The sequence below is a fragment of the Nomascus leucogenys genome, chromosome 2, assembly GCF_006542625.1.
Source record: "Nomascus leucogenys isolate Asia chromosome 2, Asia_NLE_v1, whole genome shotgun sequence".
Taxonomy (NCBI): domain Eukaryota; kingdom Metazoa; phylum Chordata; class Mammalia; order Primates; family Hylobatidae; genus Nomascus; species Nomascus leucogenys.
The window spans coordinates 34,081,392-34,658,107 of record NC_044382.1 but is presented as its reverse complement, the minus strand read 5'-3'; the positions used below and the strand labels follow the sequence as shown (position 1 = coordinate 34,658,107).

The window sequence follows — 576,716 nt, the reverse complement described above, 5'->3', positions numbered from 1 at the left end:
TCTGGACCCAGTCCAGTTTCTGTTGTGACTTCCAAACCCAGTTTAGATCCAATATTTGCTCAAACAAAGTCAGATAGCTCAAAATACAAATTCACAGAGCTTTGGAATCTGTGAGAGAACTTACCTACAATCTCTAGTTGCTGTAAGAGAGCAATGGACATAATGGGCTTGGTGTGTACCTCTTTTGATAAACCCATGTGCCTGGAAGTTGTTGGAAGTTCTACTTTGAATCCCACTTCTGACACCACCTGTTAAAACAAAAAGTTTATGCAAATTAAATTTAACAGTGTCAACTAAGAAGAGACAAAAGACCAGAATGCAATGCAGTAACACAAGGCATTTATTGGGGTCTTAGCAATTGCAATTCAAGAGACGTAGATTTCACTTAAAGCCAAATTGTACTCTGAGGAGATGAAGGGGAGTAGGGATTTTCAAAGGGATGCTGATGGTGATTACATAGTTGTTGTTTTAAAAGTTGTTTTGAAATAATTATCACTGGTGGATGTGGCTGGCTTAGTATATAAGTCCATAGTTCATTGCTTGTTGCTATTTAGGAGTTGCTGCAGTAACAAAAGTCGGCTATTTTTCATGATATTCTGGGTGTGGGGGTTTGGCCCAATTCAAAGTTTCGCGGTGAATTTCTGTTTTTGCAAGGTTCAGATTGCGCAAATAGCCCTTCTTAGAATGGCTTCCTGATTCCACTTTAGACCTCTGAACCAGAGCAACTTTATTTTGTAGATCATATTTCACAACTGGGTTTGATTGAGCAAAGAATTATTTATGAATTGGGCAGCCCCCAGAACCAGAATAAGTTCAGAGTGATTTTTGGGCTGCTACATAGTCAGATAAACTTAATGGACAGAAAAAGAAAAATGATGGATAGAAAACAGAAGTGAGGTATATAAACAGTTGGACTGGCTATAGCTGGATGTTTGCCTTATTTAAACCAGGTTTGAACAGTTGGCTGTCTGCAATTGCCTGAGACTGAGCTACTTGCTATGAGTATGTTACAATGTGTTTATACATTAAGTCAGGTTATGGTTCACTATGTATGAAGAAACCTTCAGGCCAAACTTAATATATGTAGGCCGGCAGTTTTAGGCAAAAGTTAATTTAACAAGATCTTGAAGGCAGAACTCCTTAAAAGGGTAGGTGTGTCAGGAAGATGAGCAAGTGGCTCCCAGGCCAAGGAAAGGATGTTGCATCAGGTCTTTGGTGTTTCGGGGCATAAAAAGATACTCTGGCCAGTTCCTTGGGAAGGGACTGGGGGAAAGGAAAAAATCATCAATGCTATTGGCCCATAAAATGTAGAAATCTCAAGCTAGTCTGTCTGAAACCAATGTCTAGGAGCTGGTGGGTAGCTTGGTGAACACGAGCTCTTCTAATGCTAAACGTGAGCCTGCACTGGTGCCTGTGGTAGAAGCCAGAATAGAGGATACATACTGCCACCCTGTGCCTCTAGACCAGCTGGGTGATCCCTCAGCTCCACTACCACATCCTTCTAGAGCAGCTGCCATTCAGCAGCCAATACTTCTCCTCATGGTGACAGCTGAAGAGGACATAGCCTTATTCTTTTGCCAGCTACCTAAACTAAGGGGACTCTCCAATTTTAGCAGTGGTTTAAAATAGCTGTAGTGAGCTGAGGCTGTGCCACTGCACCTCCAGCCTGGGTGACAGAGCAAGACTCTGTCTCAAAAAAAAAAAAAAAAAAAAGAAAGGCAAAAAAGAAAAAAAAAATATCTGATGTAATCATATTAAAATGGCTTGCTTCATAATCAACGTTTTGGCTGTGTCTATGTGATGTTTGATTTTTCTTTTAACTGATCTGACTGATTTTGTTTAACAGAAACAGAGATGCATAATCTAGGACATAATTTAGGCACAACGAGAGTCACCTATGCACAACCACTGAAGTAATTTTAGTAACTGTTGGTGGATTCCACATAAATGCAAGACACTCTGCTTAAGGAAACAGGAGATTCCAGGCTGGGGGAAAAGGGTTCGAAATATAGTAGAGTCACAATACACGTGGGCTCACACATACACAAAGCAGCATATTACAATGGTAAAGGACAAGCAGAAAAGCTGCAAATGGTCAAGCCATCCAATCTTTAGGCTCTTCAAGAGACTTAAATCACATTTCACCATTGACTAATGGTCCAATTTTGGTCAGATTGGATTTCAAGGCTGCTTTAATAACCTGCCTTGAGCCATTACTTCTGCAGTTGGATGACTTGCATCTTGTAGACATGGTCTTTGCCTCTGAATGTACACTCAGAACTGCATCAGAATCAAATGCTGTTAAAAAGAATCTATATTTCTGAGTTGGGTTATGGAGGAAAAAACAAGGCTGGAAACTGCATGCTTTCCTATCTTGTTCCACTGACCAAGACATCTTCCTTAAACATACTTATCTTATAAATGCATTTTGGTAGCTTTCACCATTTTCGATATCACTGAGGAAGATTAAAAGCCTCTAGCATATATCTAAACTCTGAGTTTGAAGTGTAAATACAAAAACGACTATATTGAAAGAATTAATTTGCCGAGGAATGCACTGTTACTTTGAAGGTTTAACTCTCTGAACACGTGTCAGAGTTCCTAAGGTGACCTGTACTTTAATGTAATATGGAAATGAGGACAAATGACAACAGTTTGGCTCCATTTATTTTTCTAATTCTGTGGGACTTAATTTCACACAGGACAAGCTAATGAATTTTTCCCAAGAGAAGTTGTAAGGGAAGTGAGTTGCTCCTGGGGTTATAAACCGTGGCTCCACAGAAAATGTTGAGCTTAATGTTTCTCACATCATCCATAGTTCGTCCTAGGACACATAACTGATAGTTAATCCTGGAGGATTCAAGATATGCCTGGTTCATTTCAGACTCCAAAGAGTCAACAACAACAACAGAAAGGTGGCTTTCAATTGAGTACACTCTTGTTTCCTAGCAACAAAGGCCACAGGAAGTTGAGGCTCATTAAGATGAAGAAGAAAACACAAAGCTGTTATTGCTCTGAGGCACTGAAATACCTCTTTAGACCACTGAACTTTCAGTTAGTCTGTTTTATAAATTAATCATTGCTTTCAGTGAAATTGTGTGTGTGTGTATACATACATATATAAAAGAAACAAGAAAAAATCATAGTTCTATGTCATAAAGCAGCAGCACTGTAGGCTGAATTACAATCTTCATCTACATTGAAGATTCTGAGAAATATCTGTGTATATTTAAATATCTTTTTTACAATGGTAGACCTCCTTTTGAGTCAACAATACAGGAGTCTTTGCTCTAAAAATGAGAACTTTTTAGCATGTCTAATTTTCTCATGAATGGCAAATTAGCAAATAAAATATTTGGGTGCTTAATCTCTAATCTGCATAATAATAAATGCTCTCAAAACAAAATCATCTATTTTATATTCTTTGTGGAAAACCATTTTATACAGATTTTGGAGGAAATGTAATTCTCTACATTGAGAAAGCCAATATTTACCTTCCAATTTTTAAAGAGCTGTGAATAATAATTCATCCTTCTCCTCCAGTTCTGAGCTTTTTCTTCAAGTAAATTTAGGCAAAGATCTGGAAGCCCTCGTTTTTCATGCTCATGCTGAAAAGATGTGGGCTCTTAGAACTTCGGCATTAGCTCAATTCATGTTGGGGGAAGATGAAAAAGGAGCAGCAGGAGCAGGAGAAAGAGGAGCAGAGGGAGGAGGAAAAAAGAAGAAAGGAGAGGAGGAGAAGGAAGAGAAAATGATTTCTGTCTTAGTTTAATTTAAAGTAATTGTAGACTTGTGGGTACAAGTAACCAGCAGCAGCCATAGTAGTAAGACTTATGATAAGGGCAACCATGTCATGATTTCTTATTACATGGATACCTTGAGCTAAGAGCTTTATATTCATCATCTCGTTTAATCCTCAAACAATCCATGGGGTAGATTCTGTTATGATATCTGCTTTGCAGAAGATAGAGCTGATGCTCAGGGTTAAATGACTTGCTTTAAGTTATCCAGCTGCCAAATGGAAGAGCCCAATCTGGAGTCCTTGCAGTCTGACTCCTGAACCTATGCTCAGCCTTCCCTGAGAGTTAAAAAAAACTGTGGGTTGCCATCTGTTCACACTGTGCTAATCATGTTTACTGGGTTATCTAATTTATTCCTAAAAACATGAAACTGAACGGCCATCTCAGCACTGAGTTAATGCTCCTTATCACTATCCTACTGTCCTCCTGTAAGGGTCCTCCTCCAAAAATCGTTTGCAGATTTGCTTAGGAGGCCCTTAGAGCCCCAGAGAAGATGCTTCATGGATTCCACAAACAATGGTGTATTTTCAGCCTAACTGTGAAAATGTAAATTGCCTAAGGATTCCATTCACTTGTTTCCATTTTAAATATTGAGATTCCGTGTCAGATTTTATTTGAAAGGGAAAAGAACAAACACAAAGCAGAACACTATTCTGCAATTTGAATTCATGCCCTGCATCATTCTGTCATATTGGCTGTGTCTACATGGCTCTTACTCCTCTAGATGTAGTTGAACGCCTTCTCTTAATTTTTTTGGTTTACTTATAATCCAGATATTTTGGGCATGATTGAGAATATTTCCTCAAATGCAGCCTTTCTTTCCTAAATGACTCAATACTCTTCAAAACAAAGCAATGCTAAGGCATATCTGTGAGGAATGACTAGACAAGAAAGTCACTGTGAAGCGAGGAATTAAATAACTTCGCCAGGAAATGTGGTATCATTGTTATTCCTTTGAACACCCATATATTCTGCATTGATAGGCTCGCTCTGAAGAGGGAGGCAAATCTTCCTTTCCTGAGCCTCCAAGTCTTCAACGGTAAAACAAATATAACACTAACTTTTCAGATGTTACCAAGTTTGATGAAATAAAACATGTATCTTGATATAAATTTGCAGCCTCAAATTCTATGGAAGAAATTGATTGACTTAAAACTGACTCCAAGTCTTCACCTACAGAGGGGTGTGAAATTTAAGTTCGGTCACTCTTGGAGATTTCTCCCCTCTTCTCTCCTGTCATCTACAAAATCCTACAGAACTCTCAGAGCCCTGCATGTGTCAAAATATCAGAGATAACTCCAGGCATCTGCCCACTCTGGGTTCCAAGGAGACATTCACTGTCGCTGAAGGTTCTGTGGCTCTGCTCTTTCTTGCTGGTCTTGGGGAACAGGTCTCTACAGAGAGTCAGGAGTCCTATGTCTGAGGTCCATCCTTGTATATCTCCTTGGAGTCAAAACCAATTCCTGAGGCCGTCTATGCAGAGGGAACCACAATTGCTGGGCACTGACCTAGAGAGCTCCCTAGCCTGGCGGGAGGTGGTGGAGGACAGTGAGCCTCATCTCTTCAAGGATTTTAGGCTTTTATAAAAACGAGGAAGAGCAGTTCCTGCTTCTGCCTGCCACAAAGCTCCCGTGGGCGAAGAGAACAAAAACCCTGCTACCTGCTAGAACAGAGGCAGGGCAGGTAAAATTATAGACAGCAAAACATAAATTAGTGCTTCAGCGAAATGCTCTGCCCCACATATATGTAAACTATGTAGTTCAGGAACTATCACAACAGCAGGAGCCCAAGAAGAGCCCCGGATTTCACTCAGCTATGGAGACAGTCAATGTCCCTTGTCACTGATTTTCAAAATTCTGTTTGGTTTGGCAACACAGCTTCTCTCTTAAGGAAATCTTATAGAGAAGTCCCATTTGTTTAAAAAGAAAGAACAAAAGGACAGAGCTGCTGTCCTGGTGACCTACCTGTTTCCTTACCACAAGAAACTAGAGCACAAAATCGGTGTGGCACTTTGAAAGTCTATGTCCTAAGTTAGGGACAGCTTGTTTTAGTTCAGCAACTACATCTCTACAGTACCAATTATAACACAGTGCCCCCAGAAAATCATGCTGAATAAAAGGCTGTCACCATATTCCACTGGTTTTAAGATCTATTGTAACGTATACCATTATATTGTGTATCACCAGGAGATTAAAAAATGTGGCCAAATTATGACATGACATTGATTATAAACCATGTGCATATTTGAGATGTGTGAAAAAATGTGATTTAGAGTAGATAAAGTTCAGTAATAAGATGACTTTATAAGCAGTGATGAAAAATGTGATCCAAAGAAAGCAAAGTACTTAAGGAACATTGTTTGGATTTTTCTGTTTCAATTGGCAATCCTCTCCAAGATTTGACAACACCTTCTTGTAACTATTGAAGAAAGAAATGAAAAGAGTATGGGAGACTGCAGAAAGCTTGAAAAATTCATTTAGTTTAGGCAGACAGTCCATTTAAAAATTCCATCTCTAACAATTCAGGGCAAGAACAATGGAATTATTTTCAGGTACTAAGTTCTTCATACTGTATCCAATATTATACAAATAACTAGAGAACCATTCAAATGTGACTCAAGAAAATTAATTATAAATTGTTCATTTAATATCTATGGGAACCTTTGTACATTTGAAGAACAAGATGATCTAAGTTACTTTGGGAATAGACATTATAAAGCCTCCTTTTTTAAGAATTAATTTTGAAAACTGAAACATTGCTGCATGCATTACAAATCTTCATTAAACACAAGCTTAAATTAATAGGATCTGCTCTGACTACATCTTTATATTATGCTTTATCTCTATGAACTTAAAATGTAATATTTTTTTCTCTTCAAAATCCAGATTTAGGAACTGTGAAAATAGCACAAGGAGAGGAAAGTGTAAAGGCCAACTGCTTCTCCCTAAATGTCCATCCCATCCATCATTTCCCACTGCCAGGTTCAGAGCAGAGAGTGTGGTGTTGAGGTCTGGGGCTCATTTGAAGGAGTGGAGGGAACAGATGTGGAAACGTTGCAGAATTCAACCAACTTGCAGTTCAAGTCAATCTACTACCTACAGTAACATACTGTGGTTGAAGCAAGGCCTTGGCAATGTAGAAATACATGAAAACCACCCGAATTAAAACAAGCAAAGCCTATTTGGTCAGGGCCTGCTATATCAATGGAGTGAGCCATCACTACTTGTGTTTGGCAGAGACTCAAAGTAAGACAGGGGAGTGGGAAAGTTTTATAATGAGAAAAAAAGAGAAGGTTTCAGGAATGTCATGATTGGAGGCTGTTGGCATGGGGAAGCTTGTAGGTGGGCGAACTGGAAGAAGAGCATCCTACGTGATTGATTAGGAGAGTATATTTGGCTTCTTCCTGTTGGTCATAAATTGGAAACTGACAGCTTCCGTAATTCGGGGGAGCAAAAATTAGGGAAGCTGTCAATTAATGATCAAGTCCTGGTCATTTTGGATGGATGGCTACAGTGGTTGCTGTTTGGCTTCTGGACTGGTGGCTGCAGATTGCAGGTCAGAGTTCTATTTTTTTTCTGAGATGGAGTCTCGCTCTGTTGCCCAGGCTAGAGTGCAGTGGCACGATCTCGGCTCACTGCAACCACCACCTCCCAGGTTCTAGCAATTTTCCTGCCTCAGCCTCTCAAGTAGCTGGGATTACAGGCACCTGCCACTGCACCTGGCTAATTTTTGTATTTTTAGTAGAGATGGGGTTTCACCATCTTGGCCAGTCTGGTCTCGAACTCCTGACCTCGTGATCCACCCGCCTTGGCCTCCCAAAGTGCTTGGATCACAGGCATAAGCCATGGCGCCTGGCCTCTATTTTTATATATGGTTTGGCCAGGATCTATTTGTATTCAGTCTCTCAGCAGGTAGCCTGAAGGCCCAACAGACAAAGTCATCCTGGCCACAACTTGAGTTTTTCACATTTTAAGCTTTTAAAAATTAACAAAGCAATTCATTTCTCTTTAAAACAAATTCAAATTACACACAGGTAAAAATAATAAACAAAAAAGTGGATGAATTATTTTCCTTAACAGGACTCCCTAGAAGTCAGTTCTTCTGACAAAGCAGGTGGATCGAATCATGAATTTTAGAAATAAAACATCTACTTGTGTGAACATAGCATGAGGCAGGTGGAGAAAAAGGCCTGAGTATTAGCCAGAGTTCTTGGTTTTCAAGCAACAGAATCTGACCCAGGTTCTTTAAAAAAGAGTGCTTTTTTAAAGTGTTGATATGGTTTAGATCTGTCTCCCAGCCCAAATCTCGTTTTCAATTATAATCCCCAATGTTGGAGGCAGGGCCTGGTGGGAGGTGATTGGATCATGGAGGTGGATTTCTCATGAATGGCCTAGCGCCATCCGCTTGGTGCTGTTCTTGTGATAGTGAGTGAGCTCTCATGGGATCTGGTTGTTAAAAAGTGTGCAGCGCCTCCCCCTCACTCTCTCTTGCTCCTGCCCCTGCCAGGTAAGATGCTTTCCTCCCGCTTTGCCTTCCACCATGATTGGAAGCTTCCTGAGGCCTCCCTAGAAGCAGATCCCGCTACACCTCCTGTACAGACTGCAGAACTGTGAGCCAATTGAACCTCTTTTCTTTATAAATTAACGAGTAGAGACTAATTAATTGTCTCTACAGCAATGTGAGAATGAACTAACACAAATATTTATTTGGCAACTCATAGAATCATTGAAGGGCTCGGCTGCTAGACTTGAGATAAACTTTTAAAAACAACTCCTTTAGTGCTGTGGTCTGAATGTGCCCCCCACAATACATCTGTTGAAACCTAATGCAAATATGATAGTATTAAGAGGTGGGCCTTGAGGAGGTGATTGTCATGAGGGCAATCAGGATGGAATTAGGGCTCTTCTAAAATGGCTTGAGGGGGTGGGTTCACACTCTTCTGCTCTTTCACCATGTGAGGACACAGTGTTTGTCCCCTTTTGCCCTTCTATCCCTTCAACCATGTAAGGGCACTAAGATGGCACCATCTATGAGGAACTGGCTTTCACCAGACAACAAACCTGGCTGTACATTTACTTAGACTTCCTAGCCTCCAGAATTGTGAGAAATAAATTTCTGCTTATTATAAATTACCCAGTCTCATGTATTTTATTATGGCAGCACAAATGGACTAAGACACCAAGCTGTGCAGCAGAGCTGGCCTAACAAGGAAACTACTACCACAGTTCTTAAGCCCTAGATGCTGGAATCTCTATTACTTCCACTTCTGTACCTGACAGGACTTAGTGCACTTGCTTCTCCTAGCATCACCAATGCCACCTCTGCACCAGGTGCTGGACTTTGTAGCCTCAGCCACAAACCTGGTCAGAAATAAGATGGATTCTCCATGGCATCTGCTTCCTCACCATTGCTGCTTCAGATTCAAAGTTTTCATCTATCTGGTGGGTAGAGCAAGCCTGGGTCAGATGAGCCATAAGGTAAGCAGGGAAGATGAGTTATATACTTTAGAAAGGCAAGATTCATAAGGCAGTAATTTCAAAAGCACTGAGTATTTTTTTTAATTTAAAAAAAAGAAGAGAAGAGACAAAAATGTAGTAAATGCTCACTTCTGAGCAGGACCCAACACTCTGATCCTCTAATGCACTAGATAATGGGTGGCTTAGAGACAGGCAATAGAATTGTGAAGGTCTTTTTCAGGTCTTAGATGTTTGAAGGTGTCATCTGGCCATCTTTTAAAGAAACATATAATTGTTCCTCTGCAGAAGGCTTTGTCTTAAACCATAATCTCATATGAGTTAGGGAATAAATTGAGATGTGCTGTCTGGCCAGCCATTCTCTGGGTTCAAGCACAGATTAAATGCATCAGCTATAAGAACTTTAAGACTCTATTCCAAATTTGCTCTCTGTCATATACTATATATTTCAATTATCTTACCTTTATTTTCCCCTTTATGTTTATTTGCCACATTTAATTGTATATCCTGCTGCACTATACATATTTCTGTGCTTATTGTTTCAAATACTTTTTAGAATAAAGAGTTGCTATGGCATAAACAAGTAAACTAATAAATAAGTAATTTGATTCAGTTCAAAATTCCCTTTCTCAGGCATGGCTTGAAACCTTTGTGTATGCTAACTTCTGCATGTGCACAAGTTAACAGATATCTCAGTTATATCAGCATGCTTATGAATAATCAAATCATTCTCGTCATGCCTAGGGGATGATATGTTTTAAAACACTTATTTTTATCTTCCCCAGTTGGAAAGGTAATGACAATAACTGTCAATTATAAAACACATTACATGCTAAGCACTGTGCTAAGTGCTCTATGGAGATGATCTTGTTTAATTTTTATAGCAATTTTAGAAGGTGAGTACTACTATTATTGCTACTTTGTTGATGAGTAAGCCAAGGCTCGGAAAGGTGAAATAACATCCGCAGTTTCAGAGATATTAAGGGTGAGGGTGGTGCGTAACCAATTTCAATAGTTGACAATCACAGCAGAACCACCATGATGAGATGGCCAAGATGGGGAGGAAGAGTCAGGGCCTGTGGTCTTTTTCTGTATCTTAGCAACTCTCTCCAGCTGCAAGGGAACATTACACAGAGATATTGAGATAGAATCTGTCATGCAAGAATCTTTTGGTTGTGCTGTGTAATCATAAAACTGCTTCAGACAGTAAAGGGATAGGCTTTGATGCTTCAAAGGGAATTTGAAAGGATATTCATCCTCATCCAGAAAACAGTATGATTAACACTATTCCACACGTGAGTACTCAAGGCTGTACTTCACTTCTGGCCATGACAGTGTAGAGTTTATCAGAATAAACTTCTTGTGGATGAATAATTGAAATGCCAAACAAACAAGCAAACAAACAGCTTTTTGAAGGCAAAGGAGAGTCAACAAGTCAGCCAGCACTTGAGGGCCAAGATTCTGGAGAAAAGGGAAATGCATAGGAGTGACCCCCTCCCTTTGCCTTGCTTTTCCTTTCTGAGGTATCTGCTGATGGTTGGCCTGGGGCATGGAGTCCAACAGGTGTTACCTAGAGCTTGTGGCAGGTGCTCTAGAATGGTGAGATGAAATTAGGGTTTAGAGTTATAAGGCTGCAAGGATTTGAAGGGCCAAGATCCCTGAGAAAGAACTGCAGAGAAGATATTGCATTCCCAATATCCTCTTGAAGTATTCACCTGTTTCTAAATTGCACATGCATAGGGATGAGAGGTTCTAGACAAAATACAGAACACCCAGTTAGATTAGAACTTCAGGTACACCAGAAATAACTTTTTAGTATAAGAATGTGCCAATATAAATGAAAATATGGAGAATTTTATCAGGTCCCTGGAGTCTATACAAAATAATCAAATGGAAATTCCAGAATTAAAAAATATAATGTATACAATGAATTCAATAGATGTGTTTAAGCAGTTTAGACAGAGAAGAGATCTATTTGTATTCAGTCTCTCAGCAGGTAGCCTGAAGGCCCAACAGACAAAGTCGTCCTGGCCACAACTTGAGTTTTTCACATTTAAGTAAATGAGAAAGATAGGTAGAAAATTTCCAGATCAAAGAGAGAGAAGAAAATATAAAACACAATGAAAGGGAGAAACAAATTTCTGTTGTTTAAAAGTCACTCAGCCCATGGTATTCTGTTATAGCAGCCACAATGGACTAAGACAGTTAGATTTGTCAGTTCACAAATCTCTCTTCAACTATGCCTAATTTGATGTTTAACCCATTACTTGAATTTATAATTAGTTTGTTATTACCTTTTAAAAGGGCTTTAAGTATATTTGATTCTTTTTCATTTGTATTTTACTTTTTATAGTATTTTTTTCGCAGGCCATATAAGTTCAATGCATTCCCTTATTTTTTGAGACATATTTAAAATTCTTATTTTACATTCTTTGCCTAATAATTCTGATATTGTTAGATTTTCTGGGTCTGGTTCTCCTGTCTATTGTTTCTGCTGATTCTGACTTATAGTGGCTTGTTTCTTTATGTGTTTTGTTATTTTTTATGTGTGCTTATATGAACTTAAGTTACTTGGAGCTTTCTCTCGGGGAAATTTTTGAGATCAAAGTTGAAGGTGAGTTTCTTTAGAAATCATTTATATTTACCTCTGACAGGCATCTGGGAATTCTTCCTGGGACTACTTTAAACAAAATTATTGGCTTGGGGTTTTGGGGAGATACAAAGACATTATGAATTACAGCCCAAAATTTATTTGAGGGTAGAGTTATGACTTTAAATCTTCAAGAGGTATTATTAACTGCCTCTATCCCCAAGCCAAGACTATCTTGTTTTGTGAATTTTTATCTTTTCTAGTCCATTCACCAACGTTAACATTTTTGAGGGATACCTATTTTATGGGGGTGGCTTCTCACTTTGTGCAGGCTCTAGGCTTTGCTTTCTGTCTCCTGTGCAAAGTCAACTAAAACTGTAGATCTAGGCCCCTAGACATTAATGGATTCTCTCAGGGAGTGTCTCTGGCATAATCTTGGTCACTTGTCTAGAGTTGTACTTTGCATCAGTTTGGCTTTTCCTTAACTTTCTAGCGCATTTATAATATGCTTTTATATTTCAGTCAGCACTTTAAAAATTTGTGCCTGGAGGGTTTTTTTTTAATATGCAGTCTGCCATAGCAGAGGAAACATTAATATTACCAGGCTGTGTTTCAAAACATTGATTTTATTATTATTTAGGTATGGCAAGGCTAACAGATCAAGAGACCATTAATTGACCATTAATAAGATATTATTAATGACCACCATTAATAAGATAGTGTGTTATACTCACAGATCCTAAGAGGAGGGAGCACTCCATGCCACAGAGATGTGGGGGAGCACATGGAGAAGCGCTGGGGTTGGTCAGGAGGCAGAGGAAGAGAGGGAAATGTGGTAAGAGCCTTTATTGTGGTTTCCATAGTAAGGAATAGGAATGGGACAGGCAGGTTAAGCAGGTTTCGTTAGGATTGGCTAGTTTGAATAATTTCAGTGGGCTTTGGAATGTCAGAGCTGCTCCTAAGAGTCTAGTACCTGGCCCTGAGATGATTAGGGCAGGAAAATAGTGGCCTGTAAGAGCTCACTAGAGAAAATGTTTGAAGACATTGGTTCTAGAGTGGTCAGTTTGCATATGACAAGTATAATGGCAGGTTAGTTTTTTGCTATCTCTAGAAATTAGCTAACCCTAGGAGGGACAGTCCCTCCAGGGTTAACAAGGCTGTAAGATGTCAAAGCACCAAAAATACATAATAATAAAAAAATGATGAATACAGATTAATACAGATGTGTTAGTATATAAGGTGTCATGTGTTTTTCAAATAATAGTTACCTATGTTTATTTCTATTTTACCTTCTAGATAGTTAAATGAGGACAAGAATTATGTATATCATAGCCTCTAAGAAATTGAGATGAAACTCATCTATAACCAATTTTTCCAACTTTATTTAGTGTCGATTCTACCTCTATTGAAATCATGAGCCACAATTTTAAGAAACCATTAGCACTAAGACCACAAAATACTTATGAATAAAATTTACTGCATACTTTCAAATACCTGAGTTAACTAACTTTCTTATATGTTCATTTTTCCATTAATCTCTTCTGTTTCCAGTCACCATTACGAAAAAACTCTCTTGGCTAGGCATAGTGGCTCATGCCTGTAATCCCAGCACTTTGAGAGGCCGAGGGGGGCAGATCACCTGAGGTCAGGAGTTCGAGACCAGCCTAGACAACATGGTGAAACCCCGTCTCTACTAAAAATACAAAAATTAGCTGGGTGTGGGGCGGCTGCCTGTAATCCCAGCAACTTGGGAGGCTGAGGCAGGAGAATCACTTGAACCTGGGAGGCAGAGGTTGCAGTGAGCCGAGATCACTCCATTGCACTCCAGCCTGGGTGACAGGAGTGAAACTCCGTCTAAAAAAAAATCAAAACAACAACAACAACAACAACAAAACTTTCTTAAATTTAAAACAAAAAACTTAAAATACAATTAAGATGTGTAATAACATATGGTCTCTACTGAGAATTTATCTGCAGGTATAGGTGATTATAACTTTAAAGAATTCATGTAGTGGAACAAAGCAACTTTCTTCTTGGTCTTCTACTTCAATCAAATGACAACTGAGTTTGATTATGAAGTTGAGTAAGTTACTCTATTCCAGTCACATGTCAGATTTCCCTTCCACTGCATTTCTCCTGAGCAATGTTTTAGAAAAGCATTCTTGGAAGGCATGTTCTTTCTCATGTCTAGATTTAATCCATCCTAAGGATAAAAACAGCTTCTCTACGGTTCTACTGGTTCTTCAGGGCACTGTGCCAAGTTCTCTGTCATCACTCAAGCAATCATTATGCAAATTTACATGCAGTCTAAGTGTGAGTCCCATTTGAGGACAGTCTCCACAAAAATGACGGAGATGATATTTCTGAATCCATGGAGGCATAAATTTAGAATCCAAAAATCAAGTCCACAATTCCCATGCTTGCCCAAGTGCTTGTGCCCAGTCAAATGCAGTTTAACACAAAAGCCAGGACTGCTAATATCACCGAAGTACCCTCCTTCTCTTTCTTCACCCAGTGTGCTTTTGAAGTTACAAACGTTAATGTGGAAAAGGGTGAGCGGGACTTCATGTGTGTGGTAAAGCCTCTTGGTGCTTTATTTGTACCTGATGCCAACAAACAGCCCCTTTCCATCTGCAAGTGAATATTTCCCAAAGCAGAGAAACATCTTAATAATGCTCTATTCTTTAGGGATATAGGCTCTCCCTCTCCTTTGTTTAAGGCAACACAGAGCAATGAGTGTTTGAACTGGCTCTATTTATCTACTCTCTGATAGTTTTATTACAGGCACCCTGTGACAGAGGGAAGCTTTCAGCCAAATGACTTCACAGAACAGATATTCAGGGAAGGCTATTCAGACACATGTAGTTAAAACATTTCCTGAACAAAAGCCAAGGAATATTTTCTTATTTTCCCCTCCAGTACTGACCTGAATGTGCTACAAGCTGCCATAAAAAATGGAAGCAGTTGCATGACTTTGCTTTGGTCTAGCCTGTATTATGTGAAGAAATGCGTGGGTGGGAATGAAGAGGTCAAACTATTATTATTATTATTATTATTATTATTATTATTGAGATAGAGTCTCACTCTGTTGCCCAGGTCGGAGTGCAGTGGTGCCATCTCTGCTCATGGCAGCCTTGACTTCCCAGGCTCAAGTGATCCTCCCACCCCAGCCTTCCAGGTAGCTGGGACTACAGGTGTGTGCTGCCATGCCCTGCTAGTTTTTTGGCATTTTTTGTAGAGGTGGGGTTTCATCATGCTGCTCAGGCTGTTCTTGAATTCCTGAGCTCAAGTGATCCACCCACCTCAGCCTCCCAAAGTGTTGAGATTACAGGTGTGAGCCACCACACCCAGCTAGGGGTGTCAACTTTAAGCAGGAGAAAGCATGGCTTGAACTATGATCAATCTAGGGACCAAGGACTTCCAAAAATGTTTTTTGGATAGTTTTGATGGCACTCATTTGTTAAATGCTAGCTTTTCTTAAAAAAAAAAAAAGCCATCTGATAATACATATTATAGTTTTTCACAGTGAACAGTCTCATTTTTTTGTTGTACTTCCCATTAGCAATAAGTTGCTGAGCACCTGCCTGCAGTATAAGCACATTTAATATATATTTTCACCATAAAACATTTAAATGATGAAATAAAGTTAAAATAACCAATATTTAAAATTCTCCCTAATTGCAATGGTTTTTATTAAAAACTACTCCTCAAAGTATTAAAACATCAAAATGCCAATAAAGTATGTTGGTACTCATTTTGTATATTATAAAAATATGCATGTTAATTTAGATATTTTCATAATTCATATGTTCAGATTTCATAGTATAAAATGTCAGTAAAGATAATATTCACCATATTGCAAACATACAAATATATAAATGTAGTACAAAAGCAACAAGTTAAAGCAAATTTCTTAAAAGTGAAATAAAAAACATACATTATTCAAACATAAATTTACAGATAAAGCATTATTTAAAAAGAATAAAGCACATATTAAATGCAAACTGATACAACACATTATGGACACTGAAAATGAAATATATTTGAATTTTTAGAATGTAATCTTGTAAAGTTTTAATTGTTAGAACAGATTTATTTCAGTTTCTGGAAAAGCCTTAAGACTCTAGTTGGGAAATTATAAGGAGAGAGTTATAAACTGACTTGAAGTATTTTCCTTCAACTCTTTCCTTCTCAAATAATCCCTTTGTTGTTTCATTATTCTGAGGACATAGTAAACTATTTTTCTCCAAGAACCATAATTTTTCAAATGATGGTAAACTATACTTCTGTTTTAAAGAAATAATTTCTGGTTTATCTTAGTTTCATCATACAGATTGACTTTCCAATGGATATTGGGTTACTCATATCAGACTCAGTACTGTCAATTCATTTTCCACTTGTTTGTAAAGTCTTTGAACTAGAAAAACATTATTTCAATATAGACTTTGGTCAGTTACTATTTTCTTCTTTCTCTTAAGAGTTTTGAATATACTGAAGAACTCTTTTAAAACAACTATATCTTTTTTTTTGCTCTGAAATTTTAATACAGTTTGTAACTCTCAGGAATAGCTAAAATCAGAAATAATTCAGATATTGTTTTTCAATACAAAAATAGTTATATCAACACCTCATCCCCCCAAATTCTGGTGTTTCAGTACTTGAGAAAAACACTGTATAACCAGAATATTTGAGCAAGAAAACTTGTGTGGCAACATGCTTAGGGAAAAATTCACCATTAATATCAGTGAAATATATGTCTATATATAGTGACTTTAACAATAGGATTTGGTCATGACTGACTGTGGGTGTAAAGGGATTCAGATCAAGGATAGAAATTCAAAGATGTAGGTTTCTTGTTTATGCTTAGATTTTTCATATCCTTAATCCAGAGATTTTTTAGAGCAGGAATCTTTCTAAGCCAGTGTTCTATTTTGAGAGATGATTTAGTTACAGCCCGATAACAGAATCTCAAACTCACCAAACTAAGTTGTAAAAACTGAAAGCCAATGCATTGAGGGCATCGGTCAATTTCCTTGTCGTTCGAAGTCTCCCTCTTCCCGGAGGATCCCTAGAGCACTACAAGTGACATGTAGCTGGTTAGGTTGATGTGTCAATGAACAGGAAATACTGGTGAAGCTTCGCTTCCTTTTTGTTTTAGGTCAGAAGTAAATGTAAGTTAAATTTCTAATATTTCCTTCTGTTCTTTTAATATATTATTTTGCATATTCCATGGAGTGCAAGTTCCCTATCATTGCAGGAGAGACAGAATGAGTCACGTGTCTATCCTACTCATATGGGCAGGTACAACACAGAACATAGGGACCCAGATGTGGAGAGGATTTAGGAATCATATAGGTGGGGGTGGAGTGAGAGAGGAGCTGCAGGCACCAACGTGGATTCAAGAGCAAGGTGGGCTTACAGTTTAATTTGTTTCAGGCTCTCCTGCCGGTGTCATTAACTGTACCTTTGTAAATACAAAGGGCCACAGCCCAGCATAGCACTTGGACATTCAATCATAAGTTATTAAATTTAATTGAATTAAAGAGTTGGAACTATTATGTGACTAATTCAAGGCCCCAGGCTGGGTACATTCAACAGACCGCCAACATTTGGCAAGGGCTAAATTGATGCCTGCATAGGTAGTGGCACTGCCCTAGTTCAGGGATTCAAAATTTCTCATTATTTGACAGGGAAGTGTAGGAGGAGGAAAAGTTAGAAATGGCTCCGCTGAGGAACTAGATTCTAAGATGGAGTATAAGAATTGATAGAGGATTTTTGTTTCTTTTCTTTTAAATTGGCCTTTTAAAAAATATAAAGGCAAAAATATAACTGCAGCAAATTTAGAAAATGCAGATAAGCCTTCCCAAAAAGAAAACAAAACGAAAAAGAATAAAAACAAAAAAGAAATTACTCATGATTGCACTAACCAAAGACAACGTTAACTAAGCTTTGATGAGTGTTAATTTAGCTGCGTATGTGTTAAGAAAGCAATTATTTATACACATAAACACCCCCCAAATTCACTCCACCCCAGGATTGAGGGTGAAATCCTTCTAATTTAAGAGCCTTTTTGATTGCCAGCATCATCATGTGATGGTAAAATAATGAAGATAATGGTCAAATAATTGAAGATATAATGTCCAGATAATTGAAGATAATTTTAAGAGTTGGAGGAGGAAATATCAGATTGAAGGAGTCAAGGCAGAGCCAACTTAAATTGCTTTGTACAAGAGAACTAAGCAGTTCGGGGAGATTGTTCCCCTCTAGTTGCTACCACTGCCCTATGGAGGGCACCACAGCTATTCCCCAGAACTCCCTTGCAGCTCCTGGTGCTCCACGGGTGCTGCAGGTTCCTGTCCTGCACATGACCACTGCTGCTGCTCCTCTGGGTAAAACCGGGCCTACTGGGGACTGACTCTGCTGCATGGGGCTCCATGACAAAGGCCTTGGAATGCTCTGTGCAGCGTTGGAACTGTCTCATGTAGTTGAGAGCACGGCTCTCTGCTGTGATTTACTGTCTGTCAGATAGGTGCCAGCAATGTCACTGGAGCACCTGCTGTTTTATACATCTTACTTACAGCTGTTTTGCTCTTTAAAAGATTCATATCTTCACCCAGGGAAAGTGGAACAGGAGGATGAATCCAAGGGACAAACCCCATTGTGCAGAAAGTCTCATCTCTCCACTAAGGCTTTGTTGCTGGTGCTGCAAAGGTCCTTTCCTTATTGGCAGGAACTCTTCAGAGAAAATCATCAGCCCTGCTGAAGACTTCTCCCAAATACATCTTGGTATATATTTGCCCAGAAGTACATGCGATTTTAGTTTTGGGGATTTTTTTTTCTCACTCCAGGAGGGACCTTAGCTTTCAGACAAATAGGCTTCTAATAGTCGCTCTACACTCACATCTTTGTGCCAAAAACACCCAGACATGTCAGAATTCTCCTAACCTATTCTTTGATTTATTCATTTCTGACCAGGGCTCAGAAAAGTCCCAAATCCCAGTATTATAAACTACAAAGCAAGATTCAATATCTGAACCCAAACTATATGGAGTGATAGTTTCTAGCAGCTTAGGAAAAGCCATGAATGTCATATTGCAGTGTCTGGACATAATTACATAGACAGTAAAAGCCTTAGGTAGAAGCGTGCACCTGCGTGTGTGTGTGTGTGTGTGTGTACAAGTGGACTTATGTTTTAACCAAAACGTAGTCACTCATCTTTAGGAGCTTGTACTTTTTTTCAGTCTGCTTTGTATGCCCAGCCAATACATCAATGTTCATGGTCAGATTCATTTGTAAGGCTGAAATAAGCAATGGCTGGACAACTTTTAGAAGATTTAATAAATCATCTAGAAGAAAGCCAAAGCCCTTTGCATACTACTATACTACGTAGCTATATTCTCACCTGCCCAGCATTCCATCTTGGGCTGTAGGGGGGAATCAACTCTTTCCTATTCCCTGCATTTTAGGAATCAGAAGTTAGCCGAATATTGTTTCTGGTCTGTGTCTCAGGCTTAGCCAATCAGGGTACTGCAACCTCCTGGCTACCGCTCAGGAAAGGACATGTGATCCTAGACTTTAAAAACATGTTTTAATACTAGAGTCATAAAGAAAGACTATATCTCTTGTTCTGAAGTCAAAGCTGTAAGACTGTTGTGAGCATGGAGATAGTGATAATCCTCCTTTCGCCATCACAAAGGCAGAGGCTTCTGAGATTAAGACCATGCAGAGGCTGAGTTGAGAGATGCAGAGAGACAGGACTCTGATGATATTACTGGAGCTTCTGGGAGTAACTAAGCCTGGCTTCCCACTTGTACCAGTAAATTAATTGCTTTTTCCCTTCTTTTGTACTTAAGCCAGTTTAGGTTGGTACCTGACTATCATATTTCATAACATAAAATAAGCTCAGGGAAAAAATCACAAAATTAATAAATTGATTAAAAAGTTCTGAAGAAAGACTTACATCTAAACAAGTAGGAAGTATTTTCATTCTGTCCTGTGTTGGATGCCAGAACCCAGACATTGGGAACACAATATTTTCATTACTTAATCCTATACAAATGACAAAGCTGAGACTCAGAATAGCTTGCTATCTTGGCCAAAAAAACACAGCAAATAATGGGCGAGGGCAGGATGTGAATCTAGGTTTTTCTTCAAAGTCCATGTGTTCTTCTTCGAATAAGGAAATGTCAACTACTGTGGCAACATATTTTAATAAGATGAGACTAAAATGAGCATGCAGCTTCATAGCACTAATAATTCATCATGAATTATATGGTTCACTTTTTTTGGTTAATGTTGATAAATTAATTCTCTCAACATCCCTAGCCCCAAATTCTATCCAGGTTAGAACCTGATATATTTTTACCTCTAAGCCAGGGAAATGCCTGATTAATAACAGGCATATTTGATGCCCATTGCAAAGTTGCTAAGTTCTTGTTCTACTCTAAAGATGGAATTCCTTCAGCTCTTGAGAGGGGCATCTTGAAGAGCCTCTAACCACCTCCAATCTGCTCCCTCCTCTCCTTTTATTCTATCTAATTCTGATTTACTTCAACTCATCCTAATTCAACAAATATTTACTGGGAATCTACTATATGCCAGATACCCTAGTGAGCAGATAACCTGTTTGATAAATGAATTGTAGCTTCTCGTCTCAAAAGAATGAGTTGTGTTTACTTTTCTTTTAAAGACAAGGTGTAGTTCTGTTGCCCAGGCTGAATTTCTGGGGCACGATCACAGCTCACTGCAGCCTCACCTCCCAGGTTCAAGTGATTCTCCCACCTTAACCCTCCAAGTAGATGGGAGTACTACTATTTTTTGTAGAGACGGAGTCTCACTATGTTGCCCAAGCTGGTCTTGATCTCCTGGGCTTAAGCAAGCCTCTCACTTTGGCCTCCTAAAATGTTTACCTTTTTTATTAATCTACTCTCCACCCTCCCACCCCTAATAACCAATTCTTTGTGTAATATGAAGATTGGGCCTTCTGTTGATGCAGAGAGAAGTAAGTTGTTTTAAAAAGTCTTTGTTGAGACCACTGTTAGGGGTTGAATTATGTTCCTTAAAATTCATATGTTGATGTCCTAAGGCTCAGTACCTCAGAATGTGGCCTTATTTGGAAACAGAGTCATTGCTGATGTAATGAGTAAAGTTAACATGGGTCATTAGGGTGGAGCCTAATTCAATATGACTGGTGATGACTGGTGTCCTTACAAAAAGGTGAAGTTTGGATTGTTTGGACCTAGACATGCACAGAGGGTAGATGATGAGGAGATGCAGGGAGAATGCCATGTAAACATTAAGATGGCCATCTACCAGCCAAAGAGAAAGGCCTGGAGCAGATCCTTTCCTCACAGTTCTTAGAAGTAACAAACCCTATGCAACACCTTGATTTCAGACTGCTAGCCCCCAGAAGTGTGAGACAATACATTTTTGTTGTTTCAGCCACCTAGTCTGTGGTACTTTGTTATGATAGCTTTAGCAAACTGGCTAGCTTCAGATGTGGTGTGTTTAGCCTGCGTGATATTTTTATTTTTTAACTACACCAACAGTTTAAAGTCAGGAATTCTCACCTAAAATAATATGCTTTTCTTGAAACATTGAGAGACATACAGTTCTGAACTTTTATTTCCATGTGACATGACCACTTGGAGCTGAGTAGCAACTTCCTCTTTTAGGTGGACATGTGTTTGCTAGTTCACCATAGTCTTACCAGTTCATCTTGCATTCCAGAAAACTGGAATGATTGTTGACATTTTCCATCATGCTAAAGTCCACTCTGATCTCTAGTCTAGGTCCATCAATATATGGAGCTGGATTGACCCAAAGTGGAAAGTCGCCGAGGGTTGGAGGAGTGAGAAGTAGAATAACTACAGGAGAGAGGTGAGATTCCTTGAGATCTAACAGGGATAGGGCGATGGGGGAGTGATAGGAATCTGAAATCACACCTCATTAACAGAGACAGGGACAGGATAAAGCATGGCTGCAGGGTTTCTGCCCCATGTTCTGTGGTATTGGGAGCCGTGTTAAAGGTACTGAGAGCAAGGCAGGGCACGGAGAGGTGGATGCCACCATGAGCAGAGAAGCTGCCCACCTTGGGACAGTCCAGGTGGACAGTGGACACCTCAGTGGCCACCATAATGGACTGCAGAACAGAGGGTCTTCCCCACATTTTCCAGACTATGTTAGCCCAGTAAAACTGCTGTCTGTAGCCCATGCCTCTCTTCCACTCCAGTAACAACTGATATTGGATTTCTCATCAACTCTGACAATGAGATTTGTTTAGATTTAGAAAAATAATATAGGTAAGTTTCCTTACACTCTAATCATGTGGAACAAATTTTAAAAAGGAATGCTTCTTTTTACTTCATGTCCACTTTACCCAGGAGGCTCAGTGAGGTCAGGTAACTTGCCCAAGGGCACACAACCATTCATTATTTTGAAAACAAATCTTGTTTCCTATCTTCTCTGTGGGTTCTTCATTAATAGTCTCCCAGCAGGCAGGTCTCAGGCAGCAGAAAGCTGAGATCGCTGATGACTTCTTCCTTACCCACAGAGCTACTTTTCTTCCATATCCAGAGAACATGTGCCCTTTCAAACAAGTCTCCAAGGACTTTGCTGAATAAACATGAACACCAGCAATCACTCAGAATTGGAAAGCAGCATAATGGTCCCAAATGCCAATGTTCTCATCCACAAAGCTTTTCCCCAGTGCTGGAGTTGGCATTTGTCATCACCATGCTTCAGCTGAAATAACATCCGAGGAGACTTGCTGAGGACTGATGATTACAAAGACGGGTTTCATATCATATGGAGGAATAGAACAAGTAATAAGACATGGATATTAATAATAATGTTGCCTTCATTCTCTTCTAATTCTGGAAGTAATTTTCACCTTGTGCAGATTAATGAGAAGTTAACTTAATGAATGCTTGGCAGATCCTGGGAGAATAGTCTTTTTTGCTAGATGGATTACTCCACCATTCACTTAGGCTCTCTTTAGCTCTCATAACCTTTAAGAAGTAGAAGCAAATACGAAGAGAACGACAAGTAGTGAAACTGGAGGAAACTGTTCCCACTGCTGTGCCTTGGATCTAGCTGTTGAATGCAAAGACACAAAGTTGCTCTTCTGATGCCAACAGCTCCTTTTCCTATCTTTAACTTAGAACTTTCCAAAAGAGGAGAGTGAGAAGGCTCATGAGAACCTCGAGAGTTTGCATTCATTGTGCAGATGAGAAAAACAAGACCCAGAAAAATGGAAGGATATTTCCAAGATGCCTTGGCTAATTACAGGACTGGGAATGAGAGGCCAAGTTTGTTTCCTTTCTTGAAGCATGGATCTTTCCTCCCATAATAGGCTGGCAGTGTAGGATCTCAGAGTCTCTGTGGTAGATGAAAATTCCAGTACAGGCAAGCAGGGATTTCAATCAACAGATTTGGTCTCTATGACAACATAAAAGTAGTTTGATATTTGCTCTATTTGAATGATTTGCTATTCAAGTATTTTTCAAACATCCTGCTTTTACTTAAGAAACTGAAAACAATTGAAACGTTTCTTTTGAGGCAGGCAATCAGCAAGGGAACAGGGCATGATTTCTTGCAGGCGGCTAAAAGCAATACAAACGGGGCCAAACAGGTTAGCACAAGGACCCATCCCCTAGTAAAAAGGAACTGTTACAACAGGCTGCAACAATGAAGACAGATTGCAGACATCCTGCTTTAGGCATAGATAAGAATGTAAAAAAGAAGCAACTGGCACAACTGGTTAAATCCAAGATGGCTGAAAAACTTGACCAACTGCTGACCCTTGGCTTCATTATACCCCTATTACCATAAAATTTCCATGGCGGAACCCCTTACTCCCATCATGCACCTGATGCTATGACGGTTCTAGATTAACCATATTTAGCCAGTTGAGAAAAGGGTAGCACCCCAATTCCAGGAATTGCCTGCCCATTTCCCAGAAAACCCCTCTCCTTACTATAGATTATTTCATGCCTTCATTCTGCTTATGCATATAGTATGTAAGCCCTGGCCACCTTGATCATAGCTCATTCTTTTGAGCACAGCTGCATTCCTCTCTTGAGTGTGTGCTTGTTTTCGCTCTGCAATAAAGCTTCTATACCATCACTGTGGTCTTGCTTTTAAATTCTCTCGTACTGTGAAGACAAGGACCTGATCCAGTCTTACCAGCTACAGGAGCTAATTTATTTAATGAATACTTAACTGTACGCTAGGCTAAGTGTTCTACAATGTGTTATACCAGTTAATCCTCACAATACCTCTATGGGGTGGGTTATATTTATATACTCATTTTACTGATGAGGAAAGAAGTGTAAGGAATTTTCCCTAGATGGTAGAGAGAGCAAGTGGCAGGTCCTGGATGCAAATCCAAATTTGTCTAATTCCATAAAGCCCATGTATCCATTTTCTTATTGTTACATAACATATTATAACAAATTTCGTAGCTTAAAACCACACCCATTTATTACCTTACAGTTCTGTAGGCCTGGAGTCCTGTTGAAGCTGACTGGGCTCTGTCTGAGGCCATCAATCACAAGACCAAGATCAAGGTGTAAGCTGGCTGGGCTCTTATCTAAGGCTCTGGGAAGACATCTGCTTCCAAGATCACTCAGGTTGTTGGCAGAAACCAGTTCCTTGAAGTTGTAGGTTACTGTTTTATTACTGGCTTAAGTCTGACCTCTGCTTCTAGAGGCCACCTGCATCCCTTCTCACGTGTGCCCCTCCATCCTCAAAGTGCAACAGTACTGACTCCATGTTAGAGAAAAGCTTGCTTGCTCGAATACAATGATTACTCAAGTTTGTAGATTATTCCCTAAAAACAGCCTCAGAAAAAAGTACCTTCAAAAGAGGTAAAAGAAAGTATCCTAGGCTGGGTGCAGTGTCTCATGCCTGTAATTCCAACACTTTGGGAGGCCGAGGTGGGCGGATTGCCTGAGGTCAGGAATTTGAGACCTGCCTGGCCAGCATGGTGAAACCCCGTCTCTAATAAAAATACACACACACAAAAATTAGCCAGGCATTGTGGCAGGTGCCTGTATTCCCAGCTAGTCCGCAGGCTGAGGCAGGAGGATCACTTGAACCTGGGAGGCAGAGGTTGCGGTGAGCCGAGATCACGCTATTGCACTCCAGCCTGGGCAACAGAGCGAGACTCTACTTCAAAAAAAAAAAAAAGAAAGTGCCCTGACCAACAACCCTGGAAATGGAAATGAGCTGACTGGCCTAATAAGAATAGACTGACAATGCCTGCAGAAGGCCACAAAACAGCAACCGGGAAAGCAATGATTAATTATCCACCTGAGACTGTCCACATTTTACAAGAAAGTTTTGATCATCATTTCCTCTAATTTCCCTTAAAAATCCCTGATTCAGAGGCACAACTCAGAGACTTGGTCTTTGAACACTAGTTCGCTGCCTCCCCTGCGTTGCTGGCTTCTTGAATCAAGCTAAACTGCCTTTCATCAAAGCTCAGCTCTTGAGCTTCAGGTGACAAGTGGCTTAGACCTGAGTTCAGTTACAAAGGCAGCAAGTGTGCACTGAATCCTTCCTTCTCATGCAATTAGATCAGGCCCACTTGGGTAACCTCTGTGTCTTAAGGTCAACTGATGTGGAACTTTATTTGCATCTATAAAATCCCTTCACAGCTGTACCTGGATTAACGTTTTATTGAAAATGACCAGGGACAGGAATTTTAAGGGGTTGGGGGTAACACAGGTTTAGGGTAAGAAAGTGAATGAGGTGAGAGACCACAGAACAGTGAGGACTAGAGAGAACCAGCTCCCATGGTGCTCCAACTGTAGAGGCTGCCACTGTGTGGCAAGTTGCTGCTGCACAGGAAAGTAAAAGGGGTGTTAACTGATCTTCCAATTTTTCCAAATCAGGAATCTGTTTTTTTTTATGTGACATCACTCAATTAGAAAAAGCTTACAATGAACTTAAAATTAAAATGCAGGATCTTCGGGACACCAGTCAGAAACTACCTATACAAATTCTGTGACCATGGCTGATTTTTCCCTGACTCCTTAATCCAGTCACTTGTCATGTTTCCATGTTGATAGCTTTGTCTTTGCGCACCAACCCTGGTCTCTCTATCGTGAGCACCGTACACCACAGCAGCTCACTAACTGATCTTCAAAGGTTAACAAAGCATTTCTTAAGCATTGGTTTAGGGCTTCCCCAGACAGTCCCAGTGACTTTGCTTCACTGTTCTCTTCAAGAATCTGCTCAAACTGCTCCCCAAAATAGCCCTCTCTAGGTTATAGTAGGTCTATCTCCTTTATTAGATTGTTAGCACAAAGAAAGCAGGAACCAACCATTCCTTATTTGAGTTAATGTTCCCTTATTTGAAGTAATTGCCTGGCCATACTTAGTAATTATTTCTTGAATGAACAAAACGCATTCTGCAACACTAAGCAATCTCTACACACTTCTAAAAGTGCATTGGTCATCCTGAACCTGAATCCAGAGTGTTTCTGAAAGCAGAGGGAAAGATTATTTACTTGAGAGTCTAAATACAAAAAAAAAAAAAATCAAATAATGGAATTGTTTTTAAAAAGTCTTTTACATGGATATCTACTTTTAAAAGTCATTATTATAATAACAAATGGAACACAATCCTCTCTGGGTAGGACCCTGGAAGGGTTGCTGATTGAGCTGCACATGAGCAGCTAGTGTTGCCACACAGCAGGAGGTATGGTACAGACTGGGTGATTGGAGTAGGGTGGGTGGAGTAGGGTGGATTGTTAAAGAAGACTGCTGGTAATGTGGTGACTCTGATAAATGTTCTTTTGTTTTATATTTCAACAGGCAAGAAGAGTTTAAAGGCACCAATTTACAATTATATATATAGACATTCTATATCCTACTCCTTAATCCTTGCAATAGAAGGAAACCTTAAGGAAATGTGCATAGAACAAAGCTGGGGCTAGACCATATGTTTTCCATCACCTTGTGCCTTTGGAGAAAACTCCAGCAATATTGCTAATCCAAAACAGATCAGACCCTGGAAATCTCAGGGAACCTAACTGCTGCAGTTCCTTGTCCGTATTTCTGGAATGTTATCTTGAGCCATGTCCATGAACTAGTCTCCCTCCTCTTGTTATCACTGCCATGGAAACCCTTCCTAGCACAATGGATGGCAGCAGACAGCTGCACTGGGCTTGGCCCTGCCAGAGATACTTCTCTTCACTTCTCCCTAGTTACGTTCCTGTTCTTGCTTCCTTATTACCCCTAAATGTAGCTGATGTCTATACTTGCCTGCCTAAATAAATATTACTAGAGTGTCCTTGCAGAAAGCACGCTGACCTGGGAATCAAGAGACTTTGTCCAGTCTCATCTGCCATTAACCAGCTCTGTGATCCTGAGGAAACTACCTAAATTTTATGGGTCCCATTTTCTTCATCTACAAAATAATGTTCTTTCAACTAGAAAAATGTATGAATTACGTGTTTTTATGATGATAAGGAATAGTCTTAGTTATGGTTTTATAACCGAAGCAGGATATTTCCCTTACCCCTCTGTGGGACTTGTGAAGGGGGTGCCCCATTTACTCCGCCCACAGCTCTCAACTCCTTGCGGGAGGGAGTGTGGGAGCGAAAGAGGCAGGAACTGGAGTACACCATCACTGGAGTCAGCTGGCCACTCGAGTGCCGGCAGGTGTGAACTCTACTCACTGGGACCTGCTGCGTTCCACCTCTCACAGGAGGGGACATGCAGGTGAGTGGGTGCAGATTCTGGGGCAAGTGCTTTTGGGTGCCAGCAGGAACCAACTCCGTGCCAGCCCCGCAGCAGCATTTTGGTTAGTGGGGGCGGCGGGGGGGTGCCTGCGACCCCTGAAGCCCCAGAGGGAGTGTTACAGTGCTCCTTTAACTTTGCCATCTGCAAATGGCTTAAGTGTTAACAGCTCAGTGGACCCTCTACCTTTTCAAATGAGGCGCTTCCTTCCACCAGCAAGGGCAAAGGGTCAGTGCAACAGCTTTTTGCATCTGTACTCATGGTTACCGAGTTCTTGTCCAGCATCCAAGAGAAATGAGTGAATCTAGGTCTCATGAATGAATTGAAAGATAGTAAATGTGGGGGATTTTATTGGTGATGAAGGTGGCTCTTAGCAGGACGGGGACTGAAAAAGGGACAGGGTGGGAAGGTAATTTTCTCCTGAAGTCTGGCCAGAGATGGCTAGATCCTTCTCCAAAGTTACACCCTCAGACTGTCCCTCTAAAGTTAAGCTGCTTCGCTCTGCCATCCAGCCATAGTCTCCAACGTCCAGCTGCTTCTCCTCTCTCCCTGCTGCTGAGCCTGGGGTTTTCGTGCGTACAGGACTGGGAGTGGGACGGGCCGCGGGTGGTTTTGGAAAAGGCAACATTTGAGCAGGCAAACAGTGATGTAAGTTCTCAGTTTGGGCCATGGTTTCAGGCTTTTTGGCCTGAGGGTGCAGACCTCGATAGGAACCCGCCCTCTTCTGCCCAGAATTTCCCTTCCTCTTGTCCCTGTCATAACAAGTACAGTGTATCAGTATGGTATTATACTGATAAAGAATGTTCTTTCTTAGATCATTGGCACAGGTTGTTCCTATATGAAGTCGTTTGTTGTTGTTGTTGTTGTTTTTGTAAACAATTGGACTAGTACCCAGAATTCCTGAATCACTAAAGACCAAGTCCATCACAATGGAAACATAAAACTGCAGTTACTCTAACCATCATCTTAAACCACAAAGGACAGTTTCTTTGGTATATGGGATTTGTTTTTCATTCTTCTCTTGATTTAAGAAAAGTAGCTGCACAAATATGTAATGAAATTGACTGTTTCTAAACACTTTAATCAGGAACAGTGTTTTTTGTTTTTGTATTTGTTTTATAAATCTTTAATGTTTAAACTCAGGAAGCAAAAAGATAGAATCTCACTGGAAAAAAATATTAGAGATGTGCATCAAAGAACACTTCCCCGCCTTCATCCCTGCCAAACTCCGTCAATCTTATTCATCCTTCTGATCTCTCCCAGGAAGTGTTGAAGTTCAACTCTCCACTCTTTAAAAATGTTCATGTGATATGGACAATAAAGAAGTTATATGAACATCAGAAATATGATTTTATGAAACCAGAATCTTGATGTGGAACCAAATGTTTATGAAGAGTGAATAGTAATATTCTCAATCGAAGGGACCAAGTGGCAGGGATGTGTGACCAAGCTGGACAGGGAGAGCTGTGTGTGAAAAACAAGATGTACTCTTTAGTAGCACAGTCATCTACTCTAGTCCTTTCCAAACATGGGGGTGAGCAACTCCTTGGGGTATGCAGTATGATCCAAGAGGTATGAGGAGAAAAGTCTAGAAAGCACTAGAACTTCCACTTATATTTATTTTTACATAAAAATAAAGAGTAATGGAACTTCACTAATACTTATCACATGGATTTACACCAAGACCTTTATTTGGTCAGTCCGATGTCAGACGTAATGTTTATATTGGTCTGCTTAAGTGGATTTCTGGACCATATTAAGTATTTGAACTAAACTGACCCTCACAAAATGGACAAATGGCCATGTTGTAAAAAGACAGATTTTTAAAGAAAGCATCCATAATTCAAGTATCACAAATGGCAGAGGTGACATTTCTCCTACTCCTAGCATGAGTTCTTAAGAAGCAACATATTTAGTTTGTCCCTTCAATGAACAATTTGATATTTTAATAATAACTGAGAAAAATCACTGCTTCCCAAAAGAAACTCATGCTATGGAAAGAGCATTCTGAAAATGAAAGTTTAGAAATGTTTTAACCATTATGTGGTTTCTCACTGAAAATATGTGTTGCCATATCTTCTTTTAAAATTCTTACATCTGTACACTTAACACTGTTTACTCTTAACTTCTGCACAGCAAAAATATGGCTATTTCTGTTTTTTCTCTACACAGAATTTATCTGCCATTTTTTAAATCCATGCAACACTTTCCCACATTTTGTATTTCTGGTCTAAACAGTCTGATTCTTGCCATGTTTTCTAACCTGTAATAAAAATCTCCCAACTGAAGAATTTATTTCAACTAATTCTTATTATTATTTAGTAGACTAAATGATTGACGTAAGAGATGACAAAAATTGGTCAGTCAAATTTCAATAAAAATGTTTACATAATTAGTAGACGGGTATGAGAAAACTGTGTATTATCAATCATTAATGTCAGTTAATAGTATCTTTGCTCCATTTGGTTCCACAAATCTTTTGAAGCTACCATTTTCCACTATGACAGAAACTATAGAAAAAAGGCTTAACCACTCCATTGATTTACTTTATCTCGAAGAATTAAAACAAGATTTAAAAAAAAATAAAGCGTAGTTAATAACATTGTTCTCTTTAAAGTTATTATTAATAATATGTTTAGAGAGAGTAGGGTGGCTGTATTTAAATTAACAAATTAGTTAATATTAAATATGATTCATTTCATTTTTTAACTCATTCTTTTAAATGTGTGCTTTTTTTTTGGGTTATTGTCAATTTTTTTTTTCTTTTTAGACAGAGTCTCGCTCTGTCGCCCAGGCTGGAGTGCAGTGGCGTGATCTCAGCTCACTGCAAGCTCTGCCTCCCAGGTTCACGCCATTCTCCTGCCTCAGCCTCCAGAGTACCTGGGACTACAGACGCCCACCCCCACGCCCAGCTAATTTTTTGTATTTTTAGTAGAGACGGGGTTTCACCGTGTTAGCCACGATGGTCTCCATCTCCTGACCTTGTGATCTGCCCACCTCGGCCTCCCAAAGTGCTGGGATTGCAAGCATGAGCCACTGTGCCCAGCCGGGTTATTGTTTATTTTGAGACAGGGTCTCCTCTGTTGCCCAGGCTGGAATGCAGTGGCGCCATCATAGCTCGCTGAAGCCTTGACCTCCCAGGCTCAAACTATCCTCCCACCTCAGCCTCCCAGGTAGCTGGGACCACAAGCACACACCACCATGCCTGGCTATTTAAAATTTTTTTTTTTATATCTAGAGGTAGGGTCTCCCTATGTTGCCCAGCCTGATCTTGAACTCCTGGGCTCAAGCAATTCTCCTGCCTTGGCCACATAAAATGCTAGTGAGAGACAGGACTAGCTGGATTTCCTAGGCCAACTAAGAATCCCTAAGCCTAGCTGGGAAGGTGACCGCTTCCACCTTTAAACACGGGGCTTGCAACTTAGCTCACACACGACCAGTCAGATAGTAAAGAGAGCTCACTAAAATGCTCATTAGGCAAAAACAAGAGGTAAAAAAAATAGCCAATCATCTGTTACCTGAGAGCATGGCGGGACAGACAAGGATTGGGATATAAACCCAGGCATTCGAGCAGGCAACAGCAACCCCCTTTGGGTCCCCTCCCATTGTATGGGAGCTCTGTTTTCACTCTATTTCACTCTATTAAATCTTGCAACTGCACTCTTCTGGACTATGTTTGTTACGGCTTGAGCTGAGCTTTCACTCGTCGTCCACCACTGCTGTTTGCTGTCGCAGACCCACCACTGACTTCCATCCCTCAGGATCAAGCAGGGTGTTCACTGTGCTCCTGATCCAGCAAGGCGCCCATTGCCACTCACCATTGGGCTAAAGGCTTACCATTGTTCCTGCATGGCTAAGGACCTTGGTTCATCCTAATCAAGCTGAACACTAGTCACTGGGTTCCACGATTCTCCTCCATGACCCACGGCTTCTAATAGAGCTATAACACTCACGGCATGGCCCAAGATTCCATTCCTTGGAATCCCTGAGGCCAAGAACCCCAGGTCAGAGAACATGAGGCTTGCCACCATCTTGGAAGTGGCCTGCCGCCATTTTGGAAGTGGCCTGCCACCATCTTGGGAGCTCTGGGAGCAAGGACTCCCCGTAACACTAGGAATACAGACATGAACCACCATGTTTGTACTTTGTGTTTAAATTACATAATATAGAGAAATATATACTGTACTATTATATTGCAGTATATTAAATAATTTATAATTTATCAGTAAATATAGTTATAATGATTGTGGCCTATTTTTTAAACTGATAGATGTATTATCAAAACAATTTATAGAGACTGCATTTCTTGATAACAAGAGTGGCATACCTGTTGTCACCTTTTTTCCAGTAATTTGAAACTGGAGACTGCCTTATATTATAGTCCAAGTCCTAAAATTGTACCACTGGTACCTTCTGTGATGAGTAAGTTTATCTACGTTAAGACCATTTGAAAAATGCAGGATTTTTATGATGTTTGAAGTCTCCTTAGACATTAGTAGAAGTCCAGGCAATACTGGTTAATAAAGCCAGTTCCTCAGAGGTGCTCACAACAAATTTCCAAAATACTTCTTGCTCATGCATTAAGCTTGAGCAGTTGTAGGTGAGCAAATCCCAATCTAGGCTCCCAGAGGAAATACTAAAGAGAGCGTCTATAAAATAAGGCAGATTCTAAAATTAATTAACTACTAGCAGAGAAGATTCCTGTCTTTTGTAGCCTTCTGCAGTGCTTCCACCTCTCTTCCACCAAAATGATTTACTTGAAAAGTTGCTGACACTCAATGTAGCCCACTGAGTGCAACAAGACCATCATATAAACCTGGGCGGGGTGGACCCCTAAGAGCCACTTCCAGATCTGCCTCTACCACCTTGAATGCACCAACTTTGCATTGTTGCCATTTTTTTCCCCTACACTTTTTTTGAAGCCAGAAGTAATTTTTTACTTGAGGAAAACCTAGCTCAAGAAAAGATACATCTCACCTTTGAGCTCAGATGTTGCCTAGATCTCCAAAGAGGGGAGTCGCTAATATCATTTTGAGTGTTTAATCTGAGTGCATTTCTGAATAGTCTTTGATGGTTTGTGATTATAACAATAACTGTCATAAGCCTTTTTTACAAATTCCCCATATGGCTGCTGAGCACTTTTTGTGTATTTTTTCATTTAACTTTATTATCATACTATTATCATCCTCATCTTCAAATGAGGAGATTGAGGCCTAGAGAGGTTAAGAAATTGCTAAAGTTACACAATTAGTAAGTGGAATATCCAGGATTTGAATCCAGGCTTGACTTGAGAGCTGGGTTCTCAGTAACAATGCTCTTCTGACTTTTCTAGAATATGCTTTTCTGTTGACTAATGATTTACATGATGAGTGTTAGTTTAAGACCAGCTACATTTTGTTTTCTGAATTCTTTCTACCTTTAAAATGATTTAGAAAATCTATATATAATTTTGATGTTATTATCAACAAACTTTCTATAAAACAGGACAATTAAAAATCAATTTCTACTTAGAACATAGACGATAATAATGTTGCAAAAGGAAGCCATTAATCTGAAAAAGCTACATACTGTATGATTCCAATTACATGACCTTCTAGGAAAGACAAAATTATGTAGACAGTAAAAAGATCAGTGGTTGTCAGGGTTTTGGGAGGAGTGAGGGATGAATACATGGATTTTTAAGACAGTGAAACTCTTCTGTATAATACCACATGGTGAATACCTGTCATTATACATTTGTCAAAACCCATGGAATATATGACACAAAGAGTGAACTCATGTAAACTATGGACTTTGTTTGATTGCAAAAAAAAAAAAAAAAAAAAAAACCAGAAAGAAAGAAAGTTGTGCTCTAAAAGTACTTGAGAAAATAAGTAAACAAGTCATATACTATAAGAAAATATTCAAAACAAATATATTTGACAAAGGACTCCTACTCCGACTATATGAAGAACTCCTATAACTCAATCATAAGACAAAAATACAATAGAAAGGGGAAAGGCCAAGATGGCCAAATAGAAACATCTACAGTCTGCAGCTCCCAGCGAGACCAATGCAGAGGGCAAGTGATTTCTGCATTTCCAACTGAGGTACTCAGTTCATCTGATTGGTACTGGTTAGGCAGTGGGGGCAACCCATGAAGATTAAGCAGAAACAGGGTAGGGAGTTGCTTCACGTGGGAAGTGCATGGAGCCCAGGGACCTTCTTCTCCCAGCCAAGGGAAGCAGTAAAGGGTTGTGCTACCTGCCAGGGGTACTACGCTTTTCCCACAGATTTTGCAACCTAAGCATCAGGAAATTCCCTCGTGAACCAATACCACCATGGCCCTGAGTTTCAAGCACAAATCTCGGTGGCTGTTCTGGCAGGTACTAAGCTGCAGGAGTTTTTTCATAATCCAGAGGTGCCTGGAACTCCAGTGAGACAGGTGAACTGTCCACTATCCTGGAAAGGGTGCTGAAACCAGGGAGCCAAGCAGTCTCGCTCAGTAGATCCCACTCCGACGGAGGCCAGCAAGCTAAGAACCACTGCTTGAAATTCTCACTGCCAGCACAGCAGTCTGGAGCAGACCTGGGATGATCGAGTTTGGTGCAGGGAGAGGCAGCAGCCATTGCTGTGGCTTTAGTTGGCAGTTTTCCCCTGATAGTGCTAAGGAGACTGAGAGGTTTGGACTGGGCGGAAGTCGACACAGCACAGCAAAGGGGCTGTGGCCAGATTGCTTCCCTAGATTCCTCCTCACTGGGCAAGGACTCTGCAGGAAATCCAGCAGCTCCAGTCAGGGGCTTACAGACAGGACTCTCATCTCCCTGGGACACAGCACTTGAGGGGAGGGGTGGCTGCGGTGGCAGTTTGAGCAGATTTAATCTTTCTTGCCTGCTGGCTCTGAAGATACTGGCTGATCCTAACAAGGGAGATTCTCCCATCACAGCACACCAGCTCTGCTAAGGGACAGATTGCCTCCTCAAGTGGCTTCCTGACACTGTGCCTCCCAACTGGGAGAGACCTCCCAGCAGGTGCCGACAGACACCTCATACAGGAGAGCTCCGGCTTGCATCAGGCCAGTGTCCCTCTAAGATGAAGCTTCTGGAGGAAGGAGCAGGCATCAATCTTTGCTGTTCTGCAGCCTCAACTGGTGATACCAAGGCAAACAGGGTCCAGAGTGGACCCCCAGAAAACTGTAGCCGACCTGCAGAAGAGGGGCCTGACTATTAGAAGAAAAACTAACAAACAGAAAACAACAACAACAACATCAACAAAAAAGACCCCTGCCACCACAAAAACCCCATCCACAGGCCATCAGCCTCAAAGATGAAAGGTAGATAAATCCATGAAGATGAGGAAAAACCAATGCAAAAGCACTGAAAATCCCAAAAGCCAGAATGCCTCTTCTTTTCTAAATGATCACAACAAATCTCCAGCAAGGGCTCAGAACTGGATGGAGGATGAGATGGATGAATCGACAGAAGTAGGCTTCAGAAGGTGGGTAATAACAAACTACTCTGAACTAAAGGAGCATCTTCTAACCCAATGCAAGGAAGCTAAGAACCTTGATAAAAGGTTACAGGAGCTGCTAACTAGAATAACCAGTTTAGAGACGAACATAAATGACCTGATGGAGCTGAAGAACACAGCATGAGAACTTCGTGAAACATACACAAGTATCAACAGCCAAATTGACCAAGTTAAAAAAAAGGATATTAGAGTTTGTAAACCATCTTGCTGAAATAAGGCATGCAGACAAGAGCAGATAAAACTATAATGAAAAGGAAAGAACAAAACCTCTGAGAAATATGGAACTATGTAAAAAGACTGAACCTACAATCGACTGAAGTACCTTAAAGTGATGAGCAGAATAAAACCAAGTTGGAAAACACACTTCAGGGTATTATCCAAGAAAACTTCCCCAACCTAGTGAGAGAGTGAAACATTCAAATTCAGGAAACACAGAGAGCACCACTAAGCTACTCCATAAAGAGATCCACCCCAAGACACATAATCATTAGATTCTCCAAGGTTGAAATGGAGGAAAAAATGTTAAGGGCAGCCAGAGAGAAAGGGAAGCCCATCAGACTAATGGCAGACCTCTCAGCAGAAACCCTACAAGCCAGAAGAGAGTGTGGGCCAATATTCAACATTCTCTCTCTTTTTTTTTTAATACTTTAAGTTCTAGGGTACATGTGCACAATGTGCAGGTTTGTCACATATGTATACATGTGATGTGTTGGTGTGCTGCACCCACTAACTCGTCATTGACATTAGGTATATCTCCTAATGCTATCCCTCCCCCTTCCCCCCATCCCATGACAGGCCCCATTGTGTGATGTTCCCCTTCCTATGTCCAAGTGTTCTCATTGTTCAATTCCCACCTATGAGTGAGAACATGCGGTGTTTGGTTTTTTGTCCTTGTGATAGTTTGCTGAGAATGATGGTTTCCAGCTTCATCCATGTCCCTACAAAGGACATGAACTCATCCTTTTTTATGTCTGCATAGTATTCTGTGGTATATATGTGCCACATTTTCTTAATCCAGTCTATCATGGATGGACATTTGGGTTGGTTCCAAGTCTTTGCTATTGTGAATAGTGCCACAATAAACATACGTGCACATGTGTCTTTATAGCAGCATGATTTATAGTCCTTTGGGTACATACTCAGTAATGGGATGGCTGGGTCAAATGGTATTTCTAGTTCTAGATCCTTGAGGAATAGCCACATTGTCTTCCACAATGGTTGAACTAGTTTACAGTCCCACCAACAGTGTGAAAGTGTTCCTATTTCTCCACATCTTCTCCAGCACCTGTTGTTTCCTGACTTTTTAATGATGGCCATTCTAACTGGTGTGAGATGGTATCTCATTGTGGTTTTGATTTGCATTTCTCTGATGGCCAGTGATGATGAGCACTTTTTTCATGTGTCTGTTGGATGCATAAATGTCTTCTCTTGAGAGCTGTCTGTTCATATCCTTTGCCCACTTTTTGATGGGGTTGTTTGCTTTTTTCTTGAAAATTTGTTTGAGTTCTTTGTAGATTCTGGATATTAGCCCTTTGTCAGATGAGGAGATTGCAAAAATTTTCTCCCATTCTGTAGGTTGCCTGTTCACTCTGATGGTAGTTTCTTTTGCTGTGCAGAAGTTCTTTAGTTCAATTAGATCCCATTTGTTAGTTTTGGCTTTTGTTGCCATTGCTTTTGGTGTTTTAGACATGAAGTCCTTGCCCATGCCTATGTCCTAAATGGTATTGCCTAGGTTTTCTTCTAGGGTTTTTATGGTTTTAGGTCTAACATTTAAGCCTTTAATCCATCTTGAATTAATTTTTGTATAAGGTGTAAGGAAGGGATCCAGTTTCAGCTTTCTACATATGGCTAGCCAGTTTTCCCAGCACCATTTATTAAATAGGGAATCCTTTCCCCATTGCTTGTTTTTGTCAGGTTTGACAAATATCAGATGATTGTAGATGTGTGGTATTATTTCTGAGGGCTCTGTTCTGTTCCATTGGTCTATATCTCTGTTTAGGTACCAGTACCATGCTGTTTTGGTTACTGTAGTTTTGTAGTATAGTTTGAAGTCAGGTAGCGTGATGCCTCCAGCTTTGTTCTTTTGGTTTAAGATTGTCTTGGCAATGTGGGCCCTTTTTTGGTTCTATATGAACTTTAAAGTAGTTTTTTTTCCCAATTCTGTGAAGAAAGTCATTGGTAGCTTGATGGGGATGGCATTGAATCTATAAATTACCTTGGGCAGTATGGTCATTTTCACGATATTGATTCCTCCTATCCATGAGCATGGAATGTTCTTCCATTTGTTTGTGTCCTCTTTTATTTCATTGAGCAGTGGTTTGTAGTTCTCCTTGAAGAGGTCCTTCACATCCCTTGTAAGTTGGATTCCTAGGTATTTTATTCTCTTTGAAGCAATAGTGAATGGGAGTTCACTCATGATTTGGCTCTCTGTTTGTCTGTTATTTGTGTATAGGAATGCTTGTGATTTTTGCACATTGATTTTGTATCCTGAGACTTTGCTGAAGTTGCTTATCAGCTTAAGGAGATTTTGGGCTGAGACGATGGGGTTTTCTAAATACACAAATTGTCTGCAAACAGGGACAATTTGACTTCCTCTTTTCCTAATTGAATACGCTTTATTTCTTTCTCCTGCCTGATTGCCCTGGCCAGAACTTCCAACACTATGTTGAATAGGAGTGGTGAGAGAGAGCATCCCTGTCTTGTGCCAGTTTTCAAAGGGAATACTTCCAGTTTTTGCCCATTCAGTATGATATTTTGTCGTAAATAGTTCTTATTATTTTGAGATATGTCCCATCAATACCTAGTTTATTGAGAATTTTTAGCATGAAGGGCTGTTGAATTTTGTCAAAGGCCTTTTCTGCATCTATTGAGATAATCATGTGGTTTTTGTCTTTGGTTCTGTTTATATGCTGGATTATGTATATTGATTTGCATATGTTGAACCAGTCTTGCATGCCAGGGATGAAGCCCACTTGATCATGGTGGATAAGCTTTTTGATGTGCTGCTGGATTCTGTTTGCCAGTATTTTATTGAGGATTTTTGCATTATGTTCATCAGGGATATTGGTCTAAAATACTCTTTTTTGTTGTTGTGTCTCTGCCGGGCTTTGGTATCAGGATGATGCTGGCCTCATAAAATGAGCTGGGGAGGATTCCCTCTTTTTCTATTGATTGGAATAGTTTCAGAAGGAATGGTACTAGCTCCTCCTTGTACCTCTGGTAGAATTCAGCTGTGAATCCATCTGGTCCTGGACTTTTTTTGGTTGGTAGGCTATTAATTTTTGCCTCAATTTCAGAGCCTGGTATTGGTCTATTCAGGGATTCAACTTCTTCCTGGTTTAGCCTTGGGAGGGTGTATGTGTCCAGGAATTTATCCATTTCTTTTAGATTTTCTAGTTTATTTGCATAGAGGTGTTTATAGTAGTCTCTGATGGTAGTTCGTATTTCTGTGGGATTGGTGGTGATATCCCCTTTATCATTTTTTATTGCATATATTTAATTCCTCTCTCTTTTCTTCTTTATTAGTCTTGCTAGTGGTCTATCAATTTTGCTGATCTTATCAAAAAACTATCTCCTGGATTCATTGATTTTTTGAAGGGTTTTTTGTGTCTCTATCTTCTTCAGTTCTGCTCTGATCTTAGTTATTTCTTGCCTTCTGCTAGCTTTTGAATGTGTTTGCTCTTGCTTCTCTAGTTCTTTTAATTGTGATGTTAGGGTGTCAATTTTATATATTTCCTGCTTTCTCTTGTGGGCATTTAGTGCTATAAATTTCCCTCTACACACTGCTTTGAATGTGTCCCAGAGATTGTGGTATGTTGTGTCTTTGTTCTCATTGGTTTCAAAGAACATCTTTATTTCTGCCTTCATTTCGTTATGTACCCAGTAGTCATTCAGGTGCAGGTTGTTCAGTTTCCATGTAGTTGAGCAGTTTTGAGTGAGTTTCTTAATCCTGAGTTCTAGTTTGATTGCACTGTGGTCTGAGAGACAGTTTGTTATAATTTCTGTTCTTTTACATTTGCTGAGGCATGCTTTACTTCCAACTATGTGGTCAATTTTGTAATAAGTGCGATGTGTTGCTGAGAAGAAAGTATATTCTGTTGATTTGGGGTGGAGAGTTCTGTAGATGTCTATTAGGTCCACTTGATGCAGAGCTGAATTTAATTCCTGGATATCCTTGTTAACTTTCTGTCTCGTTGATCTGTCTAATGTTGACAGTGGGGTGTTAAAGTCTCTCATTATTGTGTGGGAGCCTAAGTCTCTTTGTAGGTCTCTAAGGACTTGCTTTATGAATCTGGGTGCTCCTGTATTGGGTGCATATATATTTAGGATAGTTAGCTCTTCCTGTTGAATTGATCCCTTTACCATTATGTAATGGCCTTCTTTGTCTCTTTTGATCTTTGTTGGTTTAAAGTCTGTTTTATCAGAGACTAGGATTGCAACCCCTGCCTTTTTTTGTTTTCCATTTGTTTAGTAGATCTTCCTCCATCCCTTTATTTTGAGCCTATGTGTTTCTCTGCATGTGAGATGAGTCTCCTGAATACAGCACATTGAGGGGTCTTGACTCTTCATCAAATTTACCAGTCTGTGTCTTTCAATTGGAGTATTTAGCCCTTTTACATTTAAGGTTAATATTGTTATATGTGAATTTGATCCTGTCATTATGATGTCAGCTGGTTATTTTGCTTGCTAGTTGATGCAGTTTCTTCCTAGCATCAATGGTCTTTACAATTTGGCATGTTTTTGCAGTGGCTGGTACTGGTTGTTCCTTTCCATGTTTAGTGCTTCCTTCAGGAGCTCTTGTAGAGCAAGCCTGGTGGTGACAAAATCTCTTAGCATTTGCTTGTCTGTAAAGGATTTTATTTCACCTTCACTTATGAAGCTTAGTTTGGCTGGATATGAAATTCTGGGTTGAAAATTCTTTTCTTTAAGAATGTTGAATATTGGCCCCCACTCTCTTCTGGCTTGTATAGTTTCTGCCGAGAGATCAGCTGTTAGTCTGATGGGCTTCCTTTTGTGGTTAACTTGACCTTACTCTCTGGCTGCCCTTAACGTTTCTTCCTTCATTTCAACTTTGGTGAATCTGACAATTATGTGTCTTAGAGTTGCTCTTCTTGAGGAGTATCTTTGTGGCGTTCTCTGTATTTCCTGAATTTGAATGTTGGCCTGCCTTGCTAGGTTGGGGAAGTTCTCCCGGATAATATCCTGCAGAGTGTTTTCCAGCTTTGTTCCATTCTCCCCGTCACTTTCAGGTACACCAATTAGACATAGATTTGGTCTTTTCACATATCCCATATTTCTTGGAGGCTTTGTCCATTTCTTTTTACTCTTTTTTCTCTAAACTTCTCTTCTCACTTCATTTCATTCATTTGATCTTCAGTCACTGATACTCTTTCTTCCAGTTGATTGAATTGGCTACTGAAGCTTGTGCATTTGTCACAGAGTTCTCGTGCCATGGTTTTCAGCTCCATCAGGTCATTTAAGGACTTCTCTACACTGGTTATTCTAGTTAGCCATTCATCTAATCTTTTTTCAAGGTTTTTAGCTTCTTTGTGATGGGTTCAAACTTCCTCCTTTTGCTCGGAAAAGTTTGACCATCTGAAGCCTTCTTCTCTCAACTCGTCAAAGTCATTCTCTGTCCAGCTTTGTTCCATTGCTGGCGAAGAGCTGCGTTCCTTTGGAGGGGGAGAGGCCCTCTGATTTTTAGAATTTTCAGCTTTTCTGCTCTGTTTTCCCCCATCTTTGTGGTTTTATCTACCTTTGGTCTTTGATGATGGTGACGTACAGATGGGGATTTGGTGTGGATGTCCTTTCCGTTTGTTAGTTTTTCTTCTAACAGTCAGAACCCTCAGCTGCAGGTCTGCTGGAGTTTGCTGGAGGTCCACTCCAGACCCTGCTTGCCTGGGTAACAGCAGCGGAGTCTGCAGAATAGTGGATATTGGTGAACAGCAAATGTTGCTGCCTGATTGTTCCTCTGGAAGCTTCATCTCATAGGGGTACCTGGCCATGTGAGGTGTCAGTCTGCCCCTACTGAGGGGTGCCTCCCAGTTAGGCTACTCAGGGATCAGGGACAGGAGGAGGCAGTCTGTCTGTTCTCAGATCTCAAACTCTGTGCTGGGAGAACCACTACTTTCTTCAAAGCTGTCAGACAGGGACATTTAAGTCTGCAGAGGTTTCTGCTGCCTTTTGTTCAGCTATGCCCTGCCCCCACAGGTGGAGTCTACAGAGGCAGGAAGGCCTCCTTGAGCTGCGGTGGGCTCCACGCAGTTCGAGCTTCCGGGCTGCTTTGTTTACCTACTCAAGCCTCAGTGATGGCATGCACCCCTCCCCCAGCCTCGCTGCCACCTTGCAGTTAGGTCTCAGACTGCTGTGCTAGCAATGAGCAAGGCTCTGTGGGTGTGGGGCCCCCTGAGCCAGGTGCAGGATATAATCTCCTGGTGTGCCGTTTGCTAAGACCATTGGAAAAGTGTGGTATTAGGGTGGGAGTGACCCGATTTTCCAGGTGCCGTCTGTCACCCCTTCCCTTGGCTAGGAAAGGGAATTCCCTGACCCCTTGCGCTTCTGCGGTGAGGTGATGCCTTGCCCTGCTTTGGCTCACGTTCAGTGGGCTGCACCCACTGTCCTGCACCCACTGTCCGACAAGGCCCAGTGAGATGAATCCGATACCTCAGTTGGAAATGCAGAAATCTCCATCTTCTGCGTCGCTCACACTGGGAGCTGTAGACTGGAGCTGTTTCTATTTGGCCATCTTGGAACCACCCCCAATATTCAACATTCTTAAATAAAAGAATTTTCAACCCAGAATTTCATATCCAGACAAACTAAGCTTCATAAGCGAAGGAGAAATAAAATCCTTTCCAGACAAGCAAATGCTGAGGGATTTCATGACCACCAGGCCTGCCTTGCAAGAGCTCTGAAGGAAACACTAAATATGGAAAGGAAAAACTGGTACCAGCCACTACAAAAACACATCAAAACATAAAGACCAATGACACTATAAAGAAATTGCATCAACTAGTGTGCAAAATAACCAGCTAGCATCATGATGACAAGATCAAATTCACACATAATAATATTAACCTTAAATGGAAATGGGCTAAATGCCCCAATTAAAAGACACAGACTGGCAAATTGGATAAAGAATCAAGAGCCATCAGTGTGCTGTATTCAGGAGACCCATCTCACATGCAAAGACACAAATAGGTTCAAAATAAAGGGATGGAGGAAAATTTACCAAGCAAATGGAAAGCAAAAAAAAAAAAAAAAAAAAAAAAAAAAAAGCAGGGATTGCAATCCTAGTCTCTGACAAACAGACTTTAAACCGACAAAGATCAAAAAAGACAAAGAAGGGCATTACATAATAGTCAAGGGATCAATGCAACAAGAAGAGCTAACTATCCCCCAATACAGGAGCACCCAGACTTATAAAACAAGTTCTTAGAGACCTACAAAGAGACATAAACCCCCACACAACAATAGTGGGAGAGTTTAACACCCCACAGTCGATATTAGATAGATCAACAAGACAGAAAATTAACAAAGATATTCAGGACTTGAAATCAGCTCTGGACCAAGTGGACCTAATAGACATCTACAGAACACTCCACCCCAAATCAACAGAATACACATTCTTCTCAGTGCCACATGGCACTTATTCTACGATCGACCACATAATTGAAAGTAAAACACTCTTCAGCAAATTCAGAAGAACTGAAATCATAACAAACAGTCTCTCAGACCACAGTGCAATCAAATTAGGACTCAGGATTAAAAAACTCACTCAAAGCCACACAACTGCATAGAAATTGAACAACCTGCTCCAGAATGACTCCTGGGTAAATAATGAAATTAGGGCAGAAATCAAGAAGTTCTTTGAAACTAATGAGAACAAAGAGACAACACACCAGCACCTCTGGGACACAGCTAAAGCAGTGTTAAGAGGGAAATTTATAGCACTAAATGCTCACATCAGAAATCTAGAAAGATCTTAAACTAACACCCTAAGATTACAATTGAAAGAACTAGAGAAGCAAGAGCAAACAAATCCGAAATGTAACAGAAGACAAGAAATAACTAAGATCAGAGCAGAACTGAAGGAGATAGAGACACAAAATAACCCTTCAGAAAAAAATCAATGAATCCAGAATCTGGTTTTTTGAAAAAATTAGGATATACCACTAACTAGACTAGTAAAGAGGAAAAGAGAGATGAATCAAATAGACACAATAAAAATTATAAAGGGGATATTACCACTGACCCCACAGAAATACAAACTACCATCAGAGAATACTATAAACACCTCTATGCAAAGACATTAGAAAATCTAGAAGAAATGGATAAATTCCTGGACACATACATCCTCTCAAGACTAAACCAGGAAGAAGTCAAATCCCTGAATAGATCAATAACAAATTCTGAAATTGAGGCAGTAATTAATAGCCTACCAGCCAAAAAAAGCTCATGACCAGATGGATTCATAGCCAAATTCTAACAGAGGTACAAAGAGGAGCTGGTACCATTTCTTCTGAAATTATTCCAAACAATTGAAAAGGAGGGACTACTCCCTAACTCATTTTATGAGGCCAGCATCATCCTGATATGAAAACCTGGCAGAGACATAGAAAAAAAGAAAACTTCAGGCCAATATCCCTGATCAACATCAGTGCAAAAATCCTCAATAAAATACTGGCAAACCAAATCTAGCAGCACATCAAAAAGCTTATCCACTACGATCAAGCTGACTTCATCCCTGGGATGCAAGACTGGTTCAACATATGCAATCAATAAACATAATTCATCACATAAACAGAACCAATGACAAAAACCACATGATTATCTCAATAGATGCAGAAAAGGCCTTTGATAAAATTCAACATCCCTTCATGCTAAAAACTCTCAATAAACTAGGCATTGATGAAACATATCTCAAAAGAATAAGAACTATTTATGACAAACCTGTAACCAATGTCATACTGAATGGACAAAACCTGGAAGCATTCCCTTTGAAAACAGGCACAAGACAAGGATGCCCTCTCTCACCACTCCTATTCAAAATAGTGTTGGATGTTTGTCCAGGGCAATCAGGCAAGAGAAAGAAATAAAGAGTATTCAAATAAGAAGAAAGGAAGTCAAATTGTCTCTGTTTGTAGATGACTTGATTCTATATGTAGAAAACCCCATCGTCTCAGCTCAAAATCTTAAGCTGATAAGCAACTTCAGCAAAGTCTCAGGATAAAAAATCAACATGCAAAAATCATAAGCATTCCTATACATCAATAATAGACAAGCAGAGAGCCAAATAATGAATGAACTCCCATTCACAATTGCTACAAAGATAATAAAATACCTAGGAATACAGCTAACAAAGGATGTGAAGGACCTCTTCAAGGAGAACTAAAAACTACTGCTCAAGGAAATAAGAGAGGACAAAAACAAATGGAAAAACCTTCCATTCTCATGGATAGGAAGATTCAATATTGTAAAAATGGCCATACTGCTCAAAGTAACTTACAGATTCCATGCTATTCCCATCAAACTACCACTGGCATTCTTCACAGAATTAGAAAAAAAAAAAACTCCTTTAAATTTCATATGGAACCAAAAAAGAGCCTATATATCCAAGACAAGCTTAAGCAAAAAGAACAAAGCTGAAGGCATCATGCCACCTGACTTCAAACTATACTACAAGGCTGGCTACAGTAACAAACACAGCATGGTACTATTACCAAAACAGACATATAGACCAATGGAACAAAACGGAGACCTCAGAAGTAACATTACACATCTACAACCATGTGATCTTTGACACACCTGACAGAAACAAGCAATGGGGAAAGGATTCCCTATTTAATAAATGATACTGGAAAACTGGCTAGCCATATGAAGAAAACTGAACCTGGACCCTTTCCTTACACCTTATACACAAATTAACTCAAGATGGATTAAAGACTTAAATGTAAAACTCCAAACCATAAAAACTCTAGAAGAAAACCTAGGCAATACCATTCAGGACATAGGCATGGGCAAATACTTCATGGTGAAAATGCCAAAAGCAATTGCAACAAAAGCCAAAATTGACAGACAAAAGGGATCTAATTAAACTAAAAAGTTTTTGCACAGCAAAAGAAACTATTATCAAAGTGAGTACACAACCTTCAAAATGGGAGAAAATTTTTGCAATCTACCCATCTGATGAAGGTCTAATATCCAGAATCTACAAGGAACCTAAACAAATTTACAAGATTAAAAACAAACAAAAAACATTAAATAGTGAGCAAAGGATATGAACAGACACTTCTTGAAAGAAGAAGTTTATGTGGTCAAAAAACATATGAAGAAAAGCTCAACATCACTGATCATTAGAGAAATGCAAATCAAAACCATAATGAGACACCATCTCATGGCAGTCAGAATGATGATTTTTAAAAAGTCAAGAAACAATAGATGCTGATGAGGCTGTGAAGAAATAGGAACACTTTTATACTGTTGGTGGGAATGTAAATTAGTTCAACCATTGTGGAAGACAGTGTGACAATTCCTCAAGGATCTAGAACAAGAAATACCATTTGACCCAGCAATTGCATTATTGGATATATACCCAAGGGATTATAAATCATTCTGCTATAAAGACACATGCACACATATGTTTACTGCAGCACTATTTACAATAGCAAAGACATGGAAATAACCCAAATGCCCATCAATAATAGATGGATAGGCTGGGAGTGGTGGCTCACGCCTATAATCCCAGCACTTTGAGAGGCTGAGGTGGGTGGATCACCTGAGATCAGGAGTTCAAGACCAGTCTGACCAACATGGAGAAACCCCGCCTATACTAAAAATACAAAATTAGCTTGGCATGGTGACACATACCTGTAATCCCAGCTATTTGAGAGGGTGACGCAGGAGAGTCACTTGAACCCGGGAGGTAGAGGTTGCCGTGAACCAAGATCGCAACATTGCACTCCAGCCTGGGCAACAAGGGTGAAACACCATCTCAAAATAAATAAATAAATAAATAAAATAGACTAGATAAAGAAAATGTGGTACATATACACCATGGAACCCTATGCAGACATAAAAAGGAATGAGATCATATCCTTTGCAGGGACATGAATGAAACTGGAAGCCATCACCCTCAGCAAACTAACACAGGAACAGAAAACTAAACACCACATGTTCTTCCTCATAAGTGGGAGTTGAACAATGGATACAGGGAGGCAAGTAACACACACCAGGGTCTGTCGGGGGTTGGGGTCAAGGGGAGGGAGAGCATTAGGACAAATACCTAACTCATGCAGGGCTTAAAGCCTAGGTGATGGGTTGATAGGTGCAGCAGATCACTATGGCACTTGTATAGCTATGTAACAAACCTTCATGTACCACACGTGTATCCTGGAACTTAAAAGTTTTTTAAAAAGAAAATGGACAAAAGATTTCAACAGATGATTCACAAAAGAACATATGCCTATGACCAACAGGCATATAAAAGAGTGTTCACATTATTAGTCATCCAGGAAAAGCAAGTGCAAACCACAATGAACTACACTACACACCTACTAGAATGGGTAAAATGTAAAATATTGACATCATCAAATTTTGGAGCAACTGAAACTCTCATACATTGCTATTGGGAATATGAAATGTAACAATCATTTTAGGAAACTGGCAGTTTCTTTAAAAGTTTAACACACATTTCCCCTATGACCTAACAATTCCACTCCTAGAATTTATCCAAGAGAAAAGAAGACTTATGTGTACAAAAAGCCATATAAAAATGTTCATAGCAACTTTTTTCATAATAGGCCCAAACTGAAAAAAATCTTAGATGTACATCAATAGGAGAATGGATAAGCAAACAAATATTCTTGTAATAGCATACTACTCATAAATAAAATGGATAAACTACTGATACCTGCAGCAACATAAATCATTCTCAAAAATGTTATGCTGAATGAAAGAAGATGCAAAAGATGACATATTATACAATTTAATTTAAATGAATCTTTAGAATATGCAAAACTATCATATAGTGATAAACAATAGGGTTAGTGGTTGTTTTTCAGAGGGGAATTGCCTGTGCAATGACAGAATATTTTTGGGGCTGATGGAAATGTTCTGTTTTGATAGGGGTATGGTCTGCACAAGTGTACACATTTATTGAAACTGATTGGATAGAACACTTAAGAGACAAATATTTCACTGTGTTGAAATTATACCTCGATAAATAAAAATGGAAGGACTTATTCTTTCAAGTATTCAGTGGCCAGATTATAGTTGGGGGTAGTTATGGTGATGGTGTTGTGAGGGATGCCATGGAAATGGAGATATGAGTGTGACAGTCACTCTTTAGTGTGTCCTGTTGCATTCATTTCTTTATAAAACACTTTATGGAAACACTTTTTTTTAATATAGAAAGCTATACGTATTTAGTATATTCAACTGGGTGAGTTAGGGGGATAAGTATATACCCACGAAACCATCGTGACCGTCAAAGCCATAGACACAGCCATCGCCTCCCAGAGTTTCCCACCACCCCTTTTATTATTATTATCTGTATGTGTATGGGTAGAGGGTGGGTAAGAACACTTAAGTTTCTATTCTTTTTGCAAATTTTGAGTGCAGTATTGTTAGCTATTCACACTTTGTTGTATAGTATATCTCAGTGATTGTCTCCAGGGCCCTGGGAATTATAGACTGGGAACAGATATAGAGAGGCTCATCCCGTGCCTGTAGGACATCAACAGATAACTTATGTGGTTTTCAATTTCATTTCCTGCCCTGATTTAATGCTGCCGATTTAAATTTCATAGTTTAACAAATAGCATGATAGGCTGATGTTAACAGGAAGGCACAGGACTACAGGCATATTTTATTATCATCATTATGATAATAAAAATAAATTAGAAGTAAATGGCCCAGGCGCGGTGGCTCACGACTGTAATCCCAGCACTTTGGGAGGCTGGGGCGGGTGGATCACAAGGTCAGGAGTTCGAGATGTGCCTGACCAACATAGTAAAACTCTGTCTCTACTAAAAATACAAAAATTAGCCAGGCGTGGTGGTGGGCGCCTGTAATCCCACCTCCTCAGGAGGCTGAGGCAGGAGAATTGCTTGAATCCGGGAGTTGGAGGTTGCAGTGAGCCAAGATCACACCACTGCACTCTAGCCTGGGTGACAGAGTGAGAATCCATCTCAAAAAAAAAAAAAAGTAAATGAATACTTAAGTGAATTTTATAAGTAGCAAGCTTTTGAGGAATTAGTGGAAAAAGATAATTATATCATGAGATTACTTGGAAAGTAGTATATCTATGACCTAAGGTTAAGGAAAAAGAACTAAGGAGAGCAGTATCATTAATTTACTTTTGAGACACAAGATTTGAGCTGTAAATAGAGACCAACTCTATTTCATGCCATATAACCAACTGAAAAAGAAAATAAATTATACTGAATGCAAAATGAGGGTTTTGTATTTAATAGCAATCAAAAGAGTGATGAATGTTTCTTAAGTGGGAATGCATTGTACTAAGAAGAGAGAATGGAGTCTGTTGAAAATGGGCCTTTGCTTAGGTGCAACCAGTGGAACAGATAATTTAGTCTTTAACTAGGAGCAATCCAGTGATGATTAGTGTGAGGAAATTATTTATACCTGTATGAGCTAATGTATTAAATTTGTATACGTGATTGGCTATATTTTGCTAGCATTTTGAGATTTAAAAATCAGTACAACACTTTGTATGGACAGAATTAAAACAAAAAAATTATTTTAAAGATTATTATAATGATAGAAGCTAATTTAATTAATCATTGACTACGAAATTTTCTTGATTCTAAGATTCCATTGATTTATTAACATCTTCTAGGAAAACAAATGAAAAAGAAAAGAAAAGAAAGCCTACTAGGAATCTCAAATGTAAGACACATTCCAATTTCAGAACATAAAAATATGTCTTAGAATGCAGGAATTATGGTCTGATACTGTGCTAAATAATTTGCATTAAAGTAATGTTGATGAAAACAGTCAAATTCTGTAAAATATTTGAAGAGATTTATTCTGAGCCAAATATGAGTGACCATATTCCATGACAGAGCCCTTGGGAGATCCTGGGAACAGTCTCCAAGGTGGTCAGGGTGCAGCTTGGTTTTATACATTTTGGGAGGGATGAGACATCAACCAAATACATTTAAGAAATACATTGGTTTGGTCCAGAAAGATGGGACAACTGAAAGCGGGGGGCTTCCAGGCTATAGGTAAATTTCAGCTTTTTCTGGTTGATAATTGGTTGAGTTTGTCTAAAGACCTGGGATCAACAGAAAGGAATGTCTGGGTTAAGAAAAAGGATTGTGGAGACCCAAGTTCTTAATTGCAGAGGAAGCCTTCTGGGAGTAGGCTTCAGAGAGACTAGGTTGTAAAATGTTTCTTATCTAACTTAAATTCTGTGTTGATGTTAATGCTAATGCTGGAGTGGTATAATGAGGCCTATCCAACCCCTACTTCCCATCAGGGCCTGAAACAGTCTCTCAGGTTAAATTTTAAAAGAGCCCTGGCTGAGGAGGAAGTCCGTTCAGATGGTTGGGAGGCCATAGAATTTTATTTTTTGTTTACATAATCGCAATGAATCCTCACAACAATCTTATGAAATAGGGATTATCTTTCCTATTTATAATTGTCCTGCAAAGATAATTAACTTGACCAAGATTATATTGTTAGTAATTACAGGGCATAGATTGAAGCCTAAATCCTCCTGGCTTCAAAGTCCCTGCATTGCAGAAGCTGGGATCATTCGTTATTTAGTGGTCATGTCATTTCTTGTTTCTGGACCAAGGAAAGATCTTATTTTGCGTGGTGTCCTCTCCTCAATTATTTCTGAGGCTCCCTCATGGTTCGGTTCCAATCTTTCCAAGTCTGTCTTACGTGGAGCAAGATGAAAATAAGAGAAGACAACTATATATGAGTAAACACCAACAGATAGTGGAGTGGGGGAAAGACCGGAAGATTCTCGCTCTCTTTTTTTTTTTTTCTTTTTTTTTGAGACAGAGTCTCCCTGTCGCCCAGGCTGGAGTGCAATGGCATGATCTTGGCTCACTGTGACCTCTGCTTCCTGGGTTGTAGCAATTCTCCCACCTCAGCCTCCCGAGTAGCTGCGACTATGGGTGTGTGCCACCACGCCCTGCTAAGTTTTGTATTTTTAGTAGAGACGGGGTTTCACCACGTTGGTCAGACTGCTTTTGAACTCCTGACCTCAAGTGATCTGCCTGTCTCAGCCTCCCAAAGTGCTGGGATTACAGGCATAAGCCACCACGCCTGGCCAACCAGAAGATTCTTACCAAATATTTTAAGTCCTCACAGGCCAACATGAGTAATGCAGGGAGCCTTGGTGCTTTGCAGACACCACCATGGAATAAAAAAGTGCTCCTATTTATTCATGGTCTAGATCCAGTTCATCTGAGGAGCAGCAAGGGCTTTCGCTCCAATTATCTTAAAAGCTTTAGACCTCCAAAAACACTTTAGGGATGGCCTAGTTCCTCGCTATACAGAAGAAGAGTCTCAGTGAGAGAAAGTGATTTCCCCTGGTGAGTCATATAGGGAATCACTGGTAGATCTAGCAGCAGTGCTCTAATTTTGTATCAGTAATCATAATAATGATGATAATCACTACAATTTGTTGAGTATTTTACTATATGCTAGGCCCTGTGCTATTAAGCCACAATTACTCTTGCACCAACCTAATAATAGTTTTATAAGTAATTTTGACAACAACTTTGTGAGGTTGATCCTATTATTATCCCTACTTTATAGGTGAGGAAATTGAGACTATGAGAGGTTACTTTCTTCACCCAAAGTCACTTATCTATTAAGTAAAGCGCAGGACTCAAATCTAGGTTTATCTGATTCCAGAGCCCATGGCTTTCTCCTGCTCTTTCAATTCACAGCATAATAATTGCATCAGTTCTCCATTGGTTTTGTCTATAATGCCTGTTTCCTCATGATAGTTGACCTCACACAAGGATGGAGATACTCACATTTGCTGTACTGATACTGACAGCTACTTTATGATGTTTCTATTTCATTAGCTAACTAAATTTTCCTACAGAAAATAAGCAATTCAAAAATTAAGGTATTAACATTTGTTCAAATAACATATCCCTCAGCTAATATGTGCCCTTTAACAAATATTGAATATCTATCAATCCTCTATCATCTATCTATCTATCTATCTATCTATCTATCTATCTATCTATCTATTCAATGATGATGGAATTGTTTTTCCCTTTTACCAATAGCTAAAGAATAGCCCCTCTTAGCCAGTGGTTAAACTCCCATGATATTTTCCCCTCTTCTGCCTCTTCCTAGTTAATTTCATTAGTTTGGGAAAAACCATGCCATAAGCAATTGATTTAGGCCCATTTATTTCTCCACAGAATGTTCAGTAATTTTCATTGCAGGACTGGAAGCCCTCACTCTCTAGGACAGAGGTAAAATTTCCTTTGTAATGGGCAAACTGCTGCTGTGATATTAGATTGTGATTTAGAATAAGAAATATATGTTTGGTATGTCAACTTGAAATAATTGAAAAGGATCAGAATCCTGTAAATCCCTTAAATATTCCCTTAAACTTCAAAATATTTTAAGGTTCCAACTGCTTAGATTTTGAATTATTCATTTCCAAAGGCCTTTGACTTTTTCCTGGCACACAACTCCTAAAACCCTTGGAATCTCCAGAGTGATAAGTATCTTTGTATGCTAGTGAGATGACTGGTGGCTTGGGGCCACTAGAAAGAAGGCCAAGGCATGGTTGGAGGGTTGGGACTTTCAGCCCCATTGACAGATCCCTGGGGTGGGGAGAGGGGCTGGTGGTTGGGTTGATCACCAATGGCCGAATATGTAACCAATCATGCCTAGGTAATGAAGCCTCCATTAAAACCCCAAAGGACAGGGTTCAAAGAGCAAAAATCCACAGCTGATAGGGTGGGATATCCCAACTCCACAAAGTCAGAAGAGGCTGTGCTCAGGACACTTCCAAATCTTCTCTTATGCATCTTTTCACTGGCTGTTCATCTATATCCCTTATTAATAAGCCAGGAAATGTAAGTAAAGTGTTTCCCTGAGTTCTGGGAGCAGTTCTAGCAGATTAATTGAACCTGAGAGGACAGTCATGGGAATCCTTAATTTATAGCCCCTTGATCAGAAGTGTAGATGATAATACCACTTTCCATTGGCAGCTGAAGTGGGATTTTCAGGCTATATTTAGTACAAAGGATATCATTTGGGGAGGAAGTTCGAAGAACTGCTTCCTACTGGGACTTCAAACAAAGTGGTGTACAGCTCCCAACAGAATGATCACTGTGCAACTATAACCTTGATGATTGAAAGCTTAGAAAGGTCCCCAGTTATATAACAGGCAAACTATAATGACAACATGCTGCTAAAGAAAAAAAAATTATTCAGTGATACGTGTTAAAGCATGGTTAAGAAGACTTTATTCAAGACCATCACTCATAGGTATAGAGACCACTTGCAATGAGATTTTGTAGTGAGGGAGTGGAACCAGGCTCAACTCTGAATACAGCATGGGAAAGTAAGAATTTATAACTGAAGAGTGGTAAGGGCAAGTAGATGAAAAAATGCTAAGAAAAACATCAAGAGTATGGAGCATTCTGGCTAAAGCAACCTAACAGGATTCTTGCTAAATATATGCCAGAGTGATCATATGTCACCTGGAGGATGGTGGAGAATGAAGAACCTGATGAGATATTGAGGGTGATCAGATATTGAGGATTAGGAATTCTTGCTAAATTGACTTAGCAGTGTTCTTTGCTAAAACTGGATTTTATACAGAAGTGCACAGGTGAGCCTAGGAGAAGTTTCTAAAGTTTGGCCAGGTAAAAAAATCTTTGTCAATGCCCAACATGCCGCAGGGTGCTGTACATAAATACAAATCACCCTTGTTTTAATGGATGAAAAACTATTAAGCAAAATAGGGAAAAATAATGGGTCCCTCATGGTATCAAAGCAGTTGGCATCACTTGGTGGATTTGAGTTGCCCTGGAGAACGGCCTCACCCTCAGATAAGGAAGGCTGTGGGAAATGTTGTGGCACACTTAGTCTAAATTACATCTAGGTGTGACCACCACTCATCTAACCTAGTATGGGGCACCCAACACTCTTGGGTGCAAAACATGTATCCTAACTGCACTAGGGCTGTTAGTAGACAATGGCAACAATGTGCATGGATACCCTTGATTTCCCAGAGAGACACCTATCTCTCCAAAGGCTCTCCTCTGCCTTGTGAGCCGATGATGCTTATTACTATGAGGAGCAGCATCCAGAGGACAAATATTTATTATTTAGAATAGGCAGATAAGAGGGATTCTCTTCCAGGAGGAAGGCAAAGTATGGGAGCCAGTCTGGAAAGATAATGAGGCTTTAGCAAAGTGGGCAAGGCAGATGCAACAAATAATTCAGGAAAATGGTCAAACCCAGCTATGGGAAAGGGGCCTGTGCCCTGACCCAACAGGGCCTCTTGACTATTTTTAATACAAATTGAAGTTTAAGTGGTTATGGGGCAATGGCCTTGTCTTTTAGCTGCTGAAGCTCAAGGGGCACACCTGTGGGAATCTCACGGCTCTCAAAACTTATAGAAGTTCTCTGAGGGCACTTGTAATTTATATTGATACATTATGACTGCTCTTGCTCCCAAAATAGGTGAAAACAAAATATATCCTGCAGTACAGTTAGCAGGGATAACAGCTATTATAAATACAATCTATATTCTCCATGTAGGAGGCAGGTGGGCCCTGCTGTATAATAGCTCCCAATGGAAACCAGTCTCAGTGCAATCCTGTGAGATGAGACAGAGTGACTGGCTTTGTCCCCAATTGACACAGAACTCAGAAGTAAACAAGTCATGGGCAATTGTAACAATGCCTGTCCTTAATAACATCTGCTATATGGGCAAGGGTAGATTCTGAAGAAGCAAATACCTCTATAATTTTTACTGAGTTGCTCTGTAATGAAACTGAACAAATGTACATGATCATATTGTGATATGATGTAATACTGGTGTTGTTGGTAAAACTTAACTACTTCATGTAAATAAGCCTTATGATAACACTGATACTGATAATCAAGCTTACTGGGAGACTGAGTTAAATTGTCCTTAGGATGTAATACCTATGGGAAATGACTGGCCTGAGGAGGAATTAGATCTAGTTAAACATCAGCTGATTTCTGTGTTAAACAGTTTTGCACAAGCTCATTACAAGGTACAAACAGCAGTAGATGAGGAAGGAAAATAATAAGTGAATTAGTACAAGAATATAAAAATGTATGCAGTGGCGTTATAGGGAAAGTTTTTTGTTTCTTTAAATCTATCCTTACTCCACCCTGGCTTCTCCAAATATTAGCCATACTTGTGTTGGTATTCTTGTTATATCTATTCTATAAATGCCACATTTAATGTAAATACTCAGAGAGATAAGATCATTTTGCTATAAGGAGTCAGTGGCTAGTGACCAAGGGATTGGCTAGAAATAAGAAATGTGTGTGTGCATATGTGTGTGCGTGTATATATATATATATGTTTATATATGTTTATATATGTTTTGGTCTCTGCTCCCAGTCCCTGGCACAGAACTCCTAAAACCCATGTAATTTCCTGAGTGATGGGGTGCTAGAATCCTTTGTTCTAATATTTTGCCTTTGATCTCAGTTCTGCCACAGAGCTCCTAAGACCTTTGTAATTTCCTGAGAGGTAGGAGCATCTGACACAGAGCTCCTAATCCATTGGAATTACGTGGGTGGCAGGAACATCTTTTGTTCTAATGAAGCAGCTCTTGTTGGGCTCCTGGAGGGGGGCTTGTCACCAGAAAGACCAAGCCAGGGTCATAAGCTTGGAGCCTTCAGCCCTACCCTCCTTATTCAGCTGATCAGGCAGCACAGGTCACAGCCTACTGCTTTGCAATTGACATCTGAAAGGAGGGAAGTTTTGTGGGATTGAGCCCTTAACCTGTGAGATCTAACTCTAACTCCAAGTAGATAGTGTTAGAATTGGATTTAATTATATAGTCCACCCCAGCAGATCATCTGAGGTCAAGAGTTCAAGACCAGCCTGGCCAACATGGTGAAACCGTGTCTCTATTAAAAATACAAAAAAAAAAAAAAAAAATAGCTGTCATTGTGGCTCATGCTGGTATTCCCAGCTACTTGGGAGTCTGAGGCATGAGAATCGCTTGAACCTGGGAGGCGGAGGTTGCAGTGAGCCAAGAGCACGCCACTGCACTTCAGCCTGGGCAACAGAGTGAGACTCGGTCTGAGAAAAAAAAAAAGGAAAAAAGAAAATTAAGAGCAAAATGGATGGGAACCCTAATTCTGGGAAATGTTACAAAAGGAGAAGTTTAAAAGTATTACATGGAAACTAAGGATAAACGATGCTTAACACAACATCTTGTTTTAAGGATACTTATATCTTTTTTAAAAATATTTTAAACATTTTATCATTTTAATTGTGATTTTTTAAAAAAATATAGAAAATATACAAAATGAAGAAACATGTTCATCTCCCAGTTTTATTCAATGTTAATATTTTGCTTTTGTTTTTTTAAGAACTAGAACATTAAGAGTATAACTATGTTCCACTCAGCCATTTCCATCCCCGCTCCTTCTCAGGGATAACCTTTATCTAGAAGTCGATGCCTATCATGCCTGTAGTTATTTTTTCTTTCACCACATGTGTACATATATATTTGTGTGTATATATACATCTTTACATAAGCAGGAAAAATAATAATAACAATAATAATAAAATTTGTGTCTGCTGGAGAATTGCTTGGTGCGTGGGGAAAAACCCACACACATTTTGGTGACCAGAGATGAAATATTCTGTGTTGAGTGGTGTGTGAGAGCAGAAAAAACAGTTTATTTTAATGTATCAGACAACTAACCACTCCAGTATTTCCCTACATGATTTTGAAATTGCCTCATTTCCATTCTGAGCTCTGCACTAACACTTTTTTGTGTAGGCTGTCACTGTGATGGGGCATCTGACAGGATCTCCAAGGGAAGGTCTGGTATATTATAGCTTAGTGCAGAGGTCAGGTAGAAAACTACAGTTTTCAGGCCAAGCCTTCCTTGCCACCCATTTTCATAAATAAAGTTTTATTGTGACATAGCCATATCCATTTGTTTACATAGTATATTTGGCTGTGTGTAGTAGTTGTGGCTGAAACTATATGCCCCACAAAGACTAACATATTTACTATCGGACCCTTTACAGACCCCTGGCCTAGTGCATCTGTGTTCACTTTCTCATTGAAGTGGGAGGAAAATGAGTATCTTCTTTGCTGTCTCAAATTCAATACTGGGTGCCTAGTGTAGGTAAAGCTGAATTACCAGGGAAAAATACAGATGTATAGGATGTGCTGTCTGTCCTCAAAATGATATTCATTGGTGGATCCCTTTTCAAAGAGAAGAATGTTTTTCATATCTCTCCCTGCCCATATTATTTTCTCTGAGAAAAGAATCCAGCTAGTGTTAGCACTTGTAATTCATGACATTTATATAGCACCACAGAGCATGCATAGCCTACACATAATTTTATTGAATCCAGAGATCAGAATCATGTTTTCCTTCCACATTTGGAGTGGGAGGGGGAAGGCAGAATGAGTCAAAAGCTGGAAATGAGAAAAAGTTTCCTGAAGCATGAAACAAAGTAGAATAGCTATTTTGCTGTGGACCAAGTGGGTAAAGACATGGCATAAACAATGTGGATTCACTAAAAGCCATTATCATGAGCATGATTCATGGGTGTGTAAAAAATTTAAACAAAAATTCCTTTACTCAGTAGTCAAATTTCTCAAATTTATGACTCACTCATCATACCCTTCTATCATCTGAACTAAATCAAATATTCAGGTTCCATCATGTTTTGGGTATTTCAGGTCTTCATTTATCATTTCTCCCCTTAAAGGGCCCTCAGGGAGAGGGCAACGCTTTGATGGATTATATATTTCAATCTTTCACACGCAGGGTAGCATCCTATTTCCTGGTGTTAAAAGTAAAGATTGTTTCCTTTCCACAAGTAAGCTTTTAAGTCCTACTCATTAACGTTTTAGATTATTTTATGGCCTTATATATGATGTAGTTTACAATGATATCATCATCAAAAATTTATGTTGCTGCCACATAAAACTAGAGAAAGAAAAACTCTATCAAAAGAGGCACCTCTTTTGAAAAAGTACCTCTATTAATATGAATAGACGGCCATGTTTAAAGATGCAGAACATGTTGCAAATAAATGGACATGACTGATTGTGTTTCCCAGCCTGGCTACATTTTCATATTACTGGGATTAATTCTGTTAAAGAAGGACTATTATGACATCTGAAAGTGTGTTTTGATTTTTAAAATCCAAAAAGGAACATGCCTTCTTGGTTAAATGGAGTTATTAAAATACTCGGTAAGAATGAACTTCCCAAAAGGTAGCATAGCTTTGCTTATCATCTAGACTTAAAATTAAAAGCAGCTTTATGTTAGATTTTAATAAACTGTATAATTTCTAAATTTTTATTTTATATATAAATATGTCTTCTTTTTATACATAAGATATATATCTAGTTATCAGGATAGCACTATGGTTTAATTAATTTTTAAATATTAACAAGGCAATTTAATCCACATTTTTGTAGGTACAGCTGGTTGCCTACATAACAATTATTCTCCTCCTTAAACTTCTTTCTCTCTACTAAAATTCTAATTCTGTGTGGCTATACACCCTCTTCAATAGGGTCATTTACTTCAAGGAAGAATGAGCCCTGATTGGTTTAAGTTAATCATGTGATTGATTTAGCTTGGCATGTGAGGCAGGCCAGTGGCCATCAGCAGAAGTCAGCTAAGGGCTTTTTGTGAGATGGTTCTTTCTCATTTGAAAAGTTTATAAGAAAGAGTTCATTATTGGACATTTTCAATGGGATAGCTAAAACTGTGGCAGTCATATTGAGACCTCAGGCAAGGAACTAGGGGAGGACAAGGCTAACAGGCTGAAGATGGCACAAGACAAGGAAGGAATCATGATGGCATCATGAGCCAAGGATTAATCAACCTTGGAGTTAAGCTGTTCTGACAATTCTTGTTAGAGGAAATAGTTTATTTTCTTTAGTATCTAAGCTAACTTATATTGATGTTTTTGGTAACTTGCAGCCTAAACCAGCCTGACTGATATAGCCCTGAAAGTCAAGCTACTACTTAGCTATTTTGGGGTTCCTCTCAAAATAGTAACATCAACCCAAAGGAAGAAAGTAGACACACTGTCACTTTAGTATGCCATCTTCAACCATCTAGTGGGCATCTATTGATTTTAATTTTATTTAAATCTAAGGAATAACTACTCTGTTCTGAGTGTCCTGCACTTAACCAAGCTGATTGTCCAAGGAGAAGATATTTCTCTACTGTGACAAGTTCTCCTATTTCCTAATTAAAGTACAATTAATACTCTGAAACAAGAGTAGCAAATTTTTTCATAAGAACTCACACATGGTAAAGAAAGAACTAGAGTGTTGACAATTACAAAGCATCAGTGATTAAATGAGAGTTAGAGGCTGATATGGTTTGGCTCTCTGTCCCCACCCAAGTCTGATCTCGAATTGTAATCTCCACATGTCAAGGGAGGGACCTGGTGGGAGGTGAATAGATGATGGAGGTGGTTTCCCCCATGCTGTTCTTGTGATAGTGAGGGAGTTCTCATGAGATCTGATTGTTTGATAGGTGTCTGGCACTTCCCCTGTGCTCACTCTTGCTCACCTGCCACCATGTAAGATGTGCCTTGCTTCTCTTTCGCCTTCTGCCATGATTGTAAGCTTCCTGAGGTCTCCTCTGCCATGCATAATTGTGAGTCAACTAAACCTTTCTTTATAAAGTACCCAGTCTCAGGTATTTCTTTATAATAGTGTGAAAATGGACTAATACAGAACCCATATTGTGAATGTATCTTTTTAATCATTAACCAGCTGAAAATGTGAACGTTTCTTACTTGAACTAGCACATAGTATCTTAAATTTTAAAAAGAAGCATATAAATATCTTTGTTTAGGAATGGAAACATACACATGTTATACACACATATTTCCAAATTATGTAGAAAATGTGTATGCTTAGTTTGCATACACTTGTGGATGAGTGTATTCTCTCTCACACACACATGTACATATGTACATTAAACAGACACATGCAAACACATATGTAAACACATGAGAAAAGGTCTGGAAGGATTTACCTAAAACTATGAATTCTTCTCTGGATGTTAAAGTAGTGGGGATAAATTGAGGGACACAGAAATAGGAGGGCACCAGAGGATATGATATCTATGCTATGACTTTATACTTTCTATGAAAAACACAGATGTTTTTATTATATGTATATATGTGACTTATAAGTTCAAGAGCCTTAAAATCTTACACTTTTTGATTTAGCAATTTCTCCTTTACTAACTCATCATATAAAAATAATGTTAAATGTGGAAAAGATTTATATACAAAGATAATTTTCTACAGAATTATTTGTAATAGAAAATACATGAAGAAGCCAAGATGGCTGAATAGACACAGTCAGGAGGAGCTTCTCTCAACAAGACAGAACAGACAACCAAGTAGACTAGCACACTCTGAATAGATCTTTGAAAAGAAAGCATTAAAAGTGTACAGAGGGAGAACGCAGATCCCAGGCTGAAAGGGGAGGAAGCTGGGAATCTTGCACAGGGTTGCTGAGCACCAGGACTTGTTACTGGCCCTAAGTGGCTCCTGGGAAAGGAGTGAATGGAATAAGGATGGAATGGCTGACTCTTGCCATGGACCTCTGGAATCCTAGCTGTAGGAGACCCCACAATCCCCAAGGACATTTGAGCTGGCACAGGAAACTGGATAGTTGGCAGGGATGGAACTCTAGCTTGCATGGAGGCCAGAGGGTTTTGTGCAGGAACAGCCACAGTAGAGTACAGCCATGGGTACCCATAAACCAAGGCTCACCACACTCCGGTAGGTGGCTTTAGCCTTTGTTGACTGCTGGACAAGGACAGAGCAGGATTATCTTGCTTGTAGGATGGAGCCAGTCTGATCTAAGCAACACTCTGTCTGTTAGCCTATCCCAGGGTCCCTACTGGCTACAGCCTCTTGCCGCGTGGCCTCAGCTATCCATCCAAGGTGCTTGCCAGCAGCCACATCATAGCTCTTTCACCAGCAGATGCCACTTAATATCAGAGAGCTTCTGCTCGTGGGCCCCCACTGATGAGCACCTGCCCACAGTCCTCCCTGGCCAGCACATACTCACCTGCAGCTTTCCCCAACTGCTTCTCAATCACACATTCTCCTGCAGCCTCCCCCTGCTTCATTAATGCAAATGCAGGATCTGGCATTTTCTACTACCTCCTGTGTGCTCATGCATGGACATGGCTGCTGCCCACCATCTCCTGGCTGAAATACTTTTGCCAACATTCCTCATTGGAGGGTTGTTGCCAGCAGACTAGGAACACCTCAGTCCCTTCAATGCAGCAGGTACTGAAACTTGAGGGCCCAAAGAAAAAAGCCATGGCCCAGTCCCAGCATCCCCAGGGTTAGAGTACAAATTTCAAGAGTGCTGAGCTTAGCCTTGGCCCCCTGAACTAATAAAGAAGCAAAGCCAATAGACAAAACCCAACTTATACCACAGTCAAACCCACAAGGGCATCAAAGAATATAAGAGCAAAGGGCTCTATCCAAAGGAGGCAGCTTTAAAGATTAAAGGAACATCAGCCCACACAGATGAGAAAGAACTGGCAGAAGATCTCTGGCAACCCTAAAAGCCAGAGTCTCTTCTTAGCTTCAAATAACCTCACTAGCTCCCAGGTAATGGCTCTTAACCAGATGGAAATGGCTGGAGTGACAGACATAGAATTTAGAATGTAAATGACAATGAAGATCATCAAGATTAAAACCCAGTCCAAAGAATCTAAGGAATCCAGTAAAACAATTCAAGAGCTTCAAGGCAAAATACCCATTTTAAGAAAGAATGAAACTGATCTTATACAGCTTAAAAACTCACTACAAGAATTTCATAATAAAATCGGAAATATTGGAGAAAAATAGACCAAGCTGAGGAAAGAATTTCAAAGCTCAAATGCCAGTTCTTTAAATGAATTCAGTTAGACAAAAAAATTTTTTAAAGAATTTTTAAAAATGAATAAAATTTCTGAGAAATATGGGATTATGTAAAGAGACCAAAGCTATGACTCACTGACATCCCAGAAAGACAGAGAGAGAGCAAGCAACTTGGGAAACATATTTGAGGATATTGCCCACAAAAGTTTCCACAATCTCCCTAGAGAGTTTTACACGCAAATTCAGGAAATTCAGAGAACCCCAGTGAGATACTACACAAGATAACGATTCCCAAGACACAGTCATCAGATTCTCCGAATCAATGTGAAAGAAAAAAATATTAAAGACAGCTAAAGAGAAGGGGAAGGTCAAATACCAAAGGAATTCTTTCAGGCTAACAGTGGACCTTTCAGTAGAACCCTTGCAAGACAGAAGAGACTGGGAGTCTATATATAGCATCCTTAAAGGAAAGAAATTCCAATCAAGAGTTTTATATCCAGATGAATTAAGCTTCAAAAGCAAAGGAGAAATAAAATCCTATTCAGATAAACAAATGCTAAAGTAATTTATTCCCACCAGAACCTGCCTTATGAGAGGTCCTTGAGGGGGTGTTAAATGTGAAAAAGAAAGACCAAAACACACTGAAGTAGATAGATCATCAAAAGTATAAAGCAATTATACTATCAAGTCTACATAACAGCGAGCTAACAATATGATGACAATATCAAATCCTCACATCAATGTTAACCTTGAGTATAAATGGGCTAAATGCCCCACTTAGTAGACACTGAGGGGCAAGCTGTATAAAGAAGCAAGACCCAACTGTATGCTGTCTTTAAGAGACTCATCTCTCATGTAATGACACATAGGCTCAAAGCAAAGGGATGGAGAAAGATCTATCAAGCAAATAAAAAACAAAAGAGAGCAGAGGCTGCTGTTCTTATTTCAGACAAAACAGACTTTAAATGAACAACGATCAAAAAGGACAAAGAAGGGAATTACATAATGATAAAGGTTTAGCTGTCCTAAATATAATATATGCACCCAACTCAACAAGAAGACTTAACCGTCCTAAATATATGCACCTAATAATAGAGCACTCAGATTTATAAAACAAATTCTTAGAGACCTATGAAGAGACTTTAGATAACCACTCAATAATAGTGGGAGTCCAGCACCCCATTGAGAGTGTTGGACAGATCACTGAGGCAGAAAACTCACAAAGATATTTGATAACTCAACTAGACATTTGGCCAAATGGACATAACAGACACCCACAGAATACTCCACTGAACAACAACAGAATACACATTCTTCTCTTCTGCATATGGGACATATTCTAAGATCAACAACGTGCTCAGCCATATAGCAACTCTCAACAAATTCCAAAAGAAACAAAGTCATACTAAGCACACTCTCAGACCAGAGTGCAATAAAAATAGAAGTTAATACCGAGAAGGTCTCTCAAAACCATATACTTACATGGAAATTAAACAATCTGCTCCTGAATAATTTCTGAGTAAAGAATGAAATCAAAGCAAAAATCAAGAAATTATTTCAGACTAATGGAACCAAATATACAGTATGCCAGAATCTCTGGGAAAGAGCTAATGGAAAGGTTAAGAGGAAAGTTTACAGCAGTAAATTGCTACATCAAAAAGTTAGAAAGACCTCAACTTAACAACCTAACATTACAGCCAGAGGAACTAGAAAAACAAGAACAAACCAGCCCCAAATCTAGCAGTAGAAAAGAAATAACCAAAATCAGAACTGAGCTAAATGAAATTGAGATTTGAAAATCCATACAAAAGACCAACAAAACCAAAAGTTTGTTCTTTGAAAGAATAAGATTGATAGACCATTAGCTAGATTAATAAATAAAGAAATAGAGAAGATCCAAATAAACCCAATCAAAAATGACAAAGGGAACATTACCATTAACCCCACAGAAATACAAAACACCCTCAAAGACTATTATGAACACTGTTATACACACAAACTAGAAAACCTAGAAGAAATAGATAAATTCCTGGAAACAAACAACCTGCCAAGATTGAACCAGGAAGCAAATAAATATCTGACTAGACCAATGTTGAGATATGAAATTAAATCAGTAATAAAAAACCTGCCAACCAGAAAAAGCCCTGGACCAGACGGATGCACAGCCCAGTTCTACCAGACATATAAGTAAGAGCTGATACCAATCGTACTGAAGTTATTAAAAAAAAAAATTGAGGAGGAAAGACTCCTCCCTAACTCATTCTATGAGGCCAGCATCATTTTGATACCAAACCTGGCAGAGATATAATGAAAAAAGTTCAAGCCAGTATCACTAATGAACAAAAATGCAAAAATCTTCAACAAAATACTAGCAACTTGAATCCAGTAGTACATTAAAAAGCAAATCCACCATGATTAAGTATGCTTTATTCTGGAGATAAAAGTTTGGTTCAACTTACACAAATCAATAAATGTGACTTATCACATAAACAGACCTAAATAAAAACCACATGACCACCTCAATAGACACAAAAAAGGCTTTTGATAAAATTAAACTTTCCTTCATGTTAAAAACTTTTCAAAAGAACATACTTCAAAATAATATGAGATATCTATGACAAACCCACAGCAAACCTCATACTGAACCAGGCAAAAGTTGGAAGCATCCTGCTTGAGAACCAGAACAAGACAAGGATGTCCACTCTCACTACTCTTATTCAACATAGTGCTGGAAATCCTAGGCAGAGCAATTAGGCAAGAGAAAGAAATAAAAGGCATTTAAATAGAGAAGAGAAAGTCAAACTATCTCTCTTCACAGACGATATGATTCTATACCTAGAAAACTTCATAGTCTCTGTCTAAAGGCTCCTAGAACTGATAAACAACTTCAGTAAAGTTTCGAATTATAAAATCAATGTACAAAAACAGCAGCATTTCTGTACACCAATAATGTTCAAGCTGAGAGCCAAATCAAGAGTGTAATATCCTTCAAAATAGCCACAAAAATTAAAATACCTATGAATACAGCCAACCAAGGAGAATAAAAAACCTCTACAATGAGAATGAAAAAACACTGCTGAAAGAAATCAGAGATGACACAAACAAATGGAAAAACATTGCATACTCGTGGATAGGAAGAATCAAAATTGTTAAAATGGCCATTCTGACCAAAGCAATTTACAGATTCAATGCTATTCTGATCAAACTACCAACATAATTTTTCAGAGTTAGAAAAAAAAATTCTAAGATTCACATGGAACTAAAAATCAGCCCAGATAGCCAAAACAATTCTAAGCAAAAAGAACAAAGCTGGAGGCTTCACGCTACTTGACTTCAAACTATACTACAAGGCTACACTAATGAATACAGCCTGGTATTCGTACAAAAACAGACACACATGCCAATGGAACAGGTTAGAAAACTAAAGAAACTAATAAAGCCACACATGTGCAATCATTAGATCTTCAGGAAAGTTGACAATAAAAAGCAATAGGGAAAAGACTCCCTGTTCAATAAATGGTGCTGAGACATCTGGCCAGCCATATACAGAAGATTGAAACTGAACCCCTTCCTTTCACAGTATGCAAAAATCAATTCAAGATGGATTAAAGACTTAAATGTAAAACCTAAGACTGTAAAAACCCTAGCAGAAAACCTAGAAAAAACCATTCTGGACATAGGCCTTGGCAAAGATTTCATGATGAAGATGCTGAAAGCAATTGCAACAAAAATAAAAATTGACAAGTGGGATCTAATTAAACTAAACAGCTTCTGCACAGAAAAATAAGCTATCAACAGAGTAAACAGATAATCTACAGAATAGGAGAAAATGTTTGCAAACTATGCATCTGACAAAGGTTTAATATCCAGAATCTATAAGAAACAAACAAATCAACAAGCAAAGAACAAACAACTCCATTAAAAGTGGGCAAAGGACATGAATAGTCCTGTTGTGGAAAGTCAGGGACCCCAAATGGAGAGACTGGCTGGAGCTGAGGCAGAAGAACATAAATTGTGAAGATTTCATGGACATTTATCAGTTCCCCAAATTAATACTTTTATAATTTCTTACACCTGTCTTTACTGCAATCTCTGAACATAAATTGTGAAGATTTCATGGACATTTATCACTTCCCCAATCAATACTCTTATAATTTCTTATGCCTATCTTTACTTTTATCTCTTAATCCTGTTATCTTCATAAGCTGGGAATGTACATCACCTTAGGACCACTATTGTACAAACTGAATGTAAAATATATGTGTTTGAACAATATGAAATCAGTGCACCCTGAAAAAGAACAGAATAACAGCGATTTTCAGGGAATGAGGGAAGATAACTATAAGGTCTGACTGCCTGCAGGGTCAGGCAGAATAGAGCCATATTTTTCTTCTTGCAGGGAGCCTATAAATGGACGTGCGAGTAGGAGAAGTATCACTGAATTCTTTTCCCAGCAAAGAATATTAATAATTGAGACCCTGGGGAAGGAATGTAACCCTGGAGGTAGGTCTATAGACGGCCACTCTGAGTGTCTGTCTTATGCATTTGAGATAAGGACTGAAATATGCCCTGGTCTCCTGCAGTACCCTCAGGCTTACTAGGATTGGGAAATTCCAGCCTGGTCAATTCTAGTCAGATCGGTTGTCTGCTCTTGAACCCTGTTTCCTGTTAAGATGTGTATCAAGACAATGTGTGCACAGTGGGACATAGAACTTCATCAATAATTCTAATTTTGCCTTGCCTTGTGATCTTTATGGCCCTTTGAAGCATGTGATCCTTGTGACTTACTCCCTGTTCACACCCCCCATCCCCTTTTAAAATCCCTAATAAAAACTTGCTGGTTTTGCAGCTCGGGATCGCCATCACAGTCCTACCAATATATGATGACACCCCCAGAGTCCCAGCTGTAACATTTCTCTCTTTGTATTCTTTCTCTTTATTTCTGAGACCACCCAACACTTAGGGAAAATAGAAAGAACGTATGTTGAAATATTGGGGGCTGGTTTCCCCAGTATAGTCCCTTCTCAAAGCAGACATACATGCAGCCAACAGCATATGAAAAAAATGCTCAGCATCACTAATCACTAGAGAAATGCAAATCAAAATCACAATGAGATACTATCTCACACCAGTCAAAATGGATATTATTTAAACAGTGTCAAAAAACAATAGCTATTGGCAAGATTGCAGAGAAAAGGGAATGCTTATACACTGCTGGTGGGCATGTAAGTTAGTCCAGCCACTGTGGAAAGCATTTTGGACATTCCTCAAACCACTTAAAACAGAAGTATCATTCAACCCTATAATCCCATTACTGTGTATATACCAAGGAAATATAAATCATTCTACCATAAAGACAATGTAGTATATTCATCACAGCACGTTTTACAATAGCAAAGACATGGAATCAAACTAGATGCCCAACACTGATGGATCAGATAAAGAAAATGTGGTATATATACATCATGGAATACTACACAGCCATAGAAAAGAATGAAATCATGACCTTTGCAGCAACATGGATGCACCTGGAGGCCGTTACCTTAAGCAAATTAACACAGGAATAGAAAACCAAATACTGCATATCCTCATGGATAAGTGGGTTCTTATCACTGAGTACACAAGGACACAAAGAGGGAAACAATAGACACTGGGGCTTGCTTGAAGTTGGAGGGTGGGAGGAGGGTGAGGATTGAAAAACTACCTATTGGGTCCTATGCTCACTACCTGGGTGATGAAATCATTTGTACACCTAATTCTAGCACCACACAATTTACCCATGTAACAAACCTGTGCGTGTACCTACTGAACCTAAAATAAAAATTGGAAGAAAATGGAGATTTTTAAAACTATAAGATCATAATATGCATAACTATACAAACACATTTTAAAATTGGAATGAATGAATATTTTCTAGAAAAGAAAATGACCACAACTGGCCACAGAAAAAAAAATAAAAGACCTGAATAGGCTAATAATCACAGAAAAATCTGAAGATATATTCTGATAACTTTCTTTTCTTAAAAAAATCACCAAACTCTTTTAAAAATGATTTCACAAGAGATTTCTTTTATAATAAATATTTTCTCTCCCAGTTTTTAAAAACTGTTCTAAAGTTTAGAAAAATATAGAAAACTTTCTAAATCATTTTAGGGAACTAGCATAGCCATGAGACCAAAATCTATGGTAGCACATACACAGAAACACTCTACGACAGTTTAATTTATAAATATAAATTTTAAAAATCTAAATAAAACATAGGCAACTCAAATTGAGAAGTGCATTAAAAGAAAAAGATGTATTACCATCATGTAGAGTTCATCCCAAGATGAACCATTCCAAGCATGGCTCAATATTAAGAAATGTAAATATCCTTTACTTGTTGAATTCTATCAACCAGAAACCAGTAAGTGTGTCTTATGTAATGGTTTGGTAGTGGAAAAATTTCCTTTAAAACAAACATAGGATTCTTATTGTCATTACTATCACTCAATATGGACTGGAGGTAGTAACCAATGTAATAAGACATTTATTTGTAAATGAAGAGGTGATCTTCTAATTATTTTCAGAGATTTTTTATCATTTACCTAGAAATGGTAAATTGATATGAATACCCTTCACAGTTTAAAAAAATTTCTCCATTTTCTACAACAAAATCTATAAATCCATCTATATAGGTTCCTATATTTTCTATTTACTCTCCCTTTTGAAGAGAAGATATGTCTCTGATCCTATCAAAGATCAGTCTCTCTACTCAAGCCCTGGGGTTTAATCCTTTGTCTTCCCTCAATAATTTTGCTTATGCATGCTTTCTTCTCTCTCCTACATCTTTGATTTCTTCCTTTCTGCTGGGTTATTGACTCGTCTCAGAAGAGATACAAGCTCTGATATCTAAAATATTTTGAATAAGAGCAAATCATTCCCTGATCCCACTTCATCCCCTTTTGTTACTACTCTATTTCTTTGTTCCCATTACAACAAACCTTCTTTAAGGGGTTAATTGTCTACTCTAGTTGTCTCCATTTCCTCATCTTCCATATTACTCGACCCATTTCAACATGGCTTTCACCCCAATATTTCACTGAAGCTGGTTTTGTGAAGGTCATCAACTACACCTTCTTTTTTCCCAACTTCTCAGCAGCTCTTAATGGAGTTCTTGATGGAGCTCTCTCCTTAAATCTCCATCCTCACTTGGCTTCTGTGACATCACTCTTTCCCGCTGTTCCTTCTGCATTTTCTCCAGCTCTTTTGCTATCTCCTCCTTCTCTACCTGACATCTAACCACTACATTGACACAGAGTTTGGTCATGAGCTCTTTCTTCTCCCTCTTCTTCTCCTTCCTCCTCTTCTTTTCCTTCCTCCTCTTCTTCTCCTTCCTCTTCTTCTTCTTCCTCTTCCTCTTCTTCTCCTTCTCCTCCTTCTTCTTCCTTCCTCTTCCTCTTCTTCTTTTTTTTTTCTGAGGTGGAGTCTCACTCTGTCACCATGCTGGAGTGCAGTGGCTTGATCTCGGTTCACTGTAACCTCCGCCTCCTGGGTTCAAGCAATTTTCCTGTCTCAAGCCTCCTGAGTAGCTGGGACTACAGGCACATGCCATCATGCCCAGCTAATTTTTGTATTTTTAGTAGAGACAGGGTTTCACCATTTTGGCCAAGATGGTCTTGATCTCTTGACCACGTGATCCGCCCGCCCCGGCCTCCCAAAGTGCTGGGATTACAGACATGAGCCACCACACCCAGCCGCTCTTTCTCCTTTAACTTTACTATCTTCCTACATTATCCCATCTAGTCCTACAGCTTTAAATTCTAACTACATGCTTATAAATTTCAGGTTTATATCTTGAGGATTGATTGTTCCCCTGAGCAACAAATTCATCTATGTAAGCATGTATTTGACATATTCACATGGATGTCAACTAGGCATTTCAAAATAAACATTTCCCAAACAGAATCCTTGATCCTCCCTCTCCCTTGATGATCTACCATTCTCCAGTGTTTGTTATCTCAACAAATATTACCAAAAATCACCCAGTTATTCAAGCCAAAGGCCTAATAGTCCTCTCCATTAAATGCATTAGTGAGTCTGATTCAGTCTACCTCATAGTTTGAGGTACTGCCAATCTAGTCAAGCCACCATCACTCTCAACTCCTGCAATGCAACCTCTCCTATTTCTACTCTTGTTTACTTGAAGATGTTTCTCCACACAGCCTCAGAAATAGTTTTAAAGCATAAATCAGATTGTTTCACTACTGTGCACTTTCAGTAGTTCCCAACTGCACTTGGAATATTTGAGATTCTTGCCCTGGCCTAACCCGACTTCTATTATCTTGGGTTTCTATTTATCTATCTGAACTCTCACCCTTGCACACTTAGATCCAATTTCTGTTCCTTGCACTGCCACATGCTTTCTAGCATCAGGGCCTTTGGGTTAGTTGTCTACTCTTGTAGAAAGTTCTTGACAAGACTGGGTCCACTTTCTCCTCAGTCTCAAGCATGTCCTCAAAAAGGCCTTCCTTGGTCATACACCTGTGTATGACCTCTTCACTCTTTGTTACATCATTCTATTTTATTTCCTTCCTAGCACTAAAATATGTATTTGTTTCTTTGTTTATGACTCATTTTCCTACACTGGAATGCAAAGTCTCTGTGGGCACAGACCTGGCAATATCTCCAATGTTTGACACGTAATGGGTGCTCAATAATTATTTGATAAAAATCTAGATAGCAACTATTTGATCATTCAAATTAATAAATGAGTTAAAAAAGGTGACTACACTGTAGCAATAGGCAAATTTTAGTATTCCTTTTTGTAAGTAATAACGAATTTGAAAATTTAGTAGATTTAAAAAATCTTGCCAGGTGCAGTGGCTCACGCCTGTAATCCCAGCACTTTGGGAGGCCGAGGCAGGCGGATCATGATGACAGGAGTTCAAGACCAGCCTGGCCAAGATGGTGATCCCGTCTCTACTAAAAATACAAAAATTAGCCAGGCATTGTGGCAGGCGCCTGTAATCCCAGCTGTTCAGGAGGCTGAGGCAAGAGAATTGCTTGAACTTGGAGGGTAGAGGTTGTAGTGAGCCAAGATTGTGCCACTGCACTCCAGCCTGGGTGACAGAGTGAGACTCCGTCTCAAAAACAAAACAAAAACTATAGATAGATAGATAGATAGATAGATAGATAGATAGATAGATAGATAGGGGCAACAAAACCTTATGAAACACCTGTCGGTAAACCTGACAGGGAATATACTAGAATCTATTTGAAGAAAACTATAAAACCTAATTGAAATATGTAAGAGAAAATCTGAATAAATAGACTAATATATCATATTCCTGGATAGGATTAAATAAACTAATTTCTACAAAATAAATTGACAGAGTCAAGTCAGTCTTAATAAAAATCTTTTTTTTTTTTTTATTAACAGAAATGAGGTCTCACTATGTAGCCAGGCTGGCCTTGAATTCCTGGGCTCAAGTGATCCTCCTGCTTCTGCCTCCCAAAGTGCTAGTATTACAGACGTGAGCCAACATGCCCAAACCTTCAATAGTAATCTTAACATGATTTTAAAAAATGTAATGAGAGTCAATTCTAAAACTTTTCTGAAGAAGAAAATAAGAATATCTAAGAAAACTTTCTTAAACTTTTTAAGGGAAAGAATAATGCAGGAGGGTAAAGACTTACCTTTCCTGATGTTTTAAAAAATTAAATTTAAAAATTAACATGACAAATATTAAGATAGTGTAGAAATGGCATAGGAGTGAACTACATCAATGTAACAGACTAGAAATCTATGATGTATGTTAACTGTAATGTTTCAAATTAGGGGTATGGACATAACATTTAATAAATAGTGTTGAAAAAGTTGTCAATTTTTTTAAATAAAACAAAATCTCTACCAAGCACTGTACACAAATGCAAATTCCTTATGGATTCAGGTATTAAACAAAAAATAGAACTAGAAAATAATAAGATGAAATTTTTCCAATATTCTTACAACGTAAGTATTAGAGATATAAAACCCCAGAAACTATTAAAGCAGCCGAAAATTTAAATTCTTTTAATAAAAAATAAATCATAAACAAAATTCAAAAAGAAGTACTAAAAACATTATTTGCAACATACAACACACAAAAGTCTCAATATCCAGAATATACAAAAAATAACTATAAATCAATGTATATATAAGACAGACATCATAGCAGAAAAATGCACAGAGATCAGGAACAGATAACTTACAGAAGAAATACAGCTGTCCACTTAAAAACATGAATAAATGCTGAGTCTCATAAAAAATTGTGGAAATACAGTTTTTAAAACAATAATATTGTTTTGACCCATCATTGTGCTGGCAAGATATTGAGAAAATTGACATTCTCATAGACTATATGATACACCCTTATTGGAAAGAAACTTGTCAATAGTGTCAAAGTGTTAAATATATCTTCCTTTAAGCCAGTAATTGTCATTCCAGGGGATCTATCTAAAGAAATACTAGTGTAAGCACACAAAATGTATATTCTTTCTGTCATTATTAGTAATAGCCAAAAGAAGAAAAAAAACACTGAAATATTGGTCAGTTGGGAAATGGCTAAAATAACTTATGGTACATCTATACCACACAATGTATGCAGCATTTAAGAACAATTAAGTAGACCCATAGATCTGGAAAAATCACCATGTTAAAAAAAAAAAAAACACTACTAAGTTGCAGGGAACAATATATACAGTACAATTTAGCACAGGCACAGGCCCTCTTAGAAAATGATGCAGTTTCTGTCCACTGTGCGTAATGTGGCTCAGGTGCAGCTGAAATAACACAAGTTACAGCTCTCCCAATTTCCATCTGGGTATGTAGGGTAGCGTATTTAACCTCTGCTTCTTCATATGTAGTATGGAAAAAATAATCTGGCTCTCACATTTATTACGAGAATTAAACCAAATAGAATAAAATAAGTAGAGCTGTAAGCCACTGCTTGGTACATGTTATATCCTCCATAAGGGACACATTATTTCTCATGGTGACAGTGATTGTGATGATGGTGGGTAACGATAGTAGCAACAACTCACATTTGTTTGGCCAAGGACTCTAGTAAGTCCCTTCTAGGCATCATCTCATTTTATTATTGCAATCACCTGAGGAGGTGTGTACTATATCGTATATAACATTCTGAATTTATAGATGAAGACACTGAGTTCTAATGAGCTTAAGTATCTACCGAATATCATGACCTAGCAAGTAATAAAGTCTGGGAATGCAGCTGAAATTTTACTGACTCCCAAGCCCTCTTTAAATCACCATGTTACTTGTTCCTTTGAGCCAGGAGCCAGGAAGTCTGCTTTATTTGGTTACCCAGGGAGGCAGATTACCCAATACATTCTCAACATTGTTGCTTGAAGTATGCTTAGTAGACTGCATACACCAGAGTAACTTTCAGAACCAAAACCTGAGGGTGGAGACCTCAATATTTATTTTATTTATTTGTTTTTGTTATTGTTTGTTCTAATTTAAAAAAATGCTACCCAGCTGAACCTAATATACTCTGACTTTGGAGAAACACAAGCTAACCGTTCCAATTATGTGGCAGGAATACAGACAGATAAAATATGCCTTGGCTACATCCCACCCTCACATGCTTGTTTTTTCTATCAGAATGACTAACTCTCCATTTCCAGGTTGATTTTTTTTTAATCCCTTCCACTCCCAAGCATAAGCTATAACATCATACTATACTTGCCACCTGTAGCCGAGGACACATTCCAGTGATGACTTTGGATTACTCTCGTCCCTGACCTTTATACTATGCTGGGAGTTTAGGCAAGGCTGAATTTGGATTTTCCTCGGTCTAAGTCATTAAAGAAGTCATAAAGGACTGGGTCTTCTGGATGTTATGTAGTCCCCCTAGGCACATAAATTCTGAAGTGTATGTAAGCTGGCTCTGGACCAAGAAGTTGGGCTACATATTTCTCTCTATCTCTGCTTCTCAGGCTCTCTCTCCCACTCCCTTCTTCCTGCTCATTCTCTTCTTTCCCTGTCTCTATGTATCTGTCTCTTTGTCTCAAACAGACCACACACACACACACACACACACACACACACACACACACACACTTAGGAAGCAAGAAGGCATCAGGTCCTAGCTGTTCTATGGTACTGAGATCAATCAGGGCAAAAATGAGAGTGCATTTCTTACTTGCTTCCCTGTCTCCAGCCATGTCCTTTCTATAACTGGTGCTTCACTGTCTTTAGGACACTAACATTTATTATTAAAATTTCCTCAACTGCCTAGTACAGAAGAAAGCAGAACATTGAAGGACCATCACAGCCTGTACACATGAACATGAAGGTCAAATGCTTCCCCTGTGGTTAGCTTGCCATGTAAATTCTTTTGCTTGCTTTATTCTGGTTGTAGCAATTCAGGATATGTGTGTTTGGAAACTCCACTGAAACAGGTCATCTGTAATTCACTACAGCATCCCTTTCCTGTAGCTACACTCGCATGTAAGGTACAGCAGTGGGAGTTTTTGTTTCTGTTTTTGTTTTGGCAGTTACCACGTTCCTTGGAGAATTAGAGCAAGCAGAAGAAACTAAATCTCTCTTCAATGCACCCTGCTCAGATAAAATAGGAAGCAGACAAAAGCCTGCTCAATGCCACTCAGTCTTTGTCACACTCTAGACCTAGCTTACACTTGAACTAGAGGGTTGTTGATTTAACTTACATTCCTCCTTTTCAAACATGCGTTAAGCAGGATCAGCAGGAAATATGAGTTTTCCCCCTTTTCCCTCCAAAGTTTCCTGTTGGTGGACTTTCTACAGATGTTTTTGTTTGTAGCAGCAAGGCACAAACAACTTACTGCTCAGAAAAAAAGCAAACAGCTTGGCTAATAGCAATGCGGCTCTGATGAAAACTCTCCAGTGAGTCAAGGAGGGAATGTGGTTATTGTAAACATCCATCAGGTATTGGGTCTCTTTAATCCCCTACTCTGCCGAACTTCAGTGAACCCCTGAGACAGGCCCCTGACGAAACTGCCAGGACTTCAAAGGGAGCATGCCTGGGAAGCGTGTGGCTCCGGTGGGGTGCAGCCCCTTTCCTGGGGCTGGAGGGGCTTAACTCATGCTTACAGAGTTTGAAGCAAGCCCCATCTCCATGCGGCAGTCTGCTTGGGGGTAGGACTGCCAGATTTGGTAAGTGAAAATACAGAACAGCCAGTTAAATTTGAATCTCAAATACAAATTTTTTTTTTTTTAGTATAAGTATGTTCCACATCACATATGAGACATACTTATACTTGTTTATCACGAATTTAAGACTAACTGGGTGTCATGTATTTCATCCAACATATTCTCTTAGGTTTCCTCTCTTTGACAAACCATGGGTTTTTTCAGGATTATTTCTTTCAGGGATCATTTTTTCTCCTCGCAGCTGGACCTGTTGGGCTTTGCATTTGGAAAATCTGAAAGTGAAATATCCCTTCCCTCACTCTTTTCTCCTGAGGGTATCCAGGTGTATACATCCAGTGAAGTCTTTGATTTCACTTTCTGGCAGTGAATCCTTAGCATGGAGCCAGATTATCCCAGTGGACAAGTTCCTTTGTGGGAAAGAGTGAGGCAGATTCAAAGTTATTTTAACTCTTTCAAACCCCAAGGATTCCATTTTGTAGGAGACACTCTCAGGACAGGAATGCTCCAAGAGGCTAACAGCTTCACCCAAATGTCTCATCTGAGCAGTGTCTTCTTAGAATCCCAGCTTAGTTCATCACAGATCAGGTGTGGAGGGTACTTTCATTTTATGTATGAATCAGATCAGTGCTGATGGCCAAACCCATCATTAGTGTTTTCTTAATGCCAGCAACAATACCAGTATGCCTGCTCGTGGTGGCCTAACAAGTCAACCAGGGAACGGAGCTGAAAACACATTGTTTTCCAGGCGCAGATCTATCACTTGTAGGGTGATTTTAAGTGGTGTTGCATAGAACCCAGGGTGTGGCTGAGCAGCCTGGCTCCTGGACCCTTTCAGCTCCATGCCAATCAGAGTGGCTCCATTCATAACTGTTATATACTTAGGGTTTTATCTCATGTTGTTTGAAAGAAGGGTTCTTTGGCTGCAAGCAAGTTTGAAAACAACTGAACTAGGATGAGCTCTAACTTCTCTATTGACAGTGTCCACATTTTGACAATGCTTTCTCAAAACCCTTCACATGGCATTTGTGGCTGTCTATGCATTAATATCATGTCCCTTGTTTCCCATTACCAACCTGTATGTACTTTGGTTCCATTCACAATGCACTGGGAATGTTTGTTCCCTAAACAGCCCACACTCCTTTACTCTTCTGCTTCTCTATTTTGCAAAACTCTTCTTATCTTTCCAAACCTGATTCAAATTGGTCCTCCATGGAGAGGTCCCCAGCTCCCCCTCCTCCGAGAGTTGGAAATAAGCTTTCCTTCGTGCACACAGCCAGAGAGTTTTGTTCATATCCATGCTATGAACACAGTCCTCATTCATTGTTGATGCAGCTGCCTCTCAGACTTGATTTTAAGCTTTTAGAGAGTAGGAAACTGGTCTCTGTGTCTCTCACAATTCCAGCATGGGACATTGCATGCAGCAGTGCTGGACAAAAGCTCATTTCACCTAGCCTGCTACTTTTCTCCATCTCTCCTTGCTGAACTTCCCACCCACAAGAACTAAATCAAAAATAGCTCTTTCCAGGATGTCCTCCCTGACTCTCCGTTGTCACCAGACACATCATAGGCACTCTTATTATATTATCACGTTCTATTTATAATTGTTTATTTAGATGCATGTCTCCTTCCCACAAAGTGAGATCCTTGATGGCAGAAACTGTCCTATTCATCTTTGTAACTAAGCCCAATATCTCATGTGGAGTTGGTACTTAAATAATGCTTATTGAATGTATGAGTGAATAAATGAACGAAGAACTGATGAAAAGACCAAATGAACAAAGTTTGATCCACGACTATTTCCTATATATTAACAGTACAGTTCGGAAATCTATTGTGTAGTAGATTAAGAACATAGGCTCTGGACTCTGATTGCTTGAGTTTGAATTCCAACTTTTCCACTAACTAGGTGTGTAACTTCGGGCAAGTTAACCATTTGTGCCTCGCCTTTATCTCCTATAAAATAGGAATAATTACTCCATTCTCCTTCTAGGATGTTTATGAAGATTGTATTAGATAATCAAAGTAAAGCACTTCTCATAATAAGTACATACTAAATAAATGTTAACTATTATTATTGTGATTGTTATTACTGTAGTTAGTCCAACTAAGTCAAGGAAGGCTACTATCCCTGTTAAAAAGACAATAATTAGTATATCTGTAGCAACATGAACATGAACTTATTTCCAGCATTTCTACAGTATATGCAATAGGCGTATATATATGCTCATTATTAAATGTATTAAGATATGAGCCAAATCCTGTTCTGTAACAAGAAAAAATGCCTTTACACAAAGGGTATAACAACCCCCAAACCGTAAGCAAATTGAAAATATATTTTTCCACTGACTCCATCACATCCTGTCCTAATGGACATGCACTGACTATCCACAGGTGGACCTTCTCTATGCCCTGAGCAGCACCAGCCCTGTGACGGTGACTTCATGTCTGTCCAGAGGGGTCCTTAGAGTCAGCACCTTGACTCATCCAGGGGTGGAGTTGCAAAGGCTCTGACTATTTCAATAACAAGATGTGGAATCAGTGACCTTCCATGGCAGTTGAATGCTTCTCCCCTCATCTCTTTCCAGTGGGGAAAGAGATTTTACCTTTTTATAGCAGTCCTTTTCTCATGGCTGAAATGCCTTAGTCCCATTGATTCTTACAATGTCCCCAAGGTTTGGGAGCTTCTGGACCCTTCAGGCACAAAGTTATATTCTTTAAAGGCTTGGTTCCTGGCAAGTGTCTGTCTCTATGAGGCGTGGAAATGGGCCTGTGGGAAGAAACACATAGGCCTTGGCTGCCAACTGTCTCCACTCCAAGGCGTTTTTGTGGGCTTCTGAGGATATGATATGGGCTGGGGTTGTTGGATTGGAAAGAGGCAAGAGAAGATGGGTGAAGCTACAATCTGCCTGGGAAGGCCTTGAAATCCCAGAATATGTATAGATTCTACAAAGATATAGCCATGCCAAGGTCCACAAACCACCCAAAGCCAGCAGTTGCCTATTCTGAAAACAGGATTGTTCAGAAGCTCTCTTTCCATTTTCCAGCATGAGGGAGGTGGAGATCAGGAACATAGACTGTTCTCTTGTCTGGAAAGCAAACATGGAATTTAAATTTCATGCGTGTTTCATCAGGGAAAAGATATTTGGCACATGCTGGGAAAGTAGGATTAAGTTCCAGTAGGATTTGGGGAAAGAGGAAGAAACATGATTGTTTTTACTTTGGCATTTCATGGCCAAATAACGCAGATTTAAGGAAGAGCACTAGGTGGGGATCAGAAACTGGTTTCAGTTCGGCCTCTATACCACCTTGCTGTGTTCTTAGAGCTCATTGTGCTTCAGAGCTCCAATCCATAAAGTGAAGGTTCTGTAATTTTTCAGGTGCAAAAGAACACCCTGGCAGCATTTTTAAAATGCATATTCCTGGGATGGGATGCCTATACCTGCATCTTTAACATACCTCCCAGGTGACTGTGATGAAGGTAATCCTCAGATCATTCTTTGATCTCTGTTATGAACTAAAGTTCCATGACTCAGTGATTCTGCATGTCAGCAGAGTAGTAAAACACTATTTGAAGCTTTAGGTGCTCATTTGGTCACAAGGCCATCAATGTCCATTAATCATGATGTTGTAACCTCCCTTGAGGGTTATGTATGTTTTAAAGCCATCACCTTTCAAATCCTTTTCTAGGTGGATTTATGGTTGCCAGTAAAAGGCATGCAGTGATGGGCAGAGAGAGATTTGGATAGAGCAGCCGATCATGTAAAACATATAACTTTTCTAGTCAGCAAGTGTAAAACTAAAGTGGGGGTGAGACCTGTGGGAGACCTGAACCTGGGATGAGACAGATTAAAAGCCACACACAGGAAACAGTTGTAAACCTACTTCCTCCAAGTTCTTAAAGAAGGTTATCTCAAAAGACTCAGCATGTAGATCAAAAAAATAGGTGTAAGTCCACTTGGTTATTCATTTCCTGAATTGTTCTTATAAAGGAAATATAAGGAAAGGTTATTAAATCCTACAACAAATATTCACTAGACTATAGATTCCATGAGAAGAACAGGAGCTATCTTTTTCATCTCATATTCTCAAGGCCTAGTACAGTACATGGCACCAAATAGATGCTCACTAAAATTTTATGGAATGGAAGAATGATATTATTCTTCAATCTAATGACTGTAAAGGAATAAAAAAATTAAATGTAAATTTCTGTTTTCTGTTATCTCTTAGGTGGCAATCTCGGAAAGTGTCTTTTGTTTTTAAATTGCCAAATGTAATGTCTTTTCAATGTCTGAAAGTAAATTTGTTCATTCCTTTATGTATTCAGCAGATTATATCCAGCTAGCAAGTGGGCTATGAAGATGAAATGGACACTGCGCTCAGGCAACTGATGATGTAAGATAGAGTTGCGATGTGTATAAGATTTGAGAGATTTCAGGAAACATTTAGTAAAGGTAACATTTTTTAAAATTACATATATGTAACAGAACCTCTCAGGACAGGCCTTCATTCTGTCTAAAGGAAGAAAATGCAAAATTTCTTCCCAGTACTTACAATCTAAGAGCGAAAGCTTGGATCTCAAAAACAGGCACAAAGGTCGTATAAACAGACACAAAGCTTGCTAAAAAATAGTTCAATAAAAATAGCTCAATTTGCCTTCCCATCTCCATCCCTCATGTCCCCTGACCCCTGCACCAAATACAAAAACCTCACAGGGCCCACTCTCCCTCAAATCAAGCATGTTTCTAACTATTGCTTATCATAATCAGAGGGAAAATTCCAACTCAAAGTATCTGAGAAATAAATAACAAAATTTCCAGGTAATTCAACACTGATAAGTACTGATACCATTTCTCATGATCAATGGTGAAAAGTAGACTTGGAGGCTGCTGGCCAGACCAAAAGCAACTGCTTCACCTGTCTCCTCCCATTATAAATCTTCAGGAGTCCTGTGGAGGTGGGACCTTCTGTACACTAGCAGTTGGATGCTGGTTGATCCAAAAAACTGCTGCTTCCAGAAAAATGTAGTGACCAACTGGGACTCTACAAAGCCAGGTCTGTCTCAGAAATGCAGATGTCTGACCAGGCATTTGCTGTGGGTGGGCTGTGTCATTTCTTTGAATAACTGATATAGTTTAGATATTTGTCCCTTCCAATTTTCTTGTTGAAATTTGAACTCCAATGTTGGAGGCGGGGCCTGGAGGGAGGTGTTTGGGTCGTCAGGGTGGATCCTTCATGAACGGATTGGTGTCATTCTCGTGGGAGTGAGTTCTCACTCTTAGTTTCCAGAAGAACTGCTCATCGAAAAGAGCCTGGCATCTCCTCCTCTGTATCTTCCCTCTTCTCTGGTCATGTGATCTACATATGTGAGCACCACTTTGCTTTCTGCCATGAGTGAAAACTTTCTGAGGCCTTCATCAGAAGGAAATGTGGCCACTATGCTCCTTGTACAGCCTGCAGAACTGCAAGCCAAATAAATCTACTTTCTTTATAATTATCCAGCCTTAGGTATTGCTTTATAGCAACACAAATGGACTAAGACAGTGCCTAAACAAACTGCTTTGTCTTTGCCTACCATTCAGCATTATTCACACCTGCCATTCCCCTGTCTTTTTTACATTAAAAAAGTTGAAATGTATAGTGAGAATTGTTTGAGTTTTCTAAGTTAATTCTAAGGCCACTAAGCTTCAGATGGTCACTTCCTTCATAGTACATCTGAGTGTATTTTGCTTTTGTCTAATGAAATTTTTAAGAAATGAAATTAATCAAAGCCATATAGAGAAACTTAGGAATCCAATTCTGTTGCTACAGAATTCCTCTAACACTGTCATAACATCAAAGGTTTGGGCTAGTAATTCTGAAGAGACAATGAAACCTTTTAAGGAGTATTTAGAAAATTTGGAGAGGAGTTGTTTTGGTTACACAGTGATTGAGGGTACTGCTTTCCTTTAAGGAGGCTGGGAATGCCAGATCTTGACAATTTTAACAATTCAGCTTGAGGAAAAAATGTCTCAAGATTTTCATGAGTTTCTATTGTCCCAAAGGACAGTCCTGTAGCAAGAAACCTATTTATAATTATCTTTGCATAAAATCTTTCATTTCACATAAATTTAAAGATTTTTTTTTTTCACAGTTTTGATTTAGGGCAACTTTCTGGCAATGCAACGACTACGCAGATTGATGGAAGGTTTTTTTTGTTTTGTTTTTGCTTTCTCAATTTCACTGGAACATTATATATATATAATATATATATTATATATATATAATATATATATATTATATATATATAATATATATATATTATATATATATATTATATATATATTATATATATATAATATATATATTATATATATTATATATATATAGCTCAACATCACTGATTATTGGAGAAATGCAAATCAAAACCACAATGACATACCATCTCACAGCAGTCAGAATGGCTACTATTAAAAAGTCAAAAAATAAAAGATGCTGGCGAGGTTGTAGAAAAACAGGAATGCTTATGCACTGTTGGTGGGAGTGTAAATTAGTTCAACCATTGTGGAAGACAATGTGGCAATTCCTCACATACCTAAAGACAGAACTACCGTTTGACACAGCAATCCTATTACTGGGTATATACCCAAAGGAATGTAAATAATTCTATTATAAAGACATATACATGCATATGTTCACTGAAGCACTATTCACAATAGCAAAGGCATGGAATCAACCTAAATGCCCATCAACAATAGACTGGATAATGAAAATGTGGTACATATACACCACGGAATACTATGTAGCCATAAAAAAAGAACTAGATCACGAGATCATGTCTTTTGCAGGAACAGGGATGAAGCTGGAGGCCATTATCCTTAGCAAACTAACGCAGGAAGAGAAAACCAAATACTTCATGTTCTCACCTATAAGTGGGAGCTAAATGATGAGAACTCATGGATACATAGAGGAGAACACACACTGGAGCCTATTGGAGGGTGGAGGGTGGGAAGAGGGAGAGGATCAGGAAAAATAACTAAATGGGTACTAGGTTTAGTACCTGAGTGACAAAATAATCTGTACAACAAACCCCCATGACACGAGTTTACCTATGTAACAAACCTGCACATGTACCCCTGAACTTAAAAGTTAAAAAAAAAAAAAGATCTACCTTTTCCTTGAGGCATTTTAATTTCACCTGTGGAAAATTATTGTGATTAACACACATATTCAGTGTCTTCTTCATGAATGGTGCCCCTTAGAGTTACGCAGTATGTTGTATATGGTGACCTGGCCTTCCCTTACCTATCCCTAGCCTAGGTCAGGTTTCCCAGATCTGCACTCACACAGGACCCTATACTACTTCTCTGTAATACTTGTTACAGTGCAACTGCTCAGTTACAATTCCACACGGCACTCTAAGCCCCAAGTGGGAAGGGGACAGTATCTTTGTTTTTCACTGTGTACACATAGTAGGTGGGCAATAAATATTTTTGAGTAAATGAGTGCATAAATGAATTTAACTATCTATGTATTTATTTGTATTTGTATAATTTAAGGCATACAAGTACAGTTTGTTACATGGATATATTGCACAGTGGTGAAGTCTGGGCATTAGTGGAATCATCACTTGAATAATGGACATTGTAGCCATTAAGCAATTTCTGATCTCTCTTCCCACTCCCACTCTCCTATCCTTTCGATGTCTAATGTTCCACACTCTATATCCATGGGTAAACATTATTTAGCTCCCACTTATAAGTAAAAACATGTGATACTTTACTTTCTGAAATTCTTGTAGGTAAAACCAAGGTGGGGTAGGCAGTACTTCTAGTATCAAAGGGCAGTTACTCTATCCAGGGGATCCAAGAGTTAATTACCTTTCTCCAAGCATTTCTTCCATGTTTCTCTGCTTCTTGAGAGTAGACCAGAATGGAGAAGATGCTTCAGGACCTGGCTTGTTCTTTTGTAAAGGCTCATATCTGCAGCTGATACTGCCGTTGACCTTCCCAGTACCGAAAAATGTGGGCAGCAAACTTCTTGAATCACAAGAAATGATTTCTTTAGATGAGTTAGCTGGCCCAGAAAAATTAGTGTGTCATTCTAATTTCTGAATGAATCAAAGTAAATAATCATAGAGCCACAGTTGATGGAATTCATTCTGCTTGTGCTGAAATAGGAGACAGATATTTTACTTTTTAGATGAATTACAAGTGTTATTAAGCAGTCCATCCCTCCTTGCTGGTATGTAAGGCCAACACAAAGGCCAGTTGACACTAAATCTACTAAGTAATAAAAAAAATTTCATCAATTTTGATTAGCTGGTGTTTAAAGGCAAACCATCATCACTATGATTTTCAATGATCAACAATAATAACAGTTCCCCTGCATTGAGACCTTACTCTATTCCATTAGCTCATTTTCTTGTCACGATAACCTTATGAGATGAATAAAATTATCTTTATTTTGAATACAGAGAAAACAAAGCAAGAAAATGTTAGGCTTAATTTTCCTCAGGTGGCCCAGTTGCAAATGGGGGCACTGAGATTTCAATCTGAAGTCACAGACCTGCCTTTTCACAAAGGCAGAGGTACCAACCCAACCAAAGTTTCCCGAATGCCTTACGATCATTCAACAGGTGTGTAGACAAGAGCTGCAGTTGTCACAATGATCAAGTCTCTTGTTATTTGATCAACTGAGTGACTTTAAAAAAATAGCAATTGGCCGGTTCTGATGGCTCCCACCTGTAATACACCCAGCTCTTTGGGAGGCCGAGACAGGAGGATCGCTTGAGCTCAGGAATTTGAGACCAGCCTGGATAACACGGTGAAACCCCGTCTCTACAAAAAAGACAAAAATTAGCCTGGTGTGGTGGCGTGTGCCTGTGGTCTCAGCTACTCGGGAGGCTGAGGTGGGAGGATGGCTTGAGTCTGGGAGGCAGAGGTTGCAGTGAGCTGAGGTTGCACCACTGCAACTCTGGCCTGGGCAACAGACCCAGACTGTATCTCCAAAAATAATAATAATAATAATAATAACAATTGCTGTCTGTATCCTTCCTATGGCTATAAACAAATTTGAAAGATGGCACAAAGTATTGTATCAAGCAAGAATTTTCCAATAGTAGTGTTTGTTGCTCAGAGAAAGAGACAGAGAAAGAGAGAAATGAAATGGAAACATCTGTTTCTGCAGGTGGATAACCTGCTAGGTTCCTGGAAGCTCCCACTTTTTTCCCAGGTAAGGAGTCATGAGCCAGGCACCTGCCACCTCTGTTAGTAAACACCTGTAAACTAGCCTTCCTCATTTTTGTAAATGGAGCATCAGCTGACTACCACTCATAAAGGCTTTACCATAGGCCATAGACTAGCCACTGTGCCAAGCACTTCACAGACACTAACTGGATGAATCCTCTGGAAACCCTATGACATTAAGTATATCTTGTGTCAGAGATGCTCTGGGTCACCCAACCACCTTCCCCTCCTGGACACCTCCTGGGCATCTCCTTTTCCTTTGAGGTCACCGGCCTTTTTGAAGTTAGATCAGGCCGTATAACTGACCTCTGCTCTATAGGATGTAGGCAGAAGTGATATGCACTGCTGTGGGGATAATTTTTCCCACAGCAGGCAGCATCCTTGAATTTGGGGGTTATGGTTACCCTGACTGACACTATTGCTATGTCATTTTACAGAGGAAAATGAATGTATATGATCTGCCTACATGCACACGTCTAGTGACCTGTAGATCTTGGACTCCAACCCATGCCGGTTTGACTCAAAGGCTTACTCTCCCGCTGTGTTAACCACCATAGTTTGCTGCCTTGGAAAGTGGAATTACCACGATCACCAATCCAGTACCACCACAAATGCTATAGCCCCCTACTGATCCCAAAGAACACGCAGCAGAAAATACTGCCTTCTGTTGCATACACACACAGAGGACAGAATTCTTTCTTTATCTAAAAGAGCACTTCAATCTGCTCCAACATTTGTTTTGAATTAAACTATAAGACTCAGTTATACTGCATCTTTGGTTAATTTTAATTACTGTAAGAGAAAGATTTTTTCCATATAAAAAAGGATTTTAAATTTTTAATAAAAATTGTATGTGCTGTCATAAAATGCAGATGGAGTGTATTTGCATAATATCAGGTTTCTCAAAGTTTAATGCAATAATTAGATGCTGCTACCATGATGAGGGTTTGGAGCTCTGCTGGGCAAGCTTCTATAATGCTGCTGCCATCTCAAACTTCCTCTCTTTTGGAAGTTCCACATACTTTACTTTGGTGCCAGTGTCAAAAATCCTATGGAAAAATATAATCATTGTACAGACTCAGAGAATAGATCTGCATTGGGGTATGTTGAAACAGGGAGAATTGAGAAGATGTTTTGACTGGTGGAGAGGGATGGTTGATGCCTCCTTTGTCTTCTTCTTCAGTCTTAGGATGTTACACTACAGTTGCATGAGACCCATTTCCCCTCCCCTGTCACTACCAATTGATTTAGTGAAGCTGATAAAATTCTTCAATTTTCTGAGCTATAAATTAATGCCTTTCAGAGATGATCTAATAGATCAGGGGTCAGCAAACCTTTTCTGTAAGGGGCCAGATGGTAAGTATTTCCAGTTTTGCAGGCCATGGGCTTCTGTTGCAGTTATTAAACTTTGTTGTTTTAGTATAAAAACTACCCTAGCAATTCATTAATGAATAAGCATGGCTGTGTTCCTATAAAATTTTATTTTCAAAAGTAGGTGGTGAGCTAGATTTGGCCCATGGCCATAGTTTCTGACTCCTGCTGTAGAGAGTCGCCTAATAAATGAAAATATCCTTTATTTGAGTATTTGTTTATTCATTTCCTCATATGAGAAATATTTGTGGAGGGGTAACTTGAATGTTAGGCACTGTTCAGGTCACTGGAGATAAAGCAACAAACCAGACAGGTAAGACCTGCCTGGTCTCTGAAACTTGCTTTCTTGACAAAAAGACAATGAATAGCTAAAAAGTAATTTTGGATAATAATAGGTGCTTTGAATATATGAAAGCTGAATGTGTAATAGGGAATGTCTGGGCCCTGAAGGAAAGTGTATATAGTACTTCAGATGTGAGTCCAAGAAGGTGACTTAGCACAGAGGCTATGTGTCTGTGGGCTGTGCCTTATAAAACAGTGTCTTTAACTGCCATTAGAACACCACCAGTTGTATCATTATACCTTTTAATATAGAGGAGGAAACCAAAGCTCAGAAACTCAGAGAAGGAAGATAACTTGCCTACAGTTCATAGCTACTAATGACAGAGCTGTAATCCAGGTCTCAGCTGGGATTCAAATCCATTTGTCTCTAAGGGCCAAAGACTTTCACTTTCTCCTAGGAGCTATCGTCTTTGCTCAGAGAGTCCCATGTAGTGTCCCTTCTAGCTACGAATGAATTCTAGGAAGTCAGGACTGGAAAACTGAGAGACACCTTCATTCATTCACCCAGTCATGAAAGCATTATTCATTCCCCAAACAAATATTTACTGAGCATCTGCTACGTACCAGGACAACTGAGGATACAGTGAGCCAGACAAGTAAGTTCCCTGACCATATGCCAGTAAATGTTGAAAACTGGCTCTGCAGGAGTGAAAGCAGGCCTGATTCATACAATTTGCTTATTTCTGTAGTGTAAATACTTCCACCATGGCTGATTTCATGCTGCCAGCTTGTCATGAACTGGGTTGCAAAATTTCCGAAAACCTAACAGTTGATTCTTCTGAGCAGCTGCAACCTAGCTCCAGCCACTGCTATGGCACTGGTGCACAGTGCTTGCAATTTGATGGGTATATGAAAATAAACAGAACATTTTAATATGGGGCATGAAGTGCTATTATAAGAGGCCTCGGTAGGATGGTTTTGGTGCTGGGTTAATGCAAAGAAAGGGCACTTAACTCAGACATGAAAACAGAAAGAAAGAAACCAATCCCTGTCATATATACTTGATAACAAAGATGTGAATATTTGGAAACATTTGTATTTTGATAGATAAAAATCTTTACTTTTAATAGAAATATTGTCATCTTGTTGACACACTCCAAATGGTCCTTTGCCCAAATTATTTAGATTATTGCTTGAATTCTTTACTTTGCAAAAGGGAGCCCAACTTAATGAGGTTTGAGGTTCCCATTTAGAATTGTTGTTTGAATTCTCTACTTTGCAAAAGAGAGCCCAATTTAATGAGAGGTTTGAGGTTCTAGAGTCTCACTCCTGTAGTTAATTGTTGTGACCATGAGTAAGTGACTTGATTCTCAGTGTACTGGTGTCTAGATAATTTAAGGCATGTCAAGTGTCTGCACTTTACTAATCAGCCTCTTCAGATATTAGAGTTTTATGGATATAAAGCCTCTCTCTTCTGTCCCTTTCAGTAATGGTGTTCAGACAACATGCACAGAAGATGAGCTGGAATTCTGCCTGGCTTATTGCAGGCACTCTCATTTTTCACACCTAGAACTGTTTAGAGAAGGCCCCATTTAGAATTTAAAATGTAGCTGGGCCCAAATGAGTATAAAACATGTATAAAATCCACACTATTTTAAAACCAAGATGGGACAGGAAAATCGATGCCATGTGGATGGCCTTTTGAAAATGTCACCAGCTCTGAAATATCTACCAAATTAAGGCAAATTTTGGGACTCCTGGGACTTGAGCACTTTTCCAGTCATATCCAGAGGCATCTGCTCAATTCTTAACACCCACCCTCTTTGTAAATGAGACAGCGGCTGGGTTCTGTTCACACATCAGCTAGAAACATTGTTCGGGAAACAATTGTTGCCAGAACCATGATGACCAACACGTGTGCTGTCATCCTTGCACCCCTCAGAGTTATCATTGCCTCTCTGGTATTGCCAAAAACCAGGGCCTATGTGCAGTTTCTGGTTGTGTAACTGGATTCTCTGATTGTGAAGGCAAAGAAAGGTCTGCAGCTGTTTCCAAGCCTTTCTTTCTGCAGTCATCCCAATTCAATTTGCCACCTCTGAAGGGATCTGTGTGGGTAGGCAGCTCATGGCTGTTCCGGCACGAAGCTCAGCAATTCCAAGTCTTGCCTCACTTCATTTGTAAATGAGGGTACATCCCAGAGACTGGAGATGTGATTAATAAAACAACTACAGCTGCAACCTGAAAGCGGACATATTAACTCTTTTCTTATGGTTGTTAGAAGCATATGTGTTAGGTTCATTTGTAATTCATTCCTCTGACTTTAATTCAAAAGCAGCACCTAGAAGTCTTCAGATGGTGCATTGTGATGACAGCCTTGTCTGTGTCTACAAAGTGCAAATTTGACAGATCTCGAGACTCAAAATTCTCCATTCATGCTGTGTAACTTGATGTGGTTAACTAATGACCAAATCTATACTTCACTGGGTTCTTTGTAAACCAAAACCTCATTGCATGTCTACAAAGCTAGTATCCAGGTCAATGTGACCCACTGTAATTTTCTGTCTGTCAGAATATCAGTAATTACACATTCAACCAGATTTACTGATAGGAAATAGAAGTCAAAATTTTGTCAAGAGAGACAACAGAGAATACTGGAGATTGAGGCAAAGTGGAAAACTCATGCCTTGTGTAAAGAAGGCAGCCTTTACTTTGTTCCATGAGATTGTTGTCATATGGCAATATAAGCCCAGTGCTACAAGATAATTCCAAGTTTTCAAAAGAAGCATGCAATCTGTATTTTAATATAAATTCCCCCAATTTAGAGATTCACAACTAATTTAGAGGTTCACAACTAATTTAATTTTTGTTTAAACTTGTCATCTAAACACATCTGTGGGTTTAAACCTGGTGCACACAGACCACGATTTTGTAATTTCTGGTACTAACAACCTGTAACAACCTGCAATTTTGAAGATTTTGCAGCACCTTAAAAATTTTCCCCACCAGCCGGGCGCGGTGGCTCACGCCTGTAATCCCAGCATTTTGGGAGGCCGAGGCTGGCAGATCACGAGGTCAGGAGAACAAGACCATCCTACCTAACACGGTGAAACCCTGTCTCTACTAAAAACAGAAAAAATTAGCCAGGCATGGTGGCGGGCGCCTGTAGTCCCAGCCACTCAGGAGGCCGAGGCAGGAGAATGGCATGAACCTGGGAAGTGGAGCTTGCAGTGAGCCAAGATTGCACCACTGCACTCCAGCCTGGGCGACAGAGCAAGACTCCGTCTCAAAAACAAACAAACAAACAAACAAAATTTTCCTCACTACTGCCATGCATACTTTTTTTTAACATATATTTTATTTTATTACCATATAAATTAAGGAAAATATATATGTCATAAGTGCACTGTTTCACAAACAGAACTTATATGTGTAACTAGCACTCAGTTGTGGAAATAAACCATTATTCCAAAAGCCCGCCCTGGCCCCCTCCAGTCACTACTCATCCCCACAAGAGTAGCTGCTGTTGCATGTGCTTTTCTATTACTTTTTTTCTGTAAGTACCGTCAAATTAATGAGTCAAACAAATGCTATCTATGCATGAATTCATTACAATAATACAAACTGTGGTTTGCTGAAAAGAAACCAACAATGTATGCATATAGAATTGTCATGCTGAAAACCTTGGGCTGATATTTCAAACAATTTATCAGCAGACTTTGACATAACATCTTTATGTCATAACCTTTGGCCAAAGTTTCCATTCACTTTGTCCATACAAACAAAGCAAAATAAAGGCTTTGCATTCACAGCCTTTATGTTACCTAATCCAAGAGATTGGAGCTAAATGCTTCCCTAACTACGTGTGTAGATAAAATTCAAAGTTTCCTGGTCTGAGTGTCAAGATACTATTGCAAATTTCTTCATGAAATGAACCGTATGTATAAAATATGGGACTTTGCTTCGATGCTCGTATTTATTTTACCAAGTTTATGACAGTCCATCAACAAGCCCTGCTGTGCTTTGGCTTCTCAATATGTTTCTCTTTTCTCCCTTCAGCAGTCATCCTGCAGTTTAAATTTTTTGGTTCTCACATCCTTTGTTTTGAAAGGAACCTGAATCTGGCATCATTTTTTTTTAAGTGAGAAATCATCTGTGAAGTACATTATGGCATATTTGGTACAGGATGCCAAAAAAAAAGATGGGGTTTTGTGGGGTTTGTGTCAAAACACATGCCAGCATATTGGTGAAAATAGTTGCCCTACTTCTTACTGTCAATCGTCATCACTTCCTGATTGATTCAGCTGCTGGACATCTGCTCTGGCTACTCTAGTTCAGAGCTGCTCCTGCTCCATGCCATGCTGGGCAGCAGAGAAACAAGCACATTGGACTCCTGTCACATGGCCTGCTGTCTGTGGATCTCTGCATGACTATGCATTCAATGACCATTTTATAAAATGTTGTTTAAAACCCATCTTCATTTGGATTTTAAATCCAAATGGATTTAAAAGCCACCAAGTATCCTGGATAAAAAGCCACCCAGTATCCAGGTCAATGTGACCCACTGTAATTTTCTGTATTGATAATTGCACATTCAACCAGATTGACCGATAGGCAATAGAATTCACACATTTTGTCAGAGACAACAGGGAATGCTGGAGACTGTGGCAAAGTAGAAAACTTATGCCTTGTGTACAGAAGGCAGCCTTTAATCTGTTCCACAAGATTGTCGCCGTGTGGCTATGTAAGCCCAGTACTACAAGGTATTCTAATTTTTCCAAAGAAGCATGCAACCGAGGGAACAAATTCAAGCAACACTGAAATGCCTTTTTACCTATCAAATGTGAAGTTTGTTATTGTAATTTTCATTGCTTAAATAATAGGGCCCGTGCTTGAGGAGAATGTGAGAAAATGGAAATTTTCATACAATGCTGGAGGCAGTATACACTGATACAGGACATTCTGAAAGTAATACCTATCGTATGTGGTAGGTGGGATTTTGGCCACCATGGCTTTTGATCCTTACCAAGACAAAAGGGACTTTGCAGATGCCATTAAGGCTGTTAATCAGCTGGCCTTACAATAGGAACATTATCCTATGCTATCAGATGAGCCTAGTGTAATCATTTGAACCCTTAAGAGCAGAAGAGGGAGGCAGAGACATGTGTCTGCTTTGGAATTATTCAACCCTGTTTCTAGTCCTGAGCTATGGTGGGCTTCCTGCAAGTGCAGAATGTGGACTCTAGTAGCTAAGGGAGGCCCCAGCTGACAGTCAGCAAGGAAACGGGGACCTTTTCCTACAGGTGCAGGGAACTAAATTTTGTTGACAACATGAAGGATCTGGAAGCAGGTTCTCCTCTAGAGTCTCCAGAAGGGGATGCAGCCCTGCTGACACCTTAATTTTGGTCTTGTGAGGCTTCAGGCAGAGAAACCAGCCAAATCCACTGGATGCCTAACTTACAGAACTGCTAAATAAGAAAAGAGTGTGGCTTTGTGTCACTAAATCATTCATAATTTGTTATGGCAGCCATAGAAAACTAGCACAAATTCCCTCAACAAATCTCCACATCATTTGATCCAATAATTCCTGTTCTGGGACTTTAGAAATCCATCAAAGATTGAATGCAAAATTTTTACCCCAGTAACTAAATATTGAAAATAATCTAATTGTCTAGTGTTAGAGACTTATTTGAATAAATTACGGTAAAGTCATACGATAAAATACTATGCAGTTACAAAGATTGATTTTTATGTGAATATTCAGTAATATGAAAATGCATACAGTATAATATTAAGTGAAATAAAAAGAACACAACGCGATATATAAAATTTGGCCCTGTCACATTTGTGTGCTTTTTTCTCTATGTGTGTATACATACGTAAGTATATGCTAACAGGATGCTTATCTTGGTTCTCGCCAAGGCCCCAGAAGCCAAAAATAAAATTAGATGCAGGTGCTCCCATTCCAAGGCCAGGTGGTAGACAGGATTGGCAAAGCGGGTCACTGAAATTAGCACATCACCCTCTCCAGGGTATAAAAGAAGGATGCAAAGAGTGGGGGGTGCTTCAGCCTCTTTTCTTGACTGTTTATGGAAGGGGAGAGAGATGCTTGACTTTCATCTTACAACAAACGAAAAGAGGGATTTGAAGCGGCTATACAGAGAACTTGCTATATCCTCTCAAATGTGGAGGACACAGGGGCTGGGTTGTGTCACAATTTTTAGTAACTCCATTCATTCATTTAGTCAATCAAGCAATATTTACTGAGCCAAATTACATGCACTATGTATTGTGCCGGGTGCTGGATTCTAGGTCATTTTTGTTAAGTTTTAAAGTAATCTAATGCATTAAAAACAAAGTAAAGTGATCTAATGCATTAAAATCTCTAGAGTGGACATTTATTCTGTAAATACAGTGCAGTATTAAGTGAAAAAGAAAGAATACAAAGCTATATATGAAATTTGGTCCTATTACAAATTATGCCTCCCCATATCCATTCTTGCTTATTCTGCGTAAAGCCCACAATTTGGGTTTGGAAATACACCCTTCCCCTACCTCAGGGCACACTTAGGTCAAGTGTGGAGTATATGGCTCAACCCAGTTAATGCCCTTTATTCCCACAATCATAGTGATTAATTTAGGAATGAACACATGAATCTCACAGACCAATGAGATGCAATGAAATGTTGGCTGGAAATCTTTGAATAGAGGCAGTTTCTCTTTCTTGCTGAATGTGAACTTGAGGACAAGCAAGAGCTGGAACAGCTGCAGTCATTTTGTTACTGTCAGCAACTTGGGAATTGAGTTACTGCAATGGAGAAAGCCTGGTGACATTGCTTGAGCCTAGGATGGAGCTGTAACTGAAGCCAGCCCTATTCTGGTATTACTCACATCTATGAGTCCTCTTTCCTTAAGTCAATCTTTAAATTGTGGGTTATCACTTGCAACGTAAAATGCTCTCTTACTGACAACATCCTTTACTACTTCATGTTTTCACCTCTAAAAGGTTGTTAAAAGCTTGAATTTAAGTTCTCAAAATAGAATTTGAAACTCAAAGAGGAAAAGTAATATGACAATCTCATAAATTTAAAACTATACATACATAATATGATAAAAGTGATTTTATATCTTAAAATATGCCTAAACTGAATTTTAAATCAAAACACCCTTAGGACGGGGAAAGTGTGATAACCCAATTAAGAATGAAGAGAATGTTTCCATTCTCTTTTAAGATTCTTTGATTAGCTCTCTTGTTGCTTTCAGGTTATGGGCCAATCTGAGAATAGAGATATGGAGAAGAAATGCGTGAAGGGTAACAGAAGAAAAAAAAAAAGTCAGCAATTATTCTGACATCTAAACTTCTGTCAGATGCCTCTGATCCTATGAAGGAACTTTGATGTTAGTTGCCAATTTCCTTTTTAAAAATTCTCTGTACACTCTACTCTCTCAAAAACACACTAGAACATATCCTGTCATATACTTAACATCTGGAAGGAGGGGAAATTTCTCAAAGGAATCTTGGCTGTCTCATGCTCCCCTGAAAGAATTTCCCCTGGAGTTAGGATGACAGTGTGTTAAATAGCCATCATTCATCTGTGTGACAGTTCAGCATCTAACCACATCGGAGAATAAAAGAATGATGGTCTCTGATTTTTGCAGGCTAACATTGGGGTACATTATTTGATGCCAAAACATCCAGATTAACATTAAAAATATTCAGCCATCCATCCACATTTTCCAAAGTATCCAGATGTTTGACATCTTGTAAGCATAGCATGTGATGGCACTAATTGGATACTATAAGAATTTTCATACTCCTTGGTCATTAAGCATTTATTATAATCTGCTTATGTGTCAGTCGTATAGGTTGGATTGATTCATAAGCCATTGCTCCTGCTCATTATGGAATTCACTAGCAATTGGCATACAAGTAACACAGAACTACAAGAAAATGTGATGAGTGCTGTACCAAATTAGGATGGTTTCACTGCAAAGAAGAGAACATTCAACTAAAAGCGTTTTCACTAGCTTTGTGCTTTTATGCAAAATTTTTAAAATATGCCTCGTTCTCTAGGCAAACACAGTCCTACATCATAATAGATATGGTGGTGGGCAGCAGTATACCCTTGCACACATATACATGAACATATGTGATATAAATACTTAACATTTTCTAGAATGAGAAGTGTAGAGATAGGCAATTCCAGGGTTGATCAGTTCTGTGATGCGAGAGCTGTATTGAGAACTAGATGTTTTCCATATTTCTACTCTGGCATTATTAGCATTTGGCTCTTACCTTCAGGCTCATCCCCTCATGGTTACAAAAGAGTTGCTGCAGCTCTAAGCAATACTTCTTCATAGAACCCAGAGACAAGAGGGCATCTGTTTTGATCAAGGTGGAAAATTATTTTCCAAAGACCTTCCAGAAAACTCCCCCTTACTTCTCATTGGCCATAACTGGACCACTTACTTATTTCTAAGTTGATCTTTAGAATTGCCAGGTTTGGTTGTAACCAGTCAAAATTTCCTACATGGGCATAGGGAGGGTATCAGACTCCCCTTACTTATAGAGACACCTGAAACTAACAAAGGTGGGATTTGGTTAAGTGAAAGAAGGATAAAGTCCCTTGTGGGTTATATTAACCAGTACCTAATACATAATCAATGAGTGTAATCAAAGTGCTACAAGAGCAGAAAAACAAACAAAAAGGCCATTGATTTGACCTCATGGTAATCCTGATTTTGAAATTGGTACTTGATACATGAGAAGTATTTCTCAAGTGAATAAATGATGGAAACATATTTCAAAACAAAAATATTATGTAAAATCATTAATTTCAAGGTTATGTTAATTTTTTCTTATAATGAGATAAATGTTCTATAAACTCACAAAGTTATCCAAGAAAGAAAAAAGTAAAAGACAATTTTCTTCCCATTAAAAAAATACATTCTTTTATTGAAACACATACACATATGTAAGCATTATTTTTTAAAAACAAAGCACAATCCAGACAAGGATACAATAAAAAATGAAAACCACAAGCCAATATCCCTGATGAATATAGATGCAAAAATATTCAACAAAATACCACAAATTGAATTCAAATGCACATCAAAAAGATTATGCCGTCAAGTGGGCTTTATCCTAGGGATGCAAGGATGGTTTAACATATGCAAATCAATAAATGTGACACAACACATCAAAAGAATGAAGAACAAAAGCCATATGATCATCTTAATAAATTCAGAAAAAAGCATTTGATAAAATTCAACATCTCTTCATGATAAAATCTCTCAACATATTAGGTATAGATGGAATTTACTTAAACACAGTAAAGGCCATATATGACAAACCTGCAGCTGACATCATACTAAATGGGGAAAGTTAAAAGCTTTCTCTCAAAAAACTGTAATAAGACAAGGATGCTCACTTTCACCACTCTTATTCAACATATAACTAGAAGTTCTAGAAAGAGGAATTAGAAAAGAAAAAGAAATAAAAGGCACCCAAGTTGAAAAGAAGAATGTCAAATGTACCTGCTTACAAACAACATAATCTTATATATAGTAAAACCTAAAGACTCCAGGAAAAAAACTCTTAGAACTGATAGAATAATTCAGTAAAGTTTCAGGACACAAAATCAACATGCAAAAATCCGTAGTGTTTCTATATACCGACAACAAACTAGTTGAAAACAAATAAAAAATTAATCTCATTTATAATAGCTACAGAAAGATAAAATACCTAGGAGTAAATTTAACCAAAGAGGTGAAAGATCTCTGTGATAAAAACTATAAAACACAGATGAAAGAAATAGAAGAGAATACACACAAAATGGAAATTCATACCATTGTCATTGATTGGGGCAATAAATATTGTTAAAATATCCATACTCCCCAAGAGATCTACAGATTCAGTGCAATTCCTATCAAAATGACAATGATATTCTTCACAGAAATAAAACAATCCTAAAATTTGTGCAGAACCACAAAGACCCCAAATAACCAAAGTACTCTTGAGCAAAAAGAACAAAGTTGGAGGTGTTACACTACCTGACTTCAAAATACATTATAAAGCTATAATCACCAAACAGCATGGTACTGGCATAAGTACAGACACATAGACCAGTGGAAAAGAACAGAGAACTCAGATATAAATTCACATATTTACAGCCAAGTGATTTTCAACAAAGATACCCAGATCATACATTAGGGGAAAAATAATCTCTTCAGTAAATGTTGCTGGGAAAACCAGATATCCATATACAGAATAATGAAACTAGACCCCCATCCCTCACCACGTACAAAAATCAACTCAAAATGGATTAAAGATTTAAACATAGGGCTCAAAACTACAAAACTACTGGAAAAAAATACAAGGAAACACCTCAGAACATTGGTCTGGGAAAATATTTTATGGTTAAGATCTCAAAAGCATAGGCAACAAAGGCAAAAATAGATAAATAGGAATCATATCAAACTAAAAAGCCTCTGTACAGCAAAGGACGCAATCAATAGAGTGAAGAGACAATTTGAAAAACGTGAGAAAATATTTGGAAACCATTCATCTGATAAAATGTTAATACCCAGAATAAACAAGGAACTCAGACAATTTAAGAGCAAAATGGCAAATAATCCAATTAAAAAATGGGCAAAGGATCTGAACAGACATTTCTTAAAAGAAGACAAATGGCCAACAAGTATGTGAAAAAATGCTCAACAACACTAATCAGGCAAATGCAAATTAAAACCATGATGAGATATCATCTTGCCCCAGTTAGAATACCTGTTACCAGAAAGACACAAAATAACAAATGTTAGAGAAGATGTGGAGAAAAGGGGACTCTTTCTTATACACTGTTGATGGGACTGTAAATTAGTACAACAGTATCAAGTTATGTAAAATTATGTTTTTAAAATTTTAAAAGTTATGTAAAATCAAATTATGTAAAACAGTATCAAGTTTCCTCAAAAAGCTAATCATACAACTACCATATGATCCTGCAATCCAGCTACCAGGTATTTATCTAAAGGAAAGAAAATCAGTATGTCAAAGAGATATCTGCACTCCCATGTTTATTGCAGCACTACTCACAATAGCCAAGATATGAAATTAACCTTCATGTCTATGGACAGATGAATGGGATATATACACAATTGAATATTATTAAGACATAAAAAAGAATGAAATCCTGTCATTTGTGTCAACGTGGATAAGCCTGGGGGACATCATGTTACATGAAATAAGCCAGGCACAGAAAGAGAAATAACACGTTCTCATTCATACGTGGGAGCTCAAAAAGTTGATCTCATAAGTTCTAGCCTTAGGTAGCTCTATGGGTAAACAACAATTCATTGTATTTTTTCAAATAGCTAGAAGATAATATTTTGAATGTTACCAACACAAAGACAAAATACAGTTGTGAGGTGATAAATATGCTAATTACCCTGATTTGATCATTACGCATTGTATGCATGTATCAAAGTAGTATACATGTATCAAAGTATCACACTGCATTCCATAAATATGTACAATTATTATGTGTTAACTAAAAATATGTAGTAAACAATTTTTAAAAACTTAAAATTAGCTTAAGTAAAAAGAGGACTTATTGTTTATTATATTCAGAAGTTCAGATCTAGATGCCGAAACTATTCTGTGCCCCTCAGCGATGACTGTATTGTTCCCTATGCTGACAGGATTCCTCTAATAGCAAGGACAATGGCTGTCAACAACTCCAAATCCCGAACTTGCAGATTTAACAACCTCAGAGAAAAGTGAGTATTTTTCTTCCTTTGTGTGCATATCAATACTAGAAAAGGACACTGACTGGTCATGCTGGGTCAGTTGCTCACCCCTCAACCAACCATAGTTGCCTGGAGGGTGGTAATGCTCATCTGGGCCTTCTGTTCATTTCTGTGGCTGTCATGGTGGGTAACACCTTTGTCCATGATAATAATTGTTAGAGAAAATTGAAAAATAAGGAAAGAAAAAATAATAAAACTACAGTTAATGGCACTATGAAAAAATAATCACTGTGTTCTTCCTGCAATATTAGAGTTATGTGTCCTTTTCCAATAGTATTATTAAAAATGTAATATTATAATTAACATTATAAAATTGTAATCCTATATATAGTATAAACATAGTTTTGCATTATGTTTTTAAATATTATATTGTTATAAAATTATTTTAAAAACTAAAAATTATTCCATATTACAGAATTCCTTTTTATTTTAGAAAAAAATAGAACACATAATAATTAGTTTTTCACTCAACCAACTAGGAATAGAAGGAAATTTCCTCAAGCTAATAAGGGCATATACAAAAAACTCACAGCTAGCCTCCTATTTAATTGCAAAAAGATTGAACTTTTCCCTTCTGAGATTAAAAACAAGACAAATATATCTGCTCTCATCACTTCATATGCAACATTATAGCAGAGATTTCGGCCAGGGAAATCAGGCAAATAAAAGAATAAAAGGCATTCAGATTGGAAAGGAAGAAGTAAAACTATCTGTATTTGCAGACAAATGATATTGTATATTGAAAATTCTAAGTAATCCACTAAAAACGATTAGAACTAATAAATAAGTTCAGCCATGTGGCAGGATATAAGATCAATATATGAAACTCAGTTGTATTTCTATACACTAGCAATGAATAATCCTAAAATGAAATTAAGAAACAACCCTGCTTATAATAGCACAAAAGGAATAAAATAACTAGGAATGAATTTAACAAAAGAAATGCAAGACTTGAACACTCACAACCTATAAAACATTGAAAGAAATTTAAAAAGATCTAAATAAATTAAAATATATAAAATATTCCACATCTGTAAATTAAGATAACAATTGTTAAGATGGGAATAATTCCTAAATGGATCGAGAGTCAGTATAATCCCTTTCAAAATCCCAACTTTTTTTTAGATGTTGACCAGTTGGCTCTAACATTTATATGAAAATACTGGGGGGCCAGAAGAGTCTAACTAATCTTGAAAAAGAAGAACAAATACTGGAGGATTCATGCTTCTTAATTACAAAATATCCTACAAAGCTACAGTAATCAAGACCATGGTACTGGCATAAGGATAAATCTATACACAGATGGACCATAATCCCAAATCTAGATGTAAACCCTCACATTTATGGTCATTTGGCTTTTTATAAGGTTGACAGACAATTTAATGGGGAAAAATAGTCTTTTTAACACATAAAGCTAGGACAACTGATATCTATATGCAAACAAAAAAGAGAGAAAAAAGAATTTTGATCCTTATCTCATACCATATAAAAAATTAACTCAAAATAAAGATATAGCTAAATATAGGAGCTAAAACTATAAAGATCTTATAATAAAATATCGGACCAAACTTTTGTGACTTTGAATTAGGCACAGTTTTTCTGATATGACACTAAAAGTACAAATGGCAAAAGAAAAAACATAAACAAATTGGACTTCAATGAAATTAAAAATTTTGTGCCTCAAAGGCCAACATCAAAAAACTGAAAAGACACATTTCAGGATTGTAGAAAATATTTTCAAATGTATCTGACAAGGCAGTTTTATCTAGATTACATAAAGAAGTCTTACAATGCAGCAATAAAAGCACAAATAACCCAATTAAAATGGGCAAAGGATTTGAATTGACATTTTTCATAAGATGATAAAGAAATAATGGTCAATTATCACAAACAAATATGCTAAATATAATTAGCCATTAGAAAATTGCTAATCAAAACCATAATGGGATACTACTTTTCACCTGCTAAGATGGTTAAAATTAAAAAGACAGGTAATAGCAAGTCCTGAAGAGGATGTAGGTAAATTGGAACACATACATTAATGGTGGGAATGTAAATGGTGAAGCCACTGTGGGAAACATTCTAGGAGTTCCTCAAAATGCTAAATACAGTATACACCCAAGATTAATGAAAATGTATGTCCGTACAAAAACTTGTAAATGAACATTTATAGCAACATTATTCATAATAGCCAAAAAGTGGAAACAACCTAAATGTCCATCAACTGATGCATGGATAAACAAAATGCGTTATATTCATAACAATGGAATATTATTTGGCAATAAAAAGAAATGAAGTACTAATACATGTTACAATACGAGGCACCTTGAAAACATGCTCAGAAGAAGCCAAACACAAAACACCACATGTTACATAAATTCACTTATGGGAAATGTTCATAATAGGTAAAAAAAAAAAAAAGAAAAAGAAAAAGAAAAGAAAATAACAGGTAAATTCACAGAGACAAAAAGAAAATTTTCTTCTTTTCTGACTCCCAGGGACTAGGCTGGGTGTGGGGAGTCAGAAAAGAAGAATAACCATGAATGAGTATTTGGTTTCAGTTGGAAGTGATAAAAGTTTCCACAATTAGACTGTGGTGATGGTTTCACAACTATGTGAATATACTAAAATTCACTGAAATAAACAATTTAAATAGGTAAATTTTATGGTATGTGAACTAGAACTTAACAAAACTTTAAAAACTAGATTAGCTTTGTGTGTGTGTGTGTGTGTGTGTGTGTGTGTGACTACTACCACCACCTAGAGATAATCATGTTAATATTTTTGTGTATAATACAGACTTTTCTGTAAGTATGCATACAAAACATGCATTCTAATGTTAATATATTGATCATATATATGTGCCTATTTATAAGTGTATGTATATACATGTAAACATACACATATATGCATGTATATGTGTATATATACATGTGCATGCATATCTGTATATGTATGTACTCATGTATGTATATATGTATTTATGCATACATATATGTGTTTATTATTATATATACACATATATATTTATATATACATTTGTGTATACGTATGTACATATACATAATGAATATGTGTATATATACACACACACACACATAATTGATTTAACCATTCTTCCCTTAAAGGAGAGACCTTTTCAAAGTGTGCTCACTCAGTTTCTGTTTGATTTTGTATTTGTGAGTTAAAATGAAAGTCTGACTCGTTTCTAAGATTTTATAAAACTTATTAGAGAAAAAAAGAGAAAAACACAAGCATTAATCTATTTATTTTAAAAACTGCTGCTGTCCGAACAATTTTATGTTGCCTTGTAAGTGGTACTCCTTTTTCGTTTATGCTATATTTAGAACATTAGTTACCATAACGACAAGATATAATTCATCATATAGAAACTCAACTTGAGGAGCATTGTCTAGTAAGAATTTTTAGATTATGTTTAAACATAAAGATGAAAGACAGTTCTATATATTATTAAGTCCAGTCTTCTGCATCTAGGATAGGTTGCCCTAAAACTATATAGATAGATAGGCTGTAAACTGATTTTTTAAAAGAAATATAAAACAAGACTTGTGGAATCAAAATCCTACTATCTCATTTCAAAATTTGATTCAGGATTCTAAAACCAAGGTGTAGGTATTCTCTGTGGAATAAATCTTAAATAATTCTCCCATTTACTTTTTCCTGGGTATGCAAAAACAAAAATAAAAACAAAAACATAAAAACCTGACCCTAACAGCCTTTCTTAACCCCAGCTCTTATCAAACATGGCTGAGCTCCAAAAACATACCAGCAATGTTCCTTTTTAGCCACAAAAGGGAGACTTTTCTTCTACCATGTTTGCTTCACTGCCTGTCATTAAGATCAATCATATTTAATCTTTTGGCTCATCCATCTCTTTGGGACTCTGCTAAAACCCAAGGCCCTATTTATAAAGAAAATGTACATAATACACACAATTTTATTCAAATTTCAGGGGTTTCACGGTTCCCTCAAAAGCTCATCTATATCCCTGTAAGGTTAAAATTCTTGGATTACATTCTAATGGATTCTATCTTTCCATTTCATTCATGTTCATTTACTCATTCATTTGTTCAGCCAAACATTTACTGAAGCTCATGATATGGCACGCACTCTCCTAAGTACTTGTAGTCACATGAACTTCTGTGTCACTCAGGAGACTTCGTGAGGACTAGCAGGCTCTGGAAGTTTGAGTATTACTCTCTGTGCTCTGACACAATGCAACTCTACTTGTTTTACAGAAAAGTGATTCCTTTGTTTGATGCACCTGGCTATTATGGTTTCCTTCTAGACATATAGTCCTATGTAGCTCTGTGAAAGCCTTTTTCCTAGCAACACAGGATTTTGTAGAAAACACAGCATTCCAGGTCAGAAGGTTTCAATTCAGCCCCAGCATTACCATTTCCTATTCCCATAGACCTAGACAAGTCATCTAAACTTCCTAAATCCTTAATTTCTTCCTCTGGAAAATGGAGCTAATAATAATGACTACCCTAAATTACCTCTGTCTGGGAGTATGAGTTTAAAAAGCAACAAAATAAGAAAATGGATGTTGAAGCATTTTGCAAAGCATAAAACAAATAATCATTAGTATACTATTGCTGTCATTATGCCATTGTTATTACTGAGAATCAGACCAAAAGATCACTTTTGGCTCTATAGGGTAACAGAGAGGCGAGAGAACCCACTTCAGGTTTCTCCTCCAGTTTGAATACAACTAAAGGTTGCTGGAAGAAAGCAAGCAGCATAGTTTCAAAACTGTGAGACCTCTCACGAGGCAATTCCCAGCCTCTTATTTGCAGCTGTAGTGCACCAAATTATAATGAATTACATGCACACACGTTCACTTTACATAAACCTAGGTCACTTCTAAGCATTTTCAGGAATGAAAATACATTTTAATTGCTTGTCCTGGGCATATCTTGAAAAGGCCTTTGCAAATGGTATTAGGAATTATTTTGGTGGGAAGTAACAGAAACCAGCTCTACTTGCCTAAACTTCCATGTGAGGCATTTATTTTCAAGATAAGCAGAGACTTACGGATCTCATTGAGAGGTGACAGCATGCTGGCAGTCCTCACAGCCCTCTGTCGTCGCTCTCGGTGCCTCTTCTGCCTGGGCTCCCACTTTGGCGGCACTTGAGGAGCCCTTCAGCCCACTACTGCACTGTGGGGCCCCTTTCTGGGCTGGACAAGGCGGGAGCCGGCTCCCTCAGCTTGCAGGGAGGCGTGGAGGGAGAGGCGCCAGCGGGAACCAGGGCTGCGCGCGGCGCTTGCGGGCCAGCTGGAGTTCCGGGTCGGCGTGGGCTTGGCGGGCCGCACGCTTGGCGGGCCGCACGCTTGGCGGGCCGCACGCTTGGCGGGCCGCACTCGGAGCAGCGGGCCGGCAGCCGGCCCCGGGCAATGAGGGACTTAGCACCGGGCCAGCGGCTGCGGAGGGTGAACTGGGTCCCCCAGCAGTGCCAGCCCACCGGCGCTGCGCTCGATTTCTCGCCAGGCCTTAGCTGCCTTCCCACGGGGCAGGCCTCGGACCTGCAGCCCGCCATGCCTGAGCCTCCCACCCCCTCCATGGGCTCCTGTGCTGCCGGAGCGTCCGCGACGAGCACCACCCCCGCTCCACGGCGCCCAGTCCCATCGACCACCCAAGGGCTGAGGAGTGCGAGTGCACAGCGGTACTGGCAGGCAGCTCCACCTGCAGCCCTGGTGCAGGATCCACTGGGTGAAGCCAGCTGGGCTCCTGAGTCTGGTGGAGATGTGGAGAACCTTTATGTCTAGCTCAAGGATTGTAAATACACCAATCGGCACTCTGTATCTAGCTCAAGGTTTGTGAACATACCAATCAGCACCCTGTGTCTAGCTCGAGGTTTGTGAGTGCACCAATTGACACTCTGTAGCTGGCTGCTCTGGTGGGGCCTTGGAGAACCATTGTGTCCATACTCTGTATCTAACTGATCTGATGGGGACGTGGAGAACCTTTATGTCTAGCTCAGGGATGGTAAACGCACCAATCAGCGCCCTGTCAAAACAGACCACTGGGCTCTACCAATCAGCAGGACATGGGTGGGGTCAGATAAGAGAATAAAAGCAGGCTGCCCGAGCCAGTAGTGGCAACCTGCTCGGGTCCCCTTCCACAATGTGAAAGCTTTGTTCTTTCGCTCTTTGCAATAAATCTTGCTACTGCTCACTCTTTGGGTCCACACTGCTTTTATGAGCTGTAACACTCACCATGAAGGTCTGCAGCTTCACTCCTGACGCCAGCGAGACCACGAGCCCACCGGGAGGAACGAACAACTCCAGACGTGCCGCCTTAAGAGCTGTAACACTCACTGCAAAAGGTCTGCAGTTTCACTCCTGAGCCAGCGAGACCACGAACCCACCAGAAGGAAGAAACTCCGAACACATCCGAACATCAGAAGGAACAAACTCTGGACACGCCGCCTTTAGAACTGTAACACTCACCGCGAGGGTCTGCGGCGGCTTCATTCTTAAAGTCAGTGAGACCAAGAACCCACCAATTCCGGACACATCATGAGCTGGGCTGAGTTGCCTGGCCATCAGGAAAGGCTGATGCAAAGGCAGTCAGAACCCTCAGAACTCCTCCTCCACCCCTGCTTCTCTGTGTGGTGTGCTCACATTGCTCCTGACTCTTTCTCATCAGATCAGCTTTCTCTTCCCCTGAACATAGCAGGCAAAATATAATTGTATGTGACTGTACCCAACTTGACATGTTTGTGCCCAGTGCCTGAGATAAATGGAATCTAGCTCTTTGTCCCAATTCCACACCCCCAGAGATGGGACTTAGATTGGCCTAAGTTGTATAAAGGGCCTGTTGAGATTTAGGAGGACCCAATAACACCCAAATATCCTCTTTCCAACCCAGATTTCAAAGCACCTGAGAAAATAATAGAGAGATGGAGAAGTACCCTATCAACTGTATTACAAATAAAGGTAGTTTAAATGTGCTGAAACAGTGGGATTCCAATTGGGGGCGGGAGCCTTTACCCAGTGGCAGGAAACTGGAACAGCAAATGCTCCCTGGAAGCAGAGAGCACCCAGAAGAGGCAAGGGGAATGGCCTGAACCAAGCAAACCCAGGTATTCATCTGGAACTCATCAATCAGATGACTTACTCCTCCTCTGTGGGAGGAGGGAGTGAAGGAGGCTGGTGGTATTGTAGAGGCAGGGCTTCCTATGCCTGGATGAGTTTCAGGCCTGAGAAGAAGTGTTCTCCCCTCGTACAGTGCTTACTCCTCATCTACTCAACTGTGTCTGTGGGCATGGGATAGAGTCATGGGGACAGTCATGGTTCTTTTGGACAGCAGGACAATTAAGGGAATAATTGTGAACCAAGTGTGTACTTCAAAAGGTGTGTACTACAGCTATTTCTCCTTTTAGATAAATAGAGAATCCCCGGAGGGTTATGATTGGGCCTTGAGTTCATTGCTGTCAGAAACATGGCAGGAGAGAAGTTGAGACCATTGTACTACTCTTCAAATAAGGGGACTCTTCAATCTCTGCTCTTATTGTGGCAGGAGAGGTTTCCTATCCCCTTCACCCTCTCTGGCCTTTCCACTTTTCAGCCTTACAGGAAGAAGTTCTTGTTTTGTTTTGATCTAGACTAGCATGTGCTAAAGTTAAGCAATTTGGTGCAGTCAGCATTGGGGTTTGGGTGGGGTATTTATATCTTAGAGTTGTCTCATTATGAACAACTGCAAGGGACACAAGCTGATTCTAAGGAGGCTTCTGTTCTACTAGGACACATAACAGAAATATGATTGTTGACATTACCCAAGCTTTATGGCTTGCAGCTTTACCCACCTCCAGGAGAGAATGACTTTACTATCTAGAATTCAAGTTAGCTTTGTCAAAGATCAGATAGTTTTAGGTTTATAGCCTTATCTCTGGGTTCTGTATTCTGTTTCATTGGTCTATGTGTCTGTTTTTGTACCAGTACCATGCTGTTTGGGTTATTATAGCCTTGTAGTATAGTTTGAAATCAGGTAGCGTGATGCCTCCAGCTTTGCTCTTTTGCTTAGGATTGTCTTGGCTATTTGGGCTTTTTTTTGGTTTCATAAAAATTTTAAAGTAGTTTTTTCTAGTTCTGTGAAGAATCTCAATGGTAGTTTAATAGGAATAGCACTGAATATTTAAATTGCTTTGGACAGTATGGCCATTTTAATGATATTGATTCTTCTTAAGTATGAGCATGAATTTCTTTATCTATTTGTTTGTGTCATCTCTGATTTCTTTGAGCAGTGTTTTGTGGTTATCAGTGTAGAGATCTTTCACCTCCCTAGTTAGTTGTATTCCTAGGTATTTTATTCTTTTTGTGGCAGTTGTGAATGGGATTGTGTTCCTGATTTGGCTATTGGCTTGACTGTTGTTGTATAGGAATGCTAATGATTTTCGTACTTGGATTTTGGATCCTGAGACTTAGCTGAAGTCATCAGATTAAGGAGCCTTTAGACCAATATTATGTGGCTTTCTACATACAGAATCATGTCATCTGCAAATAGCGATAGTTTGACTTCCTCTCTTCCTATTTAGATGCCGTTGTTTTTCTCTCTTGCCTGATTACTCTGGCCAGGACTTCCAATAGTATGTTGAAGAGGAGTGGTGAGAGAAGGCATCCTTGTCTTGTGCTGGTTTTCAAGGAGAATGCTTCCAGCCTTTTTCAATTCAGTATGATGTTGGCTGTGGGTTTGTCATAGATGGCTCTTAGTATTTTGCAGTCGGTTCCTTCAATTCCTAGTTATTGAGGGTTTTTAACATGAAGACATATTGAATTTTATCAAAAGCCTTTTCTTCTACTGAGATAATCATGTGGTTTTTGTCCTTAGCTCTGCTTATGTGATGAATCACATTTATTGATTTGCATATGTTGAACCAACCTTACATCCCATGGGTAAAGCCTACTTGATCATGGTGGATAAACTTTTTGATGTGCTGTTGGATTCAGTTTGCAAGTATTTTATTGAGAATTTTTGCATTGATGTTCTTCAAGGATACTGGCCTGAAGTATACTTTTTTCTGTTATGTTTCTGCCAGGTTTTGGTATCAGGCTGATGCTGGCCTCATACAATGAGCTGGGAAGGAGTCCCATCTCGTCAATATTTTTCAAATAGTTTCAGCAGGAATGGTACCAGCTCTTCTTTGTGCATCTGGTAGAATTCAGCTGTGAATTGGTCTGGTGCTGGGCCTTTGTTGGTAAGCTATTTATTGCTCATTCAATTTGGAAGCTTGTTTTTGGTCTGTTCAGGGATTCAATTTCTTCCTGGTTCAGTCTTGGGGGGATGTATGTTTTGAGGAATTTATCCATTTTTTCTGGATTTTCTATTTTGTGTGCATTGAGGCTATGGGTCTGATGGTTATTTGTATTTCTGTGGGGTCAGTGGTAATATCCACTTCATAATTTCTAATTGATTTTATTTGGATCTTTCTTTTCTTCTTTATTAATCTAGCTAGCATAGTGGTCTGTCTATTTTATTAATTTTTTCAAAAAACCAAGTCCTGGATTCATTGATCTACTTATGCTTTTATTATCCTAAAGGATCTTACCTGGTTTTGTAACAAATTGAGCATTACTGTCTCAGCATTACTTACTTTCTTTGCTACTCCTTATCGAATCGCAATTTTTCATATCATCTTTGGAACTAGATTTGACATCCATCTGCTTCTCCCGTGAATACATAAAATCAAATCTTAACAACTGCTCACTGTTTGCATTAAAATCGTATTTTAATGGGTGGGCAATAATGACTCAGTTTCCTGCTGGGCTCTAATTTCTCACTGTTGGCTTCCTTTTCAAATACTTTGCTAGCTTTTTCATAAGGCAGATTCTGGGCTCCTTCCCCAGAAATTCTGATTCAGTGAGCTCTTGGAGAATAAGTATTTTTGAATGTTCTTCCTGTGATTCTAATGCATTACTAAGTTTGACTCACTGCCTTGATTAATATTAATAATCATATTAATACTAACAAATATTAAATTTATTATCTTAGATAAAATTAATAATAGTAACTATTGATCATTTCCTTATTACCAGCCCCTGTGCTATGTGCTTTATATACATTGTGCCTTTTATTCTTATCTAATCTCTATCCAAACCCTAGACAAAAAGAGGTGGCTTGGAAAGCTCCATCCATTTTTTAAGGGTACCAGACAAAATAGAATACAAAAAGAGTGCTTTATACAGCAAAAATAAGAATAGCTGACATTAATCAAGCTGTTTCTTTTTGCCGAGTTCACTGCTAAGGAATTTACACTTGGGTACCTCTCCCTTTGCCCCAGACTCAACTTCAATTATTTTTGCACGATTACATTCATTCATTAAATCATCCTAATAGCATTTGTCAGCCTTCTACCATTTTCTAGCTACTGTCCTAAGGATACCAGGCAACACAGCACCTTATCTTTAAGAAGCTTATCAGTTTACAAAGCCAGGGAATCACTTTTCATAAAAAAAAAATCAGGCCCTGGCCAATTTGCATACTTTTTTACCTGTATTCCAACACTTGCTCAGGATTATGATCTCCCAAATTCATGGCCTAGGATGAGAATCATTGCAGAGAGATCTCTCCAGACCTGACTACCTCTAATGTTGCAGAACTTTCTCCTTAGTTCAGCTAAAACCGGGCTCTTGTCACACAACCAGCAAAGATTAGGCTCATGGACACATAGAAGTGTGAGAAAAACGGAATTTAGTGGGTGAAAAGGAAAAAGGAAAAATAACTCTTAGCAAAGTGAGAGAGAGTCCTGCTAGCAGGTTTCCCACCTCACGGATTGAATCCCAGGTCACCACACAGGGACAGGAGGGCCAGGCTCCTCCTCGCTGAAACAGTGTGCTCTTCCTGAGGCTCTACCCCATCCTCCCGGTGTGCAGGTGGGGATTATTCAGAAAGAATCCGCTGGGAAATGGCAGGCTTCATCTAGGACCACAGTCCAGCTTTTCAGCCTTCAGGCTATTTTAGGCTTGAAGGTGGGGTTTCACCGGGGCACCCTTGGCTGCCTTCTGTCTCTATCACTAGATCTTTTGGAACCTTTGTTAAAAGGGAATTATTTTAGGTACTACCTATCTCCACAAACTCTCAAGCAGAGTTTGGCAGGTATTGAAAATGTTCAGACTAAAACTTTTGGTTGGCTAAGAAATAGTTATACAGTACAGAGCCTGTAGATTCCAAGGGTTCGTGGGTAGAATCTGAAGATCTTTGAACTGGGTAGGAAAAGTTATATTTTTATTTTCATTAACCTCTAACTCAAATGAATCATGCCTTCAATTATGCATGTAGGTAATAAAACAATATTAACCAAATTCATGACTATGTTATCAACACAAATCACAAATGTTGTTATGTTATTATAGCTATCTCTAAAAATCGTATTTATCACCACTTTGATATCATAATGTTTACTTGACTTGCCTCTATATCTTGTTATTTAATGCATGAGTAAAGAAGCACATATATTATTATGTCACAAATCTTTTTTAAAAATATTTTGAGGCTGGATGTGGTGGCTCATGCCTGTAATCCCAGGACTTCGGGAGACTGAGGCAGGCAGATCACTTGAAGCCAAAAGTTGGAGACCAGCCTGGCCAACACGGTGAAACCCCATCTCTACTGAAAAAAGCAAAAAACCAAGAATTAGCTGGGCATGGTGGTCTGTGTCTGTAATCCAAGCTATTTGGGAGGCTGAGGCACGAGAATCACTTGAGCCCAGGAGGCGGAGGCTGCAGTGAGCCAAGATCGCGCTACTGCACTCCAGCCTGGGTGACTGAGTGAGACTCTGTCTCAAAAAAAAAAAAAAAATGTTTTTTGATAACTCTATTTTCATACAATTGGCTTCCTTTGTAATCCTGTATATTTATAGGTATTTTAAAACATTCTAAGAAGGGAATTGATAGGCTCCACCACACACACACATTAAGAATCCCTAATATCGCTTTGTTGATGCTCACCCCATTATACATGCTATGCAACATAGAGAAATAGAGACACTTGACATTCACAAAAGAGATGTCCCATTACTGCCATGATTATCTAAATTCACAAATGCCACCACTGTGCAGCAGGTATGAATCTCAGTATACAACTTAGGTGTGTAAGAAGTTTAATTTTCTGTAACTTAATTCCTATTATGAGCTTCTTTACATCAAGAGGCAAAAACCTAGTATCATTCAATTCAGGGTGCATTCCTCCTTTAGAGAGTGGCGTCTAATTTCTAGAGAGGGTAGTGTAGTACCCAGGCATTGTAGGACCGGCTTTATCAACCCCTATTCTCCTCTGCTTTGATAGCCTCGGCCCTACCTGATCTCAGTCCCTGGTACCACAGGTGGCTGCTGGGTGGTTCTTGGTCCTGGCCCAGGGCTCCTTTGGAGCTGTGTCTATCTGATTGTTGGACCCAGCCAGGTGTGTTGGGGGTGCCCTGCTCTTCTCTGCCTATGCATGCCTGTCCTAGGTCCATCTTCCTGGAACTACCACCTAGCTATTTCTACTCTGGGGCCTCACCTTCTTCCAGGGCATAACCAGAAGCTGGGCACAGCTCTTTTTTTCACTCAGATCCCTCAAACCTATCTGAAATTTTGTCACCCCCACTCTGAGAAATTCATCCACCTGGGCATGGATTGGCAGAGGAGAGAGGGTTTAAAGAGCCACTTTTTCAGATATAAACTGGGGTCAGAGCTTCCTCGCTTCCCTGCACCTCCTTACCTCCTCTTAATTTGAGCAAACTTTCCAGTCTAGGAGGCTAGGAAGATTTGCTTCTACCTTCTCTAGGCCTGGCTCCCCGTCAAATCCTATGACTTGAAATGCAAAGGCAATGGTTTTTACAGTTCAAAATCTTTTACTCTGTGTCTTGTCCTCTCTGGAGCATTCAATCTCTCTCCCCTTAGGCAAATTTAGAGAAGGGTGAAGGAGTTAAAAGAAAATACCAAGGAAGACACACCAATTTGTGCAAAATATTTTTTCACCACAAAAACATACAGATTCACACACCAAATACATAGAATGTAGTTAATGGAATTAATCTATCCATTTTCACTCTCAGTGAGAAATTCCACAAGAACATAGAAACTAAAAAAGGTGTAATGAGATGTGGATGTTGTCTTGGAGAGGCTCACTGATTAACAAAATTACTTACTTCCATGCACCACACTCCTACTTTATGGGAGTCAAAAGAGAGACTCCATAAAGTACAAATTGTTCCCTGTCATCTTGTAATACTTTCAACAGTTCCTATCTAAGCCCCCAGGTTGTAGGAGGGCTTCTTGTCCTATGCTTCCCTAATACCCTGGGTAAACATCAATCTCAACTCAAAAAGGTACACAGAGTAAGACAGCAAGGATTGAGCAATGACTATCAGATTTTGCTGCCAAGCAGAGTCTAAGCTCTGGAGTGTATGGCAAATAGTTTTTAAATGTCTGTATATTATGATGTTTTGACATCTTAAGCCTTTCTGGCTGGGGAAAGAATGCATGTCTTTGATATGCAAAGTAACCAATCTAGAGCCAAGCCTCCTTTGTCTGGCCTGTATACCACAGGAGGTAATATTTCTCTGCCTTAATCATTCCAGAGCCAAGTGTCAGGAAACTCAGAACCATCCCTAAAGCCCAAAGCTCACCAAAGTTATTCAAACTGGCTAAACCTAAACTGTTCACTCTGCTCTGCCTTGCCTTTTCCATGGAAACACCAATAAAGGCAGTGGCCTAAACCTTTCCCTGGCTCCTGCCTTCTGCCTCCTGACCATTCCTCCTGACCACAGTGTGTTTCCCATGTGGCCCCTGCAGGGCATGCCTCTTGTCTCTAAGACATGTACTTACAATATATATTTTTTTCTTTGAGCCTCTTCTGTGTCTCCTCTTGTGGCCACATCTGACTGATTATCACATAAAATAATACGCAACATGGGAGAGGAATTCTGAAGGGGGAAAAGTGAAGTGGGTATTTTACAACAAAAGACGACAAACTGCATCTATGGAGAGGAAAAAAAGCAAAGCCTCTCTGTTGCTGCCTGGCTTCTTCTACCTGGGCTTGTGGGCTGGGTTGGCACGGAGCTGGCTGCAGAGGCACAGCATCTATCTCATGACCGGAGCATCTAGCTGCCCCTGTTGCATACATGAAGGGTCATGTTGAGATTATGGCTTCCAGTCATGCCTGTACCTTCTGCATGCTAGGGAGCCAGGTCAGGGGAAGCCACCACTTTCCAGTCATTACCAGTTCATCTTTCAACCTCTTGTGACTGAGCTCATGGAGGGCAGAAACCATACTTTACTCACCTTCATAACCCATCACCCTGCACAGAAACTAGCACACAGAAAACGCTCAGCAAGACTCAACAGGCAGGGCGAGGAAGCTCACGCCTATAATCCCAGCACTTTGGGAGGCTGAGGCTGGTGGATCACTTGAAGTCAGGAGTTCAAGACCAGCCTGGCCAACATGGTGAAACCCTGTCTCTACTAAAAATATAAAAATTAGCCAGATGAGGTGGTGGGCACCCGTAGTCCCAGCTACTTGAGAGGTTGAGGCAGGAGAATTGCTTGAACCCAGGAGGCGGAGGTTGCAGTGAGCTGAGATCACACCCCTGCACTCCAGCCTGGCAACAGAATGAGACTCTGTCTCAAAAAGAAAAAAAAAAAAGACCCAACCCCCTAGTGTTTAGTGAGCACTTTCTTGGTGTGAGGTTCTGGGCTTACACTTGAAATGCACTATCCCATGTTATCCTCACAAAGAGCCCCTGAGGTGCATGCAGCACCACGTAGAGGACATGCACATTGCCTGGGGTCACACACCTGGTAACTGACAGAGCCAATATTTCAATCAGGAGTGGCTGACTCCTGAGGCTCAGCTCCTAAACACCTGCAATGCCAAATAGAAAGCACCGAGAAGCATTCTACAACTTCCTCGAGCATCAGGAGACTGCTCTTTAGAAGTCCAGGGCAGCTAGAGCTGGAGTTGATGTGGACTGTAGGACCCGTGTTTCCATGGTTGCAGATCTGCCAAGATTTCTGAGTAAGATAAAGCACAGAGATGAGAGCCTGAGCTTTTTTGTCAAATGATAAATCCTGAGATAGTTATATTTGTATTCACTGGCCTCTTTTCCAAAAGGTTCAAAGAGAGCTTGATGTCCAGCAGCAAGAAAACACGCACATAAAGCAACAACAGCTGAATAGACCAGGTGCCCCGAGTTCACTACATTTTGGGGGGATCATCCCTCAGGCTCAAGCTTTCTCTTCTCTAAAATGAAGAGATTGTGATTCTCACTGTGATTCTCCATCTGTGGACTGACAACAAATAATATTTTAAAACACAATTTCCAGGTTTCCGCTCTGCAGCATTTTTATTTCAGCAGGTTTTCATCAAAGCCTAGGAGTTTGTATTTTTAAAGCTCATTGAGTGATTCTAATGCTCAGCCTAGTTTGGGAACCACTGGTCTGGGTGATCTCCTTGGTTGCTTCCTGACTGGATTACCCATTTTGGGGATTACACCCCCAAGTACTATCAGATGAGTACAGGGGTACTATAGAATGTTTAAGAAATGTTAAACTGAGTCTGGGTATGGGGACCAGAAAAAGTATCTGGGGAATGTGACAATACTAATTTACCTGATGAGCAATAAGAAAGACAGTGCCTTTTTATAATGAACATCTTTTGATTTTGCAGGCCCAGCATTCATTTTCCTACTGTTGAACAAAAAAGTGCCTTGATACTCCTCCGAGATATCACCTTTCCCATCTCTTCATCCCTGTGTTTTGCGTGGGTTTAAAGCCACTGTGCTGGTGACCTCAAGGGCTATCTCTGCTTGGCTGCCCAGTGTAGGCGTGGGACCCAAGCTAGGCCAATAGGACTCAAACCCAGAGTTTTTGATGGTTTGGTTGTAAAGCTAGGACATTTTAATCTTGGGGCTGCTGGCAGCCCTCTTCCATCATTGCAGGGAAGAAGCCTATGTACAATAGGGAAAAATGAGGCCAACACATAGAACACAGACAGTGTAAATCAACCTCTAAAAGCACAATCGGTAAGGTTTTAAATAGTGATGCATTTTATTACACCTAGATTGAATTTTGTCAGTGACTGATACCATGAACATATTTAACAGAAGGCTGCCAGAATGTGACAAGGTATTTGTAATGTCAAAGAAGTAAAAGAAGACTAGTATCTTTTAGAATATGCAAGAAACTCCTGTAAATCAAGAAGAAAAAGATTGCAAATGAGTGCATGATCTGAATAGAAAATTTACAGAAAATGAAACTCCAAAAGTTAACAAACCCAGAAATGAGCTGCCCAAAATCATGATGATCAAGAAAAGTTCAAATTAAAACAATTAAATATTACTTTATAACCATTAAACTGGCAGAAATTAGGAAGCTGGATATCACCAAAGGTTGGAGGGAATGTGGAAATACAGGACTCTCCATGTATTGCTGGTGGGACTGTGCACCACTGTAGCTTTTTTGCAAGGAACTAGGCCCAGATTGGTCAAATTAGCTCTACATAAGCCACAAACCCGGTAACCTACCAGTGCTGTTGCAGGGTCTACATACCAGTGGATTTCTCTCAGGTTCACAAAAGGGCATGTGTAAGGTTCGTAGAAATATTATCTGTGGTAGCAGGGAGCTAGAGGTATCCATCACTGGGAGAAGGAGTGAGGAAAATGTGGTAGATCCACACCATTGATTATTATGTAGCAGTCATAATAAAGAAAAAATATATCTATTACAAACAAAGTGACAAAAGGAGAAAACAGAATAAGGTCTATAGCCAAGTACCACTTGCACAAATTAAAAATACATGCACACAAAACAATTTATATTTTGAAAAGACATATCTAATAAAAGTCTATACATATTAAAAATATTAAAATGGATGCCCCCAAAGGATCCTTAGTTCTATGGGTGTTAAAAAAAAAAAGAAATCAAATATTGGACAAGTGCAATAATGGGAAGACAAAATAAAAAACCCAGGTGCTAAGAGAAAGAATAATAAGAGAAATTTACTTTGCACAGGTTGGTCAGGGGAGGCTTCTCTGAGATCTCTGGTATTTCAGCTTCAACATGACCGTGGAATAGCATCTCAGTGAATAGTTCTGGGAAAGCAGCTGCATAGAAGAAAAGCCAAGAGAAAAGCTTGGAGGAGGGAAAGAGTTGGATAATTAGGGAACTAAAAGAAGTCGGAGGATGGTGACCCAAGGAGGCAAAGTCTGTCTTCTTGAGAGTTTCTGAGTTGGGGGATGGTGTGGGTGAAGCTGGGACATCAAAATCATCACAAACAGTGTACAGGTTTGGAGCTGTGGGAGGATTTTTGAGCACAAGCAGGCAGCAGACTTTCCCCTGATAGCACTGTGTTAATACCACATAATTAGCCTGAGCTGTAAAATCCATTCTCTTTAGTCTGCACAGTCATTACACGGAGGAAGGAAGACACTTTTCAGGTAAATCTCCTTTCAGTATTGCAGCAACCAGAGTGCATTTGGAAGAAATAGGCCTGTGATTGTAATGGGAGGCCTCCATGTGGAATTAACACATAAACCTGCCTGTGAGGTACTGATTTGAACTCTTCACTAGTCCTTAGTCTGAAGTCATGGAGGCTCTGTGGTATATGGGTAAGAACTTTGGGATCTGAAGGCCTTGTCCTTATTCACGGTGTCAACCTCTGTCTGGTGCCTGATATTCTATTCAGTAGGTGCACAATTATATCTATGGGATGGATATAAATAAATATTTTACTTACTTTAAAAACACAAGTTTGAATGAAAAGGTCATGATACAGTATGACTGGTTACACCCCTGCTATCTCACACACACACACACACACACACACACACACACACATGCCAAAGCCATAAAGAAAAGACTAGAAGTAAATGGAGGAAACATACAGAAATGTTGACAGTGATTTTATATATATATATTATATGGAGGATCTATGGGAAAACTTAATTTATATTTTTAAATTTCTAATATTCCATATTTTCTAGTAGATTATGTATATAATCTAATATATATTTCTGTAATTTTTAATTTTCTGTTTTTTGATGTAATTTTCTATAACATATTTTTTAATAGAAATAATTTAGTATCAGAAGAAAAAATGTTGTTAAAAATACCCTGTCTCCTCCTCTTAGGGGATGAACCATATTCATATATTTTTGATGGCTAATGGTTATACATATATATGTAAGATTAGATAGATAGATAGTTAGATAATAAAAAGGAAAGAAAGAAAGAAAGGAAAGAAAGAAAGGAGGAAAGAAAGAAAAAGAAAGAAACAGAGAAAGAAAGAAAGAAGGAGAGAAAGAGAGAGAAGGAAAGAAAGAAAGAAGAAAGAAAGAAAGAAAGAAAGAAAGAAAGAAAGAAAGAAAGAAAGAAAGAAAAGAAAAAATCCATTATTTGGATATGCAAGGATAGACCTGAAGCATAGTCTAAGGGGGAGCTGAAAGCTGTAATTTTTGTGCCTGAGTAAACAACAAGAAATGTGGGTCTGCACCTGCAACTGGAGAGAGGGAGAGCCTAGGAGACAGATGGGCCTGAGCAAAGTAATGACAGGCAGAATCCAAGAAAACATGGCCATGGAGAAATTTCCCATGATGGGGTTGCTGTAAATTATTGAGAATAGCAATGTCTGGCTTTCCGTGTTAATTTCTGGCAAGGAAACATCTTCTTATGGGCCAGGCCATATGCTTGGAGCTGGGGTTACAACGTTAAAAAGAGAGACAAGACCTCTGTTTTCCAGGATTTTATGTTCTCGGGAGAGGGAGAATAATAATAGTAATATTTATAATATTTAAATAGCACTAAATATACACCAAGCACTGTTCTCAGTGCTTTATATGTATTAATTCCTTTAATCCTCACAACAACCTCACAACAATGAGCTCCTCATTTCACAGATGCAAAACTAAAGCGCAAAAAAAATTAACTAGCCTAAGACACTTTAGCTAGTAAATGGTGAGGTTGAGATTAGAACTCATGTAGTCTGCCTCTAGGATTAGTAAATAAATGTATTTATAGGCTATAGTGAATGGCAGGAACGGTATTTGCCGAGTATTTTGCTGGCAAATAACTAGGCAGGATCCACTTTTGAAAGATTGGTCCTAGAAGCCCTTTAAAGAGGCAAACCTAAATGCCACTTTTCCCTAAAGGGAAACCTAAATGATGAAAATGAGACATGTCTAAGCTGAGGTGAATACTTTTCTATTATCCCCATACACAGCAAGTTGACTAGCCTTGGGGTTCATGGGGCTTTGGAAAATGAAGGAAGAAGGTGGTGGCAAATTGGTTCTCAAAAAGGGTGACCAAAGGAGTTAAGGTGGTGGGTGACATTGACCAGGACTAGATATAACACATGCTCAATTTTCTCCAAAACACAGTAGGAGAAAATGATTCTCAAATCAGAAGACCCAGGATGGTATTTACACGGACAATGTAGAAAAAGGCAAACCAGGCAGTAGACACTAGGGTTACACATCAGAGACAGGAGCTGACTGCAAAAGGGAAGTTGTAATCTCTTCCTCCCCACCCTCTTCAAAGTACCTTTTGCATAATATCCTCAAACCAGCTTCCTAAGAGGCATTATTACAAGTTGGCACGATATAAAGTGCTACCAAATTAACCAGGTTTCACAGTGTTCCAAATCTATGCTGACAATATACAACGAGCTTTTTTAAAAGCAAGAGGGGAGGGATAGCATGAGGAGATATACCTAATGCTAAATGACGAGTTAATGAGTGCAGCACACCAACATGGCACAGGCATACATATGTAACAAACCTGCACATTGTGCACATGTACCCTAAAACTTAAAGTATAATAAGAAAATAAAAAAAATAAAAGCAAGAAAATGAGCCTGTTTTTAACAGAGGGACATGAATGGTAACACTGCCCATTCATGAATGACCATTGCTAAGTGGAAAATTATTCTAACGTATTTTATTATTAAAAAATCATCAGGACTAAATAGCTGGTAAGATGAAGCTTTGGCTCTCCAAATAAGACTCATTCCAAACTATTGCCTTAAACTTTGGTACTGCTGAAAAGACTTTTGGTAGATTTGATATGTTTGCAGATGCATCTCCCTTTGGTGCCATCCCTGCTGCTTCTGAAGAGCCCCTACACTTGGTGAGCAAAACCTGTTGAAATTTTCTGTTGATTCCCGCCACTAGGAAGATTTTCTTAGAGAGCCAAAGGGCTTACCCTCATGTGCTGCAGAGACCTTCATGTCTCTTCTGCCTTTCCTTCTGCCCTCCCTTTGAACATTCACAGTTTCTTGGTGGCCTGGATTAGATTGTACCACTGAGACTAAAAAATTAAAAAATGTTTTCTTTAATCTTTGCAGTAATTCATTTTGCTATAAAACAAATTACCCCAAACTCAGTGGCTTAACAAAACCCAACCATCTATCTCAGAGTTTTTGTAGGTCAGGAATTTGGGAGTGGCTCAGCTGAGTGGTACTGGTGCAGGGTCTTTCAGCAGATTGCATTCAAGATGTTGGCTGGGGCTGCAGTCATCTGAAAGCTTGACTGTGGCTGGAGGGTCGACACCTAAGGTGGCTCACTCATATGGCCCCTCATCATGTGGGCCTCTCTACAGGGCTTCCTGAGTATCCTCATGAGCAATCCCTGAGAGAGTAAGGCAGAAGCCATAATGTCTTTTAGGATCTAGCCTCAGAAGTCACACAATTTTCATAATATCTTAGTGGTTATACAGGTCAGCCCTTTTTAATGTAGAAGGAGACTACCAAGGGCATTTAGAATCATGGGGATAATCTTGGAGGCTAACTACCACACCAGTGAAGGGTATGTACTCAGCCTCTGATTTAAAGATATGGAAGCATATAGAAATCAAACTGAATTGACCTGCTTAAAAAGATAGTCAGCTAGCACACTCCTTTCTATATGGTAATATAATTAATTCACTCATATTTATTTGGGGATAAATTATCCATTGTGAAGATTGTCAAAGTCATTATCAAGATGATTATGATTAATCTTATTTTTACTTATAATCCCACTTATTGCATTCTACTAGATGTCAATTATAGGGCTAGGCACTTTACCCACATTTAATCTTCACAACAATCCTGTGAGGTTGTTATTACCAGCTCCTCTTTACGGATAAGGAAATAGACGAAGAGTCTCCAGTTTACAAATAATCTAAAAGACCATTGAGTGTAAACGCCTCACAGAAGGGAACCTGTAGCTTGGAGAGTTTAAGAGACTCTTCTGCAGTCCATAGTGAATGACTGAATTGGCACCAAAGCCCTGGCCTTCTAAGTCTGGGAAAAGTTCTCTTTCAATTACGTGAAGCAGCTTTCTTGTGATATTTTCTCCTAACCAAAAAGCTAGAACTCTGATAAGACATCTAATCTCTGTGAGTCTGTTAAAATGGATATCACAATAGAATTTAGAAAGTGCTGTGAGGATTACATGAGCAAATGAATGTAAAGTGCCAAGTGCAGTGCCTGCCACACATCAAGCACTCATCATATGATAGCTCTTATTCCTGTCATTGTCGGTATCATTACTGATTTATGAACAGGGAAACTAATCTAAGCCATCATTCAGCACCTTGATGGTGGGGATCATGCATTAAAGTCAGCGCTGTGCTGGACTCCACATCACCCTTCCTAATCAAATCAATCTGGTGAGCTGGCATAACATATTATGAAGTAGCCAGTCTCTTCTTTACTCTAGTACCAGGGGCACACAAGTCTCACTTAAATCCAGCCAGGGGCACGCGACCCTCATTTTGGCTAAAAGCTGGATTTAAGATGGTTCCAGTTGGCACATTTTAATAGTTATTTATTTATCTTAATAAGTATTAGAAAAATATAACTAGTAGATAAAACCACTGATTTAATTGATAATCTTCCCTTAGGGGAGGCTAAAATGGATGGATTTATAGAAGAAAATTAAGTAAGTAAATAAATAAAAGAAATGGTGGCATGCAATTACAATAAGAATTATAAAGATGAAATGTAAATTAAGTTTTGGAAGCACTTATTTAACATATGTTGAAAATAATGACAGAGATTTGACAGTTCATAATAGCTTTGTTTGTTGTTGTTATTCTTTTTTATTTTGCCAGTGTACTCTCTTCTGAGGCAGCTCAGCCTGTGTTCTTTTTACACATACCACTCCATGCCTCTCTTCTTGTTCCAAACTTGCCTTAGAAATTATTTTCCACTCTCTTTACTTGGATAATTCCTCTGATCCTTTAAACTTTGGATTAGGCATGGTCTCATTTGAGAAGAAGGAATCTCCATTGCCCTTTCAATCCAGCCTCCCAAGCATCATCTTTATACCTCTATCCCTGCATTTAGCACTTTCTGCAGAAATTAAATAATTTTATGCCTCTCTCTCCTACTTTTCTGGAGCCCTATTTGTCTTCACATCCCCAGCACCGAACACCATGCTGGCATAGGGAAGACATTCAGTTAATGGTTACCTGAAATGAGCTATTACCACAAACTGAAAAAGAAATACAAGCAATGTTCCTTCTTGCTGGTCCCTTAAAACTCACTGCTTGTCCAATGCACAGGGGCAATCATGAAAGAGCTTTGTAACTATTCTGTTTTATTCATGAACCTAGTGGCTATTAAATATTTCTCAGCTTGTCAAGTGTGGGAAAGGCAAGAGATGAATATGGTGAAGAAGTGGTAGCATCGCTCAGGCTCTAGAATGCACAAACTTCTATTTGCTGTTACTGGTAACCTGGTTTGAACTGATAACTTTTAATTAGAACAAAACCTTGGGAAAAAAAAATCCCTCCCGCATGCAAATGCTTCCATCTGTGATCCTATTAAACATTTGCTAGTTCAGCAAAGACTTGCCAAACTGCCACATTATCTCTTCTTCTTGATAATTAACATTTGATCCAGCAATGAGGAATGGTGGAACAAACATAGACTATGGGACTCATTTTAAACAAACTGAGTATTAAATAAAACAAGCCTGCAACTTCATTAAAGTCCTGAATAACTTGCCAGAAATTGCTTTCTCTTCTAGTGTGATGAATCACTAGACTAGGCGGTTTCCATCAGGACAGGAAAGAAAAGTGTACTGGAAGAGTGAAGAGATTTAGATTCTATCTCTAATTTTGCTCTTGGGTAGGGCTTTGGGCAAGGCAGTGAACCTACTTAGACATATGTTTCTCCTATAAATTAGGGGATTGAACTAGGTTATCCTAGGGCTTTTCTAGGTCTAAAAAACTATCTTATCCTTAATTGATTTATACATATAATAAATATTTATTGAGCATCCACTCTGTGCTAGGCATGGTTCTGGGTCTTTGTGGGTAGTCAGTAGCAAGATAGATGAGGTCTCTGTTCTACTGAGACTGGGTGATGAGGTTAAGCCTTAAGCAAGTGATTATGCATGATTGGACAAATAATTATTTAAGTGTGCTTGCACTAAGCATGTTGAAAAGGGCAGGGTAGCATGACCATACATGGTCAGGAGACCTAGAGTAGCCCCAGTATCAGAGAATGCTTCCCTGAGGAAGTGAGATTTGACAGCTACTATCTGAAAGATGGGTAGGGGTGGCCCAGGGCAAGAACAGGGAGAAGATTGATTCAAGTAGAGGAAAGAAACTGGGTGTTTGAGGAACTAAGAGTAACCAGTGAGGGGCTGGGAAGTCACAGGAGCTGAAGCTGGAGAGGCCAGCTGCAGCCAGTCCATGCAGGACTTTATAAGTCATGGAAAATTTAATCTCCTTCAGTGGTAAAAAGAAGCTATCATTAAAGGTGATATAATTAGAAGTGAAAAGATTCACAGTAACTCTGACTAAGGAAACTTACTTTTCTCTGTCCTTATCCCCAAACTGTAATAGGCTCTGGTTGGCAAGATCTTAAATTGGATTCTTCTGGATTCACTATTGCAAAAGAAATATTGTAATCTGAGATTTCTTTACGGTTCTTGAGTAATTCTACATGGCTTCCGGACCTCTAACCCTTGCAAATAATCATGTGCTTATTTTGCACATTATTGCAATATTCCAGGAAAGAATATGCTGCTAGAACCTTAAGCAAACCTTCACTGATGGGTTCCCACACAAATGCTCTAGGCAGGAAATGGCACCTTTGTAAGAACCATCATGGACAATGTTTTGAAGGAAGTCAGCATCTTTTTTGCCTTTTGAACTCTATAAAGCTCACTTTCCCCATTTCTCTTCTTCTCTTTGTAAAAGATCTAATAGCTTCCATTTAGAAGTTGAGGTGAATTAGAATCATGTGCTCTCTTTTTTCAAGGACACTAGCATTCTAGATTTAACTCCTATTGCAGATGGAAAGGCTTTGTACTCTATTTTAAGGCTGTTAGAAATCAGCCAGCTGGTGGGAAAGAAATTGTGGAAGTTTGGGCAGTGAAAGGGTTGAGTTGAGGATCTTCACAAGTGTGCCTGTGTATATTTTGACCACATGTGTCACGCTAACCATGAACTATGTAGGAGCCACTTGGAAATTGGTTATAGCAGAAATTCCCTAATAAATATCCTGGGAGGTTTATCTACTTTTTATTCTACCTAAACAAAAGTATTGGCTTTTCCTCCTGTTTTTAAAACTACAACCCTTTCAGTGATATGCATTGTTGCTATTCTTGATGCCTGACCATATATACAAGTTAATCCAATTATTGGACCAAAACCTTTCTCTAAGACCAGTTTGGAGTTCACAATAAATATAGTAATGCACCATATTTGCCACTTATTCTTGGTTACTTTGCCTATCTGATTGGTAGACAATCGAGCTGCCAACAAAAAAGAAAGAAGGAGAAAAATAGGTCATACAAAGTCCAGGCCCTTTATTTCACGGGAGAGCTTTGGAGTAATGGAACTGGTTTACTAACTGAGGCTCCAGCAAAAAACCCACGTGTCTGATGACCTGCTTTACCATGAAGGTTAGTTAGTTAGTTAGCAATGAGTCAGGAATGTCTGCTGGAGGTTGTGGTAGTAAGAAGCTGCATATTCAGATAATGCAGTGACAGCAGAGATACCCAAGTAACCACATTCTGCTATCTATTGCCAAACTGCAATAGTCTTTAAAAGTTATCGGTATTTTAAAAAAAAAGGTACAGTATCATGTTTAAGAACATAGATTTTGGATTCCAGTTTGACCACTTCATAGCTATGTGACCTTGGACAATATTATTTACCTGTCTATGCTTGAGTTTCCTGAATTATAAAATAGACATAATAACACCTAAGGCTGTGGTGAGTAGGGTAAGTCTTCAGTGAGCCAAATTTTAAGTGGATGCCACAAAATCATATTTTAACATAATTTTAAAAAACCTCAAATTTAATGCAAAAAAAAAACCATGATGAACAAAATATAAAAGAGGTTTTGTGTGTGAATGACTGAAAATACTGACCTTTAAATCTTTTGGAATTTTAACAAAAGTTTGTGCAGTCACATACACAGCCTTTTCTCACTGCCACTGTTGGGTAGCCATTTTGAACTTTCAGTATCTTTTGATTTAAAGAGTCTGAGAATGTTCAAAATTATCCAGTCTTGCTTATGCCATATTATTGACTCATTTTATTTTGTTTGTTTTACTTCCCCCACTAGAATTTAATCTCTATGAAGGCATGGATTTTCTGAAACATGTTTAAGCTGAAATAGTTTCAGATTTACAGAAAAGCTGCAAAGGTAATAGAGATAATTCTCATATATTCTTCATCTAGCCTCCCTAATGTTAACATCTTATAAAATCATGGTACATTGATCAAAACCAAGAAATTAATCTTCATAGTATTGGCACAACAGTATCAGATGAACTATATATTTCATTTAGATTTCTCCAGTTTTTCTATTAACATAATTTTTCTGTTTCAGGATCCAATTCAGGATTCACATTGCATTTAGTCATTATGGCTCTTTAATCTCCCCCAATTTGTGACAGTTTCCTCTGTCTCTTTCTGCTTTTCATGACCTTGACACTTTTGAAGAATACTAGTCAGATATTTAATCAAATGACCTTCAGTTTTGGTTTCTCTGGTATTTTCTCGTGATTAGACTAAGGTTATAAATTTTGAGGAAGAATATCAGAAGTGATTAAAGTACATTTAAAAAATCTCATTCAGTGATGTTTCCTCAGCATCTAGAATTGTGCTTGGCATATAGGAACATTATAATATTTGTCAATTATTTGAGACAGAGCTTATATGCATCTACCTGATGATGTGGCTGAATGATGTGTATATACAGATTTATAGCTATTAAAAGTTTTTCTAAAAAAAAACTTGTAAAAGCTTTCTAAAGAAAACTGACTTCACTGAGACATGTACTTACATCCTAAGTCAAGTGAAAATCCTGTTTTTAATTAACTGTAAGTTATTGATTGTCAGAAAACAAACAAAAGACACGAAAATATAAGAAAGCTAGATTTAAGTACAGTGTATGAGATTCAACAAATACTCACTAGTCGCTCTGCCAAATCATACAATGTTATACACTTAAGTAAGAGTTGGAATTTGTAGAAGGGAAGCAGGTGGTTCCTGCTATGCTCTGTATTGCCAGCATCCAACATCTTATGTGCCCCTCATGGGTGCTTTACATGAGCATTTGCTTACCCCAATCTATGCTACTCAACATACTGCCAAGGAGGTGCATACTGGTCCCTAGGCAGCCACTCCTCCAAGTGGTTTGGCAGAAATGTCACAGGCTAATGTTGAGTCAAACAAATAATCATTCAAATTCTAGCACTACTAGGGCAAGTTTCTTGAACTTCCTGAATTCCATTTTCTTTGTGTATAAAAATGGAAAGCCTTTTTACCTTTGTTGTCAGAGATGAAACAAAGCATTTTTTTTTATTTTTTTTCAAAGTGTTCAGCAGGAATCCTAGCACATAGAGGATGGTCAATAAAGAATCTTTCTTATCTTTCCTTCTGTTTCTTTTCAGCTTCTCATCCTCTCTCGTGGTGAAGACGGGAGGATTCCATTATAATAGACCACTGCCCCCAAGGAGGCAAACACTATCGACGGACAGAACCAGGAAAACGTGTCTGTGGATTTGCCACTCAGAATTGGCATGATCTTGGATAGGTTATTAACTAACCCATTTTTTTATCTGTATAATGGAGGTACCAGTAATTACCTCAAAGAGATGTTGTGAGGATGCATAAAATGCTTAGGACTTTGCCTGAAACAAGTAATTCCTAATACATACTGCTTGTTGTTATAGTGGATAGTTATATTTTATGCACATGGGGGGTGACAGTAAGCAAGGGAGAAGAGGAAAATAAAACCAGATTTATTATGAAGAAAATAAAAAACAGTGAATGATGTATTATAAGAAGAGAATAATTTTGTCTGGCTCAATAGCTACTTTAGAGCTGACTCTAAACCTTTCATGATTTAAACTTAACAGTAAGGGATAAGGGGAGGGGAAGGGGACATTGCTCTCAATTATTGTAGCATTTCCAGAGGTTTGAAACTTGGTCAGCAAATCCTTTCTAGGAGAGGTCAGATAGTAGATATTTTAGGCTTCAGGGACCACATATAGTCTCTATGTCCTATTTTGTTGTTTTCTCAGAACATTTTTAAAGCGTAAATACCATTCTTTGGTCCACTGACCAAGGTCTGCTGATCTCTGGTAAAGTCAATTACTATATTTGAGAGAAATTTGAAGAAAGATGTAATGAGGAGGTGAGCTTAAGGGTTAGAGCATTATATATTTGCTGATAAGGGAGAGGAAGAGAACTGCAGAATGGGCAATTAAACTCCTTGTCAAAACCACAGAATGGAAGCAAGAAAAACCCAGAGTCTAAATCCAAGGCTTGGAAAAACATTCCTTTCATATATAGATAGCTCGTGATTTATTTGCGACAAAACCAGCAGGAAATTCATTTGGCCAAAGCTGTTTATAACTACTAGAAGATAATTCTCCATGGGCCACTTAGGTTTCTGCACATCACGTGAGCGAGGCACTCACTGCTCCTTTGTTCCAGGTTGTCTTTTGACGAACATCTGTGTAGTGAACAGCCTTGTAAGATAGAGATGGCGTCTCCCTCTGGAGCACAGACCAGGCATGCTTACTGACTATCCTAAGATCTGGGTTCCCTAAAATAAGGCTGTTTTTCTATAACACACCCACTGCATGTGATCATCTGGCCGCCTTAATGATGGAAAAAATGCTAGGGTAGCTGTCTTTTATCTCTTACCCAAGAGCCTCATGTCATCTGTCAACATCCATGAAACTCTGGCAGATTTACTTCTTAGCTTGTAAGTAGGAAAATATCTCAACCCTCTCACATGGTTTGATAGTGATAGAAATAACAATGAGGGACTAGTTAAAGCAAGACAGCTAGAATGCTATTTAAAAATTTACCTTTAAAAACACATTTAGGAACATCTTTAAATGGTATGATACACTGAAACAGGAAAAGAGGTGGAACAACATGATAAACAATGACCTATTTAGCCTGCGTTGGTGATTTGGGTGAAAGTATCACATCGCCAAGGTCTCCCCCACATCTAATTTGGCCGTTTGTCTACTAAAATTGTACACATTGTTCAAAGGGCTTCTCAAATACCACTTTTCCTGGAAGGGACCTTTTCTTTAAAGCTCAATAATTTATACTGCTTCCATTAACATACCATTTCAATAGTAGTGGTCTCATGGACATGTTGGCTTATCCTAAATGATAAATCCAAAAGATTCTAGAATGTGTATATTGTTAATAAATGTGTATGTTTTCATTTCTTTAGCTATGTATTATGGTTATTGTGCCAGTCTTATGTAGATTGTAAGCTCATTGAGATTAACGATCCACTTTTATTTATCTTTGTACCCAAATTAGGTATTTGTTATAGGCTGAATTGTCCTACCTCCCCCCAAATTCATATGTTGTAGTCCTAATCCCCAGGACCTCAGAATATACTGTATTTGGGAGGTAAGGTCAACATACAAGGAATTCAGTTAAAATAAGGTCATTAGAATGGGCTCTAATCCAGTGTAACTGGTATCTTTACAAGAATAAGGAATTTGGACCCAGATACAGAGGGGAGACCATGTTAAGACACAGGGAGAAGATGGCCACCCGAAAGCCAAGCAGAGAGGCCTCAAAAGAAGCCAACCCTGTTGGGGGTAGTGGTGATTGCCTGTAGTCCCAAGCACTAGGGAGGCTGAGGCAGGAGGATCGCTTGAGTCTAGGAGTTCTGGGCTGTAGCACGCTATGTTGACTGGGTGTCTGCACTAAGTTTGGCATCAATTTGGTGACCCCCCAGGAGTTGGGGGGGCCATCAGATCGCCTAAGGAGGGGTGAACTGGCCCGGGTCAGAAGGGGAGCAGGTCAAAACTCCCACGCTGATCAGAAGAAATCAACCCTGCTGACACCTGAGCTCAGACTTTGAGCCTCCAGAACTATGAGAAAATAACAACAAGAAATGAATTTCCATTGTTTAAGTCAAAGTCTGTATGACATCGTTATTGTGATCCAAATAAACTAACACAGTGTTCAAGATTTAGCTCTTAAATAAATGAACTTTCTATGGAAGCCATCCCTCCCTGTGGGTTAGATATTTCTCCTACTTATTGCAGTAACAGCTGGCACTAACTTCTAGCATATCACCCACTTATCACATTTCATTGTAATCATCCCTGTATTTATTATTAGTATATATTATATATTAATATATGGTATAATATATATTACATATGTTATATATGTTATCGTATATTATAATAACATTATATCTGGTGAAAGTGACAGAAAATCTGGTTCAAATAAGATCAAGCAAAATGGAAATCTACTGACACTTCAGAAGGAGATCTAGCTTTGGGCATATTTTGATTTAAAGACTCATATTGCATCACTAAGGCCAATCTCTTTTCTTCTCTTAACTGCCTTTCTTCACACTAGTGTCATTCTTAGACTTCATGTCATGGCAAGGCAGCTGCCAACAGATTCAAGCCTACATACTCCCAGGTCACTTGATACTCAAGTTTCAGCAAAATTCCCCAGGTCGCATTTCACTGGGTCGGGCCACATGCTTATCCCTGAAGCAATTAGTGGAAGCAAAGGATGCAACGCTTAGGCCTAGGTGGAATCCATGCCTTGCCAGGAAGTCAGAGGCAGAGTCAGACACCTGAAACCCAAGTACTGAGGGAGGGAGAGAGGGATAGGGGTGCTTTCCAGAGGAAAATTGAGATCCAGGAGAAGGGAAATGGATGTTGGGTGGAAAATATCAAGTGTTCTTGATGCTTGTTTGTTGCTCTCATATGACTGTTAAGCTCCCAAGGACTAAACAATCCACTCTCTTTATCCTCTGGACCTAACAAGTTCACTAAATATAAAATAATAGGCACCAATGAGTGTGTATTGAATGAATAAATGCAGTAGATGCGGCATCATCAATGAATCATGAGAAAGAGATTTCTGTTCCTGTTGCAACCAGGACAGAGTGGATGAGTTTCACTTGTCTCCAGAGTTAGAAAACAGCCTGCAAGCCCCACAGCCTGAGCCTGGCCTATAGAGGAAAATGGCCCTCTGCCCCGGTAACACACGGACAGTTTTGGTGAGACTGTGCATATCAACTTTGTGATCAAATTCTATCTGGACATGGAAAAGTAGGTGAAAATGAAGATATAAACAAATGAGGAAGTTGTGACAACAGGAACTCTGTCCTAAAATTTTCTGTTCTTTACTTCGGTCGGCAAGTGGGAATGACATCAGATAGGTTACAGAACCACCTAGTGGTCGAAGAGCATCTGTGCTGGTATTATAGTATAGACTTGCGAGGTCTGTATGTATAATGAGCTTAATCTGTCATCCTGGGTGTGGGGGAGTGTTGTGCCTCAGTCACTGAAGGGTCTAGGTGCCCTCCTTGGCTTCTTCCTCTTCTCCTACTTCTGGGAATGCTACTGAGAGCAGGGATTTGGGATAAAATGTGTCACCTACATTGACTTTTCATTTCTACTTTGTTACAGGAGGTGTTGGGGGAGATGTTGACATGACAAAGGAGGCTGAAAACGTTAGTGAAAATCTCAGTCCAGCATGTTCTTCTCACATCTATCAACTCCTACTGTCCTTAGAATCTGTGAGGGTGGGAAGCACATGAGGGACTTCCAATTTCTACTTTATATACTTTTGTCCCGTTGGAATTCAATTTACAATATGCGTGCATTGCTTCTGTGATAACAAAAAAGAGGAACCATTTGAAACAAAGAAATGGATGTCACTTCCTCAGGAGCTTTCCCTGATATTTGAAGAGCAGAGTGCAGTCAACCTGCATTGATCTATCTACAAATCTCCACATGCATTTTTGAGGTGCACAGCTGGCATTACAAGCATAGACAGTGGCTTTGGCACTAAATGGTGCTAACTTTTTCAGATAGGAAGTTGATCCGTGGACCTTGTTAGCCTGGGAACTCTGATCTTCCCCCAGAGAGTCTTGCTTTGGGCAGTACAATACTTCAGGCCCTTGCCCCTCATCCTCAAGGGAGGTGGCTTCCTGCAGTATTTGAAGGAAATGAGGCTGGCAGATGAAGATGACATGGTACTTCATTCATAAGACAGTAGTCATAATTCAAAATGCAGTCAGTGGCCTAGAAGTGCAGCTCTTTATGATGTTCTACATAAAGAGTCCCAAAGGCTTTAGATCATAATACATACAGCAGAATTACTGATAATTAAGTACACGATATTTAGAAATGTATCATACCCCAAAGCTGTATTTTGGGGAGGCTGATTTGTGGCCTGATGGTTTGGAGAGGGAGAGACACCAGCTTCCAAAATACCAAGTAGAGAGTGTTGTAATAATTCAGGGGCAATAACAATGACGATTGCCATGGCAGGGAAAAGAGTGCTTATTTGCCAGCATTGAATCCTCATTGTGCCCATTACAGTGCCCAGCATAGTGTAGACAACTGATAAGAATTGATTCAATAAACATTTACATAACCTGGATGATTAACCATAGTACTGTAGAGGATGAAGGCATGGGTGAGACTTGAAAGAATACAGAAGACTTGCCTAGTTCAGAGATGTAAGCCATGGAGAGAGAAAATCAAATGATGACTCTGCATTCTTGTTGGTTAGTGGAATGGGTGTGAGAAAGAGATGGAGAGGGAGAGAGGGAAAGGGAGAAGAAAAGAGAAGTCAAGAGGGCAACAGGAAGTAGGAAGGAGACAGAGAGAGAGAGCAACCCACTGAGAGAGTGAGAGAGAGCACGCAATGTGGAGGGACAGACTTTCAGAGTAGAAGAGGGAGGAAGAGAGGAGTTCCACTGTGCATAACTTGACTTTGAGTTGACAGTGGGGTATGTTAAAGAAATGTCTAGCAGGCAATTGATAATAGGGATTTGAGCATGAGTGTAGTGTTGGCGTTTGGGATATAAACTAGATAGATCTAACATGGAGGCAAAAGTTGAATCTGTAAGAGCAAATGAACTAACTGTCTTGGAGTGCAAGATGTAAAGAAAAAAAACAGGGCTCAGAATTGAGTTCTTAGAAACACTCACTATTTCAAAATGTATTGGGAACACTGGATAAACTTGAAGGTGACAAGTTTCTGCAATTGCCAGTTGGACTTTTCTTTACTAAAGGCTAGGTAAAATTACTTGATATTTTGAATGTAAACTATATAGAGAGTTATTCAAAGCCAGGTATAAAGTGGAAAATCCTGAGGTACACAGAATAAATAAAATATTCCCATCTCTTATTTGTGCTCTGTTTTAAATTTCTCAAAAGCAACTCCAGGTTCTTCAATTAAAAAGTTTACAGCGAAAGTTTGCTGTCATTTTAGTCCACTGGAGTATCCTTTTTCCCTTCTATTTTTGCTTTTGTCTCCACTTTGTAAAAAGGTTGCTGCAATCTGTGCATCGAATTCTTTACAAAGCAACCCAGCCACCAAGGGACAATCAAAAAGAAAGCACAGTGCATTTATAACAACCTTGCTGGGAATCAGTGGGAGGGGAAACCAAAAGGAGTGCTGTCTAGATCAATGACCCCAGAGAACCGGGATAAGTTAATTGGCAAACCATGAAGGAACATAACGGGAGAACCAAGAGGGGCTTAAGAAACCTTTTTTAGGATGAAAGGATAATACCTTTGGCAGTAACCATTTTTCACTTCCTTTCTTCCCAGTGGCCCTCTTCTGGTATGTTAACAAAAACAGTACTTTCCCAGGTGTAGTCAGACATCTAGAAATAAGAAACTGCCTGGATGAGGGAGCTGCTGAGCACAATTACTGTCTTGGGTAGTGTTGAGGCACTAAAAGGTTGCTGGAGGGCATATTGAAATAAACATACATCACTTTTACTGATGCAAGAGGAAACAATTTCTCTACCAGGGATGTGTATATGTGTATGTGTATGTGAGAATGTGCGTTACCAGCATCAATTTGGATAGGTAAATGGAAACACGTGATTACTCCACAATGATGCAAGTATGATGGAAACAATACACTTTTCACCAAGTAGATATCACATGGAAGCAGGACCCAGGTGTTTCCTTTCTGAAGGAAACTCCCAACAACACTGAACAACACTAAATCCAATGTCAACAAAGAAATGCATTGACAGAAACGTCCCGTGATTCTTAAATCAGCTTCTTAAAGGCTTATAACAGTAAATTAAGCTCATAAAACTGAAAAGGGGAGAAATTAAAAAGTAATCATTTTAATTATCATGTTTGTGTGACGTTTAGCCAACCCCTACAATAATATCATTTGGCTTGTTCTACTGAAATTAATCTAGTAAGTGTACAAAGTAAACAGATTAGAACTATTGATAGCTCTGAAGCTCAAGTGGAAATGAGATATTGCCCAAGTACAATTACAATAAATATAGGGCTTGTTGACACTCCTTCAAATTATGCTGTTAGGACTTTTAACCCCCCATGTTGTTCTTCAACTGTATCAGCCTTCAGAAAACAAAGAAAATTCCAACAGTGGCTCTCGTCGAACTTATCAGATGTACACATCAAATTGAGTAACCAGGTCCTTGTTTTATTTGAGCCAAATTAGGTAAATCTCATTAAAGATATGCTAACATACGAACACCAAGTGCAGTTTTAAAAGAAATCTCTGCAATGAGGTGCAAAGAGTACATGGTTTTATGAGTCAGTCTCACAGAATAAAAGTTATGGTCAAGATTCATATCATTTTACTGCCATAGATGCCTTTAGACCCAGATAATAATGAATTATATATAAATGAAAGGAAATACATATCTGGCACAAAAGATAAAAAAATCTATATTGAGAGGACCATTTTTTAAAAGGTAATATCCCTCACTTAGTAAAAACAAATGAAAATTGCTGACAAGACTGCTGGTCAACTATTTAGGTATAATACATGCAAATTAGGTCCAAAGTAATTATATTCACAGTTGTAAGAAAAAAAATGGTCTGTCATGATATTGCTGCTACAAGTGTTGCTGAGCCACTACTGTCCATAATAATAAATAGCACCTACTATCTATTGCACGCTTTTAGTTTACAAGGCACCATATTAAGTATTTGGCATTCTTTCCCTCAGTTAATCCCACAAAGGCTCATGAAGGAGGTGCAGTAGTTATCCCTGTGCTGAGACGAGAAAACTGAGACTAAGTGAGGACAATTTCTTTATGATTCTAGTAGAGAAGCTAGCTTTTGAGCTAGCTTGAGTGAGGACTTTTGAATGCAGATGAAATAACCTGCTCTTTTTAATTTTATTTTTTGTAGAGACAGGGTCTCACTATGTTGCCAGGGCTGGTTTTGAACTCTGAGCTCAAGCAATTCTCCCGCCTCGGTCCTACAGCAATCTGTATTACCTTGTCCAATTGAATTAACCTCTTAGAGCTTCAATTTATTCATCATTAAAATAAGACAATATTAATTATCTTCTGAAAATTGTATCAAGATCCAGAGCACAAGCTCCGGAGCGAGGCTCAAACGATGGCTCCAACGTTTACCTGCAGGGTAACTGTGTGAACTTCATTTTCCTTATGAATGAAAATAAATATTAACGATATTTACCTCATCAGGTAGGGAGGAGACAAATTAGAGAACCAGAAATAACTCCATTCTACACATTAGTAGACCTGCATTATCAAAAATTTTACTCAATTACTATATTTTTAATTTTTTCAAAAAAAATTTTGTGGAAATTTGTTCTTTCTTATATATAATATGCATTTTACATCTATAACACCTATTTTACATGTATAGATATTATACCTAATATCCTTGATTTTGCCTCTTGGCCAGCAAAGCCTAAAATATTTATTATCTAGCCTGATACAGAAAAAGTTTGCTGACTCCTGGTTTAGGATATAGGGAGTCACACTGTCCTGAGATACTACTTCTTCTAAGTCATATATCTTTTCCGTTAATAAAGCAGATTCCATTAAGGTAAAAGCAGAGAGACTGAGGCTAGAGGAGGAAGAAAAATATAGACAATTTTTTAAAGAGATAATTCTTTTCCTTAAAGGAGAGAAAAGGTTTCATTTTTTTCAGGACTAACCTAGAAAAATGATTTATGGTTAGCTTAACAGTACCTATCCTGGAGAGACTATAAAATAAATGCTGCTGGAACAATTGGTTATGCATTATGGGGGAAAACACCAGAAATTGATTTCTTCCCCATATAACAAGTGGCTAAAAAATTTTAAATGTGAAAAGCAAAACTTTAAAATCTTTAGAAGAACTTGAGACTGCTTTTATGACTATGGGATAAGGCAAAAAGAAACAAACTCATACAAATGTAACACTTCAACCCTATGTAGATACCCAAGGAAACCCTTGCACACACGGTAGATACACTGCTTACAGACCATTGTTTGTAAAAGCAAGACTGGAGACAAACATAATGTCTATTAGCAGAAAAACGGATCAATGCATGATGATATACTTACAGTACAATACAGACCAGTAAACAGAGCCTCACCAAGTACTCACATAACTGAACTCCACAAACTTAGGAGTAAAAAAAGCAAGTTACAGAAGAAAAGCACAGCATTGTTATCATTTATATAAAAGTCAAAAACATGCCAAGTAATAGTACAATTTTTAAGAATAGATACATATCTAGTAAAAATATAAAGAAATGCTCAAAATGATAAACTAGTAATCTCTGAGGGGAAGATATGGGATGTAATTAAAGAATATGAAGGGTGTTTTACATAGATTTAATATTGTTTTCACATTTCACTCTAAATGCAAGGTACATGGTATTATACTTTTTATCTTATTGCATATATTACATCTTGCAATAGAATCTATTAGTAAACAACATAAAAGACTCCCTCTCCTTTATAAGCATTGCCTTTGGAGAGTCATACTGGTTTTTCCTGGACTTTCCATGTTGCTGAAATAAACACAGTTGCTTTCTTCAAGAGGAGCGCAGCTTTCAATTTCTCACAGATATATTAGTTATTGAACTAAGGAAATGGTTACTGGACTTTTTGTGAAGAGTCGTGTTACACCCCAGGAGGCTAGTGCTAATAGAGATGAATGTCCTTGGTACTTTAGAGTGAATCAGGTAACTACAAGATTGAGAGAGGCACTGATGAACCAAAAAGAAAAAAAATTAATCTAATGGTAGAATATCATACTCTGAACTGTGGGTGATATGCCTGTGTAATAGTTATATTTTTCAATGCAATTAGACTGGAAGGACAACATTTTATTTGTTTACTGATTGAGCCAGGGTCTCCCTCTGTCGTCCAGGCTGGAGTGCAGTGTGATTATGGCTCACTGCAGTCTCAACCTCTTAGGCTCAAGTGAGCCTCCCACCTCAGCTTCCCAAGTAGCTGGGTCTATAGGTGTACACCACCATGCCTGACTAATTTTTTATTTTTATTTTTGTAGAGACAGGGTCTTACTATGTTACAGGCTGGTCTCGAACTCCTGGGCTGAAGCACATGGCCTCTCAAAGTGCTGGGATAACAGGTGTGAATCATTACACCGAGCCAAGAACAAAGTATTTAAAAGTCAAAATTACATTAAGCGTTATTGTAGCAAAATTACATTTTCTTTCTAAGGTATAGTTAACACTTCTTCCAATCAACTCAGGAAGTTTGAAAACAGCATCTATAAATTCATTAATTCTCTTTTAGTAAAACATTTGTCCCAGGTGGCAAGTGTGTGTGTACACACATGCACACACACACACATAAATATGTAAAGATTTTTTTGTTTTACAAAGATGATATACTATATATACTTCCTGATAAAATTAAAATATATTCAGGGAAAACTTCACCATGTCAGTATTTATTCTTTTAATATAGCTAAAATCTTATCGCCATCTCAGAAATTGTAGAATTTCAGAATTGAAATGCTTTAAGGAATCTAATACAATTTCTTCATTTTATATAGAGAAAATTAAGGCACAAAAATTAGTTATTCAAAATCTTACCGAGTTTTTTACCCATAACAGGGTGAGCACTAAGATATGTATTTACCACTGTTGGTTCAAAAGTACGCAAGAAATGTGTCACTTAGTTACATCAAAAGAAATAGATGGTTGGGCACAGTGGCTCATGCCTGTAATTCCAGCATATTGGAAGGCTAAGGTGGGAGGACTGCTTGAGCCCAGGAGTTCAAGACTAGCCTCAGCAACATAGTGATACTCTGTCTCTACAAAAATATGTAAAAAAATTTCCAAGTATGGTGGTAGCATGTGCCTGTGGTCCTAGCTATTCGGCAGGCTGAGGAGGGAGGACTTCAGCCTGAGAGGTCAAGGCTGCAGTAAGCCACGATTGCACCACTGCACTCCAGCCGAGGCAACAGAGCAAGACCCTGTCAAAAAAAAAAAAGAAAAAGATGTGAGGTCACCTTTACACACTTATGATTAGAAACATGAAACATGCATTTTCCTGATCTGGACTATACAATTAAAGAAAGACGTGAAGAATTTGGAAGGGATTTAGAGATTAATCTAAAGGCAATCAGAAAAAGAAAATAAGTTGGGGGGAAATAAAAACAAAACATTGAAGTAGAGAATATTAAGCTTGCTAAGGAGGAAGTCAAAAGCAGGACTTTGTTCATGGTGGGCACTTAATGGCTTGGAACTGCATTGGGAAAACTCATAGAGCAAGGGTGGAAAACATTTTCCAAGTTCCTATACTAGGAAAATCTCAAGCAGGGGACTTATTTCTCCCCCTATACTCGCAAATATATATTTGATATTATTTTCCCATCACTTGAAGATGAAATACTTTTACTTTGACAAAAAACAGAATAGACAAAACTTTGAGATGCACAACAAATGCTACAAATACATCTTATTTTTAGATTAGAGTCAATTAAAGATCAAAGGGAAGGAAGAGATATAAACAGAAGGGTGAGACATCAAAAGGATAGAGACAGAGGTAGGGATAGAAGCCATACCCTAGGCATTAGCTACAGTGTTCTTCTTTAAAATCCGGATAAACTGCCTGCTTTTTACAGCTCTCTAACTGTTCAAATTCATAGGCTCTATTCTGATCAGAGTAGCTTAATTGTCAGTGTATAAAATGATTTTTGGAGCAGTGTCAGCAACTAGAGCACTATCAGCCTGGGAATGGGCCTGGGGAAATCAGGGAGTGTGCATGGGAGGGGAGGCAGATGAAATGAAGCCTGTTAGGATGTTAGTGAATGAATACTCTCTTCCAGATCTTGACTAGGGACCACAGGTTCCCTGCTTTTGTCTCAGAGGATGGTGACATGACCCCATCTCCAATAAAGAGAAAAGAACCAAGCTCCAATTGCAACGTGAGAAATTTAAATTTGTGATTAAGAAAAATTTCCCAACACTAGGACTATAATGGATTTTTGAGAGGTTTTCCAGACATGTTAAATTAATATCAGCAAGAATTGGCTTATGTTATGTGAATATTTAAAAACTGCTTTAGAATTGAGTTTGAGAATTGATTTAAAGCATTCACATCTTTCTGCTGCTTATTTTTAGTAGTTACTGTTTTTACACCATGTACATAGGCTTTATTGTGATACACTAAACTTTTGAAATCAATGTTTACGTAATATAGTATAAATATTAAAACAAATTCTCCAGCACATCTTAGCACAATCTCAGCACAATCTCTCCCAACGTTTCTTCTGCTGGTTCTTGTAGGGCCCCAGATTCCTCCCTAGCGCCTTCAATCCAGTCTTGACTTTCACACTGTCACCTCAGCTTCCATTTTGCCTGTAGCTGACTCCTGGTTAAGACAGAGCCTCCATGGTTTGTTCATAAATGATTCTTATTTTATGATATGAATAAAAACAGAAAGTCAGTGTGACTCATGTCAAATATTAAATTCTAACTTTGGTTCAAAGTAGATGATCAATGTAACCATGTCTAAACACCCTTCACCTCATTGGAGATGCAGTTTAATCTTTTATTCAAAGCACAGAAATGATTGGCTCTATTATAGAAAATGTCAAGCCAAGTTATCTCATCAGAAGACTGTGATCTAAACAAGGGTCAGAACAGAACATGATCTAAAGAGAAGATACAAATCGAGCCTGGGTTAAGTACAACTTTGTGACAGACCCAGACATGTGAGGAGTACCTAAATAAGCATTTTGGCCCAGGGATGTTGTTCATTACAACTGCTCATGTAGTGAGTAAAATGTACATTTAAAATACACAAAAATAGTTTTAAAAAATGTATTAGAAATCAAGCCTATCTATAGGCCATAGAACATTACGAATAGAATTCCCAATCAAATGCCCTCAAAACAATCACATCCAAACAAAAAACAACAAAAAATGCAGCATTTTAAATCATTTGACTAAGAAATTCAACTCTTAAAGCTCAATACAAATTTATATAACAAATTGATTTATGCAGATGTGTGAATTTGAGGTGTTACTTTTAGTTTTCTTACTGTGGTAAAACTTAACGCTTAGGAATTTAAATAGGAACAAATTGGGCAATAAGGCCTAACCTGAGCAAAGCCACTGTGAGATCATGCTGTACATACGACTTTATCGTTAGCATTGAGTATTGATACAATTCAAGCACAATTAGTCAAATATTAGGGGCAGCATGAAATGACTAAATTCAATGGGCATACAGACACACTCAGGAAATTTAAAATGGGATTATTTCAGAATTTCTTGGAAAGCTATGTAAAGACAGTGACCTAAAAATTACACTGTCAGAATGACTCTTCTAAATAGAAAGGAAAAAAAAAAAGGCGATTCCCTTTGAATAAAGTCTTCTCTTCTAATGTGGGAATAATTTGAGGTAGGGGGTGCTTATCATCTGTTTGACAATATTCGTATTCCACTGTTACAGAGTAGTAGAAAAACATTGAGATAGTTGAAAACCAAAGAGCAATGCCTTGTACAAACATGGATGTGATTTGCATGCTTCAACAACTAACAGAAGACTATACTCACACTAAAAGAAACTTAGGAAATAAAAATATTGCCATTTTAAGAATTTAAATTGGTCAGGCATACTGGATCATGCCTGTAGTCCCAGAACTCCAGGAGGCCGAAGTGGGTGAACCACAAGGTCAGGAATTTGAGATCAGTCTGGCCAACATGGTGAAACCATGTCTCTACTAAAAATAGAAAAATTAGCCAGGCATGGTGGCAGGAGCCTGTTATCCTAGCTACTTGGGAGGCCGAGGCAGGAGAATCACTTGAACCTGGGAGGCAGAGGTTGCAGTGAGCTGAGATGGTGCCATTGCACTCCAGCCTGGGCATGAGTAAGACTCTGTCTCAAAAAAAAAAAAAAAAAAAAAAAAAAAAAATTTAAATTGAGTTTACAATAATGATCAACCTGAGCACAATGAACAGCAAATGTGACACTCTAGTTACAAAAATGCCAACAGCAAAGCTTCACAACTTATAGTTTTTAAAAAAAGTACAAAGACATCAATTGTCCAACAATAGGGGACTGGACTAAGTAAATTAAACTCTGCTCATTTAATAAAATGATATCCAGCCATTAAAAACAATGAAGTAAATCTCGATGTTCAGCATATATAATAATGCCCATAACAGAATGCTAAGTTTAAAAACAAGAGACTTTGAAAACATTATGTAAACTCAAAAGATGCCAGAAACAAAAGGCCACATAGTGCATGCTTCCATTTCTATGAGATGTCCAGAATAAGCAGATCCAGAGATAGAAAAAAGATTAGTAGTCACCAGGGTATGGAGGGAGGGGAAAATTGAGAGATAAAGGGAATTTTTGCAGGGGGTGGGGGGGTGACAGAAATATTCTGAAAATAGTGGTGGGTGCTGATTGTACAACATTGTGAATATACTAAAAAACATTGAATTGTACACTTTAAAATGGTTAAAATGGTAAATTTTGTTATATGTTATATATATTGAATTTCGATTCAATAAAAACAAACTTAAAAGGTATGTGCATGTATGTATTAATGTGTACACAAGTCACTAGGAAGAATTGGGTACCTGTGTGTATAGTGTGATAAAATGTATGCTAATCTATTTAAAGGCGGTTATGTGAGGAATGAAATTTGGGGACAGAGGGGCAATTTCACTTGTTTAGTATTAATATTCTTCTGGGAAAAGGTACTATATATATTTTTGTCTTTATTAAAATCTATGCTAAAACCCTTCTCTTGAACTCAAGAAACATAGATGTTGTGGTGGTTGCTCTGCCTCCCATTCCCCTTTCCATGTTTTTTAAAAAGTTTATTAACATATAATTTGCATACCACAAAATACACCTATTTTAGTATAAACTTAAATTTAGTTAGTAAACATACAGTTGTGCAGCCATCACCACTCAAAAAGTTCCCTCCTGCCTCATTTGCCATCAGTCTCCACTACCACCTCCTGGCAACTACTTATCTGCTTTGTCTTTATAGATTGGCCTTTTCTAGATATTCATATAAATGGAATAATATGATACGAGGCCTTTTGTATTTGGCTTTTTTTTTTTAACTTGGCATATTTTTGAGGGTCATCCATTTTGAAATAGCTTATCAATAATCTGCTTTTTATTGCTATATGAAGGTATTATCATGATGACAGTGTACCTAGAAAAGGAAATAAAGATTATACATTTAGAAAATTAAAAATTAAAACACAGAAAACAAAAGGGCTCTTAGTGCCATTCATTGCCTAAAGACTCTACCAAGTTCTCCAATATTATCAGACCATGAAACTGATAACTGAAAGCAAACGTGTCATTAAATTTTACACACTCCTTTGCATTATATTCTAACTAGGAAAATATAAAATAACTATATTTTTTCTGTTTGTAGGAAAATAAAAGTCATCCAACTAGATTAAAAGTGTAATTTACAAGCATGTTAAATGTTTCTGCTGAGTACTTCGTTTTCTCATTTTTTTCTTTATTCATTTGTGTGTGCCACAAGTGCTGATAAGCTACTGAAAACACCTTAATGCATAATTAATCACTCTGCAAGCAATCAGCAGATTTAGTGCTAGTTGCAGAAATAAACCAAATTCATACATGCAAGGTAAGCCTAATTAGTTAAGCTCACAAAAAACGTAATATCCAATTTTTAGAACCTAATGTGCTCAAGAAAGTATTTGTGCTTTTAAATTAGAACAGCTCTCTATTTAATTAGTCCTATTTGAGTATGTAATCATTTTAATTTATTTACACAAACACAGGACATTGTGCTCCATCAGCAGATAATGTTCTTCATTAACCAGAGTAGGAACTTTGTGCTCAAGGGCAGCAGAAATATTTCCACCTGTGATGCAAAATCAGAACTGCATACTATCAAACTGCATTCTTTGGTTTTGATGGTCACCATCCTAAGATACATATTTGTTAATAATAACACAAGTTTGACTAAGTACTCTACCAATCCACAGAAATTGACAATTTAAATATTTAATTTTTCATTTTACCTATTGCCCAGTTACAAAATGGATGTTTAATTATTAATGAACAAATTAACTTACTGAAATTCAAGTGTTAGTAATGTACTACAATTCAAACTTCAATAATTTGGATGGTGGAGAAGCAGAGTTAATTTTTTAAAAAGTTAATTCTTTCTTCGTTAGGGGTGCAAAGTAACAATAGCCTAGATTGTAGAGAGTGGTGAGGGTAGGTTTTATTTAGACTGTATAAAAACAAACACTGTATGCTTGGCAGGCTAATGACAGAGGATTCTTATGTATTCATTAAAGCACATGAACCAATTCTTCCTTAAGGCGTTTCCAACAAACCTTGATACCTTGTTACTGGCACACTGCTTCCACTAAATCCTAAATACACTCTAAAAAGAAAAAAAGAGACACTCTCATTAACTCACCTGCAGTATGTTTTTGCTACTAAGTAACTGTTGAAATTTGACATGTCACAAAATGAGTCAGTGGATAGCATGTGAGGGCAGCTTTAACATGAGGAATTGTTTGGGTAGGAGGCTTGCTCTAGGTAGTATTTTGAAGGAAGGCCCAGTGCTAGTCTTTGGTAAGTATGCTTCATTGTACAATCTGTACCATGAGAGTTGCTATATTGTTTTGAAAACTTTCCATACTACTTTTTGAAAGGCTAAATACTTGCTATATACATATTTTTTCTTTTTCTTTTGTTTTCTTCCCACAAAGGAAGGGAAACAACTTGTCTGAGCAACCACATCAGATCTGCTTTACATAACAGCATGGCAAATGTAGCCTTGATTTCCCATAACTCTTCATGATATACAGCATCTCTACAGAATATCTCTATAGAATAGTATTTTAACTTGTACAATTTCCCTTTACCCAAAGTTTAAAATTCTTCCATTTATGTGAAAGAAAACTAGTGTATAGTTCACATCAGAAAGGCTCCCTTTTTCTGTAGGTAGTAACTACTGCAAGCATAATTGCATTTTAACTTTAGAGACAACTGACTTAGCTTTGGAGCATATTTGAGTTTAGTAATGCCTATTAAGGTTAAAAATAACAAATTTGCAAAATACCAAATGTACAATGCTAAATTCTATCCCAAATCATGTCATTAGATATATTTTAAAAAACTCTTTGATTAGGTGGCCACTATCCAAGGATGGTATCTTAAGATTTCTAGAACTTTGCATTATCTGCATAACTATATCTGGAAAAAGAATGTCTATTTCCATAAGCCTAGTTATACAGCTCTTGAAAATACCCATTGGATTTTGTCAAAGGCCTTTTCTGCATCTATTGAGATAATCATGTGGTTTTTGTCTTTGGTTCTGTTTATATGCTGGATTACATTTATTGATTTGCATATGTTGAACCAGCCTTGCATCCCAGGGATGAAGCCCACTTGATCATGGTGGATAAGCTTTTTGATGTGCTGCTGGATTCGGTTTGCCAGTATTTTATTGAGGATTTTTGCATCAATGTTCATCAAGGATATTGGTCTGAAATTCTCTTTTTTGGTTATGTCTCTGCCAAGTTTTGGTATCAGGACGATGCTGGCTTCATAAAATGTGTTAGGGAGGATTCCCTCTTTTTCTATCGATTGGAATAGTTTCAGAAGGAATGGTACCAGTTCCTTCTTGTACCTCTGGTAGAATTCAGCTGTGAATCCATCAGGTCCTGGACTCTTTTTGGTTGGTAAGCTATTGATTATTGCCACAATTTCAGAACCTGTTATTGGTCTATTCAGAGATTCAACTTCTTCCTGGTTTAGTCTTGGGAGGGTGTATTTGTCGAGGAATTTATCCATTTCTTCTAGATTTTCTAGTTTATTTGCATAGAGGTGTTTGTAGTATTCTCTGATGGTAGATTGTATTTCTGTGGGATCGGTGGTGATATCCCCTTTTTCATTTTTTATTGCATCTATTTGATTCTTCTCTCTTTTCTTCTTTATTAGTCTGGGAAAACTGGCTAGCCATATGTAGAAAGCTGAAACTGGATCCCTTCCTTACACCTTATACAAAAATTAATTCAAGATGGATTAAAGACTTATATGTTAGACCTAAAACCATTAAAATCCTACAAGAAAACCTAGGCAATACCATTCAGGACATAGGCGTGGGCAAGGACTTCATGTCTAAAACACCAAAAGCAATGGCAACAAAAGCCAAAATCGACAAATGGGATCTCATTAAACTAAAGAGCTTCTGCACAGCAAAAGAAACTATCATCAGAATGAACAGGCAACCTACAGAATGGGAGAAAATTTTTGCAACCTACTCGTCTGACAAAGGGCTAATATCCAGAATCTACAATGAACTCAAACAAATTTACAAGAAAAAAACAACCCCATCAAAAAGTGGGCAGAGGACATGAACAAACACTTCTCAAAAGAAGACATTTATGCAGCCAGAAAACACATGAAGAAATGCTCATCATCACTGGCCATCAGAGAAATGCAAATCAAAACCACAGTGAGATACCATCTCACACCAGTTAGAATGGCCATCATTAAAAAATCAGGAAACAACAGGTGCTGGAGAGGATGTGGAGAAATAGGAACACTTTTACACTGTTGGTGGGACTGTAAACTAGTTCAACCATTGTGGAAGTCAGTGTGGCGATTCCTCAGGGATCTCGAACTAGAAATACCATTTGACCCAGCCATCCCATTACTGGGTATATACCCAAAGGACTATAAATCATGCTGCTATAAAGACACATGCACACGTATGTTTATTGCGGCACTATTCACAATAGCAAAGAGTTGGAACCAACCCAAATGTCCAACAACGATAGACTGGATTAAGAAAATGTGGCACATATACACCATGGAATACTACGCAGCCATAAAAAATGATGAGTTCGTGTCCTTTGTAGGGACATGGATGAAACTGGAAAACATCATTCTCAGTAAACTATCGCAAGGACAAAAAACCAAACACCGCATGTTCTCTCTCATAGGTGGGAATTGAACAATGAGAACTCATGGACACAGGAAGGGGAACATCACACTCCGGGGACTGTTGTGGGGTGGGGGGAGGGGGGAGGGACAGCATTAGGAGATACACCTAATGCTAAATGACGAGTTAATGGGTGCAGGAAATCAACATGGCACATGGATACATATGTAACAAACCTGCACATTGTGCACATGTACCCTAAAACCCTAAAGTATAATAAAAAAAAAAAAAAAAAAAAAAAAGAAAATACCCATTGGTAAACACAGTATTATAGCAATGCCACAAAATATACATTTACTCCATATGTAAAGTCAACTACATGATCTTGGCATGTATACATGCATAACACACTAGTGTAAGTCAACTTGCCACTCCACTCACAAGTACAGTATTTGGAGATCAGGCATGTTTCAGTCTGTCACCCCCGCAATGAGTTTCAGTTATTCAATGACAATCACTGGATGAGCTTTTAGCTATGGTGAGTGTCCCTAGTGTTTAAAGATACCTGTATGCTTTTAGTATAAAATGGGCCTAAAGCAAGGCAGGTAATCTACCTGGTACTTAACTGAAGAAACAGAAATCTATTCCAATGATAGACAAAAAAAAAAGCCACATAGTACTTTTTGGGACACAGTACAACAGTCTTTAATGTATATATAAATATGCCTACATAACAGAGTTTGATAAGAGAAGTTTTGGCTATATACGACTCTGCATGTAATCAAACTCTAGAACACCAAATGCAACTCCACTGCATAGCTGTTTTGACAGAGCAACAGTTAAGCATAAAATAGCTTTGCATCTTATTATTTTGGAGCAAAATAAAAAACAACCACAAAAAAAAAATCTCTACAATAATTTAAACTAAAAATGTTGGGGATAGGGTAAACAACAAAAAAGAAAATAATTTGATCCATATGTAATATTTGGCTGAAGATTAACAGTGTTAAGTCTAACCAACAGCGAGATAATTTTAATTTCCAAAGCATCTTCTACCGTTTATTAGCAATATCTGGATATTAAGGGAAGACATTTGCCTTAACAAAAACTATATTGAAAAAGACAAATGAATTGAAAAAGACAGAAATACTATCCAAGAATTACAATAAAAAATTTGGTTAAGTTGGAAAGCCTATCAAATTGCTTTCCAAATTGCTTTTCTAAAGCAATCTGGTAAGTTTGAAAACCTAGCCCAAAACAAATTAATGACAAGTTGGTTTCTCCAGATGATTAATGAAGAAAAACATATTTATGTGAATCAATAAATATGTTATTTCTCTCAACCTTTTTATGCTTAAAACTTTTTCCAAAAAAGAACCAATGATACATCAGTTTGGCATTTCTTTTTATTTAGTCTGAAAATTTCTTTAAAAAAAAAAAAAAAAGCAGTATTTTCCTCCCTGTACCATATCTTTCTCATAACTGTAACTGAGCTTTGTCCAGAATCAGAGGCAGTTCTTCTAGAAAAAGCCAATGATCAGTATAAAAGATAGTGTTTTCCTACAGATTCTCTCTGGCAAGAGAACATGACAATATAAATCAAATACATTTAATACAATAAAATAATGTAACTCAAACTATTTCTCATTTAATCTCCTTTTTGTCTGATTCTGTATTAGCTGATTTCTATTCTTAAAGCTTAAATTAGGGGTCAAAATCAGAGCCTAGTTAAAAAAGAGAGAAAGGGAATAGTAGTTTAGTAAAAGTAAACTCAATAACACAGTTAAAATTATTTGGAAAGGTTTTAATTAACAAGCATTCAAATATACCTTACGTTGATAACTGCAATACTGAATTTTGTAAAACTTTAAATATTTTCCTTAAAAAAGGTTAGTGATTTTTTATTTTTTATTTTTGGGAAATATGGAGATCCAACCACTATAGCATTAATGCGACCATTCCAGGTCCCTAAGGTTGAGTTTACATTAATATCTAAGTAAGTGTTCGCATTTCATGTCTACAGTAAGGTAGATTGTGAACTTCCTGTATCTCTGAATTTTAGCAAAAATTCCATGAGATAATTTACAGTGATGTCAAATTTTTGGAGTGCAAACTCATACTCTACATTTGGATCACTTTTTTGCTTTGAGTGTACCTGACTTGAGAATATAAGGCAATTTTTCTTTCCTAAATCCTTGGAAAAATATTTTTGCAGTAAGTCTTGTGTCTCCTTTTTTTTTTTTTTTTTTTTTTTTTGAGACGGAGTCTCGCTCTGTCACCCAGGCTGGATGGAGTGGAATGGCGTGATCTCGGCTCACTGCAAGCTCCGCCTCCTGGGTTCACACCATTCTCCTGCCTCAGCCTCCTGAGTAGCTGGGACTACTGGTGCCCACCACCACGCCCAGCCAATTTTTTGTACTTTTAGTAGAGACGGGGTTTCACTGTGTTAACCAGGATGGTCTCGATCTCCTGACCTCATGATCCGCCCACCTCAGCCTCCCAAAGTGCTGGGATTACAGGCGTGAGCCACCGCGCCTGGCCGTCTTGTCTCTTCTTTACTGTGACTGGGTTGTTTTTAAGAAAGGTTATCAGCTTTGTGTTTGGTTTCCCACAGTTGATAAAAATCTATCAAAAACATTATAATTTGCAGGAAAAAGGTTTTTCAATGGCTGCAGGAACTGGAAAGAAATAGCATTTCTTACTTGTATAAACACAAACATTTAAAGCTAGTCACACTGCAGGTAAATCCAATATAGTATTCAAAAGTTCTATAAAAATGAACAAGAGATACACGTTTACTTTCATTGCTCCAACAGTCAAATGTAAATCTGCATGAGAGTTGCGCTGCAGCAGTTCGCTAGTCCAATTTAAGAGTTCAAGGTCCTTTTTGTACCTCTGGCCCACTGATGTCCACATCCCAGATAAATTTTCAAAAGACAGAAATCAGGGCAAAGACTCCATATAACAAAGCGCAAGGATATGCTACTAAAAGTTGCTGTCCTTCCATGGCTAACGCAGAAATAAATATTTTGGAAGCAGAAAAACTACACCATCCAATAATCCCAGCAGTAAGAATGATTCCTACCATTCCTCTGTAACCAACAAGGAAAAAGGGGGGAGGAGAAAAAAAAGCAGATGAGATTAGTTATGTAAGAATACTACAGTAACCTATTCTGAAGCATTTTAAATTTACATTTTAAATCTGCAAGTAGACATATGCAAAAATAATCAGGATTTTTTTTCAAATGCTAAAATGTACCTGAACCTCACAGTAAATTCAATGATCATGAATCATTTCAAATGTGATAAACAGCTTTTTTAGAACTATGTTTTACTTTTTAAAAATATAAGGTCTCTCATTCTTGGCACTACTGACATTTGGGCTGGATGTATCTTTGTTGTGGGGGCTGTCCTGTGCACCGTCAGAATGTTCAGCAGCATCCCTGGCCTCTATACATAATATAGAAGTAGCACCCTTGCCCCCCATCAGACACTGTCAAATGTCCCCTTGGAGGCAAAATTGTTCCTAGTTGAAAAAAGGGTTTTAGTAGAAAACAACTTCTGTAAAATTCAAATATGAATATATAAATTCTTAATAAGAGTGATTTCTACACTGAAAATATGAAATATTTCTATTCAAAGCAGAAATAGTGTAAAGCATCATCTTGCCAAATTTCTTGTACCAGACAAATAATTGACATATTTGTCTCTTCTCCTCTCAAACCTCCACTTTAGCTTTCAAAGTGTAACAAAGCCTGACCACTGGTAACGTCTAACACTAGTCACATGGAAGATTTTATATTGAGACAATCTGCACACTGGCCACAAGGAGGAACCTTATTGGCGGTAATGTATAGGTAATGTATACTTTTCCCTTTTTTTTTTTTTTTTTTTGAGACAGAGTTTCGCTTTTGTTGCCCAGGCTGAAGTACGCAACAGGGCGATCTTGGCTCACTGCAACTTCTGCCTCCCGGGTTCAAGTGATTCTCCTGCCTCAGCCTCCCGAGTAGCTGGGATTACACAGGCATGTGCTACCATGCTCGGCTAATTTTGTATTTTTAGTAGACATGGGGTTTCTTCATGTTGGTCAGGCTCCCAACGTCAGGTGATCTGCCCGCCTCGGCCTCCCATAGTGCTGGGATTACAGGCGTGAGCAACCGTGCCTGGCCATACCTATCCTTTTAACCTAACCTAAAATATCATTTAAAAATTACACATATTTAAAGCTGCTTACAAGAACATCTATCTGAGAAACACCAAGGCTGATAACAGCCTCTTATCATATAAAGAATACATTTCATTTCCAGTTAAAAAGCTGCCCAATGGAGAGTATGTATTTATTATTCGTACATTTGGCATATGTCCAATGGTTTCAAGAAATTAGGTGGGATCTAGAAAATATCAAAGACGGTAAGCATAATTTGAACACTAATGACTTGACCTTTTTCAGGTAATATTTAACAATCACCCTGTTCAATTTGTTACCACTATGACAATGGTCAGTAAACACAAAACTAGTGAAATTCTTGATCATGGGTAAAATAAGAGATGGTATAAAGGTTTTTAAATTTATTCTCATTACCATTGTTTTTCATCCAAAACCATTTGGCACTGTCCCTACTACAAGAGGCACTATCTGATATGTTTGCTGAATCAGTGATTTATCTCAAACTGAAGATGAGGTGAATCCTACTACATAGAATTGGTCAATCAACCCCCCCCAAAAAAGAACAGTACTTACTGCAAAGAAAATATCACTGCAAAGCTGGAAAGTAGGATCATGGGCAGAAGACAATATCCAAGGACACTTGCCACACAACCAAATGAAACACCTGTCATACTCATTAAGTTTAATAAACAAAACATTCCTAGACATCCAATTGCACTGATCCCGTATACATAGCCAAACTGGATTTTGCCAGCCTAAGGGTAAAGAAGATTACAGGTTAAAGGGCAAAAAATAAGTTATTTCTGGCCTTATTTCACCTGAATCAGTACATGTAGCAAATAATTCATGAGCATCAAAATCTACTAATCTATCTATTCTTTATGTAGAGAAGTAAAAGACTGAGCACACTGGCTTGTAACATTCTTTGTAACTTTAAAGTACACAGATATTTGGTTCTCCATTTTCCAGTTAGTGTGTAGGCTTGGCATAGAAGTGAACAAATAAAGAGACAAAAGCATAGCAGAATCACCCAAAATAGTAAGATTTCTAAAAAGAACTCTGGATGATTTTAGGCAAATAAACTAGAGACAAGATGTAAAGCCATTCAAAATGTCTAGATAATAGTTATATCAGTTGAAAGTACCTAATTCCACCAAAAATGCCCCAAAGCATTAATTCTCATTGGTGGAGGTAGTCATAATCTTTCTAAGAAGAAATCTTATGATTCACTTTATATGGGTGTTAGAGGAGGAAGGGGAAAGGAAGCCAAGATAAACAGGAAGCCAGGGTTCTGTGGGGGAACAGAAGAAATGGCAAAAGGAATATAACGGAAGATATTTTTTTTCTTTATTTTTCCAAATTATTGGCTGATTTATACATGCCTTTGATTAAGAAAAGACAACAATAAACAGTTTAAGCACTGCAAAGATTAGCTAAATTGGAATTATCCTGTTAGTCAAGTTTGTGAACAAACTTTGTATTCAGGTCACACTATCACTAAAACCAGTTTACAGAAAAGCCTTTAAAAAGTTATTGATTTATCCAATTTTTGTCACATAAAAACTAAATTAGGAGAATGCCTCTACAGATTATGTTAAGAAAAAAAATTATTGGGACTTTTATTAGATTATTTGTAAATACTTGATTAAAAATGCAGAAGTTTGAAAAAGCTCTGCTGAGTTCATTGATGAATTAATCCATGTAGTAATAAAAACTCACACTTGTACAGTGTTTTTAACTTTTCAATGTGTTCTCACATAACCTGTCTTGTTTCATCTTCAAAATAATCTTGCTAGGTAAGCAGGATAGGATTATTTTCTATGAGAGGAAACTGAAAGATTAAATGATGTGGCCAAGGGCAGATCAGGAGCACTCAGTTCAAGCCCAGCTCTTATGACTAAAAATCCCATCTTCTATACATTACATTAGTTATCTCTTATAATTCAGAGACATAAGATAAAATAAATATTAACAATTATCTTTAAAACTTTTCTGTTTTCAATATGCCTTAACATTCTTGGGAAGGTGATAAATTGGGAAAATAATTATATAGAAAAGTAATCATCAGTATGACTAGAACAAAACATTAACCAAGGTTTAGAGATTTTTTTAAAAATGCTGTCATTAAATTAAAAAAAAGCAATAGTGTAAAAACTGTAAGTAACCTCTGAAAAGACAGAATTCTAATGAGGGACTGAAGCTATACCTGTTGTTTACTATTTTTTTTTGTTGTTTTTTTTTCCCCCTAATAATTGAATCATTTCTTAGAACAAGAAATGATTTTTAAAACATGCTACACTTACTATAGATGGAGAACTAATGAATAGGTATAAATACAAGCAACTCAGTACTATTCCAAACACATCCAAGACTTGAGGTATAAAGTGGAGTTTCAAAATGGCTTTTGGTAGAACATTTAAAATTTAAAGGCTGTTCTTTAACTGCACCCTGAAGGTTGAAATGAAAATCTTACCAGTAGCAATGTGGCTCCAAAAGCAAGGCAAAAAACCATTGGACCTGCCAAATCAGTTTCATTCATGATGCTGCCATCTGCTACTTTTAACGGATGTAATACTGTTAGTGTTTTTTGCCAGATGTGGTCAAAATTGATACCTAACTCTAAAGAGAAAGAAAATTTAAAAGTTAATTAGGATTTGTGATGTATTTTTAATTGATCAAAATCTATGTTGAAACGAGACAAAATGACATAGCATCAAAAAAGGATCTAGCAATATTGGATGATATTATTATTATTATCGTTATTGTGATAGGGTCTGTCTCTGTCACCCAGGCTGCAGTGCAGTGGCATGATCATAGCTCACTATAGCCTCAAACTCCTGAACTCAAGTGATGTTCCTGCCTCAGCCTCTTGAGTAGCTGGGACCACAGGTGTGCGCCACAACACAGAGCTAATTTTTTTCTTTTCTTTCTTTCTTTTTTTTTTTTTTTTTTTTTTTTGTAGAGCCAGGGTCTTGCTGTGTTGCTCAGGCTGGACTCCTGGTCTCAAGAGATCCTCCAGCCTCAGCGCCACAAAGCACTGGGATTATAGGCATTGAGACATTGTGCCTGGCCCGGATGATATTATTTTAGTGAGTTCTCTATGCCAGTCTTCAATGTGGTGCTCATCCCACAAATATGTCATTTCTGGATTGGTGTTGGAAAAGGGTATGGATCTGATGAAACAGACACTTATTACATCCCTTAGGTATGACTGCATAGCAAATAATATACAAAAAGGGTTAACAGTAAGGGGTTCTTTACCTGGGGCTTCAGGAATACCTGGGAGCCCATTTAACTGTATACAAAACTACGTCTCTATGCATATGTGTGCATTTCTTCTGAGGAGAGTGTTCATACCTTTCATTAGATTTTCAAAGAGTATCTAGTTCAAAAAAAAAAAAATGTTCAGAACTACCACTTCCTAGGTTTTGGAATACAATTTCAAAATCACCATTTTTTTAGTGATGTCACTAGTTCTGCCAGTTTATTTCCACACAGAATAATGGATACCACGCTTTTTCTTCTCACTTCTTCCACTAGTAGAATTTAGTCAATAAAGTAAAGTAAAAGTCGATGCTGACATAGTAACATACTTTATTATCACTATTAAAAGATCTATTAAAAATCTGGTCCGCTCTGGCCCAATGTGGTTTCACATATACTCTGTTTAAAATGAGTTGTTTAGCAGAAAACTTTTTTCTACAAGATTATTTTTTTAAAGGAAAAGACAATTTCTCCAAATTAAGATTAATTTTCACTAACCAGCTGAATACTACTGAGTACTATCAAGTGTTGCAACAAATCTTACCTTCTAATAAAGGTGGCTCATCCTCAAAGTTGTTTCCATAGAAAGGCTGAGGTGAAGCTGGAGTATATGTCTGAGTTGGCTGGTAAATCTGTCCGGTGTATGGCTGTTGTGGCTGCATCATGTCTGGAGGGACAAATCGGCCTTGCTGCGAATAGTCATAGCCAGCATACTGTCTATAAATGAAAGTTAAATTTTTCAGAGGTATTTCAACTCTGTACAGTTAATATCCCTTCAATTCCTAATTTTCATGTGACAGCTAAAGAACCTTAGTTGTGAAATTCCTAAGATACAAACTTTGACAATTTTTATAAGTCGTGGTTGAAATGATTACTAAGATCAAGCTGATTATCTACAATAAAAAAATCATAATTTTTATAGAAAATCTTCTTAATGATACCAATATTCACTTACATAGCACTAAGCATTTTACAAACTGTTAAAGGTTAGGAGGTCAAGAAATAAAAATGTAAAAATTCTGTCTATTTTTCTCCCTTAGTGGATATGTACGATATGAAGATACACTATGAAATAAAATCTATGGCTAAGACTGAATGAAACCTTAGGATGTCAGACTTTGTAATACATGTTATATAATTTTTCACTGTAATTTGGATAGCCATTGAATTATCACTCTTCTTTACTCTTCATAGTATGTTACTTTTGGCAAGTGGACAAATCTCTTTAAGAAAAACCATCAATTTAAAAACAGAGTGAACAAATCAAGCTTTTGCTTTGTGAGCACTTGCTGAATATAACAAAAGATTTTTAGTACACTTTGCATTTGAATAGTACTTTTTCAAAGTACTATTTTTCAAAGTAGTTATACACTTATTGTCTCATTTGATATGTGCTATAGCAAACCCTGCATCTAGAGGGAAAGGCTTATCACAGCTATTTTAGTGACAATGGCAAGAGGGAAGAGGAGGATACTGAAGCCACATCTTTAAACATCTGTTCCATCATGCTTTGAAAAAATCCAACTTATTGATGGGACTAATCTAATGATATACTAAGAAACACAGATGTAAAATAATTATTTTAAAAGATATTCTAAAAAATGAGAGTTGAGAAGCCTTAGAAAACCTTTAGTCTAATTCCCATTTAAATTCTTATAGTCATAATGTCAGTTGTTTTCCTTGGGGTGAGGCTCTCTTTATTCATTTTTGAGAAAATATCTGCCAAACGCTCAAGTCTGAATAACCATAGTTTATCAGTTGTTTTTTCAAATAAAAATGGTCTTCATGAAATAACAGCCAGTTCAGCTTGCACAGGTGCTTTTCGTAGAGACAGTAATTGTACTTCAGTATGTAGTAAACACTAAATTTCGTCACAAAGAATATTAAAGAAATATGTGTACTAAAGGGTCAGGATTTAATAAAAGATAATTCTTACTGCTTCCTCAAGAGAATCCTTAAATGAAATTGACTGCCTGCCAACTCTCTAACAAGTCTATAGAGTGAAGAACACGATGACTACTAGAACAACTTGATGCCACTACCTTGATTCATACTCAGCTACCAACAGTTTTACCAATCAATACTTTTGCAACAGCACTGCAAATGTTAACATACCTAAAAAGGTATATGATATCTTACTATTGTTATGAAAATAACTTTGACCTTAAAGAATTTCAGAAGAGTCTCAAGGACCCTCTGTAGTCTACATCCTAAATTTTGAGAGCTGCTGATATAAACCCATAAATTTCATGTAAGGAAGAAAAGCACTGCAAGCAGTTGATTATTTCAAAGGTGGCACCATCATTCCATCTTCAAGAGGAAAGGTGAACATGACAATATCATAGAATTTTACTATTTTCCTTTTCTGGCAGGACCTATTCAGGAAAATTTCTGACTTGTTCCTGCTGGTTTTAAACTAAAACATGGTATGGCAAGACATGATCTTTATAGGCTAAAACAACATACTTTCATGGCAGGAAAAGCAGCAGATACTAAATCAATACTCTCATAAGTACTCTGTACCAATAACAAAGACAAAGCCTCTTAACATATTGGGTTGGTTACCTAAGTTCATGGAAATCTTCAGATATTCCATAAAGATACTACCAGGTTAAGTTGAAGAAAAAAAATAACAGCTTTCATAATTTAAAAAATGTGACTTGGTATTATGATATATTTCATAAGCATATCTAGAATACAATGTGGAACCTGTCCAATTTTCCGTTCATATAACTCAACAGATTATGATCAAAGGGCCTTTTACACTTTTTTGTTTTTTTTTTGGTGAATGGATGTATGAATGATACTTGTGAAACACCTATAGAGAAAACCAAAAATGTTAAAGCTGACTTCATTATGGCAAATGCAGAACTGTGTACTAATAACAAGTCAAGTTAAAAACGTAAAGACAATGCAAGTAATATGCTATTTGCACCTAGATTTTCACCAATGGAGAGCTAAAAGTTATTAGTGGATCTTTGTTACCAAATTAGCAAATCAAACAAAATATTATTTGGTTAACTGAGATGGACATTTAAAATGACATTAGATTGCAGATCTACTTGAAGGTACACACAGCAGAGTCCAGTTTTTAAAAAATAAATCTCAGAAACTCAAATTTATTACTGTTAATACATTAGGCTTGTTTTCCCAGGCATCATCTATAAACCTAAGTTTATAGCAAAAATGGTTATATAATCACCCAGAATAAAACTTCATCACTAGTACTGAAGCAATGCTTACTGGTACATGATTTGGTTGGAATGAAACTGTGAGAATAGTAAGCAACAAGTGCTAATCAGCAACAAGTTGTTTAGAATATCTAAATTGCTGTGTGGAGAACTGAAATGACTGTTAAATGGAATGAGACTATAAGTCACACCTTTTAAGTGATGCAAACGTGGACAGGACAGAAAAGAAATGCAGAGGCAGATAAATCTCGTAGGCTGCAATCTAAGTGGAATAGCTCTGTTGCGTTCTAATCATAAAAACCATTCGGATAAAAACAGGCCTGCATACAGAGACAGGTTCTCCGAAGCCCTGTTGCTGCTTTAGGCAAGGATTTATTAGATGGACTCTGGCTCTCCTATACACAGAGCAATCACCAAAAATACATATTTAGGTAAATACATGAATGGAAATATCTCAATACAAATTTTCCAACTCTGCCCATTAATTTCTCAAAAGAGATAAATCCTAATTGGTATGTAATTAAGTAACAGAAAAGAGAAATGAATCACAGGGGGTATTTTGACATGCTCACTCCCATTGTTCAAATGTGTTAAGTTTTAGAGGGGAAAACAAAGCCTTAGAATATACCAAATTAAGCAGACTCAAAGAGACTATAGGTTTTAGAAAGGATAGCCTAACCAAGACAGACTCTATTATAGAGCCACACTGAATTTGAATTTTGTTTCTTAAATTCTTGGGCACTCTAATCCAAACACATTCTTGTATTGCATGTTTCTCACAAACTGACAGATACATAACCTTCCCCTGCCCTCATCGTGGAACAGTCTTTATGAGGTTTTAAATTCGGGATCCATGGATGAACATCACCTAACACATGAATTGTCTGAAGTTATATATGCACATTTATTTGGGCGTTTGAGTGAATCCATGTATTTATGGGAAAGAGGCCCAGTTGTAATAAGATTCTCAAAGAGATCCAGAACCATGTAAAAAAGCTTAAGCAATCTTAGTTTAGGAAGCTCCTTTATTTGACAGGAAGCTGATAAGATTATCTCTAGGGTCCTAAGAAACTAAGGAGATGATGTCCTAGGTGAGATTGCTAGAAAGCCTTCAGTTCATGTATTTTTGTCACAAACACCAGGTACTATAAAAAGATCATCTAAAAAAAAATGTTCAGAGGCTAACGGCTTTGAGTCAACCTCCTCAGTATGAAACTTATAACGTGTGGTACTGACCATAAGGGTTTCAGAAAGAGGAGTAACGAGGAGTAATAAAAATGATTATCAACTGCTGTATGAAAATCACCTGATGATTCGTAAGAGGGAGCTTACATCATTAAATAATGTCACTAAGCACTTTCAATTAGCACTGATAAAAGTCTCAGAGTTGGACCGATTTAACTACTAACAAAATATTTTAATTTTTCACTGGTCCCATGAACTAACAGACTATCTCCTAGGTACCTGAAGCTCCCATCATCATTTAAATACAGAAATACTGTTACTAGAAAACAGTTCTTCAAACAAGCTACTTTTCCATTCATGATACACCTGAAGATTTTGCAGAAGATACTCAACTCTAAATAGAGCAACACCTTCAAACCCAAGCCAGTGTCACATATCTCTCTAGAGGAAGATTATGCATGAAAGATCATACTCCTGATAAAGGACATGTTCACACATTGTTTTAGGCAGAACCAAATATTCTAAATATGTGTTTTCACTGCAATGTAGACTAAATTAATTGCCAAAGATGAAAAGTTACTTGCTATAGGGTCCTCCACTTCCTCCATAATCATAGGACTGCTGTGACTGATCATCGATGCTGTAACTTGTCTGGTAGAAATCCGTGTTTAAGTTTTCAAAGCCTGACATTGCAAATAATCTGTAATAAAAGAGAAATGGCAAACACTGCTTATGCCCAAGGTTCTACTGAATTCGTTCCTGGCAGTCTGCTTAAGCAAATACAGAACACAACAAATATTTTTTCAGTAATTCGGAGGGTGGGGGAGGGGCGGGGGGGCGGAAAGAACGCAGCATTTGAAGGGCGGTAGCGGAGAGAGAGAAAGAAAATGTCTGTTCTTTAAGTTGCGGCCCAGTAAGACAACTCCACCTTAAGGAGCTGATATGCCTTCCATTAGAGGCGAGGTCGTGGGAGTTGTGGTTCCATAGGGGTCTAAAATATCAATAACAACAAAGATGATTTTTCACCTTAAGACAGGGCTTTACAGCTGACAACGCGACTGCTTCCTGGCAAAATAAGGCCTGCGGCCTGCCAGGAAAGTGCAGAATCTTGGAAGGTCGCGCCTGAGGTGCAGGGGCCCGCGTCAGGGCAAGGGCTTGAATGGGAGCGACGGTCTGAGCGAAAGGACCAGGGCGCGGCGCCGAAAGACGGCAACAAGCCCATTTCCACAGGTGTGGAGAGAAGTTGAACAGTGTGCTACGGGCCTGGGTCACTCACCAAACTCTGAGGCTGCGCTGGCGGCAAAGGCAGTAGCTTCAGTAGTCCCAAACAACCCCCAAACTGCTTCAGACCCTGAACCAGCCCCGTTGCTACGTGTCACAGGGCCAAACAACTGCTTCCGGGGCATGCCCGCTCGCGCAGGCGTCTTAGCAGAGTTTGCGCTCTCCTCTTTGGTTGGGCACCGGTGGGCGGGAGGCGGAGACACGAGTATGGAGCATGCGCAGTATCTACCCCACCTGCGGCGGGCCAGTGGGAAAGAGGAAAGTGCTTCCGGCAGCCTGGTTAGCGGTGGAACCAGGAAAGCGCAGGCGCAGCAATTGCGGCTTACTTGTGGGGAGGAGTAGTTTCTCAGACCGAGGTGATAGAGGAAGGCTGGGTGGCGCTAAAATGATACAGACGGACCCCCCTCTCCTTTCCACAAACTACAATGCCTACAATGCCTCGGTGTCTGCATTTATTGTGATTCAAGCACTGTGCTAAAGAGTTTGTATGTATTATTTAATCTTTACAACCTAATGAGATGGTTACCTTATTTCCCTTTTGTAAGTGAAGCTGTTAAGTGTTTATTCATTCTGTGCTAGCTGCTGGGGGTACTGTGGTAAATATAAGCTAGATGACATCTACCCACCTGGAGTTGGTGGTGGTGAGAGGTAGTCGAACACATACAAATGCATGTGAAATTGCTACTAATATTCTTTTTTTTTTTTTTGAGACGGAGTCTCGCTCTGTCGCCCAGGCTGGAGTGCAGTGGCGCGATCTCGGCTCACTGCAAGCTCCGCCTCCTGGGTTCACGCCATTCTGCCTCAGCCTCTCCGAGTAGCTGGGACTACAGGCGCCCGCCACCACGCCCGGCTAATTTTTTTGTATTTTTAGTAGAGACGGGGTTTCACCGTGGTCTCGATCTCCTGACCTAGTGATCCGCCCGCCTCGGCCTCCCAAAGTGCTGGGATTACAAGCATGAGCCACTGCGCCCGGCCCCCGCTACTAATATTCTTTAGTGCTCCATAATTCTTTGAAAGAGTAACATTCATCTGGGAAGAAGTGTCTGTAAAGCCATTATAAGAGGGTTATCGAAGGGCGAGTAGGAGTTAGAGAAGACGAGAAAAAAGAGGAAAGGGCAAGGGTAAAGGAGGATAAGGGAAAATAGCCTGAATATTTTAGGCAAAGAGAACAATGTGTGCAAGATCTGGGAAGCATGGTCTGAGGAAAGATGAAAATCGAGCTCTGAACTTAAGCATTATTAACATTTTGGGTCAGCATGATTCTTTATTGGGGGCTGCCCTGTGCACGATGCTTAGCAGTAGCATCCCTAATCCCTAGTCATTAGATGCCAGTACTCTCCCCAGCCAACCACCACCACCAAGTTATGACAGCTAAAAATCTCTCCAGACATTGCCAAATCTAAATGTCTCTGGGGCGGGGGTGGGGGCCACATCAGCTGAATTTGTGAACCACTCTTCTAAGTGGAACCTGAGTGACTGGAACAGCAAGTGAGGGGAGCCACACAGGAGTTGAGGCTGGAATAACAGGAAGGGGCCAGGAAATATCCTGTGGGATTTGTGTGTTGGTTCTAAAAGAAATGAAGATTGTGAACTGATGAGTGATGTTTAGATTTTTTTCTTTTGAAAAAGATTGCTTTGGCTGCTGTGTTAAATCACTTTCCCAAGGTGGTGGAATCCCGAATATTGTGACTCCAAATAACGTGCTATTAACTAATGAGCAGAACTTTCTTCAGGGTTTATAGTAATAAAATGTATCATGAGCCATTGCATTATATTCCGGGATCAAAATCCTGAGGCCCTCACAAAAGAAGCCAGACCATTGTTGGGGACTAGTTTCCAAAGGAACGATAAAATTTCACTTAAAACTTTTCTCTCAACACCCCCACCCCAATAAAACAAACAAGTAAAAATAAAACAAACAAAAAACGCACTCCCCTCCAAACAAAAATAGCAACAACAAAAGGATATAACAACCAAACCAAAAAACCTAGGATTGTACCTTAGAGACCAACAGGCAGCTGCCCTTTGAGGTTTTTACTCCATTGGTGAATTTATTTTTTGTTTTTATGGATACATCATAGTTGTACGTATTTATGAGATAAATGTGATATTTTGATACAAGCATACAATGTGTAATAATGAAATCTGGGTAACTGAGATATGTCTGTCACCCCAAACATTTGTCATTACTTAGTGTAGAGAAAATTCTAAATCTACTCCTAGTTATTTTGAACTATACAATAAATTATTGTTAACTATAGCTACCCTATTTTGCCACTGAACACTAGATTTTTGTGCTTTCTATCTAACTATATTTTTGAATTTCTGAAATTGCTCATTCAAGTGTTCACCGCCTTTCATCAATCATTTTAGCATTTATTGGTTTAGGTATCTGCACAACTTTAGGTAGAATGACCACGTATTATGATTTGCTGGAGACAATTCCATTGTCCCATTTTCTGCCTATTTTTACTTACCCCCATTATAATTATTAATATTGTTCCCTTTTACTCTCAAAAACATCCCAGTTCAGTTGATAAACTTTGTGATTGTACTTTCTTTAAGCTCCATTATCCATGAAGCTGTGTTTCAAGTCATCAACAAGATGCAATAATCCATCATTATCTACTTAATTAATGTTACAGTTAAAAAAATTCTGGTCTCTTGTTTTTTTCTGATGTTTCTATTTCTTCTGAATCAAAAAAGATATCCCTTTCAAATTTGAATGAGCTACAAGAATATGAGCATTAAAAATTGCCAATTTAGATGCTGGCAAGGTTGTAGAGAAAAAAGAATGCTTGTACACTGTTGGTGGGAGTGTAAATTAGTTCAGCCATTATGGAGGGCAGTGTGGCAATTCCTCAAAGACCCAAAGACAGAAATACCATTCAGCCCAGCAATCCCATTACTGGGAATACACCCAAAAGGATATAAATCAATCTATCATAAAGACACATGCACGTGTATGTTCATTGCAGCACTATTCACAGTAGCAAAGACCTGGAAGCAACTTAAATGTCCATCCATCATAGACTGGATAAAGAAAATGTGGCACATATACACCATGAAATATTACACAGCCATAAAAAAAGAATGAGATAATATCCTTTGCAGGGACATAGATAGAGCTGCAGGACATTATCCTTAGCAAACTAATGCAGGAACAGAAAACCAGATACCACATGTTCTCCTTGTAAGTAGGAGCTAAATAATGAGAACACATGGACACATAGAGGGGAGCAACCCACAGTGGGGCATGTTGGAGGGAGGAGGGAGAGAATCGGGAAAAATAACTAATAGGTGCTAGGCTTAATACCTGGGTGATGAAATAATCTGTACAACAAACCCCCATGATACAAGTTTATCTAGGTAACAAACCTGCACCTGTACCCCTGAACTTAAAAGTTAAAAAATTTGCCCGTTTAGGAATGAATTATTAGATATAGACGTTATTCAAATTCTACTTCTGTCTCTGAAAGCAATTGACATATTTATTTAAATTTTCCCCCTTGAATTTCTGCTCCAATTGAGAAGCCAAGCAAAAAATTGAGTTACCTGATTAAGTTTTGCATATTGTTTATTTGACTTTGAAACATAAGCCAAGGTATCCTGCCGATGTACCTTAGGGATTTTGAGAACATCCACTAATTTCATGGCTAGTCATGTAGGAATTTCTTTTTGGAATTTTTTTTTTGGCATTGCTCCCTCACTCTGGAATAGGCTCCAGAAAGTTATATTAAAGGAAACTGCAGTACTTGGTAAATGTGCCATCCTCTGTTAAAGTCACCCAGCTGGCTTTATCGGGGTAGAAAGCCTCACCTAGGTCAAGAGATGAGGCAACAAGAGCTAGACCTGTAATAGCTGCACAGTCCTTCCCTGGGACCTGATGTATCCATCGCCAAAACAAAAAGGGAAAGGACAACCTAATGATGAGTAATATCATTTAGTTAGACAGTCATGCTAGTATGCACACTAAAACTTTTACGTACTTCACAAACACACACAAAACAACTCCATTTTCTTAGTATGGCTCTGAAACTATGGTATTTTAGAGTTGCTTTCTTTCCCTTCTGTTTTTCAGTTAATATGTCATGGAAAATCGTGCCAGAAAATTATGGTTTGAACATGGGCAGTTTTCTCCTACCTTCAGCTATATCCACAAGTACCACATGAAATGGAGATCTGTCAGCTCTGTGTATTTCAGTCAAGTTCCACAATGAAACCTGACAATAATGGTAAAAACCAGTGTAAGTGCCAGTGTTTGTTTTCACTCTCCCTATATATTAACTTTGTAACCTCTTTTCCCAAATATAACAATTATATTTTCTCCAAATTATCTTTTTTTCCCTTACCAAAGAGTTTCCTCGTCAAGTCTCCTGTACTAGGTTATTCAAATTCTGCTTCTGTTATTTCAATTATTTTACTTTGAACAATGAATAGTTTTGGGAAGACAGATTTGCCTGTAATGGCATTGGATGCTTTTGTACAGAACTGGTTTTTAAAAGGCAAAGAAATTTAACCCCAATTTTATAACTATTTCTGGGAGCTTGACTTTAGTATTGCAAGTGCTGCATGTTGTTAAAAAAAAGTCTTTTAAAGATAACATATAAGCAATATTGTAAATACTGTAAGTATTTTCATTGTAGAGATCAAAAATACCTTCTTAAGTAACAAATAAACCTTTCTAATGTCAGGTGAGTGGCTATTGTGGCTTGAAATATGAATTTCAGTGAAAGCGCTGAAGCACTGGAAGTCTATATTTCAAATAACTTGGGTAGTAGGGGAGATAATATGAGAAACAGCATGGGAGAACTCGAAGTGGGCTCTAATGATGGCAAAGCCACTCATGCCAAAGGTAAAAATGAAGCATTTGAAAAATATGACAGCTAACATCTATTTATACTTCAAGAATTTGTGTGCCAAGCATTTCTTTAAGCACTTTGCACTTTTTAACTCAATTACTCCTCCTAACAACCCAATGAGGTAGGTGCCATATAACTCCCATTTGACACATGAGGAAATTGAGAACAGAGTAAGTAATTTTTTAAACATTATTATGGTAGAAAATAATAGACTAGACATTTTGAACTTGTTCCTGAGTCCTTATGCTAAACCAGTAGGCTGTATTGTTATTGTGTTATGAAATGTGAAGGTAGAAAAGTCAATAATTCTGATTAATATACTAATTTATCTAAAATGCAATTACTGAAATCCATATAAATTAAAATTGCAGCAACTAGACATTTGATAATTGCATCTGTGTCTCCACATGTATATATATTCAAGTTGATAAAAATATTTTCTGCAATCTTCTCATTGGGCAAATAATATTTAAACCTTATGTTTAAGTTTATGTTACATTAGTCATGTTCGTTAATTGATATTGCATAGTAGTTAAGGGTAGAGGCCCTGGAGCCAGACTGCATGGATTTACATTCTGTACTACTTACTTGCCATGGAGCTTCAGTAATTTATTTAAACTCTTTGTGCCTCACTTTTCTCATCTGTAAAAGCGAGACAGGAGTATTCATTGCTAGAAGGGTTGTATGACATAATGTATTCAAGTATAAGTGTCTAAGTACTAAGTATTCAATAAATATTTGCAATAATTATTGATGAATCTATGTAGCTACAGAAGCAATATGATTTCTTCAGGAAAAATTGACTTTTTAAAAGCTATAAGGATTGGGTTTGAACAAGCTAACTACTTCTAAGATCAATTATAAACATTCACTCTGTTGTTTCCCCTGCAGATTCTGTATTATATTATAATTTGCTTTTTGATATGGTGGAGTGTATTAAAATATGCTTTTTTATCTCTGTCCAAGATCTTTCAAATTTGGCTTGTCTGCATTGTAAATTTTAGTCTCATAGTATTGTCATAAGAACCGCCTATATTTAGGGCCATTATACTTGAAAATTGTGAACAGTGCTTCTTATATTCGATTTTCTTCACATGTTTCGTCTTATTTCAAATACTATGAAAAGTGTCCATCTTTCTGCCTTCCCTTTCTCTCCTGTCTTCCCCTAAAACACAGAATTTATCAGGAGACAGAGCATAAGATGATTTATATTGTGGAAAATATATTTATTTGCAAAGAAAGAAAAAGGCAGTGTCCCAGGCGAGTGAAATAATAGCCATAACAATTTTTAAAGATACAGTGTTTCTTAAAATCATAGATGGGTCAGGTTTTATTATACTCAACAAGAGAGCAGCTTGAAAATTACTGCAAGTGTGATATATTATGGTTTAGGTTCCTCTAGGCAGTATACTTTTTCTATTTTTCTGTTAGAATTCTTCATGACCATATCTGTTGCCCATTTTTAATGTGGTTATTTGTTTTTCTTGTCGATTTAAGTTCCTTATAGATTCTGGTTACTAAATCTTTGTAACCAGATGCATACTTTGGATGCATACTTTGTAAATGTTTCTCTTATTTTGTAGGTTTTTTACTTTTGCTGTGCAGAAGCGCTTTAGCTTGATTAGATCCCACTTGTCAATTTTTTGTTGTTGTTGTTGTTGCAATTGCTTTTGGGGACCTAAATCAAAAACTCTTTGCCAGGACCAATGTCGAGAAGCATATTTTCTGGGTTTTCTTCCAGGATTAAAAAAAGAAGAAGAATTCCTCACAACCCTCTCAATTAGAGTTATTTTAAAGAAGGTTAATGCTTGAACCACAGTAACTGTCATGCTGTCGTATCTATACATCATTGTAATTTGTGCAGAAATGATTGGTTAGAAGGAACATTTTACTGCTGTTGAGGAATGGAAGGGATAAGACTAAAGTGATGGTTTGAAAAAAATAGAATTCAGACTGGATTAGTTTCCTAGGGCTGCTGTAACAAAGTACCACAAACTGGGTGGCCTACATAAATGAAATTTATTGTCTTAGAGTTCTGGAGGTTAGAAACCTGAAATCAAGGTTTTGGCAAGGCTTTTTCCTTCTGAGGGCTGTGAGGGTGAATCTGCTCCATGCCTCTTTTGCAGCTTCTGGTGCTTTGAAAGCAATCTTTGACATTCCTTAGCTTGTAGATGCATCAGTCCAATCTCTGCCTTCACCTTGACATGGTCTTCACGTAGTCTTCTCTCTGTGTGTGCCTGTCTCTGTGTCCAAATTTCCCTTTTTTAAGAGCACGAGTCATGTTGGTTTAGCACCTACCCAAATGATCTCATTTTAACTTGATTATCTCTGTAACGATCTTATTTTCAAATAAGGTCACATTCTGATGTCGTGGGAGTAAGGACTTCAATATGTCTTTTGGGGGATGTACAGTTGAATTCATACCAGCCTTATGATGTTACTGCGTTCTTTTGCCCAAATATAGACTAAGTCTTTTGCTGCACACATGCTCAAAAGAACAATAATCTGATTTTTTTTCACTTTGATCAGCTATTCATGTCAATGTCAATTATTGTCACTATTGCAGAGTGGCAAACCTTTTGAATCAAATCTGTAGCAATGGAGTCTTCAACTGCATCATTTTGGATGTCTAGTTTAACACTTGTCCCAAAGTAAACTTTTTACATTGGGTTTAAAGTCAGTCCCATGCTTGTAGAAAGACACATGCTGGAATATTTTTCATCAGACTTCCTGAAACAAAGTAAGAGGCCATTATGTTTATAAATGAGTAAAAGCCTGCTAAAGGAAACTCTTAGTGTCTACAGTACCAGTTCTTAAACAATGTTATTTTATTGATTTTTTTTTTTGAGACAGAGTCTCGCTGTCACCCAGGCTGGAGTGCAATGGCGCGATCTCGGCTCACTGCAGGCTCCGCCTCCCGGGTTCACGCCATTCTCCTGCCTCAGCCTCCCGAGTAGCTGGGACTACAGGGGCCCGCCACCTTGCCCGGCTAATTTTTTGTATTTTTAGTAGAGACGGGGTTTCACTGTGTTAGCCAGGATGGTCTCGATCTCCTGACCTCGTGATCCGCCCGCCTCGGCCTCCCTAAGTGCTGGGATTACAGGCGTGAGCCACCGCGCCCGGCCTATTTTATTGATTTTTTTCACTTGTGATGATTTTTAAAATTATAAAGTAGAACTATAAAAGTAGGCATTTTGATTTTTCAGTTTTCTTCCATAGAAGAAAAACTTATTATAATCATAATGCTTTTAATGTACTTAGATATGATTTTTTGTTATTGAGACTGATTATAATACTTAACTCTTTCCCTTAAATGAGGATTATTTTATTTTAAAACAGAGACTTGTGAAATCAAATGTCTGATTTTAATTAAATTCTGCACACTTAGATCTAGAAGTCAAAGACAAACACATTTTTTCCTTTTGATTTTCAGTCAAGATGTTTTTTATTATTATTCTGCAGTCCTAATTTTATACAATTTAATGAAAATCATAAATCCCCTACTGTCTGTGATAATGAATTTTCCTCTCTGGAAGAGAATATAAACATTTCTTAACTCTTGCTAAGATGTTATTTTGGAAAGATTAACATCATTTAAAATATTATTTGATTCTAGATTTATAAATAGCATTTCTTTTCTTGACTCAAATTAAAAGTTATTCCTTTTAATTTAAAAATTGACTTCTGTACTAAATATTATAACACACTACACTCCCCTTCCCACTCCCTGGAAATTAAATGTCTCAACTTCATATTAAAATTTTGAGAGGCCCCTAGGAAATTGGCCTGAATTCACTGAGATAGCTCTAAAGTTAACAAGAATAGACCGATCTTCATAGAACAATCAGGACAGCAAGTGCATCAGAAAATGACCAAAACACCCCTCGTTTAACTGGCTATACATATTGAGAATTAAAGAGAATTAAAACTGGCAGGAACCTTGAGAGAATTCATTCCCCACTCTTTGACTTTACAAATGAGGATCTGAGGCCAGGAGAAGTGAGGGGATGTATTGTAAGACCTACAATTGCATGTGTTGACTTGACATTTCTGACCCTCACAGGGTCCTAAAGGTTTAGCCATGAGTTCCCTTGCTCTTGCCAGATATGTCCCCTACCCAGCAGAAAAGGCTCCCCACCAGGCAGGTTCCCCTATCAGCTACCCGACTCAGGCCTCAACCCAAGTGGTTTTGCCTTCTTACGAGCTGGTAAAATTACTCAAAGAAGCAAATTACATCCCCCTCCCCCCATGGGAACCAGGAGGTAACTCATCCTCCAGATACTGTACACCACAGGCCCTGCTAATTCACTCTACTCCTGAGTGTAACCACTGTGTATCCCTGCATGTGTGCAGGCTCCTCTCTCCCAGGCTGTGAGTGTATGTGATTAATAAACTGCTGCCAGTCTCATCTGTCCAGTGTTGAGTATATCATGAGCTCATCCGTCTTGTACTATTTGGGAACAGGGATCCTTCCTTCACCACCATGGTAGATAGAAGACTATCAGAACAAGGGATTTGATCAATTTTACTAATATGGCTAGTATCAGATTCACCATTGTATCTTGTCTTTGCCTTTCAGCTAGTACGTGACAAAGATTAGGTGATAAATAAGTGATTGTAACCATCTAATTATGTCAGAAACTCTATTAGAAGAGAGGTTATGTTATATTTACTTTTGTATCCCAACTCTAGGACATAAAATAATGTTGTTTGTGGTATTTATTCATTCGTTTAACAAAGATTTATTGAGAACCTACCTTGTTCCAGTCACAATATACAACAAACAGATTCTGTGTCAGTCTGTGTTTTTTTAAGCTTGACATAGTTCTACTCGCCCATTTTCCCTGCGGGTGCTTGTAAGTTCACTGGCATCAGTCCTCTGCCTGGAGAAATGCTCCTGTTCCTCAATGCTTCTAGCTTGATGAGGTCATTATTGTGCTTCCATACAAGCCAGGATCACCATTCTTTGTGAACTGGAAGGTCTGAACCAAGAAAAGATTCTAATTGGAGATCTGCTGCTTGGGAAAATGTGTATAGTGATCTGCCAATGACTATCCTTGCTTTCAGTGATAATGATGCTCCTACATGAGAAACATTCATCTGTTTCTAAGACCCACAGTCCTGAGCATTAGTGCACATGGGATTAGACACTGAGGGATAGCATACTTTGAGAACTTTTTATTTTGTTCAGGGCAAGGGGGAGTGTATCCATGCCAATAGGACTCCACAGAAGCACTCATTTAATCCCCTGGTAGTTCATTTCCTTAAATTCTTCTGCCATATTTCTCAATATAACTATCCCTCATTTCAGTTATCTGTTGCCTTGTAAAGAAAAACAAACAAACAAAAAACTCCAAAAAGACAAAAGAACAAAAATAAAAAAAAAATCTCAAAACTTGGTGGATTAAAACCATAACAATAACATTTTATTTCCTGAAAATCCAAAATTTGGGCAGGCTTGTTGGGGGTAGCTCATCTCTGTTCCAAACAACTTCAGCTGGGGAGCTCAAAAGCTGGATGTTGAATTCATCTGAAAGCTCATTCACATATGTGACTGTTGATGCTGGCTGCAGGTTGGGATCTCAGCCAGAGCTCTCAAACAGAACATATACACGTGGTTTCTTCATGTGGTACGGGCTTCCTCAAAACATGGCGGCTGTAGTCTGGGGAAGAGTATCCTGAGAGAGAGAAAAAAGCTGTATTACCATTTCTACATCATCCTTGGAAGTCAGACGATATTCTGAAGCATTCTATTGGCTAGAAACATGTCTCTAAAGCTGGTCCATATTCAAGGAAAAGACAATTATACTGCAACTTTTTATGCAAAGATTTTCAAATATTTTTTAAACATGTTTTTAAAACCACCACTTCTCAAGGGGATATAATTGAAAAACAAAACAAAGAATAGTGAATGTTCTTGTGTAATCTGAGAGGCCTATATTGGTTAGTAGCAGTATCTACACAGCAATTCCCTTTTGGGTCTATATAGCCGAAGGATATCAAATCAGCACCTTATAGAGATACCTGCACTCCCATGTTCATTGCAGCATTTTTCAAAATAGCTAAGATATGGAAACAACCTAAATGTCCATCAGTGGATGATTGAATAAAAAATTTGTTGTTGGTGGTGGTGTTTGTGTGTATAATTGAATATTATTCAGCTTTTGTAAAGAAGGAGATTCTGCCATTTGTACAACATGGATGAAACTGTAGGACACTATGTTAAGTGACATAAACCAGACATAGAAAGGAAAATACTGCATGATTTCCTTTATATGTTGCTATGGTTTGGATGTGTCCATCAAAAAGTTGTTGTGTTGGAAACTGAATGGTCATTGTAACAGTATTAAGAGGTGAGGACTTTAAGAGGTAATCAGGGCAGGGCACGGTGGCTCATGCCTGTAATCCCAGCACTTTGGGAGGCCGAGGCAGGTGGATCACCTGAGGTCAGGAGTTTGAGACCAGGCTAGCCAAGATGACAAAACCCCATCTCTACTAAAAATACAAAAATTAGCCAGCCGTGGTGGCACGTGCCTGTAATTCCAGCTACTTGGGAGGCTGAGTAGCTTGAACCTGGGAGGTGGAGGTTGCAGTGAGCTGAGATCGCACCACTGCACTCCGGCCTGGGCAACAAAAGTGAAACTCCATCTCAAAAAAAAAAAAAAAAGTTATCAGGCCACTAGAGTTAAGCTCTCATGAAGGGATTGATGCTGTTATCGTAGGATTATGTTAGTTATGGCAGGAGTGGGCTCTGAATAAGGTTATCCCCATTCATTTCTCTGTCTTGTGTGATCACTTCCCCCCTTCACCTTCTGGCATGGATGACTCTTGCCAGGTGCCAGCACCATGCTCTTGGACTTCACAGCCTCCAGAATGATAAGCCAAATAAACTTCTATTGCTTATAAAGTACCCAGTCTGTGGCATTCTGTTATGGCAGTAGAAAACAGACTAAAACATATGTGGAATCTGAAAGCAAACAGAGAAACAGCCCTTTAAATATACAAAAGCAGAATAGAATGATGGTTACCATAGGCCAGGGGAAGAGGGGATTGAGATTTGTAGGTCAAAGGGTACAAAGTAGCAGTTATGAGGATTAGCACATCTTGAAATCCAAAGTACAGCAGGAGGGCTATGAAGGTGATAGTTAATAATATACTATTGCATAGTGGACATTTTCAAACAGTAGATTTTAGGTGCTTTTACCACACACACACCAGGGATTGCTTGAGCCCGGGAGATTGAGGCTGCAGTGAGCCATAATGGTGCCATTGCCCTCCAGCCTAGGCTGACACAGGGAGGTCCTGTCTGAGAGAGAGAGAGAAAGAGAGAGAGAGAGAGAGAGACAGAGACAGGTTAAAGAAAAAGTTTCTTAAGATTAAGTACAATTGTGATCTTAATTACCTTTTACCTTTCTTCACTCCCAGTTATCTCTTATTAGTATTTCTTTGTTATTATTGTTATTATTATTGTTTGTTGTTACTTAACACATATACATACACAGAGTATCTTTGTGAGATGATGGATATGTTAAGTTGCTTACTTGTAATCATTTCTCTATGTGCATGTATATAAAAAATCATGTTGTACACCTTAACTTTATGTAATGAAACATAAAAAAAAAAAGAGTGGGAATAAGACCAAAGCAAAATAAACGTGAAAGAAAGAGTTCTAAATATATATTAGATCCTAACATGTGAGTAAAGGGCTACTTCAGTGTTGAATCTACTTATTGGTGTTTTGTGTTTCTGTAGATATGGTTTTACTGTAATTTAGAAATGTTATTCAATTACTAGTGGAGTATTCTGCTTCTTGCACACTGTTCTTCCCTATAAAAACATGGTCTCAAAATAAAATAATTTACTCATAGAATAAAACACAGCTGGATAACTATTCTGTAGTGCTCTTTCTCTACCTATAATGATGCACAACATTTGCTGTTTGCTTATTTTTTTAATGATGCATAAAGGATGACTCTCCTTTTCGTCTCTACAATTTCACATCAGTAAAATGTTTATTCCATGCTGATTTTGCCCCCTAGTGGCTTTTTATGGCCTTGTCCCATATTTAAAAATAATTTTCAAATCTTGTGGAATATAATTAGGAAAAGTACCATTTTCTTCCTCTGCCACATGCACGTCGCTTTATAGATGAGGAAACTAAACCCCAGAAAACTTGCGGGACTAGTCTGTTGTCACACATCTAGCTAGAACTACAAATTGTATATTGCTGCCTTCTCCTACCCTACTAGAAATAAGCCTCGGGAAGACAGGGCAGTTTTGTTCATTGATGAACAAGAACAGTGCCTAGCAAATGGTAGGTACTTAGTAAATATTTGCTATATGTTATAAATAAAAGTATAAATGAATCAAGACTGGAACCTGTATTTATAGGTTTGATGCCTTACTTAACACTATGTAGTATGTTTTATCTTTACCATAAATCTTGTACATAGTGCTTGATACTTGATTCTACTTTACTCCATGACAATTTCAACTCCTTGAACTACCTCATCCTTTACTTGTTTTGTCATTAGGTTTGTTACATTATCATTCATTTATTCATTCAATATTAGTAACAGCTTAATCAGGCACTGTGATGCCTACAGAACTATAAAGAGGTACTTTTTAAAATTCAATTTTTATTTGTTATTAACTTGGTAAAATATCATGTAACATAAAATTTGCTATCTTAACTATTTTTAAGTATACAGTTCAGTGTTGTTAAGTATATTCACATTGTTGTGAAACTAATCTCTAGAACTTCTTAAACTTGCAAAATGAAATTCTGTATCCATTAAACTTCCCACCCCAGCTCTGGCAACCACCATTCTACTTCTATTTCTATGCATTTGACTACTGTATATAGTATTATTCTTTTTATGACTGGCTTATTTCACTTAGCGTGATGTCCTCAAGGTTCGTCCATGTTAAGGTATATGGCACATTTTGTTTATCTGTTTATCATTGATGGACACTTGGGTTGCTTCCATCTTTTAGCTCTTAGGAATAATGCTCCTATGAATGTGGTGTACAAATATCTGTTCGAGACCCTGATTTCAATTCTTTTGGATATATACTTAGAAGTAGAATTACCTGATCATATGGTAATTCTATTTCTAATTTTTGAGAAACTGCCATACTGTTTTCCATAGTGGCAGCACCATTTTACATTCCCACCAACAGTGCACAAAGGTTCTAATTGCTCCATATGATAGCCAACACTTGTTATTTTCTTCCTTCCTTTTTGTAGTGCCATGTTGTGAGTGTGAGGTGATATCTTATTATGGTTTTTATTTGCATTTCCCTGATGATTAGTGATGTTGAGCATCTTTTCATACACTTGTTGGACATTTGTATAGCTTCTTTGGAGTAATGTCTATTCAAGCCCTTTGCTACAAAGAGGTGCATTTAATCAGTTACTTCCTCTGTCTACAGAAAAATTTTAGTTAGCAACATGGTAAGAGCCATTTCCCTTGTTCTTTTTGATACACTATATCACCATTATTTCAGATCTCAATAATAAATATAAAATAATAACCAAAACTTGCTCTTATTATGTGTCTGGCACCGTTCTAAATATCTTACATATATTAACTAATTTAATCCTCAAAACTTCCCTATAAATGGATACTGTTAACTATCTTAATTTTGCAGAGGAAGACAGAGGCAGAGAGAGTTAAGTGACTTGTCCAAAGTCAAATGGCTGCTGAGCAGTAGAGTGAGGATGGGTACCTAGGAAGTTGATTTAGAGTCTATGCACTTAACCACAACATTATTTTGCCTCTCTGACACCTACTCAATCTTTTAAAATATCACCTACATCTTTGTTATTGGACACCTCTTCTGTATAAGTTTGTATTTCAGACAACAGAAAATTAAATGCAAATTGATAGCATTGTAGGAAGATATTCATTGCCTCAGTGGATGCCAAGTCTAGGGTACAGCTAGCTTCAGATTTGTTTGAATTCAGTGGCTCAAACAATATCATATATCGTAATGGTCCCAGAAAGTGTTCCCAAATCACATCTTTTTTGGCTCTGGTTGAGCTTCATGTCCATTGCTGTAATAAAAATGGTGGCAGGGAGTATAAAATGCTGTGACCAGTCTACCCAAGTAAGTCATGCACCTGTACCTGGAGCAAGGGTGACAACAATACTGCCTGAAGCACAGAAACCTGGAGTAGGGGAGGGATAATTCTCATGCAGTATTACTAGACACCCATTTACATTTTATTGTTTTTTCGGGAGATAGGGAGCTTTTTCGCATTAGGAATAAATACATGAGTGAAATTACTAAGATTTTAAAAAACCCTTTCTTGTCATGAATGATTTGAGTAATAAAAAGATAATAACAATAGGTACATCAATTTAGTACTTACTATATAATAAATGCTGTCCTAAGCATTTTACATGTATTGGCTCAATTAATCCTCACAGGAACTCTCTAAGTCAAGTACTATTATCATCCTATTTTACTGGTAAGATACCTGAGGTGCAAAAGTTTCTGGGTGTACCTGGAAGGGAATATGGTAACTTGCTCTAGGTGACCCAGTTGTTGAAGTCAAGATTGGAACTCCAAGTGAGCTTCGGAATCTCTTCTGCATTCTAACATTGAAACACCAGCCTGTCTTCAGAGCCTCTTCTATAATCTATCATTCATATCACAAGATAGCTTACTTTTCACATAGAGAAACTGTGGCCCACAAAAGAAACAGAATAATTCATCAGTTATGCCTGATGTTTGCTACCAGGAAAGACAGCAGAGACTCTCATATGGCCAACCCAGAAAACAATTAGAGTTTACACTAGCATGTAACGTCTATAGTTATGTAAGAAAGAAATATGTAAATATGAAGTCTATTCTACGAAGTTTGTGCTAGATCTCATTTAAAAAAAAAAACAAAAACAAAAAAAACTAATGGCTTATGGTCCCTGTTCAGAGCCTAAGGGAATTGGTTTAAAGTTTAAATAAAAAATTGTACATGCTCCCAGTCAGAACTATTCATCATCATAAGCATTGCATTTATTTTATTTATATGTACTTTAACAATATTCTAGTTTTGTAGTTTTAAAAAATAGCTGAAAAGTCTGTCTTGAAGCTCTCTCACCTCTTAAAAGAAAGCAGAAGGACTTTAAAAAACCAGTTTGTTTAAACAAGGCCAAACTGTTTTCCAGGTATCCACATTTTCTCCTCAACACATGCCCAATCCAAAGACAGAGCATCAAAGGCAATATACTATATGTAAGTTAAAGTTTTAATATTTACCAAACTGATCAAGGTAAAGGATTATTAACTTTTTTAACCACTAGAAGTGTAACATTAGCTGTGTAGCTTTTCTTGGCCTCAACTTTCTCAACTGAATAATGAAGATAAAATGAAACTGGAATAGGGATGTATTGATCCATCCATTCATTCAGTAACTCTTTATTCAACACCTATTATGTGTCAGACTCTGTGCCAGGTGCTGGGGATGGAATATAATAATGAACAAAAATAATAATGATCCCTTCCCTCTCAGCACTTACAGTGTCACTGGGGGAGTGAAACATGATTCAAATAATCACTCCTCAAATAGTCAAAGAACTCCTTAGGGCTTTTCAGTTCCTAAATTCCATATATACATAAACATAAAATATAGTGCATAGAACACAAATCTTCTTACATGTTTATTTGAAAGATCTGACAAATCTCATTTATTTCTTAGACTCATTTTTTCCCCAGATTATTAGCCACAGATATTGCAAACCACTTATAACAATTTGCTGCCTGCCAATGACATAATGCATTGTCCTGGCTCATTACTGTAATAGTTGTTACTATGCATATTGAATGCAAATTTCAGGTAATATTTTAGTCTTCATTTTCTATTTATTCCTAGGACTGCCTTTCTATTTCTAACAGGGAGGGATTAAAAAATAACAGGGTCAATAAATTTTAGAGTTTCAAAGGTAAGAGCTGATTTCACACACACACACACACACACACACACACACACACACACACACCCGGGCGAGAGAGAAAAAATGTTGTTTATTCTAGCTATAACAAAATATCACTTGGGTTCCCCCTTTTCCTCAGATTTTAATTCTATTGATGAGGCATATACAGAGGAAAATATGAAAATGAGTTGTTTTCACTGAATCATTAATGACTTGAGGCTGGCAGGAGGTAGACTTCTTAATTGCTTAATTGTTTATTAAATTTATTCTTTAGCAGTTGATCTCTGGATTTCTTTGTGTACCCCAGAGTCTTGTTGTTAATCAAATATTCTGTAAAATTTTTGCTTTTACCTGGAAAAATGATTCTACAAGTTCCAGATGTCTTAGGTTGTGTTAAATGTTTGAGGAAAGAAGGCTATTTATTGGAAACCAGCCAGGATCTTTGTTTAGATTATTTTTGCCAGCAGCTCTTCTACTTCAGGCTGTGATTTCATCAAAAAATATTTGCACAAGCCATTGCTTCAGTAACCACGTCTCCAGCCCCACCGGAAGTGTATGTGGTTAATCTAGTAGACAGCACTCTTCTGTCTGATCCTAGCTTAGACATAGTAGACTGAAAAATTATGTATCTGGAGTTGTTTTTCACCAGGGTTGGCAAGAGGCTCTGATAATCTGCCATCATTATAGGTTTCTTTCTTCTTATCACAACAGCAAGCCTTCTTTGATGGGGACGAGTCTAGGCAAATGTTTTGGTTGATAATGAATTGTCCAAATCTTAGATTTCATCTGGATTTTTCTGTTAATGTGATCCTTCTCTGCATATTGTCCTTTGGTACTTACAAAAAGCTAATAGATATTAGCTTTGTACCTCTTCCAGATTTACTGTTATTTAGCAGTAGGGAATCATTAAGGCTGCATTCTCATCCTAGATCTGTTTTCTTATGTCTGTCAAGAGAAAATACATGAGAAAATAGTCAAAGTGAGTTTTAAGAATGTATTTCCTGATGGAGTTTAGAATGATACATCTGGTGGTAAGCTTTCTCATCCTAACTCTTTTCTTCAACCCACACAGGGTGTTTAACCAAAAGTGGCTAGGCTGATAGTTAGTAGGTAGGACATTTCAACCTCTGGCAAATTTGTCATTGAGCAGCATCATTGAAAAGGTGGAAGATTCTCCACTATCCTCAAAACTTTTTCAATGACTATAAATCAAATGTAATAAAGAGGCATCTAACCAAAGTAAAATTTAAGCTGTTGTGCCTAAAGTGATCCAAATATACATGAAGAGAAATGTATCAACAGATAAATAACTTGAGTTATGAAATAGGGGTTTGGAGCAGAAAAAAGTCAGGTGAGAGGTCAGCTTGAAAACACCAAATGGGGCGTTGTAATATTCCTAATCAAATACTCACCTCCCGTCCCCCGCCACAAAAAGTTGAGAATCAATACTGAGTGAACAGCTTCTTTGAAAAGTGACTCTTTCTACAAAGAAGTTCCAAAAGAGAGATAAAAGGTCAACTATACACAACATAATCAAAAGCAAACCCTGTTGTCATGGTAAGGCCTTATATTCATGTGTAGGGTGTCTAAGTAGCACCAGTAATTTGCAAACACATTGATAAAGGCAATAAATAACAATGATATCAAAGGATGCACTTAGACATTTTAGACCCTCTAAGATATGCCAGGCTCTTTAAAATACTTAAATCTACTGGAGTAGCAGTTCTGAAAGTATTTAACGCATAGCTCTTAACCTACTTGGAGAACACATACTGTTTTGAAATTTGGATGATCTCTTGGAATCTCTAGAAAATGCAGAGCAGGTCACGCCTGTAATCCCAGGACTTTGGGAGGCCGAGGCGGGCGGATCACGAGGTCAGGAGATTGAGACCATCCTGGCTAACACTGTGAAACCCCGACTCTACTAAAAATACAGTAACAAAATTAGCCGGGTGTGGTGGCGGGCGCCTGTAGTCCTAGCTGCTCGGGAGGCTGAGGCAGGAGAATGGCGTGAACCCAGGAGGCGGAGCTTGCAGTGAGCCGAGATTGCGCCACTGCACTTCAGTCGGGGTGACAGAGTGAGACTCCGTCTCAAAAAAAAAAAAAAAAAAAAAAAAGAAAAGAAAAAGAAAATGCAGAGCAGGTACATAGAATTTTGCATACAATTTCAGGGAATTCATGAATTTTGTGAATCCCGTTTGCAGACCTAGGTTAAGAATGGAGGCTTAAAGCAAATCGTGCTAGGTAATAAGGACCTTCACGGAATATAATTTTCCTTTCTGAGTAACTGTTGTCAGCCACCTTGTATCACAATACACATGCCCTTTAGTTTTTTCAGGTGGTTTGCCAGCATTTTTTCCTCTTTTCCCTTATATTGGTCATCTCATTTTAATTCACATGGTTGCCATATTCCTTAGCCTTTTATGAAGATAGTTAAGGTAGACTGCTATATTGTTATTTCCCTTCCTTCTCCACAGTGGCTTTAAAGAGTTTATGTGGCCTCTGTGTCAGAACTACTTATTGCATTCAGGATGAGGCTGACAAACCACAACCTGTGAAGACAGACTGGGGAAATCCACCGGAAAAGGTTTTGGAGGGAACTGCAGATTCGTTGTGAGTAACCAGGCCCAGCGAGAGCAATGAATTACATAAGCACAAATGAATATGTCTGCATTTTGATGACCCTTCACCCCACCCGCAGCCAGGCACTTAGTCACTCTTTCCTCTGTGTCTCCTTAACGCTATTATACCTCTATTATAGCTCCTATCACTGCACTGGATTTATTTGTTTACGAGTCTGTCTCTTTTACTAGACTATGAGCAATTCCAAGGCAGAGTCCATGACTTATTTATCTCTGTACCTCAACCCAGTGTCTGGGTTAAGAGTGCAGGCTTTGGAGTCAGAGTGTCTGCACTCAAATCCACGTTCTGTACATTTGCGTAAGATCACTTGGGCTAGCTACTTGACTTATCTGAACCTTGGCTTCTCTCTCCTTCCTTTCTCTCTCTTTCTTACGATGCCTCACTTTCCTTTGCGCCTATAAGTGTCACACTAACAAAATTATTGTGAAGAATAAATGAAATAATGCTCAGCATAGCGACAGTCATGTAGTAGTGATTCAGTAATTGGTATCTATTATTATATCTATTAATATTACGATTGATTGTTGAATGAAAATTCCTTTCCTTACTATAGTTCACCTGACTGGAAAAAGCCTTTTTTAGCTTAAACTACTAAAGAACACACTTTTTTCCCTACCTCTTTCCTTGTCCCCTCTGTCCCTTTGCTATTAATACCCCTCCCCAGTAACATAGTAATTAATATTCTATTTTATTTTTCTCTGCTATATTTATTATCATCTGACATTCTATATGCTTATTCATTTATTGTCTAGAATGTGAGCTCTATGAAGGCAGGAGCTTCAGCTCTTATGTTCATTGTGGAATCCCCATTGCCTATAGCAATGCTCAGCATGTGGAACATACTAAACAAACATTTACTGAATGAATGAGTGAATGGGCACTCACAGACACACACACACCACAACACACATAAAACATCCTCATTCTCTGCTGAAGGTGAGCCTCACTGATTGTCATTAATGTGCGACATTCAATGTACACCATTCTTCACTTTGCCAAATGGGTTATAGAGCAGCTTTTCTCTTTATTTCCCTTTCTTTCATGGCTGGGGCATGGAGGGAAAATGTTTTTTAATACTGTTGTAAAAACTGAAATTCTTATTACTTTAATGTCAAAGCCACATCTATCAGTGGGGACATTGAATGGGAATCATTGGTGGAAATCCTCCCTGATAAGTGAGCAAAGACATGCTGGGGAGAGGGTAGATGAGTTCTGAGTCACTCTGCAGAAGTGGTGGTTGTTGAGAAACTTGTTTCTGTCATTTCTGCTCAAAAATTCACAATGACTACTTAGTGTTTACAGAATTAAGTTCAAACTCCTCCACTGTTCTTTCACTGGTGCCTTTTACTCCAGCCAAACTGGATAATTCACTGTACTTTTCCCAACTGCTTCTCCGCTCCATATACCCCCGACACACTTACACACATATTTTTTCAACCACTTTTCCCTTCTATGTGGAACCTTTAGCTTCTGTTTTCTAGGTTCCACCTGTCCTTCATAGTGCAATAGCAACTCTGTCTAGTCATGATATTTCCTCTCATTCCTTTCATCCTCCCTCCCTAAGCCCCGAAGACAGCTGGCTGAGTTATCCTTCCTCAGATTTCTTTAAGAAATCTCACCTCCTCTTTGGGGGTGTTTACCAGCTTTTGCCTCCACTTATCTCTGTCTAGACTTGTCTGCTAAATTATCTCGATGGCCGAGACAATTCCCTGTTTTTCTATGCATCTCAGGCTAACAGTGAGTGTTTGCGGCAGCTTCTGTGTGTAGCTGCGTATTTCCATTTTTTTTTTTCAGCAGTACAAATAAACTTTAGGCCTTTTCTGATGAGAACATGTTAAATATATAGTATTTTTCTTATATGGTCAATACAAGTGAATTTCTTTCACCATTCATTCTGTAAAAGGCAGAATAATTAATAATGAAGGTAAATGTAGAGACAGGCTTGCATTTCTTGAGGCTACAGTGAGAAAGGATCAGTTTCTCATAGGGCTTGGCAGGGTATGTCAAGTTGGTGGACCAAAGGGGGCATCTGATTGCTGACTTTGGGAGCTTAAGACTTCACAGGTGGAAAGAAATTAGTAACTGAAATTGGGACTCAGTTCAGGATGCTGGGTGAGTGAACAGTGTTACTCAGGGTAACTTTCAGTTTCTCTTCTTCAAGGTTTCAGGTTGATGCAAGAGACTGTGATAACACTGCCCCCTTCTGTTACTCTAGGTTGTTAATCCTGATGACGTCTCAAGTTGGCTTTGATGATCTTGACATGAATTTTTGATTTCCAAGAAATGCTTACTTAAGGCAGAAGAGAAAGGAGATCATATGTTCAATGTGGTACACGATTTCATTCTATCAAGTTCCGCCTTTTTATAGTTCTCTTGATCATGACATTTTGTCGTGAGGTTTCACTTCAATTGCATTATAATGGGAGATTTTAGACCAGGGAACGAATGAAGCAAAGGATTGTAACAAAATCAATTAATTCATCTATGTATTTGTGTTCTAAGGGATTACATGATTTCTTCTAGTTCCTAGAGCTTTCCTATTTCTTCCCTTGGAAGTTAAAGCAAGCCACTGGTTGAGGCACTGTGGCTCTTTCATTTATAACAGAACCTTTCAGATTTTAAGAGCAGTTGAAGAGCTGTGAATGCCGGTCCTTCACATATCAAAAACCAGCACCACTTTCTATGAATATCACTATTTGTGAAATGATTTATCTCAGAACGTTTGAATGTCTCTGTAACCATTTTTTTCCCTTTCCTTATCAGCCCGTTTGTATGGAACTCTAAAGAAGGTGAGGCCAGATAGCAGAGAGCTTTGAATATACACCAAGGACTTTGGAGTTTATTCTATGAGCAGTGGGGAGCCAATTAAGATATCTGTGCAAAAAATGGCATCTTTAGAAAGAGGACACTGTTACCTTTGTGTCAAATGAACTGAGATGAAAAAACTTGAAAGGAGGAAGAACATTAACAGGTCCATATAGAAATACCACCACCTGTACCCCGAAAATCCTCACTAGCTTTTCCTCATTTATTCTACTTCACTCTACTCTGAGACATCATCATATATGACTAAATCCCTGTAAATTCTCCCCACTGATCTCCCTACAACTAATTTTGTTTCCCTTACAATTTGTTATCCCCATATCAGCCAAAGTCACCTTTTAAAAAGTAAGCAAAACAGAACATGTCACTTCTAACTTTAAATTCCCGATGACTTCCCATAACACATAGAATGAAATGTATGGTTTGGTCCCTGCCTGCTTCTCAGACCTGCACTCTCACCCTTGCTCATTGGGATCCAACTTGCTGGCTTTCTTGGTTCCTTGAACAAGCCAAGCTTAGTTTCACCTCAGACAGCTGAGACTTTGCTATTGCCATTCCACCTGCCTAGAGCACACTGTTCCCAGCATTTCACATAGCTGGCTCTCCTCCCCAGAGTCTCAGCCTGCGGTACCAATCCTCTTCTCCTTGCCCCAAACAAGATTTTTTTAATATTACCTATTCTATTTTATTCATAGCTCATTTCACTATATGAAATGATCTTGCTCATTTATTTGTTTATGATCTGTGTTTCTGGCCTATAATGGAAGTTCCATGATGGCAAAGAGCTGGTCTACTTTATTCATTTCTGGATCCCCAACATATAGAGCTTATAGCTTAGTGTTGTGCCTGGCTCATGGCTCCATGATTATTTCTTAGTCAAATTTGGGTAAAAGGCAAAGAACAAAGGTACGACAAATGGAAGTGAAGAGAAGAGATATCTGAAAGAAGTATAGTAGAGAAAGTGGGTAGATTTAATTACTGAATGTTGGGTGCCAATGGAAAGGGAGGGATCAGATGATGGATTTTTCACTTGGATTGAGAAACCTGTGATGCTCTTAACACAGAAGGAGAACTTGGAGAAATGAAAAAGATGAGAGTGGAAAACAGATATTTAGCTTTGGACTCGAGTGTAAGGTGCTGGTAGATCTCCATAAAGTTGCCCAGCAGGTGTATGGAAGTTGAGAAGAAAGCAAGGCCAAGCATTTAGATGTTGCAGTCATTTGCATGCAGTGATGATGGTTCACTGAGACTGAATTAGGTCAACAAGGGGGAATATTTGGGAAGAAAGAAGAGAACATTAAAAATGTGCAGACTTTCACTCAGATATCCTTGTATATGAAGCACCATGCTGGGACAAGTGACATCTAATAAATGCGGAGCAAGCTCTGGAGCTTATGGGGACAGAGATGGTGACACTGATAACTTGTCAAGTAGAAAATGTGTTATCCATATAAGAAACATTACAACACTGCCATATGGTGCTCTTTGACTTATCCAAACCACCTCTCAGTAGGAGGCTCTGCATCCGCAAGGGAGATTTATATGATTGCTCTGTTTCCTTCCCTTCACATCTGTAAGGAGTCCAGAGTAAGGATTGGTCAATGTTAGTGATGTGGCCTACCCTGAGCTCTTGTGGAGCTAATAATTAGAACAGTTTGAGGAAGGGGAGAATTCATTTTTAAAAAGACACGAAGCAATGTGTTTGTAATAGCAAATGCTACATTTGTTGAGCATTTACTATGGGCCAGTTAGTGAACTAAGCATTCAACATGCATTATTTATTTAGTTCTCACAAAACTCTGTATGGGAAGTACAATTATTACCCCTGTTGTACAGATGAGGAAACTGTGGCTCAGATGTATGTAACTTTCCCAGCTGGTAAATAATGGAGGTGGGATTCGGCCCCAGGACTCTCTGATCCCAAAGCCCAGCCTTTTAACCGTGATGCTCTATTGCTTCTCTGTGGAAGAAATAATCATTTTTAGTACTTAAATTGTGTTTTGGTATTTTTTGTGAATACTATGAATTTGTGAATATTAGGTCAACTTAAGGAAAATTTTATTTGCAGTAATGAAAGGTGACCACAAATCCTTCAATGTTGTCATTTTGTGCTGATCAAAAGTAACTTGTTCTTTTATTAGATCTCCTTTGTGTCACACAATTGCCTTAAAGAACTGTTGCTTACACCATCAACTTCCCCAGACCCTCAGGATATCCTTAATTACAGGACCCCCTGTGTATCTGAAATAGAAATAGTGCTTGAAATCCTCCTCTACCACCATCCCCCAATGTTAAACTATAGGCATACCCTGTTAGCATGGGGGATTCTCTTCCTGGAAATTATCACATTAACTAAATTGATGCTATATGTGCCTTTGGCCAAAGATTTCTTCTATTTACCTTTCTTGTCTTTGTGGGTTGCTGCAAGGCTTATGTTGCCTTTCAAAATCTCAGAGGATTTCTACCAGACAACAAATCTCTGCTGATCTGGGTTTCTTAGACCACCTCCTTGGGGTCATCTGAGGTTGTTGCAGTGCAGCCTGCTTGCTACCAATCCAGCACCTTTCATGATTTTTGCAGAATCTCCAGCACCGTTGCTTGGTCACCTTTTGTCAGCCATCTTGAACTTCAGTGTTCACTGGCACACAAGGAACCACAGAAAGAGGGAGCTGGTGGAGTCAACAAATGGAGAGGGAAGGGCCACTCAAATGGCTCTTAGTCTTCACTGGCTGAGAACCAAATACAAATTAGCTGTACAGTAGAGTGCTGCAACGGACTTACATTTATATACACATATAAAATATTTCTGAGATCATCAGCACTCTAATGAATCAGCCCTGTCTGTAACAGCTCTAAATGAATTCTAAATGAGTGCCTCTCTGACTTCATACCCAGTAAATGTATAGTAATGCAAAGTGGCACTTTCTTTAGTTCATCAATAATTTATTAATGGGCACTTTGTTCTAGGCATGATGTTTCTTAGAGTTTCAAAAAATGACTTTGTCTTTGGTTGCTCTGTTTCTCTCGTAGACTTTTTCCAGTTCTCTTAACAGCAGTCATCACTTTCTCCTGTGTGCCAGTTGTCTCCAAGTCAGACACAGAGTGTTTTCCCCTATTGGATTATAAGCTTAGTGAAGGTAACACTCATGTTTGGTTCACTGTTACATCCTCTACAAAGCCTAACATAATTCCTTGTACAAATAGATACATAAATATTTGAGTAAATGAATGATAATAAGAGACATGGCCAAAACATTTTAAAGGAGCTCAAAACGTATTTTGTTGGACTCCAGCAATCTAAGCTATCATTACTATGTGGGGCTCTAGGGAAGGACTCTGTGTTGGCTCTGATTGGCCAGTGGCTCTGCAGGTGATCTTATTTTTTTGGAGGGAAGTGAGTTTTTACTATTGTGAAGCACTTTTATTATTGTCAGTGCCTCACAATAATAAAACTCCATCAATCACTTCCATTGGGCAGTTACTTTTTCTTTCTTTACCCTTATAGGTATAAATGACTTTGGACCAAATGGCAATAAAAGGAAGGTATTTTATTACTGTCTTTGGGGCAAATAAAGCATTTATTATTTCTCCATCCCTAGCCTTTTCATCTAATTTTTAATCTTAATTTATAATTGTATTATATGTCCTATCCAGGAGTAATTGTAGCTTCTCTATCCTGTATTATGGCACATCAACAACACAGATGTATGTAACTACTCTCAAGACCTCATTTAAATATATGAAAAATTCAAGAGATTGTTCAAGGGACACCAGGTTGAATCCAGGTTCTATCAGATTCATAAATCTTTTTTTGTGTCACTCCATTTGTTCATAGGCATTCTTTTTCCTGATGAATGGCAACCAGATTTATCAGGAAGATATACAACACTGGCTCCATTTCAAACAATTGTCCGATATCCTTTGGCAGCTATTGGAACTGCACATTGCAGTGGTACCAGCCTGTCATTTTGAGAGACCCCTAGGGTAATTGTGAGATGTGCTTGAGGCTCACATCATTGTCTGTAAAGGTAACATGCAATTTGCTTGGCAGAAGCTGTGTAAATCTGCATTGTACAGCAAAAAAGGTGATGTTTCCTACCTCATATTTGAATTATGTGCTTTGGCCCCTTAAATCTTGTGCCCAGTATGTGTGTCTATGTAGGTCAATCATTATCAGGCATTCTAACTCCATAACCCACCCTACACACATGTTTGGAAAGAATGCAGAGTAACTGATGCATAAAATAGTTGGATTATAATTGTCTGGTACCTTGTCAAAATACTTTTTCAGTAAATCATATTTTTCAAGCATATAAGCACTTTTTAAAAAATAAAAACTAGAATTTTATTGTTCTGATGTAAATTCTTATCCTAAAAGCAATGTCTTATTTCTATAAGCTTTTAAATTCTGGAACATAAACATATATATTACTTATCCTTTTGGATTCATGAAGGGTCAGTTCTCTGATGCTCTATTCATAAACATTTCATTTTTCACATTTGGAACCAACATTTCAGGAGTAAAGAAAATTAGATATGCTACACTCTTAGATCACATGCTTGTTATATCCAGCTGAAACTTCTGGATACCACTGCCCTAATTGGTGGTTTATTCTTTCATTCATTCATTTGCTTGTTCATTCTCACAACCCTTTGACAAATATGTATAGAGTGCTTACTCCGAGCCTGGCGCTGAACTGCGATTGGGGATATAGTGGTGATCTATGCTGGATTGTGTTGGTGTTCTGTGTGATGCCAAACCAAAATATATTGGGCACACAGTGAGGATATTTAATAAAAGAAACTATATGCCCAAATAATTTGGGTGTAGTGAAAAAGGACCTTGGAATCAGACAGGTTTGGTGTGATCTGCTGCTGGTTACTTAACCTCTTGGAGGCTCTTTTATTCTCCCCACAATGCTAACATTTCAGGATTGTTTTAGGAATTAAGATAGAAAATGTATGTGGAATTGCCTGGCAATTGGGTCAGTTAATTTTATTAATTTGTTTGGCCACAGGCACAGACATGAATCTTTTAAGAAACTGGTGTCAGTGAAATTTTGAAACTGGAAACTCTGATCTCTTCCTCTTTCAGGAGTGTTTCTTTTAAAGATTTCACTTTTTTCTATTCCAATTTGACCCAACATCGAAGACACGAATACCTCTTTGTAGTAGTGGGTTAAGAGAGGGTGGTTTTCGCAGTCAGCTTATTTCTCTGGGACCTGACCAAATGAAAAGATCCCTGCTAGCATGTAGAACTCAATGTCTGAGAAACAAACTGGAATCAACTACCTTATATTCCTAACCAACAGCTCCATCTGATATGACCCTATCAACTTTTTAATTGTTTCACTGGGCCCTTCTGAGGATATCGCTCTTGGTTCTGCAGTTAAATTAAACAAACATTAATTGAGCATCTCTCAGATGCCAGACCTTGTGCTACCTGCTTGAGGGTACCAAGAATGAAAAATGACCTCTGCCCCATGGATTTCTTGCAAATAATTCAAAAGGGAAGGGAAAAAAGTGGTATTCAGAGCATATCTGCAATTCTCAGCTTTGAGTTCTCAAGTCCTCTAATAAAACAATTCAATCTTGAGCTAAATCTTTCCATTTGTTATTTGGTGTTTGCCCTTCTTTCTTCCTGCTGTTCCCCATCTGCAGATGCCACTGGTAAGATTCATTTCAGCCTAAGAGTATGACATGTTTGGATTTATTTGTGAAAAACGCCTTCTACAAACAATCACTATACCAAAGTGACTGTGCTGAATCACTGTAAAATGATGTTATCTGTTTTGAATGAGCCAGCCTGTTCATTCACTTTCTTCTATTCATCATCCTTTGAAAGGTGTAGATACTTTCCAAGTTGGAAGCCCTGTTTTTAAATGAACTAATTATCAATCTCCAAGGGCAAATGTGCTTAGAGTTCTGAGTATCATTTTACTTTCTCCTATTCCTCTCCTAGAAGGGAGAGCCAGGCTTTCAGAAAGGGATCAGTAACATCAACAGCATAAATGAGTAAAGTGTTTGCTCATGATTATATAGCTGGTAGGTACCTCTTTCAAACTCTGTTCTGCCTGATTCTAAAACTTGTTTCTTTTCTTTACAAACAGGATTTTAAAACTCTATTTCCTTAAGTTGCTTCAGGGGATTCCACAAATTCCATTTACACATATATAAAACTATTTAGAAAAAAATTAAAATGCACTCTAAAGACATTTGAGATATTTATTATTGCAAGTTCTGGAAGATTTTTTAAAAAATAAATATTTTTGAACTTAACACCTAAGCTGATTCTGATTTCATTCTGCTTGTATCTGTTGCATATTATGGAATGACAACAAAGACGCCTTTTGAAAGATGGGTTCCCTAGGTAGGAGATAAAAGGTTGATAATTACTGGCTTGCAATTTACACTACTGCTTTACCGAGAGATATATTACATAGTACATAGAGCAGACATAAAGAAGACTCCACCAACGTGTAATACAATTTAGCTAACAAACATCACACGGAATAACACGACATGGATCAACAGGCTGTAGGCGAAGGACTTCAGGGGAGGCAAAGGTAGGCGTCTTGTTTTTAGGGCTTTTCCTAAAATAGTGCATGTGTAAATACATGCACTAATTAGTAAAACAATTGGTTTTACTAATTGTTTGAGAATCGTGCAGCTAATAGTGCAGCTATGTTTTTCATTTGCCAACTCATTTTCAGAAATAAGTATATTTCTGTTGGTTAGGCTTCATGCTGATGAGATTACAGTTTTAAAACACATACATGGGAGTTGGCTTTACTTGGCTTCGTGGCCAAATTGTACACTCCTAACTTTGACCATTTGTTCCAGAACAGCTTCCTTTTTTTTTTTTTTTTTTTTGAGACAGAGTCTTGCTTTGTCACCATGCTGGAGTGCAGTGGCACAATCTCGGCTCATTGCAATCTCCGCCTTCCAGGTTCAAGCAATTCCCCTGACTCAGCCTCCCGTAGCTGGAATTACAAGTGCGTACCATCACACCTGACTAATTTTTTGTATTTTAGTAGAGACAGAGTTTCACCATGTTGGCCAGGATGGTCTCGATCTCCTGATCTCATGATCCGCCCGCTTCTGCCTCCCAAAGCGCTTCCTCGTTTTGAAGACAAATTTAAAATGTGACTTCACATCTGTACCTACTACAGAAATGTATACTTCCATACACACTCACATACATGCACACCGCAAAAATTTTAGACCCTGTGAATATAGTCAATAATGTTGCCTTTATGCCTGAAGAACAGTACTTTTTTTTTCAGAGTAGCATAATTTTTTTTTAAATATCAAATCTCAAGATTATAGTTCACATAGAACTTTATCCTGTAGACTTCTGTTTGGAGGCACGATGGTGATACAGACAGCTTTTGCTTTCATTTGTATTTTATGACAGTGGAAATCAGGAGTATTTTCAGGGAGAAACTGTGAGAGAAATGACTTGGCTGAACATCTGCTATGAAGCTTTTATCTGAATCTGAGCCTGCAGTGGATGACCTCGAAGGATCTCCACTCCCAACTTTTAGATTATACAAGTCTAATCCAAATTCTTTCTTGTCAGGCTTTACGTTAACAAGAAAGATCACTGTTTGCTGCCTTCTTCATCTGTTTCTTACATAGCAAATTACTTCCTAGAATGTCTGAAGATTTGAAAGCTGTATTTGATCTTCATTTTGTCATTGGCCATGATATCTCTTTAAGGGGAGATAGTTTCATTTTATAGATATGGAAGCAGAGGCCATCTGAGGTTAAATGGTTTGTCAAAATCATATGTGAACTATGTAACACCAAAGGCTAAATATAGCACTAGGGATATTTCTGAAAATAAAAGGCAGTGCCCAAGAATCTATAACTTTGTTTTCTTTTTGAGATAGGGTCTCACTCTGTTGCCCAGGCTGGTGTGCAGAGGCACCATCATAGCTCATTGCACCCTTGAACTCGAGACTCAAGCTATCCTCCCCCCTCAGCCTCCCAAGTAGCTGGGACTACAGGAATGCACTGCCACACCAGGCTAATTTTTCTATTTATTAATTTATTTTTGTAGAGACAGGGTCTTGCTGTTGCCCAGCCTGGTATCAAACTCTTGGCCTTAAGCAATCTTCCCACATCATCCTCCCAAAGCGCTGGAATTACAGGTGTGAGCCACCATACCCAGCCAATGTAACTTTAAATTTTTTCCCCCATTGGTAGGATTTTGAGTTTGTGTGTGCATTTGCATGTGAGTGTTTGAGTCAGAGACTATATGAAATTGGGCTTTGCATCTCAACTACCTAGCACTGTGCTGGACACAACATAGGCACTTAATAAATCCATGTAGTATAAATGAAAGGGTACCAGGGAAATAATCTTGTCTGGCAAAAGACAGTGGCATTTTCATTTTTAACCCAGGATACTGATTATTTTCATTTCCCCACTCTGCCACCCCATCTCCCTCACCAAATCCTGAAATTTCCCCATGAATAATAAATACATTTATAACAAGCAGTGGTCTTAACCTGAATTTTCATACTGGAAAGAATAACGATTTTGGATGTAGAACTCAATTTCTATGTTTGGGAATCTTTTGTAATTTCTTTATGCCTCAATTGGAGTTTAACAACAATGAATACATATATTTTAAACCACTAGCATGAACACTAATGACATTTATTAAGCACTTGCTAAAAGCCATGGAATGTGCCAGAGAGCTTACATGCATCTTCATATTTAGTCCACGCAACACACCTGTGAGGCAGGTCTTTTTATTGCCACCATACCCTGGCTCAGAGACATGAGTCTCCTGTTCAAAGTCACACAGCCAGCCAGGCAGAGCTGGAAGAGGGGTAACGACTGACTGTGTTGAGGACTTGATGGTCATCCCTCCATAAACAGCAGCTATTAGGATAATGGTGATAATGCAGGAGTCCTTGGGAGCACATAACATGATGAGTGTGCAGCATCTTAGCATAAGTAAGTTTATGAGATCTGTTTCCTCCCTGATAGCGAAGGCTGTCAGCATGAAAGCTATCTCTGCTTGAGGGCAGAGAAAACTTAAGGATGTGTTAGGGGTGAGAATGTAGAGAGTGATCACATTATTTCAAAATTAAAATAGTCCTTTTGAGAATATACCCTTCGATATTTGGCTGTGCATATGAAAGTAAGAAACAGAGGCAAAAACATATTTTATCAGTTTCACAATTTACCTAACATACGTCTTGATTTGCTATATGCTTGAATATTACAAAGAACAGGATGGAACATTCTTCCTTGCTCTTCTTCTAAGAGAAATCTGTTGCCGTATGCTGTTCAGCCTTCAGTCCGGGAGTGCCATCCCACAGTGTTTCAGCGGAGAGCTGCCAGGAGAGAATAATAACACTAGCGGTGTTATTTGCTGACACGAAGGCTAGGAATACACTTACAGCCTAGACTTGGCTTCATGCCTCTTGTTAAGGCACCAAACAGCCGGGCTTACCGACAACTTCCCTGAGACACATTCGCTTACTCTAGCACTATTTAAATCTCTTTGTGGGGTGTATTGCTTTATTTCCTTCAAGTCTATTATCTTTTTAATCTCACCTCTCATTCGTTTTCATCCCTGAGACTAAAGAAACAAGAAGGAGTACAGATCTGGGGATGTTAACCTGAGGTCTATGAACCCCAACATGAATGGGCTTCAGGCCAATCTTGAACCAAACCCCTGATCTCTCAGAAGGTGAGGGAGGCCTAGACCATCTTGCTTTTCTGAGGTTCCATTTAGATTAAAAAGTAGATATGCCCAAATAGAGTTAGCAAAGCAAGTGTTTATTTTTAACTGCTTACTATAATAAACAAACTCTTTTAGCACACAACAATTAACAATATGATGCAATATAATTGTGCAAAACAGGATATTTACAGTGTTTATGAAAAATACCAATTCAAAATATTTCAGGTGGTATGATCAAATCATGGGTTGCAAGATTAAGGTTGTCTGGTGAATGCTTTCCATTTTTCAATTCTCAGAGTGTGTCTCTGTGAAAGTATGTGTAATCTCACTTCAAAAAGAAGTTTCATAGTCAAAATTTGAGGAATTCTGCTTATGTGAATCATCAACTACATGGCCCCCCCCACCGGTTCCTCTTTTTACTCAGCCTTTCCTGAGAGGTTCTGCCTTGACAGTGAATGCACACTTTTATGCTTGTGGGTTCATTTCCTAGGTTTTATTAGATTCTCTAAGCAGTCCATTTTCCAAAAAAGCTTAAGAACCTACTTGTCTCAAAAGTAACCTAACCTATAAAACCCAGACCAATGAACAGAACTCCTCATTTTAAAAAATCGGAATATTCTTCTTTTATATTATAAAATCTTTTAACTCTGCAATTTAAATTAATATTAATACTCTTTTTAAGAGTATTAATATTAATATTAATTATTGGCATGCTTTTTAAAAACGTGTTTTTAATCTTGAAATTTGTTGTTTCCAATTTCAAGAAAATGTCTTGAAATTTGTTGTTTCAGAAAAAATCTTGTTTCTTAAATTTGCCGCCTCTCTATTCCTATTCAAGAATATCTAAGGTTAAAATGAGGATGGTTATCCTGAAGAGTCAGTGGTCTAAAGCCCATCCTGCTACTTGGAATCGTGTGACCCTGAGAAAGTGCTGACCCTCTCTGTTCCTCAGTTCTGCATCTCTAAGATGAGATAGTTAATTTTCATTCCTCAAGTCCATTTTAGCTCTAAAAGATTATGATTTTTCTTACTGTGTTTCTCCAACTACTGCCATACTGTCCCTGCAATGTTTTAATACCTGAGCTCCAAAGCTATTGACATGACGTTTTGACCTGCTCTCTTAGAAATAAAACAAAACATTTGCTTACTTTACAACCAAAACCAGTACTTAATAGGTCTGAATTCAGATTTATTTTGTCTTTGACCTGATGTCAACGAAATATTTATTTTGTTGTCATGGTGAACAGTGCATGCCAAGTAAACTTAGATCACTATAAAAACTTAAAAATAAAAGAAAATCTAAATGTTTTGGCCCTGTTAAGTTGCCAGATACAGAGCTGCACTGATAGCTTAGGGCACTAGATGGCGATATAAGTGCATCACATAACAAACATCTTGCTTGGTCCAGCATTAAAATCCTAGTGATTGAGGCCAGAACAGGTTAATGCATTAGTTAAAGAAACAAAGTCAAATATAATCAGGTGTAGGAATGTTAGCTAATGCCCTGAATATGTTCAGTAACCCAATGCTTACTGAAAGAAAAGATTGTTAAAGTAGAAACTAATTTATCCTACTGTTGAGCGTATCTTCAAGCTAATTTTTTGGGCAAGAGTTGGCAATAAACACGTTTCTCATAAAATGTGTATAATTCCTAAGTTCACCTCCATTTTTGGTTTTTACTTTTTAAAAATAGCAATTGTTTGGGATGGCGTGTGCCTCACATATATTATTCATTGACCAAGCACTATATTCTTATCAGGGATGTGAGCCCTAAGACACTGGTGTTTTAAAGGGGAAATGGCCGACTTACTGTAAGCTGTTGGCTGGGCCATTATTGACTGGCAGGCTCAACTGGAAGCACTTTGTTAGTGGATTAGGTTGCCCTGGAAATGCCTTCCTGAAACTCTAATGATGCACTTAAGGGAGCCCTCTGGAACAGGAGTAAAATGCCTTTTAGCAGGAGTGCCTTCCACCAGAGTCCTCTTGGGATTACTTGGGAGGGGCTGGGGGCACGTCCAAAGAGATGCCCAGTAAGGAAACAACCCCAGAAAAATGTTGCAGGTATCAATTTCTTACAGGTAAGCTAAGATAATGACTTATGGATGTAAACTGTGGGCTTTCTGTGGGTGCCAGTGCTTCATATATTCATTTTGAAACAGTATCATTAATTTCAGAGATGGTGTTTATGTATCTACCTATCTACATATATAAATAGTTATTTATTTATTTGCTAGGGGTTGTGGTGGCAGGCGGATGAAATAGAAAAGAAAAAAGGGAGAATTTGATTGAATATGGTTTAAATCAAAGGATTTAAAAAAAGCACTTTGTATTTTGAACATTGGGGTCATTTGGTGTGCGTGTCTGTGTTTTAAAACAAGCATTAGAAGGATATTTGCCCTTCAGCAGGAATTCCGTGAACGGGGAGGGGGGAAGATTTGTAGATTTTTCAAATAAAAAGTCAGTTGTGTTTATCTCACAACTTACCTCTTGGGTAGGGGGCAGGGATTTGCTGTGGGATGGTGATGGTGGTGGAGGTAAAGACAAGAAAGAAGGAAAAGGCCCTTGGAAACTCCAGACTCCAGGACAGGACAGGGAGGGAAGTGGCTGCGCAGCACTGCGTCCCCGCCCCAAGCCCCGCGCGCCTGGCAATCGCGTGCCCATCGCCGGAGCGCGGCGTCCCCGTGCAGTCCTGGCAACCTGTCACTGAGGAGGACGTGACTCGGAGCTGCCTCCGCTTTCTCCAAGCCATATTCCTTTAAGATGATGTAATAGTCATTTCCCTGGATGGTTTCTTGCCTGCACTGCTGAAACAACAGCATCCGAACTGCACTGGGAACTGTGGAACCACCCAGCTCCGCCACCAGAGAAGCCGGAGCCCCGGGCCCCCCGCCGGCATCTCTGCGCTGCGTTGGCCTCTGGCTCCCACCGGCTCCCACCTGGCTGGGAACATGGGAGTCCGTTTGCCCTTGCCGGCAGGTGGGGTGGCTACCTGGGACCCTAGCAGGGCACATCTCTCCATCTTTCTGCTTCTGGGCTTTCTGAAAAGCTTCTAAGTCCTGGTACCTCTTGCAACTCTCTTCTAAGGATCCTTTCCAAAGATTTCTTTTTCCATTTTTTTTTCCCTTGGGGAAGCTTTGGTTGAATATTTTCTCTGCTTTACTTCTTCAACCCAACCTCCTCTTATCACGGTTTAACTTTTTTTGTGACTTGTTTTAACTTAAGATACGGAATGAATACATATGTACCTACATACATACATAAATACAAATAGGCATTTATATAAATACATATATATAATAGTTATTTTCCAAGAGCACACCTCTCTGGCACTTTTCATTGATACCTCGGTCGTTTACCTGTTTGGGATTTGACAAGATCCAGACTCAGTTTGGCTGTGGATTTTGATTGCTTTACAAATGGTTATTGTTTTTTTTTTTTTTTTTTTTTTCACAAGAACTGGGTCTCCAGCACTCACTAAGGTAAGCTCTAAGACTTATTGCTTTTCTTGTCCAGCTGAAAAAAAAAATTCCCATTTAGAAGTTGAAAATTGCATGTTTCTTTTATGTAGACTTACAAGTAAATTGTTTTTCATACTATTTGCTGGAGACAGAGGTTTATAGATAAACATGTAGACACAAAATAGCATGAGAGAAGCTATGATTTAATTGAAGAATGGCTGAGATCAGTAGTTCCAGAGCTGCTTATGTAAAATAATCTCTCTCTCCCTCCCTCTGTTTTTCCCTCCCTCCCTCTCTCTCTCTCCAGAGGACTCTTTTTCTGACTCATTCCGGGTTTGAGGAAATAATTTTTTCTCTTTTCCTTCAGACGGACATCTGAGTAACTGGGGAATTGGCCTGCCTTGCCTGTGAGCTTGATGGAAGATTGGATATAGACGAGTTGATTATATTCTGTGAAGTAGCAGCTCACTACCATCCACCATCCAGGGTTTAAACTACTTTTTCAGCATCACTTCACCTGTGGACTCTTATACAGTTTGCTTTCTTGGGGGAAAAATACTGGGATAAGAGGAAGTCATTTTTTAATAAGTTAGCATCCTTTTCCCTTTCTTACAAGTTGATCGAAAGGATAAGGCTGTGACTCCATTGGATTGCACCTTTAAATCAAAATAGCAGCAGCAGAAGAAAGGGACAATGGCTCTGAGTGGAAACTGTAGTCGTTATTATCCTCGAGAACAAGGGTCCGCAGTTCCCAACTCCTTCCCTGAGGTGGTAGAGCTGAATGTCGGGGGTCAAGTTTATTTTACTCGCCATTCCACATTGATAAGCATCCCTCATTCCCTCCTGTGGAAAATGTTTTCCCCAAAGAGAGACACGGCTAATGATCTAGCCAAGGACTCCAAGGGAAGGTTTTTCATTGACAGAGATGGATTCTTGTTCCGTTATATTCTGGACTATCTCAGGGACAGGCAGGTGGTCCTGCCTGATCACTTTCCAGAAAAAGGAAGACTGAAAAGGGAAGCTGAATACTTCCAGCTCCCAGACTTGGTCAAACTCCTGACCCCCGATGAAATCAAGCAAAGCCCAGATGAATTCTGCCACAGTGACTTTGAAGATGCCTCCCAAGGAAGCGACACAAGAATCTGCCCCCCTTCCTCCCTGCTCCCCGCCGACCGCAAGTGGGGTTTCATTACTGTGGGTTACAGAGGATCCTGCACCTTGGGCAGAGAGGGACAGGCAGATGCCAAGTTTCGGAGAGTTCCCCGGATTTTGGTTTGTGGAAGGATTTCCTTGGCAAAAGAAGTCTTTGGAGAAACTTTGAATGAAAGCAGAGACCCTGATCGAGCCCCAGAAAGATACACCTCCAGATTTTATCTCAAATTCAAGCACCTGGAAAGGGCTTTTGATATGTTGTCAGAGTGTGGATTCCACATGGTGGCCTGTAACTCATCGGTGACAGCATCTTTCATCAACCAATATACAGATGACAAGATCTGGTCAAGCTACACTGAATATGTCTTCTACCGTAAGTACAAAGGGTTCTTTTAATTTTTTATGTGTGTCAATTCTCTTCACAAATGTATATGGTCTGTGTGTTCTGTCCATACCCAAGGAACATGGTTTGGAATTCTTGTTAACTCTTGAGTTGTAGTTAGAGGATTAGAGATTATAATTCGGCTCTTATGTCTAACTTGAGGCAACTTTTATCCGATGAGGTCACAGAATATTCAAAGGCCTCCAAAATCATAAAATGCAAATGATGTTGGTTTATGCAATATGTAAAATGGAACAAGCATGTATATCTTTTTGTTTTTGCCAGATATTGAATTGGGAAAATAAAGTTGATTATTACATCTTGGCTGTTTGTCCACAGGAGCTTGGTATACTCAGTGGATGAATTACTGCTGTTTATTCATTTAGCTGGACTTTGAGGTCTATTAAGCTGGTTGCTGAAGACTTGCTTTCATCAGGGGCTTTGAAAACACAAATGGATGTTGCAATGAATAATGTGGTCTTGGCTAGATGGCAGTACAGACTGCTGTAAGGCCCCCTGCTCCCCCCAAGTCTAAATTTTGCTTTTAAGGGTTTTACAAATCTGCTGTTTGATTCTGAAGTCTTTTGTACTGAGACCTGAGTTGCACTGCAGACTTAATTAAGCTGAACTTCATTTAAGATCTATCTAAAAGGAACTAGATCCTTGAGAATTGTCAATCACATGCAAACACCTTCAGACAGCTGAGGTGATAGAATTACTGACATAAAAGGAAGCCAGAGAGGGAGGAAATGAAACAGTGTTACTGAAGATTTTTAAGTAAGGGGTTCTTAGAGGTCAGTTCATTTGCTTAAATGAAGATACCCTGCGGATTCCTCATTTTATGATACTGCATTATTCTAAACTATAAACTATGAGCCATTGATCTCTGAAAGGAAAAGAGTAAATCAGCCTGCACTCTTTGGTACTTGATTTTAACTGCCGATTTTCAACAGGCCCAGGAGTTGGGTGAAGTAAATTCCACAAGAAATATGTTTCCAGTATTAACATTTGATTTCCTCTATTCTTATTCTAAAACAAATCCAGAATTCAGGATTAAAATATCGAAATTTCTTTAAACATAATAGTAGGACTGAATTTCTTGGACTGGTTTTTTTCCTTAGTTATGTTTATTCATTTGGCAATGGTGCTGGGAACCTTGGTGAAGAGGCTAGTGGGAAGCCAAGTCGTTCTCTACTAAGCTATCACACATTTGGTTAAGACACATGTATTGCATAGCCAGAACAACCTGTGGAAAAAAATGAAATCAGTAATCAGTTCGGGAGTATATTGATGTGCAATAACAAACATCATTTGGTTCATTAATCCTATCTGTGGCCTTTATCTACAACCTATATCTTCCTTTATACTAGAGCTTAGTGGACACGTATTGTTTTCTTCCTTTTGGTAAATTTCCCACTAGTGTAGAGATAGGATTCCGGCTTTTTAGCTTTCTACAAAGGAATATGACATTATCTATAATTCTGAAGAAGAAATATCTTCTCCAAACTTTTTGGAGAAGTACGTCTTAGAGATAGTTCCAATGCAGCTTTGTAATGTTTACCATGTTCTCCAATTTTGAATATTTGAAAACATAGCATCGTAAGAAGCTTCAACCAAATAAATGGAAACATACCAGTTATACCCTCCAAAAAGACCACATTGGATTTATAGTCACTTGCTTACATAAATGAGACCCACACACTGAAATTTATTTGTCTACCGGTGGCATTTCTGTGTTCATCAAAGGCTCATCTGTCCAACGCGATTTCCCTTTAGATTGCTCTGGACAGTCTCCATTCTCCTGACTATGTCATTTCTTCTTTCTTTGTTGAATTGCTGAGAGATTGCTGAGAAACAGTTTGTTATCCATCTCTCCATGGGCAGGCTAGCACAAATGCACAGGAACTTCATACCAGCAGCATATATCTTGCAAATGATATACTTCCCCTTTGTACCCAACTTCCAGAGCTAAGTGTTAACTCTTCCTCTGTCTTAGGACCAATAAAACTGACAGCTGGCTTTCTAGGGTGCATAACAGCTTCCGTGCAGCTGCTTAGCCATAATTATTTAATTAGAAGCTGCCAACTGTGCCTATATAAGCATTAATTCATCAAGCTGTTGTGCTCGGGTTAATGGGCTGAAACCATGGGAGATGCTCTAAAGAAGGGAGTTGGCTGCATGCAAAGATGCTTTTCACAAAGGAACTCAACTTCCTCCTGGGCTTAGGGGGAAATATATATACATATATATACACATACACATATATATATATACACATATATATGTGTATGTGTATATATATACACATATATATGTGTATATATATATATGTGTATGTGTATATATATACATACACATATATGTGTGTGTGTATATATATATATATACAAGCTCCTTAGATCTAAGGAATTAACAGCTTAAGCCATCAGTCTTTTTTAATAACACAGGAATAATGCAGAGTCACTTTGCATGGATCAATATCTCAGTAAAAAATAAACAGCAAGAAATTAGTGCATAGCATGATGGTTCATAATCATGGGGAGAGATTTCTTGTTTCCCTGTTTGCCTGTTTTTTCTTCTGAGTCTTCAAAGAAAAATTTGGGAGACCAAAATCTACCTATCAACTATGAATAAGTTAGATTCTTACCTCATTTAAATTTTCATGTGGACCTAGAGTTGATGGTCAATATCAGGTGGTTTTGAGTGTGTGTTTTGTTAGTGTAGAACTATGAACAATGAAAAAGTCAACAAGTGTTTGTATGTGCTTAAGAGGCAGGTAAGAAATGTGTTTGTCTACATTACTCACACACCACAATACAGGAGAAATGCTATGGATTATGATTCACTTATATGCAACTGAAAGAGTTAATATGAGTGATAGAGGAACATAGAAAAGAAACGTCTGCCCTAGGGATTGCCTTACCAAGTATTTTAGACACGTCCTTTGCTTTAATTTAAAACAATAAGAAGGTTTCTTTACTCCTTTCCCACCCAACTGACTGAATAATTACTTTTCAAGTATTATGTGGAAGGTGAGGTCATAAATATCAGAAAATGCCTTCTTGATTCACCTCTAAATAAAATGAGAACTATGTAATCTGGAAAAGACAAGTCCTGATTTTGAACTAGATACTCAATAACAATTCACATCACTTAGGAACCAAATGACAGGTGCATGGAAATAAATGAACCTTTATTTCCAGAGCCTTCTTCTGATGCCTGAGAGAGTGGGAAGATTGTTCTTGGTTGGAGAGAATTATGCACATTTCCATAAGCCTACTCATGAGTGAGTTACTTCAGCCAAATGCCTGAAAGCACTAAGATTTAAAGGCATTTGCCTTTAATAAAACTGTGATAACGTGACCACACATAGGGAGGTTAATTCATAGGACACTTATTCTGAAAACATACACTCTGAATTCTGTGAATTATAGAAACAGACACACTGATTCATCATCTTTTCAACAAATTGCAGCTTGTAAGTGCATTTTAACCTTTCTTTTCTTTACTTATTTTCCTAAAATTTAGAGTTGCTTCCACAGAAGTCTCTAAATAACCTTTTAGATGCAGCATATATCTTCAGGATTATTGATTAAGATAGGCTGTTGGAAAAAAGTAGATCAAGAAATTATCTTCCATTTATAATTCAGCTGTGCGACCTTGTACTGGGGAGAAATATATGCTTTGGCCACTGTGAATAATTTAGCTAAGATTGAATTTAACAAGCTTCAATAAGAGCATGTGCTTTCATAAGAAAACAGGTGGAAATGCATCTACCCTAAAATGATGCTAGATTTTTTTTTCTCCTGGCTACTTGAAAGATACGAGTACAGGCTGAGCATCCCTACTTCAAAAATCCCATGTCCAAAATGATTCAAAATCCAAAACTTCTTGAGCGCCAGCATGATGCCACAAGTGGAAAATTCCACACATATATGCTCAACACAAACTTTGTTTCATGTCCCAAATTATTAAAACTATTGTATATAATTACATTCAGGCTATGTGTATAATATGCATATAAAACATAAATGAATTGCATGTTCAGACTTGAGTCTTAGCCCCAAGATATGTCATTATATATATGCAAATATCATAGAATCTGAAAAAATCCAAAATCTGAAACATGTCTGGTTCAGGCATTTTGAGTAAGGGATACTCAACCTGTAATAATTTCAATTTTTATTATCTATGGAGATATGGTATTGGCACATGCAAAGCGAAACATCAGGGATAGCAGAGTGGCCAAAATCATAAGGTATGTGAGGTTTGGTCCCTACACTACCAACATCTCTCTCTGTGACTTCCTTCTGTTGTCTCACCTTAGCTGTTCCTCTTTCCTTCTGTTTGAGTCACGCCTCCTTTCCAGTTCTTTCTCCCATGCCATAATCAAAACTCGTCAGGAAAATTTCTGCTCTGTTATTATACTTAAAATACTTTCAAGGCATGATGTTACCTTCACCAGGGGTATTTGTACATTAGAGCACTTTTAATAGTTGTGGATCAGGCATCCTTTTACCCTGAAGAAAGTGTTCTTAAGATTTGAAGCTTCTTAATTTCTGATGAAAAACAAACCACAGTTTAAGTATAAGGTTTCATTATGAAGTCAGTTTAGACCCATGCTCAGTCAGATATTGGATAATAAAGGGCAGAAGCAGCAGGCATAATTTTTCTTGTTTCTTTAAGATGCTGTGCGCTGAGAATTGGGCTTAATAGAACAGTGATATAAGCATGTTAGTGAAGTATTTTATTATACTGTTTTCACTTCTATGCCAAGCAAGAGCTGTTACCTGAGCCCAGTCCCTTGTAGGAGAAGATTAAAATAGTCTCTTCCTCGGTCTGTGGCATCAGGGAAAGTATTTGGCAGCAAGAATTGTGTCAATGTATGGGCGAAAAGGGGAGGTCTCTGAAGTTGCCCCCAAGTGTTCTGATACGTTAAAATATATATGATTGGAAAGAGAAGACCAAATGTTTCTAACAGCCTAATGAGGTTGTATCTAATCAAAGAAATTAGAAATGGAAGTAGCTGAGAATGTGCCACAAAGCTCCATCTGGAACACTTCCAAAAACAAAACACGGAAAGGAGCGACTACGCATAGGACGAGTGCCAGTCCCATGCATAGAAAGAAGTCTTCCAGAAATGGATAGATGAATGCTCAGTTTCTGCATCATAACGCACTGTTGCTCTTTTTCTTTTGTCTCTGCGATGGCTTTTCTCAAGTATTGTATTTCTTGGCAAATCAGTTAATTTTTTTTTACAGAAATTTTGAAATGTATCCAAATGTAGAGATAATGGCATAATGAACTTTCATGTAACCATCACCCATCTCTAATAATTACACTTAGCACAGAAAGATCAATCTTATTTCATCCATATTCCTACTTACTTTCCCTTCTGTCAATGCTGGATTATTTTGAAGCAAATCCCAGACATCAATTCATTTCTTTATTCACAAATGCTATGGTATATATTTCTAAAATATAAATTATTTTTAAAAGCAACATAACATCGTTATATGGTATTATACCATATACCATCATAACATACAAAATTAATAATTCTTTAATATTATCAAATAACTAGTAAGTGTTTAAAGTTTCCTGATTTCTTCACAATGTTTTTAAAAGTTGGTTTGAATCAAGATGCAAATGAAATCTGCATATTATATTATACTTGTTTGCTAATTTTCTTTTCTCTCATAATTTAAAAAATATTGCATATAACTTATATGCAACAAAGTGGTAAAATGTCCATCTTACATCTCTTTTAATTCCTCCCTTTCTTTCTCTTGCTCTATTTTGTCTTCTCTCTGTTTCTGTTTTCCCTTCCCTTCCCTTCCCTTCTTTCTCTTTCTTTCTTTCTTTCTTTCTTTCTTTCTTTCTTTCTTTCTTTCTTTCTTTCTTTCTTTCTTTCTCTTTCTTTCTTTCTCTCTCTCTCTTTCCTTCCTTCCTTCCTTCCTTCCTTCCTTCCTTCCTTCCTTCCTTCCTTTCTCTCTTTCTTTTTCTTTCTCTTTTTTACAACTTATTTGTTTCATGAAATCAAGTTGTCACGTTGAATATCTTGCATTCTGGGTTTTGCTCATCCATCTCTGTGATCTCCATGATATTATGAACACACCTTCCCCAATCCTTATGTTTTTGGTAAGCTCGTTAGATCTAGACTCCAGATTTTAGAGGCCTAATCAGATTCACTCAGTATTTCTGACAAGTTTTCACAGGTGAGAGCAAGTCCATTTCACAATTTGTATTGGAGGATTGAAATGCTGTATGTTATGGAGGCGAGGTAAGGGCATGTTTTTATTGTTAGCTTTTACATATTTATCATCTGAATCAATAGCGATTGGGTGTATTCTCTCCATTGCTCAGGTTGATTCTGATGACAAAGCAGGCATTCAAAGAGGTCCCTTATTTTCTCTCCAGTCATTCAAGGTCTAGTATTGCACTTCCATTCTTGTCGTTAGATTAGGCTACCATTCAGGTGCTGCAGTGAGCTTACCAAGATGTGCAGTGGGCCCTGTTGACTATGAGAATCATTTTGGGTAGAAAAGTTTGCCTTCTGGCTATTCTGATTTTACATTTGAGTACCTTTGTATTCTTTCAATTGTGCTGAAACTCCACTGAACTTACCATTTGTGTTTCCCAAGCCTCTTCTCTAAATGGCATTGTTAGTCACTCAGTTGCCCAAGGAGGAATAAAACATAGGCGACATTCCTGATTCATTCTTCTCCCCACTTTCTCCAATCTCCAGCAAGTCCTGTTGGTTCTTCTCCTTCATCTCCCTCAGGTCCATCCTCTTCTTTCCATCTTCGCTGATGGAAAGGCTATGAGCATTCCTTTATTGCTTTTCTATACTATTGCAAATGAACTTCAGTTGTTCTCACCCTCCCGCATCCAGTATTTTCCCCTTTGGATTTATCCTCCTTGCTGCAAATATGATGAGATTTCTAAGGAGTGAATGACCATGTCACTCCTTTGCTTAAAGTTGATAATTGTCTTACAACTGCTCTTGTATTCAAATACAAACTCTTTAACATGAACCACATCCTTTTGTGAAATCACTTCTGCCTCTACTGTTGCCATTCTGCCCTCTTTGCATTCATAACCTTAGCCATAACAGATCTTTTTTAGTTCTTGGATACTGTTGTATACTTGCACGTTCATTTTTTGTGCGTGATGTTCCTTCTGCCTGGAACTCTGCCTCCATCTGCTTTGATTAGCTAGATGTTCGATTTCTGAATCCAGAAGTTACTTCTTTTGGGAAGCCTTTCCTAGTCCACTATACCTGGATTAGGTATCCCTTATCTTTGCCTCTTAAGATCCTATTTTTCTATATCACAGCACATATAATAATGTATTCTACTTGTTTATTTACCTGTCTTTCCAACTGTAAGCTTTGTGAAGACAGAAACTGTATCTGTCTTCTTCATTATTATATCTGATTCAGTGCCTGTAACAAATGTAGGTATAGTACTTTATAAATATTTCTTTAGAATGCATTTTTAAAAGTTCCTACCGCAATATTCTGTTTTGGTCATAGATGCTACTGTCTTGAATATACTATTGTATTATCTCTTAATAGAAGAATTGGAGGGCAGTGATGGTGTGTTTGGTGCTTTAAATAATAATAATAATGTTATTTTCTAACTTTCACTGAGTGCTAAGCATTTTACATACTAGTTGGAATTCTCACTGAAAGGTGCTCTACTCTTAGCATCTGCACAAAGATTCTAGCTCTAGGGAACTGAGAAAAACACTTACCAGCAGCAAAGTCTCCTGTGGTCTCCTTTTAGTTGGTTCATCCAAGCAGGAGTAAATTGAAGCTGGATGTGACCAGAGTTTAAGGAGCAACCCAGGAGGGACCCAGGATTCAGAAAAGTGCTGCAAAATTGATAAATATCCCCAATAGATAAAGAGCTCTACTAGAAGGCAAACTGTACTGTGAGACCGACAGGGTTGGTTTCTTAATTTTCTTGCTGCCAAAGTATTCCATTTCCTCTTCTCTTCCCATAAATGTTAATTATCATTTCTTAATGCCGGAGGCAGCAGCATAACATAGTGGTTAAGAGCCTGGATTTTGGTGCCCAAGCAGCTTGAGGTTGAATCTCAGCTTTGCTACCACCAGATACATGATCATTAGCAAATTGCTTCCATGCCTCAGTTTCCTGAACTGTAAAATGGGAAGGATAACAATAGTACTTGCCACATAGAGTTGTTATGATAATTAAATGGGTTGATATATAGAAAGTGCTTAAAACAGTGCCAGACACCCAGTCAGTGCAATAGAAGCCTTAATAAATATGAGGACCTTTGGGAATACTGGCATGGATGAGACATAAATGCTTCCTTTAAATAACATATACGATTCTTTCTAATAGTCCTTTTGAAAACTTTGCCCAGTTTATTGATGTTAAAACAGGTTAAAACAAACAAAAAATATACAGAAGTCACTTTATAAGAAGAAGTTTTAGCTATTTGTTATAACTGAATCTGAGGTAAACCCCTTAAAAGGCTTTGAATTCTAGTAACTCTTTGCTTCATTCTGGCTATTGCACAATGGAAGTGATTAATAGATGGTCTCCTCCCCCTGTCCTTCACCTTGATTTCAACCTGTGGCTTTTCGGAACCTAGAGTAATATATGAGGGAATTAAAAATTAAGAATACAACTTAAATTATATATCTAATCACTGCAGAATTAGAATAACTTTTTGTGAATATCAGCCTAGAGAGTATTCCCTTTCATGGTGACAGAAAATGGTTATTGAGTATGCCACTGACAGTAGGATCATTGAAATTGCTACAGAAATGAAAACAAGACATTTTGCTTCACACCGTGAGTAGCTGTGTTATGTGGTATTCAAAGGAAATAAGATTGCTAATGGGATGGGAGTCTGTTACTGTGTGACCCATTCAAAAACTGCCCCATGTGAAGAAATTCATACTTCTCTCCTTTTATTCATCAGTTCCATTCCAGAGAAGAAAGTTATAATAATTTCCTCAGTCAAATTTACAGCAACTTTTTATTCTGAGTAAATCTGATATAATCTGATTAGGAGTTAGTTGTATTGATGAAAATAGAAAGCAACTCATTGAACATAATTTGGTGGCAAAGTTAAGAGACTGTCAGCCTGGTGCGGTGGCTCATGTCTGTAATCCCAGCACTTTGGGGGACTGAGGTGGGTGGATCACCTGAGGTCAGGAGTTTGAGACCAGCCTGGCCAATATAGGGAAATTCCATCTCTACTAAAATTACAAAAATTAGCCGGGTGTGGTGATAGGCGCCTGTAGTCCCAGTTACTCGGGAGGCTGAGGCAGGAGAATTGCTTGAACCTGGGAGGTGGAGGTTGCAGTGAGCCGTCATCACGCCACTGCACCCCAGCCTAGGCCACAGAGTGAGACTCTGTCTAAGAAAAAAAAAAAAAAAAGAAAGAGAGAGAGAGAGACTCTCAGGCTGTTTGGCTGTTTTAGACAACATTGTGGACTGTGGACTGTCCAGGTCAACAATGAGAAAATAGAGAAAAGGACAGCTAAGCTCTGGTAGTGGTAACTTCTTTGTAAAGGGGACTCTGGAGCAGCACAGAAATTCTAGTAATTAGGCTAAAGGAAATTAGGCATATGGATATTAAAGTGTGGCAGAGGCATGGAATTAAAACCAAGGGAATTCTCTTGACTTGGAGAAGAGTTTCAGAGTTCTGAAAATACCCCAAACAGAGAATGAGCTGGATCACGTTGAAAAGCACAGCAAGTACTGGTCAGGCATCACTGCTAATTTTCTTACGGCTTAAGCACTCATTTACATCAGTTAAAGACATTTTCCTATGGGCATATGCCTGCCAAATTACACTGTAATTAAAATGGAAGATAGAATCCAGTTTTTACTAATTTTCTTTCTAGTCAACTAGGTGAGATTTTTTTTTCCTTAAACAGAGGGATATCTGTGTGGAGTTGTTCAATTTTGTCAAGCTGCAACAAAATAAAATTTATTAATTCTTATTTGCCCAATAAAAGTATATCTTAGAAAATGGGCAGTTTCACTTGGCTTTTCTGAATAGATGTTCCTCTGGGACAGAGAGGTAATAACTGATAATATAATGTGTGATATTTTCAACAATTCTAGGTCAACTTTGGATGCTCAAATATATAAAATATTTATTTGGAAATATGTTATTGCTTCACACTTATTGAGGACTTGTCTTATATGAAGTACTTTTCTGTAGGCCTGTTCAGTTAAAATGGGTAGAAAATGTCATATCTGTATGCAAAGAATCAGCATTCTGATTCACCAGCTCTTCATGTTAATGATTTTCTAGTACTTCTCCACAATCTGCCAGGGAAGTGATTAACAATCTGCATATACTTCATTGATTGGAAACTGCAGGCACTTCAAACCTTCCTTCATCTGCACCCTTACACACAGACCAAAAAAAAAAAAAAGTAATGAAGTGTAATTTTGTTTTCTTACACACCTTGACATCCTTTCGACAGAATGACCTTCTTTAATAGGCAGATTTAGGTCTAGCCTCAGTTACTTGCTGAGAGTTCTGTTTACTACGTTCTGGGCACATGAGTAAATAACAGGCACCGTGACCTTGTTGTGCCCTTTGCTCTTGTGCGTGTTAGGTTCCTCAACATCATCCACCACATGCAGTGGTGGGCTTTTATATGTCTTCTAGAAATACCTATTGAACACCTAAAGTGTGCCCACGATTGCACAAACCTCCAATAATTCACCTGTGAACAGAAGCGTATGGTCATTGTTGTCATGAAGCATATGGCGTAGAAAGAGATTAGAATAGTAAATGGGAAATTTCAATCTAGTGTGATGAGGAAGTGTAAACTGATATGAAGATAGTGAGATAGCTCCTAGTCTGTACTTGGGGTATCAGGTAATTAAAACTGGTTTAATATTAATACTTAGAGAGGGAAAAATACTTAAATCTTTTCTGCATTTTTTGACTTTCAGACACTAGCTGCTGGATGGAGTAATAAAAGTTATATCCTAGAAGGCTTAGGAAAACTTTAAGATTATTAACAATCCTTTTATTTCTGATTTAATTAGATTTTTTCCAATGTTAGCTGTGCAAATGATATTATTAATAGTTATGCCAAGAACCAATATCGTATTTTTTTAACTCTTCAGGTTTCTCTTCCATTCAAACCTTTGTCTTTTAAAAGTGCTTATGCTAAATCAGAGTCCAAATGATAACCAAGATAACCAGTAATTGATTTTAAGAGTACTTTATATTTGTAGTCTCCTTTTATAATGATTGTCAAAATGGTATATACCATTATTATTATTTTAACTTTAACTAAACATTACTGATTTACCTTGCTAATCTCATGCACAAATCATTTGCAGCAACTACTACAGTGCTGAACACTCAGGAGGTGCTCAATAAAAGTTTGTGGAATGTATGGATAAATTAATAATACCACATTTTAAAGCAAGGACACGTGAAGTGTAAAATAAATGAGATTTGCCCTCATTTTACTTGCTACTCACTTTTAATCATGAATATACCCCATGAGTGACAGTAAAATATGGTTGAATACCCTAACAGCATCAAACCCATCTGGATAAAAGCCTTAGTTCGGTTACTTCCTATCAGGGCATACTTGGGCAAGTGTCTTTTCTTCCTAACACATCAGATCACCTCCCTCCACATAAAAGGGGGATGAGGAAGCTTCTCTCATGGCAGCGTTGTGAGAACTAAGCCAAGGTCATGCCATCTTGTTAGCTTTGTTCTCATCAGTAGCCAGGCATTTTATCTCCCAGCTCTTTTATTTCTTTTTTTATTTTTCAAGATGGAGTCTGGCTCTGTTGCCCAGGCTAGAGTACAGTGGCATGACCTTGGCTCATAGCAACCTCCGTTTCCTGGGTTCAAGTGATTCTTCTGCCTCAGCCTCCCGTGTAGCTGGGATTACAGGCCCCCGCCACCGCGTCTGGCTAATTTTTCTATTTTTAGTAGAGACAGGGTTTTGCCATGTTGGCCAGGCTGGTCTCAAACTCCTGACCTCAGGTGATCTGCCCGCCTCAGCCTCCCAAAGTGCTAGGATGACAGGCATGAGCCACTGTGCTGGGCTTTTTTTTTTTTTTTTTTTGAGACGGAGTCTCGCTCTGTCTCCCAGGCTGGCGTGATCTCGGCACACTGCAACCTCCGCCTCTCCGGATCAAGTGATTCTTCTGCCTCAGCCTCCTGAGTAGCTGGGACTCCAGGCATCCAACACCACACCTGGCTAATTTTGTATTTTTAGTAGAGATGGGGTTTCACCATGTTGGTCAGGCTGGTCTTGAACTCCTGACCTCAGATGATCCACCCGCCTCGGCCTCAAAAAGTGTTGGGATTACAGGTGTGAAACATTGTGCCTGGCCTCTCCCAGCTCTTTTAATTCATCTTACAAATGTTTGGACCCAGCAGGAGAAACTGAGAGCAGATGGACCTGTTAGAGTGATGCTGCCTGCTGCCGAAACAGAAGTGCTGCAGCTACCCACTGGTCTAACTCTGCACTGTTACTACACATACTTCGTGGCCCTGGAGACAGAAAAAACATATCACAACTCACATTCCTTTAGTTCCTCTGGTCTGCTCACCTGTTCTGCCCCTTCTTTAGGCACTCATCCATTACACTGCCCTTTTGATGGTTCTTACAACAGGCCATCCTCTTTCCCACCTCAAGGGATTTGTCTTACCTCTCCCCTAAACACTCATCCTTCCACTTCTCATTTTTCTGAGACCTACTCATTCTTCAGGGTCAGGCTTCAATGGGTTTTTCTTGAAAAGGCCTTCTGCTGTCGTCCCAGCTGAAGTAGACAGTCTTTTCCTAGTGATGTCTATTCAGTATCTTGTTTGTTTCCATCCTTTTACTGTTCATTATTTGCTTGATTTACTTGTTTATTCTCCCTCTATATATAAACTGTAAGCTTCCTGGTGGCAGGAGCTATATTTGTCCTACTCTTTTGTATCCTCAGCACCTAGTATAGTGCCTTATACATAGTAGGGACACAATAAGTTATTTTTCTCTATTCTCCCCACCTCATGATGATAAATTATAATAATAGAATTTCCTCTCATCATGAAGGCAGCAGGTTATATGTATATTTATGTATGTGTGTGTGTTTATACATACACACTTACTATATACATGTATGTAAGTGTATATAATAGCTGACTTGTTATAGAAATGAATGAAAGGGCTGGGCGCAGTGGCTCACGCCTGTAATCCTAGCACTTTGGGAGGCCGAGGCGGGTGGATCACGAGGTCAGGAGATCGAGACCATCCTGGCTAACACGGTGAAACCCCGTCTCTACTAAAAATATAAAAAATCAACTGTGCGTGGTGGCGGGCGCCTGTAGTCCCAGCTACTTGGGAGGCTGAGGCAGGAGAATGGCATGAACCCGGGAGATGGAGGTTGCAGTGAGCCGAGATCGTGCCACTGCACTCCAGCCTGGGCGACAGAGCGAGACTCCGTCTCAAAAAAAAAAAAAGAAGAAGAAATGAGGGAAAGATAAAAAAGAAATGGGCAACTTGAACCTTGAGAGAGAGGATAAGAGATGTGGACAGGAGTGGGGAAAGTCACTTTGCTAATTCAGGTGCCTTAGGTACCTCCGTTGTATGACAGGAACGGTTGATCTATGTAACTGCATTGTAAGACACTGAGTAGCAAATAATACCACATATGTAAAGTGACCATGTTGCTTATTAGATGTCTGCTATTAAGGGAGATTTTATGTTAGCTTGAGTGAACATCTAGAGAATGTCTTAGGATGCGTAATGAAGAAGAGAGACATTAAATCTGCTTTATTATTATTATTATTATACTTTTAAGTTCTGGGATACATGTACAGGACATGCAGTTTGTTACATAGGTATACATGTGCCATGGTGGTTTGCTGCACCCATCATCCCGTCACCTACATTAGGTATTTCTCCTAATGTTATGACTCCCCTTACCCCCCACCCCTGACAGGCCCCAGTGTGTGATGATCCTTTCTCTGTGTCCACGTGTTCTCATTGTTCAACTCCCACTTATGAGTGAGAAGATGCAGTGTTTGGTTTTCTGTTCTTGTGTTAGTTTGCTGAGAATGATGGTTTCCAGCTTCATCCACGTCCCTGCAAAGGACATGAACTCATCCCTGTTTATGGCTGCATAGTATTCCATGGTGTATATGTGCCACATTTCTTTATCCAGTCTATTATTGATGGGCATTTGGGTTGGTTCAAAGTCTTTGCTATTGTGAACGGTACTGTAATAAACATACGTGTGCATGTGTCTTTAGAGTAGGATGATTTATAATCCTTTGGGTATATACCCAGTAATGGGATTGCTGCATCAAATGGTATTTCCGGTTCTTGATCCTTGAGGAATCACCACACTGTCTTCCACAATGGTTGAACTAATCTACACTCCCATCAACAGTGTAAAAGTGTTCCTATTTCTCCACATCCTCCCCAGCACCTGTTGTTTCCTGACTTTTTAATGATTGCCATTCTAACTGACATGAGATAGTATCTCATTGTGGTTTTGATTTGCATTTCTCTAATGACCAGTGATTATGAGCTTTTTTTCATATGTTCGTTGACCACATAAATATGTCTTCTTTTGAGAAGTGTCTGTTCATAACCTTTGCCCGCTTTTTGATGGGGTTGTTTGTTTTTTTCTTGTGAATTTTTTTAAGTTCTTTGTACATTCTGGGTATTAGCCTTTTGTTGATGGATAGATTGCAAAAATGTTCTCCCATTCTGTAGGCTGCCAGTTCTAACTGCTTTTTTTAGAGAGTTGCAAAAGCATTTATGTATCAATGGTCAAAATAAAAAATAAGTATTTTAATGGGCAAATACATTTCTATTATTTAAATTATTATAAGATTATCGATTAAAGAAAAAGTAATAATGTGGTGTGGGATATTAAACATTAAAATAAGATGCATAACAACTATAATCCAAGGGCCTGGAGGGGAAAAATGAGGATATGCCATTGTAAGATTCTTATGTGCACAAAGTGGCATAATATCACTTAGAAGTAGACAGACACTTCTCAAAAGAAGACATTTATGCCACCAACAGACACATGAAAAAATGCTCATCATCACTGGCCATCAGAGAAATGCAAATCAAAACCACAATGAGACACCATCTCACACCAGTTAGAATGGTGATCATTAAAAAGTCAGGAAACAACAGGTGCCGGAGAGGATGTGGAGAAATAGGAACACTTTCACACTGTTGGTGGGACTGTAAACTAGTTTAAACATTGTGGAAGACAGTGTGGCAATTCCTCAAGGATCCAGAATTAGAAATATCATTTGACCCAGCCATCCCATTACTGGGTATATACCCAAAGGATTATAAATCATACTGCTATAAAGACACATGCACATGTATGTTTATTGCGGCACTATTCACAATAGCAAAGACTTGGAACCAACCCAAATGTCCAACAATGATAGACTGGATTAAGAAAATGTGGCACATATACATCATGGAATACTATGCAGCCATAAAAAAGGATGAGTTCATGTCCTTTATAGGGACATGGATGAAGCTGGAAACCATCATCCTCAGCAAACTGTCGCAAGGACAAAAAAACCAACACCGCATGTTCTCACTCACATGTGGGAATTGAACAATGAGAACACTTGGACACAGGAAGGGGAACGTCACACACTGGGGCTTGTTGTGGGGTGGGGGGAGTGGGGAGGGATAGCATTAGGAGATATACCTAATGTAAATGATGAGTTAATGGGTGCAGCACACCAACATGGCACATGTATACATATGTAACAAACCTGCACATTGTGCACATGTACCTAGAACTTAAAGTATAATAAAATATATATATGTATAAAAAAAGTAGTAGTAGAAAGTTAAAAATGTATACTATAAATTCTAAAAAAATCATTAAAGTAACAAAACACAGATATGTAGCTAATAAGCTAGTAAAGAAATAAAGAAGATAAAATGAAAAATAGGTTTTAATAGAATGGTAGCACCAGCCCTATATTTTTGTACAGTTGAGTATCATACATCCAAGATATGGGTACATTTGGATCTTCTTGACTTGTGTAATAATTGTACCATTATGGTGTGTAGGTCCTAGGTCCTAGCCAAACAGATTAAGACAAATCCCTTATCCAAGTCCTGTAAACTGCAATGCTGGATGAAAGTGTGAAGTACATTTTTTTTTTTTAATGCCTAGACTGCGTACTTTATAACATCAACTTACTTTATAAAATTAGAGCATCCCGAGGTGGAGAGGGGAGGAATTCCATGATTTCATGATTCAGTTTCCTGACTTTGAGTTGCTAGGCTGTAAATGAAGTCCTAGGTAGAAGACAACATATAGAAGCTTTTAAAGTGGTGCTGTTTCGATTGAAGTGAGAATTAGGTAAGGTGTTCCTCCCTGTTCCCCATTTCTTCCTTTTATCCTGGTGGTCCTTGGGGCAATTCCAGGAAACCTAGGGCTCAGTGTAGGTGTTTAAAAAAAAAAAAACCCACCCAGATGTTCTAAATAAAAGGTGAATTTCCCTCTCTTGAAAACTTGGCTTTTTGCATTTTTGTTCAGGTTCGTAGTAGTGTGTTCATTTTTATTTGTTTTGTTTTCCCTTGACTTATATTTAGTTCTCAGAACAAGTCTACATGAAGGCAATTATTAGAAAAATTAAATGGCAAAACCAAATTAATTTTGATTCTATCTTTTGGATCTTTTTGAGAACGTCACCTTAATTATCCACTTTACATTTTTTTTTTGATAACAACACAAACAATAGGAGTTATTTCTATTGAAAACAGGGTGTGGAAGATGGTTTCTACAACTGACTTTAAATGCTTTATACCTGGTAGTTTGGAATTATTTTCTATATTGTAAATAAAACCCAAGGTTGGTATATTATTTTTATTGGATCAATATAATGTTTTTTTTTTTTCCTCCAAAAGGCTCAGGAAACTGTGGTAAAATCTCTGGTTAAAATGGTGCTTTCTATTCTGACATGAAGAATTAATGGTAAACAAAAAAATCTATTTTGGGTGTGTTCACAAATAATCCCTCATACCAGCCCTGTTCTTCTGTATAAACACAGCAGGAACACTTTCTTTTTATCATAGCTATATTTTTATATTTTTTACTGTCTGTAATTTGCCTTGGTAATTCGCTTCTTTTTATGGGAAAACAAGTTTTCTTCCAAACAACCAGATACAATGTAGTCAAATAATTGCTGTCTTAACTTGCTACTGAAATCCTCCTGACTCCAGATAGAAATAATGTATAGGTATGTTATGTTATATATTTACATTCTGTGATGTTAGCAATAATCATAGCTATCCTTACTGAACACTATGTCCTGTATCAAGTGTTCCTCATTTAATTCCCACAAAACCCCACAATGATAAACTGGGGCTCAGAGAAGTTTAACTTAACCAAGATCATACTCTTAGGGGCTGCTTCAGAATTTCCGTATAGTAGAACCTGGTAGTATCCATCTGGCTTTAAGTTTAAGAAAAGTTCATAGGTTCATATTAAGAATGGGGGTAAGGGTAGACTGATGAAGATCAGGGGTTGGAGATGGGTCTGAACTTTAAAGTAATTATCTCTACCCCATGGACTGACATCAATGCCATGTAATCTAATACTTGGTACAAGCAGAATTCAAGCCCCAATTGCCCTGACCCGAATTCTGGCATTCTTCACCGTCATGCCACACCACGGAAATACCAGATGGCAATGCTATCTTTTTCGAACTGCCAAAACAGAGCTATTCAAGGGAGCCGCCTCACAAGATAAAATGAGAAGCCCACATAAAGCCTCTAGTGGGGTGTGTGGTTGGGAGAAGGTGCTTAACATGGCTGATTTTTTTTTCTTCTTTTCCTCTTCAAATTTCAAGTTTTATGAACACAATTTTCTCATGATACAGCTTTTAAAAAATTGAACCAGATTGGGCCGAAATCTGACAATCTGTCCTCAGTTACCCACACAGAACTTCTGGGATACAATCTCTTCTCCCAGTGACTCCTACACAGCATTATTTTTAAGAATTTGATTTCCTAGGTACCACGGATATGAAAAGGCACAGAATTTCATAGTACAAAAAAGATGTCAAAAAAATTGAAACAGAATAGGAAGAATTCATCATTTTCTTCCTCTACTCCACCACATACCTAAGCAAAAATAAATTGTGTGTGTGTGTGTTTGTGTGTGTGTGTGTGTGTGTGTCTTTAAAACTAAGAAGTCATATTAGAGTTTCTGGCTCTAGAATCAGTAGCAAGACTAATATGAGTGAAGTAGTCTTAAACAAGATTAATCTTGGTGCCCTAGCAGGCATTTCCCTAGAGAAAGGGTACATTTAAGCATGAAACCTATGACTAACCTGAAATTCTGTTTAAATCATAAAACATTCAGACAATTGAGTTTCTTTTTTAGTAGATTGCCTAGTTTTGCATTTGGGGAGAGTTATTTGGGAACATAATTTTGTTGTAAGTATTTCATGTTAATAAGAGCTTTCCATTGCTTTAGAAGCCTAGCTATTATAACGGCAAGCTTGCAACCAAAAAACTAGAAAGAAAAACTTATTCTTTATTTAAAAACCAGTTGCCTCTCTCAACTCCTTTTTCTTCTGAATCTTGATGAAAATCCTAAACCCTAGAGACAGGGAAGTATACACTTTTGCTTTTCCTCATCTCTTATGGTTTTTGTTTTTCTCCACTTAACTGTTTACCTTTCTCTGCAATGAATTATAGATGCCACTGATTGAGTGCAAGTCACCCAGCAGATACTGTGATAAGTGCTTTGCAGATGTTGTGATGTTTTCTCTTTAGAGCACTAAGATTTCTCATTAAAATGATTAGGAGGTAGGGATTATTTCCCCTATTTTACAGATAAGAAGACTGAGACCTAGGAAGATTCTTACCGAAGATCATAGCTAGTAAATAATAAAATCAGGATTCAGACTCCAGTCAAGTCTGTCTGATACCAAAGAGTACACATGCTTTTTAATTGCTAAGTTACACTGGGTTATCCATGGAGTACAGAGTTTTCCTATCCATGAGATAATATTTTTAAAAGATTTAGAACAATCTGTGGAATATAGTAAGTATGAGTTCATTAAATAGAATTGATCTTCTTGTTTCTTCAGTTGTTCACCGTAAAATTGAACCTGAAGTAATTCCATGTTTGACTTTGAGAAAAAAAAATGTATGTCTTTTTTTTTTTTTTTTTTTGACAGGGTCTCAGTCTATTACCCAGGCTGAAGTGCAGTGGCATCATCTTGGCTCACTGCGACCTCTGCCTCCCAGCTTCAAGCAATCTTCCCACCTCTGCCACTCAAGTAGCTGGGATTACAGGCATGTGCCACCACACCAAGCTAATTTTCGTATTTTTAGTCGAGATGGGATTTCGCCATGTTGGTCAGGCTGGTCTCAAACTCCTGACCTCAGGTGATCTGCCCGCCTTGGCCTCCCAAAATGCTGGGATTACAGGTGTGAGACACTGGGCCTGGCCAAATCTATTTCTTTATGAATACATAATAGCCAACATTTGAGGGTGGTTTATTTCTGCCAGGCTTTATGCTAAGGGTTTTATGCCTTATTAATTTATTTAACTATTTTTATTAAACAGCTAATATATGCCAAACAGTGTTCTAGGCATTGAGGAATCAGCACTGAATAAAACACACATAGTTGTCTGCCTTCAAGGAGCTTATATCCTAGGATGTGTATGTATACGTGTGTCTGGAGAGATGGATAATAAACAGCATAAATAAACAAAATATAAATTATGTCACAAGGATATGTAGATAAACACTACGGAGAATGAAGCAGGCTGGGTTTAGGGATGTGTGTTGGAATTTTAGGTAGAAGATAGGGATGTCTTCACTGAGGTAGTGATATTTAAATAAAGGCTTATAGAAGATGAACTTTCAAACTATGGGGAATCTGACAGGCAGAGGGAAAAGCACATATCAAGGTCCTGAGGTTGGAAAGTGCTGGGTCTATTGCAGAAGAAGCTTAGAGGGGCAGTGTAGCTAGAACTGGTAAAGGAGGAAGAGGCTGGGAGAAAATGAGATTACAGAGATAAAAGGGAGCCAGATTCTGTAGGGATTTATAGGTCTTTGTAAGGACTTTGACTTTGACTCTGCTGACATGGGCAGCCATTGTTGGGTTTTCAGCAGGTAAGTGACAAGATTTGGCCTATTTTTAAAAGCTGCCTGCCAAATGATGTCAGAAATTTGACATATATTTTAACAAGCTAGCTGTGGTATTCAACCTTGGCTGCTATTTTGAGAACAGACTGATGAAACCAAGGGAAGAAGTGTGGCAATCAATTAGACAACTGTTGGAATAATCCACTTGTGAGGAGTAGATGGCTCAGAGAAGGTCGATAGGAGTGGAAATGGTGAGAATGGTCAGATTCTGAATATATTTTGAAGGTAGAGGCATCAGAATATGCTGATGGCATGGGTGTGTTGTATGAGCAAAAGAACAGTGTCGAGGATGACTTCAAGAATTTTAGCTTAAGCAATTTGGAAGAATGGAGTTACTACTAACCAAGATAAAGAAACCTGAGGAAAGATTGCCTTTTTTAGAGGTAATATTAGGAATTCAAAATCTGGACATATTAGGTTGGAGATGCTTGTTAGACATTCATGTGAATAATAGGAGTTAGATATATGGGTCTGTGATTGTAGGGCAGAGTTCAGGCTTAAGATGTAAAGCTGGGAGTCATCACCATGTAGAACGTATTTAAATCTGAGACTGAATGACAATACTAAGGAAGTAATGCAGTAAGAAAAGAGAGTAGGTCCGAGAATGGAGGCCTAAGCACTCAAGTGTTAAGACCTGGGAGTTGAAGAAGAACCTACAAAGGAGACTCAGAAGGAGTGGCCAATGAAGTAGGAAGAGAACCAGGAAAGTGGGGTGTCCTGAAAGGTGAAAATAAAAGTGCTTCAAGTGGGAGGGAATAATTAACTGAGTCACATACTGCTGAAAGAGTAAACTCTTTGCAAATTGAGAGTAATGTCTATTGGATATACCAATGTGGAGGTCATTGGTAACTTTGACGGCAGCAGTTTCGATGAATTGCTGAGGGCAAAAGCCTCATTAGAATGTATTTCAGAGGAATCGTAGCAGAGGAACTAGGAAAAGTGAGTACAGACAGAACTTTCAAGAAGTTTTGCTAAAAAGTGAAATATAGAAATTAGGTGGTAGAACAGAAAGTGAGAGAAAAAGAGAATTTTTTTAGACATTAGAAAAAAACAGCATGCTTGTATTTTTATAAGAAGAATTCAGTGGTTAGAGAAAAAAGTCAACAATTCAGGAGATAAGTGGGAGGTAGCTGAAGTGATATCCTTGGATAAGTAAGAAGGAATGGAATTGAGTGCATAAAGAATTTGTTGTGAGCCTTGTCAGCTCACCTATCATGACAGGATCTATGAACATTGAATAGATATGTAGCAGATACAGTACACATAGTAATATGTACATATAGTAGCTACATATAGTAATATAGTACATGTAGTAATATGTATACATGTATACCTACATATATGAGAAAGGAAGTATTTGAAGTTTGATGAGAGAAGACCGCATAAAATAGTAGTCCAGGACTGTGGGAGAGTGAATAAACTAGGGAAATTTATTATTGACCAGAGGCATTGAAGGACTCACTTGAAACAAATGGCCATGAATGTAAAGTGAGATCATTCCACATGGTTGTTTATTTTTCTCTAGCTATGTCCAGTTGCATGGGGGCAGATAGAAGTAATCCCAGATTTTATCCTCATCAGCAGGCATGGGGTTTTCTAAAGTCAAGGCAGAAGAGCTCAAGGTGTATGCAAGAGAATTGTTTAAATGATTGGCCATTGCATTTAAGTGGGTTAAGAAATTCAGTGAAGACATGAAGGAGAGGGGGGACAATGAAAAGATATAGGACCGATGGATTGAAGATCTCTCTGGGGTTAGAGGGTTTTTGGAATCTAGTACTGGAGGAAATGAGATGGAAATGTAGGAGAAGATAGTGTTGTTTGAAGTTGAGCTTATGGAGGGTCAATGAATGAATAATGACACACTTCAAGGAATGGCCATAAAGGAGATGACTAAAGGAGGATGAGATTTTTGAATGTTAGGAGTTAGGAGTACTCAAAGATCACCTATGTGGGTATCGAAAGGGCCACAAATTATATTATTTCATCTTAATGATGACTCTTTTGTCCACATTTTAGAGAGAAAAGCTGAGGCTAAGAGTTGGGAAATAAGTCCAAGGTCCCCAAGCTAGGGGAGGATAGACTAGGATTTGAATCTGGTTTGTAAGATTCATCATCTCTCTTACCCACTTTGCATAATGGCTCATGTATGGTATGTTCTGCTGCCTCTGTGCCATGGCCAGTGAAAAGGAGTTGGGATATTTTCAAATGTTTTGTGTGATTCGCTAACCAAATCTGTCATTCATCAACAAAGATTTATTAAGCACCTACTAAACAGCAGTGCAAGGCTGGGTGCAGTGGCTCACATCTGTAATCCCAGCACTTTGGGAGGCCGAGGCAGGCTAATCACTTGAGGCCAGGAGTTTGAAACCAGCGTGGCCAACATGGTGAAACCATATCGCTACTAAAAATGCAAAAATCATCTGGGCGTGGTAGCTTGTGCCTGTGGTCCCAGCTACATGGGAGACTGAGGGACAAGAATCACTTGAACCCTGGAGGTGGAGATTGCAGTGAGCCAAGATCATGCCACTGTACTTCAGCCTGGGTGACAGAGCAAGACTCTGCTTCAAAAAACAAAACAAAACAAAACAAAATGAAATCAGCAGCGCATTGCACTCTTTCATGTTCCAGGGCTCCAAGGATGAAATGTATTCTATGGAATTGCAGTTGAGAATTCAATCTCAGCTGCATTTTTGTCTTTGCTTATATAAAAGTGTTTGAGTAATTATTTGAATGTTTTATTGTATCTTGCCCTTATTATCTTATAAAAATCGGTAGATAATAGAAAATGAAAGTGCTGATATTGGTGATAAGAACCATATATCTCATAAACTCAATGTAATTCAGACAAAGATGGAAATCTTTAGGCATGCTGAAAGGTGTGAATCCTTAGCCTTAAGTGGATATCATTGGATTTATGCCAGTTGAGTGAGTTTTCAATTAGGAAAGAACAAATGTATGGTTAAAAATGTATAAAATGTGGGAACTATATTTCAAAGATACTGTCTAAAAAGGCAGGTGTAAATAGGAAAAGTTTTTTTTTCTTTTCTTAATTGGGAATGCCAATTATATAAGGTGTAAATCTATGGTTTGCCTTATGCAGCGAGACCATATTTATACATGACTTCAGGGATGTATAATGTATGAATATATGGAACACTTTTATAATATAGAAGTGATACCAGTATTAGGAAAAAGTAGAATAGAATTATCAGGGATATTCTCCCAGAGATGGCAATTCTTAAGCAATGCCGTATTGAATAAGAAGTTTGTCAGGCAGACAACACAAGGAACAGCATTCTAGGCAGCAGGATGAGCAGATGCTGAGGTCTGGAAGTCAGGCAGAGCATGGCCTGTTCTCTGAGCCTCACAGTGAGAGCACAAGGGCAGAGAGCAGACAATGACTTGGCATGGAGAGCCAAGCAGAGAGCAGATGGTGAAGGGCCTTATGTGACATGCTGAACTACTGGACTGTATCCTGGATGGTGGAGAGACTGGTAGACACCTAGTAACCACAGAACATTCTCCTCAGTGTCTTCCTTCTATTTTCATTGCCAATTCAATGTTAGTTAAATTCATGTCGCTGTTGTTGGATGTTAAAATTTTGTGACATCTAATTGTAAGATTTGGGGTATTCTTTTCTGGGCCCATTTTCGTCAATTTCTTCCTTTCAGCTGTATGCCTTACAGAGTCTTTCTCTTCATCCATGTATTTGATTAAAAATATAGCGAGCACATACTCTCTATCAAGTATGCTCTAAGCACTTGGGATTCAGGGTGAAAAAAATTTATGTTCTCATGAAGCTCACATTCTAGTGGAGCATATAGATTGATAGGTACATTAATAGAAAAAATATTATGTTAAGTGGCTATTTTATAGTAATATTGTTATTCCCTGTCTATGTCTCAACTTTCCAACTAAGCTTTAATCTAGTGATAGTCTGTGATACTACATACCATATGTAGAATGTATCTGATACGGTTTGGCTGTGTGCCCACTCAAACCTCACCTTGAATTGTGATAATCCCCATGTATCGGGGTGGGACCAGGTGGAGATAATTGAATTATGGGGGTGGTTTCCCCCATACTGTTCTCATGATAGTGAGTTTTCACGAGATCTGATGGTTTTATAAGGGGCTTTTCCCCCTTTTGCTCGGCACTGCTCCTTGCTGCCACCATGTGAAGAAGGGTGTGTTTGGTTTCCCCTTCCTCCATGATTGTAAGTTTTCTGAAGCCCCCAGCCATGCTGAACTGTGAGTCAGTTAAACTTTTTCCTTTATAAATTACCCAGTCTCAGATATGTCTTTATTAGCAGCATGAGAACAGATTAATACAGTATCATATTTCATATATCTGTACTATGTCATTGGAAGAGCCAAAACAATATTTATTTAAAGTACTGTCCAGGATTACTGCCTATAAGATTTGCCTTAGGCTGAACTGTGAATCGATAAGGCCCCTTCCCATTCTATAACATATCTTTGCTCCCTTTTGATGTTAAGAGTGTTCCAGCAATGGAAGCACCACACAAAGAAAGGACAAGAGTTTCCAATCATACTATTAATCCTTCATTAAGAACAAAGAACTATTCTCAAGTTGTGAGTGTTCCTGCTACTTGATGGTTTGCCAAAGAATAGACTATTTTTCCCTTGTAAATCATAAATATGGTCCATAAGATCACAATATTTTATTTGTTTTTGAAATTCCGGATATTCTCTTAATGATGCTCAAATAACAAAGCTGCTAATTACGACAACAGTAACAGTTAATATTTTTTGAGCACTTACTTGCTAAGTATATTAGACACATTATCTGAACATGTGAAGAAATGGACTCAGAGTGGCTAAGCAACTCGCTCAAGGTCACACAGCTGGTGAAAAGCAGATCTGGGAATTTAAACCTGAGCTGTGTGTTTCCAGAGCCTCGGCTCTCAGCCTCTATGTGATACGTGACCATGCTGCCAGAAGGCCAAGCTATCAAATCGTCTTTTTCTTTCTGGCAAATAAACATTTTTTAATGAACTGTGAAGTTGATTACTTTCTAAGGTAGATTCTTTCCCTAAGGTAGATTCTGCAGTTTTTAGAGCAGTACTGTTCAATAGAAACATAAAATGAACCATGTGTTTAATTTTGTTTTATAATAACCACATGAAAAAAGTAAAAGGAAACAGTAAAATTAACTTGAATAAAATATTTTAACCCACTGTATCAAAAACATTCAACATATTTCTAAATATTTTCATTGCTTCAATTTTTAAATTAAAGTCATTAAAACTAAATAAAATGAAAAAATGGAGTTCTTGAGTCACACCTACCATATTTCAAGTGCTCAACAGCACATGTGGCTAATGGCTACTACTCTGAAAACTGTGGTTTCCTAGGGTTGCATTTTAAGGAGTCTCATGTTGCTCATGGACATCCTCTATTGATTCATCAGTAGACCTGGGAATTGAGGTTATTCCTTAAAGCAATATTGGAAAACGTGGAATTTTTTTTTCAGGCAGATCAGTTGTCCCTCAATCATGGTAGAACTGTGTCTTTTAGATTTTGATAATTGCTTTACAGGTACCTGACATATTTTCAGCTTGAGTGGGCCTGCAAGCTCATAAAGAAAGCCACATCAACTGTTAAATAAAAAAAGGGTCTTCCATCATAAGTTAACTTTTTCTGGTTGTTGTTATGGTAGGCACCAGCTGAGATGAAGGCTGTGATCCCTGTCATTTCATTTAACACCAGGAGAAATTCTGATTCTATAATTTTTAATTCATTGGCTTACTATTCTGAAATCTATATTGTGAGGGCTTGATACCATCAAGGTAAACTCTGTTTCCATCTGATTTTTGTAACCAGTAAGGAATCTTAACTGCCAGAGCTTTCTTCCTATGCCTGGAAAAAAGAAAAAGAGGAGAGAAATGTCTGAGAGTTGCATGACAGCCCTTCTCACAGTTCTTTTATTCCCCCCACATCCAAACCCTTTTTGCTTGTATTTTCTCATAAAAGGCAAAGAGTTTAGTGATAATGACTTTAAGTTCTGTCCATCATAGCCCTGTCCCCAAAAGACTGTGCTATTACATTATTTGCACTTTAAATGGAATCCATTGTTAGAGTTTGGTTTTTCTTGTTTTACACCCTTTAGATCTTCCATAAACAGGACAGATATTGAATATAAAACAATGCAGCTCACCTAGCAGGATAAGGCAGAATTGCCCAGGTGTTTGAATTGTGCCGACTGGTTTTATCTGGTTGCAATAAATCCGCTTCTGCCCTGGCAGTCGATCCTAAGGAAGGAGAGGGAGAAGAGGGAGGGATCAAAAAATGCTAATTAGTACTGGGCTATTTAATTTCTGCAGTATCTGCTTTGCACCTAGGAAACCATACTATTTACTAGACAAAAGTCTCCCAGGATTAACACACAATTGTAATATTTTCTGCTTAGAAAAAACAATGAACAGCAGGAGGAGATGATCCATTGTGAAGAATATAATATTCAATTATTGTAGTTCGGTTTTGTACTGAAGCGTTTGCATTCCTAATCATCTGATGCCAAACAGGTGCTGTATTAGCAGCCAAGTTTTAGTAATGGGGAGGAAATGAGTTATTTTTGTTTTTGATGTTGCCTTCGGATGTTCCAAATTCAAAAGTCAAGACAAATTGTTCAAACCTCCCTATTTGGAAGAGACACAGGCCATCTCTCTCTAAACGTGTTGCTACCCAGCCTCACTTCGTAAGAGAAAGTTCAGATTTTAATGCTCTTGTAAGAATTGAAATATGTAATAGCTTCACACATTTTAAAAAATTCATTATGGCTTGGTCAAATCACATCATGTCTGTCACCTATACCCTTCCTATTCCAGGGATTACAAGTTATTTAGGTGATATCAGAGGCGTTGAATCAGTAAAGTAATTTGTAAGCAAGTTCACTCAAATCCTGAACAAGTGGCTGTTTGGTGACAAGCCTTGGACTTGAAATTTGAAGGCTTGAGTTTCATACCCCAGTTCTGCTACTTGTCAGCTTTATGAGGCCGGATAAATCACTGGACAAACTGAGTCTCAGATTTTCTTGCAAAAAATGGGAATAAATTTTCCCACCCCATCTGGTGGTTGTAAGCCTTAAATAAAATGGTGTCTATGGGAAAACACTTGGTAAACTATAAAGCATTGTATGAAAGAGTGGTATATATTATGTGTACATGTATTATGTTATAGGTTATACATACATATGCATATATGTATATATGTGTGTGTGTATCACTGTCCCGCCCCCTTCCACAGACAAAGGTTACTGTGATCAAAAATGAGTTGCTGAGATGGGCCAAAAACCAATCTCTCCCTAAAGAGACCTCAGCCTTTCCCACAATCTCTTGATGAAAACAGAAATGCATCATTAACTCTGTCTCTTCTAGATGAAAGCTAAAAGCCATCCAATAAGCAATAAATAAATAATTTCCCAGGAAATACACACACTAGCTTCAGTAAGCTGAGCTCAGTTTCTACCCAATGAAAATACACAAGCACACACAGTTGATGGAATAAAATGTTCTCAGCTTATGCTTTTAGGGAGAATCATTTTGCATGGGTGATAATCTTGTTTTTATGCACAAGGTGTGGTGTACTGATTCAGTGATTTCAGCCTTTAACAATCCAATCCTTTAGATTGATACACATTAAAATCTAATGCCTTTCCTTTTCTTGGAGGTTCTATGTGCCTCTCCCAAGAGTGTGGCTTCCTTATCCACAGCTAAGAGAGGCGAAAGCACTCTATCTCCAGCTTAACCAAGGAGTTTGAATGAGTTTGCTGAGCTCTTATCTCCACGGTTTGCATTTAGTCAGTTTGAGTGAGTTCAAATCCTCATTCTACCATGCATTTCTTGCTTGACCTTGTGCACACAAGTTACTTAAACTCTTGGTGCCTCAGTTTCCTTATCTACAAAATGAGGATTTGACAGCAGCTACCTTATGGAGTTGCTGAGAAGGTTAAATGAAATAATGAATGTAAAGTGCTCAGCAAAGTTCCTGGCTCGTAGTAAGCCCTCAGTAAATATTAGCTTTTATTATTATTACTAGTATAGAAATGAGAGATGAGAGACTTGAAAAAGCTTTTTAGATAGAAAATTATATTATAATGTTCTCTATGTCTTATCAAACTTCAGACACTATTGAAAATTCATGCCCATGGAAATAAGGCTTATGCCCTTTGAAAGCATTTTAATAACTGATTCTTGCTTTAAAGGGCACAAAACCCACCAAAATAATTTACATAACCTGAGAATATGAATGTTCTCATTTCTTCTCTGTTCTCTCAAATCTTATCCCAATGCATGCTTTAGGGGTATTGGTCCAATAGCTACTGACTACGATAGTGTTTATACGTAAGGGTCATTGTCAGTGTATGAAGTCTAGAACTAGAGAAATGACATAGATCTTGGCAATGATTCTGCTATAGCACTGACATCATTAGACAACAAAGCATCTACCAAGGTTTTCCTGCATGCTAGGAACTGTTAGATGCTGAAGATAGATAATAAAATTGTCTCTGTTCATGAGGTGGTGATAGTCTAGTGGAGACACAAACATATACAAGTAATTATCAGATAATAAGTGCTATATCTGAGAGCAAAATTAAAATGCAGAGGGAGAAATAAATTCTAACTACTGGATAACGTTAGGAAAAGCTCTGAAGAAGAAGCAACATTCGAGCTGGGCCTTTAAGGATGAGCAGCAGTTGGCCTGATAAATTGGGATCTGGAACAAAGGGAGGGCTGCCCAGGCAGAAGGAACAGCATATTCAGGGGCATGGAACATTGAAGGGATGATTCCATAGAAATTTATGGAACTGGTCGGTAATCTGTTATGTCTAGAACAAAGTTTAGTAGGGACTCTGTTACTAATTATACCTACTAAAAAATATGGTTCTAGCTCTCTTATAGTAATATGGAGATAATATAAGATATACACAACTCATATTTTGTGACACAGACTAAAGATTATGAAAGGTGCCATCTTAGATAAACTTGCTGTTAGGATAGTAAGGTAGGCAGGGTAATTTAGGAAAGGCATCAGAATGAGTGACTTGAACAGCACATGACCTTATTTGGCAAGGAAAGGAAGATCTATGCAAATGTATTTAGCCCTGGGGCTCTGGGGAGGCATCATGGGATAAACATTGGTCTGAGAGAAAGGAGATTTTTCTGGTACTCGCTGGATGGTGGTTTGGGAAACTTAACCTTGTGGGCCTTAGTTTCATTATTTGTAAAGTGAGGGCTTTGGGCTGGGTGATCTTGAGTATCAGAATTTAAGGATTTATCATATTGGCAATGGCTATCTTAGCACTGAACTATATTTGAATGGCCTGCCTGCTTCCCAATTGAAAAATGCCCCATGACTAATGTACACTGGTAGGTCAAGTGGTTGAACAGGTACCAGTGATTAGTTCTAGATGGTTGGAAATATTATAAAATCTCTGCTTTGATTCTCTACCTCCATTGTTCTTGTAAGTTCTAGGTTCTTGGGCATTCTGGGTCCCTACCCAGAATGTTCCTCCTACTCTGAAATTCTGGTTGCTTGTGGCTTTGCCAATTACATGCCTCTATTTGCTCTTAACCTATGGTGAATATGAAGCACTAAAATAATTTCCAACTAAGTTGGTTTGGCTCTAGTTTCTCATCCCATTAAAGAACAGTCACTATTTAGATCATGAGCCATGAGGCTGCTGTCCTTGCTATCATAATTATAATTTGGCATATTGGTACATATTAAAGTTGAGCAGATAGTGCCAGGATTTAAACCTATGTTTATCAGATGCAGATGGCCCAAACAGTGGCTTATCTGTTGGTAATTTTTATTTAGATCAGGTTAAACATAAATGACTTTGCATTACTTTTTGGTCACTTTTTCCTAGTCATTTCAAATAGTCTGTCTTATTTCTTATCGTTTTTTGGACAAAATTTTGTATTTTAATTAGTACAGCGTTTCCTTCTTTATTGACACAGATTATTTTCCCTAAATCTATTACATTTGCTTTCCAGTTTTTCTGGAACAGGGAAAAACAAAATACAAAAAAAAAACACCAACCATCAACAACAGTCCACATCGTTGATTAGTCTTGAAGAAAATGGCTTATGCTTGCCCAGAGTTCCTGATCATGTTCTCCTCCTACCCTCCACATCCATGTAAGTTGTCAGTCCCACAGCAGAACTTAGCACAAGGGATCTGGAAGGCCTACACTGAGTTCAGAGATGAGAAAACAAAACAGAGTACCAGAGAAGCTGAGTGATTTATCTGAGGTCATATTGAAGTGTGTGGAAGAGTCAAAGCTAGAACTGCATCTTTGAATTGCAGTTTGGTCCTCTTCTCAGACACTACACAACCTCCTGGAACCACTCTGATTGCTTAGTATCAGACAGTATTACTAGTGACTGGCATTTTTCCCACATGGGGATATTGATGCCATCACTGTGGAGAACAAACCCTCTGCCAACTTTATGAAAAACCACAAGTTCTGCAAATGTTTCTCATTCTGATTCTGATGGTGGGGCTTGTGCAGCCAGATGGCTATGGCCCGAGAGAAGGAGATATTGTTGCAGTGAAGGAGGTAAGAGCAAATATCAACATGTTGACTTTGGATGTAGGAGAACAGGAGAAGTAGGTCATAGAATCTTATAGCTAAAAAAGATTCAAGAAAGAAAATATTTCAGATAGGTTTCTGTTGTCCTCTTGAAGATTTCAGGGACTTCTTTCTCAAGGTCCCTTAAAATTCTAGTCCGTATTTTATTACCTGGAAACCTGGAGAATCAATGAGCTCATTTTCCTTTCATTTAGGAGTATTAGATCCCTTTAGTTTGGTAACTTTACGTCAAAGCCTGTCACTTCTATACTTTTCCCTGGTGGAAGTGAGAGTTGCCTAAGAAGTGTAGCAGAGTCAGGATTGAAACTTCTACATATAAACTGCCTTCTCTGGAGACTGTGATGGTAACCGGGCTTTATCTTATCGTACGCCTCCATGATCACCTGGTCTTGACTCATTTCAGTGTAGGCTTTGCTCCTTAAGAGTGCAGTGTGTATTAATCTCTTTCACAGCTGTGTTCTCTATTGGGATCTGGGTTATAAAATGCTAAGATATGGAAAAGGGATGCTGTAATTTGCATTTATCCAAAACAACTCATTTGAGCTTTTTTGGCACATCCTTCAGCATCATTTTTTGAGCTATACCCATTCATCTATTCACAAATGCTTATTGAGTGCATCCTTATTGCTAGACACTAGGGATACAACTAGGAAAAGACAGATGCATGCCTGCAAGGAGCTTAAAGTCCAGGGGAGAAGACAAACAAGTTGGTGGATGATTATAATCCTTTGTGATAAGCACAGTGCTCTGATAGGAGCCAGCATGTGGGCTTGAGAGTACACAGGGGAAGCCCACGAGAAAACTCAATAAATGGTTGTTGAATGAGAGAAGAGTCCTCAATTGCCACTTAGTGGTTGTTTGATTTTTAGCAAGTCTGGACCTCAGTTGTCTTATCTGAAAACTGGGGATAATAATACTTTCCAGATAGCATCTCAGAGATTTTATGAGAATCAATTGAAGCAATACACTTAAAAGCCCTTAGGAAGCCATGATGCTATGCAAGGGAATTGTGAAGAGAAATAATGTGCTCTTCCCGGTGCTGTGTAGCCATGATATCTTTCTTAGACTTTGAACGTTATTAAGAAGTTTGGGTAAGTTTCTGAGAGAATAGATTTCAGCTAAAGAAATGTGTCTATTGAAATCCCTGAAAGGCTTTATTTTAAATTGTCTTCTTTACAAGACAAAAACCACATTACATGGGCCCCAGAGACAGTTTGAATTTAGTTTGCATTTGGAGTGAAGAAGATTCTGAGACTTTTATTTCTTCTTCAAAGGGCTTTTAATTATGTTTACCTCTTTAAAATCTGTTTTGACAGGCCTCTAAATTCCTAATGACTACATCCATGGTGTCACCAGATTCTCCTAGAAACACATAAAGTATCATAGTTATAAACTATCGTGACTTTTCAAATGCCTACTTTGTGCTCAGCATTAAGGAAAATATAAAAAGAAACAGGTTATCCCTATCATCAAGGATCTTATAGTCTGATGAAAAAACAATTACTACACATAAAATAATAGTGAATGATAACTATACAACACATAAACTATATGCAGAATTTAAGGCTGGAAAATCTATTTGGGTTTATGGAGGCAGTGAGATTCCACTGGTACTTGAAGGATGAATAAGATTTGGAAAATTATTAATCTCTACAAGTGAGAGGACATGAATGAATTTTGGAAATGTAAAATGCATAGTGTCAGCTTCTGGGATAATATTAATTGCTTCCATTTTTTTAAGTGCTTTGTATATGCCAGACATAGGCTAAGATCTTTACCTGGATTACCCTCTTTAGTCCTCATAACAGCCCTATGAAGTGGGTACTATTAACACCTCTATTTACATGTAAGAAAATTGAACTTCAGAAAATTAAGTAATGTAACATCAGACACATAGCTAATAAGTGGTAAAATCAGACTTCAAACCCAGATATGTCTGGGTCTACGGTCCATGGCATTTGCCACCATATTATGTCACTTTCTGACTCTGCATCAGAATGCTTTCAAACGAGTATCTGGAATCTCCTGAGGAATCAGTCAGCAATTATGAAACCTCTCAATATCTCTTTAAATTAGAATTGTGCTTCCTTCTTTCATTCCTTCTTCTTTCTCTTCTTCATTCCTTTCTTTCTTCATTTCAATATGTATTTTTTCTTTGTTTTTTTACTTTTTAAAATTTTGAGATAATATAAGTCTGAAGAGTTGAAAAAATAGTAGAGTCCCTGTATTACCCTTCATCCAGCCTCTTCTTTTGTTAATATTTTATACAACCAGAGGACTTAGCAAAACTGAGAAGTTAATCTCAGTATAACACATTAGCTAAAGTATACAACTTAACTTGAATTTCACAAATGTTTCCGCTAATATTCTCTTTCTGTTAGAAAGTCCTGTCAATTTTTCCCACATTGCATTTAATCATCACGTCTCCTTAGTCTCTCCTCCCATCTGTGAAAGTCCTCCAGTATTTTCTTATATCTCAGAACCTTGACACTTCTGAAGACTATTGGTCAGTTATTTTTTCCTATGTCTTTCCATCTGGGTTTTTCTGATGTTTTCCTAAGATTATATTGAGATTATGAATTATTGAACAGGATACCAGGGAGGCGGTTTGCTCTTCTCAGTGCTTCATACCAGGGGTACTTGATGACAATGTATGGTTTTGAAACATCCTTCAATGCTCTTAGATTGTTTAGGCTGGTGAGGAAATACAAGAAGTATATCTCTGAAGTGAGCAAGGATGGGATCGAGACACCAGGACTGAAGAGGGAGGTGGGAAGCTCCCCTCCTTGTATTTTATATTTCATGCTTGGAAGCTACTACAATGTAGAACAGGGCAGAATTCTTCTATGAAATCATGCATCGTGCTTGAGGTCCTCCTCTTAACTCTTAAACTCACTCGAAGGGTCTTGAGCTTTAGTCTGAATCTGATTTTCTGCTTCTATACCCTGGGAATAATGACACTGGAAAGAAGGGTACCAAGTGAGTAAAAAGCACTCCAAGTAATGCAATTCCTGACTTTACTCATGTTCCCAAAACATTTTTCAGAGGCATTAAAAAATAATGTTGAAAACACAGTTTTCATGATGGGTGAGGTTGAAAGTTTACATTGAAAGCACTCATCATGTTTGGGAATAATAAAACATTGTAGTAGAGTCACTCTTCTCACAAGAGCCTTTGGATTTTACATAGAATGTAGACTGGAAATTGCAATCAGATCAATTAAAGGCAGAATATTTTATATTATTGCCTTAGTCACTGACTTCGATGGATATTTTAATTGTATTCAAGGAGGCAAATAGGTCTTGCATGTGAATAAATATGAAAGGATTGTAAGTATAAAGACTTTATTGCTATCACTCCCCTGTTGAATATAGTGATTTTCTGGTTACCTAATCTGAAATGAATTGTAAGTAAGCATTAGGAGAGAGCACAATGCAATAATTCAGGGCACCATATTTTGCCTATGAAGCATAAATATTTGAACATTTGCATTATCATTTCTGAATGAGTGGATTAGTAGCTATGAAAAATTAACTCATGTTCTTTCAAGTATGAGTGAAATATTACATTCAATCTTAACCCCCCAGGAAAAAACAACACAAATCCCTGTGTTTCATGAAATGTGAAAAGAATCTCATTTCAATATCTTGCTTCATTTAACTGGTGCCACATCTATGATACAAAATGGCAACCATGGTGTAGAGAATAGTGCACAAGTGTACCCTACTTTACTCACTTTCTCTGAAAGTTGTAAGTTGAAATTTATAAATTCAGAAGCTAAGCTGACAACTGAAAGAGGCTTAATTTAATTTTATTTTTTTTGAAGGGGAAAGCTCTTTTTAAAATGTTTTGTTTTTAAGCTTATTATTTTTAAGTATGAAAAGATATTAAAACAAGACACATTGTTTGGATTTTTAAGTCCAAGAACTCCTTAATTATCTAGGGGCCATGTACTGACATTCTAGTGTACAGACAGAGGTCATGTTAGTCTTGTCCATAAAAAGATGTACTTCTTAGCGAGTGTCTTTTTGTAGAAAATGATAAGCATTTCATCATATAGTAATAAAATATTATTATTACTATTATTGGATAAATAACACAAACCATAGAAAATTATATACTTTTTTCCCTCTGTATAACACCTTTACCAAGTTCCAACTAATATGTTATTGTTGCATATTTTATTCTATGTGCATTTTATATCTCACCAGACAATATAATTTATACAGTCAATACTAATTAATGTATTAATATTGGTACATTGTTGTCTTAGTCCATTTTGTGTTGCTATAAAGAAATACTTAAGCCTGGGTAATTTATACAGACAAAAAGGTGTATTTTGCTCATGATTTGGCTGGTTGGAAAGTTTATGGTTGGGTATATGCATCGGGTGAGGGCTTCAGGCTGCCTCCACTCATGGGTGAAGGTAAAGGAGAGCTGATGTGTGTAGAGATTGCATGGTCATAGAGGAAGCAAGGGGAGGAGGAGGCTCCAGGCTCTTTTTACAACTAGGAACAAATAGAGCCAGAACTCATTTAAGTCCAAGGGAAGGCATTAATCTATTCATGAGGGATCTAACCCCATGACCTAAGACCTCTCATTAGGCCCATCTCTAATATTGGGGATCAAACATGAGGTTTGGAAGGGATAAATATCTAAATCATAGCAATTATTATTAACTGAAGTCCATAATGTATTCAGGTTTAGTTTTTACCTAGTGTCCTTTTACTGTTTCAAGATTCCATCTGGGATAACATATTACATTTAATATTTTGTTTCCTTAGGCTCCTTTGGCTGATGTTTTCTCATAATTAGACTAGGGTTATGGGTATTTGGGAGGAAGACCATAGATGTAAAGTGTCATTTTCATCACATCATATCAAGGGTACATATTATTAATGTGACTTATTACTATTGATGTGGATCTTGATTATTACTTTTGATGTGGATCTTGATTATTTGATTGAGATAGTGGCTGTCACGTTTCTCCAGTATAAAGTTACTCTTTTTCTTTCTCTTTTTCATACTGTACTCTTTCAGAAGAATTCACTATGCATAGTCCACACCTAAGGAGAGGGAAGTTGTGCTCCTCCTCAAGGGCAGAATATCAGCATAAATTATTTGGAATTCTATTATCTCTTTGCATGTGGTAAAATACTCTATGCCTGATGACCTTATTATTTGGATCCCATGTGTATTTGTTTATGTTGTATATCTTTTCTATCGTTTTGTTATCCTTTTTTCTTTTATCTTCTTCTGTGTAGCTTATTTCTACTAAATCCCAGACATTTATTTGAAAAAACATCAGAGTAAAGTGAAGTCTAAGATGATTTTCCTCCAGAGAGGATTTATTTTTACTTAAAGCGGTAGACTACGGTACTAGCTATCCTGGGTTACCTTAACCCAAATTCAAAGATCCAGATGACTTGAAGAACTTCTGTCCCCATGAATAGTTTTTTTTTTTTTTTTTTTTTTTTTTTTTTTTTTTTAGAGAGAGAGAGAGTCTTGTTCTGTACCAGGATGGAGTGCAGTGGCACGATGTTGGCTCACTGCAACCTCCGCCTCCTGGGTTCAAGTGATTCTTCTGCCTCAGCCTCCTGATTAGCTGGGACTACAGGTGCACGCCATCATGCCCAGCTAATTTTTTTGTATTTTAGTAGAGACGAGGTTTCACCATATTGGCCAGGATGGTCTTGAGCTCCTGACTTCATGATCTACCGGCCTCGGCCTCCCAAAGTGCTGGGATTACAGGCGTGAGCCACCGCGTGCGGCCCACCCATGAATACTTTTCTATTTATGGCATGTAACTCTTTGGGAGTATTCTAACCAAAGCATGGAGAGTTTCTAAGACTCCCCACTCTTTGGGGGATTCAGGACTGTAATTTATGTCTTTGTGTAGCTCAAGACCCTCAAAATCTCTTCTCAACATCCTGGCAATTTATTTTGGGATTGTCATGCTTCTATAAAAAGAGATGGTTTGGTCAAATGATCTATAAGATGCTTGATTATGACATACTGAGTTATGCTAAGACATGGTTCCTGCCTACTTCTATTTTAGTTGTGATTCTAAAGGTATACACAGGAAGCATTAAGAGCAAATTTGACAACAAAGTGCTGAATTGCATTATATAGATAAATAGAGATAGGAAAGTCTATTTGCAGTTGGCTGTCATGCAGTAGAAAGAATAATCACGAAATAGATATATATAAAGGACAAATTGGTGAGGGTTGCTAAGTCAATTCCACGAAATTGGACTAACTGTTTTTCTTTTCATTTTTATACTTCCGTATCAGATATACTTTATGGTCAGGTCGATGTGTGATCTGTTATATCTCCATATTAACAAAATAACCTCCTTAATACATTAAACCTGTGTTTTTGCTTGGGATTGGAGAGATCTCTATTTTTAGATATCTTTCCCAATGTACCTTCAAAATAGACCCAATTCCTAGTTTCTCACTTTCCCTAGACTGATCTGCCAGGAGCCTTTTGTGGTCAGAATTCTAACCTTAACTTTGTATCATTTTGAGCTTCAGATTCTTGATTGGTAAAAATGAAGTCAGTAACAAATCCCCTCCTAGGATGGTTTTGAGAATCAAATGAAATGTAGTAGTGACTATGAAAGCTCCTTGAAAGCTGAAAATCATGTGTGAACTGTAACATCATTAGGCATTATTTTGGCTTGTCATCAGATGTAAACCTTGGAGATTATTATAATATTAGAAAGCTCCAGATATGAGAAGACAATGATCAATATTCTATTACAAGCTGATCATGACCCTCAGAAATTTAAACTGTATTTTTTGTTTATTCCATTGCACATTTATTTATTTATTTAACAAATAATTACTAAATATCTTCAATGGACCTGCTATTGTGCTGGGTGATGAGGATTAGGGAGAAAATATCACACAATCTTTGTCTTTAAGAAGCATACAGTCTAGAAGGGAGACAAAAGTTAATCAAAGAATCAAACTAATAAATGGAAAGATACAACTGTGTTAGATACTTTGAAAGAGAAGACTATTTTAATATAAGAGTGTATAATGAGGGAATAGAGGGTTTGACCTCATCAGAGAAGTCAAGGAAAACATCCCCAAGGAAGTTATGGTTGCGGTGCGACTTTTAGTATAGGAGTTAACAAGACACATGGAGGAAATAAGGGTATTCCAGGCAAAAGGACTAAAATCTGCAAAAGTCTTGAGGTAGGAAGAAGAATGACATGTCTGAAGACTTCAAAAGGGTCCAGAATGGGAGGAAAGCAGAGGACAAAGAGGAAGTGGGGCTGATGTGCTTTGGATCTGTGTCCCCATCCAAATCTCATGTTCAACTGTAATCCCCAATCTTGGAGGTCAGGTCTGGTGGGAGGTGATTGGATCATGGAGGCTGTTTCTCATGGTTTAACATCATCCCCCTTGGAGCTGTTGTTGCAATATGAGTTCTCATGACATCTGGTTGTTTAAAAGTGTGTGGTACTTCCCCCTCCTCTCTCTTCATCCTGCTTTGGCCACGTGAAGTGCTGGTTCCCCCTTCACCTTCTACCGTGACTGTAAATTCCCTGAGGCCTCCCCAGAAGCAAATGCTGCCATGCTTCCTATGAAGCCTGCAGAACCATGGGCCAATTAAACCTTTTTTCTTTATAAATTACCCAGTCTCAGGCATTTCCTTATAGCAATGTAAAATGGACTAACATGACACAAGATGGCATTGAGATTCAGACACTACAGGGCTTTTTGGGCTATGGTAAGAATTCTGGTCTTTATCCTAAGGACAGTCAGTGAGCACTCTTGAGGTGTACAGGGCAATGATGTTATGAGTAAGGATGCTACATCACAGAGATCAGCTGATGTTTGGGCAGAGAGTTGGTCTTCATCAAGCTTCATATTAGTCAGCTGAGTCTCCACTTTTCTATCATTATGTTTATAGGGAAGAGTAATTTAATGTGAACTCTTCAATCCAGAGTGGGGCTTGTAAGTTTTTGTTTGGGAGTGCATTACCGAAAAAGCATTGAATATAATTCCAGGTAACATTAAAAAATTATCAGGCTATGTCCATTTGCTCAATAAATGGTGGCTATCTTGCAGAAGCCATTAGGATACAAATAAGGGAAATCTGGCTTTGAGTTACATCTGATAAACATTTATTTAGGGGACAAAATATTGGGAATATCCAAACAATAGAATATCTTGTTTCATTCTGTTTAAAATCTAATAGAATAAAATAATTAATATAGAACTTTTATGGCACGTAATTTTTAAATTAAAATTTTAAATATTTGTTGTGTGTTAACTTAGGAGAAACTGGATATAGGGTATTGTGTACACTATCTGCATATCGCCTCAAGTGAAACACAACAAATCACCAAATGATAATTTAACATTGACAAGGCACCATCATTGACAAGGTACCAACATTGACAAGGTACCATAATCATTAAAATCAAGGCTTTATTGATCTCCTTCTCCTCCTTGTCCTCCTCCTTCTCTTCCTCCTTCTTCTTCATCATTGTCATCGTCCTTGTCATCATCGTTTCCCCTTTTCAGGCCCTCTGATTTCTGTGTCATTCCTCCAACTCCCACATCATGTTCTTTCTTGCCTCCTCTAGCCATGGAGAAGATGTATTAGGGAGAACATGAACTTTGGAGTCAGTTATACATTGGTTTGGCTCTCAGCAACACCTGTCAACAGTGTGATCTTGAGCAAATCATTTAGCCTTTTGCAGTTCATTTTCCTTTTACTGTAAATTCAAGATAATGGTATTTCTCAGGGGTATTGTGAGAATTAACTTAGTTTATTAGGTAAAGCACTTATTCTAGTTTCTGTGGGATTATGTTTTTCAATCATGGTGGTTGCAGTAGCTCCCATCCCATACATTCTTTTACAACATGACCAGCTACCCTAATATTCAAAGATAGGGCTTATTTCTTCTCTGTGACTTGTGACTGCTTTGACCACAGAGTATGATGGAAACAATGACTATGACTTCCAAGACTGGGTAATGAAAGACATTGAAGCTTCTGCTTTGTTTACTGAAACACTTCCTCTGGGGGCCCTGAGCTGTCATGTAAGAAGTCTGATCACCCTGAGGCAACTCAGGCACACAGAGAGGCTACTGGGAGGCTCTGTCAACAGCTTCTGTTGAGGTCCCAGCCACCAGCCAGCATTAGCTGCCAGTTGTGTGAGGGTGGAGACCTATAGATGATTTTAGTTCCCAGCAATCAAATCTTTTCAGCTGTGGCTCCAAACATGGGAGCACAGATAAACTATTCCCACTGTGCTGTCTGAATTTCTGGCCCATAAAATCTGTGAATATGATAAAATAGTTGTTTGAAGCTGGTTGTGGGGTAGGTAAGTGTTGGTAGCAACTGGAACAGTTTTCAATAAATTATAGTAATTAATACCATGATCATGATTATTATTATTGCCTACTTTACAGGGTAATTTTTATGTAATACATTACCAGAAAAGTAAACCAACCAATGCTGCTGATTATGAACACACATAAAGCCTAGAAGATGTTGTAGGCTATTTCTTAATTTTCCCGCTAAGTCATTGTTTTCAATGGGCATCCAAGAGTGTCTTCTCTCTCAGAACTTCCTCCTACTTCTCTAATTTTCCCACCATCTTGTCTGTCCACTGTTCTTCCCTGCAAGCAACACCTGGTGAGCAGGTCCTGGGCTATTTTCCATGCTCAGTGACTCTGACGTTAGGAGGAGGCATGTGATTTCAGATTCTTCATTTATGTCATAAATATTTATTGAGCTTCTTTTATGTAGCACTGGGAATGTGGCAATGACTGAGACAGATAACCCTGACCTTATGGAGCTTTTTTTCCATTTTGGGGAATTAAACAATGTGTCAGATAAATAATCAAAATATACAGTACAGGAGAAGGAAGTAAGCCCCTTGGAGGCAGAGACTTGAGAAAGGGAGAGTAGGGGGCAGCAGTGCCATTTAAGAGAGAGTTACAAGGATGATGTCATTGAGAAGAGGCAATATCAGTAAAATCTTGAAAGAGGCAAGAAAGAAAGCTTTATGGATATCTGGAGAATGTGTTTTGTGCAGAAGAACCAGGAAAATAAAAGATCTGAGCTTGTGCATGGGCACGAGTGTTCAAGAACACCAAGAAGGCTGGTGTAGATGAAAGAAACTGGCAGGAACTGTGGGCAGTGAAGCAAGTGAACTAAATACTGTCCAGTCTCATAGGACATTGTGAGGAATTTTATTTTGTCTCTAAGATGGGAGATAGAAGATTTCGGCAAGAAAGAATATTATCTGACTTTCATTTTAACAGGCTCCCTCTGGCTGCTCTGTTGAAAATAGACTGTAGAGAGATGTGGTTGGGAACAGGGAGACCCTTTAGGAGATCATTCCAACCATTCAGGCAGGGAATGAGTACTACTTGAAGCCATGATAATAGGAATGAAGAAGGTGAGAAACAGCCTCTGGCTTTGCTGATGTATCGTGTGTGTCATGGATGACATTGTGGTTTTTGTTCTGAAAACTAGAAGCTTATAATGACTATTTCTGAAAGAGGGAAGGCTGTGGGGCAGTAGGGTTGGAGAGAAATCTTAGTTTGGGACATGTTGAGTTTGACATGCCTATTCGTTTCCACCATGGAAGAATCTTTCAGAGGTAAATATTTCCTGCTTCTCTTAAAATAAAAACTCAAGGTGCTAATATAACAAAGACTCTGCCTCTTTACTTGGTCTCAGCAAAGATCCTGATCTTGAAAATCAGATCAAGTCACTCTCTCCTTAAAGCTATCCAATGGCTCCCCACTTCATTTAGGATAAAATACAAATTCTTTACTACATACCCCAGAACCCTTCCTATATGTATTACTTGTCCAGCCTACCTTGCAACACCCTCATCTTCATTTCTTATGCTACTTCTATAAGGACCTTATTTCTTTTCTTGAACATGCTAAGATCATTTGGTCTTAGGGACTTGCAGTTCCTGTTCTCTGTTTCTGCAATATTCTTATACTCTTCCCATTTTTTTTTCTGCATCAGAGCTCCTTGTGATTATTCAGATTGCAGCTCATGTGTTCACTCCTTAGAATGCTCTTTTGTAATCATTATAATTATCTCCATATTACTTCTCATCCTCTGAAATGATTCATTTATTTATTTATACATTCATTGATTGTCTCCTTCTCCTCCCCTCTCCCACAAAGTATCTTATCTGACTTGTTTGCCACTGTTTACCTAATACAGTGTCTGACACATCTTAAGCATTCAGTAAATATTTATTTAATAAGTTAATGGGTGTAGGAAGGAAAGGAGTTGGTGGAGAGAAAGCCTATTCTCTGTTATAATAAAATCTTTAAAAATTTAATATTGTCTTTATGTTGGGTACAATTTTGCCTCCATTGCTTAATTAATGCATTTTATGTTGTAGAACTTACAAATTGCAAAGTATTTCATGTGGGTTTTTGTATTAACAATACAAGATCAACAGGTCAGGCTATCCATAATATATATATGAAAATGAGGCTTACTAGAACCAGATAACTTTCTCAAGGTTACTCTGCTTTTAAATGACAGAGCCTGACTTTAAACCTATGTCTCATGACTTTGAGTCTGATGTTCTTTCCAAATAACACGCTAGGTCTCTATGATATCACAGGCACTGATACTGTCAGAAGGAGCAGCGTTTAACTAAATGGGTCAGATAAAATTAGAAATGGTCTCAAATTTTGCTGACTCAAGTCTTTGCCCACTTTTAGAGCCAAATCAGATTTATTAATATCTTCTGACTGGTATATTTAAATAACTTTCTTTAATTTACATGCATATTTCTCAGACACGCTGCTGGCAGTGTAACAGGAACCATGCTTCTTTTCACATTTTTACCAAATTTTAGAAACTCTGGGGGCTTTATAATATCTGAGAAGCCTGAACTAATGGTTGGTTCTAATATGTTGCACAAACTACAGCACTTTCTACAGTACTCACTGCAAGGTGAGGAATTGTGAGCCATTTTCACCTTGGGTTATTTCTAGCAGAGCTGCACAGAAGGGGACCCACCACATTCTAGCTCTTTCTGCAATCATCTGCTTCTGTGTTAACCTAACCATGGTCCAAAATAATGCACACTTTAACAGAAGTGGTGCTTGGAGGTGAGTATGGGGAGGGATATGGGGTCCTCCCAGAGTATCTGTAGTCCAGAAGTCACAGAATTGACAATTTACATTGGAATTCTTTGCTCTACTTGCTACACTTCCAGAAATGTTTTTCTCAGAACTGTGAGGGATACAGAAATGCAGAATCTAGCCTTTGTTCCAAGAAGTATACAGTTTAGTAGGCAATTTACATTTGTTCTCAAATAACTATAGTGCAAATTAGAATTTAGAATGAATGCAGCCTAGAGTGTATGGTTAAAGGCTTACTTTTTGGAGTCAGACATACTTGGGTCCAAATTGTGACTCTACCACTTATTAGTCAGAGTTTTTTGGATAAGATATTTAACCTTGCTAAGGCTTTGTTTCATTTTGTAACATGGGGCTAACTATTTATATGTATTATTATGCATAATTGCATTCACGATATATTTATGTAAGTGGATTAAAACAGTTTTTAGCATACGGTAATTGAACAATAAATGCCAACCTTTACAATTATTATATATATGTATATATATTTTAAAATGGTTCTTGTTATCTAGTCTCCTGCTCTCAATAAGTAGCAACATTGAGAGCTACAATACTATTGGTAAAATTTCAAAGGAGAGAAAGTTCAGGATGTATGGGGAAGTGGCCAGTCTCAGTTTGGCCAGAGTTTGGGATCTGTGTAGAGAAGCTTTGAAATATAAGAGATAAACCTGGTAGGGTCAATTAAGGTGAAGCTTGAAGAATTAAGCTTTTTTGAAGAATTTTAGCTTAGCAAGCTAAAAAGTCTGCATTTAACAGATATGGAAAGGTAGTAGAGGCTGGTGTGTTGTTTAAAAGGGAGTTCTGGAGGCAAAGTACTTGAGTTCTCACTCAGCTCAGCTGTTTACTGCTACATAACCTTGGGAAATTATGTAATCTCTGCCTCGGTTTCTTCATTTATAGTAAGATTATAAACATCGTAGGCTTATTTTGAGCATTATGAAATATTACATATTCATTAGTAGCTGAAAGCTTGGCAAAACATTAAATCAGTGGTAACTATTATTATTATCTGAACATAACTAAATAGTTGATTTAAAAGTAGCATAAACAATAGACAACCCTTTCAATCCTATTTAACTAAAATGGACATGCTGATGAATTTTGAGCAAGGCAGCAATAAAAAGTGACATTTTAAACCTACCCTCCAGTCTCTAAAGATTTGGCTTTTCTTCAGTAGTTTCCTGACCATTTATGCAGTCACCTTCTGACTGGAGGTAACTAAGAATATCTATGCAAAGTGGTTCAGATGCAATTTATATATACAAGCATGCCAATGGCAGCTTATAGTTCATGATACATCAATATAGTATATATAGTAAATCTATTCTTGAAAAGTTAGGTGTCCATTAGTTTTTCATAAGTTGAATATCTTCAGCATATGAAGAAGTCTTTCTTTTGAAAAATACTATCATTAATTAATGCTTAAAATGTAAAGGAGACAACCATCCCATTTATTATCTTTCCTTCTTTTTCTCACATCTTTATTAAAGTATAGTTAACAAATAAAAACCGTGTATATTTAAGGTGTGCAATGTGATGTTTTGATATATTTATGTTGTGAAATGATTACTACAATCAAGCTAATTAACATATTCATCACTTCGCATAGTTATTATAAAATATTTTATGTGTTTGTATATGGTGAGAATATTACAGATCTCTTAGCAAATTTCAAGTATACAATATGGTATTATTAACTATAGTCAGCGTGCTGTATATTAGATCTCCAGAACTGATTCACCCAGCATATAACTGAAACTGTTTACCCTTTGACCAACAATAAAATCCAAGTGTTCATTTATTTGGATGAGTATAAATCTGAGTAAATAGTACTTACTAAATAGCCCATGTCTGGGGCTATCTAAAACCAAAGCAGAGTTAATCTTGATTTCTTTTCCTTTTCAGGAAATCCACAAATATTTCAATCTGCCATTATTAATTTTCAGTGTGTCACTTTTCTGTCGGTGCAAACATTTGACAGGTGGCCTTAGCACTTTTCATGAGAACTCAAAGTAGATGAATAATAAATAGAAATGTCACTTCCCTAGAAAAACTCAAAGAGCCAAAAGTGTTTACCTTTGAATAGTACAGGCTAGGGTGACAATTGGCATCTGCAGTCTCACAGGTGAATTTTTTTTTTTTTTTCAGTAGAGGTTCAACCAGATCACTAAGAATCATTCCATTGAGTTAGTTGGATTTCAGGAAGATAATGAGGCTCATGTTAGAAAACCTCAATGGAACATTTTGCTGGAAAAAACTGTGCAACTAGATTACGTACATCAGAGAAGCCTTGGGATAGACGCTGGTGTCAGGAAAGTTTCATCTCTCTCTAAGTATCTTTAACTCAGTAATTAGAGCCTGGCTCTATCACATCACAGCCTAGAGCAGGGTTGTTGTTTTTCTTTTCTCTCTCATCTTGTCTTATTTTTTTTTCCTCCTTCTCCCCTTTGTCTCTTTTCCCTTTTCGCTGTGAATTGATTGCTTTAAAATCAGTAGCTCTTTTGGATTTCCATGACATACTGTTTGAAGCCAGACCTGCTTGGAGCCATTTCTAATTCTCTTAATAAAATGAGCAGTGTTAAAAATATTATAATTTAGATATATCCATATGGAAAGGGATCACCAGCTACATTTAGAATATTTTAAGCTTCTCCGAAATGAAGCCCCCTTTCACTGCCATATTTATCCCCAGGCCACCACGTTGTTTTTTCCCTAGCCCACCACTTGCAGGTAGATACACATCTACCTGAATTACATCTTTATATAATGCATAATTATATATTACAGATAGATATCCCATGTATCACTTTTCTTCTAGTCATGTAATATTGGAATCTGGGCTTCCATAAAATATCTTCTATTATGAAAATTCTCAAGTGTATATAAAAATTGAGAGTGTAGCATAATGAACCTCATAGACTTATCACAGGCTATGATGTTTCCTGTGTTCTTGTATCTTCATGATGCCAATAATTGTTACTAGCACAGAGCAGATGCTTTATTCATGTTTTCTTACTAAGCTGATTGCTTATTTATCAAACATATTCCTTCTTCAAATATAAGGAGTAGCTTTGTATAACTTTACTACTTGGATTCCCCTTTTTGGGGGGTTCAGAAATAAACTTGTTGCAGACCTGTGATTATAGAAAATAATGAAATCATTTAAAGAAAAAGAAAACCATTTTGGGCACCTTTCTGTATTTTTTTAAAGATGTTATACCTGTTTAGTGGAGAGAGACTTGAAACAGGCATTTTTCCTCTACTGAAGTGTGTCTTTTATTACAAATTGAAGTTGTGATTGAAGGTACTTAACCCTGAAGGAATAAATGCCTACAAAAGAGAGAAAAAAATACATATACCTAGACCAAATTAAGTGCTAATAAAATCTGAAACCATGTTTTATACTTAAACTTTAAAAAATATGTTTTTCACATAAAAGTTTTTAGCTATTTTTCCAGGGGTAAAAAATAAAAGGTTGTTGTCAGCTATATTTTTACTAAATCACTATCATGTTGACTCCCGCATGGGACTTGGGAAAGAAGTAGGCAGTTGATTATGAGTGTCTCTAGGGTAACAATTTGTTGTCTCCTGACCCGTGTATCTAAGGCCCGGATAGGTCTTTGGAGAAAACCAATCTGGTTGGCAAATGCATGTTCTTTTTTTTTTTTTTTTTTTTTTGAGACGGAGTCTCGCTCTGTCACCCAGGCTGGAGGCTGAAGTGCCGTGGCGCGATCTCTGCTCACTGCAAGCTCCGCCCCCTGGGTTCATGCCATTCTCCTGCCTCAGCATCCCGAGTAGCGGGGACTACAGGAGCCCGCCCCCACACCCGGCTAATTTTTTTTATATTTTTAGTAGAGACGGGGTTTCACAGTGTTCACCAGGATGGTCTCGATCTCCTGGCAAATGCATATTCTAACCCTCATTGCATTATCTGGGAAACACTTTCCTTGCATTTGAGAATAAGCTGATCACCCAACCAGAATATCTTCTTCTTCTCTTTTTGAAATATGCTGTATTTTATTGGCTGACATGCCCTTAAAAAAATGCTAAAACACTTAACATGAGATATACCCTCTTAACAAATTTTAAGTTTACATTGTTGTTGACTATAAGTACAATGTTGTGCAGACAATCTCTAGGGCTTATTCATCTTATTTGAGTGAAACTTTATGCTCATTGGTTAATAACTTTTAATTTCCCCTTCCCACAGCCTCTGGCAATTGCCATTCCACTCCTTGATTCTATGACCTTGAGTGTTTTACATACCTAATATAAGTGGAAGCGTGCAGTATTTGTCTTTCTTTTTTTTATCACTCTGTCACCCAGGCTGGAGTGCAGTGTAATCACAGTTCACTGCAGCCTCTACGCCTGGATTCATGCGATCCTCCCACTTCAACCTCTTAAGTAGCTGGGACCACAGGTGTGCACTACCATGCCTGGCTATTTTTTAAAATTTTTGTAGGGATGGGGCTCTCACTATATTGTCCAGGCTGGTCTTGAACTCCTAGGTTCAAATGATCCTCCCACCTTGGTCCCTTAAGGTGCTGGGATTACAGGCATGAGCCGCCATGCCCAGCTCAGTATTTATCTTTCTGTGATGATCCTATTTCATGTGGCATAATGTCCTCAGTGTTTATCTATGTCGTTTAATGGTGTAGAATTTCCTTATTTTTAAAAGCTGAATAGCGTTTCATTACATGTATGTGTATACTACATTTTCTTTATGCATTTATCTGTCAGTGGACATTTAGATTGTTTTCACATCTTGTGAATAGTGCTACAATAAACATAGGAGTGCAGGTATCTCTTTGAGAGCCTCAAATTGTATTGATTTCAATTATTTTGGACAAATATCTAGAAGTGGGATTCTTTTTAATCATATGGTGGTTCTTTATTTAAGTTTTAGGGGAACCTCCATTCCATTTTCCATCAGCTGCACCATTTTGCTTTCCTACTAACAGTGTGCAGGTTCCAATTCTTCCACATCCTCGCCAACACTTATTATCATTTGCCTTTTAACAGTATGCATCCTGGTAGATATGAAATTATGTCTCATTATGGTTTTTATTTGCATTTTTCTGGTGACATTTTTTATATACTTATTGGCTATTTGCATATCTTCTTTGGAGAAATGTCTATTCAAGTGCTTAGCCCATTTTGCCTGTCTAATTTTTGATATTGAGTAAAAGGCCAAAGTGCCTTTGACTTTGAAAAAATTTTAGTAACTGGGAGCTCAAAGTGAGTGTAATTCTGAAATTACTTCACTTTGCTTCAGATAATCCAAGGTCATGTAAAACTATCAGCATTTAAAAAGAAGAAATCCTAACATAATCATCAGATTTTAGAGAAAATAAAACCTTAGAGAATGTCTGATTCTTTTACAGATGATAAAATGGAAGTTTGGAGAAATTAAGTGACTAGTTGAGGTTACCCAACTACTTATGGGCAAATGCAATTCTAGAAGCAGTGTCCTGGAGCATATTGAGTCACTTAGGAAGATAGTATTAACACTATAAATACCAGGTCAGTACCGTACCTGTGCTTGTTCTCAAAAATTGTACCAGGATGCTTTCAAGTCTTCATTGGATAAAATGAGATTATGACTGTTATGTTGCTGCTTTCTGGGTTTGAATCCAGGCACTTTGGATCTACATACCTTCTTTCTTAAACTAAACTCCCTTCCTCATGAACTGGGCATTGCCTGTGGGAATAGATGCAGCATCATTTGGACAAACCAAAAAAGGTGGAATGATGATTCTTCGTACGGATATAAACATCACATTCTACATTCTTTTTCTATTATTTGGAGTCTAAAACCAAAGAAATTCTTCCACTACTATAAACACTGTGACTTCAGCCAAAATAATTGATTGATGTTTGCTTCTTTTTTTCCCATTAAAGAAAAAATTTGGAAAGTCTGTTGCTAAAAGATGGTAAAAACACCTGTTTTTGATTCTGTTTGGAGTTTGTCAAACAGAATCACCCATAGGTTAGCTTTTTGGAACAAAAAGTAAACATACCCATAAGGTTCATTACTAATTTTGCTGAATTAAGAAGGACAATATCAAGAAAGACTAGTAGCTGATACCTCCAGAAAGTCCCCGAGGAGTCTTTTTTTTTTAATGTTACAGTCTGCCTGACTTCCCCTGGGGCTAGCCAGAGAGGGGTGCCATCTCAATAGCACTACAAAAGCAACAAGACATTCTGGAAGATCTAGTGACCAAAATGGGAAGTTTGGGAGCCATTCATCATGTTGCTAAAGGAAAATTATTGTATATCAAAAACTTTAGGACTTTAATTTTTTTGCAGATTTCAAATATGAGTAATCAGTGTGATTATATATTAGGTAAAGCAGAGGATCAAATAGGTATGATCAACATCTTCAATCCAGAATTTAAAAAGTGGTTTAGTGATATCTTAAAAATCTCTACCCCTTAACTGTCTTTCTGAGAGGGGAGTAGTAAAATCAGAATGTGGAAGGTAAATAATGTGGCAATATATTTTTTCTTTTGCGAAGTGATATGTATATCATAATCACCAAGATACTTTTTTTGTATCTCACTTTTTCTACTTTATATTTGAATTACTTATGTATGCATCTGTATCCCTACAAACTGGTGAGTTTCTAGAGGGCAGTGATTTGTGCATTGTTTACCTTGATTTCTCCCAAAGCTCAATACTTTGCACATATTGAACAATTGAAATCTAGGACTAATTTTTATTCTAGAACGCTCTTGTCACCACTATAGTAGAAGAGTCTCAATTTCACATAACTGTGAGAGAAAGTTTTTTTGTAAATGCTCAAGATGGCAAGATAATCGCTTTTGATCTACAAGGTGGGACCAATCTAACTGAGAACTCTTATAGCTAGTGAACCACTAAGAAAGACACATTTGTTTCAGGTTTGCAAATTCTAAAATAATTCCAAACAATGGTATCTCTTCTTCTCATCCCATGGAGTAATCATCAGATGTTTAATCATAGTTTCTTTTTTTTTTTTTTTGAGACAGTCTTGCTCTGTCGCCCAGGCTGGCGCCATCTCGGCTCACTGCAAGCTCCGCCTCCTGGGTTCATGCCATTCTCCTGCCTCAGTCTCCCGAGTAGCTGGGACTACAGGCGCCCACCACCACGCCCGGCTAATGTTTGTATTTTTAGTAGAGACAGGGTTTCACCGTGTAAGCCAGGATGGTCTTGATCTCCTGACCTTGTGATCCGCCTGCCTCGGCCTCCCAAAGTGCTGGGATTACAGGCGTGAGCCACCGCGCCTGGCCAGTCATAGTTTCTTATTAGATTCTTGGGGAATCAGCTTATCATAATGAGTGGTGCAGTGTTTGGGATTGATTTCTGGGACAACACAGCATTAACTACCAGTACCACCAAGCTCAAAGAGTTCAGTAAGACCTAAATTGCCTGAAGCTATTTAGATAAGTTATAAGAATATTTCTCCCTGGACAATATGTATATCCATTTTAATTTATAGAGCTATAGAGCTATACCCCAATCTTTCAATTTCACCAACATTTGTACTATTTAAGACTATTGTTGTCTGCTCAAACATGTGAACCATTTTCTAAGTGCAATGCTAAGTCCTAGGAATGCTGAAATGAGTAATATCAAGACTATCATAGCAAATTAGATAAAAAGAACATCTATATGAAGACAGTGTCCTACATATTCTAAGTCTTTAGTGAGTACCAATGCATTGTAGTTCCTGCTGTCAAAAGATTATTATACTATATATTATTGCACTACATATTATTATTACTAGATAATATTTAGAATAGTATAGTAATAATAATCATATATAGTATAATATAGAGTACAGTTATCTAGTAATTATTTATCACGGTATTCAAGGTAGTCATTGAAAAAATGGAAATTGAACACTCTAAATGTACCTTAAAAAGTTAATGTATAAAAGTTGCTAACAGGCTTTGTGCTTAAGGATCTTTTGTTCAGCTGAAGAGACAATGTTTAGTGTGGTTAAATATATAACCAAAGTGTAGTGTGATTAAAACATGACATAACACAAGAGATGATACATGATTGTGTACAGTTGCAATGGAATTTAAACAGACCTTAAGCACAATATGCACATTCAGAACAGGAAGAGATAACAATTAATAGAAGTCATTGGGTTCTTCATTCACTGACATATATACTTTAATTCAAACAGAGGAAAATACAAAAATTGCTCATTTCTCTTGAAAACTTACTGTTTTTTCAGGCTACCTGCTAGTATGTTATTTTTATAGTTGATCTAATTTCTTTTGCACAGCTATATGAATTCAGTCCTATTATGTCATTTTATAGATGAGGAAATGGAAACAAGCTTCATTTGCTTACCTGCAGAGAAATGACTCTCAGTAAGCGGTGGAAGTGGACTCAAGTGTGTGTCTGTCTCAAAATCCTACTTTCTTGCCACACCGCATTCCTACCTGAAAATTTTTGATGAGCCATAAAAAAAGGGATAAGGCCGGGTGCGGTGGCTCATGCCTGTAATCCCAGCACTTTGGGAGGCCGAGGCGGGCAGATCACGAGGTCAGGAGATCGAGACCATCCTGGCTAACACGGTGAAACCCCGTCTCTACTAAAAATACAAAAAATTAGCCGAGCATGGTCGCGGGTGCCTGTAGTCCCAGCTACTCGGGAGACTGAGGCAGGAGAATGGCGTGAACCCTGGAGGCAGAGCTTGCAGTGAGCCGAGATCGCACCACTGCACTCCAGCCTGGGTGACAGAGCGAGACTCCATCTCAAAAAAAAAAAAAAAAAAAAAAAAGGAGATGAAGCATGTCCTTGGGAAAACAGTCAATGAGTGAGCAGATCAGACATGAACATAAATGCTACCTGATTAGTATCAAATTGAAATGTTCTTCTAAACAAACAGTACATTTTATTTCCTTTTCAATAGGCCTTGCAGGATTTTGATTCCATTTCTAAATGTATGGCATTCGAAAACAATTACAGAACCAGTACCTGGACTCAAAGACGTGCCCATTTGCAGACCATGTAGCTGGCTCCCTTTATACAGTCCAAACCTGTCTTCTTTTATTGTACTCAGACAAGTGGCTAAAGAAATGTGTGTTTCCATTTGTTTGGATTCATCCTTTCTTTGCAGAGAAAGATATGTTTTCTTAGGGTATATTGTAACATGCTTTGCACTCAGTGGATGCTCAGTAAATGTTTGATGTTGGCTGACTAGGTGATGATGATGATACCCTGAATTTCTTTCTTTCAAGTAAAGACCGTCAGGCTCTTTCTTTGACAAACAGATGCAGGTAGGTGACCTGTCAAAAGCTAGCAAAAACCCTGTGGCCACCAAGAAGCCACTTATTTTAAAATAGCAAACATTTTCTTTATAGTACCTTAGTCTCTGTTTAGGATGCCTTGCCCACAGGAATTTAATGGTTCAGCCCCTTTCTGTCATGTCATAATGTTCAATACTCTATTGTCAAGGTGATGAATCAAAGAATGGGACAAGAGTTTGCAAATCAGCCCCTAGGTAGGTTGCATTTCATCTTTCCAGTCTGCATGAAGTGATAGGCATCTTTTAGGATAATTAGCTCAAAAGCTAAGCAAACTTTGGCATAAAAGGTGGAAATATGAGATAGAGCAATTGTTCTCACTCCATTCATGCAGTTCGTGTATAAGCAGACAAGAAAAAGTCCTGAGAACTAAGACTGTTTGTGGACAACCTCTCCTGTGGCTCCACATGCAGTATTCATGTAACTGGGATTGTGGATATGGTCTAGGATGCACCCAAGAATGAGCTGGTGTGTGCTCATTGACAGCATGCAGGACTTGACCTGGAAATAATTAAACTCTGCATGGCCTCTGAGCAGCTAGAAGGGGCCCAGCTGTCTGCTGAGGAAGAAGAGATTTCAAGGGTAAAGTAGTTAAAGAAAATTCTGAAATATATGACGGAGAAAGAACACCAAGCTCTGCAGCCTTCTGAAGAAGCAGTTTCCTAGGACAAGTGTCTTGTCTAGATCCATTGAAAGGGACAAGGAGCTTCAGTCCTCTTCAAGGAAGAGCAAGGCATGGTAAGGCAGATAAATCCTCCCTATTATTTCTGAGAGCAAGTAATAAAGTTGCTTATTGCTTCCTCCCAAAGAAATAAGAATTATAAGGTCAAAAAAGACATAAAGGATACTATAATGTGAGATTTACGGTCATTTGGGCAGAATTGCAAGTGTATAATTGGTGTAGCATGTCCAAAAAGATGGTTGCCTGTTTCTGTTTTTTTTTTTTTTTTTTAAAGCTTGGCTTTTGCCTTGACAGTTTTAGCAATTAATGTCTTATCTTTGAGTCTCTATTTATCTTGCTGAAAGAGACTATTATTCTAAATTTTTTTTCTATTATATTGGTATTATTTCTTAAGTAGCTATTAATATCATTTTTTATATAAATGGATATAATTAACTCTATAGCCTGGCAGCTTTCTTTGAAATTTTCTCACTTTTCTCCTTCCTGAGCTTACTCTAATATCTGACTGTAACTTCTAAATATCTGTCTAGAATTGATGAAATGACCCCAATTGGGTCCCAATTAGCTTAGCAACAGAGGCTATCATGCTTAAGAATTGAGTATCACTGATACAGGCTAAAAATGAACAAATGAAAGAAGGAGCTGTATTTCAGCTCTTTGGAAACAACAACAACAACGACAACAAAAATAAACAGTTGTAGAGGGAACACCTCCCAGTAAAATATCCTAAAGATTTCCTTTACACAAAGCGGCGACTTTAGGAGAAAAAGGCTGAAGGAAAATAATTACCAGATTAGTATCTTATACATTTATTTAAAACACTGGATGTACTGAAAGTAGGGGGTTTTCTTAGAAGATTAATTTGAAAAATAATGTGGCAGAGGCACCCCTTAAGTCACCTCAAATGTGCCTGCACCCTCTCTGCTTCTTTAAAAGGGTAGAATTTGACCCGGCATATTACCTCACCCTTTGTTCCTCTCTGCAGCAATTCTTTTATCCAGAGATTTCAAAGTGTTTTTACAAATGTAAATTAACAAGCCTCATCACCTCTCTCCATAGAGATGGTTCAATTAAGTAACTCAGAAACGTACCTAAATGGCTTATTCAAGGTCACCTGAGAAGTCCTCTGTGAAATCTGGAAATGGATATTCAAAGTGTAAAAATTCCTTGCAGTCTCACTGCACATCCAGGCTTATTGCAACCCTTGGCAAGTGCCACTGGAGGGACAATTATTTTTCTTCTTTAATCTTTACAGTGAGTCTTTCACTAGTTGGCCTTCTCTCAACCTCATCAAGTACCCACAACCCCATGTACCTGAAGCTTCAGTCCTTTCCTCTTCTCACTTATCTGTCCCAAAAGCTGAATGAGGACAGACTATGACTGTTTTTATTTTTAAAGAATCACTTTGATTAAATAAGTACTTCACATACTTATTTTCTCTCAAACTCTTCTATTTATCCATTTCATAAATATTTATTGAATACTTCATTTGTTGCTACGCACTGTGCTAGACACAGGGAGTGCTACAATCATGTTCCTCCCTTTCTGAGAAAGAAAGACAATAAAAAGAAATAGATACCTAGTGGTCAGTGCTATGAAGATGACAAATGTAGCAAGCTGGATGAGGTGGGTAAGAATTAATGGATCGGGGAAGGCCTCTCTAAGCAGGGAACATATGAACCAAGACCTGTAACCTGAAAATACATCAGACTTTTAAAGTACTGAAAGAAGAATGCTCCAGGCAGAGGGAACAGCAAAAGTAAAGACAAGAGCTCGGCTGGGAAAGAACTTGGCCAAAGCCTCGTGCATCAGGGCAAGGATAGAAGGAGATGAGGCTGCAGAGGAAGGACAAAACTTGTGGGCCATGGGACAAGTTGTATAATTCATTGATAAAACAATAATCAACCTGTGAAGGGTTTCAAGCAAGGAAATAACATGACTGACCTGATTCATGTTTTAAAACTAGCAAACGGTGAAGAATATTCTTGCTCTGCAAACATTTTTTATCTTTATCTAATATCAAATGATTTATCAGGTTGGACAGGTTTTCCTATACCTTATAAACACTTGAAGAAACATACGTCAGAAAACTATGTGCTCTTCTTATTTTAATCCTTACCATACCAGTTCTTTGAACTCATGAACACAAAGTAAAACATTGTTTTAAAAGAGAAAGACCTTCCTACTTATTTGGAGCTGATTTGTTAGTTTTTACATTACTGATCAGTTAATATTCATGCCCTACTCATTTAGAAATCTTCAGTTTATTTGATTCATCTGTCCTTCTCTGTGATCCCATAGCACAGACCTCTGTTTGACTCTTATCACTTTGTTTTGTCTTTAAGTGGTTCCCTTGCCCTGCCTATCTGTTCATGAGCTCTCTGAGGGCTGCGAACTGTCATACTCACCTTAGTATTTCCAGACATAATTCAGAGCCAGGTCCAGAGTAGGTGCTGGTGGACACCTTCTAACTGATAGACAGATAAATGACGACCTGGTGACTATATATAATGGATTTTCCCAAGTCAGGACACATTTGAATGTGAAAATGGGTGCTATTAATGATTATGCTAGTGCAATGGGTATAAAGTTGGGCTGGCCCTGGTGAACTGGGATATATGGTCACCTTAGTAATCATTATAATGAATTATCAGAATTGTAAACATTTTAATTCTGGAGGCTTTTATAAGGCATTATTATTGTATTTGTCCAAACTGGTTTACAGCAATAGTTCCCACAGCATGGGAGACGTAATGGTATAGATGTTTGTTGGTGGCAAGAGCATCAAGATTAAATAAAACAGATTCACATTTTCATAACTAAATTCTCTGTTCGAGTCTTCTTTATTCTAATTATTATAAAAAGAAAGTCTCAGTGTGGTGCTAGATTACCTTTAACTCCTCAAACCTCTGCGAATCTTCCTTTTCTGTGAGCAAATGTTAGAATTGGAGCCTTTGAATAGAAAATGGTATCTGGTTAGAAGTCAATATTATTAGGCTAATTATAATTATTTTTAGTCTTTCCTTCTTTTCATGGCTAATTATAGTGATTTTCCAGGTAGGATTGGGATATAAAATTCAACATTTAATGAGTCTTTAAAAATAAGTATTAGAAGATTAAAAAAATATGATAAATGTTGTATACAGATTTTGGCAAAACACATGAAGTTCATGTACAAATGACTGCAGTTTGGGAAAGTAGTTCAGACCAATTATTCTGTCTGTTTTAGTCAGCCTATGCTGCTTTAAAGAAGACCATAGACTGGGTGGCTTAAACAACAGACATTTATTTCCCACAGTTCTGGAAGCTGGGAAGTCCAAGATCAGAGTGCCAGCATGACTGGGTTATTGATGAAGGTTCTCATCCTTTCTTGCAGGCAGCTACCTTCTCACTGTATCCTCACATGATGAAGAAGAGAGAAAGCTCTGGTGTCTTTTCCTGTACTTATAAGGGCATTAATTTCAGCATGGGGCTCCACCCTCATAAACCTCATCTAAACCTAGTTACCTCCTCCCAAGAGCTCCACCTCCTAATACCACCACATTGGGGGTTAAAGCTTCAGCATATGAATTTCAAAAAACATTTAGACTGTAACACAAGCCTTATTTCTGAATTTTAGCTTTGGGGTCCCCATTTTTTTTTAACATATTCATATGAAATTAATTTAAATTAAAATACTTTATATACTTCTATTTACTTTTATAATCTTTCTCCGTATAAAGATTATGCATGCTTACTGTTGGAATATGATCCTGGAAAATACATAACAAAATAAATATGAAAATTTAAATCACACAATATTATAATTCAGGGACAAACACATTTGATATATGAATTTCACATTTTTCATTTTGTACTTTTAGAAATGTAAGGATTTTGGATCTCCAAATGTTAATACATGTGTAAATTTGGATTTAGATAAAATACATAAAGGAGTTGTGGGTTTTCTTTAAATTAGAAACAATGAACAGGTCAGGAGCCGTGATAGGCCTGGAGTGGTGACTATAATCCCAACACTTTGGAGGGCCGAGGTAGGAGGATCTCTTGATCCCAGGAGTTTGAGACCAGTCTGAGCAACATAGGGAGACCCCATTTCTAAAAAAAAACATAAAAAATGTAAAAAGTTAGCTGGGCATGGTGGTGCCTGCCTTTGATTCCAACCATCCAGGAGGCTGAGATGGGAGGATTGCTTGAGCCTAGGAGGTCAAGAAGCAGTGAGCCATGATGGTGCCACTGCACTCCAGCCTGGGTGATAGAGTGAGACCCTGTCTCAAACAAACAAACAGAAATGATTAAAAATAGGATGACTTTAAGTCTCAAACCTTTCCTTGTGTACTTAAAAGTTTAATTTACTCAAAATTTATATACATGTAATATTTAGCACTAATCACATAATTTAAGACACATCTTTACTAAATAAAACTCCATACAATTTCAATCCATTATAATGAGATAAGTGCAACAGAAATGAGTAAAGCTTCCTTGGGAAATTTTGCATTTAAACTCTTGCCAGAGACATATACTTCCTAGCTGTTAGCAATCTTAACTCTCTACTATAGAAGAATAAAACTATAGCAGATTGAGTTGTGTTCTAATTTTCAATAAAAGGAAATGGTTCCATTACCTTATCAATCCAACAGTTGTAAGGAGAAAATTATCTACTTATGAGAACTTCACAGGTGTCAGAAATGTGTATTTACATTTTTTTCCAAAACAGAAGGACATTAGCATGGTTTAATATTATTACCTTAATCACAAGCAGGTAAGATAGTTAAAAACAATGAAAACAAACAGCAAAAATAAGAACCGCTGCATGCCAATATAATATCCTGCTTTTCCACTGACAGTTTTACTTTCATTTCTCTCTCTAAGGATTTCTTTATTCATAAGGAGAGTGACTATACCATCATTTGATTTTATATTATGAGAGTTGTTGGAATATTATGATCTCCTTGTAATACGTTTCAGAAAACACACTGAAGTTAAGGAAACAACCCAGGATCTTGAAACAAACTCCTGCCCTTGCCTCTGGCTTTATTTAACCTAAATGCTAATAATTTTAAAGACTGTGGTCTCCAAGAAGACTAGGAATTCACGAAGCTGGCTGTATCTTCTGTGCCCAAAACTGTGCTTGGTTCTTAGAAGACTCTTAAATATTGTTGAATGAATGAACCATCATCATAAAAGCTACTATTTAGGAACATAAATGTATGTCATGTGTGATAATCAAGATGTATTTGAAACTATCATTTAATGTGCCAATTCTAGTTCTCACAGCATCTCTAATCTATGGTTATTACTATTTGTATTGTCTCATTGAGAAAACAGGCTCAGAAATATTAAGTAATGTGCCAAGTTCATACAGGGATAGTATTAGGAATTCAAAGCTAGATATATCTAATCTCAATGTTTCTGTTTTTTTTCTCCTGTATATGGCCTCAAAAAGGGCATTATATATGAAAATGGAAAACTCAAGAGTTTACATTGAGGATCAGGTTCTTTCATGTGGTCAGAGGATATTAACATTACTTTTAAAAACATTGAATCCAGATGTGTTTCTGGAATTGTGAAACAGATTTTCCCAGTGTGTTGCCTCTAAGAGGTTGGGGACAGCCTTTGATGAATGACAACATTATTAATACTTTTAGGCTATGGTTATAAAACAACAAATACATGTAAGTATGTATGCGTGCATGCATATATGTATATGGGTACATTGTCTTCAATTTTCCTTTGTCACTGCCTAACTTTTCTCACCAATCTGGCACCTGGGGGAAATAAAAAACTGAGAGAGACACGTTGACTGGATAGCTCCTTTCCATACCCTGTCTCTCTTCGAAAGTTGGGCTGCCTTTTGAGGTGAATGGGCAGCTGTAGCCAAAGACAGTCTAGAATATGTGAAGAAGGCAGCAGAGGGTAGCACCAAAACAATGCTCCAGGAGATGAGAGCATCAAAAATATTTGTTCACCAGAATTTGCAGTTTCCTGCAACTTTATAAATAATTCACTAGGGTAATGTTTCATCAAGAACTGCACAGTTGACCTGAAAGCCTAAGAATCTAATGGGCTTATTTAAAAAATGTCTAAATAGAAGCACATCAAGGCTTTGGCCAAACACCCTTCCCTAACCTTGTTATGTTTTCTTCCTTCTTGGAGATAAATCTGTAAAACACAAATGAGTTTGTTGTAATTGCCCACCTAGTGTGTAAAATTACAGCTTCAGTGTCATGCTTAATAGGCAATGTGCACAAAGTATATGAATCCAGCTAAGCACACAAGATTTCTATTTTTTTTTTTTTTATAGCCAGCAGTTGGATACTGTGCTTATCTCTGGGAAAAAATTCACTGAAGCAGACTTTTATTTTACCTCTTTGCTGACTTATTTTTTTCTGTCCTATGATACAGATATTTTAGTTCATCTGGTCCTGAAGCATGAATTTTGGCCAAAGCGTTTTATTCGGTTGGTGCAAAAGTAATTGCGGTTTTTGCCAACTAATTCACTGGTTTATAAATTTTTTTTTCCTTGACACACATGCCTTGCATGCAGTAATTATAAAATTAAATCTTCTGGTCACGAGGTGAAATCAGCAGAAAAATGTGGATGATTGATAAAACTCTATCACCATTCTCAAGGATAGATCCTAAGTATCTGCCAAAGATGATGGTTCCTTACAGAAGATAAATAAGATTGGCTAAGTGGTACAAGAGTGAGATCTGTGTCAGATGGCCTGGTTTGAACCTATGCCCCACCGTATATGAACTGTGTGACATTGAGCACCTTCCTTAACTTTCTGTACCTCAGTTTCTTTGCTTATTAACTGTGGATAATGATTGTTCAAACCTATGAAGGTTACTTTGAGGATTAATTCAGTCAAAAAAATGGAAGGCACATAGGGAAAGACTGGGGCACGGGAAGCACTTTAAAATGCTCGTTGTTCTTAATTATCCTAAGCATTATGTGAGACAAGCCTCACTTGCTATGTTAGGCTCTTCTTAGCATGCAGAAAGCAAGCAGCAAATATTAATTTAATAAATGAATGGGTGCTTCCTGGAGTTTACACCCCCAAACTGTGGCTATATCCATTTTTTCTGATTTTCATTCTGCTTTGCATCTCTGTAGGTTGTATTTAGGGGTCAACATTTTCTTTCCCATTCTTCTTACAAAGTTTCCACAGAAGGTCTCCTTGATCAATGGAGGAGGCAAAAAAAGAAGCAATTTGTCAAAAGAGGTACCATTCTTTCCCCGCAAGTGACAAATCTATGGTGATATGTTTGAGCTGACTAGATTTTGAATTTTCACTTTTCTGCTTGTTTACAGATATCCCTTTATACAAAAGCACCATTTGCAAAATAAACTCATCTGAAGGCTTCCATAGGGAATTTCCCCCAACAGAAGGAGATATTAGTTATTTAAAACTACAAGAGTGGAGAGCATTCTGGGAATTCAATGGAGTAGTAAGCACCAGGACTCCATCGCCCCACCTAAACAGTAATTGCACTGGTAGAATGTGTTTGATGTAATAATTTTGAAGCTCTGGAGTGTATTGCATGCTTCAGACTTCTAAGGGAAAGCTTGGATAGTAAATTCTGGTTAATTTTAGTTAATTTCAGCTCTTAACACAGCAGTAGCTATTCATCTCCCACTCCCAGCTCTGTGGCAGGCAGCTGTGCAGGTGTTACTGGAGCAGCTTGCACACTGCCTGAAGGAGCCAAAGTGGGAAAAAAAAGTACTGTATCCTCCAAATGTAGATCAGTGCTGTGATTGCTGATTCCTGCTTCTGACCACAGAGGTATAGGCAGCAATATTTGCTACACATCGCGCTATTGTTGACAGCCCTTCCCCCTCCACCTGAGGTGACCTCTAAGGGATTTAAAGGGCTACAGCACACTTTTTTTTCTCCCCTCTTTTTGTCTCTTCCCAGTTGGGAGACGGATATCAAACACAGGACAGTCACAAACAACTTTATATACAGGGAAAGTTAGAAAGTAACTGCACATGCACAGAGAGAGGCACAGCCCAGAAAAGTTTTAAAAAGACCTTAGTTTTCCATTTTTTGGTACAGAGACTGTCTACAGTATTAAAAATAAAACCCCCAAACAATAATTTTAAAAAGTAGGCCCTGGTTTATAGAGTTAGTTATCAGTTTATTAGATTCAAATGTCCACTTTTCAAAAAAAAAATAATGACAAGTCATCCAATAAAACAGAAAAGTATGAAACTTTCAAAGGAAAAAAATTAAATAACAGAAACTGTTCCTGAAAAAGACCTAATGGCAGTTCTATTAGATTAAGACATTAAAACTACTTTCTTAAAGATGTACACAGAACTAAAGAAAGATGTTGGGAAACTCAAGAAAACAATGTATGAAAAAATGAAAATATCAATAAAGATAAGACTTAAAAAGAAATCAGAAAAAAATTCTGGAGCTAAAAATTACCATATCTGAAATTAAAAATTCACTGGAGGGTTTCAAAGGCAGATTTGAACAAGGAGAAGAAACAATCTGCAACCTTGAAGATAGGACAATGGAAATTATCAAGTCTTAGGACCAGAGTAAGAAAAGATTATAGAAAAGTGAACAGACACTAAGGGATATGAGGAATATCATCCAGCTGGCTGATTTATGTATTGTGGGGCTCATAGAAGAAGAGATGGAAAAAGAGGCAGAGAGAATATTTGAAGAAATAATGTCTGAAAACTTCCCAAATTTGATAAAAGACATGAATGTAAGCATCCATGGAGCTCAAGAAACTAAGGAAGATGAATGCAAAGAGACTCACACTGAGACACATTATAATCAGACTTTCAATCTGAAGACAAAGACAGAATTTTGAAAGCAAGAAAGAAGCAACTCATTGCATACAGGGGATCCTCCATATGATTATCAGCAGATTTTTAAAATCTGAAACTTTGGAGGCTAGAAAACAATGGGGTGACATATTCAAAGCATTAAAAGAAAAAAAATCAGCAAATAATCCTATATCTGGCAAAACTGTCTTTCAAAAGTGAGGGAAAGACCATTAATAATAAATTTCCAGTTAAACAAAAGGTGAGCAAATTTTTACTACTAGACCTGCCCTGCAAGAAATGTATAAGGTAGCCCTGCAAAGTGAAAAAGGACAGCAGACAGTAACTCAAAGCTGTATGAAGAAACAAATACCTCAATAAAAGTAAATACAGGGGCCATTATGAAAGCAAGTACTATCATAAAAATGGATTCTAATTCTAGTTTTTGTCTTCTGTATAATTTAAGAGTTATTGCATTTAAAAGAATTATTAGTTTATGTTTTTGGGCAGAGAATGTATAAGGATGAAATTTTGTGACCTCAGCAATTCAAAGAGATGAAAACAGTTGTAAAAGAGCATAGTTTGTGTATGATATTGTATTAAACTGGTATAAATTCTATATAAAGTGTTACGATTTTAGGATGTTAAATGTAATTCCTGTGGTAGCTACAAAGAAAACAGGTATAGAATATACACAAAAAGAAATGAGAAATATATTTAAACATTTCAGTATTAAGGATCAACTAATTATAAAAGAAAACAGTAATGCAGAAAATGAGGGTGAAAAAAGCCATAAAGTATATAGAAAATAAATAGCAAAATGACAGAAGGAAATCTTTCCTTATCAGTAATACTTTAAATGTAAGTGAATTAAACTTTATATTCAAAAGACAGGTTAGCAGAATGAATAAAGACATGAGATCCAAATATAACAGCATATGTATTCTTCTCAAGAATGGGACGTGGGACATTTTTCCATGATTGACCATATGTTAGGACACAGACTCAGTTTCAATACATATTTAAAAATAGGCATTATACAAAGTATCTTCTCTGACAACAATGGGATTAAATTAAAAATCAATGACAGAAAACTCAAAAATTTGTGGAAACATACAAGCAATGGATCAAAGAGGAGATTACAAACAAAATTAGAAAATACTTATAGACAATGAGAACAAAACCACAACATATAAAAACTTATGAGATATAGTTAAAGCATTGTAAGAAGAAATTTTATAGCTATAAACACAGTAAAAAATAAGAAATATCTCAAATCAACGACCTAATTTTACAAGTAAAAGAACTAAAAAAAAGGGCAAGCTAAACTCAAAGCTAGTAGACTAAAGGAAATAACAAAGGTTAGAGAAGAGATAAAATAGAAAATAGAGAAAAATCAATGAAATCAAAAGTTGATTATTTGAAAAGATCAATAAAATCGACAAACCTTTAGCTAAGTGTATTAAGAAAAAAAGAATACTCAAATTACTAAAATCAGAAATGAAAGTGATGACATTACTACTGCTACTACAGAAAGAAAAAAGATTATAAGAGAGTACTATAAATAATTTTACACCAAACAATTGGATAACCTAGATATAATGAACAAATTTGTAGAAACACAAAACTTACCATGACTAAATCATGAAAAAATAGAAAATTTGATTATACATATAACTAGTAAGGAGGTTAAATGGTAATCAAAAGTTTTCAACAAAGAAAAGCCCTGGACCTGATGGCTTTGAAGACACACTCTACCAGATATTTAAAGAAGAGCAAATGCCAATTCTTCTCAAACTTTTCCAAAAAAAAACTGAAGAGGAGGGAAAAATTCCTAACTAATTATATGAGGCCAGTATTACCTTAATACCTAAGTTAGACAAAAATACCTCAAAGAAGTATAGACCAATATCCTTTATGGAAATTGATGCAAAAATCCTCACCAAAATACTAGCAAACAAAATTTAGGGTTATTTTAAAAGACTTTGACCAAGTATGATTTCTTTTTGGAATGTAAGGATGATTCAACATATAAAAATCAATGTCATACATCACATTAATAGAATGAAGGAAAAAAGCATATGATCATCTCAATTAATGCAGAAAAATTATTTGATAAAACTTAATACCTTTTTGTGATCAAAATATTCAAAAAAACTTAGAAGGAAATTACCTTAACGTAATATAAGCCATATATGAAAAACCCACAGTGAATATTACACTGAATGCTGAAAGACGGAAAGCTTTTTCTCTTAAAGTAGGAACAAGGCAAGAATACTTGCTTTCTTCACTTCTATTTAACATAATACTTGGAAGTTCTAGCCAGAGCAGTTAGGTGAGAAAAATAAATCAAAAGCATCTAAATTGGAAAGGAAGAAGTAAAATTATCTCTTGTTTACACACGATATGATCTGGTATGTCTAAAAGACTAAAAACTACACACACACACACACAGAGTTAGAATTAATAAATGAACTTTGTAAGACAGCAGGACACAAAGTCAACACACAAAAATCAGTTGTATTTCTATATACTAGCAATCAACAGCCTGAAAAGGAAATTACAAAAGCAATTTCATTTATAATAGCATCAGAAAGAATAAAATACATAGGAATCAACGTAACCAATGAAGTGAAAGAACTGTATAATGAAAATTACAAAACCCTGCTGAAATAAAGAAGACTAAAATAAATGGAAGCACATTTCATGTTGATCAAATGGAAGACATAACTGTATTAAGATGCCAATATTACTCAAAGCAATCTATAGATTCAATGCAATGACTATCAAAATTCTAATGACGATTTTTGTAGAGAAAAGTCTTTCCTTATGCCTGTAATCCCAGCATTTTGGGAGGCTGAGGTGGGTGGATCACCTGAGGTCATGAGTTCAAGACCAGCCTGGCCAACATGATGAAACCTCCATCTCTACTAAAAAAAAATACAAAAAACTTAGCCAGATGTGGTGATCCATACCTGTAATTTCAGCTACTCAGTAGGCTGAAGCAGGACAATCGCTTGAACCCAGGAGGTGGAGATTGCAGTGAGCTGAGGTTGCACCATTGGACTCCAGCCTGGGCAACAAGAGTGAAACTCCATCTCAAAAGAAAGAAAAAGTCCTTTCTAAAATTCATATGGAATTTCAAGATCTCAAGAGACCCCCAAAAGCCAAAAAACCTTGAAAAAGAATGAAGCTGGAAAACTAATACTTCGTGATTTCAAAATTTACTACAAAGCTACAGTAATCAAAACAGTGTGGCACTGACATAAAGACAAATATATAGACCCATAGAATAGAATGAGGATATCAGAAATAAACACCTACATATATGGTCAAATGATTTTTGATAAGAATGCCAAGACTATTCAGTGGGGGAAAGGACAGTCTTTTCAACAAATGGTTCTGAGAAAATTGGATATCCATATGCAAAATCACAATTTCCATCTCTTCCCCAACACCATATACAAAAATTAACTCAAAATGGAAAAAAGATCTAAATGTAAGACCCAAAAGTATAAAACTATTACAAGAATGCGTAGGGCAAAAGTTTTACAATACTGGGTTGGGCAAATATTTCTTGGGCATAACATCAAAGGCATAGGCAACAAAATAAAAAAAATAGACTTTATGAAAATTAAAAGAATTGTGCATAAGAAGACAATATCAACAAAGTAAAAAGGTAGCCCACAAGATAGGAGGAACTATTTATCAATCATGTATCTGATACGAGATTAATATTCCAGATATATAGTGAACTCCTAAAACTCAACAACAAAACAAACAACCCAATTTAAAAATGGGCAAAGGAGTTGACTAAGCAATTCTCCAAAGAGGATATAAAAATGGCTAGTAAACACATGAAAATATGCTCAACATTCCTAATCATTAGGGAAATACAAATCAAAACTACAATGAGTTATTATATAATCCCCAACACAATGGATACTATCAAAAACAAAACAAAACAGAAAACAACAAATGTTGGTGAGGATGTGGAGAAATTGAAACCCTGTGCACTGCTTGTAGGAATGCAAAAGAGTACAGCTTCTGTAAAAAACAGTATGACAGTTCATCAAAAATTAAAAATAGAATTACCATATGGTTCAGCAATCCCACCTTTGGGCATTTGCCCAAAAGAATTGAAACCAGGGCCTCAAGGAGACATTTGTACAACCATGTTCATAGAAGTTATTCATAATAGCTAAAGCATGGAAGCAACCTAAGTGTCCTTTGACAGATGAATAGATAAACACAATGTAATTCTGACACATGCTACAACATAGATGAAACTTAAGAACATTCTACTAAGTAAAATAAGCTAGTTACAAAAAGACAAATACTTTATGATGATTTCACTTATATGAGGTACTTAGAGTTGTCTTAATTATAGAGACAGAAAGTAGAATGGTGGTTGTCGGAGCTGGGGGAAGGGGGAAATAGGGAGTTACTTTTTATGTAAATACAAAATAGTTTCAGTTTTGCAAGATTAAAAGAGTTATAGAGATGGATGGTGGTGACGGTTGCACAACATTATGAATGTATTTGTTAACACAAACTTGTATACTCAAAATTGGTTAAAATGGTAAACTTTATGTTATGTGTACTTTAATATAATAAAAAATAGAAAAAAATCCACGGGCATTTTAAGAAAAAGGTTAAAATAATTTCAGGAGAAGGAATTTCTGAAATTTTTCTTCCTTCTCCTCTTTTTCTATTTATTGTTGTTTTCTCTTTTCTTTTCATCCTTCTCTTTTTCATTTTTACCGTTTTCCCCTCTTTTTCTCTGTATCCTTTTCCTTCTTCTTGTCTTTCTGCAACATAACCTGGAGTTTGTGGTATTCATGGTAGGAGGTCTTTATAAACTTTAGTGTGTAGGAATAAAGGTAGCTTGGCTAGGTTAAGGGTTACTATAGAGTAAAGCAATGAATAGTGGACAAGTAGGTAGGGGATAGATTAAAGAGGGTTGGAAATGCCTTGCCAAGGCATGGTGATTCAGTCATTAAGAATGAGAAGGCAGAGGAGATAAGATATATAACATTTTTTCATTATTCTGAATGTGAATTTAGACCTAATCAGTATTTCTCCAGAATCCTGAAAAACAGAAATGTTTATTCAGGGTCATGACTACTCTGGTGAAAATATTAAGTGATAATGGTGAGCAGTAGCATTCATGTTGTAAGGACTCTACCTGTGTCTGAATTCAGCCTTCAAATACTAGTAGATAAGAAAAGGTGAGGTAGGGTGCTGGCAAGGGAGGGTAAAGAGAATTGTACCTTTCTTTCTTTTTTTTTTTTGAGAAGGAGTCTCGCTCTTTCACCCAGGCTGGAGTGCAGTGGCACGATCTCGGCTCACTGCAAGCTCTGCCTCCTGGGTTCACGCCATTCTCCTGCCTCAGCCTCCCGCGTAACTGGGACTACAGGCGCCGGCCACCTCGCCCGGCTAATTTTTTGTATTTTTAGTAGAGACAGGGTTTCACCGTATTGGCCAGGATGGTCTCGATCTCCTGACCTCGTGATCCGCCCGCCTCAGCCTCCCAAAGTGCTGGGATTACAGGCGTGAGCCACCGCTCCCGGCCGAGAATTGTACCTTTCTATTTCCTCCTTGAGAGTATGTTCTTTTCTTGTAATGAATCCAACCCAACCCTTGGTTACTCACATACTTCTCTACTTGGATTTCTGTACTGAAGGTATCAGTTCTATCTTTAAGGCTCCCAGATCAGAAGGTTTCCTTTCTCTTTTGGACTTTCTGCCTTACAAAGAAGTTTTAGCAAAGTCCAACAAAGCCACAGTGCTTTTTAAAGCCAGCTCTGTTTAAATTGTACCCAGGTAATTATAATTTCTTTAAAGGTGGCCGTTCCTCTGGTAATATGTATTCACACTAAAAAAGATATTTTGAAATTCTTTAACAGCATATTAAAATGCAAATCGGTCTTCCTATTAAAGATTTCTGGAAGTTCTCTGACAACACATTTAAATGCAAATTGCTAAAGTGTAGATGCTAAAATTAAAATGGAGAAACATAATACACCTCCATGAAGGGGCTGAAGCTTTTATAGGCAGAGAAGAAAGTGCCCACTGGTCTCTTGCATTCTCATCACTGTCAGAGGCAGTGACCAGGTCTGGACAACCACACACCTACAAAAACGATTCCACCTCCCATCTGCTCCTCCTTTTTTTTTGCACTTAATTATGCAAAATGGATATGAGTATAATTAGACTCATTGCACCTAATAACCAGAGCACATTCTCTTTCTTCCTCCCATGTCATGTTGTCTGAACAGATACGGGAAAGCAAAGCTACAGACCCACTGGTACTATTTACTTCTGCAATGCTGCCTTGCCCTATTTACAGCCCTTTGGAGATTTCTCCCCTTTCCCCCACTCTCTCTAAAACTGTATTGTTACAAGAGGCAGATCCCCATGGCAACAACACAAGTGAATGCTTTCCCAGTTCTGCTTTTGTGACACCACAGGGTCCTTCTAATTATTCCAAAGAGTGTCATGGGATTCTCAAAACAAAATTAGTTTTAATTTACTCTAAATTTAAAAATAAATATGTGCCATTCTGGTTTGGGAACACTGAACTGCAAAGGATGTGGGCTGTGAGAGGGTGGTGGTGGGAGTGAAGTTAAATAATGAAATGAGGTTCTGCTCAAAAAACTTGAAAATTTAATGTTAGAGATCATTTTGGGACTGTGTGCTTTCTTAAGAACAATGTGAAGTGTATTTCTAATCCCTAAAACGTGGCTCCCAGATTAATATTCTTACAACAAGCTGTACCATGATGAAAGCCTTTCTTGACAAGGTTGAGTATTCTATCCTGACATTGTTATTCCAGGTTATGTGCCTTTAGGACTTTTCAAAGTGGCCCCAGGAAAATTTTCTGATGAAATAGACAGGTTTCTTTGGTGCTCTTCATTGGAACTTTTGTTTAAAAAGTAATTTTTAGTTATATAAATAATAGATGAATACATTTTCCTTTAAAGGCTCCTTTGCCTTAAACCCTTCTCTTCTCCCCAAAGTAAATCCCTATTATGAATTCGGTATGTATCATTGCAGATAATTCTGAGACACATCAATAGACAATATTATAAGAATTGTGTGTTTTTTTGTAAAAAGAATGACATCATTCTGTTATATAATTTTGTCTCTCAACAATATCTCTTAGGAGGTTACCAATATTAATGTTTATAGCTTTAGTTCACTTATTTGCCTTTAGTATTATATTCACAGTTTATTCAGTCAGTCCCTGAAGGGTAGACATTCAGATTACTTATAATCTTTCACTGTTACAAATAATACCACAAGGAATATTTTTGCATGTGGTTCATATTAGGGTAAAATCTTAGACATGGAATTATTATGATGCTAATTTTTAAAGGAATTTGTTTCTTTCTCCTAGTCCTCTAGTTCTGGCAGAGACCTAGAAGCATTCCTTTTTGGCCACTAACTTCTGATTTACTGAAAAGAAAGGTTTCATTCCCTATTGAAACTCTATCTCGCCGGGCATGGTGGCTCACGTCTGTAATCTCAGCACTTTGGTAGGCCAAGGTGGGTGGATCTCTTGAGGTCAGGAGTTCAAGACCTGCCTGGCCAACATGGTGAAACCCTGTCTCTACTAAAATACAAAAATTAGCCACGCATAGTGGCTTACACCTGCAATCCCAGCTACTCGGGAGGCTGAGGCATGAGAATCTCTTGGACCTGGGAGGCAGAGATTGCAGTGAGCCAAGATCAAGCCACTGCACTCCAGCCTGGGCAACAGAGCGAGACCCTGTCCAAAAAAAAAAAGAAACTCCATCCGATAATCTTTGTAAATTAAAAATAACAGTATTGCCATAAATTATAACGTAATGACAGTCATATCCTGTGTTTTATACACAGTGTAAATGACAGGGTGTGAAGCAGAGCTCTGAGTGTACAGTTAATATCATTTTTTTCAGCATTGCTGCATATCCATAGATTTTATATTCTTCCCTGTGGGTGAAAAACTCACTATCTATTTTCCCTTAAGTGTTTATTTCTCTTTGAAAAGTTTGCTGTAGGGCAGAAATAACAATTTACAATTGCATAGTTCTTTGTGCTTTTTGGTGACCCTCCTAGTCTGGAAGTGTTGAATTATCTTTTGGATTCAGGAAACGTTAATAGCTCAATGCTGCTGCTGCTGATGATGACGATGATGATGATGATGGTGATGAGACTGCTCCATTGGGCTGATCACAATCTTCGCTGAAGAAAAACATCACAAACTGCTAAATAACTTCCTTTTGTAGACTGCACACTAAGCTTAGTTAGAGAAAAGACAAGCATGTTCATGATATAATTTCAATTATTGACTACTAAACTTGGAAAAGAACTCAGACCATCTAACAACCTCATATTATATCCAATAAAATTGAGTATCAAAGAGATGGTATATCCTGCCCGAATCACTTAGCAAGACAGTGGCAGGGCCAGCATTATCAATGTGATTTTTTAAAATTGGTTTTTGAAAACATTTACATTGCATTTTGCAATCCTATCAGAATAAGAGATCTAGTTATCTCCAACCTTGTTAGTACTTGCTGTTGTTAATGTTTAGATTCTAACTATTTTAATAGGTGTGTAGTTATAGCTTATGGTGGTATTAGTTTTCATTTACCTAGAGACTAGTGATGTTAAGCATCTTTCATGTGCTTATTTGCCATATGTATATCCTCTTTGGGAAATATATGTTAAAAACTTTTGTCTAGTTTTAAATTGAGTTATTGTTGCATTTCTGTTAAGTTTTGAGATTTAAAAAATATATATTCAGAATATAAATACTTTGTTGGGTACATTATTTGTGGCCATTTTCTCCCAACATGTAGCTAGTCTTTTCATTTGCAAAATTTCCAAGAGCAAAAGTTTTAAATTTTGAAAGAGTCACATTTATCAATGTTTTCTTTTATGGGCTGTGCTTTTGGTAGTGTATCTAAGAACTTTTTGTCTAACACAAGGTCTCAAAAATTTTCTCTTATGTTGTCTTCTAAAAGTGTAATAATTTAACATTTTCATTTAAATATAGAATTCATTTTAAGTTCACTTTTTTTAATGTGTGAGGTAGAAACTTTTTTTTGTATATGGGTGTTTAATCATCAAACACCATTTGTTGAAAAGGCTATTTCTTCTCTAGAGACTTTCTTTTGGACTCATCAAAAAAATTTGAGTGTGTCTATTTCTAGAATCTTTAGTTTGTCCTATTCATATATATAATTCTCCTTTTATCAATACGACCTTGTCCTGTTTACTGTTGTGTTAAAGTGTTAAAAAAGTGTGACTATTCCAACTTTTTTCTTATTTTTCAAAATTGTTTTGACTATTTTTGTTTGTTAGCCTTCTTATTAAAAAATTAGAAACAGCTTGCCACTACCTCCAGTAATAATCCTGCTGAAATTTGGATTTGGATTGTATTATATGTATAGATCAATTTTGGGGAGATTTGAGGAAAATTAAAATTTTAAAATATTGGTTTCCAATTAATGAGATATCCCTCTACTTAAGTTCTTCTTTAGTTTCTTTCATCAGTGTTTTGTAGTTTTCAGGAAAAGATTTTGTACATATTTTGTAAGATTTATCCCTAAGCATTTCATTTCTTTGAGATTTTTAAAAACTTGTTTTCTAATTGGTTATTGCTTATTGAAAAAAATGAGATTGATTTTTGTGTTTGGACCTTGAATCCATGACCATGTTGAATTCTAAGAGCTTTTCTTGCAGTTTAAGAGCTTTTCTTATAGACACATTGATATTTTTCATGTAGACAAATATGTTGCCTATGAGTAGAGACAGTTTTATTTATTCTTTCCTAATCCGTATGCATTTTTTAAAATTTTTTGTACCAATTGCAATGACTAGGAATTCAATTATGATGTTGAAGAGAAGTGGTAAAAGTGGATATCCTTACCTTGATCTCCATTTTAGGGAGAAAGTATTCATTCTTTGGCTGTTAATTATAATAGTAGCTGCATGTTTTTATAGAGATCCTTAACCAGTATAAGAAAGATGTTTTACTCCATTTTGAGCTGCTAAGACAAAATACCACAGATTGGGTAATTTATAAGAAACAAATTTCTTTCCTCATAATTCTGGAGGCTGAGAAGTCCAAGATCAAGGCATTGGCATCTTGCAAGGACCTTCTTGCTGTTTTATCTTGTAGAAGACGGTGGAAGGGCAAGAGAATGTGAAAGCGAAAAAGAAGGAGCCAAACTCACTTTGATAACAAATCCACTCTAGTGGTACTTATATTAATGCATTCTTGAGGGCATAGTCCTTGGAACCTAATCATCTTTTAAAAGTCCTACTTCTTAACATTATTGCATTTGGGATAAGTTATAAGCATATGAATTTTGGGAGACACATTCAAGCCATAGCAAGATCTCTTCTATTTCTCATTTGCTAAGAGTATTTTAATCATAAATGAACCTTACATTTTTCCCCCATCTATTGATATGATTTATATGACTTTCTTCTTTGGTGTATTAATATGGTGGATAAATTGATTTATTTTCAAATAATGGATCTGCCCTGCATTCCTGAAATAAACTTCACTTTTCTCAGCCTATACTTCTTTTAATATATTACTGGATTTGACTTTTTAATATTTTGTTGAAGATTTTTTTGTTTATGTTTATTAAGCTTATTGGTCTGTAGTTTTTATTTCTTATAGTTCCCTTGTCTGGCTTTGATATATCAGAGTAATGCTGGCATCATAAAATGAGCTGAGTAGTATTCCCTCCTTTCCTATTTTCTAGAAGGGATTGTAAGGAATTTAAATTATTATTATTTTTCCTAACTGATTAGTAGAATTTACCAGTATAACCATCTGGGCCTGGAGTTTTATTTGTTGGAAGTTTATAATTTATAAATTAAAGTTTTTTAAGAATAGCTATATAACTATTATAGTTATCTACTGTTTCTAGAGTAAGTTTTGGCAGTGTATCTTTTAACTGGCACATTTTATCCAAATTGTTGAATTTATGACCATAAAGTTATTCTTAGTTTTCTCCCATACTTCTTTTAATGTCTGTGGAGTCTGTACTGATAAATTCTGATATTGCTAATTTGTGTTTTCTCTCTCTTTCTTTTTCAGTCTGGCTAGAGATTTATTAATTTGGTTGATCTTTTCAAAGAATCTACTTTTAGCTTGGTTGATTTTAAAAAATGTTTTCCGGCCAGGCGTGGTGGCTCACGCCTGTAATCCCAGCACTTTGGGAGGCCGAGGTGGGTGGATCACGAGGTCAGGAGATTGAGACCATCCTGGCTAACATGGTGAAACCCCGTCTCTACTAAACAAAATACAAAAAACTAGCTGGGCGTGGTGGTGAGAGCCTGTAGTCCCAGCTACTCGGGAGGCTGAGGCAGGAGAATGGCATGAACCCAGGAGGCGGAGGTTGCAGTGAGCCCAGATCGCACCACTGCACTCCAGCCTGGGTGACAGACCGAGACTCCGTTTCAAAAAAAAAAAAAAAGTTTTCCATTTTATTTTTATTATTTACTTCCTACTAATTAGTTTAAGTTCCATATGCTGTTCTTTTTCTTGTTTCTTAGGGTAGAAACTTCAGTTATAGATTTGAAAATGTGTTTTAGTTCTAATGTAAGTGTTAAATGTATTCATCTTCTTTGAAGCACTGCTTTAGATGCACTCTGTACATTTTGATATGTTATCTGTTCATTTTCATTCAATTCAGAATATTTTCTACCTTTCTTCTAGATTATTCTTTGGCTCATGAACTATTTAGAAGTGTGTTGTTTAACTTTTCAAATATTTGGGGATTTTTCAGATATTTTTCTGCTATATTCCTGTTCATTTTTTTTTATGATCAGAGAAAAATACCTTGTATTATTTCAATTAAAATGTTTTGAAGTTTGTTTTTCTGACAGCATATGGCCTGTCTCATTGAATTTTCCATGTGTACTTGAAAAAAACATTTATTTTGCTATTGTTGAGGGGAGTGCCTAAGGTTAATTAGGTCAAATTGATTGACAGTGTTGTTCAGGACTTCTATATTCTTGTTGATTTTCTTTCTACTTGATCTTTTGATTACTGAGAGATAAGTGTTAAAGTTTCCACCTGTAATTGTGGATTTGTCTATTTCTTCTTTCTGTTAACGTCCATTTGTGCTTCACGTATTTTGAATTTCTATTATTAGGTACAAATATACTTAGGATTTTTGTGCCTCTTTGGTGAATTTTATGTCTTCTTTTATCACTTTGTAATGTCCCTCTTTATCTCTGGTGTGATATCGTGAAATACACATTTGGTCTTTCTCTTAGTTTTCTGGCATATAGCTTCTAAAATCCTTAACATCTCTGAAATGATAAGAATGATAAGAATTTTGTAAGCTAGTGAGATAGCTGGTGGATAGTCGCTGGTCACCAGAAAGACCAAGGCAAGATTAGAGGGTTGAGACTTTCACCCCCACCTCCCAACCTCTAGGAAGTAGAAAGGATCTGAAGGTTGAGTTGATCACCAATGGCCAATGATTTAATTAATTATGTCTATGTAATGGAGCCTCTATAAAACCCAAAAGAACTGTTTGGAGGGCTTCCATATAGCTAAACATGGGAGATTCTTGGAGGGTGCTTCCCCAGAGAGGACATAAAACTTCATGCTCCTTCCCACATGCCATACCTTATCCATTTTTTTTTCATCTGGCTGTTTATCTACGTTATTTATTATATCCTTTATTAATAAATCAGTTAGTGTAAGTAAAGCACTTCCCTGAATTTTGTGAGCCACTCTAGCATATTAATTATATCCAAGGAGGGGGCTGTGACAATGTTGATTAATAGCCAATTGGTCAGAAGTACAGGTGACAACCTACTATTTGCATTTGACATCTGAAGTTGGGAGCAACCTTGTAGGACTGAGAGGAAGAAATAACCTCCACACATCTGGTTTCAGAAGTGTTTAGTGTTGTGTTGAGTGGAGAGTAGAAAGCAGGGAAAGCACTCTGGTTTTTCCTATCTCTTATCTGGCCATTTTCCTCATCCTGAGTCTACTATGTCTAATATTTATGTAGCCCACTCTTATGACTGGGTCTGACTTTATGGCAGAGGAGCAAGAGAAAAGTAAGAAAGACTCTTCAAATCACAGGGGCTCCTTTTTCCAGTTCTCTGGTAATAGAGAACTATATCCTCTCAGATTATCTAAAAATCTGTACAGGAGTGTAGGCTCATGCCTGAGGCTTGCCTGGGCCCAGCCAAGGAGAATAAAAAGAAAAATTAAACTAAATCATTATTCCCCTCACCATATCCATCCTTCAGTGGTACCCTTTCCTGGTACCCTGGCCACCAAAAGAGTGGGAATTGGATTTCTCTTTTTTTCTTTTTTTTAATTATACTTTAAGTTCTAGGGTACATGTGCACAACATGCAGGTTTGTTACATATGTATACATGTCCCATGTTGGTGAGCTGCATCCATTAACTCGTCATTTACATTAGGTATATCTCCTAATGCTACTAATTACATCTGCTGCATGGTCTTAGGATTCAGGCTTTTGTGGAGTTTAAGTCAGGAGATACGAGGTAAAATAAGTAGGAATGTCTCCACCCTGTTGGTTAGACCACCAGCTCTATTATTTACTTTTAGTGTAATCAGATAGTTGCCTTATGCATGCTGTCTAACAGTTTTAGCCATAATCAGTGGGAGAGAAAGTATGGAGTGAATTTACTCCATCTTAGTTGGAATAATCATTTCATAAACTAGGTTGTATTTTCATTTTTATCCCATCCTGTGGACAACTCAGAAGACTTTCCCACCACTGTATGTCCCTTTGTTCAAAAATATCTTCTTAACTGGTTCTGTTATTATGTCTAAAGTCCCCATATTATGTACTATTTTAAACTAATAGCCGGGCGTGGTGGCTCACGCTTGTAATCCCAGCACTTTGGGAGGCCGAGGCGGGCGGATCACGAGGTCAGGAGATGGAGACCACGGTGAAACCCCGTCTCTACTAAAAATACAAAAAATTAGCCGGGCGTGGTGGTGGGCGCCTGTAGTCCCAGCTACTCGGAGAGGCTGAGGCAGGAGAATGGCGTGAACCTGGGAGGCGGAGCTTGCAGTGAGCCGAGATCGCGCCACTGCACTCCAGCCTGAGTGACAGAGCGAGACTCCGTCTCAAAAAAAAATAAATAAATAAATAAACTAATATAACTGATAAAAATGCAACACCCAAATATTTTCAGCCAATTGTACCTTTTTAAATTAGCTTAATAGATAATTACTAGCAGAGATCATAACCTAGTGATAAGAACAAAAACAAGGGACAGAAATTCCTTGATGGAAATGAGAAAGAAATCCTGGAGGCTGGTTTGCCAAATACTACTGTTTGGTAAGGCATGAACAAATATATTCCTGAGCAAATGAAGGGTAAATAAGGACTTTCATTACCTGGAGGATGTAACTCAATAGGTACTAGGTTGTATCAGTAAGTATCCATTTGGTTGTGATCACAGAAATCTAACAATATATTTGGTGTAAGCTAAAAAGGAACTATATTTACAAACCCAAGAATAATATGGCCTCAAAAATGGCTGGATCCGATTACTCAAATTATTCAGCCTAGAACTTGTCTTCTTCCTTTTCATGGCCTGTGTAGCTTTCTGTTCTTTTAGGTGGATTATTCTCATTATATGATAAAGTCACTAGTTAACTCCAGATTCCTAATCTCCACTCAGAACAACTTTAGCAAATAGAATATCTTTCTGAAAATTGTAATTGAATTTCAAAGACTTGCCTTGATTGGTCTGGATTGGGCTATTTTCCCACTGGCCAGGCCTAGGTCTGGAAACAGGAAGTGGATTCTGCCGTTGCAAATAGCATGGACTACTAGTGAGAAAAGGGCAAACGCTCCAGGAAATTTGAGGTCCTACAGGCATAAGAAGAGAGCATTGATTCTGGAAAGACAAAACAAGAGCTATCCACTATGTAGGTAATGTTGAAAGAAGGATAGAAAACTATGAAAAGAAATCCTTCCTACTTCGCAGCGTGGCTTAGAAGCCTATTTTATGTTAGAAGAAAAGCTCAAAGGCTGGTTTTCTAAAACCCTAACAGTAACAATTCTCTTGAATCCAGAGGAGGAAGTGAATATGCTGAGTTTTTGTAGTCACTGATTTTAGCACTGACATGTATAGTAAATGCCATTCTCCAGTAATATTGAATGGCATATACAAAAGACAGTCCGTGCCTCTTTTTTTAAACTAATTGCTACCTGCTATATTTTGTTACTTATAAAAACTGTAAGGAACATATTTCAAGTTAAATAGACTGCTTTTCAAGATGAAAAGTATATCAGATCCACTTTTTATGTCAAAATCTTTATAGCTAAGGAAAAAATCACTAGGAATTAGAAGCAGAACATTGGTTAAAGACAAGAATTTGGAAGAAAAGGAGATTGGGCATTTCTAAAGTTATGGAAGCCTCTTTTTCCTCTTCTAAAACTCTCACCATAAACTGATTTCCTCAGGATTCAGAGTCAAGGGTCACAGCCAGAATCCCTAAGTGACCACTGAAATATGCCATCATAGAAGCACCTCGGGTAAACCACCATCATTCAGCTGCCAGTAGAGGCATGGAGGTAGAGCTTGGAGACAGAAACTGCTTCACAAAAGATCTAGTCCCTACACATCAGAGAATTTTGTAGGATGGTGTGAGAAGGTCTTGGCAAGAAGTCATATAAGATTGTTGCTGCAGCTGCTGCATCACAAAACAATTTCCTGAGAACCAAGAAAGAGACCAGAGACTGAAGTAAGTTTCCTGCTGCAAATGCCAGGGTGACTGTTTAGCACTTGAGAAAATCTGGGAACCTAAAATTAGTTTTCAACATCTTTGCCATAAGAAGAAAAAGAAAAATAACAATGACACAAATGCTTGAACATTTTATTCAAAGTATGCCATATAGAGTAGTTGGCATAGCTATCTTTAACTGTCTGAATGCATCTCAGGATGAAACTTACTTACCAGCCTCTTAATGTTCTCTCTTTTCATTTCTTCTCCAGCCCTTCCCATTTTCTCTGCCAATTCCTTCTGTCATACAGCTCCTCTTTATCCATCCATCGCTCATGTAGCATCAAAGGGCCTTAGTGTGATTTGTATGCTCCAGATATTAATATGGGAACACACTGACTTTGCGTTTTCTGTTTTTCTATGCACAGCACAAATATACTGTGGGTCTTTCACTGGGGTCTATGTAAAACACTTTGATGATGCACATGTGCCATTTCACCCTACAAATATGGAACTAATGAGTCATGAAAGAACCATTTCTATTTTAATTAAAAATTACATTCTACATTGCTATCTATTTTGCAAACATAGAGCTATAATCTCGAATGATGGTATTTTGTGATTGGTATTCTGGTGAGCTGACACTACAACACACTTGCAGGAAAAGATCTTTGTCAGTTTTCACCCATTTTTCCAAAACTCAAAATACCAGACAGAACAATTCTTAGATGCACAGAATTTTTCGTTTCAACCACAGGCCTGAGTCTTTGAAAAATGTGTGATTTTAATGGCTGCCATCCTAATCTTTTTTTTTTTTTTTTTTTTTTTTCAGATAAAAGATTTAAGTCATGGATGTCATCATGATATTTTTGGCAGGAAAGTTTTTTATTTTGTTTTCAATCATCACCAATTGCCCAGCAGAATTTATTTGATCTGAAACTTGGAGGTTTTGGGATTTATTTGTTGGTTTGTTTCGCTTTGTTTTTAGATAGCTCTATTTATTTCTTTATGTCCCTTGCTACTTTATTTGAGATAATAGCAAATCTCATAGACATTACAAGTGTGTGAGTGAAGATATCTTGCCACCTTCTAAAAAATACCTTCACTTTATATTTTTTCTCCAACTTAGTGAGTTATACGTGTGGGTGAACCTATGGATTCTCTGACAGAGGCATCATTGTAATTTCCACTGTCATTTTTGAGAATTATCAGGCTGTACTTCATCTATAAAAGTGTATGTCCTTTCTCAAAAGCCTCTAAGATTTGTGATGGAAAAAAAGTCACTTAACAAATAATATATACTTCTACAGCTTATACTGCAAGCCTTAAATTGAGCTGCACTACTTAACAATTCAATTCAACAAATAGTTAAGAACATTCACCATGACTCACCTGCTGTGAGAGATGTTACTACTGTGAAGTTGAATTAAACATTGTTTAGGCATGGGGGCTGGTGCTGGAGACACAGACGTTATCACTTATTGACATTCTGCATTGTACTTTTGAGTATGTCATTTATTTTTACTCTAAAATACTTTCTACAAGGAGGAATTATGCCTGTGTCTCTATGATTAATTTTAAGAATATTGCAAAGTCCTTTCACACATATTGAGTTACCTAGAATTGCATTAATGATATCATGGTAAGTTACTTAGCATGGTTGGTGAGGAAAAAAATCTGTCTTCTATGATAATTGTAGTAATGCCAGTGGTAGTAGCAATAGTAAGAATAATCATAATAATAGGCCTGACACTTATTGAGCACTTACTATGTACCAGGTATGATTCTAAATACATTTTATGATTTACCTCACACCATCCTTATGTATTAGTTTGAGTTCTCCCAGAAGCAAATATTATCCAAGACAGAATTAAACATGTAAGCATTTTGTTAGGGGAAATGCCTGTGAGAGAAAATGGGGAGGAGCTGGGAGTGGCTGGAAAGTCTGTCTGGCCATGACACAAGTTTCACCTCAAGTGAAAGAGAGAGGGAAGGAGGTTAGATGGAAACATCCTAGATTGCCATCGGTCTGTGGAAGATTAGGCAAGATGGTCAGAAAGTCTCTGAGTCAAAATTGGCCATTAAAGAAGGCTCGTGTCTTCCACAAACAGGCCTGCCTTCATGATCTTCCTTTGTTTTGTCATCAGTGGGGAGAAGCCGGTGTGAGGCAGGACACCAGTGCAAATGCTGCTGTGGATTTCAGAGCACAGCTGCCAGGCCCCTTGGACAATTGATCAGTTACACTCCCTGTGGTTGGAAGACTGTTCATGCATTCTTACAGCCACCACACCTTACAGCAACTCCATTCTATAGACAGGCAAACTAACAACAGAAAAAATTTCAATAAGTAATCCATCCAAGGTTAATGGCTGATAAGTGACAGAGTCAAGATTCCAATCCATGCAGTTGGTTGTCAGGTTCTATGCTTTAATCTCAAGATCAACTCCCAAGGTAATACTTGATACAAGGTTATAGTCTTTAATAATAATAATATTGTTATTATTTTTAAGACTGAGTTTCACTCTTTTCACCCAGGCTGGAGTACAGTGGCGTATTCTCAGCTGACAGCAACCTCCGTCTCCCAGGTTCAAGTGATTCTCCTGCCTCAGCCTCCCGAGTAGCTGGGATTACAGGGTCGTGCCACCTCATCTGGCTAATTTTTGTATTTTTAGTAGAGTTGAGGTTTCACCATGTTGGCCAAGCTTGTCTCGAACTCCTGACCTCGTGATCCCCCTGCCTTGGCCTCTCAAAGTGTTGGAATTACAGGCATGAGACAATGCCTGGCCCTTTAATATTATTAAAACAAAAACCTTTACAGTGATTTACAAACTGTAAAGTACCATATGAGGATCTAGAGCATTGATTTTTAAACTTTAGTGTGCATACAATCACTCAGGTATTTATTGAAGGTGCAGAATAGCCCCTCACTCTACAGATTCTGGCTTCACAGGTCTGGAGTAGGGCTTCAAAATTTACAGTTTCAAAAGCCATCCCTAGTGATCCTTTTCAAATGATCCTTGGATCAGACCTTTACAAATGCTGCCCTAGAGAAAGAATCTGGGCCTGGGAACAGAAAAGAGTGGCTTAAATTCTGATTGTGCCAATTTCTAGTTGTAAGACCTTGAACAAATTGCTTAAATTTCTGAAACTCAAATTTGCAAAACTGTGAATAGGGATGATGCTAACAGCAATAATTAACTCCATAGGGCTCATCAACGTGTTGTGGGTTCTCCCTGTTAGATGAGATGTGAGAGCATTGCTTGGCACCCTGGGGAGCATTGGACAAATGTAGGTTAGGATGGCTCCTGTTTGCAGGAGTGCTATCACCAATGGCATCACCAGATTGCTCCAACAGATGGTTGGTGGACCCTGGCTATTTGTGGGTATGTCACATACTTCAGATTTAGGCATGTTTAGTACTTGTCCTTGAATTCAATAAATCAGAGAATACATTCCTCTTTTATTTCTGCAGTAACTTACATTAGGTCTCTAGAAAGCATCCTGGTTGGCTGAGCATGGTGGCTCATGCCTGTAATCCCAGCACTTAGGAAGGCTGAGGCAAGCGGATCACTTGAGGTCAGGAGTTCGAGACCGGCCTGGCCAACATGGTGAAAACCCGTCTTTACTAATAATACAAAAAGTTAGCTGTGGTGCATGCCTGTAATCCCACCTACTCCGGAGGCTGCCTGTAATCCCACTGTGGCACATGCTTGTAATCCCAGCCACTTGGGAGGCTGAGGCAGGAGAATCGCTTGAACTCGGGAGGCGGAGGTTGCAGTGAGCCGATCGTGCCATTGCATTCCAGCCTGGGCAACAATAGCAAAACTCTGTCTCAAAGCAAAAACAAACAAACAAAAAAAACAAGCAAGCAAGCATCCTGGTTATGTGGGAAGCTCAGGAATGGGATCCTTAAAAAGGCATTTCATTGGTGTTTTCTTCATGGCATAACTACTGGTACCTTTAAAAAATTAACGATGATAGTAAATCAGAATGTGTTGGAAGATGAAGAAAAATTTTCGTTTATGATTTGTTTCTTTCTCAAGCTTACTATGGGAACCAGAATGTGCCCAGAATCTGAAGCCTACTGCATTTCACCCTGGGGTATTTAATGTTCTGACACCCCATGAGAGCAAATTGCAGGGATCAGCTCAAATACCTGCCTTCTAATGATTTAAGAGGACTGAGGTTTAAAACAGTGATGTGTCTGTCATTAATAAGTTTTACCTGTCTGTAGAGATTGCTTATCACTCGTCTCACATTACCTTTCTTTTGTCTGCCTGGGAAACACCATCTGGTAGGAGAGGGCTGCCTGTTGAGAGGGCACTGCCACACACATTCCTTCTACTGATTCTATGCTCGTATTTTCCTCCACTACGTTATGTTCTTGAGCCAAGAATCTTAGCAAAGTATAAAGCCACTTAGCCTTCCTGAGCTTCTGTCTTTTTACCTGTAATTTGAAGGTAATAACACATGCTCTATTTCTTTCCTTTTTCTTTTACACAACCAAACGAAAGCTGAATAACCTATCTATTTCAATGAAAATCAGATAAGATAGAGGCAACTCCGTGCTTAAGAACCTAATTGGCTACTAGATTATGATTACACATTAAGGTATCTTTAATACTGATCTCAGTTTCCAATAAGCAAAATATTATAAATTAAACTGCTATTTCTGGAAATGCATCTTATACCATAAAATTAAGAGAGCTATCAAAAAGAAATACAATTTAAACAAATCCAAGTGGATTTGTTAATAAACAGTTATTAATAAACATTTTTAATAAACATTTATTAAGTGTATAAGACCAAACAGTAGGCCAGGTGTGGTAACTCATGCCTATAATCCTAGCACTTTGGGAGGCCGAGGCGAGTGAATCATTTGAGTTCAGGAGTTCGAGACCAGCCTGGGTAACATGGTGAAACCTTGTCTCTAAAAAAAAAATATATATATATATATACACACAAATACAAAAATTATCCAGGCAAGGTGGCGCATGTCCGTAGTCTCAGCTACTTGAGAGGCTGAAGTGGGAGAATTGCTTGAGTCCCGAAGGCGGAGGTTGCAGTGAGCTGAGATGGCACCACCACTGCACTCTAGCCTGGACAAGAGAGCAACACCCTATCTCAAAAACAAAACAAAAACAAACAACAAAAAAACAGTCAATAAAATCTCTATCATATTTCTTTGGGGAAAATTCTCCAAATGGACTGAAGTGGCTGAGATATACTAAGATATATTCATTAAAATTATTCTTTTTGTATTGGAATCTTCCTTTGCAATGATAGGTATTCTTAAATTTATTAATCTTAAGCATGTTTATGATTGAGTTGTTGTGCTTAAATTCTTCTCAATTACAAGAATAGTAAAAGTCCCTGGAAAGGCAGTTTCCATAATGACTTAATTTTTAAAGATCCCTTGCTCTTCTATATCAATAAGATCTTTCCTTCAGAGCATCCATAAATGATGTCACTTATTGACAGATATCAAAATTTCTCTTTGGCAATGTAACATAGCCAAGACATTTGCTTCCCCAAAAGTCCGATTTTTATTTTCTCTTAATGCCTGTCAAGAAGGGTAGTTTTTACCTTTCATAATTTCAGCTGATGTTCGTGGAAATCACATTTGGATCATTCCATGAAGCATCCCTTGAACTCTGACTTCATGAGAAGCAATTATCTTTCTATATGTAGTTATACAGAGCTACGAATGTAGTTATACAGAACTATAAGGATTTTAAAGATAATTTATTAACTTATTTATAACCATCTTGGTTCAAAAGTATTTTAATATGGATTACAAAGATGTAACAGTGCAAGACGTTAAAATCATCCAGAAAAACAGAAAGAGAAAGATAATGGTGACCATATGAACTTGGGTGGTGAACGAAGACTTTGTATAAAAGTGTTGGGTCTAAAGCCAGAAAGCACCAATATATGAGTTAACACACGGGAAGGGGAATGGTGCTCTGAGCTGATGGAGCAGAAAGAGCAAAGACATGGGTTTAAGCATGCCCTGCCTAAAACCCTGCCTCATGGGTTAGCATTCTTATGTCCACAGTATCTGGCTGACACCAAGACATTGCATTCATCTCCTGCTGCTTTCTTAAAGCACTCTAAATTCTTACCATGCCAGTATCAGCTACCTCCATACTGGTATACACTTTGACTTTTTGTTCAGCTTATTTGTTCCCTGTGATTTCTTCCTCAACTCTCCCAGATGAATTTTATAGTTCTGTTCTCTGTTCCTCTTTAGAACTCAGCATATACTACTAATATGACACACAACATATTATTCATATTATTTTATGACTTATTGAAAGATCTTGTAACCTCACTATGCTATTACCCTTTAAAGACAGGCTGTATATCTTTAATATTGTCCTTTATATATGGTAAGTAGTTGTTCACTGAACATTTTTATTGAATTGCATTGAGGACATGTTTGAAAATAAAGGAAACTATTTTAAAGAGGAAAGTTTTGTCTACTTGAATGGCTTCCAGTGAGGTATGCCTAAAAATCATTAAACCAGGGACTAGTAACATGAGATAAAATTCAGCGCATCTGGGAACTTGAATGAGAAAAAATTGCATCTTTCTTGTTATTAACTACTATCTTAAATTACACATTTATTTTAATTATGAATGACAGCTACCACATACAGTGTAATATTAGCAGTATCTTTGTTTTTGGCATCAACATAAATGACAAATATTTGTGCATCATGTCAGTTATTTCAGATTCTGAAAATATTGTTTAAAATTACCTTTTCAAAATTAGGGTAATCATTAGACTGTTGCTAAATCTTAACTAGACTGCATTAATGAAGGAACTCATATTTCTATACAGATTTTTAAACTATTTTAACTATTTTTCAATATAGTTGGTTTCTTTTGTATTTTATTTTATGCACTTAAAAACCTTATTATGAGAAAAAGTTGGAGGGCTCTTCACCAGATTGCTGAAGGGATATTTGGCACAAAAATACTTAAGAGCACTTTTGTTTTAAGCCCAGCAGGGGCAGGGCCTGTGAGAGCATTGGCAGTGTTCCTGCAAACCCAGTTCAGGGGAGTGGTATTTTGGGACATGGTGAGAATGTTCTTGCTATGAAAATGAATGGAGGACTGAGTGACCCAGGATACTATTGAGCAGAGCATGGTTTGGTGAAGTCATTTTTGTAGTGAAACAGGTCTGGCTATTCTGTATAGGGTGGGGTGAAGGTAGAGCTGCGTAGGAATTTATTGTAGCCCGTGCGAGAGATGAGGAGGCCAGGTCAAAGGTAGTGGCCATTAGAATTTAAGATGAAGTTTTTTTTTCATTGCACATAGTTGAAACAAAAGAAATTGTTAAAGGTGAGCCCTGGACGTACTGCTTTGTGTGGGAAAGAGAAACTGTTCAATATGGATTACACCACGTTTGAACTAACATCAAAATTCTGTAACTTTAGGTGCATATTTGGAGATTCAGCATGAAGCTAGGAATTTGAAAGCCCTCACTACGGAGAGATGAGGCAAAAATCAAAAGAACAAAGTGGTTTATCAATGGAAAGAGCTGAATGGGAGAAGCAGCTGAGAGTTAGGGAGAAAAAACTCAGGATCAATAGAGAATTCTCAACTTCCCACCCCTCAAGAGCAACCAGTGATCTTTGCCTGTTATTTACCCTCTGAGAAGCCAAAATCCACAGAGAGAGAGCTAGGATCCTGGGTTGCATATGTTTTAGAAGAGAGTTGGGCTGCCCAGGAAGGGCCAAAGTTCAGCAGTGACCAATGACCCAGGTTGACCTCAAGCTGTGAAGCACAAGGCGTAATCTATTTGCCTTTTTGTACAGAGACTTGGTGACACTGAAGGCCAAGTCTAGTGCAAATTGTTACTTAATTCATGAGAAACTTGGTGATTTATCTTTACTGAACTTTGCTTCCCCCAGCTCTCACAGCATCCAGATTCTACTCTTCTTTCCTCTAAGGCTACTCTCTGACTGATAGCTTATCTTCCTTTTTCTCTTCCCTTGCACTCTCCTCTCGGAAGTTTTCCTTTCTCCATTTGATGGTTTGTGGCTCTTTCCAGCTTGTCTACTTTTACAGTCTATCCTAATTCTTTGAAATTTTTAAAAACTTGTGTTATGATATGGAAATCCTCAAACCTCTGAAATTAGCTGCTTCCCTAATTTGTTCCTACTGCAAATGTTTAAGGAACCTTACAGATGTCTACTATTTAACACTTCCCCAATCATTTAACGGTCCATGTTCATTGTCTCTATAGTTCTTTTTTTAAATTATGGCTCTTCTAGAAATTTAAATTATTGTTTATAAAGGGTTTGTTCTTATAAAAATGCACTGGGGTTTTATTCTTACGGCATTACTCTCTCTGACCATATCCATTGCTGAAATTCTATTTTGAAATATAATTTGCACTGAAACTTAATCCATCTATAGAGACTTTCAAAAGCATTCGTATTAAGCAGGAAAGATGGTAACCTACTTAGTAGACTGCATCTGGAATTCCAGCTCCCCTAGGTCCATGACAATTTCAATGATGAACTAACCACAAAAGCATAGTTTAATAAGACAAAATATCCATTTCATTTTATTAGTCAGTTTTTGATGTAATTAAACGAGAAGCCAGTTACATTTTGCATATAATGTTGAATGCTTTTTGGAAAATTATCTAGTATTTTAACTGGAGTATAAACCATGCATCCCCTTAAATTAAAACCGCAGGGGCTGGGTGCGGTGGCTCACGCCTGTAATCCCAGCAGTTTGGGAGGCCAAGGCGGGTGGATCACGAGGTCAGGAGATAGAGACCATTCCTGGACAGCATGGTGAAACCCCATGTCTACTAAAAATACAAAAACTAGCCAGGTGCAGTGGTGCACACCTGTAATCCTAGCTACTCAGGAGGCTGAGGCAGGAGAATCACTTGAACCTGGGAGGCAGAGGTTGCAGTGAGCCGAGGTTGCCCCACTGCACTCCAGCCTGAATGACAGAGACTCTGTCAAACAAACAAACAAACAAAAAACACAGCAACAAAAAACCACAGTGTTTTTTGAATAAATGCCAATAAATCGTATCTGATTTTGCTTTTGCTGACACTAAAATGAAAATAATGGTAGAATAATTCAAAACACATTTTAATGAATTTTTAAACAGCTATTGACTTACTTTCAGTTGATACTCATCAAAGATATGGTGATAACTCTATAATTCAGTACAGTTTGCTTTTTAACTAGATGTCTAAAGTGTATCTTTTCTAAGATGCATAGAGATGTTTAATGGTGCTCATGTTCCCAGATACTCTTTGGGTGTATGTGAGCATTTTCTACATAAACTTATTTTTTTTTTCCTTATGGGAGAGATTTTTTCCGTACTTGTTATATTAGCATGTTATTTGACTCATAGTTTGTGTATCCATCAACAATTTATAGAATTGTGTTAAATATGCTTGTTCCTCATTCCTTCCATGTAGTGTCTTCATCACAATGTTCTTTTTGGATTGAAACAGTGAATTTAGGCGGCAAAATAGCTCAGTTAGAGCATGGGACAGAATTGAGTGGGCAGAACTGGGTTCTAATCATTGTTTCAATATTTACAATGTGCATATGCCAACTTAACCCCTCCAGACCTTTATCAGTAGTGTTTATCCCTTCATTAAACTACCAGTTGTTGAGCATTTACTGTATGGAAGTGAATTTAGGTGACAAAATAGCTCAGTTAGAGCATGAGCATTTGAGTGGACAGAATGGGGTTCCTATCACTGCTTCAATATTTATAATGTGCATCTGCCAACTTAGCTTATCTAGACCTTTATCCGTATTGTTCATCCCCTCATTCGACCATCAATTGTTGAGCATTTTCTATACAAAAGACAGTATGTAAACTGCTGGGGATAGGCATGGTCTTTGACTTGATGGTGCTAACATATAAAGGGAGGATAATAACAGTATTTGTCACATAAATTTATGCAAGTTAACTGCTTTTAATCAAATAAAGTGCCAAGCAAAGTGTCAGATACATAGAAAGGGCTCAATAAGTGGTAGGAATTTTAGCAATAGTAGTACACATAAGTGTCCTGTTTAATGGTACATAAGTGTCTTGGAGCCACCATTTGTTTGCTCCAGTGCCTAGCATACTGCCTGGCATATGTAAAGCTCTTGTCTTAGGTAGGGTTCTCTAGAAACAAATTCTGAGAAAAGAATGTGTGTGCAAATAATGAATTAAGAGTTTTCCCAGGAGAAACTTGTAAAGAATCAGGGAAAGCAGAATAAGAAAGCAGAAGAAATCAAGCAAGGGTGAGATTCAAACTCCAGGGGAGGCAGTGTGACCCTTCAGGGGTTTCTGGAGGGTAAATTACCTCTCAGAGCAGTCTGACAGGAGAGGTAGGTTTTCACACCTCTTTACCTGTTAGTCATTGACTATGGGCCACCATTGGGGATTGTGGTAGGCAGAATAGTGGCCCCCAAAGTTATCCATGCCATTATCCCTGGAATCTGTAAATATATTACCTACATGGCAAAGGAAACTTTGCAGATGTAATTAAGGGTATGGACTTCTAGATAGGGGAATTATTCTGGATTATCCAAATGGGCTCAATCTAGTTACAAGAGTTCTCAAAAGTGGAGAATCTTTCCTAGCTGGCCTCAGAGAGATAAGTGACACCGCTGACTTTGAAACTGGAGGATGAGAGCCATAAATCAAGAAATGTGGGAAGTCTTTAGAAGCTGGAAAAGGCAAGGAAATGGACTCTCTCCCCTATAACCTCCAGAAAGGAACATAATCTGGCAATATCGAGTGAGAAACATGTCTGACTTCTGACCTATAGAGACCTGTAAGGTAATAAATTTGCATTGTTTTAAGCCACTAAGTTTGTGATAATTTGTTAATGTAGCAATAGAAAACTAACATAGGGACAAACTCCTGGTACTTCAGAGTCTCTGCTTTCTGCTATTGCATGCAGAGCAACTTCAGTAGCTCATGGAAACTTCTCTACAGAACAGTTACAGGTACAGGAATTGGAGGCAAAAGTGCGCTCGAGTAGAAAGAGCCCAGAAATGGTAAAAAAAAAATAAAAGGACCCCAGGAGGTCTGGGGAGCCAGCAATAGCATCTGCTGCAGTGCTCAGTAACAGTTTATTAACTGAATGAATGCATTTATGAATGAATGAATACATTTATGTAAATTACTGGAATTGAAAGATTATGTAAGAAATGGCTTCTAATTAGAGGTAGGCATGTTGGCAACTCTCATTCAAACAGAGCATTTGGCAATCAAGACTTTCTCCCACATTCAATTGCCTCTTTCTTATTTTCAGGTTCTCTGGGGGCCAGTGGATTAGAAAAGTAAGAATGTTGTACAGATATAATAAAATAATCAAATCTTAAAGCTGTGTCTATGCTATAGGAATACTTTTAAAAAATTCAACAATTCTTTGGAGAACTTCATTGTATTCTAAGTGCCTGAGTTGTAAACTGCTGTAACTAACTAGCTGGAGAATTCATCATCCTCCGGAGCATTTGGGTGCTTAGCAGAAAAACAAAACAATACTACTAGATATGGAAAAAGAGCAGCCTTTAGAAGCAAATGTTTTGAGAAGTCAAGGTAAAAAAAAAATAGGCTAAAAAATAGTTCTCATTTTTCAATTACTAACTTTCCTTCTCACTTTCTCTTCCCCACCTTTTGTACCTGGGCAAGAATTCTAGATGAATTGTTCTTATGGTTAACTTAGAAGAAAATCTACATATGTGAATAATGGATTTCACATCTGTCTATTTAATATCCAAGGAAAAACAGCTGATTAGAATATAAAAATAACTGAATTGAATTTGCTCATGTCCTGAACTTTGAAACCTGATTTCTATAACTTATATGGTTTCAGATCACCTAAATGCAAGATGTGCTTTAAAAGTAATAGGAATGGAAATGAGATTATAAGACCCAATCTGGAAGATGCTATTAGATGTATCGGATCAATATTTCCTTTGATTCTAGCTCTCCTTCTTTTACACGTTTGAGTTTCTTCTTCGTTTTTCCTTCATAAAATGTTTAGTAATACTTTTCTTGCTGTAGGAAAAGTAAAACTATACCACCATGGGTGTGCCCCTCTTCGATTTAAATGCTACATCAGCAAGAATGTGTTTGGCTGCAAGTAAGAAAAAATACAACCAAAACAGCTTTAAGCAATGAAAGATTTATTGACTCTAAGAAGAAGGTCTGGAGTCAGGATAGGTCCAGGGTTGGTTAAGCAATGCAATCAAGGACAACTCTACAAGGCCGGATATCTCTCCTTATAGTCCCAAGTTGGCTACAGAGGTTCAGACATTTCATCAGATATATACTACATATGTTGCAGAAGAATTGTACTTCAGTAGGTCTCCTTTTAATATGGAGTAAAACACTTTCAAGATATTCCTACCATATCCCAGCGAGAGACAGGACTAGCTGGATTTCCTCGGCTGACTAAGAATCCCTAAGCCTAGCTGGGAAGGTGACCGCATCCACCTTTAAACACGGGGCTTGCAACTTAGCTCACATCCGACCAATCAGGTAGTAAAGAGAGCTCACTAAAAGGCTAATTAGGCAAAAACAGGAGGTAAAGAAATAGCCAATCAACTATCGCCTGAGAGCACAGCGGAAGGGACAAAGATCGGGATATAAAGGCAGGCATTCGAGCCGGCAGTGGCTACCCTCTTTGGGTCCCCTCCCTTTTTATGGAGCTCTGTTTTCACTCTATTAAATCTTGAAATTGCACTCTTCTGGTCCAATTCTAGAGCTGAGCTTTTCGCTCACTGCTCTTTGCTGCCGTCACAGACCCGCCACTGACTTTCATCCCGCCGAATTCGGCAGGGTGTCTGCTGTGCTCCTGATCCAGCGAGGCGCCCATTGCTGCTCCCAATCGGGCTAAAGGCTTGCCATTGTTCCTGCATGGCTAAGTGCCTGGGTTCATCCTAATTGAGCTGAACACTAGTCACTGGGTTCCATGGTTCTCTTCCATGACCCACAGCTTGTAACAGAGCTATAACATTCACTGCATGGCCCAAGATTCCATTCCTTGGAATCCGTGAGGCCAAGAACCCCAGGTCAGAGAACACAAGGCTTGCCACCATCTTGGAAGTGGCCTGCCACCATCTTGGGAGCTCCGGGAGCAAGGACCCCCTGGTAACACCAGCATACTTCTCTTTGGATCACATTGGCCAGGATTACATCACCTGCCATGCTCAAGAAGTAAGGCAAGCTTGAGAATTGTTCGTAGCAGCTATTTTCAGCCTTTATAGAGAGAAGCTGGTTCTGCCAGCCAGATGGAAGGTTAAAGGATGCTGGTGGCTATTGGACACACAGGCCTAGGTGTAGGTACTCAATTGTGATAGTGAAATGAAATAATAGTGGTGACTGAAGCGCTTAGTACTGTGCCTATAAGTTAACTGGTCTCAGGATGCCTTCGGAGACATGATTCCTTGGGAGGTGGTTTCCTACTGTGTTAGCATGTTTAAGGCCCCACAGTAAAGCCAGTCTAACATCTAGACAAACATGAGAACATTTAACAAGTCTCTCAAAAATGGCACAAGGTAATTGTTTCAGATGCGACTGAGAAATATCTGAAACTTCTTTACTCATTCACCTTCATCTCTCTGAAGTCCTATCATCGTCACAACTTCTTCCCATTCCACTTTGGTCTCTCCCCAATTCCAGCTTATTCTAAGTCCTTTCTCTTGTCCTCCTTTCAGATGCAGCTCTTTACTATTATGTAGATGAATTTAGCCTCTCCAGGCTTCTTTCACCCAGTATCCTGATCAGCACAATAAAGTTTCCGGAATGGGACAGGCTAAGAAAGAATTCTCTAAAGAGGCCAAGAATCAAACAAAATGCTATGAATAAGTAAAACAGATCAGTATATATATATATTTTTTTAAACTCTCACTGAGCTGTTTAATATTGCCCAGAGTTCCTATGCAATATATCACTAGCACTTTGGCAAAATCTTCAACCTCTTTCATTTTCAACCTTTTCCTCAAAAAGAACCAAGAAGGGAAACAGGTCCACTTGGCTGTACATAATAAGGATCCATCCTGCTTTGCTGAAAGCATTTCTCTGTCAGAATAACAACTTATGACATACATAAAAATAGTTTGACAAAACTGCAGAGAAGGAAGAGGTCCCCTGATCTTAAACATGCTCTCTATTTTCTATCTTTCATTCATCTAAGACTGTGTGTGCTTGAAAGTATTTTTCCATGGGAGGAATTGGGAAGTTCCCTCCAATATTGGAATGAAAAAAATAGGTTTTGTTTTGTTTTGAGTACAGGCAAAGGCGATACAACACACAAAAATTTGGTGTACTAAGCATTTCACATAAATTATATCATGTAACCTTAATGAAAGCCTTGGACACTGGCCTTATTATTACTTTCATTTTATTGTTTTGGTAAGGTAGGGCATTATGTAACTTAATGAAAGCAACACAGTTGGTACTAACTACTACATTATTTGGCCTCCTTAATATGTTTTAGGATTTTTAACATCTTTATGGAAGGTAAAATTGGAAAACCTGTAATTAAGTATGAATAACCTTACTTTTAACAAATTCATTGTCTAGGACCAAAGCATTCACATATCATTAGATTATCTGATTCACCAGAATCCTTTAAAACAAAACAAAACAAAACAAAAAGGCCCATTTTCTTCTTCTGGATTGCAACCCAGAAAAACTTGGCAGGAGTCATTTATAGTTGTCTATCTTAGAAATCGATACAGATTATCCTATGATCAGTATAACTGCATTGCTTCTAAACCAGTTGAGCCTAGTAGCTGCGGTTGACTCTAAGGGAATTATTCTTCCTCATTCAGATATGACCTTAGCACGTTTGTATTATTAATATTACCAGAATAGTTTTTCACTTCTCAGGTGGAAGGGCATTGAATCAAAAGAGATATAGACATATTCAGTAGAGTGTGGGAAGTAAATCTCTTGAGTCCCTGGTCTAGCCAGTTACTCTTTTGCAAAAATAGATCAAGATATTTTGTATCTGGCATCACAAAGCATTTTTGCTTCACTGTCACCCTTCAAATTCTCACTCTATATCTCTTCTCCCGAATTCTTGCAATCTGTCCTGAATGCTGCTGCTAATTTTGAAAACCCACTTTTCAGAACTTACCAGCTGTACCATTTAATAGGATGCAAATTGTCTCATACTATTTCACCGAGACAGTGTAGTAGAAAGTATCTTGTAGCTCACAGGGTATTTTGCAATATAATTTATTATATATATGCAATACACAAGTTATAACTGACTTTATACACTCGATGCAATGAATACTTGTTGATTATCCAACTCATCACAGAGATCATGGTAATTATAGTGGACATGAGATAAAGAAGATATGCCCCACTAGTGAAGACATAACACTCTACTGAAGAGTACAGCCATGTAAACTCATAATTAATATACAATGTGGTTGGGCGAAACAGGAGAGTCCACCCAAAGGATTTCACGTTATTAAATACCTTGTCTTAAGCGCTAAATGAGAGTTTGCTAGGATAAGAGGAGAAAGACTTATACAAGTGATGTACCTACAGGTACAGAGTAAGGGCAAACCATGCTCAAGAAATGGCAGGGAGTTTGATTGGACTACAGGCTGAAAAGGATGGGAGAAGACAAGCAAGTAAGGTAGAGTCATAAAGATTATTAAGGGCATGGCACAGTGGCTTACTCCTGTAATTCTAGCACTTTGGGAGGCTGAGACAGGAGGATCATGAGATCAAGAGATCAAGACCATCCTGGCCAACACAGTGAAACCCCATCTCTACTAAAAATACAAAAATTAGCTGGGCGTGGTGGTGAGCACCTGTAGTCCCAGCTACTTGGGAAGCTGAGGCAGGAGAATCCCTTGAAGCTGGGAGGCAGAGGTTGCAGTGAGCTGAGATCGCACCATTGCACTCCAGCCTGGGTGACAGAGCCAGATTCCATCTCAAAAAAAAGAAAAAAAATTTGTGAAGGACATTGAATGCAATGCTGTAGGGAATGGGATTTTTTGGAAGGTAGTGGGAAGGATTTTAGGCAGAGAAATGGATTAGAAGCTGCACAGAGATTGAATTGAGTAAGACCAGAGGTAAGAAGAAAAACTGTAGGCTATATAAGTAGATAAGAGGAGAGATGGTGAATTCTTAAATAAGACAAGTGTGTATGCCCTGACTCCTCAGCAAAACTCTAAGCTCCTTGTGGGGTATTAAACATAATTTTTGTTGTGCTTATATCTTTCTTTGTTTCTAGCAAAATTCTATGTATATAGTAGGTGCTTGGAAAATTCTTGCCTTAAGAGTGGATTAAGAATCCATCTCTACTTTAAAAATTCACTTGCACAATGTCATCTCGACATAGTGAACAGGATATCTTTGGTAACGCTCTGTCATTTTTAACAACATGGAAATTACCACTTTGTTAATCAACCCATGAACAAAAAAGTGTCTTGATGCTTCCCTTAGCAACCAAGTGCTCAGCAGTTTGCCCATCCAAAATTTTATATTTTTGGTTCTTCAACATAGTAGCTTTTGATGTTTTAGATACTTTTAGGATTCGTGAAAGTGGAAACAAGAAAATTCAGAAGAAGAATTTTATTTCATATTTATTTTATTTTATTGTTTCTAATGATAATGACAGATTTCAGTTATTGAATACTTATTCTGTGGCAGTCACTCTTCTAAATAGTTTTGGGATATTTTCTTTTTTAAATTTTACAGAAAATTAAGTTTTGTGTAAAAATTGGGTTTTATTACTATCCCCTTTTAAAAATGAGAAGATTGTGGCAGGTTTGTCTGTTGTATTTTTCATGTTTCGCCAAGTTGGCCAGACCAACCAACCAACTCAGTGACAACAAAACAGGTCTACCCTGGAGTCATACTCTAATTTTTTCTATTTTCCTCCCTTTCTGATCCTTTATCCCACTTTCTTTTTCTTCCTCTTCCTTCTCCCTCTTCTTTGTCAAATAGAGGATTGAGTTATTATCACTGATCCATATAAAGTCCCTCTCTACCTTATTCTAACTCCCACCCCCCATTTCTATTCCCCGACTTCCCATGTGTAACCTTCCTAATATGTTTGATACGCATCTTTTTGTTTGTATGTATTTTTAGAAAATGTTTATTGTTTTTGTGTGCAAAAAAAAATTAATAAAAAAAAAAAAAAGAGAAGATTGTGGCAAAGACAATTTAACTGACTTGCCCAAGAGCAAATAGCTAGAGGCAGTAGAGCTTCAAATCCAGCTTTTCTGACCCCAAAGCACATTAATAGGTGATCATTATAAAAAGTGAAGAGACAGGCAGGTTTAGCACTGCACAGTGGTCAAGTGTCTTGAAGCTTAATAGTATCACTTTATGAATTTCAGAGTACTCTGGGCAGGCATCAGGGAGAAGAAAAAAAGGAAAAGAAACAAAAGGAGAAAGAGAAATTAGTTTAAAACAAGAATATATGCTGTCACAGTAAGTGTGTAATAAATATTTTTGAATGACGTGAAATATGAAAGACAAAAACAAAGGAGGATTTTATAGCAGGTGGTAGAAGATGGTGTTCAACCATGACTTTGTGTTCTATCTTTGGTACAGAAGAACTACAGACTTCAAGTATGATTGCTTTTCTAGGTTGCAGCTTCACTCATCCCTGGCTATATCTAGACTTGTTAACAAATTTATAAATCTTCACCCACTGATTTTTCTTTCTGGTTAGAATCAGCCCAAATGACTTTTAGCTTCCTAAATACTTATTATCGTACTTCAAATACAGCATCAAAGAAAGAATAACTTTAGTGTAAAACACCCTGTTTTTCTGATTCTAGCTCTGACATTCACATCCTTGGAAAAATCAATTGCTCTAGTGTATAGAATGCTTTCAAATTTCATGAGAGATTATGCCACAGTTATATGTGATGAAAACATTTTTTAATAATTTGATACAGACAGAATGATTAAAAAGCCCACTCGGCCTCTTCTTTCCTCATTGTTCTGTCTCTTTTAATTTGGATCCCTTTGGGTTGGCTGTAAGCAGTGGAAAAGAAATGCAGCCTATAGAATGAGCAGCAGGATATTGTGGAATATGAAAATCATTTCTATATTGTACAGGGGAAATCTAATTACCTCTATTGATCATTCATCCAGTCTTTCCTCTCTTCTGTTTTATTATTTGGTTGTATAATTGACATTATTAGAGCGTTAGTGCCTCCTTTCAAAAGGCCTGTGGTTTGCTGGCCATTAGCAATCTTGATAGATGTGTCAAGGACAGAAGACCTCCAAATGCAGTCAAATTTTCTTTACACAGTAGAGTGGCTGGCTGTCTCTAGTTAACTCATGTTTTCTGCAAATGTTATTAGAATTATATCACTTCAAATGCAAGCCCTCTATGTTTCAGCTGACTCTTAATTACCTAAGCTGGGGAAGTGATTCTTTTTCTAGACTTAGGAACAAAGATGAATAGCTTTATAGGCTTCTGAGATCTCTGTAAAATCTATTATGATTTGTTAAAGACCAAGTATAGCACTTTTAAGATTCTTTAGGACCTTGAGGTTGGGCTGGGTTGTTCAGAGATGGAAATAGAACCCTTGGCTTTTGTGTGGTAAGAGCAAAGGAAATGACCAAAGGTTTAGTCTCTTGTCAAAAGTTTCAAACATGATTAAGCTTTTTGTGCTCATTATCTCAGAGTGACCTGCACCTGTTTCGTTGTTATGAGAAATATCATTTAAAACATCTAAAACTCTTCATTATCAACTCTTTATTTTTTAGGCCACTATAAGGAAACAACAAATATGATAATGCAAGGACTAGGTGGGGGTGGGAAATGAGGAGATCCAGGCTGGGGCTCAGGATCTCCAGTAAGTGGCTCTGTGAGGCTGGGGAGGTCATTTCTCCTCTCCTGCCTTCACCTTCTGTTGCATAAGTTGGTTGGATTTGGGAATTTAAACTTAAATGCCATTAGAGGCCTGGAAAAGAGTTTAAGACAAAAGACAGGAATTAGTTCTATGGTCATTGGAGAGTGCATATCAACCTGGCCTATAGATGTCACAGCCTTAAAAACACACTTAAAGATATCCTGGCACAGAATATACATCTATGACGCTTTTTGGCCCATAATTGCCATTTTACCACTCCCGTCTATATAATCTAAACTCCTCCCCTTCTTTAGGTATATGTTTCTGGTTCTACAAAAATATTCAAATAAAAAGAGGAAATGAAAGACCTAAATGAAATGTCTTATAGTAAAGAAAAAAGGAACAAGTAAATCATGTGAGGATAAAAATTCACTTATTTTAGATAGAATAAAAAAAAGACCAAGGTGTCATAGTTAAATCTAAGTTGACTGTGATGAGCCAGTGTGGGTAGTATTGCTGTGGGGAAAAGAAAGGGCAGTATGATCCTGAAGTGCAGCATGAAGCACATGTGACACAGAAGCAATAAGTCATCTTTCTGCTGCACTTAGCTTTGGTCTGACTCTCATTCCAGGGGAGTCCAGATGTGGTCAGTGGCCCTTAAAAGGGTTATGAAGAATCTGGGAAGCACCTAGAGCTTGAGGGAATGGGAAATTGTTTCTTTGGAGGAAAGCCTAAAAGAATTTGAATTGATCAGCCTGGAGAAGAGAAGGAAAGTATTTGGCTTAATTATGCTTCACAGACAGGTTGCATTTTTTCATTGAGGGTATAAAGCAGTTTCCTTTCTGTCTGTGAGTAAAAACATTATATGGAAGAAGTGAGTTCAAAGGAAAGTAATGGAGACATGATTGGGGATGAGGCAGAATAATGACTTGCACCGTCCAGTGGCAAAATACTAGGACAATCTACTGAGAGATGTTGGAACGTTTTGGTCCCAGGAGATCATCAAGTAGAGAAAAGGCAAGTGATTGATCTGTTTGTCCTGAAGGTAAGGAGGGACTACTGTGCAGTTCAGGTCTGTCACTGTCCTGACTAATGTCATTATCATCATCCTTCTCATTAGCACCACCTTTTGGTTGCCTCCCTTAACCATAACAGGTAGATATCACAGAACACTAGGGCCAAAGGCCCTTTTGTGGTACTGGAAACAGAAACCTCGAAGCCACTGGGAATATCAAAATCTTTTTTTTTTTCTTTTTTTTCTGAGTTGGCTTTCCTGGGCCTTTGCCTCATTTTCAGTCTCTTGGCTGCCTACTCTGTCTGATTCACCTAACATGTGGGACACTCCACATTTAGAGCTTTTTAGAGCAAGAGAGAAAACTGATTAAGGTTAAGACCCTCTCTTAACCTCAATCTCAAATTCCCAGGTGAGATTCTGTTGTATCTTTTTTAGAGTGAGTGTTCACCTCAATCCAATGAACTGTTTCTTGGAGTAGGGTGGGAGTTACTTGGTTCAGTGTTGATAGGAAGGTCTACCAGCAAAGGTGATGTTATAAACTGCAGAGTGTCCATCTAAAACCCATATGGTGAAGCCCTTACCCTCAATGCCTTGGAATGTGACTGTATTTGGAGATAGGATCATCAAAGAAGTGACTAAGTTAAAATGATGCCGTAAGAATGGGCCCTAATTCAATCTGACTGGTGTCTTTATAAGAGGAGGAAGTTTGAGCAGAGAAACCAGAGAGGCATATGCACTAGGAAAAGACCACATGAGGATAAAATAAGGAGTAGGCTGGGTACGGTGGCTCATGCCTGCAATCCCAGCACCTTGGGAGGCCGAGGCGGGTGGATCACGAGGTCAGGAGATCGAGACCATCCTGGCCAACATGGTGAAACCACATCTCTACTAAAAATACAAAAATTAGCTGGGCGCCGGGCGCGGTGGCTCACGCTTGTAATCCCAGCACTTTGGGAGGCCGAGGTGGGCGGATCCTGAGGTCAGGAGATCAAGACCACGGTGAAACCCCGTCTCTACTAAAAATACAAAAAATTAGCCGGGCGTGGTGGCAGGCGCCTGTAGTCCCAGCTACTCGGAGAGGCTGAGGCAGGAGAATGGCGTGAACCCGGGAGGCGGAGCTTGCAGTGAGCCGAGATTGTGCCACTGCACTCCAGCCTGGGCGACAGAGCGAGACTCTGTCTCAAAAAAAAAAAAAAAAAAAAAAATTAGCTGGGCATGGTGGTGCACGCCTGTAGTCCCAGCTACTCAGGAGGCTGAAGCATAAGAATCACTTGAACCCAGGAGGTGCAGGTTGCAGTGAGCTGAGATCGTGCCACTGCACCCCAGCCTGGAGACAGAGTGAGATTCTGTCTCAAAAAAATAAAAATAAAAATAAAAGACAAATAAAAAATAAGAAGGAGTCCACCTGTAAGCCAAGGAGAGAGCCCTCAGAAGAAAGCAATCCTGTGGACATGTTGATCCTGGACTTCTAGCCTCCAGAGTGTGAGAAAATAACTTCTGTTGTTTAAGCCATCCATTCAATGGTGTTTTGTTATGGTAGACCTAGAAAATTAAAACAGATGGTCAGTGTAGCTCTTGGAGCAATGAGGTTTGTTGTTAGCCAACCAGATACCCTACAAAATCTGCTATTATCATTATCATGACCTACATCAACAATAGCTGATGACTACACAGAGATTTATGCAGCTACAGTCCTCCCATGCTCAGAGTTTATAAGTGGATCCAAGTATCGTACCGTTCTAGGGCTTGAGCAGAGAATGTAACAGCTCAACCTCACTCCTAAATCATTCTGTATATTTTCTCTTGTGTACTTGCCTGGGGCAAAAACTTCAGGGAAGGGAAAAGTCAAAGCAGTTTGTGCTTTTGCAACCCTGGCTGCTGTGCTAGGAAAACTTACTAGAACAGTCTCTACTGTGAAACTTCCCTTCCCCACGACCCCCACTGCCTGCCCTGGCAGCAGCCCAGCCACTGCAAGAGTTGTTCTTCTCTTTCTGCTTCCCTGCCTTTGACTACCACTGGTGGAGCTAAGCTCAAGGGCCAGGAAGTACACATCCCACTTTATGCCAGTGATGGCTTCTGAGACTGTCTTTATCATGCAGCGGGCTCTACAAACTCCTTGGCAGGTGTCAACCTATAAGGACTAAGTGACTTTCCCCTGGGCCTCATTGGCTCACATTACCTCTTCAATGCTCTGTTTGACTTGGGCTCTGGAGACCTAAGACCTACCTTGGGATCACCTGGTGGTGTAGAAAGGACTGTGAGTGTTAGAAAATCTTACCTGCTAATTCTACCACCCCTCAGGATCTCTTTCATTGCTAACAAAACTTTCTAAATTCCTGAAAACAGGATTAGATACTCCAGCTATTATTTATGGAGGTCAGAGTTTCTTCCTCCTGGGAACTTCCTTGCTGTACTGTGGGACAACACATTCAATTCCATAGTTATTGTTAACACATACCAGAACCAAAGAAAAATTCTCTCTCCTCTGATCTCATCTGGACAGGTAATTTATTTATTCTGAAATAGTTTATGGCTTTCTACCACTTGCAGAATGAGGCCTTAGTTTTTTTGTTGGTTACCCACGGTTTCTGATCTGACACTAGCCCACCTTTCTGGCCTTCTCCATATCTGCATGCCAGCTTCACAGATCTTCTTGCTGCTGTTCAATCATTCCTTCCCATGCCTTTGCTTTTCCAAGGTGCCCTTTCTTCTCATCCCCATCTCTCTAAATTCTATTCATCTTTGAAGGCCTAGCTCAAGTGTGATCTCCTCCATAGAAACCTGCTGAAACTTGCAAATTGGAGTAACCCCTTCTCCTTGAGTTACCATCGTATAGTCTTTGTAACTCCATTAGAGCAGTGGCCTCGCTCACAGCAGCATTATCATCATTAAAAGTGTTTCAGTTGGAGTCCTCCACTAAACTTCTTGAGGACTGAGACAGCATCTTGCTTTCCTCCATACCGCCACCCTCAGCACCCATCTAGTGCTTTTAGAATAATAATGATCATTTATTGGGTATTCACTATGTGCCAAGCTGTATGCCAAATGCTCAACATACATTATTTCATTTAGTAGTCAGTGTTTATCAAATGAAGTACTAAGGCTTAGAGGTTAAATAACTTCCCCAAGATTACACAGTTTGCAAATGATGGAGACAGAGTTTGAACCCATTTCTCTCTAACTTTAAAGTCCATGCTTCTCATCACTAGTCTAGAATGCTGCCTCTAGGCACTCAGTATATGTATGCTGAATTGATTCAGATTACATAGCCATTCAATTTTAAGAATTTATGTACATTAAGGTGAGCTCATGGACTGTTGTTGCTGCTGCTGCCGCTGCTACTACTAACTTCTTTCTGAAATTCTTAGCCAAGAAGATTGCCTAATAGATGTTCAGGGAGATTAAGAGCCCCAGAGTGTCATTAGGGATCAAAGTACATCGCTGATCTTCGCCCAGCCATGCGGTAGCTGAACAAAGGTGATGTGTTGGATGCATTTGCCATGCTAAGGAAAGAACAGCCGAATGTTAACCAGCACATTAATCATGCTGACAGATGGTCTGCCTGGCTTGGGCTCTTAAACAGGCTCTTTCTATCTCACAAGCTTACTGCTGTGTACCTATTAGTTTGAAGGAAATAATATAAGATATGGGCTTGGTTGGGGTACCAGGGCAGCCTTATTAATAGCTAGAAGAAAAGAGGAGGCTCTCTGAAATTTTAATTGCCTTTATCATAGCTTGCCCAGGACCTTGACCCTTTCTTTCTGTCACAGCAGCCCGCTCCTGTTAGTACAGTTAAAATGTATGCTCACATTCTGGTTCCACACCCAGAATGGTTACAGCTTCACACATAGCACTGAAAATGGCTACCGCCAACCAGTCAGGTAAGTGCTTATTCTGAGGTAGTTTGCTGTCCCTTGGGCTTTATTTTCGTTGGCTCAGTGGGCAGATTCTAATTTGAACTGGGCAAAATTTAGCCTGCCTGAGGCGGGTGGGCAGGTGTTGATTTTTTTGTGACTGGGCTGCTTGAATTGCTAGGACATCCAGATATACCAGGCTGACATTACCTCAACAGGAAACTCAAGTTCCATTTTATGGGGATCTGGAGTCTTGATGAATCCCATCCTACGCTGGTTTGACTGACAATGCCTTGACCTATCATTTGTGGAGACATATGTCTATATGTTGGTATTGATATCTATATATCTGTTTGTCTGTCTGCATTGCTGAGGCCCACTAAACTTAATGGGCAAACCTAGTTAGACTCAAAGATAGATAAACCTGCCTCCATCCTCAGATTGTGGGGTGGGGTAGGGTGGGTGCAAAAACCTTTTAATAAAATAATAGTGAAAGCGAAAGAGGACAAAGTGTGATGGCTTCTCCCTCCCTCCCACTTTTTTTTTTAATAGGGAAGAGTATTATGTTGAGCACCTACTCAGTGTTGAGCATGGGGTCTCATTCCTCACATGTGGGCTTTGAGATAGGTTTCATAGCCCCTTTTTACAGAAGAGAAGACTGAGAGCTGAGCAGGCAACAGAGCCAAAGCCACACAGATTGTTAAGTGGTGTGGTTGGGATCTAACACAAGCTAATTGGATCCTAATGCTCACCTACATCTGCTGTGATGAACTATCACATTTCTCATCACATTTCACGCTGCCTTTTGTCTGAAACAAACCAATTAGCAGTGAGAAGAGGTGAAACGTTAGACAGAATCAATACTTTCTTCTTTGTTACTGTGTTTAATGGACAGCTCTGTGCCAAACTGCCCAAAGTACTTTATGCACTCTTAGAATACCCAAGTTTGAAACTCTTGATCAGTATTTCCTACGACTCCACAGGAGGAAGATAACTACTCAGAGTAACATTTTCTTGACTGGAGACCCAGGGCATTCATATCTGCTCCACATTTTTTTTTTTTCAGGCAGAAAAGATAATAGCAGTTCAAGGTCAAGCCAATTGCTTGTAAAACTCAGGCGGTGCAAACTGAGTTGACACATTCTTGGCATATTTGAATGAAGTCTTCATTGGTTGTTAATATTTGAGTCTTCCAAGCCTTGTGAGATTGGGAAATGGGCCAGGGCAATTTGTAATCCTAATGAGAGGGACCAGACAAACTTCTGTTACTGTTTTGGGCCAAATATTAGTATTCAATCCCTTGGAGTTCTGGATACAGATGGCAGAATAGACCTCAAAGGCATAACCTAGAGGCTACATATCTGCTTAGCCAGTCCTAAAACAGTAGCTTCTTAAATAACTCACACACTGGCCCTAAGTTCGAGAGACTCCCAAGACAATCCTATGAGAGATGGACCATTTTGGCACCTTATTAGTGGGAGATGCAGAGACACAGTTACTTGAACGAATTTATTTCCTTGAGACTTACGAGGAACAGGGAAGCAGAAGGGTAGGGGGTGGGGGGCAGCAAAATTTGTATACAGTACAGTTTAGTTTTAGTTTTACATGGTGTCATTGTGTATGTTTAAAACATAATTTGTGAAATCTTTTTTGGTCTTTATAAATTTTTTTTCTTTCTTCCCAAGTATGTTTTGTTTTAAGCCAGCAGAAACACAAGTTTTTTTTTTTAATACTGTGTTGCCTTAATGATTAAAGCTAGATATTATTCTCCTCTCTACCTTCATAAGATCCACTTTTTTAGCTCCCACATATGAATGAGAATATGCAAAGTTTGCCTTTCTGTGTCTGGCTTATTTCACTTAACATAATGACCTCCACTTCCATCCATGTTGCTACAAATGACAGGATTTCATTTTTTATATGGTTGAATAGTATTCCACTGTGTATGTGTACCACATTTTCTTTATACAGTCATTGTGTTGATGGCACTTACGTTTATTTCATATTTTGGTATTGTGAATAGTGCTGCAATTGTTTTTTTTTAAATACTGTGTTGTCTTAATGATTAAAACTAGATACTATTCTCCTCTGTATCTCCATGAGATCCACTTTTTTAGCTCCCACATATGAATGAGAACATGCAAAATTTGTCCTGTGTCTGGCTTATTTCACTTAACATAATGACCTCCAATTCCATCCATGTTGCTACAAATGACAGGATTTCATTCTTTATATGGCTGAATAGTATTCCACTGTGTATATGTACCACATTTTCTTTACACATTCAAGTGTTGATGGCACTTATGTTTATTTCATATTTGTGCTATTGTGAATAGTGCTGCAATTAACATGTGAGTGCAGGTGTCCCTTTGATACACTTATTTCTTTCCCTTTGGACAAATACCCAGTAGAAGGATTGCCAGATTGTATGGTAGCTCTATTTTTAGTTATTTTGAAAAATCTCCACACTGTTTTCTGTAGTGGCTATGCTAATTTACATCCCTACCAACAGGGTATGAGTTTATTATACAACCTATGTATGCGACAAAATATAACATATGTAAAATATTATATATCAACATTATATATTAATATATATCAATATTTAATCGAAAATAAAACCCAAACAGCCTAGATAATAAAGTCTGATTCGTGATTTATTTCTCAAACATACAGAGCTGTTCTATAAGCTTAGAGCTCATTGAGTTGGCACTGTTTTTTTTCTGCTTCCCACTTTATGTAGCTGTGAGGGGTTAATTCTTAATTGGCTGGTGAGAAAAGAAAATTACCCAAACTGAAATTCACTGACAGACCTCAGGGTTCTATTTACTTCTTCCCACCTTTGTTTCTGTTGCCACTCAATGCTCATTCCCATCAGGCAGCTCTGAGGAGCGGGAAAATACATTATCCGCAGTGCTAAGGTTCACTCTTCCTCGTGGGTCTGCAGTAGTAATTTTTTAAAGAGTAGCGTAGATTGGATTGTGCTAGATTTCCTAATGCCCATTGAAGTCTGACCTTTAACACTCAAACCAATCATGGTAATTCCATCTCCTTTACCATCTCATTGCTTTAGGTGTGGACAAGCTAGACCAATTTGGTCTCTAAGATTTGCCTGAAGTTCTTGAGATACCAGTCCCTCTGAGACTCAGTTGTCCCACTTATAAAGTGAAGACGAGTCAATGGGTGCAGCAAACCAACAGGGCACATGTATACGTATGTAACAAACCTGCACGTTGTGCACATGTACCCTAGAACTTAAAGTATAATAAAAACAAAGTGGAGACAATAGTAGTAGTATCTAACTTATTGATTGTTGTAAAAATTATGTGAGTCATTACTTAGTAAATACCTGGCATACAGCAGCACTCAGTGAAAGGATGATTATTGTTCTTTAAAATTTGCCCAACTTTTGATCCAGGCACTCTACTTCTAGGAAGTATGCTGAAAACGTAATTAGAAATAGATGCAAAGATATATAGATATAGATATCAAGAGGTGTTTATTACACTATTACTCATCATCGGAACCCTAATTATCCAAGAATATGGGAATGGTTAACAATGAAGTCTTTACCTCAAAGAATACTCTGAAGCCATTACAAATTATGTGGTAGAATTTTATTTAGTGAAATTAAAAGCAGTTTATGATATATTCGGTCATAAACAGCAGATTGTTTTCCATAAATATAACTACGAATAAAAATATAAATACAGGTATATGAAGTCAGGCAAGATAGCTACCAAAAGTAGCAAAAATATGCTTTGTAATATATAGACTTTTAAACACTCTACCATACACAGTTAACTGTACTTTTTAATCCAGGAAAAATACAGATATTAGAGAAGGAAATAAAATCATCTCTAATGTTTCTAACAAAAAGTTAATGAATATTCTGGAGAAATAACTTTCAAATCTTAAAAGGTGATTTCTGTTTTTTTTTTTTCTATTACTAAGCATTTTAAAACTTCTTCCCTCTGAACATTGTTAAAGCCATTTGCTCCAGATTTCCTCTGATACTCTTTTTTAGCTCCATTCAGCAAACATTTATGAAAGGCCCTGTAGGTGCCAGGCGCTTTGCTAGATGGCTCACAAAAACATATGCAGGCCGATCTCTTAGAATAAAGACTGCTCCGAATTATCCCAAATCAAATAAATAGGAAATACATTTGACTTGGGTGTCCCTCTTGACATGGGTAGGAACTGGAGATTCTGTTTATATGTGTTACTCTGCCGTACAGACCATGGCACACAGACTGTGCAGGACAAGTGCTCGGCCACATCAGTAATGTCCATGAGCCTTTATCCTTGGCATTCATCACTCTAATTAAACATATACAGTTGGAGGAAAAATAGAAGTGACTTCCAATGCAGCTTCAAGATAAGCTCCCTACCTCCCTTCCAATCTGATGGCTGTCCCTAAGCCCCTCCTATATAGAAATTCTGGAGCTGCCTGTACTTGTGGAAGGAAGCCAAGTCTATTTTAAATTAACTTAAAATAAATGAAGAATTTAACTGAAGTAAAGTAGTTAAGTATATAAATTCAGTTTGTTCACTACAAGGATGTGGTCTCAAAACTGAATGCCACTTGCAGTCTAATTTTTTAGAATGAGCGCATAAAAAACGAGAAGAGGAAATTCTTTCTTGATTTTGCTCTTCTTCAAATGAGAAGGTGTCTGCCACAAAGCAAAATGTAAAATAATGTATTGTTGGCAAAGTGCTGGAGGAACCTCCACTGGAAAAGGGTGTGAAGGGTTCCTTTTTATCCCTTTCCCTAGCACTTCTCATGGTATTTGGAATGGTGTTGAAACTCCCTGTAAAAATACAATGGCAACATTCTGTAAGGGGAGTGACAAGGCGAAGAAAACTTGTTTGATTCTTAAGAAAAGCTGTCATATATGTGTCTCCTAAATAGCCTCTAAAGAAAGTTTTTAATAACTATATCTCCACTAATCGCCTTAAGTTGAAAAGTGTAGGTAGGAAAGGAAGAGTAGTAGTGGTAGTAAAAGATGGAAAAAAACCAAACGAAGAGTGAAGAAAAAAGTTATTAAAAGCATAGCAGTATAATTGCAGCCTATATTCAGGGCGTTTTTAGGATATGGAGAAAGGTTGACGAACATTATTTTACATTGGCAGTAAAAGTGAGTAGGAATGTTCTGGGGTTTCGTTTTATATGACTGTGATATGAGAGATCAGTATAAAACAAAAAGCAGAAATGTCAAATATAGTAAGATAAAAAAGCACACTAGCATTAATGGGTCAGATTCATACAGCATCCATCTCCTGCTAGACGTAACCAGCCATTCACAAAGATCTCAACTTTTGCCAGCTTCAATTTTCTGCCAAACACACCCTGTTTGCAGCACTTTGTAGATGAGCACTTTTACTGTGACCAGACATCTTGAAGCCCCTCTTTCATGAATAACCCTTAGACTGTCACCTGTGATTGGACATGAAAATACTAAAATATCGTAAGGTTTTGTTATCAGAGAGTAGATTAGAGTTTAGAAAGTGCAGCTACAATTTTTTTAAAACTATGAGAACAGAGCAACTGATTCAGATTTATGATGCTTTTTCTTTAATTTAATGGCACTTAAGATGTAGTTAAATTTTATAAACAGTACTACTCTCCTCTGTTTATAAACCATGGGGTGATGTTTGCCTTCTTTACAATTATGCCTTCATTACAATGATGAGCTGACAATTTATGGGATAAAATTTATATACATGGGTAGTCAATCTGGAATATCCAGAGCCCCATAAATACTTTTGCTCTTAGTAGTAGTTGCAGTGGTATTATCAGTATTAACAATACTAGTATTAGTAGTAGCAATAGTACTTATTAAGCCTTCAGTACGCCAGGCACTGTCAATTATTTTCATGTTGAAAAGACTCTGGATTCAGTATATATTATCATTGATGAATATACCATTATTATTTCTGCATTTTGGAGATCAGAAACTGAGGTTTAAAGAGGTCATTTAATTCAAGACCATACAGTGGTAAATAGTGGATTTGACTTAAAAAGTCTAATATGAGGCACTATATAGCTAAACCCCATTTACAAGAATCACACAACAGAATGGAATTGTCTGAATAATTTCCTCCTCACTTTCATTTCACTTAGAACAAAAGAGACTTGACAATTAGCAGGTTTATTAACCAATGCACGAGATCAATACAAATATTACAAATATTATAACCGTACCCCAAAGTATTTGGGTGGTAATGGAAGTACATTGTTCTTTTTTTAACTTTTATTTTGTGACTGGGATATATGAATTCCTTGGAACATTGGGGAATGCTCTGTCACAGCAAATTGAGATAAAGCATAACTGTCTTGGGAGTAATGAAAGCTCAGGCAGGGGAAATTTCTCACAAAATGAGTTCCTAGGCTGTATCATTTGCTGTTCATGGAGTCTACATGCTTGGCAAAAAACTACAAAAGTGTATGTTCTTCTCTAGTTTAGGAGAGGTTGGTCAGGTAGCCCAGTAATAAAACTGTGGCTAAAGGCTGGCTCACAAAGCAGAGAGTGTCCTGTGTCCAGACCTCTGTTTATCATCCAGCACACATCATGTTAAGCCCTTCAGGATTTTTTGGGTGTAGGCAGGGAGGACTGGAGGATGGTAGGATGTCAGGATTATGTATAAAAGGAATCTGGCTATGTTCTTCTCTTAGTTATACTTCCTTAAAAATAGGGACTTCATCACATTATTTGAATACACAAAGCTTTATTATTATACTTATCCACCGAACTGCTCTTAATGCATGTAAAGAAGTGCACACACATACACGAAATGGAAAACAGACAGTACATTTAAACCTTGAAAACTTCATGCCCCCAAAGTCCAATAGGCTAATAAAAAGAGTTAAATCACACTTCTTTGCCTGTATTTACTCCTTAGTCTCACTTTACTGGTCAGACTTCTGTCCTGCTAAAGCTTCGATAGAGACCTGTGATAAACTGCAGTAGTGTTTCAGGATGGATGTTCTAAAGATCATGTTGGTCTTTGTGGCTAAGGGACAGGATCCAACTGTTGTCCTTTATTAGACTAATTGTTCTGCACTTTGGGCTGTCTTTCGGGGTTTCTGATATTCAAAGGTATTTTAAAGACACAGCATACCCACAGTATGAGATGCTTTGATGGCAAGATCCATGTTTTGTGAAGACCAGAGAACTGCCTCTCACATCATGCCATTGACTTTGGAGCATTAGAGGTGCACCTAAGCACCCTCTCTCAAACCTTTCTTCCAGTAAGTCCCACTGTGATTGATTATCCCTGAACAATCCAACGGTGTATAAACAGCAAATTTGTTTCACTTTTCTATCATTTCTTCTTTTGAAACAATTTCCTAAAGTGCCCTAACTTTTTTATTTATCTATGCTAAAGAAACATTTCTTTTCTTACACTTATTTCTAAAATACAAATATTTTTATTTTTGCCAAGCATAAATGATATACTTCTTGTTTTAAAAGTTAAAACAATGGAGAAATACATAAAGTAGAAAATGGAAGTTCCCTGGAATCTCATCCCAAATATAATGATGATTATAACAAAAATCAAAATAACATCTTTAAGTGTTATGTGCCAAACTAAGTTTTCATATGCATTAGCATATATATTTCTCATAATACTTCTATCAGATGGGTACTATTATTTCCCAGTTTAGTACATGAGAGAACTGAGGGATAGAAGATTAAGTTATTTATATAATGCCATACAGGTAGTAAGTAGAGAAGCTGGATCCTAACAACTGTATTCAAATAGCAAAGTCTTAATTACTATATTTAACTAGATAAGGGCTGATCACTGGAAGCACTTTTTAAAAAGTTAAAGAAATTATGAAAGATGAATTACACATGACTTAAGATTTTATTTTAACTTAAAATGTACGTTCATAAATTCATTCCTTAACCATTGATGTAACACCGAGGCACACCTGTAATATAAATTTCAATTGCTGTAACTTTATAGTGGGGTAAATAAATTCTTCAAAGCCTTTTTTTTTTTAAAGTCAGCTTTATGGAGTTTTTCTAAAACAATTAATTTCGTTTTCATAAGACCAACTCTTTTTGTTCTTATGTTTTACTATTTGTGTAATTTTAAAATAAACTGGGTCATTACAACAACAGGTACCAAACTAGCTTTAACCAGTTTGGGGTCAAAATCCACAGACTCTTGGTAAGCAAAGAATGCAGCAGGTGAGGTTGGAAGTGCCTGGGACTTACTAGGCTCTCAGCATTCAGCACTGCCCTGCACATCTGCCTGGACTTCTTACAGAGGGAAACCGAGCCTGTAGGTGAATTGGTAAAGTCAAAATCAGTGAAGAGAACTCTACCTACTAGGTAACGTGGAATTATCAAGCATGCGGAGAGGCATCCATGCAGAAGTTGTTTGCCAAAGGGAACTTGTTTCTTTCTTTCTATGCCTCAGAGATATCTAAGAGCATGTATTATCAAAGACTACTGCCCTGCATAATTTTTCCCCCATCTTCCCATTTTTTTTTGTCTTTTTTTTTTTTGAGACAGTTTCACTTTTGTTGCCCAGGGTGGAGTGCAGTGGCGCGATCTCTCTGCTCACTGCAACCTCCACCTTCCGGGTTCAAGTGATTCTCCTGCCTCAGCCTCCTGAGTAGCTGGGATTACAGGTGCCTGCCACCATGTCCACCTAATTTTTGTACTTTTAGTAGAGACAGGGTTTCGCCATGTTAGTCAGGCTGGTCTCAAACTCCTGACCTCAGGTGATCTGTCCACATAGGCCTCCCAAAATGCTGGGATTACAGTTGTGATCCACTGCACCTGGCCCTGGCCAGCATCTTTTTTTTTTTTTTTTTTTTGATATGGAGTCTCGCTCTGTCACCGGGCTGGAGTGCAATGGAGTGCAATGGTGTGATCTCGGCTCACTGCAACCTGCACCTCATGAGTTCAAGCGATCCTCCTGTCTCAGCCTCCCAAGTAGCTGGGACTACACGCGCACGCTACAACTCCCAGCTAATTTTTGTAATTTTAGTAGAGATGGGGTTTCACCATGTTTGCCAGGATGGTCTCAATCTCTTGAACTTGTGATCTGCCTGCCTCAGCCTCCCAAAATGCTGGGATTACAGGTGTGAGCCACCAAGCCCGGCCTGACCAGCATCTTTTTAATGTAAATTCATATACCTGATTAATTTCAGTTTGTTTTGGCAGCCAAGTCTTCAAAACATAAACATTAAGGAGTGCAGTGACTTCCCCAGGTAGGAAAGCCACTCCCTTGAGACTGGGCCGGCACTAAAAAAATGAAATAGAACTGAATATGAACTTTTTTGGAGGGAAGGTGCTGTTATTGTCACTGGTTTTATCAATAGCAGTATTTCTCAAAGTGTGGTCTATATACCACCTGCTATCAGAAATCACCTAGCTACTTATTCAAAGGCAGATTTCTGGGCCCCAGACTCTCTGGGAATGGTTCCTGGAATCAGCATACTAGTGTAGGCACAGTAAAATTTGTGAACCATTGGTCAACTGGAGAAAGCCCAAACTTCTTAATGTGGTCCATGAGTGTCATATAAGCTGGCCCTGCCTCACCATTTAGCCAAACGAGTGTGCCATTTTGTTTCTAGTGTCAGTTCCTCTGCCCTTATTTCATCTTTTAAGAATGCATACCCTTACGTTTTCCTTTCCTATCCGACTAAGAAAATCCCTTCAAATCCTTGCTTGGGTCTCCTTCTTCTGATTCCCTCCTGGATGGCTTATCTCCTAAAGCAGACCTGGGGAGTTCCTCCATTCTGACTTCGTTGTCCCTCCCTCTCCCACTGACATGTACGTTGTATTTCTATCATAGTATGCATCACCTGGATTTGCAATTACATTTTTATTTGCATGTTGCTCCTATTACACTGTGAAATCCAGGAGTGCAGAGATGGAGATTTATTCATCTGTATTTCCCAGGAGTCTATGCCCGCACTTGGCAAATAATAATGGTAACAAATATTTGCTGAAAGAATGGACAAATGATTTGGGGGAAGCATGCTTTCCACTCAGTCTCCCACCATACTAGCCTGGAAGCATGAATGTTCTCTTGCTGTGATACATTCTCCTGGCTATGCAATGTTTCCTTTCAATTCCACGTTGAGGAGACTGAAGGAGAAGGGGGCCTCTTGCATTGACCATTCTTGCAAATCTCTTTTTGTTATTGAAAGAAGGATCAAAGGCACAGCCCCGAGTGGCCTGTTCAAGCCTTTGTTATTACTTTCCTTTTGCAGCTAGGGACTAAGAGGAGGAATTTATGTATATATTAGTACACACTTTGATCTACCTTGGTTGATGTGCAAGGTACCTTGCTCACAGTTGTTACCAGTGAGACTATCATATAATGCAATAAGGGAATGTCTGTGTGACAGCCAGGTGATGTTGAAGAAATGTATGGGTTTATTTCATTGGGAGTAATGTTTTCTCAGCAGATACCGGTTTGCATGCATAATGTGATTCTTAGGGTGCCACAGCAGATACTCTTTGTTAGGGTAAAATAATTGCATTACTTTGCTACTTGCAGATTCATTAATGAAAAGCCTGAGATCTCCCATCAGTTTTGTTAGTCCTTTTCTCATTCAGGACTATTTCCCTGAGGTCACCTTTCGTCAGGCCATGTATCTCATCAGCCCTGCCTGACTGCTAGATCTTAAATGCTTCGTAGTAAGTGCCTAAGCCTGCCCTCTGTGACTGCAGAATTACTTGGAAAAGAAAGAAAAGCTCTTTGGGGACAGATAGCTTGTCTCTATATTCCTCACTGGAATGTTCCCCGAAATGAGGTGCCTACCACTGAGATGGGTTTGCATGGTTCACATTTTAATTGCTACATATTTATTTTATTAAAAATAATTAAACTGGCATATAAAACTTGTGATTTAATGTTTAGAGGGAGGTTAAAGTAGGAATACAAGTTTGAAAGTGACACTGTTTAAAGGAAAGTTTTAAAAATTAGTATTAAAAATAAGATGAGGAAATGACTAAAATAATTAAGGCAATATCCAAATAACTAATGCATGAGAAGTACTATGATATAGTATAGTTCCTGATACATAGTAAGTGCTTAATAGAAATTTATTGGAATGAATAAATAAATAATAAAAATATTAATAATAACTAAATTTTATTATATGGTTGTTTTGTGTCCAGGTATTTTTCCAGAAGTTTTACATTCAATATTATATTTGATTCTCACTTTTAGTAGTCAGAATCCATTGGGAAAAGTTCCATTTTATTTACATTTTGTAGATGAAGAAACTAAAGAATAGAAAATAACTTACGCAGGCTCACACAGCTAGTTGTGTGAGATCTACTCTGTGCTACCAAACCCATGCACACAAGTATATTTCTATGCATCTCAAATATTAAAAGTTAAAATGAGTTTTTTATTTCCAGTTCCACCTGGCTTCCCTAAGGTGTTAAAAATATTCCAACATGTTAAAGGTTAGCTCAGTTAACTCTGCTGTGATGAGTGTGCTGCCAATATTTTGCATTTGATAAATTACGTTGGAGCTTGCCTGGTTAAACAACATGCGTTTTGTGAAGTCTTAAGTATTTGCACAAGCCTAATTTTTGGTTCCTTCTTTTGTCTTCTCATCAAAAACTTTTCTTCAGTTTCACTGTAAATGTTGTAAGAATGTTATGTCATGGCTTAAGATTTCCGTGGATTTTATCACATACCGAACCAAACCATAGTCTTTCTAGAATAAGTCTAATGGCAGTGACTATGCTCTATTTTGGGAAACCGTGTTGCTTGCGTAAAAATGGCTCTGATAATCATCAGGACATGAATGCCAAAGGTGCTTGTGAAAACTTTAACTGTGAGTGAAATGAGTTTTTCAAAATTGCTATGCTATTTTATGTTGATAATTTTATATATAAAGGTATAAATATAAATATTATAAATTGATACTTGTCTATTTCACTTATATTAGCAAAGAGTTATACATTCAACTTGACTGAAAGCTCCTCTTTTACCATTGCTTTATATTTAGAGTATGTCTGTTCAGTGCCAGATACAATGACCTATTAGCCAGGACAGTAGAAATGGGCTAAATATTGATTAAGTCTCACAACCTGATAAATAAAACCTGGTAACAGTCTCAAAAGGCTTTCTCAGGTCTTTGGGGAATCTCAGGATACCAGTAGCTTCTAGTTTCCTGCAATTATAATCTTTTAAAATTTAACACTATGTACATTCTCTATGCATAGTCCCCCTCTGTGAAATCTGAGGGCTAAAAGGGAAAAAAAGGTATTTGGAAGAAGAATGTATTATAGAGTTTTCTTAGTTTCATTAAAATTATAAATTGTTCTTCACATTTGTGATTTCTTTGGTGCAACTCATTTGCTACCTGTGATAGGACATGAGTGTTATGGTTTAGAATAATTTCAGAGCTTAGTGATATTCTTAAAAGCTGAAAATGGTTATTTTTCTTTTTATTTGTTTTCTTTTTTTCACTTTTTCCACACTAGTTTTAGGGAATGGATGGGTCAGACCATAAGTACATAATGGGGATTATGGGCATTTTATATATAATGTAAATGCCAATTCTTTTTGAGAAGGAGTTTCACTCTTGTTGTCCCGGCTGGAGTGCAATGGTGTGGTCTTGGCTTACTGCAACCTCCACCTTCTGGGTTCAAGCGATTCTCCTGCCTCAGCCTCCCAAGTAGCTGGGATTACAGGCATGCACCACCACACTTGGGTAATTTTGTATTTTTGGTAGTGATGGGTTTTCACTACGTTGGTCAGGCTGGTCTTGAACTCCTGACTTCAAGTGATCCACCCATCTCGGCCTCCCAAGGTGTTGGGATTACAGGCATGAGCCACCGCACCCGGCTGTAAATACCACTTCTTGATGAAAACTTTGCTACCCTATTGGGAAACCCAATGATCTCATCATTAATTATTAAAACTGGAAGGGTTCTTTGGAAACCTTGTTTTCTAGAATTTCTCAAAATGTAGGTCATGAATCACCTGCTTCAAAATCACCTAGGGTGTTAAAAATGTATATTCCTAGTCTCCATTCTGCAGCATGATATCTCCAAGGGAGACCAGAGAATATACATTTTTTAGAAGCTCCCCCAGGCAATTCTTATGAACCCTAGAGTTTGGTAATTACTTCAATCCCCTCATAGTACATAGAAATTGAGGCATGATACAGTGAAGTGCCTTATCAATGGCAAACTAGGCAGTTAATAACAAACTTCTCTGCTTGGCTGTTTAAAACCATCTAGGTTAGTTGCAATTTTTTAATTCACTTGACATGCATCTTTCTGTCTCAGCTGTGTAGTTATGTAACTTAATTACTTCTTAGTTTGATTTGACGGCCTTATTCTATTAGATAAGATGTGTTAATTACCCTGATGGCAATATGTGATAATAATGGCTCAGTGTTACATTAATAATTTCAAGATCATGAATAATATGAAACACCTCTGTGTCTGAGCCATTATTAATTTGTTTCACCAGTGGTGAAGTGTTTAAAATTCAGTTTCAAGCATGTCTTCTCAGAGGCAAAAAGAATAATACATGTATTGAGAAACCTGTCCTTTATTCTGTTCTTAACTTTGTCCTTGCTATCAAAATTAGCTATATATTTTACCTAACTAGTGAGGTAAAAATTACATTTATTTTTTTTTAAATACAGGTAAATCGAGGGTGAAAGGAGTAAAGAAAAAATACAGATAAATCAAAAAGTATTTGCTAATACAGATGGAGAAAGTGTAGAAGCAATATAAATTTTGTGAAATTATATCACATGATTGATCTCAAGGGATAAGAATAATTCTAGAAGCAGATTTTTTTATTGTCCTGAGTTTATGAGTAGCCTTAAAATCATAGTTCCTCACCTGCTCCTTATTTAGATTATGACTAAGCAGTTGATAGCTAGACAAAAGAGAATGTAGTGGACACCCATTCTGTCTACCTGCCTAGCATCCACAAGTCTATGAGGGAACCACCTTCAATGTCCATAGTTGTGCAGTCAATTCAGGATTGACCAATCATCTTCCATCCTCCTGTTTGGTATAAAGATGACATGTGATTTAAGTTGATCTAATCAGAGCTAATCCTTGGACTTTCTAGAGCAGTTGGGAAATATATGTACTGAGAATGGGAGTCATGAACTTGGAGTGACTGACATCCAGCTTGCCACCATGAAAGAAAAATCTACCATCACAGAAAACACAACAAACAAACAAACAAACAAAAAACAAAAACAAAAAACAAAACAAAACACAACCAAGAGAGGGTCTGTGTGACTGACTCCTGATGAAATAATTTAAATCTCTGAATCTAGCCATGCCTGACATCACCTAATACTGTTTTATTTTTTTTTAAACCACTATGCAATCAAGATATTCTATATTTTGCTTAAGCCATTGTGGGTTGTGCTTCTCACAATAACAACAAAAGGACATAAACTTTATTAAAAAAAAAAAAAAACTTCTGAACTCATGAGCTTCCGAGAATAAGTTTGCATTGCTGTGCATGCATTCTCTCAAGTCTCCATTGTGACCAGTAAAACAGATTTGCAGCTGGTTTGGGCTAGGGGTAAGGTAACCATAGAATGCATCTTCCAAATTAGAAGACTTTTCCTTCTTATCCTTTTATTGTGGAGAATTTTAAACTGACACAAAGGAAATGGAATGATATAATGAACTCCTAAGAGCTCATTGATCCATTGGTCAATTCTTCTTCATTCACATCTCATCAACTCCTCCCAGTATTATTTTGAAGTCTTTTCCAGACATCATTTCATTGAATAAAACTAACAGGAAAAGGGAAATGCTATTATGATAGAACAGCAAGTGCAAACTAAGACTGTTCCAGAGACACTGAGACTGATAGTGTGAAATAGATTGAAAAATCAATGGATTAGCATCCATAACCTCAATACTATACTTTTACCAACTGAGACAGTGGTTCAACTGGGGTGCTAAAAAGCCTTGAGATATTTTTCTTTTCTATCAGCCTTTTTGGCTATAGACATGTTTATTGAATACCATGTAAGTATGGGTTCTCCAAGAAACAGATGCCAAAACAGAATAAAATGTGCAAGTTTCATTAGGGACACATGGCCATGAGAGACAATTGGTAGGAAGCCAGGAAAGGCTGGGAGAACATTAGATCATGATGCAAATCTGAATCCAAGTAAAGGGGAGAGAAAGAAAGAATGGGTAGATGTGCACTTGGTTTTGCAAGGCTACCAGGAAATCGTTAAGCCAAAGTCAGGCATGAAAGGAGTCCTATGTCTCTTAGGAATCAGCCTGCTCTAGTATGGCCGCTGACCTCAGTCCTTGACTGGGGGAAGTCTGTGGAAAGTATGACCTCATTGCACAAAAAGAGTGGTAGATTTCAGAGGGTAGCAGCTGGGCCCTTGGGTAATTCTACTCCCCATAGTTGGAGGTCTGTAAGGCACATTTTCACAGCCACCTCATATAGAAAGATTTTCTTCTAAATGCTATCAATTTAGTGTATCAGTGTAGTAAAAAGCATGGACTTGGGAATTAGATCAGCCCTATTAAAACCTTAGCTCTACTGCTTAGCTGTGTGACTACAAACAGATCACTTGAATTCAAGATGTAGGGGCTGCTTCACTAATGTTTTACAATTGCATCTTCATGTACTGTGACTGTAAGGACTCACTACTATTGAAATGAAAGCAGTAGCATTTGGAGATTTAAGATACTTGGTTATGGCTCTAAGTTGCTTCCTGGCATTAGTGACAAGCAAATTTTGTGTGCCTTTTATTTTTCACCTGCTTCCAAATTCAATCTCTTCCCATTGCTTGAAATGTGGGAAGTTTATGGAAAAAAGGTCACAGGAAACACACTATCTTCTCTCTCAACTGCCTCCTTCCATCTCCTACATTTACCATGATATAACTGAATAGTACCCCAGACTCCAGCCAGTATTTTCTGAGCAGCCTGAGTGTCAATGTGCATGTTTAATTTCTACCTTTGAAGCAATCTGATAATTCTATTTACCAGAAGTAACCAGTCAAATGGACTTTTAGAGAATTCACCAAAAAGGGTTTAGTTTTTCAGAAACTGTCTTTGTCTATGAGATACCATCTCACACCTGTTGGAATGGAGATTATTAAAAAGTCAAGAACCAACAGATGCTGGTGAGGCTGTGGATAAATAAGAATGCTTTTACACTGTTGATTGGAATATAAATTAGTTCAACCATTGTGGAAGACAGTGTGGCATACCTCAAAGACCTAGAACCAGAAATACCATTTGATCCAGCAATCCCATTGCTGGGTATATACCCAAAGGAATATACATCATTCAATTATAAAGATACATGCACTTGTATGTTCACTGCAGCACTATTCACAATAGCAAAGGCATGAAATCAACCCAAATACCCATCAATGATAGACTGGATAAAGAAAATGTGGTACATATACATCATGGAATACTATGCAGCCATAAAAAGGAACAAGATCATATCCTTTGCAGGGACATGGATGGGGCTGGAAGCCATTATCCTCAGCAAACTAATGCAGGAACAGAAAACCAAACACTGCATGTTCTCATTTATTAAGTGGGAGCTGAATAATGATAACACATGGACACAGGGAGGGGAACACCACACACTGGGTCCTGTGGCGGGGGTGAAGGAAGGGAGAGCATCAGAAAAAATAGCTAATGCATGCTGGGCTTAATACCTAAGTGATGGGTTGATAGGTTCTGCAAACCACCATGGTACATGTTTACTTATGCAACAAATCTGCATGTCCTACACATGTATCCTGGAGCTTATAATAAAATAAGATAAAAAAGACACTGTGTGCTATCCATGATGGCAACGAAAGAGTTTTATAGGTTAGATCTCTTCCCTCTGATTATTTGGACAAAAAATGATGGCTATTATAATAGACATGCACAGACACACATATACACAAATCTTTTCACCACCTGCCACTACAATAGTTCAAGCTACCCTTATCTCTTATCAAGATTTCTGATGGACTCCTTTCTAGCCTGTTTGGCTCTAGAAGAACCTCCCTGTGTCTGATAGGAGATCTAATCATGTCACAAGGCTGCTTAGAGTCTTGCAGTGATTTCCCATTGCCCTAGGATATGGTCTAATTCTTCAACAGGAATCAAAGGCCTTTCCATGCTCTCTGCTGCCACCTCCTGACGAACCCTCTGTTCCTTCCTCACTTGCCCTCTCCCCCTCCCCTTAGATTTTACACGCAACCTACTGTCGTGTGCTCTCCCAGTTCTGGGCCTTGAACAGATTATTTTCTTTGACTGGAAACTTCTTCCCTCTTTTCTTATTCTCTCTTCTCCTTTCAGCCTAGCTATTTATACTTCTCTTTCAAGTTTCAGCCTGGGTATGACGTGCTCTGGAAGCATTCATTGGCAGTACATCCTGAAGAGGCAGCTTGACCACGAGCTTCTAGAGCACCAGTACCTTCCCCAGCAAAGCCCTCATCATGCTGTGTCCTAACTGCCTCTTGACTTGCCTGTTTCCCCTCACGCCTTGACTGTGAACTTGGGAACTGCCCCTGTGCACTGCCAAATCTTCAGTGTCTAGAACAGTGCTTGGTACAGAGTAGGCATTCAATAAACCCTGTTCAATTGGTAAAAGATTCCATGTAGGGGCTCTGCAATGTATAAATATGCTAATATGTATTCCATTTCATTTTTATAAAACACTGTAATAATTAATGATAATAATCGTGGACTCAGTAAAAGGTATTTTTAATGTGATTATTTTAATTATGTAGTAATGTTTTCTCAGAGAACTCAGGTCATCCATGAAAACAAGTATATTTTATAAAATATTTGGCAGTTGTTAAAGGGAAGACATCAAAATGAAACAAATCTGTGACTATTTTTCCCGAGTTACCACGGGAGGCATCCCTTCAAGAATACCATCTCTAACGTGGATGCCGAAGTCTGTGACAATGAAGTCCGTGAAGTAAACTGACTGACAGGGTAGTAGTAAGTATGGAATATCAGTGGATGCCTGAAACTAGCAGGAGAAAAATAGAAAATAATTATCTCATCGAGGAACAAATAGATCTATTGATAGTATAAATTTAAAAAAAGTTTGTAACCTTTTCCGTTAAGTATACTAGTTTATGATGAGTTGAAATATTTTGCCATCTACCTTATGAAATTCCACTCAACCTGTGCAATTTAAAGTATTAAAATGGAAACAAAATAAATACTGTGTCACATATAAAACAAATTGGACCTTATAACTCATCATTTCTTCTCATTTCAATACCTCCCACTATTCTCTTCTTAACTGAAAATGACTGCAACGAGGCTTTTATGGGGAGTTGGATTTTCACCTAGTTGAAAGATCAGTTTGTAATTCACAAAAAAAAGACAGAAAGAAAAGAAAAAAAAGAAAGAAAGAAAAGTCCAGTTCCTTTTATTTGCCTCTAGGACCTAATTCTTTGTCTTTTGGGAAATAAATTATCCTTAACAAAGTGCTTCTTAAAATTCTTAACCTCAGTAATGAAAGACTCTTCAAAACAGATATGTTGTATTTGTAATTAAAAGCTTTCCTGTCCCTATATTATAACATTATGGCCAGCCTTCAACATATTTGAAGTAATTAGAGTATAAATTCAGTAATTGAGCGTTCTGAAAAAATTCTGAGGAAATTGCAGAGTTTTGAGGAAAATTTAGCATTTGATAGAATGTGGGAATTAAACGATCCGTTTGGAACTTATCTGTGTGGAAGCAAAACTATTTACTGCTGGAAGCTCTGGTGGCAATGTTGGCAATGGTGAAGATTTTGCCTCTAGGTGCATATATGACAGTATTTCCTCAGACAGAAATACATAGTATTTTTTAAGGCTACATAATATTGGTGGCCTGCAGCTAAGAACCTATGTTCTAGTTATCTATGGAATTTGGATATTATTTCTAATTAAGCCCTTCTCCTTGCTATGAGTGACACATACCTACTAGATTTGAAGATTCAGTTGATTTCCAAAAATGCATCTTCTGGAATAGCTTTGTGCCTTCCTGATTGCTCCTCCAAGTCTAATGTTGGCTCTCTCTTCAACTATTACCTTTTTTGGATAGTTTTCCTGATCTTGCCTATCTCTTCCCATTAGAATTCATGAACCCTTCTTCCTGTTTCCATGGTATCCACTATAGAGGTGTGTATGCTTACCACACAGTATGTTGAAATAATTAATTTTATTTGATGTTTTTATATATGTACCTCAGTCTCCCTTTCTACAGATAATCACTGTTAACAATTTCTTGTGTTTCTTTCCATAAAACAGAAATTTTGCATTTTCCGATGCACATGTGACTAAATATATACATGAATTTAAAAAATCACCCACAAAAATCTTATTTTTGGAAATATTTTTCATCCTGCTTTTTATTTAATGTATGTAGGATGTACTTCTATGAACACATGCAGGCTTGCATCATTTTTAAAAACAGCTATCTAATAATTCCATTTTATGGATGTTTTATAATTTATAATTATTTGAGTTCCTAATTATGAACACTTTGCTTGTTTGCAGCGTTCTGATTTTATAAACACTGCAGTGAAGAATCCCTGGTGAATGTCTGCAAGTGTATCTTCAGGATACATTCAAAACAGTGGGATTTCAGGGTCTGAGGGCTTGTGTTTATTTAATATTGGTAGATTAACTCTACAAAATGTTTCATCAATTAGCCTCCCACCAACAACATCACATTATGTGTAAAAGTTGGTTTACTTTCTCTCCTCACTTAGAAAGTGAGAAAATTGAGTGTAGAGCAGTGCTTTTTATCTCGGGATCCCCACTGCACCTAACACGGTACTCAATAAATATTTTTAGAAAGGAGAAATAAAGAATGAAAAGTTCTGCTCATATTTTAGCCTGTGTTAACACCATCAGAGTTATGTTGGAGACAATATTAAAGTCATACATTAATATGATACACAGACAAGTTTGACATTTCATGGAAAGGTGCATATGTGGTTGTGAATTCACTAGGCAATTACGTAAATCTCCTCATTAATCTTATTTAGAGGCCCAGGAAGAGGAAGAAGAAATCTTTCCAGAATCAATCTGTATCTCCTCTCTTTCAGAGTAGGCCTTCCCCTGAGACTAGCAATTGTTCTGCCTGTTGATTTGAGTGTGTGGGATAGGACCAGGAAGTGAATATTCTCTCTTTTTTTTTTTTTTTTTTTTGCAAGCAGCGAGTGTGTATTCCTGCCAAATTAAGTGCTGAACCAATTTGATCCTGTTGTTTTTCATGTGCATTACATCATCTATGTGTAAACTAACAGTGGCTCCTAAGGACCTCTAAACTCTCTAGCCTGAACATCAAGCCGCTAAACTCCCTAGCCTCTAGACTCTCTAGCCTGAACATCAAGGCCCTCTATCACGGGCCTCCAGGGTGTGTCCAGCTGCTGTCAGCTACACCCTGCTACTCATAGCTGGAGATCTACTGTGGGTTTTGCCCACCTGCTTTATGGAATCATTCTGTCCTGCTCCACTGTGAAAAGCGCTCTCATTTTCCTGCATCTTATGGCTGGGAAAGCCTTTGCTGTAGCTTTTTTCTTTTCTTTTCTTTTCTTTTTTAATCAGCATCTGATTTCTTGTTGCCTGATTCATTGATGCCAATCGTTCTTAGTTCAGATTGGCTGCTATAGTGATTTTAAATATGTATTTAATTTTTTATTGAATGAACTGTAAATATGATCAGCCATCTATATCCCAGGCTTGAGACTCAGAGCAGTTTTTTAAAGCCCTCTAGTGCTTTTCAAGGCAAACTTATTCGAAATATTGTTTGCATCCCACAGTGTTGACACCCTTGGGAGGAAACAAGGTGAATCTTAGAGGTATTTACTTTCTCTTGCACACTTACTGGCCTGACGCCTATTTGGCTGATCAGGCCTGACTGGCTCAGCACAGGTGTAATGAATGTCTTAGATTACCCAGTGACTTTGATCTTTAATTTTTATTCGCTTGGTTCACTCAAAGAACACCTCTGTGCCACTGTAATCATTAGGATGCTTCATCTCTGCAGGCTGATAGGATTTATGGCCCCAGGGTTGGAAAAGCATAAAGAGGAGATGGTCCTCCTGACAGGTTTGTCTCTTCAGGTTAGTGTTAATGCAGAAGCTGTATTTACCCACTGGATCCCAAGACCATAAAAAGTAAACCCACAGCAGAGTGCTAAAAGATGACTCTTGTTCGGAGCCATTGCAGCATCTAAAAGTGACACTGCAATCAATGAAAGCATTTTATTGGACTCTTGGATTTTACTACAGGAAATCACAAAGCTCTATTATGTACCAAAACAGCAACAGATTTTGTTGGTGGCCTTGAATCAATCTGTTAAATATATTTGAAGGAATATGGATATTAGTAAAGTTGGGTAGGAATTTTCAGGTGGTGCCAAGAAATAAGCTTCTACAAATAAACAATCAATCAAACAAACAGAAACACAAGTAGTTGCCTAGTTCCCACAAGTTTGCAAAATACTTTCACATATATCATATGTTCAGTCCACTAACCTTAGGAAGAACATCAGGAAGGCGTGATTTGTAGTCATTCTGTTTTAGGCATGAAGGTATTTGAAGTGCAGAGACATTGAGTCACGAGAGGTTGAAATTCTCATAGGTGGTTTTGATGTCTCGTTTGTGTTGCATTCCATGACTTCAAAAATTACCAGGAAAGCTATAGTTGCTCCAATTCTAGATTCACCAAGTCCATTAAAGTAGGCTGAGTATCTAGAGTGCAAAATAAAGTCACAATTTGTAAGATACTCAGCTTATTGAAATAACATGTACATTCCATATGGATAGTTCAATCACTTAAAAAAAGACATCTAGGCCAGGTGTGGTGGCTCACGCCTGTAATCCCAGCACTTTGGGAGGCCGAGATGGGTGGATCACCTGAGGTTAGGAGTTCAAGACCAGCCCGACCAATATGGTGAAACCCCGTCTCTACTAAAAATACAAAAATTAGCCAGGCAAGATGGTGTGCTCTTGTAGTCCCAGCTACTGGGGAGAGTGAGACAGGAGAATTGCTTCAACCTGGGAGGCAGAGGTTGCAGTGAGCTGAGAACGTACCACTGCACTCCAGCCTGGCAACAAGAGTGAAACTCTGTCAAAAAAAAAAAAAAAGATATCTAAGGCTTTATTTACTGGGATTATAAAAATAATCTGACTCTTACAGTATTACCCATTCATTCATTCATTTATTTGTTTAAAATTTATCGAGCATTCTCTTTGTACCAGGCATTGCGCTATAATAGATATACAAATGAGTAACATTTAATTCCTATTTCTTAAATACAATAATAATAATACTAGATAATATTTACTGATGCTAGCTTCTGATATGTCAAGCAATGTGTTAATAACTTTAGACATATTACAACATTGATTACCAATAGTCCCTTATGGTATGGTTATCTCATTATCCCTATTTTCCAGATAAGGTAATTGAAGCTCACATCCAAGGTAGGCTGGTAAATGGCAGACCTGAACTGCATTCAAGATCCGGTGTGATCCCGAAGCACACAGTTTTTAATCTTTCTGTATCTTTTTCTTCCCATGCTCTGCTCCCTGGCGCATGGTCTGGGATAGACAGGCAAAGAAACAGATGACTTAGTAATAAACTGGAGGGACTTTAATAACAAAGAAATAAATGAAGTGCTGTAGGAATGTAAAGTGAGGAAAATTAGAGAGGACTGGACTTAGTAGATGGAACTGAACTTGGGTCTTAAAATAGCCATAAACCGTGAACCTGGGAGGTGGAGCTTGCAGTGAGCCGAGACTGCGCCACTGCACTCCAGCCTGGGTGACAGAGCGAGACTCTGCCTCAAAAAAAAAAAACAAAAAAAAAAACCACAAAAAAAATTGCCATAAACTTTTTCTAAGCAAAGAAAGAGAAAAGCCATTCCAGGAAGAAAGGAAAATAGAGCAAAAGCATGGAGTTACATCTAAGAGTTTCTGCTTTAGGCAGCATAGAAAGTATTCCTTGGTTGCCAAAAGTTTACTGAGTCCTTGTAGAGTTCCTGGTACTGCATCAGTTACTTGAGGCACTGAATATGAAGTGGGCCTGGTCTTGTGGGCATGGTGTTTTTTGCTTTAAGCTAAAAAGAACTCCTCAAATTTGTATGATAATCAGACGTCAAGGCACAGCACCATTATAGGACTGGCCCTTTCACTAACACATAGAAGTATCCCGAGCTCTGAATTTCATTGCATTGGTCTTAGGTTTTATTAGCTCTCAACAATGTGAGGATTGCTACTTAAATATGCAAAAAGACTTCAAGTCATCATCTAATTCACACAAGAGACAGTAGCATAGGTTGAAAAGCAGGGAGTATATAATTACCCAGGAGCAGGTAAGTGAGAGTTGACAGCTGTCAATATGTTACCCTAGATGTGAAGCATAGTTATGGATGGGGAATGGGAGTCTGTCCATTTCCCTATAGACTTGAAGACTCTGAGATCTCTTAATTGAAGGTACAATGTTACTGTCACTCACCAATGGTAGTATCATGTTATTAAGAGTCTGAGAGAATTCTAACAATATCCTAGGAAGACTCTCTATCCTTAAGGAGCAGTGAGAAGGTCTCAGAGCTTACTGGAAAATGAAGAGGGATGCACTGAATGTGATTATCTATAAAAATGCTTTGGTGCACTCTTATTTCTAAACTGGAACTGACCCCTGAGTTCTACCCAGGAAGTAAGAAAGCTCCTTTATGCTATTTAGGGTTAAATAATAATTCTTAGAGCATTCATAATTGTGACCCTTTTGACCATTGATATTATAGAAAGATGCCAGAAATTCTTAGAAAAAGCCCATGAATGTTAAAAAGTAAAGGATAGGGACTGTTGGCAAAAGACAACAGATTAAAGCAACAGGTTTTATTTTCCCCCTCTGATTCCTATCAAACACCTCTAAAATGACAAAAGAGGAGTAAAATGTCATAAAAATATAAAAACAAAGAGAATGGTCTGCAAGATGACATTGGATGAGAAACAACAACATGATTTTGGAAGTTAGAAAGTAGATGCACAAGTAATGATTGACTTGATAAAAAAGAGAAAGCTGAACCTAAATAGAAGGGAAAGACAGCAAAATGAGGCTGAGTCTATGACTCAGGCAAGGCGCAGAGGGCCTGGAGTTTCCGGGTTGCTGGATACGTTGGAAGAGAACAGGAATGTAAACACAGGCATTCTCTGAAAGCCTGCATAGGGAGCAGTTAGCTACCTGATAAATCACCCACCTTGTGCAGCCAAACAACCCACTCTGTCTACCTGGCAGTAGCAGAGAGGGTTGTCTTCAGATAACTCAACCAGGGACAACATGCCCAACAGAGGGCAATGCTGAGATACTTTACTGGAAATAGAAGGATTAATTTAAAGTCTACACACTGGCTGACAAGACCCTGAACTTCTGTTCTCTGCATATCTCCTAGAACTTCAAATAGTTCAGTAAGAAATTGAAGAAGTTTTATCTAGAGAACCAATATGCCCATAAGGAGTTGGGGGTTGGGGAGGGGCACTAAAAATACTAACACTTGGCATCCTTCAAAGAAACAGCCAGATATCTATTTGATCTTAAGTATTAGTTCTCACGCTGCTAATAAAGACATACCCGAGGCTGGGTAATTTATAAAGAACAAAAGGTTTAATGGCCTCACAGTTCCACATAGCTGGGAAAGCCTCACAATCATGGCGGAAGGCAAAGGAGGAGAAAGACATGTTTTGCATGGTAGCAGGCAAGAATATGTGTGCAGGGGAACTATCAGATTTCATGAGATTTATTCACTATCATGAAAACAGCATGGGAAAGACGCACCACCATGATTCAATTACCTTTCACCGTGGCCCTCCCGCAACTCGTGGGAATTATGAGAGCTACAGTTCAAGATGAGATTTGAGTGGGGACACAGCCAAACCATATCATCTTACTATTGTAAAACTCATCAGTAAATATGTTATAATGCTACTTGTGCTTTTTTGCTAAGCAATGACATTTAAAAAAGTAATTGCGTTATGAGCTTTAGGACTTCCAGGGTGAGATTATTAGTATAAGAACATTTTAGTAATCTATTCTATAGCATTGTAATCACTGAACAATTTAGCAGAAGGAGCTTCCACTCAGTGGAAAACTCTTGAAAAATAACATATGTTTTTGACAATGTGGCTGTTCTTCTGTTCTTCTCATTTGGCCCCTTGTATATCAGTTATGTATTTCCACAATAATGCTGAAAAGAATCCACCCAGAATCTCAGTGACTAAAAATAATAAGCCTTTATGTAGCCTGAGAGTGTGTAGCTTGGCTAGGTAGTTATTCTGGTGTTGACTGGGCTTACTCAGTTCGTTTGTTTGTGGTCAGCTGAAGGTGGTCCTGTGGCTCTCTGTGTGTGTCTTTCTGTGTATTTGGGGGTCAGCCAGATGTTGGCTGGGCTAATATTGTTCAGGCTGGGATAATGAGGGACAACTCAGCTCTGTTTCATGTGTCTCATTCCCCAGCATTCTTGTCTGGGCATGTCCATGGCAAAGGCAGAGGAGCAAGAGTGAAAGCAAGCCTTAAGATGTAAGTGATTTTCATGCCGCTGCTTACATCATGCTTGCTAATGTCCCAGTGCCCAAAGCATGTCACATGGCTGATTCCAGAATCAAGACAGATGAAGAACTAGATCCATCAATGCCATCAGTTTACCACATCCGGCTCCCTCTTTTCCCTCCATCTTTTCTCTGTGTCTGGAACCTACTCTAAAATTTAGGGAGTATCATATTTTGGCCTACTGTTATCCAACAACAATTTACTCTTGACTTAAAGGTTCCCAAGCTGTATACTTTTTATCACTTTATTAAATATACAACTCAGCTTGAAACCAGAGTATATTTGCCTTAGAAAGCTACTGACATAAAAAGAAATCCCTCAGAGGTTGAAGGGAACCAGCTTATACAACAGACTCTGTGTTCTTTGAAGTGTGGTTATGAAGGGTTTTGCCAACATGGGAGTGAATTTATAAATCTCCACTCAGAGTTGACATGGTAGAATCACTTTGGAGCTTCCTCTGATGTATCTTGGAAGTTCAAATTCTTGGACACATAAAGGATGGTGTCCTGGTGGGGTAGATGTATTAGTTCTTGGTTTTGGGACTCAAGGTGGGTTATCTTGACCAATCACTTGACTTCTGCTTCCTTTTCTGAGAAAGACTGGTAATTATTCTCTATAAAGAATACCTATCTTGTAGACTTAAGGATTAAATGATGCAAATGGATGACGATACTAATCGAAATGTATACAATTCTAAGCCAGTGAACAATTTTTATAGTACTCTTATTACAAAAAGTTGCCCTTCTGGTGGCATTCACAGTAATAATAGCTTTCAATTGCTGAGTGTGTGCTATGTTCCAGGCATGATGTTATGCACTTTGTCTCCACAATTTAAGTTAATCTTCATGGAAATGCTATGGAAATTAATATTATTCTTGTTTGACGAAAACTGAGTTTTAGAAAGGCCAGCTAACTTACCAAATTTCACATGGTAATGAAATGAGTGTAATGAAAGGAACCTGGCAGCTACATTCCATAGCCTTGCCTTGCCTTTTTCTTTTTTATTTGTTTTGTTTTGTTTTTAGACAGGGTCTCACTCTGTCACCCAGGTTGGAGTGCAATGGTGCAGTCTTGGCTCACTGCACCTTCAAACTCCTAGGCTTAAGCGATCCTCCCACCTCAGCCTCCCTAGTCACTGGGACTACCAGCATGTACTACCACACCTGGCTAATATTTTTTAGTTTTTGTAGAGATTTGGTCTCACTGTGTTGCCCAGGCCAGTCTCTAACTCCCAAGCTCAAATGATCCCCCTGCCTTGACCTTCCAAAGTGCTGGGATTACAGAAATGAGCCACTATTCCCCACCCAGATCTGTTTTCTTAATTACTTTTCCTGCATTGTACATGGTGTCAATCTTTAGCAATTGTGAGTGAGCCTTCAACACTCTCCAAAGTATTCACCCAGAATTAACTCCCATGATGTAGCATCATACCTTAACTAGAAGACATGTTACTATTAATGATCTTTATTAAGCACCTACTGTGTACAGCATACTGCTAAAAGTGAGGGCATAAGAAGAAGACAGAGAAAGACTCTTTAGAAAAATGTGACCCACACCCAAAGAAAATAAATAGCTTATAGCCAGGATGGGTGGAGGACAGCTGACAGGTGGGACTGAGTGGAGACTGGAGAACTATACATGTGATAATGGCTTCTAATTGTTTGTTCAATGACCATATATTGGAAGTCTACTATGAGAAAGATGCAAGGGGTAGAAAAATGAGTAAAGCTGTCCTTTTCCTAAAGGAGCTCAGGTTCTAGTGAAACACACACACACACACACACACACACACAGACACACTACAATGGCACAGCATGTAAAGGGCTCTAATAGAACTTCGGTTTGGGTGTGGGGTCGGGGACAGGTGCTGAGTCCAGGGAAGGCTCCACAGGAGGTGACAATTGAGCTGAATCATAAAAAATGAAGCAGAAACTCTCAGAAAGAAAAAACAATAATGAAACAGAAACAGAAAAGGCTATGTAGTGTGAGCAAAGCACTGGGAGAGGAACAGTCCATGGCAGGTGCGAGATAGAGTTGGAGGGTGAAGGCAGGTGGGAAAAGAGCATCAGGAGGCGATTAGGGGCCAGATCATGAAGAGTCATGCTGAGAAAATGGAGATGTAGCTTAGAAAATGGGAGCTGCTGATTTTAAGAACCTGAAAATCCCTCATTAAGCAAAAGTTAAAATGGTAAAATGCTTCAGTACCTCTGTTGGGCAGGGTTTGCTCGTGCTTTTTGATAGGACTAGCAGAGGCACATAATGGAGATGCCCCATGTCCAGTGCCATCCATCTTGCTGAAAAGGCCTTCCTGTGAGACCACATGACTTTCCCACTGACAGAAGCCAGGCAGACAGGCTGTCTTGTGCACTGGCCCTTGGAAAAGCAGAGCTGCTACAAAATCTGTTTCTGAGAAGTTCTAATTCATTTTCCCCTTTGCCAGTGCTGAAGGAGCTGGGATGCCAACAGGGCAAGTTCCAGACACAGCTTCTGACCTTACTCTCTGGTGCCTGTAACAGCAGCACAAGCAATGAACAAAGCATGAAGATGTGTTCAAGCCTGAATTCCAGTCCACAATTGTGCACAAAGTCTGCTAATCCAAGACTGGAACGGGCTGTGCACAAATGAGGCAATTCGGAAGCCAGGAAGAGCATCTGCATGTGCATGCTGTGAATTAGTAAGCAAGCTGCCACTGTGGGTTCCCTCTAATGTCATCTTTTACTCCTATCAGCTTGAAAATACTTCAGAAACCTCTTTGCCCCTGGTCCCATGCCTGATGGATGGCCTGTGGTCATCAACGCTATGCTCTGCTTACATCCAGGATATTATTTTAAAATCCTCTGTGTTTCCCACCTTTTTTAATGAAAGAAGTTGCCAGGTTTCAACAGTAGGCACTTGGTAAGCCTGCTTCTATGATTTCTGGATGAAAAAGACAAATTGTTCTACCAGAGTTCCAAGAAAGAAAGTGCTTATTCACATCCTATGAATCCACTTCCATCCATACGCTCCTTCCTTCCCTTTGAAAACTGACCTGCTTACCCTGATACACACATTATACCCACACACAAACCCACACATACTCATACATGCCTCTCATATTCATGAGACTACATGGAAGGTTGCTGAGATCCCTGTACTTCAAAATTATATAAAATCCAAGAGAGAAGTCTGTGTGGATGGGTGTCAGTGTTCATATTAATACATAATTGTAGTCATATATATATATATTTTTAATATATACAATGTTATATTTTGCTATATTAACATACTGTTCATAAATATTTTCCCAAGTTTCTTACGTGTCTTTATAATTACTGTCCTAGTAACTACTACATAATATTGCAATGGGTTGGTGTATCATATTCATCTTATTTATGGTCTAACTTAAGGCATTTTAATTTTAAATATTTATGATTATAACTAAGGTTATAATGAACATTTTTGCATTGCTTGCTGTAGAATGATTTCTCCAGGATACACAGCATGGAGTGGAATTATTGGGGGAAAAGGATATGAAAAATTTTATAGTTCCTAATAATAATTTTCATGTTGTTTTCTAAAATAGGTGGTACAAACTTTTTATATCATTAGGGGTGTGAACATGCCAATTTCACAAGAATTTTCTCAGTAGTATGCTATGATTTTAATGCACATTGTTTGTTCTACTAATCTGTTGGGTGTAAAGTATTATAGAAAATTTTCTTAATTTGAAATTTTATGATTAGTAGGAAGCATAAACATTTTTCCAAGAATATACTTAATGTGATGTGTTACATTTACTTTTTATGTGATATACATTGTTTATAGTCTTATATATTTGGTGTCTGTGGGTTTTTCTTATAAATTTGATGAATTCTTTAAATGGTGTAGATATTAACCACTTATATGCAATATTAGACATTTGCAGACTGTAATAATTTGCTTTCGTGAAATGTTCTTTACCTCTCGACAAGACCTACTTCTCATCATCATTCAGCTCTCTGTTCAATTACCATTTTTTTAGAGAGAGTAGCCTTGATCTATCTATACATAGTCAAGGGAGAAGAGTGGGTGAGAGCAAGACCTTTAGAGCCAGAGTGTCTAGGTCCAGATCTTGGCTTGCCACTTACTGGGTAGCTTTGGGTGACATATGAAATGGGGAAAATGATAATATCCACCCTTTAGGATTGTTGTGAATATTTAAAAAATTGATATAAGCAAAGTGCTTAAAACCATGCTGGCCAAAAGGAAAAACAATAAAGCATAGCTATTTTTATTTAGGAGTATAATGTCAGAGGACAATGGAACTGAGTTTTTAATCTGTGGAGAAGAGATGACAAAGTAAACTCGGACTTTCTTCCCCATCGTTTCCCAGACCTAGCCCTGCTGGTATGGTTCTTTTTGATGCCTCAATAAACATTGATCAAGATCTTCTACATCAAGTGACTGTGATAAATTATTGTGTCCCGGGAAAAAATGTTCTTAAAAACTGAGTCCTCCAGAGGCATTGATTTGGGGGATAAAATATAAATATGCATATTAAATAATAGCATGCTACAGTGGAAAGAACATGGATTTTGGAGACTGGTTGACCTGGGATCAGATCCTGTCTCCACCATGGGCTGGTTGTGCAGCTTTGATCAAGTTGTTCGATCTTTCTGAGCCTCATCCAGGCCCTACTGGCTTGATAGGAGAGTTAAATAAGTTGACATATGTATGTAGTGCATATGGATCATAGTAGACATTCAATACACTATAATAATTGTATCAAAAGGAGGTCAGGGGTGATTATTCTTTGAGAAGTGGAATTTCTGTTACTGCCTGATGAAAGAAAAAAAATCCCTGTGGGTTCAGACAACAGATGAGTTTGAACAGATCCTTAAGTGACAAATTTAAGGGTTAGTGAGAGACCTCAGTTGATATAGCATGACATGAACCTATTTTATGGGCATATGCAGGCATATGGAGAACATGGGATGAAGATAAGTACTTGGAGTGAAGTGGATGGCTAAGGGATAGGAGTGATGGAAAATGAGCTGAAAAGGCAAACCTGAGCTATAATGGTGAAAGGCCAAAGGGTTACTCTCAGAGATTCATTGCAGTTATTCAGATTCTCCTCACCTTTATTAGATCTTTGGAACCAGAGAAAAGGGGCATTTGGAAAGCACAGAAAAATTTGCTAGTAGTTAACAAAAAAGATGTTAGCATTGTGCTTTATAATGCACTGAAGAGAGACCATCTTAATTTATCCATCCCCTGGAACTTGAGGCAAGAATTGTTCCAGAGAAATGCTTTGACACATCCACAGGACAACTGTTTGAACTACCTAGATTAGCATCACGTTTGATCAGCAGCAGCATCACCTATTATTTATCAAGCCCTTATTCTGTACCAGGTACCCTGCCTAGTGTATTCTGTGCATTACCTCATTCAATCTTCTCAATAACCCTAAAAGCAAGTGCCAATTTTATTCTCATTTTACAAATAAGCAAACTGAAGCTTAGAGGCATTCCATAGCTAGAAAGTGCCGAAGCTACATTTGAACACAGGATTGCCTGTCTCCAAAATCACTACTCTCAGCAGTCTCTGACACTAGCTTTACTATCTCTTTGTACAAGTATTATTCAATCACTGCCCTCTCTCCTTTTTTCCCCACGTCCTCAAATGCATTGCGTTTTCTTTCTTTCTCTCTCTCCCCTTCTACTCTTGCCCTTGCCCAAGCTTTCATTTATGAACTCAATGTCTCAACGTTTATGGAACACACAGTGTGCCAAGTGCTCTGCTAAGTGATTTTACTTCTCTATGTTATTCTTTCTCCATAATGCCTGACATGGTACTAGAAATGTACTCAATAAATACATGATCTTGTTAGGTGTGGTCTAGTGCCTCAAGGAATTGAATAAATACAGGATATTTTAGCTAAAATTCCCAGAGTTGGGATGCACTCATGCCTGCTTTCCTTCCTCTCCTTCTTTCCCTCCTTCCTCTTTTCTTTCCTTCCACAAATATTTGTCGTATGAATGTCTATATCAAATACTTTGCTAAGTGCTAGGGCTACAATAAAATACACAGAAAGGCAAATACATTTAATTAAAACACATTTATGATCCAGGACCAGGCTGCGATGGACATCCCCTGGAGGCTGCTGCTCAGTACTTGCCCCTCTCTCAGTAGTGAGTAATATAGTGCTTGTCACTGCTGCCCTTTAAAACTCCAAACAGAATCAACTATGGACAAGAAGGGCAACACCAAAGATTAAATGAGGGGGAAAGGGACGGGGCCTGTGGATAAATCTCATCCATTCCATTCTATCCAGTGATCAGATATTTTGAAGCAGGGGGCAGGTAAGATCCTGTGGTCATGCTTGAAAATCATGATCTGAGGCTGGGCGCGGTGGCTCACGCCTGTAATCCCAGCACTTTGGGAGGCCAAGACGGGTGGATCATGAGGTCAGGAGATCGAGACCACAGTGAAACCCCATCTCTACTAAAAATACAAAAAATTAGCCGGGCACGGTGGCAGGTGCCTGTAGTCCCAGCTATTCGGGAGGCTGAGGCAGCAGAATGGCGTGAACCCGGGAGGCGTAGCTTGCAGTGAACTTAGATCACATCACTGCACTCCAGCCTGAGCGACAAAGCGAGACTCCATCTCAAAAAAAAAAAAAAAAAAAAAAAAAAATTATGATCTGAGAGGCAGAGTTGGAGAGGGTGAGCTTTTGGAAAGCCATGGGAGCTGGATGAGACAGTTCTGGTGATAAAGCAGTGTCTGAGTGTGTCCAAGTGTTATGGAAGAGGCATTTGTGTCTCCCTGAATTTCATATGTTGAAGTCTTAACTCCTAATATGATAGTATTAGGAGGTAGGGCCTCTGGGGGATAATTAGGTTTAGACAATGTCATAAGGGTGGGATTAGTGCCCTTATTAGAAAAGACACCAGAACTTCTTTCTCCACCCTGTGAGGACACAGCGAAAAGGTGGCTGTCTGAAAACCAGGAAGAGAGCCCCCATTAAAGAACTGAATCTGCGCCGGGCATGGTGGCTCATGCCTGTAATCCCAGCACTTTGGGAGGCCGAGGCAGATGGATCACCTGAGGTCAAGAGTTCGAGACCAGCCTGACCAACATGGTGAAACCCCGTCTCTACTAAAAATACAAAAATTAGCCAGGCATGGTGGTGGGCGCCTGTAATTCCAGCTACTAGGTGAGGCAGGAGAATCGCTTGAACCCAGGAGGTAGAGGTTGCAGTGAGCCGAGATTGTGGCATTGCACTCCAGCCTGGGCAACAAGAGCAAAACTCTATCTCAAAAAAACAAATAAAAAACAAAAAACAAAAAAAGCTGAATCTGGTGGCACTTTGGCACTTTGATCTTGGACTTCCCAGCCTTCCAAAACTGAGTTATAATTTTTGTTGTTTAGCTACACAATGTATGGTATTTTGTTACAGCAGCCTGAGCTGCGTAAGACACCAAATTTCTCTAACAACATGACTAAACGGCTTCTGTGAATGACTGACAGGAGCAGGCAGCACCATTTTTTCCTTCTGCATGGGGTGGTAGAAGGATCACAGGATGCCATCCCACCTTGCTCACTTGGGGAGAAACAGTGTTTTCCACATCAGACATATACATGCGGGGAATTTCTTATGGAGATTAGGCAATGGATCTAAAAAGGTGCTCTCCTCATGCCTGACCTTAGCTCATCCCATGGAGCCCTCTCTATTGTGAATCTGAAGGCTTAGTAAAAACCCTCAGATTCACAATATTTTCTCAGTAAAGATCTGAACATCTGCAATGAACAGGTTTCTATGTTAGACAAAGTGGATTAATTTTATTATAAATGAAAACCACCTTCAATAGAGTATTCATTGTTGGTTTTTGATTTTAAAAAGTAGAACCATTTGCACGAGTTCACCAATTCCCAATGGTTGATTCAATGCATTACAAGAGAGGAACTCAGCAACTCTGGCTCATGTTTTATCAGCCATAGCAGAACATAGAGTTTGGATTTGGGGGATCAAGGCACTTTCAATTTCCAGTATCGGATGCTCATTTATTTATTAAATGAACAAATTGAATATTCTTAGCCCCATAGGAAATAGAAATGTTACTTTCTCATTCTTTGTCACCCATTAATAAATAGTGCACATTTGTGTAACAGTAGGATCAGTGAGTTAGTTTCAGTCTTGTATGTAAGCCATTTCATGGAAGTTTTTCAGTAGTACATTATTGCTTTCACCTTATTTTCAGAGATCTCCTGCAAATAGCTGAAATATAGGACTGTTTAATTATGTTAAAAAGTTTAGTTAGCAGAAAATGCAATATAACATGTGTGTCTCACAAGTTTATAGGCTGCCTACATATTAGATATTGAGAATTCCTGGGTAATTTCAGCCTGTAAGTTTGTTTTTCTCAACCACATTATTTATCTTTTATTCTTATCCAGGATGAGTGTAAACCTTTTGGGTTTTTCTTCCTCTTATCCATTCACTCAGAAGATATTTACCGAGTACCTATGTATGCCATGCGCTCTCTCAGAGAATGGGAATACAGCAGTGAACAAGATAGGTAAGAGTCCTGCTGTTAGGGAACTTAAATTCTAGATTAGTGCTGTCCCACAGACATTAAAAAAAATTCAGATTTTATTTTTGTGGGTACATAGTAGGTGTATCTATTTATGGGGTACATGAGATGCTTTGATACAGGCACGCAATGTGAAGTAAGTACATCATGGGGAATGGGGTAACCATCCCCTCAAGCATTTCTCTTGTGAGTTACAATCTGATTATACTCTTTAAGTTATTTAAAAATGAATAATTAAGTTATTATTGACTATAGTAACCCTATTATGCTATCAAATAGTAGGTCTTATTCATTCTTTCTATTTTTTTTTTGTAGCTATTAACTACCTCCACCTCCCCTCAAGTCCCTCATTACCCTTCCTAGCCTCTGGAAACTATTCTTCTACTCTCTGTGTCCATGAGTTCAATTGTTTTGATTTTTAGATCCCACAAATAAGTGGGAACATGCAGCATTTGCCTTTCTGTGCCTGGCTTATTTCACTTAACATAATGCTCTCCAGTTCCATCCATGTTGCTGCAAATGACTAGATCTCATTCTTTTTACGGTTGGATAGTACTCCATTGTGTATATGTACTACATTTCCTTTATCCATTCACCTGTTGATGGACCCTTAGATTGCTTTCAAACCTTAGGTATTGAAAGCAGTGCTGCAACAAACATAGGAGTGCAGATATCTCTTTGATATACTGATTTCCTTTCTTTTGTGTGTATACCCAGCAGTAAGATTGCTGAATCATATGATATCTCAGTTTTTAGTTTTTTCAGGAGCCTCCAAACTATTCTCCAAAGTGGTTGTGCTCATTTACATTCCCGCCAACAGTGTATACCAAAGATTCTGTTTTCTCCACATCCTCGCCAGCATTTGTTATTGCCTATCTTTTGAATATAAGCCATTTTAACTTGAATGAGATAATATCTCATTGCAGTTTTGATTTGCATTTCTCTGATGATCAGTGATGTTGAGCACCTTTTCATATGTCTTCCATTTGTATATCTTCTTTTGAGAAATGTCTATTCATATCTTTTGACCATTTTTTATTGGATTATTAGACTTCTCCCTATAGAGTTATTTGAGCTCCTTACACATTCTGGCTCTTAATCCCTTGTCAGGTAGGTAGTTTGCAGATATTTTCTCCCATTATTTGGGTTGTCTCTTCACTTTGTTGATTGTATCCTTTGCTGGGCAGAAGCGTTTTAACTTGATGTGATCCCATTTGTCCATGTTGGCTTTGGTTTCCTATGCTTGTTTCTATACTCAAGAAATCTTTGCCCAGACCCAAGTCCTGGAGATTTTCCACAATTTTTTTTGTAGTAGTTTCATAGTTTGAGGTCTTAGATTTAAGTTTTTAATCATTTTGACTTTTATTTTTGTATATGGTGATACATAGGGGTCTAGTTTTATTCTTCCAGCAGAAGTTTCTTTGATGATGGAAATGTTCTGATGTGATTAGATTACATTAGGAAATGATCTACTGTTCAGTGTAGTATCCTTTAGCCCCATGTGGCCATTGAACATGTAAGCTGTGGAGAGTGGATAGAATTATTAGACTTCAATACATTAAAATTTAAATAGCCACATGGGACTAATGGCTACTCTGTTGGACAACACAGTTTGGTAGGAGAGGCTGACTTTAAAGAAGTAAATGCAAAACTGGCCAGGCACGGTGGCTCACGCCTGTAATCCCAGCACTTTGGGAGGCTGAGTCGGGAGGATCACCTGAGGTCAGGAGTTCGAGACCAGCCTGGCCAACATGGTGAAACCTCGTCTCTACTAAAAATACAAAAATTAGCCAGATGTGGTGGCAAGCACCTGCAATCCCAGCTGCTTGGGAGGCTGAAGCAGGAGAATCACTTGAACTGGGGAGGTTGCAGTGAGCCGAGATCGCACCATCACACTGTAGCCTGGGGGACAAGAGGTAGAGGAGGTTGGTTGCAGGGAGGGGTGTCAGGACAGCTTCTACATGAGAAGAAGCCAGACTCATGAGAAGCTGAAGGAAGAGGATTGCAGGCAGAGGAAACAGCAAGTGAAAAGGCTGAGCCTGGGGTTTCTCGGAAGTGCACTGAATGCGCTGACAGCTGTCCCTTTCTAGGCCCACATCAAGGCTGGAGGCTTCTACTTTGGGATGGCAAACTTTCTCATCTAGGGGGAACTCTTCTGCCTGGGAGCATGCATTAGGCTCAAGAGTGACCAAAACGACCCTGCTGAGATCTGCCCCAGGTGAGCTGCCATCTCTTCTCTGCACAGCAGCTGGTGCAGTAGCTGACCTCATGTCCTGGTGCCTCCAGCCGCATTCTTTTAGTTTCTCATACCCTAGGTATACACAGGCAGCACAGTAGCTGTTTGCTGCCTAACCTAGTTTCTGCATGTAAACCTTTTCTGATTTCTCTGGGGATATAACTTACTTCCACTCTTTGACTCTTTTCTTTATCCACATTCCAGTGCCTGTAGCTTTCCTATCTTTCTACCTCCTTCACCCAATTTGTGTCCTCTCATTTGTTCTGCTCACCAGTTTGCAGACTTTTCTCCCTTCAGCATCTCCCACAAGGCATATATGTGTTTCTGTTTCTAGTGGTTATCTGTCTACAGCACCACAAAGCACTTGAAATACAAGACAACATTTGATATTTGAGATATGACTGGCCTTATTATTATTATCTCTATCACAATTATCATCACCATCGTCACCCCAATTTTTATAGATGGGAAATAAAAATGACGCCTAGGGAGATGCAGTGCTTTGCTTTAAGTCACCAGCTGGGAAATAGCCCAGCCACGATGTCTGACTTTGAATTCAATGCTTTTCCAAAATACTCTACCCATCATTCTCATTGTGTTACTTCAGCCTATTGAGCGGGTCAGTAACTGAACTGCCTTTCAAGTTTGAGAACTTGAGGAACTCAAATAAATTGTTTCTTTTCCCTGTTTGAGAAGCCCTGTAGCTTCTCATTTTTCTGTGCTCACTCCTATGGCCAGAGTCAGTTACAAAGATGTTGTATTCTGAATAATTAAGAACATGCTTTGTTATTTTCAAAAATTTTAACTGAAATTAAGACGCCAAAAAAATTCTCCTAGAAGATTCTAGGGTATCAAAATATATTTTTTGTAGACTCCTTGAGCTTAAGAAATATTGACTTGTGTTTGTTTATTCTAGTTCACCATCCTGTTTAGAGAAGGCTGACCCTTGCTGCAGTGATCTTGACTAATACCTACCAGCCCCACTATCTCCTATTGTAAATGCAGTTTCCAGAATTTGGAAGAGGGTAGGTTCAGGGGGCTAAAGAAATCCTGTGGGAAAGGCAAAAATGGGTCTGTGGAGGTGAGGGCTTCTCAGTTTTTTGCTTTCAAAGCTGGGCTGTGACTGCTCTTTCTTCTCCACATCGGGAGCCTCTGGTTCACAGGAAGAGGGTTTAGGATCACATTAGTCTGGGCTGTTGGGCCTCAGATTGCAGACCTTAAGAATAAAATAAATGAACATTTTTATACATCTCTCCTAATTCTTTCATAAACATTGAAACTCAAAACCATCTTGGGAGGAAAGCACTGTCCTTTAAGCCCAAGAGATGGTGCTTTGCATGCTTTACATGTGTGACCTCTGTAATTCTGACCACCTGGATTTGAAGTCTGACTCTACCCCTTTGCCAGCTACATGACCTTGGGCAAGCTCATCTCTCTGTGCCCCAGTAATGGCATTTAGCAGGTAGAATTTTTCAATTTTAAATGTAGTAATATTTGTGAAATACACAAGTAGTTGACAAATGGCAGCTATGATTTTTATCGTTCCTGAAAAAGTTATAGATGCTATACAGTGTAGGAATGTCACAATCATTTCTTTTTTTCTGAATTGAACTAAATCCAGCGTAAGCTCTCATTCACTAAGATTGACAAAGATGTCCAATATTAGGCAATTTTATGAATCTTCTCACCTCTTTGTATCCTATACTTACCTCCAGACTTAGCCCAGAAGATGGAAAGCGGCCTGGTCTTCAGTCTCTGCTGGTCCCACTGTTTGTCTGCCATGCAGAGAGCTGGGCCTTTCCCATCTGTCAGGCACTGCCCTGGGATCCTATCACCTGGCCCAAGGATCCCATGCTGCCAACCCCACTTGAGCCACTACCTTTCCCCATCACACTGTATCAGACTCAACTGAAGTCCTGCTCTCTGTGACCATGGAATCCTAAAACCCCAATCTTGGACCCCCAGACTATCTCCTACATGATTAGCACTTTGACCTTCTCTAACCTCAAAACCACACAGCTGCCAATCCCTTCCTGTAGCTCAGGCAGCTTTATCCTCTTGATGAGACTGAACACACTCCAAACAGGCAGCAGAATGCCAAATTCTGCACATTTTATTAGGTAGGTTATGATAAATATTTGAACTTGAATCCTTTAAGATAGAGATTGGACTCCCCAGTTTGGGCCACAGGCTCGCTACAGAATTATCCAGAATAATTCACACATCTATGTTATGGCCCCTGTAGGTATTTTAGTTTTTAAATACTAGCATTAACAAAGCCCTGAGTGGAGGTTTTCTTTAAGCTTCAGTGCTCTAGTTACCCTACATTCTCATGGTAATGCCTGTTTTAGGTTTCAAGCCACATAAAAAAAATTAATTACTTTGCAGGGCAGGGAGTCCAGAACTGCAAACACAGTGCCTGGTTATTTTTCTTATAAGAAGAAAAATAAATATTATCTCATTCTTGTGAATGGAACAGTGAAGGCATAGGACAGAGACATATATTATAAAATAATTTCAATATTAAATTATAAAGCATCCTGATATGTTATTTTTTTACAGAAAGGAAGTCTGAATTATACATTAGTGACTTTCCTCAAATTCCTTGGTAAATAGCAGAGTTTTTAATCCCATATTTCCCCTCTTTGCTGCAATGAATCTCCAGCAAATGAAGACCCTTAATGATAGATACTTCATTACTTATAGAATAAATGATAGACATTTTAGTTTGGGCTGTTAGCATCTTGTTACTGAGTTCTGCACCATTCTGTGTATGTCCAGAAAAGAAAGCATTTTTTTGCAGCGTCAGGCAATTGATATTTTAATGAGATTATAATAGTTCTCTTTTAAGGTAACCCTGCATTGGTGGTTTCTTTTTTTTCCTCTCTCTCTCTCTCTCTTTACTCTTCTGGTATTTTCACAGACAGTGATTATTATTGATCTTCTCTATCACATGCGGATATTTTGTGGTGAGACTCTCAGATTTTTTTTTTTAACTAGAGAATTGTCATGCAGCTTGTATAAATTTTCCATGCTGAATTCCATTAACCCCAAATCCAGGTATGTAAAAACACATTAATTTGTAAGAAGGAAGAAAATTGCATTTTAACTCAAAATCTAGGTCTGAACACCACTGAAATAAAATGTGCTTTAAAAATGAGCTGTTCAGGTGGATGTATGTATCTGGTAAATAACAGATGAGAATGCTTATAATCAGAAATACTTATTACTTCCCTTTGAAATGTTTTATGGAGAAGAACTTTGATCTTTGTCGTTTGTTCCCTGTCTCTGCTTCATCTTTCCCTTTTTTATTCATTCTACGAATGCGTCTTGATCATCTTGTGAAGGTGCTAACAGATTTGAACTTGATTCTGTAGGTAATAAGGAGCCAGCCACTGTTTTAAAGCAAGAACATATGACATCACTAGCCATCAGGAAAATGCCAATTAAAACCACAATGCAGTATCACATCATATCTGTGAGAATGGCTATTATCAAAAAGACAAGATAAGTGTTGGTGAGGATGTGGGGAAAAGGAAACTCTTGCACACTGTTCATGAAAATGTAAGTTAGTACAGAGATTATGGAAAAGAGTATGGAGGTTCCTTAAAGTATTAAAAATAGAACTACCATGTGACCCAGCAATCTCACTTCTGCTTAATGTATATCCAAAGGACATGAAATCAGTAAGTGGAAGAGATATCTGCATTCCCATGTTTATTGTAGCACTACTCACAGTAGCCAACATATAAAACCAACTTAGGTGTCCATCAATGAATAAAGAAAGAAAATGTATTATACTGTATATACACAATGGAATACTATTAGCCTTAATAATAAAGAAATCCTGTCATTTGCAACATGTATGAAGCTGGAGGGCATTGTGTTAAGTAAACCAGACTCATAAAGACAAAAGCTGCAGGATCTCACTCATATGTGGAGTGTGAAAAAGTCAAACTCAGAAACAGAGAGTAGAATGGTGGTTATCAGAGGCTGTGAGGTGGGGAACTGGAAAGATGTTGGTCAAAAGTCACAAAATTTCAGTGAGATAGTAGAAATAAGTTCAAGAGATGTACTGTACATCAGGGTTACTTCTGTTAATCACAACATATTGTATATAGAAATTGCTAAGAGAGTAGATATTAACTATTCTTATCAAAAAATATGTATATGTGTTCATGCATGTGTTAAATAGCTTGATTTAGCCATCTCACCATGTACACATCTATCATAACATCGTGTTGTATACATCACTATATGCTATTTTTATTTGTCAATTAAAAATAAAGAAAATAAAGCAGAGGCATAATACGATAATGTCCTCTTCTTAGGATTGCAATAATATCAATGGCAAACAAACTAGGACTGTTGATTCTCTAGGCTTGGGGACTGGTACCAAGGATAATAGAAGGGAATAGGGCGGACATGAAGAAACCGCAGGTGATAGGACACTGTGAGGTTCATATTGAATACGAAGTGGGGATGTACTGGTGGAGAATGATAACTGAATGAATACTAGGGAATAAATGGTCTCAGCTAATACTCCTCCCACCCCAAACACTGGTGACACACTACTCTCTCTCTTGTTCTCTCCCCCGAAACTGGTGCTACTTCGAAAAGGCTTTCATTCCAGCTTTTCTGCCCTGGAACTGTTTCTTCTCTGGTTGCAGAATCTAGCAAATTGAACACAGTCCCTACAGAGCACCGAATTGTGGATGTTAAAATTTACAATGGAGCAATTTGGTTGTGCCCTGTTCCTGAAGAAATGGAGACATTTTATTTTACATGTGCTTCAGTGGCAGCCACTTGTTATGACTTCAGATCAAAAGGTGGTGCAAAGTTAGTTTTGAATTATTTTAACATGTGAAGTTGGAACATTGAGATGAGTTATGAAAACAAATGATCTGAGTTGGCACTAACGGGTTTTGAGACTCATTTTTCAGCCATTTATTTTTAATCTCTGAATATCTTCAGCTCTGCTGATACCAACACTCACTTCTGAAGGCAACAAGCCGTCTGCTTATAAATACTGAATCAACTGGTAAATCACATTTAATTTGATTTTGTTCATTCCACTCAGCTTCTAAGAAGGTAACATGACTTTTAGGCTGCACAGACCTTGGTAGTCTAAATAGGAACGGACCTGACAAAATCTTAATTAGTTGCAGACCAGGGCTAACGTTTGCCACCTGCTGCTGCCAAACTTGTAGGAACCCTTGGAAATAGTGTTGCTCCCAAGGGGCCCTACCCAGACACTGGTGCATTCTGGGGGAAGTAGGGCCTCATGAGCACATTTCCTTTTGAGAGACCTTACAATAAATGCCTTACACGGGTCTCCTTTATGTTACTGCTCATTCTTCTGTCTGGGGAATACTCTGGCTAATCACAGGTGAACATAGACACGAAGTTCCAGGTACATTTATACTATTTCTCTGATCAAGGGAGTGGAGCTAGAAGAAGTGAAAGAGAAGCAGTACAGTGGTTAAAGATAAACTCTGAGGTGGCAGAGATGGGTCAGATTCCTACCACTGCTTTAAACCAGCTATAGACTCAGACTAATTTTTAATCTTCAAGCCTCATTATTTTTACTTATAAATTGAGCTTAATATACTGAATTTATTTTATGTCATTATTTTAAAAGTTAAGATAATGTATATAAAGTGCTTAGGCAAGTTCCTCACGTATTATAAGAACTCTGTAATAATGTACATATTATCATGCATTCCTGTCCATGTGAAGATATTTTAGAGGTGACAGAAGGCTCTCTACTTCCAACATATCTTGTTAGTGCTATTTTAACAATAAAGAGCTTTCCTAGGTTTAAGGAACTAGCATTTAATTATACTGAGTGACATGTAAATATATGCAAATAATGAATTTCTGTAGGTAGATACACATTCCTGAGACTGACTTTATTTGAATATAACATGGAATTGAAAAAAGGGGCTTAAAACTTACCAACTCTGGTGTTTTATTTTTTTTTAAGTCACAAAATTGACATTTGCTGACATGTGTACGTATCTTTTTTATTTGAACTCACCCTCAGTTACAAGACTTATATATCACTAAGAGTTTTTTGAAGAGAGAACAAAGAAACATTTTACTGGATGCATATTTTGATTATAAGGTAAATTCTGATTTCATAAACATTAAAATGTTGGGAGAAACCAGCTTATAATTGAGAAATGATCTGTCTGCTTAGAAATACTGGTATTTAGTAGGTATAAAAATATGTACCATAAACATGATTCTACAACTCTAAAAAATAAATTTTGTAACTTGCTTTTATCACTTAATATATCATAGACTTTTGTTCAATATATCTATATAGACCTACTCAACTATAAGAACTACTAATGATAAGTTTATTATATATGTGTACCATGTTGATCAGATCATTCTCATTAATATTGTTCAATAGATATTTTAAGCTTTTATTGCCATGGACTCCTTTGAGAATCTGTAGACCTTTTCCCAAAACTATTTTCAAAAATCCAAGATTTGTATACATTTTCGATGACTTCGTATTACCCCTGGGGTTCACCCCTAGGCCCTTCCACCCTCTGGCCAGCCTAAGATCCTTAGAACCTCCACCTATGGCCAGCCCAAGATCCTTAGAGCCTCTAAACTCTGCAATTATTATCTGTCATAAAGAAACACACATGAAAACAATAATAAACTGTAAAACAGAGCTTTATTGTATGTTGAAATTAAGATATCTTAGTTCTAAACATTTTGATTGCTAAATTCTGAATACATTCTTTGAATAAATGACATGTCATTTATGAGGATTCCTGCTTTGCTGAGCCTGAGCATGTGTTCAGTCTGTCTATTCGTTAATATAAAAATAAACTTTATGTGTTAACTAGAAAGCAAAGTCAGTTGCTAAGTGAATTTCATATGAGACATACAAATCAGTACAGACTGTGCTATTCTAGGGTTTAACTTTCAAATTTTCATTTAGAGTGTCATGTACTTGAAGATATCATTAATAATAGGTAACATTTATTTGATGGTATTATAGCTAATAATAGCTAACATTTATGGAAAACTTGATATGTATTAGACCCTTTACTAAGTACTTTAAATGCCTTGTCTTCTTTGGTCTTCACAACATCCCCAGGAGGTGGGTGATTTTATCAACCTAATTTTACAAATGGAGGAACTGAATTTTATAGAGATGAAACAAGTTACCCAAAGTCAGACATTTAGAACATTCTGCAGCTGGGAAACAGACCTACTACTGCCATGTTTACGGCTTGCCCTCCAGTCATTGTACAGATAGGAATTTTCAGATGACGACAATATCAAACTTTTTTTTTGAGATTTAGTTATCAAGTTAGCTGCTCTCCATGTGGCCTTAACTTTGCAGATTAACACAAAAATATGAACAGCATCAAAAAAGAAAAATAAATTCCAAAATTTATCTTCTTGCTTTTAAGTTCAGAGACCTTCAGAAGGAATATTCAGAAGATAGCAATTTACATTTGAGGGATGTCAAATCTCTGAAATCTCAAACTAAATTTTGATGTTAGGAAAGGTGAAACTTCGGGAGGAGTACCACCCATTGGGAAGAGACAGAGACAGGTAGTGGGAACATGGTGGGCTAGCCCGAAGACCCTGTCTTGCATAGAGTGTCTCTCATCTCTGTGGGCCTTAGTTTACTTCTGTAAAATGGCAGGCAGGGAGAAAATCCAATATCCACTAATAGTTCTCAAACTCGTATCTCCTCCTACCTATCATTTCTTTTTCTTTAATTTTTTTAGCCTACCATTTTACAGATAGTTTCTGACAGTTGGTCCTTCACTGCCAATCTCCACTCTGCTTCTCCCTTTCTTTTCTTCCACATTTGTTCAGGACATTCTCAGGGATGTATTAGGTAGACAGCAGGCTGATTTCTGGCTCCCTTTTTCTTTTGCTCTAGCTACTCCCCTTGCCCAGAATGTCCTTTTTGCTCCATTCTTGCTATAAAAATCCTATCTATTCTTGTAAATCAGCTTAAGTCTAGTAAGGTCAACCCATTTGGGAGAAATATCTGTGTAGCTTCTGAGATATTGAAAGGAGAAATTTTAGCCCTTATTGACCTCCCTTCTCTGGAGCTTGTAGAACACAATTAAGTTCTGAATTCTACTGAGTTTGTTGCACTCTTGTTTCATGTGTGATTGTCTTATTCCTAAGAAGATTACAAAATTTTTAAGCCTTGGTTTGAAGCTACAACAGTCTAACTCAATGAAATATACATGCTTGGCTATGTTTATTTTACACTGTCCGTATTTTAGCTTTTATACATTTATGTCTTGTATGAGAAGTTTGAAAAAAAATCTCTCTGAATATACAACTCAGGAAATTTTAAGGAGTATGCTTTTTCTCTGAGTAAGTATGTGTCCGTGTACATCTATAAGTATGCACAGGTTGAAAAGCCACTCATTCAAACAAACCTTTAATCTCCTTTGTATATTTGCAATATAACAAATGGTCTTCAGTTTTTTTTCATGAAACCCTTCTAAATTTCATTGTGTAAGGAGAAAAAGAAGGCAAGGGGGACAACCATTCAGAAAGATTCTGAAACGTCAGTTTCAGAATTTTCACTTGAATTTCAGTGCTGGGTTTACTGCCCACTGGAAGAAGGGGTCCAGTTCCTAATGTGTATTTGTCTGCATCCCAGGAGTTTTTATTTATTTAGGCTGCTTTCTTTGCAAATGGTGATTCATCTAGCTTAATCCTTGTCAAATCACTGGAGATAGAATTGAAATGTAGATTTTCTTCCTTTATTCCTCTTTTGCCTGTGGGGAGAAAGGCTGGGAAAGGACAACATACTTTCTCCCCAACACTTAATGCTGAAGACAAACAAGACAATAAGCTCCTCTCTCCCTTTACCCTTCCTTTCCTTCCTTTTCATGCCTTTCTCTCCATTCCCTTCCCTTCTTTTCCCTTCTCTTGTCTTCATTTTCTTTTCTTTATTTTACTAATAAGGCACACAGTCACATTTCTTGCATATTAAATAACTCAGATCAAAGAGATTAGGTAACAGCCTTTGGCATTTGATTTAAGCTCTCAGTGGCTTTTCCATTTCATGGAAACAGTAATACCTAGAAGTTTACTGCACTTTGAGTATCCCTTGGTCCTTGAACATAAGGAAAAGGACCCTTGGATTAGGAGATGAGTTACTCTTATAGGTTACAGCTTCTTATACTCTTACAGATTGCCAACTTCAGCTTTGCCCATGTAAGGGAAAAGGAGGTACATTGCAAGGCTGCCAGTCACTTATGATTTTTCAGGGTGTTCCCTGCTTAATGGCATTCAGCTAAAGAGTTAAAAAGGGAGGAAATCCAGCCCAGTGCTCCATGTGCAGCCACTGCTTCCTAGTATGAGGGGATGGAAACCAAGGCAGGTAGGGGTGAGAATTTTACCTTTCCATAGCTCAAGAGCAATTCCTGCTCATCTCAGGTGTTGCTCCAGAATATAATCTTAGGCAATGTAGAATCAGAATCTATGACCCTTTCTTGAATGGAATGAATTGTAACAGGGAAAAAAGGTATAAAATAAAACACTCTCACCATCAAAGATATTGAATATGCCTGGTGCCAGGCGCTGTAGTAGAGACTGGGCAGACAGAGATAAATTAAATATAACCAAGGTATGCTGTCTCCAGAAACTCGCAGCTCAGTGGATGGTGCAATAACTGATGAAGACTGTCTAAAGAACTTCACAGAGGACATAATATTTGAGCTGGGCCTCAAAGAATAGGCAGGAGTTTGCTAGGTGGAGAAAGAGGTGAAGGAAAATATTACAGCTTTAACTTTTCAAGTATGCACAATTTTCTATATTTCCCTTTGCCTAACATCCTAGGAAAGGTAGTTTTTTCTTTCTTCCCTTTGAACCAAAGCTCCCCTTGTTAATGTGTGCTCTGAGGACACCTGCTCACCTGCTCAGAATCACATAGAATGCTTTTAATTAATTTATTAATTTGTATTTATTTATTTAATTTTTTTTTTTTTTAGAGATAGGGTCTCACTCTGCCACACAGGCTGGAGCACAGTGGTGCAATCATAGTTCACTGCAGCCTCGAAGTCTTGGGTTCAAGTGTTCCTCTTGCCTCAGCCTCCAGAGTAGCTGGGACTACAGGCACATGGCACCACACCCAGCTAATTATTTGTGTGTGTGTGTGTAGAGACGAGATCTCACTGTGTTGTTCAGGCTGGCCTCAAATTCCTGACAGTAAATAATCCTGCAGCCTTGGCCTCCCAAAGTGCTAGGATTACAGGCATGAGCCACTGCACCTGACTGCCGTGTTTTAAAATGCAGAGGCTTAGGCCCTGTTGAAGACCAACTGAAATGGAATTTACAGGGGTTGGGCATAGGCATTTGCAGAAACACAAAGGTGGTGAGAGGTTTAAGTTGTTTCCATTTTTTAAAGCTATTGTCATATTGAAATTGAGGCAATGCCACCAACAGAGGAAACAAAACTGACTTTTAATATGCTTATATTTATTGAACTCATATATTTGTTGAATGATAGTATATGGAATTTCAGTTGGTGATAGTGCAAAGTTAACATTCAAGGCTTTTTGTAAAGGTAAGATCCTGGGGCAGATGGTACACTAAATGTCTGCTCCTCTTCCCCATTGGCCCTGTTAGTAAATTCCACAAAAGTACTGTCTCAGTCCTTTTGGGCTACCAAACCACAATGCCACAGACTGGGGGCTTATAAACCACAGAAATTTATTTCTCACAGTTTGGGAGGATGGGAAGTCCAAGATCAAGGTGCCAGCAGATTTGGTGTTCGGTGAAGACCTACTTACCGGTTCATAGAGGTCTGTCTTCTCACTGCACCCTCAGATGGTAGAAGAAACTAATGAGCTCCTTTGGGCCTCTTTTATAAAGTCACTAATCCCTTTCATGAGAGATCTGCCTCCCATAGGCCCTACCTCCCAGTTCCATCACCTTGAGGGCCAGGATTTCCCTATATGAGTGTAGGGGGTGGATATAAACTACCTGACCATAGCAGGTGTCCTATGCAGCTTATCAAGTACTAATCTGCAGACCCACACTTGGGACTTGCTGTCTAGCTGCCTACTCTGAGTACACAGAGGACACTGAGGCTCAGAAGGTTCAGAAAGTGGCCACTCCCTTATTTTTCTAATGAGAAAAGACTGACAATGCAGTCATACCCAATAAATACTTACTGCATCAGAAATTACATTTCTCCAGGTGCCTACTGTGCCCTGTCTCTATAGGACTGATTATAAATGGAACAGACTCCCAGAATGTTTCTTACAGTTTAGGTTACAAGTTCTCTCATTATAAACACTTCAGAATGTTTTCTGTAGAATCATTGCCACTCAACACCTGTCAGATAGTGGCATGAAGTGGTAGGAACTCTTCAGTGGAGCCAAATTGTCCTAAGCAGGTCATCATTAACCCTCTTTTGTGAAGAGAATGGCCATATCAGTCATGAATTAAAGTCACAGACAGATTGAAAGGGGAGTTTGGGGGATTTTTACATTGTACTGCCATTGCTTCTTATTATACTAATAAGAAGTTTGCTGTGTGTGGTATCACAGTAAGTTATAACTGCTTTTTAATCCTTTACATGTGATTTTCATGCTTCTATCTCTAGAACAATAATTTCAAGTGGCGGCAATATGGCCCCTCCAACACTTGGCAATATCTGGAGACATTTTTGGTTGTCATAACTGGGGATGGGCATTAGCATCTAGTAGGCAGAAGCCAGGGATGCGGCTAAACATGCTACCTTGCACCTTACAACCTCCAAGGACAAACAATTGTTTGGCCCCAAATGTCAATAGGGCCAAAGCTAAAAAACCCTGCTATAGAATCAGGATTCTTTATCTGGGGGTCTTATTCTAGAGTCTAGAGGTCAATGGATGTGCCCCTCTGAAAATCTGTGCAAAGCCTTGTGTATATGTGCATTGTCTAGTAGAGAAGATCTGTGATTTTAATCTGATTCTCAAATTCCTCCAAGGTGACAAATCACAAAACTTCTGTCCTTGTCCTGGTCCATACCCAGAATGTCTTCTCCATTGATTTTTGGAACCATATCCCTTACCTTCAATGAAAACCTAGTTAGCATTACTGTGTAAATGTGAACAGATAAAAAGCGTGACCGTCATTCTGTTTTTTTTTTTTTTAAGTGTACTTTAAGTTCTGGGATACATGTACAGAACGTGCAGGTTACATAGGTATACACATGCCATGGTGGTTTGCTGCACCCATCAACCTGTCATCTACATTAGGTATTTCTCCTGATGCTATCCCTCCCCTAGCCTCCCACACCCCAACAGGCCCCAGTGTGTGATGTTCCCTGCCCTGTGTCCATGTGTTCTCATTTTTTAACTTCCACTTATGAGTGAGAACATGCGGTGTTTGATTTTCTGTTCCTGTGTTAGTTTGCTGAGAATGATGGCTTCCAGCCTCATCCATGTCCCTGCAAAGGACATGAATTCATCCTTTGTTTTTTTGTTTTTTTTTTTTTTTGAGATGGAATCTCACTCTGTTGCCCAGGCTGGAGTGCAGTGGCGTGATCTCAGCTCGCTGCAACCTTCGCCTCCTGGGTTCAAGCAATTCTTCTGCCTCATCCTCCCAAGTAGCTGGGGCTACAGGCGCACACCACCACGCCCAGCTAATTTTTGTATTTTTAGTAGAGATGGGGTTTCACCATATTGGCCAGGCTGGTCTCAAACTCCTGAGCTCATGGTCCACCCACCTTTGCCTCCAAAAGTGCTGGGATTACAGGCGTGAGCCACGGTGCCCAGCCAAACTCATCCTTTTTTATGGCTGCATAGTATTCCATGGTGTGTATGTGCCACATTTTTTTATCCAGTATCATTGATGGGCATTTGGGTTGGTTCCAACTCTTTGCTATTGTGAACATGGCTGCAATAAACATATGTGTACCTCTGTCTTTATGGTAGAAAGATTTATAATCATTTGGGTATGTACCTAGTAATGGGATTGCTGGGTCAAATGGTATTTCTGGTTCTAGGTTGTTGGGGATGTTATAAGATAGATGGTCTTCTTGTGGAAATATTTAACCTCTTGTGGTCTTCCACAAGAAGACCGTCTATCTTATAACAATCCCTTTCACTCTCAACTGTGTCCTGGTCCTGGTTTGAATGATAAGTTGCAAAGTAACGATTCAGATGTATTATGTCCACTTCAAGTCTCTCCATGATTTCAGGAATTCCTCACGGCTGAGGCATAAACTATGTGTTTCAAAAATAAATCCATGCATGAAAATATACAAATATACAGAACCCCTTCGTTGCTAACTACCACCTCAGGCTATGCAATCCTTTTGGGGTATAGAAGGAGAAAAGACTGTATGACAAGTGCCACAATTATGTTAAATATTTTACCCAGGATATCTTTATGTACTAAAAGCAGATAACATTTAGAAATCTCGTTATGGATACAAAACACTTGCCAAATTAGGGTGTGTTCTCATCACAATCTGTGGCCTATATAGCTAAAAAAAGTCCCATAAAATATTCAAAATGTATGTAAAGTCTGGTCCCAAGAGAGTCACATTTTATATATTTTACTTTGCTGTTATGAGGCTGGTGTTTTGTGTGTGTGTGTGTGTGTGTGTGTGTGTGTGTGTGTCTGTGTGTGTAATATATTTATCTAGCACTTGTTTCTGGGAAAGTCACGTAACATTTCTCCAAATCCAGGAAAATAATCCTGTAATATGTGGTAATTGTAATCAATTTTCTCTAAAGTGCCTTCCAATCTAGAATTCCATGCTTGTTCATTCATTCATCCATTCACTCATTCACTCATTGATCTCTTCAAACTAATAGAGCAACTGCTCTCACCTAGGTTCTGTGCATGGCCCTGTAGGTACAGAAATGAGAATTACCCTTTTAGACCACAAGAATTTCAGGGCCCAGTAGGCAAAGTTGATATCCAGGTTGCCATGGGTGTATGGAGCTGAATCCCTAGCACAGCTGGAGGAAAAAGAGAAGATAGGTGATGCAGATATGGAGAGGAAGATACGTTCATTTACTATTTGAATATAATTCAGTAATGAATTCTTCTGGGAAGGCAATAGATCCTCCTCTAGATATAAACTCTGTTCTGACAGGAAATCACCTCTTCCCTTTGGATCTCTGGTATTAAGAGTGGTAGAGTGGGGTGACTAATGACAGAGGCTTTGCTATTAGCTTTAGGTTTGAATCTCAGCTTTAGGGCTTACTATACCATCTCAGGCAAGAACGATCACTACGTTGAGATTCTAAGTTTCCTCATCTGTAGACTGGGAATAATAATATAATTATTGGTAATTATTTTAAAGTGTTATTTAAATTGATTGAAGAAAATGACGTGTGAAAAGCACCTGGCACCTAATAAGTAATCCTCAAAAATTAGTTTAGGGTGTTGTTGGATGTGGTTGTCATAATTGAAAGAGCATAGGCAGTACAGTCCGACACACTTGAGCTCAAACCCAAGCCTTGCCACTGGCTAGGAGTATGATAGCAGGCAAATGACTTCATCAGCCCAGCCTCAGCTTCCTTATCAGTGTAATGAGAATAATAATACACACCACACAGAGTTCTTGCAATGATTTAAGAAGACGGTGTATGTAAAGTGATTGGCACATAATAACAGCTACTTTGGAAGTCATTGCTCTTTCCTTAAGTTCTTTCCATTTGTTTTACATTGTTCCGCCACTGAAAACTTCTATACAGCCTCTCATTTGGCCACTCATTTGTTCATTAAAAAAAACGGTTTTATATGCGAGGCACAGTGGCTCATGCCTGTAATCCCAGCACTTCAGAAGGCAGATCACTTGAAGTCAGGAGTTCGAGACGAAACTGGCCAACGCAGTGAAACCCAATTTCTACTGAAAATACAAAAATTAGCCAGGCATGGTGGCAGGCACCTGTAATCCCAGTTACTCTGGAGGCTGAGGCATGAGAATCATTTGAACCTTGGAGGCAGAGGATGCAGTGAGCCAGGATCACACCACTGTACGACAGACTGGGTGACAGAGGGGGACTCTGTCTCAAATTTTTTTTAAAGTGTTTGTGTGTGTGTGTGTGTGTGTGTGTGTGTGTGTGTGTGCTAAAGTGAATCCAGATCTCAAAGCCAGTCTTCAGGGAGTCAAGGACCAATACTGTATCTGATTTATCTCATCACCATCCTTCTGCTTATGGTGGCCCCATTTTAGCAACTGGAGCTCTCTAACCAGGCACAGGTGCTCTCTGCACCTGCCTCTTCCTGTTTCTTTGTGACAGATTCTCCCCTAGGATATGAACACGTGATAAGTTCAAATGATCTCTGCTCCAGGAACATCAGAGTCAAACTGGAAAGGAGGGAGTTTTCAGGGAGAACAATTGCCTCTGGAGAGGGTGGGTGCCAGAGTATAGGAAATTGGTGCTAAATCGCCTACTCTCATTTCATTCTCATCTCACATGTGTATGTCAGGATCTGTGTCCCCAGTGTGACACCTCCCAGAGATCATCAGCTACTGCTGGGAGAGCCACTGTCTTTTCCCTTGTCTTCCGCCTCTTTGAACCTCTTTCCTGGCGTACATTCCCTGCAACTATTTGTACTGCTATTATGATAAATGTGCTATCTATTGTTCTCAAATTTTGGGTAGTAGTCAAGGCGTAATGTAGGTTGATGGGCTTTATTTAGTTTGGTGGTGACATATTTATTTTATTCAATTCAGATTTTGTGTGTGTGTGAAATTTAGTTCTATAATTAAAGGGACTTTTTAATGTTTGTTAGATGATTGAATTCTTTCTCAAGCCCTTTGTTCTCAGACATTTGATTTCCTATGGTCACTTTTGGAATGAAAATAATATCCCAAAAACATAAACAACAAAATCATGGTCCAAACCAAATGCAAGCCCCTTCTATGCTTTTGAATCCAGGCATTTTGCATGCAATGACTAGGTGAAGGTACGGCTCTGGTGGCATGGTCAAGCTTCTGCACCTGCAATTCTTGAATCTAAGCCACAATTGCTGATGTTCCACTGGAAAGGACACACGCTAGAAAGGAGGGTAAGAAAAAAGAAAGTTACTTTTCATTTTTTGTTTTCTCTCTGCCTCAGTGAGTGTACTTAAATGAATTGAAAATGGGTGGGCAATGCTGAACATATATTGTAGTCCACTGGCTTCCAGAAAGCTGAACAGAACAAGCGAGCGTGACTCCACAGGTTATCACATTGAAGTAGATCCAATGGCATTTTGTCTTACTAGATTCTGAAAAATAAAGTGGGACTTATTAATGTGTAACTACATAGTCATTACATATTTATGCTCTGTAGCATACATAATTAGAGTTATATGACTGTATAATTTATGGTTGGTAGGCACAGTTAAGGATGTTCAGATAACCATGTACTGCAATTATGTAGTAATTGCTATTCTTTGAGTAAAAGTAGTAACCAATAAAGTGAAAACTGGCAAGTAATTGCCTTATAATTATTTTGGGAAAGGAATTGTTCCAAGTAAAACAACTGAAGATAAACAGATGAATCTTTCATTTGATAGGTGATGCTAGCTAGTTATCAGAAGCTATGCAGTCATATTAAGACAGGTTCCATGCTATTTTTTTTGTTCTTTTTTTACTTTAAGCAATCTGGGTAGTAGGTTGATTTCATAGAACCTAAATGAATCCTACTTATGGCTGTTTTAGTAATTATAATTAGAGATTGCTTTCAAAATGGGATGCAGGTTAATACACAGCAGAGCAAATCCTCATTTTTTTTTTTGCTTTTATATCTCTCTTGTTTCTTTGATGACAAGTTGTCATTGCCACAAGCATAGAAGTGAGCTTATCTATCCCAGAAGCCTTTCCATTTGTTATTTTTAATAATTTCCAGGACAACTCTTTTTATATTCAAACTTTCTTGTTGTGAGATATTCTTTCTAGAAGAGGGCTTAAAAGATTTCCCTTGGAGATATTCTGATTTGCCGTAGCTAATATTTTATTTTGTACTGGAGTGGGTTTGGTAGAAAAAGATAATTCATTTATACAGTCAAGTCCTCTGAACAGTCTTACGTTATACAATTGTGAAGCTTATTTAAATAATATTTATTTATTTATTCAATCACTCCTCTAATTAGATCAATAGAGAACTTTTTTGTTCTCAAGTTAGTAAAAGAGAAAGAGAAAGAGAGAGAAACCGTTGTAAACTAATTAAGCACACGTTGCTTGAACATTTTTTCTTACTTGCTTCCTATTCCCATTTGAAATTCAGGTAACCTAATTACATGCATCTTCAGGAACAAAACCAATAGGGATCAATACTCTTTATTAGTTGCTTGAGGTTACTTTAGCCTGTTGTTTTCTTGAAAAATCCTTGTGTTTCAAGTAATGGAAAAGGCAGTGGGATGTGAATAGCAATTAGACAGAATGCTGAATTTTCTCATGATTCAAATGAATGTGTTTATCTGCACCAAGCTGCAATCAATGGACAACTCAGTAAAGGATTAGAGTTTGTGGAGCAGGTGAAGGTATATTAGAGAATTTATTTATTTATTTATTTATTTATTATTTGTTAAAAAGACCTTAGCCTATCTGTGTGTACCAAGTTGAACAATTTTCAGATTTACTATTAAGTAGAAAAGACTGGTAAAGGAATGTGTGACTATTATTCTGCCATTGGTGTAAAAATTGTGAGCTATTTATTTATGCTTGTTTATATAAACATTAGTGCTAGAAAGACACTCAAGAAACTGGCAGCAAAGTTTGCCCTTGGGAGGAGATCATGGGGTTGAGATGGGAGGAGTTATACTTTTTAATGTTTTATTTATTTACTTTTTACATTTGCATATTTTGCCTTCTTGGAATGTACACTTATACATATGTATGTATTTACCTAGATTAGGAGATTACCTGATACCAAGAAATGCTCTGCAAAAATGAGTTATTATGGTTGTTGTTAGTCATCAAAAAGCTGGCCTATGACAAAAACTATGATAACACCTGCAATCTCAAGTACACTGTCAAAGATATGCCTGCTAGAAATTACTGATGCTCAAACTCCTATTCAGAGTCTTGTTGAGCTATGGATCCCAAAGAGGGATGTAAGGATATTAAATGGCCAGCCACTGATTTTTGCACCACACATTACATAAGCAAGCCTTTTCTCCTCTGACATCCTTTGCTATCATTTTTTGCTGTAAAGACAGCATAAAGTTGTGATCAGTTCTCATAAATTCCAATAACTTTTCTAAGATAGTGAATTGGAAGAGTAAGGAGTTTGGAATTCCAAAACCTGGAGTAATGACCCAGCTCAGCCATTTGCTAATTCTATGTTTGCAGGCAATCTATGAAGCTTCAAGATGCTGCTATGCCTGTGACCCTCTTCTACGGAGCCCTTAGCTGGTCTTTTAAGCATAATCCCTGGGGTCCGCACTATGTTCCAGAAAAAAACAATACTGCTATCCTAGTCACAAGTGACCGAGTAGGTGTTCAAACCAAGATCAGCCATATATGAGTTGGCGGCAAAGGCCACCAGTCACCTCAAAGGCTACTCAGCAAAAGTCGGTGGCATAATAGGGCCACTCAGATGGATGGTGCTGATCAGATCCAATCAGACTCTCAATTGTAGGAAGTGGAATTGTTCACAAAATGTGCAGAGATAGTGGAGAGTGGATCCTTTTAGCTCTGGCCATATTGAGCAGAAATCTGAGAAAACCACTTTGGCAATGTCTAGCTAGCTCATGGCCTCTGCCTCCCTAAGAGGAGGGCTATTAGCCCAGAATCAGGAGCCCAATCACAGTTCCTTACCCACATTCACACACACTCTTGGACCCAGCAATCCTGTCTATCCTGTGTGGCCTTGCCTCACTGGTCGTAGCTGATGAGACCAGTAATAGATAGCTGACTTAAATTGCCTACCTTGAATTTAGAATTAGCCACTTGAACTTCAGACAGGTAAATTATGGGTTTGGGGGAAGGGTGGGTGTAGAGCTGTGCAAACAAGCAGGCTGGCCAAGAGCAAAGAATGAAGCAGATTGGAAAGAGTGAAGCAGGAGTGGCGGCATGGATTTCAGAGGCTTTCTCATTCTTGGTTCCAGTTTCCAGATATGGGTTATGTGAGATTCCTTTGCACCCTTAACATTGTACGTTAAAATACTTTTTCTTTTTTTTTTACTTATATTTTATTAAGGAAATTTCCATTATTTACAACCAAGAGAACCATGAATAAGAGATTTATCTATGCCTCTCAGTTTCAGAAATACTGAGAACTGGAGTAAGATTGTGTGTCCCCAAGGAGGTCACAACTTATAGCTCCACTATTTCTTGCCAAATATCCCACTGAGGAGAGTAATCTGTATCTCCCCCCCCCCCCATACTCTGGAATTGTTTTATTTTTAATTTTTCCATTTATTATTTTTTTCTTTTTCAACTTTTATTTTAGAATCAGGGGATTCATGTGCAGGTTTGTTACAAAGATACATTGTGTGATGCTGAGGTTTGGGGTTTTCCAGCCCTTGCTTCCCTCCTTCTCTCCCTCATCTAGTAGCCCCAGTGTTTATCGTTTCCAACTTTTTGTCCATGAGTACCTGATGTTTAGTTCCCAATTATGATTGAGAACATGCAGTATTTGGTTTTCTGTTCTTGCCTTAAATTCTGAAATATTAAACTCTTCTGATACATTCTAACATCTGCCGAATGGGAATAATAATGCTAACTCCCCCACTCAGGAGCTATTATAAAGATTAAAAAAAGGGATCATTATTCTGTTTTTGAACTCCTGTGTGTTTTCAGCAGTCAGAGTAAGTAAGTTGCACTCCCTTGTAGAGGGGCCCATGAACAATAATTAAGTGAGAGTAACTCCTGCATATGATAAGCAGAATTTTGGTCCCTTTGACCTTTGTACCTGGTGTTACACTCATAAATATGTTACATTACATGACAGAAGGGAATTTGCAGGTGAGAGTAAAATTATTAGTCAGTTGACCTTAAAACGGGAAGATAATTCTGGATTATCCAGATAGGCCCAGCATAATTACATAAGCCCTTAAAAGCAGAAGAGAAAGTCAGAGAGGTGGGAGTCAGAAAAATCTGAAGGGTGAGAAGGACTCAGTGCAACATTGCTCGTTTCAAGATGGAGAGAGACATGGGAGAAGGAATGTGGGTGGTATGTAGGAGCAGATTGCGGCCCTTGATTGACAGCCAGCAAGGAAACAGGAAACTCAGACCTATAGCCCCAAGAAGTAGAATTCTGCTAATTATCTAAATGAACTTGGAAACAGGTTGTCTCCCAAAACCTTTAGATAAAAAAGCCCAGCCCAGTCAATACCTTCATTTTGACCTTCTGAGACTCAGAGTAGAGAACCCAGCTAAGCCACACTGGACCTGGACTTCTGACCCATGCAAACTGGGAGCTAATAACTGGGTGTTGTTTTAAGTCACTGAGTTTCTGGTAATTAGTTACTGCAGGGATAGGAAACTAATACACTGTCCTAGGCATAGTGCCAAGTCCTTTACAGTCATTCCACCATAATCATCAAGAGGCCTTAAGAAGTAGGGAGGTCTATATCAGTTAGAAAGGAGGAAATCAAGGCTCAGATATGTTAATTCGTTCAAAATAATAGAGTTTAGTAATTGGCAAAGCCAGAAGTCGAACCCAGATTTATCTGTAAGAGGCTCAAACCAATGTTGTTTACCAAATAAGGTGTCAAATTTTGGCCAGGTGAAAATGAGAACTGCCTCATCATCCTGGTGAGTCTCATGAACCATTATGCCAGGTATATAATTCATCTTATCTCCTTTCTGCTTGCTTTGTGTGAGAGAGAAAAGGAGCCATACAGCAGCTCTGCACCTGCAGAAAGTGGCTGCACTGCCCCATAGGACCGATTTAGCCTCAGTCAGCCCGTCATGGCCTGGCTCCCATTCCCTTGGCAACCTGAGCTCCGTGTCACAGTCAAGTCTCTGAAGCATGAAATGTGGTTTTGCACTGAAGCCTGAGAGACATGGTGCATGTAGCCTGGTTTGGCTATTCCCCCTCTACTGTTTGTTTTTAGAGATGAAATAACAAGGCATGGAAAAGGTCTCCCAGGTCCTCCATGTGAGATGGCAGCCAGCAGTGGAGGCAGGAATACAAATAAGATGAAGTAGGGCGGCTCTCTGAACGCCAACATGTAGTCAACACGTAATATGCAGTGGTCATTCTTGTTATTATTACATCCCTATTACTATATGATTATTTAAGGGGCATGGAGAAAGCTCCCTGACTCCAGAATGAATTGAGTCACAATTAACGAATCTTTCCATTCTTCAAGACTAATGTCCTATAAAAATTTGTTTTTTTACCTTCATCATTGATCTCTTGACACCTCTGAAATACACATTGTTATAAGGAAATAGCAAGTAGTTTAAAAGATGTTAGGGATTTTCATTCAATCTAAATCTAATCTCGGTAGTAAGAAGAATTTGTGATTCAGACTTCAATACAGCATTTCCCAGGTGTAAAATGAGTACCACTGAGGGAAGTGTGTGTGAGATGATTTTAAGTGATTCACGGGTGAACATATAATTTTAATAGTTATGTATTTTTAATATAACATAAGAAAACATATGCAGTATATTAAGTGCATGATTTCTAATAAGGCCAATGTAGGTAGGAAGTAAAAAATAGTGTGTGAACGAAAAAGAAAACAGTAAGTAGATAATGATCTACTTAATGTTAATATTAAGATACTTAACGCTAAGTATATAATAGCAACATATGGGGGTACAAAGATAGGGAGAGAATATGGAGGCAGTTTGTGGGTGCTGGGAATCTGGGAATCTCTGCTTTAATGTGACTTCTCAGTTCATCAGATTATTTCCAAAAAGGACATTAGAACAAGAGTAGAGAGAGGATCCTGATCCCCTGAGGAATAAAATGAGGACCAGTAGCTGTGAATGTCATGGCAGCTAAGGAGGGGGTAGAAAGTATAAAAAGCTCCTGACAGAGAAGCTTGTGATCATTTGGATCAAGCGTGGCTGCCTTCAAAGTTTTTCCTAGTTCTACCTAGACTGAAGGATAAACGAATGTGATTTCTGTTGGCCGAGAAGAGTGACTATGGTTTCCAAAACAGCTTTGCCTGCAACAGACTGTGCACTGAGAGATTCCTTTATTTATTTTTTGATGGCAGAATTTACTTTGGCTCCACCTGAAAGAACAATACTCTTTACACAATGTTGGTGCCAGAAGGGACCGGATCAACTGCATCATTTTACAGATGAGAATCTTGGAGCATGGAAAAGTTAAATGATTTTTCCAAAGTCTCACAGATAACTAATGCCAAGGCACATAGCAGTTGTTTATAAAGGAAAGAATCTGCTACTAATCTTTAGGCATATATTTAGAGAAAAGGTATTGCAAAGATTTTTATTTGTGGGAATATAAATTGCTTTTATGCAGCAATAAGGATCTGGGTGAGCTGGCTAATGACCTGTAACCACTCCCTTGCTTGCTGGAGTCACTTCCATTTGTATTTCAGAAACAAATATCTTTCCAAGAAAATACAGAGTTGCTTAAAAGCTATAGAGGATTCCATTACTCCATTAACCATCAATCACAGTCCTAATATTAGGTTGGTGCAAAAGTAATTGTGGTTTTTGCCATTATGTTAATGGTAAAAACCGCAATAACTTTTGCACCAACCTATAATAAAAATGAGACTAGTTTATTTCCTCATGGATGCCATCATTTCAGAAACAAAGATGGAGATAATTCTGTTGGAGTTAAGTCTCTGGTTCTGGCTACTCCCACCCTTCTCTCCCTTTCGTTTGGTGACATGAACTTCTAAGTTCTCCCTTTAAAGTCTAAGATCTAAGTTTGGGTGGTTTTTGCCACCTGAAATCCAGAATTCCTGCCTCACTCTGCTTCAACAAAGATGGGCGTACTAACCTTATATCTATTCTTCCCTTTATCTAAATTCTTTATATATTGTACTTTGATTTTAGATTTTTGAGATCTTTCTGGAAATGCACTTTTTTCAAGTATAATTCAGGAAATAATTATTTCAACGGTTTATCATAAAGGAAATTGTCCCTGTTTGGTCATTTCTACCATGATGGAGAGTCAGGTCATTCAAGACTGTTTTGGGATTTGAGAGCCAAACATTAAATTACCATGAAACTTTGCCCAAATGACAACCTCTCAGAGCTTCTGTGTCTCTCTTGTAAGATGAGTATATATTATCTGTTTCTCACACATTCCCACCAGGGAAGACTTCAAAATGTTCCATGTTCCTGGACACCATGCACAGCGACAAGAAGCAGCTGATTCTGTATATCACTAAGTAGAAATGGTTAATGAATGCCATTGGAATTAAAGACATTCTCTTTAGCTCAGGTTCTGTGGCACTGATGCTCATGGAAAAACTCTAAGAAAATTAACACTGTGGTGAGGGCTTGAAATTCATCTTGGATGCTGTCTTTTTAATTTAGATCTAAGAAATACCTGATCAAAAACACTTCTTTTCCTTTCTCCTGTTATGCCATTTATGGGATAGCTGCTGGGTAAGAGCTGCAACTTACTATTAATGAATAATTAACATTCTACTTAATAACCTGAAGCCTTACCCTGCCTTTTCTCCCTCTAGCTGTCAGTGGGTTCTCAACCTTATGCTCTGTTTAACCACACCCCTTCTCAATTTTTTACTCTGTTATCAAAGCAAGAAGGAATAAAGAATAGGGGATTGGACATGTCTATCTCCTTGACAGGTTAAGGATTAGGCCAGTCTTACATGTTGGACACTAACAGGAAGGGTCGATAGGTTGCTCATTCATTCAGTTGCTGCAGTGTTGAGATTAAAATCCTGGAGTTAGACCGTTTCAGTTTATATGCAATTTCTAAATGAGCGAATTTGGAAAATTTGTGTAACCCCTCTGTGCTTCATTTTTTTTTGTCTACAAATATGTATAATAGTGGTACCCATCTCATAAAAGTTTTGTAAGGATTCAGTTAGAAAATGTATACCCTATGGTGGTTTCAGAGTAAGCTTCCAATAAAAGTTAGCTATTCATTCATTTATTAATTCATTTAGCAACAACTTATTAATTGCCTATTTATGCCAGTCACTGTACGCAGGAGGATGCAAACATAAATGGCAGATAGTGTTTTCTTTAGAGGCTCATCATTTGGATAAGGGTGAAACTGCTAATTCCATAAGCTGGTGATCTTAATATAATGGTAGATGTTTTTGTTCACAGCTATACCATGATATGTTACAAGGTTCCATGAGAGTTTAGGGAAGAAACCTAACTCAGCCAAATCTTTAGAGAGGCGGCAACTCCTCACCTGTGCCAAATCCTGAAGGGTCAAGAGGTACTGTCTGGACAAGGTGGACATGCCAGGCAGAGAAACTGTATGTCTAAAGGCTTGGCGATGGGAGACAAGGTCTGTGTGATTATAACAGTTGAATGTATGAGGCCTGGCCAGGGAGTAGTAAGAAAAACAAGACAGAAAGATGGAAATGCCAGATAATGAAATACAGTGGCAGGCCCTTTGGAGGGCTGTTAGCCCAGAATCAGTAGCCTGTGAAGAGCTGTAAGTAGAAGGGTGACAGCTTTATTTCATTTTTTTGCCACTGAAGAGAGGAGTTGGGCAAATATAGTATAGAGCCAATGAACCCAGTTAGCAGGGTTATAATAATCTGGGGTAGTCTAAATTTACTAATAATGGGAACAGAGGACACGGGACAGATTTAAGAAAAATTGAAGGCATAGAATGGCAGAATTTGGTGTGAATGATGGAATGTGGGATGTCAAGAGTTAAAAACAACTCTGAAATCTTGGGTTAGGCAGCTGGGTAGATGGTGGTGCCACCAACCGAAATATTTGACAGACAGGAGGCAGGACTGGCTTGAAGAGAGGATGGAGGCTTGTATGTTAAATTTCATGGTCTCCTCACTCTTGATTTTGCCCTACTTTCTCCCGTGAAATAGACTGGTTGTGATTTTGATAGTGATATGATGCAAATGAAGGACCCTGCTATGAGGGGTGGTAAGAAATGTGTGGGTGTCAAGTACAGTGATCCTAAGTTAATTAAATTAACTCTCTGTGCAGAAATAAAACCTTTATTTTGTCCAAAAATTTTTCCATCAAATTTCAGCTTGTAAAAATAATAAATGTTCATTATAAAAAGAAAAAAAAGACTAATCCAGTATTGGAGAAAATGAAGGCCATCCTGTAATCCCACTATCTAGAGATAACTACATTTGTCTTTTTGGTCTATATCCTTCCAAGCCACTTGTAATGCACACCTAGTTCCTGCATGTCTTCTGCTGCTCATTATTTTTTACATGGTATATCATCTACAGCTCAGCATATAGGTAAATGTTTATAGATCTTTGTCATTCTTTTTAATAGATGAGAGAAATCTTGTATAAATATCCTGAGGAAAAATATTCTAGATGTGAAGTTTCTGGCATAGGCATTTACAAATGGCAAATCAAATCTTCCTGCTTGATTGATATTTAACAATTGGTAAGATGAGGTTAGTTAGCCCATGTGATTACATTGCTAATTGGAAGAATATATGTTTTCATTTCCTGTGGCTTCTGTAGCAAATGAACCACAGGTGTAATGGCTGAAAACAGCACAAATGTATTGTCTTACAGTTCTGAAGATCTTTGGCTCCTAGCTGCATCACTGCAGTTTCTGTTTCAATCACCACAACAAGTTCTCCCTTATATGAACCTCTTGCCTCTATGTATAGACCATTATGATTATATTGAGGGCCCATCTGGATAATCCAGGAGAATGTCCCATTTCAAGTCCTTACTTTGTTTGCAGTGCCTCTTTTGCTATGTAAGGCAACATATTCACAGGTTTTCTGTGTTAGAATTTGGACATCTTTGTGGGGGCCATTATTCAGTCTGTCACCTGACAAATATTTCAAAAATGAAATGCCAAATTTTCAGTAAAAAAGATTAATATTAGAAGCACCATCTAAACTGGGACCTGTACCATCCTATTGCTTTGAAAGAGATGACAATGAATGATGTTTGATGCATTCTTCTAGGTACTCTGGGATGAAGTAGAGATGATGAGATAACCTCAGTCTCTGAAGACATTTAGATCTAGCATTACTAGGGGAAGGAGAGAGTGAGGTTGGATAGCAAGGTTTATAATTGAAATGACAGAAAGATTCACGAGGTGACATAGTATCGTCTGCTAAATGTTGTGATGCAGGCTAAATGGGAGGTAGCAGGTGAAAGAATTCAGGTTTCTTTAGAAAGCTAACTTTTTTGATAGAGTGAGATCTCACTCACACTTTTAGTTTGTCATGATTACTAATAGAGGTAGTGTTTGCCTGTCCCTAGTAGAAAGGAAAGCAGAGCAGTACTGGACAATAACCTCTTTGACTTTTATTTCTTTCAATACTCTGTGGCCAATCTTGTGGCCCTTTGTATACTCCTAGGAAATGAAAATGGCTACTTTTTTTTTTTTTTCTGATAAAGTACTACTAAGCTAACATGCATGATATGCCTATATAGCTCTCATTACCACAACATCTTTTCTCTGCTATGCTTTTCACTGAAGTTTAGAACTACAGGTTTGTTTCAGTTCCATTTTCTTAGCTTCTACTCAGCAAAAAGTAGCATATGACTTCTCCTTCCCAGGGATTTTCACTTTGGGACTGCTGTTGTCTCCCAGTCCACACTGCCTTTTACATTGTTCCCCAGCAATTATGCATTTATTGCAACATCTCTTAGGTCAGTTGTGTGGCTAACTCTAATGCTAGTTAATTCTTGGCAAAGGGATTGACCACACACAGGTGAACCAGCCATGGTCTGCATAGGGAAGGCCTTCATTCTGAATCTAAAGGCTTATTGCTTTCCAGGTCATGGTCTTCTGTGCCCAGCTCTTTGAGAAGAGACATATTATGAAGAGATAACACCATAACCTTTTACTAGCAAACTGGTTGGAATAGCTCATGCTCTCTGGCAAGTGTCTTACCTTCTTGATGTCTACACCAATCTGCTAGTAGTCTCTCCCAAAATACATTTCCTTTTTTCTATTATAATAGAATTTCAGTTGAACAACTGGAGCCTATAATCATACATATCTCTGCAGATAAGTGTGAAAATGTGATCTGGTTCTCATCTATGAAATACAAAAACATGAGAAAAAATCATGTCCCTGAAAGGAAAATGCTTGACCTGGAATTCCTGTGTTTCTCCCCTCCCGTGATCTGGGACATGGGTATGATAATGCCATATTGACCCTGCAGAAGAGGACAGTATTCCAGGTGATGCTGGAAATACCAGATGGGTGGAACCCGAGTACTCGAAAGGTTCATGGAGTAGAACTGCCCCCGCTGTCGTATGAGAGAAAATTCTTTCTCATTTCAGCAACTATATTTATGTGTCTTTTTGTTCCAGAGGCCTTTGCCTTGGTGTTCCCATTTGAAAATGGAGAGGTGAGAAACCAAGATGTGCTTCCTAGGGCCAATATTCTAGAACCGTCACATCAAACTTCTTCCCTTCCTTCCCTTCCTTCCTTCCTTTCTTTTTTGTCTCGCTCTGTTGCCCAGGCTGGAGTGCAGTGGGGTGATCTCAGCTCACTGCAACCTCCGCCTCCTGAGTTCAAGCGATTCTCCTGCCTCAGCCTCCTGAGGCAGGAGAATTCCTAGCTTGAATTACAGGCACAAGCCACCAAATCTGGCTGATTTTTTGTACTTTTAGTAGAAATGGGGTTTCACCATGTTGGCTAGGTTGGTCTTGAACTCCTGAGCTCAAGTGATCCGTCTGCCTCGGCCTCCCAAAGTGCAAACTTTTTTTTTCTTAATTAAATCTTCCTCATTCAGACTCATGTCTACCTTTTTTTCTTTTTCTTATTTTACATCCTTTTTCCTTGTGTTGTGATATCTGGGTCTCAATACTTTTCTTTTCGTTTATGATTTAGTTTCCTGCTGGTTGATAGTTAACTCATTATAGATATATGTCCAAGGGTATTCATTGTATACTTTATTTATAAAAGGTATAGTCTTTATCAAAAAAAATATACTGAATAATGTGTAATAATATGGACAAAATGTTACAATCTTGGTAGTTGGTCTAATAATTCCTTTGTAGAGAGAGATAGACTTTGCTGAGAAAATGATTTGATAAGACCTCCACTGGAGAGAAATGAATTTCTGGATTCCAGGTGTGAGTCTGGACCCAGGTTTCACGCAGAAATTGGAGGCTACTCTGTGTCATAAAATAATTTGATGATGGGGGACAGAATTTTGGTTTAAATAAGGGAAAGGACAGGGTGAGAAAAATTAAAGACTCTGATTTACAGAGCAGCCAGAGATTATTGAGAGAAGCATCATATGTCATATTTGTCCAAGTGAAATGCAGTATGTAGTAGGATATGAATCCTTCCTGTGAGTCCTAGATTTCCAGTTAGAAAAAAGGATCCAACAGTATTCTTGGACTGTTTGGCTTTCTAATGGAAACTGATTAAAGGGCTTTGTCATGTTTTAGGGATGGTAGGATATTGAAAGTTATAAACTGGGAATCAATCTCATTGGCTGTGATCACTAACACAGTAAAGATGAGAACTGGTGAATGCTCTGGCATGACTGCAGTGCTAACCCCTTGTGCCATTCATAATTGAGCAGTCTTTCTGTTGGCCATTCAAGATTACAGAAGAAACCCAGCGGAATTTTCCTTATTGCAGACTTGGGTGTATATATCTACCCATTCAGATTTGGGATAACATTGGATGAGGAGGTGGCGTTTTAGGGATTGTTTCTCTATTTTATCAAACTCATTTCCTACCCCATTTCCTCCAACAGGTCTGCAATTATAGCTCTCCAATGCTGGCCATCCCTCATGGAGCCCTTCTCTGTTCAAGGAGAAACATCCCCGATTGGACTGTCTCTCTTTTTACTTTCTCTTGGGGTTCCTTGATCATCTTAACTATAACATTTTCAAATACATATTAATAGAGGTCCTGGATACAGCATACATGAGTCAAGTGGCTGGATATCAGGCTATACGGAATGGAGTGGACAGTGGCAAACTGGTAAATTTATATCCTGGCTCAAGGGTAGCTGAGACTCAGCTCTAGCTAATTGCTGCCAGGCATGAAAGTTGGCTAGAGTAGCCAGATCTGATATTCAACAGAACACACAAATTAGGAACTGTATGTGATACTTATTAATTTTATTACATTATACAATTACACAAAATGCCTCTCTGGAGCCAGAGTCAGTCCACAGGCCAGCAGTTTATGACCCTTTGTTTAATCCTCTCTTCTCCAAACTTACCCCATCTGCTACATACATTTAAGACTCTGGATTGAAGAGGGGAGAAAAGAAGCCCTCCCTAAATTTAAGCTTCTAAGAAGATTATTTAAAATCCATCAGCGCTTTCATAGTGCCAAGAAAGACATCCTGCTGACAAGTCTTCTGCAGGCTGTTGTGCTAAATGTGTCATTTCAGGTTCACTAAGTTCTCAGACCCAGGAATGACTAGGGACATGGAAAAGAGAACAGTGATAATCAAACTCTCCATCCCTCCACATCTGGTAAATCTCCCTTTCCACAATGCCATGATTTCGTGCAATTAGCTGGGTAATTATCTGTTGCATCTCTTTTTCAATCTTATATACTTTGTTTTCCTGTAACTTCCTTCCATTCCAAGTAAGGGAAAGCATGAATGTATGTGTTGTGTGTGTCCTTGTCCTTTCATATACATACATATCATAACTTGAAATTGGTCAGAAGGGGACATTAATTATAAGAAAACAAAGGAACTTAAACACTTAGCAGATATTCAGATTTCCATGCATGGTTTGGGGTTTTAAGGAGGTTTTCCTGAATTTCAAAGAACACAGCCTTCCTTCCTTCTGTGCTCTCCTTCTTTTTCCCCAGGGAAAGGAACACTACTAGACTGGAGGTTGGGGTGGGAAGGTATATTTAGAATTGCAGGAAAAATCTGTAGTGAAAAGTAATAGAAGAACTTACAGCTATGAAATTCCAGACACAGAGATGAAATTAGACTAATATGTATATGAATAAGGTGGTGTATATTGCCAGATAATATACCAAATGTAGTTTCTTTCTTTGTCAGATCATTTAAGTAGTTTACAGGATTTGAATCAATACAATTTTTTATTTCTTCTAAAGATGCTAGATTATATTCTCTTACTCTACTGAAATCTCTTATCTAGCTAGTTGAAGAGTGTTTTTCATTTCTATGATAAAGTTGTGGAAATAGTTACTTAGTTTCAGATGTGTGCAATATGTTAAGGCCAATATGCAGGGCTACTTCTTTTTTGAACAGTTTTGGAATCCAACTTTTTAAGTATGTCATTTCTATGCCTTTGTTACATTCTTGTGTAATTTAAATAAGATGTTTAAAGTGCATTAAAATCATCTCACATGTGTCATCAATGGCAGATTAACTTCATTAGATTAGCCCTGGTCAAGGCAACAGAATAGACTTGTGTTTTTAAATTATTCAAGTAAACAGCTAATGTACCAGGCATGGATTGAGCTGGACCAAGGTATTATTTGGCCTCTTCTCTCTGCTTCACTGCATATAGACAGATGGTTGCTTTGTCTTAAATGACTTTTTACAATGCATTAATCTTATACTAACATTCGTCATAGGAGAAAATGCAAGCATCCGTGAAATGGGATTTGGCTATATTAATTGTGGCCTTTCTCTTAGATGCCTTGGCTTCAGAATGAATATTCATTTACAACTCATGGAGAAAGGGATGCACGCCGGAATACTGACCTTTGGCTATTGTCAGATGAACTTTCTGCTTTCAGCATATTTTGTGCTCAAAAGTAGATTCTTTTTATTATGAAATGTTTGAGGCAGGTATATGCCTTTTACGATTACCCATGTCTTCCTTCTCTCCTGCCCATTAGGTTTTCCCATTTTTATGCCTGCTCTTTGGCCTAACTCCCCACATGTTCCCACGGATGACAAGAAAGATATGAGAGGGAGCCTCTTTTCCTATTTAGGCTGTGTTTATACATTGGGTAAGACTTTGGATAAAGATTGGAGGATTAGTAAATAGATATTTCATGTATTAGAAGAAGAGGGGCTTACTTGAAATGGGTTTAGAATTGTAATAAGATGAATTTAGGTGTTCTATAAATAAGCTTTGTGACTATAGGGACTGTGAGAGAACAGAGTGCATTACTGATGGAGGGTTTGGGAGTTACTTTTGGAGGATATCTTTAAGAATATCATTATAATAGATTAAAGACAAGGAGTTCATTTGGGAGTGTGGGGGCATGTTCCAGTCCTAAATATGGTTGTTATTTTATTTTCAAAGGTAACATCTTCAACAAGTTTTCAGATAGGTTTCTTTGTATGGGTGTGACAGAAAATACAACATATAATTATTCACTCTTTCTTTTAAATTAAAGTTTCACAAAGATGGCCTTTGCAAACGCACCAAATAAGATCATCCATGCCTTTTTTTTAGTTGGTATTTGATGTTGAGAATTTTAGCTAGGCTGAGTCAGTAGTTATTGTTTCAAATATTTATCACTGACTTGAGAAACATATTTATAAAAGTTATATTCAAATAAAGCAAAATGTAAATAAAAGAATAAACCAAACGTCCATGTATTTCCAACACTTACATGTATTGTATTGTAAATGTAGTCTATATTTTTATTTTTTTTTCATTTTCCTTACATACATACTCTGGTATAGACGGCAATATGCTGGTTTTATACATATATGCAGTTGCAAGTGTGGTTTCCTCTGCCGAGATTCTATACCTAAAAAAGATTCTACGCTTATGATTCTATACCTAGAAAGCCCCATAGTCTCTGACCAAAGGGTCCTATAAATGATAAATAACTTTGGTAAAGTTTCAGGCTACAAAATAAATATACAAAAATCAGTTACATTTCTTTACACCAATAATGTCCAAGCTGAGAGTAAAATCAAGAATGCAATCCCATTCACAACAGCCACAAAAAGAATAAAATACCTAGGAATACAGCTTACCAAGGAGGTAAATGATATTTACAATGAGAGTTACAAAACACCACTGAAAAAAACCAGAGACAGCACAAACAAATGGAAAAACTTTCCATGCTCATGGATAAGAAGAATCAATATTGTTAAAATGGCTACACTGCTCAAAGTAATTTACAGATTCAATGCTATTTGTATCAAACTATGAATGTCATTTTTTACATAATTAGAGAAGACTATTTTAAAATTCACATGGAACTGAAAAGGAGCCTAACTAGCCATAGCAATTCTAAGTAAAAAGAACAAAGCCAGACACATCACACTACTCAACTCAAACTACATTGAGGCTCCAGTTACCAAAGCAGCATGGTAATGGTACAAAACCAGACACACAGACCAATGGAACAGGTTACAGAACAACTATATGATCTTCAACAAAGTCAACAACAACAAGCAATGGGGAAAAGACTCCCTATTCAATAAATGATGCTGGGATAACTGACTAGCCATATGCAGAAGATTGAAACTGGACTACTTCCTTGCACCATATAAAAATCAACTCAAAATGGATTAAAGACTTAAATGAAAACCTAAAACTACAAAAACCCTAGAAGAAAACTTAGGAAATACCATTCTAGACATAGGCCTTGGCAAAGATTTCATGACGAAGTCTCCACAAACAATTGCAACAGAAACAAAAATAGACAAGTCAGACCCCAGAGTTTCTGCACAGCAAAAAAAACTATCAACAGAGTAAACAGACAACCTATAGAATGGGATAAGACATTTACAAACTATGCATCTGACAAAGGTCTAATATCCCAAATCTATAAGAAACTTAAACAAATTAACAAGGAAAAAACAAGCAACCCCATTAAAAAATGAGCAAAGGACATGAACAGACACTTTTCAAAAGAAGACATACAAGCATATGAAAAAAAGTGCAATATCACTAATCATCAGAGAAATGCAAATCAAAACCACAATGAGATACCATCTCACACCACTCAGAATGGCTATTACTAAAAAGTCAGAAATAACAGATATTGGCAAGGTTGTGGAGAAAAGAGAACATTTGTACACTGCTGGTGGGAATGTAAATTAGTTCAGCCACTGCAGAAAGCAGTGTATTAGGCTGTTCTTGCATTGCTATGAGGAAATACCTGAGACTGGGCAATATTTAAAGAAAAGAGGTTTTTGGCTCAAGGCTCTGCAGGCTTGGAAGCATAGGGCTGGCATCTGCTTGGCCTCTAGGGAGGCCTCAGGAAGTTTACAATCATGATGGAAGGCAAAGGGGGAGTAGGCATGTCACATGGCAAAAGCAGAAGCAAGTGAGAAAGAGTGGAGGGGGGAGGTGCCACACACTTTTGAACCATCAGATCTCGTGTGAACTCGGAGCAGGAGCTCACTTATCATCAATGGGATGGCCCAAGCTGTTCATAAGAGATCCATCCCCATGATTCAAACACCTCCCACCAGGCCCCACCTCCAGCATTGGAAATGACAATTCAACATGAGATCTGGGTAAGGACATATGTTCAAACCGTATCAAGAAGTTTGGAGATTTATCAAAGAATCTAAAAGATAACTACCATTTGACCCAGCAGTCCCATTATTGGGTACATACCTAAAGGAATATAAATAATTCTTCTAAGAAGCCACATGCACCCATATGTTCATTGCAGCACTATTTACAATAGCAAATATATGGAATCAACCTAGGTGCCCATCAACAGTGGACTGGATGAAAGAAAATGTTTATATACATACATACATATAATGGAATACTATGCAGCCCTAAAAATTGAAATCATGCCTTTTGCAGCAACATGGATGTAGCTGAGGCCATTATCCTAAGTAAATTAATACAGGAACAGAAAACCAAATACTACATATTCTCACTTATATGTGGGAGTTAAACACTGAGTACACGTGGAACCAAAGATTGGAATAATAGACGTAGGTTCTTACTTGATGGATAAGCATGTGGGAAGAGGGTGAAGGTACTCTTTAGTCACTTTCTGGGTGACTAAATCATTTGTACAAAAAACCCCAGCAATACACAATTTACTCAGGTAATAAACCTGCACATGCACCCCTGAACCTAAAATAAAACTTGAAAAAAGATTTTTAAATATAAGAATAAAAAGAAATAAGCTCAGACATCAGCACCTCCAGGAAGGCTCCCTGGATTCTATGCCCCTCTCCTCTGTCACCATACTTAGGATCCTCTTATTGAGCGCACTATAATTAGTTGTTCCATACTCAGTATTGAATGAATGAATATGGAATAGAAACATCACCTTTCTCCCATATTATGTGATAAACTACAAGAAAACTGGAAATTTGTTTTATTCATATCCACATACCTAGTCGCTAGCACCATGCCTGACATGTAGTAGATGCTCAGTAGCCAAGTAGTGAATGAATGATCATTTGTCCTTGAGGAGGTGAAGTTTTTATTTAAAGCATCTCTGGATCTGCTGCGAGGCCCTGGATGTTCATCTCTTTTACTTCAGAATTTACTTAAGCTCTTATTTGGAGGTGCATTGAGTTATTCATTCTTCCTGGATCAAGAAAACAAGACTATGGCAGTAAAGTCACCACTAAATTCTCATATTGTTTTGCCCAACTTGTGCATTTTTCACATGCTATTCCAAACATTGTTTCCTTTCTATTCAAAGCACCCACAATCCTCTGGTAGGGAGCTTCAGGTTGGTTTTCCTAGTGTGCTCTGACAAAATAGTTTTGGCACTTAACTTCTACTCATATCTTTCCTTACTGTTACCTCTGCAGAGAAGCAGAAACCTGCAATTCACTCTCCGCAGATAAATGGGGCCATTTCACCTTCCCTGGTGCCTCACAGGTAAGTTTGAAAAGAGCAGAAGACGCATAGTTGAAGGGGACCTAGGGACTCTCTTAAATGATAAATGAGGATTTAGAAAATTGCCCACCTTAGCTGTGAACTGTACTTACTGGGCAAGTTGAGGAATTAGACTGTCATCTTTCATCCTGTAGAGCTGAGATTTCTCTGCGTCAGAGCTGCCATTTTGACCTTTCTTTTCACATTTTGTTGAGTATTCACTCCCCGGATCAGCTTTTTTGATTTGAAATATTCAGATCTACCTTTTTCATGGGATGGATCTCTTGTTTTCTCCCTAGTATTTTCTCATGCCACTGAACTGCATCATATGTTAATAAGCTTTTTACTGTGCTAAATTGCTTTGTTTCTGTAGCTGATTTGAAGGCAAAAAGGCCCTAGAGGGTGAAGGGGAAAAAAAAAAAAAGAAACATTCTAAAGTAATTAGAATGATTACAGCAGCTGAAAACATTGCTTTCCTAAAACTGCAATATTTTCTCAGGAGATTTTTTCTTTCTTTTACAATAGCCCATGAGGCACTAGGATTAGTGTTTGCAAAGCAAATGGTGGCTGGTAGTTTTTCATTATAGAGCCGAATGAGAGTCATACATTGGAAATTTTAAAATGCATTATCATGACCAGCCATAGGCTTATCTTGCTCATCCTTTATTTGGTTTCAGTTATGTCCTTTGCCTTCATGACCATCTGAGCCTGAGGCTTAGCAGGCATTTCTGATGGGTTTGAAACACTTGGTTAAAAACCAATATTATAAAAAATACGTAAGAATCTATTCATTAAAAATGGTGAGTTGTAGACATCTTTTTGATCAGAAAAACCACAACAGTAAATGTGGCAGCTATGAATTAACACTTACAAATAGATGATTTCCCGCAGTGAAATATTAGTTTTTGTGCAATAGAATAAATAGCAGTTTTTTTCCCGAGGAAAAGCTGAATTTAATTTTCAAGATGAGTGGGAGTCATTGAAATGGGAGAGGATTTAAGATGGTAAGTTGTTATATTTTATGCTCTTCTGTCATGCAGATCAGGTAGCAAGTGATGGAGCATTTCTACGTGTATCCAAACCTTTGCAAAATGGGTTGCCATCATTTCCTTGTAATGGATAGAGAAAGTCCAGGCACTCCTTTGGCACCCTTATAGCTTTGAAAAGCTGGTAAGGGGATAGAACTGGAGGCTAAGGAAGAAGTGGGAAAGGAGCTTGGTCATTCCATGTTTTAAATCCTTTCTCTGTCGTCTTCATCAGACATCTGACTAAAACGGCAGCACTATTGGCATTGCTGTTGAAATATACTAACATCTTACAATGAAGTTTTCAAAATAAATACACTTTTTCTAAGTAACTTTAACATAAAATTTTATTTTTTTATTTTTTATTATAGAGAAATAAAATTTTATTTATTATAACATTAAGTTTTGTTACATCTTCCAAAGTACATTACCTATTTTGCTACCATTTTAAAACAAGATATAGTAAACATAATTTAACCTCTTTCTGATGACTCAGGATAAATTTTACAAATATTCTGTAGTTCTATATTCATCATTAATGTTTGCACTATTATTTCGTTAATGTAGAGACCAAATGCTACAAAACAAATTAACTTTTGTGATAATATTGGACAATTTTTTAGGGTCTTATTTCTGGCTTCTAGCTTTTGTTTCCTAATGATGGTCACTTGGCTATTCTTTAAAGTTTTAGGATGGATAAGTAGGTAATTGAGAGTATAAAATGGCATGTAAGGAAGAGTCAATATAATCTGTAGGGTGACCCCTTTCGTGTAATGAAGTGCATATGTTTTGTGATATTTATTTTGGATGTTTAGAAGCTCGTTCCCTTTTGGACTCACTGTTGGAAGTCTGACATTCAGATAAGTGGGACATTATGGCCTGTGTTTTGGCTAAAGGGGATAATGTCTGCAGCTGGAATAGACAATCAGCAAAGTCATAAATCATAATTTCCTTCACAGTTCATTGTAAGATAATAATATATGAGCGAAAACTATTTTCCTCTATTATAGCTGTCACTAAAGGAAAATTTCCATTCAGGCTATAACCTCTCAACAAAATACAAGGCACAAAAATTCAGAAAAAAAATTTTTGTTTACTCGTAGATGCTGATGACTTCAGTGAAGATAGCATTGTTGCATAATGTCCACAAATCATTGATAATAAAAATATAACCAAGAACATGACATATGTATTTGTTACTTGTATTTTTATATTTAATTTTAAATAGTCTTCAGTAACATGCTTGGGGCCAAGCCATGGGGATTTATTTTTCATGTCCTTCACATCCACTTCTACTTCTTCTGAGTGGTTTCTTCATTGACAGTGGGTGGAAGGGACCAAATATGGACCATATTTCTTTTTCACATTAAATATTTTCCCCCAGACATCACTTGCCACTCCATTACTATAGGACAATTTTCTTTGCTTCCCCTTCTCGCAGTAGAAAATATGGCCACTATAAGCTTTCAAGTTCATGTATTACTTGTCCAGCCATCCGGAAAGACTGAATCAACTCTTGATTCCAATCTCAAATTTGCAAAAATATATATGTCTGCCTCTGGACCAATAAACTGCTTTGTAAGTAGGGCTCATGCTGCACAGATATATTGGTCCCACTCAAATCATTTAAGAGTATGTGTGTCTTGTGGGGAGGAGGGGTGGTCCCTTAAAAAAAGAAGTAGTTCCTTACCACTTCCTTTTTGACCTAACAGGACCTAATATTAACATCTATTTTTAAAAGGCATCAAGATTGTCTTTTAAAAGTCTCACATGCCATCTACTCTTCATTAAAAATATTCATGGTAGAGAGTGAGGCTGAGCTATCTAGTAATCATTGCTTGGGATTTAAAATATTGTTCTTATGTTTTTCATGTAAGCTTGTTGCCATTCAGAGATAGTATTTCCAGAAATGTGTAAAGACAGGATATGATAAAACAGATACGTGTACTAGATTGGCAGAAAAACTCAGTTAAGAGCAAGGCAAATCATCTTTAATCTCTTCTTTTCTACAGAGCTCAATAACTATTGACTTGCCCTCTCAGTTGATTGGAAAGGGCCCTCTGTGGTGAACTGAGTGTAGCTAGGGTGTGTACTTCATGCCTTCTGAATGGCAGCTCCATCAGTAAAGCATCCCAGTTGCACAGTAACCAATTCCAGGGAACCCCAAATACTTTCATAAAGTTAGTAGCAAGAGGAGTTTCTTGAGATTTCTAGGCATTGTCAAAATACTGATGATTGGTCATTTAAGACTGGTATATTTTTTAGGTAGTTATTGACCACTCTATGGGTAGTACTGTGGATACTACTGTGGTACTATGGTCACATTTGTTCTCTCTTTCTCTTTCTCTCATTTGTACACTTCCTACTTTAGACTCTGTACATGCTCATGACTGTGCAGTCCATTGTAAATACTCAATACATATTTACTAAGTGAACAAATATGTGTGTCTGCAATGACAGGGAACACATTTCCATCTTTTTATATTCCCTGAATTTCTTAGCTTAATGCACTGCTTATAAGAGATGCTTAGTTAATGCATGTAGATGAAGAAAAACAAGAATGAAAATTGACCCATTCCAAAGTGCTTTGATGGTTTATTTGGTGAAACAAAAACAAGAACAAACAAAACAAAACAAAAAAAAGCCATTCCTCAAAGACTCAGAACTAACAACTCAGGCTCCATCAGTCTGAATGAGTTAATGCACATGAGAGTACTTGGTACTTTAAAGTGGTATTGTTTTTGCAAAAGACAACTCCAGGCTCACCCAACTAAATAGCAAATAGCTTGCATCTGTACAGCCCTTTACCAATTACAAAGCACTTTTTTTTTTGAGACGCAATCCCCCTCTGTTGAGGTACAGTGCAGTGGCTGGTTCATGCTTCACTGCAGCCTCAGTCTCCCAGGCTCAAGAGATCCTCCCACCCCAGCTTCCCAAGTAGCTGGGACTACAGGCATGCGCCACCTCACCAGGCTTATTTATTTATTTATCTTTTGAGAGACAGAGTCTCACTTTGTTGCCCAGGCTGCTCTTGAACTCCTGGGCTCAAGTGATCTTCTGCCTCTGATTCCCAAAGTGTTGGGATTACAGGCATGAGCCACTGTGCCCCAACCCAAAGCACTTTCATGTATAGTGTCTTTATCATTTTCTCACAACCTCATGATGGTGGTATTTTTGTTATCTCCATTTTATAGATGAAGGAGCTCTTTTATTGAGAAAAAGTAAGTCATTCAAGATCACATATTTAATAGTGAAGTCAAAGTTCAAGCTCTGGTTTTCTGAACCTAAGCCTGAGTTCCTTCCTCCACACTAGAACTAATACCCAAGGGTAATAATTTTTCATTGTAAGGAGTAATGATGCTTCTCAACTTACTTAAAGCATAAAGAAAGACCATCAGGTACTCTTTTGCTTTCCTGGAAAAGAAATCAACCACCCTCTTAGTGTTGGAGTTGTGCATAAGCCCCAGGCTAGGCAGGGAGGTCTCTATTGAGATCTGAGGGATTAGAGAACTCAAGAGTGTGAGAATTTCTGTCACTTACATGAATGACTCTAGGTGTAGCTTTCAAAATGGGTTTCTTTGCCACTTAGAAAATGACCCAGTAGGAGCTTTGCTGCCAGGTGGACACAGCTCTACTGTCCAGCCTATAAGGGATAGGCACTTTAGCAACAACCCTATCGTTGAAGAGTTTTTTAGAGCCCGTTCCCCCTTTTTAACTAATCAAAAGTTCTAGTGTCAGAGCTGTTTAGTAATTTGCCTAAGGACACAACTCTAGTAAGAAGCAGAGCTAGCATTTCTACTGGTTTCATTAATATTTTCACTTTTTAAGGGTCAAACGTTATATAGAACCAATTATTTATTTATTTATTTATTTTATTTTATTTTATTTTTTTGAGACGGAGTCTTGCTCTGTCGCCCAGGCTGGAGTGCAGTGACGCAATCTCGGCTTACTGCAAGCTCCACTTCCTGGGTTCATGCCATTCTCCTGCCTCAGCCTCTCCGAGTAGCTGGGACTACAGGCACCCGCCACCACGCCCGGCTAATTTTTTTGTATTTTTTTTAGTAGAGACAGGGTTTCACCGTGGTCTCGATCTCCTGACCTTGTGATCCGCCCGCCTCGGCCTCCCACAGTGCTGGGATTACAAGTGTGAGCCACCACACCTGGCCCAATTATTTATTATTAATAAGAGAAAAATAAACCAGAGTTCAATTTTAGAGCAAGTTTTTAAATAAATGAACTTTATATTGCTTTTCTTTTATTACCAATCTTTCCGTTTTCCTTTATTAATTAACTCTGAATATTGTCTTGGATGTAACACTGTTCATGAACTTTTATCTTCAATTTAAACTTATTTGAGAGTTGGATACCATGGGATATGAATCAATCAATACAGAAGCAAAGCTGCATTTTAACCCTAGAAATGTAATTTATGCAGTCTTGGCTGCCTATGCAAACCATAGGAAGGTCTCAGTTCACATTTTCAGCTTTATCATTTGGGGTAGAAAGAAGTTGTTTTTAGGCAATATGATTAAGCCCTGTTACTCTGTCTCAGCCGTGCTGACAGGTAGCAACATGGAGAAAAATATATATTCTATATCCATTCAATGAATCAAACACCTGCAATATTGAGACACACTACTCAAGACACAGAGAACACATCAGTGAACAAAACAAAGACTTTGTTCTCATGAAACTCATTCTGATAGATAAAATAGTTAAAATATATGTACATATATGTGTCTTAATATGTGTGTATATGAATATATGAGAGGTAGTAAATGCCATAAAAGTAAGTAAGGGTGATAGGGAAGAAAAGATTATGTGGGTGTTTTATAAAGGATGGTCATAAAGGACCTCTTTGAGAGCCACAGAAATTTGGCTTCATCTGAGGGTAGCATCCTTCCCTCCTTCCCATCAGACAAGCTCCCTGTATGGTTGCCTACTGCAGCAGATGAAGTGGGTCCCAGGGTAGATGGACATCTCTGCTATGTGAGCAAGTCATTAGAAATAAATTGTTGCTGAAGGTAGAAATCATCATGTAGGGAAGGGGTCCCTAACCCCCAGGCCACAGACCAGTAGCAGTTTGTGGCCTATTAGGAACTGGTCCACACAGCAGGAGGTGAATGGCAGAGAAGCAAATGAAGTTTCATCTGTATTTACAGCTGCTCCCCATCACTTGCACCCCTGCCTGAGCCCCGCCTCCTGTCAGATCAGCAGCAACATTAGGTTCTCATGGAAGCTGGAACCCTATTGTGAACTGAGCATGCAAGGGATCTAGGTTCCACGCTCATGAGAATCTAATGCCTAATGATCTGTCACTATCTCCTGTCAACTTCAGATGGGACTATCTAGTTGCAAAAAAGCAAGTTTAGGTCTCCCATTGATTCTACATTATGGTGAGATGTATAATTATTTCATTATATAGCGCAATGTAATAATAATAGAAATAAAGTGCACAATAAATACAACACACTTGAATCATCCTGAAACTATCCTCACCTGGCCCGATCTGTGGAAAAATTGTCTTGCATGAAACAAGTCCCTGTGCCAAAACAGTTGGGGGACAGCTGATGTTAGGAACGGCAAGAAGAATCATACAAGTATGGATAGAATGTGATGCACAAGCATGCTGATAAACATTCTCTTGGTTGTGTCAAGCTGCCCTTTTTGTTGATCATAAATGGTTTAGGTTCAGAACTAATTTGACCCTTTCCCTGTTTGGGAAAAAGAAAAGTTGGTTTCTCTTTCTTCTGAAGGTCTTGGTTATCACGAGAGCAATGACCTAATTAAAATAGGATTCCAGCATGTAGACTGTCTCTGAATGTTCGCTGTCTCTGTGGCAGCTCTTGAGGATATTCATTACTCAATCTCATATTTCAAAAACTTATTTTATCAAGACTAATGAGACTTTATCATTCATCTCTAAAGCGAGTGGCTACACACATTTAATATTTTATGCAGCTCTTTTATGTGGATGTGAACAGAATTAGAGCCAATATAACCGTTTAGTACCCTTTTCTATATGTGATAATTTATCATGGCTATCTGCCCAGCCAGGTAGATTTCCTTGTTTCTAGTTCACTCCTACCTAACACTGATTTTAAATCTTTTTGAAAACAAGGAGAAGTGTGCACAGGGGGCACCTTGTGGCAGGAACTGGAAATAGTGATGTGTTTGAAGGAAAGGGGAAGGCTGGAATTGGATCTCAGAAGAGAGGGAAAGATGAGAGTCTAGCTCACAACTGTTGGAAGGTTGTGGGGTTGGGGAGCTGGGGGGGTCAGGCTCTTTTTACAGTTGCTGAAATTCAGTCATTAAACTGAGCTGTTCAGGAGAGGAACTCAAACTGGCTGTAAGAAGTGTTTAATTTTATTATTATTATTATTATCCTTTAAGTTCTGGGATACATGTGCAGAACATGCAGGTTTGTTGCATAGGTATACATGTGCCATGGTGGTTTGCTGCACCCATCAACCTGTCATCTACATTAGGTATTTGTCCTAATGCTATCCCTCCCCTTGCCCCCCACCCCCGACTGGCCCCAGTATGTGATGTTCCCCTCCCTGTGCCCATGTATTCTCATTGTTCAACTCCCACTTATGAGTGAGAACATGGGGTGTTCGGTTTTCTGTTTCTGTGTTAGTTTGCTGAGAATTATGGTTTGTAGCTTCATCCATGTTCCTGCAAAGGACATGAACTCATTCTTTTTTTTATGGCTGCCAAGAAGTGTTTTTTTCAAAGCAAGATTGAGTCGATTAGTCACATCTAGGGCATGATTGTGATATTTGTCTTCTGTGTTCTTAACTCCTTTTATTCCAAGGTGGTTGGTGCCTTTATGAGTACCTACAGCCCCCCCCAACCAATTACTGCTCATTTCCCCCTCCATCCTTTCGCATGGCATTCTACTCAGACCTACCTTGTGCCCCCACTATAATCAGGTGCTTCCTGACTCCATTCCCAGCTAACTTGACATATTGCATCATGCACAGTGTTCTGCGTACAGTAGGTGTGCAAAATATATTTCTTGAATAAATGTTTTCATAGCTTAATATGTAACTCCTACCAAGAACCACAGGTATTGCAAAAAGGCTTCTTAGAAATGTGCTTTGGCATGAACTAATGGTAGAGATTTCAAAGTCCTTAAGAGATATGGGGAAGCGATATATTTATAAAGCTGAACCTTGATGAAGTTCTTTTGCCCGATCAATTCCTTTGGGCAGAGATTCTGAAATGAATAGTGAGACTGAAGGTCATCCTCTGCATATCTATTCAGAATCTGGCCCAGGTGTTGTATTAATAATTTTCCTTTCATTAACACTGTCCCCACATGAATACTTCCAGGGCTGACCTTCTTGAATCAAGAGACAGGATGGTTTGTGGAATGAGAAACAGATGTACAGTCTGGAGTCTCTAACTCACCTTCCAGCTTTGCCCCTTACCAGCACTACAATATTGGGCAAGTCTCTTCATTTCTCTCAGCTTCCATTTTCTCCTTATAAAATGGTAACTCTATACCCTGACCTACCTACAGTGAATTTGAAGGACAATTTGCAATAATGGATGAAGATATTCTTTATAAACTGTGAAGTGTAAACAAAGGCATAAAGACGTGTTTAATGCTAACATTTGGATTTTCTGTTTAAATACCAGATCAGCTGCTTTCTGCTACACAAATGTTAACTGATCTGATGATCTTTATTAGACATTAATAGTAGAATTGTGTTGAATTTACTTATCTGTGTGGTTGTTGAGTGCCTACCCAATGACAAGTTGTGTGCTAAGTGCTATGTATAAATGTATAGATGGTGGGGAAAAAAACCATTATTTCTTCTCTTGGTGAATTTACAGAGGGAGAAAGGTGTTAGGTAAGCCTAATGACTATATAATTATAACTGTAAAATTAAATGTATGTTTTAATAGTTATATTATATTAAATGTATGTTATAATAGTTGCCATGAAGGAAACAAAAGGTGTGGGAGAGAGATACAGAGTTAGTGAAAACAGAAAGTCGTGAAATGAGCAGTAGTAAGCCGGCAAGCCAGGTCAGGAATCAGGAGCAATGCAGGGGGAAGAGCACATGGAAAAAGCCCCATGAATTCAGGAAACATAAAGGGGGCCAATGTGGCTATGAGTGAGGTGTGTAGTGCAAGTGCTTTGAGTGGCTCAAATAGTAAGTAGAAGGATCTGAGGGCACAGTGGTAGGCAGCAGTTAACATTATGAGCCTCATTTAAGATGCTCAATCTCATAAGCTAATGCAAAGTCATTGAAGTGTATGGAAGCATGAGACCACTATGATCACTAGATTTGTGTTACAAAGGACAAAATATTATGCTCTCTGGATGCTGTGTGACCAGATTAGAGGTGGACCTATGTGGAAACACGTAGACCAGCTAAGAGGTTATTGCAGTCATCCAGGCAAGAAATGTGGATGGCTGCGGTTGGCCTTGCTACTGTTTACCACGTATCTCTAGCGCTCCTTTTTCTGGGGACACTGTAGGATTTCATCCTCAGCTCCTTTTAAGGGTAGGCATGAACCTTTCAAAACTGACTTTGGTCAATGAAACTGAGAGAAACAACTTGTATTACTTCTGGACAGAACATTTAAGAACAAATGAGTGATTTGCTGTGTTCCCTAGCTTCTCTCTTCATGTGCATGGAACCACATGTGCATGTGAAGCCTCCATCAGCGCAAGCCCCTGAGTGGCTATGATGAACAGTTCCCCTGCTGACTAGCATTAGATATGGCATAAGAAGGGAGTACACCTTTGTTGTGTGCTGACCACTGAAATTTTGAGGTTGTTTGTTACTGAAGAGCATAAAATTATATTAATTGATACTGTGCTCATATATAGGCATCATAATTAATTTAAAAATAAACTCCATTTTCACACATATGAGGATACTATAACAATACTACGATGAATGGTGGTATAATTTTTAACCATTTATAGCCGTTTTTATAGCACTTAGCACTTCTGAATTCTGTTGGTAGAATTATAGCTCATCACTGTTGCCCCTACATCTTGATTCAGAGCAATAATCTTGTGATATTAGTTAGTGAAAGATACCAATATCCTGGTCTTTCTAGAACGACTTTTTTGGAACTTTTGTAATTGCTTTAGTTACTTCCTTTACTCATTATTATTTGTATGTCATTCAACGAAGAGAGAGAGCTAAAAAGCTAAACATATGAGAAGTTTGAAATGTTTTAGTTTCTAACTTGTGTTTTAAAGTGGGAGTAAATCTGTGTGTTTTTCTATGTGAATATTATAAAGACTCTGGTCAGGTAACTTTCTAGCCCTGTGTCATACTGCTCAACCCCTAGGCAACAAGTATAATTTGGGGCACTCAAATATCTGTTCTTAGTTTTATGTGGTAATACAGTGTGTATATATATATAGAGAGAGTGTGAGTATGTGTGTGTGTATGTATACATACACATATATGTACTTAAGAAAGCCAGTTGGCTCTTCTGTGCCACCTGCATGCCTATTTCTTACCCACTTACCCATGCTGTAGGAGAGGGTAGGCTATATATTTAGAGCATTGGCCTATTCCCTGACAACCTGCATTCTGTGGTTTCAATGACTTGTAGGTTGCAGGAAGAATGGGAAGATTTAATTGCCAGCTTTATTTTGTTAGGAGAGGCAGCTTTCATTTCACATTGATTTTCTGCATTCTCTGTGCCAATTTGTGACAGCTTGTTTCGCAGCTCCACATTTGTTTAAAGCTGTCTAACAGGCTGAATTTTATTATTTTTTTCATGCTGTTTTTTCTTTTTCTTTTCTTTCTTTTTTTTTTTTTTAACTTAGGAGAACATGGCTTTGCACATGGTCGGGAACCCAAATAAACCTCTCTCTCTGGAGTTGATGATTGGCAGCTCCCCCTGTCGTGCAGATGTGAAACAAGGGAAGCTAATTTTCCCATTGACTTTCTAGTTTCTATTACTATCTGTCATTTCACATTGGTACTCATTACAGCCATCTTCTTGCCAGATGGAAATCTGCCTACTCACTGGGTGTCTATTTTCTGCCACTCATGGATCATGACAATGTCAGACAATATGTCAGTAAACTCTTTTCAATATACTTTTTTTTTGCATTGGATAGATTGGTGACATTATATGAAATGCTTGATATTGATGGAAAGTACCTTCATGTCATACATTAGCAAAGTAAAGAAAAGGCCAGAAAGTCCAGGTTTCTTGAGAAAAGTTGCCTATGATATAAGAAGAGATAAGTGGTATTGGCAACACAAATGAATCATTGTGTTGCCATAGTTGTTCTCTGAAAACTGAACTGGACATGACTAATGACCCATATGAACATACAAATTAAGTATTGATATATGCCCAAGTAATATGGTTTGGCTGTGTCCCCACCCAAATCTCATCTTGAATTGTAATCCCCATAATCCCCACATGTGGAGGGACAGACCCAGTGGGATGTGAATGGGTCATGGGGATGGGTTCCCTCATGCTGTTCTTGTGATAGTGAGTGAGTCCTCACGAGATCTGAAGGTTTTGTAAGCATCTGGCATTTTGCCTGCTTGCTCTTCTCTCTCCTGCCACCATGTGAAGAAGGTCCTCGCTTTCCCTTCACCTTCTGCTGTGATTGTAAGTTTCCTGAGACCTCTCTAGCCATGCAGAACTGTGAATCGGTTAAACCTCTTTCCTTTATAAATTACCCAGCCTTTGGCCATTCTTTATAGTAGTGTGAGAATGAATTAGTACACCAACTAACACTAGAAGGTCCTATTCTTGATGAGATGACAAGTTATAGCCGGAAACCAGTCTTGCTTAACCCAGTGGTTCTCAAAGCCTGGTCCTGGATCAGAAGCATCGATATCACCTGGCAACCTGTTAGAAATGCAAATTGTTAGGTACACCTCAGTCCAACTGAATCAGAAACTCTGAGAGTGGGGCCCAGCAATTTATACTATTTTAGAAGCCCTCCATGTGATTCTGATGCTTGCTAGAGTTTGAGACCCACTTAAGGACTAAGGCAGAAATTCGAGAATAGGTGCAATCATGGAGTGTTTTTTAATTGGATTAATTACGCAGATAGTTGTTTCAGTTATCAATTTCTTTTTTCACAGATAAGCATGGGGAGGCAATATGTCCGTGTCTGACATACTGAACTAAACAACCTATGTAATGCAATCAAAATGCAAGTTTATTTTTGTTTTTCAAGCTTCTTATAAAATGTATCCACTGAAAAGAGGTCTTGCTGCCTTTCATGGAGAACTCCTGGAGGCCTTCTCTGGGCATTCTGCTGCAGTAAAGTTCTTATTGGATACATTAAGGGCAAATAGGTCTCATCACAGTTGTTTGGTCTTCTCTCCAATCGCAGCTGGGCCAGCTGCCTGCAGGAACCTGTAGTAGTCTTCTCTATTCTTCCTTACTCACAGCCTACCTATTCAGCACTAGCACTTCCTGCTTACAGCCATATATTTCAGCAATTCTCTCCACAATAATCCCCCTATTAGAGTTCTATTGTCCTCCCAGGTAGTACGTTTGGGGAGAATTCAAGCAGTTCCAGGCAGGCTGTCTCTTCCCACCATGGTCCTGATCTGGACCCTGGGAGGCCATCAAGCATCTTTGCCTGACAGCTGTGGTCCAGTAAACTGATGGCAATGCAGCAGCCACTCTGCTCTGCTGCTCAGGATGTCTGTCAGCCTCTACATCAGGTGTTGGCAAGCTCTGGCCCATGGGCCGACTCTGGTCTGCTTCCTGTTTTTGTAAGTAGTTTCATTGGAACACAGTCATATCTGTTAGTTTGTGTATAGTCTATAGTTACAAATTGCACTACAATGTGCAAGAGACTATATGAATTGCAAAACCTAAAATATTTATTATCTGTCTCTTTGCAGAAAAATATTGCAAACCCTGCTCTAGATTTTGGGGGTGGATGACATAATGGGGAGGGAGAAAATGGGAAATCAGACCCATTTTCCCCCACTTTGCCTGTCAAATCCCAACTGCAGGGATTTATTAGGCTCTCTAGGTGTTCTCCTTGAAGAGCACTTCTGTCCCTCCCTTACATTTAAGGAGAAGAGGCGGCCAAATGGCAGCAGCTCTATCCAGATATTTCCTGTACAAATTCTTTCATTACTTTCCAGCCCTTGACATCTTTATCCTTTTGATGTGAGGTGTCCATGTCCAAGAGGCATAGCTGATCTTAGCCACCCATTTTGAAAACACAAAATTTTGTTCCGTTAACCTCATTTTGCCTTAGGTCAAAGCTCAGGATTTACATTCAAGGACATTTGTGTTTATATAGTTCAATAAAACTCAGAACATATTCCTGGCCCTTGATTTGGGGGAGATGTGGGAAAACTATTGGTGGACTAAATTAAAACTTAGCTGATATTTTTAAATATTGGTGGACTAAATTAAAACTTAGCTGATATTTTTAAGTATTGGTGGACTAAATTAAAACTTAGCTGATATTTTTCCTACTTAGATGATAATTGTGGGTCAGAGCCTCCATTTAAAGAGATAAGCACAGAAGCTTTGTAAGATTTACAGGTGACATGCACATAATACATTTTAATCACCTCTCAAGTCCACATCAGGCCTCTGATCAAACCTAAAATGTAACATTGCAAATCAAAACACCCAAGCGTTGCTGTGTTTCCTAAAACAGGCTCAAAATAAGTCTCATGCTTATCAATGCTCTCATGTCTCATAGAAAAATCAGTCTGCTTTCCAATCCCCAAGATATAAACTGACTTGTGGCATCTTCCAGTCAAGTTCCTTGTTTATTATTTATGTATTGCTTTAGCATTTCTGAATTCACTTTATATATTTATATATATATATATATATATATATATATATATATATATATACATGTGCACAACGTGCAGGTTTGTTACATATGTATACATGTGCCATGTTGCTGTGCTGCACCCATTAACTCATCATTTACATTAGGTATATCTCCTAATGCTATCACTCCTCCCTCACCCCACCCCACAACAGGCCCCGATGTGTGATGTTCCCCTTCCTGTGTCCAAGTGTTCTCATTGTTCAATTCCCACCTACGAGTGAGAACATGCGGTGTTTGGTTTTTTGTCCTTGCAATAGTTTGCTGAGAATGATGGTTTGCACCTTCATCCATGTCCCTACAAAGGACATGAACTCATCCTTTTTTTATGGCATAGTATTCCATGGTGTATATGTGCCACATTTTCTTAATCCAGTCTATCATTGTTGGACATTTGGGTTGGTCCCAACTCTTTGCTATTGTGAATAGTGCTGCAATAAACATACGTGTGCATGTGTCTTATAGCAGCATGATTTATAGTCCTTTGGGTATATACCCAGTAATGGGATGGCTGGGTCAAATGGTATTTCTAGTTCGAGATCCCTGAGGAATCGCCACACTGACTTCCACAATGGTTGAACTAGTTTACAATACCACCAACAGTGTAAAAGTGTTCCTATTTCTCCACATCCTCTCCAGCACCTGTTGTTTCCTGACTTTTTAATGATGGCCATTCTAACTGGTGTGAGATGATATCTCATTGTGGTTTTGATTTGCATTTCTCTGATGGCCAGTGATGATGATTTAAAGTTCATATGGAACCAAAAAAGAGCCTGCATTGCCAAGTCAATCCTAAGCCAAAAGAACAAAGCTGGAGGCATCATGCTACCTGACTTCAAACTATACTACAAGGCTGAATTCACTTTAAGGAAGCAATTGTATTGTACTATCTTGGAAATGATGGAGACACAGGCTAATGGTCCATGAAAAGAATTTATCTCCAATGTTAGTGAGAAGAACATGTCTCAGATTCCCCTTGAGATGATCCCAAAAAATAAAATAAAATGACTACGTTGGATAGAGCATGTCAGGTGAAGTCTTCAATCCTAGACCTTGCTCTAGCAGCTGTTTGCGTCCCCGTGTAGGTAACCTGGTTTGATGAACAAGTAGTCAAAATAGCTGAACAATGAGAGCATGGATTTGATTATTTTGTGTTTTTAATACCACAACTTAATGGACTGTATGGTGAAGTTCCTGCCTTGCCAGAAGTGGAAATCCCACAGCAAAACCTATTAATGATGCCTTGCTTGGCTTTTGATTTTCTAGTAGTGACTACGTACTTTTCTAACTTATAGTTTTTAAAAATATTCAGTAACGTGTTCACTACTATTTTTCATATTTACCATTAAAATGGTGGTAACATATCAGGTAGTAAAGAGAAGAGCTGCTTGCATCTGTTATTATTATACACACATACCAACATTTTAATTAAATCCTAGTTTTCCTCAATCTTATTATGTTTATGTCCAGTATGATTTATTTTAAGCCAACATGATTATGAGCTTATGCTAATTTACATAGTGAGAGTACAGGCAGATTGTTAAGAGAAAGTAAGAATTTTCTTTACTTCATTGCTAATTCCCCATTAAGTCCCTCCAGCATGAGCTCTAGAAATATTAGTTATCTTATATCCTCAAGTTGTTTTTAAAATTTATTCACAGGTTTTGAAGCTTGGCTACATATAAAAATGCTTCCTTCTATAAAAAAGTGTAGTTATACAAATAACCTAATATAAATACCTTTGAATATATTACACACACACACACACACACACACACACACACACACGCACACCCTCTCTCTTATATAAATTTACCCCAAAGGAAGACTCTGGTACAGACTTTCCTGTTTTTACTGTGTATTTATAATATTTTCTCTGAATATTTTTATTTCTTCAGGATTTAGAAAAGTTCTGCAACGTAAACCCCACTGTGCTTTTTGTTGTTATATTTTGGTACTTCCTTGCATTTACATCTTATATACCATGACTTTTAACACCTTTGCTGCAAGGTTAAATATGGGATTCTCAATTGGTTCCTGTGAATTAAAATCTCCAAGGCAAATCTCTAAGTACCAGAGTGAAACGGCAGCACGTTTGCTAATACAGAGGAGCAATACACTCATTTGTATTCTCTTGAAGCAAGTGTTGACTGAACTCCTACTATCTGTGAAGTATGACTCTTGGTACTAGAAGGAATTTGAAGATTAAAGCAAAACTGTAGTTGTGCATATTGAACTTTAGGAACATACGTGGCACAGATGTATTATCTTATCCAGGTTACCTAGCATAAGATAATTCACATAAAATTCTGTTTTTCTCCCAAGTTATCTACGTCACTGCTATCTCCTCTATTCCCTGAGTATAAGCAGCCTACCATTAACTAATGTTTTTTTTTCTTTCAATATTTTTTGTGTGTAGAATCTAGGGTTAGTGCAAAACCAGAACATTAATTAAAAAAAAATAGACAGTGATTAGGCTTCTCTCAGCTTTGTAATTTGTTGTTACTGCTTATTTAGAAATAGAATCAGTTTCCCATTAGCAAAGTGGTTGTGTTTTATTTTTTTTGCCCGCCATATGAATTACATTTTTGAATTGCAACCATTTGATTAGTAATGAAAATATACCCTTTCCTCATTCTAAAAATCGGATTAAAATGTTAAGATATATTTCATTGATAGCTAGTCTAGTCCATGAAATGCATTCATTGTGATCTTCACTAGTCTCATTGATACATCAGATGAACAAACAATTTTACACATAAAAATAAGTTGCTCATGAATATAGCAAAAATTATTATGATATTCTTACACTCATCTCATTTTCTCATCCTCTGCCCTTCTGGAACCAAAGCAGTTCTGCCTGTTTGAATTTTCTAGAGCTTGATGTGAGCAAAGATCTAAGATTGATTCTATCTCTGATAGCAGAGAAGGGAATTAAGGAATTTGCGGTGCTAGAACTTCTTTTTTTGAGAATATACAAATTTGAATTTAAATCCTCAATTGTTTCAGAATTTTCTTTAAGTTATGCTCCCATTTTCCCATTTCAAAGGCTACAGCCACAAAGTAGACATGATGGTGGTCTCAGCATTTCTTTACTTTCAATAGTTTTACTTCCTAGATATATTGATTATTTTTGCATGATACAAATTAATCCTTGGTTTATAATAAAAGAAATTTCTTTCATCTCTGTTTCAGACAGGGGAAGGTAGTTTGGCTTAACCAGGATACATTTCTTGTGGGGATAGGTGCCTGCTGGACAGAGGAAGTACCTTGCAGGGAAGAAGGGAGAGCAATGAGGAGGCTTCCCTAAGAAATTCCCGCATACATTTGACTCTTGACCCTCGTAGGTATGATATCTCTACCAGTTTGGAACAAGGGGGAATCCAGAGCCTGAGAGGGAGGAAGGAGGTGGTTAGCTATCTCTCGGGCAGCCAATCAGGCAGAGTTCCAAAGCATAAAACTTGCATCAGAATCTCTTGCCCAGAGCACAGCTGCAGGGGCCCTCACACCAGATGAACCCTCATGCAACACATCAACATTTATTTAGTGTTATTATTGGTCATAGTGTTTCAGGGAAATAGGGGTGTAGAATATGAGTAGCAGTAGATTATAACATGATATAGAACATTTCATGTGGAAGGGACCTTAGAAATTACTCCTTCAACACCATCTGTGTGCCAGGCACTGTTTTACATGCTGAGAATTCAATGATGAATGAAGCAGATAAGGTCTCTACCTACATGGATCTTACATTCTGATAGGAGGCAAGCAATACATAAATAAATATCAAGCAAATATTAGATATTTATAAATGCAATGAAGCAAACAAAATGAGAATAGATGATAAGAACTGGTTGGCAAATTCAGATTGGGCAATCAGAAAAGACCTCTTTAAGGAGGAGGTATTTGAGCTGAGACTTGGTGGGGAAGAAGTCAGTGATGTGAAAAGCTGAAGGAAGAGCATTTCCAGGCAGATGGAACAATAAGTGCAAAGGCCAGGAGCTATGCAAAAGCTTTACGTATTGGGGAACAGTGAAAAGGCCAGGGCAACTGGGGCAAAATCAGTAGCTGGCCAGAGTTTGGAAAGGTAGGCAGGGACATATCATGAGACCTTGAAGATAAGGTAAGGATCAAGTGTGTATCTCTTCTTATAAAGAAGCTGAAGCTCAAAGAGGCAAACTGCTTTGAACAGAGTGGTTAGTGCCAGCTCTGATTTCTGTGCTGAACTATACATCACATTCACATTCCTGCCAAGGATGGGATATGTTGATTTTAATTTAATTACAATTAATTAATTAATTACAGCACCAATCATATGAAATTTTTAACAAAGAATTGACAATGATGGATAACTATTGATCACTAAAAGAAGTGAAACCACTCTTAGGAGTACAGGTGATACTGGAAAGGTGTATCATCTCCTTAATTCCAACTGGTGTAGGAGTGTATGTCTTTGTATGTTAGACTGAAACACATAGAGCATACATGTGCACACATAAACGCACAAACCAATGTGTATTAAAAAAGTTAGACATACCAATCATGCTTTTGATTTGTTTCCATGTGCCTCTGATTTAGCTGATGGCTCCTGGGTAACCTCTGGCCATCTTGAGTCCACCAACAGCATTGAGAAGTGAGAGCGGGCAGGGTTTCCTGGGCATTTTGCAGAAGAATGGATGTTTGCAATATTAGCATTGCTTTGGGGCAACAAAAATATGTCCAACTTGCCATTACTGTCTATCCATGTATTCATCCAATTACTCACTTGTGAATATTTATTTAGAAATAATTTCTAGGCAGACTATCTTGCTAAGCATTGTAAGTCTACAGTGCTTTATAAAGTTACTGCTTCTCAGATTTTAAATCTGTATTTCATAGATAATGGAAAGAAGCTCAGTGAGATGAAGGGAATTACTCAAATTAACACAGGTTCATATGTGATAGAAGATGATTATGAATCTAGGCATGTTGGACTCCTGTTCTCTTCATTTATCAAATATTTGTGGAGCACTTACATCCAAGGGGCTGTGTTAGGCCTGAGAGCAGAAGTAAGACAACAGACAAGGTGCTATCATGAAGCTCACAGTCTGTGCTGGACATCTTCCAGGAGCTCAGAAATAACCAAAGAAAGAGGGAAGAGGGACTGATTTTCTCATATTCTGTTTTTAGAAGAACAGGTCGACTTAGTGTACAAGCCAGAATCCCCTGGCATATGCAGTGCCCAAGGCTGTTATTCTTCTTCTGCCAACTGGATACTGGCACCATTAACTGTTCATTGGCTTTAGAAGGGGCTTTTCTGGGCTAATTTATTAGCTCACAATAGCATCTGTGTCAGGAAGATGTTTTCTTGGCCTCTCCTTCCCCACCTCTCCTTAGGTGGCCAGGGAAGCAATGATCACTTCTTTTGTGTGAGGACAAATTGCAAGTGTGCCACTTTTTCACCCTTCGTAGGCCAGGCTTTCCGTCCTGTGTCTAGTGAGGTCGTCTACCTCACTGCAGATGGGTGCAAGAAGAGTACAGCTTAGTGATAAGGAAGAATATAACTTTTGGAGTTAGACTGATGTGAGTTCAGGTTCTGACTCCACTACTTACTAGCTACAAGTTACTGTTTCTTGACCTCAATTTTCTTCAGCATTTTATTAGAAATAATAAGAGTACCTACTTCAAAAGGTTGTTTTGAAGAGTTCATAAGATAATCTCTCAAGAGGGTTTAGCTCAGTTGTGTAACCTAATTGCTACAGATTTCTGGCATGATTTCAATGTTAAAATTTTACCAATCACCTATTTTTCCCTTTGTTAAGGGAACTATGTTCACAAATATCAATGGAAAACAAAATATAAATATCTGGTTTTTAAAATTACCTAGTGCATTCATTTTCTACTGCTACTGTAGCAAATTGCCATAAATGTAGTGGCCTACAGTCCACAAATTTATTCTGTTACAGTTTGGAGGTCAGAAGTTCAAAAAGACTTTTAAGGGGTAAAATTAAAGTGTCAACAGGACTGAGTTTCTCTGGAGCCTCCAGAGAAGAATCTGTCCTTACCTCTTCCCACTTTTGGGTTGCTGGCATTTGTTGGTTTATGGCTACATCACTCTAATTTCTGCCTTTGTGGCCGAAAAGCCTTTTTCTGTCTGACTTCTAGTCCTCCTGCCTCCTTGGGTTCTTGTGATTACATCCGGCACATCTGGATAATCCAGGGTTATCTCCCATCTCAAGATCTTTAATTTAATCACATCTGGAAAGTCCCTTTTAACCACGTTGTTCATTAAATTGTGTCTGCCAAAAAGATAAGCTGAAGTCCTAACCTCTGGTACCTATGAATGTGACCTTATTTGGAAATAGCATCTTTGTAGATGTAATAAAGTTAAAATGAGATTATACTGAATGGGCCTAATCCAATGCATGGTGTTCTAATAAGACAAGGAAAATTTGGACACAGACACACAGAGAGAATAATGCCCTGTGAAGACACATAGACAGAAGTGACACACAGAGAGCAGCATGTGACAACAGAGCAAGAGATCTGAGTGATATGTCTATAAGCCAAGGAAAACCAGGGATTGCCAGTAACCACCAGAAGCTAAGAGAAGGGCGTGGAACAGATTCTCCCTCTGAGGCCGCCAAGAAGGAACCACCCTGGTGATGCACTGGTTGTCAATATCTGGCCTCTGGAATAAATTTCTATTGTCTTAAGCCACCAGTTTGTAAAAATTATTATAGTAGCCCTTGGAAACTAATATAGCATGTAAGACAATATATTCACAGATTCTGGGGATTAGAACATGGACATCTTTGGGGAGCCGCTGTCAGACTACCTGCCACACATACGCAGTGCTCTTTCCTCCCTCCCCAACTCTTCCCCAGTTCAGGGCTCTCTGGTAAGTAGTAACAAAGCATAAGCTATCATTCTGGAAGTAAGAGTGAGGCTTTTGAAGACTCCACCCCCATTCTATTTGGTAGAACAAACTTAGGGTCTGATTACTCCACCAAATCCATGTAGGAGGGGCCGGAAATAGTATGAGTGGTAGACAGCTAGGCCTGGGAAGCAGGCTGTGGGCATCCCCCAGGCCCTTATTTCATGGGATGTGCCTCTGGAAGGGCAGAGCGTAGAACTCTAACACATAGCACTCTCACACCCAACTTAAAAAGATGGCCTGAGAATGTCTCAGGCTCTACTCAATTCATTTAATAACAGCACCTCTTTCTGGAAAAAGAGTAAGAGGATGGAAGAAAAGAGTTTACAAACTTTCTGTGTAGCAAGCCCCTCGCCTATTGGCAGAAGGGAAAATGACATGCTATTCCCTATGAACTGACTTGGAATCTATAGCAAAGAGAATAGTTTAATACCATCCCTTAATAGTATTAAACAAACAATAAATATCAATTAATACTGATATTATTATCATTAACAGCTGTATTCTGTTTTTCCCTATATGCTGAATGCTTGACTAGCCTTCGTATTCAATGAATATTTTCCACCTGTTAATTTGAGAAAGATGTATATGACCTGGTTGATAAGTATCCTGGTGATGGAAAATATCTCTCAATAATAATTTGTGCAGATATCTCTTTTCCTGTGTCACAGGAATACTAAAACTATGATACATCTGAGTTGGCATATGTCGACATACTTTGGAAAGTGAAAAGCAGAAATACATAATTATAAAGGAAAATTGAACAGGCAAAACCAGTAGGCCTGTTCATTTCTCCCTCTTCACTGAGAAGCCAGAACAGAGAATTTGGCTCATGGCATGTTGGGAGTGTTCTATTATGGATCTGACTGTGGTAGAGAGATGGCAGGTTTGCTTGGTGGGGAAATTTACCTAGAAATAAATGTTAAGGTGCCTTCCTGGTCCCTGGATTTCATCTACACAGGTGAACACAGATTATTTCACTTTCAAACTACTCCCCACTTTAGGAGGTGCAGAGCTGGCAAGACTACAGAGTGCTATCTGTGATGTCAGACTTTGGCTTCCATTCTATCTTGAAATGAATTAAGACAGATCTTTCCCATGTCATATGTAGAGTTCAGAAATGAATACTAATAGTAATACCAATATTTAGTTAACACTTATTGAGTGCATTAGGATAACAGGTACTCTCTTAAGCACTTTATACACTATTATTTTCCTCATAGGGAGACTGAACTTAAATAATTTGCCCAGGATCACAGCTATGAAAGCCAGAATTTGAACCACAACTTTCTAACTCCAACGGCTAAGCTTTAAATTATTTTATTATAATTACTTGTGTAAATTAATAATCCATGTTAAATCAAACCCATTTTGCTTTGTTACTACCTAGGTAAATTCTAGTATGAAAATTACGGTAAAGTCAAAGGAATGTTTAAGCATGGTTTCCTACAAACCGTATTTTGCTGGAGATTGGAGTGAATTCAGGCCAATGAGAATGTTGTGAGCTTTAAAGACTTTTCTAGGACCCTGCGATGTTTAGCAAATTAGTTTCCTGGATGCCTTGATCCCTGCTGTCACAGCGTGCATCTCATTCCTCTTGTTCTCTCTTCAGTAGAGATGGAGACCTGCCAGTAACTATTTCTGTAAAATAAACCTTCATTGTGCTTGAAGACTCTTCTTTAGACCCCTGTCTTAGTTTTATTTCTCTGTAACACATGAGAAGCCTCATCCTGCTAAGGTGAGGACTTAGATTCTTTGCTTTGCACAGCTCACCAGATAGCTCTGAACTTGTAGCTCCAGGGCCAGACATTCTAGCAAGCCTTACAACTGCGGGAAGCTGCTTCCCTGATGATGCTGGTTTGGTTGGGCTTTTGTTGGCAAACAGCTATGGTTTTCAGAAAATTGATTGGAATGGCAGAAGGGATTAGTGCGAATCTCCAGTAGAATGACTAGAAAGACCCAAGACAGTAGGGCTCTCTGGTCAGGCTGTGAGTTTTATCTTTCCCAAGTAGCTATTTTAAAACCATGGGTGATACTAAGCTCCACTGGAAATCCCAGTTAATTTTGAGTTTCCAATGGAGTGGATGAAAAACAAAGCCATCAACTATTTATAGGACAGATTTGCTGAAAAGTAGAAGCACTATTGATATGCTTTTTAATTCTGGTGAAATACTGAGGCTTGTTGTTAAGTACCCTGTAAAGAAGGCTATTTGTATTAGCAAATGATGTGACTATCCTAACCCCTGCACCTGACTACCGAGGGACTTATTTAGATAACCAGGAAGCACCCTGAGAATTCCCAAAGTGATTTCAGCCTAATAAAAGGCAGCCCACAGCAAGCACACAGTGTTTTAGTTTGGACAAAGGCTGTTCTAGCCCTAAGCAGTGGCTGAGCGGCAATGATTTATGTTTTCCCATCATGAGGCACAGTTACTTAGTTCCTTACTTTGTCTCAAATTTATTGTCGCTGAAGGATGTTAGTTTGTTACAATTTAACACAAAGGAAAAGAAATGTCATTAAAGGTCAGAGAGTTATTTATAATTCGAACTGAGGAAATAATTTAAAAATATTTAAAAATAACTCAATGGCAGGGTGTCTTTTGAATGCTTTACCAATGATATGTTCTAGAAATGTCCGTATATAAGTGACAGGTTTTCTCTCCTAGTTGTCAAAAGGCAAGATTTTCCCCTTCCTTGTTATTCTGTGGTCCAGGTGCACCGGTTATGGTTTATCTCATTTCGTAATAACATTTACATCACATTAGTGCAAATAACGAAGTTGGCACCTGCTTCACAAACCTTGGCCAACGGCACTCATTCACAGCAACGAATGGAGAAGCAAGTACGGTGTGATGGAAGACAGAGAGTTAAAGCTATTAAAAAATGGAAAAGGCTGAAGATTCAGACAGTGGAGATTCCAGCCAAGTCAGTGGTATGCCAATCTATGCAAGCTTCTGCTGGGGTATTTTCTTCAGCTGCTGCCAGCCTCTGTATGAAACTATAAGGCAGAGAAACTCATTGGTCATTCTCAGTTTATCTTTCCAGGATTTGGAGATCAAAATTATCTTATTCCTGATCCACTTCCATACAGGGCACCAGGACAGGATTTTTAGCTGATCTTTAAAGGTGGAACTTGGTTCCCTTGGCCCTGGGATAAGAGGAACAAACAAGAAGAAGGCTTTTAATGAAGCTGGTGGAGGGCTCTTCAGTAGGCATTACATGGTAAAGTTCATGCCTTTGATAGGAGGGATGCAGGCGAGGGGAGTAGGAAAAATTGTGTGTGTAGCCTTATCAGAGTCTCAGAACTTTTCATCTTTAAAAAAAAATTCCTGATTTTTTTTTTTTGAAAACTATGTCATCAACTAAATTTTAGGTTGAAAATGTTAGAAAAGATAAGGCAGAAAATAGCTTCACTTAGGGTTTCTTCAGAAACTTATCACTTAAACTCATTAAATTCATGTTTAACATAAAGTAAAAGTTTGGGGGTTTGAGTGACTGTGTATTTTTTTTTATTTAAAAAAACTTGGGTTCAGGAGCAAATGTTCTGGTTGGTTATATAGGTAAATTGCAATATAATGGGGGTTTAGTGTACATATTATTTTGTTCCTGTGTAATAAGCATAGTACCTGATAGATAGTTTTTCTTGTTTTCTTTTTTTAATTTTGTTTTATTTTACTTTTAAGTTCTGGGATACATGTGTAGAATGTGCAGGTTTGTTACATAGGTATACATGTGCCATGGTAGTTTGATGCACCCATCAACCTTTCATCTAGGTTTTAAGCCCCACATGCATTAGGTATTCCTAATGCTTTCCCTCTCCTTGCCTCCCACCGCCTCACAGGCCCTGCTGTGTGTTGTTTCCCTCCCTGTGTGCATGTGTTCTCATTGTTCAACTCCCACTTATGAGTGAGAACATGCAGTGTTTGGTTTTCTGTTCCTGTGATAGTTTGCTGAGAATGATGGCTTCCAGCTTCAACCATGTCCCTGCAAAGGACATGATCTCATTCTTGTTTATGGCTGCATAGTATTCCATGGTGTGTATGTGCCACATTTTCTTTATCCAGTCTATCATTGATAGGCATTTGGATTGGTTCCAAGTCTTTGCTATTGTGAATAGTGCTGCAATAAACATACATGTGCATGTGTCTTTATAGTAGAATGATTTATAATCCTTTGGATATATACCCAGTAATGGGATTGTTGGGCCAAATGGTATTTCTGGTTCTAGATCCTTGAGTAATGGCCACATTGTCTTCCACAATGGTTGATCTAAATTGACTGCATATTTTTAAGGGAAGTTATTAAGATCTCAATTACTTTCTCACCATTGCTCTTCTGCACATTGTTTAACTGGGAAAAAAGCACAAAGCCAGGAGCAGAAGGACTGGTATTTGAATAATCCTTGTAAATAATCACTGGCTCTGCAAACCCCTGGCAAAGAGAATTCTCACTGGGACTCCATTTTGAATACTATAACTTGGTGGAATTTGCAAAGCCTAGCTCCACAGTTACGGTTTAAGCACTTATGCACAGTCAGATTGCACTGAGTGTACAGTCAGATTGCATTGAGAATAAATTTTTACACAAGTATATTTATGTATAACTATAAAACCTTCTTGTTTCCAGAAAATACATTAGAAATTAGTCTTTGGCCCATTTGTTACATTAATTCCCAAAATTTTCACCCTGATTTGTATAAGTCTACCATGATGACTGGGTTAAAAACAGACACAGTACTTTGGTAAAAAATGTCTTGAAGGTGGAGGTATATCAGTTATATCACTCACTTTCAGAACTTCCCAAGGCATTTAGAATAAATCCACATATGTTACCTTGGCCTACTGGGCTCTTTGAGATATGGCTCCTGCCTGTGACTCCAACTTTATATGATTATCCTCTTTGCCCCCTATGCTCCTGTTATTATCACCTCCTTTCTTTTATTCTAGTGTCTCTTCCAACCGTCTTTACATTTCATATTCCCTATTCCTCCCCCAGACCTTCAAATGTCTCCCACTTTCTTAACTTCAGGTCAAATGTCACCTTTTCAGGGAGGCCATCCCAGGCCACTTTACATAGTATAATGCTCTCTATTGTGTCACATTTTTGTGACTCAATTATTACCAGTCTATTGTCTATCTTCCCTCATGAGAATATATGCTTCATGAGGACTGAGTTCTTACTTCTCTTATTCACCCATATATCCCCAGTATCTAGCACATATAAATGTTTAATTAATACTACCAAATGGTTGAATGAACTGGAAGTCAAGAGATCTATGTTCTGTTTCATCCCTTCCATCACTGAACAGAGTTAGTTCCTAGAACTCTATAGGCCTTAGCTTTATTTTCCATAAAATGAAAACAATTTGAACCAGATTTCTGTGTTTTTACATATGTCTTTAAGTTTCTACATTGATTATGCTCTATTAAATTTTGTTTTGCTTTACAGGCATAAAAAACTTACCACAAAAGCATATTATAGGTTGGAAACTCTATTTGAGATCTTCACATCTGTACAAGTAGCTTCTACTGACTGAAGCTTTGACATAATTCTTGGGACAACTGTGTTATCTATCACTCATTCAACAAATATCCTATGAGAAATAGGCACAATATTTGGCTTTGGGGAAACAGCAATGAGCAAGACCATCTCTGCCCTCAAGGCTCTTATATTCTCAAGGAGAAGACAGCAATGAAAACAGGCAATTGCGGGCCAGACACTGTGGCTTATGCCTGTAATCCCAGCACTTTGGGAGGCCGAGGTGGGCAGATTAGCCGAGGTTAGGGGTTCGACACCAGCCTGGCCAACGTGGTGAAATGCCATCTCTACTAAAAATACAAAAAATTAGCTGGGTATGGTGGGAATTGCTTGAAAGCAGGAGGCAGAGGTTGCAGTGAGCCAAGATCATGCCACTGCCCTCCAGCCTGGGCAATGAGAGCGAAACTGTCTCAAAACAACAACAACAACAAAAGGAATGAAAACAGGCAATTGCAATATAGTGATAAGTACTATATATATGGCGGGGGAGTTTTGTGAGACTGCCACAGGCAGGGCATCTAATGCAAATATGCCATAGAGACTTCCTTGGTACTGTGACAGTTCAGATAGGACCAGAAGGGCATTGTTACTCAGGTGAGGGTGGGGAGGGGAAGGATGCTCCAGGAAGAGGCACTAGCATGTACTAAAGCCTCAATGGGACAGAAAGCATGACTTGCTTCAATAACTTTGCAGTTTGAATGGCTGGATCAGAGGTTGCAAGGAGGAGATGACTGGGAAATGTGGCTAAGCTTTGCTGTGCCTGGGCTCTGGCAAAGAAAAGGGGAGGCTGTCCTAGCTTGTCTGGTTCTCTGGTCCTGAAGCAGGAGGCCTTGATTAGTGCCTTCTCAAACAAAAGGTCCAGAATAGGATACATTGTTTGGTTTATGCGGCTGTTAAATTACTTGTTCTTCATGACACTAATATATTAAATCTATTTCTGTAGAAGATAGAGAAAACATTAGTACTGCTTTGCTATTTCATTTGACTTTCATGATAATGTCCTACCTGTAACCTCATATGTAACTAGGATAATTTCCAAAGACTACTTGCAGGGAAGTTCTGGTTTTATTTTTTCTCATGGACAATAGAAACTAATACTAGATAATACAGTGGATTTTCAAATGTGCCAATGCCCAGTAACAACTTTATGTGTATTCCAAAGTTGGACCCATTTTGCTATTTATTCTGGGCTTGTTCATTACTTCTGTGACATTTGGTCTTTATCCTCCTTGATCTGATGTGTTAAGTTCCTCAAGTTCTCAGCTCATGTTGTCATGGTACTAGGAGTTGAATGATAGGCAATATACTGTTGGGAAAATAGCATTTCAGATATATATTTTTTTTGCCTGAAGGTTTGATTATGTCTATAAATGCAAAAAATAAGTTATCTTGTGCTAATTTGTAAATACTCTGCTAACTTGATACTTTGTTCTTAAGGCATCTAAATACAGCTGTTACAGGCTGAGTATTTGGGGGCTATCGTTCCCTACCCTCTCAAATTCATATGTTAAAGTCCTAACCCCAAATACCTTAGAATGTGATTATATTTAGATACAGTGTTTTTAGAAAGGTAAGATCTATACCCAAAATCTATAAAACACTGATAAAAACATAGAAGAGGATGCAAAAATAGAAAGACATTCTACGCTCACGGATTAAAAAAATTAATATGTTAAAATGACACTACTAACAAAAGCAATTTACAGACTTAATGCAATCCCTATCAAAATGCCGATGACATTCTTCACAGAATTAGAAAAAAAGTCTTAAAATTTATATGGAACCACCAAAGACCTTGAATAGCACAAGCAAACCTGAGTAAAAAGAACAAAGCTGGAGGCATCACACTATGTGACTTCAAAATATATTACAAAGCTGTAGTAACCAAATCATCATAATAGTGGCATAAAAATGCATGAAGAGACCAATGGAAAGAACAGAGAACTCAGATATAAATCCATGCATTTACAGCCAACTCCTTTTTGACAAAGATGTCAAGAACATATGATAGAGAAAAGACATTCTCTCAGATAAACAGTGCTGAGAAAACTGGATAACCCTATGCAGAAGAATGAAACCAGTCTCCTCTCTCTTACCAGATTAAAAAAATTAACTCGAATTAAAGACTTAAATGCAAGACCTGCAATTATTGAAGTGTTAGAGAAAAACCTAGAAGAAATGCTTCTTGACATTGTCCTGAGCAATAATTTTTTGGATAGGACCTCAAAAGCATAGAGAACAAAAGCAAAAACCGGCAAATAGAATTACATCAAGCTAAAAGGTTTCTGCACAGCAAAGGAAACAATCAAAAAAGTGAAGAGACAGTCCACATAATGGGAGAAAACATTTGCAACTATCCATCTGACAAGAGATTAATAACCAGAACATACAAGGAGCTCAAGCAACTCAATAGCAAAAATAACCTGATTAAAAAATTGGCAAAGGATCTGAATAGATGTTCCTCAAAAGAAGATATACAAATGGCCAGCAGGTATATATAAAAAAATTGCCAAATCATGAATCATCAGATAAATGAAAATCAAAACTACAATGAGTATCATCTCAATGCAGTTCAAATCGTTTTTATCAAAAAGACAGGGAGTAATGGATGCTAACAAGGATGTGGGGAAAGGTGAATGCTTGTATATTGTCGGTGGGATGTAAATTAGTACAGCCACTATGGAAAACTATAACATTTCCTCAAAAAACTAAAAATAGGACTACTGTTTGATCCAACAATTTCACTACTGTGTGCATATCCAAAAGAAAGAAAATTAATATATTGAAAGGATATCGGCACTCCCATGTTTATTGCAGCACTACTCACAATAGCCAAAATATGGAATCAACCTATGTGCTCATCAGTGGGTAGATGGATGAAGAAATGTGGTAAATGTACCCAATAGAAAATCATTAAGCCATAAAAAAAAAATGAAATCCTGTCATTTGCAGCTACATAAATGAAACTGGAAGTCATTATGTTAAGTGAAATATGCTAGGCCGAGAATGGCAAATATCACGTTCTCACTGAGATGTAGGAGATAAAAAAGAATCCTGTGAAGATAAGGAGTAGATTGGTGCTTATCAGAGGCCAGGAAGGGTAAGGGGGAGGGGATATAAAGAGAGTTTGACTAATGGATTCAAATATACAGTTTAATAGAAGAAGTAAGATCTAATGTTTCAGCCAGATGCGGTGGCTTATGCCTGTAATCCCAGCACTTTGGGAGGCTGAGGCGGGCGGATCACTTGAGGTCTGGAGTTCAAGACCAGCCTGGCCAACATGATGAACCCCCGTCTCTACTAAAAATATAAAAATTAGCTGGGCATGGTGGTGTGCACCTGTAATCCCAGCTACTTGGGTAGCTGAGGCACGAGAATCGCTTGAACCTGGGAGGCAAAGGCTGCAGTGAGCCGAGATCATGCCACTGCACTCCAGCCTGGGCCACAGAGCGAGAGAGACCCTGTCTCAAATAAATAAAAAAATAAATAAATAAATAAATAAATAAATAAATAAATAAGACCTAATGTTTGATCTATCAGTAGGGTGACTATAGTTTACAATACTTCATTGTATATTTTAAGATGGCTAGAACAGAATAATTTGAATGTTTCTAGCATAAAGAAATGACAAATATTTAAGATGCTATATATTCCAGTTATACTGATTTGATCTTTACAAATGATATGAATATATTAAATTTTTACATGTACCCTGAAAATGTATTAGGTATCAATACAAAAATATAATTACTATACTTTTTTAAAAAGGTAATTAGGTTAAAATAAGGTCATTAGAGTGGGCCCTAATCCAATATGACTGGTGCCCCTACTAAAAGGAGATTAGGACTCAGGCATGCACAGAGGAAACATCATGTGAAGACAGAGAGGTCCTCAGAAGAAGCAACCTTGTTGACACCTTGATCTCAGACTTTAGCCTCTAAGATTATGAGAAAACAAATTTCTGTTGGTTAAGCCATCTATTGTGTGGTACTTTTTTATGGCTGCCCTAGCAAATGAATACAGGTTTATGCAAGATTTTTTAATCCATAAATTGAAGACTACACATAATTCATTCATTTATGAACTAGTCTAACATATCATTCGTTGACTTAGGGGAAAATGTTCATGTGTATTTTTCAGGAATGTGTTATCAGTTTGCTTTCAAGAATATCAGCCCTCCACCCCCAACAATGCTACAAGACCCCCTTGAAGGGGAAGGAAATCAGGGACTATAAGAAGGATTAAAACAAAAACGATTCATTAGTTATCTGGAATTGTGGTATTTATTATACTAACACTAGTCATTCATCATAACCCCATGGTCAAGATGGAGACTCCTGTGAGTTCATACTGTGGAATGAATACAAAGGGTATAACCTACAAAAATCTGTGAGTACTTTCTTGTGAATAGTGGTCTTTAATAGTTTGTTACTACAGAATAAGCATCGATTTAAGAATCTGGAGAACCAGGTTCTGGTTTGAAGTCTGTCACTAGGCCTGTGAAACCTTGGCCACTCCACTTTTTCTCTGTGGATTGCAAAGTCCTCATCTGTGAGCTAAAGGAACTGGATTGGATTAAGTGACCTTGTAGATCCATTCTATCCTTAAAAGTCAATGTAAGTATCCCCAGTGGATAAATTTGCTTGGGAAACATTTCACACCTGTAAGACTTCTGGGTGGGTTTAAAACTATCTAGCCACAAGTTAGAGAAGTAAATCTTCAGAAAAACTTAATTCTGCTTCCCAATTTTCAAGGTGTCAATGGAGGCATGATATCTTGTCATTTCTTCAACATTTCCCTTGTTATTTCATTCATGTTTTCCTCTCCATGGTGTTGACATTGTATAGTATTATAAAATAAGTCTAGCCTCTCATTAATAGTATAAAAAGTGCTACATGCCCTCAGAACCCAAACAGGTTGCCATGACAACTGATGACATTTTTATCCTTCAGAGTGCACTAAGAGTACATGGCCTGTGTGTCCCTGCAAAGTGTTTCATGTTATTTTTGCAGTGGGAAAGATGGAACCACTACTGGTGTGAAAATAGGAAGTCATCCAACTCAAATCCTTACTTTTTGGGCTTAGTTCAGGCAGGGACAATGTCTTCTTAGTCACTGAATCCCTAGGGCTTGCATTAACATAGGCACTTACTGCATGATTTTTGCATAAAGGAATAAATACATTTCAGAATATCTTGCTGGTACGTGACCTCCAGCATAAATGACTTAGCCAATTTAAATTTAGCAAAGTTTTATTTATCACGATGCAGTAGATAATTGTCATTTTTGCTGATCAGCATCTACTTATGCCTCAATTTTTTTTCTGCTATATCACCCTCTCTCCAAATCTTGTTAAGTGTGTTTTAGTTGAAGTTACTCTTCCCCAAGGCACAATAATGGACATTTGACTTAAGACTACCAATGAGAGCCTTGTATTCCTGTGTCCGCAGCAATTGGTTCAGAGATAATTATACTGAGACACACTGCTGATGGAACTCAGACGCACACACTCCTTTTTAGCTGATCCTCATATGAATTTTGATTGGTCTGAAGCTGTTGGCAATGGTCTTAGTCTGTTTTGTGATACTATAACAGAACACCTGAGATTGAGTAATTCATAAAGAATAGAAATGGATTTCCTCAGAGTTCTTGAGCCTGGGAAGTCCAAGAGCAAAGTTTCCATCTGATGAGGGCCTTCTTGCTGTGCCCTCCTATGCAGCAAGGTGAGAGGGTGAGAGAGAGGAAACAAGAGGGAGCCAATCTCATCCTTTTGTAAGAAAACAACTCCCATGATAATGAACTCACTTCTGTAATAAAGGCATCAATCCACACATGAGGATAGTGCCCCCATGAACCAAGCACCTCCCATTAGGCACCATCTCCCAACATATAACACTGAAGATCAAGTTGCCAACACATGCTCTTCTGGGGACACATTTGAACCATAGCAACAACCATATTACCATTAATGGAACATGAGGATGAGGTCATTGTGGAACAGAGCAGAGGAAAGGGATGAGGAGGGACTGGGACCTGGTGATATTGTTTGAGCCACTCCTAAAGCTAGATCATCTTTCAGACTTATCCATTTTATGAGCCAATAAAATTTTCTTATTGTTTTAAACAGTTGGGACTCAATCTCTATCACTTGCAACATAAATTATATCCATAGAAAAAGACTCAAAACAAGCTTTGAGGAATTGTAGAAAAAATCCTGATCCATGGACAAACACTTGACTGTTTGATTTTGGGCAAATTTCTCTCTGAGAAATGGGGTCAATTATCCGAGGCCTTTCTATTTTCCATGGTTATTAAGAGGATCAAACTTGAAAACATATGTTTGAAGTGCTTTGTAAAATATAAAACTTTTGTACTACTGCTAGCTATTAAAATTTTGACAGAGGTACTGAAAATAATACCAAGGAATAGGACTTAATCTGGAAGCTGCTAATTCCATGATATTTAAATAAGTATCTTAGTTATTATATGCCTCTGACCTGAAGGAAACCATGTGATGCAAAATGATTGGGTGCTGAGAGAAAAGAAATTGAATCTGCTTTTAGAAAGTTTCTGATTACATGGATAATCTTACAATGTAGAATGGGTGAAAGGATTCTATTAAAAATATTACTGTCACTCATCATTCATTGACCATATACTATATGTTATGCTTTATATATCCTTCTAATTCTCACAATAACTCTACAAGGAAGGTACTGTTTTTTAATCCTGTTATACAGATGAAGGAACTAAGAGTTATGGACACTGAATAATTCTCTCAGTGTTGTACGAGTAATAGGCAGAACACAAGCTCAGTCCATCCATCTCCAAAATATTTAGTTTTGTTTCTTAATTCAAATGTTTACAACAGAAAAATAGGTATATGTGTGCTGCCTTCATTATTGAGTTGTTTTGTTAAAGTGAGTTGTTTTGTTAAAGTGAGTTGTTATGGTTGAGTTGGAAGATAGAAAAGGTATACTAGTGGCCCAACACTCAGTCTGGACTCTGCCCAAACTTGGACAAGTTACATCATCATTCTGAGAGTTTCTCAAGGGGAATGTTATGAAGATTGAATGAGACACACCTAGGATAGTTCTTTGAAGAACTAAAATGTGTTAGACAGACAGGAAATATGTTTACTAAAGATATTCCTGGTCGAAGTCATTGTCCCCCCACTGAGGAATTAAGTTGGCTTTGAATTTTATAGATGACAAAATTCTTTTACTTAAAAAAATTGAGGTAAAATTTGCATAGCATAAAATTAATCATTTTATAGCAAACAATTCAGTGGCATTTAATATTGTCATAATTTTGCACAACTATCACCTGTATCAAGCTCCAAAACATTTCCATCACTCCAAAGTAAAACTCCTTAACCATTAACCAGTTTTTCCCCATTTCCTCCTCCTACAATCCCCTGTAAGCTACCAATCTGTTTTTGTGTCTTTATGGATTTATTTATTTTGGATATTTCATATAAATGAGGTCAAAACTATATGTGATATTGTGTATGTGGCTTTTTTCCCCTAACATAATGTTTGGAAGGCTGATCTACCATGTAGCATGTATCAATACTTCATTCCTTTTTAATGGCTGAATAATATTCACATTTATATACCATAATTTGTCCATTTATTTCTTGATGAGATTTAGGCTACTTCTACTTTTTGGTTTTTGTGACTAGCGCTGCTATCATCATGCTTGAACATGTACTTGTTTGAATACCTGTTTTCAATTCTTTGAATATATACCTAAAAATGAAATTGTAGTGTCACATGGCAATTCTACATTTAACTTTCTGAGGAACCACCAAATTGTTTTCTGGAGTGGCTGAACCTTCAGGGGATAAATATTTCTATTTCTTATCACCAATGTAGAGAGTTCTAATTTCTTTACCACTTCATCAACACTTCTTATTTTTATTTTAAAAATATAATATTATACTTGTATTAGTGGATATCAAATGGTGCCTCATTGTGATTTTCATTGGCATTTCCCTAATGACTAATGAAATCAGGCATCTTTTTATGTGTTTGTTGTCCATTTGCATAATTTCTTTGGAGAAATGTCTAGTGAAGTTCTTCGCTCATTTTTAAACTGAGTTTGCCTTTTTGTTATTGAATTTTGAGAGTACTTTATACATTCCAAAAAATTGTTATCAGATAGATGATGTGCAGTTATTTTCTCCCATTCTGTACATTGTCATTTCATTTTTTGACAATGTTCTTAGAACAAAATATTTTTAAATTTTTGATGAGACAGTTTATTTTTATTTTGTTTCTGTTGTTGCTTCTGATGTCCTATCCGTTCCCAAATCCAAGGTCATGGAGATTTAGTTCTATGTTTTTTTGCAAGTGTTTTATGGTTTTAAATCTCACATGTTCATTGATCCTTTTGAGTTTTTTTTTGGTCTATGGTGTAAAGTAGGGAGACAACTTCATTCTTTTGCATAAGGATATCCAGTTGTTTCAGTATTATTTGTTGAAGATGTGTCTGGAATTGGTTCCTTCCTGTGGGTTCTTGATCTCCCTGACTTCAAGAATGAAGCCATGGACCCTCGCAGTGAGTGTTACAGTTCTTAAAGATGGTAGGTCCGGAGTTTGTTCCTTCTGATGTTCAGATGTGTCTGGAGTTTTTTCCTTCTGGTGGGTTTGTAGTCTTGTTGACTTCAGGTGTGAAGCCACAGACCTTCGCAGAGAGTGTTACAGCTCTTAAAGGTGGCGTCTGGAGTTGTTCGTTCCTTCTGGTGGGTTAGTAGGTTCTCGTGGTCTCGCTGGTTTCAGGAGTGAAGCTGCAGACCTTCGCAGCAAGTGTTACAGCTCATAAACATAGTGCAGACCCAAAGCGTGAGCAGCAGCAAGATTTGTTATGAACAGCAAAAGAACAAACCTCCCACACTGCATAAGGTGACCAAGGGGATTGCCACTGCTGGCTCTGGTGGCCTGCTTTTATTCCCTTATTTGGCCCCACCCACATCCTGCTGATTGGTCCATTTTACAGAGAGCTGATTGGTCCATTTTACAGAGTGCTGATTGGTCCGTTTTACAGAGTGCTGATTGGTCCGTTTTTACAGAGTGCTGATTGGTGTGTTTACAAACCTTTAGCAAGACACAGAGAGCTGATTGGTGCATTTACAATCCTTTAGCTAGACAGAAAAGTTCTCCAAGTCATGAACCGACCCAGAAGCCCAGCTGGCTTCACCTCTCAGAGACTGTTGTTTACTTCTTTACTGGTCTTGGTGCTCTTGTCAAACATCAGTTAGCCTTAGATATATGGGTTACAGTAATTTTATTTTTGACATTACTTGCTTTTTCCAATCCTGGCAGAAACACAGGGACCCAATTCTTTTCTCACTTTAACAAGTGTGGAAATTATGCCTGAGATGTTAAATGTTTTAATATTGAAAATATTTTCTTTTTTTTTTTTGAGGTGGAGTCTCGCTCTGTCGCCCAGGCTGGAGTGCAGTGGCGCAATCTCGGCTCACTGCAAGCTCCACCTCCCAGGTTCACGCCATTCTCCTGCCTCAGCCTCTCCGAGTAGCTGGGACTACAGGCGCCCGCCACCACACCCGGCTAATTTTTTGTATTTTTAGTAGAGATGGGGTTTCACCGTGGTCTCGATCTCCTGACCTCATGATCCGCCCGCCTCGGCCTCCCAAAGTGCTGGGATTACAAGCGTGAGCCACCATTTTCTAATAGACTGTCAATGTGCCAGACCATGCTGGAAGAGATGTGTATCTGTTATTTCTGAGTTGTATCACAGTCCGATAGAATCATTACTCCAGTGTACCATGAGTAGTATTATGAGATCAAGTTATACACCCTAACTTTTACAACCCATTAACATCATGGTTATGTTTGGAACACAGAACCTTTGACCCCAAAGCTCATGCTTATTCCACCAAGCCATACTGTCTTTAGTTACACAACTCATCATCTCTCTGTGTCTTGTTTCTCATTGCTATTATCCTCATTGTAGCTGAAGGAGTCTTCCTAAAATACAGTCAGATCAAAACACTTTGCTGCTCAAAATACTACTCTTACGATCTTGGTAAGAAGTTATTTCCATTGTGCCCATTTGACACATGTTTCTTGCTCTGTTTCTGACGTATTTTGGAGAAAATTCTCCCGTACTATTGTAATTTGCATCCCTGATATTCTTATGTCTGACTGCCTTTTCAGTCCTGAAAGGTTTACAGTGGGCTTTGTTACATGCAGTTTTTTCTCAATTCTGTTGCTGTATTTTAAAATCACCTTTTAGCCTGCTTTACTTGCTTTTCTTTTATGACCAAAACAAAAATGCATAAGAAATTGTGCACAAAGTGATTTATTGGCCTCCCCCCCGAACCAGTAGAGTATTCCTTTTACAAACAAGGTATACTCTTGTCAACTCTATCATATTTCTCTCTGTGTATGTTTAATGTGAATGGGATGGTTTCTCCTCTAGTTATTAAACACATGCGTTTCTTCCTCTTCTGCTGCTGGAGGCAGGGCAATCATGAAGGCTGGGGTAAAAATGCCTTTTATTTCCAGCTGTTACTCACGGAGATGAAGAGGGAATAATCCACTTGATACCTATAGACCAGCACTTTCCAGTAGTACTTTTCTGCAGAAGTGGAAATATACCTATCCTATTTAATGTGGTAGACACTGACTACATATGGCTATAGAACACTTGGAATGCTCATGAAGAATAGAACAAAGTTTTTATTTTATCTAATTTTAAGTAATTTATTTAAATTAGATAGCCACCTGTGGCTAATGACTACCCTGTTGCATAGGAGAGCTTATAGCCTATTGCAATTATGACCACAGAACTAGCAAACATAGATCAAAGTAATCAGGATAACTGATGAGTCAGAAGCACTCGGTAAGAAGTAACCTAGGGAGAACCCTGAAGCAGAAGGCAAATGACTTTTTGTACAATTCTTCCATGGGCTTATATTCATTTATTTATGTGTTTAATAATATTTTGAGCACCTATCAGATACTAAGTACTGTTCTCAATGCTGATGATACAGCAGAAAGCAAGATAAATTCCCTTCCTCATGGTGTTTATATTCGAGTGTGGAGTTCATCAATCGCAGCGTTATTTTTGGCCAGAAAATTTTTTGTTGTGGAAGTCTGTTCTGTGCATTATAGGATAACTTGAAGCATCCCTGCCCTCTACCTCAGCAGTTTACTGGTTGGGGAATGCAGTTTGAAGTAAGGCAAGAGTAACGGAGATAAAGAGGAAAGAGGCAGATTATGGTGATACTTAGGAAGTGATGGCACACGTATACATATGTAACAAACCTGCACGTTGTGCACATGTACCCTAGAACTTAAAGTATAATAATAATAATAATAATAATAAAGGAAGTGACATTGACAAGACTTGGTGGCTGATTGGGTCTGGGAGATAAGAAAGAAACAGGAATCAAAGATGGGTCCAAAGTGACTTATTTAAATGTGTGTGTGTGTGTGTGTGTGTGCACGCTCATGGATTTTGCTCTTCAGAGGCCATGATTACAATAGAAAAATTGTACTTTTTTTTTTATAGAGGCTGAGGATTGAATCCATGTTTGGGTGTTCTTTGTCAGGGGAACTGCTTTTAATTTTTATTTTGGGTAGGGTCTAATGCATCAGGTATAGTGCATATATGTGGCTCAACCCTTTGTTTTATCTCTGATAAAACCAAAGAGAAAATACCTGTCTGTAGGCCTCAACATATCCTGGAGGTCAATATTCTCGGGAAACTTATCAAAGAAGAGAGACTGGGGCAAAAATCGCTGTCTTGTGCTCACAGATAACCCTCAGAATAACTTCTCTGATGGCATTGGTTTGGATTGCCCTCCGAATGTGAATTTCACGCTTGATGAAAGTCATCTCAAAGCCAATAGAAGGAATTTGAGCAGAGGAAATCAGATTTATGTAATCTGCTTTAGCCTCTTTTCTATTCTAGCATCTCAAGCATCTTTCTGCTCCTTCTCTACCTCAGTGGTTTTAAGCTTCACTTTGTTATTCTGTTTTCTCAGACCTTTTCCCAGCTGTTATGTGACAGGCCACAGGGCAAGTATAGACATGTCTTGGTTGCTTATTTTTAATTGAAAAAATTTGTTTTTTGTCCTTAACTTTGAATGGTTTAATGTGGGTATTTCCTGACTTAGGTTCTCAAAATCACACCAGACAAAACAAAACAAAGCAAAACACAAAAAAAATCTCAAAGCGAAATCAAGTGAGTCTCTCAGGCCCCACTTCTCTCTGCAAAAAGGTGATTTATGACCTATATTAAGGTTCCCCTGAGTCCAAACTTGTTTTTGTAGTTGGGCCATGTGTAAATCTGTTGTCCTGGGGAGTCAGGTATCTACTTGCATGGGTTGATTTATAAGGGAGACTGTGGTGCATTGGATAAAGTTGTAGGAAGAATATTTTTGTGCGTACCTGGGACTTGAAACGAGACAGAATATCATGCCATCAGTACTCCATCTGGTTCCTTGGACTCAGTTTGATGCCAGCGGGGTAAGAGAATGACTCAGTGCTGAAGGAATTTGTTTTTTCAAAGCCTTAGGTGACAGAGTGTAGCAGAGAGACAAAGATGGGGCTACTGTCTCCACTGCTGCACAGAAGTTACAATTACTCCAGCAATACTAGGATTGGCAGCTTTGGGCACATTCCGGACTTGCTTACCTAGCATGGACATTGGTTGTAAGAGCAATGATAAAGATGAGGAATGTCTCTGATGGCCAGTGATGATGAGCATTTCTTCATGTGTTTTCTGGCTGCATAAATGTCTTCTTTTGAGAAGTGTTTGTTCATGTCCTCTGCCCACAAATCAAAACCACAGTGAGATACCATCTCACACCAGTTAGAATGGCCATCATTCAAAAGTCAGGAAACAACAGGTGCTGGAGAGGATGTGGAGAAATAGGAACACTTTTACACTGTTGGTGGGACTGTAAACTAGTTCAACCATTGTGGAAGTCAGTGTGGCGATTCCTCAGGGATCTCGAACTAGAAATACCATTTGACCCAGCCATCCCATTACTGGGTATATACCCAAAGGACTATAAATCATGCTGCTATAAAGACACATGCACACGTATGTTTATTGCGGCACTATTCACAATAGCAAAGAGTTGGAACCAACCCAAATGTCCAACAACGATAGACTGGATTAAGAAAATGTGGCACATATACACCATGGAATACTATGCAGCCATAAAAAATGATGAGTTCGTGTCCTTTGTAGGGACATGGATGAAACTGGAAAACATCATTCTCAGTAAACTATCGCAAGGACAAAAAACCAAACACCGCATGTTCTCTCTCATAGGTGGGAATTGAACAATGAGAACTCATGGACACAGGAAGGGGAACATCACACTCCGGGGACTGTTGTGGGGTGGGGGGAGGGGGGAGGGACAGCATTAGGAGATACACCTAATGCTAAATGACGAGTTAATGGGTGCAGGAAATCAACATGGCACATGGATACATATGTAACAAACCTGCACATTGTGCACATGTACCCTAAAACCCTAAAGTATAATAAAAATAAAAAAATAAAAAAAAAAAAAAAAAAAAAAAAAAAAAAAATAAAAAAAAAAAAAAAAAAAAAAGATGAGGAATGTGAATAGACTTGTTCTCGAAAACACCAAAGTCAACCCTTAGAATCTAGGGAGGAAGTAAATAAGAGACACTCTGATGGGGAGAGTCTAATGCCATCCAAAACAAGTGGACAGAACTCATATAGAATTTGGGTCATCTTACCTTATTTGTACTAAAAGGCATGGGATGTTGAATTAGCCATAAAGGCCCTAGATAGGAAAATATTTGTCTACATGTGCAGTAGAACTTTAATAAAAAACTTGGTATGAATTCCCTGACAGAATTTCAACCAATGTCCCTCATCTACTTATCACATACTCTGACTCTTAAATGTCATCTACAGTCTCTGCTTTCTGAGTGACAAAGCAGATAATGCAAAACTGGAAACAAATTGTCTGGCTAAACTCTGGGCTGCTTAGTATGTAAAACCAGTGAATGCCATTAACTTTGCTGAGCTGATAATCATCAAGGCTGTGGTCTAGTATTTGTCAAAGAGAATCAGGGACCAGGCTTTCTAAGCTGTTGATTTACATCTAAATGTTTCTGTTTGATTGTGTGTTGATTTGGGAACTGGGATGGTGTGCCATGTATTCATCTTCTCACTTTCTTAAGCATCTTGAAATTTAGAACATCCACATTTTAAAAATTTCAAACAGATACACAAGTAGAAGTATTTGTCCTCCCCTATTTGTGTGAAAAATACAACAGGCTGTACTGAAAACTGTCAGCAAGTGCTATTTATTCTTATTACTTGGCACAGAGCCATCTCAACTCTGTCTCCAAATAGTACAGCCCTATGTGTTTAATTTCTGGTTGTCTAGTTGGGGAAATGTGGGATAGTATTGAACAACAGCAAAAGTCAAATTTTCTCATCATCTTTGTCTACTGAATAAACAGTAAATGAGTTTATATAATGAAAGAGTAAAGAAATGACCTAATCCTCAAAAATTGGATATTTATTGAGGGGACTATGGGATTCTGTAGAAGAATATGTTACCATTTAAAATGAAAACATGTTTAAGAAGCACATCTAATGATGTGTCAAAATACTCCTTGTCTACTGCTAAGTGAAAACAGTAGATCACAAAAATGAATATATACCCCATGTGGACGTGAGGAGGTGAAAGTAACCTTATGCGATAGTTTATGCAAGTGTTTAGTGAGCATCTACAGGGGGAGGACCAACAAGGACCTTTTTCTTATAAGCTTACATCATAGTAGCAAAGATAGATAATGAAGCAGCAACTAATCATTCTCCTAAGATTGTGACATTTGAGTCAGTTGAATGACAAAATGGAGCCATATATGAAAAATGAAAGAGAATGGCATTCTCATCAGAGAACTGTAAGTTCAAATGACCTGGTGTGAGAATGAGCATGGAATGTTTGAGGAACAGAAGGAAGGCCAATTTTTCTAAGTGAAGTGATTGAGGAAGGGAGTGGTAGATGATAAGCTTTGTTTGGAACGAAGACACCGGTCATGTAAGATTACATGGGCTTGAGTAGAGTCGTGATTCTATTAAGGGAACATGGGAAGCCAGCTTTTAAGCAAGGGAGTGATATAATTGGTTTTATGCTTTTGAAATATTCCTCTGGCTACTATGTGTAGAATGAACTGTAGAGGACAATCAGACCTGTCAGAGAAAATTACAGGCACAGAAGAGAGAGATAATGGTTTCTTAGTCTAGGTTACAGGTCCCAGTCAGGTCATTCCTCCTATCCCCCAGCCCTTTCAGAAAATACATTAGACAATGTCTCTAGATATTTTTGGTTGTCATAACTGAGAAGGGGTTGCTACTGCTATCTAGAAGGGAGAGACCAGGGATAATACTAAGTATCTTACAATGCACAGGACAACCTCTCACAACAACAAAAATATTTAGCACAAAATGTAAATAAAACAAAGATGGGACAACCCTGAACTAAGATGGAAAAACCTTGAACTAACCCAGTGGAGATGAGAGAAGTAGGTAGATTCTTAGTTAATTCTACAGATTAAATGAACAGGATTCACTGAGAGATTGGATGACGAGGTAAGAGAAAAAAACGTAATAAATAACCATTCCCTGGGAATTATGCTTTATCCACCAGTGTCCAACCTTTTGTCTTCCCTAGGCCACATTGGAAAAAGAATTGTCTTGGACCACACATTAAATACATGAACACTAATGACAGCTGATGAGCTGAAAAAAAAAAAAGGTCCTTGCATAATTTTCATGATATCCACCACCACAGATAAGCAAAGCAAGTCCTCACATTAAAAGGGCTGGACATCCATGCTTTATACTGAAGTATGAAAGGCTAGACAAAGGTTAAATAGTACATGGCAGAGCTGGGACCAGCAACTCAGATACTCTGACTGAAGTCCAGGACTCTCTACCACATCAAGCTTCTCTGTAAGTGGTAGGAAAACACATGTTAAACTCAGACCTATCATTTTAAATATTTACTGCCCTAAAACCTGCTCTTGTACTTCACTATATTGGTCTAAGAAGCTTCTAAGTGGCCGGTGAAACATAATTGGGTTAATTTCCAGTGTATATCGTCACCCAGGATTAGTTTTTACAATTGTCAATTATCCCAGGAAATTTAAACAGCATTGACTAGGATATCTCTGCACAGGCATGTGGGGTGGGCAAGCTGATTCACGTTCTTCTGCATCATAGAAAATCAGTAAGTACACAATCCTCCGATGGCTTCCCAGCTGAATTAGAACAAAATCTAAAGGCCTTGATCCTTAAGCAGTTTGCACTGGCTATTGCTCACCTCTCCAACCTCAGCTATGGCCACTCTGTCTTAGATCATTTTCTGCTGTTACACTAGAATATAACAGACTGAGTAACTTTAAAATAGTAGAAGTTTATTTGGCTCATCATTCTAGAGGCTGAGAAATTGAAGAGCGTGGCTTTGGCGTCTGGTGAGGATGATTCCATGGCAGAAGAGCATCACAAGGTGAGTGAGCCTACCAGACAAGAGATAAGATGGGAGCCAAAGTTATCCTTTTATCGAAAGCCCACTTCTGTGCTAACTAACCCACTCCCAAGATAAAGTCATTAATCCATCATGAAAGTGAGATGAAATCCCTCATTGCCTATAGATCCTACCTCTTAATATAGTCACAATGGCAATTAAATTTCCCCATAAGTTTTGAAGGGGACATTTAAACCATAGCATTCCATCCCTGGCTCCCAAAAACTTATGTCCTCACATACAAATACATCTATTGTATTCCAATAGCCCCCAAATCTTAACTCATTCAAGCATCAACTCACAAGTCCAAAGTCCAGATTCTCATCTGAAACAGATATAGGTGAGACTCAAGGCATGATTCATCCTGAGGCAAATTTCTTCCTGCTGTGAACCTATGAAACAAGTAATCTACTCCAGAAATACAATAGTAGATCAGGCATAGGATGGGCATTCACACTCTCCAAAAGGGAGAAATAGGCAAGAAGAAAAAGGTAACTGATCCCAAGTAAGTTTAAAACCCAAAAGGGGGAAAAACTCAATAAATCTAAAGCTAGAGAATAATGTCCTTTGACTCCATGTCCTGTTTCCTGGGGTAGAGATTGGTTCCCCAAGGCCACAGGCCTATAGCCTTGTTGGGCTCATGCCACCCAGCAGCTCTCTCAGGTTGGAGACTTCTGCTCGCAGATTTCCTAGGCTGGAGCAGCACACTGGTGGACCTAGAGTACTGGGGTCTCTGAAGGGCCTCAGTCCCATGGTTCCACTAGACATCGTCTTCATAGGGACTCTCTATGGTGACTCTACTCCTGCAAGTTTCTGCCTGGACCTCTAAGGAATCCATGATATCCTGTGAAATCTAGGTGGAGGTAGACATACCTCCACTACTCTTGCATTCTGTGAGACTGAAGAATTAGCACCACATGGATGTTGCCAAGACTTATGGCTTCTAACTTCTGGAGTAGCAGCATTTACCACACCTGGACTCACTTGAGCCATGACTGAGGCAAAAGAAGCACTGTGCTGGAATGCAAGGAACAGAGTCCCAAGGAAGCCCTGGGCAGTGAGCTTATGAAGAGCACCTTGGGCCCGTCACCTGAAACTGTTCTGCCCTCCTAGAGCTCTGGACCTGTTATGTGAGGGGCAGCCGCAGAGATCTTTGAAATGACTTTTTTAAGGTCTTTCTCCCATTGTCTTGAATAGTAACTGATTCTTTCTATTCATACTAATCTCTTTGTCCTTTGCCACATTCTTAGTTTCCTCTCCTAAATACACCTTTCACTCTTTACATCATGGCCAGATTAAAAATTTCCAAATATTCTGCTTCTCTTTTATTGATAAATTTAATTAAGTCATTTCTTTTTTCTTGCATCTCACTGTATGCAGCTAAAACCAGCCACACAGCAGAATGAATGAATTGCTGCTTAGATAGTTCTTCTGTCAGATGTCCTAGTTTATCATTCCCAAGTTCTGCATTCTATCAAGCCCTAGGGCATCGGCACAGTTCATCCAAAGTCTTTCCAACTATACAACCAGGATGGCTTTTATTCCAGTTTCCAATATCTTGTTCCTCACTTCCATTTGAGACATCATTAGAACAGCCTTTACTGTGGATATTTCTACTAGCATTCTGATCACGACCACTTAAGTAATCTCTAAAAAGACTTTCCCTACAGCTTGTCTCTTCTATTGAGCTCTCACCAGAATCACCCTTAATACTTCATTTGCAAAAATACTGGCTTTTTCTAGCCTGATCCTCTAAAATTCTTCCAGATTCTGCCCATTACCCAGTTCCAAAGCCATTTCTTTGGAACTGAAATGGTGTTTTTTTAAAAATAGTATTAGCTCCATTTCTCAGTACCAATTTTCTGGCTTAGCTTATTTTCTGCTCCTGTAACGGTACTACAGACTGAGTAATTTATAAAAAAAAATATAAGTTTATTTGGCTCATGATTCTGAAAGTTGGAAAGTCCAGGAGCATGGCACCAGCATCTGGGGAGGGTCATACCATCAAGGGAGGTATCATAGGGCAAGCAAGTGCATGAGAAAAAGAGACAAGATGGGAACTGGACTTATCTTTTTATCAAGAGCCCACTCCTATGGTAACTAACCCACCCCCTTGATAATGCCATTAATCCATTGATAAGGGTGGAGTCCTCATACTTAATCGCCTCTTACATTTCCAACCTCTTAATACTGTCATAATGACAATTAAATTTCAGCATGAGTTTTGGAGAAGACATTCAAACCATATTACTTTTTCCATTGGCCATTTTTCTGTCCCCTATGTATGCTACACTTATTCCCACTTTAGGTCTTTCGTATTCTCTGTTCCCTCTTCCTGGAACACTTTGGCCTAATTTATAATAAGGTTAGCTGTTGCACAATGGGAGAATGTAGCTGAGTATGCTTGGTAGCAGAGGAGCTCTAGGTTCTAGGAAATGGGATTGCAAATAATATTACCCAGACACTTTGTGAGAAAGTGTTTCAGGATAAAGAAGTTCAAATAAACTTCCAGCTTAAATGAGGTTGCTGGTTTGAATTAAGGGGGGCTGAGTATCTTGATCTTCTACTCAGGATTCAGTTGTTAGCATCGAGGGCTAGCCTCAATCAAATTCAATAGACATTCCTACTTTATTTTCTGGGCTCCTTTTCTACCTTCCAGTGACCTCACTTTTTGGAGACTCAGAGTCATATACTCTTTAATTACTCTCCAGAACCCCTATTGTGTTACATTCTCTGAGGAGGGACCCAAACTCTCCTCAAATGGTTTCTCCTTATATTTTCTGATACATCCAAAATCTTGTGCCCTCTTGAATCTGATATAAGCTATTTCTTTTAAAAAAAAAAATTGAAGAAGAGAAGATACATCTTGGATCACTGGTTCACAAAATTTATAAGCTATTTCTTTTTAAAAAAAATTGAAGAAGAGAAGATACATCTTGGAGCACTGGTTCACAAATTTGTCTATATCTTCAAGTCACCTATGGCATTTTAAGAAACACAGATTCCTGCTATCATCCCCAGAGATGATGATTTAATTGGTATGGAGTACAGCCTGGGTACCTTCCAGGTGATTCTAAGACACAGCCAAGATTGAGAATAACTGTCTTAGATTATACTCCTGCAGCTAAGATATAGCTCCAGTGGAAATAACATAGACTTTGAAATTAAATAAATCTGGCTTCAGATTAGGAATATTAAAAAAAATGGAAAGGTTGCTCCATTTCCTAGTTTGTGAATTGGATTAGGTTACCCAGTCTCAATCTTGTATAGTTCATTTATCAGTAAAATTAAGGTAATAATAACTACCCCAGCAAAGGGTTGTGATTATTGAAATAGCTTAGCACAGTATCTGTCTCAGAGTAAGAACTCAAAGAATTTGATCTCTTTCCCTTCATAGCCCTTGACTTGTGGCCACAGAAAGGCTGTGCATGCTCCATTTATAGAGTCCTTCTCCCTTTGTTATACCCCGTAGAAGGACAAAGACTTAGCTGGCAATATGCCTCAAAACTCTGTACACCAGGTACACCTTCCTTAGTTTGAGTATGCATTGTTACATATTCTAACTCAAGGACATTGGAAATAGATAAAATGTTGATAAGCCATTCTTTGCTGTTGCTTGTCTGTTAATCAGCGTCTTGAACACAACTCTAGACACCAATATCTTGTTTGTCTCTCTGATGCCAGCACTTGTATAACAGCCAATTACAAGACATTTGTCATTTTTTTATACCATAACTAGGTAATTTGATTTAGACAGAGGAATTTTCTGTTGATAAATCTATGTAGATTACCAAGTCAGAATACATTTATTAAAACACCAATTAGAACTTGCTCCCTCATCCATCACAAGACCTTTAATTCTTATGTGGTTTTGTCAGGGTGTTGCAGGAACCATGTTTTCCTGAGTGAATGACTTAAATCAAATTGTCATTTTACAAGGATTACCTTATCTTTTAACTTCAAGGCAAGTCATTCTTTATGTACTCTGTGAATAATAAGCAATATTGTTTTCAAGCCCTACTACTACATCGTTGGGATATAGCAGGGGAAGTAAGTCCAGGAAGCTAAAGCCAAAAGGTGGTGTCCTCCAGAGGGAGGTACACTCCCAGGGTGCCTGTGAAGATGAAGAAACACACCAGTGAGAGAGTGCAGTGGAAAATTGAGTTGTCAACAGTCAAGGTTGGGAAGAAAATATTTGAGAAGAGCAGATGCAGTTCCTTAATAATTATTTTGGGTGTTCTTAAGCTGAACACAATGTATTTCTCATCTTTTCTCCAACTTTTGTTTTTTAACATCAGTTGACAAGAGTAATATTTCTTACTTTCCTAAAATGTCTTTTCGATTGTGTGTTCTGCTGCTTCCTACCTGCTGATACCTTGCATGAACATATCTGTAGCAGGTGGCAGTAAAAAGAGCTACTCCCAAAGGAGAAAACAATAAAGAAGACAGGGGTTGGGCAGTCAGGAAGGTGAAATCTAAGGAAACGGTGATGAGAAAAGTGGAATAGATTGATTTTGAAGAAAAATCTCTCAGTAAATCTTTATCAAGCACTGATTTGGGACAAAGCATTATGAATGTATTTGTCAGTATTTTTCAGTTGGAAGTGTCAAAAATCCACCTTAGACAAGCTTAAGCAAAAGATTGGGAGGATACTGGCATGGCTTGCAGAATAAACAAAGCATCTGAGTTCCCTATGTCTGCTTTTCCCTCTGTAAGTTGCATTAATTTTCTCTAGCTACAGGAAGTACTTCCCTGAGCAGCAGAGAACATGACCTCAGGTAGTTCAGGTAGTGAAATAACACCATTTTATTTGAGCAACCCAAGATATAGAATTTTCTCTGAGAGCTCAATTTAAGGTATCTTGGGAAGAACTCTGGACCAGGTTGGATCACATACCTCTCTTTAAGCAATCATGCAGCATAGGGAAATGGTAGGCTATGATTGGCAAAGTCTGAGTCATACACCTATCCTTGGCTGGGGATGCAGTACCATGATTGATATTACCATGAGGGCCAAATGTTTAGAGTCAGAAAGAAGCTATTCCTTAAGAAAAGAAACTATTACTAGAAAAGTTGGTATTATGAGTGAGGAGTGATATTGGGCAAACACCCCCTGAGCAACAACTGAACTAAAATAAGGAATACAAAGGTGAACAAGGCAGACAGGAATATACAGTGCCACCAAGGAACTTACATCCTGTCAGGGGATTCAGACATGTTCATAAATACCTTTAAATCTAAGGACCAAAGCAAAAGGTGAAAAAAAATTGAAAAGAAGGAAAGGAGGAGAAATAGGAAAAAGAAGAAAATGGGCTGAGCAGAGAGCAGATAGGCCTAGCTTTTTATAGGATAACAAATGTATGAGGCTACAAGATGACTGGAATTATAGTCATGGGAAAAGAACAGGTGGTACAATATGAATGTGCAAGCTAGCTGAATCTATATGATATCTTCAGGGGCATTGTACCTGTGTAAGCCCTTGTGTGGTCATTGTTTTTTCTTAACAAAGCAAATCAACAACAGAGACCTCATTTTCCCTTCCAGCTTGGCAAGCATACATATCTTGCACTAACTAATGAGTTTCATGTTATATTATGCAGACAAAATCCATTATTTAAAAAAATAAAAAATATGAGAAATTTGAAATGGGAATTGCTGTCAAATCAAGATGGCAGAGAACAGGAGGATAGAATGATAAGGAAAGGAGTGGGGTAAGGTTCAGGTGGTGTGAGGGAAGATGAGTTCTCTGTGCTTCTGAGTTTGCCTGTGGCAGATGCATTTTAGTAGGAGCCAAAAGGGTTGGCTTCTGGGCCAGGCTCTGACACCAACTTGCTATGTGGCCTCAGGCAAGTCAATTCACCTCTCTGGACCTCACATTCCTCATTGCTAAAATGAGAGAGATTGAATTAAATTAGGGATGGCAAATTGTTTTGCCACATGTGCCAATTCTGATCAATTAGCAGTGAGAAGGGTTGTGTCTGGATTCAGTGGGAAAGACTTCAAGTAATGAGACAGGTAACATGTTAAGCCATCATCTGTCATTAGTGCTTTAGTGGGAATTGGTTTGTCAGGATTTTTCCATGTGACAGATGATGCATTTTTTATCCCCCTGGGAAAGAGTGTGAGGATACTGATCCAGCCTCCCATCTCTCCAACCAAACAGAAGGTCTCTCAATTTTCACTGGCAACATCCCTGGAATGAGTTTTCTGCACATTACTGTCCTAGCCTTTCATTTTATAGTGCTGTGCAGCTATTTTTTAATGCATAAGCCTCCTTGAGAATCTAATAATAGCCACAGACCCTTATCCTAAATAACATAAATATTCCATATTTTGCATACAGTTTCAGGGGTTCCATAGTCCTCCTGAAGACCAAATGTGTAGCCCCAAGAAAGCTCTCCATGATCATGAATTCCAGATTAAGGACCCTTGAGATTAAATGCAATGGTACTTTATCAGGATGCTAAAATACTACTAATTATGAATTGAGAAATTAGAAAAAACCTCATTGCATATTTAAATGAAGTTGCGTCTGTCAAAACTAACTAGCAGGTAATAACCTACCTGCATATCCATTTAACATGTTTAGTCCATTCAGTAAAAGAAAATCAGGAATTGTTCTTCTTTTTTAAATAACTGATCGTATGTTTTACTTCAGTATAATAATTGTGTTACATAGTAACTTGAGCAAGATGAAGAGACTTGCTTTAGCTTCTTCACAAATACAATGAGGTACTTGAATGACCGACTTAAAGTCTATGTCAGCTGTACTGCTTTTCATATTCTAGTATGTAGTTAAATAATTCACCAGTGCACAGCTTACTAATGGAATCAAGGTTGGCTGTTTAACTCAGTTGATTTTAATAGATGAGTGGCCCTTAAGTCTTAGAGTGCACACAGATTGCCTGGAATGTGTTTAAATGCAGATTGCCAGGCCCACATCACAAAATTTTTGGTCCCTGAGTCTGCGAGAGGAGCCAAGAAATCTGCATTATTAAAGCCCTCTTCTAGTGATTCTGATGCAGGTGGTTCCAGCAGCATAGTTTAAGAAACATTGCACTAGAGGGTTGGCAGTGGGAGACAAAGATCGTATTTTACTTGTTTTTATTCCGACACAATACTGTGCACAAAATAGATAATACATGCACTCAATAACTTGAATTATTTGTATGTTAATGATTCATGGAAAAATTGCCTGGGCTTATAAACATTTTGAAGAGTATTGCATACCACAATATAAAAAGTAATGGAAAATGTTAACACCAAACCATGTGTCTTAGGAATCACAACTAAATTTCCTCTATGACGTTTTTTCAATATGTAAATCATTTAAGCACGCATTTTCTAACACAATGAAAAGAGCAATGTGTACTCTATAATTCAAAATGAAATAGATGATGTGGTACTTTCTTCTTTTTCCACTGTTCTAATGCACCTTGCAAACAGATGCTGTTTGGCAATATATACATTTAGGTCTTCATGCCATTTCACTGGGTTTTGGCTTACTTGGATTTTCATTTTAAAATGAAACCAATATTATCTTTTTTCCTTTTTAATCTGAGTAGGATACTTTTCAAATTAATCACTAGAAGGAAGGTAAATGGGATTACTAGTGTTTAGCTCCTTTTATGTGCTGGGAACATTAATAAGTGCTTACAAACATTGTGCCAAGTAAGCCTCACTACAACCCTTTAAGAAACAATTATTATACCCATTTTATAGATGGAGAAACAGATTCAGAGAAGTAAATTTCTCAAGTCACCTAGCTAGTAGCCAGTAGAACTGGAAATTGTCTTTTGTAACATTTTTAGTAAACTTTTTCGAGCACACTTATGTTATCAGGACTTGTTGAAATGATATCTTTGAAAAACACTTTATATATCAATGACCATAACATGGCAGTGGTACACCTGGGCAAGACAGAATGACTTATATTGGATCAGATTCATATTCCAGTGGCAAAGACAAAAACATAACACTAAATGTGTGTGTGTGTGTGTGTATCAGGGAAAAACAGAGTACTGATAAAACTATTCAGTTTACCCAAACAAATTGCTTTCCTCTGCTAATGTAATTTTATTATTTCTTCTGTGAATGCCAAACTTTCTTGAATTGCCCTAGATTTTCTTTTTTATTTACAGCTTTTTATGTTTGTTTTATGTACCAGCTACTTATATATGTGTATATGTATGCATACACACACATTTTAAATCTTTTAATAAACATATTTTTAATTTTAATACACATATATTTAATCTTCACAGTTGACATAGGAGGTAGACATCATTGCCAAAATTATTTCCATTTTACTCATGGGATAATAGATTAGTGGAGAGATTAAATGATTTGTTCAAGACCAAACAATATTAAGTGGCAGAACCAGGTTTGTACCTAAGTCTGTGGGACTTTGAAAGCCTGCTCTTCTATCTTCTTACCTGTCACAGTAGGCTTCACAAACCGAAATACCTACAGAAGCCAGAATAGTAAGTGTAGGAAGTCAGGAGTAAAAAAAAATATAAATAAATTACTTGGCTTTTTTGGCCACCTTCTGTTTTCTAGCTTTGGATAGGGACCTGAGAACAGAGAACTCTTTCTCTGTTATTAGAAAATAACAGGTCAAGTGCGGTGATAAACTGCAACTGATGGTCATCCCTGGTGTCATGAGGCAATACGGAGTGGCACAGACTGTAGTGAATGGGACTTAGAAGCCCAGCCGTTACTCCCCTTAAGACAATTGCTACGTGAATCCATGGTAGTCCAGAGGCACCGGATTTTCTGATGTTTTCAAGAAAAACTGTAATTCTAGATTTTCATATAACATCTGATTTTTTAAAAATGACCAATTTTTTGAGATTTAGGCAAAATGCTTACCAAACGAAACATGTACGCAGGCCAAATGAAGTTTCTCAACCATTTGTTTTTGACCTCTGGCATTATCACCCATTTGAAGTTTAAACATAAGTAGAAAACCAGCATGTGATGTCACATTCACCTCCACGGGCTTCCCAAGTAGACTGTGATAAGGTCCTCCTACTTCAGCTTTATTATGTCCCCTTGTTCCTTCTTACATGCCTGGTAGAGTTAATGTGTCTACAATAATGATGATGTTTGAAGTCCTTAAAGCCTTGTTTTTCTGCTCTAAATACTACATCATACTCTTTTGTTTGTGAGGAACAACGTGGTGGTATATATCTTTTGTTGTTGTTATAGTCACTGCCATCAGGGTTTTCCAATAATGCATTCTGTGAGGCAGCTGCCCCTGTGTATTATATTATCAGCCACTGATTATGCTGGCCCAGAAAGAACTCGAGAAGTGGTTCTTGCCACACACCAACTTCACCAGCAGACAGAGCCCTCAGCTCTACTAATCTGTGAAATTGTTTCCCACTTCCCAGCACACTGAAAGCTAATTGCTTTCTTCAATGAAACTAAACGATCCACTGAGCCAGTCTGAACTGGGAGATGACTCACCTGTTACAGTCAGCTTATCTCTAAGGTTGTTAAATCTTTATTGTTCGGACATAATTAACCTTGAAGACTGAGCTGACCGTGTGGGAAGCTTTACCTTTCTGGGTGGTTTTTGTCTCTCATTTTAGAATTGGAAGTCTACTCCCAAGCTAGGAAATGATTTACCTTTACTAGATATTAGAGGTAGTCACCTGCTTTTTGTTGATGAATTAATAGCTAAATTAATTGTATTTCACAGAGGGACATAATAATATTCATAGACATCATAATATTCAGTATGAGGATCCTGAATGAGGGAGGTATGTGTAACTCATGGGATACTACTGCTCATATAGATTACAGCAATCCTTTTAAAAGGCCAGACGGAGGGAAAATTAGGCTCCATTGGTTCTGTACTTCATCTCATTTATTAATACTTACCATGTTTTTCCATCAGTTTTCATGTAATGTTATACATTATACACTTTTGATATGATACAAAGGAATTGATTGTAACTGGACAAACTTAATGAAGTTTTAAAACAATCATCCAAAGCCTACTCCTTCATTCTTGTTGAAGTGATTAGAATATTGGCCTAATCAGTATCTAAAATATGTCATAATATGGCTGAATCATAGAGGTGGTTATTATCACTGAATAGGTCATGTGAAACTCTTTTCTTTCCTGTAGCGCAAATACAATTGTGACATTGTGGGAGACAACATTGTGGGAGCCAAGGAACCACTGGTCTTAATATGAATGCTTATTTCCTAATGATGAAGGCTGTTAGATGGTGGAAATATCTCTCTGCGGAAGCCAGAGGAGCTGAATTCTTTCTGTCACTTCAAAGTGGAAGAGGGAGGCACATGAGGAAGGGAGCTAGGAGATGTGCTGTGAAGTTTAGAAGGGGAAGTGGCCAGAGGCAAATGCCAAGAACCCGTGGGTCCATAGTTTTTATTGGTTTCTTAAAAAAGTTTCTGTGATCCTTTGTAGCTTCATAAAAAATAACAGTTCATTCAAGAAAAATATAAAACAAAGTGGATTATATTTTAAAAGCCCTGATAGCCCCCTTACCCACTCCATTTTACTGAATAGCTATGACCTTAGCTAAGGCGTTTTACCTGTCTGTAAATTGCTTCATTTGTTTATCTATAAATCAAAGATAACAGTAGTATCACCCATTGATTTGTTGTGAGATCTGAATAAGTTGCTGATAGCAATGTCTTTCCAGATCACTGTGTGTATCTGTTGGTTTAATCTATCTACTATATTATTCAGCCACTTGGTTTTCCCTACACCAGTTTATCATGAATATCACTTCATGTTTTTAAATATAGAACTACCTCATTCTTTTTCAAAGTATGTTTTATATTTCAAAATGTGAACATACTATAAGTATCCGTCTCCTTTTAAGGAATATTGTCCGTATTGCCATTATTAGATATTACAAACAAAATTCTGCAATAAATATTCTTGTACATCTTGTACATATACTATTCTTTTTTTTTTTTTTTTTTTTTTTTTTGAGACGGAGTCTTGCTCTGTCGCCCAGGCTGGAGTGCAGTGGTGCAGTCTCGGCTCACTGCAAGCTCTACCTCCCGGGTTCACGCCATTCACCTGCCTCAGCCTCTCTGAGTAGCTGGGACTACAGGCGCCCGCCACCACACCCGGCTAATTTTTTGTATTTTTAGTAGAGACGGGGTTTCACCATGGTCTTGATCTCCTGACCTCATGATCCACCTGCCTCGGCCTCCCAAAGTGCTGGGATTACAAGCGTGAGCCACCGCACCCGGCCTGTACATATATTATTGTATATTACCGGAAATGGGATTGCTAGGACAAAGGACCCATATATTTAAAATGTTGATAAATATTGCCAATTGTCTGTCAAAGAAGTTGGGGTTATTTATACTGCTTGTAATAGTATCAGATAATTTCCTTCTCTTTGTGCTTTTGCCATCCTTGGTAGAAGTGATTTTGTTTTGTGGTGGTGGTTGTTTTTGTGTGCTCTGTGTGTGTGCGCTTTCCTGTGTGTGTGTGTGTATAGTTTTATTCTGATGCCATTCTCCAAGAATTCTGTAACTGTTATGTTGTCTCCTCTGTCCTACATTCAGTACTTCAGCATTTCTCTGCTATTTTACTGGCCTAGAGTCCATTCTCCAGCATTTTCTGGTACATTGCTTTCAGCCATCCACACACCAAAGGGGCAAAGAACAGTTGTGTTGTAGGAGCATATTTATAGAGCTGCTCTTTCTAGCTCCCTGTGGGAACCACTTTAGTTTTAACTAGGTGACCTGTTGTGCAGATGTGACTATAAGGTGGAAGCTGTCCAAGTCTCAATTCTTTTCTTCCTCTCTGTTGGGCTAAAGCTAAATCCTGTGGGACTTAATAAATGTTTACACTTTGGGGCAGGCAGACCTGGCATAGTGGCAGATGGGATTGACTTCTAACTACTTATTATGATTAATATGATCTGGTGCCCTAAATACCTCTTTCATGGCTCTGTAACAGTGTTAAGCATGCTCTCCTTAGGATTTAATTTTTAAAGACCATGTAAAGCACTGTTCACTTTATTTTAACCCTTTGACCTCATTTTGTAAGGCTATTTTTCATGGCTTGGAGGATTGGCCTCACGGAAAGAAAAAGGATTCTGGGTTCAGGAGACCTAGATTCTAGTCCAGAATAGCAGGTAGTTGGAGACTACCTATGAGGCCTGTGTCCACATTCCAGTTTTGCCAACTACTTCCTAGAAAATATTGGGAAAAGTGTTTAAGGTTTTGTTTTTTTTTTTGAGATGGAGTATCGCTCTTGTTGCCCAGGCTGGAGTACAGTGGCGCAATGTTGGCTCACTGCAACCCCTGCCTCCTGGGTTCAAGCGATTCTTCTGCCTCAGCCCCCTGAGTAGCTGGGATTACAGGAGCATGCCATAATGCCAGCTAATTTTTGTATTTTTAGTAGAGATGGGGTTTCACCATGTTGGTCAGGCTGGTCTCGAGCTCATGACCTCGTGATCCTCCTGCCTCGGCCTCCCAAAGTGCTGGGATTATAGGTGTGAGCTACCAGACCCGGCCAAAGCAAAAGTGTTTTACTTTTTAAGGATTAAGTTTATTTTTGTGTAAAATGACTATAATAATATGTACTACTGGTATTAATCAACATTCTTGGATGTTGATAATAAAAATGGACTCTGGAAGTTTTAAGCAAAAAGAATGTTATCGAAAGGACATCAGGACTTCACAGAAAACCAGGAAACTGTAGATTCGGTTTTGGAAGACAGGCAGGAATTCAGGTCCTCAAGAGGCTAGGCCACAGGTATGATCTGACTCAGGTGTCCCAGCTGCTGTCCTCCATGATGAATAAATCCTCATACATCTTTTGCATTTGCATCATCTCCCTCAGGTGTGAATTTCTGGGAGTAATCCACTCACCAAGACTGAGTTAAGTACCCGAGCTGCCAGAGAACAGGGAGAAAGAGTAAATGTCTCATTGGGCCTCTACAATGGGAAACATGTTGCTGCCTTCAGCAAGACCACGGGGCAGGAGTAACGGATGGGTTAATAGTGTGGATTCAGGATCCAAAAGCCCTAGGTTCAAATCCCAGTCCCATGTCTTAATTTATTTGTTCTTCATAGATAAATGAGGATTAAGATACTTACCTCATTAGGGTCACTGTGAGGATTGAATGAGTCAATATTTGTCAAGTTCTCAAGATAGTATCTGACATATAATATACTCACTAGATACTATCTATTAATATTATTAATTTCCCCAAATAGGAAAGAGTTAATACTGGATAATCAAACACAAACACAAAACCTAACAAACAAACCAATATCAACATTTACAGGTAGTAACTATTCAATATCTAGCCGTTGTTTTTCCTATTTTTTTTATGAATTCCAGCTCTGAAACTAACACTTTCATTAGTATAGATCATTATTATTTTCTTTGCCTATAAAATGAAAGGGTTGACCACACGACTTTTAACGTTCCTGTCAATTCTGGGATACTAGCAATAGGACTCAAGAGAAGGCAGACTTTGCTGGGAAAAGGTAGGGAATGGCTTAGATCTTTGCTGCTCATTACAATAGCCGCATGTGGCTATTGGACATTTGAAATGAGGCTATTCTAAATTGAGATGTTTTAAGTTTAAACTGTCCAGTAGATTTCAAAGACTTAGAAATGTACTTTACATTACAAAACAGATGTAAAGTAATAATTTTTAAAATATTGATTACGTGTGAAATGATTTTATGTATATTAGGTTAAATACAATATATTTGTAAAATTAATTTTATGCACTTATTTTTACTTTTTTTAATGCGGCTACTAGAAAACTTAAAATTAGATGTGTGGTTCACATTGTATTTCTATTAGCCAGCACTAGACTATGTATATGAGTAAGTCTGGAAACAGTACAATGTTCCTTGATTCTGCATTAGTGAAGATATTTTCATTTTTAAGTGACAGAAATCTTATTCAATCTGCTTTTAAAGGAAAAATTAGAATATAATGACTCACACATAGCTGAAAAGCACAGGAATAGACTGTCTTCAGGCCTGCCTGGATCCAGAAACTAAATCAATGTCATTAACACTCTGTATGAACATACGTGTGGACTCTGTGCATCTGTTTCCGCTCTGTTTTCTGCTGTGTGGGTATCACTCCTAGACAAGTTCCTATTTCATAGTAGCCACAGTAATAAACCTAGAGCTTTAAGAGGAGATGGGCTCATCCACTCAATTCCAATAAACCTAGCTTGGGTCATGTTCTCATACCTGCATCAATCACTGTGGTTGATGCAGGATGCTCTGTATCTGTTGAAAACATAGGACTGGGCGCGGTGGCTCACGCCTGTAATCCCAGCACTTTGGGAGGCCGAGGCAGGTGGATCATGAGGTCAGGAGATCGAGACCATCCTGGCTAACACGGTGAAACCCCGTCTCTACTAAAAATACAAAAAATTAGCCGGGCGAGGTGGCGGGCGCCTGTAGTTCCAGCTGCGCAGGAGGCTGAGGCAGGAGAATGGCGTGAACCCCGGGGGGCTGAGCCTGCAGTGAGCCGAGATTGCGCCACTGCACTCCAGCCTGGGTGAAAGAGCGAGACTCCGACTCAAAAAAAAAAAAAAAAAAAAGAAAACATAGGCTGGGTCACTGGCCTCTCCAGCTCTCCTTAGAGCACAGTTGGAGACAGCCACTTGAAGCCTATGGACTGAGAATGGGTTGCTAGGAAAGTATGTTTTCTGTTACCAGACCAAGGAAGAATGGCCACTGGACAGGGAAAATCAATAGTCAAAGGTTGTCACGGGTGAGAGAAAAGATGTACTTATCCTGTGTTTTTCGACTCGTTGATCTGAGCCAAAAAGCCTGTTAAGTCACCATCTTCTACCTCTTCCTCACTCCCTTTATTCGGTTAGTCACCAAATTCTATTAATTTGCCTCTTAGGAAGCTTCATATATATTCCTAACTTCCTCTGTGTCTTGCACATGTTCCTTTCTGGTTCTAATTTCATCTGTTTTTTTTTTTTTTTTTCTGGTTCTAATCTTATCTTGCTGAAATTCAAAATCTCTTCCCCACATTACTTCCAGAGTAATTATTTATTTAGTTCATTAAAAAATATTTGGTGCTGCTGGGAGTTGCTTGGATGTTGGCGGTGTGGGGCTGAAAGCTTGCAGACGCAGCGATCATATTGCACAAATAAATTTACTATTTGGAGAAATACAATGATGAGGGGTTTGAGTATTGGCGTGTCATGTTGCCCAAGGACATAGCCAAGCTGGTCCCTAAAACCCACTTGAATCTGAATGGAGGAATCTTGGAGTTCAGCAGAGTCTGAATCTGAATGGAGGAATCTTGGTGTTCAGCAGAGTCAGGGATGAGTCCATTACATGATCCGTGAACCAGAGCCTCACATCTTACTATTCCAGTGCCCGCTACCCAAGAAGCCAGATAAATGAAGCTGGCGAGCCACCTTCCAGCCTCGAGCTTTACACAGCTGTCCTTGCTTCCTAACATCTTTCTGATAACACTATTATGTTGCCTTCTTGTTTCTCACTTTGATATTTAAAAGATGTTCAACACGCTTTGTGAATGTGCTGGTAACTGTTTTGCTTCTTGAGTAGAGCCACCACCACCACAGCCCAGAGAGATGAGTGCTCTGTGGGCCACAGCCTCAGCTGAGTGTGACCCCAGAAGCCACGATGTGCTCTGTATCCAGAACACAGTTGGTAGATGGAGGAAGCATCTGAGATTAAGATCATGGCTGTTACAGGGATCCTGTAAACTTGCTGTTTTTGTTTTTTCCTGCCAGGTGTTGTATGTGTGGTGACTTGTGGATTTATGTTTCAATATATTGGAAACTTTCCATATTATTCAAGAAGTCTGTTCATGTTAAAAGCCTTGATTAAAGAGAAAGTTTTCATAAACTAAAAAAAAAAAAGTATTTAAAAAAGCCCACCAACAACAGATGAAGAAAATGTCACAGAGCAAAATGCATTACTTAATGAATTATTCTAAGGCAAACATCCTGTAACCTAACCATGACCAGGTCAGAAAATAGAACTCGGTTAGACATTCTGGAAGCCCCTTCTGTGCACCACATTTCAAACACAACCCCTTTGTCCACCACACCAACTTTTATACTAAACATTTCCTTGACAGTTTTATACTTATCCCTCATCATTTTATCTTAAAATGTATCTGTTGAAAACACAGGCTGTTTGAACTACGGAGTTTCTCACGGTTTGCATGTGGCTGATGGCAAATGCATGGTACAATTCACTATGCACCATCGTCCTTTGTATTTTCTGCAGAAAATAGAAGTGGAATTGCTGTGTCATATGGTAACTCTATGTTTTACTTTTTGATGAACTGAAAAACCGTTTTCCAAATTGCCAGCACCACTTCACATTTCACCTCCAATGCCTAAGAGTTCCAATTTCTTCACATCCTCATCAGTACTTATTATTGTATGACTTTTTGATAGCCTAGCCATTCTAGTAGGTGTGAAGTAATATTTCACTGTGGCATGGTTCAGCAGCTCACACCGGTAATCCCAGCACTTTGGGAGGCCAAGGCAGGAGGATTCCTTGAGGCCAGGAGTTCAAGACCAGCCTGGGCAATATAATGAGGCCCTATCTCTACTGAAAAAAAAAAAAAAAAAACTCACTGTGGTTTTGCTTTGCATTTATCTAATGATGAATAATGTTGAGTATTTTTGATGTGTTTATTGACTATCTGTAGATCTTTGGATCTATTCGGATCCTTTGTTCATTTTTAATTGGGTTATTTATGTTTTTTATTGAGTTGTGAGTTCTTTATATATTCTGGATATAAATCCCTTATCAGATGTATGATGTGGGAATATTTTCTCCAATTCCATAGGTTTTCTTTTTCATTTTATCAGTGATACCATTTGCAGCACAAAGTTGCTAATTTTGATGCAGTCTATTTTCTTATTCTGTTGCTTGTGCTTTTAGTGCCATATCTAAGAACCCATTGGTGGCTAACCCAAAGAAAAAAAGATTTACTTTTGTTTTCTTCTAAGAGTTGTTATTTTTAGCTCTTACATTTAGGTCTGTAATTTATCTTAAGTTACTTTTTGTTTATGATATGAGGTCAGAATCCAACTTCATTCTTATGCATGTGGATATCCAGTTGTCCCAGCACAATCTGTTGAAAATACTATTCTTATTGAGTTACCTTGGTACTCATACTGAGAATCAGTGACTATAGATACAAGGTTTTACTTCTGAATTCTCAGTCGTATTTTATTTATTTATATGTCTATCCTTATGTAGTACCACAGTGTCTTGATTATAGTAGTAGCTTTGTAGTAAATTTTGAAATCAGGATGTATGAGTTCTCTAAATTTGTTTTCTTTTAAAGATTTCTTTCAGCAATTTTGTATCTCTTCCATTTCTATATAAATGTTAAGATCCTCTTGTCAATTTCTAAAAAAATATCTGGGATTTTTGTTGGAGATTGCATTGAATCTGTAGATTGACTTGCAGAATACTGTCATTTTAAAAGTATTGTCTTCCATTCATGAACATTTCAACATTTTCATGCTGCTATAAAGACACATGCACACGTATGTTTATTGTGGCACTATTCACAATAGCAAAGAGTTGGAACCAACCTCAAATGTCCAACAACGATAGACTGGATTAAGAAAATGTGGCACATATACACCATGGAATACTATGCAGCCATAAAAAATGATGAGTTCGTGTCCTTTGTAGGGACATGGATGAAACTGGAAAACATCATTCTCAGTAAACTATCGCAAGGACAAAAAACCAAACACCGCATGTTCTCACTCATAGGAGGGAATTGAACAATGAGAACTCATGGACACAGGAAGGGGAACATCACATTCCGAGGACTGTTGTGGGGTGGGGGGAGGGGGGAGGGACAGCATTAGGAGATATACCTAATGCTAAATGACGAGTTAATGGGTGCAGGAAGTCAGCATGGCACATGGATACATATGTAACAAACCTGCACATTGTGCACATGTACCCTAAAACCTAAAGTATAATAATAAAAAAAAAGTTTAATATTTTTAATTTCTGTCAACAATACTTTATAGTTTTTAGTGTACAAAACTTGCACATCTTTTGTTAAATTTAAATGTATATGTTCAAATTTGTTAAATTTTCCTGATGGATTGATCCTTTTATCATTAAAAAATACCCCTCTTCATTGCTAATAGTATTGGTTTTTGTTACTGCCCTTGGATCAAAGTAGCTTATTAGTCTTCCAGTATTTTGTCAGAAGTAGTGTTTAAGCCCTTTGTGCTAGCAAGGTTTCAGCTTCTGTTGATGTGTCTGAGTGAAGCTTTGGACATGCTTTGATTCTGTCCTAAATCTTTTCTCTGACTGCTTCTGAGTGGATGCTTCCTAGCACATGCCACAGCCTTGTGACTACCAGACACCACAGCCTTGTGACTAGCAGAGTTGACTGTGATATTATTATGAAGGCTCTTCTTGGCTCTCATTCTTTTTCTTTTCTCTTTTCTGTCTTTTTCTTTCTTTCTTTCTCTTTCTTTCTTTCTTCCTTTCTTTCTCTTTCTGTCATTCTTTCTGCCTTTCTTTCTATTTATCTTTCTTTCCCTCCCTCCTTCCAACTTTTCCTCCCTTCTTTTCTCCTTCCCTCCCTTTCTGCCTCCCTCCCTTCTTTCCTTCCTTCCTTTGATTATTTTGACTTATTTTCTGGTTGCTCTGTAATTCTGCTTGTTTTGGAGTTACCAGCCTTTTCTTAATCATTCTTCACCAAGATCTCCATTGTTTTTGACAACACTCTTAGGTATCAAACACTCCACTCTCTGTTTCACTTAAGTTCAGCTCCCTCAGGTAGAGCTGTGGATCTCTTTGACTTTATAGAACCACAGCTAAGGTGGTCAAGCATGGAGACCTGCTCTCTGAGTGACACCTTTGCTCTATACTAGGTACTAGGGATACTAGGGATAAAAGTGGAAGTCCCTGGTTTTTGTTTTTGTTGTTGTTGTTTTTTCCTTTTTGCCAAGGAACCTCTACTATCTGGGAAAGCTGGATATGAAACAATTGTGGCCTCAATATTTTCAGCCTGTTATGGTTTGAGTAGAACTTCCTTTATACAAGATAGAACTTGTCATAATAAGAGAGCTCAAGTTCTCTTGGCCATGTTTGCCTAGAATCAAGCTTCTGCAACAGGGGTCTGGGAGTAGTGAGAATGAGAAACGCAGGCAGACTGCCCTTATTTGGGTGAAACTGGAGCCTGACACTAGGATCTGGAAAGTGAGGTTACTATAAACTTCTCTAATGGGGTAGAGTTTCCATTACTTGGAGCTTATAAGTTGAAGGGCACGTAATGGAGTAAGTCATGGCTTAAACGCCATAGGTCCATTGTTCTTACCAAAAGTTTGTAAATTTTTCTTGAATAAATGTTTCTCCATTTGGTATATGCAATTATGATAATTTCTAAATACCTTAACAGTTGTTTTTAATAATTTCACCAAATAAATTATTGTTTTTTCTGGAGAGAGAGTCTGGTGGTATTCTTACTTCGTCATTCCAGAAATTCTGTCTACTATATTTTTCATTTTCTGCTTTCATAAAGAGATGCTTCTCTTCCTTTACTATTGTTTATCTTAATGGTACAGTATATATAAGAAATATAAGTATATATATATATATATACTTATATATATATATACAGTATATATAAGTATATATAGGTGAAAGCTTGATATTTTTCTTAACTTACTGATTTTCAAGATGATGAAGTGTTTTTCTGTCATCCTCCATATGTGACAAGTTACATTAAAAATTATCCACATGAATTCATTGATTTAAACATATTTCATGGCTTAAATCTATTATAATTATTATCATTATGAAGCTCAAGTTGTTCTATCCTTGGCCAGTGGGAGCCTCTTCAACTTGGCTTCTGAGTCTTTTTTATTTTTTGAGGATCTATAGCTGTCTTATTTTATTTTTACACAGTAAGTGAATATATTTATGGGGTACATTAGATACTTTGATACAGGCATGCAATAAGCAATAGTCGAGTCATAGAAAATGGATATCCAGCCCCTCAAGCACTTATCGTTAGTCTTTTTGACATGACTTTGGTAATTTTTGATAACTTTCTTGCTATCAGGTATAATAGGGTATTCCAGGATTATCTTATATGTTTCCTCAACCAGATCTGGATTCGACTGTCTCCAAGGAGGCCTGGTTTATTTTGCTGAGAAGTGACATTTCAAAACTACAATATTGGTGCTAGGCATACTCACTGCTACTGGGATTGCCATCATTTCATGATTTTTTTTAATGGAGAGAGTCAAAATACACAAACAACCTCCCCCCAACCCCCACCCCCCCACACACAAAGATAAAACACTTCACCAGTTCATAGTGATACTTCCAATTCAAATGAAAGACTATGGAGTGTTTACTTAAGCTCTTCTATATTACATTTGGGTTCCTTTCTTCCACATCAAAAATCATGGTTCTCAATAATAAAACATCATTTCAAGTAAATATGTGTTTAATGCTCACCACAAGTCCCTATCTTAACACCTCTTTAGTCATTTAAGTAAGGCTTGTTTTATTACAGATTTCCCAGAAAGCTTTTGAGCTAAATTCATCAAATTGTATACGTTAAAGATGCATAGTTTTTGTATGTCAGTCATGCCTCAATAAAATTTTTTTTAAAAAGATGCCCTCACATTTTACAGTTAATAGTTTGTGCCCTTTATACATGTGAGTTTTGCCAGATACAAAACCTTTAGCTTCTACTTTCTCTCCTTGAATATTTTACATGTGTTACTACATTTTCTTCTGTCATAAAGTCTTACTATAAAAAAGTCTAATGATAATTTAATACTATTTCATTAATAAGACACATGCTTTCTTCTCCAAAAAGTCTAATAATTTTGCTAGAAATATATTGGTGTTGTCTATTCCAGATTGATATTCTGATCTCCATAGTGTGCTCTTTCAAAATGTAATTTATACATATATATGTGTGTGTGTATGTATATATAAATACTTTCAAATGTATATAATATATAATATACAATTCTAATATATATTACATAATGCTATATAGTATTTATAATAGTGTTATATTACATATATTAGATATGATATGCATATATATGTACACATATATATTTGACAATTAAATTTTTCTTTTTACCATTTGTTCTGTTCCCTTGCCTCGTTTTTTCTTTAGGGACTCCTGTTATATGTATGTGAAAATATATGAAATTTTTTTGACCTACTTTTTATATTTGACATTTCTCTAGGACACTTTTGATCTCAACTTCTTAATTTTAAATTCTAAGACATTCTCTTTTGTGTTTATGTGCTCTTGTGTTCTAGTTTAGTCTTCATTTCTTAAATTATTTATCGTTTTACTTATAATTCTTTCATAAACAACTGTCATCTAAATCTGAGTCTTCTCTAATTCCAGTTTGTGTTGCTCTTCCATGTTTTGTATGAATTCTGGATGCGTTTGAGAATTTTGGAACAGTGGACTGCAATTTGAATCTCCTTTATGTGCATGTCATTCTGGCATGAATTTATTGTCTGGAAGAGTGTTATTCTGCTCACTTTTCTCTTTTCCTTATAACATCTTTGTATGGAAATTGTTATTCTGTCACTTAATTTCTCTTTTCTTATTACATCTTTGTATAGAATTTGAACTTAACAGTTTATGTTGTTTATTTATATGTGATTATCTTTCCAGAACATTTAGAATAAGGTGGGGTTCAGGAAATTTCTTAATTCCACAGAACTTCCCCTTCTGTTGTTTTGGTATAATTTTCAAAAACATGGTTGCTTGCTTCCTGAGATTTCCTGGCTTTGTTCCTCTTCCTCATTTTGGCCTAGACATTCTTTTTGTTTCGTTATGGTCTCTCTATCTTGTTTAATTTTTATTCTACTCATAGTAGACTTTTTTTCTCAATATTTGGCCCCATGTTAGAAAAGAGTCCTGATAAGTCAGTATTGAGGACTTATGGGGGCTAAACTGCTTCAATCCTTTCAGTCTAGTTTAGGGAGAGACTCTCCCAGTTTCTGTTTTTGGTCTTAAATTGGCTTACTATGCTTTCCAGTACATATCTGCTGACTCTTTGGGGGTTGTCCTATTCTCAAGTGCTTTAAACCCTACTTTCATGTTTTTTCTTCTTTCTATACAGATGCCATTATCATGTAGGTCTTGTGATTGTAGAGGATTTGTTCCCTTCTGCTTGTATTTTAATATTTGTGGGGATACTTTGTCAGCTAATTGTGTCATATATGTCCATGAGTTTCTGCTTCTGTTAGTTAGTTGGTTGATTTTTTAAATGTGGGTATTTGAAGTGGTTAAAAACAATGCTGCCAATTCTGCCATTTCCCCCAAAATCCTGCATGGTGATCTTTTTAAAACACAAGTCTATGACAAAAACAAGCAATGGGGAAAGGATTCCCTATTCAATAAATGGTGTTGGGAAAACTGGCTAGCTGTATGCAGAAAACTGAAACTGGACCCCTTCTTTATACTTTATACAAAAATTAACTCAAGATGGAATAAAGATTTAAATGTAAGGCCCCAAACCATAAAAAACCCTGGAAGAAAACCTAGGCAATACCTTTCAGGACATAGGCATGAACAAAGACTTCATGACTAAAACACCAAAAGCAATTGCAACAAAAGCCAAAATTGACAAATGAGATCTAATTAAACTAAAGAGCTCCTGCACAGCAAAAGAAACTATCATAAGAGTGAACAGGCAACCTACAGAATGGGAGAAAATTTTTGCCATCTATCCATCTGACAAAGGGCTAATATCCAGAATCTACAAGGAAGTTAAAGATATTTAAAGAAAAAAACAAACAACCCCATCAAAAAATGGGCAAAGAATATGAATAGACACCTTTCAAAAGAAGAGATTTATGCAGCCAACAAACATATGGAAAAAAGCTCATCATCACTGGTCATTAGAGAAATGCAAATCAAAACCACAATGAGATACTATCTCGTGCCAGTTAGAATGGCGATCATTAAGAAGTCAGGAAACAACAGATGCTGGAGAGGATGTGGAGAAATAGGAACGCTTTTACACTGTTGGTGGGAGTGTAAATTAGTCCAACCATTGTGGAAGACAGTGTGGCAATTCCTCAAGGATCTAGAACTAGAAATACCATCTGACCCAGCAGTCCCATTACTGAGTACGTACCCAAAGGATTATAAATCATTCTACTATAAAGACGCATAAACACATATGTTTATTGCAGCACTGTTCACAACAGCAAAGCCTTGGAACCAACCCAAATGCCCATCAATGTTAGACTGGATAAAGAAAATGTGGCACATATACACCACAGAATACAATTCAGCCATAACAAAGAATGAGTTCATGTCCTTTGCAGGGACGTGGATGAAGCTGGAAACCATTATTCTCAGCAAACTAACACAGGAACAGAAAGCCAAACACTGCGTGTTCTCACTCATAAGTGGGAGGTGAACAATAAGAATATATGGGCACAGGGAGCGGAACGTCACACACCAGGACCTGTCAGGGCCTGGGGGACAAGGGGAGGCATAGCATTAGGAGAAATACCTAATGTAGATGATGGGTTGCTGGGTGCAGGAAACCACCATCGCACATGTATACCTATGTAACAAACCTGCACGTTCCACACATGTATCCCAGAACTTGAAGTATAATTAAAAAAAGAAAAAGAAAAAAAGAAAATGCATGGAAGTTACAGAAGGATTGTTTTCAGGAAAAGTAAAAAAATGTATGTCAGAGTCTGAGACAGGGTAGATATTCACTATTTGTTAAAAGAAAGAACGAATAAATACATATACAACATAAACTAAAAACAAAACAATGAAACACAGTATAAAGTCTAAATATGACACTTCCATGCTTTACAAATAATTATTTTACTTTCTATTATCCTTAGATGAAGTACATGCTTCTGATAATGACCTAGAAGAATGGTTCCCCAACTTTGCTGTCTATTGGAATTAGCTAGTGTGCTTTTATCATTGCAGTTGCTCAGATTATACCCTAGACCACATAAATTAGAAGCTCTAAGGGTGAGAACAAGCATCAGTATTTTTGACACTCTCCAGGTAATTTCAGTGTTTAAGGACCACTAACTAGAAGGACCTTTACAATCTGATCTGGCTCTTTTCTACCCCATCTCTCTATTGTGATGCCCTTTAACAAGCTCACATTCCATGCTTCAGTCATATCCAGTTACTTGTAGTTACCAAAATTCACTATCCCGTTGATGCTGTAGTCTCTTTTCCTATACAGATCTCTTTGCCTAGAATTTCGCCTTGCCTCCAAATGACTGTTCAGCTGATAATCACCCTATTATGTGTAGGTAGAAGATCTAAAGATTATTACAAGTACCTGGTTTTAACATAGAGCAAGGAGAATGGTCAATTCATTGTAAATCTAGATTTTGTTTCTTTCTCTGTACTGGGCCCAGTGTTGAACCCTAACTGTCTAAGCCAGTTTCTACTTGGAGGTGAGCCTTCAGCTGTCTCTGGTTACCTCTGTGAGTTCTTGGAGATGAAGTTTTGGTCTTTGGAAAGTTTGTTGAGAAGGATGAGTTACTGATCAGGACCTCTACAGCCTGTTTACTTCTCTGGTTGATGATTTATATTCGTTAACACTGAGGCTGAATTTGGAAATTAGACCTGCCACTTTAAAATATGCTTGGCTTGGTTCTGGTATTGTGAGGAGTGGATTCTTATCAGCAGTTGCATTAAAACAGCATCAGAGACAAGAGCAAGCATATTTTTAAAATGACAGCTCTAAGGAATCTTCCTGTTTTAGATTAAATCGTGATTCCAAAGGCTAAGCCCTGGATTAAAGATTTTGATTTGTCTCCATATTCTCTTAATCAAATCTCTTTTTCCTAATGCTTCCATCCTTAGGAAAAATGAGAAACCACTTCCTCCTAATGGCTTTTATTATATCACATTAGGTCTCAATAGATAGCAAGTAATTCATCTTGGTTTAATATATGATAAACTTTTGGTACAATCAAGGAACCACCTTGAAATTATTAAAAATAACATTATAGATTGATCTTCACAGTTGTGGAAAGAGGGTCATATAAAGTCTGGAAGCATTTACACAAAAATAGGAAAAATTGTTACCTTTTTGTGATGGAATTATAGGTGGTTTTAAGATTCTCAGTGTCCTCTGACTTTTCTGATTTTCTGCAGTCAATATCTGTATGTACATATAAATTTAAAGAAGTTAAGTATAGTTAGAGAGTACTCCTCTAAGAGAGCAGATGTTCTCTTTTTCAAGACTTTAGGTATAAACTTAACCAAAGAAGTGAAAGATTTGTACACTGAAAACCAGAAAATGTAATGAAATAAATTAGGCACAAATAGACTCAAAGACATTTAGTGTTCATGGATTGGAAGACTTGATATTGTTAGAATGTGCATACTATGCAAAGCTGTCTACAGATTCAATGCTATACCCATCAAAATCTCAATGGGTTTTTTATAAAAATAGAAAAAAACCTAAAATCCATCTGAACCCACAGAAGACCCAAAATAAACAAAGTGATCTCGTAAAAGAACAAAGTTGATGGCATCAGACTTCCTAGTTTCAAAATATACCCATGTAACAAACCTGCACACATACCCCCTGAATCTAAAATAAAAGTTGAAATTATAAATAAATAAAAAAATTATATGGAAAACAAAATATGTTTTGGATCTAGATAGATCTGTAATTAACATAGTATGATACTTGCATAAAGATGGATCTGTAGACCAATAAAAATAATAGAGAACCTAGATATAAATCCATGCACAGTAAACTAATCTTTGACAAGTTTGCTAAGAATATGTAATAGGGAAAAGTATAGTCTTTTCAACAAATAAATTGGACCCCTATCTTACACCATAGACAAAAATCAACTTTAAGTGGACTAGACTTAAACATAAGATCTGAAATTATAAAACTTCTAAGGAGATACAGGGGAAAAGTTTCTTGATGTTGGTCTTGGCAATGTTTTCTTGGATATGAACTGAAAGCACAGGCAACAAAAGCAAAAGTAGACAATTGGGATGACATTAAACTAAAAAACTTCTGCATGGCAAAGGAAACGATTAGCAGAGTGAAAAGGCAACCTAAAAATGAGAGAAAATATTTGAAAAACTCATTTATCTGATAAGAATGAATATCCAAAATGTATCAGAAATTTCTGTAACCAAGCAGCAAGAAAATTAATAATCAGATTTTAAAACTGGAAAAAGAACTGAATAGCTATTTCTCTAAACGTGACCATACAAATGGCCACCGGGTATATAAAAAGGCACTCAACATCACTAATGTCAGGGAAATGCAAGTCAAAGCCACAATGAGAGATCACCTCACACCTGTTAAATGACTACTATCAAAAGTACAAAAGATAATAAGTATTGGCAAGGATGTGGAGAAATTGGAACCCTTTCACACTGTTGGTGAAAGTGTAAAATGTTGCAACAGCTATAGAAAACAATGTGAAGTTTCCCTAAAAACTTAAAATAGAACTATCATATGATCCAGCAATCTCATTTCTGGGCATATATTCAAAATAATTGAAATCAGGATCTCAAAGAGATATCTGCACTCTCATATTCATTGTGACATTTTTCACAATATTCAAGATATGGAAAAAACCCAAATGCCCATCAACAGATTAATGGATAAAGAAAATGTGGCATATGCATACAATGAAACAATATTCACCCTTTTAAAAAGGTAGAAAATCTTCTCATTTGGGTGATAGATGAACCCGGAATACATTGTGCTAAGTGAAATAAGCCACTCACAGAAGAACAAATATTGCATAATTCCACTTAAATGAGGTATCTAATGTAGTCAAATTCATAGAAGCAGAGAATACAATGGTAGTTACTAGGTATTGAGGGGAGGAGCAAGTAGGGAGTTGTTGCTCAATGGGTAAAAAATTTCAGTTATGCAAATGAAAAAGTTATAGAGATCTAATGTACAACATAATGCCTAAAATTACCAATATGGTATTGTACACTTAAACATTTGTTAAGGGGGTAGATCTCATGTTAAGTATTTTTATTACAAAAAGAAATAAAAACAATAAAATGACAAAAGAACACAAGGAAATTTTGGAGGTGATGAATATGTTCACTATCTTGCTTGTGGTTGGTGGTACCATACGTTAAATATGCACAGCTACTTTTATATACCAGTTATACTTCAATATTAAAAATATTCCATTGAGGAATTTTTAGAATCTATTACCCTTTATATATTTTTTCATCTGAATTGGAGAAGCTGGAGTCGCTCAGAACAACTTACCCTGCTTCTTTTTACTCCTCAATCCAAAAGACATCTCTAGTAAATTAGAGAGCAGATTTTTAAAAAAGTGGAGTAGTCAATTTCTCCAAGTTATTTTTATTCTCAATCTTATACCTGAGATATAAGAGACACCACAGAAGAGATACCACAGAAGAGACCACATGGTGATTCTTTGTCTGTTTGGGTGTGGTATGGACCAGGTCACCTCACAGGATTCATCAGCCTTAACTATGCTGTTTCTGCCTCTCCAAGAGAGAATGGCTAAGAGGACGACATTAGTTACAGGTTAAAAATGACAAGCCAGTGTTATAACAAATAACTGAAGCAAAAGTCTCACTTTTTTTTTGAAGCTCTATTAAAATCAAAGTTTAATCATGAATTGTGAAATAGAACACAGGCAGTTAGGAGCTGCTAAAATATTAACACTTCTATTGAAACAGAAACTCAGGCATTTTATTATTTTCATGACCAACTCTGAGATTTCATAATTAAGCCTTTCAGTTTGATTTATTTAGACTCTAAGCAAACTTTCAAAGTGAGTTTGAGGGACTTTGTACTTGGAACATGAATGCATTACATTTCCTGAGGCAATTTGGAACTGGGGTTTCATCATTTCAATGCCCTGGCTCAGAAGCAGGTATTCTGAGAAACTTCTCTTGAGTATCCTAATTCATTAACTGTAAGAAGGACCTCAGACATTTTCCTTATCAGGGTGAGTATTCAGAAGGGAGGGAGAGAGGGAAAGATACTACATTTAGGAGTGAAACTGTATTTGTCACAGCATATTAATTTTTCTAGTTCTGTTCTCTTTGGCGTTACAAACAGACATTTCTTATCTCCCATCTAAGCATTTAGCTGGTTCTAAATATTTTCTCACTGATCAGAATGAGTGGAAAATTACATTTCACTCCGCTGCTCCCACAACACATTTTATATATATATATATATATATATATATATATATATATATACATAGCTAATATTATATATAGAGAGCCAATATTATATATATATATATATTCCTGTCACTCTCTAAGAAGTAGTTTGGCACTGGGGAGCATTGAATGTCACACAACCCTGAGATCCTGAGATTGAACATGGGGCAGATTCCCAGGATAATCTATGTTTGAACATACTATGTAAAATTTAACCAGTTTTAAGAAATAGGATTGGTGAATTAAGGAAGAAAATGAAACCTAAATGAAATACTGACTCAAAGGTGGCAGTTATAACACAACAATCTTTTTTACTGGTAGAAGGAGGGAGAGAGGGATTGTGAATCACATCGAACATATACCTAATTATTTTTAATATGAGAGAGAGAGAGAAGTGGATTGGGGGGAGCAAGAGACAGGTGAGAGGGGAAAGAGAGAAATAGGGACGAGAAAGAGCATTGCTAGATAAAAGTAGAGTATCTCTATTTAAAAATATGGGGATTATTTTGGGATACCCATTTTGAGCATTTGAAAACGACCAGTTGACCTTGGTCATTTGACAAATCAGCTGCCAAATCTGGACCAAAATAAAATAGAGTCTGTCATCACTGTGAAGATAGAACATAAAGGCTAAGCAAGAAGAAAAAAAAAGAAAGGAAAAAAGAAGCCTCACACCAAGAGTATAGGGAAGGACTACCTGAACCCTCCCTATGTGCTCACATCAGCGGAGAATTAGGCTGCTTTTCTCTGAAGTTCCAGGTGCTTTGCAGACTATTATTTGAGAAACAATACAGGGTACCCTCAGCATATCTCACTAATCATACATGAGCTGGAGGAGGTGGCTGATAAAAATCATTTAGCCTGGTGCACAGAAAATGAGGAATGTATCTGAAACATACAAAGCAGGAGTTTGGTCCTGAGAAGCCCTTTCTCCCTGAAGACAGAGCTGTTGGCAACATCTTGGGCATGGTTAGGGCCATGATCTGTAACTAGAATTGGTCCTGGGCAGAGGGTGAAGGGCAGCCATTTTCTCTACATCCTTGTCCCTCCATTTTGGTGCCCATCTCCCTTTTCCCTCTGGTGATGCCCAGGTTCCCTCCCCTTGGTCACCTCTGACACGTCAGAGTCCCTCGTGACATCCCCAACCAGCCTGTATAGCTGTCCTAGTCTCATCACTTTTCCCCTGATCAAAAGGGATCCTAAGTATGAGTTGATCCCAGAAGCGATTTCAGCCTGAGTTTTCAGTGTCTCCTTAACACTTTGATGTCTTTATGATCTGTATGAATTTTTATAAGAGTCTGAAAGTCAAAATGCCTTAACAGAAAGGATGAGGGGTTTTAGTGTTAGAAGCCCTTAGTTTGAGTCCACATTAACTGCAGAATCTTAAGAAATCTTAATTACTAGGAACCTCAATTTATTAATTTGGCAAATAGAAGAAATAATTATTTATTTCACACAATAAAAAATAAAATTTCATTATAGTTACATAAAATCCGCTAATAAACTATTCAGCATTGAGTAATTGTTGTCAGAGTTATTATTTTCATCATGGTAGAATTCTTGACCAGCTAGTGAAAGAAGTATTTTTTTGACGTAGAAGAGGGCTGCCTCCATCAAAGTTCTAATATCATATCTTATAGTAGCTACCTATTCTACTGGTTTTAGAATGGCCTTAATCTGAGACTGAGATTAAAAGATGTACCAACCCTTTGTAATAGTTAATTTCTCTACAGCTTCAGAAGTGAGGCCCCATTTACTCTAGGGTGACCTCATGTTCAGACTATCTGTGTAACACTGAGCCCAGTCAGTAAACTTAGCAGATGGGGAAAAGATACGGGATGGAATAAAGGGTGATTGACCTCTCAGATTTCTTTTGATGAGAAAGTTGACACCACATTTTTCTAATTAGTGTTCTAGACTGGCTAGATAAATCAACAACGAATCAACAGTCTTTAAGCACATATACAGGTATGATAACTCTGTAGTTAACTCAAATCCTTGTGCTATGTATTGTTTTGCTGCATAACTCAGAATTCAGGAAGCTACCCATCCAATCAGTCTTTAGCTGTTTTATTTCAGTAATGAGTTTATGCAGAACCTTCCATATCTCTCATGAAACCAGAGCATTCATAGAACCGGAAACACCCATATCAACTTTATATTGTTTTTGCTTTTTTCACATGGGAATGGTACAAATCAACTCTGTTTTCTCAGAAAGTATCTGTTTGTTATTACTAACACTACACCATTTTCCACCCCTGATAATATGTACAGAATATTGATTCTTCTTGAAGCCAATTTCTTAAGATTTCCAAATTATAAATTGGCCACATTTCTGGAATTATATCAACATGAAATCTGAAAGATATTTCCTCATAGATATAAGGCTAAAGTTTGTGGCTAGGCTTCTAATTGGAATCGGAAACTTTTTTATATCATTACAGTTTCTCTGGGAAGACAGGATGCATAAAGCTCCATTATGGATAGCTCAACTTTGAGAAGGAAACGCTTCATCCTATTATCCTCTCCTCTTTACCCTATGGGTATAGAGTACTTTTTACCAGGAGGGTTTTTTTTCCAAGAAAGAAGAAAGTATCATTACAGGTATGGTGACTATTTTGGAGAAATTTAGACCTGTAAAAAGCTATTGAACTTAAGTTTTCCTGAAACAGAATAGGGTGATAGAGATATAATGGCCAAATCCAGTGCAATACATTGATTTACTCAAAATATATTTTGAGGTTGGTGTCTACATGTGCAGACATTCTTCTGGGCACTAAGGCTACAGTAGCAGACAAAAAAGACAAAATTATTGGTTTCTTAAAGCTTACATTCTAGAGCATATCAGGGATCTTAAGCTTTGAAATAATTGGTACAAGCTTTGGTGCTTGAGAAAGCCCCAGGAGGTCACAGGCTCCCTGTTGTCCGTGGTGTCCTTATCTCCAGCTTCTGTCTGTGAGTCAGGACAGGCCTTTCTCCTTTCCCCCAACAGAGGCACACTGAGGAGTGTGCACACCCCTAACTTTAGAGCAAATGGAAGAGAGGCAAGTGGAGAGTCTCAGCCAACTTCCTTCTGCTTCCACATGGCCTCTTCTCTGTAAAAGTGACAGAGACTCCTCTGTGCTTAGCCAGAACCTGTTCCATACTTAACGCGTCACTTGGTGTGGTATCCAGCATCATATGACGAAGGGGGGGGGCACATTCATTTTTTGCAACAGTACTTATTTTTACTAGATAACAAAGCATTTTCTTGTGGTGAATATCATATTGGCAGATAATTTGGGAACCAAGAGAAAGTGGAGTGGAAAAGTCAAAGAAAAAAGTCCAATGAAGACTTGAGTGACAGAGTTTCATGTGGGGCAAGATACAACTACTGTGTTTAGTCTCATTAAGCAATGGGATGAAGGCAGGATTAGTTGAACAAGTAGTGGGATGGAGAGAGTTGGGACTGAAGGATGGGTTGATTGTGATGAGTGAGCAGGAAAGCAAGTAATCGCAGCAGTCCAGAAGGTTAGCAGGAGGGTGGAGGAATGTTTCCAGGCAAGACTGCCAAGTTTAGAGAGGGCATTTAAGCACCAAGGTGAAGGCTTGACAGCCTCTGATTTTTAAGAAAGGACTTCCATAAATTGGGAGTGGACTGTCTGCAAATGTCTGAGTGTAGCAGGCATATTTATCCTAGTGCCCTAGGATCATTCCTGATTCTTCTACAATGGCATCACAGAAGTGAACACTGTGCCCAGTATTTGAAATGTGAAAAATGCAAATACCATTCACAGATAGACAGTGAGCCATTACTGTGTCTCACACTATGCCACTTAAAAATTGCACCTCAATAAATAAAAGTAAATAAAATTGTACCACACTTGCATTATCTTCTACTTGTAGATATAAATATCTGATTCACACACCTCCCTCAAATGATAGGAATGGGGTATGATTTTGGAGCTTAACCCTTTTCTGTAGGTATATCTAAAAAGGCTCTTGTAATTTACTGTTCTTTAATTCTTTATATATTTTCTGTCTCCCCTCACAAACCCCTCCAAATAAAATATAATTTTGCTGGAATTTTGTACAATAGGGATAGAATGAGAATAGTGTACTATTGTTTTTACCTTTAACACTAAAATTTTAATTTAAAAGAAAATATTAATACATAAATACATACATGCTTTTTAAACTAAATCAACTGAATGAAAACACAACCTCTCTCTCAGCTCACTAAGCTACGTACTCTTTCTTACTTCTCTGACTTGCTCTATCACTTTGTTCCTTTTCATCCCCCTGCCCCAACACACACAGACACACACGGGGGGCTGTCGGGGATAGGGAGGACTTAGCCTAAACTAAACTCATTAGGGCCATCTGACAATGCAATTTGAGTATCAGACTTCTCCTGCTTACTTTGCATTCAGTTGAGGAAGGTAAACTGCTATGGTCTCAGGTTTATTATTCATTTTGTTAATGCATGATTCAATGACTTCATTTAACTGGTGAATGTATTTTTGACTGATAAAATTTATAGTTGCGTCAATCTGGGCTTTTGAATTCATTTTGACACACTATCTTTCAGACTATACCACAGAACTCTTTTTTTTTTTTTTTTTCCTGGTGGGTGTAAAAACAAGCAAACAAAACAATAAAAATCCTTCCGTAATGAGTATGAAGATGAGTATTTGAAAAGATAGACACTTTGAAATTGTTTTTCCCTCAATATTCTGTCACACCTAGCACTGTACAGACTGTTTTTATTCAGAAGTAGTATTTAAATATCTGAAAGGTGGGGGAACGCAGAAGTGTTTTAAGTAAAATATCCACATTGCCATAGATGGAAAATGAAGTTTAAGCTTCAAGTGAAGTAGCTGAGGAAACAAGCTATATTTCAATAAAATACAAATTTGTAATGGAGAAGTGATAATCCCTTAACTATATGTATTTAAATGTAAAGAACACTTATCAAATCTGTGATCAAGTACTTAATCAACTAAAAGTTGTTTCATTTATTTGCTCCCTCCAGTGACTTGGGCCAGGTGGCACTTACATGCCAAATACTTTGCTCTGCTGTCAAGAGAGAAGATGAATAAGCATGGTCTCTGATAAGATGGTCAGGGGCTCACAGTCTAATGTAGGAGCCATTTACAAAGCAATGCTGTATCGCAAGAGAGATGTGCCCCATGTGAATGGGAGGTCAGAAGGGTGGTGGCCTCTAGGGGCACTAGAGTTAAGAATGGTAGAAATGAAGAGAAGCCCTGGAGAAGGAACAACTAAGCTGACTCTTCATTGACAAGTTGCCCAGGTTAAGGGAGGAGGGGTATGGGAAGGGCATTGTAGGCAGAAAGGACACTAAATGAGGTGAGAAACCTAATGTACAAACACTAAGAAGTAACACAGGGGGTGAGGGAAACCAGATTAAGGAGAGAATCAAATATCTGATCAAAAGCCTCTTCTCTCCTGTTAAGGAGAATAATTTAGTGCCAATGAGATTAAAGTGAAGACTGACAATAACAGGGATACCAATTTTATCCCAATATATATGTTGTGATATTATTATTTTGCAAAATGTTTTCATGGACATTCTCATTTGATGTAAAGAAACTGGCAAGGTGTAGGCCAATAATCCTGTCAAAATTAGGGGTGAGAAAAACACAGATTTAAAGAATTTGGCCATGGTCGTATAACTTGACAGTACCGGATTAGGCCTGGGATGCTGGTCTTATACCATAACTGGTGCATACAACTGCCCATTGGTGTAACAAGGCCACATTTGTTCAAGGCCTTGCCTGTTTCCAGAGATCCAGGCCAGCCATTTTCTGACCCACGGGGTAGCCAGAAGAATTTCCATTTCACATTTTATGTGCAATTTCATTCTCTTCACATGAGAGAAACAATAAAGAAAAATCCTTAAGAAACTGGCAGTCTAGTAACAATCATAAGAAGAACTGATAGCAATGACAAATTTATTTATTTAAGTGTTTATGGGAGGCCAAGCACCAAGCAGAGCACTTTCCATTTATTTCTCGAACAACTTCATAGGCAGGTACTGCTATTGCCCCCATGTTACAGGTGAGCAAACTGAGGTTCAATAACTCTTTCAGGTCACCCACTGAGAAGACGCAGAGTGTAGTGCGATTTATAGTGAGATTCATCTGACCTCGCAACTGGATACTCAATTCTACCAGGCGAAACCACCTTTCTTAGGTACTGCCACTTGATTTACACAACACCTGTACTGCACCATATGTGAATTGTTGGTACTAAATAAGCCATATGGAGACTTTCTCTGTTCCAAGATTTCTGTTGCAGAGGCTGTTGTTCTATAGATAAAGGAATCCCATCCTAGAATGTTTACTAACTACTCTTATGTCCTGTTGTTTAGAAAAAAGAAGAGAAAAGCCAAATGTCTTAGACTCTAGTGGAACTCAGTTTACTATTTGCTTACTTATTCAGCTTCAGGTGCTGGGGTCCAATAGAAATCTATTAGAGACTCTCGAATAAAAACCTAATGTACAAACCAAAGGAATGATATAAACCTGAACATACTGAAAACCTGTTAGTTTTTAATAATGTTTGAGCTTCAGGCTTTCCTCCTGTTCCTAAGAGCCCATCAGAGTACAGTGCTCTCTTCTTGCATTTCAATGTATTTGCAGCTATATTTTCTCTCCCTGTTGTAGAGAACCCATAATCAGGTATTAAGATGTGACAGGATGATAGAAATGAGAAAGTGAAGACGGCACATGGGAAGGCAGTAATTAACCAGAATGCATATTTATCATAGTCTGTCATTGTTTACAAACAATATAATGATTCCTGATTGTAGAATTAAACTCCAGGCTCTAGTTTGCAATGTCAATCAAACAACTCCAGCAGGTGCAGATCAGTAGAAGGACTAACCAAGTAAGTGTTCTGTATAGAGGATGTACAGGAGCTGGAGACAGCCGGAGCATCTTCTGTCAAAAAGTAATCTTTGTTGAAGACTTTTGAACAATCATTTTATTGGGATGGCTAATTTATGAGCCTCACTTTTGTAATCTGTAAAATGGGAATCTGGAAATCTATGTCAGAAAGTCCCCATTCTCCATCCTCACTCCTAGAAGTCACTATCATCTCTTGCCTGAACACCTGTAATGAACTCCTAACTGGCCTCCCTGCCTCACTTCTTGCTCATCTATAATCCAGACTGGAGGGTTTTTTTTGGCTTGTTTGTTTTTTTTTTTTTAATGGAGTCTTGCTCTGTCACCCAGGCTGGAGTGGAGTGGTGTGATCTTGGCTCACTGCTACTTCTGCCTCCCGGATTCAAGCGCTTCTCCTGCCTCAACCTCCCAAGTAGTTGGGATTACAGGTGTACCAACATGTCCCACGGATTTTTGTATTTTTAGTAGAGACAAGGTTTCACTATGTTGGCCAGGCTGGTCTCAAACTCCTGACCTCAGGTGATCTGTGCGCCTCAGCCTCCCAAAGTGCTGGGATTACAGTTGTGAACCACCACGGCTGGCCTCCAATCTCATCTTCTATAACTCCTTTTTGATCATTCAAGCCATGCAAGTCTTCTTTCTTTTCCTTGCATATGCCATCTTGTGTTTCTACCACAGGATCTTTGCATCTAGTGTTCCTTTTCCCTGTAAAGACTTCTATTAAATACATGATCTTCACAGGTTGACTTCTTTTGGATACTAGTCCCAATCAAAATGTCAATTTCCCTGGCCATGGCATCTGAACATTATCTATTAACTGCAATCTTCTCAGACCAACTCACTCCACCATATATTCTGTTTTATTTTCTTCATAGCCCTCATCACTACTTGACATTTTATTTTATTTTTTTGAGGCAGAGTCTCACTCTGTCACCCAAGCTGGAGTGCAGTGGCAGAATCTCAACTCACTGCAGCCTCTGCCTCCCGAGTTCAGATGATTCTTGTGCCTCAGCCTTCTGAGTAGCTGGAATTACAGACATATGCCACCACACCCAGCTAATTTTTGTATATTTAGTAGAGATGGGGTTTCACCATGTTGGCCAGGCTGGTCTAAAACTCCTGACCTGAGGTGGTCCACCCTCCTTGGCCTCCCAAAATCTTGGGATTACAGGCATGAGTCATTGCACCAGGCCCATCTTTCTTACTAGAATGTAAAATCCCTGTGGCCAGCTGTGTAACCATTGCCTAGAGAGTGTCTGGCAGAGATCAATCAAATGTTAGTTTGGTGCCTAGTGAATGAATGTGAAGATCAAATGGGGTGCAATTAATAAAAATGGTTTATAATCTAGTAAGCATTATTATACAAATACCAGATACCATGATTTCTCTTCTTCTGTTAAGCCACGGCTCTTCTCAAATCTTTGTCAGAATGAAAGGAACATAACCTTCAGCCAGGGACTCTCTTTCAAGTGGGATCTTACTTTCCAGGAACTTAAATAACTTGTAGTGTAATGAAAGTCAAGATTAGCACAAGAGTAGAATTAAATTTCTTACAAAAAATGTAAGATATTGTGCATTTATTTTGCTAAGGTCAATTTTCTGTTTTGCACCAGGCTGCTCTATATAATTGCATGGATGCATGCATGTCACAAAGAATTATTGAACAAAGGGATCTTTATGAAATTACAGGAAAAGCATGGAAAAAGGGAATTTCAAATAGTGTTTACAAGAAGAGAGGCCAATACTGATGGACTTGGATGTTCTACAGGCCCACAACAGTTCCAAAATTGGACTCATCACTTTTATCTTCCTCCCATACCCCCACTCCCCAACCTCTTTCCCTTCCCAGATCACCTACCTCAGAGAATGAAAGCACCATGCACCCACTAGCTGCCCAAGCTAGACATCTCTGGGACCACTCCGAACACTTCTCTCCTCTTCTCACTGATATCTGTAACTTCTACCTCCTGAATGCTGTGGAATCTGGCTTCTTCTTTCCATTTTCAATACCAGTACCCTTGGCTGTTGTTTCCTCTCACATGGACTATTTTAACAGTCTCCTAACTGGTCCCTGACTGCTCAGTCCTTTCTTATAGCAATTCATTCTCCACTCTTTCTAGACACACTAATGATCTGGCCGCTCTGCTGTGGCTCCTCATGTCCTCTTTAACAGAGAGACAAGACTCCATGTGATCTGGCTCTACTTATGTCTCACCTTTGCCACCCTCACACTCACTCTTTAGCCACCAGTGTACTATGCTTAGCTCCCCAAAGGCAGTACGTTTTCTTTCACCCCTGGCCACGGAACACACTATTTTGAATGTCTCATATAATATTTATGGGTCTTTTTTCCCTTGACTCACCTTTATTTAATTATCACTTTTGTCTAAAGCCAGATGCCGCTTCCTCCAGAAAGACTACCAGAACTTCCCCCGCTCTCCAAAGTCACACTGAGTGCCCTAGTTTTGCAGTCTTAAGAATTATACTCTGTTTTCTTATAATACTATTCTGGTGTTTCATCATTTGTTTTTCAGGTTTGGCTTAGGAATTGATTCCGTTGTCATGGCCTACCCTGGCATTTTTTATTTTACCTTTTTTTCCTCTGTCTTTTTTCTTCCATTGCTAACTCCTTTTTTTGCTTCCTTTACTATCTCACATTTGCCCTCCTAATCATTATTATGGCACTAGTATTTGTAATTGCATTTCTTTGTCTTCAGGTTTTCATTGCCCTCCCCGCCGTCACTCTCCTCACTTTCTTTGTCTCTACATCAGTCTATGACTCCCATCACTTTGGGCCACATTCATCAATATTACAGTTTTTAAATGGAATGATTTAATATTTGCCAGCTAATCAATCTGCAGAAGATCTTGCACCACTTTTGAGTTTTTAACTAAAAATTTTACCGTCTCTTAGGAATTCTCATTGTCATTACAGTCATCATGATTTGATGAGAAAGAGAAAATTCTCTCCCTGGTTAAGATGGGAGAGAAGAAGGGAGAAAAGTCCAGCCACCAGAGCTATTTTTGTTTTAGAATCATTATCTTTTGGTTTCTTAAAAAAACAAAACAAAACAAAACAAAAACTCTTTTTCATTGATTTTTCCAAATATTAGCAAATTAGAGTATATTACCCAGTGACAATTACATCAATGCAGATAGAAGAATATGTTAAAAAAACAAAAAACAGAGACATCTCTGTCTGGCTTCCAATGGTTACCACAATGACCATGCTATTTATGTTCCATGCCCTCTGGTCTTGAAGTTCTTAGTGCGAATTTACGTAAGTGGCACACCCTTGCTTTCACTGGTCATTGAATATATCTGTCAACACTTGAAAGCCTGTGTTAAATGAATAAACCATGGAGATAATAGTGGATTCCAACTTGAAGGGTGTTTTTCCCAATCAGAGGGAATCAAGCAATCTTGTGAGGTTATACATTTGTGTGAAATTAATGTGATTTAACAATAAAAGACAAATCATATATAAAGGAATAGCAGTCAACTGTTATCACAATGCACAATTTATCCCCTCTCTTAAAAATTCTACTGCCCTTAGAGTCACTGCAGGTCAAATACGGCAATCTTTGTCCCTGAGCCAAGAGGAGGAGACTTTTATATTATGGACTTGTGCATCAGTGGTGTTTTCCTAAATATTATCAATCTATGCAAATGGGATTAATTCTTTGGTAGATAGCCAATGATGAGGGTACAAAATAGGGATATCAGTTAAGTGATATGAAGGTGGGTTTTGAGTAGACTGCCTATTGAAAGAAAAGCAGAAGAAACAAGGTATTATTTATATAGTTATCTCTATTGAATTTGCCTTTTATTGTAAGTGTTTACATACTGTGGCGAATATTAAACATGCCAATGTAGGTATCAAAAGCAATCAATTATCTTCTAAAAACTTATTATTCAGTGGACATTGAATATTTTCTAGGCACTGTGATCATGCTGTGGACAAATCATATCATTCAATTCTCACTCTCCTATCAGAGAGGCATTGTTATTTCCAACATTTTTTGATGAAGAAGCTGCAAGTTACCAGCAGAGCTGATTCCTATTTCTTTGATTCAAAGCCCAAGCTCTGAACCACTTACTGGGCTTTAATGCCTGCTTCTCTGTGGAAGTTCTGGGGTCACACTGCCAGAGTGTTCATCACAGCTCCACTTCTTAAAGATTTGGGTTAGTTGCTGACCTCCCTGTGCCTATTAGCTTTTCTGAAAACTGTGCATGACAAGAGAGTCTGATTCATAGGGACATTATAGATCTCAAATAAGCTTCTGTAAGGAAAGTGCTTAGAACACAATTGACATGTAGTAAACATTCAATTTAAAGATGTCTATTATTATTACATAATATCAACATAGGCTCTGCCTATATGGGAAAAAATATTTGGTTAGCTTAATTTTTGCTTCATTTAAAAATCCTAATTAAAGGAATAACGATTTATTAGTAGCTAGTCAGCAGAGATACACGTTCAGGCACAGCTGCTAAATTTTGTCAGTCTTCCTATTCTGTTATCATGTGAAGATAGTGTGGTGAAAACGAGGTGTTCTTTCATTTCGTGAAAAGTGAAATGACAGCTCAATTTCCTTCATCTACTTTCACTGGGCTTCTTTTGGAAGTTATTGTGAATATAATGGCTGGGTCTTTGCCCAGTACATTCCTGTCAGAAAGGCACCATTTTTCTGGAGTGTTACAATATAAGAGATGGAACAGGCACTAATTTTGAAGTTGGATCTACCAAAATTAAATCCTACTTTTGCCTTTTACTAGTTTTCTGAGCCATGAGCAAATTAGTAAACATTTTATGAAATTCAGTTTCCTCATCAATAAAATAGGAATATTTATTTGAAAGCAACAGTTCTTAGCTGGAGGCAATTTTACCCCTAGGGACAGCTGGCAATATCTGGAGACATTTTTAGTAGCCTCAACTGAGGAGGGGAGGTGCTAATGGCAATAAATGGATAGAGGCCACAGATGCTGCCACACATCCTATAGTGCACAGGATGGCCCCCACAAGGAACGATTCTGCCCAAATATCAATAGTGCCCTGACTTAGAGTGTCGTTAGAATAAGATAAAATGTTTGTAAAGTGCTTACTATCACACATGACATGTGATAGGTGCTCATGGTTCATTAATCCAGCAAGTTCCTCTTCCTCCTTCTCCTCTTCCTCCTCCTCTTCTTCTTCTCCTTCTCCTTCTCCTTCTCCTTCTCCTTCTTCTTATTCCTCTTTCAATAGCCGCTACTTGTTAGGGATTGATCACTAATGTGAGTTTCCAGGTTTCCCTCTCTGTTGGGCCCAAGTACTGTGATAAACTAATTCACACTGAGACGTCTGAGATTTATTCTTCTCCCAAAAATATATGTAGTTTAAAAAGAAAGTCTTTTAGATCTTGAGTATGAGTAAATCCCTGTGATGGAAGGTTACCCTTTCTGGCATCTGGGAACATTTGTTCTTCTCTAGCTACCTATTTGCCCTAGGAGGTAGAGATTAAGCATTGTAATTTTTACCTGCCTTTGCTGATTGCAAAGATTCAATGAAATAATACAAGTAAAATGTCTGGCATAGGATAGGTGTTTGATAAATGTAGACCAGTCTTACCACATACATAGTCTCTCTCTCCCTCTCTCTCTCTCTCGCTCTCTCTCTCTCTCTCTCTCGCCCTTCTGGACATTAGGCATGTGATCATATTTCAGGAATCTTCTTTCTCCGAAGTATCCTGTCCTGTGTTTATCTTCACTGTAATCAACAATGGACTCTTCTTCAGAGCTTTTTAATTCCTTTTCCCAGATGATAGACTGTCCAGATGTGAAACACTATCCAGCTGGTTTTGCTGTATTTACCTTATGCCCATGTGGCTTTGCACCTTCCCAGCTGTATACCTGACACCCTTTCTTTCTCCAGGCTGTGTTTCCTCATTGTAAAAACGAGGACACTCATGGCCTCTCAGGTCTCTTCTGGGTCTCACATGATTCTCTTTTCAAACCACTGCTGTGGTCGTGTGGGTCTGCCAGCACTGAGCTTCTGCATGAGCATCCTGATTGGCCTTATCATGGACATGCTTCTCATGCATTCTACATTTTCTGGTCAACCCTCACTCCCTTCCGAGTAGTTTATGACTCGTAAATGTTTTTAAGATAGTTCTTTTCCACCTGCGTTTCTCTTAAAATTCACAGGGTTCTGTAGCTCTTGAACAATTGCTCTGAATTTAACTTTTTTTTTTTTTTTTGCCAGGAAGATTAATAGAAGTTTAAGTTTGCATTTGCCAATAAACTATAGATTGCTGTAGACCGGTTACTCTTGTCACCCAGGCTGGAGTGCAATGGCGCAATCTCTGTTCACTTCAACCTCCACCTCCCGGGTTCAAGTGATTCTTCAGTCTCAGCCTCCCAAGTAGCTGGGATTACAGGTGTCTGCCACCACGCCTGGCTAATTTTTGTATTTTTAGTAGAGACGGGATTTCACCATGTTGGTCAGGCTGGTCTTGAACTCCCGACTGCAGGTGATCCTCCTGCCTTGGCCTCCCAAAGTGCTGGGATTCAGGTGTGAGCCAGCCTGCCTGGCCATATATTTTTTCCCTGTTGGAGGAGATATCACATACTGGTTGGTTGTTGAGTATTCATTAGGCAATATTAGCAAATATTATATCTTAGTTCACTAGCTAGGGTTTTTTTTTTTTTCATGAGCTAATTAATTGCACACTTCACACACTGGTGATTGCTACCAAGGCAGCCCTGGTAGAACTGAATAATGGTGGAAGGATACAAAACGTCCCACACATCAGGAAGAGCACCACTGACACTGTGTCCTTCATGTAGTCATTTTCAATTATTTCCATTGGGCAGAGGGAAAGGAAATTAAATTTTATATATAAATATAATGATAAAAGACCTCAGAAAGCCTGGATTTTTAAGGTGTTCAAATAGCTGGTTACTTTTAGAAGTTATTGAAGGGCTGGAATCACTGGGGCAGTCGTGTTTAATGTCAGTATTTAAACTCTTCCACTCTGTTAATACTTTTAAATATCTCTCATAGAAAATTTTCATGTTTGAATATTGTGTCCACTAAATAAAAAGCAGAGGCTTTGTATTTAAAAAGATCTGAGTTTTAATTCTCACCACTTGTCAACTTTATAACTTTGGATCAAATAATTAAGCACTTTTAGCTACAGTGTCTTCTTCCATGAAAATAAAATAATAGCATCCTAAATGACTAATGAGATTATTACTAATTCACCATTCACTAATAGGGTTATTGTGAAGATAAAATTATGTAAAGTGCTGAGCACAATAACAAGACATAGGGAGTTCTCAATAAATAGTATCTATTAGAATTTCAGCAAGTTTCTGGTTTAGAAGAGTTAACCGTTACCTTATTCACTTTTGGAATCACAATGCACAATAGGTAGCAAGGGAGCTATAGTACATCTTTTGAGGTGTTAGTCAAATATGTTGGGACTGGTATAGCAAAGCGGCTACCATTCCAGAGAAGAAACAGGTTATCTACAAAGTAGCTCAGCAATAGTCATAGTGCCTGTCCCCTAAGGCACTGACCAATATTAGTGCTAGACTTGCATAGGGGCTCAGAGGATAAAAAGGTAGGTTAAACAGATAGTAAGTGTATTTACATGAATTTAATGTAGTGTTCAGGACTCTGGTTATAACATAAAATTTACTCTCACTAGATTAAGCCAAAAGATAAAATTATAAACCTAGGGATTGGGACCATTTAAATACTGCTAGATGTAGGTCTCTCTTCACTATTTCCCAGCTTTGCCTGTCTCACTTGGCTTCTTTCTGACTGAACGTCCTCCCATTAGGTATGGAAGATGGCCATTGAGCTCACATACCCCTAGCTTGGCAACCTCCCAAATCATAGAGCACATATGACCCACCATATTTCACCAGAACAGTCCCAATGAGGACTTGGATTCACCCATCCTGAGTCTCATGCACTTACCTGAATCACCCACTATGGTCAGGGGGTGGGGAGTACTCTGTTCAAATATGGGCCATGTGTTCCCTTCTGGGAAGGCACAGCACCATGGTTGACAGTCATTTAAGGGCAATGTGAAATAGGGAAAGAGAAAGAAGGAGGCTTTTACTGGAAGAATGGAACATACAAACTCTGTAGTTAATACGTACACATTTCACTTCAAGAGACAAAAGATGCCGAGATATTGATTGAGAGGAGCTGTAGGCTTTGAGAGACTTGTTCCAATTTACAAAAAAACAGTGAAAAAAAAAATGAAAAAGGAAGTCTCTAGGATGAAGAGGACCAGGTAGGAAAAGGGGTCAGGATGAGCTGCAGAACTTGAAGTAGGAAAATAAATACGTTTTGGGCTGAAGTAACCAAGTGTGATCTTATCCAAAAACAGCTGAGACTAAGATGATGAAATAAAATGAGGAAGAAAGCAAGAAAAAAGCAAAAATGACTTGGGAAATGGAATACATGTGTCATCAAGGAATACATGTCACATCTTTTACATCCTAAAAGAGCAAGACAGTTAAACAAATCACTGCATTGCTTTAAAACTAACAGGTGAAAATTCGGAGCTGAGAGGGTATGCCTGATCATTATCAATAGGGAAAGTATATAAATAGGAACCATGGGCTGAATGGTCCAGAAAGTTAATTTTTACCTAATTGTTCAATGCTTTAGGGATGTTTATACTAATAAATTATTGAGTGATGATCAATTTATATCTATATATATATACACACACATACACACATTTTATATATAAAGTATACTTTATATATAAAATATATAACACTATATATATTATATATATGTAAAACACTTTAAAAGTTCTTGACAGGCCTGTAGATTTTGCCATTTTTCTCTCTGGGTCAGCATGTTTTTGTCATATGTACATTAACTGTCTAGCAATATGCCTAAATATTTTCCATTCTAATGTCTTTTGCATGTCAGAATTTTCAATCCATTTTTCTTTTTGGGTGGAAGATTTACTCTGTCACACACATATTCACACACTCTAAACTAAACTTTGCTTTCTATACACAGCAGGCTTCCTCCCCCATTCATTTATCATACAGATATTCAATGAGCATCTGCTACTATATGCCCTGGCATGCTGATCTGTGTGTGCCCTGGAGCACACTCTAGAATTCAGAAGGAAACAAGCACATCCCCTACAGTCTAGTGCGGAAAACAGACATTAAGCCAATAAACCTAGAAACCTACCCATGTTTACACATTATGGTGCTGTGAAAGCAACGGGCGGGAGGTTGGGACTAGCTTGAAAGTAGAAGGATGCATAGCTGGCAAAGGGAAGATCACACGCAAAACCTTGAGGTATGGAAAAGGGCTGGCAGGGCAGCAGCTGAAGTGAGGTGATTTTTTGTTTGTTTGTTTGAATTTTCATTTCCTAGCTTGTGCAGTAGAGCACACATTCCTGCAGGTCAAGAGTGTCTTTCATTTCTTTTGCATCCCTCACAGGGAGTGTCCTGGTTGTTAAGGTGTTGTCTCTCAACTCCAAACACACCCCTTTATACTCTATTTGTGATGTCAGGACTGGGATTGGGGTTAACCACACAGGCTAACTACACTTTTCCTTTGCCCAGCTGGCTTTCTGTTAGGCTCTGTCAATAGGGGGTGCTAGAGGGAGACGCTAAAACATGGGAAGAATTCCTTGCTTGCCCCTTGCTCCTATCAGCGTCAGCCCAGCTTTTGTTTACTCCAGAAGCAGTTGGTTCTAGCTTCCCTTTTTCCCCTCTATAATCCCCTGAGCCAGGCTGCTTCAGAGACATCAGCACCAGCAGGCCACATGGCCCTCCTCAGATGTCTGAGTCCAACCTCCACACAACACCTCCTCTAAGCTTTTAGGTTCTAATAACTGCATCTTCTTTTACTTGTCTCCTCAGACTTAAAGATGGTAGCCACCTCCTGCAGCCACTATCTTTGTCTCTTCACTGTCACCTGTTTGCATTTTCACTTCTCCCATATCTGTCTAACCAATACTTATGTTAAATTCTCCCTGTTCAGGTAACTGGTGAGGTGCCTGTGTTCCTGACTGACTCTGATGGATGCATGGCTAGTTTAACTGTCTGTCCTTGCCCATACTAAACATCTCTCAATAGAAGCCCCCACTGGGCCCCTCCAAGACCAACTGCTCATGAGTGAAAAAGGTCAACTGCAAGCAAGAAATGATGATTGTCAAGCTTGAAGACAAACTTTTTTCAGAAGCTCTCATAGCCTGCCTATTCCCAATCTCCACTATGCAATATCTTTTTCAAGGTTAGCAGAATTATAAAAACATCAATTTGGCCATTATTGACTTTTCAACTGGGATGCCAAGAAAGCCTTTCAGCAGCCTCGATAAATTAAATCTGGCCACCTAGCTCCCAGACTGGCAGGCTCCTACATCATTGACGGAGAAGACAGGGGAAAGCAGTTTTCCCAGCTGTTGCAGTAAATGATGTGCATTGTGCTCACAACCATTAGCAGGCGGAAAATTTGAAGTGTGGGTACATTGCAGAGCTGCCTCTTTTAAAAATGCATAAGCACTTTGTGAGTTTGCTAAGTCATGTTTCACTCAGCTCGGTTTGAATTTTTCATAGAGGAGAAATATTCTGCAGTCTTTTCTGTTTAAGTTCTTCTTTATCAGTAAGAACTGCCACAGTGAGGTCTATAGTGGAAGGGGGCCAAGTCTAATCATACAATTTGCTTGATTCGTCCTCAGTTTTTCTAAGTTGTAAAATGCTTGAAGATTTAGGGCTTTAAGGACTTAATATAACTGAGTTTCCTGCTTCTCCCTGTTTAATCCAAAATGCAAATTCTTTCCCTTTCTGGATTTAAGTTTATTTGATGTGTTTTCAAGTAAATTTTTATCCTGAAGGGCTCATCCATTTGTGAAATTTTAAGCACTGCACTATAAAGACTCCTTTTTTTCCAAAAACATACCCTGTTCACACACCATGTCCCAGACACGGTATGTGCTTGTGGTCACTCACTCACCATTCCTACGCTGAGGCAGACATTACTAACCACTGAATACACATTTTCCTGATGCATCCAGCTGTAACATCAGTGTCATTACTAATGTGATATTCCAGCTAGACCTAAGAATTAGTTGTGTAGTGTATTGATGGAAACATTATAATTATATAGCAAGCTCCTGATTTGTTTCCCTTATATGGAATAGTGTCAGCATTGTAGTAGAACAAAGATGTATATTTGAATGGAATACTTAGTGTGCCACAAATTATGAAACATCCTTTACATTAGCTATCGCATTTAATTTTCTTCAAAGCCCTGTGAAGAGAATACTGTTAACAGCCTTATTCTTCAGATGAGTAAACTGAGGCTTAGAGAGTTGAAGTAATTTATGTAAGGTCTCATAGGTGACAAATTGTGAAGCCTGACTCTGGCGCCTGGGACCTGCACTGCCATGTTATCAACTTGATACAATTCAACATATGTGTTCAGCTCATTCATTGATTATTCATCAAACATTTATCAAGCCACTCTTATGTAGCAGGCACCAAAATCATATAATATTCAACAAATTCAGCAATGACTTATTAAAAAACAAGGTAGAGCTATTAGGCTCTCTGACCAGCAACTAGATAATAACTCCCCAAACAGGCAGTAGATTTCCTGCTTTTTTAATATCAATAAATCAGACTTTTCTTGGAATGAAATGGTTTTCTTCCCACATCTGTCTAATCAATTCTAACCTATTTTCTCCCCAAATGGAGAGAATTATTCCAGCCAGTATTGAAACTTCAGCAAACTGAAAGCAAAATACATTGCAATTTGAAGTACCAAGGTATTTATGAGATCATTATTTGCTATAATTGGGGGGATTCTAGAATACTTTGTGTTACAGAACTGACCTTTCATAGATCTTTCCACACTTCCCAAGACTTGTAAGCATATCACAGTGGGACTGCAAGGTCAAAGGGGTCTGGAGCTTACATGTGTCATTTCTGTGTTCTGATTTAAAACCTCTTTGCTTGTAAGTAGGTTCTTGGGAAGAGGGTAGTCAGGCAGACAGTGCTCCTAGAAAAGATATGGGGTGGTTATCTTCTCACATTTGATTATTTTTCAAACTTCACAACAACTCTTCATGTAGGACTACAGTTGGGCTGTAGTACTATTAATCCTATAATATTGAATCAGCTGGATGGGCCCTTCCGATCCTATCTTTCTTTTTTGGTTTAATATAATATATAGACATCAGAAGCCATCTCATAAATTATCTTGCCAAAATAAATGGCAAGTAAAACAGTCAAATGTTCTCAAAGAATCTTGAAACATGGTAGTATGACAACCTCCACTAGAATTAAGTTGCTCAATTTCCCTTTGGTAGTGATAGTGCCCAGAGTAAGTGGAAAGCAATACTTCTGTTTGTAGCAGGAGGATCCCAGATGATATTTAAATACATGATCATCCCAGCAGTTCAGGGAGGAAATAACTGCATCATTGCCAGGTTCCTGGCTTGGCACATAGTGAGGGCTTCATGCAACTTTCCACATGCATATACAGAAATTTTTCACATGATGGTGTTTGTGTTGTTAAAATAACTTTTGGAAGACTGAGTGCGGTGGCTCACATCTATAATCCCAGCACATTGGGAGGCCAAGGTGGGCAGATCACTTGAGGTCAGGAGTTGAAGAAAAGCCTGGCTATGGTGAAACCCCCTCTCTATTGAACAGACCAAAAGATTAGCTGGGCGTGGTGGCAGGTGCCTGTAGTCCCTGCTACTCAAGAGAGTGAGGCAGGAGAATCGCTTGAACCTAGGAGGTGGAGGTTGCAGTGAACTGAGATCGTAGCACCACTGCACTCCAGCCTGGTCGATAGAGCAAGACTATCTCAAAAAACAAACAAATAAACAACAACAAAAAAACCCAAACAAACACTTTTGTAGAAGACTCAACTTTCCTTCTGGGTCCATTGAATGGAATGAGTTTACCATGGGGAAGATGACTGACTCTTGGACAAAAAGACGGCAATTGCTTCTCTACTTGTTCGGCAGGGTTTATGGCCAAAATATTTTGTAATCTTGCTTTTAAGGTAATAGGTGTATCCCAGCATATATTTCTTCTCTTCTTCCTTTTTGTATTTCCCCTCTTCCTCTTCTTTTTGTAAAAGCTAAATTCAATTTCTGCACTTTTCCAAAAAGGTTTAAAACCAGATTGTCTCTGGTGTGATGTGATTACTTTTCCTCAGCGCAATTCATTGGAGCCATTTCTCAGTTAAGTCATTTTGGTATAGGGGTTGCCGAGTTTGGGGAAGCAGAAGCAGATTCTGCCTAGTAAAGGTAAAAAATGATCCCCTCAAAATGTATGCTGGCAGACAGAAACTATTTTCTATTACTGATATTTTCAGTCACCAGCTGGTATATGCTGAACAGTTTCTGTATTGCATGGAAAATGTATAATAGCATGAGATAACTAGAACAGTACAGCTATTGTGATTCCTTTTTGGCTAATTGGATTGTTGCATTTAATTTAATGGCTTTATAAATACGATGATTACTCAGCCACATTTTAGAAAGTGACTTGAAAGAGTGGGTATAATTTAGGGATACTTCTGGAGTTGTGATTTATAGAAACTTTTGTTTTACTTTCTCTTAAAAAATTATATGGAGACAAGTTGGTATATACGTTTAAATCATTTAATATGTAAAGAAAAGGCATTATACAAGAAGGTAGGACGTAACTTTCCTAATAGTTTTCATTCTAAGTTTTCTCTACTTTGACTATATTAGAAATGGCAATAAGGTAACATTCTGTATAAAGTGACCTATTATTCATGAGAATAAGATATAGTGTAAATCAAAATGGGGCACATTATCCTTGTCCTCAATATCATAAAGGAATTTGTTCTCTTTACTTTTATGGATTAAGAACAAAGAATTGTAGAAGTGCCCAGCATGTAATACATGATCGGTAAATAGTATTAAGTTTATGACTCCAGGAAGACTGTGGCTGTTCAGAGGGTGGAAGTGGGGGGCAGTGATTTATTTTTAGGAAGTTGCTTTGTGCCATGATTGTGGACTTTTTCTTCCTGGTTCATGGAGCCACTGTGCATCTGCAACATTGCTCTGCCTTCAAATTGCTAAATGCAGCATTATGAGTCAAGACTCAGAGGAGTGGGAGAAGAGGGACTCATATTGGCTTTAAAAATGACACAGAATATAGTTTATCATATAAATGAAAAGCTCACTGGCAAGACTAGCTTCAGGTGTGGCTAGATCCAGGGACTTAAAAGTTATAATACGGTATTTTATCAATTTTCTATGTTGTTCCTTGGCATATTTGCTGGTATTACAACAACGGATACTTCACTATGCTCATATTAAGGAGCTCATGGCTTAGCAGCTAATATGATATATAACAAAACGTAATACGTGCAATAATAGAGGTATTTACAAAGTAGAACTATAATTCAGAGAGGAGAAAAAAGCAAACACTTCTGAGGAGAGGTTAACAAGAAATTCAGGGAAGTTATAACTTGAAAATTCTTTTGAAGTAGAAGCAAGGATTTTACTAACAAGGATAGTGAATAAAATGGTTAATTGGCATGGTTATGGCCCTTGGAAGATCTGTATTCAAATATCAGCTCTGCCACTTTCAAATGTACAAACTCTGGCAAGTTTCTCAAACTCTTGGGGTCTTAGTTTCCTTGTATGGAGACTGAAATTGGAACTACTGAGTTAAGAGAGTTTTTGTTAAGGACCAAGGAGCTGAGGGATACCCAGATAGGGACAGGCACAGAGTCAGTCCCCTTTCCCTGGTTACTGTCATTCTGCTTTCATAGTCTCCTCCTGTTGTACCTGACTGCTGTCACTTGGAGCTTTCCATCAGTTATGGAAAATTGGCCAGCTTTTATTGAGAGCTTACTGTGAGGGAGATACTGCATTAAGAATTTTGATTTATCTAACTCCTTCCTATAACTCCAGATAGTAGGAAAATTATTACCCTTATACCACAGATGAGGAAACTGACTGAAAATCTAGGGGATGTGCCAAGGTGACAAGCTTAATAAATGATGTTAGCTGGGTATTCCTGACTCCCATGCTCATGGGCTTAAGCTTTATACTATATTTCCTCTTATATAGCATGCCATCATTAATTTCTTCCCCTCATGGACTTGGCTTTTGGGTGCTCCTGTTGCAGCCCACCCTGGGTGCCACCCCACTTTCTAAAAGCATGGTTCCGTGATGCTTCTCTTATGTGTGTTTGTGTGTATGTCCAAGTGTTATACTGCTACTCCAACTGACCTGGCTGGCATTAATCCTTTGGGTCCTTTGCGTTCTTTTCAGGTGAGCCTTCCAGATGGTCACCCTCACACTGCGATTGCTGCTGCAAGAATGGCAAAGGTGACAAAGAAGGGGAGAGCGGCACATCTTGCAATGACCTCTCCACATCTAGCTGCGACAGCCAGTCTGAAGCCAGCTCTCCCCAGGAGACGGTCATCTGTGGTCCCGTGACACGACAGACCAACATCCAGACTCTGGACCGTCCCATCAAGAAGGGCCCTGTCCAGCTGATCCAACAGTCAGAGATGCGGCGGAAAAGCGACTTACTCCGGACTCTGACTTCAGGCTCCAGGGAATCGAACATGAGCAGCAAAAAAAAAGCTGTTAAAGAAAAGCTCTCAATTGAGGAGGAGCTGGAGAAATGTATCCAGGATTTCCTAAAAATCAAAATTCCAGATCGGTTTCCTGAGAGAAAACATCCTTGGCAATCTGAACTTTTACGGAAGTATCATCTATAAGGGAGGGCTGGGGGCGGGAAAAGAAAAAAAAGTCATCATTTTGAAATTAACCTCCTAAAAGGAATTCATATTTTAAAGGAAAAAATACAACTAATGATGCACATTTCTTAGAACACAATAGTCCATTGATGTACTACTGCCTACTTTACCTAGTTCACCTTAACATGTAAATCCACAGGGTAGATTTCTTTCTAGATGTGGAAGTACAAGAAAATCTTTTTTAGTTATTTGTTTGTTTACTTGGTCCCATGTGCTATCTTATATATAATGAGAGCCAGCTACATAAAAGCAGCTGAGAGGCCTTGGGAGTCATTTATCCCAAACTGGGTTTTTTCTCTCATCTTCTACCTCCCTCCTTTGAATGAGGGTATGGTAGAAAAAGATCTGGCCCAATGGCATAAGTTTGGAATTTTTAATTTTGGTTTTTCTTTTGTTTATGGGGTTAGGGGGGAATGGCAAATTTATATGACTTTTCACTCAAATCTATATGTGCCAGTTTATATTGACTCCGTATGCATGAGTATTTGTGCAACACAAGCACAACTAAGTATGTATATACACCTGACGCACACGATGCCGGGGCCTAGACCTCCCAAGGGCTGTGTGCCTGCTCCCAGCAGCCCTCTCTTAGAATAGTTCAGATGGATGAGCTTCTGACTCTTTCTTAAAATTCTTTTGGGAAGATCTCCCAGCCTTTCTTCACAACACTTTCTAACATCAAATGACTCTCATCATCAACAAATTGTATTCCTTATTTTGAAATTAATACCCTCAGGCTCCATTTTACTGCTTTGCTCTTTGTCTGCATTAAGAGAGGATGAGGAGATCTGGTCAAACATTCTTTGTGTTAAAAAATCAAACATTCATATCCACAAAATTTTCTGCTAAATGACTCCACACTCAGCCTTCTCTACCCTGAACTGAATTATCACCCTTTTCTCCATGTTTTCAGCGTTCTTACTACCCACAGTTTAATGGTGTGGCCTTTCCACATAATTCACATTAAGTTCTGTGTTCCTGTGTTGTTGTGGAACTAAGGACAACATATAGTACTTGAATAAGGGTCCAGCCTTTTGTCTGTTTTAGAGAAAGTTGTATTCCACACACAACCTAATAATTTCTTGTAAAAATTTTAAACTACGAAGCTACATTTTTACTTGCTTGTAGCCGTTTTTGTTTGCCTTTGGGATTCGGGCTTTGGCTGTGCCTATGCTAGGATTTAGCTGTGTCATTTTTAAGATGTCTGTAACAACCCAGCAAGGTAAATGAAGCTCCAAAGTTAAGGTTTCAGATTTCTAAATGAAACTGTCTTTTTCAATTACATCCTGACCTGTATAGACACAGCCAAAAAGAAACTGTTAATAGCCATCCATCCATGTAACTCTGTATTTTACTAAGGTACCAATAGCTCTTTCATAGACTTGTGCTACATGAAGGTTAAAAGACCAGTTTTTATTTTCAGCATTCCTCATGCATTTCAGTGGTAACCAAAAAATAATATGTCAATTAATAATTTTGTGCCAAGCACTACTAATTTGTTTTATTGCGTGTGTGTGCATGTGTGTATGTGTATCACAGGTAATAAAGGCAATTGGATGATATCTGTAGGAGGAAAACAATGACTAATTTCTTCCTTTTGAAATCTTTCATTGATGCACATTTATTATGTAAGACATTCTGTCTTGATTTCTGTTCTTAGTGATGATTAGTATACGAATATCTTTCTGAATTTTTGTAATTCTTGCCTTCACACTTGGATGACAGACTCAGCTAATGTTTCCTTGTCCTGAAGGTTTGAATGGAGTTTAGTTTTACATAAGTGAAAAAGAAAGTTTATCTTGGAAGTTGAGTTGTCAAGAGAATCATAATTTATGAATTTAAGTGGTATCTTTTCTGTATTAATATATTAGCAGATATTTGATCTTTACAACACAGCTTTGTTTGTAAAGCTTACCAGTATGTCTTCATTCTTTTCAACGTTTCTTGATAGCACATGACAATACCATCATCCTAATGACAGAAGATCTTGCAAAGAATCCCAGAGCTTAATGGGTCAAGAAGTTGAATTTGGGGAAAATATCCTGAAACTCACTTTGGTCAAATGATTATCGTGTTGTCACTGGAAGTACTGTCAAAGACTTTGGGGTCTAACTAAAATGGCCAAAGTTCCAACTTCCTTAAATTTCAGACCTGACTGTAATGGTCTCAAGATAGAGAGATACCCTCATAAGAGTTAAAGAATTAAGATGATAGTCAACCCAATATTTCTACTACAGTCTTTAAACAGGAAATTAAACACTGCAAAAGGAATGTTCATGGCAGTGTTCCTCTGACCCCTGACCTGTCATGAGTTTTCTCTGCTCTGACATTCCTTATACATCCAGTGAAAAAAGCTGGAATAGAAAACCTGTTTAAAACAATCACAACAGCAATATTTTATTCTGGGCCACCTCTCAACTGGCACTCATCCCATGGTAAAATATTCAAGTAACTAAGACAACAGCATGGCATTTATTTGTGTGAGTGTTTATATAGAAATGAACATAGACCTGGCCAGTAAAAGGCTCTGAGGAGGCTTAAAGTACCTAGTTTGAGTGGAGTTATCAAGTGAGGTCCAGGTAACCTGCAACATTGGAAATGAATTCTGGGTAAGTGAGTTATAAGAGTACATGCTCTAGTAACTCTGGTAGTCACTGTGACTCGGGCATGTTTCCCTGAAGTGAAAATAGTTTTTAGAACTTTTTGTTTAATTCTGAACAAAACAATATATATGGTTTACTTCTCGAACATTGGTTATGACAAGGGCCATAAATTGCTAATATAAAGAAGTTAGTAGTATCAAGTGGATACAATGAATGGGGAATCAAATGTGTAGAGCCCCAACTTAGATTGCCTTCTGGGAAATCCCGTGATACTGAAATCCAGTGAGCTTTGGGAGATCATTCCTTAAAGGTATGTGGGTTTTCTGAAGTCAGAAACATATTTACAAAGTCCTTATACCCACTATCAAAAATGAACTGATCTGCATTCAGCAGGAAAAGGGGAAGACAGGAATATAAAACTACTAGATCATATGGTATTGTGATTTTCTTTCCCCTGCTGGGAAAAAATTGCACTGAAATGCTGTCAAAAAATAATGAAGTAAAGTGGCTTCCAAAATATGCACTGATGTTATCCTTTGTATTTATAGGCACAGTTATCTTACTGAAAATGCATGCATGGTGAATTAAAATAAAAGGGGGAACAATGCACAAATAATAAGTGTTCCCTTTGCTCTTTATTCCTTCATAGTTGTATCCATTCCAACCAATTCATTTTGGGGGAACACATTTATTAAATGGTGCTGACATGGAATTTTTCTCTTTTAAATTAGCCTTGTTAGATTCAGAGGAACCTTTATCCATAGGCACAGGTGTGTTGCTTGTTCTGGGCCCCATTACTGCCTGCGCTTCTGGATTACTTTTGCTTTCCCAGGCTTTAGATTCTTCTCTGAGGATCCTTTGTTGGTGTCAAACAAAACATGCTACCCTGAGACAAAAGGAAGGCATGTATGGTGTTTTGTAAAATTACTTGACACCAGCTCCCACGATGAGAACCAAATTTTGATTCTTATACATTTTCCTTTGCTACAATTCCAACCTTCCATTTGTATTTACTATAGTGTAGATCTGCGAATTTGAGTGCTGGTGTTTTCTGACACTATATACCATGCCATGGAATTTGACTAGCCTTGGTCTTCTGCATGATCTTTACTAGAATTAATAAGACTCTTTCTGTGAACTTTTAGGAAGAGTTCTTTGTCACCTTCACCTGACATACCAATTTTCAAAAGAAAAATGAAGGGAGTTTATTTTTCCTTATGATGACTCTGTGGCAGATAAAAGTTTTTGCCAATTTGCATGCTGGTTTATAGGTTTAGCATGGGCCATTTCTCTCTTTAATGTCTTGGTATTTTTGGTGTCTTGCAATCTTGATGCCCCACAGCTTCAATTTATTTATTTTCTTTTATATTGTCAAAACAGCACACTAGAGAAAGAACCAGAGTGAACATTCTGTATCCTGAGTTACAATGGAGTTACATGTCATTTGTATAGAACTGTATAATGATTAATATCTGCAGAGAAATTAGACCAAATGAAACCTGCTGGAATAGGTTTGGTTTATATTGCCTTCATCATTCTGGTTTCAGACGAAATGGTTATTGCTCACTACCCCTGCTGAAAGAATAGTGTCTTAAACTTTAATAATCACAGCCTTGTGATGCAAACACAGAGCTTATTTGTTTGAAATGCCTATTATTCTCATCTTGCTGTATATGTTGGAATGTAGATTCTTTTTCCAGTGATCTCCATTGCAAACTTTTTAATAGTGTTTTTAATACTCAGTATGCACAAAAATCATGTGTAGCGTTTGTAAAAATGCAGATTCCTTCAACTTAACTTCAAAGAGTCTGATTCAGAAACTTGAAGCGAGGCCAAGAAATTTGTATTTTGAGCTAGTCTCCTTAATAATTTTGATGAGGATTGTCTATAGACCTTACTTTGAAAAATTATCCTGTTTAGGGAATATGCAGAGGCCAAGAGTTCTTTACTTCTTTTCTCTTACTTTCTTCCTCATTTTCTCTTACTTTCTTCCCACTACAAATAAGTCAAAGCATGCATTATTCATTATCTTAAGAGAAAACACCCAAAGGAAAACACCTAAGACTAGGGCAGAACAGATTTTCATGAATTCTTTGCCATTTCATCTGCTGTCTGTCAACCATAACCGTTTCTCCATATTGTGTGTGTATGTGTATGTGTATGCGTTTCTTCCCAAAATAAAAGCCTGCATTATTATAGTCTTAGCTCTGGGTAGATGGGAGCATATCTCTGAGTGAGATGTATTCTAATGATACCCAACAAGAAATAAAAATAATGATCTTTCCCAAGGAGAGTCGTTTATTTCTAGGCCCTTACTTAGTATGAGTGGGAGGAAATTGAAAATGATCCATAATTTAATGATGTATATGGCCCCAAAGGTGATTCCATTAACTACACATAAAATATAACCAAAATGAATATGGAATGATTAGTGAATTCAGCTATATTTTACCAATCAAATCCTGCGCCATTGAACTGCTAAATTTGTCCAATTTGACTCAATCAGGACTATGAAGCTCTCAGGTAATTGAAGATCCTGAACCCTGACATTAACTAAAAACTTGAAGCCAAATTCATGTGTGAGAATAAATGCAAAAAAAAAAAAAAAAAGAAAAGAAAAGAAAAACAAAAAGAAAGAAAGCAAGAAAGAGTGAATTCAAAAGGGTTTCAATGATCCAATTGGCCCTATTCATTTAACAGAGTAACTGGATACATACCAAATTCCCACGTTATAAGAAAGATAAAAATAGAGGTCATGCTTGTCATGATCATGAGTGAATATTTGAGTAAATATTATTGCCAAAGGAAAGTGAAGGATGTTTAATGAAACCGATGAACATGAGCAACTAATTATGTTAAACTGGCCAAGATTAAAACAAAAATGGTTAAATTTGATTCAGTTTGTTGCCCTCTCTCCTCTACTTCCTAAGCGGGATCCCTTTTCTGTCCCGGCTTCCTAATGTTCACAAAATGTTTCTCTTGCTTGTGAACAAATTGTGTTGCCAATTAGATAAAAAATGTTAAGTTCCCAGACTGTCATCTTTGCATTATTTAGGAAATTTACTTTTAAAAGGTTAAAGAAAAATGTGCCTGGCCTAGCAAATATCAAGGGCTTGTCCTGGAGGAGGGTGGGAGTAATCTTCCTGTTAATCAGCTTTGTAAAAGCACTTATATGCCAACCAGAGGGTTTATTAAGTCTATTGTCTCCAGCAACCTCCTCCATCTTATCAGTTTATTTTTAGAATTGACCTTTAGATAATTTACCTGCATTTGTACAGTGAAAAATCAACATAACTTTATATTGCCTTCCTGCTGATGTGGTCTCCATCCATCACAAATGAAAGCAGAACTGATGCTTAATAAAGTAATGAGAGTTGCTTTCAAATTACATTAGTGTGCATGTGTGAGTGTGCACATGGCCATGTGCAATTTTTACGTTTATGTCAGCTCAGTGGATAATGTGCGTGGGAGTGCTATCCAAGTGCATGGAAAAAGCCTTTGGTTACATAGTTTAACAGCTTTTTAGTTCAGCACAGTAGTTTGTCTTTACTGTGGATGTCAGTTCTTGAGAATGTTAGGTAAAGCTTGTCTCCTCATGTGAAATTCAAACAATACTAATTTCTGGGGAAAAATGAAACTCATATCCATGTATATAGTGAAGAGTGGCATCTTATTCAAAAAAAAGAATGTATTTTTGAAAGCTAAAAAAGACATAGAATACACATTAATCATCAGTAGTCTTTTTTAATTGCAGCCAGTGGTCAGTGGTTTATCTATACCTTTAGGTGAGAGACAGAGAGAAACAATTTCAGGAAACTCTCCTTGATTCATGTGGGTTATGTGCATTTAAGGCCGTGGCTCTCAACCAGGAGTAGTTTTACATACCAGAGATCTTTTGGCAATGCCTGGAGATATTTTTTTGTTTCATGATTTGAGGGGTGCTACTGACAATTAATGAGTATAGGCCAGAGATGCTGCTAAAGATCCTACAGTGCACTGGAAAGCCCTCTATAACAAAAAGTTATCCAGCCCACAATGTCAATAGTGCTTAGCTTGAGAAACTCTAAATTAAGCATGAGTTTAAATTTGTCAAGGCATTTTTTTTTCTGTACCATATATGGAAAGTCTTCCAGGTCAATAAATAGGATAAAATAGAAAAATAAAAATTGGAACCAGTTTAAATGTGTATAGAAATTATATGTATGGAAATTATTTGAAGTTAGAAATAATTATCTTTTTATACAGATGTGAAAGCTGAGATTTACAGAAATAGGAAACTTTTTCCAGGGATCTGGTAGTGATGAGGAAGGCCCGTAGTTTAGGTGTCTTGTCTTCTTCTACTTCAGTCTTTCTGCTTCAGAAAAATTATACTTCAGTGATGTTGTCAATCTTTCAAAAGCTAAATGTGTTTGTTGTGAAGCACTCTGGGATTATTTTCAGTTTACATGATCCTGTTAAAGATGTTTCCCAAGCTGATCAACAGTAGACCACAAAGTGCTCTCAGAAATGAAACTAGTAAGGGGGAGAAAGTGTTTTGAGCAGGCCAGTGATTTCATTGTCTGTAACTGCTCATCATACACTTTATTACTTTGAGTTGAATATTCCCTCACTGAGGATGGTAAAATCTTATTGAAAGATATGTTTCCTAGACTCACCCAGGGGCGGTTCCCATGTCCTTGTTTCCAAACGTGTGACAAGTCTAAGCACAAGTCCTTGCTACTGAGTCTTATTGTTTAGTTTATATGTACTGACTTTATTAGAACACAATTTGTATCTGAAATGATTTGACATTTTTCTTCTAATGTATCATACCAACATCCCAGGGATGGAATTATGATAGGGTCATTCTAATTCCATTTTATACAAGGGAAACTAAGGACCCAGAAAGTTTAAATCAGTCATTTATTTGTTTGTTTATGCATATATGCAGCAAATATTTGTTGGGTACATGCCATATATAGGTCACTGTCATGAGCATTATAATGTCTAAGCAACCAAATTTGGAATAAAGAACTTGAATTAAGTTCATTCAAATCCTAGACTAACATTATTTCTATATGTAGTTCTGATCAATATTCTAGGATTATGGTTTAAATATCAAGTTATAAATAATATATATTACAGATTTATTATTATGTACCTGAAACTCTGCTAAGTACTTTTCATGCCTTATCTCATTTAATCCTATCATAATCCAATGAAGTAAGCCCTACCACTATCCTATCTTTACAGATGAGGTCAGTGAGGCTCAGAAAGATAAAGTAGCACGTAATGGCTCATAGCTAAAAAGTGGCAGAGCCAGATTTTCCTCTGAGTTTATTAGACTCTAAAGGCTGCTGGCTTAACCATCTCTTTGTACAATCTGTTTTCTCTGTTCTCTGAACTTTGCCTGTTTCTCCTCTCTCCTATGCTAAACAAGGTGAGATCCCAGCCTGACATCCTTCCTAAAAGTCATCAGTTTTGTTTGTTTGTTTGTGACTTGCATCTGCCTAGGAGGTAAAGAAAGGGCAGATTTGCTACAGGTTGTACTTTATGCCACAAAAATTTTCAAGGGGGCAATAATGTTGTAGCACAAGTATCTGGTGAGTACTGATACCCTAAGAAACTCACTGTGATAAGCTAGCTTCCAGGTCGGGAGAAAATGACACCTGCAATTGCTTGCTGTGCTGCATACAGGTCACTAGGGCAAGCTTCAGGAGAAGTAAAATAGGTGTATGAGCATGTTTATATGTGTTTATACATGAGTGTATCCAGGTATCTGCTATTTTCATCTTTTGTTTTGTTAAACAGTCTCAGTTTTTTATTCAAGACAAGTCAAAAGCCCAAATGAGATTAACTGCCCTCAGCATCTCATTGTTACTGTTGTAAGTCGGGAAAAAGAGAGGCAGCTTTAGAAAAGAAACTTCACCGAAATACGTGCATGCATGTGTGAGTGTGTGTGTGTGAGGAATGTGTGTATTTATGTGTGTTTTGCGTTTATGTGTAAAATTATGTATATATATATGTACATATGTGTGTACATCTATCTTAATGTGTGTATATATATAAATATATATATAGCTATACATATGTATACACCCATAAACAAAGCTCATAGTTTAAAACTTTGGAATTTTCAGTTTGGAGAACTTATTTTTATTACAATTTATATTTGGTTTCCTAGATGGTCTAATATAGTTCTAATTTCCAAAATTCTCTTCCACTAAAAGTGGATATATTTATTTATGGTGCCGAGAACATTAACAAAATATTTAGATTTAATATCTATGAATCATAAACCAAAAAAAAGTGCATTTAAGGAAAGAGCAAACTTGTAAAAACTGGCTCTCTTATCCAAACCATTTGTTGGAATTTCAAACTACATGTTTTCAAACTTCTTCATTCCAAAAAAAAAAAAAAAACCCAGAAAAAACCCAAAACACTACCAAATGAACAGTGATAATGTTTAAGAAGAAAAAGAAAAATGTAGGTGTATGATAGCGCAAATTCAATGGTTATTGCCCTAGTGGTGCTTTACTTACCTATTGGTTAATTTATTGTACCCTGGTTAATTTCACTTTATCACTGATGAGGGTTCCTGTGTCCCTACATGATTTGTCAGTGGAGCTAATTTTCTGTTTAATTATTTAAAGCTATAGTAAATAATTTATAATATGCATATTGTAAATAGATACTAAAGGTCAAGGGCACATTGTAATAATCACAAAGTTTTAGTCTCCTGCAAATAACACTTGGAGCCTGTTTATACAATACCCAAATAGTTGCTCAAAGAAAGAACAATGTCAGTCAAATACAAGACAATCTTACTTACCTATTTTGGCATTTTACAGACATAACAACCAAATTAACGAATTTTGGGCATCTTAAGAATACAGTAAGTTGTATACTCATTCGTAGCCACGTGCTTTGCATATTACTGGGGAATGTGAAAAATATTTAAAGTCAACCTATGCAAACAGAGATTCCCTGCTGCTCCTTGGGGTCAGTTTGTATGCACACAAGCCCATGCCTTCAGTGGATAGTCCTAGCACAGATCCCTCCTCCCAGAGATCTGTCAGGTGTGCCCACACAACAGAAGCACTTGTAAACTAACCAAGCACCGTCACTGAATCCTTTTTTCACCAGCCTTCTGCAGATGTTGTCTTAAAAACATAAGAAAGAAAATCCATTTTTTTAAAGCAATGAAATGTTCTAATTAGGTTTGAGAACATTTGAAGGAGCGATTGTTTTTTCCCCAAAATTTTGGAGCAGAGGGGACGTTTTACATCATCCTAACTTCATGTTCCTCAGTCACTTTATTTTATTTATTTATTTTTAATTCCAAAGGAGAAAGTTGAATCAGGAAAATTTGTCTTAAAATATACTGCTTAGTTTAGAGATGGACAAACTAATGTATTTTTGTAAATCATGGGTGGCGGATGTCAAAATCTCTCATTAATTACCCTGTTTTTGTCTCTAAGGAAATTGATTCATGAATAATTGGAAAGGTATTCTAGTTAAGACACACAGAAACACAAACTTAGGGGAGCTGCACTTCAGAGAGTCCCACTGTAATCTGTTAATAGAATCTGCTTTACATGAGTCACTCCTTAGATTGGCAATGACACCCAGCTTAGTCTGTAAAATCAGGAATCTTTGTGTTGGCTGAAGGAACTTAGTAATCTTAGTTGAATTCCTCTTCCCCATGTCTTTCAAAACCAGAGCACTGGGTCAAATCTAACCAACAAAATAATTCGTCCAAATTAAATTGACGTTTTTACATAATATCAGCACCACCCTTTACACTTTTAAAGTTAAAGACCCTCTTGATCAGGTTACCTGGAAATTTCAAGTGCATCTGACCAGGGATTATCAAGCTCCTCGTGACATCTGTTTCTGATGCTGTGAATGTGATGTCACCACAAATAGAGGATTCTGAATTTTGCTGGTACAAATGCTGAGTGGTGACTTATTGGGGCCTTGTTCATGTTACTTTTTCCTGACCTCATTCAAGCACTTGATGACTTGGGTCAGTTTGTTGCACATTGATGAATAACAAGTGACACCCAATGAAATTACCTCTTCTCCTTTCCAATGCAGTTCGCTTGTACATAAATGTAACGTCAAATTGTTTACAGGTTATTTTTGTGTGTAATTGTGATAGCAGATTTAGCTCAAACTTTAAAGGAATTTGTTTACTGACTGGTGTTAAAATGAATGTGCTTATTACAGTATAAACATCATTAGTTATGGACTCACATGAATGCATGTCTACATGTCGTCAGTTCTCAGCAGCTCAGTTATTCAGCAAAAAGTCTGCAGTCTGTGAATAGCAAATATACATAAACTACTGTGACTCTAATAACTCAGTAACTGTTTTTACCTTGGGATGTAACACTGTAGATCTTAGCCTGCTGTATTTCTTTCTTACCTATTTGTTTTTGCGAGAAAAACATGATAGAAAATACTACTACTAATTGTCCCAATGGAATTGCACATCATTTTGGCAATCATTGGTTCACTCAGAAGGCAACTGCCTATAGATGGAACAGCCCTGAGCAACATATAAATATATACATACATATCTATGTATGCAATATCTACACTGCAAATTACTACCGTCTATTCTCACTGCCAATGGAAACAAACTACTCTTTTCTTTGGATTCATTGATGGATATAAAAAATTAATTTGCTATTAACTGCTTTCATATTCTGTTTAGTTCTTATAGTATGGTAAATGATACAGGTGCAATATCAGTGTTGTAAAATTGTATGGTGAAAACGACAAAAGTCATTCTGTGGATATATTTTAAAAGAAGAACAGAAACTATATTTCAGATTCTTGTGTGAATATAATTACAGAATAGGTAACTATTTTTATGTGTTTCCATAAATGACTCCATTTCATATGCATTGTAATTTAGCACCAATCATAATAAACCATTTGGTAACATTTAGTTGTTATATATATCTATTTCTAGTATACATAAGAGACCGATGGGTCAACATTATTTCATGCTAAACTCAAGAAATTTAGATGAAATATAATTACCATTGCAATTAGTTTATTTCTGGTTTGTTGTGGCAGCTTGCTGAGTTGGGGTACAGAAAAGGAGAAGACTTAATGAGTTGGTTATTTATTATACTTAGAATTAAACTGTAATAGGCGGAGGCCTTGCCTCTGTCTCTTGCTAATTGGATGGCTTTGTACTATTTTTCAAACCTCTTTGAACACCAGTTTCCTTATCTGTAAATAGGAAATAGAAATAATAGATACATCACAAGGTTCTTGTGAGAGTTAAATTAGATAATCCATATAAAGCACTTATCACAGTATCTTGTACATTAAATAGCTGCTTAATAACCCTTATCCATTCTTATTACTATTATTCCAAAATGCGAATTTTAAAAAGGAATTCAGCTTCAACACTGAATATCTGAATACATATTTTTTTTACACTTTACTATTTTATGACATTGCTAATAGTGTTAAGCATTACGTTTTTTAATCAGAAGGGAAAATTGTACAAAAAAATAATTTTACAGCTTGGGGGAGCTTTAGAAATAATTCAGCCTTTTGCTGTTGTGAAGTGTTTTTGGTGGCATACTTGCCCCATGATATGCACTGAAAAAGTGGAAGGAATTGGCAAATGTACAGTTTGAGAGATGTAATCTCTTTTACACATTCCACCTTGCACTTTTAAAATGCTCTTTATTATATTTAAAGCCTTGGGAGTTTTGCAGTAAAAACAAAACAAAACAAAACAGAACAAAAACTTTCAAACTTTAACCCAAAATCTCCCAGACTGGTCTCACCAAAGTTTCTTCCGGTTTTGAGAAACACACTTTGGGAAATGTTTATTTAACCCATTCCCTTCCTTGTGTTTGTTGTACAGAAGGGGAAAGTTAAGACCCAGAGAGGAAGAGATGGTTCTGGGTCTAGAACTCCATCTGTGGAATCAGGCTAGGACACTTTCTCATAAGCTATCTCATGTACGTGAGATAAAAGTTACAGCTTTGTTTTGAGAAACTATTCTAAAGTCACAACATCCAAACTTCATGGACCCAAAGTAAAAAGTCCCACAAGGTACAGAAGGCCAAGCAGGAGAAGGTGAGGATCTAGTCTACAGTAATCCTCCTTAAAACTCTGTTACCACTGAGATCACTTAGGAATGAGATTGTCTATTTTGCCTCAATGAGCTGATCCTTAGTAATAGAGGCTACAAGGATGCTGTACCATGCTGAATTTCAGTCCACAAGAGGGATGAAAGCTTAGATAGACCAAAGTGATGGAGGGGTTTGGAGAAAAAGTTTTCCCATGAATTCTTTTGTGGAAAGCTGTGGGCTTTCCTCTGAAAACTTGAGAGAGAGAAAGCAACTGTGATGGAGAATCGTGAAGTTAATGACATCCAAAGCCTTAGAAATTGCCTAAATAGAGCCAAAACTTCATTAAATTTAGGCACAGGGAAAGGCTGTGCCTCCACTGTTCCAGAATGACATAGACAAGTAAAGAACCAACATTAAGAGAAAAAGTTGGCTGCAGACTTACAGGATGAACAGCAGGAAGGAATTTATTTATCACCATTGTTCTGCCCACAACAGCGGGTAGTTTCCCCCAAAAATCAAGGGTCCTGAGAACACTCCCTAAAGCTTCTGCGATGTGGTTGGTGAGGACACAAGGGGGCTTTCTCTGCTTGCTGGGGAGCATGGGTGGAAAAAAGGGTATATGGGGAGCCCAGGAATACACTGGCAGTGGATCAGGAGAAAGAGTCCTCTTGAGATCTGTGGAGAGATTCGGGGAGATTTGTACACAGCCACTGATCAAAAACTCATCCTTCTGACAAATTGAATTGAACAGGACTTGATCAGAAGGATCATAATTTTTGCAATGAGGACAGTGAAATAGGAAAAAATACCAACTGCTTAGACAATACTTCTTCCCTCCAAATTCAACCCAAAGGCAGCATTACTTCCCATGACTAAAAAATAGTCAGAGCCCACATTAATCTTGTCCCAAATGGCAGCTTCCACTGAAACAGGTCATGATACGTCTTCATTTCAATAAGGGGATGATAAAAACCCTTAACCACGCAGAGCAGCTTCAGCCTTCGGTAAGCCAGCCTCATGTTGCAGAGTTTAAAAAAAATAGGTCAGCAACAAAGGCCCAGGAGGAGGGCAGGGTTTTCAAATGCTAAGATTGCCAGAGAGCTCCAAGTACACCCTATAAACCCCTTGCTTATTCTTATTACCATGTTATGAAAGCACCAAAAAGAAATTCTGAGGACTAAACTCAGTCTTTGACTTGTTTTTCTCTTTCTTCTGGCTCACCACGTGTCCTATCTGTAGGGTAGCAAGAAACAAAAACACCCTGGGTAACTGGAAGATAGCTAGTATATTGAAATGGTATTGCTCTTCCTCTGTGGATAGGTCTGAGTTCAAACATGCTCTTCAAGCCTGTCTGCTTCCTGATGGATATGCAGCGATTAAATAGGATGTCTCCAAGAGAGAAAATTACAGACACATAGGTACCTTTGACACAAATACAGCTTTTCTCCTCTCCATCCTCCCTGGATGTTCTACTTTTTTTCTATACATTTCTTTTCCTCTCTTTTTATTCTGTTTGTTCTTCATGCGTCTGGAGTATAGGGTAAACATGTTTAATAAATCACAGCATCCTTTATCTAACAGTGCTCCTTTCCCCCACCATACGCTTTTCTTGAAGCCTCAATTTCTTCATCTAGTCTGCAATTGAGGACATTGAAGGAGATATATTTTTTGCACCATTTTGCCATCCCTTTCTCAACTGATTTTTACCTCAGCTCTGGCTGATATCCTATTTGAAGGAAGAGGTGGAGGTGGGGAGGATTTGGTGGGTCCCAGATGTTGACCATTTTAGATTGTCTTTGAGAAAAAACATCAAGTCTATCTAGGAGGAAATGAAAGACAAGGAGAAGGTGAGTTGAATGCTGGTGGACTGTGATCTGTGGTCCTAAAGCTATTGCAAACTGGTGAGCTACCTTTACTGTTTCTTCCATGGGGATGAAGTGGACACCCAAGACCCTTTGCTCCAGAAAGTCCAGCATGAATTTCTGTTTTGTCTTTAACGTGGATAGACGGGAAGGGATTGGAAATGGTGAGAAAGTAGTAAACTTATTGGAGTTAGACAGAGAAGCCACACAGTTAGCAGCAAATCATTCTTTCTCCCTTTGCCCCAGGGAAAGAGTGGGCCATAGTACCTAGAAATAATAGACTGTCAGTTTTTTTTTTTTCAATAAGGAGATGGATGTCCTGTTATCTCTGTCACCTGACATTAACAAATGTGAGAGAGTATGAGGAGGGAAAAAATGTTAATAACAATCAGGTTTGCGTACCTGAGGCATAAGAGAGTTTTTTCCTGCTAGAGTAAATGAATAACATGGTAATTAACTTGATCTACTCTTTAGGGAGCTGCTACCAGCAGGTCTCTTCGCAAAGCCCAGGCTTTATGCTCATAGTGCAATGATGTTCACAATGTCCTCTGGCACCTTGAGGTTTGCAGTGTGTGTTCTCATTCATCTATAGTTTCTGAAAGCTGAAGCAACAGGTGGGGACTTAGAAAGGACTGCATCATTTTCCTCTTAGTTATTTTCTATAATATAACTTCTTTTGGGTCTGTACAACTATAGAGTATCTTACATTGCTATTTATGATGCTTTGAGGAAGTGCTGGAAATGTAGCAGATTAAAAATTAGCCAAGATAATATACAAACATGTCAATATCAGCTGTTTCCCATATTTTGTAGTACTATTTTTTTAATAAGTAAATGTCAACCAAAGACAAAAACATACAAGGAGAAAGGGTGTCTCCTTGTTTGAATAGGAAAAATTGACTATTTACTGTTTTATGACATACAGGGTATATAAATCCCATCCTTTTAGTCTCAAGATTGTGAAAACAATAAAACAGAAAAAGGTCTCCAAAGTACACAAGACCCAGATTCAAGGATACCTATATGTATGCCAACAACCTTAAGGGAAGAGCTGGAGAAAGTCTCAACATAAATACAGAGCTCTGATGATATATGTTTTTAAAGCCTGGGAAACAGAGTAAAATGACAAGAGGTAAAATAATTATATATCCTACAGGTACAAAATTTTAGTATGTTTTTTACAGATCCAACTTCATTGATACAATCTCTTGATTTTATCTTTCTTCCAGACATTTCCCTCCCTCTGACACTACTTCCGTTTCTGCTCTGATTATCTTATTGGAATTTCTCAGAGTACCTATAAAAGAGGCATAAAGTAGGTGGCAAGGAGTTGAAGTGAAATAGGTCTGGGAGTGGGGAGAAAAATGGTCTTGAGCCTTGTTTCTCAAAGTCCCTTCTATAAACAGGCAGCATAGAACTACAGAGTCTCAGAACCACTCCCACTTCCAGTCCTACTGGATCAGAATCTGGATTTTAACAAAACCCAGGGACACATGTCACATACACATTAAAGTTTGAGAAATATTGGCCTATAAGATAAGGCAGAATTAACAGGGCTATCCTCAGAGTCAAAAAGGAGAGATTGAGACGAGGGGTATATGGAAGGTAGATTCTTCCAAGTGGGGCCATGGCATTAGGTAATGTGGAGGTTGTCATGTGAACAATAAAAACACCACTGGCCTCAGCAAAAACCTAACACTCTAGTAGAGATTGGGGTCCTACTTTAGCTTCCTTAAAGAGAATAATTGTCAGCCAAGAATTTTGTATCCAGCAAAACTAAGTTTCATAAATTAAAGAGAAATAAAGTCATTTTCAGACAAACAAATGCTGAGGAAATTTGTCGCCACCAGTCTAGCTCTACTAAAAATGCTAAAAGAAGTTCTAAATCTTGAAACAAAAGATGCACCAGAATAAAGCCTCTTCAAAGCATAAAACTCTAAAACAATAAAGGGCCTATAAAATAATAACACAATGAAGAAAACAAAGTATCTAGGTAACAATCTAACAAACATGATGACTGGAACAGCACCTCGTATCTCAATATTAACATAGAACATAAACAGTCTGTTGATCCACTTTAAAGATACAGGTTGACAGAATAGATTTAAAAATCACAAGTCAAACATCTGCTATCTTCAGGCGACTTACATAATATGTAAAAATTCATATAAACTCAAACTCAAGGTAAAGAGGTGGAAAAAGATATTGCACACAAATGGAAGCCAAAATTAAGCAATAGTAGATATTCTTATATTAGATAAAACGGACTTTAAAGCAACAAAAGTAAAATAAACAAACCAACAAGAAGGTCATTATATAATGATAAACGGATCACTCCAACAAAAAGATACTAAAATCCTAAATGTATATGCACCTAACTCTGGAGTTTCCAGATTTATAAAATAAATACTACTAGACCTAAGAAATGAAATAGACAGCAACACAATAACCGGGTGTGGGGGACTTCAACACTCCACTGAGAGCACTAGAAATATCACCATGGTAGAAAGTCGACAAAAAAACAATGGACTTAAACTACACTTTAGAACAAATGGACCTAACAGATATTTACAGAACATTCTACCCAAGAAATGCAGAATATACATCTCATCAGCACATGGAACCTTCTCTAAGATAGGCTATAGGCAAAAAAACAAGATTCAATAAATTAAAAAAAAATCAAAATCATATCAAGGTTCTTCTCAGACCACAGTAGCATAAAATTAGAAATCAACTCCAAAAGGAATGCTCAAAATTATACAAACAAAAGGAAACTAAACAATCTGATTCTGACTGATTTGGGGAGTTAACGATGAGATCAAGATAGAAATTTTAAAATGCTTTGAAATAAACTGTAATAGTGACACAAGTTATCAAAATCTCTGGGATACAGCAAAAACAGTGCTAAGTGGAGAGTTTATAGCAAATGCCTACATCAAAAAGTCTGAAAGATCACAGATTGACAAACTAATTTTACACTTCAAGGAACTAGAGAAACAGAAACCAAATCCAAAGCTAGCGGAAGAAAAGAAATAACAAAGATCAAGGCAGAACTAAATGAATTTGAAAGAAAAACCATTATAAAAGATCAATAAAACAAAAGGTTGATTTTTTGAAAATATAAACAAAATTGATAGACCATTAGCAAGATTAACAAAGATGAGAAAATATTCAAATATGCTCAGTTAGAGATAAAAATGGAGACATTACAACTGACACCACAAAAATGCAAAAGATCATTGGAGACTACTATGAACACCTCTATGCACACAAACGAGAAAATCTAGAGGGAATGAATAAATTCCTGGAAACATACAACCCTCCTAGATTAAATCAGGAAGAAACAGGCACACTGAACAGACCAATAATAAGCAGTGATGTTCAATCAGTAATAAAAAATTGCCAACAACAACAAGGGCCATATGGATTGACAGCTGAATTCTACCAGATGTTTAAAGCAGAATTGGTACCAATTCTACTGAAACTATTCCAAAAGATTGAGAAAGACAGAATCCTTCCTAACTCATTTTATGAGGCCAGTATCACCCTCATATCAAAATCAGGAGCAGACATAAAAAAAAGATAAAGCCGTGAACCAATATCCCTGATGCACATAGATACGAAAATCCTCAAAATATATATATATATATAGCTAGCCAAATCCAACAACATATCAAAAAGATAATACACGATGATCAAGTGAGTTTTATCTTAGGAATGCAGGGATAATTTAACGTACACAAGTCAATAAATGTGATACTTCACATAAACAGAATTAAAAACAAAAACTAAGGCCAAGTGTGTTGGCTCACACAGATAATCCCAGCATTTTGGGAGGCTGAAGTAGGAGGATTGTTTGAAGCCAGGTTTTTGAGACTAGCCTGGGCAACATGGTGAGACCTCATCTCGACAAAACAAAAACAAAAACTAAAAAGCAAAATTAGCCAGGCATGGTGGTTCACAACTGTGGTCCCAGCTACACATGAGGCTGAGGTGGGAGGATCAATGGAAGCTGGGAAGCCAAAGCTGCAGTGAGCCATGATTTTGCCACTCCACTTCAGAGTGAGATCCTGTCTCAAACACACACACACACACACACACTCACACACACACAATCATCCCAATAGATGCAGAAAAAGCAATTGATAAAATCTAATATCTCTTTATGATAAAACAGCTCAAGAAACTGGGAATAGAACAAACATAACTAAAAATAGTAAAAACCGTATGTGACAAACCCACAGCTTCATAATGAATGGGGAAAAGTTTAAAGTATTCCCCCTGAGAACTGGAACAAGACAAACATGCGCACTTTCACAAGTTCTATTCAACATGGTACTGGAAATGCAAGAGAAAGAAATAAAGGTCACCCAAATTGGAAAAGAGGAAGTCAAACTATCTCTGTTTACCAATGATATGATCGTATACCTAAAAAACCCTCATGCCTCCTCCAAAAGACTCCTAGATTTGATAAATGAATTCAATAAAGGCTCAAGTTACAAAATCAATGTACACAAATCAGTAACATTGCTATACACCAACAACATCCAACCTGAGACTCAAATCAAGAACTCAATCCCCTTTACAATAGCTACAAAAAAAAAAAAAATACCCAGGAATATTCCTAACCAAGGAGGTGAAAGATCTCTACAAGAAGAAATAAGAAACACTGCTAAAAGAAGCCAGATGACACAAACAAATGAAAAGAAATCTTATACTCACAGATAGGAAGAATCAATATAAGGAAAATGACCATACTGCCCAAAGAAATCTACAGATTCAAGGCAATTCCCATCAAAATGCAATTATATTTTTTCATAGAATTAGAAAAAAAATCCTAAAATTCATACAGAACCAAAAAGGAGACTGAATAGCTAAAGCAATTCTAAGCAAAAAGAAGAAATCTGGAGGCATCACACCACCTGACTTTAAGTTATAGTACAAAGCTACAGTTAGTAAAACAGCATGGTCTTGGTATAAAAGTAGAAACATAGACAGGTTGAATAGAATGGAGAACCCAGAAATAAAGCTAAATAATTAAAATGAACTGGTCTTTGACAAAGCATTAAAAAAACATAAATAAGTGAAAAGATACCCTGTTTAATAAATGATGCTGGGAAAACTAGATAGCCACTTGTAGAAGAATGAAAATGGATTACTATAACTCACCTTATAAAAAAAATCAAAATAGATCAAAGGCTTAAATCTAATATTTGAAGCCATAAAAATTCCAGAAGATAACCTAGGAAAACCTCTTCTGCTCATTGGCCTAGGCAAATAATTTATAACTAAGACCCCAAAAGCAAATGCAACAAAACCAAAAATACATAAATGGGACCTAATTAAACTAAAAAGCTTCCATGCAGCAAAAGAAATAATCATCAGAATAAACAGACAACACACAGAATGGGAGAAAATGTTTGCAAATGATGCATCTGACAAATAAATAGTATCTAGAATCTCCAAGGGAATCTACAAACAACTCAAACAAATCAACACAAGAAAAAAAATCCCATCAAAAAGTGGGCAAATAACAGAAATAGACATTTCTCAAAAGAAGATATACAAATGATGAACAAACATATAAAACTGCTCAGCATCACTAAACATCACTAATCAAAACCACAGTATGTGACCTTACCCCAGCCAGATGTCTACTATTAAAAAGTCAAAAAACAATAGGTGTTGGCATGGATGTGGTGAAAGGGAATGCTTATGCACTGCTGGTGGGAATATTAATTAGTGCAACCTCTATGGAAAACAGTGTGGAAATTTCTTAAGAAACTAATAGTAGATCTACCATTCAATCCAGCAATCCCACTACTGGATATCTATCAAAGGAAAAGAAATGCCCTCATGTGTATATTTACTACAGCACAATTCACAATTGCAAAATATGGAACCAAACTAAGTGCCCATTGACCAATGAGTGAATAAAGGAAATGTGGTATATATCCACCATGAGATACTACTCAGCCATAAAATGAATGAAATAATGTCTTTTGCAACAATTTGGATGGAATTCAAAGTCATTATTCCAAGTGAAGAAAATCAAATACCATATGTTCTCACTAGTAAGTGGGAGCTAAGCTATGGGTATGCAAAGGCAGATAGAGTGATATAATAGACTTTAGAGACTCAGAAGGGAGAGGTGACACATACTGGTCATAATGTACACTACTTTAGTGACAGGTGCACTAAAATGTCAGACTTCACCACTACACAGTTCATCCAAGTAAGCAAAACCCACTTGTACCCTAACAGTTATTGAAATAAAAAATTTAAATGACAATAGAAAGAACGCAAAAGTAAATCTACAATCATCTCATCTGCAAACAGGGAAAATTTGACTTCCTCTTTTCCTTTTTTAAAATTTTTTTTATTATTATACTTTTAAGTTCTAGGGTACATGTGCACAAAGTACAGGTTTGTTACATAGGTATACATGCGTCATGTTTCTGGGCTGCACCCATTAACTCGTCATTTACATTAGGTATATCTCCTAACGATATCCCTCCCCCCTCCCCCCACCCCATGACAGTGTGTGTGTGATGTTCCCCATCCTGTGTCCAAGTGTTCTCATTATTCAATTCCCACCTATGAGTGAGAACATGCCGTGTTTGTTTTTTTTTGTCCTTGCAATAGTTTGCTGAGAATGATGGTTTCCAGCTTCATCCATGTCCCTACAAAGGACATGAACTCATCCTTTTTTATGGCTGCATAGTATTCCATGGTGTATACGTGCCACATTTTCTTAATCCAGTCTATCACTGATGGACATTTGGGTTGGTTCCAAGTCTTAGCTATTGTGAATAGTGCCACAATAAACATACATGTGCGTGTGTCTTTATAGCAACATGATTTATAATCCTTTGGGTATATACCCAGTAATAGGATGGCTGGGTCAAACGGTATTTCTAGTTCTAGATCCTTGAGGAATCACCACACTGTCTTCCACAATGGTTGAACTAGTTTACAGTCCCAACAACAATGTGAAAGTATTCCTATTTCTCCACATCCTCTCCAGCACCTGTTGTTTCCTGACTTTTTAATGATCACCATTCTAACTGGTGTGAGTGGGTATCTTGTTGTGGTTTTGATTTGCATTTCTCTGATGGCCAGTGATGATGAGCATTTTTTCATGTGTCTGTTGGCTGCATAATTGTCTTCTTTTGATAAGTGTCTGTTCATGTCCTTTGCCCACTTTTTGATGGGGTTGTTTGTTTTTTTTCTTGTAAGTTTGTTTGAGTTCTTTGTAGATTCTGGATATTAGCCCTTTGTCAGATGAGGAGATTGAAAAAATTTTCTCCTATTCTGTAGGTTGCCTGTTCACTCTGATGGTAGTTTCTTTTGCTGTGCAGAAGCTCTTTAGTTTAATTAGATCACATTTGTCAGTTTTGGCTTTTGTTGCCATTGCTTTTGGTGTTTTAGACACGAAGTCCTTGCCCTATGCCTATGTCCTGAATGGTATTGCCTAGGTTTTCTTCTAGGGATTTTATGGTTTTAGGTCTAACACTTAAGTCTTTAATCCATCTTGAATTAATTTTTGTATAAGGTGTAAGGAAGGGATCCAGTTTCAGCTTTCTACATATGGCTAGCCAGTTTTCCCAGCACCATTTATTAAGTAGGGAATCCTTTCCCCATTTCTTGTTTTTGTCAGGTTTGTCAAAGATCAGATAGTTGTAGATGTGTGGCATTATTTCTGAGGACTCTGTTCTGTTTCATTGGTCTCTATCTCTGTTTAGGTACCAGTACCATGCTGTTTTGGTTACCGTAGCCTTGTAGTATAGTTTGAAATCAGGTAGCGTGATGCCTCCAGCTTTGTTCTTTTGGCTTAGGATTGTCTTGGCAATGCAGGCTCTTTTTTGGTTCCATATGAACTTTAAAGTAGTTTTTTCCAATTCTGTGAAGAAAGTCATTGGTAGCTTGATGGGGATGGCATTGAATCTATAAATTACCTTGGGCAGTATGGCCATTTTCACGATATGGATTCTTCCTATCCATGAGCATGGAATGTTCTTCCATTTGTTTGTGTCCTCTTTTATTTCGTTGAGCAGTGGTTTCTGGTTCTCCTTGAAGAGGTCCTTCACATCCCTTGTGAGTTGGATTCCTGGGTATTTTATTCTCTTTGAAGCAATTGTGAATGGGAGTTCACTCATGATTTGGTTCTCTGTTTGTCTGTTATGGGTGTATAAGAATGCTTGTGATTTTTGCACATTGATTTTGTATCCTGAGACTTTGCTGAAGTTGCTTATCAGCTTAAGGAGATTCTGGGCTGAGATGATGGGGTTTTCTAGATATACAATCATGTCATCTGCAAACAGGGACAATTTGACTTCCTCTTTTCCTAATTGAATACCCTTTATTTCTTTCTCCTGCCCGATTGCCCTGGCCAGAACTTCCAACACTATGTTGAATACGAGTGGTAAGAGAGGGCATCCCTGTCTTGTGCCAGTTTTCAAAGGGAATGTTTCCAGTTTTTGCCCATTCAGTATGATATTGGCCATGGGTTTGTCATAAATAGCTCTTATTATTTTGAGATACATCCCATCAATACCTAATTTATTGAGAGTTTTTAGCATGAAGGGCTGTTGAGTTTTCTCAAAGGCCTTTTCTGCATCTATTGAGATAATCATCTGGTTTTTGTCTTTGGTTCTGTTTATATGCTGGATTATGTTTATTGATTCCTGTATGTTGAACCAGCCTTGCATCCCAGGGATGAAGCACACTTGATCATGGTGGATAAGCTTTTTGATGTGCTGCTGGATTCCGTTTGCCAGTATTTTACTGAGTATTTTTGCATCAATGTTCATCAGGGATATTGGTCTAAAATTCCCTTTTTTTGTTGTGTCTCTGCCAGGCTTTGGCATCAGGATGATGCTGGCCTCATAAAATGAATTAGGGAGGATTCCCTCTTTTTATATTGATTGGAATAGTTTCAGAAGGAATGGTACCAGCTCCTCCTTGTACCTCTGGTAGAATTCAGCTGTGAATCCGTCTGGTCCTGGAGTTTTTTTGGTTGGTAAGCTATTAATTATTGCCTCAATTTCAGAGCCTGTTATTGGTCTATTCAGGGATTGAAGTTCTTCCTGGTTTAGTCTTGGGAGGGTGTATGTGTCCAGGAATTTATCCATTTCTTCTAGATTTTCTAGTTTATTTGTGTAGAGGTGTTTATAGTGTTCTCCGATGATAGCTTGTATTTCTGTGAGATCAGTGGTGATATCCCCTTTATCATTTTTTCTTGCATCTATTTGATTCTTCTCTTTTCTTCTTTATTAGTCTTGCTATTGGTCTATCACTTTTGTTGATCTTTTAAAAAAACCAGCTCCTGGATTCATTGATTTTTTGAAGGGTTTTTTGTGTCTCTATCTCCTTCAGTTCTGCTCTGCTCTTAGTTATTTCTTGCCTTCTGTTAGCTTTTGAGTGTGTTTGCTCTTGCTTCACTAGTTCTTTTAATTGCGATGTTAGGGTGTCAATTTTAGATCTTTCCTTCTTTCTCTTGTGGGCATTTAGTGCTATAAATTTCCCTCTACACACTGCTTTAAATGTGTCCCAGAGATTCTGGTATGTTGTGTCTTTTTTCTCATTGGTTTCAAAGAACATCTTTATTTCTGCATTCATTTCGTTATGTACCCAGGAGTCATTCAGAAGCAGATTGTTCAGTTTCCATGTAGTCGAGCGGTTTTGAGTGAGTTTCTTAATCCTGAGTTCTAGTTTGATTGCACTGTGGTCTGAGAGACAGTTTGTTATAATTTCTGTTCTTTTATATTTGCTGAGGAGTGTTTTACTTCCAACTATGTGGTCAATTTTGGAATAAGTGTGATGTGGTGCTGAGAAGAATGTATATTGTGTTGATTTGGGGTGGAGAGTTCTGTAGACGTCTATTAGCACCACTTGGTGCAGAGCTGAGTTCCTGTATATCCTTTTTAACTTTCTGTCTCGTTGATCTGTCTAATGTTGACAGTGGAGTGTTAAAGTGTCCCATTATTATTGTGTGGAAGTTTAAGTTTTTTTGTAGATCTCTAAGGACTTGCTTTGTGAATCTGGGTGCTCTTGTATTGGGTTCATATACATTTTGGATAGTTAGCTCTTCTTCTTGAATTGATCCTTTTACCATTATGTAATAGCCTTCTTTGTCTCTTTTGATTTTTGTTGGTTTAAAGTCTGTTTTATCAGAGACAAGGATTGCAACTCATAATCTCCTTAAGCTGATAAGCAATTTCAGCAAAGTCTCAGGATACAAAATCAATGTGCAAAAATCACAAGCATTCTTATACACCAATAACAGACCAACAGAGAGCCAAATCATGATTGAACTCCCATTCACAATTGCTTCCAAGAGAATAAAATACCCAGGTATCCAACTTACAAGGGATGTGAAGGATCTCTTTAAGGAGAACTACAAAGCACTACTCAACGAAATAAAAGAGGACACAAACAAATGGAAGAACATTCCATGCTCATGGATAGGAAGAATCCATATCGTGAAAATGGCCATACTGCCCAAGGTAATTTATAGATTCAATGCCATCCCCATCAAGCTACCAATGACTTTCTTCACAGAATTGGAAAAAACTACTTTAAAGTTCATATGGAACCAAAAAAGAGCCTGCATTGCCAAGACAATCCTAAGCCAAAAGAACAAAGCTGGAGGCATCACGCTACCTGATTTCAAACTATACTACAAGGCTACGGTAACCAAAACAGCATGGTACTGGTACCTAAACAGAGATAGAGACCAATGAAACAGAACAGAGTCCTCAGAAATAATGCCACACATCTACAACTATCTGATCTTTGACAAACCTGACAAAAACAAGAAATGGGGAAAGGATTCCCTACTTAATAAATGGTGCTGGGAAAACTGGCTAGCCATATGTAGAAAGCTGAAACTGGATCTCTTCCTTACACCTTATACAAAAATTAATTCAAGATGGATTAAAGACTTAAGTGTTAGACCTAAAACCATAAAATCCCTAGAAGAAAACCTAGGCAATACCATTCAGGACATAGGCATAGGAATAGGCAAGGACTTCGTGTCTAAAACACCAAAAGCAATGGCAACAAAAGCAAAATTGACAAATGGGATCAAAGCACAGCAAAAGAAACCACCATCAGAGTGAACAGGCAACCTACAGAATAGGAGAAAATTTTTTCAATCTCCTCATCTGACAAAGGGCTAATATCCAGAATCTACAAAGAACTCAAACAAACTTACAAGAAAAAAAAAAACCCTTTACAAATGGGTGAAGGATATGAACAGACACTTATCAAAAGAAGACATATATGCAGCCAACAGACACATGAAAAAATGCTCATCATCACTGGCCATCAGAGAAATGCAAATCAAAACCACAACAAGATACCCACTCACACCATTTAGAATGGTGATCATTAAAAAGTCAGGAAACAACAGGTGCTGGAGAGGATGTGGAGAAATAGGAACACTTTTACACCGTTGGCGGGACTGTAAACTGGTTCAACCACTGTTGAAGACAATGTGGTGATTCCTCAAGTATCTAGAACTAGAAATACCATTTGACCCAGCCATCCCGTTACTGGGTATATACCCAAAGGATTATAAATCATGTTGCTATAAAGACACACGCACATGTATGTTTATTGTGGCACTATTCACAATAGCAAAGACTTGGAACCAACCCAAACGTCCATCAATAGTAGACTGGATTAAGAAAATGTGGCACATGTACACCATGGAATACTATGCAGCCATAAAAAGGGATGAGTTCATGTCCTTTGTAGGGACATGGATGAAGCTGGAAACCATCATTCTCAGCAAACTATTGCAAGGATAAAAACAAAGTACCGCATGTTCTCACTCATAGGTGGGAACTGAATAATGAGAACACCTGGACACAGGAAGGGGAACATCACACTCCAGGGCCTGTCATGGGGTGGGGGAAGGGGGAGGGAGAGCACTGGGAGATACACCTAATGTAAATGATGAGTTAATGGGTCCAGCACACCAACATGGCACATGTATATATATGTAGCAAACCTGCACATTGTGCACATGTACCCTAGAATTTAAAGTATAATAAAAAGAATTTAAGCAAAAAATAAAATTAAATTAAATTTAAAAAATAAAATAAAATAAAAATGATTAAATTAAAAAAAGAATGCAAAAATAACACAAAAGCATACCCCAGAAAAAGGAAGGATTCTGTGATTCCAGGTTAAGAGTATGTACGGAAGAAAAGCTAATGAAAATATGCGTTGTAAATGATAAATGAGTCCTTTAAGACCAGGCTCACAAGTTGTCCTCTGATGCTGAAGGGTGAGCATGAGGCTTGAGATACTGTATTACATCAAATCAGAGTTCAGTTTGTTTTATCCAGGTTGAGGGCCTGAATCATTTCAACCATCATCCTCGTAAGCTCCAAGGGCAACTTCTGTACCAGAGAGCCACCAGTCTACTAAGTAATGCTTAATTTTGTTGGATGGGATCTCAAAATTCAACCCATAAGACACAAAGCTTGAATCTAAAAATATTAATTGTGGAAAATGGGGAAGTAGTACTTTTACTTTGACTTTGCATTTAAAGATAAGATTGACTAAATCAGAATTTCAATGAAATCATAAATAAAATTAAAAGTGGATGCCTGGATAGAAAAGCTTCTAGACCATGAGCAACATCATTTTAGGTGGCAGCATAAGAAATAAAGCATGAAAATATAGTAGGGGCATTATCAGAGGGTCACTTGAAGAACTTTTGGAAGTTATAACCTAATTAGGCCTCTGGGAAGACAATGCCTTGCCAAATGCAGATATTCATCATATTCTGAAATCATTTTTCTCACCTTATTATTCAAATGTATTTATTGAGAATAAGCTTTCTTCCCAAGTAAGAAAAAAGTAAAGCACCATATGGTGGAAAAAATTATTAGAGTTTTTTACCTTTGTCTGCCATTAAAGTGTAAACTTGGGCAATTCATGATCTGTTGGGTAACGGTTTCCCAATGATCAAAATTTCAATTAAAAGAAAAAAAAACACCCCACAGGTGGAAGGAGCTATACTCTGAGTTTCAACAGTAGAGTTGGCCAGCTAGATATAAACAGAAATTAGACAATAAAAGTTAACCATATTTGCGACATTCAGATATTATCATAGTTAAAATTTCATCCTGTATTTTCCACTTTTTTGTATATATACTATTCATATAGGTAAAATATTTCCTTGTAAGCACGTAAATTAGCTACAAAATGCATGAATAAATGCCAAACATGATAGAATATATTAATACAGACATATATAATTATCTATGTGTGATCCATTAATTTTATATAAGTAGGAATGTAAATGTTGTGTTATAACTGACGTTTCCTGAGTACAACATAGTTTGACTTATAAATGCCCTTTAGTAGTAGATTGAATACAAAGATAAATACATTTTGGATGGCTCTATTTATGCAGTCTTCAAACAAATAAAACTAAGCTATGCTGTTAGAAATCAGAATAGTGCTTATCATTTAAGAGTAGCAGATGGGCAATCATGGAGGATGCAAGGTGAGGATCTCTGGAAGGTCATGGAGGATGCAGGGTGAGGACTTCTGGAAGGCCACTAATACTCTATTTCTTGACACAGGTGCTCCAGAAATATACTTCAACAAGGTAGTTTACTAATCATTGTAAAATAATGCCTTACATTGCAGAAATTGTGGAACATGCAGAAAGTGTCAGTCACTATTTTCATTTTAATATATGCCTCCCTAATCTTTGTTTCTTTTAGAAATGTCTTTATTTTTTCTTGTAATCCCATGTAAAGTATACACATTAAAATAAAAATCCCAGATCAATATGTGTATATTAGAAAAGAAATGACCACTACAATTTCATGCCACAAAGTTCTGTTAAAGTTTAGTGCTTATTCAGGAAGGGTTTGTTTTTATTTTAGTTGTATTTCACAAGTGAGGTTTTGATAATCCCATCTTTTTTTGTTTGGTTGGTTGGATTGTTTTACAAATGTTCCTTCTCGTTCCTGGGAAGTATATTGGAAGTACATTGGAATAAATATGTAAATAAGGGGGAGATAGCATATATAGGAATATGCTAAACTCTATTCCAGAAGTGAAAGTAAGTCACTATCATTTAGGCTCACTGTGTACACCAGACCGCCTCCCACATTTTACTATTGTGTTATGTTTGGGAATTAGCAAAGAGAAAAAGAAAGAGGGAAATTGGCATTGACTAGGATCACAAAGGTCATTCCATAAGAAGGCGCTCTTTGAAAGTATCACAGTCCTGGCCCACAAGGACTTGCTTAACTCATACAAAAGCCAAGAGTCATCCTTTCAGTCCTAGGGGCCACCCCAAGTCTCAGGCTAGCCCAAAGAAAAAATCTGAAGAGGAGGACATAACTGGTGACACAGGTCGCATTCATTTCCCACTATGCACTGACTTAGGGTAGGGATGTGGGCTCTGAAAAAAATAGTGTTCAGAGGCCCTTTGAAATCATGTAAGCCAGTGGCCTTAAAGTGAAGCCAGCTGTACTCCCCATGGGACATTTGTCATGTGTGGAGACAACTGTGGTTGTTATGGCTCAGGGGAGAAGGTTGCTACTGGCATCCAGTGGGTAGAGGCCAGAATGCTGCTAAATAGTTAACAATGCATGAGACAGATTCCCACAACAAAGAATTATCCACTCCAAAATGTCAGTAGTGTTGAGGCTGGCATTAAGAATGTGAGTGGATAATCGTGTATGTGCAGCTGTGTGTATATGTGTGTGGCTGTGTGTGTGGCTGTATGTGTGTGTGAGTCTGTGTTAGGGGGATCCGTTTTCGCCGGGGCCTCCAAATAGGTATGCAGATAAACAACCATTGACAAATTTTCTTCATCTCTGGGGAAGCTTCCTTGATGGAGGGCAGATAGTGGTTAAGTTCATTTCACCATGATTTATGGCACAAAATTCTACATTATTCACATAGATTGGCATTGTGTTGCAGTGTCAGAGTACACACATACATTTAGGATATGCCAAGATTAGAAACAAACAAAACCCAAGGCAGTCTTGTAGGAAATCAGTAGGTTAATTATCCCGAAGATGTACTTTGGCAGACATCACCCAAGCTCTTTGTGAGGCCAATTGGAAGGACCTGGGAGAAAGAGTCACTCAGTTGAATCGATGCTGAGCAGGAACAGATAGTGAGAAGAGGTGGAAAGAATGATGCTTAGGATCAGGGAATCTGGGTTCTTGTGCTGACACACAGGACTCACTGGGGCACTCAGAGCAAGTCATTTAACAACTCCAGAACTCTTTTCTCCTTATTTGTAAAACAAAGGAGAGGGGAAGAAAATAAACATTTATTATAAATCTACTGTTTTCTAGAACTTTCCCCTAACTTTCTTTCATTTGGTTCTTATTGTATTTCAATAAAATAAATATTGATATTTCCATATTACATATGAACCTCAGAGAGTTGAGTCGCCTGCCCAATGTCTCACAGCAAAAAATTCATAGGGCCAGATTTCACCTAAGTGTCCTGGTATCCTTCATTTTACATCTTTCCATAGATCCCATTTCCTCAACCTGTAAAATAGAGATGACACATGGGTTTTCTGTAAAGATTTATCTATCTATCTATCTATCTATCTATCTATCTATCTATCATATATCTATATACTGTACACAGGCAAAGAATAGCAGTGGGCATTTAAAAAATGCTGAATATTATTTATCATTATATTATTCTGACATGCATATTGAAAACAAATTCCCTTTTATTTGCAAAAATATCTGCTTAGAAATTAAATTCCATCATTATTAGACACCAATTATAAAGCAAATGTACAAAGTTTCTTTGGAAAAAAACCTGCCCTGATTTGTGTTTTCTGGCTGAAATCAAGGAAGGCTTTGGGACCTGAAATTCTGACCTGGAGACAGAAATCAAGGCTGTGCAGCCTTGAGGGCCCCATTTACCAAGCAGGGGTCTTGCCTACCCTCTGACAGGCAGGTGGAGGGTAAATGAAACTGCTAACAATACCAGTGGCTAGAGCTCAGAAGTTGCAGTCTCTCTTGGTTATCAGGCTCTCAAAATACTCTCCTGGGATTGTCAACTATTAGAGTAAATGGTCCCACTCTGAGAGGATGAATAATTCAGCGTTAGCCACAAATTTTTGGGAAACAGAAGTGTGGGAGACACTCTGAGGGGCTAGTTGTTCTTAGAGACAGCCCCTTGCAACACGTGGTTTTAGATTTTTCTATAACCAACCCACCAGCTCCTCCTCCCACCAGTACCCGCTCCCACCAACACCTGTTGGGCTGCCAGCAAGCCCTATCCTTAGAATAGCACCTCCTGTTAAGACATAGAAGGTTCTTGTTAAATTGCAAATGTTACTTGGAGCAACAAATGCATGAATACCTTAGCATCCATTAACCGAGTGTTTATCAGATTAGCTGTCCCTTCCTAGAGCGGAGCCCTGGGGAAACGGGAGCTATTTTGCATTTGTATTGAGGGTAGAGAAGAGGACCCAGTGGGCGTGGTCTCTATTTAGAGAAACCTTAATAGTTTTCAAAATACTTTCACCTTCCCGTGCTATCATGTTCTTTGATATGTACATACTCATTCTAGGTTTGGCAAGAAGCCAGGTGCATAGAGGTTAGTAACTAGCCCGAGGTCATACAACTAGGAAGGGCAGGGACTTGATTAAAAGCTAGGAGTTTTAATTCTCAGTTCCATGTCAGGAGGTTGGCAGTGTATTGCCAAGAAGGCAGAGGATACAATAGCCATGGTAAAGAAAAGCACAGGCTTCTGTGCTTGAGGTTGAAGATTTGGATTTAATGGGACAAGTTACTTTTGTCTTGGTTTAAAGGAAGAAAGAAATAAGGTGTGAATATATAGTTCAGAAGGTGAGATGTGCAAGTACAAATGCATGCATGTGTGTGGTGGGGGGAAGGGGAAGGTGGTCCTTTTTTTTTTGAGACAGAGTCTTGCTCTGTCACCCAGGCTGGAGTGCAATGGCCTGATCTGGGCTCACGGCAACCTCCATCTCCCGGGTTCAAGTGATTCTCCTGCCTCAGCCTCCCGAGTAGCTGGGATTACAGGATTACAGGCACGTGCCACCATGCCTGGTTAATTTGTGTATTTTTAGTAGAGACGGGGTTTCACCATGTTGGTCAGGCTGGTCTCAAACTCCTGACCTTAGGTGATCCACCTGCTTCGGCCTCCCAAAGTGCTGGGATTACAGGTGTGAGCCACCACGGCCGGCCCAAAGGTGGTCCTTTTGCCAGAATGTGCTGTGACTTCATTTACTGCCAAGGGAATTGAAGCAACATGTCTTGGATCTCGCTTTTGGTCCTTTGCCCCTGTCCTTTGTCTCACAGGCAGAGGGAGAGGAGGGACTAGCCTAAGAGCAAATTTGCCACTCTTTGCACCCCTGCCTGACCCCTATGCGCCTTTTTCATGTGTAACCATCTAAAAAGCACCTAACACAAAGAGGCCTGACACATAGAAGATACATATGGGGATTGATTTCACATAAGGAGGGGTTTGAGACCTCTTTCAGGTAATTACTAACTGCGTTCTGACCCAGCCCTAACATTTGTAAAGCTCAGGAAAAGAGCACACACAAAGTCAGCATACCATATGTCTAAATGTTTAAAGGTTATATATAAGTCAAACTTAAAATGGTTAAATTATCCTATCTTCACGTTCATAATAACAAAATCAAACTGCATAAATGAAACTGCCTTTGCAAAGTTATAACGGAGAAAATCATGAGAGTGAAAGAGATCTTACCAACTCTCTCTTTCCTTTTAACTTCCAAACTGCGATTGTTCATTACTGGGCGTAGACTGGCTAACAATAGAGGGAATTTAGTTTAACTTAAAAACAAAGTTAATAACAGTCCTTTCCTGAAACAAACCCCTTTTTGCCTGGGAACCAGATCACCTTATAAAGACTAACAAATTAGCCACAAGATTAGACGTTATGGTTTAGGAGTCATGCAGCCAGAGGCCACAAGATTCCTGAACTTCTCAATTGCTCCTAGGGATAAGATCACTATTATAAAACCTAAGATTGGTGTTTCAGATATTTTTCAGACCTCACATTCTGATGCACCAGCTGGCCCCCCCAGACCAGTTGAGTAATCTGGCTCAATCAGTTCTTCAGTCCCACCCAGGAACAGAAGACAACAAGAAGAACCCCCTTCAACTCCCTGTGATTTCATCTCCAACCCAGCTGATAGCACTCCCCACTCCCTAACCTCCTGCCTACCAAATTATCCTTAAAACACCCCAGTCTCTGAATTTTTGAGGAAATTGATTTGAATAGCAAAACTCTGGTCTCCTATTAAACATTTACTCTGTTGCAATTCCCCTGTCTTGATATTGAATGTATCTGGGCAGCAGGCAAGAAGAAATCATTAGGCAGTTACATAAAACTCTGGTTTTTACATGACTGAAAGTCTGCAGAATATGAAAGACAACTGAATTTAATTATTGTTGCATACATCTGGGTGTTTTGTTAATAGGCTAGCAAAGTTTAAATGAGTAATAAAATAAAGACAGGTATAACTAATGAATTATTACACTTATCCCCACCCCCAATTTATTCTTAATTTATTTCAGCCAAAACACTAACATTGCTGTTATAATCAAGATTTTTCCAAATAATTTGGAATTATTAACAGTAACTATCTAAAGGTTAAAATTATAAATCATATCCAAAATACCTGCAATTTGATATTTTCCTCAAAAAGTATAAATTACAAAAAAGGTAATAAGTCAAAAAGTATTTTTCATGTGTAATCACAGAGTTAGGTTTTTCTAAATTATTCAAAATTGTAAGGATTAAAAAGGAAAACTCAAATTAATAGTAATGAACCTCAACATTTAATAAGTTATTTAAGTGAACAACCTTTTGATTTGAATTATATTTTGAAATTTTAATTACCTCTTATTAGTTTCATATAAATAAAAAGTCTATTTAAAGTTATTTAAGTGCATTTAAAAATAAAAGTTTACTTAAAAAGTGATACATTTTGAAAATTTAATTACCTCTTATTAAATAGTTTTATATAAATAAAACTATTTATAATTGTAGCATTCCATCTTGTAGCTGACATGGGAGAAATCATTATGTAGCATGCTATGGGAACTGAAAGGTGATATGGATTGTTTAATATTTTGCAGGATGTTCCTCAGCCACCATGTTGCAAACTCATATGTACCTCTGGAGCCATGAATTGGAAAACAAATGGAAGCAAAAACATAGCTGCCCTCTGGGGAAAGGACATTTTGTTATACTATGTTGGGAGGGAAAATAGAGGTGTGATACCTTTCCTCAGTCATCATAAGCGTCATGGGGACACTCCTGTAACATAAAACAGGTTATAGATGACAGAAAACACATCATGATTTATTTAATCAAAGTTTTACTGCCACGTAAGTCCTCAGAAATGAAGACCCAAAGAATCAGGGAAAACTTTATTTTTATGCTTGGGTTCTATAAAAGAATGGAGAGCTATGGAGAAATATGATTGAACAAAGGGGAATGATCTAACGGTAATAGCCTGAGTGGGAAACCCAGCAAGGCCTGCTCTTTGGATTCTTCTTGGCCTCTGCGTAGCATTCCTTTCTTCCAGGTACAGGGCAAGACCCCTTCTGGTATGAGGGTCTTATGACCTAATACCAGGCAAGGGTAGGACAGAGAATTTCTTTATGGCCAGTTCCCACATAGAAAGGTGGGGGAAGGTTAGAGTAATATTTTTAGTTTCTATGACCCACCTTGGGGAAGAGGACTCATAGTTCCCATGGCCTGCCTTGGGAGAAAAGAGGGAGCAGGAGAAAGAGGGGGAGGAGAAGGTCAGAGGCAGACTTTGCTTCTGAGGCTTTGCCAGCATCTCTTGGTTCAAAGCACTCAGCATGCCAAAGTGCCATACTTTGGGGTATCATTTTTCGAGCCTCAACACTTTAAATCTATTACTTTCATACTATCTGAGGTAAAGGATTTGACAAGACAATTACTGTCTTTTCTTTTACAGAAGAACTTCTGCTGTTCACATCCTACCCTTGCTCTGAATCGGTGTGTGTCTCTAATACCAGCAACAGATAACCACAAACGTTCCCAGTTTTTGAATATAAATGCCTTTTTAGAGGATTCAGGGCAACAGAGGTGGAGAAATGTGTCTTTGGCCTGAATAGTATTAGTTAGGAGAGTAGATATTTAGGATTTGGGGTCACACTGTGTCAGATCTGAGTGTTATTTTGGGGATGTTTATGATACAAATTCTCTCCAAGTGTAGAACTTGGAGCAGGGTACCATCTTGGTCTTACCTGGGAGTAAGGGCAATATTGTGTACATAATTTTGGGCAAATCATTTTTCTGACTTCAGGAATGGAATAATACATCCTAATCTACTTATTTCATATTTCTCTTAAGAGAAGTAAGACAATGTGTTTGCATGTCCTTTAAAAATATATTTATAATTTTGGTAAAAGCTTGGTATTGAAGGAGCAGAAAGCTTTGCAAACATAAAGTTTATTGTTTGTCTGGATTTCTTTTGTGTGTGTAGGTATTAACAAAATAATTAGAGAGTGAATTAAGAGGATATATTGTTCTTACCATATATCAAGTGTCAATCAGCTAGGAATTTCTATTCAGACAGGCCATCATGCATAGGATTCTGAATAGGTTTATATTATTTACCTTACTGATATCCTAAAGCACATTAAAAACTCTACGTGTACAAAGTGAAATGGAGATGGCATTTATCTAATAAAGTCAAGCCATATAAATGGTTGGCTATTTATTTGCATATGAGGGTGACATTAGCAGTTCCATCTTCCTAACAAGACAAATTCACTGAAATCTTGCCTTCTTATGTCTTTATCTTGCTCATTTTTTTTTCTAATAAAACTTTCCAGGTTTTAAGAACATATTTAGTGTCAGAGTCTAAGCTAAATTTTACATGTAGTGTCTCATTTAGTCCTCATAATAACCAGCTTTTATTATTATGAATCCTATTATAAAATAAAGAAGCAGAGGCAAAACAATTTGCTCAGGATTATGTAGGTAGTGAGTGAAAGGACTAAAACAAGATTAGTCGAATTTCAAAGCCCATGCTCTAAATTATTACACTGTACTATCTGCTGTAGAGATTGTTGAAAATGCCAGTCCAGGTTCCAGGATAGACTCACCTGTCATTGACTTCTCTGTTTGTACTAGTGATGCTGGTAACCCTGGGATCTTTCACTCAGCTTGACTTTAGAGAAAAATCTGTCTGACCCAGAATTCTGAGTTGGAGGCATCCTGGCCTGATTTGCATGACCTCAGTTGTGTAGGGTTGTACAAAATGCTGACTTTGAAGGCTCTGGTTCAGGATACTGTATAACTTTGATGTGAACAAAAAGATCAGCGTGTTGTTTCAAGCACAGCTGTGTAATCAAAGCCACACAGCCTAGATGGATTTCAGCTAATTGGTTCAATGGAAACTTACAGCTGGAATGTGATGGAATGAAGCTGTCTGTTGTCATTCAGGCAAACCAACCTCGGTCACGTTCCCTGGCCGCCACTGAAACAAATGTCCTACTTTGTAAAGAGGCACCGAGTGGCGGCACACAAATAGCTAAGCTGTTTAACATTTGCAGACATTCACGGTAATGTATCAGCTGTCAATACGCCACACACACATTAGGGGGGGATCGTGACAGCATTGCTGACACGCTATTGATTCATGGCACAGGCTGTTTATCTGTGACAAGAAAACATCAGTTGATATTGACAAATCATCTGAAAATACTCACCTACTTGCACTCTATCAAGTTGAGTGAAATACACAGTAAACTGACTGCTGGGAGTCAAGATAGATCCACAGAAAGAGAGTACCCGTCATATATTAGATATTCTCCATAAATACACAGCTCTAGTTTATTGACGATAAAGAAATAGTTTTCTCACTGTAAGGCCAAAGACTGAATACCAGTTATGTAAATAATAGGAAAGAACAATGAGTGAATTCAGAGTGGGGTTTATTTACAAAATTCTGTCTTTCTCATTGACCTTAAAAAATGAGTATGAGAAACTGCCTGGTGTGCAGTGCTAGGCGGGCAAAAGTCTCCAACGGATTAAGGAGATAAAAGTATGCTTTTGTCTGAAAGATCCATGATCAGGGTTGAGGGTTTTTACTTAAGATAATATTTTATAAACACATTACAGGACTTTGCTCACCATTTCCTGTTGGGGTGGCTATTGAAATGCTGCAACATAGCACTAAATATAATGAAAAGAGTAAAGATTTTGTTGGTCAGGTGAGTGAAGATTCAATGCCCCATTCACTCAACCTTTTAAAAGCACTAAGCATTTTAAGTAAGTTTCATAGCCTTTGATCAACAAAAATTTTTAAATTGTGGTGCCGTGCACATTATGTCAAGCTACAGTGTTGCATTTAGGTTATCTGAATAAAAGACTGCCATTGGTCTAAAAATGCTGTTTCAAATAATCTATTCACTCATTCAGTCAAGATTTATTGAGCATCTACTGTTTGTCACGCACTCTGCTGGGTGGAAGGGATATAGCTGAGAATAGGAAACAAATTCCTCACTTCATGGGTTTATTTTCTAGTTTTGAAGGGAGACAAAAATATTAAACAAATAATTAAATAACTTCAAGTTGCAATAAGTGACATGTAGGAAACAAAGATAGTTTGAATCAGATCTGCCACATGCAGCAAAAAAAGTCTTCCCTGGCAAGCTTAGCCATGTTGGCCGTATCTGAATGTTCGTTAAATCGTCCATGGACTCATGTACCCATAGTGATATGCAGTTAGGGAAGACAACTTGTGTCTACTATGTGCCATACACTGTAGTAGGTGCTGTTAGAAAGACTAAGGATTGTGAGTAGCAGCTTGGTAGGAGGAGCTCAGGATGTAAATGAAGTCAGAATATCTTTAGTTTAAAACCTGCCTCTACTATATTCTACTACTGTGACCCTGGGAAAGTCACTTAAACTCACTGAGCTTCAGTTTCCTCATTTATAAAATGGAGATCACATTTTGCTGGGTTGAAGTAAGGATTAAATGAGATACTATGTATGCAATATGTGGTACATAATAGGTGATTAATTAATTTATTGACTGTTTATAATCTTCCGAGATGGGTGGTACTAAGTACCACTATGCTACGTTTGAGGATCTCAAAGACTATGCAACTTATTTAAAACGCTTGGTGCTTTTAAAATGTCAAATAAATGCGGCACTGGATCCTCATCTAACTGATTTAATTTTTACTCTTTTCATTGTATTTAATACTATGTCACAGTAATTCAATAATATTTGCTCCTAATTATTCTTAGCACCACTGTCACCATGGCCTCCACTATCACCACCACTGTCACCATAGCCTCCACCATGACCGCCACTGTCACCACCTCCACACCTCCAATAGGCCTATTTCTATAAGCATCTTCCCTTTGTTGAGCCCCTCTGATATGCCAGACAATATGCTAAGTTGTGTAACATATTATCTCATATAATTCTCACAACAACCCTATGTGATAATGTAAAAACCTCTCATGTTATAGATGGAAAAATGGAAGCGCTGTCTGTATTAATAAATAATTCTGGATATTAGCCCTTTGTCAGATGGGTAGATTGTAAAAATTTTCTCCCATTCTGTAGGTTGCCTGTTCACTCTGATGGTAGTTTCTTTTGCTGTGCAGAAGTTCTTCAGTTTAATTAGATCCCATTAGTCAATTTCAGCTTTTGTGGCCATTGCTTTTGGTGTTTTAGTCATGAAGTCCTTTACCATGCCTATGTCCTGAATGGTATTGCCTAGGTTTTCTTCGAGGGTTTTTATGGTTTTAGGTCTAACATTTAAGTCTTTAGTCCATCTTGAATTAATTTTTGTATAAGGTATAAGGAAGGGATCCAGTTTCAGCTTTCTACATATGGCTGGCCAGTTTTCCCAGCACCATTTATTAAATAGGGAATCCTTTCCACATTACTTGTTTTTGTCAGGTTCGTCAAAGATCAGATGGCTGTACATGTGTGGTATTATTTCTGAGGGCTCTCTTCTGTTCCATTGGTTTATATCTCTGTTTAGGTACCAGTACCATGCTGTTTTGGTTACTATAGCCTTGTAGTATAGTTTGAAGTCAGGTAGTGTGATGCCTCCAGCTTTGTTCTTTTGGCTTAGGATTGTCTTGGCAATGCAGACTCTTTTTTGGTTCCATATGAACTTTAAAGTAGTTTTTTTCCAATTCTGTGAAGAAAGTCATTGGTAGCTTGATGAGGATGGCATTGAATCTATAAATTACCTTGGGCAGTATGGCCATTTTCACGATATTGATTCCTCCTATCCATGAGTATGAAATGTTCTTCCATTTGTTTGTGTCCTCTTTTATTTCGTTGAGCAGTGGTTTGTAGTTCTCCTTGAAGAGGTCCTTCACATCCCTTGTAAGTTGGATTCCTAGGTATTTTATTCTCTTTGAAGCAATAGTGGATGGGAGTTCACTCATGATTTGGTTCTCTGTTTGTCTGTTATTGGTGTATAAGAATTCTTGTGATTTTTGCACATTGATTTTGTGTCCGGAGACTTTGCTGAAGTTGCTTATCAGCTTAAGGAGATTTTGGGCTGAGACAATGGGGTTTTCTAGATATACAATCATGTCATCTGCAAACAGGGACAATTTGACTTCCTCTTTTCATAATTGAATGCCGTTTATTTCCTTCTCCTGCCTGAGTGCCCTGGCCAGAACTTCCAACACTATGTTGAATAGGAGTGGTGAGAGAGGGCATCCCTGTCTTGTGCCAGTTTTCAAAGGGAATACTTCCAGTTTTTGCCCACTCAGTATGATATTGGCTGTGGGTTTGTCATAAATAGCTCTTATTATTTTGAGATATGTCCCATCAATACCTAACTTATTGAGAGTTTTTAGCATGAAGGGCTGTTGAATTTTGTCAAAGGTCTTTTCTGCATCTATTGAGATAATCATGTGGTTTTTGTCTTTGGTTCTGTTTATATGCTGGATTACGTTTATTGATTTACATATGTTGAACCAGCCTTGCATCACAGGGATGAAGCCAACTTGATCATGGTGGATAAGGTTTTTGATGTGCTGCTGGATTTGGTTTGCCAGTATTTTATTGAGGATTTTTGCATTGATGTTCATCAGGGATATTGGTCTAAAATTCTCTTTTTTTGTTGTTGTGTCTCTGCCAGACTTTGGTATCAGGATGATGCTGGCCTCATAAAATGAGTTAGGGAGGATTCCCTCTTTTTCTCTTTATTGGAATAGTTTTGGAAAGAATGGTACCAGCTCCTCTTTGTACCTCTGGTAGAATTCGGCTGTGAATCCATCTGGTCCTGGACTTTTTTTGCTTGGTAGGCTCTTAATTATTGTCTCAATTTCAGAGCCTGTTATTGGTCTATTCAGGGATTCAAGTTCTTCCTGGTTTAGTCTTGGGAGGGTGTATGTGTCCAGGAATTTGTCCATTTCTTCTAGATTTTCTAGTTTATTTGCATAGAGGTGTTTATAGTATTCTCTGTTAGTTTGTATTTCTGTGGGATCTGGTGATATCCCCTTTATCATTTTTTATTGCATCTATTTGATTCTTCTCTCTTTTCTTCTTTATTAGTTTGGCTAGGGATCTATCAATTTTGTTGATCTTTTCAAAAAACCAGCTCCTGGATTCATTCATTTTTTGCAGGGTTTTTTGTGTCTCTATCTCCTTCAGTTCTGCTGTGATCTTAGTTATTTCTTGCCTTCTGTTAGCTTTTGAATGTGTTTGCTCTTGCTTCTCTAGTTCTTTTAATTGTGATGTTAGGGTGTCAATTTTAGATCTTTCCTTCTTTCTCTTGGGGGCATTTAGTGCTATAAATTTCCCTCTACACACTGCTTTAAATGTGTCCCAGAGATTCTGGTATGTTGTGTCTTTGTTCTCATTTATTTCAAAGAACATCTTTATTTCTGCCTTCATTTCGTTATGTACCCAGGAGTCATTCAGGAGCAGGTTGTTCAGTTTCCATGTAGTTGAGTGGTTTTGAGTGAGTTTCTTAATCCTGAGTTTTAGTTTGATTGCACTGTGGTCTGAGAGACAGTTTGTTATAATTTCTGTTCTTTTACATTTGCTGAGGAGTGCTTTACTTCCAGCTATGTGGTCAATTTTGTCATAAGTGCGATGTGGTGCTGAGAAGAAAGTATATTCTGTTGATTTGGGGTGGCGTGTTCTGTAGATGTCAATTAGGTCCACTTGGTGCAGAGCTGAGTTCAATTCCTCGATATCCTTGTTAAGTTTCTGCCGCGTTGATCTGTCTAATGTTGACAGTGAGGTGGAACTTAAACAAATTTACAAGAAAAAAATAAAACAACCCCATCAAAAAGTGGGCAAAGGACAGGAACAGACACTTATCAAAAGAAGACATTTATGCAGCCAACAGACACATGAAAAAATGCTCATCATCACTGGCCATCAGAGAAATGCAAATCAAAACCAGAATGAGATACCACCTCACACCAGTTAGAATGGCCATCATTAAGAAGTCAGGAAACAACAGGTGCTGGAGAGGATGTGGAGAAATAGGAACACTTTTACACTGTTGGTGGGACTATAAACTAGTTGAACCATTGTGGAAGACAGTGTGGCAATTCCTTAAGGATCTAGAACTAGAAATACCATTTGACCCAGCAATCCCATTACTGGGTATATATCCAAAAGATTATAAATCATTACAGATTATAAATCATGCTGCTATAAAGACACATGCACAGCTGTGTTTATTGAGGCACTATTCACAATAGCAAAGACTTGGAACCAACCCAAATGTCAATCAATCACAGACTGAATTAAAAAATGTGGCACATATACACCATGGAATACTATGCAGCCATAAAAAAGGATGAGTTCACGTCTTTTGTAGGGACATAGATGAAGCTGGAAACCATCATTCTGAGCAAACCATCGCAAGGACAGAAAATCAAACACCGCATGTTCTCACTCATAGGTGGGAATTGAACAATGAGAACACTTGGACACAGGGTGGGGAACATCACACACCAGGGCCTGTGGTGCAGTGGGCGGAGTGGGGAGGGATATCATTAGGAGATATACCTAATGTAAATGACGAGTAAATGGGTGCAGCACACCAACATGGCACATGTATACATATATAACAAACCTGCACGTTGTGCACGTGTACCCTACAACTTAAAGTATTAAAAAAATTTAAATAAAATTAAAATATCCGATAAAAACAAGAAATTAATTCAACTTCACTCACCTAGTAAGGAGTAGAACTGGAATTTGAACCTAGGCAGCCGAACTCCAGAAATTTATTTCATCAGCTATGTCTCCAATGTATAATTTAAGTGAGCTTTTCTGAAACATTCCATGGTTGAGTTAGTAAAGCGGCCACAGGAACCATTGACAATCTGGTAACTGAGGTCTTCCCTCCTCTGGAATCAGCTTGGTCACCCCATTGCCTTCTTGGCAGCATTCCAGATCCCCCCTCTCCCAGTTTTTTGTTCAGGGATAGATGCAGGGATAATCTGGCTCAACAAGTCCTAATTGATGGTGTTACCATAAGGAAAAAGCAGTAGGAAGCTCTGTCAGGAAGGCAAAGGCTTGAACGTAATATGTTCTATTAAAATGCTTTCTCATGAGTTACTAATGAAAGTCAAGAAACTGGTATTTCCTTATTTGATCAGGCCCGCTGTTAAGGAATGATTGAACACACACATTTGCCAGCTTACTGAAAATAACTTGAAGTGTCATTAAATGAATTTCCACAGAGCACAATTTCAATCTGCCCTATCTCTTCGTTTATAGCCATTATTTTCTGGGTTACTGCAGGGAATGCTCTCTCTCTCTCTCTCTCTCTCCAATAGATCTAATGGAAACAGGAAGATACTCTGCTGAATTTATAGAAATCTTTTTCTTTAGCTTGTGTAAACGTCCTTAGCTCAGTTTCCTATTGTTTTTGAGATTATTTTGCGTATGATATTTGTGGTTTGGCTATGTGTCTTGGAAATCAATTCCTTTTTTAGTCATAAGCCTATATAACTTGTGCATGCTGTCTCTGCAGTGGGGCCATTTTATAGGTGAAAAAAAGTAACTTTATAGTCATGTCTTTCTGAAATTTTAACAATAAAATTGCATTGATAAGATAAAAGACCTAAGTTATGCCAAATTCTAGGTTAAAGTGGATTCTGTTTTAATGAGACATTGCTGTATTGGGGATGGATGTGTTGGAAAACAAATTAACTGAAGTACCCAATAAGGTATTACTCAATGCCACTAGGAAAAATATTTACTTCCAGTTTTGTCATTTATACCTTCAAAGCCAATTGGCTTCTGCTTGGTTATTGGTATGACAGTCACAAAGTGATACAAAATGCTTTGATTACTTTTAATCTAATCTTGATTTCCAGGAATAATAAAGTAGTTCTGTGCAGTTTCTTTTCCAAATTGGAATTAAGTCAATTGGTTTCTCAGGGCGACCTCATCCACACAATTCTTATATGTGTGGGGCCAGTGCTTGATGATCTCCCAGTGCTTGTGACTGTTGTTTAGCCCAGGGCCTGTGCATAGGTAAACTCAACAAAGGACTCTCGACACAGATAGAATGATGGATGAATGAATGGATGGGAGAGCTACAAGAGATATTAATGTATCTTTAAAGAAGAGGCCCTGAGTAATGTAATCCAGAATTAAAATAATTCTGGATACTTATAGACAAAAACAATCTAGTTTTTTCCATTTTCCTGGGAGCCAACAGAGCAACTTCACCAGTAGCTAAGATAATACAAATTATATCAATAATTAGAATATATTAGTATTGCAGAGTTGGCATAGCAAAGTACCACAGATTAGGTGGCTTAAATAACCAAAATTTATTTCCTCACAGTTCTAAAGGCTGGAAGTCCAAGACAACGGTACCAGCAGAGTGGGTCTCTCTTGGGGTCTCTCTTCCTTGGCTTGTAAAAGCCACCCATGCCATGTAAGGCCTGCTGTGTTCTTACGTGGCATTTTCTCTATGCACACACATCCCCAATGTCTCTTCCTCTTCTTATAAGGACATCAGGCATATTGGCTTAGGAACCCACCTTTTTTACTTCATTAAACCTCAATTACCTCTTTAACGATTCTATCCCCAAATATAGTCACATTCTGAAATTATGACTTCGACCTATAAGTTTAGGGGGTTGGGACACAATTCAGTCCATAACAATGAAATACCTTTTTATTAATTATAATGGGACTAAAGAGGATGATATCACATGGTAACAAGATTGGAGAAATGGGCTTTCTCATTAGCTTCTAATCAAATTGCGAACTGCTATAATTTGGGGGGTTGAAAGGGTAATCTGAAAGTATCCGTGAAGGTAAAAATATATGTTGTTGACATAGATACTCTAATTGCAGAAGTTCATCTATAGTAATAAAAGTACTTAGTGATATTATATCTCTATCTATAGTTTGTTGTCAGATGAAAATAATAGGAAACAACCCAAATTTCAATAAACTGGGGAAGTAGAATAAATTGCAATATATCCATTGTATGAAATAGTATAATATGACTTTAAAGAGAGTGAGTTTGATCTCTATCAAATGACCTACAGAGACATCTTGTAAGAATTGGAATATGAGAAAGAAACTTGCACAGTAAGTATCTGGTATTCACCCTCTTTAAAATGAGTGAACTACCCTAAACAAAATATATGTCTGAAGGCCGGGTGCGGTGGCTCATGCCTGTAATCCCAGCACTTTGGGAGGCCGAGGTGGGCAGATCACAAGGTCAGGAGATCGAGACCATCCTGGCTAACACGATGAAACCCCGTCTCTACTAAAAATACAAAAATTAGCCGGGCATGGTGGCGGACGCCTGTATTCCCAGCTACCCGGGAGGCTGAGGCAGGAGAATGGCAAGAACCTGGGAAGCAGAGCTTGCTGTGAGCAGAGATTGCGCCACTGCGCTCCAGCCTGGGTGACAGAGCGAGACTCCGTCTCGAAAAAAAGATATATATATATATATGTGTATATGACACACATATACACGTGTATATGACACACATATACACGTGTATATGACACACATATACACGTGTATATGACACACATATACACGTGTATATGACACACATATACACGTGTATATGACACACATATACACGTGTATATGACACACATATACACGTGTATATGACACACATATACACGTGTATATGACACACATATACACGTGTATATGACACACATATATATATATGTCTGAATGGGCAATAGGTAGCAATATTTCTTGAGTTGGAAATGTGAGTGAAAAACATTTTTTAATGTTTATTTATTAGCTAAATTTCTAAAAATTATGATCACTTAAGCATTAATTTTTTAGAAAAAATAATTATCTTTCTCTCACATTGTTCACAATATGCTTCTTGTAGGATCACTTACATTTCTTTAAGAATATGTCTCAGTGTTACATACTTCCTGTTTTGATTGTTAACATTCTTGTCCATGTCTGATCTCTGTGTTTGACTTTGATCCTCACAGGGGAGAGGACTGGTCTGATTCATTGTTTATTCTCTTTAACGTTTTTCTATAGAATTTATGGCACCTAATAGGTACTTAACAGCCATGGAAATGGCTAAGTACAAGTTAAAATTCCTTGCCTCCTAGAAAATAGGAGTCTTGTATTAAGTCTGGGAAGAAATATGAAGAATATCTTCTTTGATATATTCACAAGCTATGTGACGCAGAATGTTACTTTCACAGGTTGTTAAACAGTGTTGATTGATTAAAAAGTCTTCTCTTATGAAGTACTTTTGGGAAAGACTGGGATAAATAAAGTTAACAAATTATCTCCACTGTTCATTATTTGAATTTGAATATATGAGTATGATTTTTGAATATTCAAATCAAGCATATAGAATGAAATATTTGATACACTTCTTTTACCACAGATCACTTTTCTTTTCTGAGCCTCTCTCAGGACTATGGGATGCTCTTTGGGAAGTGCTACTCTAGTTTCCCATATTCTGGTTTTATAGATAAAACACCAAGGTCTGATGAAGACTCACTGATAGCATATTCTAAGTTTGGCTAGAATGCTAATCCTAAGGAAACAAATAAAGAGGGAACTGCTAATGACAAACTTGTCCAGCTTAATAATTTTTTTTCCATGGCTGAACACACAAATGATAATTTTGCAAAGCTGTGCTCCAGACTCAGGGAATTACACAGAATTACTTGTGTTTTCAAATGCCAATCTTTCCATCTTCCGGGAAATGTCTTACTCTTTCAAGCCAGATTACATTTCCCCCCTCTTTTACTGATGGACATAAAACAACCAGTAATTGAAGCTGTCTTGATCAAAGAGGGTATAATTTTGCATTATCTAAAGGTTATGGTATATACATTCCATCTTAGTTCTAAAATTGATGATATTATTGAGCAAACTCATTTGAGTTCCCTTCATTATTTTTAGTCATTACCCATGCCAAATCAAGTTAAGACTTGCTTACAGATTTTTTACTTAATGATAATAATGATAATTCCATTTACCAAGCATTTACTTGAACCAGGAACTTTACATATGGAAGCTCATTCATCTTGACAATAACTCTATTAAGTACTGTGGTAGCTGGCCTCTTTGATGGCTCCCACTGAACCTCACCTTCTGACGTTCATACCCTCTGTAATGCCTTGGCACATTGAATCAGTGCTGGTGTGTGTGTGCAATGGAATATGGTAGAACTGATGGAATGTGATTTATAAGGGGTAAAAAAAAGCATTATAGCTTCTGCCTTGGTTTTTGAATTATTCAGCTCAGGGAAGCTACCAATAATGTCATAAGCAGCCTTACAAGAGATCATGTTGGGAGGAGCTAAAGCTTCCAGCCAATAGCCAGCACCAACTTCTGGGGCATGTGAATGACTCATCTTGGAAGCAGGTTTTCCAGCCCCAATCCAGCTTTAAACAACTGCAGCCTAAGCTTGCATCTCACCACAATTTTATGAGCACTCCCTGGACCAAACCACATAGTCGAGCTGTTCCCATGACCCATAAAAACTGTTAGAAATAAAAAAAATTACTATCATTTCAAGTAACTAGGTTTTGCAATTATCTGTTATATAGCAGCAGATAATCAACATAGGTACTATTTTCTCATTTTACAAATGATGAAGTAAAGACATTTTAATTTGTCTGAAATCTTACATCTACTAAGTTGTGGTGCTGGGATTTGAATCCAGGCCTTGTAAACTAAAGTTTAAATCCTTTTTTACTCATGATCGTATTCTTTCTTCCTATTACTCAAATATCCCTAAGGTTCTACCTAATTTATATAATGAAGTGTAGTTTTGCACCTTGTCTCCCTGTCTTGTCTCCCTGTCTTCTGGATGTTAAAAACTCTTTATTTAAAATCCCATTCATTTGTTTATCAAACATTCATAAAATATTTACCATAAATCTGTGGATACAGACATAACAATGGGTACCTGCACTCAAGAATCTCATAGTTCAGTTGTCTATGTCCTGTAACACATTTCAAATGTCAAAGCCTTTCATTATTATTATATATATATATTTTATGGATTGCCACAATGCATATTCTGTGTTTTTTATTTCATTGTTAATATTTGACTAATAGCCTCTTCTATTTTGTACCACAAAATTCCAGGTCGGATATTTAAATGATAGAAAATATTGCTATACTACCTTGAAGTTAAATGATCTTCATTTTCTCTGCATTTTATAATAGTTCTATCCTAAATCTTTACAAGAAGTTCATTATTTGGTTGAGGTAATATTTGCATAATTATTAGCATACAATCTAGTGTAATAGTTTTCATGATTTTCACTGGTGTAGCTAATCTAAGCAGAATGTTTAACCAACGTGGACTGCATCAGGGAATTTTGAAGGGAATTTTGAAAAGCAAGACAACATGATATTGTTTGCCCTGATAATCCTTCACTATGTTTATTATTGTAGAGTTCATGTATTCAACTTGTGTCTGAATATCCTCTTTTAGGAATACGTCAAGCTAAAGAATGTGCATTTTTTTCTCTTTAAAATTTGAACGTTAGAATTATCGGCAGGCATAGGATATTAATTGAAGCTAATAACAGCTTGTAAATTTGGGTTTGCAAATAATGTATTCTATCTTGCTATATAGTTAGATACGCATGGGAAAAACCTGCTACAAATATTTTTCTTATTTTATCAGTAAAATACAGGACAATTCTAAAAAATAATTCCTAATACTGCTTTAGATTGCTGCATGATACCTAATAGTGGATGATTCTGGAGCCCAACCCTGTGTCTCTGTATTAGAATCCTGGCTCCATCACTTGCTAACTCTCTCTCTCTATCAGGTATGGCTAATTAGGAACACAGAACCACTGTGAATACTAGGGAATAGGAAGTATACTTTATCTAATTGTAGGTGAATATGCGGAAGAAAAGGTCCAACGTAGATCAGAGAAAAGTCATGTGCATAGATGAACCAGTGTGGGGCAGGTAGATGAGTTGGAGGCTGCAAGAAGCTAAGCATATCCAGCTTTTGGAATGGAACTGTGAAGAAGGTGGAAGTCTATAAATGGTTACTGACTCTTTGCAGGATTGCTTCAGTGAGATTTCAGTGAAGCATCTAATTGTAGGCCTGGAGTTACTGCTGGTTCCCAGTCAGGAGCAAGACCTGGACTAAGATTGGAAAAAGCTAGAATAAATGCTTTGCATTTCTTCCAATCAATAGGGACCTCCAAAGTGAAATAGCAGCTGTTTCACTTTGTCTTCAAAATAATAGGAGTATGTCTTATGAACAACCTTAACCAGGAGCCATACATGGAAAGGAATTCTGAGAAATATGGTCCCAAGATAGCTAAATTGACACGGTACAAAGCCAACATTTTGTGTGACCTTAGGTAAATTAGTTATACTCTCTGAACATGGTTTTTTTTTTCTTTTCATCTGTAACAGGGGAGTTGAAAATAGGACTTACACTGCGGCATTATTTTAAGGGCTGAATGATGTGCTTTATGTAAAGCATTTTTTACAGTGCCTATCACATGCTGAAAGCTCAACTCTCTTAGTGATTTTTATTTTCACACCTCTATTCTCTTGTCAGTAGCTGAATATACCCACTGCAGTGTTACTCCATTCATTGTGTTTATCTTTACCCTTGGGATTTTTGAGGTTGTGTCAAACTTAATTAAGCAAACATTCAGGGATAAGATATTCTACTGTCTAAGGTAGCTTTAGAGAAGGTTGTCCCACAAGTTCAGAAGGGTAGTATTCACATTGAAAAAATAATTCTTTATTCTCCAGTTTAGCAGTCTGTAGAGGATGAAACATGTTCACTAACCTGTAGCTGTAGACACTGGAAGATATTCTAATCTCTGAAGTGTGTCTGTGCCTCGCACAAAAGAGTGCATATTTGGATAGAAGGTCTGCTTAATGTGTTGTCATAGTCACTCCATGCAAGATGACTGCTTTGTGCTCTTCCGGGGTATATTCATGCTGCTAATAATCTGTCTTCCCTACTGTGCCCAGTATGAGGAGGGTGTTGGCTCAGTGCTCTTTTAGCTGCTCCCAATTTTGCTGGTGTGACTAGACCAGGCAGCCCAGATCTCCAGGGATGAATTAAACTTAAGTTTATTCAGATGCTCCTGCTTTCTAGAGGCTGACTTTATTGTAACTGCAGGTAGTGCCCATAGGAATTTAAATTTAATGCTAACACTAGCCCTCCCACAGGTCAGAACACTGAGGCAGGGGTGACCCTCCATTATTTGAACTTACTAGTGCAATGGTTCTTGTGGTTGTCCTATTAAGGATGAACTATCTAAGACAGTTATAGCAATAGACATCTAAAGAGAGACCAACGTTATATTGGCAAAAATTAGTTTCAAACTTTAAACACTGAGAAACTGAAATCTAGGAACCCAAGAATAGCAGTGGAGTGAAAGTACGTAGAGAACAGGGGTTACTGTGCATACTCTGTGTTTTTTGATTTATCAATAAGTGTGCAGTGTGTGAGTGAACCATGAGCAGGGCACCTAGAATTTCTTCTTCTATACAGTAATTCCATTCCTAGTGTTCCATATATACCACAGCCAGAAGAGAGAAGTGAAAACCTCCCTTGAGATTTAGGTAGTAGTTCATCTTCTAAAAGCCTTTTCTTCTTTTATTTATTTATTTTTAGTTTTTTATTTTTTATATTTTTTATTATACTTTAAGTTCCAGGGTACATGTGCAGAACGTGCAGGTTTGTTACATATGTGTACATGTGCCATGTTGGTGTGCTGCACCCATTAACTCGTCATTTACATTAGGTATATCTCCTAATGCTATCCCATCCCCCTCCCCCCACCACACAACAGGCCCCGGTGTGTGATGTTCCCCTTCCTGTGTCTAAGTGTTTTCATTGTTAAATTCCCACCTATGAGTGAGAACATGTGGTGTTTGGTTTTTTGTCCTTGCCTTGCCACTCATTCAATCTTAATCTCTCCTCCCACCTTTCCACCTTTCCACCTTTCCAATCTGAGCTGATAGAATTCCAGCTTACTTGGTATTTGTTCAGTTCTTTAGTTCTTTTTTCTTTCTCTTTTTTTTTTTCGACCGAGTTTCATTCTGTCGCCAGGCTCGAGTGCAGTGGCGTGATCTCGGCTCACTGCAACCTCCGCCTCCTGGGTTCCAGCGATTGTCCTGCCTCAGTCTCCTGAGTAACTGGGACTACAGGCACACGCCACCATATCCAGCTAATTTTTGTATTTTTGGTAGAGACGGGGTTTCACCATGTTGGCCAGGATGGTCTCGATCTCTTGACCTCGTGATCTGCCCACTTCGGTCTCCCAAAGTGCTGGAATTACAGGTTGTTCAGTTCTTACACATGAATCATACTATACATTTACAAGCCTTGCTTACATTTTCTCATATAATGTCTAATTCTTTTACCTTCATTGTAATGTACTACACTGTAAGAACTAGCTCAATAGGTCAGCTGAATTGTAATCTACTCTAGTGTAAGGATTGCCACTCTATATGTCAACTGTATGCTAATCTACTTCATTGTAAGTTCTAGGTTTCACAGCTCAAACATGTAATTGGCTTCAGTATATAGAACTACAGCTCCGTAGGTCAACTGCATTATAATCCACAGCAGTGGAAGGGATAGAGCCTCATAGCTCAACTTGTAGTTTTCTCTAGTGCACCAACAATAGCACCATACCTATAGCACATTACATTATAGCTATGTACAAAGTATATGCTGGACACATTTTGAAATAATTAATTTATGGATGATCTAATAATTCTTGAACATTAATATCTTTCTCAACAAATCAGCTTGCCTGTGCAAAGCCTCATGGCATTATTAGATTATCTATGGAGCTCTGATATTGCATGAACACATTTAGGCTCCAGATTCTGGAGCCTAAAATGGTTGCCGAAATTGTTACTACCACTTGAAATGTCAAGAGATGACTTCATAAGTAAGAGATTCAGATTCTGAATGTGGACTTGCAGAAGGTAAAACTATAATGACAGCAATATAAAAAAAACACATGATAATTAGATTCCTTATTGGTATATGTCTAGAAGAATCTATTCACTAGATCTGATTTTAGTTAACAGGCTTCAGGTAGCATTTGTGATTACTTACAATCAGCCTTACATTGTTTAATTGGAAACTTTAGCTCTTATTTGTTTGATTATATGTATTGAACTAGTAAAAATGTTAAAGTGAAGGTAGATGTCTTTATCTGATCCTCAGCATGTGGATGTAAAGTAGAAAAGCTCTATCAATCAATTAGATGTTTCTGGAACCAGCTGTACACACAATGCCAAATACTGAGTGGTTAGAAACATCTGGCTAATTGACTGGATCTTCTTTTAAACATCTAGACATTTGATGACATGTTGACTTGATGAACGCAGAAACCACTCTCAATATTTGGGGCTTGAAAAATCATCTTCAGTTAATAGAACCAAGGATGTGAATCAAGATGACCTATATGACAACTTAAAAGCTTTGAAATTAAAGAATAATTTGTACTTAGTCAAGATCAGATTTTAGGCTCTTTAAAATATTTACAGGAAAACAAAAGATTCATAGTATGAAAGACTAACCTTAGTAACTATTCCCTCTTCTACTCCATATTTCTCATCAGTTAAGGAGTGAAAATTGTGTCAAATTCAGTCAAAGAGAATGAAATGGCTATGTAATTAATACATTATCATCAATCACTAAAGTACAAAACTGATGTGCCTTTGCTTCCAAACTCTTCCTCCTTTTTTGCTGTTAGAAGTATGAACTGTTTAATTAGTCATCAAGATTCCAACTATCCATGCCAACTTTAATTTCTTCCTCTTCTTTGTCCTTGTGTCCAGCCAGTGGACGAGTGTTTTCTCATGAGTCAGCTTTACCGATATTTCTCTTATCTATCACTTTTCTCTTCCAGTAAAGTTCAAGTTCAGATCATATAACCTATTTTCTCCAAAACAGTATTCAACTCCTTTTTAATTAAAGCGTAATGGATGCTTTTCGTTGAAAACAAATTCAAATCAAACAAAAATGCACAAAGTAAAAATGGAACATTTCCTTTCCATCAATCTCCCTGCTCAACTGTTGTAATTATTAGCAATGTTTATTTTCTGATTTTGCTATGCCCATAAAATATATGTACCATTATCTGTCAATATAACATGTAAATAGCAATATCTCTATCATATCAAAATATTAACTAATATTTATGTAAAAATTAATATAAGCAGCAATTTGTTAAGAACTTCAAATAAGTTTTTTTGTGAAATCTCTGTAAAGTGTATACAGTACTCTTATCACCCTTGTTATACTATCTAATAAGTAGCTAAACCAGAATTCTGACCTTGCCTGTTTAACTCCAGAGCTTCAAACTCTATCCTCACTCTACACAACAGTATCCTTTATTGTTTTTTAATAAAACTGTGATGACACTATAAACTTTGTTTGCAACTTTCTTCTTATTACTTAGGAAGATATTAGATATGTCTGTTCTTATATAAAAATACCTCATTCTTTTAAATAGCCATATGGCATTCTGTTGCACAGATGAATAATTATATAGCTAAAAATTCCCCTGTTAATAGACATTTAAGAGATTTTACCATTTTGTGATAAATATTTTTGTATAGTTGTGCTTGTGTTTCTTTTGGATAGATTGCTTAGAAAGTGATATGGTTTGGCTCTATGTCCCCACCCAAATCTCATGTTGAATTGTAATTCCCAGTGTTGGAGGTGGGCCCTGGTGGGAAGTGACTGGATCATGGGGATGGTTTCTAATGATTCAGCATCATCTGCCTAGGCCGTCTCGTGATACAGTTCTCATGAGATCTGGTTATTTGAAAGTGTGTAACACTTCTCTGTTCACTCTCTCTCTTCCTCCGCCACATGAAAACGTGCCTGCTACCCCTTGCCTTCCACCATGATTGTATGTTTCCTGAGGCCTCCCTAGAAGCAGAAGCCTGTATAGCCTGTAGAACTGTGAGCCGATTAAACCTCTTTTATTTATAAATTACCCAGTCTTGGGTATGTCATTATAGCAGCATGAGAACGGACTAATCCAGAAGTAAAATTGTAACAGGGCCTTAACTTGTTTGTCCACCTCTGGTTTCTGCACTTGCAAGCTTGTCTTTCTTATTCCTTCCAGGTTTATCACCATGGAGCATGCTCTGATCTCACCAGTTCTCTGCTCTTGACTTCCCATGACTTGTTTAATAAGACATACACACCTTGTCTTTTCTGGCTTTCAAAATTTTATATCCTTTAACCCAAACTCATTTCACTTAGCCCTCTTTTACCCACTCACTGCTTCAATATTAACTATTCTCAGTACTGCCTTAGCCTGAAATCTCCTTTTCCTGTAACTTCTTCAGAATGATTTCCACTTATTTTCAAAATCTAGCACAATCATTACTTCCCGTGTAAATTCTTCCCAGCTAAAAGTCATATCTTCATAGTCCCAATTTCCCAAAGCATCTAATTCATATCTGTTTGAAAGTAATTATTTTATGAATAAACTTGCACTTAAACATGAAGTCCACTTTACTCTTTTCCTGAGCTTCTTTTTCCACTTTGAAGCCACAGGCATGAAACCATTGAACATGACAATTTGAGCTGCTTACCTTTCTAAAAAATAAATACCTGCCTTTCAAGGTGATCCTAAGTATATTGGTGGTATACTAAAGACTTTTAAAAACTGAAATATTGTGGTCGATATCACATGTGCCTTCCATACAGGCTTTTATAGAACATGCCTTAGTCTAACCATCACAATTTGACTAGAACAGGAGGTACAGAAACACACTGGACTTTGGTGATAAAACTGGTACAGTCTTGAGTAAAAAGGGAAAGTTGGTCTTTTTAGGAGCCTTGGTGTATGGATTAATACCATTGCCATAACTTAAGCACATATGTTATTGGTCAGTTTGATGGGCAAAATAATAACTCCATAAAGATATCTACCTCCTAATTCTGAGAACATGTGAATATGTAACTTTAAATGACAAAAGCAACTTTGCATATGAGAATAAGGATCTCGAGATGGGGAAAGTATTTTGGATTTTTGAATGGTGCAATGTAATCACAAGGGCTTTTATAAAAGGGAGGTAGAATGGTCAGAGGTAAAAGGGAGGTAGAAAAGCCATTGTTGTTACGAAAGCAGGGAGAGATTTGAAGATGCAAAGCTACTGGCTTTGAAGATGGAGAAAGATGAGATGACCTAAGAAATCAAAGTGGCCTCTAGAAGCTAGAAAAGAAAAGAGATGGATTGTCCCCTGGAGACTCCAGAAGAGACTAGCCCTGAAATCTTAATGACTTTAGCCTACAGAGATTAATTTTGGACTTCTGTTCTCTAACATTTTATAGTAGTAAATTTTTCCTGCTTTAAGCCAATCAATTTGTGATAATTTTTACAGCAGCAATAAGAAACTAGATAAAGTCCAATTCACTGAAAAAAAGAAAAAAGAAAGAAAATGCCGTAGTCTACAATTCCTGATCTTAGGTGGTCATAACCACTCCTCTCTTCTACACCCCCAGAAAACTAAACTGGAATAAACAGTTGATCTATGGCCAAGCAATCTATATTCTAGTCAGTAAACTATTATCTATTTTCTGGAATAAAAATGGAGGCAAGCCAATCAGATTCTCTTCCAGAATTTAGAATTGAGAAACTGTGAAGATGAGATGTGATATGGAAGCAAAAAGATGCTATGGGTGTGCCAGAGCCAAAAATTTTAAGAAGACCTAAAAAATGCACAATGGAGCTGTGTATTTGAAGGATGGTCCCCAAAGGCAGTTGGTATTATAGGAAATCAAATTTGCCCTTAATAATCCCTTACAGAGGTGCCACTTTGGGGACCAGCATACTCTGTCCTGAAAAATTCAAACATAGTGTGATTTTTCAATAGCTTTGGGAAAGATTATTGTTTCCTCAGCAAAGTACCAGAGGAAGTAGTTAGTTGGCTTGCCGTGTTTTATTGAAAATGTGTGTCTTTAAATACTAGAATTACACTCAATGCAGTGAGATAATCACAGTATGTGAGGCACCTGGAAACTGAAACTGATTGAGAGAACAGCAGTTTCAAGATACCCATCTTATGCTCACTTCTTTCTGTGTGTGAGAAGCATTTAGAGATGAATATGTGTAAGATTAATCCATATATAATTTGGCTCCAGGATAGGGAAGAGAGGAGGAAGCCAGTAAAGGGAGAAAATGGAGGAGTCATGCAGAGAGAAGCAGAGCGATCACAGAGGCTGTGGAGCACCTGAGGGGTACACAGGAGAGCAGGCAGTCCCTCAAGCTGGCTCAGATCTGGACCCCCTCACTCTTCTGCTCCAGTCCCTGGCTATCCTTACAATAAACTCTTCTCCCTTAAGATAACACAAATCAACCTTTTGTTCATTGAAACTGAAATTATTGACTAGTCTGTGAAATGGTAAAGACATTGTTTCTCGATGTTTTCCAAAAATTGGCTTGTATCTGTGAAAATGCTTACAGGTGGAAATAGAACATCTGTAGAAAATGTTCTCCATTCTATGTTTTCCAGAGAAAGTAGATAATGTCATTTCTAAACCTGTCATTTAAGCAATTGGAAAAGAAACCTGTTATTTAAGCTAATGGAAAAGAAAGGTGATATAGAAATAGGACAAATAATTAGTGTTTAGACAAAGTGGTGTCATCTGCCATGTTTTATTTTTTAATAATACATAGCATATCCAGTATGTTTTCTGGGCTTCCAAAATTACCTTTAAAGGTAGTTTAGAACAATTTCAGTATTTTTAGCCATATAAAAATTATGTTGGCTGGACACGGTGACTCACACCTGTAATCCCAGCACTTTGGGAGGCCAAGGCAGGCGGAACACCTGAGGTCAGGAGTTCGAGTCCAGCCTGACCAACATGGAGAAAGCTTGTCTCTACTAAAAATACAAAATTAGCCAGAAATGATGGCACATGCCTGTAATCCTAGCTACTCGGGAGGCTGAGGCAGGAGAATCGCTTGAACTCGGGAGGTGGAGGTTGCAGTGAGCCAAGATCACGCAATCGCACACAGCCTGGGCAACAAGAGTGAAACTCCATCTCAAAAAAAAAAATGTTTTGTGTTCTCTTTTGCATATCATCGCAGATCAGCTTTGGCTGTAAAATAAAATGCTTTCACAATTTTTTTTATGGAAAGTAAACACACAATTTCCAATTCTTAGATGATAGTTTATTTTGAATACATCCTGGTTCCTCCTTTTTGTGCAAAGCCTGTACAGTGAACATCCTGGGATTTAATCAGCAAATGGTATTGGAGAATCAGCTTAGAAAAATAGCTCTCTGTAACATATCTGCTCCTTAGATGGACACTGTGTACTGCAAGGAAACATCAGACTTCAGAAGAAAAAAAAATAAAACAAAACAAAACAAAAAAACCAGGAAAGCTGCCAGGAAAAGAATGGCAAATCCGGACAATCTTTTGCAACATCTGTTGAGAGTAGACTGGTCATGGGCAGCCTGGATTGCACTGATCAACTGAAGTGCCAGCTCCTGACCAAGGGGAAATTGGTTTCCAGATCTACTGGGCCGGTGCCGAGAAGAACACAGAAAATTCATGAAGCAGGAGAAAGCAAACAGTTTTGGATGTGCTTGGCAATAAATAAGATGCTTGGGAAAACCTCAGCTTTCTTTTCCCTCCTCTGAGGATGCTCGTTTTGTGATCTGTACTGAAACTGTTTTTCTTCATTTATCAAAAACTTGAGTTGGAACAGATATACATACACACAGTCACATTTCTACTGAGAACTCCAACTGGCACATGTTGCTTCATTTTTGAGGAATAAAAATAAGGAGCCCATTCTCTCAGGTACTTTACAGTAGGTAGATGTTGTCCACCATAATAGCCTATTTTGTTGCAATATCTATTTCCTCCAATCCAATGACTTCTGTTTCCCATGAATGCATGTGTCCCTGTTACCTAAAATGAAAGTTGACCCATCTTTTCTCTCCACCTGTCAAAGTCATTGCACTGACTTATGATCTGTATTCAGACAGATTCCATTGGTGATTCTGGTGATGGTATTTTTGTTTATGAAACTAGAATCCAAAAGTGTCTCTAAAATATTCATAGATGAGGCTTGACCAATAATTGAGTAAGCCAGGCTTGATCAAGGAATAAATTCAAATATACATACATGGTTTCTAATAAGAAACCTAGTGAGAAAGGAGAGAAACAGGTAATACAAGGAAACTTCTGATGACATGCAACAATAGTAAGAACTCATACAATGTTCCAGCTCTGTGATGTTTTGCTTATGTTTTCTCATTTGTCTTGAAGAACTGCCTATAAGAAAGGGATTGCTATGCTCATTTCCCTGGTTCAGGGATGTTATCTATTTTACATACAAGCAATTCACTCCCTAACTGTAAGTTTTCCTGACTCCAAGCTTCAGTCTTTTCCAATATATTCTACCGTGTACACAGAATGTTATCAAGCACTCATTCAATAAAATGGTATTGCATGCCTATTCTGTGCCAAATATTTTTCCAGCACTTTGGACACAGCACTGAAAAGAAATTTTAAAAGGACAAAACTATGTCCTCATGGAGCTTATATTTTATTATCAAAGTTAGAAAGGCCCTAAGAGGAAATCTAATCTAACCTAGCCAAGGTGGGGAACTGAACATGCAATTTTTCTCCTAAACTCTGAAAGCACATTATACAAGTGGTTAGAGCATGGGCTCTGAATCAGGCTTTATATCAGAGTCCTGCCATTCCCTAGTAGCAGTCTCGATTTATCCATCTGTAAAACGAAGTTAATACAATAGTACCTGTCCTATAGGACCATTTTTTTTAAGACTGAAGGAGAAAATTCACTGCTTAGTACAGCATCTTGCACATCATTTAGCAAAAACTTGATAAAAGTTTGCAATTATTGAATGTGATAATGGTGATGATGATAATATGGGAATCTAGACAATTATTATAACAAAAGCACAACAGTTTAACTCAGAGAGAAGAAAAAGACCTAAGAAAAAACAGACAATTGTTAAATTTAAAGACCAGGACCTTTTTATAGAGGAAGTGCACCTATTCTCAAAATAGTTTTATTTATTTTGTTTTGTTTTGTTTTAAACGAGTTAAGCTAGACTTCCAGTTAACCTGAAGAGTTTTCAAGGTTGGTGACCATAATTGCATATGACCCCCTTTTCTTGACATCATTTCTGCAAGTCCTTGACCAGGTTTGTCGCTTCTGGAGATGCACACGTATAATGTGGAGATGAGGTGCTAGTTTGCAGACCAGCAGGGCTAGAGAATTAGCATTTACCATAGAAAAGGTGGCTTTTCTTTCATCCATTCACAGCCCTTCTTCTTCTCCACAAAGAAGGCAAATCATACCTATGAGAGTACAGGGCAGCCTGTCAGAGAGATGCTAGATGGAAAAGAAGATACATAATTAGTGCTTGAATTTGAGTTGTGGTCTAAAGAAGGATTAGAATTTTGGCTCAACAGTTGGTCATGAGTATTTAGATTGCCGTGTTGGGGAATCATGTTCACATGTATGCACATTGTTTGTGAATTCCTAAACTTCAAAAGCTGGATTGGTTTAACACTCTCTGCTGACTCGTATATCTCATATATCCTGCTCATTGTCATTTAGATCAACACAATCTGGTGGCTTCTACACTTGTTAATTAATCAATTCTTAGGTGTTAGAAATGGGAGATTTTATCTCATTTAGTTACATAAGTGAGATATGGGCCTAGGACAAATTCACTTTCACTGTAGTTTGTTGAAATCCTTGTTCAAGGACACAAGGACACGTCAAGCAAAGCACTTAACCTTCCTGTGTCTGAGTCTCTTCAGCTATGAAATGGAAATACTCATAGCTGTCCAGATACTCTTGTGAAGCTGTATTAAAATAATGAATGTCAACATCCAGTTTGAATAAATATTTCCAAACTTTCACAGAGAACTGATGGCACAACTCACTTTCTCTTTGTATTGTAGCTTTTTATTTTATTTTATTTTTTAATATATCTTATCTTCTCTGTCAGGACACAAAAGACATCAGTTTAAGGTTAGGTGTTCATTCCATTTTTACACCTTTTTTCACAATCCTTTGTATGGTCTTCAATTTTATTTCTTTCTTCAATAGAAATTTGAGTGGTTTCTATGCACCAGGCTCTGTGTAGCTGGAAATCATGTTCTATGTTTTGTTCCATTTGCTTCCATATTTATTATTTGCCTTAGAGTCATACCCAGGGTAGGAAAGTAGGTAATTAATGGGATGAGAGAAGAGTCTTAGATGGCTGGTATTTTTTAAAATAAAATTTTTATTTAAAGTAGGTTTAGACTTACAGAAAAGTTTCAAAGACAGTACAGAGTTCTCATTTACCCCTCAACTTGCTCTCTCCAATATTAATATCTTACATTAACTATACATTTGTTACAATTAATAACCAACACTGTTACATTGCTATTAATGAAATTTTACACACTCTTCAGATTTCAAAGTTTTCCCACTAATATTTATAGTTGTTTTTGTTTTTGTTGTTGTTCTAGGTTCATAACCAAGATACCATGTACATTTGGTGGTCATGCCTTCTTAATCTCCTCTGGTCTGTGAAATTTTTTTTGTCTTTCCTCATTATTCAGAACTTTCACCATTTAGGGAGTACTGTCAGATATTTTGTACAATTTCTCTCAACTTGTGCTCATCTAATATGTTTCTCATGATTAGTCTAGGGTTATGGATTTCTGCGAAGACCACAAAAGTGTCCTCATTATATCATATCAGAGTACACTCCATGAACATGTGAACATGACCTATGTTTGGTGACGTTAACCTTGATTAGATGATGAGGGTAATGTTTACCAGATTCTGCACTACAAAGTTGCTTTTTCCCTCTTTCATATGCTATTCTTTGGAAGCAAGTCACTCTGTCCAACCTGCACTCAAAGAGGAGAGTGGAGAACTAAACTTCACCTTCTGGTGTAAATACATAAATTATTTGGAATTCTTCTGTAGGGAGATTTGTCTCTTCCCACCTCCATCTATTATCTATCTATTAATTTATTTATATAAGCATAGACTCATGTATATTTATTTTATACTTTGTGTTATAATTCACTACTACATTTGTTATTTATTTTGTCGCTCAATTGTTCTACCTTTGGCCATTGGAGCTTTTTCAGGTCAGAACCTGCATCCGTTGACAATCCCCTAACCTTTTGATTTTTGAGTACTTCCTTACTTTTAGAAATTACTAGATACTACAGGCTCATCTTGTATTTTTTCCCGGCCAGCCCTAATAATCAGCCATTTCTTCGAGGAGTTCTGCTTCCTTTTACTGAAAAATAATATTAGAAACCAGAATCTGGGCACTCATCATGCTTGTCACAACTGAGGTGTCATAGATTCTAGGACTCTCAGAGGCTGATATAGTTTCAGTTCAACATTGAGTCCTCTGCACAATGGAAGCTCAATAGCTGACTCTCTTCTCTTAGAACATGCTTTTGGGTTCATCAGAGTTTCCTCCACTGGAGTAATCCAACTACTTTTACCTTATTGGCAATAGGGACTATTGATAATTTTTAAAAATGTGGCATAATAATTAAAGCTGTGTTTTACTAAAAATTATTTGCATAGCAACTTGGGGAATGAAATGGATGAGAAAAGAGACACAAGATGAAAAGGCCAGTTAGGAAATTAACGTGCTAGACTTGGGTTATCTTAAAAAATCTACGCAAAGGTGATTACTATAAAAGTTAAAAGGAGGGAGGCAGATATAACAAACATCTATTAAAAATCTTGATGGTCTGGTTGTTTTTGGACACTTCCTGCCATGGTTATACATTTTAAGGATTTTTCTGACACCCAATTCTGTTATTACTGCAACATATAAGTTGGGACAGCTTCTAATCTCCATCTGACACTCAGGCCATTTATAATGGGGGAGTCATAGAGTGGTTCCTGCAGTCTGCAGCTCTTGGGCCTCAAGTCTTATGACTGGGTTATACACAGCTTCTCTACTGTATTAACACAAATATTTTGCTATTTATCTCCAGGAAGTGTATGAATCCAGGCAGGAGGTATGACTAGATGTATGGTAGATGCACCTGACAGCAATAACTTAACCTAAGCATATCCTGAGAATGATCTTGTATGGCAGATGCATCTGAGAGCAATAACGTAACTTAAGCATACCCTGTGTGCCAGATACACCTGACAGTAATAACTTAACTTGAGAAATGAGGGTTGCCGGCAGGGTGCGGTGGCTCACGCCTGTAATCCCAGCACTTTGGGAGGCCGAGGTGGGCAGATCACGAGGTCAGAAGATCAAGACCATCCTGGCTAACACGGTGAAACCCCGTCTCTACTAAAAATACAAAAAATTAGCCGGGCGTGGTGGCGGGTGCCTGTAGTCCCAGCTACTCGGGAGGCTGAGGCAGGAGAATGGCGTGAACCCAGGAGGCGGAGCTTGTGGTGAGCCGAGATCGTGCCACTGCATTCCAGCCTGGGCGATAGTGTGAGACTCCCTCTCAAAAAAAAAAAAAAAAAAAAAAAAAAAAAAAAGAAATGAGTGTTGCCACATCGAGGTTGTTATGGTGCTATGGGAGGGCGGTAAGTAAAAGTGCTATATAAACAGCATGCTTTTTACAAGCTGTTGCGGTTCTCCTGCCCAGCCCACTGCCACTGGACTACCCTGCTAAGTAAGTACCCACAAATAAAACTCTGTTTCATTCACTGGCTCCATATCTCCTCTTTGGCCTCTTGAACCTGGTGCCATCCATCCCTACTGAAGGTAAAAAGGATCCAGCATGACATGACACCAAATGCTCTTTTCAAATAGCTGTTGGGGCATTCATTTTCCATTTTCCCATTTTTTTCTTTTTGTATTTTCTAAGAGGAGGGTTGGGAAATAGTACTGCAATAAAACATTTATGGATCTTGTGAGGAGGAGAATGTGCCATTTAAGGACTTTTGGGTCTTAGCCCAAAGCACTGTACATAAAGTTCCTGATGAATATGGAGGGCTTTGAATGCTTATGTCAGAAGTTTGCATTTAATTCTTCTAGACTTCTTTGTTACATCAAATGCAGTGCATGGAGCAGCAACAGCTGCATCAACTAAGAGTTTGCTGTGAAATTAAGAGTTATCAGGCCCCATGTACTGAATAAGAATCTACATTTTAATAAGATCCCCCAAACCATCCATATACACATTAAAGTTTGAGATACAATAATATAGACCAATGGCCCACTAAGTTGGCTACACTTGGGAATCATTTGGGAAGATTTATAAATTACTGGCATTGGGGTCTATCCCCAGAAATTCTGATTTAATGGATATTGTGTGACATGAGCATTTGGATTTTTAAAACTTCCCAATATTCAGCATATTTTGAGAACTACTATTCTCAGCCAATGGCTCTTAACCCTAATTGGACATTAGAATCATTTGAGATATTTAAATTCAACAACAACAAAAAATGTTTGGGTCCTAGTATCCACAAGTCTTAGTTAATTTTGGGTGCTATTTACTAACTCTTTTTTATAATTCCCCATGTAATTCTAATTTGCTGCAAGCATTGAGAAGCTTTACTTTTAGGCCTCTGGAGGATACACCTGGAAGCTATTTTTCCAAAAGTGGAATAGAGGCCTGAAAGAAATTAAGTGACTTCTCAAAAGAAAACTGGAGTTGAGAACTTCTAGATCGCTGCTCTAATTACAAGATACTCTTCAGTTCCCATCTTCAAGAAGAATAGCACAACATTGTGCAAGTTATAAGTATTATCATTCCTCATACAAGGCTTTTATTGCTTGTTCAACTCCACCGAGTATTATGAATTCTGTGACATTTGCAAATTCGAAAATCACCATATTATCTATACATTTCACATTGCTTGTTGAAAGCTAATATTACTCACTGTATTGTACAACTCTCTCAACTCTGCACATTACATTTTAAGAATCCCCTAACAGATTTCTTCCTCTACTCCAGAGCACTACCAATACATCTCTGCAAGCTTGACTTCTTCTCTTGCCTGAAGTGACTTGGGGACTAAACAGTCTTTTCTCAAGTCTTTGCAATCGGCCTGTATTCTCCTTATAAACACTAATTTCAGCTTTTATTTTTTGAGTTTTATAATACATTCTGATAAATGCTTTCCTGCTAAGGGCTTGTCAGGAGCAAGGGTGATTGATAAACTGTTTCAAAGGGAAGAGAAAAACGTTCTGTCTAATATCTGCCATTGTGGCAGATTACATAACTAATATTCTAAAGCTAATCGGTTCTAAATGGATTTTGTATTTTAAATGCTTGTTGCAGCCATCCAGGTATGAATTACATTTCTTTATCAAAATCCTTATGAGGACTGCCTTGACTTGTACAATCTAGCACATAAATACAGGACACTGAATGGTGCTAGTTGTGTGTACTTGCATTATTAGGGCATCGTTTATTTTGAAAGCTTATAAATCATCACTACATGTGAAAAGGCCTGCCATAGAAAAATACAAAGTTTGTTCTTGGTTATCAGCATGTCTACTTGGAGAGGTGCTGCTTTCTCAGTGTCAGACGACTGACTGGGGTTTCAGCTCTTCACTCCTTGTTTGCCTAGAATTCTGGGGACAGGATTCTTTTCAGCAGAGTTTTCCGATGTATGTCAACCAGAGTAATTTTAGGTGGTACATGAGTGAATATTTTGATTTTGGCAATTGCAACATTTGTCTATCTTTGCATTAAGCCTGCTGATGTATTTTACTTCCTACTTTGCCTGCCTCCAGGAGCTCAGAACAAGGAAAAACTAAAATAGAAGAGGGAGTGAAAAAGAAAGGAGCCAATGGAAGTGAAAAGAGGAGGGATCTAATGTTAAAAGAGGGGTATTGATAGGTGCAGAAAAGAGTGTGTGTGCATGTGTGTGTGTATGTGTGTATCTAGAAGCTTCTTCTGAACTTTCTTCAATGGGAAGGTCCATCTCGCCCACAGGAACAGCAGCTAGAGAGCTCTGCTCCCACTCCAGTGAGGTGAGAATTTTACTCCTCTCTTAAGGGTTGAGTGAGATGGAACTTTAGAAAGCTCAGTGAAAAGAATGACAGGCAACAATAAAGAAAGGTTCAGAAATGGTAGTGCAGGCAGTAATACTCGACTACAGGACTTTTAGAAAAATTAAAGGTCCAAAGCTATACAGCTCTGCAGGTACGTACGCTAAAGCTTTGTGATAGAACAGCCATAGATACATTGGAGAAACCCTGAATTAGGAATTAATGACCACAGATACATTCTCCTGCTGCGTGCTTAAGTCACTATGACCGAGGAAAATCTCTTCTCTTCTGAGCCTCAATTTCCTCTTCTGTAAAATGCAACAGTGAGATTTAAAAAATATGTTTCATTGTTATTTTGTAAAATAATAAATCCAGTATGATCGTTTGTTGTTATTATTGTATTTTTTTAAGTTGAACTTATGTTATGAGCTTCTATTCATGGCAAATGAAATAATTAATTTTCCACTTGTAATCATGATACAACGTTTTGCTTTTAGGTAAGTTTATTTAAGTTAAAAAAATTTTACTTGAAGAAAACGTAAGTTAACACTTAGAGTAAGAATGGATGCTTTCATAAGGTTTATTCTGTGACAGACACTGTTCTAGGGCTTTACATACATTAACTCATTTGATCCCTACAATTTGCAGAAAACATTATTTACTTTCTTCCCAGATAAAGAGACTGAGACATAAGAGGTTAAGTATCTTGCACAATTCATGAGTAGAGGAAGTCAGAGACTGAATCTGGATTCTCTGGCTCCGTAGTCAATGTGCTATACAGTTAACCAGTCTACATACTACAGCATAAGTATCAATACAGGAAGGGAAAATATGGCAAAAATAGGAAGGATGCTACTCAAAAGACACTGCCCTAAGTTTTTTTTGGAATTACGGATTTGTATCTTACTTAAATCTTTGCCTAGAATAAAAGGTGGCTGCTCAAAAATTGATGTCATAGGTGAACAAATGAATGAATTTGTTTTCTATATCACAACCAGTGGTATCTCTCTAAAGCTCAAATTATATCATTTAACTCTTCTGCTTAAACTCCTTTAGTGGCTTCCTATGAAGGTTGTCAGATTAAGTAAATACAAACACAGAATACCCAGTTATTTGGATTTCAAATAAACAATGATTTTTTAATAGTATGTTTTTAGTAATAATTAAGACATATTTATACTCAAAAAAGTTATTTGTTGTTTATTTGAAATTCACATTTAGCTGGGCCTTCTACATTTTATCTGGCAACCTTGCTCTCAATTGCCCTCAGAATAATGTCCAAATCATTTATTGCTTTGGAGTTTGTGATGTGCTTGTAGCTTATTTCTTCAACCTCTTGAGGTTTTTACACCATTCTCCACTTAGACTTTATGTTCTAGACATGCCTGAATATTTGCAGTTCCCTGAATGAATATTTTTCTCTGAACTTCTGGCCTTTTCACAGGATATTCTCTTATTCTTACCATTCTTTACCTAACTGTTTTGTCAGATCAGATAAGAAGTCGCTCCTCCAAAATGTAGGTTAGGAGCAACCATGCCTTGCTCTTCTCCAAGCAGAGTTCCTATTACACTGTCTAGTAATTGTCAGATAAACAATTGTAATTGTTTGTCTCTCTCTAGACTTCAGGCTCTTCGAAGGTAGGGGGATATCTATCTTGCTCAGTGTTGCATTCTTTTGTCTTTCTGGCACATAATAGCATCTGAAGCAATATTTGGTGAATAAAGTGATCTCAAAAGTGTAATTATGGAGAAAGAGTCTGCTTGCCCACTTTGTTTATTCAGAAAACAAGGAGCCGACAAAGTATTCGTAATAAAATGACTATTGGTGCATATGTGTATTCTGCATGTTTTGCCCATGTCAGATCCATTTTTTTACATGAATATATTTAACATTATTACAAAGTTTTAAAATTTTGTTTTTCAGGTAAGGTATACATGATTGGCTCCTTTCAGCAGCAGTGTCTGTGTGGTTCAAATCAATGGTATAAAAATTATGGCTTTAATCATTCTGATAAATCGTTGTAACTTTAGAGCTTACTTATCAATTTCTACAGAATTTAATATCAAGATGTAGTTTACCCAGCTGATTCTATGTTTGCTTATTGGCAACCTTTATATAATTTGAATGTATAAGACGATGATGAACACCACATAAAATCCATACTGTATAGCACTAGTGCTGAGCAACTCAAGGCCTCTCAGGGATGTCCCTAGCAAATCTTATCCTAGAACTTAGACTGATCAGTAAGCAATCGTTAATGTAGCCATTTTTCATGGAGGACTACTGTACGGTCATTTGTGATTGTGCTATGCTAATGTGGATCTGGCACCTTCATCATGCAGTTCACTGAATACGAACTTGCCAAATTGTTCTTTTCTATCAAGGCCAAGTTTCACCCAAATCAACACGAACTTTTTCCATGAATTTAGAAAATGGCAACTGGGCAGCCCATGCTACTTGACTCTGGAGGTGGGGCTCAGACACCAGGCCAAACAGAGAATGAGCTAAAACAGGTCCAGCGGGGGAAACAGCTTTCCATAAGACAAACTCCACCAGTGTGCCACGTTAATTTACCACTGCCATGGCAACATCTGGAAGTTGCTGCCTTTTTCCATAATAACGACCAAACAACTTGAAATTGACACTCTTTTCCTAGGAATTTCTGCATATAATTTAAAGTAGGTATAAATATGCATGCAGACATGCCTTTGAGCTGCCACTCAGGGCACATTGCCTATGGGGTAGTCCTGCTCTGCAAGGAGCAGTACCTCTGCTGGCTGCTGTACACTGCTGCTTCAATAAAAGTTCACCCTTGAATTCTTCACTGGGCAAAGCCAAGAACCCCTGGGCAGAGCCAAAAACCCTCCCTGGCTAAGCCTCAATTTTGGGTCTTGCTTGTCCTGCATCACTACCAGTTCCTTTCTGGATAATAAAGCTGGCTTCAAATAGAGAGTGTAGAATTTTGAGTCAAAGATCACTCTGAACACTTTCTGCTTTTGTTAGTCTTTGAGCCTCCTCCACCTTCTTTGTAAAATGGAACGAATAATATGAATTTTTGGAAAAGTGTTGTTTTAGGTTTCTAACCTTTTAAAAATATTTTAAGCTCAGCCAATTTCATCAGAAAATGTTGTTTTTCTGCCTGTGTTTTTTGTCTGCCTACTGCCTGCCCACTTCTCTGCCTCTCTTTTATGTGCTTGGAAGTAAACACACACACACACGCCCCTGGGAAATTTGAATGGAAACACCTCTGGTACCCATGGAACAAGTACTGGCTCAAACCATCCATAGGTTAGCTGAATATTAGGGAAGCCAACCTCCTCTGCACTGGTTTGACATTACTCCACTTTAGGATGTCCAAATATTAGCAAGTCTAGTGAGCAGGTCACCTTATTTCTAATTGTTATTCCAAGTGATATCAAATGAACTTGATGAGGGTCTTGATAAACAGCTGATGGGAATGTAACCACTATCTTTCTACATCTTCATATGTCTCAACAATAAAGTTATAATACTTAAAGAGTGTTATGCATGTCTATTTCTTGCAGCCTTAAAAAACCTGCTGAAAATACAAGTGTCTAAAATTTTATTGCCAGAACCAACAACTGGGAAAAAATATATGATTAATAATATTTATACTAGTTTGCTTCTAATAATGAAAAATTCAAAATAACAGAAACATCAAAAACTGGTGGAAATTAGTGGCTATGCTTTACAAATTTTATCATTGAGCAGGGCCATCAGAATCTTGCTCTAATAAAGCTATATGCTGGGAAGCCCCTGGCTTCACCTGGCTACACTGAAGACCGAGTGGATTAACAGCTTGAGATGTACCTGAAGTCCATTCATGGCATGCTCACTGGAAAGTTCTAAACTAAAGCATTTGCTTACAATGGGGTATTTTAGTTGGCAAAAATGGTCATATAAATCTAAATGAAAAGATTTCTGCAGCAGATTGCATAGGAAAAAAGGTTACAGTTAAGTATATATGGTTTACACAATTTATGCATATGTGCATGCCTGAAGAGCTGTCTGGAGAGAGTCAGCAATATCATATTATGAAGTGATAGGATTCTGGGTTCTAATTTAAATATATATATATGTATTTGTTACATAAAAATTTTTACCAGTGTTTGCCACATCTACTGTGAGAATGAAGACCATTCTCGGCAGACCGTTGATATTTCAGAAAATGTAGACATCACTCTGAAGGGATGCATAGTTTTTGTGAAGGGCCCCAGAGGAAACCTGCAGAGAGACTTCAGTCACATCAGTGTAGAACTTAGTCTCCTTGGAAAGGAAAAGAAGAGGCTCAAAGTTGACAAAAGGGGGGAAATAGAAAGAAAGTGGCTACCGTTTGCGCTATTCGTAGTAACATACAGAACATGATCAAAGGTGTTACACTGGACTTCCATTACAATATGAGGTCTGTGTATGCTCACACCCCCATCAATGTCATTATCCCTGAGAATAGGTCTCTTTTTGAAATCAGACATTTCTTGCATAAGGCTGGGTGAGGTGGCTCATGCCTGTAATCCCAGCACTTTGGGAGGCCGAGGCGGGAGGATCGCCTGAGGTCAGGAATTCGAGACCAGCCTGGCCAACATGGTGAAACCCCGTCTCTACTGAAACTACAAGAAAATTAGCCAGGCATGCTGATGGGCATCTGTAATCCCAGCTACTCGAATGGCTGAGGCAGGAGAATCACTTGAACCCAGGAGGCTGAGGTTGCAGTGAGCCGAGATCACGCCATTACACTCCAGCCTGGGCAGCAAGAGTAAAACTCCATCTCAAATATATATATATATTTCCACAGGGTTCAGATGGGGCCAGGTGTTGCTTGTTCAGTATCTCAAGCCCAGAAAGATGACTTAATCCTGGAAGGAAATGACATTGAACTTGTTTCAAATTCAACTGCTTTGATTCAGCAAGCCACAACAGCTAAAAACAAGAGTATCAGAAAAATTTTAGATGGCATCTATGTCTCTGAAAAAGGGACAGTTCAGCAAGCTGAGTAAGATGTAACAGTTGTCTGGTTACATAAACAAGATGCCAGATGATTCCAAAGAACTAACTGTGATATTTAAATGATGCAATAAAAGATCTGTTGATTTGGAAAAAAATTACCATTATCAAGTGTACTTTTCCCAAAATAATAATCCTATATAACAGGAGAGGGTTCTCACCTACTGTTGTGGTCTTGAGTCTATCCTCCTCCACCCTATTTATTTCCCATCAGGTGATAGCCTTGCATTTTGGAAGATCAACTTGACTTTTCTGGGGATGTGTCATGATTAGTTCTAGTGAACTTTGTTAATTCCATTTATCTTATCAGTGATTGATACAAGCAACTCTGTCTAAGGTAATAAGAACATGTCAATTTTCAGTTCACAAGGACTGCCTCAAGTTTGAGGATCTGACTCAGTTTGAAACAATGAGGTGGAATTAAAGTTTATTAATGGTTTCTGGAAAAGCTTCCTTGCTTTTAAAGTAGAGACTCAAAGAAAATATTATCTCTTTTTTCTCCGGATTTTTTTTTTTTTCAGTTGCTGATGTGCCACTTTGCCTGAGCATTGGATCTAACTAAGAGAATTAAAAAGAAATAGAATCAGAGTCCCAAATTAAGTACGCCAGTCTTATTTTACTGTTACCTGAACAAATAGTTTTCCTTATAGCTTAATGCTGTTTGATTTCATTGCTGTTGAAAGCATTTTAATAGGTTCATCTACTTGATTGGTGGCAAGAATAGAGTTATCCCACCTCCAGGCAGCATGTCAAAGAGATATTTTATAAGGTGTGGTGATGTATAAAATGTTTAACACATATACGTTAAAGAAACAAAAAAAATCTCACAAATTGTTCATCTCAGCATTGTGGAAATGTGCAAGCCATATATATAATTTTAAAATTTCTAGTTGCCACATTTTAAAAAGTAAATATAAACAGGTAAAATTAATTTAAATAATATATTTTATTTAAACACCATAGATGAAAATCTTTTACACATTTAATCAATACAAAATATTAATGACTTATTGTATTTGGGGGAGAAGTAAGCATTTGATGTCTGTTGTATATTTTATACTTAGGGCACATCTCCATTTGGGTAGCTGCAGTTTGAGTGCTCAGAAGTCAACGTGGCTAGCATTATTAAACACCATAGGTCGATTTCCACGCTAGTATTTTCTACATGCCAGAAACATCAGCAAGATTGGGAGCTTGTTAGAAATACAATCACCCACCCCAGACTTAGTGAATCAGAATCTGCATTTTAACAAGATTATCAGGTGATTCATTTTTATATTAAAGTTTGAGTAATTATTATTATTGTTATTTCTGTTTCCACTATTATTTTGGTATTAGCAGAAATGAACCCCCTGTAGCACATTTTATGACTGAGCTATGGCAAACTGGGAGTACAGTCAAGGTATGTTGCAGACAGATACCTGAATGCAGACCTAATCGGGGCTGGCATAGATTCTTCAGACTGCCTAGGCCTTATGCTAGTTCTGAAATGAATGGTGTAAGCCTAATAGTAACAGAAAAGATTGGTTGTAAGCCCCATGTGAATGGCACAGCTGTAATGTGTTGATACATTCCTAATCAACAGATTTATTTATACAGCCTTGTTTTGCATGAGAGATATCTGATATGGGATTGTTGGTAAAATATTTACAGTTCTTCAAGTTTTCTTTTGGAGAGATGGGCTTGAAATTGAATGGAACAACGTGAGGTCGTCATTAGGCCCTTATCACGTGCCAGGTTTCTGTGCATTTGTTTTGGTTTGATTTCTATCTGCTTTGCATTCTTCTTCATGATAAATGGTACCAAATCATTCGTTAATAATTCCCCATTCAGTGGAAGGGAGAGACCAAAGGGTTTTCAGAGATAACATAACTAGTCTTGAATTCCACAGTGGGCATAAACCTTGGTGCATTTGTCTCCTCTATAGTTATTTTTTCTATTCATCTCAAACCTCATCCAAACAGATAATAAACCACTTCATGAACAGATGCGCCACTTATTTATCTAGTTCTGTAATGATAATGAAGAAAATTTAATCTAGAGTGTCTGTAGAAGATGAACTAAAGCCAGATTGGTATGAATAATAAAGGCTCTGTTAGAATGTTGGGCCCCACATGAAAAGCCAATCATTAAGTACTTGACAATGCTGTCTTTGATATAGTCTAATAGTGTATAGAAACAACCACCTCTCGGGTACTGGACTCCACATGCAGCTACTGTTTCTACAGATGCAAACACTCTAAATTGTTTAGAGCATAAGGGAGCATAAAGGATAATTTTTTATTTTTATTTTTTTGCAGCTGGAAGCAACATCTGATGTTGCAAAGCGTTGCAAATATGTTGGAGGGATTGCTTTATTCAGATAAATTTAAAATGAACTAAAAAACGTGTAGCTTAACATTTTTGTTGAAAAGAAACAACAAATTGAGACCAATTTCCTTCAAAAAACTCTGCAAAATTATCTTTTGGGGAATAATTATTTGCTTGAAATCTGCTGCACACTTGACCTTAGTTTTATACATGATGTGTAGTTGTTCTTGGCGTAAAAAAACATGTGGTCTCTGTAGCTGAGAGGCAGTAGTATGTTCAATAAACTCCAAAAGAGATTTGTCATAAGGATTGTTTAATTTTCTCATTTATCTAATTCAGTGCAATAAAACAGCAATAACAATAACAATACCGATATAAACTGAGAATTTAAGTTTGTCCTATATCCTCAATGTGTTCCCCATTTTCAACACAATCACTTTTTCTTTTGGTGCTTTTGTGTCTTTGTTTTGGAAATGTGGATAAGAATAACAATTTGCTTTGTGAATCTATTGACTTACTATCTATTAATTTATAAGTTGTATTATAAGGAACTTCAATATATCATTTTAATAATGAAAAAATCATTCAGACAGAAAATTAATAAAAAATATTGGATTTGAATGTCACTTATCAATAAAATAGACCTAAAAGACATCTACAGAGTGTCTTTCCCCAAGAGAACAGAATACATATTCTTCCCAAGCATTCAGTGAACACTCTCCAGGATAGATCATATGTTAGGCCAGAATACAAGTCTTAGAAAATTTAACAAAATGGAAATCATATAAAGTACCTTTTCCAACTACAATGGCATATAATTGGAAATCAGTAACAGGAGGAATTTTAGAAAATTCACAGATATAAGGAAATTAAACAATATGCTTTTGAACATTCAATAGATAAATGAAAAAATTAAAAAGCAAAATTTAAAAATTTATTGAGACAAAAAATTGGGAACACAATATACCACAACTTATGAGATGCAGCAAAAGCAGTTTTAAGAGGAAAGTTTATAGCAATAACATCTACATCAAAAAACAAAAATGATCACAAACACATACAACTGAACATCACTCAAGGAACTCAGGGAAAGAAAAAAAGAACAAACTCTACCCAATATTAACAGAAGGAAATAAATAATAAAGATCAGAGCACAAGTAAATTATAAAATAGAGACTAGAAAAACAATACCAAAGATTAATGAAACAAAGTTAGCTTTTTAAAAGATAAACAAAATTGATAAACCTTTAGCTAGACTAAGGAATAAAAGAGAAGACTCAAATAAATAAAATCAGAAATGAAAGAAGAAGACATTACAACTGACAGCTCAGAAATACAAAGGATCGTGAGAGACTACTGTGAACAATTATATTTCAACAAACTGGGTAATCTAGAAGAAATGGATAAATTCCTAGACACATATGACCTACTAAGATGGATTAATGAAGAAAGAGAAAATTTGAACAGACTAATAGTGAGCAAGGAGATTGAAAATATCTTCTATCAAAGAAAAGCCCAGGACCTGATGGCTTCACTGGTGAATTCTACCAAACATTTAAAGAATATCTAATACCAATACTCCATACACTTTTGCAATAAATCAGAGGAGGAAATACTTCCAAACTCTTTTTATGAGGCTAGCATTACTCTGATTCCAAAGCCAGATAAGAAAATCACAAGAAAAGAAAACTACAGGCCAATATCCTTGGTAAACAGATGCAAAAATCCTCAACAAAATACTAGAAAACCCAATTCAATAACACATTAAAAGGATATTCATCATGATCAAGTGAGATTTTTTTCTGCAATGCAAGAATGGATCAACATTTGTAAATCAATAAATGCAATACACCACATTAACAGAAAGACAAAAATCATATGATCATCTCATTAGATGCAGAAAAAGCAGTTGACAAAATTAAACACCTTTTCATGATGAATACATTTAACAAATTGGGTATATAAGGGATATAATTCAACACAATAAAGGCCATGTATAATAAGCCCAAAGCTAAAATGATATTAATACTTAATGATGACAAATTGGAGCCCTCTCCTCTAAGATTCAGAATAAGACAGGAGTACCCACTCTCATCACTACTATTCAACACAGTTGGAAGACCTTGCCAGAAAAATGAGAGAAGAGAAAAAAAAAGGCATCTAAATAAGAATAGAAGTAAAAATGTCATTGTTTGCTGATAACATGAAGTTACATATAGAAAACTCTAAAGATTTCAGAAAAAACTTAGAACTGATAAACAAGTTCAATAAAGCTGCAGGTAAAAAATAAACATGTAAAAACTAGTAGCATTTCTTTACACTCAAAACAAACTTTCTGAGAAAGAATCAAGACAGCAATCCTACTTAACGATAGCTACAAAAAATATTTAGGAATAAATTTAACTTAAGGAAGTGACCAAGACCTGTACATAGAAAATAATAAAACCTTAATGAAAGAAATTAGAGACACAAATAAATGGAAAAATATCCAGTGTTCATGGCATGAAAGAATTAATAAAGTTAAAATATCCATACTACCTAGCATGATCTATAGATTCAATGAAACACCTACCAAAATTCCAGTGTCATTTTTCACATGGAAAAAAATTCCTAAAATTGATTCAAAATCACAAAACGACTCCAAGCCCCCCAAATAGCCAGATAATCATGAGCAAAAACAAAAACAAAAACAAAAACAAAAAAATTTAAAAAAACCAACAAAACAAAACAATAAAACAAACCTGAAGTTATTATACCATCTGATTTCAAACTATACTATGAAGTGGTAATAACCCAAACAGTATGGTATTGGCATAAAAATTAGCACATTGACCAATGGTACAGAATAGAGCACCCAGAGATAAACCCACACATCTATGGTCAATTGATTTTTGACAAAGGTCACAAGAATATACAATGGCAAAAGGACAATATCTTCAATAAGTGGTGTTGGGAAAACAGAATATTCACAAACAGAAGAATAAAATTAGACCCTTATCTCACTCCATATGCATGAAAGATGCAAAATGGGTAAGCGATTTAAACAAAAGTTCTGAAAGTGTGAAACAACTAGAAGAAAACATGGAGTAAAACCACACAATATTGGTCTGGGCAATGCTTTTTAAATTTGACCCCTTAAGTGCAGGCAACAAAAGCAAAAATTGACAAATGAGTTATGTCAAAGCAAAAAAGCTTCTGCACAACAAAGAAAAACACAGAATGAAGAGAGAACCTACAGACTTGGAGAAAATATTTGCAAGCTGTACATCTCATAAGAAATTCATGTCCAAAATACATAAGGAATTCAAACAACTATATAGACAGAAAACAAATGATCTGATTAAGAAAGGGGCAAGGGACCTAAATAGACATTTTCAAAAGAAGACATATGAATGGCGAATAGATACAAGAAAACATGCTCAACATCAGTAATTATTAGGGAGATACAAATTAAAGCCACCATGAGATATCACCTTAAACAGTTGGAATGACTATTATCAAAATGGTGAAAGACAGCAAGTGGTGATGAGGGTGTGGAGAAAAGGGAACCCTTGTACACTGTTAGTGGGAATGTAAATTAGTGCAGCCATTGTGAAAAACAGTGTAGAAGTTTCTCAAAAAGCTAAAAATGGAATTGCCATATGATCCACCAATCCCACTTCTGGGTATTTACCGAAAAGATTTGAAATCTGTGTGTTGATGAGATGCTTGCATTCCCATGTTCATTGTAGCACTATTCACAATAGACAAGTTATAGAATCAAAGTAAATGTCCACCAATGGATGAATGATTAAAGTGTAGTATATGTAGAATGAAATATTATTCAACCTTTAAAAAGGAAGAAATTCTGTTATGTGCAAAAACACAGATGAAATCAGAGAATATCATCTTAAGTGAAATAAGCCAAACACAGAAAGACAAATACCACATGTTCTCACTTATATGTGGAATCCAAAGCAATTGAACTTACAGAAGCAGAGAGTAGAATGGTGGTTATAGAGGCTTGGGGGTAGGAGGAATAGGGAGATGATAGTCAAAGGGTACAAAGCCTCAGTTACATAGAAGGAATACATTTGATTTTTTAAAAATCTATTGCACACTGTGGTGAATATAGCTAATAATTGAGTACTTTACATTTCAAAATCAGTAAGAGAAAATTTCAAATGTTCTGAATACAAAAGATATTAAATATTTTAGGTGATGGAGATGTTAATCTGTTTAATTTAATCATTTTACATTGCATTCAAAAATCATGGCCGGGCGTGGTGGCTCATGCCTGTAATCCCAGCACTTTGGGAAGCTGAGGTGGGCAGATCATGAGGTCAGGAGTTCAAGACCAGCCTGGCCAACATGGTAAAATCCTGTCTCTACTGAAAATACACAAATTAGCCAGGAGTGATGGTGCATGTCTATAATCCCAGCTACTTGGGAGGCTGAGGCAGGAGAATTGCTTGAACCCAGGAGATGGAGGTTGCAGCAAGCCGAGATTGCGCCACTGAACTCCAGCCTGGGTGACAGAGCAAGACTCCACCTCGAAAAAAAAAAACATAACATTACTTTGTACATTTTAAATATATGTATGAATAATTTGTCAATGTACAATAAAAAAGCCTCCACCCCCAAAATCTTTGAATGAGGATAGTGAAAGACAGCTTGAAAGTTTCTGGTTGTGGCAACTGATTGGATTGTGATTTCAATAACTGAAATAGAAAATTCAGAGTCAGGAATTTATGCGTGTGCATGGAATGATACTAAGTTTGTTTGGATGTTGTTTAATTTGAAGTGCCTTTGTGGGTAAGCAAATTGAAGAACTGCAGAAGTTTTGGAATGTAAGTCCCTAACACTTGTCAAAGGGCAGAGTAAGAGCTGTAAAATTATATGTTGTAACTGTTATTGTGGTAGTTTGGTTTTAGCTTGTATTACCTGTACAAAATACCCAAACAGAATGTCCTTATGCTACCATATGTATTGGCTGTTTTTAACAGTTACTTAGTAATATTTTCAGTGGTTTACTTTAAGTACAATCTTTGGCTTAATATTCTTTTCCTATTTTATCCTTCAGTTATCTTGCTCAATGTCAGTTATTTCCTCGAGGCAAACAACCCCAAAGTGAGAGAAAACAAATGAGGTCTTTTGTTGACAAACTGCATGGAAAATATCAATGCATGTACATGGTGATAGGGATATTTTTAAGCATTTATTTTGATAGGGCCCAAGTTTCGACTAAAAGAGTAACATAAGATAATGTTGCAAGGGCGATTTGGGAATGGATAAGAAAAAATTGCCAGGCCCAGGATTTTTGGAATTATTTTCAGTGGATAATAGAAAGCCTTTATAGTTTTAAGCTGGAGACATTGGATATGTGCTTTAGGGAGATTCATTTGGCCGGAACTTTTAAGATGGGTTGGAGAAGGGAGGCATCACTGGCACAGATTCTAATTTGTGACTCATGCTAGCCTCGAGGTGGGAGGTAACTGACAAATTAATAACTTTCAATTGTTTTTTCTAGTAGTGATTACAAAACAAAAGCAGGGAACAATTCATAACCATTCATATTTGGCTTTATGCTTTGTAGAGTCATTCAGTTTGCTTCTGTTTTTACTATGTGTATGTGTGTGTGTGCTTTTTCTTTTTCTTACTGTGAGCCACTTCTTACAAATTAGATTTGATTTAAAATCAATTTAAGAAATATTCATTAACTTTTAGATGTTAAGAGCTGCCCTATGTTATCCAAGTTTAAAAAATTAAAAGAAAGTGGCCTTCTCTTCAAAGAGATTTAAGTCTAGATGGATAGATAAAACATGGATTTTACTAAATAATCAGAAAAAAATTTTATGTTCTTTGCACACCTCAATTCTATTATAGTACTGAAGACAGGGCAGGTGGCCTGAAAGTATGTGAATGAAGGTGGCCAGAATGCCACTACGTTTTACATGGAAATTATCCATTTGCAGCTGCAGTTAGAAGATTAATGAGGAAATGGGTGTACACAGAAAACATCTAAATGACTATATTTTTACATTTAGAAAGTGCTGGTGACACAGGCCCACACCATCTGTTGGCTTGGCAGCTGTGACAGTTGACAACATTGCTCAACAGAGGAGCCAGGATTCACTTTTGGGAGAATAAATGCACAATTAAGCATGACTGGGGGAGCTTGTGAACATGGGTTAGAGTGGCAAGCCTAGAATAAACTTCTTTGGTTTTTTTGTTCCTCCAAGGCTTGGAATTCTGAAAAGTCCCCTTCAGCAACATCTTCTTGTTTCTCTTCACCCCAAATAAGCCCTGATCTTGATCCTCACCACAATCTCAAGGCCTCAAGCCTTTCTTGTCTAGGTTCCCATGCCTCTATTCAACTAAACCTCCTTTATAACCCAACACAGTTTTCGCAGCCTTAACTTCTGCCCAATACATTTGTCAATCTCCAATTCTGAATAAACTCCATTCTCAATGTTCTTGAAACATCTGTGTTTGTTCACTGCTAAGTAAATTTGTGGGAAGGTGATACGGTTTGGCACTGTGTCCCCACCCAAATCTCATGTTGGTTCATAATGGAAGGAGGGATCTGTAATCCACATGTGTTGAAGGAGGAAGATAATTAGATCATGGGGGCAATTTCCTCCATTCTATTCTTGTGATATTGAGTGAGTTTTCACGAGACTTGATAGTTTTATAAGTGTTTGAAAGTTCCTCCTTTGCACTTCTCTTCTGCCTGCCACCTTGTGAAGAAGGTGCTTGCTTATCCTTGCATCCGCCATGATTGTAAGTTTCCCGACGCCTCCCCAGCCATACAGGTAAGTCAATTAAACTTCTTTCCTTTATAAATTATCTAGTCTCAAGGAAGTTCTTTACAGCAGTGTAAAAACAGACTAATACAGAGGATAAATTTATGAGTGAATCTATTTTAATTTCACATAGACATACCAGTAAGACTATTAGTCTGAATCCCTTACCTGTAAATCTGATACTAAATCTGATACTAAGTTCCAAAAATTAAGTGGTTTTGTGATTTACCTGGTGACAAAATCTGGCATAGCTTGAACTAATCTGTTAACATTCCCTTAATCTGAACTGACCTAGGGCTATCATTTACTTAGTTCTCTTGGTGCAAATATTAATATTTCACTGAAGAAATATGTGATTGCAAACTCATTCCTTTGATCATTTTTGAGATGACATATATGTTATTTTTATATCATTATGTCTCTAAAACAAAAATATGGATTCTGAAGTGTATACAGTCTCAAAGTTTATTTAACTTTTGGAGGGGGACCTGCATGCCTTTAACTTTATGGGTTACAAATACTCCCATGCGTTACCTTCGGTAATCCTTACAATAATCCTGAGATGTTTTTAATGCATTACTGCAACCATTTTCTTTAGATGCAGTAACTGAGGTTTAAAAAATGTGAAGTCTCTAATTATATAGCTAGTAAGCAAGAGAGCTAGGATTTGCAACTGGGTGTTTTTTCTAGTTCCATGCTATTTCAGAATTTTTCCTCTAATAGTTTCTGTCTATTTTTATTATAAAATTAATCAGAGGTTTCAGTAGAAAGTGAAAAATCTGAAAACTAGAAAGAAAGAAATCAAAATCACTCACAACTTAGAAATAACATTGTTGTGAACATTGTGTTACTTTTTTGATCTGTGCATTCATAATATATCTTAAACAAAATTGATATATCCATATGTAGTATTTTTTATTTTTACTCACCTAAATTATACACATATTCTAATGGCATTAAATTATCTTCTGCATCACAATTTTCTCTATTTTCTTTGAGCCTCTGGTGCAGAGATTTCAGGGTGCATTCCCACTTTCAAAATTTGTAGGATCCTCCTCATTCCTGGTCCACTCCTATTCTGCCTCACTCCTCCCACTCCCACCTTTACAGACACTCATTCTCACATGTCTGATAGATGACCCTAGATATATGGATACTTATATAAAATAAATGTTATCATATAGCTTAAAAATTTCATGTTTTCCAAATTATTTAAATCATAATATGGTAAGGATGGGGGGCTCACTTCTAATAATTTTTACTCATAGTGTATTTTTTAGATGGATTTATGATTTTTTTTTTTTTTTTTGAGAAGGAGTCTCATTCTGTCACCCAGTCTGGAGTGCAGTGACACGATCTCGGCTCACTGCAACCTCCGTTGCCTGGGATCAAGCGATTCTCCTGCCTCAGCCTCCCGAATAGCTGGGACTACAGGCACATGCCACCACACCTGGTTTATTTTTTGTATTTTTAGTAGAGATGGGGATTTGCCATGTTGGCCAAGCTGGTCCCAAACTCCTAATCTCAGGTGATCCGCCTGCCCCGGTCTCCCAGAGTGTTGGGATTACAGGCGTGAGCCACTGCCCCTGGCCTGGATTTGTGATTTGTTAAAACTGTGGTTAACTGTTTCATAGTATCCATAGTGATTGTTTATCACCCTTATTTAATTGGTAGATACTTCATAGTTGTAAACAATGCTGTGAGGGATATCGCTGAACATGTTCCCTATGAATCTGAGTAAGAATCTCTCTGGGCAAGCCAAATCATGAGTGAATTCCTATTCATAATTTCTACAAAGATAATAAAATACCTAGGAATACAACTGACAAGGGATGTGAAGGACCTCTTCAATGAGAACTACAAACCACTGCTCGAGGAAATAAGACAGGACACAAACAAATGGAAAAACATTCCATGCTCATGGCTAGGAAGAACCAATATCATGAAAATGATATTGGGCCTCAGAATCAATATTATGAATCAATAGAATCAATATCATGAGAATCAATATCATGAAATGTCAAAGGGCAATATCATGAAAATGATATTGGGCCATACTGCCCAAAGTAATGTATAGATTCAATGCTATCCCCAATCAAGCTACTGTTCACTTTCTTCACATAATTAGAAAAAACTACTTTAAATTTCATATGAAACCAAAAAAAAGCCCGTATAGCCAAGACAATCCTAAGCAAAAAAACAAGGCAGGAGGCATCACGCTACCTGATTTCAAACTATACTACAAGGCAACAGTAACCAAAACAGCATGGTACTGGTACCAAAACATGTATATAGACCAATGGAACAGAACAGAAGCCTCAGAAATAATGCCACACATCTACAACCATCCGATCTTTGACAAACCTGACAAAAACAGGCAATGAGGAAAGGATTCCCTATTTAACAAATGATGTTGGGAAAACTGGCTTGCCATATGTGGAAAACTGAAACTGGACCCCTTCCTTACACCTGAAACAAAAATTAACTTAAGATGGATTAAAGACTTAAACATATGACCTAAAACCATAAAGGCCCTAGAAGAAAACCTAGGCAATACCATTCAGGACATAGGCATGGGCAAAGACCTCATGACTAAAATACCACAAGCAATGGTAACAAAAGCCAAAATTGACAAATGGGATCAATTAAACTAAAGAGCTTCTGCATAGCAAAAGAAACTATCATCAGTATGAACAGGCAACATACAAAATAGGAGAAAATTTTTACAATCTATCCATCTGACAAAGGGCTAATATCTAGAATTTACAAATAACTTAAACAAATTTACAAGAAAAAAACAAACAACCTCATCCAAAAGTAGCCAAAGGATATGAACAGACACTTCTCAAAAGAAGACATTTATGTGGCCAACAAATGTCTGAAAAAAGCTCATAATCACTGGTCATTAGAGAAATGCAAATCAAAACCACAATGAGATACCATCTCACACCAATTAGAATGGCGATCATTAACAAGTCAGCAAACAACAGATGCTGGAGAGAATGTGGAGAAATAGGAATGCTTTTACACCATTGGTGGGAGTGTAAATTAGTTCAACCATTGCGGAAGACAGTGTGGTGATTCCTCAAGGATCTAGAACCAGAAATACCATGTGACCCAGCAATCCCATTACTGGATATATACTCAAAGGATTATAAATCATTCTACTGTAAAGACACATGCACACCTATGTTTATTGCAGCACTGTTCATAATAGCAAAGACTTGGAACCAACCCAAATGCCCATCAATGATAGACTGGATAAAGAAAATGTGGCACATATAGACCATGGAATACTATGCAGCAATAAAAAAGGATGAGTTCATTTCCTTTGCAGGGACATGGACCTTGAGAGCTTGTTTGGGGATTCTAGCAGGGCAGTGCAGCTACTCATATACCCTTGACCGAAGACCAGTCCTCCTCTATCGGGGATGGTCTTCCTCTTCGACAGAGCACGCAGCTTCAGGAGGGACACACATGGAACAGTGAAGGAGGAAGGGGACACCCGCCTAGCCAGCCAGATCAGCGGAATCAACACTGGCGATCAATGGGGTGACAGATGTCACAGCCAGATTGCCCTTGCATCCTGCAGGGACATGGATGAAGCTGGAAACCATCATTCTCAGCAAATTAACACAGGAGCAGAAAGTCAAACACCACATGTTCTCCCTCATAAGTAGGAGTTGAACAAAGAGAACACATGGGCATAAGGAGGGGAACATCACACACCAGGGCTTGTCAGGGGATGCAGGGTTAGGGGAAGGACAGGATTAGGAGAAATACCTAATGTAGATGATAAGTTGATGAGTGCAGCAAACCACCATGGCACATGTATACCTATGTAACAAACCTGCACATTCTGCCCATGTATCCCAGAACTTAAAGTATAATAATAATATTAATAAAAAATAAAATAAAATAAAAATAGACAGGAGAAATACGTTTTGAGACCTATGGAACAACAGTGTGGCAAAAAAAAAAAAAAAGAATCTCACTGGGCTGTGTACTTAGAGCATGATTTCCCAGTCATAGGGCATACACAGTCAAATTTCTACAAGTAATGTCAGATTTTTTTTTTTGACACATGTGCCACTTAAGCCTCTCATAAGCAATGCCAAAGGATGTTCATTTCACTAACTCTAGGAATGACCCAAGTTTTGAAACTTTTTGAAATCTAATGAGTGTCAAATGGGGTATCATTCTAATTTATATTTCTCAGTGCCAGTGAATTTATGAAAATCTTTATATTCTGTTTATCCACCTGTGGTGCCTTATCTACAAATTGCTATTTCATACGCTTTGCGCATTTTCCATTGAATTTCTGTCTTTTAAAAAATTTATATTCAGTTGCTTACATAAATGTGACATATTTCATTTTATGGAAGTGTTAAAATTTATTTATTTATTTATTTGAGATGAAGTCTCGCTCCATCACCAGGCTGGAGTGCAGTGGCATGATCTCGGCTCACTGCAACCTCCACTTCCCGGGTTCAAGCAAGCCTCCTGCCTCAGCCTCCCAAGTTGCTGGGATTCCATGTGTGTGCCACCATGCCCAGCTAATTTTTGTATTTTTAGTAGAGATGGGGTTTCACCATGTTGGTCAGGCTGGTTTGGATCTCATGACCTCGTGATCTGCCCACCTCAGCCTCCCAAAGTGCTGGGATTACAAGCGTGAGCCACCGCGCCCGGCCCTAAAATTTATTTTACCTATTTCCTTTGTTGAATATTTTGATTGGATTCATTTGTTGACACTTTATATAATGGTGCCATGAGTATTTCAGTACATTTTTATATACCTCTATTTAGTTCTTAAACCATTTTTTTTAATAAAAAGAAAAAGAAGTACTGAGATTCAATAGTTCAGGTTCGTTTAAAGTGTTAGGTAGGTTATAAGAAATTAGTTTGCATCAATACACACAGTGTATGAGACTTCCTAATTTCCCAAACCCTTGCCTTACTTGACTAGTAAGTACCTTTATCTGAATAATTACTAATTGTTAAAATAGTATCTTTGAGTTTCAATTAGCATTTCTTCAGTAACTAATACATTGACTATCGTGCTATCAAACTCTTTATTGATGTGCCAGTAACACAGGATTTTAATTATGCATATTAAAGATTTGCTTTTATACTGTATAGAGCTGGTCTCCCTTATTACCGTTTTTTTTTTTTGGCCAGAATTTTCCTGTATATTCTTCTTTATTTTTTCATTTGAATTTTAGAATTAGTTTTTCTGATCTCCTCTTATGAAGTTCAGTGAGTTTTGTTTCTGTTTTAGGATTTGGTTAAATTTATATATTACTTTTGACAGGATTGAATCTACACTATTGAGCTTTTCTAACCAAGAACATGGCATCTCTTTCAATTAGCTTAAGCCCTCTTTATTCTTTGAGACCCTTCAAATTTGTTTCATATAGATCCTTCATATTTCTCACTTAGTGTATTTCTAGGTGCTTTATCATTTTTTAGACTGAGGGAAGAAGAATTGCAATTTTTAATGAGATTTATTCCCCCATTATAACTTCTAACTTGTTTGTATATATTAAGACTATTGATTCCTTGTATTAGTTGTGTATACTGAACTCCTTATTAAATTCTATTATTTTTTGTAATTGCTTTCCTGTTAATTTGCATAACTGGAAATATAATGTCATTGTTTGTAATAATACCATACGCAAATAATGGTAATTTTGACTCCTTTACAATTTTTTTCTCTTTAATTGTTGTTGTTGTTGTTTTCTGTTTCCTAATTGCATTTCCAATATTCCAGAACAATGAATAATAATAGTGGCTACACACGCCTTTGTTTTATTTGTGATTCTGACTGAGAACGCTTCAAGTGCTTCCTTACATTGTGAGATAGCATATGTTATGATATTAGACAGTAACCATTTATTCTTATCTTAATAAAGACTTTTTGATTTTTAAAGAAATAAATTTTTATTTTGTTAAAAAGTTTTTCAGCATCTATGAAGATAAATACAATTCTTTTTATATATGTTAGACATTTTAATTAATATTCTAAAGTTTACCTGCACTTTCATTCCTGGAATAAGCTCCACTCTGCCATGATATATAATTATTTGAATGTATTTCTGGATTCTGTCAGTTAATATTGTATTTATAATTTTATTTATTTATTTAGAATTTTAAAATGACATGTATAAGTTAGACTGGCATATAGGTTGATTTCATCTAATATTTCTGAACTTTGAATTTCAAAGTTTTGTTTATTTCATTAAAAATTATTCAGATGCACATGGGTGGAATTTTAGACGTTATGCTGAAATAAGCCAAACACAGAAAGACAAATACTACATGTTCTTACTTACATGTAGAATCTAACACAAGTGAACTCATAGAAGCAGAGAGTAGAATGGTGGTTATCAGAATTTGGGGTCGGGGGAATGGAGAGATGATAGTGAAAGGGTACAAAGCTTTCACTATCATCAGTGAGATCATTTTTTGAGATCTATCGTTCGGTGTGGTGACTATAGCTAATAAATGAGTACTATACACTTCAAAATTGCCAAGAGAGTAAATTTCAAATTTTCTGAATGTCCAAAATGTTAAATATTTGAGGTGATGGAGATGTTGAGTAGCTAGATTTAATCATTTCCACGTTGGAATCATAACATCATAGGAATCATAGGAATCAAGGAATCATAACATTGCTTTGTGCTCCGTAAGTGCACACAATTATATTTTGTCTACATATAATAAAAAGTTATATAAAAATTTCAGAAAACTTTTTTTAAATTTTCCTACATAAGTAGAACTATGTAGTAGAAATTCGCTCTAAAATTTGTGGTCTAGAGCTTTTAAGGGCAGTAATATTTGGTCAATTTGTGTACACTGGCTTGCTCACTCTCTCTCTTTCTCTCTCTCTCTCTGTCTCTCAGTGGATCTCAACAGAGAGTGGCTTAATTTGGACTAAAAAAAATGATTGCTGCCATCTGTGGTTTCTGTTCTCACTGTATTGTTACTTGTATGTCTCATAACTTCTGACTGCTTGCTTATCATTGTCCTTGGAAAATTATTTGTGAATGATCCTGAGGTCTAGAATAGGTTTCCTTCCTCCGAGAGGCTTCTGCTACTTCAATGGGCACTCCCAATCAGGACTGCCTGGACTACTCAGGCTCTGTACCTGAGGAAAGGTGTAACTTCTGTCCCATATCCTTTCTGTTTTACTTTCTGGTTCTGCTTAGCACCACGTCAGTTCTTTCCATCTTTTGTAGTATTTAGAGTTAGCAGTGGTAGTGAGGGGAGGGAGAGACGGTTCTAGATCTGCTTTGCCCTTGTTCTGAGTTGCACTTGGGGCCCTGGATCAGTATAGGAGGATTCCAAGTATAGTGGGCCTGTGTGTTGGCCTGTTTTTTGTCTCATCCAGGGATTGAAGCCACAGAACCAGAACCATGTTGTGGTATAAAAAGATGCCCTCTAAGCAGAAGCAGCTTTACTGCTCTGATACTGGGCTTACTTCTCTTGCTAAAAACTTGGCTTGGGACTTTCCATTTTCTTTTAATATTAATATTTGACTGCTTTTTGTTTTAATCTTTATTTTAGACATCATGCTTAGACATTTTCAGTGGGAGAGTTGAGTTGAATAACTGAGCCTGCTGTTAATGGAAATTAGAACTTTTTCTCAAATTATTGTTACCCTCTCTTTATTTTCACTTGATTGTTTTTTAATATCCCCATTCCCTAGTTATATTTAGCAGAGCTCCAGTGTTTCTCCTGATTCTACCTTAATTTAATACATTTTTACATTTCTATTTCATTTTTTCCTGAATTTTTCCAGCTTGCATTTCGTTTCTTTCTATGGTCTTGACATATCGTCTCCCAGCTCCTGTAACTCTGCTTTTTGCTTACATGTCATAGACTTGACTGCAGCATAAGAGTTTTAACATTTGTGGTGAATCCAAGGTCACATTTTCTGATGCATTTTATTGGTTAGCTATTTCTTCATATCATTTAATTCCTCCTGTTTCTGTAGAATATCTTGTACAGATTTGGGGATTGCTCGTTTTGTTCGATTACTCATATTTGAAACAAGCAAATTTTTCCTGGACCAGCTATTTAATGGAGTTTCTGTTGAGGAGGGATCATGAAGATAGGCTAGTATTTTCCCCGTGATCTGAGATTTGTTTTAGATTTAGTTTCTCCCATATTAAGGATATAGATATCAGGAGACAGATAATTCAGAATGTAACATCTTTTTTCTCTTCTTCCAAAAATATAGATTAATTTATGAACTTATGGTTTGCTCATCTGATGAGTTTCTAAGTAGGTGCTGCTGTGTCTGGCTGTTTGATAGGAGCCTCATTTGGGGACACCTCTGTTACCAGCCCACACGCCTCTTTGGACTGCTATCAACCAAGAATTCAAACACGTTCCACCCCTCAGCTTCAGGGGTGTACTTTGAGCAGTTGACTCTCTGACGCCATAATCTTGCTCCATTCCTCCTCTACACAATTTTTTGCTTTCCTTTCATTGCTTTTGGCAATCCTTTGACATGTCTTAAGATTTGAGGCTTTAGCTGTCTCTTCATTTAGCTGAAAATGGAATGTGCATGTTTGCTTTGTTGCTTTTAGATAATTTCTTGGAAGAGAAATGTTGAAATGCTGACTTAATGATTTTATTTCCAAACCAAAATTTGATTAAGAGACATTTTTCTATATTTTTTAATTCCATGAGTAAATTTTAAATTTGTCAAATGCTCCTTGTGTACCTCTTATTTTTGGAGTTCAGTGGTTTTGAAGGGCACATATTAAATTTTAGTAACGCTGTTGTAGAATATCCCAAAGTGATCACACAATTTTTATCCTTTGACCTGCTGATGCAATAAAATATATTAGTACACATGTAATATTAAATCTATCTTGTATTCCTCAAATAAATTTCCCTGAAAAGCTGCCTGGCGCGGTGGCTCACGCCTGTAATCCCAGCACTTTGGGAAGCCGAGGCGGGCGGATCACGAGGTCAGGAGATCGAGACCATCCTGGCTAACACGATGAAATCTCGTCTCTACTAAAAATAAAAAAAAAATTAGCCGGGCAACGTGGCGGGTGCCTATAGTCCCAGCTACCCGGGAGGCTGAGGCAGGAGAATGGCGTGAACCCCGAGGGGCGGAGCCTGCAGTGAGCCGAGATCGCGCCACTGCACTCCAGCCTGGGCGACAGCGAGACTCCTTCTCAAAACAAAACAATACAAAAAACAATAAAATAAGAAAAGGTAAACGCTCAATAAATATAACTGAATACTTTGTGTATATCATCTTTTTCAATCCTCACCACAGTCCTCTGAGATCAGTGCTATTAATATTTTACAGTTGGGGAATGAAGAGTCAATGAAGCTAAGTTGTATAAGTTCACAAAGCAGTGTAAATGCCAAACTCAAGCTTTAAACAGATTGGCTGACCTCATAACCCACCATTTTATTATTTTAATGTGCAAGTAAATTTAATTTACTAACATTTCATTTACCCTTTTAAATCTTTTCCAATACATCTGTAAGATTTTAGTGTAATGGTTATTTTTGCTTTATAAAATGAAATGGAGAGTTTTACAATTTTCTGCATTTTTTATTGGAGAGGCAATGGAAGGCTGTAGTTATTTCTGCCTTAAACATTACATGGTTATCACTTATAAAGCCATTTAAATGCAGTGACTAATTGTAGAAGCAATTCTTCAACATTTATTTCTGTTATTCCTAATGCTGTCATTTTTTTCCAGATATCTTTTTTCTTCTTTTTAGAAAAGGTTTGGTAATTTTATTTTTCTACCACTTGTTCTCTTTTATTTAAATTTTCCATGTTTTTATAATGCATAATTTATGTATATACATGCATATATACATGCCTACCTATATAATATATATCCAGATAAATAGGTAGGTAAATATGTAAATCCTCAAATGTGTTGTCATATTTTTGACTTGAATTTTCCTTTCTTTTCTTGTGCTCTTTTCTTGATTTATGAGGCTTAAGATTCCCTGTACCCCACTCTAAAACCACCTCTTAGACTCATCAATTTTTGCTTTTGTTTGTTTGAATGTATCTTTGTGATTAACTAATTATTATTATTATTATTTGGGACAGAGTTTCGCTCTTGTCACCCATGCTGGCCTGCAATGGCAAGATCTTGGCTCATTGCAACCTCCACCTCCTGGGTTCAAGCGATTCTTCTGCCTCAGCCTTCAAGTAGCTGGGATTACAGGCGCCTGCCACCATGCCCAGCTCATTATTTTATTTTTAGTAGAGATGGGGTTTTATCATATTGGCCAGACTGGTTTCGAACTCCTAACCTCAGGTTATCCACCCGCCTTGGCCTCCCAAAGGGCTGGACTAATAATTTTCGCATAGTTTTTCATCAAGTGTGCTTTAATGTTTTCTTTCTAAAGCTTAAAGTTAAAAGTTAAGTATATTTTCTTTCATTTCTTTTAAGATATTGATTGAATTTAAAGGTATAAACTTCTTTCATTTAGATTTAGCCTTTTTCTATATTATAGTAATATTATTGTTATTATTTATAAAGAGCTATAATTATAGTTTTGATTTTCCTTTTTTAAAAAAGTTTCATTTGGTAAGTTTAAATTTTTTTATTGTTTAATTCTACCTTTATTGAGTTGTTATTAAAGAAAGTGGTATATAATTTCTACCTTTGAGAATTTATGCCGTCCTTATTGTCACAGAATGAAACCAATTTTGGTAAATGTTCCATAATCTCTGGAAAATAAGGTGGCTTCTGGGTATGTGAAAAACTATTCTATATACAGCCATGCATTATATTTGAAACCTCAATATATTATATATATATATTTATTACTTTCTCTGCTGCTTCTGTCAAAAGCTGAGACTGGTATATTAAATTTTTCTCGTTCATTGTGTTTCTAAAAATCTCTTATTCTCTGCAATTCTGACAATTTTTGATTACTATATTTTAACGTTGTGGTACTACTGAAGATTCATGACTCACATATTAACGTCTTTTTCTGCATTTAATTTTTGTTAATATAAATGACTTTAAAAAAAATTTTTACCTTGATTATCAAGCTTTGGTAATTTTTCCAACCTGATTTTTTTGTTCGTTTTCTTTCTGATGTATCCTTGTTTTATGCCCTCCCAAACACGTCTACACACATACTTTGTTTTTATTTCTGTGATTTGAGAGGAAAGCATGTACAATGAGACCTTATCAAATATACATTTATGTGTTTTATCTCTTTTAAGGAGGACATAAGAATCATCTCAGATCACGTGGAGGGCCACTCTTGGAAGTACACCAATGTCGAGGCTCTTAAGGTGTGCTCGCTCAGAACGGTTTGGCACCTTGGAGTTGATTAGGGGCCTTCCATAGGAAGTTAGATGAGCAGCTCATTTGTCTAGAGTAATTTGATGTAACCAGAATCTTTATGTTTTAACAACTGAAAAGAATTTGCTTCAGGAAGAGGGAAATGTTTCTGAGTCTAGCAGGTAGTTATCGGGAACACATCCTACACTAGTATTCCTGAGGAGGGTGAGATGGCTTCCTAGTAGGTCTTTATGGCAACTGAGAGAGCTCAGTGCTAAGAGCTGTAACGCTAGGAACCCACGCCTGGACCACCGATGTTCAGTACTTGCGTTGATCATGTCTGCCCAATCAAGACAGCTTGGGCAGTTCTCTGAAGAACTGAATATTTCTCCCAGTAGTCAGCCAGCAGCCTTTTTGAGTCATAAATAACCGTTCTTCAATCACAACTCCTTGTGGAAATCAGAAGGAATACTTTTAGTGGACACATCTCACTTCAGGACATTTTCTACCATGTACATCCTTCACATTAACCTTCCTGGGTGTGAGTAAATCTCTGGGGCGCATGGATTTCCAGAGAGGATAGGTGAAGATCAGGTAGAAGCTCTCAAACCTCCTGCAAATGCAGCATTTGTAGGTGAGAACAATTGGAAAAATAAGAGATGTGACCATATCTAAACCCTAAATTCATGGAACAGGATATGTATCACATTTTCATTCAAATAGTGGTCACTTCTAAGTTAAAAAATGTTTGAATTTATTTTTATTTAATAAGATCCACATTGAAATAAAAATTGACTATTGACTCTATAAGATAGAAATTTTAGGATAATTCTTAATTCTCCCTCCCACTTGTTCTCGTCTCAACATTTGTTTATATAATTTTGGATGTGGAAACTCAAATTACTATCAGTTAATCACAATTTGTTCAATGATATGTCCAAGCCTAAAACCATTTTGGATTCTTTCACTACATTTTAAAGCCGTATTGACAAAAATTATGTTAATGTTACTTTGTTTCATTCAGTTTTATTCATAGTTAAGACTTATGATAACCATTTCCTCTGGAAATATATTTTTTATTCATCTCTAGAAGGCTGTTACCATCAACAAGTAATTTATTTTTTAAGAAGAATGTATGGGTGCTACACACATAACATGCTTTCTCTTTTTGACTTCTTATATATATTTTTGCATCATTGCAATTAAAATTATAAATATTTTTGTCTATATCCATTACTTTATTATATTTAAAGTATCTGCTCCATTCGCATTTGTCTTTCCTCAACTCAGCAAAGTTTTCTTTTATTGTTTCTTATTTTCTTTTATTATTTCTTATTTTTGTCTTAACATAAGAAATTTTTCTATCTCCTTTGGGATTCTTGTTATATACTTATCTTTTCTCTCATCTTTTTCATTTTGTCAACGTCTTTGAATTTCTTGAATTTGTCAAAATCAATTTATGGGGAGTGTCCAACATTCTGCTTATTATGTAATATTTTAAAGGAAATCTTTACATAATCTTTACTGGTTTTGTAATATTTCTTCCAAAACAAGTGCTAAGCTCTATTTGCACACATAAAATACTTTCTTGAATCATTTTGGAACACAAATTAGAAATTCTTTAATATGCTCTTCTATTTCTCACAGTTAATTTATGTTAAAGAAGAATCTCCTTTGATACCTTTTTTTTTTTAAGGTAATTCTCTTTTTTTGAACTTCACTTTAAGTTTAGAAGTATTTTCTCTATTTTCTCATTGAAAGAAACCCAGAGGATTTTTTGCCCCCTGTTTAAATTATTTCCTCTGGGAGAAAACCCTGCCTCATATAATCCCTTCATTGCTTGAGTGTTGCAATACTACCTTTTCTCACCTCACTTACCGAAGGAATGTTAGTGGAGATTTAGTGAAGTCTGTTACTTCTTCTTCAGGAAACCTTCCGTCTCAGAAGAAAAGAAATCAATTGTCTTCCATTCTATGTGTATTCTATTTTTTCCCGCAGATATCTTAGCAGAAATTATTTGATTTTTCTGAGATCTTCCTTATTTCAATCACTGATGAAGACTTTCCCTATTAAAAATCCACACAAAATTTTTATAGAAGTGGGGCAACAAGGTGAGTGGGCTTGTTTATAGTAGATGTTATTATGTATTTTATAACATATTACAATATGTAATATGTACTTATTTAATATCATACATACACCACACATGCTACATGCACAGCATCATATATTTTACAGAAATCTGTAATCTTTTGTTACTATCTAGTTATCTTTCTATTATGGCATGCATTCTCTTCATTCTATACTTCTCCTAATCACTGTAAGATCTCAGAGCCTTTACTGAGAAGAGCAGATCAATTCAATGTGAACTCCCCTAGCTTGCTTTTTTCTACATCCAAAATTATAATATCACTTTCTCTCTTTTTTTAACCTTTCTTCCTTATAAGGGATCTCTATCCATTCTCATATTCCTATTTCTCTGAGTCTTTGATTCATTGATTGTCTTTTTTACCCCTTGCAACGAATTTCCTCTTACACTTTTTCCTAGATGGAAAATCTGCTCAAGTATTCCTTATCCTAAAAATCCTTCCTTTGAGAAAGAAGTCTACCCATGATGCATACTGTTTATGACCATGCACTTATTCCTCAACCACCAAGTTTTTCCTGTTGAAATAATTCTTTTGGCCAGGCGCGGTGGCTCACAGCTGTAATCCCAGCACTCTGGGAGACCCAGGCGGGCGCATCACAAGGTCAGGAGATCGAGACCATCCTGGCTAACACGGTGAAACCCCGTTTCTTCTAAAAATACAAAAAAGTTAGCCGGGCGTGGTGGCAGGAGCCTGTAGTCCCAGCTACTTGGGAGGCTGAGGCAGAAAAATGGCTTGAACTCAGGAGGTGGAGCTTTCAGTGAGCCGAGATGGTGCTACTGCAGTTCAGACTGGGCAACAGAGCGAGACTCTGTCCCAAAATAGATAAATAAATAAATAAATAAATAAACAAATAAATAATTCTTTTGAAAATAACACTTCTAAAAGGGGGCTGTAACTCTTCCCTTATTCTCTTATCAATCTTTGTGGCCTATAAGATCGTTAGTCATCCCTTTCATGTTGTAGAAACTTTTTCCACCTGTGAGACCTAAGTTTGTTCCTGTTTATTTTCCTTATTTTCTGATCATCTTTTTTCCATCTTTACAGGCTCTTCTGATTCTTCCCTCTCCCTAAGGTTTCTGGTGCACTGATGGATTTCTTTCCCTATACTTTCTTTGTTGGTGAATTCTTCCATTCTTAGTTTTAGTCTGATGGCTCTTGAATCTTCATCTTGTATTTTGAGCACATCCTTCTAAGATCGTAACCTTTTCTCTCAACTATCAGATAGGCACTATGTACAAGACTCCTAGCATCAATGTTCAGAATCTTGTAATCTCCTCCCTTTCTCTTCCCACATCCACCAGTAGCCAAATGCTGTCAGTTTTTCCATTTGTGTATTTACTTTCATTTCTACCTTTGGACTCATCTCAATTTACTAAGAGCAATCACATATGTTACTCTTGTATCATATACAGTAATAGACTCCAAGCTACTATGATTGCCTTCTCATAAGCAGTGATGTGCACAAGCTATTCAAGACCAATTTCTGCTATGACCAAACACTCTGAAGGCGCTACTCATATTCACATACCATGTAAGTCTTTCATAATGCAAAAATATCTATTCGTATGATGATAATATATTCCTTTGAAGTTCCATCCCTTCCTACTGCAGGAGAGTGATGCTGTAAGTATTTGAACAGTATAAAGGGATGAATTTAAAATATTTTTATTTTTAATAACTTTCAGAAAACCATGTTCTGGGACTTATCTCTTATGACTTATTGCAAAGAAAGACATGCCAGCACGCAAGTGACTCATGTAGTTCTTTGTAACACCCATTCTGCCCAGAAAATTATCTAGCTTGTAATTTAGATTAAATCCTGGTGTGTGACAGAAAGAGAGAAATAGTTTGCAAATATTTGGCCAAGGAGTATTTTTAAACAATACACCTACTGAACTATGGGATTTTAAATTCTGTAATGTTATAGAGTCTTTTCTTTGTGTGTGTGTGTATGTGAAATTAGTTTGGAGACAGGGTCTGGGACACACAGTGTAGGGTTGAGCCTTAAGTGATTAAATTCCATTATGTAGGGTTCAGTATGAAGCCCGGGCAATGATGGCAGGTTATGTATACACAGCACATTAGAGTTCACGAAATACTTCTATCTGCTCTATTTCACTGATCTTTGCAGCATCTCTATGACACAGGTAGAAAATGCTGCACTATTTTTAATTAATAGATAAAGAAAAGTCATGTTTGGAGGGATTTGAGTGGCTTGAGCAGGTGAAACAGCTAGAAAGTAACAGATTCTGGTCTTCAGTTCTTGCTTCTAATTCTAAGACCAGTGTTTCTCTCCATAGTTAATTTGACTGTGATTAAATCCTATTATTTCAGTTATTTTAGAGGCATAAAACAATAACAATTTCTTACACGCACAGATTCTGTGAATTAATGATACAATCAAGGCACAGCAGTTGCCTTGTCTCTCCAGTTCTAGCTTCTGATTCCAAGACCAGTGTATAAGGTGTTATGCAAACTTACCACATTTATATACATATTAAATGCTCTTGTAGTTGTATAAGTCTTCACTGTATTTTGAGTATGAGCTCTTCAACATATCTGATTTCATATTATTCATATTTGTATCCGTAGAGACTGTTACAATTACTGGTACTGGTTGCTGTCTGCTATGTTGATATTTGATAAACAAAAACATAGTAACAGCTAACATTTATAGGTGTTTCCTTTGTTTCAGATACTGTGTTAATCACTTTATTCACCTATTTAATTCTTATCAATAGTCTATGAGTTAGACAGGTGGTATGGTTTGGCTCTCTGTCCCCACCCAACTCTCACATTGAATTGTAACAATCTCCACATGTCGATTGTGACCAGGTGGAGGTAATTGAATCAGGGGGTTTCTCGCATGCTGTTGTGAGAGTGAATGAGTCTCATGAGATTCGATGGTTTTATAAGCATCAGGCATTTTCCCTGCTTGTGCTCATTCTCTCTCCTGCTGCCCTGTGAAAAGGTGCCTTCCGCTATGACTGTAAGTTTCCTGTGGCCTCCCAGCCATGCCGAACTCTGAGTAACTAAACCTCTTTCTTTTATAAATTATCTAGTCTCGGGTATTTCTTCATAGCAGTGTGAGAATTGACTAATACAGCATGGTAATTATCATCCCGCTTCTACAGAGGAAGAAACTTGAACCAAGAAAGGTCAGATAATATAACCAAAGTTACACAACCAATAAGTAGTAGAGCTTATATTTGAACTCAGAACTCATTTAACCATTGTGCTCCACTGACTTTCAGTATTTGAGTTTATTTTATGACAAGCCAGGTGATAGTAATTAATGTAGTGGTTTCAACACGGCTATATATTTTTGACAGTCCTTCCATGGAAAAGTGTGGGTTTATATCTCCTCCTGTTGAATCTGGAGAGTATGGTAAAATTGATGTTATTTGGCTTCCAAGACTGAGCCATAAATGGTCATGCAGCTTCCACTTTATCATATGGAAAATTGGCTCATAAAGCTCTGACTGACATGAAAGTGGTCCAGCAAACTTGAGGATGTCCTGCTGTGAGAAACCCCATCCCTCTGCAGAAGTCATATGTTGGTAGCTGTGGTTAACAGTCCCAGCTGATACTAGCATTCAAGTGGACCCAGACCCAATATTACACATAAATGAAGAATCACTCCTGTCCCAGGTGTTCAAGTCACTCCCAGCCATTCTAGTTTTCCCAAATGAGGCACCAGACATTGTGGACCAGAGAAGTCAACACTGCTGTGCCTTGTCTGTGTCATTAATTTACAGAATGTATGAGTGTAACAAATGGTTATTGTTTTATGCCTCTAAAATAACTGAAATAATAGGATTTAGTCATAGTCAAATGAACTCCTCTGTATTCTGAGGCCAACTTACTTTCTGAGAGCATATAATAATAATAGTCTAGGGCTATTAAGTTGAACCAATCATATATTACACATCCCACACTTGACAGTGCTCTGCATTAGCTGACTGAAGTGTTTAAAGGGGTTGGCCTGTTGGACAGTTCTTTGCTTCCAGAAATGCCACAGGAATATGGAATCTCTTATTTTTATTCTGCTGAGCTCAGTGTGTTGTGTGTTTGTTCCTGGCTTCTTGCCCAACAAGCCTTGGCAACCATATCACTTGTTTCTTGATTATTTAGCAACCGAGTATGAACTGATGCTGCTGTGCTGAGATTTTATTCTCTACATACCTGGTGTACTGGCCAGTTTCCTTCACTGTATAAACCACTTTCTATCCCTACATTTGTCGAGGACTAGCCAGGCCCACAGATAGTCAGGAATGGCTAACATTAGTTTAAGCTTTCTTCTTGAGCTGGATACATTTACTTGGTTTGGTCTTTGTATATTTTATAAACTAAAGATATCAGTTTGTGCCTCCATGTCATAGTAATCACTAATAACTTGGGAGGTTTGTAAACTCTGGACACACAAAAGCAATAAAAGACTCTGCTGTCAATGCATATGAGTAACTGCTGTTGCGATGTGTTCTCTGAGCCCAAATTTCTGTTCAAGCCATTCATTAATTCATTCATTGAAAAATTATTAATTGACATCTATATGTGAAACACTCTGCTAGAGGTTGATAATGCGGCAGCAAACAACGCCAATATGATCCCAGCTCTTATAGACTTTATAAACTAGTGGGGAAATTTTTCAGATAAATTACCAGTGAAATGGGAATTGGAATTTGCTTTTCACAAATTTCTGATATGTAAAGATGAATATTGTGCTTTGCATGCAACAGCATGTACACATATCCCTTACCTCTTCATATCTCTTACCTCTTCTTGCCCATATCCAGTAGCAGCAATACTGTTCAATATTTCCTTTTAATAAAATTTAATTTAATTTTTAATTGACACATAATTGTGCATATTTATGGAGTGCAGACTGATGTTTTTATACATGTTTATAATGTGTAATGATAAAATCAGAGGGACTAGTATACCCATCTCTTCACATTCATCATTTCTTTGTGTTGGGAACATTAAAAATCCTCTCTTCCAGCTATTAGAAAAAATACAATAAAGTATTGTTACTAATAGTCATCCTACAGAGCTATCAAACATTAGAACTAATTCCGCCCACCTAGTTACAATTTTGTATTTATTAACCAATGTCTCACTATCATTCCCTAAAGCTTACTTTTCCAAGGCTCAAAAAAACCACAATTCTATTCTCTACTTCTTTGAGCTCAAGCTTTTTAGCTCACACGTACAAGTGAGAACCTGTGGATTTTTTCTTCCTGTGCCTGACTTATTCACCTAAAATGATGTACTCCAGGCTTATCTATATTGCTGTGAATGACAAGATTTTATTCTTTTTATGGCTGAATAGTATTCCATTGTTATAGATACAACATTTTCTTTACTCACTCATCTGTCATTGTAAACTTAGGATGATTTCATATCTTGAAACTTGATTATTGTGAATAGTGCCACACTAAACATGGGGGTGTAAATATCTCTTCAATATACTGATTTCCTTTCCTTTGAATAAATATTCAGCAATAAGATTGCTGGATCATATGGTAGTTATATTTTTAGCTTTCTGAAGAAATGCCACGCTGTTTTGTTTTTAACCCTGAGACACCATGAAGCATTTCTATTTTTTATTTTTTTAGATCTATAAAGTGAAAACTTTATTTTTTTGTTAAAATTAGATTTTATGTATTTTATTTCATATTCTACTCTTTGAAACTTTTATTTAACTTCAGGGGTATATGTGCATGTTTGTTATATAGGTAAATTGCATTGCACGGGGATTTGGTATACAGATTATTTTGCTACCCAGGTAATAAGCATAGTACTTGTTAGGCATTTTTTTTATCCTCACTCTCCTCCCTCACTCCACCTTCAACAGACACCGTGATGTCTCTTGTTGCCTTCTTTGTGTTCATATGTATTCAACGTTTAGCTCCTATTTATAAGGTAGAATATGCGGTTTGGGTTTCATGTTCCTTTGTTAGTTCATTTAAGTTAATGGCCTCTAGCTCTACCCATGTTGCTGCAAAGAATATAATTATGTTCTTTTAAAGCTGCATAGTATTTCATGGTGTATATGTATCACATTTTCCTTATCTAACCTACCATTCATGGGCAGGAATTTAGGTTGATTTCATGTCTTTGCTATTGTGAGTAGTGCTATGATGAACATATATGTGCATGTGTGTTTATGGTAGAATGGTTTCTATTTCTTTGAGTATATACCCAATAATGGGATTGCTGGGTCAAATGGTAATTCTGCTTTGAGTTCCTTGAGAAATCGCCAAACTGCTTTCCACAGTGGCTGAACTATTTACATTACCAATGGCGGTGTAAAAGTGTTGTCTTTACTATGAAACCTTGAGAACATGTTATTTTTTGACTTTTTAATAATAGCCGTTCTGACTGGCGTGAGATGGTATCTCACTGTGGTTTTGATTTGCATTTCTCTAATTATTAGTGATGTTGAGCATTTTATCACATGTTTGTTTGTTGTGGGTTTGTTATCTTTTGAAAAGTGTCTGCTCGTGTCCTTTGCTCACTTTTTAACGGTTTTTTTTTTTTTTTGCTTTTTGCTATAAGTTTGTGGATACTAAACCTTTGCATGTTTTGCAAATACTTTCTCCCATTCTGTAGATTCTCTGTTCACTCTGTCGATAGTGACTTTTTCTGTGGAGAAATGCTGTAGTTTAATTAGGTTCCATTAGTCAATTTTGTTTTTATTGCAATGGCTTATGGCATCTAGGCTTTACATTTAAGCCTTTAATCTGTCTTGAGTTAATTTTTGTATGTGGTATAATGAAGGGGTGAAGTTTCAATCTTCTGCATGTAGCAAGCCAGTTATTGCAGCACCATTTATTGAATAGGGAGTTCTTTCCCTATTGCTTATTTTTGTTGATTTTGTTGAAGATCATATGGTTGTAGATGTGCAGCATTGTTACTGGGTTCTCTATTCTGTTCCATTAGTTTACATGTCTGTTTTTGTATTTGTACTATGCTGTTTTGGTTATGGTAGTCTCGTAATATAGTTTAAGTCAGGTAATGTGATGTCTCCAGCTTTGTCTTTTTGTTTAGGATTGTCTTAGCTATTCAACCTCATTTTTTGTTCCATATGAATTTTAAATTAGTGTTTTTTAATGCTGTAAAAAATGCCATTGGTAATTTGATAGAAATAGCATGGAATCTGTAAATTTCTTTGGGCAGTATGGCCATTGTTAACAATATGTACTCTTCCCATTCATGAACATGGAATGTTTTTCAATTTGTTTGTATCATCCCTGATTTCTTTGAGCAGTGTTTTGTAATTCTCATTGTAGAGATCTTTCACCTCCTTGGTTAGCTGTATTCCTAGGTATTTTATTCTTTACGTGGCTATTGTGAAAGGGATTGCATTCATGACTTGGTTCTCAGCTTGGATGTTATTGTTATATAGAAATGCTACCCATTTTTGTACATTAATTCTGTTTCCTGAAACTTTGCTGAAGTTGTTTATCAGATCAAGGAGTTATTGGGCAGAGAGTATGGGGTTTTCTAGGTATACAATCATATCATCTATGAACAGGGATAGTTTGACTTCCTCTCTTCTATTTGGATGTCTTTTATTTATTTCTCTTATCTGATTGCTCTGGCCAGGCCTTCCAGTACTATGTTGAATCGGAGTGGTGAGAGAAGGCATCCTTGTCTTGTGATGGTTTTCACAGGGAATTCTTCTAGCTCTTGCTCATTGACTATGATATTGGCTGTGCATTTGTCATACATAGCTCTTATTATTTTGAAGTATGTTTCTTCAATGCCCAATTTGTTGAAGGTTTTTAACATTAAGGGGTGTCAAAATTTATTGAATGCTTTTTCTGCATTTATTGAGATAATCATGTGTTTTTTTATTTCTGTTTATGTGATGAATCACATTTATTGATTCATGTATGTTGAATTGATCTTGCATCTCAAAGATAAAACCTACTTGTTCATGATGGATTAGCTGTATTATATGCTGCTGTATTTAGTTTTTCAGTGTTCTGTTGAGGTTATGTGCATCTGTTTTCATCAAGGATATTAGCCTAAAGTTTTCTTTTCTGTATGTGTCTTTGCTAGGTTTTGATATCAGGATAATGCTGGACTCATAGAATGAGTTAGTAAGAAGTCCCTCCTCCTCCTTAATTTTTGGGAATATTTTCGGAAGGAGCAGTACCAGCTCCTTTTCTTTAATTATACTTAAATTTGAGGAATACATGCTCAGAACGTGCAGGTTTGTTACATAGGTATACACGTGCCATGGTGGTTTGCTGCATCCATCAACCTGTCACCTACATTAGGTATTTCTCCTAATGCTATCCCTCCCCTAGCCACCTATCCCCCAACAGGCCCCAGTGTGTGATCTTCCCCGCCCTGTGTCCATGTGTTCTCATTTTTCAACTCCCACTTATGAGTGAGAACATGTGGTGTTTGGTTTTCTGTTCCTGTGTTAGTTTGCTGAGAATGATGGTTTCCAGCTTCATCCATGTCCCTGCAAAGGAAATGAACTCATCCTTTTTTATGGCTGCATAGTATTCCATGGTCTATATGTGTCACATTTTATTTATCCAGTCTATCAGTGATGGGCATTTGGATTGGTTCCAAGTTTTTGCTATTATGAACAGTGCTGCAATAAACATACATGTGCATGTGCCTTTATAGTGGAATGATTTATAATCCTTTGGGTATACCCAGTAATGGGATTGCTGGGTCACATGGTATTTCTGGTTCTATGCTCTTGAGGAATTGCCACACTGTCTTCCACAATGGTTGAACTAATTTATACTCCCACCAACAGTGTAAAGGCATTCCTAATTCTCCACATCCTTTCCAGCATCTGTTGTTTCCTGACTTTTTAATGTTCACCATTCTAACTGGTGTGAGATGATATCTCATTGGGATTTTGATTTGCATTTCTCTAATGACTAGTGATGATGAGCTTTTTTTTCATATGTTCGTTGGCCACATTAATGTCTTCTTTTGAGAGGCGTCTGTTCATATCCTTTGCCCATTTTTGGTGGCGTTGTTTTTTTCTTGTAAACTTGTTTAAGTTCTTTGTAGATTCTGGATATTAGGCCTTTGTCAGATTGATAGATTGCAATTTTTTTCCCATTCTATAAGTTGCCTGTTCACTGTGATGATAGTTTGTTTTGCTGTGCAGAAGCTCTTTAGTTTAATTAGATCCCATTTGTCAACTTTGACTTTTGTTGCCATTGCTTTTGCTGTTTTAACCATGAAGTCTTTGCCCATGCCTATGTCCTGAATGGTATTGCTTTGGTTTTCTTCTAGGGCTTTTATGGTTTTAGACTATATGTTTAAGTCTTTAATCCATCTTGAGTTAATTTGCCTTGGTTTTCTTCTAGGGTTTTTATGGTTTTAGGTCTTATGTTTAAGTCTTTAATGCATCTTGGGTTAATTTTTGTATAAGGTGTGAGGAAGGGGTCCAGTTTCAGTTTTCTACATATGGCTAGCCAGTTTTCCCAACACCATTTATTGAATAGGGAATCCTTTCCCCATTGCTTGTTTTTGTCAGGTTTGTCAAAGATCAGATGGTTGTAGATGTGTGGCATTATTTCTGAGGCCTCTCATCTGTTCCATTGGTCTATCTATCTGTTTTGGTACCAGTACCAAGCTGTTTTGGTTACTGTTGCCTTGTAGTATAGTTTGAAGTCAGGCAGCATGATGGCTCCAGCTTTGTTCTTTTTGCTTAGGATTGTCTTGGCTAAATGGGCTCTTTTTTGGTTTCACATGAAATTTAAAGTATTTTTTTCTAATTCTGTGAAGAAAGTCAATGGTCTTGATGAGGATAGCATTGAATCTATAAATTACTTTTGGCAGTATGGCCATTTTGACGATATTGATTCTTCCTATCCATGAGCGTGGAATGTTTTTCCATTTGTATGTGTCCTCTCTTATTCCCTTGAGCAGTGGTTTGTAGTTCTCCTTGAAGTATTCCTTTACATCCCTTGTAAGTTGTATTCCTAGGTATTTTATTCTCTTTGTAGCAATTGTGAATGGGAGTTCACTCATGATTTGGTTCTCTGTTTGTCCATTATTGGTGTATAGAAATGCTTGTGATTTTTTATATTTGTCACCAACAGGCCTGCCTTACAAGAGCTTCTGAAAGAAACAATAAACATGGAAAGAAAAAACCACTACCAGCCACTCCAAAAACAGAGCAAACTCCAAAGACCAAAGACACTGTGAGGAAAATGCATCAACTAATGGGCAAAATAACCACCTAGCCTCATAATGATTGGATCAAATTCACACATAGCAATATTAACCTTAAATATAAATAGGCTAAATGCCCCAGTTAAAAGACACAGACTGGAAAATTGGATAAAGAGTCAAGACTCATTGGTGTTCTGTATTCAGGAGACCTATCTCATGTGCACAGACACACATAGACTCAAAATAAAGGGATGGAGGAATATTTACCAAGCTAATGGAAAGCAAAAAAAAGCAGGGGTTGCAATCCTAGTATCTGATAAAACAGACTTTAAACCAACAAAGATCAAAAAAGACAAAGTAGAGCATTACATAATGGTAAAGTGATCAGTGCAACAAGAAGAGCTAACTATCCTAAGCATATATGCATCCAATACAGGAGCATCCAGATTCATAAAGCAAGTTGCTAGGGACCTACAAAGAGACTTAGACTCCCACACAATAATAGTGGGAGACTTTAACACCCCAATGTCAATGTTAGACAGATCAATGAGACAGAAAATTAACAAGGACTTAAACTCAGCTCTGGACCAAGCTGACCTAATGGACATATAGAGAACTCTCCACCACAAATCAACAGAATATACATTTTTCTCAGCACCACATCACACTTACTGTAAAATTCACCACGTAATTGGAAATAAAACACTTCTCAGCAAGTGCAAAAGAATGGAAATCATAACAAACAGTCTCTCAGACCACAGTGCAATCAAATTAGTACTCAGGATTGAGAAACTCACTTGAAACCACACAACTCCATGGAAACTGAACAACCTGCTTCTGAATGACTACTGGGTAAATAACGAAATTAAGGCAGAAATAAATAAGTTTTTTGAAACCAATGAGAACAAAAACACAGTGTACCAGAATCTCTGGGACACACCTAAAGCAATGTTTAGATGGAAATTTATAGCACTAAGTGCCCACAGGAGAAAGCAGGAAATATCTAAAATCGACACCCTAACATTACAATGAAAAGAACTAGAGAAGCAAGAGCAAAAAATTCAAAAGCTAGCAGAAGACAAGAAATAACTAAGATCAGAGCAGAACTGAATGAGATAGTGACACAGAAAACCCCTCAAAAAATCAATGAATCTAGGAGGTGGGTTTTTGAAAATATTAAGAAAATAGACCACTAGCCAGACTAATAAAGAATAAAAGAGAGACGAATCAAGTAGACGCAATAAAAAATGATAAGAGGGAGATCACCACTGATCCCATAGAAATACAAACTACATCAGAGAATACCAGAAACACCTCTATGCAAGTAAACTAGAAAATCCAGAAGAAATGAATAAATTCCTGGACACATACACCCTCCCCAGACTAAACCAAGAAGAAGTCAAATCCCTGAATAGACCAATAACAAGTTCTGTAATTGAGGCAGTAATTAATAGCTTACCAACCAAAAAAAGTTCAGGACCACATGGATTCACAGCCAAATTCTACCAGAGCTAAAAGGAGAAGCTGGTACCATTCCTTCTGAAACTATTCTAAACAATAGTAAAAGAAGGAATCCTCCCTAACTCATTTTATGAGGCCAGCATCATCCTGATACCAAAACCTGGCAGAGACACAACAAAAAAAGAGAATTTTAGGCCAATATCCCTGATGAACATCGATGAAAAAATCCTCAATAAAATACTGGCAAACTGAATTCAGTGGCACATCAAAATCTTATTCACCATGATCAAATTGGCTTCATCTCTGGGATTCAAGGCTGGTTCAACATACACAAATCAATAAACGTTATCCATCACATAAACAGAACCAATGACAAAAACCACATGATTATCTCAATAGATGCAGAAAAGCTCTTTGATGACATTCAACACCCCTTGATGTAAAAAACTCTCAATAAGCTAGATATTGATGGAACATATCTCAAAATAATAAGAGTTATTTATGAAAAACCCACAGCCAATATTTCACTGAATGGCCCAAAGCTGGCAGCATTTCCTTTGAAAACTGGCACAAGACAAGGATGCCCTCTCTTATCACTCCTATTCAACATAGTATTGGAAGTTCTTGGCAGGGCAATCAGGCAAGAGAAAGAAATAAAGGATATTCAAATAGGAAGAGAGGAAGTCAAATTGTCTCTGTTTGCAGATGACATGATTGTATATTTAGATAGTCCCATCGTTTCAGGCCAAAATCTCCTTAAGCTGATAAGTAACTTTGTATCTCAGGATACAAAATCAATGTGTAAAAATCACCAGCTCCTTTTTATACATCTGATAAAATTTGGCTATTAATCCATCTCATCCTGGGCTTTTTTTATTGGTCATCATTTTATTACTGAATGAATTTTGAAAGTCATTATTGGTCTTTGTTCAGGGGTTCAATTTTTTACTGGTTCAATTTTGGGAGGTTGTATGATTCTAGAAACATCCATTTCTTCTAGGTTTTCTAGCTCATGTGCATATAGGTTTTTGTAGTATTCTCTGAGGGCTGTTTATATTTCTATAGGGCTGGTGGTAATGTCCCCTTTGTCATTTCTGACTGTGTTTATTTGAATCTTCTCTCCTTTTTTCCCTTTTTTAGTCTAGTCAGTGGTCTATCTTATTTATTCTTTCAAATAATAGACTTTTTGATCTGTTTATCTTTTGCATCTTTTTTTGTGACTCAATTTTCTTCAATTCAGCTCTGATTTTGGTTATTTATTTTCATCTGCTATCTTTGGAATTGGTTTGCTTTTGTTTCTCTAGTTCTTGTAGTTGTGATGTTAGGTTGTTAATTTGAGATCTTTCTGATGTTTTCATGTGGGTATTTAGCACCATAAACTTCCCTCTTAACATTACTTCAGCTGTGTCCCAGAGATACTGGTATGTTGTATCTTTATTCTTGTTAGTTTCTAATAATTTATTGATTTCTGCCTTAATTTCATTGTTTACCCAAAGGTCATTCAGAAGCAGGTTGTTTAATTTCCATGTAATTGTATAGTTTCGAGTGATTTCCTTAGTATTTATTCCTGTTTTTATTGTGCTGTAGTCTGACAGTGTGGTTGTTACTAATGGCTTTGCTAATTATTAGCACTAACAGAGCTAACCACTGTTGGTGGTGGGAATGTATCCATCAACAGTGTATAAAAATAGTTTTTTCTCTACATCTTTGCCAGCATTTGTTACTTTTTGTCTTTTTGGTAATGGTCATTTTAACTTAGATGAGATTATATCTCATTTAGTTTTCATTTGCATTTCCCTTATGATTAGTGATGATGAACATTTTTTCATATACTCTTTGGCCATTTTTTGTCTCTTTTGAGAAATTCTTTGCCTATTTTTATATAGGATTATTTTGTTGTTGTTGAGTTGTCAGAGTTGCTTATAGATTTTTGATATTAATTCTTGTCATATGTATAGATTTTTTCCCATTCTGTGAGTTGTCTCTTTGTTCTATAGATTGTTGACTTTGTTATGCAGAAGCTTTTTATTTGTAATAATTCAATTTGTCAATTTTTGTTTTTTTCTGTGCTTTTGAAGTGTCACTCATGAAATCTTTGCCCAGACCAATATCCTAAAGAATTCCCTATATGTTTTCTTCTAGTAGTTATATAGTTTCAGTTCTTACATCTAAATCTTTAATAAATTTTAATTTGATTTTTGTATATGATGAGAGAGAGAGGTTTAGTTTGATTTTTCCACATATGGATATCCAGTTTTCCCAGCACCATTTATTAAAGAGGCTGTTCTTTTCCCAATGTATATTCTTGTTGCCTTTGTCAAAAATCAGTTTTGCTGTAAACACATGGATTTATTTCTGTGTTCTCTCTTCTTTTCCATTGTCTGTGTGTCTGTTTCTATGCTAATACCTTGCTCCTTTGGTTGATATAGTTTTGTAGTATATTTTAAAGTCCCAGGTAGAATGATGCTTCCAGATTTGTTCTTTTGCTCAGGATTGCTTTAGTTATATATGGTCTTTTAGGCTTGTTTTGTCTATTTCTGTGAAAAATGTCATTGGAATTTTGACAGAAATGACACTGAATCTGCAGATCACTTTGAGTAGTGATTTTAACAATCTTAACAATATTATTAAGTCAGTACAATTACTTTTGCATTAACCTAATAGTTCTTTGAAGTTATGAATGTAGTGTGTCTTTTTATTTTTTTTTGTCCTCTTCGGTTTCTTTCATCAGTGTTTCATACTTTTATTGCAGAGATCTGTCCCTTGTATGATAAATTTATTCCTAGCTATTTTGTTGTTTTTATAGTTATTATAAATGAGACTTCTTTCTTGATTTCTTCAGCTAGTTTGTTATTGATATATATAATAGAAATGCTACTGATTTTTGTGTGTTGATTTTTGTATCCTACAACTTTACTAAATTTGTTTATTAGTTCTAAGAGTTTTCTTGTAGTCTTTAGGGTTTTTTTTTTATATGTAACTTTATGTCATCTCCAAAGAGAAACAATTTGACTTTCTTTTTCCAATTTGAATGCCCCTTCCTTCCTTCCTTCCTTCCTTCCTTCCTTCTTGTCTTTGTCTTTTCACCTAATTGGTCTATCTAGGATTTCCAATACTGCATTGAATAAGAATACTAAAAATTGCCATGTTTATCTTGTTCCAGTTGTTAGAGGGAAATCTTTCAGTTTTTATTTGTTTAATATGTCGTTAGTCCAGGTTTTGTCATACATGGCCTTTATTGTATTGAAATATGTTTCTTCTATACTTAAATTTGAGAGTTTTTAATATGGAGAGATAATAAATTTTCTAAAATTCTTTGTCTGTTTCCATTAAGATAATATAATTTTTTTATCCATTCTGTAAAACTATCACATTTATTGATTTGCATATGTTGAACTATCCTTATATCCTGGGATAAATTACACTTGATTACTGTGCATAATCTTTTTGATGTACTGTTTGATTCTGTTTGCTAGTATTTTGTTGAGAATTTTTGCATCTGTGTTCATCAGGAATTTGCCCTATAGTTTTCTTTTTCTGTTTGTTCTTGTCCGGTTTTGGTATCACGGTAATAGTGGTCTTGAGGAAAGAGTTAGGAAGACTTCTGTCTTCTTCACTTCTTGGAAATAGTTTGAGAAGAATTGCTGTTAGTTCTTTAAGAGTTTGTTAGAACTTAGCAGTGAAGTCATCCAGTACTGATATTTTCTTTGTTGGGAGAGTCTTTATCACTGATTCAATATTGTTATTTGGTATTTGTCATTTCAGGTTTTCTATTTATTACTGGTTTAATCTTGGTAGGTTATATGTGCATCTAAATTTATTCACTTTCTCTAGGATTTTCAATTTGTTGTCATTTAGTTGCTCATAATAGTCTGTAATTATCCTTTGTATAATTGCTGTATCAGTTATAGGGCCTCTTTAATGGTTTCTGATTTTGCTTATTTGGATCTTCTTTGTTTTTATTTTTAAAAATTTTTTGAGATGAAGGCTTGCTCTGTTGCCCAGGCTGGAGTGCAGTAGTGGGATCTCAGCTCACTGCAACCTCCACCTCCTGGGTTCAAGTGATTCTTTTGCCTCAGCAGGATTCACCCACCTCAGCCTCCCAAAGAGCTGGGATTACAGGCATGATCCACCATGCCCAGCTCTTCTTTCTGTTTTCTAAGTTAGTATAGCAAATAATTTGTCAATTTTGTTTATCTTTTTAAAAAACAGGTTTTTATTTTGTTCATCTTCTGTAAATTTTTTGTCTCATTTTTATAGTTCTGCTCTTCATTATTTCTTTTCTTCTACTAGGTTTGCATATGTTCTTCCTTTCCTAGTTCCCTGAGGTTTTTTGATGTAAGCATTTATTGCTTTAACTTCCCTTTTAATGCTACTTTTTTTGTATTCCATGGATTTTAGTATGTTTTGTTTCCATTTTCATTTGTCTCAATTTTTAAATCAATTTTCTTCTCAATTTCTTCATTGAGCCCATTGATCATTCAGGAGCATGTTGTTTAACTACCATGTATTTGTGTAGTTTCCAAAGTTCCTCTTGTTATTGATTTCTAGTTATATTTGTGGGTGGCTTGAACAGATACTTGATAAGATTTTGATTTTTAAAATTTGTTAAGACTCATTTTGTGGCCTAACATACAATTTATCCTGGAAACTGTTCCATATGCTGATGAGAAGAATGTATCTTTTGCAGTTGTTGAATAAAGTGTTCTGTATATATCTGTTAGATCTATTTGGTCTCTACTTCAGTTTGTGTCCAATTTTTTTTGTCCATGTTTTGTCTAGGTGATCTGTCCAATGATGACAGTAGAGTGTCTAAGTCCCCAACTATTATTGTACTAGAATCTATATCTCCCTTGACTGCTAATAATATTTGCTTTGTATATCTTTGTACTTTAGTGTTGGGTGTATTTAAAATTGTTATATCCTCCTGTTGAATTTATTATTTTGTCATTACATAATGATATTCTCTGTCTCCTTTTTATGTTTCTTTGACGTAAACTCTATTTTATCTGATATAAGTATGGCTACTTCTGCTCAATTTTGGTTTCCATTTGAATGGAATATATTTTCCATCTCTTCACTTTCAGTCTTTCTGTGCCTTTATGGGTGAAGGAGTTCCTTATAGGAGGCATATAGTTGGAACATGTGTTTGCTTTTACCTTTTCAGCCAGTCTGTATATTTTAATTGGGGAATTTAAACCATTTACATTCAAAGTTGATATAGGGAAGTGTGGACTTCTGCCATTTCGTCAATTATTTTCTGGTTGCTTTTTGTATCCTTTATTTTTTCTTTCTATTTAATTCTTTATGTTTGCATTCTGGTGGCTTGCTGTAGTAATAACTTTTGATATCTTTCTCTTTCTCATTTGCATATCTTCTCTACCAGTGAGTTTTATATTTTCATGTATTTTATATTGGTAGATTTTTTTTTTTTTGGCTTCCAAATGTAAAGCTCCATTAAGTATTTTGTGTAGAACTGATCTAGTTGTGATGAGTTCCCTCTGTTTTTGCCTGTCTGGCTTGTCTGGAAAATACTTTATTTCTCCTTCATTTGTGAAAGATAGCTTTGCTGGTTATAGTCTTCTTGCCTGGCAGGGTTTTGTTTACTTTTACCACTTTGAATATATTTTCTTCTTCTCTCCTAGTCTTTAAGGATTCTGCTGAGAAATATGCTGTTAGTCTAATGTGGTTGCCCTTAGATGTGACCTGCCACTTTTCTCTTGCTGTTTTTAGAATTTTCTGTCTTTGACTTTTAACAATTTAACTATAATGTGCCTTCAAGAGGCTATTTTTTTTTTTGTATTGAATGTATTTGGACATCTTTGGGGTTTTGTAGATTTTGTAGATTATAGATTTCCATATCTCTCTGAAAACTTGAAATGTTTTCAGCTATTATCTCATTAAATAGGTTTTCTATGCCTTTTCCCATCTCTTCCTCATCTGCAACTCTCACAATACAAATATTTTTTCACTTAATGGTGTCCTATATATCCCATAGGCATCCTTCATTCTTTTTATTTTTTATTCTTTTTTTTGTTTCTAACTGGGTTATTTCAAAAGATCTGTCTTCAATTTCAAATGTTTTTTTTTTTATTCTAGAGCTAGTCTACTGTTGAAACTTTCAAAAGATCTGTCTTCAATCTCAAATTTTTTTTTATTCTAGAGCTAGTCTATTGTTGAAACTTCCAATTGTGTTTTTAATCTCTCTCACTAAAGCCCTTATATCTAAGATATCTGGTTCTTTCTCATGAAGTTTATCTCTTTCTTTTAATTTCTCATTAAGAGTATACATTCCTTTTCTAATTTTGTCAAATTTCCTATCTGTGTTATTTTCTATCTTGCTGAGTTTCCCTAAGCGCACTATTTTAAATTCATCTTCAGGCATTTCAAATATTTTCATTCCTTGGGTAATTGTTACAGACTATTGTGTTTCTTCAAATGTGTCATATTTCCTTGCTTGTTCATATTTCTCATGCCCCTTCATTGATATCTGTGCATCTGGTAGAAAAGTCTCTTCTTCTAATTTTATGCAGTAGATTTCTTGGGGAATATTTTTTTTTTTTCTGTAATGTGTTCTATAGTGTTGTTTGGGTAGAGTGCTTTAGTTTTGGCCTTGGGTGAACATAGTAGTTTACACTTCATATAATTTCTTTGACTGTAATGCACATCAATGGTGTGTGCAAGTGCCTCAATAGCCTAGGCTGTGGTTGTTTTGGAAGCTGTGGAAAAGCCTTGCTGGAAGCAGAGATGTTAGCTGGGCCAAACCCAATAGCTTTGCCACCTGCTATGCTCCCACATTTGCTTCTGGGGGATGGGGTTGCCAGCAGGGGCAGCAGACCCTGGGCAGGAAGCTATTAGGTTCTGGTATGCACACGTATTTAACCCCTATGGCCTAGGCATAGCCTCTCCTCTGTTCTAGACTGCTTTTTTTCCTGAATTTCAGGGTGTTGTGTGGGCTCGGGTGCTGGAGTCATGGCTGCATTGCTGGGTGTGGCTGTTATTGTAATGCTGCAGCTCATGGATTAATGTAATGGATTGTTGGGAGGGCTTCGGGAATGTGGAGTTGCAGGGGCTACTTGATTCCAGGGCGGGATGCACTCTGGTGGTGACTCCTCTCTGAAAATGCTAATGTACTGTGGCTTCTGGAGTCATGGGGGTGGAAGAGACACAGACTGAATTCTTTCTCTGAATTAATGCAGTCATGTGGACTCCAGGAACATTCCTCTACTGGACTCAAGGCCAGCTAGAACTATGATATTCTCCTGTAGCTAGGATTGCAGGTGCCTGTGATGGAAATGTGGTCTTCCAGGGATTCCTGCTTAACTTTTCCTTACTGTGCGGAGTCCCTCTTGTTTCGAAGTTGATGTGGGCTATGTGCATTGCTTCCCTCTCTATACTGCCATTCCAAGTCTTCACGACTCAGATGGTATTCCTTACTTCCTTGCTGAATTCCAGTATAACCCCTAGACACTCTATTAAATATGTTGTTATTTATTTGTTCTTTTGGTCTTTTTGTATGGAGCACATGAGTAAAGCCTGGGTTCATTTACTCAGTCATATGATGATGTTTCCAATCTTTAATATATGTTCCTTTTAATGGATGAAACCATCTTAAGTAAAATTGAAACTTTTTACTTTTTCTATAATCAAGCAAAATATGCAGGCGTTGAAACTTCCTCAGGCTGGCTGTAATCCCTCTGCTTACCACTACCTCTACTTTAAGACTTCTGGGGCCTGCAGCAAATGTAATCTCCACCAGCTGTAATCTTTCTTTTACAGCCTCAGGCCACAGCTGGAGAAAAGGCAGTTCTTGGATCAAAAGTTCTTGGGTGAACTAAAATTATAGTCAATGCCTGATTTAGAGTGCAGTGTAAGTCCATTGTTTCCTTATTGATGAATTGTTCATTGCTGAAAGTTGAGTGTTCCCTTTTATTATTGTATAGCAATCCATGAACTATTAATATTTTCTTTATATATTTAGGTGTTCTAATGTTTGGTGCATATATATTTAAAATGTTATGTCCTCTCACTGAATTGACTCACTTATCATTCTATAAGTTTCTGGTATTTTTTTAACAGTTTTTGACTGAAAATAAATTTAAATCTTATGTAGGTGTAGCTACTCCTGCTCTTTTTCAGTTTCCATTTGCACAAAGTATATTTTTCTGTCCCTTCACTTTCAGTCTATTTGTGCCTTTATAGGTGAAGTGTGTTTTCTTATAGACACTAGATACTTAGGGCTTATTTTATATCCATTCAAACACTCTGTATTTTCATTGGAGAGTTTAGTCTATTTACATTCAATGTTACTATGGATGAGTAAGAATTTACTACTGCCATTTTGTTACTTGTTTTCTGATTGTTTTGTAGACCTCTCTTCCTTTCTTCCTTCATTTCTTCCTTCCTTCCTCTCTTTCTTTTTATGAAAATGACTTTCTCTAATATGTTTTAATTTCTTGCTTTTTATTTTTTGTGTATCTATTGTAGGTTTCTGGATTTGAGGTTACCGTGAGATTGCAAATGACATTTTATAACTCATTATTTTAAACTGACGACAACTTAATATTATTTGCAAAAATGAACAAACTAGCTAACAAGCAAAAAGAAAACTAATAAAAACTCTAGACTTTATTCCCTCTGCTTTTTAAGTTTTTGTTCCTAATTATATCTTTTTATACTGTCTATGTCTTGAAAAGCTGTTGTAGTTATGATATTTGATAGTTTATCTTTTAGTCTTTCTGCTCAAGATATAAGTAGTTTACATACCACAGTTATAATTATTGGAATATTCTGTATTTATCTGTATATTTAGTATTTGCAGTGAGTTTTCTGCCTTCACATGATGTCTTGTTGGTCAGTAATGTCCTTTTATTTCAGATTAAAGGACTTACTTTAACATTTTTTGTAGGACAGATCTTGTTTGATGAAATACCTCACCTTTTGTTTGTCTAGAAGTCTTTGTTTCTCTTTCATGTTTGAAGGATATTTTCACTGGATATACTATTCTAGGATAAAAGTTTCTTTATCCTTCAGAACTTTAAATATATTCTGCCACTCTCTTCTGGTCTTTAAGATTTCCACTGAGTAGTCTGTTCTGGGATGTATTGGACCTCTTTTGTGTGTTATTTTTCATTGCAGCTTTTGGGAACCTTTCTTTATCCTTGAACTTTGAGGGTATGCATATGAAATGTCTTGAGGTAGTCTTACTTAAGTCTGCTTGGTGTTACCTCACCTTCTTGTACTTGAACATGATATCATTCTCTAGGTTTGGGAAGTTCTCTGTTGTTATCACTCAGAATAAACTTTCCACCCAATCTCTTTCTTCTTACCTCCTTTTTAAAATCAGTAACTCTTAGATTTGCCCTTTTGAGGCTATTTTCTAAATCTTTTTTTTTTTTTTTTTTTTTTTTTTGAGACAGAGTCTTGCTCTGTCACCCAGGCTGGAGTGCAGCGGCATGATCTCGGCTCACTGCAAGCTCTGCCTCCCGGGTTCACGCCATTCTCCTGCCTCAGCCTCTCTGAGTAGCTGGGACTACAGGTGCCCGCCACCACGCCTGGCTGATTTTTTGTATTTTTAGTAGAGACAGGGTTTCACCATGGTCTCGATCTCCTGACCTCGTGATCCGCCCGCCTCAGCCTCCCAAAGTGCTGGGATTACAAGCGTGAACCACCGCGCCCGGCCTATTTTCTAAATCGTGTAGGCATGCTTCATTCTCTTTTTTTTCTGTATCCCCTAACTGTGTATTTTCAAATAGCCTGTCTTCAAGTTCACTAATTCTTTCTTCTGCTTAATTTCAATTCTGCTGTTGAGAGACTCTGATACATTCTTTGGTATGTCCATTGAATTTTTCAGCTCCAGAATTTCTGCTTGATTTGTAAAATTATTTCAATCTCTTTGATAAATTTATCTGATACAGTTCTGAGTTCCTTCTCTTTGTTGTCTTAAATTTCTTTGAGTTTCCTCAAAATAGCACTTCTGAATTTTCTGTCTGAAAGTTTACCTATCTGTTTTTTCCAGGATTGGTCACTGGTGCCTTAATTATTTTGTTTGTTGAGGCCATGTTTTCCTGGATGGCCTTGATGCTCGTAGTTGTTTGTCAATGTCTAGGCATCAAATAGTTAGGTATTTATTCCAGTCTTCACAGTCTGGTCTTGTTTGTACCTGCCCTTGGTGAGAAGGTTTTCCAAGTATTCAAAGGGAATGGAATGTTGTGATCTAAGTCTTTGGTGACTGCAGCCATATCTGCATTAAGGGGCATCCCAAGCCCAGTAATGCTGTGATTCTTGTAGACTGGTAGAATTACTGCCTTGATGGTCTTGAGTAAGATCCAGGAGAATTCCCTGGATTCCCAGGCAGAGTATCTTGTTCACTTATCTTACTTTTTCTCAAACAGAATCTTTCTCTCTGTCATTATTTTTCTGGAGTTGGGGAAGGAGTGCCAAAGACACCCCTATCATCACTACCACTGTGACTTTGCTGGGTCAGACCTGAAGCCAGCACAGTACTGGGTCTCACTGAAGGCCTGTGGTACCTGGCTACCACTGATGTTTATTCAAGGTCCAAGGGATCTTTAATCAATGGATTGTTAATCCAGCCTGGTTTGTCTCATTCCCTTGATAGTAGTGGATTCTGTTCTGGCCCAGGGTGGGTCTAAAAATGCTGTTAGAGAGCTAGGGCCTCAAGTTGGGAACTTTAAGAATCTATTTAGTGGTTTGTTTTACTGTGGGTGAGCTGATACCTAAGTTGAAAAACAAAGTCCACTTTGTCTTTCTCTCTCCTTTCCTCATGCAGAAGGAGTCTCTCCCTGTGGCCACCACTGTTTCAGGCCCATAACGAGTACTGCCTGGTTATCACTGATGTTTATTCAAGGCCCAAGTGCTCTCTAATCAGGTTGTGGTGAATCCTGCCAGGTTTGGGTCTCTCCATTCAGAGCAGCATGTTCCCTTCTGGCCTGGGGTGGGCAGGGTGCATCTAGAAAAGATACTCAGGTGTTAAGGCCTGGAATTGGGGACTTTAGGAGTCTGCTTGGTGCTTTATCTTAATGTGGCTGAGCTGGTGCTCAAGTTGCAAGACAAAGTTCTTTTTATTCTTCCCTCTCCTTTCCTTAAGCAGAAGGTGTCTCTCTCCAGGGCTACCACAGCTGGAAATGTGGTGGGTCAGTGGAAGCCAACATGCTACTGGGTCTCACTCAAGGCCCATTGCAAGTACTGTCTGGCTACTGCTGATGTTTATTTAAGGTCCAAGGGTTCATTTGTCAGCAGGTCATAAATACTGTCAGGACTGGGTCCTTCCTTTCAAGGAGGTGGTTTCCCTTCTGGCTCAGGTTGTGTCTAGAAATGTCATTTAGGATCTAGGGTCTAAAACAGAGAATTCAGGATTCTGCTTGGTGCTTTATTTTAATTGTGGCTGAGCTGGTATCCAAGTTGCAAGACAAAAATCCTCTTTATTCTTCTCTTTCCTTTTCTCAAGTGGAAGGAGTACCTCCCAGTGCTATAAGCTGTGCTGCCTAGAGTTGGGAGAGGGGTAACACAAGCATTTCCTTGGCGACCCCAGTTGGTGTCTCACTAGGTAATGTGCATTCCAAGTCCACTGGATCTGAGCCCAGCACAGCACAAGGACTTGCCCAGGAATTGAAGTCATTGTGGCCTAGACTGCCTTCCAAATTGTTTTTAATTTTGTTTTTATTTTTATTATTTTACTTTAAGTTTTAGGGTACATGTGCACAACGTGCAGGATTGTTACATATGTATACATGTGCCATGTTGGTGTGCTGCACCCATTAAGTCGTCATGCTAATTAGGTATATCTCCTAATGCTGTCCCTCCCCCCTCCCCCCACCCCACAACAGTCCCTGGAGTGTGATGTTCCCCTTCCTGTGTCCATGTGTTCTCATTGTTCAATTCCCACCTATGAGTGAGAACATGCGGTGTTTGGTTTTTTGTCCTTGCGATAGTTTGCTGAGAATGATGGTTTCCAGCTTTATCCATGTCCCTACAAAGGACATGAACTCATCAGTTTTTATGGCTGCATAGTATTCCATGGTATATATGTGCCACATTTTCTTAATCCAGTCTATCATTGTTGAACATTTGGGTTGGTTCCAAGTCTTTGCTATTGTAAATAGTGCCACAATAAACATATGTGTGCATGTGTCTTTATAGCAGCATGATTTATAATCCTTTGGGTATATACCCAGTAATGGGATGGCTGGGTCAAATGGTATTTCTAGTTCTAGATCCCTGAGGAATCGCCACACTGACTTCCACAATGGTTGAACTAGTTTACAGTCCTGCCAACAGTGTAAAAGTGTTCCTATTTCTCCACATCCTCTCCAGCACCTGTTGTTTCCTGACTTTTTAATGATCACCATTCTAACTGGTGTGAGATGGTATCTCATTGTGGTTTTGATTTGCATTTCTCTGATGGCCAGTGATCATGAGCATTTTTTCATGTGCTTTTTGGCTGCATAAATGTCTTCTTTTGAGAAGTGTATGTTCATATCCTTTGCCCACTTTTTGATGGGGTTGTTTGTTTTTTTATTGTAAATTTGTTTGAGTTCATTGTAGATTCTGGATATTAGCCCTTTGTCAGGTGAGTAGGTTGCAAAAATTTTCTCCCATTTTGTAGGTTGCCTGTTCACTCTGATCGTAGTTTCTTTTGCTGTGCAGAAGCTCTTGAGTTTAATTAGATCCCATTTGTCAATTTTGGCTTTTGTTGCCATTGCTTTTGGTGTTTTAGACATGCAGTCCTTGCCCATGCCTATGTACTGAATGGTATTGCCTGGGTTTTCTTCTAGAGTTTTTATGGTTTTAGGTCTGACATGTAAGTCTTTAATCCATCTTGAATTAATTTTTGTATAAGGTGTAAGGAAGGGATCCAGTTTCAGCTTTCTACATATGGCTAGCCAGTTTTCCCAGCACCATTTATTAAATAGGGTATCCTTTCCCCATTTCTTCTTTTGGTCAGGTTTGTCAAAGATCAGATAATTGTAGATATGTGGCATTATTTCTGAAGGCTCTGTTCTGTTCCATTGGTCTGTATCTCTGTTTAGGTACCAGTACCATGCTGTTTTGGTTACTGTAGCCTTGTAGTATAGTTTTAAGTCAGGTAGCGTGATGCCTCCAGCTTTGTTCTTTTGGCTTAGGATTGACTTGGCGATGAGGGCTCTTTTTTGGTTCCATATGAACTTTAAAGTAGTTTTTTCCAATTTTGTGAAGAGAGTCATTGGTAGCTTGATGGGGATGGCATTGAATGTATAAATTACCTTGGGCATCTTAGCGCACTTTAGCCCATGGTGGTGGGGCTAGCCAGAGCTCAATTTCTGACCGAAGGGATAGCTGATTCCCCTCTGGTTAGGGCTTGTCTAAATGCTCCCTCTGTGGGCCTTGGCTGAATTCTGCCCTGTGTTGCTTTCCACTGTGACAGGGAAACACTTGAATTCCAGTGCAAAGTCTCACAATTACTACACTCCAATTCCTCCAAGCATACAGATTCTATCTCTGTGCCTCACAGCTTTTGCTAGGTAATGCGGGATAAGTGGTATCAGCAATTCAAGACTATCTTTTCCACCCTCTTCAGTGCCTCTTTCCTTGATATGATGCTAAAACCAAGTACTGGGAATACTCACCTGATTTTTAGTTCTTAGAAAGCTGCTTTCTTGTGTGGATCGTTTTTCAGTTTGGTGCTCCTGCATGGAGGGTGATCACTGGAGTGTTCTATTTGACCATCTTGTTCTGTTTCCTCTCCTTTATGTTTTTTTTATTAGAGAATTCAATTCATTTATATTCAAGGTAGTTCTTAATGGGCAAAACTTACTGTTGTAGGCAGCGAGCTTCATTAAAACACTTATTTTGAATTCTTTGCTGGACAGTTTATACAACTTCACTTCTTTTGGATTGGTCACTGGGGAGTTTATTTTGTCCCTGTTTCCAGCATTCCAGAATACAGGTACTATAAAAAATAGAAGTCAAATAAATGGAAATAAATATAGTGTGTTTGTGGTTTAGGTATAGATTTGTTAACTGACTAATGGAGCATAGATAACTTCTTTTTTTTTTTTTTTGTATCTAAACCACTTCACACTGGAAAAGAAATGAGGACAATAATAGAGCAACACAAAAGAAACCTATACAGAAGCAGTGGAAAATAATGTTGGAAAGCTGTGGTGGACAGGGTAGTGAACAGAAATGAATTACTGAGTAACTTGGTGTTTGATTGCAAAAATGTTAAGACTACATTAAATTTCATTGAAGTCTTTGTTACTAGGAGAAATTTTTGAACTCTTTTTACTCTGACACAATACAAAGAAAGAGACAAAACCTACAGTCAGAAGAGCAGTGTTCATGGTTAAGCTCTTTATTTATTTATGCAGCCTGGGGCATATTATGGCACTGAGTAGCAATTTCTCCTCTTTATAATGGGCAAGATACTAATTTCTACTTTCTGAGTGTGGACTTGAATCATAGCACAATGCCTGGCGT

At 37.8% G+C, this 576,716-nt stretch overlaps 2 protein-coding genes and 1 pseudogene across 4 annotated transcripts; 2 read left to right on the top strand and 1 right to left on the bottom strand.

Moving 5' to 3' along the window:
- Positions 1-143,454: 143,454 nt before the first annotated feature.
- Positions 143,455-155,999, bottom strand: YIPF5 (Yip1 domain family member 5). The gene is made up of 6 exons (XM_003266568.3): positions 155,852-155,999; positions 155,156-155,275; positions 150,744-150,916; positions 149,409-149,554; positions 147,509-147,690; positions 143,455-145,859 (listed from the first exon to the last, which is right to left on the bottom strand). The coding sequence occupies exons 2-6, from the start codon at positions 155,263-155,265 to the stop codon at positions 145,697-145,699; spliced, it is 774 nt and encodes a 257-aa protein (XP_003266616.1). The 5' UTR covers positions 155,266-155,275; positions 155,852-155,999; the 3' UTR covers positions 143,455-145,696.
- A 167-nt stretch (positions 156,000-156,166) lies between these two features.
- KCTD16 (potassium channel tetramerization domain containing 16) lies at positions 156,167-470,514 on the top strand. 3 transcript variants are annotated; one of them, XM_003266570.2, is made up of 4 exons: positions 156,167-156,341; positions 159,938-160,103; positions 191,655-192,812; positions 458,484-470,514. In XM_003266570.2, exons 3-4 carry the CDS (start codon positions 191,981-191,983, stop codon positions 458,936-458,938), a joined length of 1,287 nt encoding a protein of 428 aa, XP_003266618.1. In that variant the 5' UTR covers positions 156,167-156,341; positions 159,938-160,103; positions 191,655-191,980; the 3' UTR covers positions 458,939-470,514. The 3 variants fall into 3 exon arrangements, with proteins under 3 accessions (XP_003266618.1, XP_030682971.1, XP_030682968.1); XM_030827111.1 differs by lacking the exons at positions 156,167-156,341; positions 159,938-160,103 and adding an exon at positions 190,535-191,308; XM_030827108.1 differs by lacking the exons at positions 156,167-156,341; positions 159,938-160,103 and adding an exon at positions 190,560-191,308 and having other exon boundaries at positions 191,595-192,812.
- A 49,835-nt stretch (positions 470,515-520,349) lies between these two features.
- On the top strand, positions 520,350-528,067 carry LOC100587405 (annotated as a pseudogene).
- The last annotated feature ends 48,649 nt before the right edge of the window (positions 528,068-576,716 follow it).

What these genes read in the sequence shown, in the direction of transcription:
- YIPF5 (XM_003266568.3), bottom strand. Translation starts at nt 155,265, where the DNA reads ATGTCAGGCTTTGAAAACTTAAACACGGATTTCTACCAGACAAGTTAC. An exon ending in TGAGCCACCTTTATTAGAAG is followed by an intron (nt 149,555 to 150,743) that starts GTAAGATTTGTT and finishes CTTTCTCTTTAG; the next exon opens with AGTTAGGTATCAATTTTGAC. An exon ending in TTGGAGCCACATTGCTACTG is followed by an intron (nt 147,691 to 149,408) that starts GTAAGATTTTCA and finishes CTTTACCCTTAG; the next exon opens with GCTGGCAAAATCCAGTTTGG.
- KCTD16 (XM_003266570.2), top strand. Translation starts at nt 191,981, where the DNA reads ATGGCTCTGAGTGGAAACTGTAGTCGTTATTATCCTCGAGAACAAGGG. An exon ending in CACTGAATATGTCTTCTACC is followed by an intron (nt 192,813 to 458,483) that starts GTAAGTACAAAG and finishes CGTTCTTTTCAG; the next exon opens with GTGAGCCTTCCAGATGGTCA.